Source organism: Mus caroli, unplaced genomic scaffold (genome assembly GCF_978045245.1).
Source record: "Mus caroli unplaced genomic scaffold, Mus_caroli_1 scaffold_10, whole genome shotgun sequence".
Lineage (NCBI taxonomy): Eukaryota > Metazoa > Chordata > Mammalia > Rodentia > Muridae > Mus > Mus caroli.
Genome location: NW_028227265.1, coordinates 41,445,586 through 42,022,301, shown reverse-complemented (window position 1 = coordinate 42,022,301; position 576,716 = coordinate 41,445,586). Strand labels below are relative to the sequence as shown.

The window sequence follows — 576,716 nt, the reverse complement described above, 5'->3', positions numbered from 1 at the left end:
ATTTTAATGTCCAACTTTCAACAGCAACAAAAGCTCTATAAGCTATACCCTAGATGTTCTGAGGTACACCTGTATGTAACCCCTGCACTTGGGAGGCTGAGACAGGAGGATCTTAAATATGAGGCCAACTTGGGCTACATAGTGAGACCCTCTCTAAATAAATAAATAAATAAATATTTAAGTATGCAAGAAGAGGAGGAACGTGGGACATGTATTTAGGGAAATAACACACAGAGAAAGTGTCCACTGCCCAAGTGCTTTCTTTCAAACTGTGGAGAATATAACATTGCCATGTAGCAGCAAAACTCATCAGCAATGTTTGTAAAGTGAATAACTTCGGATGCAAAAACAAGCAAACAGACAAAAACCAAAATAGCTCATTTATACAATGTCCAAAACATGCTAACTTAAAAGGCATAACTTAACTTGAAGGCAGCCAGCGAGTCACGTGCCAGGGGGAGGTGCCAAGGTATGAGTCCCATTAATGAATAATGATTCTGGCAGAGTGACTGCATTCATAGTCTACTCAAAAAGCTGATCTTATCAGCCCTGCCCTCCTGGGATACCTTATCATTTCCTGTGTTCCCCTCATCTCCTGTCTGCACCGGAACTTCCCCGACCTCCAAGGTTCTCTATCAGCATCATTTCTTGCATAGCCATTACAGCCTTGGTGGTTCCTTAAGTATGACATGTCCCCTGTCACTACCCCCTGGGGCACATGCTCATCCATCTGGATGTGTATGGTGTACCAGTGTAACCAGAACACCAAAGCTCACACAGCCCTGATACCACAAATGCCTATGAACAGAAACATTTTTAATCAATTCTTTGAGAATTTCACACAATGTCTTTCACCACCCAACCAACTTTGTGTCCTCTTTTTCTTTTTTAAAATCCTATCAAGTCCAAATCATACTGTGCTTTTACTCTTAGGTGTGTGGCCACCCAACTGGAGTGTGGTTGACATAGGAGAAGCCACACCCTTAAAAAAAATCCCAATTTTCCCTCTCCCAGAAGCTATCAAAAGCTCCTCTACTAGGAGTGGGCCTTCAATATCTTGTTGGCTTTTACCTTATAGGAAAGGCCTGCAAGGGAAAGGACTTATTTGGTCAGTCCAGAAAACCTGCTTGGTATTCAAAAGCAAGGGGCTCACAGGAAGGCTTATATAGTAAAAAAAAAAAAAAAAAAAAAAAAAAGGAGGAGGAGGAAAGGGAAGATTAACTGATGACTCAGGGCCTTCGGATAAGTAAAGCCGTTTTTGATGCCAGTTCATCAAGCCAAATAGAACTGTGTTTACACAAGAATTGAAAGAGAAGTTAGATCACTGGGAGTACCAGGACTGAGACAGAGCTGTAGGGGCTTTGAAGATCTTGTGTTGGGACATGGTTTTTTGTCAAGGAAGAAAAGCACACCGGAATGATCCAAATCAGCAAAGAACCAAGTCTCGAGAGTGCACAGGAGAGAGAGATGAAGAACTAAGAAAGCAGACAAGGCGTGCTATCCTAATGACTTGAAAACAAACATGCCAGGGTGCATGTTGAGCTGGAGTTCCTAGGAATAAGAATTACAGATTGCCAGATTCCAGCCTGGAGAGTTTTTCAAAGGCTTTCAAGTCTGACCAGAAGTTCACCAAAGGGTTGAAAGGAGTGAGGGTACAAGTGGTGCTCACCCCACCCCCTGCTTTGGAGGAAAGAGATGCCCGAGGAATGGCACTGTTAGGAGGTGTGGCCTTGTTGGAGCAAGTGTGTCTCTGTGGGGATAAGCAGTGAGACCCTCCTCCTAACCACAAGGGAGCCAGTCTTCTCCTAGCAGCCTTCAGATGAAGATGTAGAACTCTCAGCTCCTCCAGTGCCATACCTGCTAGGTGCTGCCATGTTCTTGCCTTGAAAATGGACTGAACCTATGAACCTATAAGTCAGCCCCAATTAAATGCTGTCCCTTATAAGAGTTGCCTGGGTCATGATGTCTCTTCATAGCAATGAAACCCCAAGATAGAAGTTGATACCAGGGACTGGGGTATTTGCTGTGATAAGACTGACCATGCTTTTGTTTGGAAGAATATGGATTTGGGATTTTGGATTTGGAAAGCAGTGGAATGCTTTAAGTGAGGTGTAATGGGCTATTCTAGTAAGAATATAGAAAACTTTGTTACTGAAAATGATTTGAACTGTGCAGACCTGGCCCAACAGGTTTCAGTGGAGAAGAATTTCAGTATGTGGCCTAGAGACTGTTTTCGTGGTGATTTGGTGAAGAATAATTTCTCAAACATGCAAAATTCAATATGAATTGTATGAGGAGCTTCACAGATCTAAAGGAACAGAGGCAGCTGCGCTATGAGCCAGCTTGTCAGAAAGATACTAAAGAAGGAGATAAAGAGATTTAGAGAGCTGTGATCACTGGGCAAGATCCCACCTAGCTAAGTTTTTGTTTGTGCTTATAAAGGCAGACAGTTTCCTGAGTTCAGGGTCAGTTTGGGAGAGAGCTAATTTAGGTCTAGGTGTGGTCAGGATGGTAATCTTAGGAGGGGAAATGCTGATTCACGGGAGGGTCAAGTGGAAACCTGGAGAAAATGACTGAATTGATATATAAATAAAAAACTGGGCTTTGGGTCTGCATGAGATGAGCTAGTAGAAAGCCATAGCAGTTCTTTCTTAGAATTTCCCTAGCCAGAGCTGAGCTGCCAGGAGAACTCTGGAAAGTGAACACAGATCTTTTAGCATGTTTTCTAGCAGCTATCCAGAGAAAGATGTCTGAAGAACAAACACAGCTCTTTAAAAAAAAAAATTTTTTTCTGGCTTTTTGATTTTGACTGGAAAACCCAAGAATTATTTTTAGAATTTTTCCAATGAGATTTCTGACTTGGTTGGAAAATCCAAGAATTTTTTTATAGCAGCTTTTCTGACTTTGATGGGAAAACCCACGAGCTATTCAGAAAGCATTTAGAGTTTTTTTTCAATCCTGGGAGAGCTGTGTCTAGCAGGGAACTGTCTCAAGCAGGGAGCTGTCTCCAGAAAGAACTGTTTCAAGCAGAAAGCTAGCTGGAGCAGACTACAGAACCAAGAGCTATCTACGTAAAGCTGTCTAGGAAGTCAACTTGGGCAGAACAGAGTCTGTCATCTTGGACCCACGATTTGACATCAAGTTGTTTGTTTCACTACTCCCAGACACCATTCTCCCAGGAACCCCAACCTAGCCAAGTCTGGACCTTGGCAGACTCTAATTATGAGGGTAGGGAGAAAAATACAGAGAAGGAAATGGGGAGGGTGAAATAATAGCAAGGTTTGTCTGGAAAAAAAAATCATTAAAAAATCATGCTTTAATTAACTACCAAAAAATAGCTGTGATACACATAAGATAGTGTACCACAGGGTACCAGAAAGCATCATGCAAGTTTGCAAAGAAGGGGGAAAAGACCAATAATCCTAGCCAGCTATGATGCTTATGAACTGTAACAGTGACTAGCACTGCTCAGTAACCCCAAAGATACAGTAGTGGGATGCATACCTTGACAATAGCAAACATCTCCCTAATTGGGCTTACAACCTGTTCAACAAGAGGGAAATCATGCCTGCTAAAGTCATGGATCTTAGAACAGAACCTACAACTTCCATTTTACTAAACCAGCATAATTTCCAACTGTATTCTAAATATTCGTTCTTATACCAACAGATAAGTGTAGTCCTAACCCCCTTATCAAGAAAACTTCTCTTAAATGGAATAAATGGAAGCCATTACTAAGACAACTACAACCAATAGGATTCAGAGCTGTGGATCCCAGTCCCAAATGATACATCTACAATACAACTCTCGAACCTAAGCCTCAGAGGACACTGTGGAAGATGGGACAGAAAGAGTGGAAGATGGGGGGTGGAGGGGGGCAGTTTGCCATGAAATTGTATGATAGGGCTAGACAGTACAGAGGTTCCTCCATCTTGTGTTCTGATGGAGACCAGTTCAGCTTTAACTAGAATTTTATCTCCTTGATGAAGAATCCCATGGAAAATTTTTCCTAGGAACCCAAGGCCAACATGTTCTAACTAAGTTATCTTGGCTTCCTTTAAACAGCCTGTTTGTGCAGAACCCCTTCCAGCTAATTGCTTATCTTAGCTTCTGTTAAACTGCTTGCTTCTATGAAACTCCCCTGCAACTACAGAGCAAGATGTCAGAATCTAGTTTTTTTGCCTTCCAAAACTCTGTGTTGTAGATACTCAGGGCTAAGCCAAGGTTCCAACTTATTTGAATGTAGTCCCAGATGGGTGCAATAAAGACTCTCAGTTGGCTATAAGCTGTATCTGAGGGGTCACTTCTGGTAATATACTCAGAACAGCTATATTTCCTGGAAATGTCAGAATCCACATCCATGAGGTCTCACCAATATTACTGCCCTACTTGAGCAAAACAAGCACAAGGATGACACCAATAGGCAGCTAACATGATCAGAGAAATCCCATAGGGTGTTAACCATATACAAAGAATTACAATTACGGAATTCCAAGAACTGGAGAAATCATCTTCCCCAGGGAAGAGCACACCAATTGGTTATTCAATACCAAATGGTCAGCCTGAAAACATGCACACAAGTAACATTAAATACAGTGAACTGGCTGTCTTTTTATATTTGTATACACACACACATATACATATATATGTGTGTGGGTGTGGGTGGGTATATATATATATATATGTATATATATTAGTATATATTCATATATAATACATAAATATACATAATTTAGGAAAATGTTACGTACATAATAATAGCTATTAAAAAGAGACTGTGAATTTGAAACAGAGCAATGGGGGAGTATGTGGGAGGGTCTGTGTGGGGGAAATGATTAACTATTTTATCTTTAAAATTTTTTTTAAATCTTAAAAATAGAGCAATTTGAGGGGAACAAAGAGGAGGCAGAGCTGCCTGGAAAAGGCCTGCTGACCTGTCAGTGCCTGCCAGGGGTTGAGCAGAAGCTCCCAGGTCGCTATGTTATGAGCTGTCAATCACAAACATGTGTAGAGGTGGGCGTGGCTTTTGGTGATTCAGATACCTGTGAGTCTTATCCACGCCTGTTAGGAAATCCTCACCCATACACCTAAATAAACTCATTGGCTGGCACATTTAAACTTTAGTACAATTGTTCTTTGGTCTGTCATTGGTTCCTTCTCTTGGGTGAATAGACATTTGTGTTGCATAGCATCAGGAAAAAAAAATCTCACATAACTTGAACAGAGAGACCATAGAATATAGGGGGAACATGAACCTAGAGATAGAATATGATCTCGTGGAGGTAGCTTACATCCTACCTCTACTCTGACCCCTGACCTAGGGGCCAGTTGCTAAGTCAACAGTGACCTCACAATCACTCTCTAGACTTTTCTATCCCTACGGTCAACATCCATTTGTATCCTGCCTCTGTCCTTTGTCACTACATCCAGAGGCCACATCCTGCCTCTGACTCCCACACCAGCCAATCCAGGATTCAGAGAGAAGAGTGACAGACTCTGTTGTAGGGCACAACTGAGATATCAACATGACAGAAGTGGTAGAAGGCACCGAGAATCTGATGCCCACTGAGAGGAAGTCCTTCTGGAGGACAGCTGAGGAGAGGCGAATGTCTGACCTGACCCGGGTGCTGGAGTGGCTGGAGCGGAGGCAGGGCAAGAAGCGTGGCCTTCAGGTGTGTATGATGGGAGAATTTGCTGGAAGACTGTGCAAAATTACTAACAGGAAAGAGAGTTGGAATTCAACACTCCCAAACAAAGGGCAATCATGTTTTAAACACTGGAGTAAGCTAGTGAGCAAGCCCTAGGGAGAGATGGTTTACCTTAGATAGGCTTGTCTTTGTTTCCTAATGGCAGTTATCATGATTGGGTTCCTCCTATCCTTCCAAAGACAGGATTACAATCTTTACTAGTGACTGTATTTTAAAGGATGGCTCCTGGTCCTTGAGAAAGATGCTTCTCTACGGAAAATGTAGGATGAGGCTAACAGATTTATATTTCAGAGGGAAAAGAAAAAAAAAGGTTGCTCAAATACAAGTGATCTGAAGTTGACACTCTAGAAAGCACTTGGGTCAGAGTCTTTAGTGAGGAGGAAGTCTCTAAAGTTAGGTCAAACTGTAGACATTGCTAGTATCTCTCAGGTTTGGAAACAGTCATAGACATTGGCTTATTGGTCCTCCATGTGGGTAACACAGCCCTTCTACTGTCCCCAGACCCTCCCTTTCTCCAGGATAGATCGTTCATTCCTACTCAGTTCCCACACTGAGATTCCTACTACAATATGTCTCCCTCCCCCGCCCCCCCCCCCCACACACACCTCAGGGCCTGCTCTCACCAGCCAGTCCTCTTTCTCTGGAAGTCTTAGATATCAAATTTGCCTTTGGTTTCCTGAGAAGCTTAGGTCCCCTGGACCCATTGTCTATGAAAATCAAGTCAGGCCTGTGGAAGGTGGCACCCTCTTCCGAAAATACTCAGACCCAACATCTCCCAGCCAGAAAGGATGCTTGGATCCTAGAATCTACAGTCCCAGAGCTTATCGGTGACGATGGCATGACTAAGAATGACGGTCATCCTTAGCTACTCTGTACTGTCATGCACTTCTAGCCAGACTGTATGGCTGAGAGCCATGATTACCCTCAGCTGACAAACTAGAAAACTCTATCAACAAAGGTCTCAGCGTCTGAACAGGACAGAGCAGTAGCTCAAGTTCAGATATAGTCAGTCTCCACGTCTGAGCTTTGTTACAGCTTGCTCCGATATCTCCGCAGTTCCGTACTCTGCTTCCAGCAGACGCTTGCCTGCTCGTCTATTTACTCCTCTCATGCAGCCAGAAGGACCTCTGATAGCCTGTCTGTCTCATCATCTGGGGTTGAGGGTGGTGGAGGGCTGGCTGTTGGATCTCTTAAAATTCAGTATCAGTCTCAGGAGTTCTCTGCTTTTCAAGGTTAATAGGTCCCCATCTCCTTTCAGAGAGATGATGTCCTACTGTTTCAGCAGCTTTGCCTTGCAAGTAGGCTGCAGTATAAGTAATTTGAAACCTAGAAAGGAAACAAATTGACATTTAAAGCACAAATCTCCATCCATCACCATGTGCCCCAGAAGCATCTAAATTTCTGAAGAAGGGTGGCAGGTCTTTCATGGGAGAAGACCCTTGGTTCTCCATTCCTCTTTCACTGGGTCAGGCCTGCAACCCTGATTTTGCCCCTAATTTGGTGGCTCCCTGTGCACTGGGGCAGCACCTATCAGAAACTGAAGGGAGTGAAGATTCCTTTGGGCCGTGTTTCCAGTGAGTTCAGGCCATTGTAGTGAGGAGTGTGCAGTGAAGAAGAGCAGTTCATATCATGACAGCAGGAAGAAGAGAAAACGCCAGAAAGGGAAGGGTAAGCTATTGCCCTTACTACATGCCCCCAGGAACCTACTCGTCCCAATGGGCCCTACCCCCCACTCTCTCCACTACACAATAATCCTGTTATGAATTCATCAAGAGATGAATCTGGACTGGGTCAGATCCCTTGGGATCTGATTGTTTCTGGAAACATCACACACATACACACACATACAAACACATGCTCTGTTAACCTCCTAGGTGATTCTCAGTCCTATCAAATTGACAGTCCTGCCTGAACAGCACAATTCCCTTCCAGACTCCTGATGATGATGTGGGCACAATGGTCACTTGGTCTGATGAGCCCTTGAGATCCAGAATTATCTATGTCACAGAGGACTTTGAATTACTGTCTTCTGCATGTCGCTTGGGTCTAAGGCTCTACCACATCACATTCCCAGCAATCTCCCAAACCGACTGAATAGAACTGTTCTGAGTAGCTCTCTGGGGACATGGGTTCTGGAGTGTCAGAGTGCATCCTGGAGGAGGAAATACCCTATCCCTTATTCCACCTGCAAACCCAGTCTTGACACAAACACTAAATAACTCTTTTCTCACTAAGCCATACAACACCATGCTGACATGAACCAGCTGCCCTTCTTGGAAGGGAGCTTTATGAGTCCTGGCGTTGAGTACTGTGCCGGGTAGTTTTTCTGTCAATTTGAAACAACCTAGGATTATCTGGGTAGAGGCAACTTCAACTGAGAAAATGCCTCCATCAGATTAGTCCATAAGCAAGTATGTGGGACATTTTTATTGATTGATTGTGGTGGAAGGATACAGTTCACCGTGGGCAGTTGCCAGGCCTAGGCATTAGGATTCTGGATGCTCTAAGAAAGCAGGCTGAGCAAGCCATGGAAATCAAGTTTCTGCTGGGGTTTCCACCCTATCTACCCTATTTACCCTGTGATCAGGGCAGATAAGACAGATAACCCCTGTCCTCCCAAGTTGCTTTTGGTCATGGTGTTTTATGAAAACCATAGAAACCAAACTAAAATAGATAAACCCTGGATTTTCTGTGTTGTCCATTGCCAGCTCAGCAACCAGCCCACATCCCTCTCAGGGTCTTCCTATCACATCCAGAGAGCAGTTATTGTGTATGGACCCCAAACTGAACCAGAGAGAGAACGGGCATTTGCCCAGGGTAGTGCAGCCACTAAGCAAGTAACAGGGCAAGGTGACCTGGAACTGAAGCCCAGGCCGTCCAACCTTGGGAACCACGAGTGGCATACTCTGAAGTTGGTCGACCTGATCTTTCCCACTATAGTTCTGCAACCTCTCCCCACCTTGATAAGGCTGAACAGGCTACTTCCCGGGTGGTGTTATCCTAAATGTGCTCTGAGAAGCTCTTTATCCACAGGAACTTGGAGGTCCTTAGGACCTGTCCACTCTGCTTCCATTAGGGAATAGCAAAGCCATCACAGGCCACAGGCAACTCACTTCACTCATTCAAGAGCAGATCTCAGAATCCATCCAAATAAAAAGCCAGACATGGTGACCCCTGGACATCTAGCACAGGGGACTGGAAACAAACAGACTCTGAGGAGTCGCTGGCCAGCCAACCTAGCCAAAATGTTGAGCTCCATGCTCAGTGAGAAACTCTGTCTCAAAAATAAGGTTGGGAGGAATTTGAGGATGGAGGTCAACCTCTGTGGCCTCCCACCCTTAGTAACATTAGCAAGCATCTGCATACACACATTCGCGCGCGCGCACACACACACACACCACAAACACACCAACACTGTCTACTAGTAGGAGCAGGGAAGCCAGCTCCTGGAGATCTGGGGTCCTTTGGGGGTCTTGTCACAGATGCCAGGGATACATGCCAGGGTGGTCCAGAGGCCAAGGGACAGTGAAGGGACAAGAGGCTCTAGAGTATTGGTACTAAAACTTGGTTTCCCACTTGCCAGGAGTGTCCTCCTATTTAGAGACAGTGGGTAGAACCCGCACAGGATGGCTGCAGAGCCCTTTATCCTGCCTTTACAGAAAAAGAAGGAAGAGACAAAGAGTACAGAAGAGAAGGCAGGAAAGAAAAACGTAGTCACTAAGAAGAAGCTAGAAAAAGACAGCCGCAAAGTGACCTTCCACAAGGTAACCACCTCTCCCCCTCCCCCAGAGCTGCTCCTCTACTATGGTGTCTGCCACCCTGAGACACCTCTCTGAACAATAATGACACCCCAAGAGATGAGTCTTCTGCACACACACACACACACACACACACACACACACACCTTGCAGCTTCCCCAACAGTCTCTGCTTTCCTGCAGTCCAGTTTAAGGGTGAGCATCTTACATTCCTCCACCCACATCCCTCCATACACCATGTTACCAGGGCCCAGAGAACCCTGTAGGTACAGAACACTCAGTCCTGTACCTACAGGGTATCCCAGACCTGCCTGCGAGCATAGGCTGCATGTACCCTTATGAGACAAGGAGAGATAAAAGTGAAGTCTCAGGAAGCCAGCATGGAAGACACTTCTGCTCCCTGGAACTCTTCCTGGGCTCAGGCCAGGTCCTCGAGCAAGCTGGGGAAATTTCTCAGTTTGGGTTTAGAGGATGCTGAGCAAGGTCCTCTAAGCAGAGCATAACTTCTCTCCTGCTTTCCAAGGGCTACGTACGTCCTGTCAAGAAGAAGGAACCCACCATTTACCGCAAGAGAAATGAAATAGACCTAAAGAGCAAGCGTCTGAGCATGATCACTGCCAACTTCAGGGATAGCAATAAGAAGGCTGGTAAGGAAAATACACGGGCCCTGGGATACCAGAACTGACCTCCCTTGGCCAATTTCTAAGAGATAATGGAAGAGCTGCAGCATCCATGCCGATCCAACCTGTGTACATAGGAGCCAGGAGCCAGCATGCAGGGTTCTTAGGGAACCACCCAGGGTAGCATTTGACAATCTGGGTATGCTGTGGATAGGAGGGGAGTGGTTGTTGGTCTCTACATTGTCAGGAATCCAGCACAGTGTGATACATGCTCCTGAACTATTCCGGTGAGGTCCAAATTCTCTAACTCAAACACTATGACAATGTCTACTACAGAAGGTGCCATCCTGGTGACCTGACATCTGTAAAATGGTATGCATTCCTAGAGAGGGACAGGCCTGGGTTACAGTTTACAGCCCTGCTCCACCACCACACCCAACTCAGCTGTGTTATCCTGACCATGCTCTGGGTCTAGATTAGCCACATATAGAATGATATAGTGACTACTTTCCCTGCAGTGTGGTTGTGAGGTTGCAACCATAGGGGGCCTATAAATCACCAGCCTGACACAAGGAAAGGCCAGTGAGGTGGTGCCTGCCACAGGGCTGGAAAACAGATACATTAAGCTTTTGTTGTGCTTAGACTCTTGGGGGACAAGCTTGAGGTGCAAGTGGGATTTCTGCGTGCCCATGTAGAAAGTTGGTGGGATCCAAGCTTTTGAAATAAAAATGAAAAAAGAAAGAAAGAAAGAAAGAAAGAAAGAAAGAAAGAAAGAAAGAAAGAAAGAAAAAGAAAGAAAGAAAAAGTTGGTAGGAATTTGGAGCAGGGGTCACTAAGTTGTTCCCCCTTGTGTTCCAAAAGAAATTCCCTCCACAACTTTTCACTAAGTACGCCAAAGCCGTGACAAGCAAACCAAAGCCTCTGGTCTGACACAGTTTAGTTTGACAGAGCATCCCTCTAAGGACCGCAGGGCTCAAAGCACTGTGGGACACTGGATTGAAGCCACAACAGCACATTAGCAGAACATGCATCTAGTCCAAAGAAGCTATGCAAATGATCACCCATACACACCTCCCTTTTGGTCAATGCACTGTGGTTATAGGTAGCTGATCTGTGCTACTTTGTGGGTTCTTCTTCTTCCCCACGCTTTATCCCCCTGGTTTCTTCTCCTAACACTACATAGAAGAGAAGGGATAGTGGGGGGATGTGGAGAGAGAGAGAGAGAGAGAGAGAGAGAGAGAGAGAGAGAGAGAGAGAGAGAGAGAGATAGATCTGAATCTGATTTCCTTCTCTTTGTTTCTTCTTTGATTGACACGGCTACTAACAAACCACAACCAACCTCCCTAAATGACCAGCAGTCACCACCTCCTCCACCTCTGGGGTCCGACCATTTATGTACTCTCTGAAAAGTTCCCAGAATTCCAAGTGTCATACAGTTGCAGACATTACCTAAAGCTGGCAAAGCTCTGCTTCTGCTGGAACGCAGCGCGAAGCAAATCATAGGCAACTGCCCCGCACAGTCCGAAGCAGCCCCACAGCCCTACATCTGGGGTTCAAATGAAAGCATGCGCTTACAATATTTCTGTGTTTTGGAAAGAAACCAGAATTCTAAAAACAAAAAAATAACTAGAGTTATGAGATATTATCTCTCAGGAAAAGTGAGTGAACGGGTAGTAGAAGCCCTGTTTGTTTTCTTTGGACCTATTCTAACTGTTCTTAGTATATAAAGCTATATACATTCTCAATTAGAAATCAAAATCAAGATGGGAAGCTCCGTACTCCAGCCAAGCTCTGCGACTCCCCCGTCATCACTGTTACCCCAGAGGTGGCCCTGTTGGGTTCTTGCTTCCAGCAGAGCCCCCACTTCTTCCCCTGCCTCCCGAAGCCTTGCCATTGTGATTTCTGCCAGACTCCTCACAGGAAGTCTTTGTGTGTGAGCAGACTTTACTGAGACTTTCAGGGGCAGCAAGAGGGCAAGAATCCACATCACAGAGGTGCATCGCTAACAAACCAGAGGCTGCTCAGGACACCCCACTTCCATTCTTCAGACTCCTTTGTCTCCTAGCCCCACAAAGGTTTTCTTGGCTGCTCTTGTAAGTAGGGAAGGCTTCCTGGGGTTTTCTGAAAGTTCCAGGCTGAGTTTAGAGTTAGACAACCAGAAGCCCTGGGATTCATTGTTGCCAGCTCTGCCTGTATGAGGCGGAGAGCAAAAGCCTGCTCAGGAATTCTTCCTCAGTCTGAGTTCTGGGGGCTCTCCTTCCTCCCTCTTTCCTCCATCCTTGCCTCTGACACTGCACTCTCCACCCCACGCAGTGCCACTGACTGACACTTGATCTTAGCCAAAAGGCCGAGAAGCAATCTGACTGACTTTTTACTTAATCTGATTTGTTCTTCTGTCTCATTCCTAAAGAGAGCTATGAAGAAATTTTCCTAAACAAAATTGGTCTCTTTCCTAATTGAACCTCCTGGCAGCGGAGTAATGGTTTTCACCTCACATGAAGGCTGACTTGCGGGCAGTTTTTCCCACTGTTGTCCTCTTACCCTCTTCCTCACCATCGAAGACAGATTTACCTTGTCTGAGAACTGGAAAGTCTTGCTTCTTTTGATGTGAAACAGCCCATAGCCACCGGAGGGCAGTAAAGGGGTCCACGCAAACACAGGAGCAGGTGTTTAGAGGCATCAAAGAAGCACCCGCACCTGTCCATATTTGGCATCCAGGACTGAGTCAGGCTGAGCTTAGCCACAGTAAGGACATATTCCTATGCAGTCTTGCAAGCTACCTTAGACAAGCAGGCGGGATCTGAACTGGGAGACAGGATGGAGATCAGGCAGCCTCAGTGTAAGCATGAAGCCAGTTACCTGCCTAACTCCCAATGCTACCCTGAACTATACAGGCTCAACAAAGCTTTGCCCACCTCAGAGGAGGACAGTGAAATTGCCAAAGCAGAAAGCAAGCCATCCTTCTTGGTACCTTCCTCCTTCAACCTTCATGACCTGGTCGAATGTTTCTCCGGTCTTTATGCCTTCACCTGTTTATCTTCCCTTTTCCTTCCCCACTGTTCTCTTAATTTGCACTTAATCCTCCACTGAACTAGCTTCTTGCAGCTTCCCCTTCTATGGCTGCCACATTCACCTTCCTAATTTGTGTGTTTATGTTTAATGTGGTTTTCTTCACAGTGTTGCCACTTTCTTTTATTATTTTCTATAATAAAACTCATATGGTGGGTAAATTACCACAAAGGAATTGAAGATCGCTGAACTGACTAAAAATAATTCAAAACTATCTTAAAGCCTAATGAACTATAAGGCTACCATCATTGGACAAGTATCCTCCAGTAGATAGGAACTAGTACTAAGACCCACGACAGGACAATGTTTCAAAAGTGCCTTGGACCACCCAGTCCTAATCCCTCTCCTCAGGGCTCAGGCTGCTTATGGAAGAGGAGGGGAGCGACCTAAAGAGCTAGAGGGGATCAGAGAACACCAAGAAAATAAGGCCTTCTAAACACAGAAGGTCCAGCACAGAGACTGTGGCAGCACACACAGGGCCTGTACAGGTCCAAGCGAGATGGGGTCCCGGTGCTGAGAGGGATATGACATGACATGAGGTCCCATCCCTAACCAAGAAGCCATCTCCAATTGGCAACCACTTGCAAAAGAAAAAGAAGTTGTCTCCAGTGAAGTTTTACTGGGTACATAGACCACACCTAATGGAAAACTCCATGCCCAGCAGATATCACCAACACAAAATGAACTCAGTGCTATTCTTAGAGGTGTGTTGTTGTTGTTATTGTTGGGTTTTGTTTGCTTGTTTGTTTGTCATCTTATATTTGTTGCTCTGTCTCAGAGTTTACAACCTTACTGCCCTTTTGCTTTTGTATATTAATTATGGCTTCTGCTCCTGTGTTTTTATGGGTTCTATTTGAATGATAGTAGTGGTGATATTGTGTCTGTCATTGTGTGCACTTGTGCACATGTGTGCATATCTTGTGCTTTTTCTTTGTTTTCTTTTTTAAATTCTGGGGTTTTGTTTGTTTTGCTTGTTTGATTTCTAGAAAGGGAGAGGGACGGAGAGAGAGAGGGAGACAAGAAGAAAGGAAGGGAGGGAGGAAGAGAGAGAGAGAGAGAGAGAGCATGGAGTTAGATGGGTGAGGATCTGTGATGGGTCTGAGATGGGGGAGAGGAAAACGTGAAAAAAATTAAATTTAAAAAACAGGAGATTAAAAAATAAAGCAAGTGGGGCTGGAGAGATGGCTCAGTGGTTAAGAGCACTGACTGCTCTTCAAGAGGTCCTGAGTTCAATTCCCAGCAACCACATGGTGGCTCACAACCATCTGTAATAAGATCTGATGCCCTCTTCTGGTGTGTCTGAAGACAGTGTCAGTGTACTCACATATATGAAATAAATAAATCTTTAGAAAATTAAAAAAAAATAAAATAAAACAGGCAACAAAATGAAATTAGGAAAAGAATATTTGAATAAAATGAGAAGTACAGGGAAAAACAAAACAGAATTGCTTTAAAAAAAAAACCAGAAATCTAAAAGTCTGAGAATCACATAGTGTCTAAAATGGGACAAGCAATGGCACATTTTCACAGCATAGCCAATGAAATAGAAGATACCTCAATTCAAAGACACTTTTGATATGATCTAGTGAGAGGGACAAAAAGAAAATTCAAGAAAATAAAATAATGCATGCATCATGGCTGTCCAAGAAAGAGAAGAAAGACCAGCGGCAGATCATCTAAGGAATAAACGAACCAGCATGGTCAGAATAGTGTGCACCTTTCCTTTAATCCCAGTACTCATCAGGTAGGGTTAGGAGGATCTCTGTGAGCCTGAGGCCAGCCTGGTCTGCAGAGTAAGTTTCAGGCTAGCCAAGGCCTGAGGATACCCTGTCTGTAAACAAATAAATGAATGGACGAATGAAAGAATGAATGAATGAAAACGTCCAAAATTTAGGGAGAGGAAAAATTTACAGGTTCATGAGACCCCAAAACAGCTATACTAAATTAAATCCCAAGTCTAAGAAGAAGAAAAAAAGATTGAAAGCAACCGAAAAGTAACTTTTCTCACACAGCGAGCTTCCAGAAGACTGAATTTCTAAATGGAAATGCTGTAGATATGGACACAGGTAAATGACATATTCAAAATTTTTTAAAAAGGGACACCCAATACCCCAAAATACTAACCAAGTGAAAGCTGTGCTTTAGAAATGGAAGAGACAGGGCCGGGCGTGGTGGCGCACGCCTTTAATCCCAGCACTCAGGAGGCAGAGGCAGGTGGATTTCTGAGTTCTAGGCCAGCCTGGTCTACAAAGTGAGTTCCAGGACAGCCAGGGCTATACAGAGAAACCCTGTCTTGAAAAACCCAAAAAAAGAAAGAAAGAAAGAAAGAAAGAAAGAAAGAAAGAAAGAAAGAAAAAAGGAAGGAAGGAAGGAAGGAAGGAAGGAAGGAGAAGAAAGAGAGAGAAAGAAAGAAAGAAAGAAAGAAAGAAAGAAAGAAAGAAAGAAAGAAAGAAAGAAAGAAAGAAAGAAGGAAAGAAAGAAATGGAAAAGACAAGCAAACATGATGGCACATGCCTGTAGTGCCAGCACTCAGGGGCTGAACATGCAGAGTCACAATTCAAGGCCAGCCTAGCCTACATGAGACCCTGACTCAGAGAAAAGGGGGTGGAGGCAGTCAGGATTTTTTTCCGAACAGGCAACATTGGAAGGAGTTCATCTGTACTGCAGCTAGAGCGTGTCTTTCAACAGAACTGAGGGGATATGTATTAACAACATACACACTAAGGAATGTAACACTCTCCCTGGTAACAGGAACTATAGTCAAACTCAGAATCTGTGGCATTGTAATGCTTGTGATGTAATATAATGGCTCTATACAAATCATATCCAAAAGTAAAAAGTAAACATGTCTTTTAGATTTAATTTTGCACACTTATGTGGTGTGTAGTCCATATGTGGGTGTGGGCCCATGCATAAAGGTTCCTGAAGAGGCCAGTGTTCGATCCCCTGGAGCTGGCGTGACAGGTACTTGTGAGCCCCCTGATTTGGGGTTCCAGGAACCAAACCCAGATCCTCTGCAAGAACAGTGCGTGCTCTTACCTACTGGGCACGTCTGCATCCCCCAAACCAAACACCTTAAAAGCTATAACTATGAGACATATCCAGTAAGGGCGAAAGTTTTTAAATTTTTTTATCTTTCATAATTGACTGTATAGTATTGGTACACATTCACCCTAATTGTGGAACTTACCAAATTGTTGTGAGCATGCATTGTGAGGCATATATTTGTTATCTTGTGTGTCCACTAGCAAGTTTCATGAGCTACTTATGATTATGAACTGGGGTTGTTACTTTCCCCCAAAGGTTAATAAAGTTCAATATATTTAGAAAAAATCTATAGCCATACTGCTTTCCTAATGAATATGTAAAATTAAAAATTTAAATTGTGGGCTGGAGTGGGGGGTGGTAGTTCATGGGTAGAGACCTTGCCTAGAACAGGAGGCTGAAGTTCAAAGCCCAGCACCACAAACAGAAGCCATTTCTATGTCATCAAGGCTAACTGCTCCGAGCTTAAAATACTCATGGTAGTCATGGAAGAAAAACCTGTAGTAGATATGCAAGCTATTAGGAGAAAGGGGGCAAAACACCACAGCAACACACCAGGGTGGAGGGGAGGACAAAGAGAAACAAAAGGCGTGCAAGACAAAGTAGCAACAGTAAATCCTTGTCCTTAAATATAAAAGTCTCCCCAGTCCATTTGTGTGATTGTAGCAATATTGTGCACCAGCTAGGAGAAAGCCTTATTTTCCTCACTTGGGAGAGCACACGGCTCAGGGATATGCTGGCCACAGCACCTGCCAAGGACTCTCGTCCTGTATCATAAACAGTTGAAGGGGAAGGGCAGCTGATGTGCTCAGGAAAGGAAGTGTGGAGAATGGACTCCCTATGTGACAACATGCTCTCTGGGCTATATTAACCAGGCAGCTCCCGGACAACCCACTTTGCCCACACCACTCAATCAAGGATTTCGGTTCCAACAAGTGAGTCTGAAGAGTACGTGTAATCTATAGCATTTGCTAATCCAAATAGACTAGTTGGAAAGCTTAAAAAAAAAAAAAAAAACCTAGCTATGCTGACCGCAGAGACCTGTTTGAACTTTTAAAAGCACACATGGGCTGAAAAGTAAAGGCCTGGAAGAAAGAGACTGTGTAAATGGAAAAGGCAGGAGGTGGCTGGACGGGTATCAGATGAAATAGACCATGAAGGTTATTATACAGCAGTGAAGAGGTCAATTCGTCAGAAGACCCAACAGTTGTAAATATCTATGCATCCAACCTTGGATCACCTGAATAGATAAAACAAATGTTAACAGCACTGAAAGCAGAAATAAATAGCAAGGCAATAATAGTAGTGGATTCAATAACCTAGAGAGGGGGAAATGATACATCATCTGGACAGAAAATCAATTGGGGGGAGGGGGAGCGCAGATTGGAAAAACACAAGACCAAATGGTCCTCACAGATGCACACAGAGCGTCCGTCTGTCTAAAGAGAAGCCTCTGGGCTTGCTTCTCAAGCAGGATGGGTGCCCTCCAGGATAGAGTACACATTAGGCCTCAGATCCATGAAGATGTCTTCTCCGCATTTAACCAGACTCAAAAGAAACTGATAAATAGTGCTCTGGAATATCCCAGAAGTCCAAAAGTACATAGTATGAACCTGGAGACGGGAAAAGGGAAGCCTCGCACACAATCACCGAAGGTGGCCTGCCCCTGCATCCCAGGTGTCGATGAGTACAGGCGCTGCCGACAGAAATAGAAAATTGCAACTAAATAAAAATAATAATAATAAACCCTAAGCTCATGTTAACAGAACAAAGTAAATAACAAAGATAATTATTATTTAGACTCTCATACAATAAAATGGCCAATGAAACTAACAGTTGATGTTTTAAGGAGGTGGCCAATTCTCTAGCAAGACGAACTGGAAAATAAAAAAGGTGATTTTATACATAAAATGTCAACATTACAGATGCCACAGAAGAGCAAAGAACATGAGGAACTGTTATAACTGACTCAATATCAATAAGTCATTGCCTGTAAGAAAGTCAACCCCTAGAAAAACGAAACCTGTCAAAAGTAATCAAACCAATAGAAAGGAGATTGAGTCAATAATCAAAACCTGTGATTAAAAGCCCAGAGCCTGATGGCTTCATGGGGATCCATATCAAATGTTCAGATGAGAATCAATGCCAATCCTTCTCAAATTTTTCTAAGCCACAGAAGAGCAGAGAATATCCCCAAAGGACCTCCGTGTCCTGATACCAAAGTCAGTTTTAAAAAGATGGTGAGAAAAAGAATGTCATAGGCCAGTACCCATTGTAACAGCTGAACCTAGCCAAATCTAGCACACACTAGAATGACTGCCACAATGACCCAGCACAAGCCACCCCCAACATGGAAGGATGCTTAACACACAAAAATCCACACAGTGTGCTGTAGTAGCAGAACAAGAATAGAAATCAGGTCAAAAGTTTCTGTCCAGATTCAACATCGTTTTATGAGATAGACTCAATAAATCACAGGAAATTCACCTCACCAGAGCAGAGACCACACATGACTAGACCACAGCTGATGTCACACTCACAGTGAAACCCTGAGATGAGGAACTAGGCAAGGGTACCCACTAGCCCTTTCCATTCACCATGACACTGGATGCCCTGGCCAGAGCACTTAGGTGAGAAAAAGAAATCTGAGAGACCAAAACCAGAGAGGACGAAATAAAATCATCAGTTTTTAGATGTCATAGTCACAAAATTTTGAAGACTTCTAAAACAAATAAAACACAACTGAATTAATGAGCAAATTAAAGTTAAACAGATTAGAATTGATTTTATTTCAGTTTTACTGGCATGCATTCATCACCCATAGCAATGGGTTTCATAATACATTGTCACCTGTATCACGTATTCTGACCTCATTCACCCTTTCCTTACTAGTCTGTCTTTTCCCAGATAACTTCCATATCTACTTTCATTCTTATTTAAACATAAATGAATTTATGTACACACACACACACACAATTTAACATCCACATGAGAGAAAACTATTGTGTTTATCAGTCTGGCTTATTTCACTTAACAAAAGCTGAAAAGAAAATTTTTTATGATTTTATTCTCGTGTGTGTGTGTGTGTGACTATGTGTGTGTGACTATGTGTGTGTGACTATGTGTGTGTGACTATGTGTGTGTGTTACTCAGGACAGAAGAGGGCATCAGATGCCCCTGGAGTTGATGTTACGGGCAGTTGTAAGCTGCCTGATGTAGGTGCTGAGAACCAAACTGTAAGAGCAGCAAGAATTACCCACTAAGCCATCTCCCCAGCCCCTGAGAAGAAAGTTTCCAAGACAAACATTTATAGTGGCATCTAAACAATAAAATACTTAGAAGGTAAGATACAGATGCTTTGAAAACCATAGGACAGTGCTGAAGCCACAGACAAAGGGACCTTGGTCCACAGATTGGAAAAATGCTCTCAGATTTTCAATATTACCCAACATAGTCTACAGAGTCAATATAAGATCTGTCAAAATTCCTATTGGATTTTCACAAAGAAATAGAAGAAAAAAGTCAGAGGCATCAGATTTCCTGATCTCAAACTATTCTCTAAAGCTGTAGTAATCAAAGCAGTGTGGCATCAGGTTAAAAAACAACAGAGACGTCAGAACAATAGACCATCGCCTAGGAGTAATCCCACTCATATGATCAGTGAGCGTTTGACAAGGGTGCCAAGAACATACAAAAGAGAGAATAGTCTATGCAGTGAGTGGTATTGGGAAAACGGATAAACATATACAAAGGAATGTACCCTATGGCACCCAAGACAAAAGCAAAAAAAAAAAAATCTCAGTAGGTTGAAGATTGAACTGTGAGACCTGAAACTTATCAAACTTGTGTAATTAAACACAGGGAGGAACTCTTTAATGTTGGTCTTGGCAATGACTTTACGATATCGCACACACACACAAACCACAGATGATAACTGCAAAATATAAACCAAAGGAACATGTCAAAATAAAAGACATCTGTGCAGCAAACTGAATCTTCAAAAGTAACTAACAACCTGCCTGCCAAAGAAGAGTGGACATCTGCTGTGGTTTGGAGATGAAGTGGCCCCTAAAGGCTCCTGGGCTGAAGGCGTAATCCCAGCTGTTGGAGTCAGACATCAGAGGTGACTGGGCCCTGGGACCGCTGGCTCTGTAGGTGGACTCACTGATGACTCCTCACACAAAGGCATTGTTGGAAAGTATTAGAAAACAGGAGGTGAAGCCTCAAAAATGTAGGTTGTTTGGGCAGGCACTGGGAAAGCCTCCTCTGCTCTCCAGGGATGCCCAAACATTTACCCACTCTCGATTTACCACAGTCTTGGAAACAATGAAAGCAGCTGACCATAGACTGACTGAAGCCATTCACCGAAAATTAAATTCTTTATCCATTAACTTTCTCATGTATTTATACAGTGACAGAAAGACTAAATAATATCCAAGCATACAGTGAACTCATAGACAACAGCAAAAGCCAAAATGTTTTTAAATATAGGTAAATAATCAGTAAACAATGTTATCCCAAAGATGTTACGTAGAAATACATCAAGTTCCTAAGAGCAGGTTCAAAACATTAGTCATCAGGCAAGGTAAGCCAAATTCACCAAGAATATAGCCGCATCCCTATCAAGAGCTGTGATAACTGATCTTGGTTGTCAATGTGGCTACATCTGGAATTAACTAAAATCAGAATGGCTGGGCACGCCTGTGCGGGTTGTTTTTTTCTTACTATTTAAAGTTAGAAGACCTACTTCTAATCTGGATCTTTGAGGTGAGAAGATATACTTTTAATCCAGATCTTTTGTAGTAAGAGTCACCTTTAATGTGGGTCACACCTTCTGCCTATATAAAGGACACAGAAAAGGGAAGCTTTTGGCCTTTGCCTGTTTGCTCTCAAGTTTTCTAGCAAGCCCATTCCTTCATTAGCAGTAGAACCTACTTCTTCAGGATTTTGAAGTGTATTGAAAACCAACTGAGACATCCAACCTCATTGAGTGAATTACTGGATTCTTGAACCTTACCTTGGTAGACAACCATTGTTGGATTTACTAGACCCAGCCTTTAAGCTATTATATATGTATGTATATGTATATATACACACACATATATACATATATATACATATATATATTACATGTATGTGTGTATAGGTGTATATATAAAGATTTATATATATATGCTTATATAATATATGTTTATATGCTTATATATGTGTCTGTTATATATTACATGTGTCTATAATATACATTTTAATATTATGTATTACATGCATAATATATAATATAATTACATTACATTTATATTATAATGTATCTATGTGTATTATATCTATATAATCTTTACAATATGTAAAGATTTATTAGAATAATAAACTCTACTTATAAAATACATTATAATATGTAGATTAAAGAGAGAGACTCATTTAATCAGTTCTGTTCCTCTGGAGAACTCTAATATAGTAGCCAAAGCCACAGAGGGTCCCACCTCACGCCACTCAGGATAGCCAGAATCAAAAAACAAGCAAGAGCAAGGACCAGCAAGGGTGTGAAGAGAAGAGAGCTTCACACTGTTGGTGAGACTGTACTCTGGCAGAGCATCTTGGAAAACATAAAATTTCTTTTTAAAATTAAAAGGAATTGCCATATAAGCCGACACTCCCACTCATGATACACAGCCAGGGAAAAAGAAAACAAAGTCCTTAGGACATCAATGGACTTGTGCAACACTAGAAATGGTAACAGCCTAAGTGGCACTGATGGATGGGTGTACACACTATGGAATGTTAGACAGGCATGAAAAAGAAGTAGTAACTTCTATATTAACGACATGGAAGGATTGAGAGGGCTTTGGACTAAGTGAAAGGTTGGAGGAAGACAATTGTTATGTGAGCCCATGTGTATGTGATCTAAAAATAGGAGACTGGTGGTTTTTCTGAGGGCCTCAAGGGTCAAAATGGGGATACTCTTGTCAAAGGTGTAGCCATTCAGTTCAAGATAAAGTCCCGAGACCTTCACAGACAGCAGAGTGACAGGCTGAGCAAGACAAAGAGCAAGTTTGCTTCACTACAACTTAGTAGTGGGTACTTGTTCAAACTTCAGGAGGCTGACCCCGAGGGTTTATTTTAGGCATATTTAAGCACAGCACAATTTAGTAAAAAACTATTCTGCACATGATTAACTCAATCCCAAGTGCACAACAAAGCATACACAAATCTCCTTGGGGAGTAAAATAAGCTAAATATACAACAGATGTGATTATACAAAAACTCTCGGTAAAGTCCATGAAGATAGGTTCTATAGATTGACAGAAGAACAAAAATATATGATAAGGGCCTGGGGGAGGATCTAGTGCTGGAAAAGTCTCCAGACACACAGGTAATGCAAAGGTCACCAGGCTGGGAAGCAGTCCACTGCGGCTAGAAAGCAGTCCACTGCGGCTGGAAAGCAGTCCACTGCGGCTTTCTGGGTGGGTAACAGACACTGCAGTCCTTCCCTTGAAGGAACAACTCTCGGTGCCTGGCATTCCAGGATCCCCTAATGCTTGTGTGAGCACAAAGACCTCCGTGCTCCCCTCCACTTGAGCTCTAAGACAATGGAGTCATAGTCAGTGTAGTTAGCAGCCCTGCGTGACACGCTCGAACTTGCTACACTACTGTGAGAAACACAGCATTACAAGCTTCCAACTTGCTAACCGGCTACACGGAGAGTGTAACCATGCTGTTGGATGCCTTAACATGATGGCTTTAGTCACATCCCAATCCAGAAGTACAAATCTTCGTCGTATGCATTTTAAATACAAGCAAGGTTATTTGTCAATTATACCTCAGCCAAGCTATACAAAGTACGCCACATTAGATGAACACATCAGTAGTGTGGATGTGACTGGGTTTACAAACTGCTGTTTCCGATATTGGTTTCTATTCGATTCTATCCCTGCCTGCTCCTTTTTCTTCTACCCCTGTGGGTCATTTTTGTTCCTGCCTCCTCTTTCTTAGTTTGTGATCCATAAACCTGTTGCACTGGCCTGAGCCTGCACCTCACTTCTCACAGTCTCCTCCTCTTCCTGCCAGCGTAAGGGACCTACAAGGAGACATTTCCATTTCTTGCCCCTTCATGTTATGCTGCCAGCACCATAGCTCTCCACATGTTACAAGTTCACAAGGCACCAGTGGGATTTCACACACACACACACACACACACACACACACTCACTCACTCATATTTGCCTGCATTCCAAGTGTTCTTCATTCCTTTGCGTACATCCAGAATTCTGTCTGGAGTCATCTCCCTTCCCTTGAAGCTTTTTTTTTTTAACATATCTGAAAAGAGAGTATAAGATTTTGCAGCTTTTGCACATCCAAAGAGGTCTTTATTTCACCTTTGACTGTCCTGACTGTGCATCGTTTTGTCCCAGGTCGAGGTCTCTACAGCCCCTCTCCCTGCTGGACTCGGTGGTGCCAGTGGGAGTCTGGAAGCTGGCTGCCCTCTGGATCCTGATACATCTCATTCTTAGGCGTCCTTTCAAGGTCTTCCTCTAAAGGGTTGCCCAGTGATGGGCCTCACTGTCATTTGCTTTGTACTTTATATACTTGTGTTGGAGTTTTGCAGGGCTTCTTGGTTTCTAGATTTTATCAATTTTGCACCATTTTAGCCATTATTATATTTTCTTAGTTCCTCACTCTGTCTTCCGAACACCCTAATCACACGTTGAAATTCCTCAGGTCACTAGTTTCAGCCTTCTCTCTCTCCGTGAGTCATTTTGTGTCATCTCTGTGGCTATATCTCCAAACCTCTTGTCTTTGTAATTCCCAGTCTTGTGTTATTCCCATATAGTTTCATTTCAAACATTGTCATTTTTATCGCTAGAAGTTCACTGAGTCACTTTGAATCTTCTGTGCCCCTAGGCATGCTCATGTCTTGGTGAGCATAGTGGTACATTTAAATAGACATTTCTAGACTTTGGGGTGTGGCTCAACCAGTAGGGGACTACCTAACATGCACAGAGTCTTGTGTTCAATCCCCGAAACTATCACATAGTACCAAGCATGATGGGACACATGTGTAATTACAGGACTTGAGAGGTGAGAGCAGGAAGATCCGAAAGCTAAGGTTATCCTCGACATAGCATCAAGGCCATCCTAGGCTACATGAGACTCCCTCTCCCAAATGTAGGTACATTCTTTTTCTGATCTACCATTTCTACCACTGTGCCCCCATCCTTTCCTGCACTGCTGATCAGCACTGAGCTAAGAGGGGCTTTCCATCCATCTGCAACAGTCTATAGAGACATCTCCTGTTGCTGCCTCATTTTCCCTACATGGTCCACTCTTAATCAACTTGGAGGAGCTCTCCCTGTGTTAACCTGAATAGCTGTGCCTGCTGCAAGCTGGGACAGTCATGCAGTTTACATCTCTTCTTTCTTCTCGCCGTCTTGTGCTGCCTGTTGTCCCAAGTCTCAATGCTGTGGTCTTTCACAATGTCCAGGTTTCCTTTTAATTGTGTGGGAGGGCAGACCCTCACTTTCTGTTATCCAGCCTCGGCTGAAAACAATCTCCATTGACTTTTCCAGAAAATGATGGCCATACATCCTGCACCCTTTGTCAACATGAATAGTCATCTCAAGTCCCAAATGTGGCCCACTGAAAACCTAACTCATTTGTTTAATGATATACCAGAAGTGGGGATCATTTTTTCCCAAAAGGGAAGGCTTCAGGAAAAGGTATCTGGGTTCACCCTGAATTAGAAATGGGGTATCGTGTGTTTGACCAATAGCTTGCTCACTAGCTAAATGTATATGCTATGGTTGTAAAACGACACACACACACAGAGAGAGAGAAAGCCCTTGAATTGCCATAACCTCTAATAGTGTTGCTGTCCTTCCCACTGCAGGTCAGTCTGGATCCAGAAGAACATCGGAGAGCACAGGAAAGTATATGTTGTTGCTCTAAACTCCCTGATTTTCAGAGGAACCTGTGACAGTGCCCCATCCCTGAAACATAGCACCAATCTCACCATGCACAAGCAGACAGGGCTGAGGTCACCCAACCTAGCCACCTTGTCAGGGACCAGCCACAGACCAGACACCAGATGGGACATGAGGTGTTCTAAGGCTACTTTGTATTCATCTAAGATCTTGGGCAAGTCGAGCCACTCTCCACCCAATCCGCTGACCCTCACTGGGAGCCTGGTCCCATGGGATAGAGGGCTATCCTGAGAAGATTCCTGAATGTTGTAGAACTCGAAAGCTTACAGGGAAGAGAAAGCTTATGAGAAGAAAAGAATGAACCTGGCACAATGCTGAAAGCTGTTTTAGATTACAGAGGAAAGTCCACAATTCATAAAACCACACACACACTAGCATCAGGGTAACTTGTATCTGCAAGTTTAGAAATGTTAAAGATGCACAGTCATCTACATCTCTGTCTGTAGGAAATGCCACAAAAGAAAGCAATTCTATCAATTAGGAAATAGTGGGTTTCAAAGTCAGAATTCAGATGCATCCTTAAAACCAAAAGATTAAAAAATAAAATAAAATAACAAAGGCTAAGTTTGAGATAAAACAAGGAAATGCAAATGAGATGAGGTAGCACGGGGTAGAAAGAGATGTGGAAGAAGCAGAGATAGCTACTCTGAAATGTTAAAGAATGATTAAGAACCTTATACAGCCACAACCAAAGATGCAACTGAATAGGGACCACAGAAGGAATCTAGAAGAACCTTTTAAAATATATTCTGGAGCTGGAGGGATGGCTCAGTGATGAGAAGCATTGTCTGTCCTTGCAGAAGACTTGGATTTAGTTTCCAGAAGTCATGTGGTGGTTCAGAAATGTAAATTCGGTTCCAGGAGATCTGGCACCATCCTTTGGCATCCATGGGCACCAAGTGCACACACAGTGCGCATACATACATACATACAAGCAAAACACTCATATGCATAAAATAGAAATAAAGTGCACACACAGTGTGCATACATACATACAGCAAAACACTCATATGCATAAAGTAGAAATAAATCCTTTTTCTAAAATATGACTACTTGGGAACTTTCAAATACTCCTCTTTCAAAGTAAAAAGCTATAATAGGAAATCAGTCAGAGGCTGCAGTCATGCAGTTAGAGACACTATAGACTCACATCAAAGCAGAGGAAATCTTAAATTGCTTGTCAACATCACCTATATATTTCCCCAGAACAACAACAACAACAAAAAGCTTTCATTTTGAAGCATAACTATTTTGTTTATTTTTAAATGTTTATTTTTATTTTTCATATTATGTATATGCACACATATCTGAGTGTGGTTTTGTACACGTGTACACATGCCTTCAGAGGCTGTAAGGTGTCAGATCCCTGGAGCTGGAGTGACAGGTGGTTGTAAGACACCAGACATGGGTGCTGGGAACTGAACTTGGGTGCTGTACAAGAGTAATATGGAGTTTTAAACACTGAGACATCTCTTCAGCTTCCTAAAACAAGGATTTTAGAGAGATCTACTTTGTCCTAAAATACTCATGAGAAATGAAGTTAAAAGATACTCTTAAACTAAAAAAAAAATGGAGATTAAGAAACACATAACAAAATTACCTACATATCAAATAACTAATGCATGCAAGCCTATTGCATTTTAAACCCTCTCGGCACAGAGAAACCAACACAAAGAACGAAAAATAGAAGTAATTGTTCTTGCCTACATAAAACAAACACTAAGAGCAATAACTTGGATTTTTTACACCGTAATAAGGACAGACAGGAAAAGAGAGAGAGAGTAAATCATTGGTGAGATGAGGAAAAAAAAATAACAGAGGCCAAATACAATGCTTTCTGGGCAAGAAATCCTCGCACTCGGATACTAAGAATACTTGCACACTTTAAGACTTTTATCTCCGCTGTTATAGAGAGTGCAGCCTGCATGAGGGTGGTTGATACTGGCCTGTGAAGAACAAACCACCCACTGCCCCTCTAGCCTTACAGATCATGTAGACCCGGACACCTCAGCATTAACTTAATGAACCATTATAACTCTCTAGTAACATTATACCAAAAAGTACTACAACAAACTCACATATAGATGCGAGAAATACTAAAAAATACATTCAAAACATACCTAACCTGTGAAAATACATCAGATGCTCTGGTGTCTGAAGTAATCCCTAGCACTCCATGACTGAGCAGGCTGCGTCTCATGGGTGAGGGACCCTGAGATGTACTCACAGCAGCCAACTAAGGGAGAAGCCACACAGTAGTATCAATAGACAAAAGTCATTCATAAAACGAAGCCATCTTATTAACAAAAGATAGAAAAATAAATGAGACTGCCCAATCTCATTGGAAAATTATGGGACGCTAAAGTCATTTTAATTAAAACCTAAACCAAAATGGGTGTGGCTTCAGCCCGCCGCCCTTACTGTTTTAGACGGTCAAATGCATTGTGCCAAGAAGAATATACAGTTTTTAATAAATACTATGAGGAAGATACTTTCATTTCTCCAAAATATTTGCAAAACTCAAGGCATTCTAACTGACGATGTATTTTTGAAGCGATAGACTTTGCTCTGTACCAATCACAGCAAGTAGATGTGGAATGAGTAGGCAGTGTGCCATTTGGTAGTTCTGTAAAACACGGAGAGTGGTGGTTCTCAGCCTTCTTGATACCGTACGACCCTTTAATACAGTTCCTCATGTTGAGGTGACCCTCTCCCCCCACAACCATAAAATGATTTCCGATGCTATTTCATAACTGTAATCTTGCTGTGGTTATGAATCATAATGCAGGCTATCTGAGATGCAACCCTTGTGAAAGGGTGGTTTGACCCCTCAGAGGGGTTTAAATGTAGATCCAATGGTGTTAAAGAACCTAACAAAGAAAAGCAAAGGTGTCCCAGGTTTAGCTTCATGTTTGGTTCCTGTCAGACATTTCCCAGTTTCACTGCCTATGCAGCTGTGTGCTGTTCCTCTGTCCGGTGTGCCGTCTGCAATGGGTCTCCACACCACAAACTATGGCCTTTTAATCCCAGTTCAACTCTTACCTCTTCTGATCTCTTCTTCTGGGCTAATTCCCTTTAGATGACCTTCCTCTGGGAAGGGAGGACAGGAAAGATTGAAAGAAAGGAGCGAGAAGGAAGCTGAGCCGGAAGGCAGTTGGGAAGACTGGCAGGAGGGAAGCTGGGCTAAAGCTGAGGGCAGCCCTACAGGAGATCTTTCCAAGACTCAGATCTGCTTCAAGGAGTCTGTACATTCTTTTAGTTCCGTCTTGCTCACTACCACCACCCTTCCCTGCCCAACTCTCACCTCTGCCATGATCTAACTTCCTGGGGGCATCTTCTAATTTCAGACATAGACATCAAGGATGTCATAGCCCTAGAAACCAACAGTCGGGTAAGCGCTTTCCGAAGACAAAGCTCCGCAGATCCTGGACTTCAGGAAGGCATGTTTGGCAGCCGGAGGGCAGGCATCCTGAGAGATTGGGCAAACAAGGCTCCCGACAACAACTATGAACGCAAGCTGAAGAGCCTTATGGAGAAGGGCATGGAGCCCAAGATGGAGATCAGCAAGATGCTGAAGCCAGAGGAGGTGCTGAGCTGCCGGTGAGCACCACTGGGGCCTCTGGGCAGGCCTAAGACAGCAGTGTGTAAACGTGTACCTAAACATGGAAAGGCAGGCCTAGGTCAGTAGGCTGTGAACACATGCCTGGACATGCAGGGGGGCCAGCCCAGCCTTACCTGGCTCTAGCTGGCAAAGAATTGCTACAAGGCCAAAGCCCTGGGTTTCCCAGTAGTCTTTACTATCAGAGGCTACAAGTAATATATTTAGTCCTATTAGAATTCCCAGGATGAACAGCCCGGGGTGGGGGGCAGGCTGCCATTTTGAGCTCTGCCTCTGGAACATCACACTTTCCATTTGCTTCACAACAGAAGCCATAGAGATTCATTAGAAGGAAGAGACAGGTTGTCTGTGGCCTCTTTCTCACAAAGAAAACTGCCCTGAGTTCCGTCACTGGTGAGCTTGGGCAACAGCGTCTATATTGATTACTCTTCTGTTGCTATGCAAACACCACCACCAAGGCAACTTGGATGAGAAGGAGATTCTTTGGGTTTTTAGTTCCAGAGGGGTCCTTCCATGGTGGCAGGAAAGAACATTGGTGAGCTCAGAAGCTGTAGGCCCAGTGGCAGGAACAAGAAGCTCAGAGTTCATGTCTTCAAACACAAGCAAACTAGAAGTAGGGTGAGACTTTCTCACTCCCTCCATCCCCCCCCAATAATGCACTTCCTCCACTAAGACCACTCCCTCTTCGACCTCCCCAGACAGTGCCATCAACTGAAGGACCCAGTATTCAAATAGCAGATCCTACAATGGACATTTCTCACAGTGTCACTGTCCCCAGTGACCTTCTGCTGTGTTTGGGGTTTAGATTCCCAAGACAACCATGAGCCATCAACTTACCCTGTTCTTTTCTCACAGTTGGAATGGAACCCAGGGCCTTGCATGAGCCAGGCAATGTTACACCACTGAGCCACAGCCCCACTTACCTCTTGCTTCTTCTCCATCCATACCTCATAGCCAGGTCTCCACTCTGAAAACACCCGAGGCCAGTGCCATCCTTAACTTCCAGGCAAAGTTAACAACCTTCAGCTGAAGAATTAAGGCAACAGAATAGCGGGGTCACTCTCACCAAGCTGGCAGCAGTATAGCCATCTTAGGTGAAAGTTGGCCTCAGGGCCTAGAAACTAACCAGTGCTACCCATTGCTCCTGGAGACTAAGACGTGAAGCAGGGATAGAGCCAATGAGAAGCAACATCCAACCAAACGCGCTTACAGGAACAAGCAACGGTGTGGCTCTAATGATGCTCAGCTCCACAGTGGAGGCTTCTTTCCCACCCAGAGCAGGAGCACTGAGACAGATGACATCCATGATGTCACTGGGGAGGCATGCAAGACCAGGGTGAAGATGGTACAGTGGGGTCTTAAGGAAGCCACATGTGAAAGTGCTGGTCCACCACACCACCCTGGCAGACTCTCCTGGGAGGGGAGGGCTAGAGCCATAAACAAAGGCAGCACATGGACCAAGAGCCCACAGGCACAGGCACAGGCACAGGCATGGCAGAAAGCTGGTGATGGCAACACAGCTCCTCCTTGTCAGCCATAACCAGCCAGAAGGTGGCTCGTAACATCTATTCTCTACAAAAGCTGGAACCAAGAAGGCAATAGAATAACACACTCTGTTATCCCAGCACTCAGGAGCTGAGGCAGGAGGATTTTGTGTTTGAGGTTGTCTGAGCTACGTAATGAGATCCTGTCTCAATATAACTAGATAAATGAAGTCATTAAATATAAAGTCGGTCCCAAGGTCAAGGTTGACGGAATAAGGAAACTGTCTGGATCCCACAGCACAGATAGGATCAATTTCACTCTTCAGCAGAAGGCAGAATTGCAAGGCTTTAGAAAACACTTTAAATCAATGACCTTGTTGTTTAACTGTGTGTGTGTTAAGGAAGGGCACGTAGGCCTGCCCCTGAAGCTCTGTGTGTACACACTCGAAGGCCTCCAACCTTGGCTTAGATTCACTGCCTGCAGCAGTGAGCAACACACCGTGTTCCACCCTCTTACACATAGCACACTCCACATTAGCCATCTCCTCTTTCTTCCTGATGCTATTCTAACAGAGTCTTCCAAACAGGATGGCCTACTCTGTACCTGGCTGTCACTCTGTGGGTGGATCACCCCATTTCCCAAATGAACACCTGTCTTTCCATAGCAGAGCTTCTCTTAACTTCCGTGGACTTTGTGCGGTGTCACGACTGAATGTCATGACTGAATCATTGAAAATTAGCCTGTTTTCTTTGGTGATACCCACGGTGATGCCTGGCAAGTTGATTTCCAAGAGTTATAGCACCATGAGTTCCTATCGTCTCTGCCACCTTCAGGGACACACAGAGAAGCCAAGCCAAGGTCTCTTGCCTGACCTCCTACTTAAGGTCAACCCCTTTGCCTCACCTACTTCTTTATTTTTGTTACTTTGTTTGCTTGTTTTGTTTTTCTGCTTGTTTCTTTGTTTCTGGTTTTGTTTTTGAGACAGGGTCTCCATATATAGTTCTGGCTATCCTAGAGTTTACTATGTAGACTAGGCTAGCCTCAGACTCACAGAGATCTGTCTCCTCTTTCCAGTTTGTTGGGATTAAAGGTGTGGGCTACTTCACCAAGCCCAAAACCAATGCCATTTTAGTGAAAGTCAGATCCCGTGGCTTCTTGTCACCTCTCCCTACCTTCTCTTTAAGGTACCTGCGTTTGTCCAAGAACAACATCAAGACCTTGATCAAGCTGTGCAAGGATGCAGGGATGGATGTGGACATCCACCCCCACATGGTGGAGGCCGAGATAGACGCAAAGAAGATCTTCGGACATCGATTAAGCGTAGCGCTCTAGCCGCTCTGCCCACTGGAGACTCACTCCCTTAGCGACTAAGCACCCTCCTAACTAGCTTCTGTAGACCGCACCAGGCGAATAAGTCAAATGCATCACACTAGCTGATGTCAGCCCTGTCTTCAGCTCGACTTTGCATCAACCCAGGAGTAACCAGGAAGAGAGCTTCCTTAGGGGAAGTTTTCAGACATTTGCCTGTATTCCAGTGCAGATAGAGACAGGGGGCTCAAGGGCTCAAGTTCAATGCCAGCTTGGGACTGTATGAGGCCCTGTCTAAAACATCAAAATGGGGAGAGGGGGAGTACAAGGTTTTTTTCAATTGCTTCTTAGTAAAGAATTTTTCTTGGGCAAGAAAATGGGGCTTCAAGTCCCCAGGGGGACTTCACAGAGGAGAAAAAGTTGAACAGCTGTCTGGATACACATAGCACTGCCCTATGGAGCTCATCAGTTTATGGGGAACTGGCCCTCGTGTGTAGGCCTGAGGCTGGTAGCTGGGGTCCTCTCTTGCAAGAACTGACTTCATGATAACTGTGCTCACTGTCCCAACCGGCCCCCGCCGTGCCCTAACTGTGCTTAGCCATAGTTCACTGTCACAACTCCTTAGTTAACCCCCAGATGTGCCCTTCCTTCTGTGAACATTTCTCCAAGGGGCCAGAGGGGTGGTTGTCTCTTCTTTCCCTCATGGGAACTCCAGACAGGGACTTGCAGGCCTAGTCTCTGCCCTGCCTCTCACTTCTCTCACCCCTTCAGGTATGAGAGGCTGGTCTTTGCCACTGCAGAGTCTGGGCTATGATAACACAGATTTTATTGATTATCTTTTGCCTACCAGGTATATATTACATGGCTTTCTGGATTCTTCTTTGGGTCCACTAAGACCCCAGGTCCCAACCACAGATCTGGTTTACAGAAGCTCTGTCCCACAGGTTCTGGGACATGTGTGCAACACCGTTTCCAGGGGAAATTGGTGCAGCCCACACTCTCAGGGAAGTATACAGGGTAGGTAATCACGAGGTAGTGATTATTGCCACTAGTCCATTATCCCACCCACCTACCAAACCACAGGGCTATAGTCCCCATGACAGAGGATTGAGCAGGTGGTGACACTGGGCACGAAATAAGGTCAAATCCCTGGAGAGGAAAGGCTTCCTGGAGGAGGAAGCTACTTTTACTGAGACACAAAAATGCCAGGATCTGTATGAGCGAGGGAAGAGTAGGCAGAGAGAACAGAACATGCAAGGGCTCAGAGGCTAGAGCAATGCAGTAGGTGGAAAGCTGTAGTTAAGTCTGGATGGAGGGGACTGGGACAGCAAGAGCAGTGCAGAGGAAATCCCAGGGCTGTGGGGCTCGTAAGCTTTGCAGCTCTCCCGTGTGTACCCGCTGTGTGTTGCTGCTACAAGGCTGAGGGCACGGTGTGAATGGGGGCAGGCATGCCCCTGCTTCTGTGTAACTTGAACTCTGGAGAGAGGAGGGACTGAAAATGCTCACCAGCAGAAATCCTGAGGGGGCACGATCACAGGGGGCTACAGAGACGGCCCAGCGTCTGCAGTGGCAAGGGCCAGCCTCTCATACCTGAAGAGATCAGGCCTGCAAGCCTCGTGTGGTCTTCTCATGAGGGGAAGAAGAGGAGACAACCCCTCTGGCCCCTTGGAGAAAATGTTCACAGAAGAAAGGGAACATGTGACGGTTAACTAAAAAGTCGCATCAGTGAGCTATGGCCATGTAACAACTTGCCCCTAAGCATAGCTTAGAGCATCCACTTCCTACAAGCCTACTGTCCACTGAGCCAAGGTGCCGCAAGTAGCCTTGGCAGACCTAGGCTCTCTGCCTGTGTCTGGGTGCAATTAGTGAGTCAGCTGGGGCAGGATGGTTCTGGAAAGTCCTGTTCGGGATGGCTGTGCTCTGGCCTAACAGACAAGCCTGGGCTTGTGTTGATGGAATGTCTTTATTCTAAGAGGCAGCAAGGCCTAAGAGGCTCAGAACTAGGACGTAAATTACATTGTGTTCTAGCTCATGCTGGAACAGTGGCCAAAGCAAGTACCAAGGTCAGCTCAGATTCAAAGGTTGAAACTAGCCTGTATCCACAGAAGGAAAGAGTCATAGTAACATATTCCAAAGGGCCTGACTGGGTCAGCGGTGTAAGAGGCCAGTCACTGTTAGGATTAACAAGAGTAGTTGGAGACTTAAACCAGGGTAATCGTGTTGAGAGCAAATGAGGTGAAGCTGGGACAATCCTGTCATTCAACGAGGCATGAGCATAAGGGATAGGTTTCCAGGAGACACTTGAGTCACCCTGAGCCCGAGAGTGGTTTATTGGGCCATAGACTAGCTGAGGGAGAGCAGAGAGAAGACAACTAAGTCTTTAGGGATCAGTTGGATGAGAGTCAGCCCCTATCATGTGTCCCCCATGGCCAGTAATGAACCAGACAGGGAAACTCTGGGGAGGGCAGGCAGAAGTACCGACCATTCCTGTTCACAGGGCCTCCTGTTGCAGAGTGCTGGAAGATGGGGGTCCAAAATCAAGGTACTGATGTGGGCTGTACTCCTCCGAACTCTGAGGGAGCTCGTCCTGGTCTCACTGCCTAAGCCACAGGTATCCCTGGCTGCCGACCACAAGTCCCACCTCCATTGTCACATGGATTATCTCTCTGTTCCTGTTTGATGGGTCATATCCAATAAGAGCTCACCTTATTCCCATCTCAGCCTTCCAATCTTACGAAGGACCTTTTTTCAAATAAGGCAGTGTTTCGGGATTTCAGCAGATCTATTGATGAGACAATCCAATCCAGATAGAAAGATGAAGGAACAAATCCTCAAGGTCCCCCTGAGTTGTGACGGAGCTCCCATTAGATCCTACAACCCACCACCCTCTCTGACTTGACCCTCTCAGGCACACTGTGTCCCCACCAGGCTGGTGGCTGCATGTGGTAGAACCACCCATTGTTTCTCACTAGAAACCTTGAGCCAGAGTCTCTCGGGGATTCTCCTCTAGAATCCGTGTGAACTGGTTTTCACTAGTGACTCTTGCTGGGCTGAGTCACATCCCCAGGGCACTCAGGATGCCTCTGGACCCTATTTAGGGCAGTGGGAGCCATCTTCCAGACACAGCTAAGCCTGTTGCTTCCTTGAGGCTCGGCTAAGGCTGGAAGGAAACGGGCTGTGCTCCATCTGCAACTGAGGGGGGCTCTATGGATGCTCTGTGAAGACAGGGGTTTTCCAGGAAGGAGCCCACAGCACACATTCAGTTTCCCAATAACCTGGCCTAATAGCTCACAGTGAGTCCAAGCCCAAAGAACAGACAGCACAGGAAAAAAAAATGTGCCCTAGCAAGCCCCAAGCTGGGCTTAGACAACATCACCCACAGTGTATGTACCATGTCTTTGGAGGACCTCCTAAACTTTGGAATTTCCTGCAAATGGTACAGCCACACCACTTGCCCCAGAAAAAGACACACATCAGAAACAGAGTGGCTCTGTCATAGCACACCAAAGCCAAGCATCTTCCCAGTGGACCAGACAGGCCACTTTAATATCCATATGGAAAATGCATATGGCCATATCATAAGCAAAATTCAATTCCACATGGATGCAGGTGGCAGCAATGCTTTGAGAACAAACGACCTTGGAGAAGGAAAACACACACACACACACAGAGACATGCCCGTGCGTGTGCACACACACACACACACACACACAAGCACTGCCTGTATTAAAAAAAACAACCCAACTTCCTCAAGGGGGATGCGTGTTTGAGGTGAGCACTGCAAACTCATCAAACTGAAAACAGTCAAAAGTCTAGCTACCATGCATGCATTTCACAAGATAGGATAGTTAAGTGGCTGATAGCACTAAAAAATTCTCAGTCCTTGGGATGTACAAACAATTGGGCATGAACATACAATATATACAAAGGACGTGCCACTGCATGTCAGACAGGACAACCATGCGTGACACTGACAATTGCCAGTGGGCTTTATGGAGCAGCCAGAATTCTCATGCACAGCCCTGGATACCGTGTTAGCCAACTACCAGAAAATGTGGCGCATGCTAAGGCCAACTTCAATGACCCCAGGATCCAGCATTTTCAATTGGTGCATGTCGGAATACATACTCACGTGCAGTCAAAGGCTGGAATCAGGCCTGGGACCCATCAACACAAGAAAAGACCTGAGGTCTGTTCACACAACAGACTGCCATCGAGAAACCAGAACCCATCGAGAAATTGACCACCTCAAGAAGTACAAAGAGCATCCTGCCAAGGCAACAAAATTCAAGCAAAACCGCACCTTGATTCTCACTTAACACAGTCTCCTGCCCAGTAACTTAGTATTAGAAGCCAGAGCAGGGTCACCCTGTGAAATGCAAAATGGGGGAAGACAAGAAGACTTCCCAAGGGAAGCTGTTCCCTTGGGAGTTTGGGCCTTTTGTGTAGGTGTGTCAAGCTCTAAAGAACTCTTGGTCAGGAGAAATGGCTCAGTGGGTAAAGTGTGCTTGCCTGGCACACATGAGGAACTGAGTTCAAATCCCCAGTCCCTGTGTGAAAGCTGGACACAGTCACACATTTGTAATCTTAGGACCACTCCTGACTGGTGACAGAGGAATTCCTGGAAACCCTTGGGCCAATTAACAGCAAAAGAGACCCTGTCCAAGCAACATGGAAGATGAAAAGTCAGGGTTCTCCTCTGACCTCCACACTCATACTGTGGCAAACCCCACCACTGACAACACACACACACACACACACACACACACACACACACACACACACACATTCACACACCACAGTTAAGCCGTGTGTGGAGGTGTACATCTGTCACCTCAGCATCAGGGTGACTAAGATGAGTTTAAGGCCAACCTGAGTTACACAGGTAGACCAGATCTCAAGTAGAAGCTAAGAAAAATACAAATAAAACAGTTATACTCAGACTTTTGGTAATAATGTTCTGGTTTTCTGTTTGAAAAACAAAAGCCTCAACCTTAAAGGTGGTCTTCCTTCCTACCTGTCTTCCCTCCTCTTCTTCCCTCCCAAGCATTTTCCCTCTAGAGGCCACCAGGTGGCGCTCGATCCCAGCAGAAGATGCTCTGCTCGAGGCACCCACAGATGTCCACTCAGCTGCTGACCTAGCTGCAGGCCCATCCAAAGGTGGCGGGACATTCCAGACTGTGCTCTGGGTGTCACACGCATGCAGCTGTTCACAACCCAGCTGAGGGCCTCTGGGCATGTCACTTCCCCAAGGCTGTGATTCCCCCACCCCCCAAAATAGGATCAAAAAACGTATTTCAGACCAAGGTGGTATCCATGTATACCAACTAGACAGGACTTAAGGCAAATTAAAAAGGACACTAAAGCTGCTAACACCAAAGGAGGGGCCCTCAGTGCCTTGTGGCAGCAGGGCACACATTCTGAGGTAAACCCCACCCTCTGAGACATGACCCTGACCTGTGTGCAAATCCTGTGTGCAAGTTGGCAGTTTTTAAATGTCTGCCATGAACATGCCAGGCAGGGTTCGTATACTGCAGCACACAGCAATGGACACAGCAGAACAGAACCAAACTCCACCACCCTGCAGCTGATGTGTTAGCCGCCTTGAGCACTCCTCCACTCGTGACAAGGAAAGGACACCTTCCCTAGGTTAATAAGGCTTACATTGACTTTATGCCCAGTCTTCCTGGACAGCGGGGAACCCAGAATATGACCCAGATGTACTCCTCACGCCCCTGAGGCTAGAGCTCGACAGGGGCACCATCTGGCAGCAGTCTTAAGGGACTCCCAAATTCTGCCAGTCACCACCTAGAGCTGCCTCTAGGATTAGTCCAGGATTTACCATGGCTGTGACATTGCTCCTGAGGGCCACACAGCTCAACAAAGACAGCACCTCCCTGTCACCCTGCTGCCAGTGTGTCTCCATGGTTCTGCCTGCCTCTCAGCCAGGGTGTGCCTAAAGGAGCCTGGCTTCCAGAGTCTGGGCCTTTTGTGTGCACACGTCTTCTGCTCCCTGCCTGGGACAGCAGCATTCTGAAGCTGCAGTTGTGCCAGCATGAAGCTGCTGTCCTGGGGGAGGTGGGAGAGAGCTTCAGAGAACCTAGCACCGTGAATTCTCAGCTTTTTAAATTGTGAACAAAACATAAATTAAAATGGCAACAGAAATCCCTCCTATCAGTCTCACTTCTCGACGGTTAATTTATCCAGCATACTGATGTTGCTGAATCGTGGGTGTTCCAGGCAACAGCGGCTTTGATGGGTGTTGTGACTGCAAATGATCTGAAGATGTTAGCGATGGCCATACCTGTCTTTGGCAAAAGTGGGAAGTCTGGGGCTTGTGAGATGGCTCAGTGGGTAAGAGTCCTTGCTGGGCAAGTATGAGAATGTGAATTTAAATCCCCAGCACCCACATTAAAAAGCCAGGCATGGCGTGCCTGTAGCCCCAGTGACCAGTGACAAGGGATGAAGACATGCGAATCCTGTGAGCTTGCTGTCTGCTAGGCCTACCTGGAGTGGGAAGCAAGAATCCTCGTCTTCCTCTGGCTTCTAAATTTCTGAATGAGCATACACATGCATGTGTATACACACACACACACACACATATGCTCAGGGTATCTGTGTGTGCATGCATGTGTGTGTGTATGAATATATTGTGAATTTGTGTATGTGTGTATGTGTGTGTATGTGTGTAAATGCATGTATATGTGAGTTTGTGTGTATATTTGTGTATGTGTACATTTGTGTGTATATGTGTTTGCATATGTATATATCTATATATGTGTGTGAATGTGTATGTGTTCATGCATATATGTGTATTATATGTGTGTATTGTATATATGTGTTTATGTGTGTATGTTCATGTATGTATATGTATTTGTATGTGTATATCATGTATTTGTGTGTGTATGTGTATATAAGTATATGTGTGTATAAGTGTGTGTGTGTATATGTGTATGTGTGTGTTTGTCTATATCTGTGTGTACATTTTGTGTGATATTGAGTAGTTTCCAGAATTAGCATCTCGGCTCAAGGTACAAATCCCAGGGAGAGTTCATGAGTGTCCTCTGCAGGGACAGCCTCTACCTATTGGCTCACGAAAGGCCTATTGATTTGAGGGCCATTCCTAATCAAAGTCTCATGCTGGGAGCCAGGAACCTCCCAAAGAGCACCAAGGAGCTCCTTAGTCATATCTAAGGCTACGTGTCACAGCCCTCAACAGTGAGAAACCCTCTGCCTCCACAGTGTGTCTGAGCATAGGAGCAGGACGCAGAAGCAACTAGAAAGTTACTCCAGCTCTGTCACGGTGTGTGTGTGTGTGTGTGTGTGTGTGTGTGTGTGTGTGTGTGTGTTCATCAACTATCGCAGACTGGTCACTGCCCTAAGGGCTGTCTGTAGGGGAGGATCTTTGTCCAACATGTCCAGGTCTCAAGGCTGGCTAGAGAACACTCATACACACACACCAACACACACATATACACACAAACACATAATACATACATACATACATACATACATAACATATACACATGTACATACACATAGACACTCTATAAGGTCCCCTTCACTGGGCTGCACAGACATTAAAATTAATGTCTTCTTGAGGCCAAGGAGCAGGTTAAGAAGTTGAGACACCGCCCCCAAAGCTTACTGATCACCACTGCTACATCTGTGGTGTCCTGTTTGTCACACAACTCAGGCCCAGGCAACAGAAAAGGAAATAACACAACAATAGCATGCAGACCCGAGTCTCAGCCACCTATCAGGAGCCACCAATGCGGACTGGCTGTTAGAGTTTGGCATTATGAGAGGAAGGGACAGGGACATGAGGAGATGGGCTACAGAAGTGGTGACCACACCCTCGAACTCCTGAGCTAGAGGAAGCTCAAGTCAGGAATGCTATTAATTCACTAGCAGAGAAAACCCAGAGGTTAGCAGCTTCCCTGAGGCGCCCTGGGGCCCCTGACGGTGGTGGCATCTGGTTTAGATTTAGGTAGAGAGATAGGTTGCACTGTAGAGGGATGCAGCTGGTGCTGGCCTCTCCTGAGACATTTAATGAGGCTGGATAGTAGAGAGTATTAACAGACTTTGAAAAGCCCAGGCCCTTCTGAACCTGATCAGTGATGCTCTCTGGGCCCTCCTTAGCTTCCTGATGCTAGAACCCAAGGTCTCTGGACTTTGAGCCCCCATCTCCCCAGCTCACAAACCCCCAAGAGAATGTCTCCACAGCTAAGAGTGGAAGACAAGGCAGTGAATCTGTTTCTTTGACATTAGGCCTTTTCTGGGACTAGTGACGGGTATCTGGCATCCAGGCACAGAATTCCCAGGGCTTGGGCTGCTGGGCCTTCAGTTCTCAGAGCAGGCCAAACTGCCTTGCCTAAGGCATCTGTCTACCTCCACTCCCACCCCAGCCTACCCACCGCCCCCCCACCCCCCGGGATGCATTAGGTAGGCTTCATTGGTCAGAGCAGAGCAGGCCGTCTTGCAGAGAGACTCTGGGGGTTCCATCCCAGTGGGGAAGCCATGGGGAATGGTTGGAGAAACGACAAGGGGCCCACAGGGCCTCCCTCCTCTTTCCTCACAATGAAAAGAAGGAAGGCCTGAGAAGGGAGGGAGAAGTGGTGGAGAAGGCCGAGAGATAAAACTAAGATGCAGCAGGATGCTCTTGGACCACAAACTCCCATGTGTCCCACGGGCATGGAGGGGGACTAGAGACCATTCTCTAAAGCCGTGGCTCTCAACCTTCCTAAAAAGGGTGACCTTTTAATACATTTCCTCACGTTATGGTGACCCCGACCAGAAAATTATTTTCAAACTGTTATTTTGCTCGCTATGAAACATCATGTAAATATATTTGTTTTTCAATGGTCTTTGACAATCCCTGTGAAGAGTCATTCAACAGCCCCCACAGAGGCATCATGACCCACAGGCTGAGAACTGCTGGACCTTCAGAACTCAGGCTGCTTCTCTGGACTCAAGTAAAAGAGGAGAGGCCATACTGGCCACCAACCTGTAGGTTCACAATAAACCAACTCACATATCAGAAGTAGACTTCTCTAAAGCCATGGCACTTAGGAAAGACAGCTCTATCCCAGATCCTTAGAAACTTCTAGAACAGGACACCTCTGCTCAGCCAGCTCACAGCCTTAACAGAGAGAAGGGATGTGACATAGCTCTGCTGGGGCCCACCTCACAATATGTCTTCATTCCCTTGACACTCTCTGCACCTACGGTGTCTCTGAGAAGGTAGTGATTTCAGCCTCATTTTGTCGATAGAGAAACTGAGGCTCAGAGAAGGGGAAAGAGTCGCCCAAGTGTGCAGAATTAGGAAGGTGAAGAACCAGGGCAGTTTTCACAGGAGCCCTGGGTTCTCTCTTTAAACTGCCATTTTCTCCAGCTGCAGCCACCAACTGTGCCTTTCCTAGGTGACAGGTGCTCAGCCCCTAGAGACTCTGAGAGGCAACTTCATATATTAGTGTACCCCAGGGAGCTTTGGGGGAGGGGGCAGGGTTAGCTGGGAACAGGTCCTAAAAAAGTTCTCTTAAATGTGTGATTTTATGTGTGAAGGAGTCAATGAAAGGAAGAGGGGCGGGCTGTCTGGCAGGTGCCTTTCAATCCATGTCCAGGAATAGCAGCAATGCGCACTGAGATCGATTAATAATGTCTGCGGTGGTCACTGCGTTTGGAAGTGGATCGGGACTCCAGATAATCCTTCGCTCTCTTAGCTTTATGCCTTCTCTTTGGAAAGGCCCCTTGCTTTGGAAAGAACTAGGCATGGCTCTGCTTTTCGGTCTCTCGGGAGACAGAGAGGATGAACACTCCAGTAGAGCCGTGAGCCAAGGCAGCTCACTAACCTCATCAGCGGAAGAATCAAGGAAGTGAAGTAAAATGATCGAGGGAGACGCTGCTCTGCACGGGGAGATGCTAGCCACATCTCGAAGAGCCCCAGCGGGGCTCTCGGTACATACTGAAAAGATGGCAATGCTTAGCATGTGCTTAGTGGGAAAGAATGACTGGGTTTGTCCACATTCACATGTCTGCTTAGACTTGCCTCTCTGCCTGCTTTCTGAGTGCCAGCCCTGCTTCAGGCTGCCAAGGAGAAATGACCTCCTCCGGCCAGAACTACCCTGCTTCACCAAAATGGCCCCTGGCTTCCTCGGGTGTTGCTACATGCAGGTGGCCTGCTCAAAGTCCACTGGGTCTGAGCAGGCTGCCTGAAGGATCAAGGGTGATCACCCTGCTCTCACCTCCCCTGCCCTTGTCACTGCTCCAGTCTGCCCTTCCTGTGACTCTCAGCTGTCCTTAGACTAAGGACTATGTCTTGCACATTCACCACCAAATACCCAGCACCCACAGGGAATGGGTTGGTTTCCAGTTTCTTGTTGAATGATAGAAGACTGAAAGTTTTAAGATGGCATTGGTAGATCAGATGGACAGTCAAAGACAGTTAAACGCTCTCAGGTCAGCATCAAAACTCAGAGTCGGAGAAGCTCAGAGATTCAGGATGGGCTGACCGACCTCATGCAAGTGGAGAAGGGAGTCTCAGAGAATGGAGCCCGATGTGGAAGAGAAGAAATAAATTGGGACCAGCCTAACAACAGTAGAAGTCTTGGGGAGCAGGAGTCCCTTGGAGGTGACTGGAAAGAAAAGCTGAATGGAGCCTGCTCATGGTAGACTTTGGTTCTTTGTGTGGTTTCAAGTTGAGCATATGGGTGCCAGGAAGCTACCATGAACTTTCTAGAGACAGGGATTGTGGGGGTGGGGGGAGGATTGGCAGAAGACACACCCATGGTCCCAAGAAGCCAGATTTTGAAGAAAGGGAAAGACACCCCAGGGCACCAGTGATGGATGACTCTATAGACCTTGATTTTCAGAATGTGTCTCATCAAAGAAGCCAGTCACCTTGTTAGTTCTCACAACAGCACATCTCCCCCAGATCAAGACTCCTGTGCAAACACAATGGCCACAAAGTGGGTTTTGTGTCTTGGTTTTTCTGGGCCTCCCTCCCCTCCCCGCCCCCCGCCCATATCTAGTCTCCATTATTGGCCAGACAAAGCCCATCCCAAGATCCCACGTCTCCGTTTGTCACTAACATCTGTCCTTTCTCACCTGTGCGTTTACCCATGCACGTCGCTACTGAATCTTTCATCCCATCCACATTGTAAGGGTTCAAAGTAAGGAGGTTCACGTTGTCAAAGAAGCCTTGATCTGAGCGCCTTCCCCCACTTTTGCCTTAAATGAGTTGTTAACGGGAACCCAAGTGTCTGTTGAACCTAAAATACTTTTTTTTTAAAAAAAAATAACATTTCAAGGTAACTTGCGACGCACACTTTAAGAAGCGAGGACTCAGCGTGTCCCCGGCTGCTTGCTCCTTGAAGCTCTGGTCTTCGGGGCTGTGGGAGGCATCCAATCAGACGGCCGCCGCTGAGGGCCAGGGAGGAGGACTGCTGGGGGTTTTATTTCAGATTGAGCTAAGACCATGAAATGGAAGGCAGGAGAAAAAGTGAGGCAAGGAGCGAGTGTGCATCTGTGTGAAGACGGCCAGGATAATGAGTCGCACTAATTCACAGGATTCCATTTGGCCATCACACACGGCCCCCTTCTCTCTTGAAGGCCACTTTGAAAAAATCCCATTTTTAAAAGTCATTTACTTCCCCTAGGAGGGCAGGCCTTCTAAAAATATTCCCCATTTCTTATACCTTGGAAGCAAATTATTTATGTTAAAGCGGCTTCGTTATCCTGGCCCCACTGGGCCAGCTAGGAAATGGAGGTGACTTCCAGAAGGCACCATTGTCAACGGCAAAGTCTAAGAGCAGCCTGTTTCCAACCAGACAAAGCAAGGCTTGCTGCTAGACCTAAGGGGCCCAAAGAGCATGTTCAGGTCCACTAGGGGACCCTTCTTCTAGTCTCCCACAGGGAATGTGATTTGGACACCGCATGAAGCCCCAAGGAGGCACAGGGACACTCCAGTCTGCGTCTTGGGGTTCATTTCCACATGGGCTGACTGATGTTTAATACTATCACAAATAGAAAGAAAAGCACAAAGAGGTACAGTCAAAACTAGACAGTGAATGATGGACAGTGTGACCTCTGAGTGACACACAGTCAGCCCTGCGTACCTGCTTGCCCCGTATCTATATATTCAACCAAACATGCATGGACAAAACTTTTGCTTTGTTTATTTAAAAATGGGTCTACACTGGACATGTACGGACTTTTCCTCTGATCATGATCCCCTAAACAATGCAAAGAAACAATGACTTACAAGGGGTTTACCCAGCATTAGGGATTACTACGCCATCTCATCTGGAGATGGTTTAGTCTGATGCACAGGTTGTATGCAAATTCAATGCCACATTACAAAAGGTGTCCAAGCATTGTGGTCCCAGAAGCCTTCCTCAGCAGACACGTGGACTATGCTTTGACATCCCACAAGACTTGGGATAAGGATCACCCGAGGCAGTGTCCAAGGAAGAAGAAGAGAAGGGTATGGGGAAATCTAGTATGACTACTGGGCGTGTGGAGGGAGTTCCCAGAACAAAGGTGTGAGAAAGGAAGAAGCCAGTCTGCCTGGAGCAGAGTCAGGAGGTTCTTAGAGGGAGGGGAGGTCAGAGGAAGAATTCCCTCACTGACCTAGTCACAAGCTAACTGAGCATCGGAGCCCCACAGAAGCTTGCCCCAATAAGCGGGAGGATGCTGGGAGACATCCCTGACCCACCCCTCTCATCTCCACTTCCTCTCTCCACCTGGGAAAACGCAATTAAAAATCACCTCTGAAAAGTCGGTGGGAGGAGGAGGGAAGCCGGGAGGGGATAGACATTCAATGTAGGTGGAACTGTCACAGGCCCCCTAGAGGGGAGTTTGTCTTCCCCCCTTTAATCAGCCGCAAGTCTTGTCATTATCCGGTGGGGGAGAGAGGCAGAGTGAGGCGAGGACTGGCTCCCTGGAGAAGCCCCTCCATTCTTCCTATGTCCATAAGGCAATTAAGTCTTCACGTTCACGTACCTGAAGGTTTTCCAGGCTGCGCCAATTGGTGTGGCTGCATAAGGAGGAACCCTGGTCAGAGATGCCGTGGAGGACTAGATTGGGCCTCAATGCCGATTGCCCCCAACACCAAGAGGCTGCCCCGGGTGGATGGGGGGGGGGGTGCAGGGAGGGGGGAGGTAAGGGACTAAGTTCCTGGGGGAAGCAGAGAGTAGGTTATACCAGGATGATAGGGAGCACTCTGAGACGTATGCTAGGAAGGTGAGGCATGTCTGTGAACAGCCTCATTTCCACTGAGCCTTGACTGCAATCCTCTCACATTAGAGAGCTAAATAGTAAACTGTCATCTTGTGAATAGATGAGCCATGATGGTTCCTCCAGATTCCAGGCTCACGTGACTGAAGTCTACGGCCAGTCTGTCTGCAGAATTAGCTCGGTCCAGGCTCTCTTCTTATTTTCCGTTATCCTCTGCAAGCTTCTGTCTCAGACAGATATTTGAGGACAGTAAGATGAGTGAGCTGCCCAGTATTGCTCTCCAGTGGCTTCGGTCTGGCAGGAAGATCCTGGGACACTGTTTCCTGGTCACTCCAACAGCCTCTTGCTGCCTCTGATTGTCTGGGTCAGCTGTCTGATGTCTCATTCCAGACTTGCTCATACAAAGCCAGGCCACCGTGTCTCAGAAGAAACAGTCGAGCAGATTTTCAACGCTTTCCCTTCCAGCTTCATGACTCAATGTCTGTGCCTGGAGCTGGTGCCTTCCTTGAACAACAGAGCCACCTCAGGCAAGTCTCTGTTGGGGCTCAAGCAGGTGATAGGGAGCCAGTAGCTTAAGACAGATTACAGCAAGGCTGGTTTGATTTAGGGAAAGGTATTTCACCTCCAACCACCTCAGTCATCCTACTTCCAAAATGGAAGTATGCAAATCCTAGTTTATGAGATTGTCAGAATTAGTCATGTGTTTAAAGTACTAACCTGGGGTCAACACGGATCAAGCACTCAAAAAGCTGTGCTATAGTAGAACACTTCGTCACCAGCAGGGCTTTAACACTATTGGAAATCCCAATGGTGGAAATCACAAGAGCAATCTGGGCCAGGAGGTGTGTAGGTCTCCATCCCATACCCTGATCTGTCCTTTCCTTCTTGCTGATGAACTCCATGTGGGCAGAGAAAGCCTGCTATGAAGACACCCTGGATCTCTGGCAGTGCCCAGCAGTCCCTCTGAAGCCATCCATCACCTGCCGCCCTGCTTGCAAGTTCCTCCACCCCACGGAGTCAGTACCCAGCACCCTGATCCCAGACTACTTCCTGACACAATGTCACCTGCGAATCAGGATGAGGCTGCTGGACAGGCGAGGCTTTCTGTGTGGTCTGTTTCCAAGGCCTGCTTGCCCAGCCTTGAGCTCACCGAGCACCAGTGACAGGGCCAGCAAGAGCCTCTGTCTTCCCTGGCCTGGGGTGGCACTGGCCACCAGAACAGCTTCTCCAGAATGCCGAAGACCAGGACACCCTTCTCTGATCTTCCAAGAGAGGGGCTCCTGCTTACTTCCTTTTTGGTTTCTTGTCTCCATGTTCATCAAAGTATAAAGGCAGTGACAGCTAATGCGCAGTCAGCAATGAGCCTGTGCCAGCAATGAGCTAGTCCCTCATCAGTGACTCTCCACACACCTCTAAACATTTTTGTGGAAAGGCTGGAGGCCTCTAGAGAAGTAACAGCAGCCCCTGGTGACCTGGCTGTTCTTATCTCTAGCTCAACAGTGTCCAAGTTTTGGCTAGTTTTGTGTTGGTTTCTCCCACCCCAACCTTGGTTCCATTACACTTGAATATTTAAAGAAAATGCCCTGTCTGACCTCACACCCGATCCTTCTGCCCCTGCCCCCTGAGTGCAGGGATTTAGGGTGCATGCCTCCACACTGGCACTAGGGATTTCTTAATAATACCTATCACCCTCTTCTTGTTCAAGTTTTTTTCCAGTTCTTTTCTAAATGCCCTTTTTTCACAAATGCATATTTTCATCAAGCAAAGCTCACTGCTCTGTGTGTGTGTGTGTGTGTGTGTGTGTGTGTGTGTGTGTGTGTGTGTGCATATATTTGAGCATAACAAGGGTAGTACAGAGAAGGACAGAGACCCTATCTTCATGGGACACTGTCTGGAAAATGGAGGTCACATTGTCAGTACAGCCACAAGGACCAGGGTACAATTCAAAGACAGATTTGGGGGAGAAACTAAGGGCTGTGACAAGTAGATCAGGCCCAGAGGTCTCTCTAAGGAAATAATGACATTGACCACGGGCTGATCAAAAAGAAGAGGCAGGTGGGGGACACTGGCAGGGGGAACGGCAGGTACAAGGACCCTGTGACAGCAGGTACAAGGACCCTGAAGGAAGGAGCTCAGGGACTCACCTCGGCAGCAGCAGGGAAACATTGAATCATATTGCATTGGACTTTCAAGAGTCTCAGTACTACAGGAAGTCCATGATGGACTGGTCAGAGTAGGGGTGTGCCTGATATGAACATGTGGGTGGTGTAGCAAACGTTCAAATGGGGGAGCTAGGTGTGGTGGTAACATTTTCCTATGACCCCTGTACTGAAGGAAACTGAGACAGGATGATTGAGAACTCCAGGCTAGCCTGGGCTCCATTGCAAGACCCTGTCTCAAAAACAAAACTATGACAAGAATTACATGTTGGGTGGGTTTGGGTTTTGATGGCTTCGAGACACAGGGGGTGAAATAGTATTGCCTCTCCAGTTTATATGATAGATCTGAGCTCCCGCAGGTGAAGAGACATAAGCTCTGAGTGTCTAAGCAGGTATACGGTGGGGCTGGGCCTTCACTTGACTAGCAAGCCTCCTGATAGTCCAGTCTAGTAGGGGGATTTACAGGGTGCACAACCAGGGCTCATCTGAAAGGTCCAAAGAGAGGCACAGAGGCCATGGGCATATGCTCTAGAGCACACAGTGGACTAGACTCCCTCCTGGGGTCACTTGCCAGTGCCATGAGAAATGGCTAAATGGGGTCACCTGCTGACTCTGTCTATGCTACATGTCTGTGTTCTGTGTCTAAACGAATGTGTCTACACGGAGAGGCTCCCACAAGTCAGAAACCACCTCCATTTTCTAGAAAGCCAAGCCTGTTCGCAGAATGCATTCGCAGCTGGGTTTTTGCCTGTCTGTCCTTTTACCTCCCCGAAGCTGTTCTACTCCTTCAGCGAGCTCCCCAAGGGCCCAAGGCATGTCACAGGGCTAGGAGTCTCTGCAGAAGCAGTGACTGCAGGTTGGAAGGATGCTGACAGCAGTGTCTGGGGACAAGCATGGGGGATGGCGAGGGATCAAATGGAGCCAGGGCCCCAGTAGACTGTCGTCAGGGAGAGGCAGCATGCGGAGAGCTGAGAGCTGAGCCAGGAGGAGAGCCAAAGGACAGCAGAGTTCCAGCTTGGAGCCCACGTGTCTCCTGGGGTTGAGGAAGCTTGTGTCAGTCTCTGAGATGAGATGGCTTTTGGTCCTTACCCTGCAAGCCAACAATGTGACACTCAGATCCAAATGAGGAAACTGAGGCCTGCTGCTACACACTCTATTAACATGAACAAGAAAAAGCCCCCTTCCTTTCCACTAACCTCTGAGGGAAAGCTGCCATTCCCTCAGATAAAAAGTGCAGGCAACAACATCACAGAGCCCTCAAGATGGCACCACATATAACACAGCTTCCGAAGGACAATAGTCACCAGACCCCTCTCAGGTGTTGTGCAATGTGCCCACAAGAAAGCTCATTACTAAATCAAAATAAAAAAGAAGTACTTAGGCAACTGTGCTTCTGATGCAATGCCCTTCCATTTATTCCCACATTTAAAGGCATCTCTCTACAGCTGCAAAGGGTCTGTGTCATGATAAAGGTTAAGCTCTCCTTCTCCAGTGGGTGAGAACAGTCCGGTGACCTGTTATCTTTCATCTGATAGCAGATGGCCAGAAGTAGGTAGCTGGTGTCAGGAGAAACCTGACCTGTCTGACATAGCCCCTACCCTTACTCCCACCCTAGAGGGCCCAACAGAAGTTCCTGCTGTGTTACAGAGCAGTTGGGCCTCTGCTTCCTTATGTTCAGTGTGGTCCGTAAGCCCCTACCTCCCTTGCCAACCCAACACCACAGCTATTTCCCTTACCCTGGGTCCCTTAACTTCTTATTCCTCAACTGTCCCTTAGTGCTGACCCCTCCTGACCAGGGATCTGAAACACTTGTCCCTTTACACCCCTGTTGCTGTCACCATGCTGGCTCCCTCTGACACATGCTGCCAAGTGTCAAGGACCTGCCTTCCACAAATGTGCCACGGCTTTCATTCTAAGATATGCAATGACCACCGATCAGCACTTTGCTAAGCAGTGCTAAGATAACAAGCACTGCCTCCCCCCCCCCATCACACTGACATGGAAACGCTGGTTTCTTTTCTGTTTTGCTATACAGTGTGCAGGCAGGATGCTAGAAGGAGTGAAGGGTACTGGATGGATTTCTGTTCAATTCAAGATACTTGCTCAGTCCAGACAGTCAGGGAAGGAATCATATAGAGGCTCTATAGACTAGTGGTTCCCGAAGAATTAACCTATAAACATAAAAATGGGACTCCAGGGGCTGGTGAGATAGCTCAGTGGTTAAGAGCACTGACTGCTCTACTGAAGGTTCTGAGTTCAAATCCCAGCAACCACATGGTGGCTCACAACCATCCGTAAAAAGATATGACTCCCTCTTCTGGTGTGTCTGAAGACAGCTACAGTGTACTTACATAAAATAAATAAATAAATCTTTTTTAAAAAATGGGGCTCCAACAGGAATCGGAAGGCAAGAAAGACCCTGGAGTGGGGTGGGCCGAGATGTGGAACTCGCCCGTGAAGAGAAGCTACAGCTGTCATTATGGTGGTTCCTCCTACTCCTGTGCCCTTTCCACTGACTGTGCACGCTTTCTCCCCTCCGTGATAGGCTTTCCCTTCTATTTCTGGTCTGTTAAAATTACCCAAAACTTCCTGTGCAGTTCACTGACCCATATTCTTCCAGGAAACGGATGGAATCTTTTTGTGAGGCAAACTTACAGCAGAGAGCAAGACATTACTAACCTGATTTTACTCAGAAAGGACCTGGCAGCTTAGCAAGTGTCTGATAGGTGTGTCACATCAGTGGGGAAGGACTACAGGCTCAGCACTCCTGCTTTGGGGCAAGGGTCCTGGTCCTAGTTGCATCATGTATGTCTTACGTACACCAGGGTTCAGTCATATGCCCCAAATGCTCATTGAGGTTAGGGGCCCTCCCAGGCATTTGGGGTTAGTAAAAAAAAAATGACCACTGTCATCTCCATATTTACATGGCCTAGTCCCCGTTACCCCCGTCACCACTGATACTCTCTGCTGAACTGACAAGGTCTGTGGGTCCATATCTAAGCCATCTCACATGCTCAGTTTGAAATGTTAGGGAGGAAAGCTGACCTAGAACCCTCTCCAGTTCTGTGAGCTGCCATACTATGGCCACATTTGACAGGGTCCATGAAGAGGACAGAGAGGGCAATTTAAAGATGACATCCTGGACTAGATGAGGCAGAATATGATGCCGCAAAATGCAGCCATTCAGGGCTGCCTGTGAACCTCCACTAGCAGGGCCTCCGAAGCATTGTCAATTCCATCTCTCTGAGCTCACATCGGGGGAATCTTCCATATTACCAAGATAATACTATATTAAGCGAGGTTTTGTATTTGGTGTATTTAATGAGCAAGCAACTCCCCAAAGGCCTTTCAATAAAGCCAGTAAATTTAACAGGAGAAACGCGTCAATTGGCTTTGCTGCTCCGGCTAAGAGGGCTGCCGCTTTCTGCTTTTACACATCCTGCCGTGTATTATGCTAAGGAAGCCGTGGAATCAATCTCCGAGAAGAGGTCTAAAAGGTGGGTGCAATTAAGCAGCTAGTGCTCAGCCCTCGGCTGCCCCAGCAGAAATGATTATTTTAATGTAAAAGCAATGAAGTTGACGAGAAGTCACCAAGCCACTCGCCATCAGAATGTCCCAGCCCTGAAGGGTCTCTGAGAGGCAGCTGTTCATAAGGCAGGGCCAGAGACCAAATCAAAGACTAAGTGCATAAAGTCATGCTGTAGCCCGAACAGCATGCTCAGGTGAAATTGATTTATGGAAAGCAATATTATAGGTTTTGACAAGAAGGGAGAGGAGATAAAATATTCATATCCTTCATCTCTCTGTGGCGACTCTGGACCACCCTGGTGCCCTTGCAGAGGGCTGACAGAGGGAACTACTGTTTGAGATACTGCAGTGAGCAGGGCTCCATCCTGGGACAGGAAAGGGGGTTTGACTGCTCTTACCTTCGACTCTAACCATTCACCTCCTCCTGCAGCTCACAAAACTCAGCTGTGCTCTCCCGAGAGCTACATCTGCTTGAGAACACTAAACATCTTGCAGCGGAACCAAGGTACGCACGGCTGCCCTGCCCTGGGTGCAGAGGACAGAGAGGGGTCCCACACCACACACAAGCATCTCCTGTGTGGAGATGCTTCAAGCTCCATGGTGAGCATCTGCGGCCATCTGCCTGCTAGGATCTAAGTGTGACTGTCCCCAAACTCCCCCAGAAATTTGGTCTGCAGAGTCTAGTGTAAAGAAGTTAAGAAATTAGAACCGTAGTCCCACTGTGATGTTTAACAGTTGAGCTTTTGAAGAGTAGTTAGATTAATTAGGTCATTAGGGCAGAGCCTCCAGGAGAGGGAGACAAACCACAAAGACACATGGGTCCTGCCATGTTGGGATGCAGCCAATGGGCACCCTTGCAAGCCCCTGCGCTTGCTGTTGGGACTCTGAGCTTTAGGACCATGCTCCAAAATAAACTTCCTTCTCTTTTTAATGAAGTAGTTTGCCTCCGGTATTTCATGATAGTCACAAAAAGCTGGCTGCTATCCTGCCATACGCGCTTGTCTGGCAGGACCATTAGCAGCTTCCCTTGTCTTCAGCTTTTCTCCCAGGCCGCATTCCTCCTTGCCCCTCCTTCTTTCTGTGGAGACCGCCTCAGCCGAGCAGTTGGCCCTTGCGATCTGCACTGTGTGCTTGCTGCAGAGACATTAGTCAGCTACATAATAAGACTCCCTCCTTGAATCTCTTCTCTCAGTGGCCAGTTGCATCATTGCTAAGAACACAGGATTAGACTGGGGTTCAAGTTCTCTATCATGCGGCCCATAGGCTGGAAGCCCTGCTGCCACACAGCAACTAAGAGGTGCATGTCGTTTGGTGCATGCCTAAGCAGTGTGCGCTCAGGTGAGTCAGGTATTCTACACAACCTCAGGGTCTTGCTCAGTCAGTGAACCATGAGCCCCAGCTCTCGGCTTTCCTCCTCCATTAATTCAGATCGTTGTCCCAAGGTAAATGTGTGGCCAATGAATGTGGTCATCGTATAAGACATTCCCACGCATCCCTACATCAGGAGTGCACGGGTCCCTGTGACCACACACATGTACTCAGGCCCCTTCAGGGATGTTGCTGTCCCTCTCTGTCATGTGTTCTTTGTACCCTGAAGCTGCGTCTCCGTCAACATAGGTCAATGCAGATTGCTAGCCTTGGGTAGCACAGTGGGTTTTCTCATTCGCTCATGCCAACAACACAGCAGAACAGGCTCTCGGTATCCCCCTCGTACTCAGAATATAGGACTTCTGAACGGGTGGACTGGGATCCAGCACAGGCAGGTGGCAGCTTGGTGGGGGTTGCTTTCCAACCTTTCCCATGCGCAATATATGTGGTCCAATAGTGTAGATCGCTGCAGAGTGACTGATGTCACTGGTAGATTAGGTGGGGGAGATAAATTACCTTATTCCATCCTCTTAGCTTAATACGAATACCTGGCTGGATCATTCTGAAACTTGGGCACCTAACTTTTAGCCTCCATTCAGGAAGGAATCAGACTCTCTGCTGTTTAACCAGACCCCAGACTTGTTGTCTGTGAGAGGTGCTAACATCACAGACAAAACAGTGAGAATGGGAGATCATGGTACCCCACACCTAATGCCACCTAGCTAGGGTTCTCCCGGTAACCCTACCACCACCACTTTCTAATTCCAAAAGCATCCTCCTTGCTTGAGGGGAGGGGGGCGGTGCCTAGAGGACAGCAGATGTTCTCAGTTGAGTCTACCAGGCCCATGACTGGTCACTGTGGTCTCTTGACATCAGCCTGGACTGGACCCCAGAGTGTTTCATCAGTTCCATCAGAGCAGATGTGAGTCTGCCTGGCACTGCCACTCCTGTGTCTTTCTGCTCCAGACTAGACCAGGAATAGGCAGAGTGACTGATCTGAGCAGGTGACCAGGTACAACCCAACTGCTCCAACTGGATCAGCAATTTCATGATGTGGGTCTTGCGTCCTCCATTTACTTAGATTTCATCACCAGAGAAACCATATTCTCCCCCCCCCCCAACCCCCAGAAGCTCACCACTCATGGAACACAGGCAAAGAGGAATTTGATGTGTGAGTGTCAGAAAGGTGGAAGCCAGTCTCCACTTCTCACCCCTAGAATAGCCCCCCCCGACACAGAACCCTCCCTGGTTCTGCCCCCCTGCTACCTCTTCCCCCTCCCTTTCTCCCCTTCCCTTTTCTCCTTTGGAAGTCTTCTCTGATCTCAGTCACTCCTGCGTCTGAACTCTTGGCCAATGGCACACATGGTTTGAAATATTTCAGAAGAGTTTGTGATGTCCTGTGCACTACAGGGTATGCTGTGCTCAAACAAAGCCTTTCTCAGAAAGCTAGCAATGCATAGATACTTTATAAGATGCAGAGGAGCTAAACCAAACCCAGACCACCCACCTTAAGGACATCTTGATGTCCGTGCTCCAGGCCCTGGGCTCTGAGGCTTTCTGGTCTGTTGAGGTTTGTTTTGTTTTCTTTTAATCTCATCTTGTTTGCTTCCCTTTGCATTATGTTTCCATTTGTTTTCTCTTGTTTGTTTATTGACGTTAGAAATTGTTTTGTTTTGTTTTTAATTTGCTAGACAGCAAGAATCAAATTCTCTGTCTCTGTACCCCAGAGGAAATCTGCCTGAGATGTTTCCCACATCAGCCCACACTACATTTTGCTTCCAAAGGTAGGAATTGAGGAGAGTGAGGACTGCTCATGCCTAGCCCACTTCCTGTGGGGACTCGGGGACTTAGGAAGGAGCGTCTCGGGTCATGTGTCCCTGATCACCGCAGTGAGAGACCTGCAGCTGGCTGCTGGACAGCAGTGCCCTCAAAGAGAATCTTACTCACCCACCAGCCTATCAGCAGGATCCACAGCCCAAGTATCAGCTCTGTGGCTGACCCCAACTAGGGCTTAGAGTGCTAAGCTAAACGACCGATGTCCTCACTGCCTCATCCCTGATGTCCATACAGACCAAAGGGGCCCAGTGGAACATTCTCTCGACTGTGCAGGGCTGAGCCCATTCCCACCTCCAGATGCGGCACACATTCATTGGAACCAGACCCAGTTTATCATCTGTAAATGTTTTAAGTGTAGCTATGAGGTACCTACCTCCTTTCCTTTCTGTTCCTTTCTTCTTTCTGTCTCTGGGGATACAGCAGCAACCAACGTAGGGAAGAGCCTCGCCCTCGTGGTGGGTGAGAGCCCAAACAAAAATCTAAGTGAGTCAAGCAGGTTAAGCAGTGTGGGCAAGTGGTTAGAGCCAGGGTGATGGGCTCTGGGGATAGTCTAGGACTGCAGAGGCAAAACATGTCCTAGAACAGGTATATGACTTCATTAGGTTTCTGTTGCTGTGACAAAACATCATGACCAAAACCAGTTTGGAAAGAAAAGGGTTCATTTAAACTTTTGTTTTCCCCTACTAGTCTCTTGCTGAGGTAAGTCAGGATGGAAACCTGGTTGATGCAGAGTCCATAAAGAAATGCTGCCTACTGGCTCGCTCTCAGGGCCTGCTCAGCCCGTGTTCTTATACCATTCGGGACTGCTTGTCTAGGGGTGGTACTGCCCACAATGAGTTAGGCTCTTTCACACCAATCACCAGCGAAGAAAATGCTCTACAAACTTGCCTACAGACAGCTGTGTAAAGTTGACATAAAAACTAGCTAACACACCAAGTGATTCATCTTCTTCTTCTCATGGTTATTAGTTCTTTGATAATTTCATACAAAGTGTTGTTATCACATTTGCCCCTCCCTCCATGGCTCGCTCCTTTCAATGACATCGTAGTTGGACATGGCAGAGCCTTAGCTCCACCTATAGCAGAGATCTTAGTGACGAATCCCCTCTCCCTCCATCATCCACATATTATTTTTAAAGATTTACTTACTTTAGGTGTATGGGTGTTTTGCCTGCATGAGTATGCATGCACCATATGAGTGCCTGATGCTCACAGGGATCAGGAAAGGAAGTTGGATACTCTGGAATTGGAGTTACAGACAGTAGTGAGCCACCATGTGGGCACTAGGAACCCAGGCCACAGCCTCTGCAAGACCAAGCGCTCTTAACCACAGAGCCATCTCTCCAGTTCGGTTGACCTGATTGTTGGTTGATGTGGGAGGACCCAGCTCACTGTAGCAGGTACCACCCCTGAGCAGGTGATCCTGCCTCATGTTACAAAACCAGCTGAGTAAGAGCCAGGAGAAGCAAGCCAGTAATCACTGCTCTGCTTCAGTTCCTGCTTCCAGGTTCTTACCTCTGGAGTTCATTGCTCTTGCCCTGGCTTCCCATGATGGTAGATGGTAAAGTGCAAGCCAAAATAAGCCTTTTGCTCCTGGTGTTTATCCCAGCAGCAGAAAGGAAGCGAGGACAGCAGGATAAGGTCCAGATGCAGGGAAGAGCTGAGGGCTACAGCTGCCACTGGGAGATGTCAGCAGCCACAGGGACCAGCCAGTTGTAGCAGGGGAGGTGGAGAGCCCCCCCTCACCGCACAGTGGGCTGCAGATACAAAGCCCCAGGAAGACTTGTTAAACAACCCAGATGCATCCCTTACCCTAGCAGAGCCTGCAGCCAATGAGAAGAGGCTGTGGTCCAGCTTTTTGCCCATATAATGACCTGCCTGAGACTTAGGAAGGTTGGAGGTTTGTTCAGCTGTTTTGAAGGTTCAAGTGTGAGGTTCCTCCATCTACTTAGCTCCAATAAAACCTTCACGTCTGGCCACACTGTGGTGGATCACAGTGGTAGGAGTGCGTATAAGAGCCAGAGAGTCACATCTGGAAAGCTTCATCCTGAGGGCAGAATGCCCACCAGACAGTGTTATACCACCTCCCATTGCTAACACTCTGGCCAAAGTGCCAATTACAATGGACTTGGGGCAGCCAATCCATAGTCCAACTCTAGCAAAAAGAAATAAGGTTAGATTCAGTCCTGACACAAAAGCCACCTCGCCACCACCACAGAGGCTTCAGGTGGGTGCAAGCATCAAGAGGTTTTTATTAGAAGCTTGTGGAAAGAGAAGAAAAACACATTTGGGGGACAAACTGACAGGTATCTGCAGCAAAGAGGGAATTGTCTCATGAGCCAAAGACCTACAAGAGGGTTAGATGCAAAACATGTCTTGAGGACCAGGATTTACTTCCACGCCAAGGGTGGCCATACCTAGGTCTCAATCCCCTTATTCTTCAAACAGAAAACAGCTTTTCCTATTCAGTTTGTGGGTCCAGAAACAATACTGGTTATTAGTACATCTTGACAGTGTGTGTGTGTGTGTGTGTGTGTGTGTGTGTGTGTGTGTGTGTGTGTGTGTGTGTCAGTGCTAGGAATGGAACCCAGGGTCTGATACATGCCAGGCAAGCCTCTATCACTGAGCCTCTCCCAACCCCCAGACCCTAGCATAGCACAGCAGCTGGAATGAAGAAAGGGAAAGGCCTTGTGGCTCTCCTACAGGTACTCTGAGGACAGAATCTTTCACAGACACAGTCACTGTGATGCATTTGTGAGGAACCCAGGTTTGGCACTCAGAACAAGGTTGCTTGGGCAATAAATAGCTTTGTGAGCCTGCTTGGTGCATTGTAGAGTGGGCCCGCAGGGGCACCTGTGTCCTGGTGATGTCATAGCCAAGGCTGAGGAATGCAGTGCTTCTGCAGAGCTGTGGGGATACTTGGGGAATAAGGCACTGTTGCTCCGGGTTCCTTGAGCCAGTCCAGCACTGAACCTTACATCCAGGGTCACAGGCAGGATCAGAAGCCAGGCCACTGGGGGTCATGTCAGAGAGAGAGAGAGAGAGAGAGAGCAGGGCCCAGAACTTCAGCTTTCAGAGAGTGATATCTGGTTCCGCAACCATTCCAGGAAAGAAATAGCCTCAGTGACAGCAGGAACATCCCAGGGACAGCCATCAAGAACATGGATGCACACTGGAGGGCAGGGGGCAGCAAAGGCTCACAGAAAATTCAGGCCCCAAAGGAAGAACAGAATTCTCCACACTCTCCAAAGTTTCCAGACACAAGGTTGGATGAAGCAAAGGAGACATGACAGCAGGTTCTAGATCAGAGGTTTTCAACTGGTGGGTCATGACCCCTTTGAGGTCACATATGAGATACCCTGCATATCAGATATTTACATTACAATTCATAAAAATAGCAAGATTACAGCTATGAAGTAGCAATAAAATGATTTTATGGTTGGGGGGGTCACCACAACATGAGGAACTGTATTAAAGGGTTGCAGCATTAGGAAGGTTGAGAACCGTTTTTCTGGAGGAGAGAGGAGTAAATGTGGCTTCTTGGGATATTGTGTGTGTGTGTGTGTGTGTGTATGTGTGTGTGTATGTGTGTGTGAATGAACATGTGTGAGAGCATGTATGTATGTGTGGATGGGAGTGAATGTATGTGAGAGTATGTGAGTGTATTTATATATGTGTGTGAGGGTATATACATGAGTGTGAGAACATATATGAGTGAGTGTGAATGGATGTATGTGACATCGTATGTGTGTGTGCATGTGTGTGAATACATATGGCTGACTGTCTGGGTGAGTGTATGTATGTGCATTGAGTAAATGTCTGTGAGTCTGCATGAGCAGGTGAATGTGAGTGCGTCTGTGTACATGTGTCACAATTTGAGTGAGTGCGAATGCCTTGTGAATGAATGTGTGTGAGTGTGTGTGTCAGTGTGAGAGTGAACTGGGTGTGAATCATAAACGCCTATATGTGTGTCAATGTGTGATTGTGAGTACATGTATGTGTATCTGAGTGTATTGTACACAAGTGGATGTGCGTGTGAATGTGTGTGACTGTGTGAGCACAAGCATGACTATGTGAGTTGAGTGAATGTTTGTATGTGTAATTGTGTGTGAGAGTGGACGTGCATATGTGACTGAGTATATATGAATGTGTGTATGTATCAGTAGGAGTGTGAATCAGGCATGAGTTGTGAATGGGAGAGCATGTGTCAGTGTGTGAGTTATGAGCGCATGTTTGGATGTGTGAGAGCACGCACGTGCGTGCACACACACACACACATGACCATGCAAGTGCTGGTGTGGGTGCTAGATGTGACAATGAAAGGGGGAACTTTCTCCAAAAAAACATTTTGGGTACATGATGGTAGGCAAAGGGGGTCTTTTGGGGTGTCCCACCCTGGCCTTGGGTTCGTTGTCTGTTCCTGTCTCAGTTTCCATCTCCCCCACTGTCTTTTTCTGTGTTGGAGAGAGGAGTCTTTTGTTCTCTGATTCCTTCTGTGTGTCTGTCCTGTTCAGGGCCTTATCCTGCTCTATCCTCTTGTTCGTTCCCTTCCGATCTCCCTCTCAGCTCCTTCCCTCTCTGTCCTTCCCCCTGCAGTCCCAGTGCCCTCCTTTGCCACAAGAAGTCTCTCCTTCAGCCTTGAGTCTGCCTGTTTTTCCTTTGTGCTAGGAGAGGTGCATCTTCCAAATGAGCTGAGCTGAGTCCTCCGGGACGTGGTTTCCAGGTCTGAATGCTTAATTCTGCATTCCCGGCTCAGCAAGGGCAAAGACTCCAGCCGCATTGTATCCTGGCTTATCTTGCACTCTGCCCGGCTGGCTAAAATGCTCTCTTCTCCTTTGAGGGCTGGTGTCCCTTGAGGAGGGGATGCATCTGGGCCTCCTGTCAATGGTTTTGTTCCCCTGGAATGGAAGATTGGGGAGCCCCAAACAATTCACCTGCTCGGCAGCCAGGGAGCCCCAGACGTGGCCACAGGCAGGCAGACAGCTCCGTCTCCCAAGCCTCATACAGAGAGAGCTCTTTACTTTGTTCTGCTCTGTTCTGAGATTGAGTCCCTAACATTTGCAGTTGTGTTTAGATCTGGTTACAATTTGGGAAAATAGAAGCAGTCATGGATTCAGTGCAGGAATGATGGTAAACTCTTCACCAGCATGAACAACTGGCTCCTCACACTCCCTCTTCTGTAGACAAGGAAACTGAGGTACAGGAAAGTCATACAACTTGCCAGGGTCACAAAGCCGTCTGAGGGGAGCATGAACTGAGCTATCTGTGCTGGGTTCTGACCTCCAGAGTTACACTGGGGCTTTCTCTGGCTGGCACTTCAGTTCCCTTTAGCCACAGGACACTGCATGGAGCCCACTCCAGCTTGCTACCTAGGAGGACATCCAAGACCTTTCCCCTCTGAGTTTAGGGGCTAAATGCCTTTCTACTAGCTCTGGTCTCAGGCATCCTCTTCAGGGTTTTTCCCTAAGCCACCCCACACTGCAATACCCCTTGAGGCTTATACATAGAAGGTCCCTCGATACTCTGTGTGTGTACTCTGGATCACGCCCCTTCCCCTGCTATGGAAGCTCGCTCAGCCACTTCCTGCCTAGCTACAAACTCAACATCCAAAGTACCCTGAGCCACATGATGCATGTGGCAATAAGTGGACACAAGGAGAGTAATGTAGCCTCGAACAGAGAAGACACAAGAAGCAATTGATTGGTTCTGAGAAGGACCATAAAATGAAGGTGTGGGGGTGAGAGTGTGTGGGCTGAAGAAAGCAGTCAGTCACACTGTGCATGCATGGCAGGGGTTATGAGGACAAGAAGGACCCAGGGTGTGAACAAGGGCCGGGACTTCAACAGGAATAAACAGTGAGTATGAAGCTTTAAGGAAAGACTAAAGCAGACAAGGGCCAGGCAATGTGGATGCCGAGCATACATAGGCTGCGAAGCAGACAGGCGCAGAAACTAACGAGAGACAGGAAACCTCCTATGGTCTGCCACCACCACCCAGATGCATTTTCTAGAAATCAAAGCAGGTCAGAATCTTTGTTTTCTGTTTCCCCCTGCCCACTGAGGGCAATGAGGAGCCGATCGTGTTTCCAAACACATCTCGAGAATCTGCCGTGGAAGCCGGGAGAAATAACCCCAGGCTTCTTGGTCTAATTCTCAAGGTCAACTGATATCATTAGAATAACATGAACTCAATTTGAGTTACAGCAGGGAAATCACGTTAGGAAATATGGGTCACTCTCCACCCGCGACAAAGCTGCTACTTTGTACCATCGGAAACATTCGCTCCAAAACCTGCCAACGGTTCTCTCTCTGCTCTCAGGCTGGCTCCCAGTAGCAAATCACCCACAAGCCCTACAACTACCCAGAGGAGCAAAAGTGTGACTGAGTGGGGACCTCAGAGTCAGCTAGAAGGGGAGGGAGCCCCAGAACAAAAGACAGATTGGTTTCCATTAGTTTTCATTGAGAAGTTTGCCCTGTGATTCTTGAAGTTGGTTTCAGAGTCCGCTGTGGGAAAGGAGGCAGAGGGAAATGCTGGGGTCGGAATGCAGAAAGCCTACCGCTGGTAGAGAAGACACCAGTGCTTGGGGGTGGAGACATCAGGATCCAGTGGGGGCTGCACTGAGAATAAAGATAAGAGTAAGTAGCTGAGGGACATGGGGACATCCTGTATAAAAGAGGCCACCGCCCCTCCACAGCAAGACAAGCCCCACACGATAAGACTCCTTGATGTTCAGTGAAAATTAGAATTCAGAACTTTATGTGAGACCTTATTTTAGAGAGTTGCAGTGTGGTAAAATTGCATGCTTCCTGCTGTAGGAGACAAATCCTTCTGGGACTTAAGAGGTTAAAAATTCTAAGGAGGGAGGGGTGTGCTCTCTCACAAACTAGATGCTCCCTGTCAAGAGCTATGCTTTCTCATGAGTTAATGTCATGGCCTTGCCTCTGCCAAAACAGACTACGCATGCACCTGAGATAGCCCACAGCTAGTGGGTGATATCAGGGGACTGCTCGAAAGGCTTTGATTCCTCACCCAAATGTGGACTGTCTCCATAGGACCATGAGCACACCAAGGCTCCAGTGATCCTCTGAGGACTTGGCACCATGGGAAGCTCCACCTTGGCCCACCTCAGTTCCCCAGCTCCCTGGAGGCCTGACCCCGACCTAGAAGACTTTCCTGGCCCCCTGATACTCTTACCTGTTACGAATTACCCACTTACTCACATTCTTTACAAGTATAGTGTGGTCCCTTGGCTAGAGCTGCAGCAAGTACTGCTGGGTAATCCTTTGCTGTGTGTCCTTGTCTGAGAACACAGAGAACAGTAAAAGAGAGTGTCTGGTGTGACCAGCCACATGAAATTTAACCCGAATCAGAGCCTCAGAGTCTCATGACCTGGCACTGCTAACCCAACATGGGTATCTGTGAAGAACAGGAGTTCCCAAAGGTTGGAGAATATCTAACAAGCTATGCCTCATTGATGCTAAGATCCCATGCCCAGGGTTTCTAGACAGCTCCTAAGGTTCCCTGAGGACAAATCTGCTTGTCATTGAGAACCTGTACCATGACTCACTAACATTCCTTGGCACACAGAAGCCACAGATGGGAGGGGAGGCAAAAGCGGACCAGAACCCTTCCAGGCCTTCACAGCGAAATACAATCTCAAGACTGGCCAAACTGGTGGTGTGAAGGATGGGAGGAGCCAGCCCAAAGGGTCGGGCACACTACTCCAAGCCGGAGACTCATCCTGCAGCCTGGACAGCTGGTTTTCTTTTCCCAGCTCCACAACTTCAGGTGAGAAATGGAGACACCATTTAGCATCCTACTGATACCTGCACCCTCCCAGAGGAGCTGCAATGGGGTGATGCATAGGTGAGCACTGGGTGTGGTTACAGTACTGTATACAGTACACTAGGTATGGTTAGAGTGCTGTGTACAAGTGCACTGGGTTTGGTTAGAGTACTGTGTACAAGTGCAGTGCGTATGGTTAGAGTACTGTGTACAGTGTACTAGGCATGGTTAGAGTACTGTGTACAAGTGCACTGGGTCTAAAGTACTGTGCACAAGTGTAGTGGGTATGCTTAGAGTGCTGTGTACTTGTGCAATGAAGTGGCCATTCAACACACCAGGATAAGCTAAGTGAACACAGGATGGATGGTAGGGGTGGGGAGTGGGATTCAAAATTGAGCAGACAGATAGCCTGGCTTTATTTACCACATTTGCCTTCCCCAGTTCCCAGTTGTCCAGAGAAAGGGAAGCCACAGATAAAACTGCTCAAAGGACAAAATATATTAAATTCTCACAATCCACGGAATCCTAAAGAACCTAGGAATTTTATTTTCGATTCAGAAAAAAAAACTCACCTTATATGGTGACACATCTCGATCTTGAATGAAGCAAGTGGTAGAACCTGCTTGTTGCTGTTTGCAATTCCAAGAAGACAGTATGTTAACCGCCTACCAGAGATTGACACCTTGACAAACACATTCCACCAGCAGTGGGCAGCAGAAACAGGAGGACGAGTTTGTCTCGGAAACACCTGGTAGAAGCTCACTTTGCCACTGTCTTCCCTGCCTGCCTCCTTCCCACCCTCACCAACCCAGAGGGAAGCAGTACAGGCCTGAAATAGCCTCACTCCCAACAGGGACAGGAAACTGCAGCCGCACGGCAGAGAGCCATCCTGTGACTAACACAGGGAGCCCTCACTGTCCTGTACCTCACCCTGGGGACTCTCAGCCGCCCACGTTGCCCATGGTGGGAAGATGCCAGCCGGCTTCTGGGGAGCCAGGATGACGGTGGGTGGTAAGGGGCTCCAGAAGCTTGCTCCTCAGTGGCTCCTCCATCTTAAGCACCTGGAGTGAGCTTAGCCCTATAGGCTCCCCCTCCCCTGACCATTAAACAGCTTGAAATCCTTTTTTTTTTTTTTAGAGAGATGTGAGTTTAAAATATGCAAAGAAAACTGTAAAATCAAAACTATTAGTCATTTCAAGAGTACAAATCTATTTTTTCACATTTTTAAGCAAAATGATTTTATTGAACTATTGCACTCAGTGTGAGCTGAGTCAAGCTGAACACATGGTGTGGAAATGGAGCCCCCTGACTTCAGTCAGCCCAGAACATCAACTTCCTTTCACCTCCAAGTGTGTCAGTGAGTTGGACAGTGAGGCAAGACACGCAGTGAGTCCACTGGATCTACAGAATGAATCCAGAGACCCCAGGAAAGGCCTGAGCTGTGGGATTTGGCCACTAATGTGTGTCCCTTAGGTGCATTCAGAAGCTGATTCTAAACATGTCACATAAATATTTAATACTCCCTCTTTGTAGCCACCGCCCTGAATCTCTGCAAATTTGAGAGAAGATGCTGGGTACCTGAGTCTGGGCCTAAACCTTGCGTTCTAATGTTTATTTAGTTATTTTGTTTATTTATTTGTTTATGATGGGAATCCAGTACTTTCTATGCCCATGTCTTGGCCAAAACAAGAGCCAAACAAGATATGCCAAGAGGACTGTTTTCGCGTGGAAAAAAAAATCCATTATTTTGTGGAAAAGAAAACCATTCTCAGGGCTTCAGAAACAAATAAAGTAGGACCTCTCTTCCTTGCCCTCCCTAAGCTAGGTCCTTCCAGCCCGGCTCCCTGCTCCCTGCTCCCTGGCTCCTATATGAAATCGCATGTGTTGGACAGAGGGCAAATGGCAGAAGGTATGACAGTCTGCCCAGTGCCAGCTGGTCCCCAGCTGGCAGACATCTCTTCCCACAGTCGGTGAGCGAGGTTGTGTTTATTTTGTAATTAACAAAAAACAAAGGAAGTGGCAGGGGGTTTGGGGGTGGTGCTTGTGGATTGTTTTGGGGGCCTGGAATTTCTGCCTTACCCCCTTGCTATCTTGGCTCTAGATATGCGGATGGGTAGGAAGGGGTGTCAGTCCTCTCAGGCATTTCATAGGGGCCCGTGTGTTTTGTGGCCAGGTCTCCTGCTATGACAAATGGGCCCTCTATTTCAAAAGAGAGGTGAGGGCAGAATCTGCCCAGATGGGCCTTTGGGTTGATCTAGTCTGATTGGTGACAAAAGGCAGCCATGGTTACTGATGCAAGGACCATGAAGGGGGTGATGAACCCGGGTACTCAGAGTCCACATCTCAGACCAGAGTCCTGGTAAGTCCTTTGTCACACTATCTTCAAAATGGGACCATGTTCCTGTACCTTATGCAGGGATGGAACAGACCCCTACCAACAAAAACGGGGAGGTTTTGGGGGGCCTGGCAGGAACCTGTTAAGCAGATAGGATTCTAAGCTACCCATGGTAAACAAAGCAAATTCTATTTACTTCCACAGGAGCCTGAGATTTTGACAGCAAAGAGAGACTTATGGTAGAGTTGTCGCTGCATTTATATTTAATAAATTTAAGAGAGAGATGAAATAGACTTTAGCAAGGCTAGTGAAATATTTATAAAAGCACACCGAAGCTGTGTAAGGGAGAGAGGGGAAATAAAACAGCTCGCATGTGGGATCAAGTCGAGCAAGCCAGCTTTTAACCTGACAGCTCCCTCGCACTGCAGCCATGAGAGCTGCCAAAGGGCCGCAGATGCACCACACCTGAGCTAGCCGGGAAGGTGGGGAGGTAGGGGTGGGAAGCGAGACGGGGACTGGTGGGCACAGCCAGCTCCATGCAGTCTGGGCAGCTGTCACACCTGCCCAGCTGCTCAGGTGCGCCTGGCACCTTGCAATGCTCTCCTGTTCCTTCCCACCCCTGGCCGATGTCCAGTAAAGCCCACGGCCTGGTAGGAACACACACAGCTCCTGAGCGGCCTCAAACAGTTGTGGGCTGGACACCCTGTGGCTTACATCTCTTAAGAGAGCCCATCTGTCTTCAAGCTACTGTCCAAGCAAAGGCTCATCTTTCCATTAGAAGGAAAAGTGGTTACATTTGCTTGCCATGTTTTCAAACACACAGGCAATACACGTCTTTGACGGAAAGTTCCAAACAAACAAACAAAACGCCTACAGCAGCAAGCATGTGAACACCATCAACCACCTTATACTTATCCTGTCCAGGGTGATTTTAATGTCAGGAAGGTCATTTCAGAGCGAGTAACGCTTGCCGCTGAATGTCATCTACTGGACCTTTCTTCTGCCATCTCAATCCAAATCTAAAGTCACCTTGCAAACCCATGTCATCATGTCTCCCCCAAATGCATTCACAAAGAATGCACTTGCAGCCCAAACCCTCATGGACAGATCTGTGCAGTTCTTTTCCTTCTTTGCCTTCAAGGGCCTTTGGTGGGCTCCTGACCACACCCTAAACCCATCACTCCCTATGAAAGCATCTTCTAGCTTCAGCCTTGGGCTGTGAACAACATCTGCTCTCTCTGAGAAAACTGCACCAACAGTTGTCTGCTTTCCCAGGAGAAGCGGAAAACTGCTTTGCAGTTTGCAGACTGAACTGCAGAAATGGGTTCACCAAAAGCCAAATTGCAGGAGAATGACACGCTCAGGGGGTGACATGCTGACCAGCCTCTTGGGCTTGCTTTTGGAAGTCTGTGTTCTTTGGACCCTTCTAGCTAGTGTTATTCCAAATAAATGAACTGTCCATAAATTCTGCCTCTATCCCCAGCCTTTGGATTTGCTTTTGTGTGAGTGTGCATGTGTGCATATGTGTGTGCATGCCTGTGTGCACTCATGCATGCCTGTGTGCATGTGTCTGACTGTCTGTGTCTGTCTCTCTGTATCTTTCTCTCTCTCTCTCTCTCTCTCTCTCTCTCTCTCTCTCTCTCTCTGTGTGTGTGTGTGTGTGTGTGTGTGTGTGTGTGTGTGTGTAGGTGTATGTGCCCACACATGTGCAGGTACAGCTCAAATTTTGGTATCATGTGTCTTCCTCAGTCACTGTCCACCTTACATGTTAAGACAGGGTTTTGACTGAACCTGGAACTCATGAATGAATTCAGAAAAGTTGACTGGCCCCGGAGCTCCTGGGATTCACTTGTCTTTGTCTCCCCAGCCTTGGAATTACAGCCAGGAGCCACCATGTCCAGCTGTCTGCATAGGTGCTAGAGGCCTAAACTCAGTCCTCCTGCCTACCTCCTTAGCCCCATGGCCATTGGGCTTTGGATGCCCTGCTGGACAATATATACAATATGTACATCTGATGGCTCATGCAAGAGAACCATGTCTGCAAACAACTCATCCACACACTGGTTTTTGTGAGTCAATATGTTTCTTCCTCTGGCTGCAAGGGGGTTTGAGGCCCGTTACACTGAAAGTCCCTTTTCTTTCCTTCAGGTCCTGCCTCGGTATCCAGGGCCTCCAACTCTTACCATGTGGCTCATTTGAACCTCTCTAGCGGGAGGCTGAGTGTTACAGGATCATAGAGACGGCCGTGCTAGGCACTTTCAGGAGTCTTGGAGACACTAAGCACAGAATGTATTGAAAGCAGGCTACAGGAACTCTAACATCTGGGCCTCCCTCCCCTCCACATGCTCAAGTTTTCCAGCCAGGATATTTGGTGGAACCCTGATGACTGGCCTCTGCCCAAGTTGGTCCCTCTATCGGGGGCACTCTTCTTTACCCGCTCTCTCTTCTTCCTTTTGCTTCAAACAAGTCTAGTAAGGTATGGTTTGTGCACAATGAATGGCACACACTTAACATGCACAATGAGCTAAGTTTTCACACACACACACACACACACACACACACACACACACACACACACACCTCTCTATGAAACCACAGTCAAGTCGACGCACCTGGCCTTATGTCTCAGATGCCTCCTGATGCTTCGTCATCCACTGTCCACTGACAGATGTCTGAGCCTATAGTTTATTCACAGTCTTTACAGCTGTGTATGCTTTGAATCATCTGGTATGATGCTTGTATATCTGGCTTTTTGCATGAAGCATCCCACCTCTGAGATTCATCCAAGCTATTGAGCAGAACAGCTCATGCATTTGTTTTGCTAAGTGATATCCCATTTTATGGACATACCACTATTTATCCATTTACCCCCTTGGTGGATTGTTGACACATTAAAAACAAAGTTGCTGTGAACGCTCATGTACTAAGTTTTAGGTGGACATACGCTTTCACCGCTCTTTCACCGCTCTTGATAGATGCTAGGTTTGGAATGGTTGGGTTATGTAACAGGTGTGCGTTTAAACTTTTCAGAATGTAACAAGCCAGGGGTTTTGGCTCAGCACTGTAAGAGAGTTCTTATTTGTCTCCGTCCTCAGCAACACTTGCTGAGTGGTGTAGGCTTTATTTCAGGCACTAACTAGATGGTCCCCAGTAGCTACTTTCAGTACAAGTTTGCATCCCTGACAACCCCTGCTCTTCAGCCTTTCACCTCCACACTGAACATCTACTCGATGAAAGAATTTCCCATTTTCTTCTTTGCCTTCGTGCATGCATCCCTGTGAGGGTGTGCACATATGTGTGATGTGCATGCACATATGTACACCTGTGGGTAGGGGCCAGAGGTTGATATCAGGCATCTTCCTCAATCCCTCTCAGCCTTATTTTTTGAGGCAGAATTTCTCACCGAACCTGGAGCTCACCAATTCAGTGATCTAGGGCAAGCCTCCTGTCTCCATCTCCGCAGTGCTAAGACTCCAGACGTGCGCGCGCACACACACAGTCCTCGTGCTGGTGTGGCAGGCACTTTCCCCAGAAGCCCACCTCCCCTTGTTTGTCATTTTCTCTTGACTCACCTTTTTATTGTGTTACTGAACCTTGAAAGTGTTAGATGCATCCTAAGGACAAACTCCTCCACTGATATCCGGCTGCAAATGTCTTTCTGCCCTGTTTCTCCTCACTTTCATTTTATCTTTCGAAGAGGGTGCTTTTCATTTTCATAAGACCAAATTCATTGTTTGGGTTTTTTTCCCCCTTTGAGGGACCATGGTTTTGGTGCCACATGTAAAAAAGTTTTGCTTATTGGAGATTTGTGATGGTTTTTGCATTTCGCATCTGGGTGTGTGGCACCGTGCTCAGTGCTGTATAAGATAATTAATGAATGGAGCTGGGTTTGTTTTGTGCCTAGCTCCCCAATGCCTCCAATCCAACTTCTAGAATCATTCTCCGAACTTTCCACACATGGAATGCTTACTTCCAGCCTCTGTTCCGTTGTCCATCTCTACTGTGACAGCCGCACCTCCCTGCCCACTGCTTGGCTTCACTGTCAGTCTTGAAGCCAGATCATGTTAGTTCCCGGCTCGCAGGGGCTTGGGGCTTGTTTTAGGATTGTTATTGAATTGGCATCTGTGGGCAGGGCATGTCTGTTTATTGGGATATTCCTTAATTTCTCAGCAAGATGCTAGCTTCTCAGGGGACAGCTCTTACACACCTTCTCTTGGATTGAGTTCCCGGTATTCTCAATTATATGTTGTGATAAGTGATGTTTTTAGTGTTAGTTCCTGACTCTTCCTCTCTAGTCTATAAAGCACAATAGATTCTGTATATTACCATGTGTCCTACAACCTGGCTCAACATTATTAGTGGTTGTTTTATAGATTTATCATATTCCTACATCAACAAGCATGTGTACTGCAAACTCAAGTATTCTGTTTTATTTCCTTTATACCCATGCACACTCGGGAGCTGGAACCTCCTGGATAATGTTGAATATAAGCAGAGAGGGAAGACTTCCATGCCTTACAACTTGACTTGGTAGGTATCCTCTAACTGTAGTCACTAAAATACTCTGTTACCAGTGGGTTTTTGTGGTCAAGGACATTCTGTATCTATTGAGACAAATGGATGGTTTTCTTCTCTATTTTTTTTAAGGCTTACTTTATTTTTAAGTTTTGTGCATGTCTGCTTTTCTGTTGGAGGATATGTGCACATATGTGCAGAGACCAGCAGAGGCCAGAAGAGGGTGTTGGGTCCTAGGAACTGAAGATGTAGGTGGTTTGGTTGTGAGCTTCACAACATGAACCAGGGGGAACCTGCACTCAGGTGCAGTGTGTGAGCAGTTTACACCTTCACTGCTGAACCATCTCTCCAGCGCCTTTCCTGGATTTTAAATAGGATGAATTACCCAGCTTGATGCCATGTTAGTAACTTTCTCTAACTTTGTAAAGTTGCTGAGATAAAATGCCGTGACCTGAAGGCAATGCACTAAAGAAAGTTTATTTTGGCTTACAGTCCCCAGAGAGGTCAGAGTCCATCAAGGTGGGCAGGCGTGGCAACAGTGGCAAGAGGGAGGCAGGAGCAGGAAGCTGAGAGATTAGGGCTGTAAACCGGAAATGGGGTAAGGTTTTTAACTCTCAAAGTTCAGCGCCAGTGAAGTACTTCCTCCTCCATCCAGGCTGCACCTCCCCAGAACCTTCCCAAATGTCGCCACTAACAAGTAACTTGTAACCAAGTGCTCAAGTTCCTGAATCTCTGGGGGACATTTCTCCCTCCAACCACCACAGATGCTAATAATCCGCCTGCTCCAGAGTCACCCTTTGCATGTGTTACTGGATTCAGCTTTAAATCATCTTTTGAAAAGAAATATCCCACCTACATTCATGAAGACTATAGGCCTAGCTTATTTTGCTCTCACTGCATTCGTTTGGTTTTAATACCATCACATAAGCCACATTCTTTGTTCAAATTTCTGAGAGGGTGTGTATAGAATGCTCATTATTTCTTTGTGTAGATGTCATAATGGACTGTAACTCTCTAAAGCCATAAGCCTAGTTAAAACTTCCTTTTATAAGTTGTTTGTGGTCATAGTGACTTATCCCGCAACAGAAAAGTAACATACTTTAAATAAATGCACAAGTAAATAAACAAGCACGAGCCTTCCTTAATGTATTTATTCACTTTACATTTCAATCACAGCCCTCCTTCCTCTCCTCTCAGTCACATCCTCGCATCCCCCTCCCCCATTTCTCCCTTCCCTTCTCCTCTAAGAAGGACGCCCCCCATTGGTACCAACCCACCCTAGCATATCAAGTTGCACCAGATCTAGGTGCATCCTCTTCCACTGAGGCTAGACAAAGCAGCCTAACTAGGGGGAAGGGATCTGAAGGGAGGCAACAGATCAGAGTCAGCCCCCCTCAACTGCTCTACTTGTTGGGGGACCGGCATGGACACTATGCTGCATATCTGCTACATATGTTTGGGTCCAGCCCATGTATGTTCTTCGGTTGTTGGTTCAGTCTCTGTGAGCCCCAATGAGCGCAGGTTAGTTGGCTCTGTAGGTCTTCTTGTGGTGTCCTCGACCCCTCCAGCTCCCTCAATCCTTCCCCCTACTCTACCATAAGACTTCCCGAGCGAGCTCTGCCTGTTGTTTCATTCTGTTTTCATCTGCTGCTGGGTGGATCCTCTCAGAAGAAAGACAGTTGTGCTAGGCTCCTTTCTGCAAGCATAGCAGAGTATCAGTAGTGTCAGGGGTTGGCTATCTCCCATGGGATGGGTCTCAAGTTGGGCCAGTCATTGGTTGGCCATCCCCTCAATCTCTGCTCCATCTTTATCCCTGCACATCCTGTAGGCAGGACAAATTTTGGGCTGAAGGTTCTGTAGATATTCCGTCATAATTTTTTTAAGCAATTTTCCTACTGGGCAGTGGTGGCACACATCTTTAATCTCAGCACTCAGAAGGCAGAGGCAGGCAGATCTCTGTGAGTTCAAGGCCACCCTGGTCTATGGATCGAGTTCCAGGACACCCAGGCTACACAAAGAAACCCTATTTCCAAACAAACAAATAAACAAACAACAAACAAACAAATTCCTCCCTGTAAACTATGGGCTGAAAATCCTTTGAGTATTTGAAAGACACCATCTACACTTCCTTGTGCTTGAAGGTCACTAAGTTCTTGGGTGTGTAAGTTTATAGTTCTCATTATGTTAGGGAAATTTTTGGTCACTGTTTCTTCAGATATGCTTCCTGACCCTCCCTAGGGAAGCTGGGACTCCCTGCCACTTGCCTGTGTGCTCTTACAACCCGGCTTTTCATTCCGTTTGTGCTCCTTCACCTGGGATTGGCTTCTAGCACTGTCTTCAAGCTCACCCTTCTCCCATTCTGCCTAACAGAATCACCGTTACTCTAATCTAGTGTGACTTTTCGACTTCACACTTGCAGTCTTCGCTTGAAATATCTTCCTCTGTGCCTTCGTGTGTCTTTCAGGCCTTGAGCTAACTTCTTAAACCTGGGATGCAGTCACTAGCACTATGTAAGGTCCTTGTTTGCTAACTCAAACATCTGTATCCATTCTGTGTCAATTTTGATTGAATGATTTTCCTCTTTCTCCCTGGGCCACATTTTCCTGCCTCTTTGCATACCAGATAATTTGTAAATAGACACCAAAATGAATTTTAACCTTCTTCTGGGTGCTGGATATTTGTGTGTGTGTGTGTGTGTGTGTGTGTGTGTGTGTGTGTGTGTGTGTGCGCGCGCACACGCGCGCGCACGTGTGCATGTACATATTCTTAAGCTTTGCTGTGCTTGCAGCTTAGAACCAGTTTCATCCTTTGGGGTCTTGTTTTCAGGATTTGTTAGGTGGAAGGAGAGAGACTGTTTAGCCTAGGGCTCAGTCAGTTACCACCAACTTCTGAGAGAAGACCCCTGTGTCCATCAGCTTTCTGTTAACTGTAACAAATAAAAGATGATCATCTTAAAAGTGAAAAGGTTCATTTTGTCTCAGTTTGGGACACTGCAGTTCCTGGTTCATTGCATCTACAGTGAACCATGTGGTGGTAACACATAGTAAAACACCTCACCAGGGACCAAGCTTTTACTACCTGGGCATCCAAGGGACCCTAAAAACCCAAACCAGAGCGGTCCTACTGAGCACTCTGCCCAGTGCCCTGTGACGCTAGATCTTCCCGTCCAGCTGCTCAGAACAGGCAGCACCCCAACCCTGCGCCTCCAGAACATCTTCTCTCTGGGTGTTTGGTGTTCATTCCTTGGCTTCAGATAGTCTCCTCCCATGCATAGGCTCATTAGTGTCATGGTGAAACACACACAGGACCACTTGTGTTCTCTCTGAGCGCAGCAGCACTGGTTTCTTAACTCAAGTCTAACCTTCTGTTCACTCACTCTCCCCCTGTGCTCAGGGCTCCTCACTCCACCCCTGCATGGTGCTCTGACAGTTCAGCTTCTTGGCATCCTCAAGGCAGAAAGCAAAGGCAGACAAGGACTTGCTTTGTTTGACTCTTGTCTCTTAAGGGACACAGCCCTTCATTTCTATATCAACATTTAAGAAACCGTTGTTTTAATTATTTTATTATTTCATATGTATGAGTGTTTCTTGCCCACATGCATGTCTGTGCACCACACACATGCCTGGAGTCTCGGGAGGCGAGAAGAGAGCTAGGTATCCCCTGGAACTGGAGTTACAGATGGTCATGAGCCAGCATATGAGTACCAGGAATCAAACCCAGGGCTTCTGGAAAAGCAGCCAGTGTTCTTAACTGCTGAGCCATCTCTCCAGCCCCTACCCCACTGCCTTATACATCTCACCCACCTCTTTTGTTTCAATCTGGACCATGTGATTCCACCTTGGCTGGAAATCAAAGCTCCCTAATTCCTCCCAGAAGTTGCCTACAGACTCCTCAGTTCTTCCTCTGGCATGCCTCTTACCAGTCTGTATTACTGTTGCCTGATTATAGTCAAATGGACCATAACAAAGCATAGAGGCGGGCCCAGGCCTTCCTGGGGACCGGAAACTTATTAATAATGTGCATCCAGAATCAGGATGCTAACTCGCCAATGTGTGCCTTCAAGACCCAGACCGTCAGAGATGGTAGTCAGTCAAGCAATGCTGACTAGAGGCGATCTGGACACAAAGGTGCCATGCAGAACCAAGGAGGACAAGATGGCTGGGCTTCCCAGGCAAATAGGGAGACTAGTCTCAGAGCCGAATACTCTGTGGGTGTCCAGCACATCTTCCTCCTGAATCCCAGGGTCCCCAACCCCCAAAGTCATGGAAGAGGTCCCAGCCCAGGCAGTCTGAGGACCAAAGTCTACAAAATGACCTGATTTCAAATGATATTTTGGTCTGTATTTGATGGGGGGAGGGGGTAAAGGGGGAGACAGCACCTTTTAGTCAAAGACCGCTCAGCCCCTCCTCCCTACCCTGCCCTTCAATGAGGCATTTCCATAAGAGAAACTGCTTGTTGAGCCTGCTCCCTTTAAATCATTTCCTAACGATTCAGGCCCACTCCCTGGTTCACCTTTCCTTTCAATTACTTTCATTCTTCAGTGGAACAATGATGGCGAGAGGCCCCTCCTGCCTGGGACTCTGCAATGCTTGCCCCTCCAGCCAGGTGCCGGGGCTGGGCTCCGGCTTTGTTCCCCTGGCCGGCCAGCCACTGTTTCATCTTCCCCATCTCCCCATTCTGCACCATTTAAACTTTAACCTGGTAGTAACTTTGCCCACCTTGGTTCCTGATTCAAAGGCTGGAAGATGAAAGCCCTCCCCTTGGATGTGGCTAGAAACTTCATCCTCGGTCTCTCTCTGTCTTTGAACTGCCTTGGAGTCTTTTTGCCTAGACCCTTTCATTCTCCCTGGGGCTCTAGCTTTCAGGCTTGGGGGCTTAGGAAATGCAGCAATGCTGGGGTGGGGAGGTTCCCTGCTGGGGCCCTACAAGTGCCCCTGGTGTGAAACTCACCTGTCCTCACACGTGTGCCATTCCACACCAGGGTTCAGGAACCTGTCTCTCGGGCCACTGTCCCTGGCCTTCATCCAGCCCTCCCCCATCTCAGCTTCCCTTCACAAGCCCCAGACTCACAGCAACTTCAAGGCTGAGAGCCCCAGGTGGGTCTTGCAGAAACTTTTTCCTTTTCAATGCCAGGCAGGCCACTCGCTGCTCTTAGATGTCGGACAAGGCACAATGAGAGAATTCTGCAGTCAAACACACACACACACACACACACACACACACACACACACACACACAAATCCAGGTAGTCAAGACCAAATGTGGAGTGTAGGAAAGTGAACACGAGAAGAGGAAACCCAAGAACAGACCCAACTTTTCTTGCTCCTCCATGCAGGTTCGACACTGCCAGGGTGCACAGTACCACCTTTCAAAGCCACTGCGGCTCCCACCCCATAATTACACTCAAGGATGTTGTTGTTTGGCAGAGTCCTGCATCACCATGTCTCTGATGCTGTCAGATGTAAAGAACATTGACCTGGGTTGCACAGTGAACCTCAGAACGATATGTCCGTTCTCCAACTCCTAGGATCTGTGAATACTGCCTGGCTTGAAAAATTGGTCACTCATTGTAGATTAAATTAAGGATCGTGAGAAGTGCAAGTCCCTGTGGATTACTCAATGGGGGAAGGGGGAACTTATTTCAGTGACAAGTGTCTTCTCAGATCACAGTGGTAGTAGCCCACCTTGTGACCCTGTCTTCTTCCTGTTTTGATACCCACATGTGCCTGCTTTATTCAGAAAACAAAGAAGATATCGGTGGGGCCCCATAGGCTGAGATGGGGACTCCTGACCACAGGCTAGGGAACCATTCCAGTCATCAGAAGCTAGACTGTCCCCCTAGAACCTTGAGGCCTAGGGGCAGCCCTAATGACACCTTGACTTTTAATGTATGCCCTGCAGAATGGTGACAAAATTAAGTTCTATTTTCTAAGTGACCAAGTGTATGGCAATTCAGCTTCAGGAAATGAAGCCTGAGAACAGAAGGACTCGCATGGCCCATCATAGTCCTTCTGCCCTGAGACTGGTTTGTCCCATGACATCACCAGTGATGGCTTAAAGAGGGGCCTTAGCCAATGAGATAGGAGGGGAAGGCACGCTGGGGCAATGGCCCCTCTCCTTTCCCAGGACCGCTTGAGGATGACAGAAGATAAAGAGAGGGATGGGGCTTGAAGAAGCAGAAGAAGAATAAATGAAGATGTCGCTGCTTCTCCACCACCAGCTGCCCACCAGTGCTTCCCAGAGAAGAAGCTCTGCATTCAGGAGTCTAGGACTGGAGACATGGCCTGACCTACTCCTGTCTCCTAAAGAAAACAAGGCACATGTTAGGACAGAAAGGGAGAACAAGACACACGTGGTCTGCTACCATGCTGGCCTGGGAAAGCCCTGGAAGAGAAAGCCTCGGGGAGATGGAACTTAGCTAATCACAAAGGCTGAGCATGGGGTGAGATAAGCAAGTATTCAAATGTCAGCCAGGCACATGGACTCTTCTCCCGGCCACCCCTCTCACTTCCTGCCTCACCTCACAGTGAGGGGAGAAAGCAGAGATGAGGGATGGAGAAGGAAGAAACCAAAGCTGAAAGCAACCCAAGTGTGTCCACCACCTGTGTTGGGGGCATGGTACTCAGGCGACAGAGGGCTAGCCGACTGCCACCCCTGTGTGTACAGCCAACAGGGTGGTGCCTGAGCAGCTGTGGGACTCAGGGGAAGTTCTGAGAGCCTACAACGGGCCACTAGAGATGGCGCCGGCCTCTGGGACTATTCAGAAGGTGGAGATATCTGAAGCACCAAGGTGAGTGGAAAGGCTTCTTCCATATGCTATTTGGTATCTGAGAGGTATGTTTATAAGGTTATGTGAGACAAAGCTTAGTCAGCCCCCAAACAATTGTAAGGGGGATTCCAGGGGAACTATAATATTCAGTGAAACCAAGAGCCATATATATATATATATATATATATATATATATATATATATATATACCCTTGGAGCTGTTGCCAGGCCCCAATTCCAGTGAAGCTAGGACTTTCTTGGGGGACCAATGCTGCCCTAAAGGTTCCAGTGCACAAACAGGCAGCGTTCCATTCCATCTGTCTACTTGACAGGAGGCAGAAGTCCCCTCCTTCAGCCCCTGTCACCACCTTGGCCTGTGTCTTGCTCCAGGCCAGGACTGAGTCTTTTGAAGGGCTGGATCCTCAGGGAGTGTTGCCAGGAGATAAGAGTCCCTCATCACCCAGCATCTTGCCTATGTGCAGCCCATAACCTGCTAATGGCCTCACTGTCATTAGGAAAGGATGTGCTTGCTTGCAGAGTCTTCTAAACCCCCATTGAACTGATCACATAAATTTTCTAACGGATATAAACCCTCTGGGATATAAACAGATATAAACAGATAACAGATATAAACCCTGCTGCTGACTGTGAGCAGCCTAGGCTTCCATGTTAAGGTAGATGATCATCCAGAGCGAACTGGGCCTGGGACAGCCATCTATGGTGGATGGCAGAGGTAGCATGGAGGACAGGTAACCTGATGCTGTACCCTAGAGCCCACCTTACACCAAGGTCTGAATGTCCTTTATTATCCTGCCTCCCCACACTGCTCAGCAGTGGAGAAGTCTCCTGGTCCCCAGGTAATAGTAATGGTGACAACCAACTGACTAGAAAGAGACGCCACCTCCTCATGCGTGAGCCCCTCAGCGGTATACAGAGTGTGTTCCTCAGAGACTCTGCATGAGGCTAAAAAAAAGGAGCTCTTCTGTTGATGGCAGCCTTTCCATGTAGCAGTGGGTCAGCGGATCCAAGAAGAACCATTGCTTTGGTGGTCCAATGTCAGATGCATGCCCAGCCATGATTAAGGAAGCCATATCTCTGGAAATCTAAGGCTACTTCAAACATCTCCCCACATTGCCCTACCCCTAAGCTTAAACATATTTCCATAGAGCTAGAGATCCCCTAGGGAGGGCAACTGACATTTATACCCTTCCTTCATACAAGGCAGAGCTTTGCATAGTGATTCCTGGCTGGACCCGACCACAGGAGGGCAAACTATAAGCAATGAACTTGTTTGCCCTTTCTCTCTGTGGCTGGGAAGGAAGGAGAGTGACTGATGTACCCTGACTTCTATTTCTTGAAGATCGTCTGCTAAAGCACAGAAGTATATGGGGGGAGCTTAAAAGCTGTCCCCACTCCACTCCTGTGCTGCCCTGGTAGGGAAGCCAAACTCAGACAAAGGGACTTGTCCTTGAAGAGCTAAATTTCTAGCTGCAGCTAGATGCATTAGCTAGATTTCTGATTCTGTGTCAAGTATCTAAAATAAGACATCCAATAAAGGCTGGAAGGTTTATTCTGACTCATGGATTCAAAAACTTTAAAGCACCGTCTTCACTTGGCCTTGTTGCTTTGGAGCCCCTGGCAGACAAGACACAGAGCCTATTTACTTCATGACAGCCAAACAGGCAAAGAGAGACACAGGAAGGGCCCAGAGTCCCAGTGATGTCTTCAGGGGCATGCCTCTGATAACACAACTTCCTTTTCACTATGCTCCACTTCCTTGAGGTCCCACTACCTCCAATAGCATTATGAACTGGACACCAAGCTTTCAACAAACAGGGCTTTGGGCAAAGTCAAGATGCAACTGTAGCAAGCCTCTTTTACCCGCCAGACTGGGAAAGAGGGCCTCGGCCTTCCCTGCACATGCCCCAAAGCCTGGACACTCCAGTCCTATCAGATCCATGCAGACAAACGCTTCCTTTTCTTCTATATTTTGACACTGAGCACATGATTAATTTATTAATTTCCTCTGCTCAGTAATGAGCAAAACATGTGACACGAATAACTTTTTTTTTTTTCGAGACAAGGTTTCTCTGTATAGCCCTGGCTGTCCTAGCACTCACTCTGTAGACCAGGCTGTCCTCGAACTCAGAAATCCGCCTGCCTCTGCCTCCCAAGTGATGGGATTAAAGGCGTGCACCACCACTGCCCAGCCACAGATAACTTTTAAAGGGGTTTAGTTTTCTGGGTGGTGACTCATGTCTTTAATCCCAGCACTCAGGGCCCAGATGCAGGAGGATCTCTGTGAGTTCAAGGCCAGGGTGGTGTACAGAGTGAGTTCCAGGACTGCCAGGGCTACACAGAGAAAGCCTGTCTTCAAAAAACAAAACAAAACCAAAAAGTGTGTGTGTGTCTGTGTGTGTGTGTGTGTCTGTGTGTGTGTGTCTGTGTGTGTGTGTCTGTGTCTATGTGTCTGTGTGTGTGTCTGTGTGTGTGTGTCTGTGTGTGTGTGTCTATGTGTCTGTGTGTGTGTCTATGTGTGTCTGTGTGTGTCTCTGTGTGTGTGTGTCTGTCTGTGTGTGTGTCTGTGTGTGTGTCTGTGTGTCTGTGTGTGTGTGTGTGTCTGTGTGTGTGTGTCTGTGTGTGTGTGTCTATGTGTCTGTGTGTGTGTCTGTGTGTGTGTGTCTGTGTGTGTGTGTGTCTGTGTGTGTGTGTGTGTCTGTGTGTGTCTCTGTGTGTGTGTGTCTGTGTGTGTGTCTCTGTGTGTGTGTCTCTGTGTGTGTGTGTGTGTCTGTGTGTGTGTGTCTGTCTGTGTGTGTGTCTGTGTGTGTGTGTGTGTGTGAGAATGTTATTTTGACGCAGAGTCTCAGAGGTGTCCCCAGGCTTGGGCAGAGCATCAGAATGAGGCTGAGATGCTTCACCCCACGGTGAAGGAAGGAGAGGGGTGGGGCAGGGACAAAATTCTGTCAAGGCTCCCCTGGTGATCCACTTCCTTTGGTTAGTTCCCAGCTCCTAAAATTTCCAGTATTTCCAAAGATGGTACAGCCAGTGTGTTGAACAATACAGGAGCTTGGGGCAGACATTTCATAATTCAACCCATAACAATTAATAATTCGTAACTGTAGCTCAAACATGAACAGATGACGCATCTGAAACCCACTTAATGTACAGCCACGTCTCACCATCCTCTGTGCCCCTGCTTGGAGGTTTTTCTACAGTAAACACCTCCTCCTGAGTCCCAGCCTGCTTCTGGGCCATCCCACCCTCACTTTCAGTGAGCTCAAGGATTACACACTAATCCTAATATATTTGCCTGAGCAAAACCTAATTAGAAAGACAAATCTGGAAAAAAAAAACTGAGAGAAAACTGAGGAAACTGTAGAAGTTGTCACCAACACCTGGAGAAGAAGGGAAAGCCTGGGCTTCCTGACTCTGAGCTATCTCTGTCTCAGCTCCAACACAGGAGATGAGTCCCCTCTCTGTAACATGTAAAGCCAGAAGACAGGCAGCGATTCCAAGATGGCGGTCTGGAATTCCATTGTGGAAAGGGGTGTGGGCAGTCAGCACCTGCTGTCTTGCTTCCAGCGCCTTGAATTCTAAGTCCACTAGAGAGTCTGGCAAATGGTGACATGTTTCCATTGAAGCCAATAAAATCTCAGTTCCAAAAGGCTTTAAAAAAAGGGGGTGTGTGAGAGAGCAAGGTAGAGAGAGGAAAGGAGGGAGGGAGGGAGAACATGTATAAACTAATAATTGTGAATTGTGTAACTCAAGTCTCAGTAATAAAGAGGGCTGGTACAGTATAGCAACTTGCACAGAAAACGTTCTCACCCTTTATCCCCTTAACATCATAGACAGTGTCTTCACCTGGATTCCTGCCAGCAACCTGCTTCTACCAGCCTTACTCCATGGCTAATGGAGCAGAGGTCTGGGGCCAGCAGTGGTTAGGTCTGCTTGACCTCTCTTTAGCTACATGTGCATCCATGTGCTAACCAAATGATCAGAGGGCCATGACCCTGACTAGTTAGCCCTGGGTCAGTTGTTCTACCTCTAGGTAGAGTTTATCACACCTAATATCAAGGTAGCTTTTAGAGAGAGATTGGCAAAGTTGATGGGCAGCCCAACCTCTCATGGGGGAGGGCTACCATGCTTCTGGGGTATTTAATGGCTTCAAACATGTGCAGCCTCATGCTGTATCCTACAGAATCAATGGGTAACAGAGACTCCATAAAGCCTGGAAACCTCAGACCCAATTCTGCACCGTCTTGTGGCAAGATACCATCGGTCTGCCTACAGACCTACTTGTTGGCAAACCTCAGTCAGGAGAAATGGCCCTCAGTTTCCTTTGAGATCTCAGCCGGGTCCTGCCTGCAGCAGTCACTCAATGGTGGCATCTGTTGACAAGTAAGACAGTGAGCCTCTCAGCGGAGAACAGCACCCTGTAAATAGGGTGCCACTCATTGAGCAGTGTGTGTGCGGAGGAGTGAAGAATTCTATGCAGGCCATAGCAAATTATTTACTGAACACCCAAATGTTCTCACGTCCCAAATGCAGCAAGCATAAAAGGGCTGGGGGTGGGGTGGGCGCTGGTAAAGGAAAGTGCTACAGACAGCCATGAACTGAGCCTGGAAGGATAGAGGAGTCATTCCACAAGAGGGTGGGAGCATCAGGACATCAGCAAACACACAGAGATGAAAGCGTAGATGTCCAAGTGATCTGGCTGTGAAATCTGTCACGGCGCTGAGTGGCAGGGTTGGTTTGGCTGATCTTGTTCGGCTAGGTGGGTGGCCCCTTTCTCCCTCACCACTCCATGCACGTGCCTCCAGAAGTTGGGTGTGATGTTGAAGAAAGCAACCTTCCCTGAACAGAAGAACACATCTTCCATCAAAGGTACATGGATAGCTGTGCTCTCTCCTGCTACAGCCTCCAAACAAGTTATCAAAAATGCAAAGGTATTAGGCGAGTTTTACCCCCAGGGCGGGGAGGGGGAGGAGGTAGGCTGTATGGTCAGCAGATGATAAAGCTGGCTGTGGAGATCAGAGCCAGCTCTAGGAGCTAGACCCAGGGATTATATATTAACTCTTTGCATGTTGCTGGGCACTTTCCTAAGTGGTTTCTGGTATTACTTGTAGTTTGCTGAATTAAGTACTCATTCAGTGATTGTGACTATTATAGAATTGTTACAGTGTCAGAACATAGTGACAAAGGCATGGCACTGTTTTCATACAGTGCTATTATCCTATGAATAAGTACCCACTAAGTTCTTGTTACTACTGTCTCATAGTATTAGCACCATCCCCATTAAACAGATGGAACAACAGAGACTTACAGTCATGTGACTTGAGACTGGAATGCAAGAGGCAGGCTTCCCACCCCAAGATAGCATCCTGTCCAGCGGAGAGTAGGGAATGCATCTTGCCTCCAACCTGAGGGGACTGAAGAGCAGGCCATGGTGCTGCTCTGCTCCCAAGCCCAACTCTTTCCCGGCAGCAAGGCAGGGTGGAGATGGAAGCTGCCCACCCAGGGACTAGCTCCAACCCTTCCAGACCCCGGCAAACATGAAACCATCACAGATGAGACAAGGCTTGAAAGCCATCGTGCTTAAAATAAAAGGACGTGGCATTGTAAAAGGCCTGGCAAAGATGACAAAAAGAAAGAAAAAAAGAAAAAGAAAAAGAAAAAAAACTTGTTAAAGATCAAAAAAATACAGCAAACCCTCAAAAAAGAGGCTTGGGATAAAGGAAGTCGGGATTTACCTGGGGGCTTCCACGGGGGCTTCTAACATGGCTGAGGGTGGGGCCATCCCCAGCAGGCCCTGGGCACACGGCTCTTTTGTCCTTGGTGGGCATCTTTCATGTCCTCCCCTGCCAGGGCTGCAGGGCTGGAGAACGACGCGCAGACGTCGGACACCCATTAAGTTTTCCAACTTGAAACTCATTTCTTTCCTTTTAAACTCAGAAACTTGGAATCCTTTCAAGGCCTGAGGATGGCAGGCATCCTCACAGTTCCTGTCTTCCTGCCTCTGCATGTGGAGACAGGGGCTTTCGGTCCCTGCCCGACAATTGACAAAGAGTCTGGTCTTGCATGTTCTGAGTTCCCTGAGGTACAGAAGACGCGACAGGCCCCCAGTGTCATACTTTCCTGAATAAGTGTGCTGATGGGCTTTGCCTGATAACACTCCTTGAAACTGCCTCCTAACCAAGGGAGAGTGTTTGGGGCAGAGGTTAGCAGGGCAGCAAGCCCTGATGGCAGGCATCCAGTGCTTAAAGATGTCTCTCAGAACAGCCACAGTCCTTCCTCACAGAGGGCTGGAGGGATACACTGGTTTTGAGCACCTCACCTTTGAGGCATTCCTTTACCGCAGTGTAGACTCCACATAGGGGCAGCACCTCTCTGGCCAGGCACCAGAAAGCAAGCCAGGGAGAACCCAGGAGCCCAGGCAGGATAGGGCCTGAGGGTGTTGTCTTAGGGATGCGGCAAGCTTCCTCGGTGCCAGGTAGACTGGGCTCCAAGCTCACTAACACAGAAGCCACCCTCATGTGGACTGGGCTCTCATTTAGCTTTCACCTATAATATGAGCAATACTGACACCTTCTAGGCATCTGTCCCTATGAAGGGATGGGCACCCTGGGTGCTGGTCACAACTGTTGGATGGTACCATGTGAGGGTCATAAAGGTTAGGTAGGTCTCTCATAGGATTCAGGCTTGCTGGCCCTAGGAGAACAATGAGAGTGATCGGGGGACTGAGAGCTGGAGGCCGTATGTCCATGGAGCAGAGAATGAGAAACAAGGTAATACAGAGAGATGGTGAAGAAGAAGGTGGGGCGCAAGAATCAACAAGACTTCCTTCACCAAACCTACAACACATGGACTCTTGGGAAGGGCACACGCGCACCGTGACCACCCATCCAACCCTTCCGATCCTTGTGATCCAGCGGAGCCCTGCCTTCAGGACTAGAATCCTACTCTGACAGCCTCAGCCTGGTGGGTTTGTCAACACAGGCCCCGAAGTCCACCAGTTGGGTAGACCACAGGCTAAATGCCCTTCAGCAAGATCTATGGGTCAAGTTTTCTCTTGTGAAACGGGATTCTAAATTCATCCCAGGTCTCCAAGAACATTCCTGATCTCTGGAGAAAGTAGCCCAGCTCCGTGCAAACCTCAGAAACCTGGTCTCTATGTCAATGGCCTTTAGCCTCTCTCCCCCTTTTCATCCAAGCCTCTGCCAGCCCTGGCACTCTCCTTGTCCAGCAGAGGAGGCAGCTGTTCGGCTATGATTGATAATCACCTTCCAACTCTCAACAGTGGCCAGTGGCCTCTCAAGGGATGCTGTCTGCCCCACCCAACCCCAAGCCTATGCTGCTTCCCATAGGAGAATTGGATCCCCAGAACAAACATCTACCAAGCTCATGACACAATCAGCAGTGTCAATCCCCAAAAGGTCTAGAACATCAATGTTCCTAGAGTACATTTCTTTATTAAATAAAGCACCTGGATGAAGGTGCATGTGAAAGGTGGGGGAGGTGGGAGAAAGGGAGGGGGAGGGAAAAGGAGGTGAGAGGAACCAGAAGTTAGAAGATAGAAGTGGAGGGAGGGGAGGGGCAGTGGTGGAGGGGGAGAAGTAGACAAGGAGAAGGAAGGTATAGAGTGAAGGAATGTATGAATGAGCCTTGGGAACCTGAAGGGAAAGGGGGGCTTCATTGCCCAGGGACTTGGGTCTAAGCTAGAAGCTATCTGTTCACTGTGACAGCTCCTCCTGGACTCTAGGGCTGAGAAAAAGACCAAGAGGTCAGCATGACTCAAAAGTACAATACTTTAAAAAGTCAAATTAGGGCTGGGTTAGAACTGCAGGTACATGGTAGCTTAACTGTCACCATCACAGAGGCCTTCCTTGACCACTACCCTTGCAGGTATCATGGCTCCCTTTCACTCCGGATGTCATGGCTTGCAATAAGGGAACCCAGAGTCAGTTCACCAATCTATCCCACCCCCGAACACCCTGAAATTCTTTGTGATAAGAAGGTTGCTTATTTACATCTGACAGAGGGGCTGGGCTGTGCAAAACCAGCGTCTTTCAAAGGAGTAAAAAGGATTTTAAAGTCTGGGGTGTGGGCAAGAAGTATTGGTCCTGAGGCATGGGCATCAGCTTCTTGGCTCTCCGTCCCTGTCTGCATAGCCTGCCCCTTGCCTCCATGAGCCTTTATTGAACCCTCAGTAGAAGGTATCCATGAATATGCATATAGGTAAAAGGAACTAGGGACTAGACAGAATGCAACAGAGATTACTTAGTCAGAAATCAGTCCTGTGCGGTCCTGTGAAATTGTCTTTCTTGTGGACCAGAAATAGCTGAACACTGGCTACTTCGAGTAGCTCAGACTAAAAATGAGGTATCAGAATAGGCTTCTTGGAGATGTTTAATACCAGGTATGATGGTTTGTATATGCTCAGCCCAGGGAATGGCACTATTAGAAGGTGTGGCCCTGTTGGAGTAGGCATGTCACTGTGGGTGTGGGCTTTAAGACCCTCATCTTAGCTTCCTGAAAGCCAGTATTCTGTTAGCAGCCTTCAGATGAAGATGTAGAACTCTCAGCTCCACCTACACCATGCCTGCCTGGACGCTGCCATCCTCTCTCTTTGATGATAAAGGACTGAGCCTCTGAACCTGTAAGCCAGGCCTAATCAAATGTTGTCCTTATAAGAGTTGCCTTGGTCACAGTGCCTGTTCACAGCAGTAAAACCCCAACTAAGACACCAGGTAATGCATAGGGCAGGTCCGTTGAGTGCAGGGAAATGAGAGCTTTAGTAAGGGATCCTCAAGTTCCAATAAGCCCTATTCTAGGATGCTGAATGTTTGTCAGAAGTGACAGGACACATGTCACTGTCCTCTCTGATGTAGGTGCAGGAGGCCCCTCCCCTGTCTGGTCTATGGGGCAGGTTCCAGGAACCTGACCCAGATGTGCTTAGATGTCAGAGCTAGGAGAGGCGCTGTGCAGTGATGGACCAGACACTTGCCTCCCAGACAAGCACAAGTCCTAAGGCACAGCCAAGTCGGACAAAGGCCACTGGGCAGGCTTTGAGAAAGAACTGTGGGTCAAGAGCACAGAGCTCTACAGGGGACAGGGACACACATTTGAGGACAGGCAGACGTATGACTTTTGGATGTATGACTCTTGTATTCTAAAGAGGAAAGTTGTAGGAAGTGCCTCTGGAGACCCAGTAGGTGGCGCTACAGTAAAGACCAGATGGAGGCATCCAGTGAGGTTCCTGGTCATGAAGCCCTGTCCACAAAGAGTCTAGGAAAAGGTTTCCTGGACACACAGAGAGTGACAGGCTTTGTGGGATCATGGTCTGGCTTTCCCATGCTGTCTTGGATTTTCAGCGGACTCCAAAGACCCCTAGGTGCTAGATAGGGGGAGCTGAATGGGAGCAGTGATTGGTATCTTACTGATGATGGACATGGACTGAGCACAGCCACCCTAATCCTCATCAGAAGGATTCAGGATGAGAAAGTCCCTGTAGCCCTCAAGGAACTATGAAGAATGTGGTGTGAGATGGAGATTTATGGGACCACTGATGGAGACGAGAGACTCTAACCTAGGACAAGAGGCCCACTGTGTGCTGCCTGACCATACAGAATGAATCCTTTTTCCAGGAACCTACTCCATCCCTAGTTACAAGGAGTTGCTGTAAGAACCCTCACTGGTCACCTTCCCAGCCTCTGTGGATGTTAGATGGACATCTATCGCCTGTTCACAGAGGACAGCGAATCCCCAACAGGATCTGACCTAGGATGGAACAGAGCAGAGCTGGGGGGGGTGTTGGTAGCCTGTGGCAGTGGGAAGCAGCAGCAGGAGATGGAGCCCCGGGGGGGGGGTTGGGGGGTCTGTTTAGTTACTTTCCACATCACTGACAAAAACAACTTACAGGAGGAAAGGTTGATTTCAGCTCTGGATCCTAGAGTGGTTGCCTGGCCCATGTGTGTGCACAGGAAGCAGCGCAGATAGAACACAGGAAGAAGATGGGGGTGGGGGTGGGGAATACAGACTCAAGTATGTGAACCCAGGGACCTACTTCCTAACCTCCAATAATGTCACTGGGATGAATCTCTGACCTTCCCACCTCCAATATCATCACTAGGATGAGTCTCTGACCATGTGTCTGAGTTCTTGTGTTAAAGTCAGGAGAAGAAAAGCCACTGATGCAGTCAGTGAAGATGGATTGGCAGGATGTCAGGATGGCACATTTACCATCCATTCAATGTACATGTCTGGGTTCAGGCACCGCTCGGGAGAGTCTGTTCATTCTGATACTTCATGGTCACTGGGCGACCTTGTATGACACAGGAGATTCTCTGGAACTGATTATCAACAGAACCCCATGGCCTGTTAGTGCGGGCCAAGCCAAGGGCTTGATTCCTTCTCAGGACTCATGGCAAAACAGAGACGTAATTCTAGCTGTGTTAGAGCCTTAGAGATGGTAAGCGTTGCTTAAGCCGCAGATGCCACAGAGGCCCAGAGGAAAGTGAAGTTCGTGCGCAGTCATATGAACAGCACACGGCAGGCAAGGTTTTAAGAATGCATGTGAGTTGCAAGGGGAGAATGATTTAAAGTGAGTTAGAGGGCAGGCAGAGTTCGTCCAGAAAAATGGTTGGGCAGATGTATCTCTGTGTCAAGATTATAGCCACCCACTGTCAACTTGGAGCCCCGTGGTCAGAAGACCACAAGATCTGTCACATAGAGGGGACTTTAAAGGGCAGGTAGGGTCCCAGAAAGAAAGTTGCCCTTTTGGGGAACTGTTGCATTCTCCACAATGGATGGATGGATGTATTTGAAGAAGAAGCCAGGGAGCAATGCATGGGGCAAGACTGTGACCTCCTGGGTAGGCTGGCCCCTAGGACTTCTATTGAACCCTCTATCATAGGACATGTAGCCTCTTCTCTGGCATGCTCAGACACGCAGGCCTGATTGATTTTGAAATCTTGTCTCTTACACAGGAAAAGGTCAAGTTTGCAGGAGGGCAGCCTGAGGCCTCTTTCCAGCAGGGAGCCCTGTCTGTGCCACAGGACTTCCATTAGTACAAATGGGGGCTCTCAGCAGAGGGCTTGAGTCAAGGGGTGGGGTAGGGGAGGCCTGAGTGTGTCAATGTGAAAATCATTCCTAACAAAGCTGCTAAGAGCCAGAGGGGAAGCAAATCCAGTCTGTCTTCTGGGGTCAGCCAGAGCAAGTGGGACTTTCGTGGGAGGCAAGGGATCACTGAGGTCCCATTTGGCGTCAGTATCCCGAAGAACGCTGGAACACGAGGCGATCGTTCTGTTCTCCAAGCCACAGGCGGGATTGCAGCCTGCTTTCACTGGCCCGTGGTACAGTGGGCAAGGCAGAGAGACCTGGGCTTGGAAGCAGGGGCTAAGTGGAACCACATGCTTGAGGCCTGAAAGTGTGGGACAGGTGCTGTTTCCACACCATCAGCCTCAGTTCTGACCAGACAGGCTTGGGGCCCTCTTGGACACAGGTACCTGCACTACCTTTTGAGGACCCTAGATCCAAGGACCCCAGATCCAAGGGCTTCTCAGCTCCCGCTAGGCTTCACCTTTGGGCTGCAAAGGGCCATCCTGGCTGTGGTTGGGAGTAGGACCCATCAGTCAAGATCTGGGCCATCAGAAACCTCACAGAAAACTGACTCCAAAGCTTCCCAACTTTGTTTGCAGCTTGGTTTGATCTGTAGTTGACTTTTGTGCGCCCAAAGCAGAATTGTTAAAAAGAGCTTTAAAAATACCTTCCAACTTTGTTGAGAAACCATGCTACATTTTAAAACATAAATCAGGAAGATCTCACATTAAAAAAAATTAGTAATAAAGATTTGAGTGTGTGCTCTAGGCCTACTTTCTGAGCCCAGGGGTCAGCTTCCTGGGGAAGATCAGCTTAGTCTGTCGGTCACCTTCCCCACCAGGACTGGAAGGCTGGCATTGTCCTTAACACACCGTGCCTAGTTCTCTCTCATTACTGGAGCCATGAGAATTAGCAGTCTTGGTCTGTTGCCGCAGAAAGGCTAGCTACCCTTTCCAACTCTGGGCCCTCGCACTTGCTGTAGCATCCCCTTAGGATACTGTTCTGGATGGCTCACAGGCCATCCTTGTAGACAGAATATCTTATGTATTGTATGGTTACACCACCTGTCAATTAAAAAGCCTAAAGTCTATGGCTTAGGCAGGAAATAGGAGATGGAACATCCAGGAGGTGAAAGAACTCTAAAGTGAAATGGGAGACTCCAGGAAGATATGAGGAGACAGACACGTGGTACCTGAGCACAGTTAACCAGCCATGTGGTAGTATATAGGTTAAAATAATTGAGTTGTTTTAGTTATGATCTAGTCAGCATACTACCTAGCTGTATGGCCAAGGTATCTGTAAATGCATTTTGAGTCTGAGTCTTATTTCCAAGAGCACTGGGCTGGGAGGAAGACCCAGGCTCAACTTTTACATCTCCTGAATCTCATTCAAGTCTCTGTCCAGATGTTACCATCATCTCTCCCTTCACCTTGCCTCCCTTTGATAATCAAAGTCTTTACTTCCCCCTAATATAGAATATATTCATCTGGCCCCTTGCCCTTGGTCTCCAGCTCACTCCACCAACAGGCTACCCTCTCAAGTTAGCACCTGCGCATTTTTTAGCTATTGTCATACTGTTGGCCCATGGAATATAGTGAATGTTCATTAAATAAAAAGGGAAAAAGGAAGAATGCAAGCAGTGGACCATAAAGAGCGGCGTATGCTGGTCATGAGGTGTAGGGGTGGCAGCCTCTAGGAGCTGCTCTAAGCATCAGAGGAATAGGTTAGGTTGTCAGGCTCAATCTTCTCTGCGGACTGTCTCTGGCATGCTTATGAGAACCTTGAGGGAGCTTCATTTCCACGCTGACTATGTGATGCATGTGACAAGCAGCCACAGTGTGGCCAGCATCTTGGGAGAGAAAGGCCACTAGAGCCTTGCCTTCAGTGGTCTTCAGGATAACTGGAAAGATGATAAGGCATCAGAGGAGGGGGAGGGGGATCCCTTGAGCCTGCAGAGCCATAGATCATTTCATAGAATGGACAGAACACTTTCCATGTGCTCAGCCACCCTGAACATGAGCTGATGGGGGGTTTTGACAAGAAGAAGCTTAGAGGGCTTAAATCTTATTCCTCCTCCTCTTCGTCTTCTTCTTTTTAAATTATTTCATCAGTGTGAATAGAGTAGTTCGTGTGTTCATACTAAACTGAGTGTTCACATCTGTGCCCCCAAATGAATTGATGAAGAAATGCAGGGTTCTCTTGCAGACCAGCTCAGAGAGGTATAAAATCCTTGAGAGCCACGGGAACAGTGCTCAAAAGCAGAGGCGATGATGGAGACACAGAGAGGGTGGCACCCTTAAATTGCTGGATTGCTTTCCCTGTATGTGATCTGGTACCTGGTGTTGGATGTTGGGATCTGGACCTGGGCTGGGCTCTCCCCCAGAGCAGGCACTTCTCCTTTTTCAGGAATGTGCTCTGACTGGCCACCACTCAGCCTGCCATTTTGATGCTCTCGGCAGGCCCAGGACGCTGTAAACACCCATACACGACTCTCCTGCAGGGTCTCAGGTTGCCAGCAATCACAGCCATCTGGTCGCATGGCATGGAGCCCAAGCCCAGTGTCCAGGGAGCTGTGCCAGGCAGCGATTGGTTCTGAGACATGCCCCTCAAACAGGGCAGGGCCCCCCTCTTCTGAGGAGCCCCTGGGGTGCAGGGGAACAAAAGACAGATTTCTTTCTCCAAATTTTTTAAAGATCCATTTCACTTAAGACTCAGCACAAAATGAGGAGAGGGGAAAGATGCAGAAGAGTGCCTACAGGGTCCTGAATATTCACAAGCTGGCTTTGCATAGCCGTAGGTCCTGGGGGATCAAGAGGCAGTGAGGGCATGCTCCATGTTTAAAACATCCTTCAAAAGTCATAGTTTCTTCTTAGAAGTGCCTGTCCACAGCCATCCTCTCAGCCCAGCCTCTACATATGTCTCCCAAGAAACTGCAGGCAGCAATGGCCTGGGAGTCTGCCAGATGGGGTGTGTGGGAATGGCGTGGCCTCTGTGGCCCTCGTAAGATGGAGGTGACAGAATACGATGGGAGGAGAGATGATGGAGTGTCTTTGGACAGTGCAGCACTCGGTGTGACTCTTGAATATGCCACACATACAAATCACTCACTGGTCCAGGAAGCATGGCTTAATGTCATGAGGTCAGAGAACTCTGGTCTCCGTGGCACAAGTGTGCTTGACTTGAATTGGCAAGTGTGACTCCAGGATCTGACAGGACGTGTGTCAGCTACTGCTGACATCTGCACCCATGGAGCTCTGAGTGTACCTTGTGGGCCTCTATACAAAGCAAACAGGCCCCTAGCCTGGGCTCTCCCTTCTCCAGAGCCAGCCATCTCCTAAGTATTTGGAGAATGGGTTCTGTCCCAACCACTCTTTCCTCCCTGGATATTTCTCCTTGGGGAACTCCACTTCAAATTGACATTCAGGGCCTGGTGCTCACTTCAATACCCACAGCAGAATAAAGCTGACCACTGGGAAGTGACCCTGGGCCTGTTCAGGGGACCTGCACACTCCTGCCTGCCTTGACAGACAGCTGTAAGCTGTACTTGATGATCCCTGAAGCAGGCTGAGGGTAGGGATGGCTGAGGGGAAGGGTGGCTGAAGCAGAGGCTAAGTGACTGCTGCACACAGAACCTGAGCCCATCAGACCTTTATGCCCTGTGGTAGCCCAGCTCAGCTATGCCACCATAGCAAAGCAGAGCTACGTTCCATCCCACCCACAGATGAAGGAGTAGGAGGGACAGGGAACACAGTCTACACCCAGGTGGCCCTGGCTTCAAAAACTCCCCTTGGGCAGCTGAGTCTACATTGCCCTAGGATACAGGGTCAGGGGAAGACTAGTGTCTGTAAACTAGGCACTGTTGGAAGGGCTCATTTCTTCTTTTCAGACCCTGAGGTTGGTCAGCCCCAACCCTACCTTATCTTAACCCAGACCATGCCTGGCTCACAGAGGCAGAAGCCTGCTCTTGTAGGTCTTCTGGATGCTAAGAGGCTACAGTCCCTTGGAAGAGCAGATATGTGGTGGGTCACCCTGGTGTTGTTTGTATTTTGATGCTGATGCTGCTTCCTTACGAGGGGTTGCCCTGATGGAGGAGTGGATCACATACTCAGGTGATTTCATGGGACCCTTCTCCCCATTTTAACTGGTCAAATGAAGGCTAGAGCCTGTGACTAGGCAGTGGAAGGGAAAGGTGGGGCTGGAAGTTTTAAAGAGGGAGAGAAAGGAAGAAGGAGAAAGAGGAGGTGGAAGGAAGATGAAGCAAAACTACATGGCCTGGAGGAGCCATAAGTAGCAAGGAATCTCATAGCTGGGGAACAAAGTAGTGTAGTGGTATGCTCAATGTAGGCATACAGCTTATACATATTATAACTGAGTTGTGTGTTCTTTGTAAGGGCTTATTGGGGTTGGAGATGACAACAACACGGATAAATGAGGAAGATGGAAAGATCTCTTGCCTTTTCACCTTGGCAGAGATGACAAGGGTGCACTTGGCAGTGCTCTAAATCTTTCTGGGTCCTGAGGTCCAGGTTGGGGACTTGGGTTGGATGAGAGTGAGAGATGATCTAGTTGCTGATATCAAGGACAGCCCGGTGTCTCCTGGACCACAGCACATCCTCTTATCCCCAGGCTCTACCTGGGGACCCTGCTCCTCACCTGGCTGATAGAAAGGGTGGCTCTGGGAATGTCTCTGTTCTTGGCAACCCCCATGGTCAAGGATCTCTCCTCATCTACCCTGCCCCAAAGAGACTTCACAAAGGGAATGGCTGGGGTCTGAAGCAGAAGAGTATGGGATTGAATAGAAACCCACCAGCCCCTGCAGCTCCTCTGCCTCGCTGAGCCATGCTGGGTTAGTCAATGTAACGTTTAATTACACCGAGCGTCTAACGACACAAGGCAAGTCAGATGTGCCGTTCGCCTCCTGCTGAGCCTCCCGGAAGCCTGGGCGAGGCAGGTTTCCTCCATATGTAGCTACGTGGGGGTGTGCTTGTGTGTCTGGAGGGAGGGCCTGTCTTCATGTGTGCTTCTGTGCCAACTGCTATATGTGTGTCACTCTATATTATCTATGTGGCTATAGAGTTGTCTGCAGCTCTGAGTGAGTGTATGTGTGTGTCTGGGTTGGGCTGTGTGTGACTGTTTAGGTCTTGGGTGTGTTTCTTTGCATGTGTTACTATGTCCCTGACTTTGTCATGCCTCTTAGAAGCAATCTTGCAATCAACAGCATTTTGAGCCCCACTGCCCCAGTACAGAGTATCTTGGTCACTCTTCTCTTCCTGAGAAGGCCTTTAAGGGAAGCAGGTATAAACAGCAATGTCTGGGACCTCCTCGTGGTTTTTTCCAGGAGACTGACAAGAGCAGGCTTCTGCCTCTGTGAACCAGGCATGGTCTGGGTTAAGATAGGGTAGGGTTGGTGCTGACCAACCTCAGGGTCTGAGAAGAAGAAATGAGCCCTTCCAACAGTGCCTAGTTTACAGACACATGTTTTTTTCCTTCCAAGTGTCTCCATTGATTGGTCCTAGACCCTGGTGACTCTCCTGCTCACTTGTTTTAATTTGTGCCTTTTCTAGATTGCCACTTTGGACTCTGATCTCCTCTTTTAACCTCAGGCTGGAGAACAGCATCTCCATGCAGCACGCTCTGGGCCTGTCCCAGCCTCCCTTCTGTACAGGGCATCCCAAAGGAGCAAAGGAGATGGTCCATTCACAGGGTGCCATGTAGCAGACAGTGCAGTCGAGACATGCCACTGTGACAAGCTTGAACCCCACCAGAATTCTCTCTTTAAAAAAGAAAGGCAGGGACCCATGGTGGTCACCTGAGCCTTACCAGGACAATAGGTGCAGGGAGCCAGATTACCCATTAGAGAGACATACATGCTGTCCCTAGTAGGTCTTGAGAGCTGATGGACCATGGAGAACAGGACCAACTTAGTCAGGGCTAAGAATTTCCCAGACGACTGGGCCACACCTTCATGGGTAAACTGAGGCAGTCCACTTGCTGCTTGGCCCAGAATGTTCTGTTTTTAGTCCATGCAAGGCAAGTCCCCACACACCCCTATTTTTCTCCCCACCAAATGTGTTCCCTTCAAGAATCAACTGGAGTTCAATCTGCTCGGCCCACCAAGTCCAGAATTGTTACCTACTCACACAGAGAACAAAGAAGTAGGTACAAAGATGTCCCTTCCTATCAATTATGGCTTGTTTATGCAGCGAGTGTGCTGTGGTCACTATAAAGAGCGGTCAGCAGGGAATCCAGCAAGTTGGGATAGACATGCATTTCCCATTACTCCTGCTAAGTACAGTGAACACCCAGAACATTATATATTGCAGAGAAAGAGGGAGGGTGAGGGGAAGAGGGGGAAGGGACTTGAAAGAGGGCAGATTGGCTCATAACCTTGAGAGCAGCATAATGATGTGTACTCTGGCTTTGCTCTTTGTACCGTAGATTCCATACTCAGGGCTTAAAAGCCAGAAACCCCAAACTGCCCATGAGCACAGACCCGCCCCCCACCCCCCAGTCTCAATAAAAGCCTACTCTCTACTTGAACAGCCAGTAAGCAAGAAAGAAACTTTTGAGACTAAGATTTAAAGTTGGGCAAATATCACAAATAAAAACAGTAGCTCCATCCCTACTTGGAAACCTTGGACACACACCCTCAAACCCGTGCCGTCACTGAGTGGGTACCATAGGAGGCCAGATAGGACTACAGGGTGTTCACCTTTGCTCCGCAGCAACAAGGCCCTTTCATGGAGACAGAACCCCCTGAACTTCTACTCCCTTCCTCATCTGAGTGGTGTCAAAGGGTACTTAGAGAAACCAGGCCCTGTGGGAGACAGTATCTCAGCCTTCCTACCTTCCCCAGCCTACCTGGATGTCATGAGAACTCCGAGTCAATGGAGGCAGAGTAGAAGACACAGAATATTATCTGCCGCTGTCGTCAGAAAGGCAGAGATTCCTCCACCCTGTCTTTTCCCCGGGCCGGTATCAAAGGATGTCATAAGAAAGGTTGAAACGAGATACAGAGTTTGACAACATAGAACATGTAAACGTTTCAATAAACCAGGAGGATGTCAGATAAAATGAAAAAGGACAAGGAAAGGCAGAGCTGAGCCGACAGGCATGCTAGAACCACTTAGGCAGCAATCGTAAGGATGATCAACTGCAAGCCCGCCTGAAAGTCTCAGCAAAGAAACATGTCACCAAGACCTGCGTAGAAATTTCTGAATGGGGAAAAAAAATAACAGTAACAAATAAGCATCTTAATTGCTGAACAGCAGAACAGAGCAGACAGAAAGAAATCAGTGAGCTGGAAGGCAGAGCCATAGAAGCATCTAATAGGAGTGAAAAACAAACAAAAATACTAAACAAGACAGAGCCTTGGGGAATCTGTGGGTTTATAATAAAAGATCAACACCAGTGTCCCAGGAATCCTGAAGCAAGTGAAGGCAAATCATCACCATCATCATCACCATCACCATCACCATCATCACCATCACCACCATCACCATCACCATCATCATCACCACCATCATCATCACCATCATCACCATCATCATCACCATCACCATCATCATCACCATCACCATCATCATCATCACCATCACCACCATCACCATCATCATCATCACCATCACCATCATCACCATCATCATCATCACCATCACCATCATCACCATCACCATCATCATCACCATCACCATCATCATCACCATCATTATCACCATCAACATCACCATCATCCTTGAAGGGATATAGACCGAAGAAAAATATTGATTTATCATAAACTCACAGAACAGAGAAAATCTGAGGAAATTTCCAGCTACACACAAAGAAATCCACTTAGACACAGACAAATTCCTAAAGTAAAGACAAGAAAAACATCTTCAAGCAGCAAGAGGGTAGGGTAGGGGAATAAGTCAAATGAAAGTAGGTGTCTTGTAGAAAATCAGAGGCCGAAGGAGCTGGCCCAAGGTCCACAGCTGGAAGAAAGGCACTGTCAAGCTAGAACTGTACCCAGTGATGACAGCGATGTCTTCCAGGAATGTGGGAAAGCTCCCTCCATAACTAGTTGGCTGCCCAAAGAGAATACAGAACATTCTCTGACCGCGAAAGAGTCAGTGTGTTTAAAATAAGGAGTCTGGGAACACGAAGGGAATTGATCATGGGAAGAGAAGCATGGGTGATTGGGCTTTTCTAAACTATGTTCAGTGGCTGAAGCAAAAAAAAAAAAATTAACAATGTCTGATATAAACTTCTGTAGAATACTTAAGTAATAAAGAGTGGCTGGGTGTGGTGGTGCACGCCTTTAATCCCATCACTTGGGAGGCAGAGGCAGGCGGATTTCTGAGTTCGAGGCCAGCCTGGTCTATAAAATGAGTTCCAGGACAGCCAGGGCTATACAGAGAAATCCTGTCTCAAAAAAAATAATAATAATAAAGAGTGGAGTTTAAAGAATCATAAGACAAGACAATATTTCATACTGCCCCTGGGCTGATACAGTGATGACATCATATATTTATTACAGTCATTTATTTATATAAGGGGACATGGGCATATATGTGGAGATCAGAGACAAAACTCTGGGAGTCATCTTTCTCCTTCTATACCTGGTCCAGAGGGTTAGACTCACTGGCCCACATTAGCAAAAAAATAAGCTATGTGTATGCAGCCTGACTCTGAGAACAGCCACTAAAAGACTGTACATTAGGAAATCCACTCAAAAAACACCATTAATAAGTCAGGTGAATCCTTTGCTTAAGATTTTTAAAAAATATGTATAGGTGTGCATATGTACATGTGAGTATGTGCCAGAGGTGTTGGAGCCCCTGGAACTGGATTACAACAGTTGAGAATTGCCCCATATAGGTCCTGGAACCAAACTCAGGTCCTCTGCAAGAACAGCAAGTGCTCCTAACTGCTGAGTCATCTCATCAGTCCCTACCCCAGTAGAAATTCTTTAAAACTTTTAAGGTAATAAGGCAGGAAAGAAAGCATAGGTTAAAAATACCAACTAAGGGCTGGAGCGATGGCTCAGTAGTTAAGAGCACCAGCTGCTCTTTCAGAGGTCCTGAGTTCAAATCCCAGCAACCACATAATGGCTCACAACCATCTGTAATGGGATCCGATGCCCTTTGTTGGGCAGGCATATATGCAAATAGAGTATTCACATACATAAATAAATAAATCTTAAAAAAAACCTGGAGGGGCATGATACCTCTGTTAAGATATATACAAATTATACTATTTATATATAAGTACATATATACCATTGATACAAACACACACACACATATATGTGTGTGTATGTATATGTATATGTATATGTATATGTATATGTATATGTATATGTATATGTATATGTATATGTATCAACTAAAAGAGCAATTGGACAAGCACACAACTTTCAACACATACTCCTGGAGTTAGTTCTCTCCTACCACCATAGAATCTAGTGGATGAATTTAGGTGATCAGGTTTGATGGCATGTGTCTTTGCATACTGAGCCACCTTGCCAGCCCTCTTTCTTGCATCTTTTTGGGGCTTTATCAATGACTGGCTGATAGAACAGCACCCTGGGTGTTCAGCATGTCATCAAGTGCAACACATCCCACCTTCTCTATAGTCTGAGGTGCAGACATCTTTTTTCCATGTATAGATTCACAGGCCAGTCATAAGCCCTGTCCCAATCCCCAGGACTCCCAAAGAAGCCCCAGCTATATATCCAGAGCTTTAAAGGTACGAGATGGGCTTCGATTCCGCACTCTAACAGGTGAGAAAGTTGAAGCAGGGAAGGAACAGACCTATGATAGTTTGAACCTTACTTGATTGTCCCCCAGACTATGTGTTAAAGACTTAGTCGCCAGTTCCAGGCTCTAGGTTGAGGTGGGAGAATCTTGGAGGTGGTGAAAGGATGTAAGGTAGAGAGGATGCTGGGATGCCAAGCCTTCCTGTTTCTGCTTTCTGCCTGTAGTGATGTGAGCAGCTTGGCTCCACCATCAGCTACACCCTCCATTTTCTGCATTACAGCAGGTCCCAAAGCTACAGAACCAAATGACCATGGGTTGGACACTCTGAGCCTGTGAGCCAAAGTAAATCTTTTCTCCTTGTAAGCTGATTCTCTCAGGTATTCTGTGATAGTTACAGAATGCTGATTAACAAACGGGCCCCCAAATAGCAGATGGTAAGAGACACAATCCCCACCCCAACACCTGTGCCTCTCTATGAGAAGCAGAGTGAGACCTTGTTTGCTGTTACAGCACAGAGACCCATGTCTTAGAACATAAAATCTAGAAATGGCTTCACTACCTCTTAAGTGTATCTAGCGCAGACCAATCATAAGGCAATCCTTGGTGGCCAGGGACTGTTTTAGTCAGGGTTTTACTGTGGTGAACAGACACCTTGACCTAGACATCTTTTTTTTTTAAAGATTTTATTTATTTAAATATATATATATATATATATATATATATATACGCACACACATATGATGAGTACACTATAGCTGTCTTCAAATATACCAGAAGAGGGCATCAGATCATATTACAGATGGTTGTGAACCACCATGTGGTTGCTGGGAATTGAACTCGGGACCTCTGGAAGAGCACTCAGTGCTCTTAACTGCTGAGCCATCTATCCAGCCCCCAAGACAACTCTTAAAAGGACAACATTTTATTGAAGCTGGCTTACAAGCTCAAAGGTTCCATCCATTATCATCAAAACTGGGAAATGACAGCTTCCAGGCAGGCATGGTGCAGGGGGAGCTGAGAGTTTCACATCATGTTCCAAAGGCAAACAGGAGAAGACTTGTTCCAACATGGTTAGGAGGAGCGGCTCATTGCCCACCCCCACAGTGACACACTTCCTCCAACAAGGCCACACCTCCTAATAGTGCCACTCCCTGGGCCAAGCTTATTCAAACCACCACAGGGACATCAGCTGCTTTCCAAAGAACTTGCTACATGTGGCTTCTTGGTGCCTCTGGAGTCCTCGGCCAAATGCAGAAATGGGTGGCCACATCTGCACACACTAAATGCTTCTGACATGATCATGTCAAATGCTCACAGCTATGGAGAGCTTGGCATTTATACTTGCTTTCTAGATGGGGAAACGGAGGCATAGAGACAGCCACGAATCTAGCTGTAACCACCTAGAGGGCTGAAAGACCAGAGAAGGGAATATTTACATCCTAGAGAAGAGGCGGCGATGTGCCTCCCACTTCCACCCCCAACCTGCAGACCCAGTTTCCCCGGTGGCTGCTCAATCTGGCAAGTGTCACCTGCTCGCCTGCTTCTTGTCAGGCATCCAAGGTTTGAGGCACTCTCTTACCATTCTCCAGAGGACTCAAATTGGTAGCCCTTGGACTATTTTTCTTAAGCACATACGAGGTTTGCTTCTGGTTTTGAATGTGTGTGTGAGTGTGTGTTTACTTAGACTCTAGCATAAGTAGTACTAAAAATGCAGACGTTTCCCATGAAATTCTGTGTTTGTCCCTCTCTACTTGACTGTCTGAGACTTGGGTTTGTATTCCTATGGGGCAGAAGGGCATTGGGGCTGCCATGCAGGAGGCGTTGACTTCCCTCCCCTGAGCCTACTTGCCTCCTCAGTCTGCAGCCTGCTCCAGTCAGCCTCCGGATGGGGGCTCTGGCTGTAAATCAACACTTGTACAGTCATTCATCAGGCACGCACGGAGCACCATCTACACGAGGATGGCTTCAGAGGGAGAACAACAGTCTGGACTCTCATTGGCTGATCTCAGCGAGGTGACAGGGTAGTGACAGAGTATGCGAGCTAGTTTTATGTCAACTTGACACAAGCTAGCTAGTCGAGCTTGTCATCAAAGAGGAGGGAGCCTCCCTTAAGAACATACCTCCATAAGACTGGGACGTAGGCAAGCTTATATGTATTTTCTTAATTAGTGACTGATGGGGGAGGGCCCAGACAACTGTGGGTGGGGCCATCCCTGGGCTGTTGGCCCTGGGTTCTATAAGAAAGCAGGTTGAGCAAGCGATGAAAAGCAAGCCAGTAATCAGCACCCCTCAATGGCATCTGCATCAGCTCCTACCTCCAGGATTCTGCCCTGTTTGAGTTCCTGTCCTGACTTCCTTCAATGGATTATGATGTGGAAGACTAAGCCGTTCTTCCCAACTTGCTTTGATCATGGTGTTGCATCACAACAATAGTAACTTTATCCGAAACACTGAACAAGTGCAACTCTTCTTTGGGGCTTCTTAACCCACTGCAGTAGCACTCACTAGCACTAAGAAAGGGTCAGCCGCTCCATTCTACATGTTTATCCTAGTCAGCAAGCATTCACTGAGCACTTACTCTGGCCTGGCACTGATCTAGGTACTAGGCATACAGCAGACATAAAAGACCACACCCTCTTGGAACTACCTCGAAGGATCTCACAGAAAGATGTTGGGGTGGAGGGTGCTTGAAGGGTGGGGGTGGGGAGTGTTTTCTATCAGACCCGAGGCTGACAGTGTCACAGCTACTACAATACTACAAAGCGAAGTGGAAACAACACAGTTCCAATAGTATGGGCTCTTGGCCTCTCAGCCTCAGCCTTGAGGTGGGCCATGAGGCAGAGGTCACCTACCCAAGAAGCAGCCGGCAAGGCCTCCAGGGAAATGGTGTCCGGAATGGAGACGCAGGGGCTAGGATGTGCCTGGCACATCCTAATCTTCCCAGTGATCTTCACGCAGCTGGCGGGCCTCACAGGCAACTGTGTCCCTTTGCCTTGGCATCTTCTCCCAAGGGTCACCAAAGGTGATAGGACTGGACCTGACAAGGCCTTCGCAAGGACTCTGTTATATGACTAGATGGGACCGGGCCTGGGCTTGGCGTTAAAACTAGGAGCGGCCACGGCAGGTGTAAATTATGCATAGCTATTTCTAGAATCTTCTCAGATTTCTCAAGAGAGAGAAATTAATTTGCCTGTTTGGGCAAATAACACCAATTTTTTCCCCCTGCTTAAGGTCATTTTGTTAAAATAAAATTGATTAACGTTCTCTTTAAAGTTTAAGTAGAAACTGCTCAAACATATTTTTATGCACAGAAGCACGGCTTGTGCCCTTCAGTAATTAATAACTCCACAAATAAGTTCACATAGCGTAGCATACGCTCAGCCCGTAGCAGCGGCGGATGAAGGTGGGCGGGGCCACATGTGGGCGGGGACGTTCAGGCCGGACAAATCAGGACCAGAGGGCAGGCCTTGGGGGCGGAGCTGGCTCAGCAGGGTGCTCAGGGCCCGGAGGTGCCTGGGTCTCCTGGCCCGTGTACTTACTTGGTGATTAAAGGAGATCCTCGCAGTGCTTAACTCGGTGTCCGGGCCTGAGTGAGCCCGACATCATCCGCCCTTATTCAGAACTACAACTTGGCGAGCTCAGCTCTGAGTATGTTTGCCGCGGACCACACCGCCTGGCTTGAGGGTGCACAGCTAGTGACAGAATTGCTCGAACCCAGGTCGGTGGATTTCCGCAGCAGTTGGGGATCTGAGCAGTTTCTGAGCCCGCTTCTCTTGTCCTGTCCTTCACTCACCTTCACGTTCTCTTTCTGGTTGAGGTAAATAAGACCTGCTGTGTAGTGTGCGCTTGCACTGGCGACACCCAGCTTTCAGCTTCTGCAGTCTTGTAGTTCCTCAACCTCTCTTCTAGGCGACAGAGAGACACATGTGCGCGCGCGCGCACACACACACACACACACACACACACACACACACACACAGAGGATTCCTTGCAGGCCATTTGTGGTGGTGCCTGGGTTAGTGACTACATTTAAACTGCTGGTTGCTCTTTGAGCCAGACTTCTAAACATCTCTGAAGAAAAGTCCATGTGGATTCGATTCAGGATAGCCATAGAACACGAGTGAGCAGTAAATATTTATTGTGTTAGCCACTGAAAATGTGGACTCTTTGGTTCCATGCCATAATCTAGCCTGTCCTGACTGATACAGGTTCCAGTTGACAGACAGGTTTCAATTGACTGTGTGAACACCCAGTGATAGGCTGACCAGCAGGTCTTATCAGAACTCCAGTTTTCGGAGCCAACCTCAGGGGTCCAGTGTAGGGGATAGTCACGTGAATGAGTATTTACTTTAGCTACAAAGTTCAGTCCATTAAAAAAAAAATTCAGCAAGCAAGGAAGCAGACTATTTTCATACAATATTTTCAAAAATCAGAATTAACACAAAAAGAAAAATCCCCTGGACAAAAATAACCAATTGTGAACTACAGATTTGATGCTGTGACCTCCTCACCCTAATGACATCATCAGCTGTGCACAATCTATTTTTTAAAAGGGGGCCACAACCTACCAATCTGGATTCTAACAGATTGGGATGTTTGGGTTGGTTTTTTTTTTCTCTTGAATTCTGCTCAAGTTAGCATTTCAGTGACCCCCACATCCAGGAATGAGGTGATGGGGGTCATTGTGGAAGCAAAAGCTCCCCCCTGAACCAGAGGGAATGCAATCCAGAAGGAGCTGGAGGGAACAGGGAGAGGACCCCAAGCCTGCCCAGCTCCCTGGAGAGAGACCCAGCCAGAGAGGTTTAGCATCTCTCCTGTTTCTAGCACCAAGCACCTGCATGGGCTGTAACTCTTGATCCTTCTCTCCTGGGAAGCCTAAGGGGACCAAAATCTGGTGTAAATTGTAGAACAGTGGCCCTGTGCTTGTTGCTTCGATAGGCAACAAGTTTTGGGGAGGCAAATTATTATTACTATTATTATTATTATTATTATGTGTTTTTAAAAAACATTTATTTTATTTATTATATGTAAGTACACTGTAGCTGTCTTCAGACACAGCAGAAGAGGGAGTCAGATCTTGTTACGGATGGTTGTGAGCCACCATGTGGTTGCTGGGATTTGAACTAAGGATCTTTGGAAGAGCAGTCGGGTGCTCTTACCTGCTGAGCCATCTCACCAGCCCTATTATGTGGTTTTTTTTTTTTTTTTTTTTTTGAGATAGAGTATAGCCCTGGCTGGCTGTCCTGGAACTCACTTTGTAGACCAGGCTGGCCTTGAACTCAGAAATCCACCTGCCTCGGCCTCCCAAGTGCTGGGATTAAATGTGTGCGCCACCACCAACCGGCCAAGGCAAATTACAGTATCTCTTCTTCAACCCACATAACACACAATAGGAAAGTACATAACACACAATGGGAAAGAACTAGAAACGGAGTGTTCAGTGCTATATTCAAGTTACACTTCAAGGTGGCACCCAGATCTCCAGCTACTGAATTCACAGCTATTGAAGCTCTTATACCGAAAAGCCTTTCACTGGGGCTGGCTTACACTTTCCCTGGTTTAGTCCATTATTGCCATCACCATGATGGGAAGGATGGCAGAGAGCAGGCAGACAAGGTGCTGGAGTCATGAGTTGTACATCTTGATCAACGAGGACAGCAGGAGACTATCATACCTGGTGTAACTGGAGCTTAGGAGATCTCAAAGCCCGCCCTCCATAGTGACACACTTCCTCCAACAAGGCCACATCTCCTAATAGTGCCACTCCCTATGGGCCAAGCTGTCAAACACATGAGTCTGTGGGGGGCCATGCCTATTTAAACCACCATAGTAATGAACTCAGTTTTTTCTCCTTCAAGACAATTTCTACAATTTTTAAAGCCCTTGCTGATATCACATTGATAGACTATGGACACACCTAACTTCTGGGAGTAGGATATGAAATCTATACATACCTATCTCCAAGGTGGAGAGCCTGAGACCAATTCCTTTATTAAGGGAAGGGGGAACCTTTGTATGTCACCTGATTGATTATCATCATCATTATTATGTTTGAATAAAAACATTGATAGGAGTCAGACTTCTAAGGCACTGGGCAGAACACTAGAGGCATAGTTGCAATCCTATCCAGTGTGTGTGACCTTGCACACATTCGAAACTTCTCTGGGCTGCTACTAGACCATCTAAAGCAGAAAGGAAGTGATGGAGGAGACCTCTAAGGCAGCCCCTAGCCTGCTTCTCCAGATCAGTGCTCTGCACGGACCCTTATTCCTCTGTGACTTCCAGGGTTCCTTCACACTACAGGTCTCCATTCAGGCCACTTCCTTGGCAAGGCCTCCTTGACAGAGCCCAGCATCAAGCACAAGGGTCTCCACCTATCACTTACAGCTTCTGCCTTTCCCCCATCAATGTAATTGTGACGTGCTGGGTATCTAGTGGTTTGCTTCTTTAAAGGGTAGTTTCAGAGTGTAGCTACAGGAGAACAAGGGATATGTGTACCTCCTCATCTGTGGTTCCCCCTCTTGGGTAGTGGGGGGGGGCACAGGAACAGTCAGACAACATCAGGCAGATGGAGAATGAGAAACTAGGTCAAAGTTTGAGTGTTCATCACCCCATCCCCAAAGAACTCACCCACAGACTAGGAGGAAGAAAATCAGATGGCAATCCATGTGATCATACTGGGAGTCAGAAGGACCACTCTGGTTGGGGGAGGGGACACACTAGAGACTTCTAGGGTAGTTTCTCCAGTGACCAAAACTTTTACCCTCCTGCTTCCAGAAGCTCTGAGAGGATATTGAAAATAGGGACATGTGTCCCAGGATTCATGGGTCATTTCCAAGCCTGGGCAAAAATCCCTCTGCCTGGACTGAGCCTGGATGGTCTACCACACTTCTAAGAGATGCCCCTATCCTGAAACTAGGCCTCTGGACATTCATCCCTCAAATCCAAATGCAAAGGATGCGGCTATACCCTCCGGGCTAAGGTGACCTGGGGAGAAGGCCTGGCCTCACTCTGCTCACAGCCGAGCCAGAGGCACCAGCACACACGCATGCCAGGGCTGCTTGGGGAACCGGCTCACTCAGCTCTAAGTCGCTGATTTATAGCCGTGCCCCACTCCCCACCCCAACGTCGCTTGACAGCGATGAAGGCAAGTCCCAGCCCCCATCCCGCAGGAAGTAGAGAGGGGCGCTCAGCTGCCGCGATGGGGGCACAGCCAGCGGAGAACAATGGGGCTGGGCGAGGGGAGTCGGCGGGGTTCCCTGGCAGCCTTGTCACCGCCATAAACCTCATTACCTCGCCGTCCCCCAGGCCGCCTCTCTCCTTACCCAAGGCAGCAGCCGGCTTCGCCGCTGATTCCCACTTGGCGTGAAAAGCTCTTAAACCCCCCGCTGTATTTTTAATGGGGGCAGTGACTAATTTAGCCCTACGCCACCAACCGTCAAATCACATCTTCTGTTGGTACTTACTGAGGGCTCACCTGGGCTGCATGGGGCTCGGATAAATCCGGAGCTGGAGAGCGCCCGAGGGAGCGAGGTGCTAAGCCCGGGGACCTGACCGGACAGCCCCCGCACTGCCTGCGGACGGCCAGTACATCCTGGCCCGACCCAGCTACTTTAGGAAGCTTCGCGCCTACCCAACTTTGAGATCTCCTGTGAAACGGCCAACCACCCACCACAGGGACTAAATATTGCAGCTTCCCACCTTGAGCCCACCTGCCTTTTGGGGCGACATTCTCATTCTATGGACAGGGGCGGGTCCCTGAGTGAATTTGTAGACCAAAGTTTGCTTTGCAACCAGAGGAGCACTACCCCCTAATCCTTGCAGAAAGGAGGAAGGGCCTCCTACAGGTCACCGGAAACCCCTGACTAGGAACCCCCTAGAAGATGAGAAGCCTAATTGCTCCAAATTCCGCTGACTCGCTATCACGTTATAATTAGGTGCAATCTGTCTGCTTCATTTCCGCTGTCCTTGCCCCGGGTGAAACGCGAGCCAGGAAGAGTTCCCTGCGCTGGGTCCAGCCTCGAATAGGCAAGTCAGACCAGCTCTGGGATCTGTGGTAATGAAGTGGTGTGAGAGAGCTGTGGGGAGGTGGCCCAAGAAGACTGCAGGAGTTCCGGGGTGAGCCCTGAGGCAGCGGCAGGGCCTGGGTCATTAGGTCAGAAGTTCGCACTACCTTCTCCAGGGTTTTGCAGGTGGCCTTTGAGCCCTGTCTTCTGGAATTCTGCAACGGGAGCACTTGCTTGTCTGGCTTTAGTCCTGACCCGGGCCATAGGTCTGGGCTAGAAACCTGCTATTTCCACTAAATTCCGTTCCGGAGCCACCCGCCCCGGGACCTTACACAGCTGGGTAGCTGCTGCCTTCTCCCCTCACATTCTGTGCCTTGTCCCAAAGTAGAGCTCAGGTGCTTTCTGCTGCCCTGGCACCGGGAGGGGCCAGCCTATCTTGCCTCCATCCCAGTAGTGAGGCAGCAAGGGGGAAGAGCACGGATGAGAGGCAGTCACTGACGTGTGGCAGGGACGTGGGAAATGTTCCCCAATGGGTCCTGGGCCTCAGTTTCCCGATCCAGAAAGGAAAGGAGCCGAGCACATGATCTTTGTGGATTCTTTCTTCTCTATTTTCAATGACCCCTGCAGCGGATCCGGCCTTCTATGCTACTTCTTTCTGTGCGTCTATTGTCTGGAGTCCCCAGGGGCCTGTGTGAGCCCATGGGGACTCCCCAAAGACACCCCTCCTGCCAGCACCTTTGGCCTGGGGTTGAGGAGGAGAGAACCAGGCAGTGTTGCTGATCGCATGGATTCCCTTTATTGAGCTGAACTAGTTACTGCAGTCAGGTCAAGTCACATTTAAACGCAGACCATCCAGTTGCACGGAAACCGATTATATTCATTACAGAGTTTTAATCACTGTCCGGTGAACTGGCAAATCCAATCAAAGCATTAGTCTTTAATTAAAAAATTAAAAGGAAATATTCAGACAATAGCCAAGCAATCACATCACGATGCACAATTACCTAGAATTGCAATTAAAAAGTAGTTAACTGAAGGGGGGGGGGAGAAAGAAAAACAAGAAAGAAAGAAATAGAAAAGAAGCAAAAAAAAAAATCACACTAATCCTTAAAAAAAACTATCAATATAATACATGAAGGAACAAAGGACAATAGCCTCAAAAAGCAGGTTTCTCTAACACTAGAAATGTAGTCTGCGGCGAAAACTCTAAAAGCACACTAGCTGGAGCAGGACAATAAAAACACTGAGCATGGAATACTTTTAATCTCTGCCATTAATATTCATTTCCAGCTGCTTATAATAGCAGCGCCTCATGGCCAAATCATTAGAGTTTTACATCTGGGTTGCAAATGACACTTTGATTGGATGTAATGTTCAAATGGCCCTCCCCACGGCGTCTCCGGCAAGCCTTCTGCGGAGAGGTGTCCTGTCGCGAGGTCCCTCACTGTGCGTGCTGGCTCATCGTGTGGTTCTGCAAAGGCGAAGAAAGGAGACACGCATGAGGGCGAAAGAATGGCGAGCATGCCTGTCCCCTCCCACCCAGGGCATGGACGCAGAGAGCTGCAGAAAGCGGCTCGATCATTACAAAACAAAATGCGAGGTGCTCGGGGGACGCAGCCGCCGAGGCACCACGTCGATCCGAGCTTGGGGATCGGTTCCTGTTGGTGCCAACCTGGGTTCCCTGTAAACTGTTTTTTATTTATTTTATTTATTTTTTTTTTTTTTAGGCCACTTGGATCGTAGCAAGGGATGGGGCTACGTGGAGGGGGGACGGAACAGCCGGGGAGGTGACGATAATGAGCACCTCCTCTCTTTCCCTCCAATGGCGAAGAAGAAACTCTGATGGCCTGCAGGCTGCCTCTTTCCCCCATCCCCTCTCCGTCCCTTGCTCACTCCTCTGAGCCACGCAGGAGGAAACTGCAGATGTGCAGAGCGGCGCGGCCGCCCAGAGGCACCCGAGTGAGCGCAGACGCGCCAAGGCGGTGGGTGGCCGACGCCCTTGGCCCAAGCTGAGGACAAATCACCCAGCAGGGAGGGTCCTGGGAAGAGCCTGGAACTGAACTCCCGGGGACCTGCCAGTGTCGTCACGTGAGAGGGAGATGGTGCGCTTTGGCCTATTGGACATGGGAAGCCAGGGCCCAGGTGGAACCTTGTGGCCAAACACTTCCCTCTCGCCACAGCCCATGCACATCTTTCTTCCTGCCAGCCCTGGCGGGGAGGGCCGGGCAGGCAGTATGGGTCTGTTTCCACCATAGCCAGCAGCCTGGGGATAGGGGTGGATTTTGGCTTCTGACGCCTGGTCCTTTTGCATCTTTACTGCCAGTGGTAGTGCAAATTCAGACCATCATCCCAGCTTCAGGCAGCGGTTCGCCTCAAGACACGTTAGGGAGCAACATCCTCTATGGACAGAGCCGCAGGGCTGCGGTCGACCCCCGTAGCGGGCTTTTTAATATAGCCCTGCCTCCCAGCCTCGGAGGCTCAAAAGGAGACCAGTCACCGGTAGAGAGCAGTGGCCTGCATCTCTGACACTAACCACCAGGGGGCAGGAGAAGCGTCGCCACTTTCTCCTGGACTCCAGGTCTCTTTCAGAAGGACCAGAGGACAGCTATAGCTGGCTTTCCCCCCCAGAGGTCAGGGAACCTAGGAAGGATGGAGATGGGATCACAGATACTCTCCAGGAAAGAACTCTTTGCGTGCCCACAGGCCACATATCTCCAAAGGCAGATCACTTTTGACAAACTACCAGTCCACTATCAGCCTGCTAGGACTCAAGAAGGGCTGATCCAGGCCACTAGGATCTAGTGTCTACACCCAGTGGGTACATCAGCCCACCAATATCCACAGCCTGCTCCAGCATCCTGCTGCGGGCTAAGGACCAGATTGCCAGCATGACCTCACACCTCAAATGGAGAATCCAAGGTCCAAGGCAGCTTGTTTGAGCCAAAGATGGACCACAGGTGGTTTCCATGGGAACCCCATCCTCCAGTGCTGTGATAGCAACCAGCCACGTGGAACTGAAAGCATCCTATGCACAGATCTGCCCTCCTTATAACTCTGGACCTCAACTGCCTTAACCCTTCCTCCAGTTGCCCTCCAAAGCAGTCACTCCTCTGAGTTCTGGACATTCAGATTGCTTGCCCAGCCCACGTTTCCTGTGACACACCTCCTACCCAGCACCCACATGACTGCACACTTCTTGTACTCAGGCCTGGCTGCCTCTGCTGAGCTATATACATGCAGAGCAACAGCACCTGGCCCAGGGCTGGGCACATGCAGGGTTTCCCATGCCTGTTGATCACAGTGTGGAAGGCCCAGCTGCCCTGGAACAAGAGAGCTATCACAGGCCTAGCATGCTAACCTACACCTGGGTGGAGAGAGGCTGCGAATGTGGACTGAGCAGCACACAGTGAGTTCCCCTGGATACAAACCATTTCCAAGGAAAGCAGGAAGCCAGGCAAGACCGTTGAGGGTCGCTCGCCTCCATTTAGGAAGGAGTGTCTGGGAACCTGGTAAGGATATGAGGCAGCCTCTTGTAGGGATGCCAGGACAAGGACATGTGACACACTGGCGATCCCTGGAGGTGGAAAGCCGTGCCTTGAACCACTGAGAATAAATGATACTTTTTGAAGCCTTCTACCTTCAAGATCAATAGCACATGCTTTTTAGGTTAGACTTAGAAAGGAACTTCCTCCAAGAGAGGTCTAAAGCAGACAGGTAAAATTTACCTTCCTAAAGTTTTACTGTTACCAAGGAAAAGCCCAGGATGTCACAGCAGAAGGAAATCAGACTCAATGCTCCAAAGGTGATCAGGACCAGAGTGCATTCAGCTTTGTGTCATTAAGTACTTACTGGATGATCTGCTCTGAGCTCAGCCCAGAGAGGGTAGAGCAGACTCCACCGGACTGCTGCAGGGGTCTGATGCAGAAGTGAGAAACACAGAAGGATTCATGGTACTGACAGTAGCCCAGGAGGGGGTCAAGGTCACAGAGTGTTCTTGCATGCATATATGTGTATGTGTGTGTGTGTGTATGCGCGTGCATGCGTGTGTGTACTCTAGGGAGGCTCTTCTCAGGGAGAGTGCTCATCCAAGGAGGGCTTCATCCTAGGTCAGTCTCTGAGAAGGCAGAGGAGTGTCAACACCTAAGCTCCTCGGACACCTTACCAGGCACATCTATAGTAGCTCTTTTCCAAGGCTTCTGATGGCTTCCTCCCACCCTCATGGCTCTTTCAGGGCCTTTCTAGCTCCATGTCTTTCTCTGTTTGTGCTTATGTTATATTTAGTCTATTCAGAGAAGGGGGAAAAATATCAGTTTTTAAAGATGCTTTCGTTCTTACAGTTGAGCACTTCCCAAAACCATAAAGGTTGGCAAAGGCTGAGACTAGCCTGGCCAGTATGCCTGGCACCGGCAGGCCTCATTGCCTGCCAGGGAGACACAGGTGTGGGGCAGAGAAGCAGGTGAGGGGAGTAAAGCAGAGACACAGTGAAGGCTCCCGGCTGCCCGCCACACACTGGGCAGTGCTCCTGCACACTCACTGATGGGGTTTCTGTGATCTCCTGACTTGGGACTGCCTCCTGGTGCACACGGCTAGTATCTTGTTGGGCCTGGCCCAAAGGAATACCCTTTGTGGAAGTTCTTTTGTCCACAGAATCTTTACTGCCCTTCCATTGGGTGACAGTCACTACCTTCTTGCTGCACTTGCGTTGGGTATGTGCCAGGCACAGGAACAGTGGGTTGTGTGTGGAGTCTGGTGGAAGGACTGTTCTCACACCCCACAAAGCACATGGAATGGACAGGCCGGCTAGAAGGTCACATTAAGTCCAACTCTGGGTACCTGCTCCACAGCCACAATTTGGTGATCTGGACCTGCTGGCCTGCAGGGACCTGCAAGACCAGGATCCTATATAATCCAGATCCTGCAAGACCAGGAATCAAGCCATAGGGTGCAGCCTAGTAAACATCTCTGGTCTGGGTTGCAGGTTTCTGGATCTTGCTTGGCCTATGAGTCCTGCCCACCAGCATGTTTTGAGGAGACAAGTGTTTCAGTACATTGGTTGCTTGGTAGCACGAAGCAAAAAGACTCCTCCCGTTCAGATATGAGCTGAAGAGACTTCTCAAGCCTGAAGCTCACTCTCTAACTCACACTCTCCCTGTGTGTCACCTACTCTGAAAACGGCCACCTAACCAACCAAGTCCTAGCACCTTGCCTGGCTCTTCCCAAGTATCCCACTGATACGAGCCACCCTCCTAAGTGACCACAATTAGGCGGACAACTTTAGTGACCTGTTAGGTACCTTAGTGGCCAACATGGGCTATACCCTGTGTTCAGTGTTAGCTGCCGCTTGCCAGCCATAGACCTTGTAGCAGGTCCTTTGACCTCAAGGTTTGTGAGTTGCCGCTCTCTGAGAAGCCGGGATAACTCGGGAAACGATGGTGCACATGGGATCTACCTACAGATAAGTGCCTGGGATAGAGGGACTGTTTGCTGCCTGCTGGGACCCCCACACTGTTAACAGCTGGAGCTACAAGAAGAATCAGAGTCTTGTCGTCCTGCTCCTCCCCCCATGCCCCTGACCTCAGGATAGAAGGCATTACTGGTCCCTCTTCATCAGACCTGGCTGGATACTTGCTTTCCCATTTCTACAGTAGAGTGGGTGATCTGGTAATGAGGAGGACCCCAGGAGATGCTGTGGTAGAGGGAGAGGTATATACCAGCATCCATCTATTCATCCATCCATCTATCCATACATTCATTCGCAAGCATTCACTAAGTCTGTGAGGTCCCAGGCTGTGCACTGAGCATGTACAGATAAAGACACCCTGTCCCCTCCCTTGTGGGAACAATGCCATGGTAGGGGTAAGTCTCAGACATCGGAGACTCGAAGGAAGTAGGGGAACGGACTCATTCTTGAAGTCCCAGCCTGTCCTTATGCAAAGACACACTTACTCTCCACACAGAACACCCTACCTCCCCAACTTCACTCTCCTTGTTCAACTCGCATAGCCCTTATCCACTATCATGGACCCCATGCACACTCTCCCTGGTCTATGTGTAGGGTCTTCCTGAAGCCACTTCATCATCCTCAGGCTCGCCATCCAGAAGAGGCTATTTTTCCTCATCCTACCCCTGTGCTACCCCATGGCTGGCTGCAGCTATGAGAAGCCCTTATAAGCCTGGTTTTACCATGGCTTTCCCACCCCACCCCAACCTCCCAAGAACAGGGACTATGCACTAAGGTGTGCCTTAGCTTGAAAGATTCCGTTTTTGTTTTTTGTTTTGTTTTGTTTTGTTTTTTCTTTCCCAGCGGCAGACAGCTGCTTTAGCCCAGCTTGGCTGAGCAAGGCTGATGCAGGGCTCCATTCATTATGTGCCCATTTCATAGTCACGGAGCTTAGCCTTGGGTAGTGGACAGGGGAGAAGGAGACGGGGTACAAGCCAGACTCTGCCAAGTTTCCAGTTGCAGGGTTTCTTGGGAAGCAGCAGGGAGACGGCTTCTGATGGCGGTTCACTCAGGAGAAGCCTTCCAGCTTCCCTGTAAGAACAGCTTGAGCTAGGGTTTCTTCTAGGTGCATGTGTGTGTGTGCATGTGTGTGTGTGCATGTGTGTGTGTGCGTGTGTGTGTGTGTGTGTGTGTGTGTGTGTGAGAGAGAGAGAGAGAGAGAGAGAGAGAGAGAGAGAGAAGACAGACAGACGGAGGGACAAAGAACCAAGGAGTACTTTAGCGAGCAGGATTAATCACTGAAGCATCCCGGAGGTGTGAGTAATGCCGATAAATGCTGTCGTTCACAATGACTGGGGCTGTTTGGCTCTCAGCAGGTCGGACACCACACACCTTGGTAACAGCCAGTCATCTGAACCCTCAAGAGCCCCATAAAGTTCTTGCTACCTCTACCCGTGCTGTACAGGTAAAGACTGAGGTGCAAGGTGCTTTGGGCCCCGTGGTTGAAAATGACCGCACAGGACATTCGCCCATGCACGAGGTGTCTATAAGCCCCCTCTGCACCACTCTGCCTGCGCGATGTGAAAAGTGCAGCATATGCTGGGGGAACAATGAATAATTCAGCCTGGCAGGAGCACAGTGTATGTGCTATGGAGACAAGCCTCCAAAGGAAGGCAGGGGCCTTATTGATGAGGCTCCGTGATGCCAGACGAGGCAGCTTGCCCTTAAATCTGGGCCACTGGGAGCTATCAAAGGTATTTGAGCTGTGGAGTTACATGACGCAAGACAGAGGGAAAGCTCATGCCTCCACCCAAAAGGTGTCTCAGCAGAGGCTCTTCATCTTCCTCCGCTCCCTCTCGTGGCCTCCCTGGTGGCGGCGGCAGCACAGACTGTCACTTGTCTCTCCCTTTGGGGAGGGTGCAGACACAGGCAGCTCGGCTCCTCTTTCTGCTGTGCATCACCTGGGCAGCCCCTCTCTGCTTGTGCACACTTATTTTTAGCAGCGCTTGACAATCGTCCAAGGGTCTAAGACGAACAGATGGCCTGTCTTAAAGGCTCGTATGTTCGCTAGTTTGCACTTCTGACAAACGGTGCGCACACTCGAGAGCACCCCATAAACAGCGCCGAATGAATACTCACAACACAATTTAGCTAATGCACGTCATTAAAATTAGGAGTGAGTGATGGCTGGGGCTCCCTATAAATGCCTGCCAGTGATGTGCTGTGCCCTGGGGAGGGGGGCGGGCCTTAATATACTTATACCCTACTTCCTCCAGCAGCCCCCTTTGTCACCCACTTACCCCCAGGCCAGAGAGAAGTTACCCACTGTGCAAGTGGCATCCACCTTTGGCATCAGGGTTGAGACCAGTAGCCCAATGGCCTGGGACAGAGCCCTAAGGTAGAGGGAAAGTGGAGACCCCCCCCCATAACACATGTGAGGTTTGCTTGTCCCCTCTGCCCAGCCAGCAGCAAGGGGGACCCGGGCATCTGCCACTCCAGAGCAGCAGCAAGTGAGCTTCAAAACGGAGCTGAACCAAGAGAGCTGGGAAGCAGGAATGGGGAGCCCCTAGCCTAGACTTAAGAGGCAGCCTGAGCAAGGTGTTGCCTAGGGGGACACCCGAGAGCAAGAACAGATTCAGGGATCCAAGAAATACCTTGAGAACAAGAGGAAGACGTTCCACCCAGACTCCTAGCTAGTAGTTTCTCCCAGAGGCTGGCCAAGCTTTAGTTCCTGTGTCTACCCTCCTCTCTCCTCCAACTCTTTACCTGTCCCCAGGACACGAAGACTCAAAGCAGGTGGCCTGCTCCACAACCACTTCCAAAGGTGAGAACTGTCTTCTCTGACAGGAAAAGATTGATGAAGATGTGAAAAGACAGAGTCCAGCAGACCCTCCAGGAGGCGGCTCCACGTCCTGTGCTTTAGCAATGAGCCCACCTGAGACCAGGATATCAGGAGGGAGCTCACCCAGTCACCCCTAAAACAAAGACCAGCATTTCCTGCTCAGGGAACCTCAGTCTTAGGGAGAGGTGCCTCATATATGAACGGGCCCAGTTGGTCTGTATGCTCAACATGGAGGGTGAGACTCCAGCCAGCAGCCAAGCTAGGGAAACCAGTAGTTTTATGGCTGCTGTCACAAGCAGAGAGAGGTGCAATACTTTCAAGACTGTTTACAGAACTATCCCTGTGAGGCAACAGGATGCATGCTTGACCCAAGTCCTGAGGTAAATTGGCAAGTGTTTCTCCACTTGTGTAGCGAATATCCACCTCTGTGGACACTGGTCCCTCTTGAGCAGGCTACTGTATAGGCTCACCCTGAACACACCAGCCTGCTTAGACTTTGGCTAACAGTTCTCCAATATGAATTGGGCCTTGGGTGCCTTCCCTCGAAGGGCTCAACTCCGATTCCCTTAAAAGCAGATTCCTCGGGGCAAACATGGAGCAAGCCTGTCTATTACAAAGTCAAGGTAGGAACAGTGCAAAGGCCATAGAGAAATGTGGGGACCAAGAACAAACGGAAACTCAGATCAGACCTGCCGCTGACTGGAGTTTAAGTGTCCCCATGCCATGAGGCACACGCACACATGGAATACACAGGCACAATCGAAGCAGCCTGGAGGTAGTTGTGGGGACTACACTCAGGAAATGCTTTCATCAATAAAGGGGCTAGATCCTAGAAGCTCCAGTCACCAGGATGACTGAGCTCTTTCTGCAGAAGGCCTCCAACACAAGATGGGTGGGGTTGAGAATAAGTGGGGCTCTCACCAGGGCAGAGTGATGGGGCCAGTAGGCCCTCTGTCAGCCTCAAGAGCTCAAGCTTGGTAGGAAAGATGCATAGCTCAGCTCTAGGCGAGGCCGCCGTGCAGACATGTGGGCAGGTAGGGCCACATCTGTAGGCTTTGAAAATTGGAAACGTTTTTTTTTTTCCAAACTCCAAACTTCCTCTGCATTGAAAGCAGCATGATGCAGGGCAACCACATGTCTCAGTTCAGTCAGGCCTGAGGCCTCTAGAGTCTTCCAGCATACTAACTGGGCCAGGGCTCCTAAGGCAGGGCTGTCTGGGGCAATGCTCTATCCACGGCAGATGGCCACAGTACTGTGTAGGGTCATGGGACTTGGCATGGCAAGGCTCTGAAGGTGAGGGTGAAGAATCCAGTTGTGAGGTCACCCTGCTGCTGTATGCTCTGAACTAGGGATGGTTTCAGCTCCTCACTGCCCCTGCCTGGTGCAGCCCCGGGTGTTGCTGAGAGGTCAGCTTGCAAGCTGGGCAGCAGAGAGAAGTCAGCTAACATAAGGGGGAGGGAGCAGCATCCCCTGCCCCACCCCCAATCCAGAATATGCTGGACAGTTGTCGCAAATGTAGTCAGGATCCTTTGAGGACATTACATTAGGTGAAATAAGCTAGCCACAGAAAGATGCATACTGCAGGAGTCTTCTCGTCTGGGGTCCTGAGGGATTCACAGAACAGTACTTTGCTTCCAGGGGTTGGGAGAAGGGGGCAGAGTTTCAGGCTGGGGAGATGAAAGAGTTCTGGGGTTGGAAGAGGTGATGTCTGCACGGTGCTGTATGCATCTCAGGGTCACCGCGCTGTACAGCAGAATGTGGGAGACTCCATGTGACATGAAGGTACCACCTCTGAAAACCAAGCAAGTAGGATAAATGAGAGATGGGTTTGTGCTCTGCACCAAGGGCAGAGACACAGGACCATCCCTGTGCGGTCATCTCATACAGTTGGCTCAGAGGGATACACAGACTGCAGTGGCCTGTGGTAACCCCCAGCTGAGTGAACTGGAGCTGCAGCTCTGAGGACACTACGCCACCTGCCAGCAGTTGTTGGCATTGCCTGCAAGGACTCTCCATGTCCACACTACAGAAAGCCTTCCTTCCACACCAGCAGGACTGACCTTAGCAGTGGTTCGGCCCTCTGACCCAGGCCATCATGGCCACAGAACCCAGGCTGAACCAAGGCTCACTGACAAAAAAAAAACCTACTCTGGGGGTGGGGGCGTGGGGGGGGGTGTAGGTGGGAGAGTCGGTTGCTGAAGGAGGTGTCTGCATTGTCTCAGCACTGAAAACAAGGCAAGGGACAAGCATACCACCGGCCCACCTTAAGAAACATGGGAACAGGGGGCTGGTGAGATGGCTCAGTGGGTAAGAGCACCCGACTGCTCTTCCAAAGGTCCAGAGTTCAAATCCCAGCAACCACATGGTGGCTCACAACCATCCGTAACAAGATCTGGCGTCCTCTTCTGGAGTGTCTGAAGACAGCTACAGTGTACTTACATAGAATAAATAAATAAATCTTAAAAAAAAAAAAAAAGAAACATGGGAACAACCTAGAGAGGGAGAGCCATCTCCTCTTGGCTTATTTCCCACTCTTGGCAAGTTGTCACTACATCCACACAGAATCATCCTACCTCACCAACCAAAATCCAGGGCAACTAGCCAGCAGTGGGATGTGAGACCAGAAAATGAGGGCCATCCTGGAAAATCTAGGTCGCACGGTCACTAATTATCCTGAACACGTATGTTCAGGTCCCTGGACCACTCGGGCGCTCTTACTTTCTGTAAATGATACACGAAAACTTTGATCCAGATCTCTGTCTACTTGCCTCCAAATTCCCACGAAAAAGAACACTTTCCTGCATCTTCAGATTTCCTTGAAAATTATCCCTGCCAACAAAGAGCTGTTCCAGCAGATATGCTGAGGGTGGCGGCCCTCAGAAATATGCCCAGCACCCGCAAATGGCTTCCAGGGACCACGTGGCTCTGCCCCTTGCCCACAGCCCCCCAGGCTGCAGGGGCAGGAGTCTTGAAGATGGTCCTAATTTACTGTGATGAATTGTGGCATGCACCACTGATCCACACTGCAGCTGAGACCCATTACAGCTAATGATAGCCACAGTCCTCGTGAAACATATAGGTGTGTACCCTTGCCAGTCCCAAAGGAGTCACATACCACAAATCGAAGGGCACAGGGTGATCCCTGCCCCCCTCACCCCCTTTCTGAGATGTTGCTTTTACAGACTAGACTACAGCTCAGCGGGAAACCAAGCCATGGCCAGTGTTTCTGCCCACACACCTGTCTAAGCAACACCAAGTGGGTCTGTCCTAGGCTTCCCTTCCACTGTAACAGAGTTCACTGGTTCCACAAGGCAAACCTACAATCATCTGTATTCCTGGACTATTTCATTACACTCAGTGAACCAAAGGAGCATGGCTGAGAGTATGCAGACAGTTTTAAAGTGGAGTGTGAAATTAAGAGCATGGAGTGGGGCTGGAGAGATGGCTCAGTGGCCGAGAGTATTACAGCTCTTGCAGAAGACTTAGGTTCAGTTCCCAGTACCGGCTCACAACCATCTATAAACAGTTCTGGGGGATCCAACACCCTCGTCTGGCTTCCTCTGGCACAGAATGCATAGCACATGGAGAGAAAATATTCTCACACATAGAATCAAAATAAATGAATCTTTTATTTTTATTTTTTTTAAAGAGCATGAGAGGAAGATACTCTAAAAGCTGTATACATGGGGGCTGGAGAGATGGTTCCATGGTAAAGAGTGCATTTTGCTCTTGCAGAGGACCCAGGTTCAATTCCCAGCAGCTATGCTAGGCAGGTCATGGCTACTTATAACTTCAGCTCCAGGGGAATCTGAGCCCTCGGGCCTTGGGCCCTTGTGCACATGCCCACACTGAGACACAAACATAGCAGAACTAAACGTCAATTGTAAATTAAAGCTAATATACGCCCCAAGAAGGTATAGGTGGGTAGATGTGTGCGTAGCTGCTGGATGGACAGATGTGGGGTAGGAGGGTGGATAGAGTGTGCCTCAATGGTGGGAGTAAGAGTGCCAGGGCGAATGGGTGGCTGACAGGTGGGTGGACTGGCCAAAACACCATGAATTCAAACCTGGCTTTGGTCACTTGCTGCCTCTACGAATCTAGGCTTAGAAAGACTATTTCTTGCAAGCCTTGTTTACACATCTGAAAGGTGGGGCTAACTGTATCTACTTTATAGTCTTGTTATGAGGTTTAAAGTAGAAAATATACAAAAGCAGGTGAGATGGCATACAGAATGTCCTGTGTCAGGTGGAGCAGCTGACTGTTGTCATGGAGGACTATAACTTCCGTAAAACCAAATGTGAGTACAAACAAACAAACAAACAAGAAACCCAGTCATGTGGTGTGGTTAAAACACACACACACACCACCACCACCACCACCACCACCACTACCAACAACAACAACATGGGGTGACGGTGGGGGGGGTGTCTGGGTCTAGCACTGACCAGCTCTGTGGCCCCAGGAAGTGAATGAACCTCTGTGTCTTGGTTTATCTTGATAGAGGGATTATGAGGACGAGGCACTTAATGTTTAAAAGTGCTGAGGATAGTGCCTGGCACTTGATAAAACACTAAATAACATTGGGATGATAATATAGGGGAAATTTTCCTGTTCTAAGAGACAGAAATAATTATTTAGCTTCAACAATCTACAAGGTTTACCTCCTGCTCTGTGAGATGTTTGCTGTTACGGTGACAGTGACATTTCCGTGTGTGTCCCCTCACTCCCAAGTGCGTGGAGAGCAAAGGGGGCTTTACTGAGTAAGGCATGCTCCCTGGTCCCACGAAGAACCCCACAAACCTGTCCCCTAAGTTTAGTCTTTTATTTCTTCCTCTTTTACACCGCAGTCCCCACCAATGCCATGATTTATCTGTCTGAGAACAGACTGATCCAAGATTCATTACAACCACATGGCCATGCACTGGCTGTCATATATGAGTCCCTACTATGTGCTGGAAACTGCTCTTCATACATCAGCACCACTTTTCCAACGTCTCCATTTCTCTGATGAAGAAACTGAGGCTTTCCCTCTGTCTTTCAGAGAAGCAGCTCCCTAGGTGGCCAGAGGCAAAGCTTGTTCCTTGCTGTACCTCCGTCCTGTGGTTCCCTGGTGCCACCTAAAGGCCACAGCAACTGTCACCCAGAGCAGGCCTGGACCAACCCTGGCCAGCCAGCTTGATTCTGTGTAAACGTCAGTGGCGGAGTGAGTGCAGCCCGCTCACTATTGACACAGCAAAATTAATTTCTGCCCCCCCAACCCCCCGCCCTCTGCTCCTCCGAGTGTTCACGGGGCTGCTCACTGCTGCTCCTGAAATGCCAACTTGCATTTCTCATCATTAATTTCTTTCTAAATGTCATTAGTAATTGTTCCTGCTGCACCGAAGAGTGCAATCCAAGCTTCCACCAAGAGCACCCTGGTCTCCTCTCTCTACTGGTGGGGGCTGGGGGGGGGGAGGAACTGGGGCCCCTGCTACACCAGAGCCCAGCCTGCTAGCAGGAAGCAGCCAGCCATACTCCCAAGAAGAGGTGGTTTGAGTAAGAGTGGCCCAAGCACACAGAGCCTATCCAGGGTACTAGAGCCATGGTGACCGGCCCAGGAGCTAGGCTGCCTGGGTTTCTGTCTCCACCCCTGCCCTGTGATGCCACAACATTCCACCTGTAAATGGTAGAGGTGACTGTGCAGGTAGCATTGGGAGACAACAATAGGCACAGGCTTCCCACTGAGCTTGGCTTGGGGGGGGGGAATTTCTGATATCCTCATGGCTTCTTGTCTCACACCATCAGGGCTGCAAACAAGTTCAACTCTACCGCTTATAGGTTGTGTGACATGACATTGAATCACTGAATCTAACCTATCGAAACCTAAGCCCAGCACTCAGGAGGCTGAGGCAGGAGGCTGGGAGTTTGCAGTATACCTTGGCTACATAGCAACAGCCTATCTCAACAGAGTCAAAGTGAAATGGTAACATTAATTACCAACTCTGTCCCCCACATTGCCCCCTATCATGTTCTCCTGGGATCTGGATCTCAATAGCGTGTTGTGCAGAAGTAGTAGGAGAATCCTATACCCCAGATCCCGATGATGAGAATCCTAGAGCCTTACAATTATGCCCTGTCCATGTCCTTCCTGTGCATTAAAGACCCTGCTCTCTGTCCATGTGAGGTCCAGCTTTGTAGTATGCAACCCTCTGTGAGCACTGAAGCGACATGTCACCCACCGTCACTGGTTATTGTCACTGTTACTAAGAAACTGAAGGCATTTAGTCCTGCCTGAAATGGCGCCGACGAGGGGCTAGGCTCAAAGCACACACAATGGTCCCAGGCTCAAGGATCCTGGCAGCTCCCCATGCCCATCTGTCATGATGGCACGGTGCCCCAGAAACTTGGTTGGCCCCAGCCCCGGGGCATGAATGGTAGGCTCTAACAGGCAGCCTGAGATTCACTCTGAATGCCATCTTTGCTCAATGCTGGGACTCTGGGGAGGCCCCCAGTCCCCACATGGGCCTCACCAGGGTTCACTGCTCAGCTGGACCAAACCATGGGGCCCAGAGGACAACTAAGCTGGTCACAGGCTTCAGCCACTCTTCCACTGCCCCTCTGTAGTTTTCAGAAATCCTTACACACCTAGGGCTGCAGGAGCAGCCATAGTCTCATGTCCCAGTGGCTAGGCTTGGTGCTGAGCCTACCCTTATAACTGATCTCTGTGGGAGATAAGGCTACCCTCTTACCCCAGCATCCCAAGGAATCTACCTCAGTTCTCACAGCCTTAGAGTGAACTCTTTGACTAGGAGAGCCAGAGAATAACCCTGGGAAGGGCTAGTACCTGCTAGCCCTCAGATCTGTAAGCATTTTACTGGACTAGTTTATAGACACAGACCCACGTCTTGGGCTCCCTAAACATGGGACTGGTGTTCACTTTGGGTTCCTATACATACGGACCCCAACACTGTCACACATCATCCCTCAGTACATGGAGCTACCCAGGGATGACAATGGTGATCAGTGATGAGGTCACACTCTCCTGTGGACAGAGACAGGGTCTAGATCTAAGGTGTCCTAGAGAGTCCTGTGGGGCCCAGCTGTGCAGCTGCCTCTATGGGCTCCAGTTGTCTAATTATTCATCAACTAATTGATTAATCTGTTTTGGCTTTTTGGAGATCTTTCAATCAAAATGCTTGATATAAGAAGTGTTTAATATTTTAGAGTTTTAAATTTTGGAGTATTTGCACATGGTATAATGTTTACCATGTAAGTGGGACTCAAGTCTACAACACAAGATTCATTTGTATTTTGTGTACACACTGAAGGAAAATTTATCTAATATTTAAAATAATTTCCTACCTAAAACGTATCACTTTGAGTTTTACTCTTGTGATATCATGCTGGCTCGCAGAAAGACTGAAACTTTAGAGCTCTTCAGGTTTCATACTTTTAGATTAGAGCTGTGCAGTTTTGCCTGAGGGACCGAGGCAATTGTGTGATCCTGTATGAAACTCCTGCACTCCACACTCTTGAAAGAAAGGCCTGGTCCTTCTAGTGCACTGTTCCTTCCATACAGCAGGTACATAGCTCTAGGCCTTTGTGTGTCTCCATTGCCTGTACACATCTGGCACATAGTAGGTACTCAGCAAACACTGAGGTCACACTGAGCGCATACATGTATCACTAACTGACTGAATTAATTAGTTCAGGGCACCCAGACTATGTTTGGGGTGTGGATAACAGTTAACACTGGACAGTACTTAAGGGCTTGGTACGGAAGTCTTTGAGGGCAACACTACCTTCAGACCCTCCACATTCCACAAGGAAAAAACTGTAATCCCGGAGTTTCTGAGGCTCCAGGGTAGCAGGGCTGATATTCAAAGGCAGGTTAGGCTGCAAGGGTAGGCAGATATGGGCAATGCTAGGTTCTTCCTGCCCTAGTGAGAACACAACAGCCTCGTTGGGAAATTCACTAATACTTATCCCAAGAGTCCTGGCTTTCAAAGGCTTCAATTCTTGAGAACAACAACCCAAGGCAGCAGGACCAGTACTTGTCAGAAGTGGTGGCAGTGCCCAGCAGGGTGAAATGTCTCTGCTAACCTCAGAGAGGGGTGGTTCCAGGAGGCTAGAAGCCAGCTTGGCTCTCAGGCTCCAAGGCTCCTGGCCTCATGAGTGATCAATGCCTGTGCTAGCAACAGATTTAAACTCCCAGGAGCCACTGGGGTATCCCATATCCCAGTCCCACCCAAGACCAAACTGTTCCTTCTCTGGTGGTAAGGTGCCAAGGGCTGGGCCATCTTTAAAGCAGAAAGGAGGAAGCCAAGCTATTCACAGAAAGAACAGCTAAAGAGTCAAATGCTAAGCATGTGCCTACAGCGCTTTTACTTTTTAATTATTATTAGTTATAATTGTCTGGCTGATCTGACAGCAGCCGCACAAAGAAGAAAGGAAACCAGCTCCCCGATTACCCATCTTATCAAGACCAGGGGTTCCGATAGTGGGCTGAGCACCTGCAAATTGTATTCCAGCCCCCTTCCCTGCCATTTTTTGTTCTTTCCCTGCTTGTGTTCTCTTTCTACTTTCCAAGTGCTCAAACATACAGTAAAATATATAGGAGAAAGCAAGGGATGAATGAAAAGATGATGGGTGAGTGTGCAGATTGATGGTAGGTGTGTGAATTGATGGGTGAGTTGATGGATGGGTGGTACAGTGGGTGGATGCATGGGCAGAAGGAAGAATTGTGAATGGATGGGTAAGGAGTAGGTGGATATGGGGTGGCTAGACAGGCAAATGGATGGATTGTGGTAGAAGGGTTGGTGGATGGACAATAGGTGAATAAATGAGTATGTGATAGGTGCATAGGATGAGTTGATGGGTAGACGCGTGGGAGATGGGTAGGGGATGGATAGGTGTATGGGTGGATGGATGGATCGATGGATGGGTAAGTGAGTGGATGGATAGGTAGATGGTAGGTGGATAGATGGATGGAAAGATGAATGAATGGGTGGGTGGATGGAATGTTGGATGGTAGGTGGATGGATGGGTGAGTGAATGGATGGATATATGGATGAATGAGTGAGTAGGTAGGTATGTAATAGGTAGATGGAAAGAGAGAAGGAGGAAAGAAGAGAGGGAGGGAGGGAAAGTGGATGAATGGATCCATGGATGAATTAATGGATAGGTGGGTATGTGGTAGGCAGACAAATGGATGGATAGGTAGATGATGGGTGAAGCAGATAGGAAGATGAATATGTGGTGAGGGAATAAGCAGGGTAGAGGAATGAATAGAGGGAGGGATGATAGGGAGATTAATATATGGATAGCCAGATAGTAAATCTACTGAAGGATGGATGGAGAGAGGAGATGGGTAGGAAGATGACTAGAAAGTGGGTTGATGGGTGGATGCATGGGTGGGTGAATGGCAGAAATCTTCATCCTCCAAAATCTCACATTTGCATGGGAAACCAGGAATATACAGATTATATCTAACTCATATTGGTAAAGGGGTCTAAAGCTAAACCAAGGACGGGAAAGGCCAGAGGAAGGATAAGGGAGAGCATCCCAGAGATGGGGCCACTTGACCAGTGTTCCAGCAGAAAGATGAGCAGCTGCCTCACACAACAGTCTCCATTTCAGGTCTGGGATGGTGTGGTGGTTTGAATATGCTTGGCCCAGGGAGTAGGACTATTAGGAGGTGTGGCCTTGTTAGAGAAAGTGTGTCACTGTGGGGGTGGGCTTGGAGGCCATCCTCTTAGCTGCCTGGAAGCTAGACTTCTCCTGTTTGCCTTCAGAACAAGATGGACAACCTCAGCTCATCCAGCACCATGCCTGCTTAGACGCTGCCATGCTCCCACCTTGATGACAATCGACTGAACTTCTGAACCTCCAAACCAGCTCCAATTACATGCGGTCCCTTATAAAAGTTGCCTCGGCCACAGTGTCTCTTCACAGCAATGAAACCATAACTAAGACAGAAGTAATGCTTTCTTATCCACACCACCCAATTGTTCAGCCTGAACTTTTCCTGCACACATATGCACACACAGAGACACACAGACACACAAACCTTCACCCTACCTCTGTCGTAATACAATTCATGATTTCACTGACTTCCTATATCTTCCCGTAGAATGTTACCTGTGAGAATGAAGTCCTTGCCTGTGCCTCAGCTTCACCTGAGATGTCACCTGAAATGTCACCAGGTTGTGAGTGTGTGATAAATGTATCATGAAAATGGGGGGAGGGACTGGGCAAGAGAGGTCCCAGAAAAACTCAGACCACACCCCTGGGTCACAGGCACCTCCCCCTGGCTGGGCACCAGGATGCAGCCTGGCAGGGCCGGGCTCTCACCATCAGAGTACTCCGGGTTGCTTGTTAGAGCACCAGCTCTGCTTTTAATCAATTGTAATCATTTAGCTGGAAGCGGCATGATTAGGCACACACAAGCAAACAGCGTGAAATAATCCTTTAAACAGGCCTGCTCAGTGCTGTGCTGGCCGCTTGGCCGCCGTGGGCCAGCTCAGAATCGGAGTCACTTCCTGCAGTCCCCACCCCACCCCTGCTTTGTCACTGAGGGCCTGAGAGTCCAGGACATGGAACAGGTCCACAGTCCCCCCTCTGCCCAGCCCACCAAGGAGGAGTGTTTGTACCCCTGTGGACAGAACACCTGTGTGGATGCCTGTGTGCTTATGTGCACAAGTGCGCATGTCAGGAACTTGCAAGTGCTCAGGCAGGCTCTCCCCATCAGCTCAGAGATGCTAGAGAGTTACTTAGGAAGAAAAGGACATATACAGCTCTAGGGCTCCACCCCTACCGTGACATGACCACACAAGTCTTGGGCACCATAACAAGTTGGAAAAGCAGCAGCAGGAAGCAGGAGGTCACTGGATTCACCATGGCTGGAGCTCTCCCCTCTTCTCCACAGCCCAGCCTTAACAGCACCCACCCTGTGGTTCCTCTGCAGGCCTCCAGCCAGTGCTTGCCTGCTTGCCTGCCTGCCTGCCAGGACTGGCTCCCAGCAGGGCAGCAGCAGCTTTTCCACCTGGCTCACCTAGGAGCACTTCCTTTTCATCCCCTGTTCCTGCCACTCCTGTTACCTGCTTGGCCCAACTACTAAAATAGTTTCTGGGTCCCCTGACAACAAGGCTTTTTATAGTTCAGCACTGCAGGCCTCATTTAAATCTATTAGCTCATATAAATGGCAATTTATTTAAACTTTGGAGGGTTTCTGTTTGCCTCGGTGGCAAAGATGACTGGGTTTTGCATGGGGCCCTGGAACTCTGTCATTTACTTGTGACCTTAGACAACCCCCCCCCACAAACCTCTCAGAGCCTCAGTTTCCATTTCTGTACATAGAGATGGAGCGACTGTCTCGAGGCTGTGCTGGCATAAACTATACCAATCACTAGAAACAGGGTGGGGCCGTGGCAGAAATGAAGCAAGAGAATGTCAGCCCTGTTCTTCACTTCACTTCAGGGATGTGTCCACCTTCAGAGCCCAGCTCTGGAGGCCTAGGTAGCAGTGCGCTGGCCCTGGGCATCCCTGGGTGAAGAACAGAAGGCAGAGAAAGCCTGAAGAGGGAGAAGGATAGGCCATCCACACTCTGTTGGTGGAAAGAGAGGTGCCCATGGGGATGTGGAGACAGCTGGGCTGGGCGAGCAGTGTCTGCTGTCCCTTCCTTTAGGTTGGCGAACTCTGGCAAGGGGCCGACAGGGCCCCAGGCCTTCATCTGCTGAGGCCTGCGGCTGAAAAACACAAGGCCAACAGCCCTGGCATTTTCCAAGTGTCTTAGTCCCTAATCATATCTCCATCCTGCCCTCCTGAACCAGTAAAAAGGCCGGGGTCACAGGACACAGAGGCAGGGGGGCCTGGGGCCATGTCCCTCCCAACTCATCTCAACGTTTCACTTCAGGTCCCAGCATGGCTGTCTGGTGTTGACAGCATCCAGGCCAGCACGGATGCCTCAGACAGAAGTTCTCTGGGTACTGCTTTGTTCCAGCTCAGAAAATAAAACTCCTAGAGGGAGGGAACTTTACAAACCCATAAGACACTCAAATTGCTTAATAGGAAACTGCAGAAAACAATGGCTGTACTACTGACCACATGTTTCTTTCCTGCACCCACAACATGCTAAGGACCTTTCTGGCATTTCTATGGAGAAGAACCACAGATAAGGAAGCCAACAACCACTGACTGTACAATACAACCACAAAGAAAGGACAGGGCAGTTGCAGAGAAGACGGAGGCCTACCACATTTAGTGATACTTGACTTCTGGGGACAGTACCCCAGGAACCCAATGTCATCTCCTTATGGCTTCCAGAAGCTATGGACATCATTACACATTCAGTCCCCTGCACGAGGTAGCTCTTCACAGAGGAGGGAATCGGGAGTAGCCAATGATTAAACTCCATGCCTTTTCCCAAAGCTTGGGGCCCATGAAGCATGCTGGGAAGGCTCTTCACCCCCAGAGTTGCAAACACTTGGGGGACAATGGACTTTCTGGAAGCTCCACGAGGTCAGCCTGGGTCTCCAAACCCAACATTAGGCCTGAGGACACAGGTGCTCGGTGTGTTACCTCGGGGAGGTTTCACAAGTCCTGCTTGGTCCCTCCTGTTGTTGGCCCACCTGCGGGCAATGACACTGTGGTCTGCTTTCTGAACTGAAACATTTTTTTTGCTTTTCCTAAAATGTCATGTCAGAATGCACATGGCGAGTCCTTCCGAATCTAACCTTCCTGCTTGGCACGGGAAATCCTTCTGGGTCCTTTCAGCATCCGTAGACACTGTTCAGCAAGTGTCACCCTCTCCCTGGGAGTGAATGGAACCTTCCGCTGAGGGGCCACTGCTGGCATAGGCATGCGGGTCTCAACTCCCCTCTCTCTGTACAAGCGCCCTGGGTTGGATTATGGGTAATGGCGGCTGTGCACTTAACTTTCTTTTTGTCACGAGGCTCTGCCATGCTGACCTCCCTCAGCAGGATGCCCGAGCTCCAGGTTTTTGGTGCCCTGGCCCCAGACAGGCTCAGCTTTCTGCATTTGTCTAGCTTTAGCCACTCTGGTGCTGTGGGTGACATCGCTCTGTGGCTTTCTCTGCTCCTTCCTGTCACAACTGACATTCATCTTCTCTGGGAGGCATGCGTGTCAAAAGTTTTTGCTCATTTTGTTGAGTTTTAGAAGTCACTCCACATTTACACAAACCTTTACTGGGCATGTGATGGGAAGGAGCCTCCTCCCTGCTGGTTCGCTCAATAGCGTCTTCCCAAAGCGTAACTCCAAACTTTGAATTGAGGATGTAAGTCAACCTTTCCCCCTGCTTGAGTTCCTACCACAGTGGAAATCAGGCTGAATCTCCACAGCCCTACAGATGTTGCTGGGTTCCGTGTTCCATCTGCTTCTTCCCGCCCACCAGTCCCTGCTCTTTGCCCCAGCTATATACCTACTCGTGCCGGCCACAGGCTCTTTGCACACACAGCTCTCTGCTACAGAATCCTGGCAGCTCACTATCTGAGCTTTAGCCCTAGACTGGGTACTGGGTGTACACTGGCCCTGTACACAAGCAGCAGATGAGCAGCGACTTTAGTTCCTGCTCATGATCTCAGGCATGCATAAACTCACATAGTTTTATCTCCAGAGTCCCTTGAATCAACCTCATGGATGAACACAGGTTTAAATAAGACTTGCCTCTCCCTCATTCTGGCAACAGTACTTTTACTGCACCCGCTCTTTAGAGGCAGACATAGAAGAGGCCCGCAGGCTTCCCATCTAGTCATCCCTCTAGTCCACAGCAGAACTCTGCAGAGCTGGAATAAACTCAATCCTAGGCTGTACACCTCCCCAAGCTCCCTTAGGTCACCGTGCATGTGCCCACCAACATGAGCTTCATACAGCTTCCTGACGCAACACTGTATGACACATGGTAGGTAAGGTAGTTAAGGCCCAGCAAGGGCAGGCACCCTGGCTGACCTCACTGCTGCCCTGGCTGACCTCACTGCCCTTCCGCGGCACCCAGGAGAAACCCCAGCATTGTTTTCTTCATGCAAACAAGACAATCCAGACCAGCTTCAATTAATGGCAGTGAAATCGTGGGGCCTGAAAACCCTCCTCAAACCCAGAAAATTGCTATTCAAGTTCCTTAACAAAAGCCATTATTTGCATAGATTTAGTGTTGTTACACTTCCCATTTAAATGGTCTGTAATTAAAATAATTAATCACAGAAAATAGTGGCTTGTTAAGGCTATAATTTAGTGAGGTTCTTTTACTTGAGGATCCCATTCAAAGGTTATCGGGGTGACCAGGGAACTGGTGGCTTCTAGGGTTTTCCTTTTTGGTAGGGCTGGAGATGGGTCCCAGGGCCCGTGCATGCTAGGAAACATTGTACCACTGAGCTACACCCTCAGCTTTTAAGTTCTCTTTATTTTAAGGCAAGGTCTAAGTTGCCTGGGCTGGGCTTGGACTTTTGATCTTCCTACCTCAGCCTCCTAAATAATAGGATTACAGGCTTGGTTACTCTGGGGTTGGTTCATAGCCCAAGGTTAGGCAGAGGCAAAGTGAGGCACAGTTGTCTTACCCTAGTTTCTCAATACTGATACATTCAGGAAGCCAAGCCAGTCCCTATGCTGTCTCGCTCAGGTCAGAGAAACAGGGTCAGAGAGTCTCTTCTTTCAGAGAGAAACTTGTTTGTTTATTATGTATCTCTCTCCCTCCACATTGTGGTGTATGTGTGAGAGAGAGAGACAGAGACAGAGTGAGACAGAGAGAGAGACAAAGTGAGAGACAGAGAGAGAGAGATATGGAGCACGCATGTCATGGCACATGTGCGTGTGTAAAGGTCAGAGGGCAAACCTGGGTGTTTGTCCTCCCCTTTCACATTGAGACAGGGTCTTTTCATTGAGTATTGTTGCAGACACCAGGCTAGCTCTCCCACTGCTGTGTACACCAGGCTGGCCATCCCCAGAGCTTCCAGGGATTCTGCCATCCCACAGCAGAGGCAACAGGATTGTAGGTACTCGCTATAGCACTTGGCTTTACAAGAGTTTGGGGAATTGTAACTCAGAGCTTCATGCATATGCAGCAAGCACTTTACCCACTGACCCACATCTCCCAAGTCCTCGGGGAGACATCTTAAAGCCAACAAGAAGAGACCAGTTGTTCCCTGCCATGGTGTCTGGGACAATGGAAGAGGGCAAAGCCAGGAGCGAGAGAGGCAGCCTGTTAGGAAACTGATTTAACACACTAACAGTGGTGTATACACACTCAGGTGTTTTTAAGCAGCCTGTCCTGTTGCTTCATCCCTTGGGTGACCCTGGTCTACTCTGGCTGATCGGTGGGTCACACAAGTAAGGCAGGTGGGAGAAAGGGCATGTGCCACCAGGCAGGCAAGGCAGCTCCCACACAGCCCAATGGGAGCTGGTTAGCAGCTCTGGCCCTGGGTACTGGCTCCTTACTGTCCTCAGCACAGAGAACAGAGACCCACTAGACTCCTGAGCCCCCTACTTATGATGCTATCCTGGAAGTGAAGCCCCTCTCTGGCCTGTTCTGTTTAACTCAATGCCTAACCCATCCACACTGGAGAGAGACAGAAGGCCATGAGCAATGTGAGAATATACGGGAGCTAGAGGGCTTGCCCCAAAGCAAAGAAACCTCCAAGGCCTGGTCTCTCAGCCAGAGCTGAGCTCAAGCAGGACCCAGGCAGCAGATGGCAGATCCCCTCGGTACCCTTCCTGGGCCCATTTTCAGCAACTATGGAGATAGGGTGAGGTAAAGCCTCCAGAAAACTCATCCTGCCTGCACCAGGCACTGCTATGGCCAGGAAAGGGATGGGTGACTGTCAGCCTCATGCTGGGTGGCTGGAAGGCTACTGGGTGTAGGCACAGCACTGCCCAGGTGTGAGATGAGGTCTGCCCTGCAGATTAATACATCCTGTGAAGATACACGATGTATCTGTGGGGATCTTGTTACATGCTGGCTCCCCCCTACCCTCCCCCCCCCCCACTCCCGTACTTTCTGGCAGAGGGTGGGGATACAGTGAGCAGCCTTAACTTCCCAACCTATGCATTCAGACACTGAGGCTCCTTCCCACCCCTAGGAAGCCAAGCATGGAGGGATGGCGTGTGGCTTGCTCTGAGGATCCTGTGTGGGAGAAGCTGACTGCATCTCTTCCCAGTGGAAGCTGGAAGAGCTGATGCACTCATCTCTCCTCCCTCCCTCCTTCCCCTCCTTGCATGGTGACCATGGAAACATAGATGGGCATGGACCCTCTGTGGGCACAGGTCACCGAATATCATGAACTCTGCCTGGATCTGCCACAGGAACGACAAATAAGCCTTTGTTCCTGGCTACGGTAATCTCAAGAATACCGCTGCTGCAACCTCCCCTCCCCACTGTGGCTGGGAGCAGTGGCTTCCCGGTGGGCAGCGCTTCTGAGCATCTGTGTGGCTTGGTTCCAGTTAAGGGGAGTGTGATCTCTGGGACTGCAGTGCTGAGCTGTGTGTGTCTGCCACCCCTCTGTGCGTGCACTGCCAGTGTCTGATGCTGCATGGGTGGGAGGAACTCTCCCTTATGTAGTGATGCTATTACATGGTGTGACCTTTGTGCGAGCACAAAGGGTGTGTCTAGTGGGCATGTGGACTCTTCATTGTTACTAAGAATTCCCTGGCAATGTCAGTGCAACAGAAAGCTCCGGATCCAGACCCAGATCTACAGAAAGTCAGTACCAAGTAAGAAGAGAAAGAGCCCCGTGGGACTGGAGGGCAGGGCTGCAGATGTCTATCCAGTGGTCCCCTGCATGAGGATCCCTTGGGAGGATCAAGTAAACTGGTGGAGAAAGACCTCTGTGGCAACCTGAGGCTCACACTGGCCTCAGTACCGATTGCCTTTCCTCTGAGCTGGAACCAACAGACATCCACTAGTGTCTATTCCAATTATCTGGGAAGAGCTGGATTCAGGCTGTGTGGGCCACATAGGCCAGCAGGCACAAAGTCAAACCCAGCCAAAAACTACCGGATGATCTGAGTGGGGAGCCTAGTGGGGAATCCACTAGGAAGCAGGGGTGGGGGGTATGAGCTAGAGTCTCCTGCTCATAGGCTCAGCCCCCTCCTGTAGGCTTTCTCAGGAATGCACAGGCTAGTATACACAATGCCAGCCAGCCGAGAGTGTAGCCTCTGGTGCATGGGGGCTGACACACTCACCTGCAACTCTGTCTGGAAGAAAAACTTCTGTGGGCACTGCGAGCAGTCGTAGATTTTGTCCTCCTGCCCGTGCACGGCGAAGATATGCTGTTGCAGCTTGTTGGCCTGGACGAAGACTGTATACACAGACACCGCAGTTAGAGGCCAGCCTCACTCAGCCCCACCACTTCCCCCAAGTAGGGATCACCCAGGCCTAGGTGTGGTTGGCCAAGGACTGCTTCTGGGAGCAGAGTCCCTATCAGAGGTCTCTGAACTAGATAAACTAAACCCTGCCCCATAACAGCGGTGCAACCTTGGGACAGACAGTTAAGCTCTCTGAGCTTTGTATCTTCCTTTAAACACTGTGGCTCATTATAGCAAACCTCGCTGGATGTCTAGGAGGATCATATGTGTAAATATAAGCAAGGTACTTTAAAAAATGAAGTAGCTCATGGTTAGGCCAGGGAAAGTACCCTCCACCAGCCAACTGCCTTCACTCTGCAATGTAGTCACTGCCATTACCCCATCTGACAGAAGAAAATCAACATTAAATGACTTGCCCAAGATCCCACTGCAAGTGGGTTGCAGAGATAAGACTAGAATTAGGTCAGCACAGCATAGTGCCTGGTACCAAGAGGTTAGTCAATGACATGAATCAGTGCTCCTGTCGTCAGGGATACTGTCTGCATCCTTGCATGTGATGCTAACAGATGGGCAGGGGATCCTGAGTTGGGGGAGGGAGGGGAAGGACCAGGGTGGGTGTTTCAGGGAGGCTGGGACCCCAGAGACATGTGCATACACATGTGTGTCATGAGCAGGTCATAACACTGGCTTCCTCTCCCCGTGACAGCAGTCCCCATGACAGCCCAGCCCTGGGCACATCCAGGAGATGACCCAAAGCAGCTGTGTGTCTGGGAGGCAAGCACTTCAGAGATAGTCTCCTGCCAGGCACCCTCCCTGGGGTGGGCTTCCCACAGAGGTAGACAGCAGATGTCGGGGAGGCCGGGAGAGCCCGGCTCCCTGTGCACACCGGCTGCCATCTGGGCAACAGGAGGGGGCCAGCAAAGCCCCCGAGATATGCCTCGGGCCGGGACAGCCACTCACTTGCTGGGGCTGGCAGCCAGCCTAGGGGCTGGAGACCTGGCCAACAAAGCTGCCCTCAAGCTGCTTGGCGGAAGCCTGGCTGGGACATGGAGCTCAAAGGCTGGGAGTGGGTAGGGTGAGGGGAGTGTACAGAGGCATCCCACTGATGCTGGATGGAGCTCATGACTCTGTGGAGCTTGGAGGATCCCAGGAAGGGCAGACAGCAGGAGAGAAGCTGTGGCAGGAGTGAGCATTTGCTCAGCCACAATAGGAGGAGGAACAGGAAGAGTGTCACCCAAGGTGACCCAAAAGGAAGGGAAAGGCAGGCTATGGGACAGGTCTGCATGATGGGAGACAGGACTTCAAAGGGGATGAATGGGGGCTGAGAGGCAGGGTTCCAGCTGTGATACAGGGCAGGCTCCTCCCACCCCCATGCATTCTTGCCATGCCAGCACGGGTACCTTACCTGTGAAGCAGACAGGGCACTTGAAGGTACCACCCATGCCCTCGAAGCTGTGCTCAATGAGGTGGCAGAGGAGCTTGGCTGGGGAGTCGAACATCTGGTTGCACAGTTTACACTCATGGTTAATGCCTTCCTCTGCAAAGGAAAGTGACAACTTCAGTGATGCTCACGCAGGAGTAACCAGAGCTAACACACCCTGTATTAGTCCCAGAACACCTCACACTATCCCTAGGATACCCCCACACCAGCTGTGGGTCACCCTGCACCAGGGCATCCCTGATCACTGGAACTGAAGCTGATACAGGGAACCACAGACACGAGTCGCAGCTCTGCTCTGGACAGCCTAGCCCTGACGCTTGTAGCAGCTGGTTTTGGTTTCTCCTTCTGGTCATAAGCCATGTTCGACAGCTTGAGTTCTGAGAGCCCATGGAAAGGGGGCCATACTTCATACTAGATGGTTAAAGGGAGTAGCCTGGGTCTTTTTAAAATCCAATTGAATATTCATGGGTGTGTGATATGCCAGGGATTGACTGAAATGAGCTTAGGCATTCTTTGGAGAACGAAATGGATAATGTCTTCACTCCAGTGGGGATGGGGATGGGGACAGCATGGAGCACCAATCAGCTGGTGAGCTGGGTGTGAGGGTTGCTCAAAAAGGGAGTGGCCAGAGAATGGCTGGGTGGGAGAAGGTGGAGAAGTAGGATCCTAGAGGAAGTTGCAGCGAGCAAGCTGTCTCTTGTGGGAACGTTTGCCTAGGCTGTGAGTCACAGAGAAGGGCAGACTCCTTGATCAGCTTCCTACCGGAACAAATGTTCCCACCCTGGAACTGCTTCAACACCTGAGCCTTCGCTCAATTATGCCCAGAGAGCAGAATGATCCAAGGATCATGTCTGCTCACTTGCTGGGTTTGAGGTTCAACAACCTTGCCCAGAATCAAAATCTGGGTTCAAATTCTGCCTCGGTCCCCCTCCCCAGCTGCACACTGTAGAATGTAGACAGCCTGAGTCAGTGCTCCTCCTCTGTGACAGGGGGGAGTCTCTTGCTTTCAGCCCACAGTCAGAGATGGTGTGGGCACCCCCTTTCTTGAGTATCCCATCAGCCAGAGTAGGTGTCCTCTCTCAGAAGCACTCAGTGTCATCCTTCCTCTTATGGTCAAGATGCGAATTAATGAGTTAATTCATATAAAGCAGGATACAGCACACAGCAAGTGCTCAATTAGTGTTTACTGCTGTGCATGGCTGTTTTGGCAAAAAATGCAATCTGGGACAGCCAAGGACACAGCCCTCCCCTTGGCTCCCCGGGGAAGCAGGCTCACCAAAGGTGCCAGGTGCTCTGATTTGCCCTCAAAGGCAAGAATTAGGTAGCAGAGGGGCTCTGCTGGTGGCAAGCCACAGACACAGATGGGCTGAGCCTCCTGGCGAGTCCCTGGGTCCCCAGGCCCTGGCAGGAATGCTGGGACAGCAGGCTCTCATTCCCTGGCCCAGCTCATCCCCCACACTCCAGGCACCCCCACCGCTGAATTGCACACTCTATGTGCAGGTGGGCCTGCCCCACATAGCCCAGTGGCTGGAATCTGCCGGGTTTTTGTCATGTCCCTAGAGCCCCAGCAACTAGGCCACGTGCACCCGGCAGAAATGCGGGCAGATCTTTCCTTTACACTGGTGGAAAAGAGACTCATTGACAAGTTTGGGGACATGGGGCAGGCTCAGCACGCTCGCCACAAAGGCCCTGCACACCTCCTCCACTTCCCATGGGAGGCGCTCATTGTAATTAGAGATGACTTCCAGTGTGGGGGCTGCCTCTAAAGACCCCCCAACATGCCCTGCACTCCTCCCCACTACACCAACAATGCTTCTCAGAGGCTGGTGCATGGGATGAATTCATGCATGCAGGACAGGATGAGAACCACCCTTCTGTGTGGCTTTCCTGTGGCAATGTGGACTCTCCTGATGCTCCGTTCACAACTGAGACAGAGGTAAAAAACGAGAGGTTTCTATGGGGGTTTACTACAGCAGTCTTAGAAGCAGTACTGCTGACTAGGAAATGGGATTTCCAGGAAGAAGAAACGGGTTCAGAGAATGAGGTCACTTGCTAAGATTGGGGTGTTGCTCTGTGCAGGATACAAAGCCCAATCACACGTGTGTGGCTCGCTCTCACCCCCACCTCATCCACAAGCAGCTTCTCAGTGTTCCAGTCCCAGCACCACTGCGGCTGCAGGCGGGCAAGGATGCTGCCTTGCTGTCCTGCAGCTCCCAAAGCACAGGCCACCTATAGCGGGGCTTCTCAGAAGCAGTCCTGAGAAGAGGTGTCCAGCTGGGGCTCTGCAGCTGTCTGGCTAGAGCTGGCTCTGCAGCAGGGCTGAGGAATGGCTGACTGCTCTGACTCCAAACAGCCTTTCAGCACTTGGCTGTGACTGGGGCTGTGCTGTCTGATATACAAACACTGAGAGGACAAAGACGGGGCTCCTGCAACTTATAAATCAGAGAAATCATGTCTGACAGTCACTTTCCGATCCATGAGCGCCGAGCAATTCATCAGCTGCTCCCCTCTGATTCACGGAGGCAGCTCCGCCCAGCGCCCGCGTTCATAAATATGTGCACAGTCAGGCGGCCCTGAGCCACCAGCCACTTGCGGGGGCCTAAACGGCTGACAAATCACAGCCCAAACCTGTGTCAAAGTGAGGTTCTGGGCTAATTAGATCAAAAGCCCAGCAGACAGACAACTGCCTGTCTGGGACCCTTTCCTCTATGTCTCCCAAGTGCTTAAAAGAGTCAGACCTGGGGAAGGGGGTGGAGGGATAGAACACACACAGAAAGTCCAAGTCTGAAGGGACAACAAAGGGCCTAGGGGCTCCTGCAGACCTAGGAACATCTTTCCCTCAGCTTGGCCTTTGATTTGCCAGTCTTCACAGATCGGGCTCCTCCTTATGGCAGGGTGGGCTGCACTCCCTGGGGTACCCATCAAGTGCACCTCTGCCTAGAAAGGCAGCCCGGAAACGGGGGGGGGGGGGGGGGGGGGAGGGCCAGGAGGCAGTTAGGAGGACTAACTGTCCTAGTTAGTGTGACAAACGTTGCTGGCTGGCGTGTGTGTGTGTGTGTGTGTGTGTGTGTGTGTGTGTGTGTGTGCATGTGTGGTGCATATGACCCACACTGTCAGCAAGCCCAGTACACCCAGCCGCCATTGCTCTCACCCCGAGGTTCCAACAGCCTCTCCTGTCCCAAGACAGCGGCATCCTCTGAGAATCACTTTTGTGAGTTATATAAGATTGTGCAGTGCTTGCCACACCTCAGAGCAGAATGACAAAGCTGTCTGGGAGCTCCCGGGGCCTCTCCGCCCCAGTGTGGGAGCTGGGGGACTTTGTGAGTTAAGACTCACGATCCTTTCTATTCTTTTTTTTTTTTTATAGCACATGACAGGCATCCATGAGAGAGACCTGCACACCTCAAGTGAGTTACACAGCCCTGCTCGTTTGTAAAGTGAAATGCAGATCTCGCCCTGAAATTCAGATCTGCCTCCTGCTCCCCGTGAGTCATGCTAGCACGGGGAATCTATTGATTTAGTGCGATATTTTAAAAAGTGAAAATAAGCCGGGACATGGTGGTATACACCTGAATCCCAGCTCTCAGGAGGACTGCTTATGAGGTCAAGGCCACCCTGGGCTACATACTGAATTCAAGGCCAGCAAGGGCTACATATCAAAAGCCTGTCTCTAAGACATACATACATACATACAAACATACATACAAACATACATACATGCATACATACAAACATACATGCATACATACAAACATACATACATACATAAATACAAACATACATACATACATACATACATACATACATACATACATACAAATAAAGACACAACATGCCAGCCAATCAAGGCATCAAGAAGGAAGCTTCCAGATCCCCCATTTTCCTTTCCCCTCCTCTGCTCTGGAATAATAAGGGTTAATTTTACACTCCATTTCTCAAAAAAAATAATAGGATGTGCTTTTGCTTAAAACCAAGTCAGCTCACTGGAACCTTTCAGGCTGAAACTGTGTCACCCAAAAGAAGAGCTGAGGGCTTTGTGGAAGAGCATCGTGCAGAGATGATAGCTCCCTGTAATGTCCTCGGCAACGACTTTTGTCTCCAAAAGCATTTGATCCCTGGCAGACACATACTTATTTCCATACAGGTCTTGGGGGAAGCTAGGAGGAGAGAGAGCCGATTCAGAACCCTGAAGGTGAGACTCCAGTGGGTCCCGCTGATGTCAAAGGCAGGCCAAGCACACACTCAGAGGCCATAATTTGCTGCCTGGGAGGGAGAAGCAGCAGGCTGTGGAGGGAGTGGACAGGGCATTGTTCTTGGAGTCCGCGGACTGCTCCAGACATATTGCCTGATCTGGATCTGATGGCAGAGACTTCATTGAGGAAGCTACTCTGTTATCATTAATGCGTGTCCCTCTCTAGCAAGGGGGATCGGTGACTGCTACTTGTGTCGACAGGAGGCACAACTAGTCACTTATATCAGGGAGTGATGATAAAGGACATGCAAGCCGGAACCAGAAACACTTGGTCTAGGGCGCCAGGGCCAGCGTCATTTGCTGTGCACATTTGTGTAACTCACTTAACCTCTTTATGCTTATGTCTCAGCTAGAAATTGGAAAAAATAATCATGTTTTTTGCAGGGCAGGCAAGCAGGACTGGTTTTGCCACAAGACTTCTGCTCTCATTGAAGCTCCTCCCAGATGTCCTTAACTTCTGCTTCTCATTGCCCTCAGGTAGACCTCTGTGAAGAGGTCTCAGGGGACACCTCTCACGAAACCAGGGCAGTCTGTATCCCTCTAATCCTTCCCTGCCTTGGGGGTGCTCACTGGATGCTGGGCCACAGGGAACTTACAGGGCGGTGCCTGACAGCTTGCACTGACACAGGTCAGAACAATGCAGGCAGTGCCTGGAACGTCAGGGACAGTGCTGGGAAATGCTGGTGACATTTCATCACATGTCTGTGGGCACTCACAACCACACTGATCTCATATTTAATTTTTGGATCCTCTCAGAACCATGGCTGTTTCATGGCTCCCTCAACTGACCCAAGAGGAGAGGGGACTTGAGAGAGGTGGCCCTCTCCAAAGACTACATAGAACATGCATCCCTCTTCCTCTTGGAGCCCAGGAGCCTTAGAAAACATAAGACAATGATACAAGACATGAGGACCAGAGCTAGTAAGACACCCCATGTTCCTGAATCATTTTTTGTGGTAGGCTGACAGAGACACTCAGATCCAAGGCCAAGCAAAGGCCCAGGGCCCTCCCTCCAGTGCCTAGGACAACCAAAAGAGGTGCCATGCCACCAATTAAGCACAGGCAGATCCAAGTATGACCATGGACCACTGAAACAGGCCCGATCCTCAGAACCCTCACTAGAGCAGGGTGCCAGGTCAAACGGCCCATTTCAAGTGAGCTCTGCATAGCCTTGACCCTCATCCCAGATGCCAGGTCTTTGGGGACACTTAAAAGGAGGGTTAAGGGGGCAGATAGAAGGAAGACTGCTGCCACAACTTTCCACGTTTGAGTTAGATGGGCCCCTTGCTAGCACTAACTCAGGCTTGGCAAGAGGGCTGGAAACTTCTTTGAGTGAGGGAAGGACAGTGACATCGAGAACAGTGCCAGGCTGTGGCATCATCCTTGGGACAGAGCTGCTACAAATAGAAAAAATGCAAGGAAATGTGGTCCTTAAAGCCATCACTTATCCAAGAGCCCCAGGGCTTACTACATAGTGCAAGGCATGAGCCCACAGTCTGAGTCTACAGCCTGCCCCAAACAGCAGGTCAAGAGAAGGCCCTAGAATTCACAGCCCAGACACAGACACTCTCCATACCTCCACTCACAGAGACAAGGGGAGAAAGGGTGCTTCAGTCTGGCAAGCAACTTGGGAGGCAAGAGATGTGTGTAGTGGGGAGACCCAGGAAAGGACACCCTCCCCCACACTTCCCAACAAACAGCAAGTAGACTCAGAACAGGAAACCAGAAGTGGCTAATGGAGTCAGTCCTTTGTTGCCAGCCAGGAACAAAGACTACTGGGTAGAAGACAAGAGGGCAGGTGGGTGTGGCTGCAAACATGGCCCTGGAAGTGAAGGTGGGGTGAGAGGTGATAACAGTGGGATCTCAGAGAGGACAAAGGTCAAAGGAAAACTTTAGCAAGGTCTATAGGAGGTCTTCATAGGTGGCAGAACTGGCATGCAGGCACACACAGAGTGGTGAATTGGACCAGAGCACCGCCTAGTCCACACACACTCCCCCCCATGTCATGTGTCGCTGACCAACAGTCCCAGGGAGCAGAATCTCAAGCTCAGCTTCAGACCCAAGGCAAAGTGTCCTGCTGTTTGGGGCTAGTACTAAGATTTGATAACCGCTGATATGGCCAAGAGATTACTAGCCAGACCAGAGGACAAGACACAGCCCTGGGAAGGGCAGGAAGTTATCTTTTGTGTGTTTTGCTCATACCAGCTAATGTGGGGAACCATTTTCTGCAGGAAGAGATACTGGAAACCCCCCACACAGGTGACCACGGCTCCCCCAAGCCTTTGTCATCAACAATGCCCTGCACTAGTCCTTGGTGGTGTGTGCCCCTTGACACTCCATACCAGTCAGGAAGGCTCAGTGGCTACTTCAAGGCCCCACTGCCACCACCACCGCCACCCCCACCCCCACCTTGGGTTCACAGTCTCCTAATTAATCCTGAAGGATGGGCTGTACCCCTCATCTGCCCCAGGGGCACCCTCCCAGGCCTGTCTGGCCAGGAGGGACCCATCATCATACAGTCCCCCGATGTTTCAGGAGGCCCTATAAATGAGCTCTGGCAGCCTGAACCGGGGCCCCACAGGGACCCAGAGCCTCTTCAAAACAGAGCCCTGACAATTAGGCAGTCTGAGTTTTGAAAGGCCTGGGATTGATGGCGTGGACAGTAAAAATATCACCTGGGGAGCTGGGTGTAGTCCTTGGAGGGTTGCCTGAGGTCAGTTGCTATGGTAACGGAGAATGAGCTCAACCTTGTAACTGACCCTTATCTTTTTTTGATCTGTGGGCCACTTGGGGCCAAGGCTTGAAATCAACTGGAAAATAATCCGGTCACATATCAGAAGGAAAACTATTTATACTTATTTACCCAGGTACCCAGTCACACACACACCCCATTCCCTTAGATAGGGAGGCTGAGTCTGTAATGAGCTGATGACGTGGCGGCACCAATACTCATGGAGGCTCTGTGATGCAGGAAGAAGGAAGCCTCCCTCTCAGCAGCCATTCTTGTGAGAAGCTCATCCCGCCCCCGCTCCCCCCTCCCACAGTCCCTAGCTTTCTCCTAGACCACCGCAGGCTTTCCAGCCTCCTGTGTCTAGCACAGACCAAGAAGCAGGTGAGCTTTGCAGGTCCACCTACTGTCTACTGTGGGACAGCACTGTGTAAGCTTGGAAGGGTCCCCTCCCTACTCTCTCTGCACCAGAAGACTGTTCTAGGATGTGAGGCTCAGAGGAGCCAGGCAGGTGTGCATGCTTCTTTGTAACTGAGGCCAATACTGGGGCTGGGTTGGTGGAGGACGGTCACACACTGACTAAACTGGACAGCTTGGCTACCGAGATCATCCAAATGGCCAGTCTCAACTCCAGGGTCTTACTCTTCTAAGCTACAAGCAACTTTGCTTTTACCTCCTTCAAAACTGAAGTCCAAAGACTCCTGATGGCTCCACTGACTGAACATTCCAAACAGCCACATCAGGGGTCATAGTCCAGCCAGAGGTCAGCAAAGTCAGAGTGATTCCAGCTAGGCATCGTTGTAGCCAACAGAACCCTGATCACCTTCCAGAATCCATGGCCCTGTCGCTCAGGTGCTTTCCTGCCGCCGCCATCCAAGACATGCTTACATCTCCCTCGTACTGCAGTAGGCAGATGGCAAGCACTGGACCGCTTGTCATTCCTTTAAAGAGTTCACGTCAGCTTTGTGGCCACCCTCCATCCACTTCCACACTGCTCCCATACACGTGCTGACCAGTGCACCTGTGCAGATCCCAAAGCCCTTTCATTCAACCAGGACAGTCATGGCTGGGGGCTCCCAGCAGCATCCTGCTGTGCTAGCAGGATGCATGCAGCCTTCTGTTCCTAGCAGGGTCCCCTTCCTATGCCTCTCCTGCCGGGGCTCCTGTGACCAGGTTGTCTCATTTCCTTGTGGTTTTCCCTGTTGCTCTTCCTTTAAATACACATTTATGTTGTGTGGGCGTGTGGGTTGCACACATGTAGATCAGAGAACAACTTCTCAGGAGTTGGGCTTCTCCCTCTACCTTGTTAAGACGGGGTCGGTTTTGCTTCTCTTGTTGTGGTTGGTTCTCCAGGCTAGTGGGCTCCATGAGATTCTGCTATCCCCACCTCCCTCTTTGCAGTAAGAGATGAATTCAATACTTCACTACATCTGACTTACAAAACCAAAAACCAAGTGTCCCAGAGATCAAACTCAAGTCACCAGGCTTGTGCAGCGAGCACACCCTCCTGCTGAGCCATCTCCCAAGTCCCTTGTTCTCTCCCAAACCCCAGGGAGATTCCCTTCCACTGAGGTCAAAGAAGTATGAAAAGGAGAGTCTGGCTCAGGTCCAAGGTCCCTCCTGGGTACATCTCTGCAGCTGGGCCAATGCAAGCAGCTTCCCCCACCTTGAAAGCCCCAAAACCTCAGTCAAAGGCTGCAGTGGCTTGGGTGGCACACAGCTGGGGAGGCCTTGCAGCATCCGCGCCAGGGACAATAAGAGAAGCTCTAACCTCCAAGGACATGGTGACAAGTTGTCTGGTAAAAGGAATGTCACCAAGGGACAGAAGGTAACTACTTCCTGTACCTTCTGGATGGGGAAAAAGGAAACATGGATAAGCCCCCTCCGTCACCCTCAGACAGGAGAGGAAGATGTCTCTAACAGCAACAACAAGACACAACCACTGGAGTTCTATGCAATTGAGACTTCTCAGAGGTTGGCACGCAGCTCAGTGGCAGAATCCTTGCCTAGAACATGTGAGATCTCAGTGGCAGAATCCTTGCCTAGAACATGTGAGATCTTAGGTACAATGCCCAGCATTACAAGAAAACTAAATTAAAAAGAAAATGTCTTTGCCTCCAAACTCCTAGAAATTGAAACTATAGAGAGCTTGAAATATATTGAAAAGGATTGACTGTCCCCAGCCCTCCTCACACCACACCCCTCTGTCTGCCACACTGAGGACTGATGTTGCAGAGAGGGAAGATTTCACATCCCCTGCCTAGACTGCCTGGGCTTCCTGGGCTCAAGTAACTTAGCCTCCTTAGCACATAGCTGATCTTAGATTAGTTTTCCACAGCAAGGCAACTGCCTAAGACTCCATCTTGTTAATAATCCTCAGATTAATGGCCTCTAATAATATACAATTAACATGACAGGCAGGCTACAAAGCCCTCATTGTCACCGACCCTGCCGGGGACACACGAATTACCCCTGCTTCAAGGGTTTTCTCTACTGCCGGCTTCACTTTCTGTCCCTACCAAAAATCATTGCATGAAATGAGCGACAGCATAGCATCAGGAAAGCCGGGCTGTGGCTCACAGGCATACAGAGACACAGAACAGAGACACAACACTCGGTGGCATGGGAAGGAGCCACACTTTCACACGGTCTTCCCAAAGTCAGAGGTAGAGCAGTCTTGACACTCAGGAGGACCTATCATGGGAAACCCTGGTGCTCTGACAGCTTAGAACCTACAGTTCACTGCTTCCTTGAGGTTTCTTTGGCCCTTAACCGGACATTGGGCATCTCAACCCTCAGTTGGGAAAAAAAAAGACAGAAAGTAATGTTTAATTTCTCTTAAAAAATTCATTTCCTTCCTTTTTTTCTTCCTTCCTTCCTTCTTTCTTCTTTCCCTTCCTTCCTACCTGTCCCTGTGTCTGTCTGTCTATCTGTCTGTCTGTCTGTCTGTCTCTTCTTTATAAAATAGACATCTTCTAAAGCTATACTGTCCAATATGGTAGTTCCTGGCCACCTTTAGCAATTCAAATTTGAATTAATTATAGTCAAAATTAAATCCTCTGTTCCACAGACTAGTGGCATCACATGAACTTTTTCAGTGGGCAGAGGACAGAGATACGACAGAGCCACATTAGCTCAAGTTCACAGTAGCACTTGGTTTATTCGGTTCTGGAGCTGGGAGATCCCAGACTCTCACTCAGGATGCTTTGCTGGCAGCACCCAGAGTCTAGACATGGGGTCTCCTATCTCCAGACAGCTCAGAGCCCCTGCAGCTCTGCTGCTGGTCCTGGCTGTGCTGGGTATTGCAGGCTAAGCTCTTTGATGATCCCATGGACCAGGATGAGGCAGTTCAGAGCAATAGTTCTGACAGCCACCACCCCAGAAGGGCAGGGGACAGGTAACAGACAGAGTATACCAGCAGGAGGGATGTAGGCTGCCTGCTAAGCAGCTGGAGACCAGGGTGGAAAACACACAGGTAGCCTCATTTCCTTAAGCCAGCTTAACAACTGGGATAAGATATGAACAACATCAGGTCCTGAGCTCAGGTAGGATGCATACCCCAGCCCCAATTCGCCTAGATCTCTGGCTTTCATGGTGTCTTTTCTTTTTCAGAAAGAGCAACTTTCTAGATTCCTTTAAAAAGAAAAAATAGCGCATCCAAATACTCCAGCCCCCATCCCATCCTAAGATTATATCTTCTGCTAGAAGGCCCAGGCCCCACCTACCCAACACCCACCCACTTGGACCCGCTTCCTCACTCCTGATACAGAGGACCCTGTCAATCAGGCAGTACTCTCTTACACTCTGCCTCTGTCCTCCTTGCAGCAAGTGTCTAAGAGATGTCTACTGTACACAAAGCTAGCTGACCCGTTAAAACAAATGAAAGTGCTGTCTTTGCTAATGTTTAGTTAAATTTCTGTCCCTTCCAACCTAAACAACCCTAGCTAATAAATTCAAGTCTTTATAAGCCCCAGGTAGACACAGAGACAGTGTTCAATAAAGGCCAGGTTGAGCTGATGCTTGCCGGAGTTCAGGGTTCTGGGATGGGTCAGCCCTACGGCACATGGGCCACTGTGGTACCCCACACCATCCCACACACCACTTGACATGCCTAGGTAGCAGCCTTGCTGTATGGTTTCCTAGACACTACACACAATGGCTGGCAAGGCTGGGTCTTTGCCTAAGTCATGTCCAGCCAGAGAGCTGCTCTTAGCTACTCCAAGCTGCCTTCTGCGTATTTGCTATACTCAGCCGACACTTCCCAGGTAAGCACAGCAATCAAATGCCAACTGCTCCCACAAGCTGAGGGCTCTATGCTGCTGGAAGCACCTAGACTCTAGCACCCTCCCTGCCTCACAAGACGATGGTGTGCACCTGCAGCTGATAGCAAGTGCCATCATCATCGACATTATCACAGGAACTATGACTATGGCTGACATGTAGGTCATATAGGGTGACAGAAGTCAAAGGGATCCTACCTACCATATCAGGTTTGCTGAGAAAGGAAATTCTGAAAGGCTAAGCCAAGGGACATATGCAAAAACCTTTGAGAAAAAAAAAAAAAAAAAACAAAAAACCAGGGCTCTCAGAGATGCTGAGGTCTAGGCTGGCCCGCATCCCAGCTGGGCTGACACCAGTCCCTTAGTCCTTCTTACAATTTACATTCAGCCTTAAGACTCAGGTCTGGGACCCCAAAGCTGTTCTGAGGGCAGGTGGAACAGTAGAGGCTTTATCACGAAGAACCAAGGTCCTGCTTGGTGTTGCCAAAGGCTTGCACTGGAAGGATGATACTTCTTTTCCTACTAGACTTCACACACACATGCACTCACATGCGCACACACGCATGCACACACACACACACCTAGACACACATACGCACAGAGAGAGACACACACATACAGACACACAGACACAGACACACACACACACAAGTGCCTTGATGAGAAGGGCAGCTGACAACTCAACTTTGCAGAGCCATCTTGAAGTCTGGCAAAATCAACTTTTTCACTACAGCAAATACTTACAGCTCCAATCCCATTATGGTGACCTCAGGATCCTGAGGGCACAGGAGTCACATCCCAAAACTGACTTCTCTGCCTCTGTTGCATGCTTTAACCAGGCTGATCATATAAGGGATGGGCCTCAGCAAAGCCTTAGCACTCCTCAAGCCAGACCTCAGCACAGCACGTTGAATACTGACTGTGCCCCCAATGTGAATTCCTTGAGTCCCTGTTATAATCCCCTGGGAGAAAGCTTCCTCTTCCTGCCCAGGGCTCAGAAAACGAGAGATCCTGTAAGCTCTGTAGAGACAAGGCATATACCCATAAGACCAGGATCCAGGATGAAAATAGGGGACTAAGTGGCCTTTAGCCCACTCTATAACTCAGAGCCTCTTCCCTACTTTCCACGAGCCCTTGTAGCCATCTGAAAGATGTCTTAAGAGTGAGGTTCTGCACTTCCTCAAAGGAGCACTTCCTGTCCTCAGCCACATGGGCCAGGGACTATTTAAGACTCTTCTCCACGCCAGGACGCACTCATAGCAAAGACGAGACTACATTCTTACACTTGCCGTGCAAACTGGCACAGGTGGTACTCAATCACAGATCAGAGCTTTGCGTCTGTATACGGGCGCCTGCTTGTGTGGGCATTTGCGCAGGCGCACATCTGCTTCTCCACAGATTAAACAGGGCTTAGTACCTGTCCATGGTCCTGCCCACGGAGACAAGCACCTTCTCTAAATAGCAGCTGTCTCCGGCAGCGGACATAAACATGCACTCCATAGAGTACTACTTGGGTCGTGGGGTGGTAGGAGAAAACAGCTAGGGTTACAGGAAGAAACCAAGGGATCGCCTTCGAACAGCAGGATGCTTAGTGTTGCTTAGCTGCACTGTCTAGTTTTTCTGTAATGAGAACAAATAGCTTTTGCAATAAAATAGAATTAAAGCTTTTTAATTTAAGAAATTAAACTCAAGCTAGGCATAGCCACACATGCTTTTAATTTCAGTACTCGGAAGGCAGAGACAGGCAATCTCTGTTCAGGTCCGTCTCATCTCGTCTCAGGACAACCAGAGCTATGTAACAAGACCCTGTCTTGAAAACATAAATAATTAAAATAAAATGACTGAAGCTAGCGGATAATGACCGAGGCAGTGGTGGTGTTGACAGTGTGTCTGCTCTGTAACTGGAGGTAACTGGAGCGTAGATCTCCTAACCCCACTCAACCCCAGCAGTGTAGGCCCCTGGATAAGACAGGCTGGTCAAAGCATGGAGAATGGGCATCTCTGGAATGTCCAGCCATAAAGGAGACACCCTCTTCTCTCCAAGACTTGGAGAACATCATGGAAGAGGAGAAGAGGGATTCAAAAGATTTTAAGAGCCAAGAAGGATCTTGGAGAAAGAATGTGACAGAACCACTACACTCATGTGCTGACAGCAGCTGGATCCCCACCCCTGGCCCTGCCCCTGCCCCTGCGCCCTGCCGCCACCGCCCAGCTAAGGAGTTACTGACAGCTGATGATGGCTGCCACAGGAAGATGAGCCTATTTTCATGAAGGATATGGCACTAGGCAGGTCAAACAATGCTCCAGTGAATGGCCATACACCCCTGAGTATATGGATACCATAAATTAGATTCAGTGCAACATTTAAAAAAAAAAAAAAAGACATGGAACTGGGACATGGTCCTGTGTGTGCATCTGAGAGGAAGGAATAGATACAGAATACATTGTATGCAGGTACAAATTTCTCAATAAAGAAACAGTATATTAAAGAAGACACCCGTGGTAGCTTTCCTCGCTTGGACAGTCCTAGCTGTATGAGGCCCCACAAAGACCTGCATCTGGCCTCCACCTACAGTGGGGCAGGCTGCTCCTGGTTCTCCTCGGCTGTGTGCCCTCACACCTATCAGGAGGATAAGCCACTCTCCAAATCCAGGCTCTGCTGTTGAGATAGGAAAGTCCCCTTTCCGTCTGGGGAAGCCCCTCCCCTCCCTGTGTAGAATGAGAAAACCTGTGACTGACGTGCAGGTTGAGTGATGGTGTGCCTTCCTATAGCTGGGCAAATACCTGCTGGGAACTTGGCTAGCCATGGGTCCTCAGCATAGCAATGGTGGTGATTTAATAAGGTAAGGTGCCACGCACTCTCATGTTAGGGACCAACTGTATACTACACGGACGCTTCCGAGGATGGTGCTGAAGGCTCATGTCCTGGACAGCCAAATGTAACTAATATGACTCCTGACCACCAAGCTGGAGGCCAGGAGGAAGGGGGAATGTAGGCCAGTTCTGATGGGTGAGCTCTCATGGGTGGGGAGCTGGCATGTGACAGACCCCACGACCTGCTCAGATGTTCTTAGCGCAGAGGCCTCTGGCTGGGTCCAGGCGGAACCCCTGGGGCCAGGCAGCCGCTCCAAGTGCCGGGGGCCAGATGCAGCCTGGCCAGATCTGCCTTCTCCATGAGATTGAAGATGACAGGCTTTGGGGCGGAGAGAAGCTCGGTCACAAGGAAACTTGGCAGTGAGACCTGGAAGAGGACCAGCTGGACTCAAAGGGCCCTGTGTCCCCACATTTGGAGGGCCCAGTGAGGGGTCATCTCTTCATCCCTGGAAGTCTTTAAGTAGTTGCTGAATATTCCAGTCTGGGGCCCATGCTCTCTTGCTGTCTACCCGTCCCTCTGGCGCCCAAAGACGGGGAAGAAAGTGGTAGAAAGATCCAATGTTTGTTCGTTGAATGCTAATTTGACAGAGGAGTGGGCATGGGGGAGTGTTTACAATCGGCACTCCAACAAGCCACAAACGACGCCAGTATTTTATAAGCTTGTTAGAAACAAATCACCCCCTCAGCTGATATTTACTTACTGATGAATCATAAAAGGGCTCAATACACAAAGAGTAAATCCGAAAAGAATGTCTTTCTTGGTTCCATCTTCAGCAACAGTGCTGGGAGCCTGCCTGGCCCAGCCTCAGCCCTCTTCCCCCATCCCCAGCAGCCTCCCCAGGGTGGCATGTTGCTGGCACCAGCCCTCTGTGTTCCCCCCTTCCACTGGCCTCCGTCCTTCTGCCGCCCCCGGAGTCCTCTGCAGGAGCGGATCCAATCCTGCTAATTTGCATGATGATGAAGCCTCCAGTGCGGGCTGGGTCTTAAGAGGGTTGGGAAGAAATATGCCCTGTCCTTTGGAGAGGAGCACAGAAGGCTCCCCTGCCCAGGAGGATTGGGGATCCTGGCAGGTGGGTGGGGGTGGCTAGGCAGGGGCAGTGCCCGCCAAGGACAGCTCAGATCTATTGCCCGCTGAGCTTATGTCCAGCTGGCCCAGCTGAAGAAAGACTGCCCAGGGCTTAGAGCAGCAGGAAGCAAGGTGCAGAGCGCCAGCTCCAGACTCAGGCTAGACATGCCAGGTCAGAGTGACCGACACTGGCTAGCTGACCTTGAGCTATCACGGGCCTCTCTACATCTCAGATCTGGAACACAGTGAGCTGCAGGCTGCCTGGGAAGACCAGGAGAGGCAGCTCTAAGCCCTGATGAGAACTGCCTCTCAGCACAGCTGTGTGCATATCTACTGATTATTAAGTGGCAAGGTTTCTCTAAGGTCACAGAAACTCACTTCTGTGCTACTAGGGTGCAGGTCAAGGAGTTGGTTTCCCTGAAACATGTCACCCTCATGTCTCCTGCAGCCCTCTAAGTCCACTGGGAGGAGAATTATTTTTAGTCCTATTTAATAAAGTTTACTTTCATTTCATGTGCATGAATGTTTTTACTGCACATATGTATGTGCGCCATGTGTGCATCTGATGTCCAAGAAAGCTAAAAGAGGGTATCAGATGCCCTCCCTGCAACTGGAGTTAGAGATGGTTGTGAGCTGCCACTTGGGTGCTGGGAACTAAACCTGGGTCCTTTGCAAGAGCAGCAAGTGTTCTTCACCACTGGGTCAACCCCAGTCCTATTATTATACATGTGACACCTAGCTTATAAGCGCCAGCCACAAAAGGCACAAGTGACAGTGTAAGATGCCACCCAGGGATCAACTCTTGAGCAGGACTCTTTCTCTGTTCCAGGGTATAGGGCAAGATGGTGGAGGCCATAGAAAAGAATGGGCAGGCTTGAGGGCCCCCCAGCAATGCCAGTGATGAAACTTGGACCCTGGCCATCACACACCCTGGCCATCTTGTCCATCCAACTTAGTGCCTGTGAACTATGTAGCATCCTGCGGAGCCCCGGCATCCACGTGCTGTTTGGGTGGCCACCTGCTTTACCCACCCAATGCTTAAAGCTAAACAAGAAAAGCAGCCATTGGGGGCTGGTGAGATGGCTCAGTGGGTAAGAGCACCCGACTGCTCTTCTGAGGGTCCTGAGTTCAAATCCCAGCAATCACATGGTGGCTCACAACCATCCGTAACTAGACCTGGCGTCCTCTTCTGGAGTGTCTGAAGACAGCTACAGTGTACTTACATATAATAAATAAATAAATCTTTTTTAAAAAAAAAAAAAGAAAAGAAAAGCAGCCATAGGTGGAGCAATAGATAGTCCAGCTGTAATGATCCTCTGAAATTACTTTCCATGGTGATTTTGAAGTTTGGGTGAAAAATTACTTTGCACAGCTCATGGAAATGACTGGGTTTGCCTGTGCAGGACAGACTAGACCCCAACGATAGTGACCTCAGGCTATTCAGGACTCCTCAGTACCTACCAGGTACCAATCAAGACTCCTTGATACTGGATGAGCTGAAGATACCTCTACCAGCCGCTATGAGTGCAGTGTTCCTGCACAGAACACAAGGCAGCCTAAACCTTGAGCAGTAGTAGCCTAGCTCTGGATTCAAATTGCTATGACTAAGAATTTCTGTCAGTAGCCAGATGCAGTGGTACACACCTTTAATGCCAGCTCTTGGGTGACAGAGGCAGGTGCATCTTTGTGAGTTTGAGGTCAGCCCGGTCTACATGGCTATAATGAGTTCCAGGATAGTCAGGACTACATAAAGACCCTATCTCAAAAATAATTTTTATTTCCATTAGTAGCTGAAGGATAAGAACAATTCAGTTCACACTGAAAAGAGGACTTGGTGTTAGAAATAGCATGATTAAGAGCCAGGGTGTTGGTGGGAGGCTTCATCTGGTCCATTGACAAACCGGGTGTGCGACATGGGAAATGGACGTGTTCTCCACCGAGCACGGCATACAGTAGCTCTAGCCCCACAATCTAATGCTTCTCACTCAGTAAACCAGGGTGACACTGCTCAAGAACACACATTCTTTCCCTTCTGGATACTTGATTTTACTAGTCACTTAAATTGTTACTTTCTCTGTTTTCAAAAACAAAAAACAAAAACAAAAAACCAGCTCTCCACCAAGAAGTGCTCTGTAATAAAAACAAAAACAAACAAACAAACAGTATTCCTCGAGGGTGTCCTTGCTGCTCTGATCCCCTTTGTCCCCACAGTCCTCATTTGTGAAAGGTGGTGGCAGGTAGGCTCCTTCCCTCCCGGCCACTAGGGGACAAGATCCCAGGACATCAAATGCTGGTCTCCATGTCCTACCCAGGAAGGTCTTTGCCACATACTTGCAGATGATAAAGAAATAAATATGTGGAATTTCATCACAAGTTCAAGGTTTACACTCAAGGACAAGACATAAAATGAACCACTCACACAGAAAATGCACCTCACGGAGCTTTACTGCCACGATCGGGTACAGAAGTAATTCTGGAGCTGATAGGCCCAGCACAAAGCCCGGCTGCTTGGCTTTTAGAGTACTGTCTGCAAGCCCCTCTAGTTCCTACTGTCCTACACTTTCAGTGCCCATTTTGGTTGAGGGGAGTTCACTCTTTAAAGCAAAGCAAGAGGGAAGGCAGGGCTTGGAGGGTGTGACCGGGAAACACACATTCTGGGTTTTCTGAATGCTGAGCAGCCTTAAGAGAATTACCTAACTTTGTCACTGTCAATAACAAGTTTTTGTTGTTCTTTTTTTTTCTTTTCTTTTCTTTTTTTGGAGGGGGGGGGCGTGAAGATCAAACTGGTGTTCTCAGCGCACTGTGGAAAATCATTTGTGCTAATCACTAGAGACATATATTAGTCATCAGGATAGGCTCAGATGTGTTTGGGTAACAAATGGCCCCAGATTCCATGGCCATAGAAAAGGTTGACTTCTCATTGTCCTTCACACCCATTGCAGAAGCTCAGGCATTGATTGGACACCTCAGACACCGACAGTTCCTGTGTCCCAGTCAATGATAGCATTCCAGAGCACCTTACTCTGGAGGATAAATGCTCTCATCTGGAGAGGGCCTTAGGCTATTCCCCCTGCCCCTGCATAGAATTAGCTATAAGAGGCACCCAATCCAAAGGCAGCTGGATAAATAACACAGGCTCAGGTCAAAAGAGGACATTAAGGACTCCCAGCTACCAAGAAGAATATTGCCTGCCAGAGGACTCTACCACTCTTAAGCAAAAGTTGGGCAAATTCAGGGCAGAAATTGAAACCTGGTGACAAGCCTATCCAAGACCATTCCAGCAGGCTAAGGTCCAGGTTTTGAAGGGGCAGGGAAATGGAATTATACTCTCCATTTCTCAGGACCAGCCCCAGGGTGGTGAGGGGGCCAAGCAGGGTCCCTGTAGCTCCCATGCCTTCTCCTGAAGGCAGAAGGTGAGCTCTCTCTCCAAGCCATTGCGGGCCACCAGCTCTCCAAAGAGTGTACCAGGTAAATGCCATACGCCGTCCTGGGGCTTCTCGCGAAAGCCGCTCTCTCGCCGATAATGGCTTTAGGAGACTATGCAGCAGCACGCCTGGCATCTGAAGCGTCGTCTGAGGCCAGGTGTTGCATCTCTAATTAGGATGGGGATTTTTTTCACCCCACACAGAATTTACATAATTGGGAAGGAGGTTACGAGGAGGACCATCCCCACCAATTGTGCGTCTTCCGTGCCCTACCTTCCACGTTCCCTCGCACACTTCAAATTTAAGGCAGAAATGAATCGATTTGAATTTTTTGAAATTAATTATCATCATTGCTACAGAAAATGTATCTGCTGCCATCTTTGGGGAATTTAGAGAGGAGGGGGGTGATCTTGACTGGAGAGGCATGCTGGGAGGTGCCACAGACCACCCATTGCTCTCTCAAGCATGCCCCTCCACTGGCAACCCGGCCTCACCCAGCGGCCCTTACAGCACCAACCCGCTCATCCTGTGCATTCTTCAGAATTTTTTGAGCACCAAAATTAATGCTTTAAAATGTCACTTGCTGCAGTAAAATTTATCAACATTATTATATACCACGGAAACTGCCATCCCAGACAAATGCACGACATTAAACTTGGTCTAGAGCTCCCCAGAGAGAACGTTTGCTGCAATTTGTATAACAGTTTATATATTTATGCTATTTAATGGTACAAAGCAATAATTATGACTTCATTCACTGATAAGCAACGGCATTACATAAATCTGATGCGGATTTAGAACATGCCAGCTCTGACGCCGGTGGACCAGTTGTAAATTATGTTGCCGTTAAAAAAAAAAATCCAAGCAAATATGAAGGAGCAGCAGGAAACTAATAATGCACCTCCAGCTGCTGCAGTTAACCTGCAAATGTGGCCATCTGCACCTCGGGAGGAGGGGAAGGAGGAGTGGAGGCAGGGCGGAGCAGCAGCAGAGCCCTCAGCCTCCCAAGCACAAAGCCTGCCCCCCGACGTCCCACCAAGGACCTCGCCTTCCTGCCAGCCTGTAACTGCCCCAACTCAGGGCTTCCTGGCCACCCCTCTCTCCTCTGGGCCTCTTCTGTACGCGGTGGAAGGAAGGCAGGTGGCCTCTCTCCTCCCGACTCAGTGGGGCATGCCTGGCCAGGCAGCTTCCGTCACAGATCACGTCTGTTCTTCTTTCTCTTTCATTGCTGGGGTTTCTTTTTTAACACTGCACAGATTTATTTTGCAAGGTTTGTGAGGTTTGTGGGTTTGGTTTTTTTTAATAGCAAGGTAGTGAAAGGGAAGGAAGCAAAGTAGTGCTTATAAGAGGAGACCGGCTTCACCCAAGCCAGGGGCACAATGGCTTCCTGCTTAGCCCAGTGAGTGGCATGCAGAAGAGTTACGGGCCCCACTCCCCAGAAGCTGGAGATCTTGGCTATGGCCCGGACTCTGTCCCAATCTGGCCCCAACCCTGAGGGCACAGAAATACATGGAAAGCCAAGCTCTGGAAATACAGGGAGAGCCAGGGTCCCTGGCTGGTCTACAGACTCAGAGCTGAGGTACCAAGGACCCTGCATCCTCGCCTTCCATCTGATGGCTGGTTAGAAGGCTTCTGTCCTCCTCCTCTGAGGAGAGGCACCAGTGATGCTTTGACTACATCATGCCCCGCATCTTACCAGCCTTCTGTGTGGAGTGGAGATGTGAAGTCAGTTGCTCCGAAAAGAAAACTGAGCCCCAGAGAGATTATACAACCAGAGCATGTCAACTCAACTCAGGAACCACATTAGAGCCATGAAGTTCAGAAGAGTGCTTACAGACCTTCGAACACGTGTGTCGCAAATTGCAACACACAGCAAGAAATGGATGTCATGAGCCAGTCCCTCACTAAGACTCACAGGCATGGGGCCAAACACCTGCTCTACAAAACCACAGCCACACGTGTGAGTGTGGTGACTGCATCCCGCTCCTGATGTTCAGGATAGAACACAGGACCTGTCCCAGGAGTCCCCTGTAGATGGGCCGTGGCATTTCCTTTCCTTGGAGTTGCCTCGGTTTTTTTCTGCCACACTATTTCATGGGATCCCTCGTGTCCATTTGCTCCATGCTCCTTTTCCTACTGGGCTAGACTGTTGATTTCATGATTTGTTAATGGGTCTCCTTCTTCAATTTCCAGGAGGAAGCCAGGACTCAGAGGTCTCCCATTGGCCCAGAACCAAAGCCCATTCCCACCAAACTCTGGCTTGATGTCCACCCCAAGTCCTTCTTGGGCCTTCTCAGGGTCACTAACTGAGCACACTAGGTGCCTAGCCATTGTGTAATACAAAGGGGAGCGCCAAGCAAGGACGAAGAAGGAAAGGCGGGGACAGGGCTTTCAAAGTGGGTCCCACTGAAGACTCTGAAGTGGAGGTAACAGTCTGTCTGTGGGGTGCTCCTCAAGGCAGAGAATGGTACCTCGCCTTGCCCCAGGCTCCTCTAAGGATGAGTTAGATCCAACAGGGGCCCATTGTGGCTGGTGTACAGGCAGGTGCCTGTGTCACTGAGATCAGACCTAAGAGCTAGAGGAAGCATTTTCACAAACCAGATCTCTCCCAGCCCAAGGCTCTTCCTGCTGTCATATCCCCAGCTAAAGGTCTCTCATGCCATTTCTGGACCTCTGAAGGGAGGCTCTCACACTGAGACGTATGGTAAGAGGTGCAGTCCCACCAGCCACCTCCTGTCTACAGCCTCCTATGGTTTTAACAAAAATGATTTTATAATTATGAAAAACTAGCCTTTCTAGAGTGGGCATGGTGATCCATGACTATAGACACAGCACTGGGGAGGAGAGGCAGGAGGTCAAGGTTAGCCTCTGCTAGAGAGTCCATTTGATGCAACTGGGGCTATGTGAGACCTGGTTCAAGAAAAGAAGGGAAGGGGAGGAGGAAGGGAGGAAGGAAAGAAGAAAATATCATTTTCTTAAGTCTTTCTAAACATTTAATGACAAGTTTTTCCAAGGCAAATTTTCAGAAGCCTCTCTCTCCACCTATGACTTTTCCAAGCTGACTATGGGCGGTTCACAACGCCACCCATACTCCTCTTGGCTTAACATTTATGAGGGCATGACGTTTTATTTTGATGAGCTAGAAAGAAAAATACCACCTCAGTGGGAACCTCTTCAGCGTCCCGCCCTGCAGCCAGGCACTCTCACCTTAGCAAAGCCTAAGGCACAAAGGTTGGCCCTGGACAAGCTACACCGCGCGGAGTGTGCAAACTGTGCAAACTGCACGTCTGAGCAGGGCTGCCGAGAAAGAGCTGAGTTACTGGGAGGACTTCTCAGGTAGAACTGGAGGAGGGGGTTCAGGCCAAGATGGCAGGAAGGCAGGGGGTATGGCCCCTTGAGCAGGCTGCTGAGGATAAGCAGGGCTGTGAAGAGGAAGGTACCTCAACTTAGCACAAACCTACACATATTTGGGGAGAGGATTTTAATTGAGAATATGCCTCCGTAAGATTGGCCTGTAGGCAAATCTAGAGGGTATTTTCTTGGCCAGTGTAGGAGGACCCAAGTCAATGTGGGTAATGTCACTCCTGGGTAGATGGTCATGGATGAAATAAGAAAATGGGCCAAGGAAGCCATGAAGAGAAAGCCAATAAACAGCGTTCCCCCAAGGCCTCACTTTCTGAAAGCCTTGAGTTCCTGCCGGAACTTCCTTCCTTGATGGAGGAGATGTGAGAGCTGAGATAAACCCTTTACCACAGCAATAGAACTCTAAGCAAGAAGATACCCCAATTGGATAGAAAAATGAAGACACTGAGACAGGTTGGGATGCGGTATAGCTTCCAACTGGGACTGAGACGGGACAATGGCCTCCAACCTACTGCTGGGAGCTACCCTCATGTGCTTCAGAGCTAGTTCTCAACATTTCCAAAAGACACGAAATCTAACATTAAATCTGAAGCTTTGTAAACTTGGAATGCTCCAAAATGCAGTCAGCCTCCTGAAACAAGCCGACCGATGGTCACGAGTTCTTGCTGGCCAGCGTGACACAGCTGGCCTGCACGGGACTGTCTTACACACGTTTACCACCCCATAGCTGCAGACAAAAGAGCAGAGGTCGACGTGGCTCTAGTCCCCCAGACACAAACTGGTTGTATGACTTGGCCAGGCTCCTACCTCTCTCTGGGTCACAGTAAGGCTAGAACACAGACTAGAAACCAACTCCTCTTATACTCGATGTCTCCTGCACACCACCTCTGCCCTTTTGCATGGGGGTGCCCTCAGGGAGGGCTTCTCAATGAGAAGATATCATGGCAGCAACAGTGAAGGAAAGGGTGGCACAGCCATGGCTGCCACCCCCAACAGCTCAGGCACCATCCCGAGGCAGCGCTGACGCCACTCCTCCAAAGCTTGATATGAATATTGTGTCAGAGACTGGATATATCAAGAATGACAGTGCGTTATTACTGCGGCAGGGAAATCTCAGGAGTCTAAGAGATAGGATTTCAAAATCCTCAGCCAAAAAATCAATAGTAATGCCCAAGCATTTATAAAAGAAACACGTCAGCCTGCATTGGAGGAGACTTGCTTTTGGTTTCCTCAAAACCGAAGGGACAAATGCAAGCGTGTCTTTCACACTGGCAGAGAAAGGGCAGCAGAGCCAGCCTGCAGGCAATGAGACCAGGCTAGGGCCTTACCGTGCAGGCAGCAAAGACAGGGATGCTCCCTGCCCTGAGAGATACAAGACAGCCCACTTCCCAAAGAGCTTCCAGAAGCTGCCCGGCCCTGAAACCAAGCTTAGCCAGGAAGTAAAAAACAGGTGTGGAGCCTGGGCCAGCATCGGGGATGCTCTTAGGTGCAGACTGGGCAAAGGGAAGCAGCCTGGCGTAGCTCCCGGGACTGTTGTGAAGATCAAAACTCTGGTCCTTTTAGAAAAAAATCAAACGTGCCCTAGGAGGCACGAAGGATGGGAAAAGTCAGAGGCTCTAAAGGAAGGCAGAGCTGGCTCCAGACCCAGTGGTGCCACTGAGAGCAGCAACAGTAACCTCCTCTCACCTTCAAGGGTGTCACAGGAGTTAAAGGTGGCAACTGCCATGTTTGGCACAGTGTCATCTTGCAATAATCACAGAATTGTCAATACTATAACCATTATCAAAACCACACAGTAACATAAGCTCTCCCGCCACTCCTATGTTTTGGAGACAGAGTCTTACTATGCAGCCAAAGCTAACCTTGAACCCTTGATCCTTTCGGCTCTGTGTCCAGAGGTCTGGGATTCCAACTGTGTAGCATGGCTGTCTCTATGCATTTCTTAATTAGATTAGCTGATGGCTGGAGTCTTTTTTTTTTTTTTTTTATGAAATATTGTCTTTCTCTGATGTAGGATTCCCACTTTACAAAATTCTTTTTCTCTTGAGTGAAGCTCGTTGAGGACATGAGAGAAAGCCTTTGCATTTGGTGGGAAAGGGAAACCGCCAGGCTGATGTGAAGGAGACAAAGACACACATCAAGCATCCACAGCAAGGGGCGGGGCTGGGGGCATCAGTGCCACGAACCTCCGCAGACTGCCCCTTCCTTTGCTGGGTACACGTCCTTCATCCCCAGAACAATGATCGCTTTTAACACCGACTCTTGAAGGGATCAAGATAGGATGCCCGTGCCAGGAGGGCTGCAAAGAACTTCTTCCTGTTGGGTCTTGACTTTCTAGACTTCAAGCCTGAAGCCACACCTTTGACTGAGCTTCCCAGCAAATGGAGAAGGAAATTGGAACTTCACTTCCCTCCTTCCCCACCTGGACCATCAGGGGGTAGGTAGAGCGGGGCATAGCAGCAGGAGACAAGGCACTGAGACTGAGTCTGTTACTGCTACATGTGTCACAGCTGAGGCAGCAGTGGGGTAGCACCACTACTGTGGCTCTAGAACTCCCAATGGGTGACAAGGACACAGCTACCGGAAAGACAGTTACCTCTCAACTGTCTGGCTGAAGCCCCCCTCCTTGACTGTTTTGTTTGAACTGGAATGAGATGCTTCAAGTACGAAGATGCTGGTAGGCAGCAGGCAAAGGACACCTGAAAGCTCTCCAGTTTCAGCCACTCACATGAATGAGGCTGGTTCAAGCCCAACCCCATTTTCAAAGCCATGCAAGGTCTCTTTAGGGCTTTTTTTGTTGTTGTTGTTTTGTTTTGTTTTTTTAAACCAATGTCTGAGGATATGAATGCTCACGGGTATGCCAGCACAAGTGTGTAAGTGAGTCTTCTTCGATTGCTTTCTACCTTATTTATTCAGACAGGGTCTCTGAACTGAACCAACAATTTGCCAATACAACCAGTCAAGCTATCCAGCTTGCTCCAAGGACCCTGCATACTTACTTTCTAGAGCTTTGGAAGTACAGGAGGACCCTCCATACTCACTCACATTTACATGGCTGCTAGGGAAGTGCTTATGTGACACTAAGCGATCAGCATAGGAAACATGGAAGTTCACCTCAGCTCTACCCCTCTCAGCAACCCCTGTCAGGACTGAGTTCACTTCTCCGGAGAGAGATTTTTTCCCCCTTATATAAAATTATATATGCATGCATGTATATATGTATATACGTAGTGTGTGTGTGTGTGTGCATGTGTATACACAGTGTGTGTGTGTGCTCACATGCACAGGTCAGAGGATAACTTGTGGGAGTCAGTTATCTTCTCCTACTCGGGTCATCAGAATTGGTGCCAAGCATCTTCCCTCCCTGTGCCATCTTGCTGGCCTTTCCATGAGACAGATCTTAAGAACAAAAGTGCCTGGCCTGGTGCCTGGTGCACAGCTGGTGCTCAACACACAGAGGCTGAAGAAATATTTGAGAGAACAATTCAGAGTGAATAAATTTGAGTGTAAGAGGCCTTCTTAAGAGTCTGGCGAATAAAAACAGCACTTTAAAACAAAGGACTTTCTCACTATGCATCCTTACCAAGAACTATCCTTTTCTATGGTATTCCATTGGTTTATTTAATAATTAAATGTTTAAAGAACTAGCAGGACTTATAGCAAATATGCCACATTAAAAACAGTATAGACAAATATGTAAGATAGAACATATATCTCGAGACAATATAAACAAAATACACGAGCTATTCCTTTGGAGTCCTTAAGGTCTTATCAATAAGGCCCTCCTGCTAGTTCTGGAGAACCAGTGTACCCAAGCTGGGAGCACTGGGCATTTTTGTTCAGGTTGTGTAGGAGGTACCTGGCAACAGCTCATCACATACACCAAAAGCAATAAGATCTCACTGTGGACCTGACACAGCGCCAAGTGCTTTGCTGGTAGCATCTCATTTAATTAATTAATCTGAACTTGTTCCTTGTCCTTTGCTGGTTTCCCCATTTTATAAATGAAGAGGTTCACCCAAGGGTTAAGTAGCTTTCCCACGGATGTGAATGTAAGACACCTGACTGCGGAGTCTCTGTATTAGTCCCCACACCATAATGACCTATGGAGTATATAAATTAGTGGGTGGACTATGGTTGGGTAGAGGGATGAATAGATGGATATTAATGGATGGATGGGTGAGTGGGTGAATGGACTATAGATGTATGAGTGGATGGGTAGCTAGATGGACGGATGGATGTGGATGGATAGATGGGTATGTGGGTGGATGGATGGTGGATGGATGGACTATGGATATGGACGGATGAATGGGTAAATGGGTGGATGGGTGGGTGGATGGGTGAGGAGTGGATAGGTATCTAGTAGGTAAATGGATGATAGCTAGATAGTTATATGGGTTAACAGATGTGTTTATGGGTGAGAAGATGGGTACTAAACGGTTAATGGCTGAATGGATGATGGAGGGATTAGGATAGGATGGGAAGGTGGAAAGATACATAAGTGGATGTTAGATCATGGGTGGTGGGCAGATGGGAGGGCAAGTGCTAAATGGATAGATGAATGATGGATGAGAGGGGAAGAGGACACAGAGAGATGAATAGAAGGACAGATATAGATAGGTAAGTGGCTCATACAAGGCCAGCTCTGCCTCTTGCCGAAGCTGGCACCTCATACTGAAGCACACACATGTGATGACCAAAGGCTGTTCCCATCAAAGGACCTGGCTGGGGATGCAGTTTGGAGACAGAACATTTGTGCCCAGCCCTGGGCCCAACTCCTAGTACTGCAAAAGCAAACAGCCAATACAAAACCAACCAACCAAAGCCCCAAGATAACCTGGGTCCCACAGAGGGGGTCATTCCACATAAGCCAGCAGAGGCTTCTTCCAAGGCCATGGGTCTCCTCCTGCTAGAGCCTAAGCATGGGCAAGAGGGTTTGAAGGACATAGAGAACACTGTAAATAAACACGCCAGGCATATGCAGCCCTGGCCACTTGCTTCCAACTGTTGTTCTCACAATGGAAATTAACTTGACTTTGGTTATAGTTTAGCAACTCTTGTTGAATTCTCCCATGAATGTGCACATGGGCATCCAGAGGTGCTCAAAAATGCTCTGCAACAGAGGGTGCTCAACACGTGTGGAATAGATTCCAGATCCTAAACTGAGGCCAGCAAAGCCCCAATTGCCATCTTGGCCACAGGTGAACTAGAGCTGGGCCGACATCTGCAGACGGTGCTGCCTGCAGTTTCTTCTTCTTCCACAAGAGGGCAGAGCGTTTTGAATATCTGCACAGATTCTTTTGTAAATGCCTGGTGTACTTACAGAACACTGTATAACTCAAAAATTATAATTAAAATGTCTTAGCGCCTGTATTTATAGTAACATTTAAACTACTGTGCTTTCTTGAAGTCAGTCATTTACTTGAGAACAGCACACTTTATGGTGAACAGATCTTTGAAACAGTTCCGCTGGGATCTAGCCCAGGCACATGTAACTCAATATATGTCAACAGCTGTAAAAATATTGGTTGGGAGAAGGCAGGAAGAAAACCATGAGCCCTGATCAAGTGTGCTGTCTCTTGCTCTGACTGTTTTTCAGCTGCTCCCTCCTCTTCCAAATAATTGGGCCATTTTGGTGCCCGCTGTCACACAAGACAGGCCTTCTTTGAGGCTAGATGATCAAAAAGGTTATAAATGAAAATGATTTCGATGTTGGCGGCCTGGAGAGTGACCAGGGCATGCGCAGCGGCAGAAGGGGCGCGGCAGCAGAAGGGGCTGTTCTAATCTTGCCCACTGCACACCGCCATCGGGAGAGCATTCCTAGGGCGCGAGCAGCTCCCTAGGGTGAGGCCGCGGTAAATTCCGCCTAATCCCTTCTGCATACAAATGAGCGCCTGGCAGGGGGACTGGGCCAGACTCTGCAGCCCCCGCCCCCATCTCCTGGGTTGGCTGTCTTGGCTGAACAAACAACCTGGCCACAGTAGTGAGGGTGGCAGGCTGAAGAAGGAAGGAATTGCAATAGGTCCTGGGGGGTGGGTGGGTGGGGGCAAGCCTGATGAAGCAGGAGTCCCACCTTTTGTCCTCGTGGCCTGGAGGTGGCACACAGGTGCCTGAGTGACAAAAAAGTAGTATGGTATGAGAGAACAGAAGGCTAGCCAACCTGAGAGAAGGGACCACTCTCCAACTCCAGGCAGCTAAGAAGCTAGAGGAGATGGTTGGAGTGACTGGGCCGTTTGGGTGGGACCCACTCTTGTATCGGATGGTTCCTTAAGATGCACACATCCAGGCCCATCCCACATCACAGCTGTGAGGCAGACCTCCCCTTGCCCCGTATGACAGGAAAAGAGGCTTGACCACCACAGGGAGAGGGTGTCCCTGCAAGTGAGCAAGAGCGGTCAAGTGTAGCCACAGGAGTCCCAAGCACTGGGGAGACAGCCCAGGGTGAGCCAAACACCAAATCAGGGAGCAGCTCCCGGAAAAGGGATGGGTGTCTAGTCAAAGTCGGCATGTGCACACACAGCAGGGACTGCAGGCACACTGTGTGCGGCTGGGTCTCTCCTCTGCCAACAGTAAGTTTGCCGAATCTTCAGGGCAGATGTTTGTAACACGGCCACCAGTGTACCTCAAAAGGCACTGTGCCCGTTGAGTAGTAGTAGGCAAAATTTACAGTACTGTACTTGGGTGCAAATCCCCTTAAAGTGTGTGTGTGTGTGTGTTTTAGTGATATAGGGAAGGATCCAAGGCACTAAAAGACTAGTTGCTTTGTGGCTGGACTGACAAGGGTCCCTGCCCCAGCCCCAGGTCACTTACAAACTTGAAGGTGTTCCAAGACAAAAGGAGTGAATGTAGAAATGAGCTGGGGCCCTGCCCCTTGAGAGGAGTCCCCGCCTCTGCTCAACAGCGGGCCCTGGGATAGGTTACAATGTGCGCATAGATACATATTTGGCACAGCTCCAGAGCCAGCATGTGATCACTTCTCTCAAAGATTCATGTGCACACATTCACATACATCTATGTGTGTATGTATATGTGTGTGTACATACACACATATACATACACACATGCATGAATGCACTCACACACATGCTTGGACAACACACATGCTTGTGCAACACACATGCTCACACACACACCTAACCCACACCTACGTCTTCCAGTGGAGAGCAGCAGGAACTGCATATTCTAAGGACTCAATTAGGCTCAGTGTGTAGCTGACAACCTTTCAACTTCCAGAAGGCATTTTTACAACGCCTTCCAGCTAAGAAATTACTAGGTTCCTGTCCTTCCCCAAATAGTCTTGGCATCAAGAAGAACCAAGGTGCATCTGGCACTGAGGAAGGGGGCTCTACCTGAAGAGGCCCCACGACGACTCCATGGCCATGGGAATGAGGGTCTCAGAGTAGCGGCAGTCCATGGTAGGGACAAATTCCCTGAGACCAGAGGACTGAGGCTCAGGGTCCAACTCCCGGCACAAGGACTGAGTCACTCCCTCTGGGTAGTTCTAGAGCTCCAACCACATCCTCTGCTGTCCCACAGCCTCCACAAAGCTGGCTCCTCAGCAACACTGTAAGGCAGGTTGTATGTAACAGGGGCTACTTTCCATCTCATGGGTAGGGAAACTGAAATCATGTTTACTGACTATGGCTTTGTCACACAAAAGGACCAAAGCATAGGCTATTTCTGCTTTCTGCTCAGTTCAAATAGTCACACTATATAAAGTTACCTGGGAAAATAAATAGGTGGGACAGGAGAGAGCCCCAACTCCCAGACTTCCTTAGATGGCATGCGCTTCAGTCTGCAGGCAGAGAGCCCCTATTCCCTGTAATCCTCCAGAAACCCCAGGGAGCCTTCTGTCTGCCCCAAAGAAATTACTCCAGTCACCCATTGGCCCCCCGAGTGACCAGCTGGGCCCCATCCTGTCTTAACATCTGAGTGGTCCTGAGAGCATCAGAACATCAGAACTATGATGTTGTAGGGGGTTCTCCACTTCCTGATTCTGCGATTTGTGCATCCAAGCCAAGGGCAACTGCGTCAGAGACTATAGGACATTGCTGGACGATGACAACGAAATCCTTGCATTTCAGAGTCTCTCAGTTCACTAACACCTTCAAACAAAGGCCAGTAAAGTGAGTGTCACTCCCTTGCTGACTCGCCTAGCATGCACAAAGTCCCCTAGCACCACCCTCAAAAGACAGATCCCGCCCACCATCTTCATGCTAGTATTTTTGATTTCCAGGGTGAAGGGTGTACCCAGAAAACTACCGTGTGGTCCCAACAGTCCTGGCTGGGGGTTGCCAAGCAGAACATATGTTCCGTATGGCTTTGTCTGAACCTTTAACTCTGCTCTCTCACAAGCAGCAGGTTGGAGATTAGCAAAATAGCAATAGTGAAGACGCAGGTGACAATGGCCATAATTGTGGCAATGATGACAGCCGTCACCAGGCCAGCCTTGCTGCTTGCTTCTTGCTCACTGCCCCCAGAATCCCCACATAAGCAGGAGTTTGAAACATTTTAGGAAAACTTGGCCAATCATTTCCGTGAATCTTTGCTGCCTGGACAGATTAAACCCAGGCCCCAAGTGGCTCTCCCAGTTGACAATTTTTCTTTCAAAAAGGCAGAAGTTGCTGTGAGCCAAGTTCTTGCAGCCGAATTCCTGGACACAGTTTCCAACTATTCCAATCAGCCAGCTCTGCGGTGGGGCTGGGATTTCAAGCTCGCCACAGTATGAAGTCCAGTTTGGGCTATATTCCCTTCCCTCTCGCAGCGTGATGAAGGTTTCCCCGCAAAATCAAAAGGCTTACTGTCAAGTTTTCGATTGGTCTGGGCTTCGTGCTACCGTGTGTGTGGTGATGGAAGGAATACGAATGGGTTGCCGGCTTCACCATGGGGCCTTGAGGCCTCGTCCGAGCCGTCCAGGGACCTTATGAAAGTGGAGCGGAACTCTTTTCATGTATATTCCAACTGCTGAAATTCCCCAGACGCGCCACAGTGTGCAAACGCAGTGGAGAAATGAACAATGGCTGGATAAAAACCGAGGCAGGTCCACAGAGCACGCTGAAGGCGGACCTGCGCAGCTACTCTGAGGGAAGCCAAGCCCGGATCTTACTCCCCTCCTTCGCCTCTCCTGCCTCCTGGGTTCCTTCCTACTTGGAACTTAATAAAAATAAAGTCACCGTGTTTCTAGGGGTACAGGCTGCTCGACACTTGAATAAAACAGATGAGCAAATTCACCAAAGAAAGCTGACACTTGGGGAAAACACACAGGTGACATTCAGGGCAAAGCGTTTGTTATCTTATTTCTCTTTCGTAAACTATAGCTTAGGTATATGGTTAGGTGCAGATGTATGTATGCTTATGTGTGTATGCCTGAGTGTGTGTAGAAAACACTGATGTCCTTGAGCCAGCTCCTCCTTCCTCCTCACACCGAATTCAGTGTCCTGGCTGTAGTTTCAGACCGGGGATCTCCACTTTCAAAGACTAAAGGGAAGTGCTGGGAGGAGGTGGGAGCATGTACATTACCAAATTGGCAAAAGCTATAAATCATAATTCATGTTTCTCAGACAAGTAGCCATTAAATATTTGCTGGCTTCATCACTGTGTATCACTGACACAATACCATACATATCATTGTGTGTGTGTACAGACATGCAGAGAGATACACAGATGCATGCACACACACCCTATTCGTATATGTATATGTATACACACACACATACACACACACACTATTGTACCAAAGAGTACATGTCTGCATCACTCATGTATGCATGTTCTCCCTAATTCATAGCTTCTCTTTAAATAGAAGGCAGTGCTAAAACCAAGGATCTAAGTGAATTCTATGCCTCTACCCTGAACAGAAAGGTAAAGCTACTCATTCTTCCAACATACAGAAGCAAAAGCTGAAATGATCCCTCTTTCATTGCTGGGATATTAACTTTCTCCTATTGCTGCAAATTTGCTGCACTCGTATTTCCCTGCAGCCCCCAAATTAAACACACGTCTAATCTCTCACTTCAGGTGCACTAAGTGTGGTCTAGGGCACAAATGAATAGTTTTATTGATAATAAATTTTATAATCCATGCAGCACTTTGCTGAAAATGGATGTGTTCTGGATGCATTCATTATTTCTCCTAATTCAAAGACCACAGGATTGCAGCCTCCCCGCTTGCAATGCCTCTGATAATTGCTGGCTATTTCCTACTGGCCTGAGGTTCCACTGACAACACAGGCACACGCCCTGCGTTAGGAGGAGAAATGACAAACAGTCCATCAGATTATTACTCCTTTCAGTTTCAGAGATCATCTGGCATTGCTCAGTAGCTTCTGTCTCCTGCAGATAGAAACACCCAGCCAGCCGGCTTGGTGGGACTGTGACAAACGGGGGTGGTGTGGGGATATAACATATAACATATAAGCTACATATAACATATAACACCCTGCTAAGGTAATGTGCGTGTGCCCCCCAGCCTGCAGGAGAAACATCCGGAAGAAGCCATCTGGGAAGTAAGCTGTCTGCAGTTGTGAGGGGAGATCCATGGGAAATAATAAACAATGGTGGTGAACTTTGGACTTGTTTGAAAAGCAAGATGGTTCAGGACAGGGGTTTGTCATCAGCTAGGCCTGACCGCTGTCCCAGACTGACGTGACCCTTAGACAAGCTAACTTTCTGACCGCATGCCTCCTCACCTGAGAAACAGGTAAAATAACTTGTCCCCAAGGGGACAGGCAGGCGGTAGATAGTATCTGTGCTGTGGCTGTGGCTGTTAGCACTCACTGTATAGCTACTGACTGTCTTGAGATTCTATAATGATGGGTGGGGGGAGGGAAGTGGTGGGGCGAGGAAGCCAGGAAAGAATTCCCATTCAGTGAGAACCACTGAAAAAGCATAAAGTTTGAAACTGGGGTTGGTGATTGGTTGTCATGGCAGTCGTGGCAGTGAGCTCACTGTCTTGGGAAACACTTAAGAAAAGCGAGAGACTATGGGAGGGACTCTTGAATAAGTTCCATCCTCAGACCAGATGACTGAAGAATCTGAGAGTCTTGTCAAACTGCTGTTAAAGAAGAATTGACGGAATAGCTGTGCTCATTATATATTTACGCAGCCTGACTCGGTCGTGAGGATCACGTGTTATCTTAGTTAATCTTCATATCAACCCTCTGAGAGAGTTTTTATCATCACCCTTACTCCTTAGTATTGCTGTTACTGGAGGTGCCAGGGATGGGACCCGAGGCCTCATGCACGCTACGTAAATGATCTACCACAGAACCCAGTATTACCCTCATTTTATAGGCAAAAAAGTGGTCAGCGGTGGAGCCTGGACTTAAAGTAGTCTGTCTTTGGGAGACAGGTCCCAGCAACTTGGTGACACTGCTCCCAGTTACTCCTGACCACGGCTAACGATGCCTGCTTCTCTGCCTTGCCCCAGCCCCTTTAGGCTCCTGTCCTTATCTAGCATCTGCCTCACTCCTCTCAAGATAAATTTGGGACTCCCAGAAATGCCCGGAAGATGGTCACACATCAGGAAGAAAGCTCAGGATCTGCCAATCACACCACCGATGGGCCAAGGTCACCTCTACCATTAGATGGGCAGAGGCCATGCCCATCAGCCTTGGAATCCAGGATTCCTTTCACCGAGCTCCAGGGCAAGTGTGGCCCAGACATGTTCACTCGATTGCTGTCAGCTTGCCCACTAGTCTGCCCAAGTGAAGAACAGTGATGGGTTTGCAGTGACTGGACCACATACTCCACTGTGATGAGCTGCACTCATGGCTGTACTATTTATAATCATAATGGGAGTTTAGTGGGATTTCTCCCCTCCCAAGCTGGCCCTTCCACTGGGAAGCAGTTTGCTTTATGCAAAAATCAGGACATATCCAAAAAAAAGGAATTTCTCCCTCCGTGTTCGGTTTTTCTAAGGAGGGGAGGGCTGCAGATGGACTCTCAGTGCCATCTCAGACAATGGGAAGTAGCCTTTCTCCAGCCTTGTGTCAGATGTGGTGAGAGTTAAGTCCTTGCCAGGAGAGTCCATCTCTCACCTTCACAAGTGCAATCTAAAGAACAAAGGCGCTACCTGCAGCCAGGAAGATCCTGGGTCAGCAGACCCAGAGAACGGTCCTAGCTAAGTCCAGAAGCTGCTGTGACTCCTCAAATCTGCACCTGTCACATTAGCCAGGGGCCCCTGGACACAGCGCAGTATATTGAGCTACTAGAGAGCTTTAGAAATACCTGGTGACCAACTCCAATGACTCCCAGCTGAAGCAAGGCACAGGGTGGGGGATCTGTGCTCAGCCAGACCCCATTGCAACAACCACTGTGCTTCCTGGACCGTAAAATCCCAGGTAGGGCAAGCATTCCTGGTCTTGTTGCTGGCAACCTCATGGGTCTCCTCTCCCTCCTCTAATCCCCAGCAGTCCCCTGTATTTTTTTCTCCGTCACCAGACCAACTGCGAGCTAACTTTTCTCCGAGTTCCATCCAGTTCTTGAGTTTCTGTCGGAAACTTGGCCTAGATGACAGCTGTGTGGGCCTCTCCCCAGCTCGAGCCAGCAGGAGTTCTAATGCACTTCATTCTGGGGCTGGTTGCTGCTTTTAATCTATCAGCACGGCGCCGCAGCTGCTGTAAGCTAGCTGAAAATTGTCTGCATACGGGTGAACAATTGTAACCCTTTTCCATACAAGCATACACTTCAGCTGAACACCCTGGCCAGGTCTCAGTGCCTAGGTTGAGTAGGCACAGAATGGCCAAGGTTGTCCAAAGTACCAGGAGGCACTCACCTGAAAAATCAGTAAACTCAGAGCTACTATTGACACAGAAATGTCACCCTCCTTACAATGTCTTGTCCCAATGGGAGCTTTAAAAAGACTTCTTCCCAAGCTAGAGTGGGGGCAGCCTGGCCCTTCTAGCTAGAGCTGAGACCTGGGCTCTCTCCCCTCCCCTTTGATTCTACAGAAGAGGAGGCTTTCCCCATGAGGAGGTAGGCTCTCCGTAGTTGTGGATGCCCTCCCCAGTGCCTCCACTGCCAACAAAGGAGGGCCTGGCCTGGGGAAATGGCACTAAATACCATTCTCTTGCTCAGGTCTCTGCCCCATCCACTAAGAAGCAGCAGACTTAAATGAGCTCAGCAGGGCAGGTTTGGAGCTAAAATCTTTGCCAAATACTAATAGTTACCATTCTGACAAAATAGCCTGCACCCTTCAGGCACTGAACACAAGTTTAGTTATCAATAGGGAACGTGAAGGAATAGAAGCAGGAACATAAACAGAGAAGCACATGAATAGAAACCAGGGAGCAAGATATACTCCCATGAAGAAATACAATCCTTCCTCCACTACCACCCCAGCCTTCAGTCCATCCTTCTCTATCTCCCATCAACATTCTCTCTATTCCCCCAAACTCGCTTCTGTCTTCCCTGTCCTAGCACTAATTGTCAACTTGACACAGCCATTCTACACTAGAAAATCAGATCAATTGAGAGGGCATGTCTGTGAAGGATTGTCTTGACAAATTCATGTAAGAGGGTCCAGCCCAGTGTGGGCAGCTCCATTCCCTAGGCAGGTAGTCCCAGGCTATATAAGGAAGCTAGATGATCATGAGCCAAAGCAAGCAAGAAAGTAAGCCAGCAAGCAGTGTTCCCCTGTGGTTTCTGTCTGCCTGCTTTGATTCCTTCCCTGAATTCCCTCAATGATTGATTATCACCTGGAAGTATAAGCCAAATTAACCCTGTTCTCCCCCAAGTTGATTTTGGTCAGAGTGCTTTATCACAGCAACAGAAACATAAACCCATTCGATCTTCCCTTTACTCCCTCAACCTTCCCCCCACCACCCTCCTGGGTCTCTGAGTAGGTAGTGATGGGAAAGCCAAGTTCCACTGCATAGGTCAGTTCCATAGTATCTTTGTGTAGATACTCAGTGGACTGAACTACCCAGCACCTATAGAACTCCATTAAAAAGGGGACACACTTCTAGCTCCACTAACTACACAGTGAGGTCCTCACACAGCACCTCCAGGCTCCTCTGATGGATAGGGCCTCCTCTTCCCTGCAAGCAGGCCCACGAGCCTCCATGCCTGATCACAGCCCATTACATTTCTGTTTCTAGAATGGCAGTTATAAGACCTCAGTTGCCCAGCAGGACCAGTTCCTGGAGTGGGAGGGAGCTGTCAGATCCCAGCCCTAGGAAGGGAAGACAGGACTGTTCCAGTTTTACTTTGGAGTACACAGTATTAAAAAAAAAAAAAAAAAAAAAAAGGTTGGAAGGGTATACGGGTCAGCACCTCCCCAAAACAGTTCACCTCAAAATCCAGTCATCCTTTGCTATGGCAGCAGCTGTATCTCTTTCATTTGAGTAATTATCATATAATTAAGTGCATGAATTACAAGAGAGCCAAGGCATTAAATTAAAATATTTAATGCTTGTAAATCTGAAAATGATCACTGTGCTAATGCACAGCCAGCAAGAAGGGAAGCTAACGGCTCAGCAGCCAGTGTTGGGAGGAAGGAGGAGTGGCAGCAGCTGAGTGACCCCTCGGAAGGCAGGGACTAAAGTGAGGGACAGTGTTTAGGGGCAGTCAGAAGCTGGAGAGGACCAGCCAGTAGTTCCCTAAGAAGATAGACACATTGATCCTGAAATGAAAGCCAAGTATCCTGACGCCACCAGCTGCAAACTCAAATGACAGAAACACTGATCTGGAAAACCTCACTGGGAAAGAAAGAAAGAAAAAAAAATTCAGAGCCATGTGGTAGCACCTCCATATTTGCGGTTTGTCCATTTGAATCCGTGGAAGTTCAAAACAAAAAGGTTCCTCACCCAAAGTAAGCCTGACACCCGGTCAGTTTTGCTCTGTTCTGTGGGACTCAAATCAGAGCTGCCCCAGTGAACTCATGGGGAAAGGGGAGGCAGGAAAGGGGCCTGGAAGAGTCAAAGGAATGGTCATCCAGGCCAGAGTCAAGGACATGAGCTGCATGAGACTTTAGGAAAGTCCCTTCCCATCATATATTAACCCCAGGATTCATCACTGCTCGGTCCAGAAGAACCCTCTGCCCGTGGATCCAGACTCACAGAGTGGCCACATCCTTTGTCAGGAGATGCAGACGAGATGGGCAAGCCAGGGAAAGACTGCCTTTGCATGGCTGGAAGATGACTTTGATTTAACTCCAGCCAAAGTTCACCCTTCCTTTCCAGGAGAAAGGTTCATTCTTAAAGGCGTGGTCAATGGAAAAGTTCCATGTCTCCAGTAAAGGTGACTGGTCCAGGGACAATGACCAGATCGGGTCAAGTAGAACCAGTCCTAGGAGATTTCTGGTTTTACTGTAGTTTACAGGTTCTTCTCAGGTTGCCACACCAGCATGATGAGAACCTAGAGGACTGCTTTTCCCAGGACTAGAGACAAGAATGACAAAGCTAAAGGGAGAGGAAGGCCAGGGCTGCCTGCAGCCTTCACTGAGTCGTCCATTTGAGGAATCAGAGAGATGACTTGTTTCTGGGGGGCAGTTTACAGTTCTGTGGGCTCTTGCGATTCTGATGAGGCTTGACACCTTCACTTCTTCCCAGGGAGAATTTGGCCCTTAATAGTCCATCTGTCTGACTGTATCACTCCTTTCAACTTCTCTTCTACCCAGTAGTATGTAGTACAGTTCTGATCTGAACAAAGGTGCACATGGGTGCACACACACACACACACATATACACCACACACACACACACACACACACACACGCTCATTGCCTGGGAAGATATGACTCCACCCAGGGCTACAGCCCACCCTGTCCCCACTTCCCCATCCAGGTACCTGGCAGCCTTTCCTAAGCTGGCACTGAATACCTATTGTACAAAAACCACAAGGGAGATCCTTGGCAGCAGGAAACTTTCTCCTTCCCTCCTCTGTTTTAAGCAACTGCTCACTGGGCCTTCCCACCCTGGTACCACTACCAATCCCCATGGCCACTGTCCGGAACAAGCTGTCTGCCCTTTGGAGGTCAGGGGAGGCTCACCAGTTCCACAGCCTTCTCCCGTGCAACAGCCTCTGTCCCTCCTGGGAGCTTGTTCAGCTCCTGCTCTCTACTAGTGGTTACCTTATCATCTCCAGTGTCCGCTGGTGTCCACGGTCACCTTTCCTCAGGTGGCCATTGTTCCTTGAGGGGTTACAACAGCTTTCAAACCACTCTCCTCTCTTCTATAGAGCACCAGCAGGGTGACCTGATCTTTCAGAGATCCCTTGGGGGCATATGACCTCCACAGAAGATACACTACAGACCCTTTGAGTTTTGTGGATAGTCCCATTAGAGTGGTCCATAGAAACCTCCAAGGGGCAAGAGAAAGGCACATTTTCCCGATGGAGATGTGGCCGAGTGAAGAGAATAGCTGTGAATACCACAGGCCTGGATACAAACTCTAGCCCTGTGACTTCTCACTGCCAATCTGGCCTCGCCTGGGTCATTGTAAGAGCCTCACCTTCCTCGCCTATAAGACAGGTAAGAACAGGACTCCTGCAGCAGCTATGCCATGGAGGCTAAGTACTGCCTCTGACTTCTTCTTGAGGGGCGGGGGGAGGGCGGCAGACACATGCAACAACGGGAACCACAGTGGCCTTAGAGGTGTGCTGGGTATCTTCCAACCCAGGTAGCAGATTCCCAGGGAAATCTGACACCCAATAGGGCCACTGCTTTAATGCATCTCCAAAGTTGACAGGCCTGGTAAGCATCAGGAATCGGCCAGTGTAAGGGCTTTCCACTCCAGGCTCACCCCAATCCCCGCAACAATCCCAGGAGCAGCCTCGTGGCTTTGACAACTGTCCGAGGACTCCAGAGCACTGAGTGGCAACGCAGAACTTTTAAGTCAGGCTACCAGCATAAGAACCATTCAGGTGCCTGGCCCTCAACTGTTGCTCAGCCTGGGGACCCAAGCTCTGGATGTCTGTTCCCAGCATGTGACAGCTAATTTAGATAAGAAGAAAGAAGCCTTGAGATGCACCCTGTGGTTGGCCTTGTAGAAGGACTTCTAATATGGGCCCTAAGGACAGAGCACAAGTTACTGGGCCTTATACCCTCTGATGTAGGCCTACTGTGTGCTTGGTATTGGTGCCAGTTCTTCAGTCCTCCAAGCAACTCCATGTGGTGGGTATCACTATCCCCATTTTACAAGTAGGAAGCTTGAGGCTCAGAAAGGCCAAGTGACGACACCATGGTCACAGACCTCTGGATATCAGAGTCCACAGTGGTTTCAGCAAGTCAGACTGTCTTTATGTACAAATGTGGAGGCCATTAAATGGTTAAGCACCTTCTTTCTCTTTCTCTCCTCTCTCATAGGAAGTCAAAAGATAGCCTTAGAGGTACCTATTAATGACGCAGGAAATAGTTTGCCAGTGTTCTTTCTCTAAGATGTTTGTGAGTATACCTCACAAACTTTCCCCAACAATTCAATTGAATTTTGACACAGGTTTAATCTATCTAGTGTTTCACAAATTAGTGGACAGATATGTCAGATGTTCCCAGGGCGGAGCTGAACTGGACAACTATGAAGTTGAAAGGACTCTTATAAGGACAGTTGTGACAGCAAGGTCTAGAGATTAGCAGGGTCCCCTCCCTTCCCTCACCTGAAAGATCTCCACCTCTCCTCAGCATGGTGAGGCCATCAGTAGCCTCCCACTCCTGTACACCCCCTGCCCCGTACTCACAGCTGGAGGAAGGAAGTCAGGCCAGAGGGACAGAGCCTGGCTTTGATGTCCTGAAGTTAGTGAACAAGAGCAGGAGGAAGTCCGGGATGGATGGACAGGCAGTTCAGTCTCCCTGGATACCCCAAGAGCTAAGGGCCAGAGCTTTCCAACAAGGTGCTGAGCCTGTCTGCCTGTTAGCAAAGCAGGGCATGTGTGTGTCTCTCCGTCACTCATTCAGTACACATATGCTGGGCAGCCATATTAGTGTCAGGATGAGGTGGTGCCTGTCCAGCATGAGCTGCCAATAGATCTGACAGGCCAGCAAGCAGTTACCATCTGAAAACTGTTTGCCCATTAGCTGCAGCCTGAGCTGTAGAGGTCCAAGAAGGAAAAGAATCTGCCTGGTAGGAATGCCTCAGGCCCAAAGTCTGAGCCAATCGGATTGAGATAGGACATGTAGCTGGAGACCAAAGGGAAGGTGCTGGGCCAGGCAGACAGTGTGGGCAAAGACCTGCAGCTGCAAGTAGAAAGAGAGGCCCGTGATGGAGGGTGGGGCTTTAGGTCTGATGACTGTGCAGGGCCTCGTGAGCTGCACTGAGGGTCTCTAGCTAGGTGAGATAAGGAGCCACTGAGGCCCCCATTCAGCAGACCACTCTGAATCCTCAACAGGACACAGATTTGCAATCAGGGAAGAGTGGGCTCTAATGAGAAGAGATGCCAGGTTCTGTGCCATGCACAGGGTACTTAGACATAAGTACAGCATAGCTGCCGCCCACTGCAGCCCAACACTACAGAGGCACAGAGAGCAGACTTCTGCGCCCCTCTATGGCACCACCTCATGGAATAAGTTGGCTTTGAATTTCTGATTCAATGACTTGGTCCATACTTACATTGTAGTTGCAACATCAAGGCAGAGGATAAATGATCTCAATCATGGAATATTTCCAGAACACCTTCCATAGCCCTGTGCTCTATGCACTGACAGACACAATAGCTTAGGCTGTCCCAGAGTTTGCTATGGAGACAAGGCTGGCCTTGAACTCACAGAGGTCCTCCCGTCTCTACTGAAGACGTGGTAGGACTAAAGGTGTTCACAACCTCTCCTGGCTGGTTTAAACCTTTTAACCCCATCCAGTTCCAGGGAGGCATGTCTAGTTTGTCCCTAATGATACACATTGAAGAAACAAACCTGTCCAATTCAGAAATCATGCCTACTGTGCGCTGCACATTGTGCAGTAGCTCATTTAAAGGTGACCAAGTCCTGCTTTTGGTTCACCGTGAACACGAACCTCACAAACCTGAGGCAGACAGGTGATGAGATAAACCAGGAGACACAGTGTCCTTCAGAGGGCTGTCCTATGGCAAGAAGACAGTGGTTTCGAGAATGTTGCTCAGAGGCACTATACCTGGGCCACGGAAGGTGAGCAGATCCCAACAGAGCTGGAGGAGAGCAGGTATTGGAGCTCTAGAGTGAGGCTGTATGTATGCAAAGCTGAAAGTGTGTAAGCAACAAAGAACCTACTCAGGCTAGAACCTCATGGGGTCTCTTCACCAACAGGGAAACAGGAGCAACCACAGAGAAACCACATAGGGTGGCAAAGCTTTGGCCTTGCTTCCTCAGACAAAGGAGCCACCGGGGTCTTCAGAGAAGAGGCGTGACCCACAACTACACTTGTGCTTGGATTGGGGCAGTCTGTTGGAAGGGCCACCAGGTCATCAGCCACTACCAGGGCTCAGAGGAAGCGTGCGGAAGGTAGGGACAGATGGAGTGGCAGTGCAAAGGAGAGAAGACAGAAATTTCCCATAATGCATGTTGAGGAGGGATGCCAACAGGAAAAGGAATAGAAGAAGGTGTTCCAAGCAGAGGCTCAACTGCCATGGCCCTAGCATAACAATACTTTAGAGAATCTGCAAGCGTATATATGGTCAGGCTTAGCACATGTGGGCTCTTCACAAGCAATACAGAGAGACATGAATTCTGTTGCCCAGTTGGTGGGTGGAGGAATGAATTGATGTGAGAGATGGGGAATGATTGACGTAATTGATATGTGTGTGGATGGTCACTTGATATGTAGATGGCTAGAAGAATATGTTACCAGACCCTGAGTGATGGTTAGAATGCAGGGAAAGCCAGAAGGTGGAAGTGAGCAGTCGAGAGATGAAGGCGTTAGGCATGCTAGGCTGTATGGGAGGATGGGATGCATGAATATCTTCATGAGAAGATGGAAGGGTAGGTGATTTCCAGAGAATGTGACTAGGGGATGCTGGAAGGCTCCTTCTGAGTTGACGTGTCTTACTTTATCTCTTCCGGTTGAAACCTCTCTCCCAGCTCTGCCCTCAGTACCCAGAAAGAACCTGGCCTTGATTTTGATCATTTTATTTGACTGCTGATCCCAGTCCTGCTGTGACTTGCTATGGAGCTTAGACAAGCTCCTGTCACCAATGGGTTCCTCCTTGTCCTCTGGTAGGGTGAAGAGCCAAGCCCTGCCTCGGAGCCTGCTGTAGCATTCGACAGCCATCCTTGCATTTTCCTGTCCCTCTCTTCTGCAGCCATGCTTTCCCCTAAGGAAACCTGACAAGCTGAGCCCCGTTTGCCAAGGAACACCAAGGAAGGTTGCTACCCTCACTCCTGGCATCTGACTCGGGAGGTCTGGAGTGGAATCAAGGTTGGTCTTTCTAGCAAGATTCTGGGTAACTCTGACTCACTGGTCCTGGGCCCTCTATTTGGAGGGCCAGTGACTTCAGGGTCCCCACAGCTAACTCCCTGGAGTTTGTGTGAAAACCAGCAACCCATAGCAGACAGCTCCCCTACCCTTGACATTGTTCCTTGCAGTCACCCAAGGCAGTGGAGGACCTGATGAGAAGGCCTTTCAAGGTTCCGCATCCACCCTCCCTCACCACACTCCCTGCCTGCTTGCCTTCACGCCCAGAGCCTAGGAGAGCATCATGCCTTCTGCCGCTTGCACAACGCCTGCCCCTACCGCCCTCGGAACAGCTGTGGGCTTAATTATCAAAATAACATTTTAATAGTTTCCTAACTGAACTCCCTTCAATATATGCCAGTGGAAGAGGCGGGAAGGAGTCCTTTTAGCACCTCTTCCCGCCCGATTTACTAATCGGAGGCATTTAAGCTGCCATGAGGCCCAGATGCCTGGCTGGCCCGAGGAGCCTGCCGCACAGATGTGGCTCTCCCACTTGCAGTGAGAGCTTCAGACCATGCCAGCCAGACCCAGGAGCCATCATAGACTTCCTGCTCCAAAGCAGGCTCAAAGAACCAAGGTTCCTCCCTGGGATCACCAAAATGGCTTGCTTGCCTTTATAACATTTTTCATATGGTTTCTACGAAGTTGCTGTCACAGGCGTTAACTTTGCTCCCCCAATCACTTTGCTACTTCATGTCATAATTCTACAGGGTTAGCTCCTGAGTTAACCCATTGAAGACCTTGCTTCTCATATCAGTTCTTCATTCCTCTGGTGACTTCATAGATCAGTGGGTCCTTAAAGTGAAGCCTGGCTTCACTCTACCCAGCCTGTGGCTACATCCATGCAGAGCTGGAGGACATAGGCCTAGCCCATCTGCTTGCATCTTAGCCAGGAGGAAACTGCTGGGTTGGGCAACATTCTTCTGCTTTCAGAAGCTGAAGAGAATGTCTCTGTGGGTCCCTCTCTAACTTCAGAGCACTCGGTCAGTGACCTGAACCAATCAGGTTCTGGCTTAGCAGGGCAGGGCACTGCTGGGAGTCACTCTAGCTAGTATACTCTTTTGCCATAGAGCCACATCCTGGGAAGGGAGGGTTCAGGGGACAAAATTCAGAAAAGGCTTAAGCCAGTCCCTAGTGAAACTTCAGTGTGGGGACAGTATAACAAACAATGTGGGGACTGGGAAGGGTGGCATGCAAGCTCAGCCTCCTCCAGCAGCCCCGGCTGTGCCCCAGTGCAGAGTGCCCAGACCATCAGAAAGGAGAAGAGGCATTTCGGTGGTCAGTGTTCTCTCCTGCCCGGATCCTGTGTGATTGCCATCTCAGCCACAGGAAAGACACGGTGCCTGCCCTCTGTAGGGACCTAATCACATCTTGTTCCCTGCCCCCACCATAGGGCACCTGCAAGGCATGGAGGCAGGGGCTATGGAAACAAAGGATGGGTAGCAAGTCGTCCTTATCCAAAAGACAGGGACTCACACTGTTGTCTGAGGTGGTTCATGGTCCAGAGGGGAGGGGTGCACAATGAGACGGGAGCACCAGCAATAGCAGAGGCTACACTAGCTGGACTCTGTTGGCTAGCCTGAGCCCAGGGCAGCTGAACTTTAGCACAAGACAGCTGCCTTTTAGACCTACAGACTCACAGCCACCCAATCCCCAATCAATGCTCCGTGAACTGGCTACCTGCCCTTCCAAAAATTAGGCTTGGAGAACCCCAAATACCATATGCTTTGCTGGCCACAGCCTGTTCACAAGTCAAGAATGATTTTCAAGTCTTGCTTCTGTCCTTCCAAGCGGTATGATTCTCATCCAGGTAGCGAAACTGTGACTTGGCCAGTCAGCACCCTTCACTGAGCCCAATAATTTTCATTAGCAACTTGGGCAGACTAGCTCTTGACAGATCCACAGGCCTGCCCAGAGCAGACCTCTTCTGTGCCTATGTCCAGTCAGATATGTATGTGGCACATCTGGTCTTGTTTCTTGTTTGTTTTGTCACGGTCATCTCTTGCCCTACGTAGGAAACTGGTTTTGGAAATCCCAAAGACACTAAAGTGCCTTATATAAGGCGGTGCAGTTTTGTACAGAGCCCTGCTCCCATGTCTTCCTATGTACTTGAATCATTACTAGATTATTACAGAAGCATTCTTTCTAAATATTTTAAAGCACGCATGAACTTACAGATGTGGATACACACACACACACCACACACATATATATTCAGTCTTAAGTAGAGAGTTTAGAGTCAGTATCTCTCTGTCTGTCTCAGTATGTCTCCCCCATTTCCCTCCCTCAACAGGGTCTCACAGTGTATGCCTGGATGTCATGGGACTCAGTAAAGTCAGAGATCCACCTGCCTTTTCGTGTGGGCCCTACCCCCACTCCCATGCTGGCATTAAGAGCATGCACCCCTACACTCTACCTTGAGGCTCCTTTAAATGTGCTCTAATATTCAGTTAGGTGAGCACTTACTAAGCATCTGTCAAGTCCAGAACGTGGACAGGGGCAGAGCACAGGTTGTAGGAATCATCACTGCTCTCAGGAACTCAGAATTCAGCTGAGGAGAGAAGCCAAATGCAGGAAAGACAGAGGAGTAGCCAGGGCAGCCCAGGCCTGGCCAACCCCAAAAGGCCCCTCAGAAGGCACAAAAGCAGGGCCTGCGGAATGGGCCAGTCATAGCAACAGGACCAGACCTCCCCACACACTTCAGAGCATACTAACCTACTGGCCTATTGAATACTCACTGGCTACTCAGAGCCACCACTTCACTAGGGAGGACATAGACTCAAAAGTTACATGACATCCCATAGCCACTGGCCAACAGGGAGAATGCTAAGAGTACACACCAGGCTGAGAAGATAGGGCCTGAAGTCTGCCTGCAGTCAGCATCCCTGAACATGACTCAGCAGTGGTCTGGCTGAAGAGAGTACATGGGACAAGTGGAGAGTTGGGACAGCCTCTGGCAAGTCTCCTTCATATGCAAAAGGATCTCTCCCATTCTCAAGCCCTCACAGACCTCACTGAAGCATGCTATCTCAAGACCCCATCTGCCCATACAGGCTGCCCAGCACCCGTCCATGATGCTTGGGGGGAGGAAGTTCATTGGACTCAAATTCTGGAGCTTTTACATAAAGAGAGAAGTCAGGAGTGGGACTACAGTCTAAGCAGGGCATCCCCTTCATACATTCTTTACAGGGACTGCAGAGCAGCTCAGACAGGATCTTTAGCACACCTGCTCTCTGACTGTTATACATCTTGATGGGTTAGGTGGGGACATGCCACTTGTAGAATCATGCCATTGCTCAAAAGCTTTTGGAAATAGGAGTGGTTTGAATTTGGGGTCTGGAGGATTTGGAATGTTCATCCTGCCCTAGAGACTGGACTTCCAGACACCCTGGATCAGTGCTAGTTGGGATCTGCATGACTCGGGCACATGACAGATACATGTACCATGGGTTCTTGGAAGAAGGCTGGCGGGGAGGCGGGGGTGGGGTGGGGGGTGGGGGAGGAGCGGCACAGTGTTTGGTGCCTACCCTTGAAGGAAGAACAGGAAGTAGAGTTACAGAAGAACAACCTGTGGTCTTTCTGGGCAGGTCGTGGGAATGCTATCACCATGGCCTTTGAAGCCACATGATAGCAACAGTACCAGCAAACAATCTGAGCCTTTGTCTGCAGCCGGCCACCTTCCCAGGAACCCATCGACAACAAGCTCCCTGTCCCTATCCAAAGGCAGCCCTGTACCTTGACCAGGCCACTGGAGCACAGTGTCCCCGTCCCCCTCACCCCCCTGGGGGGGCAAGCAGGATAGGGCTTCTTCCATTAGCCACGAACCTTCATTTCCTCTGCCTTCTTACACTATACTTTCCCAAACAGGATATTAAGGGAAGAGAAAGCAAGGGCTTTCGGGGCTTTGCAGCCTCCGCTCCAGGGAAAATCAGACACTCATCCCTGTCTGAAATTGCTTCACTCGGTGAGCCTGTGGGCCACGGGAGCCCTCCCTCCACAGCTAAGCAGAAAATAGAGTTTGTTTCTCCATTTCCCAGACCCCCCTCCCTGCCTCTTGCCCTCTCCGCACCCCCCTCTAAGGGCTCCCCTGCCTGGTCCACAGCTGGGGGCTGGGGCCTGGAGGCTTGCATGCTGCCTTGTACCAAGGCCCAGGGCAAGGCTGCCTCAGCCTGCAGCCGTGGGAGGGAGGAGAGAAGTTTGAAACTCTCTTAGTATGTCTCCTCTCATTCTCCAGTCCCACTCCATGAAGCCTCCACATAACCTTTCGTCTCCCGCAATAGTCAGGTTTCCAGGTCAACCCCTGGCCTTGCCAGGAGTGCAGTGTGTGTTCCTGGCTTGAGCAAAATGTGCTGGAGTTAAAATATTCATCCATTCTGGGTTGAGATGTGACTCAGAGAAACACATGCCTAGCTTGCCCCCTCTGCCTCTGCTCCTAGCAGGCCTAAGAGGGCTGCACTCTACCTTGATAACGGCAACCTGTTTTTAGACTCTAGAGTCCTGGTTGGTTGTCTACAACACTGGGAGTGGACTCAACTAGTTGTCGCCTCTCCAAGGGAAAGGAGAGGGACATTGGATATTTTCTTAGAAGTTAATTCACTCAAAACTGGGCACTGGGAATATTCTGTCAAAGCAATTAATCCCTGCCCAACCCTCTGCTGCCCACCCAGCATTGGCTGGAAGCCTAGCACTCTCTGGAGAAGGAGGTCCACACAGACCCCTGTGCCAGGGACAGGACCCCTCTTGGGCCAAGTGGGTCAGGCTGGCCCCAGGGATGCTTTGATTACCAGTCACCTAGCTTGCTTTCCCTCTGCTTCCCATCCCCAGCACCAAACCTGCAGAGCCCACCCCGAGGAAAGGAAATCAGCTACCTCCTATAGCCCTGGTCTGTAACTAAAGGCTTGAGCTAAATTATACTGCCGGCCTCGGGGAGCTGGGGAGTAATGGCTGGCAGTGGGTGTGTGGGGAAGGGGTAGGTCCAGGCATGTTGAGTCTACCTTTTCTCCTGTGCCAAGAGTAAGGGGAGCTGGAGAAAAAGTACGATAATGTATAGAGTCCTTCCTGGAGGACCACCAGAAAAGTGGTCTGCAAAGAGTGAAGACAGACCCGCCAGCTGTCCTAGTGAGAGAAGACCTCTGGTCATGAGCAGGAGACAGGGTAGGACAAAAAAGGGCATGTGGGGGCAGCTAGTGGCAAGGAACTGTTTAAGCTGACATTCTGTCTGGCACACCACTTCCTAAGAATTTGCCTGTCCACTTTGGAGGTGACCTTGGACGGCCTCTGCACTCTGCACCCACTCCTCAAGACCCATTTCCACCAACACAACACTGCTATACGACCCTATGGTCCATTACTGTGACCTCTCACCCTCGCTCAATTCTACCCAGGGCCACAACAGTCTGTAGGACCCTAAATAGGAGTGGACCCTGATGGCTTAGAGAGAGTGAAACCTCACAAGCTCTTAACTACTGAAGGACAATGTCGCTTGGTTTCTGCCAACCTCTCTCACCACTTGAGCCCTGTGGTCACCCCCCCACTCCCCAGGCCAGCATCCCAGACCAACATTCCAGCCCTCCTAATGCTTTGCCCTAGGGATATACAACATCCCCCTCCTTGCGCATCTCTACATGAATCGCCCATCTCCCTATTTTCAATGATATATTTACCTGATTGCCGTTCAGTCTCAGTGTTCACGCCTACAGGGCAAGCTAGACCAAGGTGGAGGAGCCAAACCTGTTCATTCTCTAGGGTCCAGCAAAGTGCCTAAGAACTGAGCAGTCACAATAAGTGTTTGTTGAAGAAATTAAAGAGCCACTGGCTGCTGGTTAGCTCAAAGCAGAACCTTACCATGGCCTAGTGGTGGAGCAAGCAGGACTCCAGGCACTCAAGGCCCAACAGAGGCTTCGCTTCTCTAACCTGTAATGAAGCTCAACCTTTCCACCTCTTTCTTAGTTTCTAATCATGACCTGAGCTGGATAGTTAAGAAGCAAGAGAAGCAGTTGTTCAGTGCTCCAGAAAGCCTCAGAGATCAGTATCCAAAGGTAGAAAAACTTGACTTTCATAAGGCCTAATAAAATCTTGCTTCCTTGAGCAGGCTGCAGAGGACCCAACAAGACATTCTATGAAATACAAGCCTACGGTTGTAGGCTGTGACCAGAATACAGAGCTCCCAAAACCCATCAGAGAAACGGACAAGGCCCGGCCAGGCCCAGCAAAGGCCTGGGGAAGGCTCCCAGGGTTCACAAGCCAAGCATATCTTCATTGAAGTGTGACATTTATAACAATAAATGTCCCAAGAGATGGCCACCCTCCTTAGGAGCTACAGACAAAAAAAAAGTCACCTAATAAAGCAAGGGGGAAAGGTGGGTGGCTCCCGCCCATACTGTGGGCTCCCCCATTTCTCCGCTGCGATCGAAGGCACATTCAGCATGTCTTCAGTCTCCCTGTCTTCCATGGCTGATTAAGCAGTTGGGAGCATAGTTTACTGGGAAGAAAGCAAACAATTATCCGCTATCCGAGGTAAACATTACCTTGGTGCTGGAAGCTGAGATGAGGCTCGTTGTCAGGGGGGATTATCATTATAATACTTAAAATAACATTTATAACACTTACTGAAATTACGCCAATGAAGTCTGCAGAGACTCCGGAATGAAATCAGCTCGGTGTGTTTTTATAAGAATACCAAAATCTCTGTCCCTGGGAGGAAAGTTAGAGGCATTAACGCTTTTTGCCGGGGCCTCCATTAGCTGGTAAAATTTGAATACTGTTTCTGAGGTGAGCGCTAATCTTCTTTGAATCCTCCCAACACATTTTATCTGTAAAAAATTGTAGTTAAAAATTTAGTTTGATGGAGTGATATTTAAGTGCTTTCTTCATCTTACTCTCTGAAAGCGCCCCAGAGAGTCTCCCTGTAATTTGTTCAAACGAAATAATATTTTCGTTTCCCCGTTTCTCTTTGTTGTCTTGGGTGATGAAAAGTAACATTTCTTTTCTTTCAATCCTATTAAGCGAGGCTCTCGGAGTGCCAGCCACTCAATCCAAATGCGATCTGGCAGACAGGCCCTCGGCTTAGAAAACGGGGCCTGCCAACCCCGCTTTCTGTCAGGAGCTGACATGTCACCAGGCAGCGGTTCCAGGCAGTGTTTCCTAAGCAATAACTGCGGTAGCCAGCCAGCTGCGTGGGCCTGCCCTTTGCTCTGGCACTTGCCCTCTTCTCTCCTGCAGCTGACATGCTGGGAACCAGGGCCACAGTGTTCCCGTCCTGTGTCCACCCAGCCTCCTTGTGCGTGATTCCCAGAGCACCCTGAGCTGCAGCCACACACGGGCTGCAGTGTTGTTCTCCCAGGCAGGAAGAGTGTGGAATTCCTTCCCTCGTCCCTTCCTTTGTGGGCACAAACCCATCCTACAGGGCCTCATCCATGCCCCAGTCATCACCAAAACAGCTTGAACTTCCAAACTCCTACTCACTCTTCAAAACCTCTGATCAAATGCTACTTTTTCTCTGAGGCTCTCCCTGGAAGCTTACCACAGCCAGAGGGTGTTATTGAACCAATCACAGTGTGGCCATTAAATACAACTCTACAGATGCTCTGTTACTTTTAAATGAAGCGAAATCAAGCGAGCCGCCGGAAGAGGCCATGCAGTGTAGAAGTGGAGTGAGCAAGATACAGAAGATCATGTGTACCCCAGGCCCTCTGCTCCCACACATGCGTGCGCGCACACACACATGCACACAAACATCAGTAGGAGTGGAAGGGAAATGCAGCAAGGCTTGTAGAGGAGGTACACAGCAGAACATGTATGCTCCTGGGTGTTTCTGACTCTTTCCCCCAACACATGCACATTACATTTTTCAGAAAAAAAAAATCCACAGCAGTGAGAAACTTCTGGGGACCATTTAAAATCTCTTCTCGATCTCAGTCCCTTACGGCCCCATCACTCAATGGCCTCAGGGACCACGCTCCCCATCCATATGTGACAGTTTCTATGTCTGTCACACATACTGAACCCCCATAAAACGGAGATGCTCTCTATGCTCTGCTCAACACGTGGCTCTGCCATCCTCTTTCTCTCCCTGTCCGTGACAAACAGAGAAGAACCAAGAATGAGGAGACTGCAGGGGCTAGCTCTGGACAATGGCCCTGGGGACAGTAGGACAAGCAGACTCTCAGGGCCTTCCTGATGTGATGGCCACAAGTGGCCACGTTGACATGGTGGGTTTCTGATTTGTACCATGAATGCAAGAGCAGGACCCCATCTGACCAGGGAAACCTAAGGACAGTGGCCTTTGGAGTCCAGAGATAAAGCTGCCACGGGACAAAACAACAGCGTTTGGACCTGTGCTCACTGAACTGAACCGTATGCTGGACCCAGATTGTTATGTAGATTTACTTCTTTTCCATGTAAAATATCAGTGACATGAAAGTGATTTGAAAGCAAACACACCATGTGGCCACAGAAACAGAAGCCCTGCCAATTTACAAATACATGAATCACCTACAAAATTATTTGCATACCACATACATACTTTATGCTGCACCAGCATGCATGTGCATGGACACACACAAACACACAGCATCTAGCTCAACTGACCAGGACCAAGACAGCACACCTTGTGCTGAATGCCCAATGACAGATAGCAGGACCTAGCATAGTGTGATTCCACCAATAAACACACAGTGACCTGTTGATCACTTGAATAATGCAAAGATCCCAGAACCAAGCACGGCTATCCCAGAAATGTCAACAGTGTGTCAGGAAGCTGAGGATCTGAATGCTATCTGTTGCATTGCTTTAGGAGTTCAAATGACTTCTTCCCACTGCAAACTGACAGGGACTGGTAAAGCCGGATGCTGAGGGACAAGCTGGTCACACACCCAGCAGACATAAGCACAGAATGGTGCCCGGATGGCCTCAGGTAACCACAGGAGTTGTCCCCAAGGCTTAAAGTGCCCTTCCTTAAAATGACATTCAGTCATAGCCACCAGCTGAATACTGTGAAGACTCAGGAGCCCATCCAGGTCTCAGGCCATCCGTTGGAAACAGGAGCTGAGATGGTCACTACATCAGGGCTGCTAGGTGGTGGGTACTAGTTGGGGCTTCTGCGAGGAATTTGAGGGAAAAACAATTCCGCCCCAGTAACAGCTTACTCTGTGAATCTCACAGGGCCTCTGAAGATCACTTCTAGTGGAAGGCAGAGCCTTCCTCAGCAGCCTTGTAAGTGAGTGTGGGTACACAGGACAGGGTCTGTGCAGCTCTCGTAGGATAACATCCCTGAGGACTCTCTGCCATCCAAGCCCGCCTTAACGCCATCTCTGTCAAGTTTTAAGGACATTGCTGAACACAGACTTTCAGAGACTTTCTTTCTCAGCAGCTCCACTATGTCCTCCCCAGCCACTAAGATGGAGTGGCAGGAATGTCTGTGTGCATCTATTAGCATGTCTCTAACACAGCAGCACAGGCAAATGGCCACAGTCCACGTATCACCAAGGTTAAGTTTCTTCGGAATCTTGGCTTGGAGGTGGCATTGTGTCATGCCTCCCACCCAAGGTCTGTCTTCTGTTACAATTAACCCCATGATCTCTGTGTATGCAAGGCTCTGAGACCAGATTAGGGCACCATCTATGTCATTGCCTCTGTAGAGATCCTTTTCCAGCACTCACTCCCTTTGGTACTAGGGCTCGGGACTTCCACTAAGAATTTGAGGGAGACACAATTCAGCCCTGGCTAATAGCCCACTCTATGGATCTCCACCAGTCTAAAAGGGTACTTCCTTTATCTGCCTGGCTCCTAGGCCGCAACCTCCTAGTTCCTCTTGTTCCTGAGTTAATCTTCAGGCTTCCCTGATCATCACCCAGGTCTTCCCAAGGCAAAGGACTAAGAAATATGTGCAGAACTCCAGAATCAATGACAGTGCCAACCCCTCCATTATTCCAGTGACCTTTGACAAAAAGGACTTGGTGAGTCCCTAGAGGAAACTAAGACTCACACATAGAAGGGCACCCGAAACATGACCCAAGCAAGGTAAGAGAGTAGGAATGTACAGAAACCCTGCCTCTCTAGCACACCATCACCCCGATGGCCACATAGTCTCCCATAGCCTCCCTATGACTCCTACGCAGCAGTCACCATGGCAAGATCTTGGTGGGCGTGGGAACAGGGTTTTCAGTCACAGCCATTTCGAAGTCTGTCCGCGTGTGGGATGCAGCTTGCCTCTGCCAGAGAGGGCATACTCTGCAATCTGAACAGGCAGACTTGTTAACTGACTGTTAAGTCTAATGTTATACCACTATTCTGCCTCTCGTTAGCAACACAAATTACCAGCAATTAGCTGGCTGACTGTTCAAAGGCAGTTCAATTTCATGTATAAAGAGAACTATATAACGCTTAATGTATCTATCAAATGTAATAGCCCAAACAAAATTAATGATATGAACACAATGAGTGCTTATACGGGGTAATTACAAGGTGTCGGTCATGAGAAGCGTGCCACGGCGTGAGAGGCACAATGCAGGCAAACAGTCACCAAAGTTGTCAAGGCTGGCCCAGCTCTTAGAAGAGCGGGAAGTCACTGTGAGGCACAGTGGGGCTCAACCTCATCCAGTGACAGGGTAGGAAAGGCTGGCCACTGTGGTGTCCCAAAAAGCACAAGGTGAGCTAATTGGGAGACCCAAGGATCGCTTTTTCTCATCTGCAAAATGGGAGAATTCTCAACTGCCTATCAGAAGTCTAATGCATGCCCATATTCGCGTGACAAAGAAAGGCCTTTGCAAGCTGTCCAGGCTTCGCCTGGAGGAAGGCAGCAAAGCTGTTGATGTTATTATTATTACCTAGAAACTTCCGAGGTGAGGCCCAGCAGACCTCTTCCCTCCCTCGTCACTAACAGTATGGTGGCACAATACAAATGACGCTTCGATTTAATTACCATCCTTTTTCCCCCTCCGGTAACTAAACATTTTCCTCTGCTCAGTATCCCTGGAATGACAGGGCCATTCCCAGTGTATTACTTGCATATCTATAATTAAATAATTAAGAATTGTTCAAGCCCTTCCAAACACAACAAAAGGCGATGATTATTTCAAACCCACTTTAGGAGAAGTCAAGCCCCGATCAGTTCCATCTTTTGCTAATAGTTATGCAAGGCTGCGCCGGCAGCATTCCCTCTTGCATGCCAGCACACCAATAAATTAAGATATTCCTGGCCGCATCTGCACGAGGGAAATTAGAGCATTACCTGGTCCCCGCCAGTGTGCCAGCTCCGAGCGGCAGGCGCAGCCCACGCTGGGCGACCAGCTGTCTGCGAATGTGGCGTGTGGATCACAGCTCGGAGCCAGGGGATCTCTTAGGAGGTCTGCTCTAATATCAAAACTGCCGCACCGCAGGACTGTTCCCTTCACGGCACAATATTCAAACACTTCTCCCGCCTCTCTTTCCAGATCTGAAACCACAGTGAACCTGGGTCTGGGACCATCCGACATCACAGTCCCGGCCCCAAGAGCCCCAAGGACTTGGATTTTTCATGCTGCCTGGAGCCCTGGGTCCTGAGGTCAGCACCAAGGTACTTTGTTTTCCGAATCCCCAGCTCTGGTTTTCGAAAAGGGGTTGACCTCATTCCAGGTGGGCGTAATGTCATCAGGAACAGAGTCTCAGGTTTCAGGGGGGCACAATGGCACTTGCAAAGGCTCCATGACCAAACAGAATCCAAAAATGGTTCACATACGCCTGAGCTCACACATTGAGAGAGGAGAGAGAGCGCTGTTTCCCCAGAAACAAATGGGCATCCCACCCAAATCCCAATGTGCACACTGCGAGGATCAATATTCCGCATCACACAAGTTCTTCAGGGCCCAGCCTGCTGCTCTCCTTGGGTTGGAGACCCTGCTCTGGAACCAGCCCCTGTCCTCTAGATGAAGGAAAGCAGACACAAGAGCTGACTAGCCTGGCACATGGCAAGCATGCAGGGCATCGCAGATGCATCAGAACTGGAGCAGAGTGGGGCTGGGCAACCATTGGGGATGGAGCCACAGAGCTGAGGCCAGGTGCTGGGTACTGGAGTGTGGAAGGAGGCAGAGACTGTCTCAAGCCCATTCAGTAGGACAGATCAGTAGACAGCAGGTAGTGCAGAGGATAGAAAGGCAGTCCGGACGGCAGGTCAGCTGACCTCAATGTTTAGTGGCCTGTAAGACCCCCCCCCGCCCCCACCCATAAGGTTCCATCAGGAAGAACTTGAAAGAACATTGTGCTGACTCTGACACTTTTAATGTGTACCCACCAGCCAAGTTATCTTTCTCAAACCCTTCCGGTGAACTCCTAGCAGTCATTCAGCTTGACCACCGATCCACTGCCAAACCCGCTTCGAAGCAAACCTCCGCTGGCTGCCCACTGTCTAACTTTGCTCATATCTTCCTTTGCTCCTAGGAGATCAGGACAGCTACCCTTCCTAACCTTAATCTGGACGCTCGGTGCCTTCCCTGCCCTGGCCCCAAGCCCATCACCTGATTGAGTCCTTTAGGGTAGAGGCTGTGCTTGTAATTTTTTTTTTATTCTTTATTTTTTTAATTAATTATTTTATTTATTTACATTCCAAAGGTTGCCCTCAGTACCCTCTCCTCCCAGAGTTCTTCACCCCATTCCCCTCCCCTTGGCCTCTGAGAGGGTGCTCCCCCCCCCCATCCGCTTTCCCTGGGGCATCAAGTCTAGCAGCTGACTGAGAGGCTGTGTTTGTCTTGTCCGAGACTCCAAGGCTCCTCGCTCAACATAGCACAGGGGCAAAGGGTGGCAGGACAAACAAGAAGGCATGAGAGGAAATAGATTCCAAGCTCACAGGAAAGGGCCTAAAACCCTGCACTTGTTCCATCCAGTAGAGGGCTGACTGGCTGTCATGAGACACTCAAGCCTAAGAGCCAATTATCAGAGGCTTTCCTACCCAGTGTCCAGTGGGGTGTTTCCAGTGCAGCGGGGTAAACACTGCTCTCTCTCTCTCCACACATCTGAGGCTGAGCATGGAGATCCCATTGCGACCAGTGACGTGCAAACTAGGTCTTCATCCCCCCTGTGTGTGTGCAGGGGTATGCTACATCAAATTGTGCTGTGTCTTCCTTGGCCTCACGACTAGCTTACATGCCATCTGTGGTGGTCTTGGGGGTGCACTACAGCCTTCTGAGGCCTTACCTCACTTTCCGCCCGCTCTACACATCCTCTTCCGTTCAACCACAAACTGCTTATGATCCAGGATGTTTGCTCTCTGGCCTCTCTCATAGATTGGAAGGTTCTAGAGGCAGAAAGAAATCCTACACGTTGTCAATATCTTTCTTGATCTAGAATCGAGAAGGCCTATGTGGCAGACAAGTCTGCAGAAAGTGCCACCAAACTGCCACCATGCCCCAAGTGGCAGAGGTCGCCAAACAGGTGCTCCCCAGCTTTCGTGGGGTGAATGACCTGCTCACAGAACTCGACTGTTTCTACACATCTTCTCTGACAGCTGCTCTCCCCTGGACACAGAGCTCTATGAAACAGAGCTTGTAGGAAGCCCCGGAGGGTTCTGCTGCCAGGGCCAATGAGCTTAGACAGGTCCTCTTTCTGAGGTTCCCCAGCTCTTCTCTGGTGAAAGCTAAGGGTCTGAGAGCATCAAGAGAAACAAAACCAAGGCGCACGGAACTCCTTCTTCCCACTTCCTACAGCTCAAGGGCCACAGTCAAGGGGAATCCTGACTCTTGGCAACTCTGCCCATGCCCATGCCCTTCCAACCAGACACTCAACAAAGACTCGAAACAAAAGGTGACTCATTCTCCGGCCATCCATTTTCTGTTCTTCAAATTAGTGTATACACGTTATTTCGCCCATCTCTGCTGCTCACTCAAACTCGGGGCTAAGAAACCCAGCTCAAGACCTGATGTGGGTATCACTCTTCAAATGCCCAAATCCCTGTAAAGGTTTAGTGTCTGGCTGTGTGCATTTTGCTCAGTATTAACATGTTCAATGGAGTACTTTGATTTTTTTTTATCTAGACGCCAGAAGCTGGTGAATATATGCTTCATAGCTTCAGATAAACCTTTTGTTCTTCTGGGGCTGATCAGCTGGTGGAGCAGAGAGAGGGAGAAGGGGAGGGGAATTCACAGGGGCTCAGCGGTTTCAAAAAGTCAAATTACCTCTGAGCCATAGCAAGGCTGATAATTTAAATGAAAAAATATATATACAGGCCGCAGCACACAACACCGTCTCTGTTAGGACTTTTAATGAAGCCCCAGTTGTGATGACACTGAAGCCGGGAACGCTACGGTGGGATAATTACTTGGCTCCCACACAGCTGAGTTCCATAGATGCATTATTAACGGCACATTCCTCGCCATAACGAGAGCTGAACAGAGGTAGGCTCACAGACCTTGGCGTCCGCCATTAGCGGCCTGGCACAAACACAAATGAGTGTTTTCACAAAAGCATGCAAAGGTTGTGAAATTCCAATGAATCTGTGCTAGGAGGCGGAGTCATGGGGGAAGGGGAGAATGCCTGTGGGTGTGCATATACACATATATGCGTGTGCATGCACGCACGCTCATGCACACACACACACACACACACACACACACACACACACACACCTGTGTGGGCAGATGTGACCGGAGACGCCACCTTTGCTACACAAAGTACTTGGAGTAAGGCAACCTGGGAAATTATGGACTCAGAACACATTGATTTTTCTGCAGCAGATCCAAGCAGCAGCCCCCGTGAAGAATTACTGAGGAAACGAAATCATCCAATTCTCCTAGAACCTGGCTCTGTCATGCCAGCAACCCCAAGCTCACCTGGCTGGGGCACCGTGCTGCTGCCCAGCTGGACCCACATGGCACCATCAGGCAGTTCCGTCTACGCCTGGGTTCTTGCCCTGAACTGGCACTCACATGGGCCACATTTTCAAGACATTAAGGTACTGCACTCTTCAGACTCCCAAGTGTTCAAGCAGGCTCTCCTTGGACGCCGAGAACTTCTGGAAAGGGTGTAAATGGTGTTTGGATATTCTTGCACTGGGCTAACCCCAATTTCAACCAAGAAAGCAGGCACACGTGCACCCTCACAAGGGCCCTGCCTGATCCTATGGACGTCCCAGACATAGGCTTTACAGCCCTAGTGGCTTAAAGAAGGCTGGTGGGCCACCTTGCCTCAGACCTGTGTTTCTCCTTAGTCTCCTCCAACTTGCTTCCCCCGAAAGCTTCTGTTTCAAGGTGACCCTGTTTCACGAGTTAGCCCCAGCGTCCCCCGCCTGCTCACAGAACCAGGGGCCTCCCAGTAATTAACACCCGCACTTGATGAGGTCCAGCTGGCAGACTGAAGCCGTGCCAGCATCCTCCACTCCAGCCCAGGCGTCTCCAGCCAGCCCTATGAGGCCTCCTCCCTCCCACACCGTTCTGGCTACTCTGTCCCCAGAGAAAAAGGCAGAAAGTCGCCCATCACACCTCTCACAGCCCTTTGTCAGAGTAAATCGCTGACTGCTCTAGTCTGAAGAAGACAAGGTGGTACCTCCCATGATGGAGTACCAAGCGGCCAAAGACAGGAGGGGGTTTGTGTCAACCCAGAAATCCGCATTGTCCACGGTTTGAGGATACAGTGGGAAACAGCATTGGCTTTGCTTAAACCATACTCCGTGTGCACAGAGATAGAGCACAGGGGGGAGCGAACCAACCATGGCTGCCTATGCTACAAAAATAGGATGGGCAGGGAGGCTTGCGAGTTACTGCATCGTGGTGGCTGGCACTTCCTGGTTTCACCTGGGAGTCCAAGGAGCCACATGCTTACAGCAACAGAGCTTTTCTGTATATAGTGGCACATCAATAGTTATTGTTCTCTTATTCATGTGTACTTCCCTGTATACAAAGCAAGTATCAGTAATAAATGATTTTAAAGTAAGTTTACACATGTACAGAGATATCGAGTCTAGAAAGACAAACACTAAATTGTTAACAACAGCTTCCTAGGAGGTGAGATTAAGATGATTTCTGTACCTTCTTTCTGTGTGATACGCATCTTGTCCCCAGTGAGGAAAATATATCATTTGAGTTTAAACAAACAAACAAAAAGCTTTCCTTAAAGAGTGATGGGTAATTTGCCTTTAGTTATAAAGAACATAGCAATTAGCAAAGTTAATAATGATCACGCTGTCATCAGCCACTCAGCAAATACAGCACTAAAATGCAGTTTGGATCTCTTCCCGCCCCCTAGAAAATCGCAGACAGAATCGTCCAGACATCACTTGTGGGGATGAATTGCGTGAGCTGCTTCTCCCAGCATGACCTGTGAGCGTTGTGAATACAAAGGATAACCCTGCGTGCCCCGGTGGCTGTCACTAACGCAGGCCCAGGCAGGAGCGACCAGAGCCCAGAAGGACAAAGGCAGAGAGCGATAGGGTGTGTAGTCAGCAAGGTTGCATGCAGCTGCCATCCTTCCAGAGCTCAGCCTCCTGGGGAAATCCTAGCCCCGACCTAACTCACTTTAGCTGGCTTTCTAAGAGGGCCCTCTCACCCTTCAGTGTCTCACTTCCTGGCTCCATGTTCTACCAATGTGCAGAGAAGGGGGAAAGCAGGAGGTAGTGTGCAAAGGACCAGAGGGACCAAAGTGTGGCTGGGGGTCACACAGGCAGAGTAGCCACCTGCGTCCCCCAAACCCAGATTCTTTCAGTACCTGCACAGCATGGATTGAGAGGAGGTTGTGTAGGAAGGAGAGACCCCTGGTGGTGAATGCCGCCCCCAGCGATTTAGCTTTGACACTCCCACCCCCAGCTCATTCTGGCCCTCAGAACAGGAGCTCTTGTTCTCAGAGGGCTGAGCAGGCAGCTTTCCTCTGAGGGCCACACCCCTGCCTCCTGGGACCCTTCCAGAAGTCTAGAGAACGGCTGAGGCTGCGGAGGTTTCTGGTAGGGCTGTAGCACCTCCCTCAGGCTGCTCCAATCTTAACCAAGGAGCTCTGACGCCCCTGATTCTGGGCTTTTCCAGATGCTGAATGGGAAGAATACGAACCCTGGCAGGAGAATGGGAGGGAGGATTGACCCTCGAGGTCCGAGAAACCAGCATTATACCTGGGTGCTGAAGGAGGAGAATTACTTCCTTCAGAAATGGGTAGACATTACTTGGGCAAATGCTCAGGGACCAGAGAGGAAACTGAAGACTTGGCTAAAGGCTCTGAGAACAGTGCTCCATACCTGTGAGATGCTCTTTCAGGTCCCTCAGGGGTCCCTAGAGGCAACCTGTTCCCTAAAAAGAAGTAAGGATGCGGTCCTCAATTGCTAATGTGGGGGCACGGCAAAACATGAGTTCTCAGGACCCCCTTCTCTGTGTGGACGAGAATCAAGAGTAGCAAGTTTACTCCTATATGTTGTGCTTGGTAGTTCTTAGACCCAAGGCTAGTGCAGCCTTTCTTTATTAAACAATCCTGCATGGCCGGGCGTGGTGGCACACGCCTTTAATCCCAGCACTCGGGAGGCAGAGGCAGGTGGATTTCTGAGTTCAAGGCCAGCCTGGTCTACAGAGTGAGTTCCAGGACAGCCAGGGCTACACATGGAAACCCTGTCTTGAAAAAACAAACAAAACAAAAACAAACAAAAAAAACCAATGTTGCACGATCCTTTGTTGCCTCCCACCCCTGATCCCTTCCTGCCTCTTCTTCTCTTTCCATTAGAAAGTTTGTTGAAAAACCCTTACCCAGCAGCCTGGGAATTCCCACTCAGCCCTGCACCAGTAAGGAGTTCGCTCATCATCTTCTCTCACCAACATACAGGGACACACATAGACACAGACACACACATCACACCACACCATGGGGCAGAGAGCAGGGGATTCATCAGCATACAGTCACAGACAGACACAAAACGTGCAGAGACACCCACAGACAGATGCAAATACACAGCACTAAAGAAACACCCAAGGACAAACACAAAATGAAGAACTAAAACCAAATGTGTTGACCCCATAATCAGGTAGCCAAAGAAACCCCTCCCAGGGCTCAAAGACCCTTTGAGACCCTTAGAAGCAGATGCAGAGGGGGACCAGTGCCTGGAAGGGTGAGGAGGTAGAAATGGGCAGATCACTACAAAGCAGGCCTCAGGTCAGCAGCTCACTGAAGGCAGCTGGGACCTTTTAGGACATTTAGCCTCTTTCTCATTTCCATCCGTAAACTCTCCCCCAAAGCACCAATGTTCTTCAACCCTCTCCAGGTAACCCTAACCAACAGCTGGAGGGCAGAAGTCACGGATGAGGGAGGGGAAAGAGGTGTCGCCTGTGTCCACCAGGGCTATTTTTCCCTCTGAATGATGACTGCACAAAAGACAGAATCAAGAAATTACTTGGCAGTTCCCTGCCAAATAAGAGATCCACACGTGACAGACCCTCATGGGGACAATGCCCACCACATACTTCATTGGCAGTAGACAGGCTGAGCATTGAAGTCAACTCTTTTTACAGATTTGCCCCAGGACTCAAGTGGCCTGGAGCAGCCTCGGATGCAGCCTGAGCCTAATTCTCAATCCTTCTATGCAGGCTGGCTCTCCAAGCCTCAATGGCCAGGTCTGTCTCAGGTGAATGAAACTCTGACATGCAAGCTCCCACAGAAGGGTACCAAGCAAGAATAAAACGATAAAGGAGCCAACTATAGATGTGCCACCTCCGTCAGTGTCTCCCAAAGACCCATGTCCTCGATCTTCAGCCTGTAACCTAGGGAACAAACTCAAAACAAAACCTGAACAAAGTTTCTCAAACCTTGAGCAATTTCTGTGAAACAGTACCAAGCTCTTAGACCGCATTCACTTCCCGGAAGAAGAAAAGAGAGAGAAGAAAGAAACATCAATTGTCTTTTTAAACCTCTATAGTATTTTGTCAATATTTTTTTATTACAGCAGAGAATGTATAAATATTTTATTATAAACCAAGGGCCTAAAATAAACAGTTTAGTAAATAGTTATTACATTACAAGGAAAAACATCTGTGGAAACGGCTTTCCATGTAATTATTCTTGCTATTTTACATTAGCGCTCAACGTGAATTTCTTTGGCACTAACGTTTCGCTTGTTCTAAATCTTCCTCCTTGTTGCTATTATTAAAATCTTAAAAAGGTGCCAGATCTTAAATGAAGAAAAAAAAATGATTCGCTAGAAATTATTCATACCACAGTGAGCCGCTACTAAACCTGGCAGGGGTGCAGTATTTTCGGTGAAATTAACATAAAATATACAACTGCAAATTATCCAGGAAATAGCTATGTTCTTTACGGCATGCTTTTACATTCAGGAAAAAAAAAATTTTAAAAAGGCATGTTCTCCTTCTCCATCTCCCACAAAGCCACAAACACATGCACTCTGGCAAGTTTTAAAGGGAAAGTAATCTGTCAGCAGAGCTCCGGCTCTGGGAAGGGGCTAACACTCACAGAGGGGAAGCCATAGGTGAGCACCAGACAGTATCAACCACGGATGGCCGGGGGGCTGGGGGGGGGAGAAAAAAAGAAAAAGAAAAACCTAACAAACCCAGGCAGAACTACAGCCTCCTCTCTCCATTCCACAGAATGGATTTCCTATCCAAGGCCTCAGCCCTTCCTCCTAAACACAAGAAAAACTGTAACACCATGTAAAATGCAAATGTCCCTGTAAATATTTTATAAAATTGTTGCATACATCCCAAAAGCTATAGGTCTTAATTGAGAGCAGGCGATTTTTCTAGTCAATATATGGAAATGGAAAATGCTAATTTGTGTTTTTCTACTTATGAAAGACCCTGGAGAACAGCAAGCCACAAATGCACTCACTTTAATATTATAAATATAATTTGGCTCCCTCTTTACCATCCCCACAGCCGTGGCTTTTATCTCTCGGTGGCTGCGGGGGGAGAGGGAGAATCGCTTTCACAGCAATCGCCAGGGAAGGCAGCCCCAGATGACGGCAGTGGGGGGGGGGGAGGCATCAGTACTGCTTCCCCCCACTCCTCTTTGGGGAATGAGAAGCAGGGGTATAGCATGACTGGGCCACAAGCCAGAAAGCTCTGTCCCACATAATGTGTAGCCTACCCAAGAGACAGAAGCCTGAGCAGTGGCCAATGTGGGCCCTGTGGATCCTTTGGCCTGTGGGTCCTATTGGGCTTTGAGATTCACAGTCTACCTAAGAGCTGTCTCTGAGATGAGGGCCACCTCTTGATCAGCCCATGGTGGCCAGGGGATGTGAAGAAGGGAGTGTCCAAACTCTAAAGAAGACAAGGCCAGTATCACCTCCATCCTTCTTATCAGCACAGTCTTCTAGATGCACCCTTATCCTGTGACTTCTGTACACTTGAGGCCACTTGAAACTGGGTTGGTTTGCACTGAGGTATGCAGACACACCAAACATATCTCCACTTGAAAGTTTAATAGGAAAACAAAACAAAACTCTTGTTAGGTTGATGTGTTGGAGCAGTTATATTAGATTTTAGATATGTTCATTTAAATTAGAATATTAATTTTAGATGTCTTAAATCAAATATAATATATTCTTTTATATTATTTTATGTTTCCTCTTGCTTTGCTCTTAATATAGTTGACAGAGGGTTCCATGTGAAACATGTGGTTCTCATCCTACACCTCTTTGGAAAGCCTGCCGGGTAGGGCACACAGATGTGCTCTGAGACCACGTGCAAGCTGTGTGCTTGGCCACACAGGGCCCCAACTCTGAGACTGTGTGGCCTTGGTGTCTAGGGTTCTGGGGATTCCCAAATCCTTGAGTCTACAGTTCTAAGAAAGCTCTACAAAGAAAAGGGGTTCCCTCACTGGCCTCTAACCCAAGTGTTAGTTCTTGCCCAATCCAAAAAGGCCACAAAGGCTTGGTGATCAGAGCTACTGTCTCCCCTCCCATCCCTTCACACAATTCAGATCCCCCTTCCTTACTCTATCCCCACAGAAGCTCTGGATGCTACACAAGTCTGTGCTCAGGGAAGTCCAGAGAGCCCTAGACTGCTAAGCATTCATACTTACATGCACATTTTCAGTTCTTTGAAACAGAGGCTGAGATAGTCTCAGACAAACATATGTAAGGTCGCTTCGCTCAGCCATGGGTGGCAGAATCCAGGCAAAGGTTCTTCCCAGTACTGGGCTTCATTAGCTCAACAACATGGAACCCAGACGGCCTCTATACCATGATTCATAACAGACCCAAAACAGGGATCCCCCAAACCAAAATCAGTGAAACAGCACTTTGATCACACTCAAACAGAACAACAAAATACACAACAGCAAAAAGGAATACAACACCGACCTCACTCCAGCTACCTGCATGGCTGTCATGAATGAATACTGACCCAAGAAGGTCAGACCCAGAGACCATACAGTGTGAGGTCCTGCAGAGGTCCTGAAACAGGCAAACTCAGCTACAGTGAAGAACCCAGAATGGCAGCTACCCTGAGTGGGGGCCTGCTGGCAGGAAGCTTGAGGGAAAAACTAGCCTAGCAGAAATGGTCTGTTATGAGGTGTGGGAGCTGGTGACGTGGCATCCCTGTGGACTCTCCGTGCATGTAGCCTAGGCCTCTGCTCAAAGGAAGACCTTTCCTACTATGGGAACAACAATGCCCCCAACATGGCATCTCACTAGAAATAATGAGCACGCACAGCCCTGCAAAGACACCCCAAAAGCTAAGCCAGCAAAATCAAGAGTCTAGAAACCTCTCTAAAACATAAAGACAAAATTCCGAGCAATTTTTCGGTCTCTATGTTCCAATAAGTGCCAATAGAGGCCCCCTAACTGTGGAGACCAGGCCCAGTGGGGTGCCGTGAGCTGGCCCCCCTTTTGTAGGGAGCAAGGAGGTAGCTGGTGACGTTTATTACCCGCCTGCAGCGAGACTGACCGCAGGCCTCCTCTGCCTACACTGTGCCATTAGCTGGTAATGGCCCCAGAGGCTCCCGGCCAGACCCGGGCTGTGCGCACTTGCAACACCAGTGACACTAATGACCGCCACATTGTGCAGATAAATCATCATTGCTCAGAAGGGGCCCCGGCTGGCTGGCGGCCTCTGAGCTTCATTTCACGAATTTTCCTAATACTCAGCTGCCTCGTGAGGGGTTCTTGGGCAGACACATCATCTGCAAGTTTCTCTAACGCAGTGCTGCTAAGAAGGGGCAAGAGAAGGAAAGGAGGGACATTAGCCTGTGCTGTGCCACAGAGGTCCAAGGTGGGGGCGGGGAACCTGTGGCCTGGAGCAGAATCCTTGTCTGGGATTCCTCGGGCATCCATGTACCACACGAAAAAATGGCGATCTAGGGACCACTAGCAGTCCAAATCAGAATTCCACATGCCAGGACATTCCATGCTTTACAGAGCAGCGGGGCATGGCAGTCAAGGCCATAGATGACCACAATACCCGAGTTCCAACCCAGCACTGACACCTGCTGGCTGTGTGCCCTCCAGCAGGTCCCTTTACCTCTGTATGAACAAAGTGAGGAGACAGGGGTGAGAATCCAGTGTTTAGCACCCAGGACGTCGGTACTATTTGTGGCTAACATTACCATGGCCCTTGTCCTGCTAACATTGAAAGCACAGACCACAACGGTCACTGTAAGATAGTAGTAGCTCTCTGCAGATTAGGACTTGCACTGTGGGTCCCAGGAGGCAAATGCTCACAGCTGCACTGTTCATGGGAATGAGTGGCAGCCCACCATGGCCACAGGGCCGAGGCAGCACTCTGGAAACCAGTGTACACTGATGCCTCATGTTAGTGCAGGGTGGGTAGAGGAGGTTGGGAAAGCTCCAGGCTTACCCCTGAGACCTGCTGACAGGAAAAGTCACCCTCAGCCTTAGGATCAGGAAGTGATGTTAGCTCCTGTCCCAAGGGCATATGGAGAGCAGCCACAGCCCCGCCCTCTTGGAGGAGGGAACAGAAGGTAGGTAGCCTTGGGCATAAACACTGATTCCTCAGGGCCCATAGCTCCCACTCTCCTCTGCATTCCTGCCTGACACTTGGCCCAACTCTATGGATGCTGGTCCATACTCTGCCTCTCAGCCTTGCTGTGAAGTCCTTCCCCAAGTTCAAATCAACTCGGGTCTTACACATGGTGCTACTCAATCATTGTTTGAGCAGAATTTTTCTTTCTTTCTTTCTTTCTTTCTTTCTTTCTTTCTTTCTTTCTTTCCGTCCTTCCTTCTTTCTCCCTTCCTCTCCCTCCCTCCCTCCCTTCCTTTCCTTCCTTCTTCCTTTCCTTTCTTTTTTTTTTTTTTTTTTTGGTTTTTTGAGACAGCATTTCTATGATCCTGGCTGTCTGTCTTAAAATTCACTTTGTAAACCAGGCTGGCCTCTAACTCAGAGATCCAACTATCTCTGCTTCCCTAGTGCTGGGATTAAAGATGTGTACAACCACCACCCAGTTTAAAGTTATCTATCTATCTATCTATCTATCTATCTATCTATCTATCTAATATATATGAGTGTCTAGATTTCAGTAGTATTTGTTTATTTATCTATTTAATATGCTTAGATGTATATCTGTGTACCATGTATGTGCCTAGTGCAGAAGGCCAGAAAAAACATGGGTCCCCTGGGACTAGAGTTGTGAGCCACCCTGACGGTTTTCCAGTCCTCTGAAAGAACAGTCAGTGCTCTTAACTGCTAAGCCATCTCTCCAACCCTGAGCAGAACTTAACTTCTAACCCATCATGTTATTCCATGCTCAACCGTGTCCTCAGCTTTCTGGCTTGGGACAGAGATAGTCTATTCTCAGCCTCACTCTGTTTAGGCCCCAAAATAACCAAAAGAGAGACCAGGGCCCAGTTCACTGATTCCTCTGCCAGGAAGCTCTCCCTGACCTCTCTAGTACCCCTCCCTCTGTACTGCCAGTCTCTCCGACAGCATATCTCTCCCAGCCTCACAAGCTCAGCAAGCAGTCCCACCACAGTCCCTACTGTAGGACACAGGGCCTCTCACATGCTCTCCAACCCCAGGATCCAGGTTGGTATGGGGCAGAGGTTGCAAGTGCTGCCCACGCTCAGTGCTGCTATCAATCAAGAGGCAGGCCTGTATACCATGGCCTGCATAGGGAGGTTCTGGTGGAGTCAGTGTCCATGGGGACAGGTACACGCAACCCCTCCCATGTGGGAATATGCTTGATAAGAGGTTGGCCTGGTCAGGAGACTGGAGCCGCAAGAGTTCAGCCCACAGGCCAGGTGTGGACCAATTTCCTTCTCCTAGGCTATGCATTTTCAGCATCCGGGAATCACTCCTTGCTTGATTCAAAACCAGGTCAGAGAAAAGTGGCTCTCGTTTCCGGAAGGGGTGAGCGGGCCTCCCGGGGAAGAGTTCTGCAAAAGTCTCTAAACTGAACATGAGAGACGTGTGGGAACCATGTCTCATTCCCTTGGCAGCCCCACAGCTGCCAAAATTACTGACAAACTGACCTACAAAGAGTTTCTATTTTGTGAGAAAACCCCAAAGGTTAGCAGCGGAGCCGCGGGCAGGCGAGATGCGCCACGGAGCGGAAGCCTCTCCAGCAGCGCCAGCACCGTGCCCAGGCAATTCAGCTTCCTAAAGTGCCAAAGAGGGGAGGAGATGCTACAGCCGTGAAGACGGGGTTCCAGGCCGTGGCCGAGGGGCAATTCTATCCCTAAGATCCTAGACCACTGCTGTTATCAGGGACTGCCTAAAAGAACTGAGCCTACACACCTGTACGGTGAAGGTCTATCACTCAAACAATTGAGTGTCAATTAAACATTACCTTTGTAGACATGCCATACAGGTAACACATTTCTCCAGGAAGTTTGATAGGAAGTTCCTGGTTTAAAAGACCACCTATTCCAGGACCCCAAGTTTCCCACTTCATGTTTGAGGATGCTTGGGCCATACCTGTATGTCACGCAAGGAGAAGGGATTCATTCATCCGTGACCTGTTTATTATGAGAATGTCACAAAGTACCCATCCCTGCCTCCATCCTCACCCTGAAATTGTCCCTTCATAGCTGGCAGGAACAGAGGCAGGGCAAGAAATAGACAAATGCAGAGTTACCCAATCCCCTCCAGCAAGGTCCATAATGTCAGAGAAAGCTATAGACAGCAGCAAGGCCAGCAGATACAGATGAAGGACCAAGTGGATGACCTGTACCCAGATTTTGATGATGGGGAAGCAATAAAAAGTAGGTCAGAGACTACCCACAAACACTCAAGCAGGACCAGACAGCCTGGATTCCTCTGCACTCCCCTCCCCATCAACCTTCCTCCCACTTTGTTCTTGAAGAGCACGGAAACCCACTGGCTACCCACCAGTCTTCTGGGCTAACTAGGACAGTGTCCACCTCCGGCACTGGAGCCGGAGGTCCCAAGGGCTGCAGGCTTCTGCAGACCACCCATCAGGACAGGCTGACATAAAAGTGTTCAAGACCTCTAAATGATGGGAGGAATAAGGGGTTCCCAGGTAGAGCTTCCCGCCCTCAACCGTAAAATCTACAAAACCCTCCTTGCAGAGCAGAGTGCCCTTGCCACACATCTCCACTCTCCCGGGATACCTCTCATCCGGCGGCCCAAGGGCACCCTCAAGAAGTACACCTGTGAGATTATGATTTGAGACAAATCTGCTGGCCTCATTTCTGGAGTCTCTCAACAGCTCCAAGGTTCCCACTGAGCTTCTCAGCCAGCAACAGCAGGTGTGGTGTGGCCCAGAATCCTCCACACCTCCCCACGATACAAATCCTGGAGGCAGGGCAGGAATGCTTGTTCAAGCATACAGCATCCCAAGCCCCTCCTCTGGAAGCAGTCACTCAAAGAGGACAGTTTCAAACGTTTGCCGAACAAATAAGTGAGATCCTAAATGTGAAGTGTGCACTGGAGAAATTTTTCATGACGGAGAGAGGAAACAGAATTCAGGGATGTCAGGGGTGCTCTGCATTCAGCCATCTCTGTTTAGCTGTGTGACCTGGGGCAAGTGTTTTTCCTTATCTGGTTCTGACTTTCTTAGCTTTGGCAGAATATACAGACCATTCAAACACAGTTCCTGACACAGCGAAGACCCAGCCCTCTTTCTGGAGTCAGAACCCTGCCTGCAGCCACTCTAACACAGGAAAATGAAACTTAATTTCTCACTAAATGAGACATACCAACCTGCCCTTAGTCCTGGAAAACTGTGAGCCAGGCAAGGAACATCTCTGCATACCCCTCACCTGCTACTTAATTTCCATTTTAAATAAACACAATTTGAAGGCCGTGGTGATAGCTGACAGGTGGTGGATACTCGGCTCAGGGTTGACTGACAAGGGTCAGTCAGATTTCAGACACTGCCTAATAGTGGCCAGCAGACTGTGAAAGAACAGATGTGCTGATGACAAAACCAACCAAACCGCCTGATGGAGAAAGCAGAAGACTCTTCCAAGAGGGGTTTCAGCCTCTATGAGATTAGCACACCTAGGACAGGGTGCTCAAAACAACCGAGGGCAGTGATTGGAGCAGAATGGGCTGTACCATAGCCGTAGGTGTGGCTCCCACTGTGGTTGTAATGGCTCTGAGCAAGTCAGCAAGAGCAGGCATGCTACAGAAAAGCCCTGTTCTCTAGGGTCAGGAGAAGAGCAAGATCAAACCTATTTCCATATGGGTTAACTCTGAGGGCTCAAGTATCAAGGGAAGGCCTGCAGGCTGGGGCTCACAGGGGAACACTAAGACAGTGGGGGAGTATAGCAGTGCTTTTATAACCATAAGGGAAGTCCTGGATCAAATACTGACCCTGTATCATTGTCTGCCACATGTGACCACATGGCCTTGGAACATAAGAAAACCAAGAGGACATCCTTGTTACCCATTTTCTTTCATTGAGCAATGTCCTGCTGTCCCAGAAACAGGGTCCCCAAATCTCCAGGCAGAGATGACACAAGCCACGTAAAGGCCATCTGACCCTGAACAGCAATCATTCAGTGGTATCCTGTCGGGACATCTTCTCTGCTGACAGCCAGAAAGGGAGAGGGACATCTGGAAGAAGAGGCAAAGGCAGACATCTGAACCCCAAATGGCTTGCAGGGACACACTCACCCTCTCTTTCTTGGTAAAATAGGTATCAAAGGCACACACTACAGTAGACAAAGCCGTTCACACAGGCAGCAGCTAAAGATGGCCATCCTTCAAAGAAGTCTCCTTATTAGAAAGCCCTGTGCAAAGCTCACTCGAAGGGGTTTTATGGCTGCTGTACTGTAAAGGGGGCCTCTCTGCTCACTACAGCCTGTGCAAGGTGGTGCTGGGTGAGCCAGTCATAAAATTCGGACATGAAAGATGGTACATCGGGCTGAGTGAACAGAGAACCTGTACCCTTCAAGGCTTCACTAAAGCTACAGAGTTTTGTTTGTTTGTTTGTTTGTTTGTTTGTTTGTTTTTAACTATGCTTGCTAACTGACATATAGGAATCCAGACTTGAACGAGATGCCGAGGCTAGATTAGCCAACGGAAATGTCTTCTGGAAGCCAGTTTGTGCCAGTCTCTTGCATTCCTATCAGCACCACCACCCTAACTTTAAAAGAGCAGCGGGCAGAATCCTTTTCCGGAAGAAGATGGGCTGAGCAACAGGGTTGTTTCAGTCCAGTGACAGAACAAGCAAGGCTGCTGCAGAACAGGTCTGTAATTAATTCACACATTCAACTGTTAAGTCCAGAAATATGTTCATGTTGACAATTTGCATTCGATGCTTCAAAAACAATCTGTCGTGCTTTCGTTTGCTGAGCCGTCTCAGAAGTGTCCTGACTCTAGTACCTACCCAAGTAGTGCCTGGAGCTGCAGGTTCCTGAGACGATACCCTGGGGATGGGAGAGGAGGCTGAGAATGCTCAGCTGAGTAAATACTGTTTGCGCAAGAGCTGTCCCCCTGTGAAGGGACAAGACAACCAAGTAGCCCATGAAATTCCAAGTCCCATAACAGCTTGCAGCCCTCAGCTACAGGGCCTAAAGAGCTCTCTCTCTCTCCCTCTAGCTCCTACTTCAGTGATCGCCGGATGCCCAGCCCCCAAAACAGGCTGAATTGGCCTAGCATCTGGTTCAGCCTAGCATCTGTCCACATGATGAGCCAGAGAGGCTCCCACCCTAGCCTGTCCACCCCATTGGCTCCCAGGATAACTTCAGAGTGTGAAGGATGGTTGGCGGGGAAAGACCACACAGGAGCGTGGACAAGGTCTCGTTACCATCCACTTCATGCTGGGCGCTGCTGGGCCTGATTTACAGCACTGAGGACCAGAAAGCAGGGGCCTGCACAGCAGACCTTCCTCCTAAAAGAGGGAGGAACTGGAAGCAATGCTGTCCAGGTCTCAATGCCACTACTCTCTATGAGACCCCCATGTTTCTAAGATACTGCTGATTCTCCCAGTAGTCTGCTTAGCTTCTGGATGGGTGGACCATCTTCTGCCTAAGTATTAGGAACTGGACAGGAAAGCAATAAGACCATTCTGACAGGAAACAAGAGGAGAGCCCACTAGAGACGTCAGGACCCAAATAAGGATTCATAGCAAGGATCCTGAGCTTCCTTTTTGCCTTCTGTACCTCAGGCTTAGAGCAACTCAGAAGTATCCACTAATGTTTTAAAACAATATTTTTGCAAAAAAAAAAAATCCTGGGATTCCTGCTGGCAATGTTTAATGAGTCATCAATATGGCCTATGTCCTCATGTTACAGTGAGGTCAGGGAGGTCCAAGGAGAAAGCCAAGATGCTCCTCCTCCTAGAGGTGACCAACCATTGCAAGGGACTGCCATGCACTCTCCTAATGACAGTGGAAACCAGGGAGCAGAGATGAGGCAGCTTGCCACCCCTACCATGACAGACACTGAGGTTTTGCTGAGAGGCTAACTCTACCATGGCTGACTATAAAGATGGTACCTGTGCCTCCTCTCTTTCCCTAAGGTACAACAGAAAGAACTCAGGGGTGACAGAAGCTCTAAATAAGAACCAGTGTTTCACCACCTAATCTAAAACATGAAGGGTTCAATCAAAACCATGCACCCTCAGTGCTCAGAGCAACACATGCTCAGCACACATGTATACATGATTTCCATCTTCTTCCGGAGTTTTTCAAATTAGCCTTGACACAAAACAAAAAGTTATTTTAACACTGATAGTAATTTTATAAATGCAAAAATAAATAATTAAGATAACTACAATAACACAGAGAAAGGTAGTGTTTTCTACATTACAGTTGAACTGGTAAAATGATACAAACCATGTCTATAAATGCTATGTATATGATTTAATATCAGCAGAAACCATTCTTAAAACCATGCAGGAACTGAGAAGATGGTTCAGCTGATAAAGTGCCTGCCACCCAAGCACAAGGACCTGGCTTCAGATTTCTGGGGACTGGTGGCCATCTGGTCTGGCTGAATCTATAAGCTTAGTGAAAGATCCTGACTCAAAATAAGATAAAACAAATCAAAATGGAAAACAATAGAAGAAGACACCTAACATTGACCTCTGAAGGATTAAGAGTTCAAGGCCACTGGAGAAAGAAAGAAAGAGAGAGAGAGAGAGAGAGAGAGAGAGAGAGAGAGAGAGAGAGAGAGAAGGAAGGAAGGAAGGAAGGAAGGAAGGAAGGAAGGAAGGAAGGAAGGAAGGAAGGAAGGAAGGAAGGAAGGAAGGAAAGAGAGAAAGAAAGGAGGGAGAGGAAGAAGGGAGGGTAGGAGGAGAGAAGCCGTGCATAGTGCTTTTTCCAAACATGATGGACTATAACTAGAGTTTCACAATGCAAAGGACACAGGAAAAACTCCAAACCCTTGCAAACTGAATAATGTACTACCAAATAAACATAGACTAAAGAGGAACTTTAAGGGAAATGTTTAACTATACCTAATTAGATCTCAGGAGATCGTTCAGTGGTTATAAGAGTACTCACCATGCAAGCATGAGAACCTGAGTTCAAATCCCTGGTGCTCCCATTCAAAAGGCCAGGTCTGGCCTTAAGTACCTGTAACTCCATGCTATGGATCTAGTTCCAATTTCATTGAGGGACTGTGTTTCAAGAATAAGGCATGAGTGACAGCATAAGATGATACCTGCCACCCACCTCAGACCCCTGCAAGCATACACACATGAGTGTGTATAACCACAAACACACACACACACACACACGCACATATATGCACACATATAATAAATGGATAAACAAACAAACTATATTAAATTGAATGAAAATTAAACTATAATATGTTAAGAATCTGAGAAGCTCAGCTAAATCAACGCCAAGAGGGAAATTCATGATAGGAAGTGCTCAGAAAAGATAAAAAGTCTCAACAAACTTTCAATTCTAAACCTAGAAAATAATGCTCTTTAAGCAAGCAGAAGAGAGGAGACAACACAGATGAAATCAGAAATCAAGCAATAGAAAATGCATAATTGAAAATTAATTAACAAACAGTTGGCTCCTGGAAAAGATCAATAAAATTGACAGATCTCTAACAAGACTGAAAAATAAAGGGAGGTGAGTTTACAGAATACCAGGGTCAGGCACAAAGGCAAGGCTATCCTTACGGATGCGGGCAGAGAAGGGAAAAAAGCCACATACAGAAGTTTTAAAAAGTGGAGGACACAAACTAACTTTTGTATAACTTATTTTAATTTTATGTGCATGGGTGTTTTGCCTGCGTATATGTCTGTGCCAGGGTTTCAGATCCTCTGGAACTGGAGTTACAGACAACTGTCAGCTGGCATGTGGGTGCTGGGAATTGAACCCCAGTCCTCTGGGAAAGCAGTCATTGCTCTTAACCACTGAGCCATCTCTCCAGCCATGCACTCTTACCCCTCTTATTCAACATCATCTTCAAGCCAAGTGTAAGCCAGGGAAACAATATAAGAAAAGAAAAGCCGGGCGTGGTGGCGCACGCCTTTAATCCCAGCACTCGGGAGGCAGAGGCAGGCGGATTTCTGAGTTCGAGGCCAGCCTGGTCTACAGAGTGAGTTCCAGGACAGCCAAGGCTACACAGAGAAACCCTGTCTCGAAAAACCCAAAAAAAAAAAAAAAAAGAAAAGGAAATAAAAAGCACATAGACAGGATTCTATAAAACCCTCCTATGGATGACATGATGAGCTAGGTAGAAAAATCCCACAAATACAAATTTTATTCTAAAATAAAAAAAAATCAGACAGCTACGTGAATTGAACTTTTTTAAGGATACAAGACTGGGCACTCAAAGATCAACTGTTGCCATATACTGTGCCGCATGTCTGTAATGTTAGTACTCAGGCAGTAAGTAGAAAGATCAAGAGTTCAAAACCATCCTTAACTGTACGTCTTGACGTACAATTCAATGAAATGATAAGCCCATTACACTTCTAAATCTTTATAAGTAGCAAACATTTACACATAGAGATTAAAAAGATAATATAATTTATAACTACTAAAAACAAAAAATAAATATTTAAATCCATAGAGGCATAATACACTAAAAGCCTTTAAAAATATCTAAATGCATGAAAGGAGATACTGTGTTAATGGGCTGGAAAATAGAACACAGTACAGATGCTCCCCATGTGAGCATACACTTGTAACACAATTCTTGTCAAAACTACAGCAAGAGAGCCGGATACCTCCGTTACACAGGTAAGATGCTTGTGACTAACAGAGACTTGAATTTGGTTCCCAGGACCCACATCAGGCTGCTCATGCCTGTAACTCCAGCTCCAGGGGTCCAGTGGCCTCCTCTAACTCCATGGGCACCCTTACACACCCTTTATGGCTTTCATAAAGACATAAATAAATAATAAATGACTATATTTTAAACGACAGTAAGAATTTCTTTGAGTTCAAACAAGATTATTCTAGGATTTATCTGAAAAGAAAAGGAACTGGAGCATGTAGGACAATACTGAAAATACAGTTTCAAAGAGAGGATTGGTCTACTGTGTTTAAGATTCACTTTAAGCTGGGCCTGGTGGCACACACCTTTAATCCTAGCACTCAGGAGGCAGAGGTAACTCAAAACCAGCCTGGTCTACAGAGTGAATTCCAGGACAGACACAGGGAAATACTGTTTGGGGGTTGGGGGCAGGTTTACTGTCTAGTGGCAGCATTCAGGCATGTATCACTGACAAAGGAACAGACACACTCGTCAATAAAACCCAGAAATAGACCCACAAATTATGCCAAACTGGTGTTTGACCAAGGTTCAAAAACAACTCAGTGCAAGAATGATAGCCTTGTCAACAAATGATACAGGGGCACTTCATTAAAGTGAACTCAAACAGACAGGGTCTAACCCAGAGGTAGAGTGTTAAGTTAGCAAAACTCAAGAGTGAACCACAAATAAAAACGTGACATACAAAACCTTTAAAATTGACAAAGAGAAAACCCTTAGAGATCCAAGGGGAAGGAAAATGATCTTAGATTTGGCTCCAAGGGACAATCCTTAAAAGAAAAGCTGATAAGCTAGGCCCCTAAAAATTAAAGGTTTTACTCAATGAAAGATTCCGTTGAGATGAAATGATAAGCTACAGACTAGGAGAAACGTTAGCAGAAGCACATATTGACAAAGGACTAGTATCTATAATATATAAAGAACTCCTAAAACTCAACAATAAAAAAAAACCAAAAACCTAACAATCCAATTAGAAAAAAAAAAAAAAAAAAGAAGAAGATAGTCAGGTGGGAGTAGTGTACACCTTTAATTCCAGCACTCCAGAAGCAGAGGCAGGTGGAGCTAAAACAGCCTGGTCTGGAGAGTGAGTTCCAGCCCAGCTTGGACTACACAAAGAGACCCTTGAAAAGCCAAAAGAAAAAAAAAATATGAAGACCTATTCTAACAAAGAGTAAGCCAGTGCCAAATAAGCCCATAATCACTAAGGAAATGCAAATTCAAACTGCCTTAGCTATCATTGGATAGCTAATAGACTAGCCAGAACAAACAACAAAAGTAGCAAACACAGCAAATACCGGCAGAGTCGTGGAAAAATATCTTTCCTGCCTTGCTGGTCAAAAACAGGATTCTGGAAAGCAGGGTGCCGGTTTCCTAAAGTCAGATATACAAGTACTACAGACACAACAGACACTACACTCCTGAGCTTTAATCCCAAAGATAACTAAGACTCACAGGTAATACCAGTCACTACATTCTGGAAGTGACGCATGACAGTGATGGAGAACACATTGCCAGTTTCTAAGGAGTGCCATAGCTTCAAGTGACTCCTGTGGCCATAAACGTCCAGCATCCCCCCACACACACACACACTAACACACGGAAGAGCTCCAGGCTAGTCAGACCGTGCATATTTGCATAACCCCTACACACATTAAAGCACCTCTGAATTCCTTATGATACCCAGAGCAATGAGACAATTGTCACTGCCTCCTCTCCAAGGGGTGACAAGGAGATGTACGTGTTCTTTACAGATGCATCTTTCCCTTTTCAATACTTTTTAAAGTTTTGTATATATGGGTGTTTCTGCTTGCCTGTATGTCTCTACAGCATGTGTGTTGCCTAGGGCTAGAAGAGAGTGTCAGATCCCCAGGAACTGGAGTTGTGAGCTACCAAGTGGGTAGTGGGACAGAAGGAGGGGTCCTGTGGAAGAGCAAGTGTGCATGACCACTGAGCCATCTTTCCACTCGCTCTCTTTTACTTTTTTTTTTTAATTCCATTTTTGATCCATGGTTGGTTATACCTGAGGATCTTGAAGCTGCATAGAAAAGGACTTATTTTGTACTTATTCTGAACAAATGGTGGTTTGTTTCAAATTAAAATTTAACCAGCCATCTTGTAGTTTCTAACTCTAGCCATTTCGGTTTCTAACTCTAGAAGCCTAAGAGAGATGGGTAGAACAGGAGGAGTCTAGAACCACCAAGGCCATGCTCAGAAAGAGGCGGGTGGGGAGAAGAGAAGACTTGGGAGACATCCAGGAGCAGGCAAAGACATACCCAATACTACAGAGCTGCAGGCAGGCCTAGAAACTGTACACTGTTGGGTTTGTGGATGGTGACCAGGAAGACCCCATATGGAAAAATCTGAGCAGGAAGACAGGAAGGCTCAGAAAGGTGTCTGAGCTCGTGGAAGGCCTGAGACTGCAGTGTGAATCAGAGGTTATTGGGTGCAGGGGCATGCCCCACTTGACCCCCAACCAACCCTGGGCTTTCACCAGGAACTGCTCCTACCCAGAGTGCAGCTGTTCAAGTGTCCAGGTCATGAAATGCCAGGCTAAAAACCCTTCTGTGCTCACAGGTGTCATACCCAGCCTGGGTCCCCTCCTGAGAGGCTGCCACCAGCCCCAGTCCTCCAGGGCCTCCCTTATCTTCTGTGTTCTCTATGTTGTCATGAGCTCCTGTGCTTCCTTCTTTAACATGTTTGCTCCTCATTCTGCTGCCACCTCCAGGTGGCAGGGACAGTTTTGTTGGCTGTGACACTCAGTGCTTGGCACACAGGAATAGAGGAGCAAATGCAACAGAAACCCCTGTGGTTGTCGCCATGCCTGCACGTGTCCCACAGCCCTCGGGAGTAAGACATTCCTGAGCAGAGGTCTGGGATGCATGCTTCCCAAGGCCACAGAGAACTTGGCTTGTTTGCATGCACCAGGGGCTCCATTACTGCCGTTGTGTATGAGGATATCTTTAATCAGATGGTAGTCTTTCTGTGCTCCCAGTATCTTCTATGTGCCAGGCAGTGTGCCCTGTCTTTTATCTCCTTTAACCAGCCTAACCTGCCAAAGAGACTCCAACAGATGGGTGTGAGAGCCACTGTACACTGAATCTACTGTATGGTCTCACAGAAATGGACACCTATCCTCCTCTCTAGAATGCCTGCCCCACCCTTGGGGGTCATGACTCCATATCACACAGCCACATCAATCTAGCAGGAGCAGCTTTGGGACCTTCGGAGGTCAGAGGTTCTCCTTTGCTTCTGGGGCCAAAGCCCACAGCTTGTGCTGATCCCTGAGCCACACTGACTAGCTGGGAAGAAAGGCAGCAAAGGAGAGCTGAGAGCAGAGCTGAGAGCAGTAAGGCAGGATTGCAGGCTTGTGTTGGGTTCATGGAGCCCCTGGATTCAGCCACGCCTGAAGTCTGTTTCCTACATATGCTCAGAGTTTGCTGTGACATAAACCAAGGGTCAACTCTCTTGTCATACTGCCTAGAGTTCTACCTGAAGGATTCCACATTAAAACTGGGATGCGCTGCAGAGGAAGAGCTCTAGAAGAACACCAAGTGTCTGCCTCCATGGGCCTTGCTCTTACCACCATGGCCTTTAGAGCCTCCACATCCAGCAAGGCTCCATTTATTTGATTTAGTCACACCTTAGTACACTGAGTAAAATTTTGATAGTGAAATGTTGATTTAGTAAACATCAAAAAAACCAAACAGACACACACACAACAAACACACACACACACACACACACACACACACACACACACACACACAAACTAAAAGCACTAACTTCCTAAAGGAAGTTTAGGGTTTTCAACTGCACCCCAGGCTCACAAGGTCATGCTGTTCATCTTTAGGAATCTGTTTCCCTTCTCCCCAGTTCTATGTCCCAAGGTAGGTGAGCTGGGGACCCCCCCACCCACCCTCCCACAATACAGGCACAACACTACAAAGCCAATCAGCCAGGGCAGCTCCAACTGCTGCAGGGATTTACCGAGTGCTCCCCACTAGGCCTCAGAGGCCCACGAGGAAGGGAGACACAGCTGGTGTCCAGAACTAATATGAAGCTCTGATAGTTACTGGAAGCTCAGGACACAGGAGGCCATGCTCTGGGGCTCCCACTGGCCACAGGACCCTTGATGTCTCTCTCTTATCACCCTGGGTAAGTATCAGCAGGAAGCAGATTCAAGGGGATCTGAGTCAAGCCGTTGGATGACCATAAAGGGCATCCAATCAGTTAGCACTGTAGGCCACCAGGTCCGTGGGGATGTGAGGGAAAGAAAGGATGGACATACTTAATGAGCTGGTCCGTGCAAGATGGTACTGGGCCTGTCCTTCACCCTCCAACACCAGCTTTGTGACTACTGCCTCCTGGCATCAAACTTGCCACTTCCCATGCCTACTGGTACTCTCTCCTTGGGCAGGTAACACCCTTGAGTTTCTCTTTCTGAAGATGGCTAACACTTCCTGAGACATTCACACCTCTCAGCATCTGGTGCTCATCCTCTTGTCCTAGCTGGGGACCTGGAGAGAGCAGGGGACACTTCTCATGCCCCTCAACTTCTTTCCTCTGCCTCTCCCAACCCCAATCACACCTACAACACAATGACACCTCTTGCCAAAGACAGGAGATCTCTTTGGTTTTCCACACTGAACCAACACCGTTCCCAGGGATGCCGTTCTGTCTGTCTGAATGGCATGCTCCTCACACACTTCTCAAAAATGCCTCCGCTGTCTCAAGTGGTTCTCAGATCCACTTCTTGTGAACAGAGGTCTAGTAAGCAGTTCTTAGTCCTCTGGCCTGAGGTCAGATCTCCACCCTGTAATTTCTCAGTCCTCACTTTCCGAGTAGCTTTGTGGGTAGGGGCGGGGGTGGAGGGGATAGAGCAGTGTGCCATTGGCCTTAGTGTACATCACAGAAAGTGACAAGTAAGCCTGCCACTTGATAAGCCTCACCAGACATAACCAGTCATTACCAACTACCTTGCCAGCCCTAAAGATCCTGTTCTAGAACAATACCCTCTTCTGCCTGACATTCAGGAGCAGGTCACCCAAGACACCTAAGTCACCCCTAACTTCTCTGCTATGCCTAAGCTCAGCACTCCCACCTTTCCCCACCTACCTCACTGTGCTGAGTGTCTGCCAATACCTTACCCAACAGCAGCCTCTCTCCCCCATGGTCTTCCCTGTTTCCCCATCTGACACCCCTCCACACGTTACTTACTGTTATCTTTGGAGACTCTGGTTAAATGCTGCCAACTCCTGGGAGACTTCCTGCCACACGTGAATTGACCCACACACCTGAACAACGTTTCTATAGCTGAGACTGGTGACATTTGGGTGAACCTGAAGTTATCACGTGCCCAGCTCGACTAGCAACTCCTCAGAGCACACAAAGGATTTTAGCAAGGTTCGTTGAACGTTACAGGGTTACTCATAGGGAAAACCTCTACTGTAGACTTCTTTCATCCTCTTGAAAACACACAAATATCAGACAAGCAAGAGTTGCACAAATTAAGAGTCGGAGTGCCTGGCCAACAGCTTTCTGGAACATACCAATAGGGTTCGGTCAAGGAAACTGAGTCCTGCCTGCTCTCTCCTTTGTCCAAGCTGTGGCTGTCTGTTCAGTCCTATTACTCTGACAGAGCAATTCCAAAACCCAAACTACAGTCTCCGGGGAAGGAGACTTTTCATCACATACTGAGGTGAACAGAGGCTCAGGTCTGGCGTAACCAGAATCAAAGGCGCCATTACGGAGCCTGGCAGGGGGCCCCTTTCCCTTTCCTTTCCATGGTAACCTCTTCGGTTTGATTTGAGAGTTTTGTATCTCCCTGGTGTGAGGGAAATCTCACTGATTTCCACTCTAAACTATCCCCCTTGGACCAGTCAGAACTTTACTCTAAAATGTGGTGAGTTGGGCCCACAGGGAGTCCCAGACCTCCCGGGGGCACCAAGAAGGGTGGGCTGGACTCTCACTTAGATACATCACCAGGGAAGTCTCTCTCTCTCTCTCTCTCTCTCTCTCTCGGGCATGCACGTGTATTCACACACATAGCCTAATATTGGGGTGTGCTTACATCCTAAGTAAGAGGTTCTTTTTTGTCCGGCCCCTGACAGGCACCCAGGGGCAGAGGCCAGCAGGACATGACTAATGGTCCATGGGAAAAGCCTGGCCCTGCCTGGCTGCCCTCTAGAGAGCCCATAACCACTGCTCAAGGACACTGAGGGCAAGCAGTCCTGAGCAAACTCCTCAAGGACTGCCCTTCTCCAACCTGATCTCCTCCCCCCAGAGGTCCACGAGGCCCTGAGTAAGATTGTCTAGAGGTCTAAGGGCGTAGTAACCCCCTGAGGTCACGGCAAGTTCTCGGAGCCTTCATCCACCTTTTATCAAGTATCTCCATCCCAAAGAATCAAAAAATAGATGCTTACTAGCAATCAAGAAGAAGAAATCAGGCTGCCAGGGCAATGGGTTTCTGAAAGATTTTTATAATTCCATTGAAGGGGCTCAGCCCTGTGGGGACATGAGATTTCAAAGGTGACCATGTATTAAAATGCTTCCAAAAATCCTTGACTCCAGCAGATCCAAAGTCCCTTTACCCCAGCATCACTGGGGGTGGGGGTGGGGGTGGGGTATTAGAACAATTCTGGAGCTGGGGAAATGGCTCAGCGGTTAAGATCACTCATTGCTCTTATAGAGGATCCAGCACCCACACAGTGGCTCATAGCTTCCCGTAACTCCTGTCCCAAGGGATCAAGATGCCATCTTCTGACCCCTACAGGAAGCAGGTGCATGCGCAAACAGACATACATACAGGCAAAACATTCATACAGTAAAAATAAATAGAGATATAAATTTAAAAAGGAAAGAAAATACCTCTGAGGAGACGTGTCCTAAGTCATCCCAAGTCCCAGCATCTCTAGGCAGTAAAGCCACTCAGAACTCCCACCCCTCCCCTACCAAAAAGCTAGTTTAGCAGCCTCTGGGGAGGTGGCCAGCAGCCTGGGCCCCTGAGGAGACCTGCCTCAGGCCCCCAAGTGCCCCGACTTTATGAGAAGGCTGCCAAGCTGAACAAGTACCATTTCTACTTCCAAGACCCCTTGGTGCCGCTAAGGGCAACGGTTACTCGGGCCAGCTCCAGGGCAGCCACTCTGGACTCAGGCCATTTAGCAAGCGTCTCTAAGGACTCCGCGCCCAGCAGATTTACTAGGACTGCAGAACTAAGTCAACCCCAGGTCTCCTATGCGCAGGTCTTCTACACCATGCACATGGCAGGAGCCAAATGTCATTCTATCCACTCATACTTGCCTCCACACCCCTGGACGGCAGCAGGCAGGACTTTGTGCTCTTCCCATCTCATTCTCCACCCCTAAACACTGTGCTCTGATTAATCCTCCTAAAATTGTCAGGTCAGCCCAAGCCACACCCTGCTCCAAAAAATCTTCAATGGTTCCCTTGTGTTTCAGATCAATCCTATATACACAGACATTATGGGGACTAGGCTGGGCACACAAACAAGCCATGCAACCCTAGGCGGCATCCAGCTGACCTTAGTGAGGCTGCAGATCCTGGGGACACTTGTCCATGTGGTTTTCCCACAGGGAACAGTCACTGTTTGCTTCCATGAAAATCCAAACAAAACATCAGTTAAGAGGACCCCAGTGATGGATTTCAGTCTAGAGGGTAAGTCAAATCTAATCCCTGTCACTTGATATTTGAAGCCCTCGGTGACCGTGCCCACAGACTGTCTCCCCATCACCCTCACCACCATGATGCTATGGCATGTGCCTCTTTCCCTTTGTTCTTGTTGCTGCTGGCCCCACAGTCCTTCTTTGAAGGGCAGAGCCTTCATGGCCAAACAATAGCATGAAAGACCCCTTTTTGCTATGCTGAGTTCACCTTTGTAGAGACAGTCCTACCATAGAGAAAACTTCTCATCATCCTTCAATACCCAGGCCCTTGTGATCTACAAGTCCCCGAACTGGGGCATCAACATCACTCCAGTGCTAATATGGATATTTGTCTGCTTACTCTAAAGATGGGGACCCATGGTCTCTCCCACCATAGTCCAACCAGGGGCTATAAGCCCAATGGAGAGTGCCTGACCATTGTCTGACCTGACTCTATTGTGTATCAACTGTGAGATCTCCAGTAAGTCATATAGCCTCTGCAAGACCAGACCCTTCTACTTATAATATAGGAACAAACACTGCCCTAAAGGACCTAGCATGTTACAGGACCAAGTGAGCAGTAGTGGCCAGCATCCTTCTGAGAGTCCCTTTCTACACAGCAGTGCCCTGTAGCATCTTGTCTACGATGTTGTAAGGCTTGAGAGCAAGGCTGTGGCCATTTTAGCCTTGATGGCCCCTGAAGGGCACAAAACATCATCATCCTGCCCCACTGATGTTCTCTGATGGGTCAGGGTGACAATGGAAGAGACGAATGGCCGCTGCCAGGACAGGTGAGGGTAAGAGGCACCACCTGGACCACTTGGCTCACAGGCATCAGTGTCATGTTCCCTGCATAGGGAACTAAAGTCTCTGGTCCCAAGACCCACCACTCTGAGCTGCTACAGACCAATAGCTTCCACGTGTCCTGGCAGCAGGCCAGGTCACAGTGATGCAAACAGGTGTAGGTAAGGGGCCCTGTCCAACCACCAGACAGACACTACTCTCAGAAGCTCTCAGCTCACACACAAAGCCATCACTCTCTCCTTTTGAGGTCCTGTACTTGGTACTGAGTGGCCCTCTTGCCTTGCACCCAAAGACACATGTTTTCCAGGATACACAGGAAGGAGAGGTGGAAGAGAAGGGGGAGGGGAGAACCTTTGTAATCACCACGGTCCAATTAGCCCACTGTCACCCTCCGAGCTTACAAACAGGAGCCATGTCACCACCTGCTACAGAAGTAAACATTTTCAGACATCTTCACCTGCACCTCTCTAGATCTCTTGAGGAAGGGTCTCACAGCCAGCGACTGACAGGGCAGCTTCCCTTCCTGTGTTCTGCAGGGCCTTTCAGGTTGTAGGAGACATTAAAAAGCCACCAATCTCCCTGTCAGGCTGAGTCCCCGGGGCCTGCCTGCCCTTCCTATCCCTTCATTGCCAATGAGCCCGCCAAACACATGGTTAGGCTCTCTGCATTCAGAAGACAAACTCCAAACCACTGTAGACAGAGGGTGATCAGATTAGGGGTGACCAAGGACACATGGCACCTGAACCCACTAAGCAGGGTACACTACAGCTGGGCTCGGACCAGGGAACCTGTGCTCACTGTGTACCATTGTCACTAAAGGGGGCCTTTGCAGTGGCTCCTTCATGTAGCATGTGGATGACGTGACAGATGTACAGTAGCAGAGGGCCTCACACTACTGCCTCGAGCGACACACATCCATCCATTCAGAATTGATATGTCACTGTCTCCTGAAGGTGACCATCACATAGCCTGTGACCTAATAAGTCCATGTCTGTTCCCGTATTCACCCATATGGTATGTATGTATGACACGTTATATTATCTACAGTATATAGTATTCATATATTCTCACATTCCCATGAAGGTCGCACGTATACATCCACCAATAGAGATGTACAGCGCCCTAGTCACAGCAGTACACTCTGTGACACAAACCCAGAATGAGCCACAACACAAAGGCATGTGCCCATGATGGAATAGTCCATCCCGAAGAGAAAGAATAGGAAGAATGAGCCTCAGGCAGAGGCAAGCATTGGGAAAAGAGGAAGATTCCAGACATCATGAGTAGAAATGGGGGAGGGGGTCCATTCATATAAGAAACAAACTAGATACACCCAATCTTGCTTTGGGACAGCTGGATGGGGGAAGTCTTTTACTGGTAGCAGGGGACTGAAGGAGTCAAGAGTTAGTTGATTTGGGGTGCTGGAGGCATATGGAAAGCATATGGCTTTCTTGATCCAGGTGCTAGCTATAGAGGTGTGCTCAGATTCAAAGACACTCATGTGAGATTTCTGAACGTGTGTAATGAAGGATTTTGTTAAGATTCAAATGAAAAGATACTGAAAGAAGAAAAATGGAGATAGGGCAGGGTCAGGCTACTCCGATTGACAAGAATCTCTCTGCTCAGACCACAGGATTTGGGCAGTGATCAAAAGTCTAAGAGGAACTTGGGGTACCTATATTCCAGGATCATTGGAGGCTGGGGCTGTTAAACACAGCCATTCCATCACACCACAAACTGGTCCCTAGCATTCCAACCCCACTGTCTGCTTGCACAGCAGCACAGCAGCACCTCCACTTCTGAGCCAGCCAGCCCCCGATGCTCAAGGTCAGGAGGAAGTCACAGAATGCCGGGAAATACTGGGCTGTGTGTGAGCTCTGTGGACTTTTGAAAACTCGCCTTTTAAAGAGAGAATTTCCTAGTGTTCAACCGCACTTGAAGAGGGACAGGAAGAGAGCAGGCCCAACTTTGTGAGCATTCTCTTTTGATGGCGTGCCTGAGGAGCTCATCTCATGGAGTGGGGGAACTCGAGCAGTTAAATCTATTCAATGTCATGACACAGGAGATTGAAGCCTAATTGCCCCTGAGTGCTCAGTAACTGGAAAGCACTCCTCACAAACACGGAGGGAAATTTATGCTAGGGAATGGAAGCAGCTGTCACAAGTTTGATAGCAGTGTGAGTGGCGTCTTGACAGGAAGGCTTGGGCAGGGCTGGCACTCCCACCCTGCCATCTTGTCTCCCACTGAAATGTCACAGACCACCATCCTAAAAGGGAGGCACGGAGAGGAACCTGCAGTGTCCAGCCCTGGGGAGCGTCCCAGTGTGGGAGGAGCATCCTGGTGTGGGAGGAAAGTCCTGGTGTGGGAGGAGCATCGTGGTTGTGGGAGGGCACTCTCTTACCGATCATGTGGTTGGCGACGTGGATCTGAATCTCTCTCTCGTTCTCGAATGTCATCTGGCACTTGATACACTGGTACGTCTTCTTCTGTTTGGGAAGGACAGAAGGAATCAGGCAAGCAAAGACAGAAAGCCAGGTTCCCAAAAAGCCTGGCTCAAGATGTCCCAGAGTGTCTGGGTCTCTCCCAGGCATCCCAATCCACTCTCTTCCCACCTCCTTCCGACTCTACCTCACCAGGGCACAGGCTGCTTCCCAAGGGGCTGCTCCCCTGCTAGAATTGGAATAACTTTGCTGTGTGCCAAGGTCAGTTCTCTCAGGAGCCAAGGGGGTTTGCCACACTTATAAAGGCAAATCCATGAATCTACCTGTCCATCTGTAAGAACCCTGCCATTCCAGTTTTGGTTAGGCGCAGCCCGTACCATCTCTTGTATGAGACGTGTGTTCTGCTAACTGATGAGATTTGGGAAAGTGCTTGGATCCTGAGGGTGCTGGCCTGGTTGGTGGAGTAATTCCTTGATGCAGCCGTATTCGATGGCATTATGTAGTAAGAAGTAGGGTCTAGTGTGAGGGGGTAGGAGGGGGGGTAAGCCCTGTAATAAAGTATCCTGTCCCCTGCCCCTCCTTCCTGCTTCTTGTCCACCATAAGGTGTACAGCCTCTGACATGTGTTCCTGCTGTCACCATGTTCTGTCAGAGTTCTACAGGACCCAAAAATATAGAGCCAGGAAACCTGGGGTGAAAGTTCTGAGACTGGAAACCAAAATATGGCTTTTCTCAATTATCTATATCACACACACACACACACACACACACACACACACACACACACACACACAGAGCAGTGCATACTCCCATTTATCCACTACTCTCCACCTGCCCATTTAGACATCTACTCAAATCTCAAATGTGTCCACACACTCACTTTTACCACCTACTTTCATTTGTCAAACTACACACACACACACACACACACACACACACATCCACCTGTCCAACCAGCATCTATCCATTCATCCTGGAAGCTCTTATTCCGCTGACCCATCCCAAGAAAACAGTGATTGAGCAGGAAATGCTGTTCCCAACAATTTTAGTGCTCAAGGATAGCTCAGGGATTTTTTATCTGTCCTGGGTACACATGGCCCCAAGTGCCTGCAGCTGCTTTGCAATACACAATGGTTCCTACCAGCTGCTTGTGGAGGCAAGTGAAGACAGAAAAATGGAAACCAGAAGAAGTTTCCATGCTTATAGCTTAGCACAAGTAGCTATGAAATCTGCCCCATATGGACAGATGTGATGTAGCTGTCATGCACAGCTCTGGGGCATTTCAAAAGGATATGCACAGTAGCAACAGGACTCTGTATAGCCAAGATTTGCAATAGACCACCACGGTTTCTGGGCTACTGGGGTCCCCCTTACCTTTAGAAAAGGCAGGACTTCTAATCTCCTGGCTAAGGACCCAGGCACCTCTCTGAGCTACAAAGCCAGGATGAGTCACCAGAGAGCTGAGTGCTCAGCTCCACCCAAGTTCCATCTGCAGGCTCCCCTCTTGGGGCACCCTCTCCATCTTAGGGAACTCAGCTCACTGTCAGAGCTTTCGAGAAGCCTTCTGTTCTCATCCCAGGAGGAATCCAGGGCCAGTCAGGTACCCCAGCTGATGCCAAAAACATACTGTTAGGCCCTGGCTGAGTGACTCATCTGCTCCCACCACTCCCTAAGCACCCAGAAGGCAGGGATATGTGCTGCTCACTCCATGGGTCAGCACAGACTCACGAGATAGACCTGGTGAACACATGAGCAAAATTGAGGAGTAATATACAAAGTGCTGTATTAGGTCAGAAGCAACTAAAAGAGCTAGAAATGACTCCTGCGTTCCTACCACCTCAAGAGCCTGGCCAGAGGAATGCCTGATAATTAACTTTCCTGTTGTTTTGCTTAACTGCCCCTCCCATTTTGAAGCCCCATAGAGAGTCTCTCTACATAGTCCAGGCTGCCCTCAGACTCACGATTCTTCCACCTCAGCTCCCAAGTATTGGGAACACAAACATATACCATCACACACAGTCTGTTAAACTTTTATTGTGATTATTATTGAAGAAAGAAAAACCTGCATGGGTGGATGGATGGATAGATAGGTGGAACTGGCTCCGGTATGAGTGGCCCTGCTTAGACTCCAGCATCCCTCTGACAGCCCCCCAGTGTTTCAGAACTCAGTGTGTTCCTAGTACAAGCCATGACACTGGTCTTAGAAGCATGTACTCAGCTTAGAAAGGTCCCAGGAAGAGCAGGGTAGGTCTCAGAGGGCAGACTAAGACAGGGTTAGAGAACCCAACTCCATAGGCCCTGTCTTAGCTCAACTCCTTGTTCATCAAAAAGAGGTACCTTGGCCTCTCTGCTATGATAATCATTCATTTCCTCTCATGCATTAAATGACCTGCTCATTCTGGCAAAGCTAGGAACCATGGGAGCCTGAAAGAATGCATAAGCCAGTGAAGAAATCTCCCTCGAATGAAAAAGAAAAGAAAAGGAGGCAGAGAGGAGCTGGCTGGGCCACTTAAGAGTGTCCATCACTGCGCTGGCCCTCAACATGCACTGAGCATGCAGTGCTAGGAGGCAGCTTATACTGAATGATGATACTTATACTTATGATGAAGCTCTGGCTGGAAGATGTCAGGTGAGCTGTGCTAGACAGGCACCACCTGGTCCTGCAGGGCTTGAAGGCAGGAGGCTGAAGGAAGCCAAAGCCATGGCTATGGGAGGAGACCCCCATTTCTGCCTGGGTGGATGCTTCTGGGGGTCACAGCCATGGCTAATCTAGACCATTGTGAGAATAGTCTATAATCAAAGCAACCTGATCCTCCTCCTAGGGGCAGGTGAGGGAAATGCACTTGCTGGGTTCCAATCATCAGAGGCTTGTTCAGGAAGACAGGCTCCCCATAAACACCCTAAACATATGGCCACACTGGAAGATCACTGGTAGATAAGGGTCCTTCCTGGTAGACAAACGGGCTCCAGAAGATTCTCAAAGGAGGGACTGAGAGAAACTTCTGTCTACACATATAAGGAGCCATACACATATATGCACATTCTCATGATCTCTCTCACTCAAACTCATACCCATGACCCCTGTGTAGTGCTCTCTGCAACACATGACCCATGTGTATCATGTGCCCAATGTTACAGGTTTACTTAAAGGAAGGGATCTTTCTGGATCTACAAGGTTGCACAGATCAATATGATGAGTATTGATATGAGTTAATCTGCAGAGACATGTATGCTACATCTACATGCACTGAATGTCCAATGTACCTAGATTCCTATGGGTACATGTATGACTAGCATGCAAGCAAATGTATGTGCACATGTGCACACACACACAAACACACACACACACACACACACACACACACACACACAGGCTCACCAGCACCAACATTTCCAAGCTTGGCTCCAACATCTACTGGGTCTGCCTGTCTTCACTAACATCCCAGAGGAACCACCATCTCCACCTCCTCTGGAGCCCAGACCAGGAGATAGAGCACATAGGTAGAACTTGACATTCAAAGCACTTCCTCTGTCATGAGGCCCTTCTCTGGGGTCAGTGCAGAAACACCAGAGCTAAGGCCCAGGGCCTGCCTTCCCAGCACAGCCCTGAGCATCCTTAGAACAGAAAGAAATCTCCCTCGAATGAAAAAGAAAAGAAAAGGAGGCAGAGAGGAGCTGGCTGGGCCACTTAAGAGTGTCCATCACTGCGCTGGCCCTCAACATGCACTGAGCATGCAGTGCTAGGAGGCAGCTTATACTGAATCTTCACTACCCTTACAGATTCCACACTGGGGAGACACTGCAGTTCCACAAGGCCATATCACATGGCCCGAGCCCCATAGCCCCACGATGTAAGCAAGGGGCCTGGGACTCCCTGCCAGGCAGGCTCCCTCTGGAGTTACCTATTGAGCTTGTCTTCTGGGCTCCAGGACCCAGATGTCCCTAAACAGTCCTGGTCTAAGTAAGAGGAAGCTGATGTGCCCTGGGCACACGCTTAAATCTCCACGTGGAAATCCACTACGCTTCTGTAGAACAGGCAAAGGGAGTACCCAGGCTGCTCCACCTAGAATGGAGGTTGCCCCGGGACCTGCTGAGGCAGTGAGGCCTCGGGCCTGCCCATGTTGGCTAGAGATGAATTGATGTTGTTATTACTTATGAACGGGGGTGGGGGGAGCTTGAAACCTCAATGCTTCACGCTCCAGCCGACAGCATCCTCGGCCCCACAGGAACCCAGTCCTCTGAGAGCTGGTTGCTATGGATACACTCCCAAGGGTCCCAGCCTTCCAGCCCCCAAGCCCCTGCCACAGCCCCCAGAGTCTGCTCTAACATGAGTGAGTCCTGAGGGAAGCAAGGGGTGGGTGAACAGACAGCTGGGGCCCTGGCCCCAGGCGTGCCCAGACAGGGGGCAAGGTCCCAGGAGTAATGGTTAGAACTAGGCAGTACCTAGGCTTTGTCTAGCTCCTTTCTGCAAAAGGTCCATCTGTGTGGGCCTCTGGGCTGGCAAGAATGGGATTTCTAGCTTGGTGCCTCTCACATGGACCCAAGGACAGGGAAGGAAGGGCCGGGGAAGGGCTAGAACAGGGCTTCAAGAACAGGGCTTCAATTGTGTGTGTGTGTGTGTGTGTGTGTGTGTGTGTGTGTAGCTGTATATTCTTGGCTACTTTCACCTTTCTGAATCTGGAGGCCCTCTACCAAAACAGGGGTCTCACAGTCAGACTCTTGCTTGTCATGGAGACCAACCCTGTTGCTGGGGACCAAGAGAGATCCCTTCATGTAATAGGGGTTTTCCAAGAGAGGTGCTCAACGCAGAGCAGACCGGGGAGGAGGAATCCAGGAGCTCAGGATTTGGTATTGCCAAGAGCAGTCTCCTGGAGTCTGGACAATGGTGGGAGGGGCTGAAACAGGTGGATAATCCAGGCAGGCAAGCACCCAGGAAGGGCAAGAGGAACCCAGCCACACTGCCCTGTAGACGAAGAACAGGACTGCCCTAAATTCCATTCCTGCTAGCTGCATCCCCACGCAGGCTGGAGGGGCTGTAGAGGGGCTGGGGAGATTGTCGGCAAGAGTATGCGAGCAGTAGGAGTTCAAATACTGCCTCTGCCTCTTGGCAGCTAAGGCCTGGGTAGCCAACCTCACCAACCTGTGCTCATGTCCTTTGTGAAGAGGACCAATGGAGGGGGTGCTCAGATGACAAGTGACTAGCACACGCCCACCTCACAGTCAGAGTGGACCATAAGAGGACGTGATGGCATAAGAGCCCCCTCTATGCTCTACGCAACCCCCCCCAAATCTAGAGCCCCACATTCTCCAGAACTAACTGCAGTGTCCTGGCTATCCAAGGTTCAGGGGGGCAGAGCTGAGCAGTAAGACCGTATCCATGCTCTGGATCTCTGAGAGGTGCCCAGCTGTGCCTGTTCAAAAGATAAAGGGGTACCCAAGCCTCCAGAGAGAGGCCTCTGGTACACCAATTTCCAACACTTTTCACACTTCTCTCTCTTTGGGTATGCTTCCCTTAGCAGGTGTCTATAGGCAGGTTCCATGGGCTCACTGACCTTCATTAGGCCCACCCACAACACTCATGGGCAAGAGGACATCCCTCCTTCATTCTCTCCAGCCCTCTCCCTCTCCTCTCAAGCCAGACTCTGGGTTCCTATCCTGAGAGAAAACACCTTCAGCAAACACTCCCATGCTTCAGCAAGTGCCTGTGGCAGGTGCTTTCCACATCCTACTTCCCTATCAATGGCTCCTGCAGCAACCCTCCAGGGAGAGGTACCCTTGAGACCTACGTGATATGTCCTCCATCTGGAAACACAACATAGATGTGGTGGGAATTTCTGGCCCCGGCTGTCTGACACCCAAGGCCGCGCAGGCTGAAACCACCTCAGGTGCTCCCCAACTTAAAACCAAGGCCTTGGTGGGTTCAGCGGTAGCCCACACTTCCTCTGCCTCAATCGCAGCAGTATGTTATGAGCCTGTGGTTCTCCAGGGTGTATAAGTCTCAAAAGGTGGGATCCACTCCTGGTACTCAGGCACCTCCAAATTTAAGGGGTGCTCCAGACAAATTAGACGACTGCATCAAATGATTGGTAATGATCAAATCAAACTACCACACCATACCAAGGGTCTTCCCCATACCATAAGCTATCTTGATGCTACCCATGATGCAGAGGTTGTGGCAAGCATATATAAACCCCAACCAATGCCTGGTTCTGAGTCTCAGGCGTATCTGACATCACTAGCATCTGTGTTGAGAATCCAGAGCCGTGAAGTGAATCACTCAAGGAGATACAATAAGCCAGGTAGTCAGGTCACTCCAGATAAGTAGCAAAGATGCCAGCTCTCACACAAGCCATGTTGATTGGGTATCAGCCACTATGCTGGGCACTTTCCCTGCATGTCACTGGCCCCTCACAACAACTTAAGGAAGTCAGGATGGTCATTATTCCCATAACACAGGTGAGCTCTTGACAAACCAAACCCAGAGAGACAAAACATGTGTCCATGTCACACAGCTGGGAGGAAACGGTGATACAGAGGCTCAAACTGAGGATGGGCAGGGGGACAGAGCAGATGCGCCTAACTCACATGGGCAGTGCTGCCTCTCTGGGTTGCTATAAGACCTACCCCTAGGAAGCACACATGCAAGAGTTTTATCTATATGATACCCACTGGTCCCCAAGAAGGACAGGTCGGGAATGATTGTCAGGCTGCACTTACCCGGGGCACTGGTGACGTCTGGGCACCTTTCCGGGGCCCACTGGTCTCTGGTGTAAGATCACGGTGGTCCACCTGCATGTGGCTCTCCAGGTCCTCAGCACTCTCAAACTTCACGTTACATTCAGGGCAGCGGAGGCCGGCACAGGGCCGGTCAGCAGGTTCGGGTGGGGCCAGGCCACCCACCTGTCCATTGGCACTCCGGGCCATGCAGCCGGCACACAGGCCATAGGGCAGCCCATTGACATCAAGCCTGACCAGGTCCTGCTTGCTACGGAACTCTTTGAGGCACAGGGCGCACTTGTAGAGCTTCTGCAGTCCCTGGCCATTGGGGGAGGAGGCGGCTGAGCTGCCAGCCAGCTTCTGCATGTGAAAGGTGCCATGGATCTTGAGTTCCAGCGTCGAGGTGACAGTCTGCATACAGACCACACAGCGGAAGCCGGTGAGGGAGTTCCGTAAGTCGGGGTGCATCTGGCAGTGCTCAATAAACTCCTCCTCACTCTGCAGGGGCATTTTGCAGATGCGACAGGTGCCCGTGTCCAGACTCTTGCTGTGGGTCACCTTGTGCTCGGTGAGCGTCAGCAGCGAGGGGAAGCGCTCACCACAGATGGGACACATGTAATGCTTGGCAGGGCCCCGGTGCGTCTGCAGGTGTTCCCGGAGCCCGTTCTCCGAGAAGAAAGTCCGAGAGCACACGTTACACTTGTGGCTGCCCTTTATGAACTCTGCCTTCTTGCGTGAGCCATCATCCTCGCCGGGCCGGATGTTGTGATCCCGGAGGCGGTGGTTCTGCAGCAACACCTCCATGGTGTAGGCTGCACCGCAGATGTCACAGCCATACATGGGCTCTGACGTGTCCACGTCATCCTCACTGGCCTCGTGGCTGTTCGGTGCCTCGGGATTCTTGAGCAGCATGCCCTGCAGGTCGGCAGGCTCTGCCTTCTTGGTGGAGGTGGGGGGCACCCCATTGGCCGTGCCATTCTCCGCGGCCGCGTCAAACACACAGTGCTTCTCCCGCAGGTGCTTCTCCAGCAGGATGACGGCGTGGAAGGCCTTGCTGCAGAACCTGCAGTTGTACTTCTTGCTGTGTGTGGTGATGTGGCACTGCAGCTCCACCTCGGTGCTGAAGGTCTCGCCGCAGAAGATGCACTTGTGGGCCTTGGCCGGGTTGCCGAGGTGGCTGTGTTTGACGTGCACCTGCAGGTCAGCCTCCTTGCGGAAGTCCCAGTTGCAGGCTGTGCAGCGGTACATCTTCTTCTCATTGCTGTGCTTTACGGCCAGGTGCACCTGGATGGACACCTTGGAGTCGAAGACCTCCTGACACAGCGTGCAGTGGTATAGCACAAAGGTGTGCATGTCCAGCAGGTGCTTCTGTAGGTCATCCACCGAGGAGAACTGCTTGTCACAGCTCTCGCACACGTAGTGGGTGGATGTGGTCATGTAATGCACCGTCAGATGCTGCAGGAGGGACTCCTGAGAGTCGAAGTCCTCTTTGCACTGGGGGCAGGCCTGCTTCCGAAGCAGCAGCTCCAGGTGCAGCTTCAGGTGAGTCTGGAAGCTCTCGAAGTTGGAGAACTTGAGGTCACACTGATTGCAGGGGTACTCGCCGTTAGAGATGGAGTTGGCGCTCCCCGAGAGGCGCTGTCGTTTCGGGGAAGACACCTCGACATCGGAGGAGACTGGGCTCTGCTCGGCCTTGGACTTCTTGCTGTGTGCCAGCGGGATGTTCTTGTGGTTCTCTTTAATGTGTTTAGTGAGCTTCAGGATGGAGCCAAAGATAGGGGAGTTGGTACAGTAAGGGCAGGAGTAGACCTCCATGAAGGACTGTGTGGGCTGAACAACAGGAGACTCCAGCTTGGTGCTCCCCACACTGCAATGCGCCTGTTGGATGTGCTCTGTGAGCGAGGACTCGGTGAGGAAGCCCATGGAGCACTGGTTGCAGAAGAAAGCATTATTCCCATCAGGGGGGTTAGCATTGGGGCCACAGTGCGAGACTCGAATGTGCTCCTGCAGGCTGTTGATGTCAGCAAACATCTCGGGGCAGTAGTTGCAGTGGAAGGCGGAGATGTTGCCAAATTGCATGACGGGGTAGGCGTGGCTCTTGTGCAGCTTGCGCACATGCTCATTGAGGTTGTAGAGTGTGGGCATGGAGTCGAGGCAGATCTGACACGTGTGACTCTGCTGAGGTTTATCTGCGTGAATGGTCTTCAGATGAATCTCTAGCACAGCCAGGCTGGTAAAGTCCCGCTTAGAACAATAGGGGCAGCTGTAGACAACCTTGGGCCAGCTCTGCCCATCATCCCGCATCTTCTTCTGCCCCCTCAGCGGCTTCAAAGTGGAGTCTGGCGTGGACCCGCGCTCCACAGAGGCGCTGGAGTCAGGTGTAGCACTGCTCATGGAAGCCACACTGCCCAACACAGGGTCAGGGCTGACACTGTGGTTACTGGAGTCGGGCTGCCGGTGGCTGTCCAGGTGGCAGTACACACCCTCCACAGAGGAGAACTGCTCAGGGCACATGGGGCACTTGTGTTTCTGGTTGGCGTGGGCTTGGTGGATGTGGGCAAGCAGTGTGCTCTCGTCAACAAAGACCTCTGGGCAGTGGATGCACTGTAGGTCCGCCTTCTCTGAGAGCTGTGGGTGGAGGGTGAGCACGTGCTTTTCCAGCTCCTCTGTCTGGCTAAAGGTATCCTCACAGTAGTCGCACATGAAGTCGTCCTTCTTGGCTTCCTTCTCCGACTTGGCCAGGTGTTCCTTGTTCTTCTTGTGGGCCTGCATGTGGCTCTGCAGGGAGCTGGTGGAGGAGAAGCCGCGCTTGCACACGCTGCACTTGAACGGCTTGCTGGAGCTGTGGGTCTTCAGGTGGATCTTGAGGTGGTCGCTGCGGGAGAAAGCCGCCTCACACTCGTGACAGTGGTACTTCTTGTCGCCCGTGTGCAGCTTGATGTGCCGGTCTCGGCTCCTCTTGTGTTTGAAGAGGCGGCTGCAGAAGGTGCACTTGAACGGCAGCTTGTCGCTGTGGATCTGTTCATGCCTCTTCAAGTAGCTCAGGCGGATGAAGGACTTGTCGCAGAACTGGCAAGGGTAGGGCAGGCCGGTGCCGCCTTCCTCCTCGCCAAGGCCGAGGTCACAACCATCTCCGATCATCTGCGTAGGTGACGCAACATCCTTGCTGGAGGGAGATGAAGCCACCCAGGAGAGCTGTGGGTCGTCATCACCATCTGCAGGGGAAGGCAGAGGAGAGATTAGAGGCAATTCCCAGGGCCACTGGGAAGCAAGGACAGAGCCAGCTTCTCCACAGCTCTCGGCTGAGGCTGTGCAGCTGGCCAACTGCTGCAGGGGAGGAGTGACGAGGGGGCCGGAAGTAAGTGGACACACAGACCTTCCCATCCACAGAGGACACACGGCAGAGGGGTGGCAGAGCACCCAAGGGAAGTGTCCTTTTTCGCAGTGACACCTGCCTCAACCTGACTGGATGTAGTGCACCCTCGACAGAGGCGCAGCTCTCAGCCACTTCCCTTGGTGGGGGCGGTGGGTGGAGGTGGGGGGCAGCCTGTACAAAGTCACCGGAAATGACCACAGTCCCACAGGCCAAAAGGAATCCAAGTCCCCTAATTCCAACCACATCTGGGAGTCAACTTCCATCAACCCTCAGCCCCTAGCCCCCCATTCCCTAGCCCCCAACCTTAAAGGAAATCCTATTGGTCCTTTGGATACGGGCAAAATTTAGAAAGAACAGAAAATACCCTTTATTGTAACAGCCCCACCATATTCATGGATGGGGTACTGATGAAGTTGGAAACTGCTATTTCTGGTAATAGACAATACACAAGGGGTATAAAATTGCAGGGCTCTAAACATCAGACTCCAGTATGCAAATGAAGCAAGCCGAGGGCGGAAAAGAAGACCTGAGGTACCCAGCCAGCGTCCCCAAGGACTTTCCCTCTTTGTTTCCAACCCTGGCTTCACCCTACTAACCAGGAGCCCAGGTGGCAGCCATAAGAATGGACTGGGCCGCCAGGGCCACCAGGGCCACCAAAAGCCAGAGCCCACGACTAGCAGTCGCTCTCTCCATGTAAGGGACTCTATGCTCTCCAGAGACTAGCGGGACTTCTCTGGCCCTTCTAACCTCTGAGGGAAGCTAAACAAACCTCAGGACTGGCCATTTCTGGGAAAACAAAAGTACACAGGACGCAGCAAGTAAAGCCAGGGAAGTCCGCAAAACACAGCAGGGGCTGGACAGAGGCGGCGAGAGCAGGAAGGCATTCGGAGGCTCAAGTTTCTCATCGAGTGGATTTAAAACTTAATAATGAATGAAACAGACCGCAGGCTGCTGCGGGCAGGGGAGAGACAAACAAAAGCCCAGATTCGGCTGCGCTGACCTTGTCTTGTGACCCTAAGGAAAGAGACTAGGGCTCCTGGCCACACTGCCAGACTCTAGCCAGCCAGCTGAGTCCTCAGGAAAAAAAAAAAAAAAGAACTCACACAAGTTGTTCCCAACCCACAGGAAGAGAAAAGGACAGAGAGCTGTACACCTAGTATATGTTCACACAATCAAACACACACAATCAAACACACACCCACACTCTAGTTCACAGGCAGACTTACCTTTGCTGTGTTACATGTGTGTATGCCATATCAGAGATACACAACAATCACATTATAAATACCGTACACTTATGTCTAAACACATACCTTAGATACACACACACACACACACACACACACCACACACACTACACGTCACAGACCCAGGGTTCCCCTGGAAGGCTCTCTGTAGTTTCACTGTGGTTCCTGCTCACCACAAGATAAAGGATAAGAAGAGCTGGCTAGAGAGTACCTCATAACTAGCACTGGGCAGGCCCCAGTGCCCACCCCCAACCCCTGCGCCTCCAAAGCAAAAAGTGTTACCCCAGCTGGCACAATGGGTCCAGCTCCGCCTGATGGAGAGTGCTCTCCAAAGCTCCTGCTCTGTGTCTTCCGGCAGCCTCCTCAGCTCTAAAGCCCAGCACCCCTAGGAACGCCCTCCTGGAGTGAGGGCACCTTCTCTCCTGGGGGCCTCACATTACAGGCCCTTTGGCCGGGAAGGACGCAGCCGCTACCAGCTTCCTAGATTAGGCGCAGCGGGAGGTGCCTTATCCCTTGCCTATTAATTCCCAGCCTTTGCCAGCTGGGCTCTGAGGGGCACAGACAAAGGGACCCAGGGGAAGAGGTGGATGGAGCTAGGACTTGCTTGGCCTCTGGCCACCAGCCAGGCTCAACTTGCTTTAGGTTATTTTGATATCATAGTTCAGAAACACTCAAGCTACCACAAATATTCAGAAATGCTCAAACGCCCGTGTGTTGGGCTTCCTCATCATCTCAGGGGAGGTGAGAGCCAGGGCAATTCCACTTTACGGAAGGAGAAACTGAGGTGGATCCCAGAAACGGAATCCTGACAAAATATGAACCACCAGTGCCCAGGCCGAGAGCGGGACCCTTCACTTTCCCAGGCTGGCTTCCTTGAATGGCAGGCAACTGGGCAGACACTGCCGCAGGTAAGGAGGAAAGGCCACATGTGCAAAGCTGACACAACACGTTCTCCTTCCAGTCCTCCCTCAAGAGGTAGGCAGGAATCACTCAGGGTATAGATTTCAGGGAGAGGCCAATGCTGAGAAAAGCCCCCTAAATGGCCGACGGGTGGAGAAAATGAACAACCAGGAAGGTAAAACCAGGAAGGCACTATTCCCCTGGGACAAGTCTGAACCATTGTGTTTACTGAAGTCCTTGGTTCCTAAAACCTTCATGCCAACCGATGGCCCCGCCCTTCCAAGCTCCTCCAAGATCATCCAATGGGTGATCTTCGCAGCCTTTGAGACTCAGTATACCTAGAAAAAAAGATCCACTGTGAGAGGCACATGAGGAAATTAATACAAAACCCACTAGAGTTCTGCTGGCATGGATCCACAGATAGGATCCGCTCAGGACTGCCTGGGGTGGAACGTGGATGCAGTGGGCAAGCAAAGTCTACTGAGAAAATGAGCGTGGACTTAGCCCTACCTACAAAACACCACACGGGTCTGTGGGCTACCTACAGAGGTGCTGAACTGTGTACTGAAGTGAATGTTGCAGAGTGCAAATTATACTTCTATAGAGCTGCTAAACAAAAGCAGTATTTTGCCAATAATAATAATTAATTCTAATTAGTAGCACTAGCACTAATTTTAGCAGCTGCATTTATCATTCATGTCCCGCATGCCAGCACTCTACATGTCTGTTATCTCAGTGAATCTTCTAGTCGTCACAACGTCCATATCTGGCAGTCTCCAGGAGCACCCTATGTTTGGGATGGAGATGCGGGGACTCAGAGACCTAAACAACCTGTTTACCACAAAAAGCTGGATGTTCCACATGGTTGGTCCCTGCATCTCCTAATCTTTCAGTATCCCATCCTAGGCTAACACAAGCCTAGGCTAACACCACCTCCACAAAGGGAATCAAGATCTGCCCAGTTGTGCCAAGGTACTGAAAGTTCAATGCGGGGCTGGCTGCTTGGCTTTATTTTCGGCAAACATATTTCAAGACTAAAGGGAGGTGTATTATTCTCCACCAACAAACCAAACAACTGCTGAGACTGTAATCATCTGAATTTAAATGAAAATAAGGCTCCTTAAAGTGAAAAGGTTCAATCAAGGAAAAGGGGCATATTGACATATGAAGTCCCAAACTGGCCACCCTGCTTACAGCCTGTTATTTGAAAATCACTTGGCCCCAGAGCCTCCCCTCCTACCTGCTCCAAGTACATTTTGCACTGGGGGCATTTAGCCAAGGGTACCAGAAGAAAACCAGAGAGATGAGCAGGGGCCAAGGCTCCATTGGATCCACAGGAACATCGGCAGCGGAAGGGGAGACTCCAGCTTCTCACAGTAAGAAACACCCCTCAAACATTGCTAGCACTTTCCATGCACAAGTGTGACCACCCATGAGCAAGCATAACTACCCATAGGCAGCAGGAGCACACATCCTCTGGCAGGAGTGCAGAAAGGGAACGGGGACGAGTGGGAACAGCCGAAGGGTATCTCAAGGTCCCTTTCCATGTGAACATTCCAGGGTTCAGCAACAAACGGGTTCAAGGAAAGGCGCAATTGCCCAGCTATCTAAACATCTACAAGTGAGGGTTTTCTGGGTACCAAGCAAGCATCCTTCTCGGACTTTCTGTGCATTAAAGTAGTCCCCAACAGTCCACTGAGCTATGCGTATTAGTACTTCACTTCCATTTACAGAAGATGAAAATGATGCACAGAAAGACTGCCTTGCCCAGTGCAACCCAGCTGCCAGGCAGGAAAGCCAGAAAACAAACCCACTTAATCCTATTCAATTGGTGGCTTCAGCCACAATGCTGAGATGGGAGATAGAGTGACAAATGCCAGCCCTTCAGCTGTTCCCTCCTTTAGAATAAGCACGGTCAAAGAACTATGACAAAATGAGGAGAAAAATTACTTTTAAAATGGAGATTAAATTCATTTTAAAATGACTAAGCCAGCAAAGGCCGGGAAGGGAATAGTTTCTAGGAGACTTCTGCTGTCTGATGGAAGAAACATACACACACACACACACACACACACACACACACACCATAAAAAAGGAGGAGGGAATTTTGATGAAAATTCAATCAAGTATAAAAAATTAACTGGACTTCTGAATATATCTGCAATATAAGCAAGTGGATCCCAAGCAGGATGTGAGCAAAGCAGATGCAAAAGGCCAAGGCTGCAACAAATGTACCTGACAGTGGCAGGTAGCATGGACCAGCCACCTAGGAAGGCAGGGGGCAAGGTTCATAGCTCCTCCCATCAGAGACCATCAGGGAGCTACTATAGATGTGCTAGGACCTAAAAGATAGGGTAGCCCAGGCCTAGGACCCACAGGAGTAAGCCAAAAGTAAAGATTCTGCCAGAAAAGGAGACCATGACTCTCCATCCATGAGATAAAGAGATAGCCCTGAATGGAACTTTAAGGGGGAAATCCATGCTTCAGAAACAAGAGGAGTATAGCTGAATCCCAGGAAGCTCTGGGTCTCCAGGACATTGCTAGGCTGAGAAGTTCCATCCATGAGATTAAAAAATGAAGTCAATTGGAGATGGACAAAGGAATGTGTGTATGAAGTATGAAGTGGTCTCAGGACACTGCACAATTGGACAAAAAGGTCTTCTTCCCATGTTCCTCTTCTAAGAAAGATACTATCCATCCTCATGGAGCTACGAGGCAGGGTCCCCCAAATCCTGCTGTCAGTGCAAAGACCAAAGGACATGAAAACTCTTGTGCAGTTGCACTGAGGTCCCAGCCAGGTCAGCTCCAACCTCAGCTGATGGGAGGGCCCGCCCTCAGCACACACAAAGCTACCTGGGTGCTCAGGAGAGCACAGCTGTCGGCACTCCTCAAAGCAAACAAGACCTACAGCATGAGCTGGAAGGCACATATAAACTGCTTCCCTCGGAGGCAAATCCCTCAGGACTGAAATAAGTGGCTTTCCAGACATAAAAGGAAGTACCACTGTGTGGGGCATCTGGGCATGTTCCTGCCTTCCTTCCAGGCCATGAGAGCACATGAACCTGGGAGTCACTGGCCCTGATCCTCAGAGGTTGGAGTAGCTGGTGCCTTAACTGACAACACTCCTGTACCGTGGGTGGACTGAGCCAGCTGAGGCCCTTTCCTGGAATTGCTTCCAGCAATCAGCAATGAAAGTTCCCCAAAAGCCCAAAGCTCCCAACACACAACCTTAGGTGTTTCGTGACTTTCCTGGGTATTTTAGTCAGGGTTTCTATTCCTGCACAAACATGGGGAGGAGAGGGTTTATTCAGCTTACACTTCCACCTTGTTGTTCATCACCAAAGGAAGTCATGACTGGAACTCAAGCAGTCAGGAAGCAGAAGCTGATGCAGAGGCCATGAGGGATGTTCCTTACTGTCTTGCTTCCCCTGGCTTGTTCAGCTTGCTTTCTTATAAAACCCAAGACTACCATCCCAGGGATGTCACCACCCACAATGGATCCTCCCATCCTTGATCACTAATTGAGAAAATACCTTATGGTTGGATCTCATTTCCTCACCTAAAGCTCCTATCTCTATGATAACTCCAGCTTGTGTCAAGTTGACACACAAAACCAGCCAATACACTGGGTAAACTCAAAAAACATTTGTCAAGACCAAAGAAAAATGTCATCAAGTCCAAGTTGGCTTATAAATGACTGCATTGGGCTGCTTTCTGGAGCACACATGACAATGACATCTGTTGATTGTCTCTAAGATTATGTACAGTTATCACAGGAAGGAACAGAGATCAAAGTCTCCAGGAAGGGTCTTGTGATATCCCACTCCAAGAAGAAATGTTAACAGCTCCTTTTCCATGGACCTAATATCATCTATCTTGCTCTATTTCTACACCACGACTCAAGTCAAGGTCTCCAGTGCGTGTCATTACAGTCATTTTTGCTCCACTTCATGGTGGCCATGGTTATGTTAAATCTGAAGGAGACAGCTATGACATCTCAGGCAGATGGAACCCTCCAAGTCACAGCCGGATCCTGGGCAATGTTGGTGGTGGGTGAAGAACACTAGACTAGGGGCTGCTGTCAAACACCCATGAAGGCAGCAAAGTAAGCTGCCTACAGAAACCGAATGGAACCAAACTGGGACATGGTGTTAGGCAAAAGCAAATGCCCCCCAAAATATTGATATCTGAACCCCTAGAACGTACGGCTGTGAGACTTTCACAGCACATGTAACCTGGGGTGCTGACTAGCTGACCTTAACATACAGAGATGATTCAGGATTATCTGGGCGGGGCCTCTGGAGTCACTGGGTCTTTGACTGTGGAAAGGGGATGCAAAAGTATAGCCAGAAGCTGTATGAGCCGACCCATTATTGCTGGGGTTGAAGACACACGAGTGATGAATGTGGTGGTGACTCTATGAACGGCAACAGTTCTCTGCCATCACCTTGACCTTCGCCCTTCCTGTCTGTCAGACTCCTGACCACCAGAACCATGGGTGACTTGGTATTGTTTTAAGTTACAGTGTACATGAGGATTTGTTACAGTGGCAATACAGGACAGAAACAGTACAGCCCCGGTGGGGGGGGGGGCCCGAAACAGTGGGGGGAGGGGGCAGCCATGGCGTGCCCCCAGAACAAACACATGACGGTAGGAAAGTCACTCAGGAGCTGGACAATGGTCATGAAAGTGAAAAAAAAAAAGTCTTTATATAGGGGCAGATAGCTGTATGCAGGTTAACTGAAATACGGATATTGATGACCCCTGGTGCAGACTTGGGAAGAAGAAAGTAGTATTTTCCTGAAAACTAAAATCACCTTTGACCAAAAGCCTAACACAGTGTGAGCCAGGGGCTGGGATACTAGAGGTTCTCATAGATAAGGCTCGGTGCTCTCAGAAACTGAAGGAGAAGGATGTCGGCTACACAGAGACAGGAGAGTGTCCCATCTCTTTCTGGGAGGAAGAGCCTCCAATGGGAAAACATGGGATTTATCTAGATTTCCGAGCAGAATGTGGGAGGTGTTTCCTGGTTTCTTCTCGCAGCTTACAGTAAGAAAGGAAAGAGAGAGACCAAAGGCAGAACTGTTCAAAAGGAACCAGGAAGCATCCTTGGGAAATTCTCTTGTTGTAAAAGGACCATATGGCCTTTGTTTTAGGAAAGCAATCCTCCAGCGGAATGGCCAAGGGTGTGGCTGTGCATTCTGCTAGCATCTCAAGACAATCAAGAGGTCAGTGTTGACTCACATGGGACACTTTTAAGAGATGACGGGTGTGATTCTCTGGCTACACTGTACAAAACAGTGTCTGGGAGATCTAGGAGCACTGTCCTCGAGCCATCACAACAGAACCTGAAGGTAGAGACAGAATTCTCTAGAAATTGCTTCGGAAGGAGCCTCTTGTCTAAAAGAACAATTCCCCATGAAGTACACAAGGAGAGCCACAAGGGCCTTGAAATTTTTATACCATCAGAAACACCGCCAGGTTAGCCCAACAGGGAAGGAGAGTACAGGATGAAAGGTGTCCACCACACACCCAGGGTCCTACAAGTGGGAACCAAGAGAGCAGAACTGCTCAGCTGAAAACATATGCTACCTTTCGTAGATGGAAAGAATGACTCAGAGGGTGGAAGCTCAAGTCCGAAGGGCAGAGCTATGAGCTATCAAGTATGAGATCACTACTGGACCAGGCTCAGACCTGGCACCTTAGACTCATACGCAAGGATTCCCTCTCTTGCTGTTTTCTTAGCTCTCTTAAAAGACAGACCCAGATAAACATGTCTCTAAAAGCCTCGACAGCTCTTACCATACAATCAGTTGTTAAAAGTCTGCTCTGATTACAGGACAGTCCAACAGTAGGTACCTCCGCTCTGTGTTCCCTCCCAGTCAGGGTGTATTTTCCATTCAGGACATTTTGTTGAGCCTGCTCTATATTCTAGGTTTCTTGGGGGCAGAAGATACCTAGCACCCTTAGGTTTCTATAGTGATATCTACCCAATCTCTATTTATCTGCTATTATCTGTTGACATTCTAAAACAATTTTTGGCTAAGTTTTTTAAAAAAAAAAAATATTCCAAAAGGAAGAGAAAGAAGAGAAAAGGAAAAGAAAAGATGCCTTCCATGTCAGGGGTTATGATTTCATTTCCCTAAACTTATAAATTGGGGTATCGGGCTGGTGAGATGGCTCAATGGGTAAGAGCACCCGACTGCTCTTCCGAAGGTCCAGAGTTCAAATCCCAGCAACCACATGGTGGCTCACAACCATCCGTAACGAGATCTGGCGCCCTCTTCTGGAGTGTCTGAAGACGGCTACAGTGTACTTACATATAAATTGGGGTATCGAAAGTACAGAAGCCCTGCTCCCAGAATGCCCACACCAGGAAAGAGATGCGCACAGCTAAGAGGTCATCTGAGCAACCTACAAGGCTACCATGGCCAACTTGATCCCCTTAAAATCATGAGTTAGAATTATTTTTTCAGCAAAGAAAGCTGCAACTACAACTTGCCCATCCCTTCCCCAGGGAGTTCAGAGTCTTTCTGGATATGGTGTCATCATTGTCCCCAATGAGGCTGCTGCAAGGAAAGACAGGGACCATTCTGGGGCCTCAGGATGAGAGTCTCTTGGGGTGGAGATGGGCACGCAGAGGTCAGCAGCCTTTGAAATCTGGGGAAAGCACTCTCATCATCAGAGGATGGGAGTCTCACCTCTGCTTCACCACACAGGTACACCTGAGCACACAGCCCTGAGACCCTTCAGTCCCTCAACAGAATGATGGCCACTGCCAGGCACTCCCTTTTCCTGCCATCTCTGGGGTTACCAGAACATCAGAAAACACCAAATAGCTGCCATCAAGGACAGTTTAAAAGAAAGAGAACTTGAATAAGGTTCATTCCAAAAGAGCCAGGCTTAAAGAAACAAAACACATTTAATCCCAGCACTTGAGAGGCAGAGGCAGAGGCAGAGGCAGAGAGATCTCTGTGAGCTCAAGGTCGCTCTGGTCTGTATTGGAAATTTGGGATAGCCAAGACTACACCTTGAGACCTATCTCAAAAGAATAAAGAAACAAAGACAACTGTAGGGAGATAGCAGAGCTCTAGACTAACACAGACTTGCCCTGGACTGAGAAGTGCCATGGCTCATGATCTGTGTGACCCCCGGGCAAGCTATTGCACCTCTCTGATGCTCTATAGGATGGAATAATAAAACCACTGCCTTACAGAGTGGCTCACATATTTGTGTTTCAAAGATTGGCAAATGCTCAGTGGTTAGAGCATTTGCTGCTCTTGCAAAGGACCTGGGCTTGTTTTCTAATACCCACATGGTGGTGGCTCATAACCATCTGTAACTCCAGTTCTAGGGGGGGGTTCCTATATCCTCTTCTGGCCTACTTGGATACCTTACACGCATGTAGTGTTCATGCAGACATATAGGCAAGACAATCATGGAAAATAAAAGAAAGAAAGAAAAGGAGGCCGGGGTAGCTTAGGCAGCCACTGCCAATCTGAAACCCCGGCATGGAGTGACTGCAACATCATCTATTGGTGCTGTATTTGCGTCTGTAGGTATTCTGTAATGAGCTCAATGGCTGCCAAGCTTCTCGTCATCCCAGGAGAAAACCCGTTTCCCATCTAGCAACTGTCCCTCTTCATATTCATAGGTGGTCATGGATGACGGGCACAAGAGAGGTACCCTAAAGCCAATGTGGCTTTTGGCCAGCTGAAGCAATAGAAATGCCATTCTGAGCAGGAAGGCCACAGGTCACCATAGTCCCTCTCACCAGGTGTTCTGCGGGTCAAGAAGTTATTGGACATTTTGGGAGGATCAATGCATTTACAAATCATCACTTCTGAATGATTTTCAAAAGTCCACCTTCACTCCTGGCCATCCCTGGAGGGGGGCTGGAAAACCCTAGAGGCACAGCCATGGTCCCCTTCTGAGCAAGGACACTTGCTTCCTGGCATGCCTATACCCAGGAAGTTCCCCACTTTGGTTCCTGTGGCCAAGACCCAGAAAGCATTTGCATTTCCATGATGACCAGCAACTGGACTGACCCCACGCTGGATCCACATCCCATTCATGCCACCTTATTCAAGTTCATTACCCTGACATAATTCTACAGATAAAACTCAGTTTTCTCCTCCGTACAATGGGGCATTAACAGCCTTAATTACAGTTATTCTACAGATGAATTGAGTGTTTGTGAAATGTTTCCCATGATCAGTGCTCTGTAAGGGGTGCAAGAACCATTGCTGATGGCTCCCAATTCACCATAAGATGACCATGTAGCAGAGAGGAAGCTTTGGCAGTTTCAGTGGCCGAGAGACAGTGAGGGAGGTTGTTTCCCTGAGTCACGATGGCTAGCTAGCCAAGAGGAACTGAATTAAGGACCACAAAGACCTACAGGTGCTGGTTTTCAAGGCAAAAGAAATGACGTCTGTGGAGGTGAGAGATAGCTCTGGTGTTGCAATCCCAGGGTATCATCTGAAAGGGACTTTTGAGACCACCCAGCCCAACACACTCATGACTGATGGCAAAGGCAAGGCCCCAGCAGCCCTGCAATTGCTTGTCCACCGTCCACCCTGTATGGCAAACCAGGAGCTACCATTCCCAAGACCCCCAGATTCATAGAGCAAAGCAGAAGGCAGCGGTATCTGTCCCTTGAAACGTCCGACCTGGCAGAACGCACTGGCTGCTCCGGTCCTTAGACAACTTTACTTAGCACTGATATTGTAAGCACAGTCTCATTCCCATTGTATTGCAGAAATTAAATAGACAAGGAAAAAAGCAACAACACTTGTCACCTCACTTCAGAGGTGGCCTTGGTCAAACTTGTTAAGGAGGAGACTCTCAATCCATCCTGCCAGCAAGGGAGGTGGCTCCCCCAGAGACTGTACACTCAGAGTCCAAGGCTCCTTGCAAACCCTCAGTGCTCTGCTTGCTTGCACAAGGAGCCAGCACCCTGTTAAGTCATCTCCATGAGCTTCAAGAAGCTGTGCACAGGGCACCCTGCTGACTAGAGAAAAAAAACATCGTGCTTTCAGCTTGAATCACTGTTTTTCTTCGCTCCCTTCGGAGATCGGCAGAGCCCACATTCGGCCACGTTCATGGACCTGGGACTGTAGACAGCTGCGCTCTAATTACATGTAAAGTGTACCAAAACATCCCTTTTATCACAGACTGGAAATCTGTTAGCATCTGTCTCTCCTTTGTTTCTTCCACAAGATACAAGCTTGTTTCTACATTTTTCTCACCTGTAGAGGTGATTAAAATTCATTATAAATGAAAGGAGTGAACAGAGAAACAAGTTCCTCTGTGTACCGTTCTAAACTCAAATTAGAAACAGCTGTTTGCTAATTCATGCAGCGATGTTTTGTCGTGCTCTGTGAATCAATAATAACTCACCCTATTGCTGCAGAAAAATTTTGGATAATCCATATATTTAACACGGCATTGGGTTCTCCAGACACAGAAGCTCTCAGCAAAGCAGGCAGGCAGGAGGGGACTTAAACTGACACTCTGGAGACAGCTCCCATACCCCCATCCCAAATAATCTCAAATGCAGAGCCACCTGGAGTCTCTCCCTAGAAGGAACCTCCAAAATGGTCTCACTTCCTCATGTCTCTGGAGTCACAGAAAGAAAGAAAGAAAGAAAGAAAGAAAGAAAGAAAGAAAGAAAGAAAGAAAGAAAGAAAGAAAGAAAGAAAGAAAGAAAGAAAGAAAGAAAGAGAGAGAGAAAGAGAAAAAAGAAAGAAAGAAAGAAAGAAAGAAAGAAAGAAAGAAAGAAAGAGGGAGAGAAAGAAGGAAAGAAAGGAAGGAAGGAGAGAAGGAGGGAGGGAGAGAAAGAGAGGGGGGAGGGAAGAAAGAAGACAAGGAGGAAGGAAGAAAGGAAAGAAAGAAGGAAGGAAAATCAACTCTGATTAAACATCAACCACAAACTTTCTCCAGTCACTGGAGAGAAGAGTAAAAGTAAAAGTCTAATTGGTACCCAGAACAATTTAAAGCAGTTAAGTATAGGTGAAGCTTTCCGTGAGAAAACAATCCTCCAGTTGAGATTAGACATGTTTGCACAACATTCTACCCGTGCTTAAGTCTGAGCAACCGAAGTCAGAATCACTGCCCAGAAGCCCACAGAAGCTGTGAGAGGCACGTGGGTATGCCCTGCACCAGCTCCTGGGACAAGTATACAGCAGGCAGAGCTGTGCCCCTGAGGTGATGGAGGGAGCAGATGTTCTTTCTCCTCTTTAGAGAAGGGGGTGGCTATGTCTCTGGAGGCCTCTGCTGCTCTGTCTTGGCTAACACAAGCTGTCCTTCGAGACACTGCCTCCAGGAAGCCCTCTCCAATGGCATCTGCCATCTATTGGTATCTCTCCTTAGCCTCAGTAAACTGCTTGTCTGTATAAGGCTGCTGTGTCCCTTGCACACTTTTGGGTTTGGAGCATGGTTACACTGACTCCTTTCTGACCAGCATAGTGCTGTGCTCTTCACAGATACGCTTTTACATATGTGAATCTTCACTGGGCAATGACCACTTTCCCTAAGGACCCAGTTTACAGCTTAGAAATGTGGGACTCGGAAACGGCCACGACCTGAGTTCGCTGGCACTTGACAGAAATGACCTCCACGTAGAAAACCTTAGCTGAGAGACTGCTTCAGTTGTACAGCTTCTGTGTCTGGGTGATGCTGCCCACTAAGGATGCCCTCTACTGGCCATACAACCCAACCTGCTGCTCAGGGCCCAGCCCTGCCACCGCCCCAGCATCCCAAAGATTCCCTATGTGAATCTATCAGGCTGCAGTTCCTCGTTTCCCAATCACTTGGATCTTTAGAGGATAGAGCAGTCCAGTGTCCCTGCGCTCTGCAGAGCCCAGATCGTGCTGAGTTTCAACCGAAAAGCTGGACAGAGCTTTCCCTAGGGAAGTCCATGTTACCAGACAGTGCTAGCCACAGACAGGATCATGCAAGCACAGAAAGGCATTTTGAGAGGCAGGATCTTCTTAGATTGGGATATGAAGACCTGGTAGATTTGTCATAGACTTTCTCTAAAACATGGAGAAGATGTGATGGCCTGTGATGACAGGAGAGGCTGTCAAGATGCTCTTTGTGACACTGATACAGACTTAGCGATGGTCCTTCAGCCCCCCTTGCAATCTTGGGGAAAGGCCAAAAGCAAAATTACTCCATCTGACTTCCTCTCATGGAAGAAGACTGGACCCAGACTGAGCATTCTAGAAGACTCCAGGCTGCTATGATAGGATCATGAGAGCTCTTTGATTTTGCTTTTATTTACTTTGTTTCGAGGCAAGGTCTCACTGTGTAGCTCTGGCTGTCTTGGAACTCACTATGTTGACTAGGCTAGCCTCAAATTCATAAATCCACCTGCCTCTTCCTCCTGAGACCTAAAGGCAGGTGGGCACCACTATGCCTGGATGTTTTTTCATTTATTTTCAAGTTTCCCCATCAGTTTAGAGCCAACGGTGCTGGGTCCCACTTGCAGAATGAAGTCAGCGAATGTGTCAAAGTGTGAAAAGTGGGTAGCCCTGAAGGGAAATACCACTTGAATCATAGCATTGATACCAGGGTAACAAAGGCTGCCAATCTCCCAGAAGAGGTGAGAATATGCCCAGAGAGAATGAGGAAGATGGACGGCCACAGGAGAAAGATAACGAGAGTAAAGCTGGTGAACACACATTGCTCCAAGGTAGCAAGCTGTCCGTCGATCTACCACAGGAGGAGGCTCGGAGGATGCAGAAGGCTTGACACCTTGAACATTAAGCGTTGACACCCCAAAGTACAGCTCACAGTACTGGGGAGTTATCACGACATCAGAACCAACTGGCCACGAGTGGGCTCCAAATGCCTCCAGTTCTGACCAACACACATGCTGAGAAGGAATCACCAGGCGGGGGGCAGACCCCACTTCCAGGAGCTCTAACTACAGGGGTCTGGCGTCAGGTAGTACAAGGATCTTGTTGGCCAAGGGGCTGTGTGCAAATCTCTGCATAGCAGAAGCATGCACAGTGAGGGCCTCTAATACACCCAGGAAGGGGACACACAATCCCTCAGTGAGCTCCCTCCTGGAGCCAGCATTTCCTCCAGTCTTAGACTGAACCACCGTGACCCCAGCCTGTAGACAGAATGACCCAAAAGACACATCTTAGACTGCAGAAAGATGTGTTCTCTCAGAAGGAATGTGGCAGCGGCACAGTTCCAGACCAGCACTTTCACCCTAAGTCCACCTTTCCAGCAGAAGTTATCAACTGAAGCCACAAATATCAGATTGGGGTGCAAGGTGACCCCTAGGTCTCTCCATTATCACCCAAGGCAAGCCTCCAACTCTCAGAAACACAACCTCTAGAAGCAACGGCATTCTATTTACTTGGATTGGTTTGGGGTTTTGTTTTCTCTCTACACAGAATCTCACAATATAACCATGACTGACCTGGAACTCTATATGTAGACAAAGCTGCCCTTGAAATCAAAGAGAGCCACCTGCCTCAGACTCCTGAGTGCTAGGATTAAAGATGTGCCACTATGCTCAGCTAGAACTTGAATGTCTGATCCCCCTGCCTCTACCTCTCAATTGCTAGGACTACAGACCCCTGTAAATCAGAGCGTGTGACTCCCAGCCTGCACCTATATAGAATGAAACACCTTCTCTGGGAGCAGCTCCTACTCACGAGAGCAGTCAGGTCCCCAGGCCCATTTTACCCTATAATGCCTGCAGCTGGGGGTTTCTAGACTCTGTGGAGCCAATAGGCTCCACAACTGTTGTCATAGCACAACTGTTCCTCAGCCCAGGTGAACCCCAGCCCTACCCTGCCCCTCAGCCAATGACATACATTGAGGAAGCCTGGGTCCTGGGCCCTAAAAGAGAACAGAAGTGATACCAGCACAGGTCAGCTCCTTCAGGGAGTACACACATAAAGAGGTGCCCATCAAGGGCCTGGGTCCTCTGAAGGGAGGGAAAACTATGCTACCAGCCTGCCACCCCCACAGGACTCCATCCTAGCAGACCTCCACTACAGACCACTGAAGAGCTCTCTGAGCTTACAGGAGGTTCCAGAGGGAGGTCACAGGCATAGTGAGGGGACTACACAGGCTCAGGTCCGTGCAGCGCTACACTCCTAGAGGAAGCCAGGCAGTGGCCATTGTCAACACTACACTGTCCTCCTCAGGTCAGGCCATCCTCTGAACGCAGCATATTACACTCCTGCCTGTGCCTCTCCCACAGCTAGTCCAGCATTCTCAGAGCACCACAGGTATGGGGAAACACTGATCACAGGCTCCTGGCGCTCCTACAAAACATAGCCGGCTTATGTCACTTTCTCACCAGAGATGTAGACAGATGTGATCGGCAGAGAGCATCTCTCAGAAGCTCTCTATGGACAGTGTGGACCCACTTCCCAGGAGCACATTGAAGACAAAGTCCAGTGGATCACCATCATAGGCAGTGACCGCTTCAACCGGAGCTGCTGCGACACTGGACCGGAGAATCAGGGTATGATGTCCCAACCCCAAACCCCGTGCAGCTCTATCCCATCTCAAAAGTCAGGGGAGTTAATACCTCCAACAAGATCTTTAACTGGAAGGCCCCAAGGAGCCAGAAGTCACCCAGAGGGATATTCATAGGCATGCTACCTAGAATGAAGGTTCAGCAAAATGGAACCTGGTGATTTCCAACTGCCCCCCAAACAGGCTTACTTCTCCGCCTGCCTCTGGGTCACACAATCTGCAGCGCATCCTTGCCTCAGGCTCCAGGTTCAAAAGTATTGCCTGAGGTGTCATGGTGTGTGTTGGGGGCCAGGGAGTGGAAAGCCATCACTTCTTGCGGTGTCTGCTCCCACTTAGGTTTGGATGTTGAAATCACGCTAAGGGGTCATCTACGGGATTTGTGTCCTAGTACTACAGATCAGCTTAGTCCTTTAAATTGCCACAGTAGTGACAGTATTACCTACCTAAGGCCAGTCCTAAATCATGGCATGGATAAAATTGATGTGGTGTTCTCATAATGCCAATTAAAATAAATGCCTTGTGGCAAAAAAAAAAAAAAAAGGAAAAGAAAAGAAAAGAAAAGAAAAATGAAAAAAGAAAGAAAAAGAAAAAACAAAACAAAACTGTGTTGCCCAAAATTGGGGCATACATTATTACTAAATGGCCTGGGGCAAACCCTGGAAGGACTTCTGACCCAGCCCTGGGACTGTTCCCTTCCCCTCTCCAAGCCACAAGTGTCACACAGCCAGTGGTATGCCTGGATTGTCACCAGAATCTCAGCAAATCACTCCTGTCAGAAGCAGGAAAGAGAGAGGAGGTGGGCTAGGCTCTGCATGGAAGGGGCAGGGAAGAAGAGAGACGGGGGAGCCTGGGGTTCTGGGATGTGCTGGTGCCAGCCCACGGCTGCTCTGCAGGCTCCGTTCAGCTTTTGTGCTCAGCAGAGAAACGTTCCATTTCCTCTACATTTTCATGTTGCAGCCTCCAGAAAATCTGCCACCATGTGCTTCACTGCTGAGCTGTAGAGCTTCTGAGACGGAGGGATTGAAGGCTGCCCCGCCCTGCCCATCTCGGCACCACTGCTGAGCGTGCCCTGTGCGTCAAACATTTGAATGTTTAGCCTTATGTGTTCTGCTAGCTCAAAAGCACTGAGACTGTATCCCTCCTTTCACTAGACACACTTTACAGATGAGAAAACTGAGGCTGAAAGTAGGCTGCACATACTGGAAAAATGAGGCTCCTGAGGTTGGGACCTTCCTCAGTCCAGAGGCCAGTAAGGTGTGGAGGATCCAGCTGCCTGCCCACATGAAATTGTGATGTCACTGGATCTGCATGGCTGTCACTCACCACCCAGACACTATCGGGTAGCCACAGTGCCTGCTGCTGAGTGCAGCACCACCACACCTTTGCATGGAGCCTCCTGTCAGCAACGGTGCAGGCTAGAGCTGTATGAACCTCAGCAACACTGCAACCACAGTGCTTCTCCTAGACCAGATCTCCCAATGGGCTATGAGGAGTCTCACAGGTACTCTGCATTTAGAGCTACCTTCAGACAGCCTTGATCAGCCAGGATTTCCTGACTCTTGGGGCCTCACAGGCAAACACTCTGGTGGTTTTATGGTTAGATGGATGGATGGATGCATGGATGCATGGATGGATGGATGGATGGATGGATGGATGGATGGATGGATGGATGGATGGATAAGGCACTATAGTCTGTGGCTTCATCCAAAAAAGGCATTTCATATTAGTGGTATGAATGAATACTTGTATGCAAGAATGAGAAAATGAACAAATGATGGATAAATAATATTTACCACAGAGAAGAAGCAAGGAGTGAGTAGCCAAGACGGACCCCAAAAGGTAGAGGCTGAGGGGTTTTAACCTTGACTACTCAGACTGCCTGGGCCCAAGGGGTCTGCCAAGTGTGGAGCTCCCACATTTACGGCAGAATGCAATTAGAGCTGTCTTCTGTGTGACCTGCATTTGCCTTCTTTTATTTAAAAAGGGCAGGGGTGAGGGGGGTAATAAGGGAGTGGCGATGGAGGAGCGAGGGGCCATGGAGAAGGAACAAGTCCACTGCTGGCCAAAACCTCAACCCCTAGAGAGATATCATTAAAACAAAGGAGACACCAGGCAGGGAGGGGGCCCCTGTTTGCTCAGACCAGAGCAGAGCACAACAGCCTTAATAAGATAATAAGCTGAGATTCCCTCCTCTTAAAGAGACAGACATGGTAGTGAGATTCAGGGGGTGGCGGGGTGGGGGAACGACGACACATTTTTCTGGTAAAGCCACTGAAATGGTTGTCTCTATGTAGCTCACACACTGGAGGTTACGGTATGTGAGGGTGAATGTGTACACACCACAGACATGTTTCATGTGGCCCCCAGAAAAATCTTGACTTACTAACTTGTATCTCCAAACAAGTGAGCCCTCTACAGGAGCATGATAAAGCAAACTCTGGCACATGTGTCTTCCTGGGAAAGAGCTGGACTTCCATCTCCGTATGGACAGCCACTAGATTGAGGACTTCCTGTTCATCTTGGAGGTTCTCTTTGTTCATTCATCCCTTCACATTGCCAGTCACTCTCCAAATATCTACAGAGTGCCAACCTTGTGCTACACTCTGTCCCTGGGTAGAAGGCTCCTATGGGGACTGTACCTGGGCATCAAGGCAGAGCCAGAAAACCTAGACTCAAATCTCAGCTCCACTACTGGCCAGCCATGTGGACTAGGATAGATAGATACATTGCAGAACCACTCCGCAACTCACCAAGATGAAGATGGGTGGAGAAAAAGCCTCCTGTCCCTCTGACTGCAATAAACAAGTTAAACAGCCTGGCCAGCACCTGGCACTGGGAAACACTTGACACACCTATGATAAGCTGATGCTTCCATATCAGGGGGTAGTCTGAGTGGAGACTGCCTGGAAGACCCCGAGTGCACAGCAAGAAAATACAGCAAACCATGCCCCCTGCTCCCAGTTCAGTCTCCCCACGAGCATCCTCAGTTATCACCTCTTAACTCTCACCCCGCCCCAGTAACATCATGGGAAAGAGAAAACCAAGCCCACTATCTGGTCACTGAGCCCCAACACAAAACCTGAGCGTAGGACATGCAGCCCTCTGTCCAATTAAACCTCTTCTGCCACGAGGTTTGGTCTCTTTCAGTGACAGAGAATCTATCTCACTTTGAACCCTCTTAACATTCAAGAAGAAAATATCATGAGCCCTAAAAGAAAATTTGTGATACCATTTAGGGACAGGAATAATAGACACCCTGATGCCAATTATCCTTTAAGAAGTGGGGAAAAAAACCACATACAAAATGAGTCACCTGTTGCCTGGAAGCCATCTTTAAAGTGACACTGCAATTTACATTAGTCTATTCCTTCCATAACTATTAATCAGTGCCTCCCCCACCAGCCTCTTCAAGGCTCTGGGGACAGGGTGTGATCACAACCAAGTCCTGGCCCTCAGCATACTTTCAGCATAACAAGAGAGGATGTGGATTTCCAGCTGAATAGAGCCAGGCATCATCAGGTGGTGCCATGAACTCGGGAGAAGCAGGACACGGATGGGGAAGGTCCCACGCCACACAAGTGACAAGGTGACATGACAGCTGAGCAGACAGAGACAACAATCAGGACAGGATCTGAGGAGGAGCATTCCAGACAGGGGACTATACATATCCTCTTGCCAAAACACAAGCATGCCAATGTGGAGACATTTTCTGAGACAGCAGTGTGGCGCTTCCTCTACCCAGGTGCTACGGGAAAGGAAGTAGCACAGACAGAAAGGCTGCAGGGGGCTCACAAGCCAAGGGACTCCAGGGCCAGAAGCCTTTAGTGGTGCCCCAGCTAAAAATGCAGAGAGGCATCAGGGATGCAAGCCAGAGAGGATAGGGTGAAGGCTATTACTGTCCTGCCTTCAGACAGCACAAGCCAAGCTGTGCCCAGATCCCTACGGAAACCAACTCACTGTTCGACCAGCTGCTGCTCTCTCGCCCTCTCTGGTCTTAGTTTTGGCAATAGCTCATCAGGGCTGAGTATCCTCCAAGCAGACGCTGGCAGGACCCTGGAGTCCTCGGAGTCTGCTGTTTCGTGCAAGATGCACCCACCATTCCTCTACCCCACTGCGCCATCCTTACACCCATGCCAGCAACACCACGCAGGATTGGTACTCCTGCCAAAATAGCTATTAACCCAGTAGCCAATAATAACACGTTATCCTATCAATTTGCTGCTGAAACGCTGTGTAATTGCAGAACCTAAGTTTGCCATCTCGGTAGCCTGGTTACGACATAAACAGAAAGGACCTCACCAGTCCCCTCTTGAGGAGAACAAATGGCTGGCCAGGAGCAACCCTCACTTCCCACCCCCCACTCACCTCCAGCCAAGCCCCAGGAACCTGTCCAGAGACCTGGCTTCTTATCCTGTAAGCATGTCACCCCTCTGAGTAGAGAGGGCAGCAAGGAATGGGACATGATGCTTGTGAGCAGCGTGGTTGAGCCCAGAAGCCAGCACTCCCTCGGCTTCCTGACTGGCAGTAGGGCTGAAGGGCCAAGAGGCCAGGGGCCAAGAGACACGCGGCAGCACCCAAGTTTAAAGCACACAGACGAAAGAGATGCAAGCCGGGGATCGCCAAGGGAAGCTAATGGCATAGGTCATGAAGGGAAACGGAAAGGACAGACTGATGGACAAGAGAGCAGTGTTAGACCCAGAAAGCAGCATGCACCCTGAGGGCGGTCCTGTTCCCAAAGCAGGTCGGACACTGGCCATCAGCCTCTCCTCCAGCTAGTCGGCTCATTTTACCCCTTCATTCCAAAAACCCAATTCTCGTCCTTCTGGATTTGATACACAGCACAGACATTCCACTCTCAACAAGCTGCGAGCCTCCAATGGGACTTGGCATCCTGTGCAGGCTAGTGTGTGATGGATCCGTCCTTCCCTCTTCCCAGGGTCAGTCTGTGACTCCCTCCCGCTCTACCCCACCCTTACCTCTCCCCACGCTCACTCACCAGGGTGCCCAAAAGGCAAGTGGCTGGTGCCAAGAGAACCAGAACTGAGCCCGTGTTCCCAACACCAGAGGCAGGGCAGGCAAGGGGGAGACAGGCACTTCCCACTGGCCCACGGGTGACCTCAGCCACGGGATGCATCTCCACCCGCCCTGCCTGGCCAGCCCAGGAAGGCTGGGTTGAGGGTGTGCAGCTCCTGCTGTGGGCTTGGCGGGGAATCCAGCTAGTGGGGGAGAGGAAGAGGCTTGGGAAAGGAGGGGCAGCAGATGGAGAGGAAGAAAGCAGAGCAGGCCAAGCTCGGGCCACATGGCCAGATGTTGGCTCAACCGAGGCCCAGGCCCCAGGGGTGCCAGGGGAGCTGTCTTCCTTAGGAATCCACAGAGGAGGAAGGGCTGAGCCTGGATCTGAGGTAAGGACCAAGGAGAGGCAGTAAAGGGTCTCTCAGTCACACCCAGTTGGCCAGCACAGGATCAGGGACAGCCTTTCGGAGGCCCCTGGGTGGAGTGGGTGGGGTACTGTCTGCGGGAAGCAGCACTCAGCAAATGAAAGCCAGGCCTGGAAACTGGCTGGTTGCTGTTCAGCTCCAGGGAGACCTGCTGCTGGCTAAGGTGCCCAGCTAGAACAGAAGGTGGTGTTCAAAATGCTAGGGCAGGGCTGGACAGCTACCGTTTAACTATAGGGTCACTCCTTTCTGTGCTCTGAGTGCCGTTTTGTGGTTGGCACATTTCGGCTTGGCGTAACGCACTGTTTAGAAACTAAATAAATAAAAAATAAAAAAAGTGGAAATACTAAAGGTGTAGTTTTCTTCCCTCTGCAAGGCTGTCAGGCACGTTTCCAGCAGAGCTGGGCCAAAGGACCAGAATCAGGACTGCTGCCCGGGAGCTACCCACCATCACGGTATGGTATCTAGGCACATTGTCACCACACATCAGAGGGAAAGAGTACTTCCCCTGCCACTAGAGGAATGAGACTGTATGCTGCGTGCGACTGTGGCCATCAGTTCGTAATCAGTGGGACCCCAGGTCCTGACAAATTGAGCTGGGCACATGGCAGGGTTCTATAAACATGGATGACAGCCACCTGGTTCATCCATTCACCCACACATCCAGTCTCTGAAAGGAGGCTCATGGCCTGAAGCTGATAACCGCAAAGTACCTTGGTGTTGGAGACAGGAGGGTGAACCCCAAAGGTTGTGGGGTTCCCACATAGTGTAAGTACTTGGGACCATAACATAACAAAGGTCTTCCGGGGCTTCTGGCAAAGGTAACCTGCACTGAGCCCACCAAGTAAGACTTAAGCAGGGTGAGGAAGCAGAAAAGGGGGAACCTTCACATCAGCACCAGGAGGAGACTGAAGCCCTCGAAGGCCTAGGGGGACCTCCTCCAGCTCCTCCTCCTCCTTTTCAAGCATAGTGGGTGGCCCACGCCTGGCCCCCAGCTCAACACAGGGGTACCCCCAGAGGCCATCCCCACTGAGGCACGGTCAAGCCCTCATTCCTAGCATTAGTTCTTGGTAAAAACGTTTTTTTGTTATGTTTGGTTTTAGAGGAGGAGAGGGAGCGAAAAGGAAAACCTGAGGTCTTTCTCTTTGGTAATGGGGAGGAGGTAAATAAACAGAGCTGGAAGAAGAGGGCACGGAACGGGCTCAGCATCTGTAGCCACTGAACAAATTAAAATTAGCTCATTTAATCAGTGCCTAATGGCCTGCTGTCCCGAGTGGGTCTCAAACACAGCAAACTTCACAGCCACAAGGAGTGCGGACCGATGTCAGTTTATTGGGCAACAAAGGGATTTTTTTTTTTAAAATATGTGACCAGAATGCAGATCAGGCTGCAGTGAACTGGGGAGACAGAATGGTACTCCCTTTGCCACCCCCAGATTCTGGGAGATCCTTGCCTCCCTGCTGCGTCTCTTTGAATTGAATTGTTCTTTGGGTTTTGTTCTAATTATCTAAACATGTGTAACTATGTTCCACCAGGCATTTCAACCAGCAGAGGAGATAACCTAGCCTCAACGTATGTTACAGGGCCCTGAGTTCAAGTCCCAAGCCTTGACACCAGCCTGAAACATGTGTGCAGACATACAGCCACCTACGCAGTGCATTTACAGATAACACAGTTCTACACATGAGGATACATGCACACAGTTGCATATGCGCAGTCGAGCACATACACAGCTACATAACAAAGAGTAACACACCGCATGCAAGTACACACACACACACACACATAATTCTCTCAGCTATTCCACTCCTGCCTAACAGCTGGAGGCAGAGGAGGCTCAGCTCACCAGAACCCTAGGGAAGGCCACTGTGTGCACACCTGAGGCCCAGGCTGGTAGCAAGGACTCTTATTTCCCTGGGGCCATCTCTCCACTCAACTTGACACCTGGGCTAAGTCATTAGGGCAACTGGGGGAATGGAGGGTGGGGAGTGGGGAGAGTGTCCAGAGGAGGGGATGGAAGCCACCAGAAAGAAGGCACAGGGTGAAGAAGTTGCTGGGCAAGGACAAGCTAGCAGCCTAGCCACAAAGAAAAGCCAACTCTTTTACCAATGCCTAAACTCTACAACCTTCCCATAGCCTCCAGGCCGCCATTGTTCAACCCTGTGCTCAGAAATGCCTAGAGCCTCTGAAGCGCCCCAAGACACAGTAGAAGATTCTACTGGGCCACTCGACATGGTGTGCAATTTAAAACTTAAATACACCTCATTTCCAAAATGTTCCATTTTAACTCTACAAAACACGGTTGGCCTCAGTTAGCTGAAACACTGTAAAACAAACTGAATACATGGAGAATTGCTATAAATACATTAAAGAAAGAGTAAAGAGGAACCAACCAACATAATGAACCCTTCCAGCTTCCAGGATTTTGACACACAGAGACAGACAACAATTTGTGAATACCTACCCTCTCCAATTTCTACAGTAACACTCTGGGATCAGTTCAGTTGTTGTCACCATACCCCAAAAAGGGAAACTGAAGCTTAGAGAGGTGAGAAGCCCAAGCTTCTCAGATTTGGGGACAGCTCAGAGTGGAAGCAGAAGAAAACTCAAGCCCCCAGGTCTTAAGGACAGTCTCCTAGAGGGAGCCAAGTCCTCCTGAGAAACCCTTACCAGATCCATCAAGCCATCATCCCCCACCACCGCCACCACTGTGGCCCCTCCTGGAGCCTGTTGTATGGGCGACAATGTGTTCATCTTGACAGCAGCAAGTCAGGTTCCACCCCATTCCATTTGGGTTGACAGCAGTCCTATCTAGAGATCTCCTCCACTTAGCTAGCATGTCCAATAGTAGACTGGGACACGCATGCATACGCACACACACACACACACACACACACACACACACCTCCCCAAGGTGCAGATCAAGGCTCAAGCAGCGGACAGGGGTGAAAACAGTGAGAGGTGGCTGGGGCATGGGAAGTAGACCGAGGGGACAGTCCTTCCTTAAGCACTTCTCACAGCCTCTGCAGACAGCACACTCTGCAGGCCACCCAGCACAACCAGATGAACAGGTGAGTAAACTAGTCGTCCCCTCTCAGAGCTTCCAACCACAGCCATACGATAAAGGCGGTGACAATGGACGTCTCTCCTCTAACTTGAAGGTGGAGGGGGGGGAATGCTTTCAACGTCTGGCTTCCCTGACCCATGGGACCCTTAGCAACTGAATAGAGTGAGCGGGTGAAGCAATGAATGGTCTTTCCTCTACCTCATCTCCTGTGTGGGGCTCGCAAGAGGCCAGCCAGAGCACTCGGGAAACGGGATGTGATCACCCTTCTCCTTAGACCCAGCCTTGGATTTGGATTCCCTGTAGCCATCTTTGCCCCATGACTGATGGGGTCTAGGCCTAACATGCAGGAGTTACACCTGAACTTGCTAAGAGCTGCAGTCAACTCAGAAAAGAAGCAGAGGAAAAATATAGGCTAGCCCAACGGCCCCAATAGGCTGGGAATCAAGCACAGGATGGGGGGTCTTTGCTTCCACACCCTGGAGGCCATGCAGCCGTCCTGAACCACACTTTCCACCCATCTGGTTCTCTGTAGTTCTCAGGGCTACAGTGGGGGGGGGGGGGTCAGATGAGAAGAGTGCCTGGGAAAACACTTTGTAAACTGCAAAATGTTGTTGCAAGCCTGGGGTTACTGGTACAACTAGGAAAGGGGACAGGTGCATCTATCTGCTCCCCTCAGTCGGGGCAATGGCCCCCCAAAGAAGAGATGAGGAGAAGCCAGTGAAGGTCAAGTCAAGGGAGGCTGTGGCTGGCTGGATGCTCACTGGGGCCCTGAGTGTGGGCAGCAACCGCTACACCTCAGCAGTTCTGCCTCGTGATGATCCAATGGCAGGGTAGCTGGCACTGGTCCCTCACGTGCAGCCTCTCAGTACAGCAGCCAGCTCGTGGTAGTTGCTATCAACTCAGAACGTCACACATGTGTCAGCACATGGAGGATATTACCAATTGGCTGGCACCAGGGTTTCCCAGCCTCTGGCCCCTAAGCAACTACCTCTGTAAGTCACAAAACTACAGGTCTCCATCCAAAGAAGGCAGGCCGTATAGAAATGAATCTCAGCCAAGGGACTGAGACACAAGACCCTCTGAGGGCCTTGATCCTGGACTGGAAAAGAAGCCACAGTCACAACAGCCACCCTGGGGTTGGGGATTTAGCTCAGTGGTAGAGCGCTTACCTAGCAAGCACAAAGCCCTGGGTTCAGTCCTCAGCTCTGGGGAAAAAAACAAAACAAACAAAACCACAACGGCTGCCCTAGACCAAGCTCAATCAGATGTAGGCTGCACCCTGATGCCAAGAAGCTGGGAATATGAAAGTCGGGTTCCTGCCTTCTAACCCCTCTTCCCATTTGCCCAGCGAGCCATATCTACCTAAGGCACAACCATATCTGAGACTCAGTTGCCCTGTGTGTTCCAACTCATTGCAACCCAAAAGCTCTGAAACCCAAGGGATACGGAGCAGCGCATTATCCTCAGCTGGCGTAGATCAAGTAACCTGAAGCAGGGATTTCTCTCAATGGCTGGTTTTCACAACCCAAACATGACTATAAAATATAGTGAGCTGGCAGTGCCCGCTTGAGGCAAGATGTTTCAAGCCTCCTTTCAGAATGTGAAGTTGGGGAGTGTGTGTAGAGGGTAACCACGTTTGAAAGCTATCATGTGGACAAGAACCAAAGCAGGGTTCTCACTGACCAGATAGAAGTACACACTCAGCTGAAGGATTTGGGCCATGAAACACAGGGGCAATGTCTTTCTGGGGAGTCAACATCAATATATAAGGGGCAGTTTGCCTCCAGTTTTCCTAATTGCCTTCCTTTACAGACTCATGAGGCTTCATACCCCACAGCCTTCACAAGATGGTTCAGAGCCTGCAGGATCTCATGCCTAGAAAGGCCCAGCATCCCTCATTAGCTAAGCTTGGTGACCCAGGGGACACAGGAAAAAATGGTGTCAGCATGTACCTGGTATGTCCTATAACACAAGGGTGACTGCTCTAAAGAAGAGTCTATGAAAAGGGTCCTTCTGGTACTGTTTTATAAAAAGACCACAGGCCAGACTGCACCCACCTCAAGGCTGACCCCCAGGGCATACCCTTGACTCTTCCTTGAGTTTCCTAATACAAATCAGCCCACTACGGAGTGCCATTATTCCTACCAGAAAGGAATGACGCTCACACTTGCAGGGCAAGACAAGTGACAAGCAGATGACAAAGACATTCTGCTGTGGAGCCGCCCAACAGGTCCAAGTAAAATTCACTGAACCGAGATTATGTGGGTCTCCTGTACACATCCTCCACATGCAACAGGCAAAGCTCCTGAGGCCAGGCACAGTCTGCATTCAGACTTTTTGGGTCGGAAGCTGTGTTTCTTGAGTATCTAGGGGTTCCTGGGGCAACCAAGAATCTTGATGTTTCTATAGCAAAGAAAAGCACAGCACCACCCCTAAAACATTACAGTCTTTACCAGCTGAGGTCAAATTATACCACTAAACCACACACGGAAACACAGTTGCAAGCTTTCTAGAAATCAGGATCGTGAATAAGGCATTATAGAGCTGTACTATGTCTTTATTCTGCTGTGTGTAGATACTGTTTGCTCTCACTGCTTCCCAGAAGATGAAAGTGAGACACAGACATGAGGACCCGATGTCCTCAGAGTCACTGATAAAGTCAAGTGGAAAGTATAACCAAAGAAGTGGACTAAGGAATGTGGGCCACAGGTTGATAGCTTCCTAGGAGAAACAACACCAGCTGGTATCAGTGAAAGCAGGGGTCCAGGGGCAGGAGGGACCCACCATCCCATCCTGCTACCCCCACCTGAAAGAGTCTATGCAGATCATCTTACCTACAACAAATACGTGAACCATATCCCTGGATCTGGAGAAACTGGGAAATGTCACTTTCTGGAGAATGAGGATTCTGGCGGGACTTTCATATGGGAGGACAGTGACCTCACGGCTCCCGAGGTGTGCTGGTACCCTGTGAGTGACCCCTCAGGCATATCCCCACCAGCTTCTCTGCATCAGGACTTTTTCAACTACTGGAAAAAATTCTGGAACAGGCAAAATTCTAACCCTAAATTATCAAATAATTACATGGCAGTGTTATGACACTAAAAGACCCCTCCCTCCCACACATACACTCAAACACACACTGAAGGCCTCTGGTGTCTACTTTAATGGGGTGGCCCTGGACTTAGAGCTTGTTAAGAAAAACTCCAGTTGTGATTGGCTGGTTCTCACTGCCCTGATGATGAAAAACATAAAGCAAGCATCTCTCTTTAGATAAACAGGAGCTTTGGGCTGAGAAAGGCAGATATGAATGAGTGTGCACACACAATCACGTGCTTATTATTACTAGTGCACAGCTAATGAGTGTGTGTATTCTCCTCCTACCTAACCACAAACTCATTTCCCTAGTGCCTAGACAGCCCCATCTGAACATCACTGTAATAAGGGCTCTCAAAGTGTCAAGCTTAGGGCTAGTGAGATGGCTCAGTGGGTAAGAGCACTGGTGGTTCTTCCAGAGGTCCCTGGTTCAATTCCCAGTACCCCCATGGCAGCTCACACCTGCCTGTAACTCCAGGTCCGAAAATAAAGATGGAAAAAAAAGCCAGGCATGGTGGAGCACATGTTTAATCTCAGCACTCAGGAGGCAGAGGCAGGCAGACCTCTGCGAGTTTGAGATCAGTCTGGTCTACAAAGTGAATTCCAAGACAGCCAAGGGCTACACGGAGAAACCCTGTTTCAAACCTCCAGTTCCAAGATTTCTGACACCAGAAATCATACAGACATACACATAGGCAAACACCAAAGAATGTAATATACATATATATGTGTGTATATATATATGCAACTTACATGTGCCCACAAGGAAGAAATGTTAAGTTATGGGCTGGAAACAGCACAAAGGTAAAGTCGGCACGTAAAGCAAGGATCACCTCCATGGCAGGATGCTCAGGCCTGGCCAGGAGATCAGGCACCCAGAGCAGGCAGGCCTCATGCTAGGTCTTAATTTAGGGCAAAAATATAAAAGAAAAAATAATGAGGATCAACATAAGAAAGCACAGCTGGCATCCAAGAGACAGACACTGTCCAGATAGTAGGAGACAGGGATACAATGGGTCTTCAACCAGGGCCTGCCTCCCACAGTGCATTCGGACAGCGAGTGGCAGCTAATGGGTCCCTGACACATCACCCACCTTACCACGGAGGGCCGCAGGGTTCTGAGACATGACATCACTCTGCTAGAGCCTCAAATGCAGTCAGAGATGGAGTCTGCTCTGACCACGAGATAGGAGGGAGGCGTGCATAAGACAAGACTTCCAAACTCACTGGGCAGTGGGCCTGGTGAGACGTTGGGTGAACAAAGCTAAGGCCACAGCCCAGAGGGAAGCATTTGGGGTGCTCAGGAGTGCACAGTGGCCCCTGGAACAGAGCACAGTGGAGGAGACAAGGCTTTCAATGGGATGCCTTCAGTATCTCCCAGTGAGGGACTCGGCCCTACCTCTCCCATTCCTATCCTGACCTCTTATGGGGAGAAAGCCCCCCCACCCCACCCCAGGAGACAGCAAGACAGCCTTCCCACCACACAAACAGACAGACAAGCAGACAGACAGTAGACAAGTGAAGAGTAGCTTGTGGCAGAGGGTAAGGAGCAGACAACTGTCTTATATATACGTTCTTCGCACCAGAATTTCATACAGTGAAAACGAAGTTGACATTTATAGCTGTGTGACCCTGAAGATAATACTTAACCTCTCCGAACCTCCATTTTCTCTCATTATTGTCTCATTCATGCCACAAAGCAATACAGAATAGTGCCTATGCTAGGTACTGAACAGGGATAAAGAGGGTGGTCCTACACAACCCTTGATCATGTTGAGAGCAACAACCCCACTCAGGGTAGCAGGAGCTCCAAGTACTCCAAGGAGCCCATCCACACCTAGAAGCCTTTCTGCTGGTGTGACACCCAGCACCAGTGGCTGCTTGCCACTCCACACTCCTGTGGCACCATCAGCTGGGACTGGCACATTGGAAACACAGGCTGTACGGGCTCTTCTACAGTGCTGCTGCCCCGCCCCCTCCAGCTGCCTTTGCGCCTGCTGCCGGCGCTGCTCATTTCCAGGCAAATGTTCTAGTTAATTAAAACACACCCAAGTGCTCACACGCACATGAAGCCAAGCTACAAAATCTGCTCTAGCAAACAGCGGCTCCAGCATGGGATGGATGCAGGCCAGGGAGGTTTCCAAAGCTGATGTCATTTCCATCCAAACTGCTCTTACCTTTCCTACCGTTCTGCCTGCATACACTCACGAGTGGCACACACACACACACCTATACACATGTGCAGTTCTGCATGTGTGCCTGCAAGCCATGTGTATTTCACGTGTGTTCTGAACACGCTCACAATCACATCATCTACATTGCTCAAATTCAGACACACACACATGCTCTCCAACTACTGTGTCCTCTAGCCTAGAGCACTGGCTGTGATTAGCAAGCTAACTATGCCACTGACTGCATAAGGGAATGAATAAACAAATATGTGAATCAAAGCAGGAGCAGGCCAGTTCTGGCCCACAAGCCCAATCTTGTATCATCACAGACTGAGTTCCCCTAAGGTTAGAAGGTACAAGGGATGGGGACACCCTCCCTCCAGACATGAGTGTCTAAACAGTCCAGAGATGACCAGAGAATGATGTGATTTCCAGGTAGGAACTAGAGTGACCCTGCTCCATGAGGGGCCCCCACAGGACCCTGCTCCAAGGGGAAGAGGAGAGGTGTCTGGTGACACAGCTGACTTCTTCACTGTCTCAGATAGGTAGATCCTCACCGGGGTGGGAAGCTCCAGGCAAAGTGCAGCTTGTCACGGGCAAGCCTGCCGAGGAAAGCATGGAGACGACTCAGGGTGAGATCCAAAGAGTCCTTTTCTTCCTGAGATAAGATCGATGCTCACACAAGACCACGGGTCATTTGGAGCCCCAGATGGGACATGAAGAAATCCCTGTTTAAAAACGCAGGGCAGAAAAAAAAAAAAAACAAAACAAAAACAAAAACGCAGGGCAGCTGTGCTGGTGCCTCAAACTCATCACATGGACAACTGACCTTCTCGTTCATGCCTGGGGCTGCCAAACCTTGGATGTGAGCAGAAGGCGTGGGAAGGGTGGGCAGGAAAGGGCAGCTTGGAACTCGGGAGCAGCCTCTCCCAAGGGGTGAGGGCCAGCATCTCAGGCCCTGCCTGGGAGCCAGGTAGAGATGGGGTTTGTCTCCCCATTCCATCTGCTCGCTGAGAGTTACACTGAACATATTTCACTAACAACGGTAGGAATAAAGGCAAAATATCATTTTACTCTCCATGTATGATTTTTAATTTTTCAAACAGCTGTGGGTATTAATATGAACATAAAAAGCTGCTTGGGCCAGGTCAACTTAACTGCTCAGAGCACTTCCAGATCCTCTGTGATCTGAGGCTGTGAGGATAAGACGAAGCCCCTAGATTCAAAGAACTGCTGTCCTGGTGGAAATGACAGTAAGAAAATAGTGGTCAGGTGAAATGCTAGGTAACTGGGAAAAATAAGTAGGGCAAGATATTCCCTGGCTCTATCTCTGGTCTACGTTCCTCTCTGTGGTCACCCCTTCCCACCCCTACACCAATTCCCATCAAACCTGCACACCCTGACGTCTCAATTTCCCTGGTTTACCATGATCCAGGATATCATGGGTGGGTGGATGGGTGGGTGGGTTGGTGGGTAGACAGGTGGGTGAGTGGGTGGATGGGTGAGTAGGTGGGTGTGTGGGTGGGTGGACAGGTGGGTGGGTAAGTGGATAGGTGGGTAAGTAGATAGGTGGGTGGGTAAGTGAGTGGGTGGATGGATAGATGGATGGATGGATGGATGGATGGATGGATAGGTGGATAGGTGGGTGGGTTGGTAAGTATGGAATCACATGGACATTGGGTAGCAATTTCAATGTAAAGAAGTGAAGAATGGTTGTGAAGAAATCACTGAACATCAAATGCATCCTTTGTCCTGAGTCATGATGGTGATGGCTCTAGTTTGGAGAAATCAGAATTTCCAGCATCCAGACCCAGCCTGGCCTAAGTGGAAAACAGAACATGGGTTCCCACTTGGCAGATGGTTTCCAGTACCTGGACACTGTAGCTTTAGTCAGGCTGCTTGGTCAGGTGGTATAGACCTGCACAGCCAGCTACTAACGCAGCCTTCCAGGACCACTCCAACTCGACACAGCAGCCAAGCACAGGCCATCACAGACAGTAGCCAAGCTCCGACCATCACAGGTCACCACTGTTTTAAAATGCCCAAGGCTTTCCTACCTCTCCAAAGGTAAAATCCCCAACTTTCAAAATGTCCATCACCTCTCTTCTGTTCCATGTGTGACTTCAGTCTTGGAAACAGAGTGGATGTATTATCCTTATTTCTCATTCCAAATAGATTTTTCTAAGTGGGTTCCTTTTCACCCACGGAAACCACCAAGAGCTCAGCTTTGCAAAGATATGATTCTACCCAAAGGAAGACCGCACAGTCTAATGCTGAAATGGTGAGCAACCTGAAGCTCCCAATGCATCCCATACACAGTGGGCATTGCTAGGTTTCTCTTAACAATTTAATCACCCTGCAAAGCTTTTGAGAGCTGGATGTGGTGCCATGTAGTACCTTAGCACACAGGTTGCTGCAACTAATCTCAACTATGTGTGTACATGCATCCGTGTGAATGAATGAATGAATGAATGAATGAGAAGCATTTAAAATGATCTGACACAAGACACAACCACCAGTACAAACAATGTAAATGTCAGAAATGCTAAGAACTGGCTCAAGAATGCCAGCCAGCCCAAAAGCTAGAGCCCACTCAACCTCAAGTCTGCTCCCAGACACAAACAGGTGAGAAGCTGTCACCCACGTGGAAGAGCTCATTCCTTAGGAGCTGGAGACATAGCACACTGCTGCTTCTCCAGAGGACCTGGATCTGATTCCTAGCATCCACATAGTGGTTCATAGCTGTCTATAACTCCAATTCCAGAGAATCTGACACCCTCTTCTGGCCTCCATGGGCAGCAGGCATACATGTGATACACAGAAGTGTGCACAGATATTCACACAGAAGCCATCCGTGCACAAGCTGGGTAGGTTACAGACCTTGGCACTGGAAGACAACCTGAGATGATACAGTAGGATGGGTGAGTGCTGGGAAGTGGAGGCTCATGAGGCTAACTCAGCATCATCTCACCTCAATGTATGGGTGGCACACATGGATGCACATGCACATACATGTATGTAAGGATGCATGCACACACACACACGAACATGTGCACACATGCATACACACATGCATATACACATGCATACACACTCACATATCCACATACACACACATTCTCACACACACACATATACACACATGCACACATGATGCACACACACGCACACACATGGATGCACATGCACACACACACACATAAACACACACGGATGCATGCACACGCACTCACACATAAACCCACACACATGTGCACACATGCATGCACACTTGCATGCACACACATACACACATACACACACCCACACATATACACACACGCATACACGATGCACACACACATAAACACACATGCATGCACACACACACACACACACACACACAGATGCATGCACGTGTACTCACACTGGCAGTCACACGCATACAGACACTATGAGCTTACTCTATCATGACAACAACCTGCAGAGCTGCTCAGCCCACAGCCTCAGCCTCACTCCATGGGCTGCCACCTCACTCCTGGAGGTTGGTGAGACTGTCATTTTCAAGATTCTCATTTAGGATTTTCAAATGTACTTCACCCAGCCCTCCAAGCACCCCCCCTCCTTCTCTCTCTCCCCTCAGCCCCCCTCCACTCCTTCTTATGTTCTCCCTCTCCATGCCTCCTGGCCACTCTGACCCCCATCAAGACCAGCCATGACCATCCCAGGTCTGCTGGCTCTACCTCCCGTTTCCTTTCCCTTGCCCTCGCCTTCTGGGGTTCTACCACCCCCTCCTCTCCTTGTCTCTTAACTTCCCTCACTTCATTTCCACAGCCTCCCACCACCACAGGCAGAATGAGTTTTCTGGTGAGCGCCCCCCTCCCTGCTTAGGAAAGTAGCTGAGCACAGAAGGCTGGCCAGGCGCAAGCCCTGGGGCTCCTAGGCCCTCCTGGCTGCACTGGCAGACTAGGGTCTGGATAGAGGCCGAGGCCTGTGAATTCGTTTCACCTCCCTCAGCAGCAACTATCCTGCTCAGGATCCCAGGAGGCACATCGCATCTGGCCAGAACAGAACCTCTGACAGATGGGACTGAGCCCAGAGCACAGCAGGAGGGTCTGGGAGATGGAAGTGGGAGGCTGGAAGCTCTGAGTGGTGAGATCATGCAGGGGGAAGGAAAGGGTCACAGGCGTGAACACAGTCCCTGCCATTTCAGGAACTGTATTCCAAATCACCAAGGCTCAGCGAGGCCTGGTTTCCTCATCTGTAAAATGGGAATGACAGTCCAGGGCTGTTTTGATGAAGAAAGGGGACGCTATCACACATACTCTACAAATGCAGCTCTTTTGCTGCAGCAATGATTATTATACCTGTGCCTTATGGTGGCAGCTGGAAATATATCTCAGAAGACCCCTCCACCAGCAGCAGCCTAGGACCCCACCAGGCATGTGTGGAAAAGAAGGAGGTCTCAGGGGCCAGGGAACCCTTGGTGCCATCTCATCCCAGCCTGACTACGGCCAGGCCTTCTGGGAGTGGGACTGAGCCTGTCACCCACTGGTGTTCAGAGTGACAGTTATCCTGTGGGCAGGTGGCAGAAGACACCAAATATCTACCACCAACATTGTTCTCTGACATTGCACCCAACAAACGTCTGCTTAGTTATCTCTTCCATGTGCTACAGAAGGGAGCATTCGGGGGTGACCAAGGCCAAGGGAACCCCTCCAAAAGCTCAACACCTCATTCAAAGACAGCCACTGACCAAGAAACTACAGGCAGTGTAAGAGTGGCCAAGAATGTTGTTACACTGAACACCGAATGTCCGGCATTCTCACTCAGGTTAGATCATGTGCTGGTATCTCCTGTAAGTATATTTGCACATTTAATGGAGAACATATCCTTCTATTTAACAATAAAAGGCTCTCGCTTGCGCTTTCTCTCTCTCTCCGTCTCCCTCTCCCTCTCTACCTTTTCTTACAGAGACTTACCATGTAGCCTAGGACTCAAACTTATGATATCCTGCCTCAATCTCGGAAGCGCTGTGATTATAGGTATGCACCAAACATGGGCTTCAAAAAGTATGTTCTTTTGGAGCCTGGAGAGATGGAATACTGACTGGTCTTCCAGAGGTCCTGAGTTGAATTCCCAGCAACCACATGGTGGCTCACAACCATCTGTAATGGGATCTGATGCCCTCTTCTAGTGTGTCCAAAGACAGCTACAGTGTACATATAAATTCTTCTGTTTAATGCTATCCTTTTTTTTTTTTTTTTTTTTTTTTTTTTTTTTTTTTTTTGAGACAGGGTTTCTCTGTATAGCCCTGGCTGTCCTGGAACTCACTTTGTAGACCAGCCTGGCCTTGAACTCCAGAAATCCACCTGCCTCTGCCTCCCGAGTGCTGGGATTAAAGGCGTGTGCCACCGCGCCCGGCTTAATGCTATCCTTATGCATAATATATATGTTCCTATATACCTACTATGAGTATATGCCTTATTTGGTGTTCTAGTTTTTGGAATGTTGGAAGTGAATGAGATCAATCATTTTTTAGAAGATAAACTGATTCCCAGAAGGCAATGTGCCAAATGTACCCGTAGCTTCTTAGCGGTGGCCCATGTAAACCCAAAGTCAGAACACAGTGAAAGTGCTCACCTATGTGTGTAAATGATTAACCGTGGTGGAAAAGAAGCCTCCTGGATATATAAAATGGGTGGGGCATGAAGCTGAGTATCTTGCTGTTGTCTCATGTGAAGTCACCATATGCTCAGGGGAAACAACTGACAACTGCAGACCACAGGGTCATGGCAGCATACGTTAAAGGCTCCTTGTTAAAATCCTAGGAATACATACATGTGTGTGGGACAAAGGCCAAGCAAAAACAAATACCAAGAATACTGAGTACTTAGATAATAAGGAATGCTATTCTTAAAATTCAACTAAGTGTGCTATCGTTGACTCCCCCTACTGAATTCTTAAGTTGTTATATCAGGAATTTAAATCTTCCCATTGTCCTGGGGGAGAATTAAAGGGACATTTACAAACTGCTCTGAGGGTACCAATGCTCTGTGCTCAGCACGATGAGGAGAGAAACGATACGTCAGAGGGTAAAAAGACCACAGGCTACATACAGGCAGAAGTTCGCCGCTTCCCTCATCCCGCACCTATCCAATCCTGACCATGTCTCCCTTGCAGCATTGGCTTTGGAATGAAAATGAGGACAAGGTTGCTGAGCCCCAGAGAAGGAAAAGAGCACTGGGCTCCTATCCCTAGGGAGGAGGCCCCTGGCCTGGCAGCAGTGGCAGGTTCACGAGGAGGAGACGCCCATCTGGGAGGCCCCAACCTCCCAGAGCCTCCACCTTCTGAAGTTCTCCCCCAACAAGAGCCACTTCAAGGCCCTTTGCCAGGCTAAGCAGCACCCGATTTCCAGTTCATCCCAGCTGCACGAGACCACTGCCAAAAGTGGTGGACCATAAATGAAGGGGTCCTGACAGGCCACGGGGTGAGGAGTGCACAGGGCTAGGCGCCAGACTCTATAGGCACCAGGTGCTGCACACGCCTGGCTCTGCGTGGTGCGTGCACCAGGCAAAGCAATTTGTGTGCAGTCAGGTAGGCGGGTGAAAATATGCCTCCCCGTCAGCCAGAAGGCAAGGCTCGGGAACCATCAGTGTGGCCCAGCTTGACCAGCCAGGAGGATTGGCAGAGGAGCAAGCGAGCTGGACACTACCTTCCATCCAAGGGCATAATTAACTGGCATAGGCTGCCAGGCCAGGTACACAAGTTCAAGGTTTGCCTCTCACCACAAGGTTCTGGATGCCTGGCATGGCAGAGAACAATCCAGGGCAAATCTCCTTGAGTCAGGCTGCCCACACACACACACACACACACCCCACCCCCAATCCTAACATGTTTTATCTACCCTGTGGCCTCAGGGACAGCTTCTTGCAGGTGATATCATTGTGGACTGGGCTAAGGTAGGTGCAATCACTAGACTTGGGACAGAGTGTGGAATGTAGACAGTGAGGAATCTTCTGGGAGTCTCGGGCTCCTCGAGCCTTCACCCCTGTGCCCAGGACCCTTCCTGAGCCCAGCATTGTCAGGGAAAGAAGAGTTCCAGCCTCACACCTTCCCTCCTGCAAACCTCCCTGACTCCAGCAATAACGTCTCTGTCCTTGATAGTCTAAGCAAAACAAACAAACAAACAAACAAACAAACAAACAAACAAAACCACAAGGCTTGACCCAATGCCCATACCCCTTACTTCCAATGTTAATGCACGGTCCGACCATTTCCATGTTAGGATAAGATACATCTCTGGAATAATCTTTGTCTCCCACCTCCAGCATTTATGCTGACCAATGCCAAGGCTGCCCATGTGGACTGCTATCCACTCAGTAGCTGCTGCCAACACTCCAGCTTTCGATTTCTTCAGTCTATTCTCCTCCAAGCATACTCCTTGTGTATCAGGCACCCCAATGTCACCAGCAACGGCTCCCCTCCCCAACTATCTTCTGCTGGGGGTCTCTGAGCCTCCATCTACTCTACCATCCTATGACTCCCCCTCAGTCTCCTTCTGTTGCTTCCCTCATGCCTCACACGCTCCCACAGTACCCTTATACACCTGTAACAAGGGGCGGAGGACATTACAAGAGAGTGGGTGGAAAGATGCTAAGAGCCTGAATACCAGATCACCTGCTGTGCACACATGACAGGGACGTTTCACCCATGATCTCTCATCAACATGGCTTCCTAAACAAAGCCAGCATAATGACAACAGCAGCTGACACGCTAAAAAGGACAGGGGAAATCCCACAGAGTCCTGCCCTTAGATGAAGAACTACGGGGGACCAATGACTGCTGAAAGAGAAAGTCAGTATTCAAGACAGGCTCCCATGTAGGTTTTCTAATTCCAAGGGGACAGCCCTGGACACGAGTGTACATGAACTTAATGAGTTCAGTGGTTTTTACATGTGTACATACATGTAACAATATTAATTTTAAAAGATATCATGAATTTAAGAAGGGGGCACAGAAAGAAAGGGGAGACAAAGGGGTAGAAGTGATGTAGATATAGTATTCACATATGAAGTCCTCAAAAGAAATTGTTAAATTAAAATATACACACACACACACGAATATGAACTAGGAACTTTCTAATGTCAAAGCAGTTCATCAAAGCTGTTGTTTGGTAGTTTCCTCAGATATGACAACTTCTTGTTGACAACCTTGAAGGGAAGCTCACTAAGATATGGAGGTTTAGAAAGGAGGTGAGACAACAAGATGAGGTGAAACATTCCAGCCTGAAGGGAAGCTTTTTAAGCACAGGAAGTAGACAACTCAAAGGCTTCAGGAAGTCCCTGAAACTGACAGGGCTCAATGGACCCCTCCTTCCCCAAGCTTGTATAAGCAGTAAGTATTGTTGAGAGACACCCTCAGACAAGCTGAGCTGCCTGGAAGAAGCAGAGACCAGCTGAGTGCCTGGGAAGAACACTCCAACTCACCAAGCTGCTTGCCAGTTGTCAACTCTACTCTTGGTAGCCAGTTTTTACCCAGAGTTGTAACCTATGATGGAATGACACAACTGGATGGTTTCTCATCCTGTGAGTAAGCCCACACTCATATTCTTGTAAGTAGCCCTAGTAAAACGTATTGGTTCACCCAAGTGGCCTTTGCCAGTACCCATACTTTGAACTGTCCATGATTCCCTATCCGGGAAGAGTAGACGTTTGTTCAAGTCTTCCCAGGAATAGTATCATACACCAAAGGCCACACTGCTCTCTGTCATAGCATTCAACAGTCCTAATAAACAGCTATGCTGCTTACTGGCTTATATACTTACTAGCGTATACTGTTGTCGTGTGTGTGTGTGTGTGTGTATACAGCTTTGTGTAGCTGGTTTTCTTCTCTCATCATTGTGTGGGTTTGAGGTCAGAACCTGCTAGATTTGGGTGACAAGCAAGCACTGGAGCTATCACATCAGTCCACTAACCTATATATTTTACTGCTATTATAGGTGTCCTCACACTGCTAACTGTGTTGACAGTAAAAAAAAAACATGGCTGTGACACCAGTCTCGTATACCTCATGTCCACCTCCTGATTGCCTCAAGGGACCACTGGGATCTTGGCCTGAACCACGAAGGACCACAATGTTCACAAGACAGTAAACTCACTTAGCATTTGCAGTTCTGAGAATGTGACTGCATTATTTATGTCATGAGTTGCTTATTGTCCATCACCTGCATGCAATGGCGAGGGGGGGGGGTGTCTACAGAGACCAGTCCAGATTAGTCTTGGTTCCCATTAAATATCTAGCACTCAGCACAAAGTGGGCACACAGCAAGTGCTCAGTAATGCTAACCGACAAGGTCAGTGTTTGAGAATTCTGCTGCTTGCAGCCTGGGATTGGGGGTTTGGGGGCATTGGTCATGAAGGTCCCTAAACTTGTTACCACATACATTCTGTGTATCTAATAAGAGATCCTCACCACCAATTGCAAAACCATTTAGCCTATGGAACTCACTGTCTGGAAATGTTCCACAGCTGTTCAGAGGCAGCCATACTGAGCCTTGAACTTCAGAGTATGCCACACATGCAATGAATGCAGGGCACAGGACAAGTCCCCTCCAATCCTCCCTGCTGGCCCCTCATGCTGAAGCAGCCTGCGAGACACCACCACCATACCCAAGCCTTACACCACTGTCTGCTAACAGAAAGACACCTTTGTTCTCATTTCTCCAAGGAACTCCTAATGAAGGCTCAAGTGTCCAGTTCCCCATGGCAACCTGGGACTCTGGGCACTGGGCCCAGCCTCCCTCCAAGCAGCCTTCAGGAGCAATAAGGAGCCTAGGTTCATAAACTCCCAGAAGCCCCCACTTCCTAGCATCACCTATGGGATCTCTGGCACCACGTGAGCTTGTGGTCCAGGTACTACACAAATAGCCCTGATCTGGGGCTGGAGTGCAGGCTTCCTACTAAGGCCCAAGCTTCACTTTCTCATTTTTGTCTACCCCTGGAGGGAGATGAAGAGCCAGAAAGTATGGGAATGTACCCTCCAGACAACACACCCGCCTCTGCCTCACACCTCCTGATGCCGCCCAGCACGTCACATGGCTGAGCTATCGGTTCATGTATGACTTCTGCGGCTCATCCTGCAGAGTTTATTAACATCCACTAATAACGAGTGTACAGGCCTCCCACAAGCGCCAAGAGAAGCCCGGCTGAGTGGGCGTGTCCCCTGGTCCTGCTCTCTCTCTCTTTCTCTCAGCACATTTCTCCATCGGGGAACAATTAGGAAAAACTCTCCCCAGGTTATATTTAGAAAGGGGTGGAGGGAGACGCTTCCTCTAGTAATTTTCATTCAGTTGCACAGGACTGCCCGGCCCCACCACCACCCCCCAGGCCATCACCACAGGGCAGGCAACCTCCTCTCCCCCCACACGCATTGGTGGAAATGCAGCCAGCCTTTGCCTGGCCCTGATTATGCCTGCGTTTAAAAATAAGATGTGAAAGATGCATTATGTAAGACCTATACCACTCTCCTGGCCACCTCCGACTCGAGAATCAAAGATCATCATTTCTACCATCAAAAAAGAATGAAAGAAAGACAGGAACAATGAAATGGCTGCCCGACATGAGCCAGATCAAAGGCGTGGACACAGAAAACGGAGAGCCGGGGGGCCTTTAATTACTGCCTGCATCCTCCGAGTCGTGTGGCGAGAGGGGAGAAGAAAAGTTTTGAAGGCCACCAGGCCCTGCCCTGCTGAGGCTCCTGTTTCCACCGCCAGCACCAGTTCCCGACAAACTCTCGTCTTTCATTTCCCTCCCTTTTTTCCCTCCTTTCTCTCTGCCCCCCACATGTCAGACAGCACTCCCAGACTCCCTAGTGCTAGCTGTCCACCAGCAGAGAGCGCTCAGAGGGGCTCCTCAGAGACCTCAAGCAAGGAACTGTCCCCCAGAAGGTCTGCAGCCTGGGTGGGTTCCTGTCAGCCTTTCCCCAAAATAGGGGGCACTGGGAGGGACCCAGGGACCCACCAAGAGTGCCATGCTGCTCTACCAAAGTGGTCACCCCCTGCCTTTTTTTTTTTGCAAGTCTCTCTGGTGCATGGGGAGGGGGGTACTCTTCAAATTCACATTGGGCAGGGCTCCGTGGGGCAGCAGATCAAACCTGAGAACCGGCTGTTTGAGCTCAGCGGCAGAAAAAAGGATTGCCCAGGGACTGAGCTTAAGTAGAAGCTGGATTAAACTTCAAACACAAACTCCTCCTTTTTCTACACAGCAGACAGTCATGGCTAATATCGCAATGTGGACTTTAAAAGCGAATTACAAATAACTTACTCTGGGACTTGGGTCTTTTGTATTAAGGGGAGGGGCCAAAGAGATCATTGCAACCGAAAGACAAAACGAAAGACAAACGCAGAGGCTGCCCTCTTGCTCTGCACAGGGAAGACCATGGAAGCTGGAGCAGAGAGGCCCCAAGTGAGTGCTCATAGAGGAGGAGGCTTGCTGGCTACCAGGGGCTTCCTCAGAGGCTCCTGTGGCGCTCAATAGTAAGACTCCAGGTACAGAAAGAAATGCCAGGCTAAGGGGAACACAGAAGTAGCACATTTTAAATGCCTGGAGATTTAAATATTAAAGTACTCTGTCAAGACATACATACAAATAATGTAGTGTAAGTATACTGTGCACACATGATCAATGAGTGACTAGGCTAGTTCAAAAAAAAAAAAAAAAAAAAACTTGGTCAGGGGAAATGGCTCAGCATGGAAAAGCTCTCGATGCCAAACCTGATGCCCCGAGTTCGATTCCCAGAACCCATGTGCTAAAAGGAAGGAACAACTCTAACAGATTGTCCTCTGACATCCACAGGGGTGTACTCACACAGAGAAACACATGCAAACACACATCCTACTAGCTACCTCACTGTGACACTGGCTACCAGCATAAGGCCAGGTTAAGCTGGGGCTAGCCTATCCTTCTGGGTCTCCTATGCTGGATACCCACTGGCACTTCGAGATCTTTGAAAACAGGCACAAAAGTGAGGGAGGATTCAGGGGGCTGAAGAGAAGAGATGGCTGATGGGGAAGGGCAAGTAGTGTTTATGCACAGGGCTAGGTTTTGGTTCCCAGCATCCACATCGGGTGGTTCACATCCTGAAACTCCAGGTCCAGAGGATCCCACTACTCTGGTCTCTATGGGTGCCCGCAGTGTCTGTCTGCCTGTTAGACAGACAGACAGAAGACAGACAGACAGACAGACAGACAGACAGACAGACAGACAGAGGCACAAGCATATAATAAAAATAATAAAAGGCTAGGTGTGGTGGCACATTCCAGAGGTAGGGAGATCCCTGGAAGTTCAAGGCCAGCTGGCTCAAGGCCAGTTCTACACTGTGGGTTCCAGGACAACCGGAGCATTAAAATAAATAAATGAATGAAAGGCAGGCAGAAAGGCAAGGAGGGAAGCAGGCATGGAGGGAGGGAAGGAATAAAAACAAACCAACCCTATACCACAGGCTTGAATTTAGGGGTGAGGTTTCAGCATGATCTGTGTGACTCCTTGGGTGCACGTGTTAGACCGTTTATCCCCAGTGCAGCAGTGTTGAGGGTAAGAACTTGGAGAGTAATGGACTGGGTCTCTTGGCTGTCACAGGACTAGGCTCCTTTGGGGGTACAGCTAGTCTCCTTCCCTTTGTCTCTCACTACCCACACTCTGGCCCCCATGATGCCTTCCCACATGTTATAACACAGCAGAAGGGCACTGTCTGCAGGCGTGAGCCCTCCATCTTGGTCTTCCCAACCATCATCCTGTGAGCCAAGTAAACATGTGTGTTCACAGAGTACCCAGTCTGAGGTCTCTGTCACAGGAGCAGAAGACAGGCTAGGACTGGGAGACCTGATCCTGTGTCTGTGTCACTGTGATTGTCACTTAAGGTGTGGCCTGAGACTCCATAGAGTGATCAAGACCTGGATAAATACACAGCATTCTCGGGGCAGTTTTAGAAAGGCCGGAAGCCCACTCCTCCCTCCATGTCAGTGAGAAGGAAGTGCACACAGACCTCCCTCCACTCCAGGGGTTCCCAGGACAGGCAAAGTCCCCCAGCATGGCTGTGAGCTGCCTCCATAAGGCACATAGCATTACCACTGCTAACTCCACAAAGTCACCCTGTCACTGTCACCTGAACCACCAAGGATCGGATCTGTCCTGAGACCCACCATGCAGCACAATGGCCCAGTACCCTGTCCTACCTGCCAGAAAAGCTCCATTTGGTCACTCTGGGTATCTATTTCAGGATAACTAGGAAGCACCACAAGTTTACTGACTGCAGCCTCTTCAGAGTTGAGAGAGAGAGAGAGAGAGAGAGAGAGAGAGAGAGAGATTGGGAGACGAATGCAAGAATGCAAGGGTAGTGGTTCCAGCTCTGGTCACCAGATGGGAGCTGTTCTCTAGCTGGGAAGGTAAACTGAGGCTCAGAAATGGGTAAATTATTGACCATAGACTTTGAGCAGAGAAAGCATTTGAGCCTAGACTGTCAGGATACAATCACTTGCTTTTCTTTTATTGGTTTGATGCCATCTCCCCAAGATTTTCCAAATTAACCATGCTGCTGCTGCTGCTGCTGATGATGATGATGATGGTGATGATGATGATGATGGTGATTCTTTACATCATCCATGCTGTCAAGGGCGATGGTGGTAGAGGAGGGGATAAAGAGGAGGACGAGGTGGTGGTGGTGGTGGTGGTGGTGGTGGTGGTGGTGGTGGTGGTGGTGGTGGAGGTGATAATGATAGTAATAATACCAGCTTTGGGTAAGGTGAGATCAGAGAGCTTCTGGAACACTCCACAATAAGATGACTTATCCACACACAGCAGATAGTGCGTGCTGAAAACCGAACAACCTGACAGAAGCCAACAAGGCAGTCACAGCTGGCACGGGGCCAGAGGGGAACAGAACGAAGACAGAAACCTCAAAACAAGGAGGCATGGACCCCTGTGGAGCACAGTAGGCAGAGGATGAGGTAGCAAGCCTGACTAGGGCCTGGGGAAGGCCAAGAGCAGGAGGGACGCCCTCCTTAGCAATGAGCTCTAGCCCAAGCATAGGCTGAGATAAGAGCCATTGATCATTTTCTTCCCAGAGGCAGGATCGTGGCCGGTTCCTCCAGGTTTCTGGTCACCAGATGGGAGCTGTTCTCTAGCTGGGAAGAACTTGGCTAGACCTACGGCAGAGGGTCCAACAGAATGGAGTCAGCACAGCCCACAAAGCCAGACAGGGAATGGAAAGAAAGATGCAACGCCAGTGTGCACAGATGATTCTCTTCAGTTTATTGGGCCCCAGTCCTCCTGATAATCTATCTGTGGCACTTCTAGCTGCCTTTGGAAAAGCAGTCACCTGTGGGACTTGAACGGCTGTGTTGACATTCAGAACAAGTTATGACCAAGAACTTGGGCTGTGGTCAAACATATATAAGTTTGCCTCTGGGCCCTATTATATTCCTGAGTTACCTCGAGCTTGCTGAACCTCAGATTCTCTGTAGGGTTAAAACAAAGAATTCTCCAGCCTGTATTATTACAAAATTATTACAAATGCTTGGATCTCTACAAAGCCCCTGTTTCCAAAATCACTGGAAGATGTGGGTGGGGATGGGGTCAACCTGCCGCTAGGTTCACAAAATAGGCCTATGGCTGTGGAGATGGCTGTGGGTAAAAGCTTGCCACACAAGTCTGAAGATCTGAACTCCATCTCCAGAACACACATAAAAAGCCAGAAATGGTGGTAGACATCTGTAGTCCCAGTGATGAGAGGCAGAGATGGGGAAAAGGGCCCAGAGCTCACGTGCCAGCTAGCCCGGAGTACACAGCAAAGCAACAGAAACCAGAGAGCTCCTGTCTAACAAGAAAACAACTGAAGAGCTGTCATCTCTGCACTTCGTCCTGGCACACACTGGCCCTCACTCACACATATACAAAAATAAACAAACCAGAAAAAAAAAAAAAACCAACTTTGAATTTATGTTTAAAATCGAGGATGCTAGAGGCTGGGCGTGGTGGTATGCGCCTTTAAGTCTAGCACTTGGGAGGCACAGGCCGGCAACTCTCTGAGTTCAAGGCCACCCCTGGCTCCAAAGCAAGTTTCAGAGTAGCCAGAGCTTCACAGAGAAACCGTGTCTCAAAAGAAAACAAATAAATAAAATCAGGAATGCTGAGAAATGAAAGCTTTGGAAGGTCCACCTGCTTTGGCTCCTCAGAAAGCAGCTCTACTTGAACTGCATGGGGGTGAAGACTCCATGACAGCCCCATGTCGCACATTCAGGCAAGCTCTTCTAGATGGGAACAGGGAGCATCAGTGAAGACCTCCCTAAGTACCACTTACCCGGCAGCGTAAATAAATGCATGCAAGAATGAAAGATGATTTAGCAGGTAAAGCTCTGTGCTGTTCTACTCTGCCAGCCTGGTTTAGATCTCAGGAACTCACACAATGAAAGGAGAGTCCTCTGACCTCCACCTGGGTGCCATGGGACGGATGCATGCATGCAAACGAGCATATCATACACACACATACGAATTCATTGTTTTTCAAGAAAGACCAAAGCTGAGGAGTATGAAGAGCCAGAGTGGAGGCCAGCATGCTAGTGACCAGCGGCCCAGCCAGCCAGAGAGCAATGTTACCATGTCACTAGTGCTGAGGCTAAGAAGGCTAAGCCGATCCCACAACAGGCTTCAGATTGGCAGTTAAGGAGACTAGGCCTAAATCTCTGTCTCCAAGAACCGGGCAATTCCAGGCAAGTCCAGGCCTCAGAAGCTGCCCTGCCACCTGGCCTGGCCTGAGGCAAGGACAATGGGTCAGCAGCAGTTTGCAGACTTCCTCAGCTACTTCCTCAGTAACAGTTTCCAGACCTCCCCAGCAAGTTTCCACCCCTCACACCCTGGTAATGGAATGTCCATAGAGATGGACCCAACAGATTAACATAGCCGTCACCTACCCCAAAATTCCCTAATGTGCTTTAAATCAGGCCTGCAAGCTCATTTGGTTGTCTCTCTGTTCTCATAATGGAAGACCCCAGCCCGCTGGACTTTTACAGACTAAAACACTCTTTGCATTTGCATACTATTATTCTTCAGTGAATCATGGGTCCTTTCAAGGCCATTTCCTATAAGGGACATCACAGGTGTGCTCTCTGTCCTCTGGGCTAGAGGGAGGAAGTCAAGGCTGTCTCCTTTCATCTCTCTCTGGCAGGACCCAGCATGCATTCTGGTACATAGGGCCAAGGGACCACATAGAGAAACGACCTAGAGATAGCACAGCAGACCAGAGACTCTCAAGGGTCCATAGATGCCTTGTCCTCACGTTGCTCTGGAGTGGAATGAGACCCCAATCACCAGATGCCCTGCCTCCTGAGGAAGACCAACACCTGCATTCAAGCATGACCCTCCCTCTCCCCTCCCCTTCCTGCCACCTCACCAATCCAGCAGGTAGGTAGTACAAAAGTCAAGGGGGTAAGCCACCCCGGGAAAGGGACGCAGCCGGGGAGAGACAGCTCCTGAGTCCAGTGGCTGTAAGGTTTGTGACACACCCTCACCCTCTTCTCTCTAGTCAGTATCTTTGCAAAAAAAGAATGTCCCTATAGCTCAAACGAGAAACTAGGAATCAGAGAGATGCCTATCTGTCTCCATGGAAGACAAGATGCTTCCTCCCCTGTGTCCCAGCTCACCCCTCCCACTTCCCGCCCTGGACAGACAGACACTCCATGTGCGTGCCCCACAAAGGCAGGGACTAACTCAGTATGTGCTTGCTTCACTGAGTGCTTCAGAGGCCATGAATAAATAAATGAAAGAAAACTAAACAGTTACTATTTATTTAGGTGTTTATCTCGTGCCAAGCATCGCCCTCAGTACTTCACAGGGATTGGTGTGTTTAATTTCCATAACAAACCTGATGAGGTAGTCACAACAGTTAGTTCTGGTTTACAGAATTCTGTTTTACCAATGAGGAAACTGAGGCACAGGAAGTAAGGTAATTTCCCCAGCATCACGCAGTAAGAGGAGGTGCGACTGGGACTAACACCCAGATGGTCCAACCTGTCTCACGAATGAACAAGGACTGGGGAGGGTTGGGGTAGGAGGGTCCATGCTTCTTAGCTGATTCAAACATCTAACCCTGCCTACTCAGGAGAGACATCACTCCTCTCTGAGTCCAGAGACCTCAGGCCTAAACAGACAGCATGCATCATGCAGCCATAGTAATGTATGGGTAGATACAGGACCAACTGGAGCCGGTCAGAGAGACCCTGAGACTTCATTACACTGCAGGGAAGATGCTCTGGAAAGGTGGTGAGCTTGGACGCTGTGGGCAGGGGGACTAATCTGCCTCTTCAGAAAAACCTGGCCGAGAATGAAGCCAACAAAGGAGAAAGGTAAGCAAAGACAATGAGCGAAGATGCAGAGCGAAGACCATGAGAGCAAAGTCCTAAGGAGCCTCCCGGGTCTGTCTGAGCATACTCTTGGTCCTCACAGTAAAAGATGCCACATTGTGCCTGTTCAACGTCCTCACTTTGGGAGGACTCCATGATCGAGTCAAGTGCAAACAGTAGTTTATTGCCAGGGCCAAAGCAGTCTGCAACATTCCGCCCTGGTCCAGAAGGCTGATCCCAAGGTCTTCTTACTAGCACAGGAACTAAGAATACTTCATAGATTGCTAATGACAGGGAGGGGGGAAGGGAAGGGAGGGGAGGGGAGGGGAGGGGAGGGGAGGGGAGGGGAGGGGAGGGGAGGGGAGGGGAGGGGAGGGGAGGGGAGGGGAGGGGAGGGAAGGGAAGGGAAGGGAAGGGAAGGGAAGGGAAGGGAAGGGAAGGGAAGGGAAGGGAAGGGAAGGGAAGGGAAGGGAAGGGAAGGGAAGGGAAGGGAAGGGAAAGGCTATGCTCATGGTAACCCCAAGCTCAGCACGCAGTTCCCCCACCCATACGCACAGAACAGTGAATGAGCTGAAGTTAATTCTGAAGTGAATGAGTGAAGGGAGCTGGAGTTAATTCTGCCATAGACTATGTTGGTCCCACTACATCCCTGAGCAGTTAGCAGCAAATCAGGGATTCAGAAAGTCTCTAACTCCAACATGGGGAAGGGGGGCGGCCACACAGTGAAAGCATCTGATAACATCTCTCTGCAAGCAAGGACCAGAACCTGTGCTGCCCAGCGCCACCCTGTGGGACTTGCCCTCCACTGCACTCCTCTGATGTCTAAGGGACCACAGCTCCCTGCACCCTGCTGCCCAGTCTCACCTGTTCACATTTTTACAGTAGCCACTGGGTGCAGGGGAGACCTGCCTTCCTCCACCCAGGAAAGATTGGGTGCTTTCTGTTCACACTTGGCACCTCATGGCTACAGTGAGAACATAGAGGACGCAGTAGCCAAACTTTTGTGACTCCTATTTGGGAACAGGATTGGGAGGACTTTGGGAAATAGTAGTAAACCGTTCCAAGATATTGAAAATAGGATCCGACTACGGAGAAGTATATCTTGGCAGCTAAGTAAAAAGAGCAAGGTGTCTACCCAGTGAAGAAAGGAGATGGTGGCTCCGGAGGCTTCACCCTCAGCCTATGTCTGGGTCCCTGTCACACCCCTAGCAAACCAGATCAGAGGAGGGATCCCATGGCTGCGAGCTAGAGATTATTTGTTCACAAAGCCGGGGACGGGAGGGGAGGCTGGGGAGGTGGCGCATCCAGGCAGGACAACCTGAGCATGACATGGTGTCTACTGATTTTTGAGTGCTTCTTACACATGCAGAGTGGAAGCACAGACCCCCTCCCCCACCCCACCCCCCAATTAATAAGGGTCAGCATTTTACATGTGATGGAGCCAGTGCGTGGTGTCAAGTGGCTTATTTATCGTCTTTGAGCCCTGATAGCCCCATCTGTAAAGGCAGGAACCAAAGGCCCAACTCTGCTGCAGGGAGAACCCTAGGAAGAGAAGGGAAGGAAAGAACAGAGCACATGACCGGAAATAGCTCTTTCCCACCTTCCAGTCCCAGGAGAGACACACATCCTCCCAGCTGCTCCTTAGCCTCGGCAAGCAGGCAGATGCCATTAAGATTCCTGTGGAACACACTCTGAATTCAGTAGCACGCCTCCTTATACACGGGGTATTGTTGCTACTAATTTGAAAGGCCGAAAGGCTCCTGGTTTAATGCTTAGCTCAAGCTGCAGAACCTCAAGACTAAGACTACCCGAGAAAGACCCCAGACCATGACTCCCTGTGGAGCCAAATTCCACAATCCAGGCTCCCTGATCACTCTCAAGGGTGTTTGTCCACCTCAGAGGCCTGGGGGAGTGGAGGAGTGGGGGTTGGGGGGGGACACACATGGACTCTAGAGAAGGAGGCCCAGCCACCAGGCCTGGCTGGCCTCTCCCCTTGCCCCTTTGAAGTTCCCAGCATGGGGTGGGCTGGAAGGAAACCCTGGGCCACAGAGGCTGACTTGGGCCTCACCTACCCCCCTACCCTGCCGCCTCCCCCCTCATTGTGCAGTCTGGCTGGGCTTTTGTTGCCAGAGCCCTGGCAGGGGACAACCAGGGACCTGGCCTCATTATGTGCCTGACCTCAGGCACACCTCCCCCACCCAGGGCCTGGGCCTCCTGGAGGCCTCCTCCATGGGACAAAGGACCAGCCCCCAAAGCAGCTGGCAGCCTGCACGGCTCTTTCAGGGGGGAGCGGAGGGGCCTAGAGGCGGCTGGTCTGGCTTTGATGGTTCAGAAGGTGGAGGAGGTGCTCCTTTGGAAACCTTCCTGTGGAGCAGACAAAGCTCAGGGGAAGCCACCGAGGGCTGGCGCAGAGATGTAGTCTCCGGGCAGGAGGTTGACCTCACTTCTCTCTGACCTTCCAGAATTCCCCACAAACAGGTCACCAAGGGGATATGAAATAGACTGTGTTGTCTCAGACCGTGTCCCAGGTTCCTCTGTCACTTAGCTTTTGGATAAAGAACCGATGTCACCCACCCAAGAGATGACCAGAGCAAGTAAGATAACTCCAAGAAAGAGGGAAAGCCAGAGGAATGGTAAGATCGCCCTCAGCTAAGAAGCCTCCTTTCTTGTACCTAATTACCAGGCAAGCAGATCCTGAGCACCAGGTAGAACCATCTAGAAGGTGGTACCCAGTTGCTTCCTTCCAGTTATTCGAGGGCCTGTGCTTTGCACGCCTGACTGGCACACAGGTTTATTGTGCACCAATTTTAATATCAAAAGACTCTAGGGAAATTTTTTTGGAGTGTTTTATTTGCTTAAGATCCTGGAGCTGACACAAGGACTCCCCTGAGCACAATGGGATGCAACAACTCAGGGAGCAGCAAGGCAGGGCCAAGCGTGGAGCGAGTGCATGGGCCGGCGTGGCAGGGTCATGCGTGTTTGGAAGCAGGTGTGTCCCAGAATGCGCACGTTGTCAGTGACAAAAGGCCGGCTGAAAGGTTCACCTAGGGAGTACGCAGCCAGCCTGAGCCCGCGGAGAGGGAAGCAGTCTGGTTAGTCCATTGTGGGAAAGGGATGCCTTTTAAGGGACAAAAGGTGGAGAGGAAAGAAGCACACAGCAGAGAGGCAGGCACATCTGTATCTGCTATTAACTGTCACACCGTCCCATTATGTGGTCTCTCCTGCCACATCATTTGGAAGGAACACATGCATATGTGTGCAGACACAGGAGTGGTTCCGGGCTTGGCCTGACTCTACATTGTCCTGACCAGCCAGGAGATTCAGAACTGTGCTCTTACAAAGACATCGATTTTCCTCCTTCTCTTCCAGAGCGAGATCAGATGAGCTCCCGGAGTGACACATCCTCAACTTTTCTTGTTTGTTTGTTTGTATCATGTTTTTTTTTAAAGACTAGGTCTCTAATTGCGTCTTTTTTGGCCACATGCATCTCCCTGGCTTCTGGCCCCCCAAAACAAGGAGGGCATATACTGATTATCTGTACTTGCAGACTGCTCACAGGGCATCCTGGGCTCAAAGGATGCCAGGGGGTTAGAAATCAGGGAGGGGGGCTGGAATTAATTGCCAAGAAAACACAGGGCTGTGCTGTGACTCTGATTTCATCAATTACCATTATCTCTCTGTGCAGGTCTGCCAACCATCCCCCAGATTCGGCCCTGCTTAACTTTCTTTGCCAGTTGCGATACCCCGTCAGATGCCTGGCGCTGCCAGGCTACCCGCCTGGGCTCCTTCTGGGCTCTTATCAGCCTCCCCCAGTCGGCCTGGTCGGCACAGCTGTTCCAGGCCCCCAGCCCCTCACTTTATCTGCTTGCACAGACCTCGGCCTGGCAAGCAGTGGGCCCAGCGCCTGCTCTGCATTCCCCAGGAAGCCCTCTGGGAACACAGCCTCCCTGCTCCCAAGCCCTGGGAGAGTTCATTACCAGCCAGGGTCCCCCAGCTCAACAGTCTAGGTGCGGACCATATCGCCCAGCCTGGCCGCCAGAGCCGCCTGAATCATTAAAACTCCAACCTTCTGAAGGGAAGAAAGAACAAAACCACAAATTTAGATTAATAAAGCATTTGTTGATTCTACAGCAATTTAGCAGGCCCCTAAGAAACCCACCAGAGACCCACGGAGCTCCAGTAATTTTCTGTTATATTATCTTTCTTGTAAAATACTTCCCCAGACAGAGTCCCCAAAGGGGCTCAAATATCACTGTGACTAACCAAAATCAATGCGCACTCACCTATTGACATTTTTACATAGTTTTTGGATTTAGTATCCAGCCGAAAACACAATCAACTCCTCTGCCAAGGAGCAGACAGGCACTTAGCTAGCCAGCTATTAGTGTTACAAAGGAAAAAATGCTGGCACCCAGGGGAGCCGGGCAAGGCGCACTGACGTCAGGGGGTAATTGGGTGTCTGAGAGAAATTGCCAGCGGCTGGCCGGCTCCCCCGGGGGCTGCACAAGGCTGAGCTGTAACTCTAATAAAGGAAAGGAAATTCTAGAAAAGGGGGCCTTGCTACAAAGGAGCCCGGGCAGATGCCAAAAATAGCCCTTTGGAAATAAATAAATAAATGTGGCCAAAAACATATAGATCTAAAACATAAAATAAATCACCCCTCTATGGATGAGTTCTGGCCATCCCCTCTCTGGACATCTGGAGTGTTCCACTCTGGGGCCCCTTCTCTGAAGCCCAGGGAGCCACTCAGGAGGAGGTGTGCCATCTACTCTGGCACACAGGGTGGCCTTGTGGAAGAATATAAGTTTGTAACCCCCTCTTTCCCAAAGGTAATCTCTTAGTTGCTTTTGTTTTTGTTAAGGCTGAAGAAAGAAATAATTTCTATTGTTTGGGGTTCCCCCCCTCTTATTTTTATGTTAGAATGGGGAGGGGCTCAAAAATGTCACCAATTTAATAAAAATATCAGTTTCCAGCCGCATGACCACCTTTGGAAGAAGTCAACTTGAATGGACAATGGGTCGAATTTTCTTGCCTGACAGCTTTAACCAACTGCTGACTCGAGGTCAGAGGCTGTGGCACAAACCTGAAAAGTGCTAGCATTTCCCTTAAAGACAGCCAGCATCTGCTGCTGAGGAAGGGGAGCAGGAAACGGCATCTGGAAAGGCCCAGGTTGGAGTACTGACCTCTGTGTGCCAGCACTGGACCAGAGAGGGTCTGTGGCCCACAGGCTTCTAGGAAATCCATGCCTTCTTGGCCAGAAGGGAGGTGGGGGTGGAGAATGAGAGTGCCAGTGTCAATTTCAATTTTGCTGTTATGCAAGAAAAAGGAAAACTAGGACCAGGAGGCTTGTTTTTTTTTTTTTAAGGGCACAAACACCCCCCCCCCCCAACGAAAAGACGGGGCGGGGGGGGGGGGGAGAGCCAAATACACTCAAAGTGTCTTGGAAATTGGTCTGAATGAATGTCTTTAGCTAAAAAAAAAAACGTCGGATCAGCATCTCAAGATGCTTTTGGTGTCCAGGGCTCCGTTGAGGCTCCTGGGGCTTGCTGGAGGCAAAAAGCCCTCCTGGGGTCAGCTTGGAGTCCAAGCCTCACTCCTGTGGATCAGATCATCTAGGAGCCCCAAAAGCCTTCTGGCTGGACATGTGGGACAAACCCTTTCAGGGAAGAGCCTCCAGTATTGGCATGAAGGAAGAAAATCCAGCTGGGAAAAAAAGATAGAGAGCCTGCAGTGCCGACCCAGGGGAGGAAGGCAGAGCTTCGGAACGCCGCAGCCAGCGCCCTGGCGCCAAATCACAGACCTTGAATCAATGATGCAATTGCTTAATTAATCAGCCTGCTCGGGTGGGTGCAGAGGGTCTCTGTGAGTGTCTGACCCGACTAGCTCCTGATGGGCAAGCCCCCCCTCCTCGGGGCCCTTCTGCAGGGCCCTCGGGACCACAGATGGTTGAACACCGTCTGGGAGTCTCACTGAGGGGAGAAAATGTTGAGTTCCCGAGTCCCCTGTGTGATCCAGTCACTCTGGCAGAAAGGAGGAAAAGGGAGGGGGGAGGAGGGAGGATGGTCTTATCAGCAACTTAGGATTTCTTGGCCTTGGCAGCTGCAAGTCAGTTCTCACAATACTATTTCCTTGTCCCAGTCAATGAGACTGTAAAAGAAATACAGAGCACAAGACCTCTTTTCAGCAATCCAGCAAGTGCCAGACTTAGACAGGCAGGGGCCATTTAAATTAACCTTGAGCCTGAACATGTTTAAAGGCTTGGGACTTTTAAACACAGCACTGAAGGTGAGTGTGCAGCTGGTCGAGGCTGGGACAGAGCAGGCCACGTGCAGGCCATGTGTCTAGGTGAGTGTGCAAGTCGGACAGGAGGCATCCCTTCTGTCTCTTGCACACGTCGTCAATAGCAAACATAGGTAGCTGGCAACCTTGCTATTTCCCATTCTGATGGCCCCAACAGGCAGAGAGGGTTTGAAACCAGCCCTCACATGTGATTGGACCATCTCCAAGGTTGATTTTCTCATCTTTAATGCGCAGAGGGGAAGAGAAGGGAGGGGAGGAGAGGGGAGCAGCATCTCAGAGCGACCCCAAACGGTTAATGATAATGAGCAGGAGCCCAACAGGAGTTTAACAGCACCGAAGAAGAGGGGAGACCCAGAGAGGAGCCTGGCCAGAGGTGTTTCAATTACCAAAAAGAAAAATCATTTATTTTTAAACAATATCCCTCAACACTGGGTGTTTAAAGAGAATATACTCTGGCCCCTAAAATATCAAAGAGAGATTTAAAAATAGAAAAGTCATTTCCCCCCTTCCCCGTTGCAGATTTTACTGTAGCGTTCTAGAAGGCAGATTAAATGAAGGAAGCTCAAACACACTCAATTTTGTCCTTTAGCAAATTCTTCTCTTTCACTCTTGCATGAAGAAAAAAAATCTCCCCACAGAGTTTTTCTCTTCTTCCTGGTGTGGATCTGGGCCCCTGCAGTGCCCTGTGTAATTTCTAGTTCCTCAGAATTCAGGTATTAATAAAGACCCCATGGGGACTTCCAACAATATAACCCTACATTTTGAGGCATTATGAAAGGAAACCCCCAGGGGTCTGTGGCTCAAATTTCTGAAATGTAGGCATTGTAAAAGGCACCCCAGGGGATGCCCGCAATAGAAATCTGCTGAATTCAAAGCATTTTGGAAGTCCTGGTGGGAGTCATTACTCCCACTGGAAGCTTTTTACAAAACATGTGTTGCTGACATGTTGACAGATTGCTCAGTGAAGTGTTTAGGTGCATGCACAAGGCGGGCCTTTGGAGACGCTCGGCGCTGCCAGCGAGTCTCCCAACGCTGGAACCGGTACCATCCATATTTCATAATGGGGGAGGCCGCTGCAGCTAGGGACTGGAGACGTGTTCTCCACACCCGCAGCCAGTCTCGCACCCCTCTGCCGAGGAGCACTTTGAGTGGGCTGGCCCAGTCCTCGCCTTTGGAAGCTGGTCTGTGCTGCACAGCTGTGACGGCCCTTGTATCCCTGCCAAGGGCTCTACTGAAGGAATCTTGAAGCGACCTCACTGATCACTGCAAGGCAGCATACAGATCAAACCAAGGAGGGGGCGGCAGAGAACCCCCCACCTCCACCCCCTGCCCTTGAGGAGGGGCAGCATGGCAGGGAGGGGTTTGAACTCAGGCTTGCTGGTCTTGACAGCATGAAGCTCAGGAAAGTGATCTGTGACTTTAATAAGGCAGAGGGGCTCAGAGGAATTAGCTGCCTAGGTGACGGGGTGGGGGTGGGGGGCTGGAGATGGATGGAAATGCATCTGTGGCCTGGTGGGCTATGGGCCAGGCTGGGGCCCTGGGGAGGTCGCCTCACCTACAGCCCCACGCACTCCTAGACACACATCTCCAAAGAGTTTTTCTGCCACAACAGCCTCCCCCACCCTCCACACCTCTGTGTGTGTGTGTGTGTGTGTGTGTGTGTGTGTGTGTGTGTGTGTGTATGTGTACACACACATACTTTCTCCCACACTATAGCAGGATAATGTGCCATATGCCCATGTTCATAAAAATTTAAAGGTAAAAGCAGATGTAATTTGACAAATGTGTGCATGTGTTGATAGGAACCCACGCACCAACACGCACATGCACAAAGCTCACATTCCGACACTGAGCCCTGTCCCTCTACCTAGCTTTGCTTTTACCTCAGGACCTCTCCGCATGCACCCAGATGAGAGCAGAAAGCTGCTGGAACACACAAAGACATCTCCTGAAATGTCTTTCTTCTTTTTCTGTAGCGCGTTCTCTTGGAACTGTACCGTCTACCGAGTGGCTGGTGTGAGGTTTTCCTTTGCTGAGGTTTTGGGGGTGTGGAAAGGAGAGAGATCACCCTGATTTCCATACCAACGTTGTTAGGCATAGCCACACTGAGAACTGGTCAGAGGTCAGAGGCAAGACCTACAGCAAGCCCCTACCTCCAGAACCTCACCTCCTCTACTGCTGGGTACCCGGCACCCTCCCTCTCCTGGTGGCCTTTCTGTTCCTTTCAGAAGTACATCGCATCTCAGTGGGCAAATGGCTTTTCCAAAAGAAAGGTACAAGATTCCATTCTCACAAGGCCCTGACAGGCCCAAGAAGACAAGCCTGCTAAAGTACCTGGAGGATGGGTTTCCTGGGGTACCTATCCTGGAGGAGGAGGCCCAGCTGACTTAATGACTTCCTTTCCACCAAGGGTGAGAAGCCTTCACAGCCTACATGGCCAGCAGGCTCCATGGCTACCCCAACTCACCGGGCAGACAAAGGTTCCTATCAACCAGCACCGTGTGCTTGGTACATTTCAAGGCCACCAGTGACCGACGCTGAGGGACCACATAAAGAATATATCACAGGGACTGCTAAAGTTTCCCAGGTTGACCCTCCATATGAACTCCCTTCAGTCCCCAAATAGACAAGACCCTCCAGAGTGGACTTGGGGAAACCTGTTCTGTAAACACAGGAGCAGCTGAACCCAAGCCCCAGAGACCCACATTCCATGGAAGGATTCTTGCACCAGCTACCTGACTATGCCAGGATCAGGGGACCATGGCACAGTGAAGAACTAAGAGGGTCTCACCCCTTCTGGAACATCACAGCTCTGAGATGTCCCCACTAGACATGCCACATCATTTTGAAAAACAAAATAAATAAAAATACTACATCTTAAGAAGCTCTTCAGTCAATCACAGGTAAACAGGGATGATCGGTTCCTCTCTGCCCTCCCACATTCCTACGCTCATCTGCAGGAGACCAGGGGCTGGTATGGAGTCTTGTACTTAATAAGTATTCAATAAACGGGTGTTTAGCCTATGCGAGTACTTAGCTACAAAGGAGCCCTTTGTCCTTTAGGTCTGGAGGAAGAACAACCATTTGTGTTTCACCTCACAGAACAAATTGTGTGTGTGTGTGTGTGTGTGTGTGTGTGTGTGTGTGTGTGTGTGTATGTGTGTGTGTGTGTTGGAATATGTGCCAAGCCGACCTGCTTGTGTGTGTGTGTCAGCAACAGAGGCAACACAGCTCCACACGGAAGGCGTGTTCCAGATCCTCAAAGAACATGTCTCGGCCTTTGTTGAACTGGAAGACTTGAAATATATATGGCAACCAGAGTATGAACAGGAATGAAATGCTATAGCGCCCAGGGACTTTGACACCCCATAGAGTCCTTTCTGCGCCTGCCTACAGCTGCCTCACGCCCCCAGTTCAGAAGCATCTTTATGAGCAGGTTCCAAGGATACCATTTCTAAATGGCCTTCCCGTGGCCCTTCCTTCTCTCTCACCCCACCCTTCTCTTCCAGGCTTTTCCTGCCTGAGCCTCTAAGGTCAAATGAAATTGAAGTGGCCAGTGGGGTCTCTTTTATGGAAAAAGGTGTGCGAATACTTGCAATGGGGCTGGAAAGATGGCTCAGCGGTTAAGAACACCGATTGCTCTTCCAGAGGTTCTGAGTTCAATTCCCAGCAGCCACATACTAGTTCACAACCACCTGTAATGGGATCCGATGCCCTCTTCTGGTATGTCTGAAGACAGCTACAGTATATTCACATAAAAAAAATACATCTCTAGAAAAAAAATATTTGCAATGAGTAAAGAAAAAGGCCTCCTCTGTAAGCTCACCTCCTTACATGCAAGACGAGGGTGCAAGCAGCCTCCTCCATCCCACACCATATCCCATGAGCCCTCCAGGCAGATGCAAGGCCCTGGGCCAACAAAGTGAAGAATCAGAATCCCAAGGTTCACACACACAGTCACAGCATGGAACTGGAGTGGTGTCGGGAGGAAACTACACGGGACTCTGATGCACACCTGTGCACACCATAAAAGACGGGGTACTGAGATGTTATCCAAAATCGTGTAAGGTCACAATCTACAGGAAGCACAGCACGTGACCCAACAAGAGCCAGGAGAACACGACATGCATATGAGCATGACCATCGGAGCTCTGCATCACGGCTGCTTTTACTTTTGCCTGTCTTTATTTGGTAGACCTTCCACTGTACATTTCTACAGCATGCATAAAAGGGGGGAATGTCTGAGAATTCTGAGGAACCCTGGAAAAGAAGAGCTAAGAGAAAGCTACCAGAATAACCAAAGCAGGAGTCTGGCTTTGCTGGAAAAGCAGACTAGAGTGGTGCTTCAGGCAGGGGAGCCATGCCAAGGAAACACAGAAGACAGAGGCAAAGTAGAGAGAGCATGGGCTGGAACTAGAAGCAATACAACCACAAATGGCCATTAGGGGTGAACTATGGTGTCATAGGCACTGGCCCATCACCGCTGCCGACAAGGTGAGATCACCGCCTCCATCTAACAAAGAGATGCCGTTCCAGATGGACAGGGCCTCCAAGTTCTCAGCACTGAGCCAATGCTGCTATGGCTATCTGGCCAGGCCATCCCAACGCTCAGGTGGGATCTGGTCACATATTCTATGGGATGCATTGCTTTATGGGGGCCAGGGCACCACTACCTCTGTCCATGCAGAGTCAGGTGCAGATTGGGCCCAGGGCCACCCACCACCTGGAAAAGGACTTCTAGCTTCTAGACACTGACAGGACAGCTGCCACCAAACATAAGAGTCCAGGTGTCAAGAGAAAATTAAAATAAATGACCCTGTTGTCACAAGTTTTATCATCCATTCATAAAATATGCAGAAGCAGGTAGAAGAAAAATAGGTCAATTCAGTGAGATTTACGATGATAAGGAAATCCAACCACCACATGAAGTACTTCCCCCTAGCTTAGGGAGGCTAGGTCTGCCTAGCCCAGAAATATGAGGAGACTAGAGACTGACCTAGAGTGTAGTCTTGGCCAAGGACACCAACAACACAATAGCATCTTCAGCATCACGTCTCAAGTGATGACCAAGATCTCTGAAAGAAGAAGTCATCAACAAATACCCCAGGAGGGTACCCATAAATCCTCCACAGCAGCTAGAGACCTTTCAAAGATATACCCCCATGTCACCTCTCACCTGACCCTTCCAGTGGCATCCCACTAGTCTTAAGATAAAATCTCAGCTTTGTCCCATGTCATTAAAGGTCTCCTACTACCAGGGTCCTAAATGGCCCTCAGTCTGACCCCACCCTCTGTCCTCAGGGCTCCCAGGTGCAGGTATCCAGGAGTCTCTGCAGCTACCCTGTCCCCAGCCTTTTCATGCCCCACCCCCACCTTGCCAGCCTAGTCCTCAGCAATCCATTCCACAGCTCTCTCTCATTGCTACTCACTTCTGACGCAGGAAGAAAGCCCTCAGAGGCCCAAAACATATATGTGGGGAAAAACCTATAGTTTATATATGTTATATATAAAATATAACATATTTGTATATAATAATATGTTTTGTTTATTTATTTTACATAAAATATACAAAATAAATTTATATGTAGTATAAAGAAATCTGATTTGTTTTTATTTGTTCATTTATTTAACTATCTAACCAATTTTTTAAAAATAACATTAAATTGGGGCTTGAGCTATAGCGCAGAGAGAGGTAAGAACCCTCGCCTGAGAACTTAAGTTCAGTCCCTGGTCTTACCAAATAATAATAATAACGGCAACCCTAAATTAACCTCTCAAAAAAGAAACTCTCATGTGGAGGTACCTAGCTGCTACCTTGGGCACTCCCTGTTTCTGAGGGGTGGGTGGCCATGCTCACTGCCTTCTTCCACTGCCTGCACACCACCCGGACCCAACACTGAGAGCTTGCTAGGAGCTTCCCCACACCCGTGGCTGTACCTTTCCCAGAAGCACTTAGGGCAGCTGTGATTTTCCCACTGTGTGTAAGCTGTTTAGATTAATATCTACTCCTGCATACACCACCAGCTCCACAATGAGGACAATGCCTGACTCATTAAGGACCCTGCACATTGCAGGTGCTCAGTAAACATTTGTTGAGGGAATGAATAGACTAACTACTGCATGAACGAACAGGCCAATGGTCACGGTGGTACAAGCATGCTCTTCAAAAACAACAGCAGCCCTAGCTGCAATCCTAGACTTCTGATTCTCCTGGTAAAGTAGCTTTTTGAGCAAACATTTGCAAGACACCTACTATATGCTGCCTCTTGGGGATCAAGCATGAACATAACAGGTCTTACTTTCTAGCTGATCAGCTTAGAAGCAACAGACACAAATGCTGATACTGAGGAAAGAGGACCGTCATGAGTTCAAGGTCAGGTCAGTCTCGGCTCCGTAATAAGTTTCCAGAACAGCCTGAGTTATAGAATGAAGTCCTGCGTGTGTGTGTGTGTGTGTGTGTGTGTGTGTGTGTGTGTGTGTGTGTGTGAAAGAGAGAGACAGAGAGAGACAGACAGACAGACAGACAGACAGACAGAGACGGAGAGAGAGAGAGAGACAGACAGAGAGAGAGAGACAGAGAAAGAGAGAGACAGAGAGAGACAGAGAGACAGACAGAGAGACAGAGAAAGAGAGACAGAGAAAGAGAGACAGAGAGAACAAGAACAGGGATAGGTGTGAATCAGTTGATAATGTTGCTCTAACATACACAAATTCCCGGCATCAACAAACTGCACAAAATTGGGCCTTTCTGGTAAACCGAGAACTTGGGAGGTGAAGGCAGGAAGATCAGCAGTTCAAGGTCTTTCTTGGATACATACAGAGTTCAAAGTCAGGTTGTGCCACGTGAGGCCACCTTAAAGTCAAAAACAAAATAAAATAAATAAGATTCCAAAAGCTCAGCACCTATTTTTTGAGGAGTAGACCCTGTGAGTCTGGGGAAAGCTGAGGAGACAGAAATGGACTGGACACATTGTTATTTCCTGTGATGCATCTCCATAGTAGAGGTCCTGGAGTCAAGACAGCCCCAGTGTCAGGCAGATCCAAGATGGATACAGCGGAGACACAAACTACAACCTCTGAGAAGCAAGGATGTAAGATGCCACTGCATACATCCCAGAAGCTCTAACCCCCACACTGAGTGTGCTATCCACCACTGGCCCCTCCCAAGGCCAAATCTAGCTCAGTAGCCTTGCAACCAAGTGCACCAATGCCCTCCGTGGACATTTTTTCAAGTGCCACTACCACGGCTTGTATGTTTGCATTTCCTAAAAATTCAGACTGTGAAAGCGAACATTGCACTGAGGGTCACTGTAATGGTATGAAGAACAGGTAATTCTGCCAGGCGATTAGGTTATCACTGCCCCATCCCCGTGACAGGAATGGTACCCATCTAAGAAAAGCCCAAGGAAGCTTGATAGCTCTCATTTGCCCTTCCACCATGTGAGAACCCACAGATGATGACACCTACAAGGAACGGGTCCTCATCAGATATGGAATCTGCTAGCACCCTGAACTTGGACTAGCCACCCCAAGAGCAATACATTCATTTATTTCCAGTGCTAGATTACCCAGTCCCAGGCACTTTGTCCTAACAGCCATAATGGATGGAGATTTTGCTGGCATCTAGTGGGCAAGGCCAGAGGTGCTGCATGTCCTGCCAAGGAAAGAACAGTGTCTCTTTCCTCTGATATACACCTCTCTAACTGCCATCCTGTAGCAGGAAGCTCTAGCATGCACCTGGTAGCTGAAAACAACCAGCAAATGCTCTCTCCCCAGACCTGACTGTTGCACAAAGCACCAAGGACAGCTACACAGATCTGAAGAAATGAGGAGCCAGATGTGTCCAGAAAACCCAGCCCCCACCCAAGCTCCCTCAGCCTCCAGGTTGCTCATCACGCTCAGAGTCTTTATCTCTGAAAGTGTGGTCAATGGGCCCACAACACCTGCACCAAACAGAGAGAGCTCATGTGAAATGCAGACTCATGCACAACCCAGAACTGCCAACTTTCATGTTCACCAGAATCCAGGTCAGATGCAAGTGCTTCAAAGTCTGTGGGTTGGGCTGGAGAGATGGCTCAGTGGTTAAGAAAACTGACTGCTCTTCCAGAGGTCCTGAGTTCAATTCCCAGCAACCACATGGTGGCTCACAACCATCTGTAATGAGATCTGATGCCCTCTTCTGGTGTGTCTGAAGACAGTGACGGTGTACTCACATACATAAAATAAATAACCCTTTTAAAAAAAAAGTCTGAGGGGCATTTCTGGAAGTCACTGCAGGACGGGCTCCAGGCACTGCTGTCCAAAGGTCATTCCCAACAGGTCCTGGCTGAGAAGGGTCCTCCTTCCCCACCTCCTCCAGTCTCACATTCCCTGTCTCTGGTAAGAGATGGCACAGTCAGCTGCTCAGCTGCCATAGGGATTTACAGGTGGGTCTCTCTCCACTGGTGGGCAAGTCCAAGGAGCCATGACAGCAAACCCAGCAGGTATTCAGAATAAGGGACCCAGCTGGGGAAGGTTCTTGCCCCACACCCCACACTCCACCTGTAGGTGTTACACAGCTTAGATTGGGCTCATTTCAGCTTCTCTCCTAACTAAATGAGAAGCCACTGGGAGGGCAAGGAAGGCTGACTACCCTGTATAGCCTCCAACTATGAAACTGCATTAGGCCCAAGCCCTGATAGCAAGTGAACCCCAGGGTTACAATTGTGGGAAGAGATGGACTGAGGTAAAATGGATGGGACAGAGCAGGAAGGGTGGGGGAGGGGATGCAATGGGATGGGAAGAACAGGATGGACTTGAACAGAGCTGGTGGATAGAAGGGAACAGATGAAGGCTAACCCAACAACGGCCACTCTCTATCAACCATGGAACAGTGCTCCTGAGGAGGCGTGCGTACAAACAGTCTACACACCCAGCACCAGGGGACCTGCACAGGCCATGGTGCACCGCACCAGGCAGTGCCATGCTGTAGTAATAAAGGCCGGGGAACTCTCTACAGCATCTCGGGAAACTCTCTGAGGCACAGAGCTGAGTGAAAGAATCAGGCTGCATAACCCTAGATCCATTATGGCACTGTTTACTTTTTAATCAAGAATCAATAGGACACTACTTCTATGGATGCAGGTACACTATCCTTTTTTGTGGGATGTGAGACACTGAAGATGGTTAAAACACCGTGGGATTGTACGTGCTGCTGAGAAAGAAGGAAACCTCCGTAAATTAAGCCTCTACTTGGAAGATGTACTTTGACTTGGGAGATGTTCAAGTATATTCACGAATGTTTGGTTAGTGTGTGAGTCATGGTCACCTGGGCCATTTAGCACCGGCCCCCACCGAGGGTCTCCAGAGGAAGAGTGAACAAGTAGATGAATGCTGCAAAGCCCCATGAGGAGGGAAATTCTAGGAGAGGCCAGTGGGGAACACGTCACTGGAAAAAGAGAAACAAAAGGGAATTTGATTTGGAGATGCAAGCAGTTGCAATGGGCTCACAGTCACCACCAGGGTTCTTGGGGGCCACAGGTTGTCTCCTAAATGTTACTTCTCCTCCCGTGGTGTGCTCTCCAAGAAGGAGAATGGAGAGTCACAATGCCTGCTTGAATGCACAGCTCGCACAGGACCTCCTCAGACTCTTGCTTCTAGCTCTACCTCATATCCAGCTGTGTGCCAGGGCCAGCTGAACCTTGGCCTATAGCAGCCATGTCACCTTGCCCTGTGCACAAACAAAACTAGCTTGGAGCTTGGAGCACAGGTTCCCTTGCTTTTTCCTCTGGGATCCCAGGAGCAGCTTGGTCAGCGAATGGACACAGTGGGCGGCAGAAATACACAGTGAGTAAGGGGGGCTCTACTGAAGCATCTTCCCCCTTCCAGCTTCTCCTTGATTTTTCTGCTGCCATCGTCTCCAAGAAGCCACAACTGGAATCACACTGGTCCAGGCTGGTTGAGGCCAGGGTGCGAGTTCCTGCTGTAGCTAAGCAAGCAAAGGACTTCATAGGAATGAGAGCCTATTCACAACTTCATTTATGTAGTGGAAAAAAAGTGTTGGCAGCTCCAGCTTCAATGTGAACAACTGCACCTGCCAGGATCCACACCTTCCATCTGAACAGTGCACAATGCTAGCCCAGGGATCTGTGGCCAGATCGGTGCAGAATCAAATCACTGACACTCAACCTGTCCCAAGAAAAGTACCACAGAAGACCAAAGCTCACAATAGCCAGGCATTCTCCAAGAGACAACACAGCTCCTGCTGCCGACAAGCATCAGCACAAGAAACTTCTAGAACCGGGTGTTAGTAACCAACATGTGGTTTCTAGCCACGTGCCTCCTGAGAGTCACACTTTACCTTCATCTGGCCCCTCCGTAAGTGGCAGGTGGGAGGGAGGGCAGGGGAGGCAGAAAAAGCCGGTTCTCCGTGGCCCTCCCTGCTGCATAGCTCTCCCGACAGCATCGCTCCCTGCCTCCTCGCTCTTCTAGCAGTCAACACTGGCTCATTGGCTTCTGAAGATGTGAGACCCCTTCCTCAGCTCTGTGAACAGTCTCCTTACTAAGCATTTGAATGTAGCATCTGCTTTCCATGGGGACCCAGCCAAGGGTGTCCTTCGAACCTTTCTTATGTCAGTATGTCCACAGTTGTTTATTTACCTGTGATGATGAGCTGATGCAAACATGAGGACCATGGTCTAGATCCCTAGAGCACATGGAAAAGCTGGGCCTGGAGCACATCTGTAACTCCAGTGCTTGGGAGCACACAAACAGACAAGCCCTGGATGCTTGCGGGCTGGCCAACCAGCCTAATGAAAACGGTGGGCTCCAGGTTCAGTGACCCTCCACAGTTTTTTTCAACAACTCATTCCACCCACACCACAAGATTCTGCAGCCAGAACTATCTGGACTGGTGACCCTTGTCTTCACCTTCTGCTCTGCAGTGTTCTCATGGCCAACAACACTAGCCCTGTAGTTTGATAAGGGCAGGGGGGAGGGGGAGAGCAACCCCACAGGATGCAATCAGCATGGGTTCTGCTTGTGGCCTACCTCCAAGCTAGCACACCATGTCCTGCATCTAAGAGCACGGTAGCTTTCCAGCTTCTGGCGAGTATTCTCAGTCTCGAGCAGAGGCCATTAGGCATTTGCCCTAGCCACAAGCACCCTGGGCTATCATTCAGCTTCTATATGTTCATTTCCATCATCTGTCTCCTTACCAGGGCTACCAATGCATTTTCTTGGTCGCTACTGTGTCCCTGATCCCTAGCTAAGGCCTGTGTAGAATTGTGTAGAATATAGTGAAAACTGGCCTTAGAGCACGCAGAATGCACCTGTACCCTGGAGGAGTGGCGCTTGCTCTATGCCTTCGAGTTGCCCTTGTTCCCCTGATAAGGCTATATGTAGGGAGAGTATCTGGGAAAGTGCTATGGGTGGTAGAGCCTGAGGATCAAAAAGTCTCTGCAGGCCAGAGGAGACCTCTAGCCACAAGCCCTCCAGGTACCCAATGATGAAGGAACCAACTCAATATCATTCAAGCGAAATCTAAAATGTCACCCAGGAAATGTTTCCCAAGTACCTACTATGTGTCAGGCTCTTCTGTGAGGTCAGAGAGAGACACAGATGAGGACAGAGACAAAGGCAGAGGCAAGAATCCAAAGAAAACATTTTTAATTGATAATTTGTAATAACAACAACCACAGAAAGGAAGTTAAATAAGATGTTTCAGCAGAGAATGAAGAGAAACCAAGAAAAGATAACTTCAAAGAAACGCAATACCTAAAAGGAAGTGAAGGAGCTATCACATGGAGCCCTGTAAGAGCCTCCAGGTAGCAGAGAGATGCTGCAAGGTCCCTAACAGTGCAGAGCATACTGACTCTTACATAGTTGGAAGGAGAAGTGGGCCGGGTCATCAGGATAGATGCAGTGCAGGGGAGAAAGGTGAGGTCTGAGCAGCTCTGAGAACCACTGGGAACCATGCCTAGACTGAGGTTAGGTGACCATGGCAACATCTCACCTGATCCAGCTTCCCTTCTCCCACCCACCACCACCCAGGTCCTGGGTGGGCTTCAGTAGGTCCTAGCAGGTCTGTTTTTGTTACCTAACACTTTCTAGTGCCAAAAGATTCAGGAAATCACTTGGAGAGACCTAAACTTTCCACACACACAGGGTCAGTGGGGTGAAGGGACAGGCTGCTATGTGCATTCCTCAAGGCATCCAGTCCTTTGCCTCCCCCTGGCCTAGACACTCCACCCTCTCTTTCCCCCAGTGCCCCAGAGCCATGATGTCATTTCCAAAGGCAGAAGATTCCAGCCAGTCAGCTCCACACTGAGACTGTTTAACACAAAGGGACACATTTTATAATCTCCGTATGTTCCCCTGAGCTGGAAGCCTGGAGCATGGACCCACTGCCAAACGCTTCAACCAAGAATCCTGTTTTATTTAGGCCAGCGCCGGGGCTAGGCTTCAAATGGCCTTGTTCTTTTCTATCTGGAGCCCTGCCTCCTCTGCCTGTCCCTTCTCAATAGGAGCTACAAGGAGACTTGTCTATGTTCAGAGGCCGCAGAGCCCAGGAAAGGTGGAATCACACTGTGCATGAACCCCTGCTGGCTACTCGCCTTGAACTGCAGGCCCCAGCAGGAGGGAAATAAATTTGGTTGGTTTCTCATTTTGTTTGGGATGTTCTTTATTTTGTTGTGTTAGGGTGTCATTTCAAGGATGCCAATCAAAGTTTGGAACAATCTGGAGAGGGAAAAAAATCAAATAAACAAGGACCCACTTCCCACTCTCTACCTCTGCAACTTCTGATGCCTAGTGGCAGGGCTTGCAAAGACTGCCACCAACCAGGAGGTAGTTTCTCCTTCAGAGACATGGTCCACGTGGCTTTCAGAATTGACCCTAATTCTGTCCCTTGGTCAGTGGTTCTATCCCTGCTTCTACTTGTCGCTGGTCCATGGCTTTGACACAGATTCCACCTTACCCAGAAGCAACAGTAAAGCAATGAGCCACTTCAGCCTTTCCTCACATCACAGCAGCAGGCTCCAGCATAGCTATGGTGCTGATAACCAAACCTAGAGCTTGCTAGGGAAGAAGCACCCACCACTGAGCTACACCCCCCCCCCTTGCAGCCATACCCTAACTCCTCCCTGAGCTCACAGCACCCAGGCTGCAGCCTTCACTGATGCTCTAGGTCAAAGAGAAGTTCTTTCTGTCTCTGAGCTGTTGCCAGCTACCGACCTCTGTCCTGGTTTCCTGCACCAGCAGCACCTTACTTACGCTGGGACGACTTGACGTGGCCTGAGCCAACGGTCCTGGCACTCAACACAAGCAGGAGATGCAGGGAGACTGAGTCCAGCAGCCTTCACCACAGTCCCTTGATTTTGGCAGATTGCCCTACTTGACAGAAGCAAGACTGCACTTGGCTTGCTGACCCTGACCACCAAGTAATCTCCACCCCTTAATTTGCAGCTGTGACTCCGGTCTCCCTTCTTGCTTCCAGCATCATGGGAGCAAAGGAGACGCTGTCTGTTGTGTATCCTTTGATACGGCCTGGGCCTGCTAACCTTCTGCTCTGTTCTTTGCTCCAGGCTGTTCGTGCTGGCCTTGAACACTTCACCTATACCACAGGGGCTAAGGGCTAACCAGCTTTAAGTTCCATCTAAGAAACCCCCTTGGTGGTAAGAGGCTAGGTGGTATGAGAGGAATCCTCTACTAGGGTGAGAACCCCACAGGCTCTGAATGGTTAAAGGTCTGAAGACCTCAGATGCCATGAGCCTGATATCAGGCATGTGCAAGCATCCATAGAATCAGGCAAAGGCTCATGGTCACCTGGCCACATGGAAGCTGCCATGGGGATCATCAGATGTCACACGCTATGGTCAAGTGATCACCTCCCTTGGACCATCACCCTGGGCCAGTCTTGCCTTATGACCAGTTCTTCCCAAATCAGACTTCAGGTTGTTTTTGAATAAATAGTTCTGCAGGCCCAAATGGGCTAATGTTAAGAATAAAAAGGATTCTGCCATCCAAAATGTCCACGTAGGCTCTAGGAATGATGCACAGAGCACTAGAATTCTCACCTGTGGAAGAGGATGCTCTTGTTGCCTGGTCTCCACCTCCTCAACTCCTATCCCACAATATGGAGCTGCTGACTTCCTACACTAAGCCAAGTTAACGCCCGAGACTGTCCCCCATGGCACAGCAGTATGTGTCCATCTGTCCTGCAACAGTGAAGATCGGGGAAGAGTGGTTCCTGGTCTTGGCTGTATCAACCTTAGGAGGTGTAGCCTGGCCATTGAAAAGAAGCCACATGCCCTACTGAGACTGCTGAGTTGGGAGGATAGTCACCTGTGGGTACTGAGGACACCTTTACTGACGCTTATGTGGAGAAAGACTTGGGGTGGTCTCCTCAGAGGCCCAAGAGAACAAGGTGTGAAGCCAGCCTTACTTCTTAGTTCCATGGACTAGTGAGTCTGTGATTTGCTTGCCATTTGGATTGAGTCTCCAAAGTACTTTAACTGGGGACCTACTATGTGCCGGGCAACAGAACAGGTTATTGAAATAACTCCACCTTCCAGCTAGGAACAGATAAATACACATAAAGACACTCAGGTGTGTGCACAATATATATGGCATCTTTACTCGCCTTCTGAAAATTTCCAAACTGCAACAGAGAAGAGATGGACAGACTCAGACATCACTGGGTCACATGTGCAACTAGCCTGGGGCCAGGTTAAGTCTGGACCTTGTGGTCTAGCTGAGGCACAGGAAGCCAACAGAAGCTTTAAGGCTTCGTGAGAGAAGGCAAGACTCTCCCATTAAGGAGGGAGCAGGCCCACTACCCTCCCAAGAACCATCTCAGCTTCTGCTCATCTAGGCCAGGCCTGGATGATGTTTTCAGTAGGCTCACCTCATGCCAACCATTGCACCCTGGGCCACCAAAGCAAGCTCAGTGATGCTAAAGCTCAATAAAGTAGACAAGATGGCCAGGGGGGAAAGGATTAAAAACCTCTTGTGGGAAAGTCTCAAACCCACTAGACCAGCACATGTATACAGATCTCCCCATGGCCCAATGGAGCCCTGCCTTCTATAGTGCTGGACTTGTTAGGCAGCTGTAAAGAGACGACATACGATGAACAAAGAACCAGACAGTTGCGCTCACTCTGTGTAGTTGGGTCAAGGGGAGGATGCACTGTACATTTTTTTGTTTTTTTGGTTTTTTTTTTTTTTTTTTTTTTTTTGGTTTTTCGAGACAGGGTTTCTCTGTGTAGCCCTGGCTGTCCTGGCACTCACTTTGTAGACCAGGCTGGCCTCGAACTCAGAAATCCGCCTGCCTCTGCCTCCCGAGTGCTGGGATTAAAGGCGTGCGCCACCACGCCCAGCTGCTAACATTTATTTTATTTTTTAAAGGTTATTCCATTTCCCATGGTTAGTAGTTCTGAATTACGGTATGTTTATGTTCTCATATTTTTTAAATTTTTTTCTTTTTAGGTATTTTCCTCATTTACATTTCCAATGCTATCCCAAAAGTCCCCCATACCCACCCCACCCCCACTCCCCTACCCACCCACTCTCCCTTTTTGGCCCTGGCATTCCCCTGTACTGGGGCATATAAAGTTTGCAAGTCCAATGGGCCTCTCTTTCCAGTGATGGCCGACTAGGCCATCTTTCGATACATATGCAGCTAGAGACAAGAGCTCCAGGGTTCTGGTTAGTTCATAATGTTGTCTCACCTATAGGGTTGCAGATCCCTTTAGCTCCTTGGGTACTTTCTCTAGCTTCTACATTGGGAGCCCTGTGATCCATCCAATAGCTGACTGTGAGCATCCACTTCTGTGTTTGCTAGGCCCCGGCATAGTCTCACAAGAGACAGCTCTATCTGGGTCCTTTCAGCAAAATCTTGCTAGTGTATGCAATGGTGTCAGCGTTTGGAAGCTGATTATGGGATGGATCCCTGGATATGGCAATCACTAGATGGTCCATCCTTTCGTCACAGCTCCAAATTTTGTCTCTGTAACTCCTTCCATGGGTGTACAATCTGTATCCCAGGTGCTCCAGAGGTCCCGGCAGTCACGGTGCATGCTAAGTAACACTTGTGAGATGAAGACCGACACTTTGTTCATTTCAAACCTTCCCGTCCAGGACACCATAATTGAAAACCTACCTTACCCAGGCACAGGGCAGACAGCATCTGTGGTGGTTACCCAGAATGCAAAGCACCTTAATCTAGGTGTCTCCATGTTCATCTTACCCTACACACCCTTTACCATTTAGAGGCTACATAGGCCCCCTGTGGCAAGATCAGCGAGCGCTTATGGAGTACCTACTGTGTGCTGGCCACAGGCAAAGGTGACCTAAGATCAGAAAAGAGAACAAGATCCAAGCTTGGGCACCAAAGAGCATCAGGAGCAAGATGGGTTGGCAAGCTTTCTGCTCTTTGCCAATCTGGTGGGTTAAAAACGGCATTTCCCTGTGGCTTAAATATATAGTTTTCTTATTATAAACGGAGCTCTGAATCTTTTTAAATGTTTAAGATCCCACTAGTATTTCTTTTTCTGGTTCCATTTCTATCCTTTGCACATGGGAGATATTCAAAATATCTAACCACCAGTGTGATACCAGCCAATCAGAGCAGGCACTGGCCTTCGGCAGCGCTGTCATCTCCAGTGGCTTGGCTGTGGCTCAGCCCAGGCCCTGCCTGGTTTTCTGCTGATTTATTGACTCTTTGCTTGTAGAGGCTCCTTACACATTGAGGAAGGCATCCTTTGCCTGTGATACGGGTCTCGTTTGATTTACTAGAGCAGGTGTGAAGCAGTATTCAAGTTTTGTTTTTATGCAGTTTAATGTTTCTATCTCCTGTTTTATGGCTTCTAGGTCTGGGGTTATGGTTAGAGAGGCCCCACTCGCCCTGGCCCTATTAAATTGATTTCCTAATTCTCCCTATGTTTTCTTTTAATATTTTTAAGTTTTCCTTTTCTGTTTAGAACTCTGGCCCCACGTGATTTACTTTGGCCTGAGGAGTGAGAGAGGTCCAGTTTCCTTTTACTTCAGGATAGCCACCCTGCTAATCCTAGTCCCAATTCTTGGGCAATCCATGGATCCACGTGCCTTGGGTTTCTAGCCGTGTTTGGACATAGTCTGGGCTTGTCTCCAGCCTCCTGCTCTGTCCCTGGACACTAAGAACCCACGGGCTCCAGCCCAAGCTGGCCTGGGTACCACCCCTGCCACACTCTTGTCTCTGAGCACTCCTTCTTGCCTGTGCTTCACCCCTGGACCTTAGGAACTACAATTTGTCATGGCTGAACAAAGCCACTGCAGTCCAACTGGCTAACATTAGGTTAATATAGGGGAAACTGAACCTTGCCGACCAAAGGCCTGCCCTTTCCTTTCTCTCTCTCTCTCTCTCTCTCTCTCTCTCTCTCTCTCTCTCTCTCTCTCTCTCTCTCTTTCTTTCTTTCTTTCTTTCTTTCGATGTTCAGTAGTCAGACTTTTCTGTTTGCCCCACCCCCACACATATGTATGCCATTTCACTGGGTTTGTGTCTCTGGCTTCTATACTAATAGAAGTAGCTAATATCACTCCCTGCTCTGTTCTTTAACCAGACAGTGTCTGTACACAGGGAAGCTCCCGATGCAAGAGGCTGTGCTCAAGCCCCCAAGGCCTTCTGCACCGGCAGTGTCAGTTCCTCACAGTTGGAAGAAAGTAACACCCGACACCTGTGTGTTTGGCAGCACACTGCCCACTGGCTGGCTTCAACTCTTCTCTGTATTACCCAACGGAGCCAGTATGTGGGATGCCCCAAGCTGTTAGTGCAGGGGGGGACCCCAATGCTGTTAGAGTAAGAAAGAGGCCTAAGCTGGCACACAAAGCTGAGCCCTGGCCAGTGGCAGAAGGAATAAGGCCAACAGAGGTGCCAGTTTTTGTGCAGCCCCAGACCTGTAATTGGGACCCACAGGTCACTCTGGCTACAACTGAACAAACCAGGGCCTAATTAACTTTCCCCTTGGCTTCTGCTATGGCCATATCTCACCTTCATCAGAAAAGAATGGCTGGCCTTTCAGAGGGGCTGGGAATAGTCTTGGGTCCCCAGGAAGACACAATAATAATAACCCAAGAACATAGCTTTTTAAACATTGTCTCCACTTGTGTTTTTGTGGTTGGGCCTTTAGGAAAGCTGTGTCTACAGTTGGATTTGGAACTCTACAGCCTGTGTTCTTGCAACAAACAAGTCAGACCTCATTGGTCTCCTGTTCTTTCAATATTTATTATTCTGGGTAAGCTCCTTCAACTCTGAGCCTCAGTTTACCTGGTGTATAAATTGGGAGTGAGTGGGAAAACTCCTGCCTCTTGCTAGGATTGTTGTGGAGACTACATGGAGAGCATTCATTCATTAATTCATTCAGCAATCATATATTAAATACCTCTGTCTGCCAGGTGCTGGATTGAAATATAATGGAGCACAACCAATGTGTCTCTTGTCCTCCTGAAACTTAATGGGGGACATGGACAGTAAATGGTGAATACCATTACAGGCTCCTTACAGAAACTGACAGGGGTGGACCACAGTTATATGGTTACAGAGAGCAATCAGGGAAGGTGGTAGGGGCTATGTTTCAGGCAGTCTCACGGGACCCTGCATGCAGTAAGAGCTAAATATGTGCAGAGTGGTAGGAGACAAATAGTCCATACTATATGGGAAAGAAATATTTGCTTATTTTTCACTCTGGGTACCAGGGGCATGATGGGCCCAGTCCTGCCTCTCTTCAGCTGTCATGTAGCCTGAACAAAGTCAGAGATGAGAGGCCGGCAGCGCAAGGGAAGAAATCAGGCTCAGGTTGGCACCCGTCCTGCGGGCTTTGTCTATTGCATGGAGCATGTCCCTACAGCCTCATATTAGACCCCATGGTCTTTCTACAGAGACTGCACCTGCCTGCCCTTCCCTGTAATGAAAAGCCAGATATACCAGCTGTCCCTTTAGCAAAGAGGCTACTACCTCTAAAAAGCCATCAGGAGCTCAGCTTGGGAGTTGAGATTGTTGCAGGGCGGGATTGACAGCCAGCTTCGGGCACTATCAGAAGAATCACTGGGAAAGTCAGTTTTAAAACGTTACAATGGCATAGATAGAGCACCCAGCATCCTCGGGAGGGCAGCCTCATTCAATTAGGCCAAAGCAACGGTCAGCTGAAATCACAGACTAGCCTCACAAGGTAGCCCTGGTGCCAGAAAATGATAAAAGATTCCATCTGAATCTAGACGAAAGGTCCACAGTGATCAGCTTCAATGGCACATAAACATTGGAAGCTGCCCCTGGCCAAATGGAACCTGCTCCTGCAGGGCCCCAGGCAGTGCCCAGAGACACTTTCTGAAGTCACTGGAGTCCCCCAGCTCCTGCTACAACCATTCCTAGCACTTTCATGGCCAGAGAACATCACATCACAAATAGTGTTGGAGTAAATCTCAGCCCTCTTCCTGTTCCAGTGTTCCATGACAGCAGAGCCTGAATTCGTGGAGATTTTCCAGAAGTCACAACTTAAAGGGCCATCAAATGCATGACATCTCCTAACAGGGTGCCCATACATCACATCTCTACTAGGCACAAAAGGCCAGCACACTGCCAAGTCAACACTGTAGAGACTCACCCTGTTCACAGGATGTCGACCCTGTCCCAGCCACCTGAGCTTCCTCCCCTTGAACACTACTATGTGGAAGCAAGAACCCCACTCTCTCACCTACCCCCAAATAGACACTGCACAGTGACATGAGACTCTACCCAGAAACAAAAGTTAAAGGCTACCCAGGCAATACTGTTGATTCTTGGTGTACGCTTATAACCCCGAGCATGGAGATAGACCTCTGCTACCCCTTTGCTGGTGAGAAGCAAAGACAAGGGGCGTTAGAGCAGACAGAGGACATTAGAGTTTTCTTTGTCTTCTCACAGCCTAGAAATGCACATGCCCTCTGTGTATTAGGGCAGGGGGCGGACAGAACTTTCTCTTAAGTTCATGCTTCAACAAACAGATGGGCCAAACATGGCCACTCCTGCCAAGGAACAATGACATCTTCTGAGTCACTGACCAGAAATGAGGATTCCCCAGGAGAGGTCTAGTTGCCGGGTGGGGTCATCCTTAACACAGAGAGCTCCCCTTCCCAGAATGCAACCCACCCTGTCACCTGGGATGGTCCCCAATCCCCGCAACTCTTCCCTCCCATGCTGAAGAAGCCAAGCACTGCCCCCTCCACCTCTACTCCCAGATGCTTCAGATAGAAGAGTCCAGAGGTCCTGTTATGGATCATAGGTGTCCCCTGAAGGCTCTTGTGCTGGGGTCTGGGTTGCCAGCTAATGGGGTTTGGAGAAGTGATTATGAGGACTCTGATGAGCTGATCATATAATAGAATTATTGAGCTGGGCGTGGTGGCGCACACCTTTAATTCCAGCACTCAGGAGGCAGAGGCAGGTGGATTTCTGAGTTTGAGGCCAGCCTGGTCTACAAAGTGAATTCCAGGACAGCCAGGGCTATACAGAGAAACCCTGTCTCAAAAAAAAAAAAAAAAGAATTATTGAGGGATGGGGTTAATTCTGGAACATGAATCACTGGGGGCGGGGGGTGCCCTGAAAGGATATACCATGCCCAGTATATACATTTTCTCTCCTTCCTCCCTTCTTCGGCCCCCCATCCCCACACTTGCCTTCTTTCTGGCTGCAGAGATGAATAGACTTCTTCTCCCATGATGTTCTGTCTCATGATGGTCCAGAAACAACAGAGCCAGATGAGCAAGGACTGAAATCTTTGAAACTGGGATCCAGACTAAGCCCTTCCTCATTTAACCTGTGTTCCTCTGGTGTTTGGTCATAGCAAAGAAAACCTGACTAACACAGGTCCCATTGCCCAGGAAGTTTTAAATAAACTACACTCACGACTACCCAGCCCTCACCCTGGGGCAGTAGCTCAGAGGTTAAAGTTCTTGCCATGAAAACTCAAGGAACTCAGTTTAATCCCTAGCACTCCATCAAAAGGCTGGGTGTGGCAACACATGCTTGTGATCCCAGAGCTCAGAAGGCAGAGGCAGGTGGATCTGCGGCACTCATTGGCCATCAAGTTACCATAGCCTAAACAGCAAAAATCAGGTGCCAGTGAAAGACCCTGTCATTTAAAAAAAAAAAAAAAAAAAAAAAAAAAGGAGGCAGATGAGAAATGACAACCCAGGTTGAGCACTGGCCTTCACATGCACGTGCACACACACACACACACACACACACACTTTTTTTTTCCCAAGATGGGGTATAATAGAGTCCTGGCTGTCCTAGACTTGCCTTGTAGACCAGGCTGGTCCTGAACTCACAGAGATCCATCTGCCTCTGCCTTTTGAGTGCTAGGATTAAAGGCATGTGCCACCATGCCCTGCCACAGAAATGTGATTTTTAAAAACCACTCCCACTTCCCACGAAGGTACCCATCAGAACCTCTACTCCTGCCATGCCATGCCAGCTTCATAGATGGGCTCCCCTTTCTCCATATCCCAGCAGCACCGGCTTCTACATTTGGGGGGTTGGGGAAGACAGTGGACATCAGGAAAGACAGGTGGTATTGCCCTTGGCCCCCAAATTCTCAACATCGGGAAGAGCTTTGCATCCAACAGCCTCTGAATGTACTGTGTTCCTTCCCTCTCTCCCTCGAGGAAGGAAGGGGCTAGAGAGAACACCAATCAATGGCCAATGGCCAATAACCTAAGCAGGTTGATGAGACAATGAGCCACCATGAAACCCCAGGAAGCCAGGGCTCAAGAGTTTGGTAAAGATGAGCACAGGTATTTAGGAGGGTGGTGGGCAAAGGGCAGGAAGCTCTGGGCTCCTTCCCGACACCCCACTCCACAGCTCTGTTTACATTCTCTAGAACAGCTTTTAGAGTAAGCTGGTATTTACAGGAAGTGTTTCCTTGAGTTCTCTGAGCCACTATAGCAAACTGTTCAAATCCAGTGTAAGGGAGTACAGGATCCCAGTTTAGCTTCTTGGTTAGAAACACAGGGCACAGCCAAAGCTTGTGATTCCCTATCGAAAGTGGAAGACCGGTGCCAAACCTGAGCCCTCGATCCAGATCATCCATGGCTATCTCTAAACAGGCAGTGTCACGGCTGGATTAGATCGGAGTCTACTGCTCAGCAGGCTGGCTGCTGGTGGGGAGAAATCCCTACACTTGACATGTGTGTGCTCAGTGCTAAGTGCCAAGTGGGAGAATCAACTAGACACTGAGGGTTGTTGTTGCTGTTGTTGTGGTTATTGTTTCAGATAAGACTGAGCATAAGACTATCTTTTTAACAGGATCGTCACTCAGCAGAGCCCTGTAGCTGCCAGACTCACTAGCATGGGCTGCCTCTCTGGGATATCTTTCCCCAGAGTAGACATACTAGCATCACCTTCTACACAGAATCCAGTAGGAAGGAGGGCTGGTGAGGCCTATCAGCTGATCAATGGTGAGCCCAGCCAGGGAAACTGAGCTACTACTGCGTCTTGTTTGTTTTTGTGTGTTTGTTCTGTGTTTTTGAGTCAGGGTTTCTCTGTGTAAGCCTGGCTGTCCTGGAACTCGCTCTGTGGACCAGGCTGGCCTCAAACTCAGAGTTCTGCCTGCCTCTGCCTCCCAAGTGCTGGGATCAAAGGCGTGTGCTACTGCAATTGCATTTTTAATCGCATTTTTTAACACAAAAGTAGAACCAAGTTCCCCATGACATCTTTATGCCAAAGCTCAATCAGTGCAGAGAACCAAGTTGGTAAAGTGAATAGCCAGTGAACTGGCCTGGACACCAGCGTACCTCAGAATGAAAGGCTCCGTGGTCCACATAATGACAGTCTGCAATGCAGGAAGCAACTGGAGTGTGTTGTGTGGCAAACCCCAGGTAGGGAAGGGTTTGGGGTTAAGGCCCAAACAATTTCCAGTGGTTCATTTCAGAGATCCTACTAGTCCTAGGGAGAGTCCTGCACACGTCTCAGCCCCGTTAGGGAAGCTCAGCCAGGGTGATAATGAATTTCTCCAGGATGCTATTAAGCAAGGTCACTACTCACACTCTAACTCCCTTCCAATGCTCCAGGTTTTGGGGGTGTTCCTAGATATCACATATCACATCCCAATGGAGGTCGTTAGTGGGGTCCTGTTAGGAAGCAGGCAGGGCTATGGTAGGCACCACGAACATCAATACCAATGCTGGGCACCCCGCGAACACACGGCTGCAGAGTTCACCCTGCTGGAGGTCGCCAGCTGAAGCAGTTAGCTGCTGACTCTTATTTGTATATAGACCTCAGCTCCGGTGCCTGCCTCTCCCAGCCTCTGCTCCAGAGTCTTGTGATTTCTTCTCCACACAGAAACACTAGCATTGTTAAGAGTGTGATAGCCGGGCCTGAGGTTCAAATTGATGCTGAGAGCTAACGGGAAGAGATGTACATGATGGATAGGGTCCCTTCCTGGGGATCTGCTGAGATGGGAAATGCGTCTAAGCAGAGGCCCAACCGTACCTAAGGGCCTTTCAGGACAAGGTGAGCAAGAGGTTTGAGTTTCAAGCTGCTTCCTGTCAATAAATGTGACCCCACGTGGGTGACAGTCTCCAGGGCGTTAGAAAACAGACCTGAGATCTAGAGGCCATTTTCCCAAAACTAGCATCCAAAGGATTTGACTGATGACCATGATGAAATGCAGGGTTGTGAAAAGAGCCCAGAAGTGCATGTGCCTCTGTGGTGTGGCTGGCACACCCCAGTGTGTGTTCCCAGCCACACCCACCCCGGGGGGGGGAGGCGGGGGGAGCACGTACTGAGCCATAAGTGACTCCTCATGACATCATGCCCTAGCATACCCTTCAAAGTGTTGGATGCCTTCAGAATAGAGCTGCCATTACCTCTAGCACTTCCCTTACTCAAGCCCAGAGGCAGACCTGGGTCTCCATTGCACAGGTTAGCCTTGATCTCTGAAATGTCCCCATCCCTCCACAAGCCCTTCCTTGAAGCTCACTGCTTAGCATGGCTTTCCACACTTAAGCTGCTTAACTTTGCACTAACAACCTCTTAATTGCTAGGTTTCCAAAAGGCTTCCTATAAATCTGGGGTACGGGCTCACCCTCTTAAACCCCATACACTGTGGAGTAGGGTAAGGCAGGGACAGGGTACCTCTACCTAATTTCTGCCTGCAGGAAGCTGTGGCTTTTATTTTTAATTTTATTTAAAAGAGGATACAGGGTACCCAAGACACCACAATAAAATGACATTAACTGTAAAATTACATTATTAATTCTTTAATCTCACTTGAGGCTTCAAGCTGTTGCTATGTCCAATTATCCGTGTAACCACCTGTCAGAATCCCGGCGCTATTTAGCATTACCTCCAGGACAGCGGTGGGCCCGGTGGTCCGTCAGGTCTGCCAGAGACTCGAAGTCCTGCTGACAGTGATCGCAGGTGTAAATTGACTCATCTTCCACGTCTTCATCGTCCTCATTTCTCTCCTCTTGACTTGTCACGCTGTTCCTGTCTTCCAGCGCACGGCTGGTTTTCCGATCACACTCTGGCTCTCCTTCCAGGCCTCCTGCCAACAGGAAGAATACAGTCCACATCAGCCGACAGGGTCTCGGGAAAGGGGTTTTAAAAGAATCACCCAGTATTTATTACGATACATTTAATTACTCTACCTCCTGGGGTCCATTATTCTCAACACCTCTCAGCATATTAATATATTGGGGGGAAGGGGGCTGTAGCATGTGGCGCAGTAATTCTCAACTAGATTCTTTAATTCGTGGCACAAATCTTCTAGGAGGACTTCCTGTCATCTTCCCTCTATGCATGGCTGCTGGGGGTTGTGACCCATCACGGAAGTGAGAAGGCTTTAGCATTTGTTTCTGAAAAATCCAGTTCTACTGCATACCCCTTTGTAGCCCCCACAGCTGCACCTAGCCCACCCAGTTTCCCCTAAAGTCCTCCTGCAGTTTAGAACAGGAACCTCTCAGCTACACAACACATCTCCCAGGTCCCTGCAAATGCCCTGTCTCTGGGGAAAAAAAGGAAAGGAAATGAAGATGACAAGCCCAGGATGGTTAAATCCAAAACTCGAATGGAGATAGCCATGGTGGCACATGCCAGCAATCTCAGCATTAGAAAATTCCCAGGTCAAGGCTAAACGGAGCTACCTAATGAAGACAAGGCCTGGGCAGAAGCCCTGACTCAACAAAAGAAAGCAAAGACAACAGAACGCCTGACCAGAGCCAGCCATTCCTGGTGACCAGGGAGCCACCCAGACAGTAAACACCAGGCTTGGACGGTGGTAGCGGTTTCTGTAAGATTAACAACTGCTCTGGACTTAACTCTAGGCAGTGAGCCTGTGGAGGAGAAACCCTGCATGCATATGCTGAGCAAACCCACAACTCTGAGTGCACAGCCCCATTTCACAGCCTCACACCCCAGAGCATGATAAAGGAGCTCAGGTCATGTGCAGCAGCATCTCGCAGAGAGGGACAGCTCTGTGAGTCCCATTTCAAAGTAGGGCCTTCCCATATCCAGAAAGGGGAGGGGGTAACATGGCAGCACCCTCCATTTCCTGATATCCCCACACATCTGTGGGGACAGAGAATAGTCTCAATCTTAGCAATTAACAGAACTTGTAAATCAACACCTAGAAAGACAAAATAACACGGTAAACGTACGACACGTCAGTAACCCTCATAAAGCTGAGTGGTTTAATTGAGCATGCCTGCTTAATACAGAGAACCCTCATAAAGCTCAGTGGTTTGATTGACCATGCCTGCTTAATACAGAGAACCTTGGGTTGGAAAACCAAAGTGTATGCTGTCCCTTTCTATACACAATTGTCCTAAAACACGGGCCAGAAACTGGCAGCACTGACCTAAGTCACCAAAACAGGCCACTGCCATGTATAAATGTATTTATGCAAATATATATGCACACAACAACTACATGCATGTGTATGTGTGTGTGTGCCTGCACACACATAACTGTAACAAAAAAAGAAGGCTTAGCAGGCAACCTTTACATTCCCCAGGGTCAGTCACCAAAGCATCAGAGAGACCCGAAGCTAAGAACCCACTCAATTTGAGGTGCAAAAGCACAGACCCATAAATATTTCAATTTAGAAACAGATGATGTTATAAGGGCTCTATTTCTCCTGTCTGCAAAGAACACACATTTCCAAGCCCCCAGCATCAAGAACCTGGGAACACAAATCAGCTCATTGGAGAGCCAGCTGCCGCCTTCCAAGGCAGGAGAGAGCGTAGGACGCACGGCAGAGGCAGTAAAAATCAATGCTTCCATTTGTGGCCCATCAAAACATCTCTCTTCTTACCAATTAAGGGATGTACAATTTTTAGGTTCTTTTATTACCAGAACAAGCCAACTCCCGGCAATACAGAAATCCCATTAAAAGCATATTTATCTCAGGGAATCTGACCCACAGCAGCAACGGCGATGTGAGAAACAGAAAGTGAAGAAATAAAACATAGCATTCAGAGCCTCTGAAATCATCATCACCACACAGCGTACGTACACGGGCAAGCACAGCTCTCTGAAACTCCAGTTCACTCTCCCTTTCCTTAATTTAAAAACAAAAACAAAGAAAACCTTCTGTAGAGGATTTAAAAGAGCCATAATTCCAGCATTATCTGCTCTACCAACTCTCTAGATAGTAAGTTACACTCCGCACCAAGCCTTTGCTGCTTTACTTAACACACAGTTTAATAGACATATTTAAATTACCCCTTGTTTTTTTTTTGCCATATTTACTTGGCAATTTTAGCTGTAATAGCTCAGCAAATCCACAATTGGAACCACAAACACTACATTTCATTTGATCTCTTTAAATCTGGTGCATCCTGTTGACTTGGGAGTACATAAATCAGAATGTCAGCCCTCAGTTTTTATAAGGCAAAAACCCATAAAGGCGTCCAAGAGTATAAAGCTGTCTTAAGAAACTGTCACCTCCTCTATGTCTGGCTGCTAATGGGACGACAGGGTTGCTGTGCAAAAGGGGGCAAAAGAAAGAAAGAGTCAAAGGGGCAGATGCAGAAGCCAGCTCAGGGTAAATGCAGGCCCGCCCAGACCTCACAGATCCAGCCTCCCAGAGTGAAAACTCTTCCAGCCTGACCTCCAAGGAAAGCTGAAGGAAGACTGCCAGACAACCCAAGCTCTGAGCAAGAGGCTTTGCCTTAAGACCCAGCACCCAAGGACCCTGCAACAACAACAGCCCCTCTGACCCTGGGCAGGACACACTCTGTAGAGGCTCCTTCCAAGAAAGGAGGTGGTGGTGCACTCAGGAGGCAGAGACAGGCAGATTTCTGAGTTTGAGGCCAGCCTAGCCTGGTCTACAAAGTAAGTTCAAGGATATCCAGGGCTACACAGACTCTGTCTCAAAAAACAACAACAACAACAAAAGAAGGGAAGGAAGGAGGGAGGAGGGAGAAGGAGAAGAAGAAGAGGAGGAGAAGAAGAGGAGGAAGAGGAGGAGGAAGAGGAAGAGGAGAAAAGAACCCTACTTTCCTATTCAGCAGCACTAGAATCTTAGGAGAAGGGGAAAAAGAATGAAAAGTCTCTTTTCTTTTTGTCATTTTAAAGATTTATTTATTAGTTTTATGTATTTGGGTGCTCCGTCTGCATGTACACCTGCACACCAGAAGAGGGCATCAGATCCCATTACAGACGATTGTGAACTACCATTTGGCTGCTGGGAATTGAACTCAGGACCTCTGGAACAGCAGCCAGTGCTCTTTATTACTGAGCCACCTCTCCATACAGCACTCAGCAAGCTGGGAAAAGGCAGCCTGCTGGTTTCTCCTCTGTCAAGGCCTCTGGGCTTATGAACAAAGCTATTAGCCAGTTCCTTTCCCTCCCAGCCACTCCACTTCTCCCAGATGCCATCAACAGCAACTGAAGCCAACAAGGGGAAACCCTTGTTCAAGCTACAAGGACTTGACTCCCTTGGCATTACTCCCTTGTGGCCACATGTGTGGGACGGGAAACCAAATGAGCCAGAAAACACCGCCTTCTCAATCCAAATTGACACCTGCCTCTACTTCCCAGGCCTCACGTTCCAGCACAGACAGCTCACAGGTTGATGCTTTCTTGGGTTTTGCCCAGGAAGCCATCAAGACAGAAGCTGGCATTAGCTGAAGCTTTGTGGGATGCCCGGCACTTTCCATGCAGAGCCAACTGGGGAGTGCTCTGAGCAGTCGCCACCATGTCCCCATTCTAAGTAATGGAAACAGGGTTAGTCAAGGCCAGAAGGGAAGGGGTGGGGCCACCACACTGTCCACCCACAGCAGAAACAAGAAACCACCAGTCAAGTGTGGGGGACTGTGTACAGCCATCAAAGCCATCTGGAGGGCCTGAATGGCCACATAGGCCTTGAAAGTTCCGTGACCTAATACTTCCTGCTCCTTAGCAGCCAAGATGTCCTTTCCTCTCACGCACCTAACATAAACTCCCTGCACAGACCCAGGCCCCCTGCCCACCCTGTCCCTTGCTGAGAGCACTTGGTACAAAAGCTGCTCGTGTGGACCAGTTTGCTCTTTCTCTCTCAATTCACTGTGGCAGTCTGCATTATCTAAAGACACCAAAATAGTTCTCATTCCACCTGTCTCTCTGCAGTAAGTCCTTGACCCTGCACCCATCAAGAAGGACCTACTTCCCCTCCACAGCCATCCTAGGCTGGCAGCCTTGACAAGCCCCTAACCAAAAGAACACAACAGAATTGATGCACAGAGATTCTGAGGCTAGGAGGAAGAGCTTGGAGCTTCCCAGTAGGTCTCCTGGGATACTCCCACTGGGAACGAAGCTGCCAGACTGTGAGAAGCCCAAGGTTAGCACAGCTTACGCTTAACTCCCAGCCTCTAGTACCAACCACCAGCCATGGGAATATACCAGTTCAGACTTCCAACCCTGATAGACTTCGGACAGCTGTAGCTCTGGCCACCACACAGCTGTCACTCCAGAAACACCAAGAAAACCTGCCACCAAAGCCCAATAAGTGCACAGAATAGGGAGAAATGACAATTGTCAGTCACTCTAAAGTGCTGAGCACCAGTGCCTTGACAAGCTGTAGTAACTGGGCGGAGCTTGCCCATCAGCCACTAGGGGTGGGTGTGGGCGTGGCTTGGCATGGCTATGGCCCTGGCTGCGGCTATCTCTGCTTGGTACCATCCCCCAGCCTTTAATGCAAACAGCACATGATGGGCACTCAGTAAGTGCTGAGCATGAGGGAAAACGAATTGGTTTCAAAGAAGCAAGTCTCTACCTACAAGAGTTGGGATGTAAAGAAAACAGACATCACAGCACCGTTTAGCAGATGGTATTAAGTGGGACCACACAAAGATGTCATCTTTTTTTGTTTTTGTTTTTGTTTTTGTTTTTGTTTTTTGAGACAGGGTTTCTCTGTGTAGCCCTGGCTGTCCTGGAACTCACTCTGTAGACCAGGCTGGCCTCGAACTCAGAAATCCGCCTGCCTCTGCCTCCCAAGTGCTGGGATTAAAGGCATGCGCCACCACTGTCCTGCAAGATGTCATCTTTTAAGTTGAAGAACTCAAATATTGCTGATCTCAAAGCATCCAGCCTGTCTGTTCAGAGAGCCTTCCCTGTCACACTTGACACTGGCTTCTTGCACACACCCACCAAGCCACTCCACCCTATGAAACACAACCCATGAACCCAAAGATGTGGACTGGAGGTCTCTGGTAACAGAGGCCATGACACACCCTGATTCTCAGGAGGAAGGTAGTTCCTTTAACCCACCAAGCCACAGTCCTCCTCAGGGTGACAGTGTGAGGAGGACTCCAGTCTGAAGGAAGCACCACACCGCCCAAGAAGTGGCAGGGAGGATTCAACAATTTGTCAAAGGTAGAAGAAGGTGGCCTAGCCTCCCCAGCAAGGGCAATCTTGGGATCCTCTGCCCAAGGTTTCCTTGACATGGTAACTTGATGCCCAGATACCATGGCAACCCCAAGTTTCAGACAGAGAAGCAAACTACATTAGGAGCACCCAGAAAAGACAGCTCTGGATTCCAGATCCCCACCTAACCACTGCACAGGACATTGAAGGAGTGTGTGTGGGGGGAGGGGGTGATACCTGAGGAAGGGCCGGGTGGGAAACAGCTGTGCTTGCCCAGTGCTGAGAGACAGCAGGGGAAAGTCTGGCACTGTGGGTCTGGAAGACCTGCTGGGCTCCTGACCTGGGGCTGCTGGGCTCCTCAGCAAGGAGGGCGGCTGAGACAGACTCAGCAGGAATCGCCAGTGACTGAAAACCCTCTGTCCAGGTCCCGGCCAATGCACTGCACCCGGATGTGGGCCTCCTCTCTCCCCAGGAGAAACTGCAGAATCAGCTTGCAGGTACAGAGTACTCTGAGAACCTTCAGGAACCATGGAGAAGGGGCTGGTGAGATGGCTCAGGGAGTAAGAGCAACCAACGACTGCTCTTCCAAAGGTCCTGAGTTCAAATCCCAGCAACCACCCATAATGATATCTGATGCCCTCTTCTGGCGCATCTGAAGACAGCTACAGTGTACTTATTTATAATAATAAATAAATCTCTGGGCTGGAGCAATCAGGGACCAAGCAAGCAGGGCCGATTGGCGCTAGCAGGGTCAGGGCTGAGCACCATGTAATGAAGGCAGGAGACTGTAATATCCCAGTGGCAGAGCTAGAGAGAATGTATCAGTGCCAGCAATCACACAACTTCATTCACTCATCCTTCGCCCACAAATGCCTCCTGAGTGCCCAGTTTATGCCAGGCATAATATATACATGTTTGCTACAAGTTAAGTGTACTTCCTAGCCCTGTTTATCTTGGTGGTCTCAAAGCCCACAGTTAGCCTGACACACACACACACACACACAAGACACTTATTAAACATGTGGGCAAAGGAGTGAGCGGGTAGTGGAGGTAGTAGAAGGGAAAGTGGAGCTGAAATATGGGTTACACAGTCAGCTTTAGACGACCCCTGCTACAATGACTTCAGAAGTGTCCTTCATCTGAACCTCTAGTTCTTGCTGTACCCACAAGGCCCTGAGTGGGACCTACAGCATCTGTTCCTGCCACAGCAAGCAGAGAGCAACAGTCGCTAAATGGACAGCCACAGAAGGATGTAAGAGCAGCTTAGCTCCACCCACTAATAAGTACATGAGCCTGGTGGAGTTCTAAGGGGAGTTGGGGGAAGGGGACCAAGAATTAGGAGAGGGTTCAAGTCAGCAGTCAGCCAGGCAGTCAACTAGGTCTCCCTTCTTATCTCTTCTCACAACCAGACCTGGATGTGAACCTTCGCTCTCCACCTCTGAGGACAGTAGAACCACCCAGTGCTGAGTTCCAGGGACATCTAAGGGCTGAGAGCCCACTGGCTGGGAAACATCAAGACACCAGGCACAGCCTGATGGCTGATGTCACTGGACATTGGCAGTCATTTAAATAACAATGCACGCAACAGTTCAGGAGTCTTGGCAAGGGAAGGGAGGACAAGAGCCATCATGCCTCAGTTCAAATCCACACCCCTGCTGGGCAATGGTGGTGCACACCCTTAATGCAGGTGGATTTCTGGTCTACAAAGTGAGTTCCAGGACAGCCTGGGCTATACTGAGAAACCCTGTCTGGAAAAAAAAAAAAAAAACACCCACCATTTAGGCAGTGGAAACTTTGGACAGATCACTCTCCTGCCCTTGAAGCTCATTTAAATCTTTAATTGTTTTGTTTTTTGGTTTTTCGAGACAGGGTTTCTCTGTAGCCCTGGCTGTCCTGGAACTCACTTTGTAGACCAGGCTGGCCTCGAACTCAGAAATCCGCCTGCCTCTGCCTCCCGAATGTAAATCTTTAATTTATTAATTGATAAATACGAAGCCCGTACCTCCACTGTGTGTTGTGAGAAAATGGTTCGTGGCTTCCGGCTTATCGGTGCTGTGAGTCAAACCCAACACACACAACATGACAACCCTGGCAAGGGTTAAAGACCTCATACAGCAAGGGAGGCTTTGTGTGTTCCTAAGGATGAAGAAGGATGCGAAGATCAAGGCACAAAAATATCCATGTAGAACAAACACAGCCCCCAGTAAACCTCACTTAGCCCAGAAAGGAGATTTGAGTGACTGAGCCAGTTACAAATGCCCTCCTCCCTAAACAAGCTTGCCATGTGACTTGAGTCTGCCCGGGGCCAGCATCTACCTCACACACTTCACCTTTCTTCTCCTTGTCCCCGACTGCGGCTGAGGGGGAAACGTGCCATTTCCTTGTTTATTGGAGGCAAGTTCTCCTAAGTAACAAATCTATTCTCCATCCTAACAGCCTGTGTGCTTCTTCAAGGAAGTCCACAAGGCAAGAAGCACTTTCGGAACTTTGGTGCTGGGACTTAGTTCCATCCATATCTGCCTGGGCCGTGCCTGCAAAGAGAACGTTTTTGACCCAGCCTGCGCTGGTGGACCTGCAAGTCCCTGAGACACAGGCATAGGCCAAACAGGGCCAAGAGCCTCCATCCCAATTAGCACAATTGTTTGTGCACCCATTGTGGACCCCCAGTTCTGAGGTAGCCATTATTTATCTCTATATTTACAACATTTCCAGTACAAACTAGGACTTAATAGTCAGTCTAAGGCACTCTTGACAGCAGGGCTTTTGGCAAATATTTTGACACACAACTCACTGCCCATGTTCTGCCTCTTAAGGAAGGAACTGTGGCCCCCAGTTAGTGGGTTCATGGATGGAAGTCAAATCAGTCAGGGTTAGGCTGCACTACATGAACCTTGCTAGATGCACTGTCTCGGCTGTCCATGAGAAACTGACTCAACCCAGCACTCCAGCTGACCCTGGAGATGACCAGAACTTTCCAGAGAACATATCTTCATCCATGAGATATTCTGGAACTTGCAACCCAAAATGGCTAACCCTGTGGTAGTCAAGGTTTCCTCCTTCCTTCACGCCTTCCATCTTGTGCCCCAGCTCGATGTCTGTGGCAGCAATTAGGCACCACAACCAAAGGCCACTTGGGGAACAAAGGCTTACAGTGTCACAGTCCATCACTGAGAAGAGTCAGGGGAGGAACTCAAGGCAGGAGCTGATGCAGAAGCCATGCAGGAGTGCTACTTACTGTCTGGCTTAGCTTGCTTTCTTATACAGCCCAGAGTCATTTGCCCAGGGATGGCACCACCCACAGTATGCTGGGCCCTTCCACATCAAATCATTAATGAAGAAAATGGCCCACAGACATGTCTACAGGCCAGTCTAATGAAGGCACCTTATCAACTCAAGTTTCTCTTCCCAGATAACCCCAATTGTGTCAAGTTGACAAGAAGAAAACAAAACAAACCTGAACATCTTTATCCTGTAATCTATAGCCCATTAAAAGAGATGTCACCATTGGACTGATTATACAGAAAGCCATGTAGCTCAGACCAGGGTAAATACTAAGCCACTCAGATACCAAGTGAAGCATATATCTAGTATCACACAAACTGCACACACAGGGCACTCCTGAGATAGTTATCACCCTGTGGAAAGTGATGCCCAGCACAGCCTCCCTCGGTAGCTTTTTTTTTTTTTTTTTTTTGGTCCTTAAAGGATGAAGTCTTTATTTTTATGTAAAAATCTCTGGAAATTTAAAAATTAAACTAATTAATTTTAAATTTTGTGTTTGTCCATGTACTACTTCCTATGCATGTCACAGCACATATGTGGAGGTCATATGACAACTTAGAGGAGTCTTCTCTCCTCCTTTCTGCCACCTGGGCTCCAGAGATCAAACCCAGGTTGTCAGGCCTGGTTGTACATGCTCTTACCCACTAAACCATCTTGCTGGCCCTACATCTCTGGATTTTTATGTGTTAACATTAAATTTAAAGAAACAATATGAGCTGGGCTTGGTGGTGCATGCCTTTAATTCCATTATGTGGGAGGCAGGCAGATCTCTGAGTTCAAGGCCAGCCTGGTCTATAGGACTGTGAGGGCTACACAGAGAGACTCTGCAGGTTGGGAGGAGAAAAGACTTTGGAAGACTGGATTTGGCCTAGAGCTCAGCAGGGAGTCTCTTCCATGGTATAGTCCTCAGGACCAGCCAGGGGCTCTCACATCCAGGCCCATCTGCTCAGTGAGGCCCTGCTTAGATGAAGAGGACAGCTGAGAAGTATGACAATGTCCTTTCTTTGGACACTGTAATCAGGATTACTCCCACTGCTGAGCCTGTATCCTAACTCTGAACACAGGGATAATATCCTGGCCTGGTCAGGCCATGAGCTCTTGCTGGCATGACTCCAGTTTATACCAACCAGGCCCTGGACAGCAGCAAGCTTCCTCCAAGGAACAACCCTATCAGGCCCAAAACTTCATATCTGCACCCCACCAACATTTACTGAATACCTACTAGATCCTAGCCACGGTTTGAGGCACTGCAAGCAAGCACCCACAGAACCAAGCTGCAGCTCTGTACTATGAAAAAGCCGACATTTAAACAAGCACTTTGTTCTTGCTGATTGTCTATAAATTAGGGGAAAGCACCCTCTCTCAACCCAGCTGTTTAAGCATGGAGTCCATCCCACAAAGACACAGGGACATGACAGCTTCCTCTGCCCCCAGCACACCTGCACAAGGGCACTTGAGATAGGTGTGGTAGGAGTGGGAAGCAACAGGGCAGGTGGTGTGGAGGAAAGGAGGGGAGGAGACATAAAGGAGAACAGCCATCCAAATGTTCTTGCTGAAAAGGAAAAAAAAATAAATGGTTTCCATTAAGTAGTTAACAGTGACAGTCCTCCGAGCCACACAACCTTAATAGAACCAATCTCACCACGTGCAGTGGCGAAGAACTGGAGGACAAAGCCACCCTGGAACTATGAAAATTGCACACTGTGACTTGCTAGCGACCTCCTGAAATGGTAACCATTCTGCCCTCCCAGAGCTGCCGGGTGACATCTCCAGGCAGGCCAGAGGTGGACAGGGGAAGAGGGAGTTCGTTCAGGACCCCATGGGAGCTAGATCAATCCAGCTGATTTGTGGCTAGGGCCAGGCCTGGCTCTCCTAATTGCTCCAGATCCTGGTATAGAACTCAAGGCCACGATGCTGAGGCAAAAATCACCCCTTTGTGGTGGGTGCAGTAGAGCCCCGAGCCCCATGAGAGAACAGGGAGAGTGAAGGAGTCTGCCTTTCTCTAACCAGAACCCACGCCAGACTACAGAAGCTTGAGAATGAGAGTTCACACAAGCAAGCAAAAAACCAAGTTACTGTGGTTTCTGGGTACTGTGTACTGCGCTAGTCCTCAGTGGGACCATCTAGAAGCTAAGGCATGGACTGTGGGGAACAACTTCCCACCCAGGAGGGAATTCCTGCTTCTGCCATCCTCCGAAAGGGCTCCGAAGAGCACTTTCCAAAAGCTCAGGGGTCCACCAGGCCAACTCTGCCTCGCCAGCCAGGACCACCCTAAGTCAGTCCTACACCTTGCTTCCTGCCTGCCCCCATGCTTCCATGTACCAAGTACAGTGGGCACTTGTTAAATACACCTCCTGCTATTGATCACCGCAGTTTGTTGAACCAGCCTCGCTTGCCCTTTAGCATCCAGCATAAGATCTGGTACACAGTAGGTGCTCCAAAAAAAGACTTGTGAACCAAGTATGATGGCACAGCACTCAGGAGGCAGGAAGGTAGGAGGATCTCTGTGAGTTCAAGGTCACCCTGGTCTACATAGAGATTCAAGACCAGCCAAAGGTACATAATGAGGCCCTGTCTCAAGAAAGAAAAGAGAAGGAAGGAAGGGAGGGAGGTAAGGATGGAGGAGGGAGGGAGGGGAAGTAGACTGAAATGAACAAGTGAACTACTCCAGAAGAGACCCATTCCACTGTGAAGGCAATGACCCTGTTGGGGTATAGCTCAGTGGTAGTGTACTTGCCTTGTCCTTGAGTTTCATCCATAGCACAGCTAAAAAACAAAAAAACAAAAGAACAAAAACAACCAAACAAATAGATCCAGTCATGGGTCTGTATAAAAACAGAGCCTTGGGGAGGATAAGACAGTGGGAACAGAGCCATGAAGAGGCCCCTTATTCTGCCTCTGCCCAGATGCAAGTGATCTCTGATACTAGAGACCCATAGACCAGGCTCCAAGGAACCCAAATATCAGAAACATTCCCTACCAATGACCCTCCAACTCGGAGCCTTCAGCCTAGCTTTTGTGCAGCTCTGGGAGACCAGGAGTTTCCTCTCCTCCAGCCACAAAGCAAAGATCGTGTAAGAATTTTGAAGATTAACTAGTGACTGACCACAGGGTCTGGTGGATGCCACATCCCAGAAACCACAGGTCTCATGGAGAAAAGCAGGTCTGCTGGGTGCTTTTGCCCACATGAGGAAACCCAGTGGCAGCATACTTCTGAATGCCAGGTCCCATCCAGTCCAGACCAGTTACCCCTGAGCAGGGCAACTCCAGTCTACCTCCAGGGACCTTGACCAGCAGTAGGTTTCTTCCAGGAAAAAAAAACCATAGGTTCTCAGCACAGCTTAACCCATCTGCTTGCTAAGGTCTGTTGTATTTCCGCCTGTTTTATTCCAGCCCCCAAGAGAGTGTTTGGGGTCTCACAAGTGGGCTATAAGACGTTCAGAGTCTGAGACCTAGATTCCTACAGCAACCCTTGGAGCAAAACCAGCAGCCTGCTAGCACCTTCACCAGCAAGAGCACTTAGAGGTCTCCAATTCACACAATTTTCCTGGCGGGATGGACAGATGGAGGGGTTCTGCATGCTGGCCTCAACTCCACGGATCTACATAACCACACAAGAAGAGCAGAGACTTCAGATTAGCCATAGGTCAGAAGTCAAGTGGGCAGCACAGAGGAAGCTTCCAGATGCACCCTGGAGTTTGGCTGTCTCCACCCAAGGTTCAGTGTGAAAATGATCCTTATGAACACACACACACACACACACACACACACACACACACACGCACACGGCACCCCGATCACCCTCCAGGCTCATCCTCAAACCGTCACTTAACTCATATTCCAAACTGCTCCTGATGCTCTTTAGTCAACATGAGGCAGAACCCTTTTATTAAATGCTGCTAATTTTTTATTGAACACACTGTGAATCATTTCATTTTCCATTACCACAAACGTCTCCTATCAGGGCTCCGTAATGACGCTCCTTTATGCAGTCTTGAGCAACTTGTCACTTTTAATCAGTTTTCAGCTTCAGTGTGGCTCAAAAATTAGAAAGGAGGCTCTTTGTGTCATTATTGCTTTTGTTTAAAGGAAAGAAAAAGTTTCCATACAGGAAAGATTATTATACTTGGAATAAGCACACACGAATCAAATTCAAACTAAATTCCTCCCTGACTCTAACCAGTTTTAGCATTAGCTCTTAAAATTTTTTTTTAGGTTTATTTTCATGGAAAGACTGTGCATAATTATTGTTCGTACCCTCCCCAAACACTTACGTTACTAAAGTGCGAAATGTCTTCTAACACAAAGACAGATCTCTGGGAAGTAATTACAGAAATGCATTCAGGGGCAATAATTCTATATTAGCTGTCAGCAGCAGACATCCTCAGAAAGGCACTTGTTACCAAGGAATTATTTTTGTTGCTGCTGAAGGCATGGCAGGCAAGCCCAAACCAAAGACTGCATCTGACCGGAAACACTGGCTCCCTCATCAAGGGTCAAATTAAGTTTAAATCATTACCTTGAAGCCCAGCAAACTCGTACCTGACTGTCTATTGTGGAGACGTTTTTTGAGACGCACTCGAGCGCAACACGGTCTTCCCTTTTCGCAGCGTGGTGCAATTACCTTGAGTCTCAAAAGGATTCTGCCAGGAGCTTGTCACAATAGGGAAAGAGGAGGTGGCAGGGTGTCTATTAAATGCTAACTCATGTCACCAAACAGAATTTTCAAGAATTATAAATTGCCGAGCTACAGCTTGGCTGACCCCCCTCGTGTTAAGAAGAGCCCAGAATATTATCTGGAAAGTGCAGGAATTTGCATCAAAGGCAGGAGAGGTCACTCTGCAGGGAACCTATGGGGGTGCAGCTAAGGAGACAGACCATAGCCCAGTATCAGTCCACAGAAAGTGCGAGCAGCCATGGAGCTCCAGTAGGGGTAAGGAAATTTCTCTTCCCTAAAAAGAAGAGAAGTTAGCACAGGAGAGGCCCGGCTGCTGGGTGAGCACTGTGCCGAACTCTCGGCATGTCCGTGAGCCATAAACGTTTCCCCTGGCTAAGCTTCCATTTCCCCAACTTTATTCCCCAACTTCAAGGCTCTTTTATAATATTAAGTGAGTGAATTTCCATCATACCTGTTTCTGTCCCAGGCTTGTTCTCAGGACCTATTCTAGATGCCGAAAGAAGCCACTGGGGCCTCCATGCTGGGAAGAAGCGATTAAAGAACAGGGGGTTGAGGTCCCCGTGTATCTCAGGGAATCTGCTTAGAGTTGCCAAGCCTCAGTTTCCACATGTCTAAAAAGGACCCTGCTGAAGGTTATTGCCTTTGAAAATCAGAATAAAATGCAAGTGTGGGCTTCTCAATGTTCCCAGCCAGCATTGCTTCCAAGGCGACAGGTACTTGCTGAGGCCGCTCAGCAGAGGCTCACCCACCCTGAAGTTGCTCCTCCCTGGTATATTTACAAGTAGAAGCCACATAGCAATTAATATTAATGAAACAGGGCTATAAGGATCACCACAGATCTTGCAAACGTAAGCTGAGAGAAAAACAATGGGTGGCAAAAGATAAGGCTCCCTTACATACAACGCACCAACACAGACTTGCAAACTGCGTGCATAGACTGATATCGCAAATTTACGATGTTTCTAAAGTGTGACCAGCAACAACATTGAGTTATATTTTACCCACATTCAAGATGGAAGACAGGCACAGAAGTGATGGATGTCAACCCTTCCACAGGAACGGAGAGCCCTTCAGAGCTCTGCGGGTGTGTGAGCGAGGTGTATGAAGGTCTTCCTGGATGGCCCTTATTCCCTTTCTTACATGTGAAATAGTTCACTTAAATAAACAGTACTGCTGAGCTACTGAAGTTTTAAATGCTAATTTAAAAAAGAAAAGAAAAAAGAATGGATGGGAGGGGGTGTCAATTTGAAAATCACAATGGAAGCTTGGGGTTTCAGGTGGAAAAGACTCTGGGGGGAAAAACACAGCCAACTCAGTGTACGGCTATGGCCCAAGATCGTGCATGCGCAGTGCACACAGCATGCTCACAATGCAGCCAGCGGTGGTGCCCCACACCTACAGAAGGATCTGTGAGTGTTCTACTTCCTCCCTCTGTCCAGGGTAGTGCAAGTGGGCAAGGAAGGAGCAGAAAAATGAGAGGGCTTTCAACAGGAAAAATGAAACGGTACCAAAATCTCTGGTTCTACCAGAACAGGACCCTGCCCCTGTCACTTTAGTATGCCCAGTGCCTCAAACAGCACGCATGCAGTCATCAGGCACAAATGCCAGCTCTGAGTAACCGAGTGAACATGGAATGGGAGGAATTACAGCCATTGGCACCATGATAATTTAGAGCAGGTGGACAGTATCAAGTTAGTCATTTTTACTTGGTTTTTAAAATTGTGTGTGTGTGAGAGAGACAGAGAGAGAGTGTGTGTGGTGTGTGTGTGTGCATGCACATGCACGCTTGCTTGCACGCTGGCCACATTAATACATGCGGAGGTCAGAGAACAACCTGCAGGAGTTAGTTCTCTTCTCCCACCATGCAGATTCTGGGAATTGAACTCGGGTCATCAAGCTTTGGCAAGCGCCTTTACCCCCTGAGCCATTTTGCTGGCCCAAGCGAGTCATTTCTAAATAAATGTAGATTTTTGTACTTCTGTACCGGGGAAAGAATGCTCCAGCCCTGACTTCTCACCAATTTTCTGCCCCTCCTGTGGGCAGGCTGCGCTTGTGAGTCCTGACTGTGCACGGGAAGCACCTTTGGGGAGATGAGAATGGAAACAGTCTAATTCAAGACGGAGCCAGGCACTGCCTAAAATGCATCCTGGCCTCCTTCCACGATCACACATCGAATGGAGAAAATTACTCCAACCCACTCCACAGGAGCACAGCCATGCCTGGCCAGCCAAAAGCAACCGTTGCTAAGAAATCACACCGGGTGACGTCACATGATCGCTTGCTACAGGCAAGATGTAGCCAGGGTCAGAGTTCAGAGCAGTTGCTGCAAATCTTTCCAACAAAGCAGGGAGAGGAAGGGAAGGGAAGGAGGCTTCCTGACGGGTGTCCGCTGCAGCAGCACACCCTACCAAATATGTACTACATACAGCATTGTGGAAACTGAGACCAGCACTAGAGAATGATAATGTTCAACCCCCACAAGAAACAGGTGCTTCTTCTGTGCTGAAGTCTTTCCCAGGATACAAGGGTCTGAGCACCTTCAGGGTCGCCATCCTAGGTATAAAAGAGCGAACATAGAAGTACAGGCTAGAGCAAAACCGTATGTCCTGCAACTTCCCATATAGAGAGCTCAGTTACCACAGAGTCCAGGTGCCACCAGCTGTTCTTATGGCGTGAAAGAAAGGAGGCAGCGGTGAGTCGCTCCAGCCAAGCCCCTGGGAGCACCCAGTAGCACCAAGACCCATAAAAAGAAGGTTCCAGAAGGGAGGTCCCACAAGACCTCTCAGCTACAATAGACACAGGGACTCCTACCTGGGAGGACACAGCCCAGAAACCCCTGCACTAATAAAGAGTTTACACATACTCCCAACAAGTGTGCACACACCCACTGTGGCTTGTTACAGGCAGTCCATCAGGCCAGCTTCTGGTCATATCTAGCTTTTTCCCCAAACTGTTTCTTTATTTCTTTTTCCCCACCAAGAAGAGGAGGAGGATGGGGTAGGGGGGAAGGGGGAAGAAGGAAACAGATTCCCTCTTGTTCTGATTACAAAGATAACTGTGATGGATATCAAATATACAACTAATACAGAAAATACCACACGAATCACAAAAATCTCAACACCCAAAGGTTGTGGTCTGGGACCACACTGTGGCACAAGACCTCATCCACCCTGTCCCAAGGTTGAAGACAGGAGCTGAAATCACTGTTCCAAATGAGATGGTGCACTTCACAGTGATCTGTAGCGCTCTATGCTTTGATCCACTCGGCCCTGTGCTGTGCTCACCTCTTCACCGTGAAAGCTTCGTCCAGAACAAGATGGCACGGGTCTGCAACTCATAGCTAAGCATGAGCAAGTGTAGTGATACACTGGCAAGGACTGAGATTTGTCCTCCAGAGGCGCTTTCCTAGTTTTGCAAATGGGTCCAACCAGGAGACTCTAAGCTAAGGAAACTCTCTGGTGCACCCATGGTTCAGAGGCCCACTACATCAGCGTCACCTGGAGGGAAAGCTGCCAAGGTTCCCAGCAGAGGCATCTCTGCTTATCTTTCAGAACATGTCTCTCTGTTCCATGCACACAAAAGACAAAAGCCCATGTGATAGAAAGTAGGTGACTTAGAAGAGACCAATTCCTTCAGCCTAAAACTGTGTCTGGTGGCCCCGAAGTCTGTTACTCATATGTGATCCTGCACACACCTAAGAGCATACACCACACTGTGCTTCTGTCCCAGCAAGTCACTACGGGCCTCATCTTCACACTTGGAAAGTTCCAGTAAAAAAAAAAAAAAAAAATGGACAATTTCCACTTCAGGGATTCTGGCTCTAACATCAAGAGGTACAAACCAGGTTCAAAAGATATGAAACATCTTTGGTTTCATAACTATCACCTAACCATGAAATCCCAAGTCATCCCTGCACTCCAGGGCTCAAGCTAAGAGGGTCTTGAGAAGCCCCAACATTCTGTCCCAGAAACTCAGATGGGAGAAGAGGTGGGACTTGGTCTTCCCATATAGGGACCTCCCTTCCCCACTGCTAACTGCTGACCAGTGCTGAATCACAGAGAAACTGGTGGTCAGGAGCAGAAGGAATCCTGGCCAGCATCATGATTTCATCCAGGAGGGGATGGAGAAATATGAGGACCCAGCATCTTATATCCTACAACTCCATAATCCTCAGATCTCCAGGAAGAAGGATGGATCGTCTTCCAGGTTCACCCTCTAGTGGGGAAGAACAGGGACAGACATGTTAACAGAGAAACACAACCATTTTGAAGGAGATCAGAGACATATATATATTCAAAAAACAAATAAACAAAACAAAAAACAAAAAACAAAATCTTAAAAAAAAAAAATATTCAGCTACACCATGGTGGTGCATGCCTGTGATCCAGTCACTCTGGGAGGCCAAGGCAGGAAGATTGCTTCAAGTTTAAGGCCAGCCTTAGCTGTCTAGTGAGTTGCATCATGCCTAAACTACACAGCAAAGCCTTGTCTCAACTTCCACTTCAAATAAAAAGTAATGTTTAGTTAGCCCACGGTGGTGTTCACCTGTAATCCCAGTACAAAGAAGCAGAGGAGATGGAGGTGAGATCAAGTTTAGGAGCTGAGAGGGGGCCCGCATGTCCAAGCAGCGTAGGGAGAGCTATGTCTGCAACATGGGAATGCTGGCAGATCCTGAGTCAGAAAGCTGGGAAGCCCCTTGAGACTGAGCTGGGAATGGCTGCGTCTGCACCTGAACCAGAGAATGTAGACTCTGGACTCCAGGTGGGTCAGTGGTGATCTCATACAATCAGATTGTTTAGGAATCTCCATACCTTTGAAATTATTGAACATGACTGAATCTTACAGGCAAGCACTTCGATACCACAGAGCCACAGGTTTGAACACAGATGCAGTTCTTCACAAAACTGGGTCCCAGGTCCACCAGGACCACAGCAGAAAAGTGTTCTTGTTTCTCAAAGATTAAATTCTACTCAGCGCCCTCTAAGTTAGCCAGGTCTCAGGATAAATACACCACCACCTGTGTGTTGACTGCCTCTGATTCTCAAAGGAGCAGTACCATCCAGCCTGGCTCCTGTGCTGGGCAATGGAGGAGGGGCCATCTCTCCCAGGGCAACATGGGACCATCATCTTTAAACTCAGAAATACCTAAATCGTAGTCCTAGAAGAAAGACCAGCTAAGAGATCCCTGTGGCCAGAAAGGATAAGCATCAGGGCAAGGACAGAGTCTCAGAGCAAGGAGACAGCAACTGCAGAGAGCAGCTCACCTCGGAACCTCAGCCCCACCCCCCAAGCTCTCTCCCAAAGCAAACCCCAAGAGAAAGCTGGACTGTAGGGCAGCATCTCTCCCCAGTCTGTGGCCCCTAAACCCAGGCAGCCACATCACTTAGAAGGTGGCACTGAGGCAGGTAACCTGGTACGGCTGGCTTCCACAGATGGTAGCTCACAAAGGAACCCTTGGGAGCTGCACCGCTGCATCTCCACATGCTCTGATCCGGTGGGCCTCAGCAGCCCTCAGGTGGCCATGAAGTCAGAACTAGTCCCCCTGTGGCCATCTGAGCACCACCTAGGAGGTGGCCAGGGAGCCTGTGTGTTGGACGAGGAAAAGCAGAAGAGTGCACAGTCAGAAAGAAGCACATGGAGAGGCAGGTTGTTCTCGGAGGTCCTGGGGCACATCATCAGGTGTCATGGTGCCATAAAGGAAAGAATTCATCCGGGCGTGGTGGTGCACACCTTTAATCCCAGCACTCAGGAGGCTGGAGCAGGTTATGAGTCCGAGGCCAGGCTGGTCTACAGAGCTACTTCTAGGACAGCCAGGGCTATAGGGAGGGATAGTGTCTTGAAAACCCAAAAGGAAAAAACAAAAGAAAGAAGAAAGGAGGGAGGGAGGGAGGGAGGGAGGGAGGGAGGGAGGAAGGAAGGAAGGAAGGAAGGAAGGAAGGAAGGAAGGAAGGAAGGAAGGAAGGAAGGAAGGAAGGAAGGAAGGGACTTGATGGGTTCATCATCCTAAAGACTGGGATACGGACTCACCTCAGACAGCTGGACAAGGTCTGCTATGTGGCACAGCTTCTTTCTTAACCACACCTTCTTCCCTGACATAGGAAGTGGAGGAGGGGTCCCATAGGTTGTAACAGAGAGCCTGCATGTGCCTTGTGGACCCACAGAGTATCAGGCATTGTTTCAGCCAGAGGACACTGATGTCAACAGCATCAAGGAGCACAGCAGTCAGGAAGCCCCAGATGGTGATGGGCATAAGTACCAAGCAAGAGGCAAGACAGTGATGGGAGGTGAGGAAGCAACTGGCGTTCTAGGGACCAACAAAGGGCCTCTCTAGGAAGGGGACATTTGAGGCAGCACTAAAATAGCACAAAGAGCCAGGCGTGAAAAGGTAGGAGTAAGGTGTTCCAGGTAGAAAGCTCATGCAAAGGCCCTAAAGCAAGCTCAGACACTGCAAGAGCCAAGCCAGCTCTACGGGGTTTACAGAGACCACAGCTCTCCAGAGCTGTCCATTCTTATTTCCGACAGCACTGCCCACTTGGCTGCGCCTCCGTTTCACTACAAAATGCACAAAGCACAGCCTCTTATGTGGCTTAATGAGAAAGTATAACCTAAGGGGGAGCAGGATCAGAAGTTAAGAAAAACAGTTTCAAGACAGTGTGCGTAGAATTCCAAGCAAAATGGCTTTCCACCCTACTTGGGGGTGGGAGGGATGAGGGTTGGGGCCTGGGTACTTCCTGCAAACATCGGGAAGCCTGCAGGAGTCCAGTTTCTTTTTGTTAACTAATTTCTATCTGGGTTTTCAGCTACAAGTTCCTAAAACAATCTGCACTGCAGCCCTCCAGTGTTTCTTCCGTGGTGACAACTTGTTCCCCTCCCCTCTCCTGGTAGAAGAAGGGAGGTGTGAAATACCATCTAAAAGAGGTGGTTGGAAGTGGTCAAACCCTATCCCCACATGTAAGCTTTTTTTTTTTTTTTTTTTTTTTTTTTTTTTTTTACTCTACGGAGTCAAACTTCAAGAGGCAACACCAGGAGGGGTCTTGTCCCCAAGATGCCAGGCAGATGATATCAGGAAAAGCCAATCCAGTTCTTAGAAGACCCTCCCTCACAGGAGTTCAGCACTCCTGCAGACCACCCATCCTCCAGCCCCGTCCCTCTCCAATCTTTCTCTAATTTGCCTGACTGCTTCCAGCTTCCTCCAAGCCACCTTAATTGGAAAATCTTCAGTTGACACACAAAGTCACAAAGTCACTCCCCGCTATGGGAGGACACCTTTGGAGGGTGGAGACACATTCTCTGTCATCATTCTTGCCAGACATGGCTAATGATGACCCTCTTTTGCTAATGAAGAAAACACACATGTAGGCATCATGTAATTAAGCTTGTGATGAGTTGAGTTGGAGAGAAATTAGATTTATTTACATGCCGTTCTGCAGCTGATGAAGCGCTCGCTATTAGGGAGACTCCTCATTAACCCTCATTTTGAGGGCACATTCTTGTGCTCCCCTCTCTCCACGCACCCTTCATAAATAGTAGTTGGTTAAAAATAATAATAATTAGCCATTCTCAGAGCTGAGCTTGCCTCTGCAACTCTTAATTCTCAAGCCACATCGCCCAGATGCTGACGGTAAGAAAAACGTCAGAGTGATTACAGTTCTTGATGCCTTGGCACTGATGCGTTACCCGGGTACTTGGGGGATGAGGTGGATGGGGGGAGGGTTGCTGTTCTAGGCACTTGATCAGTCATAGTAGTGTGGGGACCATCCCTGTCTCCAGGGCCAACCGAGAGGTAGGAAAAGAAGTAAGTGAACGGGTTGTTAGCTGAGGCAGGGATAATGAGAGGGAGCCAAACTGGAGATGGGAGAGGCAGGCTGGAAAGGCACAAACCCACAACTGCAGCAAGGGAAGTTGGAGCCCACGGGGACAACAGGAGTACCAGTGACCAGAGTGGCTATTTCCCAGATACATAGAGTCAGGAGGCTAAACCACTCTTGCTCAAATCCTAGAGGTGAGCTTTGTTCAAATCTTGGAGGTGGAAGCCGGGCGTGGTGGCAAACGCCTTTAATCCCAGCACTCGGGAGGCAGAGGCAGGCGATTTCTGAGTTCGAGGCCAGCCTGGTCTACAAAGTGAGTTCCAGGACAGCCAGAGCTATACAGAGAAACCCTGTCTTGAAAAACCAAAAAAAAAAAAAAAAAAAAAAAAAAAATCTTGGAGGTGGACTGTATCGAGAGATAACCATATTCCCACAGATCTTAGCCTCTCTGAAGGCACCAGACAAACTCAAGGACCCAGGTTTGTGAAGGAGAGTGTCCTTTCATTAAATTTACAAATGAATATCAAGATGCTTGGTGGCTTCCGGAAGTGCTTGACTGTGACGAAACACCCACATTAGAGGCATTGGAGGCAAGGCAACAAGATAATAGAGGGCTTACACCTTGCAGGACACTTCCTGACAAAGAATAAACCCACTTCCCCTGCAAGCAGCTCAGGCAAGGAGCAACCAGACTCAGGCATCTTCTGGCTCAAAAAGCCTCTCCCCATCCCAGTGAACTCTCTCTCTCTCTCTCTCTCTCTCTCTCTCTCTCTCTCTCTGTTTTTTGTGTGTTTGTTTGTTTGTTTGGGTTTTTTTTGTTTGTTTGTTTTTTTGGTTTTTTGGAGACAGGGTTTCTCTGTGTAGTCCTGGCTGTCCTGGAACTCACTCTGTAGACCAGGCTGGCCTTGAACTCAGAAATTCGCCTGCCTCTGCCTCCCAAATGCTGGGATTAAAGGCGTGCCCCACCACGCCCAGCTGTGAAACTTCAAGTCAAAGGGGCCAGAGACCACATGACCAAGCCTATTGCTACCATGGACAGGAAAGCTTTACAAAGCTGGCAGAGGAGGGTGTGAGTGGTACAGCCACCACCTCTCAGGGCACGCTAGGCAAGGGGGCTGGGGTACAAGGATGTATCCATATGAACTGCTACCAAGTTCATAAGAAAGGGATGTAAGACAGTAAGAAGCAGCTAGGGAGATGGGCTTGCATAATTGTCTAAGTGCTGTCCTTAAAGCAAGAGAGCTTTTAAAAACCTAAGTTAGAGACAGAGGTCCTTCTAACCACAGCTTGCCTATGGGCTCCAGCGCCGGCACATGAGGATTATAACGCAGGTGATTCAACAACTAAGACAAGTGTTTATATATAGGTGTTTGGCCTTGCTTATAAATTGCTTGATTTGATGGTTTTCCCCCACTAGATTGTAACTAACATTAGGACTGAATCCAACACCTCTATCTGCTCCAATGCAAAGACAAAAGTCAGGCTTTCAACAGGTGCTCATTAATAAACACAGCCAAGGGCTTCCACTCACATTCCTGTTGCATTTCAGTGTTAGGCTAGGCTCAACTTCATTATTTGGTTTATTTGACCTCCTGTTGTACAAATTTCCCATAGAAAAGCATGAGTTCATTGGATCGCTATCACCTTCCTCCAAGGGCAAGTGAATGAGGAAACCAGGCAGGCCCTTGCTGCCGCCAAAGTGATGACTTTGTCAAGCACCCACGGAAAAGATATGAAGGACACGAAAGGGAAACCATCAGCTCAAGCCAGAGTTCAGCACTGTGCCATTCATGACCCAACAGTTCAAGGTTAACTTTAGCCCTCTCATGTGCAACCCACCTGTCCATAACTACCTAACATTAACACATCTCTTGAAGCCTTTAGGGCTCTTGGGAAATCAAACCCAGCCAGACATATTACCAGCTGCTTTCAAGTGCCCACCTTAGGTAGAGCATCATCAACTCTGCAGGGAAAAGAGCTGCCCCCTACTCCTGGCCCCCTGCCATCTGGTTCCACCAAGGAAGCTGGAAGATGATGTTTGTGCCCAATGTGGGCAGCCCAACAGTCAACCCTGGTCCATTTACCATAGAGGTGCCTTATCAAAGACAATAGCAGGTGTGGAGGTAAGCATAAAGAGACGGAATTCCTCTACCACATAAAGGAAGGCAGCTAGTCAAAGACAGGACAATAAAAAAGGGTCTCCTCCCCACAGATGATCTTCTCCCTCAGAGCTCCTTCCTTCTACACAGTTGCTCCACTGGGGCTGTGATCACCTGTTCAGCGCTGTGGTCGCTCTTCCCTGGGCATCTCTAGGTTTCTTCAGCTACTTGCCAAATGAGTGAGCTATGTATGTGGTGGTCCTGCGCTGATCTATCATCCCCTACCAGTGGCAGGAAATGACCTGTGCAGGTGCCTTGCCACCAGGAGTATCTGGAGCCTCAGAGTGTCCTAACAGTGTCTGTAAGAACCATCTATACAGCTTATCTTCACTGTCAATTGGACTAACTTTGGATTCCCAGGAGAGCCAGCTTTGGGAGTGTCTGTAGGGCATTGCCAAAGAGATCTAACTGAAGTGGAGAGAGCCATGCTGCAGGTGAGTAGCATGTTCCATGGGTAGGGTCCCAGCCTGAATGAAAACAGAAGCCATCACTCTCATCTCTCTGCTTTCTGACTATGCTATGCACACAGTGGGATCAGCTTCCTCATGTCCCCTGCCAACATGGCTTCACTGCCATAATGGACTGTCTCCTCAAACAGGGGACAAGGTAAACCCTCAAAGAGGGGACAAGGTAAACCCTTCCTTAAGTGCTCTTTGTAAGGCATAGGGTCACAAGGTGAAAAAAAATGTAATACATCACCCTTTGTCAAACTGTCCTTCCCTCATACTGCTTAAAGAAGAGATGCCATGAACCACACCCACGGATGGCGGGGTGGGATGTAGGACTATCACCAGTGGCTACCTCTGGGAGAGGAGAGGCTACAACTGCACTAGGATTTTGGGGGCAGATGACAAAGTTTGATTTCTAGATCTGAGAGGTGGTTTCAGGGGCATCTGTCTTCTAAACTACTAATAAACCATTCTGTGGAATTTCTTTGTCTGCTTCACTTTGCAATAGAAGTTTGTTAGTTTTAAAAGGCGAGCTTTCACTTGAAGGTAATGCAAGACAAGGTAGGTATGGTAACTGGTTGGAAAGTGATAGCAAGAAAAGCCCAGGGTCAGCTCACCAGCCAGATGCTGTGACCAAACGGAAGGTTCAGCGACATCTGTGGCCCATGAAGTGCTAGGTCAGGGGTGTCCCTTCTATGGCAATGGCTGGTCTGTCCTGCTGAGGACAGGATCTATTTCACTCAGTCTGGCCTTGAACTGGCAATCTTGCGTCTCCCTCCCAGATACTGGGATTATAAGCAAAGGCTATTTTAATGGGTTACCCTTGGGCACATATCCTAGACTGAGCCTCCCTGCTTCTACCACTGAGCTCTTTTGGAGTTCAGATGCTCAAAGTCCAGAAACGCTCACTGTATTTGGAGCAGCCTGAAAGTGTTTCCAAAGACAGAAAGTGGGAGCAATGAGAGTCACCTTCAACGGCATGCATAAGAAGACACGGGCACCCAACATCCCACCTCCCTGTCTCTTCCTGGCTAACTGGCTAACGCCAAAGAATATTCATCTTCACATGGGCACACACACACACATACATGCACATGTATGAACACCCTTCTGGTAAGGCTTAATAAGGGAATGAATGATCCAGTCTGTGTTCAAATCCACTCAGCCAGGACAGGAGGCAGGCTAAAGTCTCAATTCAAAGAGTCCTGCAAACAAAGATCCACCCAGGTCACAACAGACATGTCAGGCCCTATGAAGCTGCAAGACACTCTGTGACCTTTGAGAGGAGCCTGTGACTGCTTGAACGGCTGTCTCTAAATCAAGGTGAGAGAGCTGAGGCTCGTGGAACTCAGGCCATGTAGAGGAAGAGGAGTCAGGAGACAGAAGGCCGCTGGTCAGAAGCAACTTACCAGGCCCCAGAAGCCCCCGCTTTGCTTTCCAAATGTAACTAGAGGTGATCGAGGACCCAAGGACATTGCCTCGCCCCCTTGAAAACAACCTGTGTGCAACCTTCTGTTTCCTAATTTCAACCCCAGCCTAAGAACCAACTGAGCCACTAGCACCAGACTTGGTCTGACAATAGATCATTTTACCAAATCAGGGTCAATGGATGGAAGCAGGCATTCCTGCCCACCACATCCCTGCAGCAGCAACGCTTGCTTCCTGAGGATCGCCCTGCTCCCTGTTCACCGAGTTTAACTCATAGACCCTAAGCCGGTGACAGATTTTCACCTAGGTGTACACAGGAATCAGCTCTAGGACGTTCCATTCCTGGCACAGTCCCATGTATCCTCCAAGACACTCTTGCTCACACATGGCGACTGAAAAGCTCCCACCTGTGGCTTCGCTCACTCAACTACAGTATCGATTGACTTAGATACTTTGTAACAATGTTTACAATGTTAACAACTCCCTGGTTCCTGGCCTGAGGTCATGGCACTCCCTGAACCCCATGGAACTTCCAGAACACCCTAGGCTCTATCTCTTATCATGGGTTCATGGCAAGGCAACCTGACAGCCTGAGAAGACAGGGCTGTGCCTAACCAACTGAGCTATCAGTATCAGCACCACCGCGACCATGGTGTGCAAGGATACACGCAGCGCCTGCCTCTGCTCCCCTCTCCAGGCCATGGGCTATAGGTGCACTGTGATCGTGTGCACAGACTGTCTAGAGCATAATGCTCCTGGAAGATGAGGTGAGAGAGGAGAACCACCCAGACAGATGGAGGGACACAGCCCATGACACAGGACCAATCAGCACTGAAAGGGAAAGAAACCCTAACACAGCCTGCAATGTGGAAGAGCCTTGAGGACAGGGAAGAAGGGGAACAGTCAGGTACGCAGACCCAGAACACCTATTGGTACCTTGGAAGGACAGGGGCAGCGTCCATGCTGGAAGCAGAGAGGGAGACTGGTGTCAGGGGAATGGATTTCAGAAATTCTGGGGATGGAAGGGGCAAAATGACCAGCAATACACTTTAATGCCTCCAAAAGCAGTGTCACAATTTCTCTTAAAAAACAAAACAAAACAAAAAACTATAAATGGGGAGGGGGGGGATGCTGAGAAGCCTAGCCAGAGTATGCAAGAAAATGAAAGCAGAAATTACATTATTCCAAACAAAATGTAATTTGAAGCAGACATCTCTCAAAAGGGCAAGAGTTGCTCTATAGTATAAATGATGAAGAAATGGGGTCTCAGAGTCTCAGTGTGTCCAGAGTCCAGCAAGCAAGGAAGACACCACACCGCCAACCAAAAAGAAAATGCAAGTCAGAGCCTGCTGTTTTCTTTTTTACTTCTAGTTTTTGGAGGACAGGTTCATGCGTGTATTAGTGTACACAAATATGCACTTGTATGTAGAGGCTAGGACGACGACAACTATCCCTCTCCACCTTGGTTTATTTAATCAGTGTCTCACTAGTACCTAGGACTCACAGAATAGACCAGCCGACAGCGAGCCCCAGGGATGCAGGCAGCGAGCCCCAGGGATGCAGTCATCTCTGGCTCCCCAGCACTGGGGTTGCAAGCACGTAGCAGCACACCCATTCTTTTATGTGGGTGCTGGGGGGTCATGGGTGCTTGGGGAGGGGGGGCAAATTGGGTCCTGCAGCTCACACAGCAAGCACTTCACAGCTGAACCGTCATCCCAGTCCAAAGAGCCTTCTTCCTTTCTATAGTTTGTTTTTGTTTTGTTTCTGTTAATTTGTTTGTTTTTGACTTTTTGAGACACGGTTTCTCTGTGTACCCCTGGCTATCCAAGATCTAGCTCTGTCGATCAGGCTGGCCTTGAAATCACAGAGATCCACCTGCCTCCCAAGTGCTGGGATTAAATGTGTATGCCACCACCGCCTGGCAACTCTTTGCTCTTGCCTGGCCAGTATGGCTCCAGAGAAAGCAAGCTCTGCAATGGTGAGAAAACACACATGCCCCAGATCAGCCTGGTGCCCACAGCACAGGCCATGACAGTCTCCTCCTTTGGACATCTTCTGTGGCATATTTAGTTTTGTCTGTGTTTTTGGTTTGGATGTTGTTTGGTTTGGGTTTGGTGTTTTGGAAGGATGTTGCTGGGTGGCCCGGTTGGTTTGAATTCTGTCTGTAGCCCCAGTGGCCTCAAACGTTCGACCCTCTTACATCAGCCTCCTCTGCACTGCAATGTCAGGCAGGCCTGTACCGCAAGACCAGAGCACTGATATCATACACTTTCTCCTGGTGAAAACAAGGGTTTGCATCCTGGGAGGTCGAAGAAGTTCAAGTTGCTCTAAGCCCCAGGCTAAACTGTGGGGGAAACAACAGACCTCAGCCTCCATCCAGCCCCACCTGCCGCCAGCATGCATTTAGAGACTGGCTCTTTATAATCTGTGTCCTTTAGCCTTCAGGGCAGATCTATAGCCTGAGGACCTCAGACTACAGGTAAAGAAACTGAGGCTTGGAGAAGCCAAGTAATCAGACTAAGACCCTCAGAAGAAGGCAAGACCCAGGTTCAACCAGGGTTCAAGTGTGGTGCCCTCCAGAGACACAGAAGCAACCTGGGAGCCATAGCTGACACCTCAGACAGTAAAATGTAATATGGGCCAAGGTCCTAGCATCCTTACCCCTAAGCCAAAATCCAACTTACTCAATTGGGATGGGTGAAATCTTCAGGAAATTGGCTCTAAAAATTCATGTGATCTAACCAGCCCAGAAGAGGTTTCTTTCTGATTTACAAATGATGAGAAGAAAAAAAACAAAACAAAAAACTTGGGGATCAGAGATGAAAAGGGATAGCCAAAAATCACACAGCAAATCCCCAGTCTTTGGTCCTAGAGTCAGAACTCACCAGCCCCACCCCCAACCCCAGTCAGGAACCAGGAGCACACCTCTAGGATGACTGAGACAGAGGCACATTCTCTGAAGTCTTCCTGCCGGGCCACCACCTACTGCCCACCTGACAACCAGCCCCTCATTTTCTCCTGCTAATTAACTTGGATGGCAATGTCTTTAAAGCGAAGCTCAGGGCCCCCCACCCCTTCTGTGAACCAATTTCATCACAACGGAAACCATGTTGCCAAAATGAGAAAAATGAGAATCCCCTTCTCTTAGGGCCTGTGCCCTTGAAGGCATCTTATTAGAGAAGGCCAGTTCTTAATTAACATTTTGATCTTTAATCCGTTACCCATCCCTCTAATCCCGTTCAGAGGTGTGGCTGGCCCACTTCCGCAGGCAGTGAGTCCAGCACCCGGGCTCGCCACAGCTGGACGCCACCGGCAGAACTCCGTTCCCAGACACCTGCTCTGCTCCAGGCGGGAGCCACAAGCAGGACCAGTGGAAGCCAGCTCTCTAGCCGGCTCGATGCAAACCCGGATGGCTACTGCAGACAGGAGTTCACTTCATTAACCCGGAGCCCCAGCTGTCCCCATTGGCCCTAGTTCTCTTGGCTCTGAGAGGCTTTGCTTCAAAGAAATGATGTCCTTCCTAGCCCGGCTCTGCCCACTCCAGCACACTTTAGACTATGGTGAATTCTGTAACTGCACCTAACAGATCAAGATAGAGCTGGCACAGCAGCCTCAGGCAGCAGAAAGCCCAGAGCCTGCCCTATGACTTATAAGCCAGTTTGGGTACATGGCTACCTCTACCCACCTCCAGAAACCACATCCAATATCACACTCAATTCTCACTGCCAGTCCAGGTGGTATGGCCCACCCAATGCCAGGTGCCCACTGCATGTATGTAACCTGATCCCCACAGATGCAACAGCTCATATTCTCTCATCCCCAAAGTCCCTCAGTATCTACTGGGAGCCGAGAGCCTCGTATCAGTGGCACTTCAACCTAAGTCTTGATCAGTGGCCTCGGAGTGCCCCACAGCTCAATAAATAAGCCTCCTCCAGAATCAGCTATGCAGCTACCAGGCCTTGGAGGGCCTACACTCTAGCCTTGGCTCATAGTCTTCATTCTGGCATCCTGTGAGATCACTCTCCAGAGAACCTGACCACTTCTGTCTGGGCTTGACTGCAACTCCCTGAGCCTCACCCAGAAGGGAGTGAGTGGCATCCCCTACCTCCTGCTCATGCACAGCCTGAGGGGTGTTCTGACAAAGCCCCAGTTCTAGGGTCTGCTCACTGCCCTCCAAGCACCTAACCACGCCCAGAAGAGCCCTGTCTCTCTTCTACAGCCTGGCACCTTGGACTCTGCTCCAGCGTCAGTGAAGACCCTTCAGGTTCACCTGCCTTCTACCTGGCCCTATTACTCCCTTTTCTCAGGCAGAAGCCTCTGACTATCCCATCTATCTACCATGTGTGACCATCACTGGGCACTTCAGTGACACATGCCATATGTCCTTTCGCACAGTCATATTCCCAGCACAATCTCCACTCTCCATAGAAGAGCTGTGTCTATCCTGGTCACCACTGGAACAGGGACAACATGCAGTGGGTGTTCAATAACACCGGTGCCTGCCAGAGTAAATAACCATGTGAGGGCTGTGCCAGTAGTGATCCAGGCCTACAGCCTACAGACAGGAGATAACCTGTATTAGTAACGTGAAGCTCATACAACATCAGCTGAAGAGGTAGACATTAAGCAGAACTGCCTGCTGATACATGTCCTGAGAAATTGTCCATGCATGAACAAAGGCAAAACTCCTTCTGGGGAGGAGGAAGAAGAAACTGGCCTCTGAGGGAGAGGATATGAAGCCTACAGAGACCAGGGAGAAAGGGCAGCTAGCGTGTGGCCATCCACAGACTCCTAAGGACAGGATGAGGGAGGGCTCATGTACAACTTAAAACCTGGGTGCCACCCAGACCCTGACCTGAAGGGTGGCAGAGCCCCAGCATTTACAGGTGCATCCATAGTTGTTCTGAAGTTGCTTGCACTGCCCACATTAACTGTGTGATAACGACCTGGGCATACACCCATGCCGCCCTCAGCAAAATAAAGAGCTATTGCTTGTGCAGTAATGCCGTTGTCTGCAACTCGCTATGCAGCAGCTCCCCAGACCCCTGGTGTCTCTGAGCATCACACTTCTGCAGAAAGCAATCCAACCTTCCTATGGCCAGAGTGCTTCTGTGGGGTTCTGTGGCTCTACTGCAGGAGGAAAGGTAGCAAGTGCACGGACCTTGGAGGTACACGGCTGAGCTCCATTTTCTCCTAGGCCAGCCCTGGCCTCTGTAGCTTATTCTGGAAATGCCCATAGGATACATGCAAGCTGGGAGGTAAGGGCAGAGCCACGGGGCATGGCTATCAAAGCGTCTGCTGGGGTCACCATGGCCATCCCTGAGGGGTAGAGCCCCTCTAAAGAAGGCAGTCTGATGACAAGTTCCCTAGGTTGGCCACACCTCTTTCCTTTCCTCTACACTTGGGAGTTTTCTTCCTCTTAAATGGATAGGAGATGCTCCACAATTGCCCCAGGAAGGCTCACAATGGAAAATCTACAGGGCACCAGCTAGCCAGAAGTGGTCAGCATGGCCTCAAGGGCCCAGGCCCAGATCCTTCTATCAGTAGACAGTTGAGCAGGCATCAGAGATAGGTGTAGGGGGACATGGATTCTCTTTTACACCTCCATTGCCCAGATGTGTCCCTCCTGGAAGCTGCAGTCAAGCCACACACAGTAGTAAATACAACAGCCTGGTAAGAGGGAGCAGGACAGGCAGGTGTGGCAAGAGGCAAGTTCTCAGCCTGTCTGCAGCAAGCAAGCAAAGCAACAAGGCTTTGGGTGGGCAGGTGAGTGAGGTGCCTCCCAAAGGGTGGGGTGGGCGAGGCTTTCCAGGTCAACAGCTCCACCCACTGTCCCAAAACTTCAGGAGTTGGATTCAAAACAAGGCTAGGGCTGTAGTTATCACAGGTCAAAAGAGCAAGGAGGCCTCCTCAAGGCTCACAGAGTCACAGCCAGGGATGGCTTCACAGGGTCAGCTCTGAAGAAGTTCCTGAAGTGCATTATGACCCACTATGGACAGCTATCCAGGCATCTGCCTAACCTCCAAAGCAGGGTGTCTGCCAGCTCCCCACATGGGTTGCATGGAACTTTGGGTTACAGGATGCACTGGTCCATGAGTGTCTTCCCAGAGTAGCCATTTACAAAAAATAAAATAAAATAAAATAAAATAAAATAAAATAAAATAAAATAAAATAAAACAAGGAAAAATGTTCATGTAACTCGTGCCGAATTGTGACTGTGCTGATAGCCACGGAGGAAGCTGGTGGCTACCGTGAGTAGACAGCCACCCTTCCTTCACTCTATTTCCCCTTTGGCCTAGGCTGCCAGGAAGCTCATCACTGTACACTGACCTAACCCTTATTGTAAGTTGCCAACCAAATTAGCTTTTTCCTCAATGACTTGGGCTGTCCAGTAAGGCCTAGGGCATTCCTGTCACAAATCAACACAGAGCGCCAGGCCCTGAGCTGAATACATACCATCTCCTGTTGCCGGCTCCTCATAGTAAAGTCACAGGTCTTGGTTCTCTGATCCCAATTAAAGGTCAGGAACTGTCCCTTGGAAGAGCCCATAGAGCCCATGACTGAGTGAGGCCCATTCTCTTAGAGCAGCTCCCAGGTGGTACCATGCCCACGCCAGTTCCCTCCTTATTGGTCTCTGGGAACAAAATCCTGAGGGCAGGGACCCCACTGTACTCAGACCCCTCATGCAGCCCAGACATGTCCTCAGCATGCTAGTGCAAAGTTGGTGATGGAAACAAAGGCCTGTAGACTTGGAATCCCGTGCCTTTGCATCTTCATGACTCAAGAGCCCTCACCCTTGCATTAACCATAACCACAGCCTAGACCCTTGATGTCAAATCTAAACTCCTTTACCTGACGTAAACTAACAATATGGAAATTCTCCTGGCCTGGCCTGGCCTGATCTGGCCTCCCCCGGGCACAGCCAGCATTCTGCCCACAGCAAAAGCTAGGCCAGGTGGAGAGACGATGCAGGCTCTCACTGACAGCATGTGCTCACACAGCGGACAGAAGCATGTGGGGGTCTATTGCAGGGAATCAGCAGCAAGACAGGAGCTCATTACACACACACACACACACACACCCCACCACAACAACTAAAAAAATCAACAACCTTGAGAAGAATAGGCTGGGGCCATAAAAGCCCAGAGAATTGAACAAGAAGCTGGTGTTGACCTCCCACTCACTGTGGGGATGGCTCTGACCTACAAGAGCCAGCCTAGGGGGTGGGGAAGATGCCCAGCCCCTGCTTCCTGCCTATTTCATGCTGGCCAGGAGCCCTGCAGCCAGCACAGGAAATAACAGAGGCCCCCAGAGGCTGCCCAGGGCCGGCCAGCCTAGGCTGCCCAGGGAGGGAAGGAGGCCATTGTCAGCCTTTGTTTCAGTTTCCCCAGCACTTCCCAGAGTCCAAGAAGCCAGGGAGCTGACAAAACCTCCCCTCTGCAGCTGCCCAGCCCCAGCCCCAGCCCCAGCCCCAGCCCCAGCCCCAGCCCCAGCCCCAGCCCCAGCCCTAACCCTTCAGACAAGACTTCCAGGTCCCCAGGCTCTTAAAGTGGCAGGTGTAGGCTGAAAACTCAGCCATGTCAAAGTTGAAGGTGTGTGTACACACGAGCCAAGATGGGCCAAGATCAGACAGCCGGATGGGTATGGGAGTCTAGATTCTGCCTTGGCCAGGCCAGCGCTGGCTCCAGCAGCACGGGTGAGTGTCTGGAAGGAAACATCTAGGCCCTGGAGGCAACAATGAAGAAACTGAAGAAAGAAAATGGAGAGCCAAGAAAGGAGACACTGTACACTCCAAACACACCGATACTGACCCGACCCTGCAAAGGTGGCTATGGGACCACCTAAAAAGCAGGCAGCAGCTGCCACATGCACATACAATACTTTGACCCAGTTGTCATACACATTTACAGGTATCCTTGTGGGTGTACAAAGACAGTTGAACGTGTGTGTGTGTGTGTGTGTGTGTGTCCTCGTAAAGGCCTATGAATGTGAATGTGCACACTGAGGAGTGTGTACATGTGAAAATATGTATGCCTGTGCATCATAGATGTATGCAGAACAGTTGTGGTGTGCGTGCACGCCAGGCTTACACCCAACAGCAGTCTCTGATTCACACATAGTCCCTGGCAGCTTCTCACCTGCAAACTGCCTTGACAGTGGCTTCATCAAGACTGTCAGCCCATCCTAGTGCACCTAAAACCAAAGGAAGAACACTGAGCCCCCGGACTGTGAGCCAGCAGCTCCAGAAGGTGGGCCCTGGACTTAGTTCAGGCAGAAGCCCACCAGCTGTGAGGCAGCACACGGCTCTCTACCGCTCTGGGCCACAGTGGCCATCTGTAGGGTCAGAGACCATGCTGTAGGTACCCAGCCCCTGCCTGGCACTGAGTGCTTGCTCCCTAGATGGCAGTTACTAATGAGTCTGCAATGGGCATTACATTCATTGTCCCAGCCTCTGTGAGCCCGGGGAGTATGCAAGGCACTGGGGCCCTGAAAACAGCAACTATAAAATGTATCAGGTTTACCAGATATAGTATCTGTTTGCTGTGTTAACCATTGCCAGGTAAAGCCAGTAGTTAAAGCCAACAAAAAGCAGAGGGGTGGGGGAGGGATAAGTTATGTAGATGCAGTGATAATATATGGAGTTCTCAAAAAATTGCTTTCTAAAAAGCAATCAAAAAGAGAATATGCAGTTTGGATAGAATGACCTCTCTCTGAGCAAGACAGAACTGGATAGTCAGCTTCAGGGTGTGCAGGCATATCATGTACACGCCCATGCAGTGAGGGGGCAGCAGCCAGAGCCCAGCAAGCTGCCTGCAGCCTAGATCGGATGCATCTCTGACCATGGCCACAAAGACCCAAAGGCTGGCCCACAGAATGCCCGCCTTGCAAGCCAGGATCGGCCAGACTGGGTTGACCTTGGCCATTTCCTGCCAAGCACTGGCTGTGCCTCCACAGTCAGTGCATGTATCCAGTCCCACCCACTCAAACAGTCTAACTACACCATTGGCTCAGGGTTCTGCCTTTGAGAGCAGACTCTGGTCTCATCCAGAGGCATCCCATGTTCCTCCTAAGAAAAAGCCATAATCCCAAGCAGGCTGAGCAACGGTGGTTCTGAGGCTTGCCTGGGAACAAGGGTGAGACTTGGGGGTGGGGTTTATTGCTGTAATTGGGGGGAACCCTGTTGTCATGAGGGGAAGGAGTGATCTGAGCCTCTCTGCTACCCCAGCCCCAAGCTCAGAGCTAAGGTTCAACAATTGCTTCTTGTATGGTCCACAGCAAGAGAAAGGTACAGAGGACAGCAGCCCCTGGGGACCTGCACATGGAGTCCCTCCTGAGACCTTGCTGCCATTCCCACATTAGATGGGAAAATGAAAGGGCCTCAGAGAGACAGAGTAACTAACTTAAAAGTCACACATCCAGCCGGGCGTGGTGGCGCACGCCTTTAATCCCAGCACTTGGGAGGCAGAGGCAGGCGGATTTCTGAGTTCGAGGCCAGCCTGGTCTACAAAGTGAGTTCCAGGACAGCCAGGGCTATACAGAGAAACCCTGTCTCGAAAAAAAACCAAAAAAAAAAAAAAAAAAAAGTCACACATCCAATAAGTAGCTAGATTCCAAACCTAGACACTGTTCTTCTCAAAGAGGACAAAAAAATGGGGGCACAAAGTACCCAGGGCAAATACTGAACAGGGAGGGTGCTGTTCTGGACCTCAGCAAACACATGTTAGATTCCTGCCAGTTGCTGTGCCTAGGCTGGGGGCTGAGGGCAGAGAATGGGAGCAGTAACCTGGGAGTGACCAGAGTACAGTGGAGAGCTCTTACCAGCAGAGCCGGTAAGGGCCGGAAGCAGGAGACTGACTCCAAGGGCACTGAGAAAGGCCAAGAAACCATAGCAGGGTCATCCCGAGAAGCTTACTGGAGAAGGTGTGGCTTAGGCTGCTTCAAAGATAAACAAGAGCAGCACAATGGAGGTCGTCCCAGTAGGAGAAGAGGCTGGAGAATAAGAGCCAGGGTGGGCCTGTGGCATCTCCATGCCGATGTCACAGCTACAGCATCTCATGCATGTCTGGACCTGACAAGCTGCGGACAGCATTTTGACAAGGACACCATGTTTCTCACATGTTCAGGTTCAGACATTGATGGCATCCAGGATGCGCAGGCTAGGAAACAACCCATAAATGCATCAATGCTATCCATCCCCCACTCACCCCTAGAGGGCTGGTCCTATTTAATGACCAGACTGAAAGTCACTGAAGAACCACAGACTCCTGTCCCCCTGCAGGGTGCACAGGCCTACAGGAAGGGGTAAAGGCATAAGGTGATGCCTTTCTGTTAGTGAGAGTCACCTGAGCTTAAGGAAAGCAGAATCATAACCCCATCCCCCAACACACATCCTCCGATGTCCCCTGACATCACCAAGTGGGGAAGTACTGCATGCTGGCCTTGCCAAGACAGACAGACCTGAGTCCAAGGAGCAGCAGCAGAACACTGGCTGAGCACGACTAGCCTGGGACCACGTACCAAACAGCCGGAGAATGGCTGCATCTAACTGGAGAGAGTGGAACCAAGCCAAGCAAGTCCATGTCATGGAGGTGAAACACCAGAGAGGAGGCAGTGCATTAGAGAAATACAGCTCTCAGGTGCCCTCCCTGTGCCCAAGCTCCAGCCTGCCTGGCTACCAGCACATGCATGCACAGAGATACCTAGGCTCTGCACACTAATGTGCACACAGACGCACCGAAGAGGAAGCACTGACACGTATAGTCCAACAGAAGCCAAGACTGATGGGAGCCTGAGGAAAAGGGAGCCAAGAAGCTGAGAAGGACCACATCCTCTGATGAAGGAGAGCTGCCCCATGTCTGCCCAGGCTTAGAATGGGGCACAAAGGCACCAGGATCTATCAGGGCTCTGAGCCAGGGCAGCAGGAAACTGGATACACACACACACACACACACACACACATACGCACACACACACTTGAGGCAGGCAAACACACACGTGTCTGTGCCTGTGTGCACACATGGCAGATGCCCTACCTAGTGGACTGCTCACCATGGTAACAGAGTGGCCCCCTCTCAGCTCCAGTCATCACCTGAAGGCTTCTGAGGTCCCCCGTGCTGTTGAGAAGCAGGTCTAACAAAGGCCCAGCTCAGGCCAGCTCAGCCAGGGGGCCTTCCAGCCAACCAGCTGACGCATGCCCGCCATGCTCCCCTGGTGAGCTCTGGGCCACCATGTCTTCCTACCCAGCCTGCCTGGCTCCACTTAGCTCAACTCCCCACAGACTCCCCAGCCGAGCTAATGAGAAACTCCCCAGCTGGCCCTGTATAAAAACGCATTTCATAAGTCTTTAAAAATGCTAGGAAATTCTACATCTCTTTACTGAGACTTTCCTGTTCCTTAAAAATATCCCCTGGTCCTCATCAAGAAGACGGGGGGGGGGGGGGGGGGGGGCGGATAGAGCACAAAAGGTGGACAACAGCCTCAAGTGCAGCCTGGGGTCACAGGGCCCTGGTGCAGCTTCCACCATGGGACATAGCAAGGAGACTCCCAGCTAGTGCCAGAGGGACAGGGAAGAACTCAAGAGTAAGACACTCAAGGCGAGGGACCATATTGGAAAGCAGGGAGCAAGGGGGAGTCAGCCTTGACTGCCTTGCTTTGGGGGGGGGGGTGGAGGGCACATCAGCTACAAGGGCACACCTGCAAGCGCTGGGAACCACCCAACGCCCAGCACCTATGCCCTGCCTCAACCACAGAGCCAAGGTTCTAGGAGGCCTTGAGGTTCTGTTTACCGGGGCCGGCAATGGAGTCAGTCACTATAACATGCACCCTGCCTGCATCTAGGTCAAAAGTCCAGGATATAAAGGAACTTGCAAAGGTCTGACATGTTGGCAGCAAGAGTGGAAATGCTGGGGGTAGGGGGGAGCCCAGGGGTGCAGCACCGTCTCTGGGAAGCCCCTGGAATAACAAATAGTCCGTATACATTCTGACCAAACAGGACCAGGGTGGTGGCTTGCACTCCCCACACCAGGAAGTCCACTCTTCTGGATACTCCCCTGGACTTAGCCTAAGTTACAGGAAGTGGGGGCTGACCACAATCTACCCCTAACCAGAACCAAGAAAGGGAAACGAGTTTTACGTGTCTTCCCCAAAAGCCCAGAATTGATACCCAGCTAGCTCCCTGTGCTAACCTGGCAGCCAAGCAGGTCCCTGCCACCACATTCCCTGCAACCTAGCACCGCTGCCACCACCACCACCACCAGCAGCAGCAGCACTACCACCGCCACTGCTGCCACCACCAACACACCCCACACTTAGTGGTGATAAAAAAGCCTGGTCACAGTGTCTCAACTTTTGCAGGAATAAAGGTCTTCAGGCAGGCATTTTCCAGGCAGCAGCAATGGCTAGAGAGCTCTAGCAGTTCTCTTCCCTCAACCTCGGTGCCCTGCACCAGTGCCAACCTGTCACTGGCCTTTCTGCAAGGAAAGAGCAGTCCCACAGGCAGACCTGCCATCTATGGGCGAGCTGTGAAGTTCATGCTTGAGCTGCCTGTGATTCAAATCCCTGCTCTGCTGGTTTTGGCTGTGTGACCTGGAAGCAATCAGAAGTGTCTCTGTGCCTCTTTCTTTTTTAAAAAAAGTCCATATACACACAGCTGATGAGAGAGATCTGACTCCAAGAGGCATCTACCATCACAGTAATGGATTCTAGTAGCAAGGACAAAGAGGCCAATCGCATGGCAAGAAGGTGTCTAACTGATCACAGAGCAGCATCTATGTCTGGGCCCATACAATGACTTTTTATGGTGACTGTTACAAACCACAATGTGTGTCACTAAGCCAGAAATAAATCTACTAGTCTGCCCTGGTAGGTAAGCAATATTAATCAACAGGTCCACCATGTCATACCCAACTCCAACCCAGTCAGCCCTCCAGTCTCCCTTCCCCCTACATCCCCATGCCTCGGCCCATAGTAGCCACATTGGAAGAAAGTCTCATGGTCCCTGAATCAAGCTAGGAGAGGGCACTGTCTGTGACACCAAGGCTAGACAAGTGACAGGAAAGTGGGCACCAATCTCTAGCAATGAAGAGGCACAGGCTTGACTGTCTTCTCAGTCTCACACAGAACCACATACATCCTTACCAGAACTTTCCAAAGTGTCAGAAGAAAGAGGGACCCTGGAGGGGGAAATGGGATTGTATCCATACTGAGACAGGAGGAAGGGAAGACACAGACAGAAAGACAGGTTCAAGGCCGGAGCCCTGAATGCAAGCCAGTGAAATGCCCCCTTGGTAAAGCCATTGTCAGCACACAGAGACACACAGAGACACACTCAGACACAGAGACACACACACAGAGACACACACACACATACAGACACACACAGAGAGACACACACAGAGACACACGCAAACACACACACATAGAGAGACACACACACAAACATAGACACACACACACAAACATAGACACACACAGACACAGAGACACATACAGACACACACACACAGAGAGACACACAGACACACACAGAGAGACACACAGACACACACAGAGACACACACAAACACACAGACATACACAGACACACACAGAGACACACATCCTTCTTACCTGTGACCAGGCCCCAGAGCGGCTGATACAAGGATCAACTAGAACAACAATTTTCACAATACAAGTTGTTCAAAATAAAATGCATTCCTTCTCCCCTATTAGGAGAGCTGTAAAGGCCATGGAGAGGGGGGAGCCCTCTCACCCCGCCACCAGGAATGTAAAAGGGGCACAGCTGCTTTGCAGAACAGTCCAGGCACCTCACAAAGTTCAGTTCCACACTACTGTAGGACCTGACCACTGCACCCCGGGGCTGAACCTGGGGGTTCAAAGAGGAGCGTGCACAAGATCATTCCCGGCAGCACTGGGCACAGCAGCCAGTGAGGTGAGCACCCGCAAGAGCACATCCACAGAGGGACAATAAATAAAAGGATCTCGATCTATCTAGACTGGGATTCAATGCTGTCCTAAGGAATGAGAGCAAAACAATCTGCGCCGTGGATCCACTCAGCAAACACTCTCCAGGAACCAGCAGCTACGGGCAATGCCCAGAGCAGGCAAATCTAGAAGCACGGAAGGCAGTGCCACTGCCCAGAACACGGCGGGTGGAAGAGAAGGAAAACTAGCTATAGAGGTACAAGGCTCCTTTAGGGGGTGTATCTTACCCAACATGACAACAGTCCCACACATCTCTGAATGTGACAGAGCCACAAAAGGCCTCTTGAAGTGACTGAATTGATCTCAAAGCTGCTTTTAAAACTGACTTGCTATTTTTTCAACATCTACCAGTTTTATCTGAAACTGAACTCTCTTGTGTTCGCTCTACATGTAGATCTCGGGTGACTGGATAATTCCAGGCCCGGTACTCCCCAGCAGTCAGCAGCTGGGTGACAGCTGCCTTCAGGAAGGCCTGTATCGTGTCACCCATGAGTTCAATTGTTGAGCTACCAGGAGTCTGGGAAGAGGAGGAGATCTGGGTGTGTCACCTAGGAGTCTGGAGGAGTAGAGGGTCTCTGGGGAAGTCATCTAAGAGTCTAGGGAGAAGTGGGGCCACAACCAGAAGCCTTCTTTTTTCCTTCCAGAATCTTCGGAGAGACACCTCAAGGACTGGGGGTGCTCTGGGAGGGGGAGCTCTGGCTGTGGCTCCCAGAAGCCTCGCCCATTAACAAAGATCATCTGCCTTCCTAAGGAGTTCATACCTCAAGCTGAGGCCTTAATGCCCCCCCAATCCCCACAATCACATACAGAATGCCTTGGGTTAGAGAAAAGAATCCATAGCATCATAGGTGCTCAGAGGCAACGGAGGTTTAAAACAGGTTCAGAACTTCTCCAGATTAAAACATCTCTTACACACACACACCCACACACACACACACACACACACACAGAGTCCATACACAAGACACACATAGTCTCTACACATCACTCACACAGTACACACTTAGCCCATACATACCACACACACAATACACATATAGCTCACACACACCATATATACATAGCCCCACACAAGACACAACCTAAACACGTCATGTGTGTGTGTAATACCTAATCCAAGCCAGGCGGTAGTGGCACATGCCTTTAATCCCAGCCCTTGGGAGGCAGAGGTAGGAGGATTTCTGAATTCGAGGCCAGCCTGGTCTACAGAGTGAGTTCCAGGACAACCAGGGTTATACAAAGAAACCCTGTCTCAAGAAAAAAACAAAACAAAACAAAACAAAACAAAAAAAAAACCAAAAAACAAAAAACAAAAAAAAACTAAAACAAAACAAACAAACAAACAAAAAAAAACATAATCCATACACACCAGATACACACAGCCCATACACACAATATACACATAGCTCACAAAATCCATATCCACACACAGTATACACATAGCTCACACAGACATTAGAGCCCCCACATCATAAACAGCTACAACCACAGACACACACACACAAAACATATACATATAGCTCCTCCACACAGCCTCTACATAACAAAGTCTCTCTCACATACACTACAAACAGTTCATACACAGTCTACATACACACACACACCACAAGCACAGGCCCACACCCTCATGTCGAAACTATGTACAGATCTCACACTAAGCCCCCACATACACTATATGTCACACTCAGTACATACACATTACATAAACAAAGCCCAAGTACATACATATTCTACATATATCACATACACATATCCCCACACATATGCCCATACCCTACACACTTACACTTGCCACATACACATATCATACACACACCACACAAGCATACATCACATACAACAACAACAACACACACACCACACACACACACACACACACACACACACACACACACACACTACACCTCTACTACCACTTTACCTCCTCAGTTTCCTGGGTATGAAAAAACTCAGTCTCGGCCTGGAGAGATGCCTTATCCAGTAAAGAGCCCCCACAAGCATTAGGACCCAAATTTGGATCCCCACAACCCAGGTAAAGCCAGATGGGCCTGGCAAGAGTCCTGCAATCCCAGCACTCAAGGGGGAGACAAAATCTTCAGAGCAAGCTGTATACTCAGACTAATCAAAGCTGAGCTCCAGGGAGAGGCTCCGCTTCAATATATAAGGTGGAGAGCAGTTGATAAAAACACCAGATATCAACCACATGCACAAGTGTGTGCACACACATACATTCTCTCTCTCTCTCTCTCTCTCTCTCTCTCTCTCTCTCTCTCTCTCTCTCTCTCTCTCTCTCTCTCTCTCTCCCCACCAGGATCACAGGATCATAATCACATAAGAAACTATTCATTGAAAACCCTATATTGCTGAGCTGCCACCTCTCCTCTGAACAGAGGACTCTGTCAGGGCTCTGCCTAGTACCAGCCCTGTGCTTGCCAATCTGAAGGCAGAAAAAAGGTAACCCCTCATCAGGTTGGAGAACACCCTATCTCTTTCCATTCCTTCCCTGCCAGGCAAGACCAAGGACAGAGGGAACAAGCCAGCTGTCCCTGGGATAGCTACAGGGCCCATTTAGTGGGAGGCAGGAGAGGCCAGGGTGCCACTTTCAAGTGCCTTTGGTTCTCAGCCTTCCTGCTAGATAGGCAAAAGGTAGGTTGCCTGCTCTGGCTATAGAAATGCCAGTCAGCGGTCAAGTCTCTGCTCCACAGCACTCTGGCCACCGCACTATTTAGCAGCTTTAAGGGTATCGCCAGAACCCAACCCCCACCCCATCTGGCAAACAAGAGTAGCAGGTCTCCATAGCTTGTTAAGGGTAGCTGGGAGGCCTGTTCCACATACTCCTCAATGATAGCCGTCTCCATTTGCTGGTATGGGCAAGTGGCATCTTCTCAGTTTAATGAAAATGACTGGACAACGTGGCGTCATTTGAGCCCAGCCCTGTCCTCCTCAGACACGCCTGTAACCATCTGACAGAAAAATGACAGTACTGCCACTGGACAGAGTGTCACTTTACCAAAGGGTAAAGTGTCCCCTGTAACTGACACACTAAGTTACATGACTAATAAATATGCTCTATGCAAAATCATCCCAGCGCACGAGAAGGCAGCAAAGTCGTCCATACCAGCTCTTGCTTGTCCACTCCCTGTCCACATGGACAAACAGGTGGCCTAAAGTTCCCTAGAACCACAGAGCATGGTTGTCATGGGCCCAGTGGGGTCAGAAGTGAATCACAAGTGCGCAAGGTGTATGCTCAGCTCTCCAGTGGAAGCTGGAAAATCTGACACTCCCGCCACTCCTGGGAGCACAGCACAGGGAGGACGGAGAGTGGCCAGCACACTGTGGAATTGCAGAAATGTAGGTGGCCGCCCAGAGCACAGTGAATATCAGGCCTGCCTCCTGCATACCAGGGGTTGCCTCACTGCCCTCAGTCTGGGGACCTGAGAACTTCTCTACATCACAACCAACATCTTACCACTTCCCTCATACCCCACCACTGTTTCCATCATGGAAGTGAAGACAGCCTTCTTCCATCAGAGGCTTGGCTACAGCAGGTCTCTCTTAGAAGCTGGCACAGCCCCTGAGTTCACCACCCACACATGAGAACTGAACATCATATACATATACATATATACATATATATACATACACATATATATATATATGGGTCTCTCTACATAGCCCTGGCTGTCCTGGAACTCATCATGTAGCCAATGTTGGCCTTGAACACAGAGATCCACTTGCTTCTGCTTACCAAGTGCTAGGATTATAAACATGCTCAACCATGTCCGGACCAGTCTTACTGTACTTGAGCAGCCATCGGGGATACACCTCTCCAGCACAAAGGCAGACAGGACAGCCCATCCCACCTGCCCAGAACTGACCCATGGCCTTGCCTCCACTTTCCTAGGACTGCAGCATCTCCATTGCTCAGGCTTCCAATAAGTCTCCCCCATGGAGGGAGCCTCTGTCCCCAAGCGCCAGGGTAACAGACCATTCACGAGTCTGTAAACAGATCCCACACCCAAGTCATCCATGACTCCAAACAATACTCAGAGCTTCTGGGAAGACACCAGGCCAGAAGCAGGGGACTGGGGAATCAAGGGCCAATCTCCAATTCTCCTATTCAGTCTGTTACATCCTTCACAGTTTCATTATTTAAAAACCATCTTTGAGATTTTTTTGCTGGGGCACCAATGAGATGGCTCGGCGGGAAAACGTGCTTGCCACACAGGCCTCAGATCTGCTTTCGACCTCCAGAACCTACACAAAGGCATAAAGCAGCAGTTCTCACTCTGTGGGTCGCCACGCTCTGGGGGTTGAGCACCCTTCCCCAGGGGTCGCCAGAGACCGTCGGAAAACATGGATATTTGCATTACGATTCATAACGCTAGCAAAATTACAGTTATAAAGTAGCAACAAAAATAATTTGATGGTCAGGGATCACCCCAGCATGAGAAACTGCATTAAAGGGTCGCAGCGTTAGGAAGGTTGAGAACCGCTCTCTAAAGAGAAGAACCAATTCCACAAAGCTGTCCTCTGACCGCCACACATACAATATGGCCCCTGCGCTACATATACACACACACACATACACCATGCACACACACACACACACACACACACACACTCATAACTATGAATTTAAAGGCTTTCGCAGAGTCTAAGTAATATATGCTATCACTCAAAACTTTTTTGTGAACTCAGTTTCTTCAGTTAAGTGAGCTGTGTCCTAAGCCATGTATGGCTACAAAGTCACAAATTAGATGTTCAATCATAGATGTCAAATGTGTACAGAACTGACACGTGTGCCCAACGTTACGCCCTCTTGCCTCAGTTTCCACAACATAAAGAGAGGAGTGGGTGTAACAACTACCTGATAGGACTCATCTGGCAAGACTGAGCAGGCTTTGGGCTCCCCATGAATCTGAAGGCGACTGTTCAGAATTCAGGGACACATACACCTGGCACAAGTTGGCTGAGAGGGACAAGGAAAAGAAACCTGTCACCTCCCAGACAAAGAACTAAGACCCAACTTAGGGAGGCGCTGGCTGAAAGCAAGAGCTACTCCAGAGCTCCAAGCTACCAAAGCCAGGTTCAGTCTCCAGACCTGAGGTCCACAGAGAGGGTTACAAGTTCAAAATATCTCAGCCATCGGCCACTTTGCTCAGCTAGCTGAGAGGACAAAGTGCTGAGGTAGAAAACCCAAGTGCCCCTGATGGCCATGTCACCCAGCACCCTACAGTGCTTCACACACCTCACACATCTGACCTTGCTCTCCCATAACCTCCCTCCGAAGGCAGAGCCAGGTCTGACCGTCCATCCCAGGGGCAAGACAGGAATGCTGGGTTCTGTTGGAGCTCCACTCTATTGAAGCAGCTTCTAGTCAATGTGTTTGGCAAGGCTGTTGGTGGCAGTCAGAGTTGTAGACGCCAAGCCTGGCATTGGGGGAAGACTCACCATCCATCTAACTTACCCAGAGGATGGAACCTTGGCCCCTGGGAGGAGCAGGGTATGCTTGTCTCCATATGGAATGAGTTTTACTGGCCATATGGAATAGATATATAATCGTGTTGCATTGGGGAAGTCTGGACTAGACACAGGAATGCAACATGAAGAAAGAATAGCATTTTCATAACCAGCCGAGTGGCTTTCTGACTCCCTGGGCTGCTCCCTCAAAACCCCCAGCAATGTTCCACCAGCCCCTTGGCACTTACCTGCTGCCGCCACAGAGGAATCCCAGGCCAGCGAGAAGTCCGAGGCCTCCCCCTCTTCAACTGGAAGAGAAGAAAGAGGGCTGTGAGTTTGGAAGCTGCACACATGGGACATGGGGTAAGACACAGGTCAGAGAAGATGGGAGCCCTGTGGGAATATTTATATGCTACCCACGGGGGGGGGGGGCACAAAACCTACAAATTTGTTGGTCTCACAGAGATGAAATGGTGATCAGAATAAGGCACAGGAGCATGATCAGTGGGTCAAGTACTGTCATGCAAGCATGAGGACCTGAGTTCGAGTCCCTAGAACCCACACAAAGCTGGACACCATAGCATGCATCTCTAATCCAAGTGCTTTTATGAGAGTGGAGGCGAAGACAGGGGAAATTTCCAGCAGATCATAGGTCTGGTAGCCTGATGTACACAATGGCAAACAAGAGATTCTGTCTCAAACAAGATAAATGGCAAGGACCAACACCCAATGTCACTCTTTTTCCTACACATACACATGTGTACACACACACACACACACAGATTATAAATAATAAAACTAATCAAACATGAACGGCGGGTAAGTACTGTCTCCACTATGTTTCCACAGCCCTGCAACCTGGCAGACATCACTAATCAATCCCAGCACTGCCTCCATACAGACATCAGAAGCTTTTTCTATTCAGTGCTACAACCATTAGTACATAGTTTCCACTCACGAGCAAAATAACTGCCACCCACAGAAATGAGGCAGAACTCAGAACAGTCCCTAATCTTGCAGGCATTTTCTCCTATCAAAGCCCACATTGCCTACCACTGAGATGCCAGGCTACCTTGGTAATGGGAAAGAGCAGATATAGTGGCCCTGAGAGGTTGGGAAAGCTCTGCACTTGGAGTTATACCCTTACAGACAGACCTCTGGACACACAAAGACTCACTCTCCGCAGCCTCGCAGATGGAATCATTGCAGTTCATTGGCTGGCAACATGGCAAGGGAATTCGCCTTCCCCCACTTGAGCCTGGACCCCACAGAATGAGGCTTGACGGGGATGGAGTCTCCCCTACCCCAGACCCCAGCACTTGAGACCAGGCTGGTGGGAAGCAGGGGAGAAACACTATACAGCATAATAGCACTCTCACCCTGGAACCAGTCCCAGCACATAATAATATTAAAGCAGGGTTATGGACTTTGTAAATGGAACTTTGTTTAAGTCAAAAATGTGCACACATGTTTTTCAGATTTAACAGGCTCTGCAGCTCTGCACACATGCAAGCTGAAGGGACCTGAGCCACCCACCTCTCTTTCCTTGATAATTGGAAAAGCTGGGTGTTCACTGTTCTCAGTGCTCCGCGGCTGGGGAGCACCTAAAGTCTCAGAGTTAACAAGAGCCTGTGCCAATGTTAGGCCCCAACTCAAGGTAGTCCACGACTAAAGAGGCCCTCTATAAACCATGGCACCAAGAGCACAACTAGAATCCTAGCCAGCTCAAATGCAAGGGAGACAATATGCTGAGAAGTCACCCAGTGAAAAGAGGGAGCAGGCTGGCTGTGGTCCTCACTAGTCCTGTCCTCAAGTCTACTCAAGGCTGTTGAGTTCCCAAGCCCCTGACCTGGAGGATGGTCATACCAGAAAAGCCAGCATCAGCCATAAAAGAAAGCAAACGTGAGCACATCTCCCAAATCCTACCTCGTGGGGGCAAGGGACCTAGAACTACTCTGTCCTGGAGACCCGGGACTACAGGGGTAGGAGGAAGAGAATGGTCAACACTGCTGCGAGGAAGGTCAGAGTTAGCAGGCACGGTGCTTGCTTCCTGAGGTTTGTACAGTAGCCCTGACCACAGCCCTCTCTCTCAGTGAGGGGCCCAGACACCCGCTGCCCTTGTGCCTAGAACATGAATGTGCTTTCTCATAGCTGCTGGCACTAAACATCACTCCCCCGCATCCACCCCCCACCCCTGCCGCCCCATTGCTAGCCCTGGCCCACATCCTGCCTTTTGAAGGTATGAGCATATGCCTTTATACACTCTTGATGAGAAGGAGATAGGCTCCACCTGCCCCATCCTACTTAAGGCTCAGTACTGTCCAAAGCTGTGAGAAAGAAGACAGCTTCCTACCTGGCCAGTCTCTGCACTTCAGTTTGCGTTCCCAACGTGACCAACAAGGACAGCAGGCACAGAAAAGAAATTATACCAGGTGCTGACTGGGGAATTGGGGGGACTGTTCTCGGGGGGAGGGTGGACAAGGACCCCAGGATATGAGCCCCCATATCCTTAAACTAGAATTGTATTGCAAAGGCACAAAGAACCCATGTGAGCTAAGCATGTCAGGGATGGCCAATCAGTGAAATGTCAGAGCTTAGCAGCATACCATGGGGACTACCCATCATCCGGAAGTGATGCTTTCTAGAGACCTCCCCAGTAACACATTTATGAGATCTAACATCACTAAAACCAAGACCTCTGGCCATGCCCAGCATCCAGTATCGGAGTCTACAGGAGCAGAGAGGCCTAGGAGGAGCTGAATTCACAGGCAGGGCACATGATGTAGCCCCAGGCCAGTCGCCTGTAGGAAGCCCCTTCGGAGGAGCTCCAGAGACTCTCCAGCCCTGTTTGCATAGGTAAGATCTGCTGTTACCTTCTAGAAGATCACAACCTCTCCTCCTCCTCCTCCCTATTCCATCAGTCATCTCTGGTGGCAACGGGCACCAGGGTAGTTTTGTCTCACAGGTTTCTCTTTTGATCCCACAAACTAGCTCCATTTCAGATTCAGGCAGGGGATGCCCAGGGTCCTGTGTCCAAGAGGATGAATACAACAAGCACTCATGGGGGCTATGGGACACAGGAAGGCTGGACTTGTCCAAGGTGATGTGACAGACAGCTGAGCTGGGCCAGCCTCTCCCCACCCAAGGGTATCAACTCCATAAGAGCTCATCTCTCAGTTCCCCCACTGCTCAGCTCCCCAAAGTCTTGGCTCTACTCAGTGGTCCACCTCCCATCTCCTGAGCTTCAGTCTACCTCATTACAGAGCATACACCTGCCATCTCTTCACTGCTGATACCAATTCCTAACTCAATGCAGACAGCAGACAGAACAAACATCTGAATCAATAGGTAAACAAGGCACTGCCCCCACAGAATTAGCACCCCCCCATGCCAGTCTGCTGGAACAGAGCTCTGTCCTGAACCCAGCTTTGGGAAGGCAGCCCCAGGCACACAGTTGTCCCTGCAAGGCAGGGCCCATGAGGCACTCAGCCTGCATGGCTTAGCCTCAGCAGATGTGAGGTATGTTGAACTTTCAGCTGCACTGGAACAAAATGCTGGGGAGCCTGTAAGCACTGCCCCCACTCGGGCCCTCAAGTATGGCTTCAAGGAATGGTGCTCTGAGAGATAACCCAATAGCATCTACTCTGACACAGTGGAGTAGTCATTTCTGACATTCCAGGAGGTTCCAGCACGGTGTGTGAACCAGAATTCTTTATAATGGAAGAGAAGGGACCGGGAAAGGGCTGCGAAGCCTCTAAGGGGCACCTGTCTGGTGGCAGCAATTCAAGGGTCGCTCTGATCAATGCCTCGGGGGGGCTAATAAGAATCCTAAAGCTCTCTAAGAGCTTCAAACAGCAGAAGCCCCCGTTCTTTCTCGGCTGTGGGGTCAACGGCTAACTTAACCATGGGAATGGGTGGGTCCCACCAAATGCTGTCTCTATAATTCCTCCTCTGGGATATGCAGAGTCTGGGCCATGTATACTTGCAGCTCCAGATATACCAGGCAGACACAGGACCTTGTGTGCTGGTCTCTGAACCACAAACCTCAGTAACAGATCAGTGTGTTAAAGCAGGTGGGCACCAGTGTAAGATGTTTGCTTCCGACTGGAGAGCAGTGTCCTCCTCCGGAGGACAAGGCCATCCCAACACCTCAGGGAATAAGAAGAGAAGACACTAGATGCAGAAGAAGAAGCAGAAAGTGGGGCAGAGGTGAGGAGAATGAACAATCACCCTCTAGCCCAGCAGCCTGCTAACTCAACGGGGCTTTTCCTCCCCCCGAGCTGTGGCAAAGTCAGAAAGGACCTGTGTTGTCACAGGCTAAGGCAATGGCCTCAAGAAGAGAAGGAGGAAAGGGAAAGCTGGCTGAGCCCAGAGCCCACTTAGCGCCAGAACCCACTCATACCAGGCCAGTGCTTACAGAGCCCAGAGAGGACAGGACAGACACATTTAGCTTCTAAGAGCCTGCATGTTGGGCATTTTTCTTAGGAAAAGATCATTTTTCACCAAACATTATCTAGGAAAATGTTCTCTCCACAAATGTCTGCCAACAAGGTCAAGAACTTCTGTACTCTTTGGAGAGTTTTGTTTGTTTGTTTTCTTTTCACTCTGGGTCAGTCATACTTCCAGGGTCTTAGTAGACATCCTTCAGTTTCCTCTGAACCCAGAGACCACTCTACCCTAGCAAGGGAGCTGGACTCACCTTGGCTGCAAAGAGGCTCCTGAGAGTCCCCCATTCCCACAGGAAGTGGTAAGCCAGACAAGCTCATCTTGAGAGAAGCCATGTCACCCACACCAGGTCAGGCTCCGAGAAGTTACTTTAGTGCCCAGAGTCTCACTGCCAAGCATAAAGGAGAGCTGGGCAGCTCAGGGGAAAGCACCCAGGGCTGAGAATGGGGCTCAGATACAGGACACACGCCAAGTGTGTGGGAGCCCAGAGGCTGCTCGCCAGCACCACATAAACCAACTGAGATCCTGGCCTACTGTGTATGTAGGTGTGCAGGCTGTGCCTGTACAAAAGTCCAAGCAAAAGTCATAAAATGAAGCTGAAATATAAACTATCATGTTCACCAAGCAGTGTACCATGGTGCCAGACTGAGGATGCTCAGGGAAAAAGATTATTCATTCCTCTACACAAAAGCATGATAGATTCCTTGTCCAGATTGTACAAAAGTACCCAGCCCGTGATTACCTCTAAAATTGAGCTTCCAGAAAAGAAGACCATGTTCAAGAACAAATCAAGCACCCAGCTGAGCAGAGGCTCCCCCCAGACCCCTCTCCAAGTCCCCCTGCACCAGCTAGACCCTCAGGGGAGCCTAGAAACACCACAAGTGTTGGTATCAGGACTTCCAGAAACCCGTGATATCACATAGGCACCCCCCAACACCTGTTGCCAAGGCAACAGCCATCATATTCCCAGAATCCACTTGGCTCACTTCCCACCTTTACCTGTGATTACATCATCACCCATATATAAAGAAAGGTCCCCCTGATCTCTTCCCCCATTCTCTTTCTGCTGCCTCTCTCTCCCAATAAACCTCATGGAACTGTTTGGGCTGGTGTGGTCCTTCTGAAACTGTGTGATGTTCAAGTTCATAACAAGTGTCACTCCCAACCTGTTACCCTATGCTCTGTATCATCTCTGCTCATTTTCTAAGATGAAGACAACTAGCCAGGCACAGCATTATATACCTGTCATTCCGGGCTTCAGGAGACTGAGACAGGAGAAACGCAGGCTAGCCTATGGTGATGGGGGGGGTGGGGGGAGAAAACACACACACACACACACACACACATACACACACATGACCACAGTAGCAGGGAAAGCCAGCCTGTGCAGGACCACAGTATCTGGCACCATGGTAGTCATCCAACACCCGATCCCCTTCATCCTCCAGCCTGCCACACAGGAGTTCCTTACTCTCCCCATTTCTGGCAAGGAAGGGAGCCCCAGGAAGCTACCACATCTCCCAGAAACAGTACAACTGTTTTCAAGTAGGGCTTCAGCTCCCAGGCAAAGAAGATTAGAGAAAAGCAGAAAAGGAGGAAGAGGGAAATCTGTGAGCAACAGCTTCCGCTTGGATGTTCCACCCTGGTCCAGCAATGTTTCAGGTAAGTACAGAAAGAAAATCAAACAGCAGAGCCATGTACCATACCAACACTAGTGAGACCCAGAACCAGGCACTAGGAAAAAGTAAAGACAACTGAGAGGGGCTGGGGTCTGACCAAGCTAAAACGTATTTTCCCTTTATCAAGACTTTCACATCTCAGTCAGAGTAGGCCCTGGAGTAAGAGGCAGGCAGCCCTTCACACCTGCTTCTCTGTGCTGCTCCCAAGCTGGTGAGGTTAGAAGCATAGCACAGCTCTAGACCACTCCCATCCTTCCTTAACACCCTCTGCCAGAACCATAACCCCAAGCCTTTCTCAGCTCCTGCCAGAAAACCCAGGCTCTGCTGACCCATTTCACAGAGGGTGAAACAGAGTCCCACAGAAGCAAAGCTGCACACCAGGGCCCAGTCAAGCTGGGTGTTCTAGCTCCAGACTCCCCACCTCAGAACAAGCTCCTGAAGTGACTAGGTTCTCAATGAACACGTCTCTTGAGGATTGGGAGGGAAGAACACTTGTGACTGCCAAGGTAATATTGCCAGCAAGAGCAGCCACGTCTGCAACATCACAAGCACAGAGCCTCATCCTGGCAAGCCTGAGATAGCCTCCGGAATCTGTACTTCTCTAGGCTAGTCTGACAGGTGCAGGAGGTATCAAACCACTGGCTCAACAGCCCAACAATATAGGGCATCTTCATACCCTACTCTATAGGTGAGTAAGGCTAAGTAACTGCTGGGGGGCATTGAACTGGGACTTGGGTTCTTAACCCTTCATTTTCCTCCTACATCTGGAAAGCAGAGGCTCTGCTCTGGATGGAAGCGGGTACTCAACACAAGCCCGAAATCTATCCTACATTCTTGGTGTCCTGCTCTGTGACCCCATTGTCCATAAGACTCCTCTAGCTCCCAACCCATACTCTCAGATCCAGAATGTCCTATGGAAAGGGTTCAACTCTTGGGTGTCTCGTAGTAGTGCACCAGCCCCTTAAGGCAATATGAGAAGCCATGTGCAAGTGAGACTGTGGCTTGCTGGAAAGTGTTCAGTGGGTGGCTCTCAAGGAGGCAAAGGTTCGCATTTGCAGTGGCCGTCACTGCCTGTGACATATAGATTCTTCAGGCATGGAACTTACCCACCCTTACCCCACCCTCACTCTGAGCGGCAGGCTGGGGAAGGGGAGGGAAAGGCTCACTGCATCAGCAGGCACCCCCGGGGAGCAGAAAAGCAGCAGCAGCAAGGTGCTGAGGGGACACAGAATCGCTCCCTGCCCACTCCCTCAGCTCACCATACCTACCCTGCCCCCCACTTGCTTGTGAGCAACTGTCAGATGCTTAAGCAGAGAATTCAAGAGCCCCTAGCTTTTTGTGACTGTTCCCAAAAATTAGCACCTGTTTTCTTTTTACAAACGTTTCCTGGATACGTTTATAAAACTGTATACATATGTATACAATGTGTAAATCAGGTATATTGAACAGTTAAAAATCAAGGAACTCGAAGAAGAGCAACTTCTCAGGCATAGACACTTTGTTACAACTTTGCAGAAGGTTGGAGATTCGGACAGCAGCATGAGTGAACACAGCCAACATCTTTTCCCACCAAATCATGAGTAGACGGAGACCACTGCTATGATGGGTCCTACCACAGGAGGCTTGGGGACTAATTTAACAAGTCCCGTGTTGCTAGATGTCTGGGTGGCTTCACCTGTTCCCCACTGCCAATGACTATCGAGGCTACATCAAACATTCAGAAGCATCAGACCTGGCCATGAGACCGTACTATGACTCTTAAGGTTAGTTCTCAGAAGCAGGATTTCTAGAACAAAGACTCGGCCCTATTGGGGCCATGTGCTTGCTTGTTGTCAATGTGCTTGCTTTTCTCTCTTGGAATGAAGTACTGAATATAACCAGGAAAAAAAAAAGGACTAGACCTTGACCTTTGACCCTTCACTATGATTTCGGCCTCAGGCTTTAAGTCTTCCCAACAGCCCTAATATGTGGGTCCCCAATTTACCAATGAGAAAACAGAACCTGGATGCATTTGGTTAGCCACATCATACAAGCAGTGGAGTCTATATTTGAGTCGGGGCCTGTCTTCACAACTTAAAGCTTGCCTCTCCGCCCTGTCCTAGCTGCCTCTCTCGGCAAGTGTGGGGGCAGTTACTATCCAAGCTTCCCAGAATGTCTGCACCTTCCCGGAAAGACAGAGGCTGATTGAGAAGGTGGAGCTGAGACTCCTCTGTCCCAAGACTTGCAGAGAAGATGCTGCCAGAAAGTCAATCATAAGCTTTCCTCTGGCTTACAGTGTGACCCCAAGCAATAACTTTACCTCTTTCAGGCTTAATTTCCACATCGTAAAGTGAGGGCAATAAAACTCCCATTCATTTGGAAAGACAAAGAGAAATAGCCCAGGCAAGGAGTTTGGCTTAGTGTCTCCAGAGAGTGGGTGACACTAAGCAGGATTCCTCTTTGTTCCCCCTCCCTAGGGAGCTGACTGCACAGGCCCTGGTGGTTGCCCTCCTGTCTGATCCAGTCCCTGCTGTGGTTGGTTGGTTATCTTCTAAATGTATTTCCTCTCGTGGGGTCATCTCTATGTGTTCTCACTGGCTCGCAACATGCATACACAAACATGCATTCGTGACGTAACATGACTGCATTGTTTTGACGGTTACCCAGGGGTCTCCCCTGCTAGCTGCCTACCTCTGAAGGATGACAGGCAGCATGGAAGGCATCAGAGCATTATATAGATGGGCACTGGTCATTCATACGCAGGGCTGTAAAGAGGTACCAGTTGTGTACCGCAAAAGGCAAGAACCAAGACTATACAGATCCACTCGCATTCTAGGATCCCAGCTCCATGTGTGGGGTGGAAGCGACCTGTACTCACTCAGAACTGTAGCAGTTCAGGGTAAAAAGGAAGAAGGGGAGAGTCCTGTTCTTTTTTCTACCTCTGTTTGAAGAAAGGCATCATAAAGTAGAGACTAGTACATTTTTATGAGCTCTTAACAACTTGGCCTCTGTGCTAACATACCATGAATGAATGTCGAAGCCTTGTAATACATGTGATCTATTTTAAACACCCACAAAGAGGAAACTGAGGCTCTGATTGGAAACTGATATGTGTGTGCGCACACAGGATGGAGCATGCTCATGTGGGCACATGGGGTGGGCGGGACATGTTTTCACCAGCTGGGGCATACAAACCTGCCTTCATCAGTTTTTTCTTATTGCCCCTTTCTCCAATTGTGTGGTATAAAGTACATAGTCTGACCTCTCTGAAAAGGGTGGGGTGCTAGTGTTGACCATATGGGAACTGGTCTTCCATCCTTTCACATTTCCCACAAAAGCCTGTCTACCTATCCTTGGTAGAAGGGTGGGAGACGCCCACCACCTAGGGGTTCCCTCCTGTAAGGCTGTTACTGCTAGTGCCTACCATAGCTCCCATTTCTACATTCCAAAATTCTGGACATGGGTCCAGGGTAGGAGTAATTAGAATGGTTCGTGACCTAAGAAGTTAGTATTTTTTATTGTCTGATTTGGGAGGGGGAGATTTCGTGGACACAGTGTGTTACTCCCCCTTCCCCACTCTGCCCTTTTCCCATCCCCAAGTGAGAGCCACGCCCATGGAAAGCCCTTCAGGGTCCCAAGCTTCCACATGCCCGCTGCTTGCACCCTGACAAGGCTTTCTTCACCCAAACCTGCACAAGATCTACAAGATCTCTGAAAAGCTTCATTACATTGGGCACCCATGCCAAGGGCAAGGAGCACACACTGGCTAGCAGCGACAGCCCTGCAGCAGGGAACTCCTAGGTGATGGGCATTTCCCACACTGCCACCAAGCCTAGGTCTACACGTGCACACCTGTGCTCACACGAGCTCAAGCGCACACACACTGCTGTTATGTGACAGTACCGTTCTGTCTTCAAGCTCCCACTTCCAAACATCCCTTAGCTTCCCTTCACACACTGCTCACGTTAGGTCTTAATCCTTGGTGGTGGTGGTGGTGGTGGTGCTGCTGCTGCTGCTGCTGTTTATTTTAGTGTGCCACCACACACTATGACTATGAATACAAACCCAGAAGAGCTGGGCATGTCACAGATGTGGAGAGGAGTGTGACATCACTGGTGCTGTATGGAGTGCAGGAACCCACCATCCAATCTAAACAAAGTGACAGCCCGGTTGCAAACCAACGGCAGTGCTGGGCAGGGAGGCAGGCGAGTGGTTCACCACCTACTTACCTCAGCCCTTGGGAAAATGGAAAGAAGACAGACACATCTGGTCCTCTCCCTGCACCAGGGCTCAGCATTCTGCTGGGAAGCATAGGCCATTTCACAAACTGTATATTCATCTAGGCTGGACCAAACAGCCTGGGCCTCAGGAAAGCTCATGGGAAGTCTAGTCTAAAGTAAGACCTCAGGAGTGTGTGGGTGGGGAAGAATGAGGCTGAAGGGAAAATGTCTGCTGCAGCCCTCAGAAAGTCCTGAGAGAGCTAGACACAGAGTGAGGGGCACACAGTATCCCTACATCCATGTCTGTCTCATCCCACAGCACTGAAAGACCCAAACTGTGCCAGATGTGAGCCGCCTAGAGAGACCAAGTTCATTTTTCTTGTGTCCTATGATAATACTTGGCTGTGTTTATTTAACTCTCAGCTTTGGACAGCAGTAAGATGGAACAGGAAAAATCAGCTTGGCTCCCTTCAAAACACAGCAGCCCACACATCACGAGAAGACACCCACACAGACGCTCTCGTCCACCCTCCAAGAAGACATCTGGCCCACTGCTGGCAGGGAGGGCCCTTGGGGCTGGGGGAAGGCTTACAGCTCATCCCACACAGTGCCTTGCTCCCCCTGGCCAGCATCTCAGGCACTCCTCTCTATGAGCCCAGCATCAGAGAGCTTTAGGTGACCAGCCATAGGGGAATCAAGACATGCCCAGGCCCCCTTGATGACAGAGCCCAAAGAAGAAGAGAGTCACGTGACACAGCCACCTTCCCCCACCCTCGGCAGCATGCCAGGCTTCCTGTAAGCAGAGGGAGTTCCCTGGGTAGATAGTCTAATCTGAAAAAGCCCCTATTCTTGTTCTTCTGAACTAAGTTTGGTGTTCTATCCCTGTGGCATCTGAAGCATGCTACCCAGGATCAGGACAAAGACATTAGTGATGCAGTGTCCACCCAAGACCACCCAGGGGGCAATGAATGTTTCTGTACACCCTTGGCCAGGTAAGCTCTCCCAAAAATGGCAGAACACAGCCCTTCATCTAAAGCTGACAGTCACAGAGCCAGAGCCCTACTCTTCCCACCTTCCCTCATGACAGGGACATCCCCATGCCAAAACTCCACTTGGGAGCCACTCCCTGCAGGTGGCAATGCCCCCCTGCACTGGCCCCCACCCCATTCCTAGCTCTTCAACACTCAGGGGCTCAGACACCTTGGTAAGCAAATGCAGAAGGAGGCTCAGTATCCACAGGCAGAGAAAGGAGACAGTAGTATAGAAAGAAACCATGATGGCTTCGAGTTCCTTATCCCAAGGAGTACAAAAAAAGGGTCTTTACAGTAGAATCTAAGACCTGGTGACCCTGACCCTGCCCCCAACACAGCCTGTTCCCTGCATCTGCAGTGTCTGATCCTTGTTCATGCTTTGGCAGGGAAGCACACTGAGTATGTCTGGCCAGTTCAGGACTTGTGGGCAGGACTTGAACACCACTGAGCACAAGGTTGGTAGTTAGGCAACTTTAGCCTCTGGTACTAACAACTGTGGGTACCTGGCTTGCAGGACACCTCTCTATGTCTCCATTGTCTAGACAAGGTCAAACAAGGGCCACACTAGTATTGACCTTAAGGGATCTTGTGAGGAGATACCAGGGTTGTGAGGTAGGAGTCAGGGTTTGGCACCTGGGGTACAGTGGAAAGACCTAATGAGGGATGACAGGACAGGTGGAGCAGCTGATCTCAGCAAAGGACACCAAGCGAGCAAACATGGCTACCACATTACTCCCATCCAGGAAGAACTACATCTGATTTCTCTGAACACTGAGTCAGGATGGGCAGTATCATGGGTCATGTCACAGGTCACGTGTCCCACGTCACACCATTGTGTTACACACTGAGACGCACAGATGCGCAACCCAGCCTTGGCTCCAGGTCAGGACCAGGCTCTGCCACAGTCCCTCACTTTCTTCTTGACATGCACCAGCTGTGGTAGTCATTTCTGATCATAGACTCTGGCTTGGCGATTAGGGGACACAGGCACGATGCCAAGAGTCTAATACAGTCACTTCCTCCCTTCCTCTGAGGATGGAAATGCCATCATCAACCATCCCCTTCAGGTCCCGAGACCCCTGGGACAGAGAAGCTGTCCTGATCCCATCTCTGCCCTGCCAAGAGCATGTCACAGGCACAAGACAAGAAGAGCACTAACAAGACCTTGGATCCCTTTCCTAGCTGTTGCAGCCCTGGGACCAACGCAATGTGCCTGAGGACAAACTCCAACTGACCTGCTGAGACAGGTGCTCTATCTAGCTCCTGCCAGGGGGCCAGAAGCCACCAGGCCTGACCCTGACTCCCCTGCCTGGAAGAAAGCCCTGACAACTCCCCTACCACCCAGAAGAGACCTGGGCAGTTGTCTGTGGTAGATGCAGTCCCCCGGCGAGATTTCTCTCCCCAGACCTGAAAGGCAGGACCAGTTAGTCTGGGGTCTGACTCCTGAGCCATAGACTCAACACAGATATGTTAAATGGAGAAAGAAGACCATCTTGTCATCTGGTAGCTATGCAGGTCAGACCAGCCTGGCTCAAGGAAACACTCAAGCTGAGGCACAGAACATCCTTGGGTGATGCTGCTACTACCAAGCACCAGGCTGGGATCATTTTGGAAGCTAGTTCACTCCATGCTCACCCTCAGCAGCCCAGCCAGGGAGCCAGCCACCAAAGCCCATGTCAGAAGACATCAAAGGGCGGGTCAGAGGTTGCTCAGCCAGACTAGGAGTGCAGAACAGACCAGACCAGTCCTGGCTGCAGAGACCAGAATCTCCTACAGTTGCAATCATGCTTGCTGTAATGTTTTCTTGCACCTTCAGAAACCTCTCTCCATCCAAGAGCAATGCCCACTAAGCCTTGTTCCCCTGCCTCCAGCGCCTTCCCCTACAGACGCTGCTTCTCTTACCCTCTCAGCTGACCCCCTCAGTGATGGAGGCCCCTCCTGATCACATTACCCAAGACACTTCCCCAGACCCCAGCACGGATGGAGCCTCACTCCCCTCTGGTTCACCTAAACCTTTCTCAGCAATCCCTGTAGCCAAGACACCTTGAAGGCTAGATCCGAAGCATCAGACTCATGTGCGGTAAGCCCACTTCCAGCCCAGACCTACCTCTCAGTACAGCACCCACCATTTAGTGGGTGTTCCGACATCACCCGAGGCACTTTGTCTCTTTACCTTTTTAAATCCCCAAGATTGAAGGAAAACATTTAAATACAGGTGCACACGTGGAGAAGAAAGACAGCTGACACATGTAATACCCTGCCAGGATCACTGTGGGTCGGTGAATCAGAACACTCCCCCTTTTAAAAAGTGGGTCCCCGGAGCTCTGAGTGGTCTTTGGTCCTTTGTTTGCATGGCAGGGCTGTAAAGAGCAGCTGTAGGAAGTCCACAGGCCCACAGGGATGTACCCATGGAGGGGTGCCTGGGTAGATGGGACCCTAGAACCATGTCTCAGAAACAGTGCTGAGGAAGAGACAGTGTCACCCGGTGGGACAAGCTCGGGAAGGCCCAGAGCTGTCTTTGGGCATCTGAAGGGCTGTCACTGGGAAGACAGAATGAACTTACTGTGGGGCCCCAAGGGGTCAATTGCCAGGACCAAGCAGTGAAATTCCGGACAAGAGAGATTCAAAAAGATACAGAGGATTCAATCAGCAATAGCTACTTGAAGAGAGAGATACAAGTGGGAGGCGTCAAGGCTCCTGGCATGGGAGGGGGCCTAGCAAAGCCCCTGGAACTTCCAGTGATTACCGAAGGAAGCTTGAGCTGAGAGGGGCAAGTGGACCTTGAAAGGCTCACCACAGCCTACTCAAGCACCCTTCCCCCTTGAGCCTGTGCAGCCTGGGCTGGATAGGGTCTCACAGAAGCAAAATCCAAATGCTTCTATGCACTATATGAATGCATGCCCCTCCGGTGCATACCTGGGCCACTGTGGACTAAGAAACAGACTCACAGAGCAAATGGGGGCCCCCACCTCAAACAAAGAGGGAGAAGCGCAGGACTGAGAGGAGCCATCACACACATGGGAACAGAGTGGGTTAAAGCCGACTTGGAGCTCTGCCCCAATCTGGGGCCGCAGCTGGCTTCCCAGCCCTCGGGGAGACTTTGTCAGCTGCCCAGGGCCCCACCTGACTAGCCTGCCTCAGCCACCCAGCCTGAAGCCCCAGCTCGAAGGAACTGGGAGGCTAGCCAGAGGCTGGGGGAAGGTCACAGGCCGTGGAGGAGATTGTGTTCCACAGTCACACAAAGAGCCACTTGCTCATATGGGGTGCATGCCCTAGGGGGCAAAGCAGAACTCTGGCTCTGCGCCCCCCTCTCTGTCACTTCCCTCTTGCACCTACAGGCCTGTGGCTCGAGCAGACCTTCAGTGACACAATCAAGTGGGCTTCATAGTATGACTTTGCAGACCTTGGTCACCAGCTATCTATAGCAGAGCAAAAAGGGGCAGCTCCGGTATCACAGAGGTGGGCTGGGATATGCCAAACTGACACACTCGAAATGATTGTCTTGCCAGGTCTCCCTGTTCTATGGAGGCACGTGGCACAAACATGGTGTATTGATGTGCTGCAGTAAGCCAGGTCTGGGGATTGGAAAGGGAATCAGGAGAAACTTAGACCTCCAAGGCCCCAGGGGTAACCCCGGGGCTTGCCCCACAGTCGTTCCTGGCCTGTCACAAGGGCAACAACCCTGGGAATGGTCTCCAGGGAATGTGGTGTTTGGGCTTCTTCCAGAAGACATCATTCAAGCAAACACCCAAGGCTGGTGATACGACTCAGAGGGAAAAGGTACTCACTGTGCAAGTCTGAAGACCCGAGTTCAATTCCCCAGAATCCACATGAAAGTGAAGGAGACAAACAGACCCACAAAGTTGTTCTTAGACCTCCATGTATATCCAGAGGTATGTCTATACACACATATAACAACTAAATTCTTTATACAAAAAAAAAAAAAAAAAAAAGACACGGTAATTCAAACCCAAGGGGCCAATGGCACTACGACTACCATCCTTGAGCACACACAGAATCATCACTGGTAGCAAGCTGGCTCAGAACGTGTTGGACAGGCTATGAGAAAGGCAGAGGACTGCGTGGTGTGAGGGAGAAAGGGATGAGTCTTTCCTTCCATAAGATGCTCTAAAAGCAGACAGTAGAAACGGTAACTACCAGTGACCACACACTCCCCCGAGAGCGGGCAAAGAGGGCAGCTGGGGCTGTGGTTAACTCTGTGCCTTATGCACTCCTTAGCAAATATTTTTGAACCCATCCCTCACCATCAATGTACTCATGATGAGTTTAGGGCACAAAGTTGTGCCACTCCTTCAAAGCTGGCCTTCTTGAGCTGGGTTGCAGGGGAGATGGCCTCTCTATGTCCCTTTACCTGTGCACACTAGACATTGGTGGGGCTCCGTCTAGGACCCTCTCATCCTAACAGTCCACACGCATCTTGGGGAATTCAATCCTACAGCCAAAAGCTGACCAAATGGACCACAGCCCACTCACCCCCTGTCACCCTGAACTCCAGGATTCTCCACAATGTCACAACAACCTAAAGGCTGGCTGGCAGCAACAGTGAGGCTACAAATCAGCCTCCAGATGCCCACAGACCCCTGCTAACAGCACCCCAGCTCTTAACCATGCAGAGCTCAAGGGATTCAGCCTTCCCAACCCAGCTGAAAGCATCTCTCTTCCCAGATACCACCCTCTCTGGTGGAGCCTCCAGTGAGCATAAGTGAGCACCCACTCCCAGTCTAATCTCCAATCCTTACCCACAAGTTTCCCTCAGTTTCTTCTCTTGTTCATTCTCTTATCCTTCCATGAAATTCCCCTTCAGCTTACAATGTCCAGTGTTTATTATGTCAAGACAGCCACTACCTCTTGTGTGACAGAAAATCTATGCAGAAGCCCATGTGCCCAGCAGATAGTCCCACCCTCATACCCTACCCAGAAAAGGCACAGTGCTCCCTAGGTAAGGTAGAACACACACATATGCACACAAACACACACATACACACACATCAGGAGGCACCCACTTGGACTACCCCGAGGGAGCTGGGAGAAGCAGAAAGCAACTCCCTCCTGAAGAACACAATCAGGACTTGTGAGGACCACACTTCCTTGTAGACAGCCCAGAGGGTCAGGAAGTATCATTACAGCTGGGTCTGGCTAAAGGCTGTCAGGAGTCAAGAGCAGGATCAAAAATTCCAGAGCACTGAAGCTGGGCACCTCAGACAGGTCTGTGATGTGTGACTTAGCTTCTCTAGGCTGTGTGTGTGTGTGTGTGTGTGTGTGTGTGTGTGTGTGTGTGTATGTGTGTGTGTAGGATTAACCATCCATCTGCCTTCTGTGAAATGGGGGTACGAGGAGCACCTGAGGAACCCAAAATGGTTGGTTGGTTGTTGGGCAGCTTTCCAGCTAAGGATGCGTCCCTTCTCATAGGCGCACCTGAGACTCAAACAAGGCATATGCTGGGTTTTCAGAGAGCAAGATCACCCAGCTCCAATGGAACAACCAAGTTAACTTACAAGGCTATACAATTTGACCCAGAGATTTTTTTCTAGCCAATACTGTGCCCTCAAACAAAAAGATTAAACCCTGACAGATTTTCTCACCCATTTCTCTAACTTGTGGGACCAGGAGCAAGGCCTCCAACCATCCTGGTGGGGGCTTCTGGGAGTGAGGGGGAGATGCTGGGGGCAGGTGGGAGCAAGAGGCCCACATGTCTTAGGAAACAGCTGCAGTGCACCACTGGCTTCGCCTCTCAGGGAGTCCTTCCTGAGCCTCTCTCCTACACCCACTCATAACAGCCACTGCAGACAGCCCACACTGCTCAGAGCCTTGACAGGTGCAGTATCTAATCATTACAAGTTCTACTGTCCATCCCTGTGGCAACAACTCCATCACCAGAAAGAAGGAAGCCCCACCCACCCCTGCCATTCTTGACAAGGAGTCAACATGGATCCATTGTCCGGGAGATTCCTGAACCCTGCCAACCAGGGGCCCTTAGATTTCCTTAAGAATAAATCTAAGGAACATGCCTACTTGATGAAGGGAGAGGACCGGCTAGCACCCCACCTCCCCCACCAGGCTCATTCACACCCAGCCACAGGGAAAGTTGAAGCCCAGAGAGGTAGTACCTGTGTAGAACCACACAGTAACACACAGCAAGCATTAGGCAGTTGTGGGATGGGGACCATATCGGGAGCTTCAGGTAGGTCCTGCAGCGACAGCACTGACCCCAACCAAAACACACACACTCACAAATGCCTCTCAGCACCAGCAAGCTCACAACCTCCAGGGAAGATGGCTGAGGAATGGGGAGAGGGGAGCTGGTGGAATAGGAGTGGACGGTCAGCACACTACAACTGACCCTCAACAAGCAAGAGATGGGGGAGGGGAACGGGAGTGTGGGCATGCGCACAAGTCATGGCACGCGTGTGGCAATGTGGCAGTCAGGAGACACTTTTCAGGAGTCAGCTCTCACTTTCTAGCTCGTTTTGAGGCAGGGTCTCTTTTGTTTCTGCCATTTCTCCTCATACTCCAAGTTAGCTGGCCCTCGAGCTCTGATGCGCACACTTCTGTCTCCATGTCCCAGCTCATGCTACTGTGCATGAGCTCCAGGGACACAGACGGTCAGGCCCGTGCACAGCAAGTGCTTCCACCCATTGGACCATTTTTGTTTTTTCCAGCCAGAAACCTGGGTTTCTGTACAAACTTTACTGGATTTGTAAGTGTTCTACTTCAATTCCAAACAAATTTCAATCCTGAGCAGTCACCAAAAAGGAAAAAGAAAGAAAGAAAGAAAGAAAGAAAGAAAGAAAGAAAGGAAGGAAGGAAGGAAGGAAGGAAGGAAGGAAGGAAGGAAGGAAGGAAGGAAGGAAGGAAGGAAGGAAGATCTAGCGCTGTGCATGCTTCTCGGGTTTCCAGTGTGCAGCCTCCATCCAGGATTCCGTGCCTGAGGACGAGCTCCTGGCTGTGAGTCAAAACGGCATGAGAGGTGCTTGGGAAGTATCTTTCCCCATAAATCAGTGTCTTGGCCCGATGTCTCAGTCTCTACCATTAACAATTCACTCCATTGCAACAAATCAGGCTCTCTTTGGGCATCCTTTTAAAAAGAGGATTTCAAGAGTTTGTTATGACTGTCTTTGTCTGGAGGAGAGACAAAATAATAATAATAATAATAATAATAATAATAATTCCAGCAATAATTCAACTGAGCAATTCCTGCGCTCCAGTCCCCAATACACAGCAGCCTGGCAAAGGCTCTGCAAGAACATAGGAAAGAATGCGACTTAGGTAGGAGGCTGCTGACATCCTCTAGAACATGTACTGGACTGGGTCAGACTCTTGGTGTCTGTCCAATGAGATGTGTCCGCCACATCTGCCACCTCAGACTAAGTCTGGCATCTTCCAAAGACAAAACTCTCTACTGCCAAATGGGCTTGGCCACTGCTCTGGGCACCTGACATGGGAGTTGAGAGAGTCCCAGAATTGGGGAGGGCTGGGGAGGGAGGCAGGGGAAAGTTTGCCTGGACACTTTTCCCTAAAATGCTGATCTTAGGTCTAGACAAAAGAAAAGATGCTGCTAAAATTACGGTGAGCCTTACCCAAAAGGCATCTGATTACATCTGACTCTAGACCAGTGCTCATAGAAGTCTGCCCTCTTACTGGCCCCTGGCTGCCAGAGTAGGGCTCCAAACGGAGCCTGCAACACATGGGCACAGTAAGACAGAAGCTCAGGCCCAGGCAGGGTTTTCTAGGAAGCAAATGAAAGAGCGGGTTGATACCACAAGGGTCTCCCAATCCAGAGTTCAAAAAGTCACAGGGAGCAACATACACATTAGCCCAAATAAGAGGAGGTGGGTAGGGCTACTCTGAACAGGCCTCAGCAGAGCTGAGACCCTGGGGGAGAGGAGAGGAAGGGAGGATTAAAGAAAAAGGAAAAATCAGTAAGAAACAAAATGGTCAGATCACTTACACGGTCCAACATGTGGGCTGTGCACCGGGGACTTTGCTCAGCCTTCCCAACTGTCATCTGACTCCATCAGGTAAGGATTAACCAGGTGTAGTTATCTACTGCTCATCAGTGATGAGCATGAGGCCCAGAGAGGTTAAAACACCAGTCCAGAAGCACTCAGGCAGAAATACCAGATCTTCTACCCGCCTGCCTCAGTCAATTCCCAAGCCTCCATTCTCTCTCTCTCTCTCTCTCTCTCTCTCTCTCTCTCTCTCTCTCTCTCTCTCTCTCTTTCTCTCTTTTAAGATTTATTTTATTTATATGAATACACTGTAGCTGTCTTCAGACATACCAGAAGAGGGCATCAGATCCCATTACAGTTATGAGCCACCATATGGTTGCTGGGAATTGAACTCAGGACCTTTGGAAGAGCAGTCAGTGCTCTTAACTGCTGAGGCATCTCTCCAGCCCCGCCTCCATTCTCTTAACTCCAATATGGTGGCCCTTTGAGCTCATTGAATGTGCCACTGAGCATGGTAAACTATACTACCACTACCACAACCCCACCCCATGTCAGGCCACTATCACCTCCCTACTCCTACCCCAGCCACAACTCTACCACACCTTCTCTAAGAAGCTTTGGTTCATCTGAAATCCAATCTGCTCTTCCAGTGTGCTCCACTCTAACTGAACTGGACCACATCACACCCAAGGCCTACTTCTCAGAAGCAAAGCCACACAAGCCACCTGAGGGACTAATAAAAACCTAGACTCCATTTACATAGTGGCTAAGAACAGCAACACCTCCAGCTCTGAGGGATCTGGCCCCTCCTCTGGCCTCCTTGGGCACCTACACAAGCACAGACACATATAACATTCACATAAACAAAAATTGAAATAAACTAGTAGTTTTTAGTTACTAAACACAACAGCAATATGTGGGCAGTGTCTGCTATGCTGAACAGCACATATGTAAACATTTCCATGCTGTAGAAGTTCCGCCAGACAGCACCAGTCTGTACCTAGAGCAAGCAGACATTGTTAGTAGCCACAGACTCACCTACACCAGTTTCTGTTCTTTTAATACTGCTTGAAGCTTACTGAGGGTCCTCAGAAAGTGCTGAATAAAAGTGAGGAAGGTATGGAGAGGAGAAGAGAAGGAAGGAGGGAAGGACAGCCAGATGGAGATTGGGTAGGTTGATAAATGGACAGATAGACTAATAGACAAATCATGATAGGTAGATGGACGGATGGATGGACAGATGGATGGATGGATGGATGATGAATGGGGGGGATGGATGAATGGATGGTGGATGGATGGGTAGGTGGATGGATGGGGGATGAGGGGATGGTGGGGAATGGATGGATGAGGGTGGGAGGGATGGGTGGGGGGGGTGGATGGATGAATGGGGGTGGATGGATGGATGGGTGGATAAACAGAAGTCTAGATGGGTCAGGATCAGAATCCCCAACACCTTAAGTCTCAGAGATCAAGCTCCCCAACACAAAACCTTACCTAACCGCCCTGTCATAACCCTCTGCTCAATCCAACTGTCCCTGTCCCAGACAGGAGCAGCTGAGGACTAACCCCTCCCTCCAAGGCCCTATAACTATGCCCTGCTGGACTAAGAGGGATCCGTTTTGGAAAAATCAATTTGAAAATGCCTTTACTATTTTTGAGTTCTTAGATACCTAGCAAACCAGAGCTGACACTCTGACTTTAATAGCTTCAGTTCTGAGAGTCTTGAAGACATTTCTTTCCAACTAAGTAACACAGATAAATGTAGCGGCTTTTTTATAAAGAGAAATAATTAAAGAACAGATGGTGTTGCTTACTTTGAAATGTTTGCTCTAAAATAGATTTGTGTGCACCTTGGTTGGAGTTCATCCCCCTCTGCATCCATGTGTCAGGAAAGAAGATCAGCTCGCTAATTACCTGGCTGTCTTTTCCCTACAAGATCCCAATTTAAGAATCTCGTTTCATTCTAAGAAAATTAATTCAAAATGCCAAATAATTTAAAAATGTATTAAGATTCCCCTTAGACCAGAATGCAGAAAGGAGTTTTCATCTGTCTGCTAAAAATCACCTTGGGTAGTAAGACTGAAGTTTAGCTCTTAAGGCTTGATCCCCAAAATTGAGCTTCTGCCACAGCTATTGGCTCCATATGTCCACAGAATGTTTCATTTAAAGTATATGTGCTTTTAAATTGGTCTCTGACCATTTTTCTGCTATGTGTCTCTAAGCACGCCACACATTTTCCCACCCCTTGGAGTCTTGTTCTCCTCGGAAGCTAGCCTCTTTTATTTGCATTGGAGGTAACCTATTTCCAACATGCCAAAATCTGTTCGTTTTCAAGGCCACTTTTGGAGATTTTATACCCTAAAATGGAATAAAATTTAAATTTAATAAAATTTGAGCCCTGAACAGAGAGAGAGAGAGAGAGAGAGAGAGAGAGAGAGAGAGAGAGAGAGAGAACTAGTTTAGAAGCCAGCTACTCAGACATTGAGGAAAATACCCTGAGAAACCCCACAGGGCGGAGACCGTGGTCAGCCTGCCAAATGTCATTTGGGGCTGGCTTCAGAAGAGAACCAGAGCTGAGGATGCAATACAATTATTTAAATCCAGAAAGAAAAATGTTTGCTCCCAAATTTGGCAGCAGATGACAGCCTCTGATTCCAACTGCCTCTCTGCCTGGGTGGGGGCGCTTCCTGCCTGGGAGGCATTGGGATTGCAGTCACACCTGGGCCAGAGGTGAGTCCTGCACTGTTCCTGGGTTTTGCTTTTGTTTTAATCACATGAACTCTGGGTTGCACTTAAAGCCTTTCTAGGGTAGCAAGTCACTTTTTCTTCGAATCACAGGTTAGCACAGGAGATGTCTCTCTTCCTTTGTTTCTCTGTAGCTGCCTTTGTCACTGGCTGACAGGCCCCTCCCCTGGCCTTACTCTCTTCCTCCCCCTGGCCTGGTTCCAGGTGTGAGGGCCCAACCTGGCTGTCACTCGGGCCTTTTATAGGTCCAGGGAAGGAAGCCACAATGATACCACAAGGCTCGGGGTAGTTGCTGCAAACCCCCACAATTCCATCCCTCTGCAGCACTGGAGGACGCACTCAGAGGCCAAGAGTTTTTCAATGCACACCCACAAAGGGCTTTGAGAGGATGCAGTCCAGGTCTCATTGGGTTTGTCTGTACCATCATCATTACCACCACCACCATCCCAATGGCTTGGTCATTTCCACAACTCTTGTTCTATTGAGGGGTAGAGTGACAGAAACCAGGAAGTGGCAAGAAGGACACTCCAGCAATTGGTTGACTCCCCATAGGAACATGGGCAGAAACTCCAAGGTACAGGGACCAGGGGGCTGAGGACAACTGCCAACTCCTAAGGAGATTACAGGCATGTTAGACCTGAAAGGTCAGCTCATTTGCCTCCACTCCTCCTGCTGATTGTAACTCTGTTTTCAATGCTAGGCAAGTGCTCTACCCCTGCGCTGCATCCCTGCCAGTGGCAGGAAATGTTGACGATTAACCCTGGCCAGAAAGGATGCAGCTCCTTTACCCTTCTTCCTGAGAATGCACACCCTATTGTAAGACCTGGGGGGTGGGGGGCAGTCATCCCCAGGTGTCCTTGGCGAAAACCTACTCTATCTCAAGGAGAGACACTAAAATATCCCATTGAACAGATCAAAACACCAAGGCTCACCCTGGTTAAATGACCTGCCTGGCTAGGGGTCATCTGAAGCCCGGGCTGAAATGCTTTTGTACATTCTTGAATGGCTGATCCTGTAGGCCCTCCATCAGCAAGGCCTGGCTCTGGGTGTGACCCAAGAGGTCCTGACTCATCTCTACTCTCATCCTGGTGACTAATGACTCTGGGCAAGGCAGAAGACCGTGTGGGGGACAAGAATCCTGGGTTCGACCTTGAACTTAAGAGGCTGCAAGCCCTGAGCAGAGTTACTGACAAGCCAGGGGTAACCCGAGCCAGCCCTTAGATGGAAACACTGGCCTGGTGGCTGGCCGGACTGCCAGCGCTGGCATCCCCAGTGGATCCGAGCCTCCCGGCTCCATTTCACCAGCCTCTTTTCTGCACAGCCCTTTCTCTGGAGCAACAAAGCCTCTCCTGCTCATCAGGCACTGAGAAAGGGCCAGACACTGTGCTAACTACTTTACACACGGTATCTTGTTTAATCTCCAACAAAGAGCAAGCCATAGGGGTTCATGCTGCATTCCAGGCAAGGAAACTGAGGCGGCTGTGGCACTCTTGACAAGCCTCTGATCCAGATTCTGGAACAAGGCCAGTGTCTCACTGTTGTGCTGTTTAGCTACGGCAGCAGGGAGCACCTCAACATGCTCTGTGACATGTGAGGGGAGGCCGTGGCTGGTTATGATAGAAAGGGAAAGAGGGGATGGGGAGGACGGGGAGGATGGAGAGAATGGGGAGGATGGGGAGGAAGGGGAGGATGGGAGGAGGATCATCTGCAATCTGCTCATGTTTGAAGAAAAGTTTCACATATATTCAAATGCATGGAATGCCAGCAGTTAACTCACATACAGTGACTGTCATCTGTTATTTGAGACTTCATGAATGCAAAAATATTAAAAATCCAGAAGGCTCACTAAGCCTGGAAGCTGAGGCAAGAAGAGCCTAAGTTCAAGGCCAGCCCCACAAATTAGTAAGATTCTGTCTAAAAAGTTTAAAAATCTGAGGAGAAGCTGGGCAGTGGTGGCGCATGCCTTTAATCCCAGCACTTGGGAGGCAGAGGCAGGTGGATTTCTGAGTTTGAGGCCAGCCTGGTCTACAAAGTGAGTGCCAGGACAGCCAGGGCTACACAGAGAAACCCTGTCTCAAAAAACAAAAAAAAAAAAAAAAAAAATTGGGGGGCTGGTGAGATGACTCAGTGGGTAAGAACACCCGACTGCTCTTCTGAAGGTCCAGAGTTCAAGTCCCAGCAACCACATGGTGGCTCACAACCATCTGTAATGAGATCTGACTCCCTCTTCTGGTGTGTCTGAAGACAGCTACAGTGTACTTACATATAATAAATAAATAAATCTTTAAAAAAAAAAATCTGAGGAGCAGGGGATGGTCCACCACGATAGAACCTTTGTCTGGCAAGTAAGAGAGGTTCAATGCCTAGTGCCAAAAACAAAATAAAATTAAAAAGGCAAATTGTGTTCATCCAGGCCTGAGATTCATCAGTTTCAAACTTGGGCAGAAAAATCCCAATTTCCAATTCCTCTCTATCGCCCATCTCAATTTCCAATTCCTCTCTATCGCCCTCAGAAACGTTTGCACCACAAAAGACTGAAACCTTGAGTCAGTCAGTCTCCACTGAGCCACGAGCTTCCGGAAGCCCCTCCAAGAGACGGGTGAGCAGAATGACATCCCAGAGTGAGGCTCACAAAGGTGGGCGACACATCTCACCGCTACACAGCTAGTGGCAGGGCCAGGGTTGGAACCCAAAGGTCCATAGTTCTTCCAACCTGCTTCTACCTCCCCAGCACACCATCCAGGGTGAGGACTTGTAGCTAGCTAGATGCTCGGGGGCCAAGAGGATGACAAAGGCTCTATACAGCACTCCAGGGATGTAGAGGGTCAGGAAAACAGGGGCAATGACCTGAATGCTGGCGGCCTGGGCTCCACCCAGGCCAGAGATAAACCAGGGCAAGGCACTTACTTCCTTTCTGGAGTCTTTCCAGGACTCCCATCCAAGATCCCTGCGGAGCTCTGCTAGGTCTCCCCCAGAGAGGAAACCTAACCCTTTTGCTTTCTCTTTCAGGGACCCCATCTTCCCACCAGATGTCAAGCTACCTGGTCAAAGGCTTGGTTCAGGGTGCCCCATAACGGAAGCCCTGGGACTAATTGGTGGGCCCCCAGCCCAAATCCAGCTGCCCTCCTCGACGACAGGAAAGAAACTCTTGGACAGTTCTTAAGGCTCGAAATAAAGTTTAAATATTACTTGGAAATTACTAAACAAATCAAATCACTGTTAAGTGGATGTCGTGGGCTTCCTCTAGACAATACGTTTAATGAAGATTATTGTCCTCCTGGTTATAGTTTGAGATTTGCATTTTATTATCAGAGAACCACTTATGCATTACTCCAGGATTTTCATTAGGTAAATAAATTTTTATGTGGATTTCATTATACTCCCTTGGCTGAAATTCTGATCACTTAACAGCAAGAATGCTGTTCCAACATCCTGTGTGTCAATCAGGATGTAACTGTTTCCTCGGGTTGTTGAAAAGTACTTTTTTAAAAAACCTGGTGTTAATGGGGAAAGGAAAAGGAACAGGGTGAGAACTCAGGGTGGGTTTTGTGTCCAGTTCCTTTGCTGAAACACACCCTAGAAAGGAATTCTCTCTTTCAAAACACGTGTGTCCTTTTACACATACACTGTGTAGATTGATATAAATCAGACACCATTTCCCTTTTTTGGTCACTTGAGGGGCACATGGATTTCACGGCACCAGAACCAGGGAGACCGAGGCACAGACTGGACCTGAAGCAGCAAGAGCTGAAAGAGACACGCACGGGAAGATTCAGGAAGGAAGGCAGTGGAGAGAAGCCTTCCTGGAACCTCAGCCATCAGCAGGAAAAAAAAAAATCATTTCTAAGAAGTCTAATATGAAGCAATTAAGCTAATTGGAATCTAGACTGTACAGGGCGCCTCCGGAAACTGGAGACCAAGGGACTCTCCTTGCTGGAAACTCACACCTCAGTATGAATGAGTGAGGGAAGGAATGAATGAAGCAGCCTCACACAGACCCTCACCTCCAGCCCCAGTCTCTCCAGCCCTGTGAGGAAGACACAGGTGGTTCTGGATAACCCTTTCCTATTGGCTCTCAGGGTTTCACAGGAAATTGCCAAAAGAAGAAGGGAGAGAAAAAACCCTTCTGCTCATTATAAAGGGTTGTCCCATGCCAAAGTCGGGATGGGCCCCTGTTTATTATCACATCCCTCTCCAGTCCAACCCAGAGAACCCAGATGGACCTTCAGGATGGCTTTGGTGAATGAACACCACAGGGCAAACTCCCGAAATGGCCCAGGGAAAAATACAGCAGCAGAGCCCACACAAGAATTGCTCAGAAGAAACAAACGGGGCCAGGCTCCATCCTGACAGAATCCTAACATCCTGTCCCAGCACTGGGGTTGAAATGTTGAGTCCACTAATGCCAGTGGAGCCCCTAATAACCTGTTCGATTTGGAAGACACTGTTCTTCCATTGTTCAGTTTCTTGTCAATAATACAAATGACAGCAACCACATGGCCTTGCTGGGTTGCGACTGCGAAAACAAACTTGACCCAACAGTGTCTAGGTATGGGGCCAGCCAGGTGTGTAGAGGATCTCCATGGATCACCACTGAATGCTGTCTGTATAAGACCATGAGCCCACAAGCACTTGCTTTTCCACACAGCTACTTTAGCTGTAAACACCTACGAAAGGGACCTGGACTCCAATCTCAGTATCTTCAGGGTACAACGAAGTCTCCTTGATTCCCACCCAAGAGTAGACACCTGGGACTTTCCAGTAGGAAGCTAGCTGTACTTCTCTAGGATCTGTGGCCTTTTTTAACAGTTGATTGATTGATTGATTGATTGATTGATTGATTTTGTGTGTGTGTGTGTGTGTGTGTGTGTGTGTGTGTGTGTGTGTGTGTGTTGAGACTGAGTTTCACTATATGGCCCAGGCTGGCCTTAAACTTTGAATCCTCCTGCCTTGGTCCCTCCAAGGCTGGGATCTGTGCCACTGGGCTCTGCTCTGCTGAAATCTTTGATAAGACAGTAGTGAAGAAAATAGGGATATGATAAATGAAGATGTCCAATAGAAGGGGATAACAGTGTTCTTCCCAAAGAACAGAGGTGTCTTATTTTTGTTTATATTTGTGTGTGTTCCCATCAGCAAGTGAGTGAACACAGCAACTTTGTTTTCCTTTAGAGATAAGGTCTCACTCTGTTTGCCCAGGCTGGTCTTGTACTCTGAAACTCAAACTATCCTCCTGCCTCAGCTTTCCAAGAAGCTGGAACTATAAGTGCAAACCACTGTGCCCCGTTCCACACCAACATTTTAAAGTTTTTTCATTAAGGGGGAAGAGGACAAGCAGCTCTGTTTGCCTCCCAGCCGTCTGTGTGACCCGATCTGCCCCTCCTCTTATCACTCCTTGTAGTGTGGCCACCTCGTCACCCAGCCTCAAACACATGTTCGACAGCTCAACACTCTCCAGTTCCCCCGATGTCTTTATCATAGCACCCCTTACCTTGTGCATTGTGTCCCCACCCCTAACAACAACCAGAGCTCCTGTGGTCCCAGGACCACCCTGTGACATCTTTCACCATGGCACCAAGAGCCTGATTCACCTGGTATTGGATAAACAAATAGAAGTCAACTTTAAAGCCATCCTCCCTTTTACCAGATCAACCCCAAGAATCCCTTTTCCACACACACTCCTCCAGAAGGTCTTAGTGCATGGAGAGAGGCATGACAGAAGTGTGAGCTCCGTGGACAACTCTCCCCGAAGGTGACTCAGGGACCCTCTCAAGTGAGGCTCAGCCGTTGCTGCTCAGAGTCTCACTTGTCCTCAAATACCTACTGTTGATCTTGGTAACCACCTACATGAATAGACCATTTGTTGCTAGAACATAATATTTTCCTTGGCTTTTTAAGCACCAGTCTGGCAAATGAGCATTTCCCCTGCCTAACCTTCTGAGGGCTTTATGTGAGTAGTTAATTAGAATTACACACACATGTTTATAAAAGTTTAAATAAGGCATAGTTCGAGTTTGTGAAAATATATGTAATTACTCACACCGACACTTCCCGCTGAAAAGAAAGGCAACATAGGCAAGACCCTGGAAGGGCCAGCGGGTGGAGGAAGCCTCTGCCAGCTCCAACAATTCCACCTTGGGGGACAGCGCCGGAAGCCCCACCATCCAGCCTCTTGCTCATTATGCTAACGCTGCAGCCAACACATTGCAAAAAGGCCCTGGGTAGACACTGGGCTGCGGCAGTGACCCAATGCATATTTTTAAAAGGGCTCAACCTAGGGGCTGAGAAGAGAGCTCAGTGGCTAAGTAAGACCACTGGCTGCTCTTCCAGCAGACCCAGATTTAACTCTAAGCACCCATATGGCAGTTCCCAACTGCCTGTAACTCAAGTTCCACGGGATCCAACACCCTCATGCAGACAAACATGCAGACAAAACACCAATTCAAGTGATATAAAAATAAAATCACAAAAAGGTGCTTAAAACAAAAGGCCCACCCTAGCCCCAGGGGAGCCCTTTTCCTACACACAGAGAGACCCCTTACTTGCTAAATTGAGCAGAAATTTGAGCAGCCTGAGGACCCAAATGACCAGGGCTTTGTGGCAGGAGTTCTGCCTTCAAGGCCCTTCCCCTCTGGGCTTCCTCTGATGACCCTGCCATCCACCTATGGTCCACACTCCTCTCTTCCTCTCCTCCCAAGTTCCTAAAGAGTGGTTGCTTCCCTGACATCCTGTGGGTGTGCCCGAATCCTCTTCAACTTCCTATGGTGAGCAGCCTGACCCTTCCCACCAGGAATTCCTAACAGCTACCAGATGACCTGCCTTAGACAGAGGTCTTAGCTGTTCCCATCACCTTGGTGCGGTCTCCAAAACCCTGCTGGCTCCCGGGGCCAGCCTGCTTACTCAGCAGCAGGGAACCACATTGCTCTCCTGGGACAGGGAGGGCCGATGACACTGAGTCCTCCTCAACAATGGAAATTGCTGTCCTGGGGCACAGTGACCCAGCCAATATGGGCAAGGGTGAGATCCTGAAAGGCTAATCCATCAGTGCTGCCTGCAGGATGCAGGCATAGATTGGCCAACCAAACATTCTCAGAGCTCCCCTCTGAGCACCACTGCATGCCCTGAGACAGGGGAGCCGTCCCCCCCACCCCCACTGGCCCTGCCACAATTCGGCCACTGTAAAGAGTCAATGGGTCCAGCAGCTCCCGGGGATTCCTCTTCCTCACAGAACAAAGAACAAAAGACTGGGGCCCTAGGGATCAGGACCCAGCAGATGATGCAGGGCATGGAGAAGGGTCTAGTACACTCAGAGTTTTTCACTTGGGGAAAATTTGAAAATGCCATGATATGCCAGGCACTTCAGAGTTCTTCCTCCTCCTCTCTGAGCATTCTCTTGAAGCTCAGGGACTTGGTCCAGGTGGTGCGAAGAGTCCAACAAGAGAGGAACCACAGCAAGTAAAACAAATCAATTCTGCTGAGAATAGCTCCTCTGCCATTAAGGAGAAAGAGGGAGAAGGAGGGAGGGGAGGGGGAGGGGGAGGGGGTGAGAGTCATGGCCCTTTTGTGCCCTGGCAAGCAAGGTGATCTGAAAAGCCTTACTGAGTGACCAAGCACCTGTGCGGAAAAGCTGTGACTCCAAAGGCTGGGAAGGGGTTCTCCAGTCTAGGAAGAAAGTGCCACTGTTCATGTTAAGAAAGATGCACAGAGAAAGGATTGGGGCGGGGGTAGGGCAGAGCCCGAGACACTGAGATGGTATTCTCGAATTTTACACGCAAAAGTGCGTAGGCATTTGAGGTCCTTCTGGAACCTCCTCCCTCACAGCCTTCCTACCTCCTTTATTCTTGCTGATCTAGCAGATTTTTGTTTGGATGTCCTCAGAGGCCACTAACTCCCAAATTGGCCTGTGGCTGGACTGGATTTTCACAGGATGCCATTCTCAGCGATAAGACACAAAGCAGGGGCTCTGGGGTCATTAGAAGAGCCCCCCCCCAAGACACACCTTTGTCTGGGAATCCCTCTTCCCTGCACGTGGGATGTGTACTCTGGTACAACAGTAGACATTACCACAAAGACACAAACCTGAGAACAAGGGCCCATGTGTGTTGAGCAGAACGAAGCATTACCATGAAAACCACCAGGGTCTAGGCCGGCAGAACTCAGTAGTGCGCCATAGCGACACTCCTCCAGGTCTCCTCCTGTTATAGCCAACAGCCTCTTAATGCTTGGGCTGCTCGGAATTTGACTTACTGGTCTTGCTGCCTAAAGTACTCTGCCAGAATGGTACCACCCCTGTCAGCCAGCCAGTTCCTCCACCAGCTTGTTCCAGCCCCTCTCCAGAGGATCTTTTCAGGCTCTCTGTACTTTGGAGGCCTTAGATCGTGGGCAAAATCTTACCCACAGCAAAGTACCGGTCATCAAGGCAGGGCGGAGAGGAGACTCCAGCTTAACACCTTAAAAAGCGTTCGACTCCAGGCTCCCGCCCGACAGGAGAGCTAAGAAAAAGTTCATAATGGAAGCTTCCTCTGCTTCCTATTTAACCTCCCTGGCAGTTGGAGAAACTGAAAACATGGCATAAGTGTTGAGAGGGTGGGCTCCAGAGGCGGGAAATCCAGGTTCAAATCCTAATACTTCCATCCATTTACCTGTTACAGGACCTCAGGCGCCAGAGCTTCAGTGTAGACATTCAAAAAGCAGGAGAATAGCATGGAGAGAGAGCTATTGGGAAGATACCAGGAGACCACAGGATAAAGAACACAGGACCCAGACTAAGCAGATTTCTAACCAGGCAGCCCACAGTTAATACAGGGGTACACATAAGGGGACATCAGAGCCCTCCAGCTATCCTGAGGTGCCTGGCTTCGCTGCTTCAGTTAAAGTGCAGGCTCCCTCAAATCAGCCAAGATCCAAGGCCCCGGATGCTGAAGCATCCACGTGGATGTGTCAGGCCCGGTTCCTCCACCTCTGTCCTTGTCAAGCCATTTCTTAATGGTTGAGACTATTCTGGTCCAGTCAGATTTTCACTCAAGCAATTTCCAGTAGCTTTAGAATCACCTAACAAACATCACCCCAGTTGGGTCAGCTGACCCATCCAGATTATGGTGCCGGAGTCTAGAGCACAGACTGAGACTATGACATGTTCTAAAATGAGCCAATAAGTAGTGTTCGAGAAAACGGAAGCCACTGAGAATGAAGATGGGACCACTCAAAGTGACATCTTCCCCACATCGCCTCTCTTCCTCTTACTAATTCATTATCAGGAGGTCCCTGAACCCACAGCCACTGGGGCAGAGACAAGGAGACATGAACCTGAAGAGACACAAAGAATTCAGCCACCAAAGGCAGGAGCAGATGTTCTGGGCCAGAGATGTGACTCAGTGGGTAAGAGTGATCACTCACTCGCTTGCCACCACACCTGTTGACAGAAGCCTATGGCATGGAAGGAAAGAACTGATTCCTACAGAAGTTTCCACAAGCTCACCATAGAATACACATGGGGGTGTGCAACACACACCACACTAAATGATAGATAGATAGATAGATAGATAGATAGATAGATAGATAGATAGATAGATAGATAGATAGACAGACAGATAGGTAGATAGATGTGGGGCTTTTCTTTTCTTTTTCTTTCCTTTTTTCTTTCTTTTTTTTTTTTTCTTCAAACAAAAAAACCCCAAGTTTCACAGGAAATTTCTACATAGAGATAATCTGTTGCTCGGGCAAGAGGCTGCAGTCAGCAGACAGCTATGCCCTCCTCACAAGCCTGGTCCCCTCCCTCCCACAAGCCTCAGGACCCTTGCCAAACAGGAAAGTGGGTCTCATGGTCCAGCGACCAGGTCCATCCACTAGGTCCTAGAAAAAGAAGCCACGGACTGGAGAGATAATTCAGTGGTTAAGAGCACTGAGTGCTCTTCTGAAGGTCCTGAGTTCAAATCCCAGCAACCACATGGTGGCTCACAACCATCTGTAACAAGATCTGACCCCTTCTTCTGTAAAGACAGCTACATTGTAGATATAATAATAATAAGTAAGTCTTTAAAAAAGAAAAAGAAGCCACAATTGTCATCAGCTTTTCCCACGCTGGTTTCTTTCTTCCAGAGACAGTGCAGGAGCTAGAAAAATGTCTGAGTGATTTAGAGTACCTGCTCTCTTGTACTGGTACAGGGTAGGGCTCAATTCTGTATGATGGTTCACAGCCATCCACAACTTTAGTTCCAGAGGATCCAAGGCCCTTTCTGGATTCTGTGGGCACCAGGCACACACATGGTACACATACATACATATAGGCAGAATACTCATACACATAAAATAAATTTTAAAATTTTTTAAAAAGAAAAGAGAAAAGATAGTGCAAGCCAATCAGGATAGCTATGAGTAGGTGGTTGGCATGCACCTGTAACCTCTGCACCTGCATGTCTCAAAAAAAATTAAAATTAAAAATTAAAAAATCCGTGGGTGACCCTCATGGTCAGGCCTCCAGTCTGCATCCTGCATCTAAGAGATGGAAGGGCAGGGTTCAATCATAGCCCAAGTCCATAAACAACTCAGGAGGCAGAGGATAAAGGATTACAAGTTCAAGTATAACCTGGCTACAGAGCAAGGTCATTTCAAAAACTCTAAACCTGGGCAGTGGAGGTGCATGCCTTTAATCCCAGCATTCAGGAGGCAGTGGCAGGTGAATCTCTGTGAGTTCAAGGCCAGCCTGAACTACAGAGCAAGTTCCAGGACAGCCGAGGTTATACAGAGAAACCCTGACTCGGGAAAAAAAAACAAAAACAAAGAACTGTATATACACACACAGACACGTACCATACATATACCCACATACACATATCACATACATATATACACATACCACATATACACACACCACACATATACACATACTATATATAGACACACACACACCACACATACACACCATATACACAGACACACATACCACACACAAACAGTTTCTTCTTCAACCTCTAATTGAAAGTCAGGGAGGACTGGAAGAAGGAGGGGATCTCCAATGTGCACCTACCCCCTGGTTTAGCTGCACCTGGGCACCCAGTCACTAGACCAGTTCAGCATCACAAGCTCCGCCCATCAGTAACACCCACAACCCAGGACTCCAGCCAGGGACAACCCTGGGCTCCTCAGAAAAACCCTGAAACACTATGGTTTTCTCCAGGAGTCTGAACTTCATCCCCAAACAGGATACATTTACATATGGGAAGAAAGGCCCGTGCACACACCCAGGACACAGACCCAGGTATTTATACAGTTTCATAAACTGCGGGTGATTATTCTGTTTCATAAGAACAATCGCTATGCAAATGAAACCTCCAGCTAATACAAACAGGGCTGTTAAACTCACTTGCCAATGTTTATGAAAAGAACCCCAGCCTGGCCCTGACCAAGCATGCTAAGAAAATGTTTAATCACAAGACACATTTGAGTGAGGAAATTAGGCAAATAAGAAAAGATGGCCTGAGTTCATTCCCAGAGCCCCTTCCCACCTCCCAGTCCTGCTTTATTCAGCAAGACAATGATGGCCAAATGAAAAGGTTCCCAGAGGAAGGACAGTGTCAAGGCTCCGGGAAGAAAAAAAAAGACAGGGCAGACTGGGGGGAAGAGGTACCTCACAAATTTTAACAGTCTCTCCAGACCTCCCATCTATTCACACTTGCATTTGAGTAGGGTGGCAGGAAGGGTGGAGAGGACAATGTGCAAGAGGCTCATGAGCAGGGTGCAGGAAATTCCTGGCTGCTCCTACCCATGCCCAGCACTGAAAGCAGATCCCAATACCTCCTGCATGCCCAGGCTATGCCCACCAAGGGGGCCACCAGGCTGGGGTCAGACATCAAACCTCAAGAAAAGGCCTCACTATAAGAAGCCCCGTTTGTCTGGCTAGTACTTGGCCTTCCTACGACCTATCATAGAGCAAAACGGCACCCAGTCAATGAATTAGGAAGGGTCCCAAAGGTGCCAGAAGCCACATCCTCAGAGTCACGCTACTGCAGCTGAGGAGTCCATATAGATCAGGTGTTGGAGAGACCACAGAATGTGAGAGAATTAGTCCAGGTGTCAGGGCATAAATCCCTGTGGGATGACCTCCCCTTTAAAACAGATATTAGAAATCATGCCCCCTATGCAGCAAGACCTAAGCGCGTGGTGGTGTGCAGTCCTTGGGACTTGAATCTGCTTAGTCAAGGTTAGCTATGAGCTCTGACTCCCTCACTATACTGAAGAGGCCCTGAGGGGGCTAACAGAGTTCCCCAGGTCACACGGGTTAATAGCACACATAAGACAACCCCAGGTCAAGCTTCTCCAATAGAGATAAAGGGGAAGGATAGGTGAAAACTCAGTTGGTACTGCCCTTGCCCTGTGGCTCCTCCCGGAAGTGCTCCTCAAGGAGGCAGTGGTGGGAGGGACCTCTACAGCCATTGCTCCCTGGGGCTGGGGGAAACCAGAGCTGTGTCCTGGAAGGGCCTCCCAGGGGCCCGGGCAGGGGCAGCTGTCCAGAACTGTCTGTCCAAGGAGGGGGCAGGGAGGCTGCCACACGGAGCTCGCCGTGTGCCAGTCCCTGGGGCCAGGCCGGCTCAGCCTGCTGGCTCCATCCAGAGCCCGCCCCAAGGGATGCTGGGGGAGGCAGCCAGGATCAGAGCCGCCGGCTGCGCATTCCCCTCCCCCAGCAACAGGGGACTAAAGTGGGTCAAGGAGGAAGGAGGGGGCCCAGGAGGGCTGGGGGAGGGGGCCGAAGAGCTCGTGAAGGCACCCAGGGGGAGGGAACCAGGGGAGGATGCTTGGAAAAGCAAAACCATGTGTGCAGTAGGCCTTGGGGGGCCAGGCAGAGTGGCTGAACGGCTGCAGAAGACATGAGGGTTGTCAAAATCGCCTCAGAATTAACTGCAGGGGTAGGGGAGGCCTTCATTTGGATCCTCCCCAGGTTGGTCCTTCCCTTTACCCCACCCATTGGCCTTGGCGGCTCCTTTCCCATCTCTTAGAGCCCACCCTCCAGTCCACACGGAGCAGCCGGTTGGCTCAGAGCAGGAGGTGTGCCCAGCTGGGGCCCAGCTGTCCCGCCAGGAGGCTGGGCTCCTGGGGTAGGGAGCAGAAATGTAGTGCAGCCCATGCTGGGCCCTAGTTCAGCAGAACTGTGGCTGTGTCAGGCCAAGTCAGCCACAGCTCACCAGCGAGAAGATTGGAGTGGGCCCCTGTCCCTAAGAGGCATCCTTAGGGAGCCTGGTGAAAAAGGAAAGGGAGGGAGGCAGGAAACGCCGCCCAAGTTGCTCCCCACCCAGGAGGGGCAACCAGATTCCAGTGTCCTCAGGGGGACACAGTTTGATGCAGGGAGACACCAGCGAGTGGTAGGTCTCCACCCATGACTGGTTCAGCTCAGTCACCAGTTTCTTTAGAAGCTCCCCGACTCTGGGCCACAAAAAAAAAAAAAAAAAAAAAGAAGGAAGCATCTACCCACCCAGGCAACTCGATATGGTCCAGAAACCTCCAGGGTGCCTGAGTTCCAGGAAGCTAAGCAAGGAGGGGGTGGGGGCGGGACAGAGAATATAGAAGGGGTTCAGTGTCCTGTTGTGGGAGTGTATCCAGGGCTCCAGGCTTTTGTGGGGGATGGGGTAAGAAAGTCAAGGGGACAAAGACTTAGAGCAACCTGACACAGCAGGCACCATGGAGGGGCATGCACCCATGGGATAGAGGGGGTTGGAGGTGGGTGGCAGAAAACATGAAGCAGGCTTACAGACCAAACCCTCGGGGCTTAGGAGACAGTTCAAGCAAACACCTTACTTTGTATCCCCAGCAAAGCCACCCCCCCACACACACACCCCAACAATCCCAATTATCAGGATTATTCCTGATAATCCAGAAAGAATTCCCAAAGCCTGGAGGAGTGGGGTGGGAGAAGCCACAGGAGAAAGGAAGACTCCTACCCTGAGTACACTAACCCTGATCTCACAGAACAGAAGAGCTGGCCTCGGGTATCACCAGGTTCTCAAAACGCTAGGAAGCAAGCACAGCCTGCTTCACCAACCTCTCAGCGGTCAGTGGGACACCCTGGCAGTCTTCCCTTCTCTAAACCTGTCCAATTTGCGCGTGCTCCCAACTAGAGAGCCTCAGGAGTGGACCCAGCCCAGAAACAGGGAAGGGATAAAGACGACCACCATCCTCGGGCAGACGGTGTCTGTCACCAGCTCAGCTCGGAGTCCAGAACTTTTTCTTTTCTCCTCAGTGGCCCACTCAGACCTCCTGGGGAGAAGCTAGGTTGACACTGACTCACCAGGTATGCAGAAAGCAGCCCAGGAGTGACTCTAGCCGACCCCATTGCATCTAGCCACTATGTCCTTGAACACTAGGCATTTATTTCCTCAACTCCTGAAGCCAGGGAAACAGATTGGTACCAACCTGACAGAACTACTGAATCATGAAAAGCTTATATAGCAGTCATTTTGAAACTGGTACACAGTAAGCCTCAAAAAAAAAAAAAGGAAAAGAAAAATTGATAAACGCCCTGTCCCTTCTGCTACCTCTTACTCATTGGCCAAACCTCCCAGGTGGACTCTCTGAAGAAAATAAAGCAGGACCAGATACACAGGGAGGTGGGGAGAAGCTCAGCCTCACCCAGCTGACCCGAGTGAGAAATGAGTTCAGGAAACCCAGGCCAGGGCAGGCCTCCACATTTTCCCCTGGAGAACGTGGAGAGCCAGCCAGTGAAGAGGACAGGACATTCGGAATAATGCCCCAGGAGACACCCAAACAGATTGAACTGTGGACACAAGTGGGCAGCTGGCTTCTCAAGGATCCAGGATGGGGGATGGGAGCAGCTTGGCCTGGCTAGGCAGACTCAGGGACTAGCAGCAATGCTGGAGTGTCAGAATGTTCCCTCCATCCTCAGCCCTAACAGTGTGCACAGGGTCATAGACCCCAGAAAGTTTCTTGCACATTGGAAATAAACAGCCCAACTCACTGCAGCAAATGGCCCTGATACTCCTGAACTTAGAACAAGACCTATAGCTTCTGTGAACCCCTTTCTCATTTGGCACAGCAGAAGGGACCTCCCTGGGTGTGTGGAGGTGCCATGTGAACTTCAAGAATGACCCAAGTCGCAGAGGTCGTATAAACCTATGTGTCTTTCAGAGCTGGGCAGGGTGGTACAGACCTATTCTATTTAATCTGGGGCTACTGAAGAACCGAAAGCTGAAGGCTGGGCAGGGTGACTTAGATTCATTTAAAAATAGAGATAAGAGGGATTAGAGAAATGACTTGATGGTCAAGAACACTGGCTGCTCTTCCAGGGGACCTGAGTTTAATTCCTAGCACCACGAGGCAGCTCACAACCATCTGTAACTCCAGTTCCAGAGGATCCGAGGCTATCCTCTGGCCTCTATGAGGACCAAACACATATACGGTATTCTGGCATATATGCAGTCAAGACACCCATATACATAAAATAAATAAATGAAGAAATAAATAAAGAACTAAAGAGATGGCTCAGTGGTTAATAGCACTGGCTGCTTTTCCAGAAGACCTGGATTCAATTCCCAGCACCTACATGGCAACTCACAATTGTCTGTAACTCTAGTTCCAGGGGATCTGGCACCCTCACACAAACATACACACAGGGGAAACACCAATACACATAAAATAAAAATAAATCTATCACTTAAAAATAAAGATAATCAAGTAAAGAGTAGGGAACAGAACTTGGTATTGGAGTCCTTGCCTAACGTGTGAATCACTGGGTTCAATATTCAGTGCCCCCAGAATTTAAAAAAAAAAAAAAAAATTTAAGAAGAGAGCTTTTAAAAATCAAGGCCTGGGGCTGGAGAGATGGCTCAGCAGTTAAGAGCACTGACTGCTCTTCCAGAGGTCCTGAGTTCAATTCCCAGCAACCACATGGGGTGGCTCACAGCCATCTGTAATGGGATCTGATGCCCTCTTCTGGTGTGTCTGAAGACAGCAACAATGTACTCACATACATAAAATAAATCTTTAAAAAATAAATATCTATCTAGATAGATGTATATGTATGTGTATGTATATGTGTATGTGTATGTGTATGTGTATGTGTATGTGTATGTGTATGTGTATGTGTATGTGTATGTGTATGTGTATGTATATGTATATGTATCAAGGCCCAAGGAATAGCTAAATGGCTTGCCAGGTAAGAAGACTTGCCACCAAACTGGTGATCAGAGCTCAATCCCTGGAATCCTCATGGTGGAAGGAGAAAATAGCCTCCTGCAAATTGTCCTCTGGTCTATATACATATATGCTAAGACATTTGCACAGCCACACATAGACATCACACAAAATAAATAAATGTAAAGACCAAAGCTCAGACAGCCATCCTGGGGACTTTCCAGAAGGGAGCATGCTCTGTACTGTGTGCACACACCAGCAGACTACCCAACAGTGCCACCCCATACCCAGAGGACTTTTCTACTATTCTACCTTCCTCTACCATTCACTATGCTCTGACCTCAAAGAAAACCATCCAGACTCTTCCTGGTCCCTCCAGACATGCGCACCCCACATTCCCAAAGGTGATGTTCTATCGGATTCTCAAGGGTGAAGAGGACGACTTTTGCTTCTCCTTCTATCCATAGCGGGGCTGGACCCAGGCAAAGGAAGGCAGCCCTGGGGTCAAAGACAAAGAAGGCTGTCTACTTTCCTCTGTGCTTCTCTCCCGTCTTCCCATGTCAGCTACATCCCCTCACCTCCTCTGGAATGTCCTCCCAGAGGTGCGGAAGTCAGATAAGCAGAGCAGGTTCCCGGTGAGAATCAGCCACTGGCAATATGTACTCTGTCTATCTCGCTCTGAAGTCCACTCTTAGCTCCCTGACGGCAGGTACCCAGAATGCCTCGAAATGGCCATCCAGCTCAGGCAGTACCAGCCATCTACTGAATGAGTGGGGAGAGAGTTTTAAGAGGCAAACTAGGTGACTTGGATCTGTCTGTAGGTCTTCTGCCTGTAATTTCTTAGACGAATGCATTCAAGGGCTGGGGATGGAGTTCATCAGTTAGCGCTTGCTTAGCATGCACAAATATACAACTTGGATCTCTGACATCCCATAAACCAGGTATGTTGGTATCTGTTGGTAATCACAGCATTCAGAGGGTAGAGGGCAAGAGGACCAGAAAATCAAGATTATCCTCAGCTATAATACAGGTTCTAGGCCAATCTAAAATACAGGAGACCCTATCTTGAATGAATGAATGAATGAATGAATGAATGAATGAATGAGAGAAACCAACCCAGGAGACCCTATCTTGAATGAATAGATAGATAGATAGATAGATAGATAGATAGATAGATAGATAGATAGATAGATAAGAGAAACCAACCCATGCCCATACGCTAAGCCTATCTAAGTATTCCTGGCATACCGCACAGACACCGTGTAGTTCTGAGGTCTCCAAGCTTGTGTTCAAATAGTAACTAGTTCTACCCGTCCAGCGTTGGACAATTGACTTTACATCCCTGTGCTTCAGCTCCCCCACCCCCCTAAACCCAGGAGTGATCACAGTACCTGCCCATAGGTGTCTGTAAAGCTTGAATTGGTGTGACGTGCTCAGAACAGCCCTGGCCCCTAGGAAGCAAGCAATGGAGGGCACTGATTGTGTTACAGTGCATAGCCCAAGCTGCAGCCTCTGACCTCCGTAAGCCCCGCCCCAAAGCTGGGGGCCAATCCGAGCTCCGGGACCCCAAGGCTCCCTAAGGTGCACATCTGGCCAGCGGGCTGCAGCACACCATCTACCACCGCCCGGCACCCTGCAGGAGTCGCGACGCCGCTCCCGCCGGGCCTGGGTCTCTGAGGCCTGAGGGCGCCGGGATCGACTGAGTGGCGGGGGCCACCCGGCGACGCGCGAGCGGCGCAACCCGTGCCTTCCCAGCCAGTCCCCCGCCGCGGCCGCTTTGTGCCAAGCCCAGGCCCTGAGTTACTGCGTCGCAGCCATGGAGCCCTCAGCACCGGGGGCAGCCGGCGCGTTCCCAGGACGGCGCCTCAAAGGAGTCCCAGGACCGCCTCTATGGGCAGGACGGTGGGGACCCCGAAAGGGCCACGTTCCCAAGGCCACCAGGCTCTCGCGGGTCACGAAGCAGAAAGGGCCCCAGAGCCGCGGCCTGGCTTCACCTACCCTTTTCCCATCCCCCACCTTACCGTCTCCACCCCTCCTTTCCCCCAACTGCGTCCCTACTCTCATTTCTTGCCCTATCCATCTATGACCTCTTCCTTTTTAAGTACTGCCTCACTGTCTTCCTGTCCCTGCTCTGGTGACTCTGCATCCAGATCTCTGAGGCAAGTCCATAGACAGGCTGCAATAGGCCCAACTCTCCATCTCTTGTCCTATAAGTCTCTGGTGTCCCCAACCCAAGGTGCCTCCTTCATCAACACCACACCTCAGGTCACACAGCATGGCCTGGGAAGGGCCAGGTTATGGGCCGGGCCTCTGAGGAGACAGAGGAGCCTCCTGGCCTCATTTCCCCATCTGTCAAATAAGTCTGGAATGTGAGTGCACTGCCAGGTGCTGGGGACAATGCAGAGACCAGACAGAGGAGGCACCCTGCGGGAGGGTTCTCACAGAGACGGGTCACGGCCTGAGGCCTCCCATCAGGCTGATATACTGAGAGAGATGTGAGTCTGTGGTGGGGGTGGAAGGATGTGGCATTTTGGTTCCTGCGGCAAGAATGAGGCTCAAGAATTCTAAGCCTTTGCTGGTAGACAGCCCTAGTTGAGCTGACCCATCACCCAGGGAGTCTCTCTGGGGCCTGGACTGCACCAGAAAAGCCAAAAGGAACTGAGCCAGTGGGGGTGGGGGTGCATGCAGTAAGAGGGGAGGAAACTCAGGGATACCCTGCCACCTCCCACAAACTCCCCAGCCCTGTGGAAGCAAAACCCTTCGGGCCCCCTCCCATCAGAAACTTCTGTTAATTGGATACATGTGCCCTCCAGAATGATCCTATCCAGATAGCTTCTCCTCACCATTCCCCTCTGAACAGGAATTGTGTTATCAACTGGTATATTTACAGAAGCCTCTCTCTCCAACTATGGTGAACTTACAGGTGCACCTGTCACTGGAGCCTTGGCATAGAGTACTTGCTCAGTAAACACATGGGATGCATGAATGAGCAAGTGAACAACCAACCAACAGCAGTGTGGACCTTAAAAGCCTTGAAACTCAAGCTGAGGTGAGAGGATCCAGCCACAAGGGATGTAGGGCTCATCACAAACCATGAGGCTCTCTGAGAGACTCTCACATGAGCATTTTAAAGGATCAGAGAAACCCTAAAGGTTTAAGAAAGTTGGAACTCTGCTTAATCCAGTGTTGTCAAGTGCATCTGGTCACAGGAGACATCATACCGCTCTCAAACCACAATTTTATAAACAGTCAATGGACTTTAAGAGAGACAGACTTGTCTGTTTGTGTTTACCATAAGACGGAGCTGGGCACACAGGAAGTACTCCTGAACACCTAAATGATGGAAACAGAGAAGCCACACACAAAGCCCACCACTGCTGTGACCAGCCTCTTCCCCGGGAGGCTAGCATCCAAGGCCAACTCACACATGCGCATGCCTTGACTCCAACACACAGGTACAAAGATAGAGACACACTTGAGGAGACATTCACACACAAGCACACAGACCCACAAGAGTGCACAGATCTGTGTGCACAGGCACATGAAGCCCATTCTGTGGCAATGCCCTGCTCTCCCAACAGTCGTTTCCTATGGCTGGCCAGTGACCAAGAAGAAATAATCTACAAGGAGGATGGAGTAGACAAGCTGTGAGCAGCGCAGCAAGTTCCCAGGATGCCCTTGCTCTTCCCTTGGACACAACACTGTCACAAGGTCACTGCATAACCTTGAACACCTGATCTGCAGCTCTCTGAGCACTTCAGACCCTCAGGAGAAGGGTGCTCAGCCTAGGAGTCCTGATTAAGAGTCACTATTGCCAGGCAGTGGTGGCACACACCTTTAATCCAGCGGCACTCGGGAGGCAGAGTCAGGTAATCAGGGTTTAAGGCCAGCCTGGTCTACAAGGCAAGATCCAAGACAGAGAAAAAAACTCTTGTCCTTAAAAACAAAAGCAAAACAAGGAATCGTTATTATTCAGAAAAAAAGCTAGGCCAAGACCATCTAGACAGTGAAAGTGAGCACCAGGTTCGAGGACATCCACTGCCTTGGATGTCACAGACCGTGCCTACATATAAGCATTCATTAGATGTTAACTACTCCTGCTGATCCCATCCTCCAAATGACATGGACTCTGGCCATTCCCTTAGCAAAGGAATTCCATCCATCTACCCCACCACAGCCCAAGGCCTGTGCCTCTCCCTCCCTTGGCTGTCCCGTGTCTCATCCAGCACTCAGGGATTCAGATTTTACCAGCATGGATTCCTATTGGTTCCCTCTGAATCTTCCTTTGAACCAGGCTGGGTCTCACCTAGGTCGGATGCTCAAGATGTACGAGGATGAATGGATGTATGAGAAAGAGGGGGAAAGGGTACCCCAGCAATGCCCATCAGCACGAGAAACTTCCCTAATGAAATGTGGATAAAAACAATGTGTAATTTCTTGGCAAAAGAAAAACATAACAGGGCTGGTGAGATGGCTCAGTGGGTAAGAGCACCCGACTGCTCTTCCGAAGGTCCAGAGTTCAAATCCCAGCAACCACATGGTGGCTCACAACCACCCATAATGAGATCTGGCGCCCTCTTCTGGAGTGTCTGAAGACAGCTACAGTGTACTTTCATATAATAAATAAATAAATAAATCTTTAAAAAAAAAAAAAAAAAACATAACAAAGAGAGAAGAAGAAAAAAGGCACTGCTCGGGTTAAGGATGAGGTGAAATCCGCCTTCACACACTAGTTAATGGTGGGTGAGCTGGTGTGAGGCTTACAAGTCAGTTTGGAAATAGCTACACAACTGTTCAAGGAAATACTCCTCGACCGACAATCCCACCTCTAGAGATGAAGACTAAGAAACGCTCAAACAAGAACACAAAACTCCGCAAGTGAGGATGCTCCGCATTGCTGTAACAACAAAACACAGGAGCTGATTACATATCCACCAGCAGAGGACTGCACAGAAATTCCAGTGCCTTCTGGCTGTGAATGTGGAGATCTACAACACCATCATGGTAGTAACTTCCGTGCTAATGGGCTTCAGCCCTGGCACTACATTCCATTTACAGAAAGCTTCAAAAGGAAAACTAACCCGGAACCTAATCTTCAAAAATTCTGCACTACGGTCCAGGTCATGTTACTACTTCGGGGAACCACTGCTATGTGAGAAATACTAAATGAGAGGCAATACAGTCAGGGAGCATATGATATTATCTGTGTTCATGTGTAGCTGTTACATATACATGCACTCTTGAAAAACTCTGGGTATGAAGATGACAGCCACTGTCACTAGGAAGAAATAGAATTAAGTTATTTTAAGATTCAGAAATATTGGGCTAGAGAGATGACTCAGTGGTTAAGAGCACTGGCTGCTCTTCCAGAGGTTCAATTCCCAGTACCCACATGGCAGCTCACAACTGTCTATAACTCCTGTTCAGGGGGGGATCCAAACACCCTTACACAGACATATATGCAGTTAAAACACCAACGGATATAAACTATCTCATTTGTTTGTTTCTTTGTTTGAGACAGGGTCTCTGTATAACCAACCCAGGCTGTCCTGGAACTCACTCTGTAGACCAGGCTGGCCTCAAAATCACAATCTCCACCCCTGCCTCCAGAATGCCAGGATTAAAGGCATGTGCTGCCGCCCGGCTCAGAAATCATTTACTTCCTCTTAAGATGTGAGCACACCCAGTCCAAAGGCAGCATTCTACAAAGGTGTGAAAGCAGGGCTGAGCTCTGCTCCTACAGAGCCAGGGGCTTCCGCAGCCCTTGAGAAAGCAGATTGTCTGTTACTTTCAGGGCTGCCAGTGTAATTATAAAGCTAATGACCACTGGCTCGGGCTCTGGAGCTGGCTAAGACTTATCCACAAATCCTAGTTGTTCCGAATGACCTTGGCCAGGGCATTTCAGTGCCACAGTTTACAGGTCTCCAGAACAGAAAATCAATCAAGAATCGTGTGGAGGGTGGGGCATGGTGGTGCACGCCTTTAGTCCCAGCACTTGGGAGGCAGAGGCAGGCGAATTTCTAAGTTCGAGGCCAGCCTGGTCTGCAAAGTGAGTACCAGGACAGCCAGGGCTACACAGAGAAACCCTGTCTCGAAAAACCAAAAAAAAAAAAAAAAGAATCATGTGGGGGTACAAGTGGGATGAAATTGTACAGCGTTGACCCCACACATGCCCTCCCCATGGCTCTGGATGGACATATGTATGACCTGGTCATTCTCCATCTTCATCAGCCCTGGATGAAAAAGGTACCCAGAGAACCAGCTTCCAGGATGCTTAGCCAAGCCTTGGGGCCAAATGCGTCTACACGGCTGGCACATCGACCCCACAAGCTCTAAGATTCTCAGGCATCTCAAGATGTTCACACAGCTGTCAAGTCCTATTCCAGCCTCTCTTGTCTCCTACATTCCTCAGCTTCCAAGAGGGCAAGAGAGCAGGCAGGACAGGACCAGCTGCGCACTGCAGAATTCCCTAGAACAATTCCTTTGGATTCATCACTATCAACCCATTCATTCTCCCTTGTTTTGCTTTTATGAATCAAAAACTATACCTAGGCTACATGCAATGGCACACACCTGTCACCCCAGCACTCTGGAGGCTGAAGCACGAAGATCTCAAGTTCGAGATCAGCCTGGCTGGCTACAGAGCAAAACTGTCACCAAAACAAACAAACAAAACAAAGTCAATCAATCAAATGAACAGAAAACTATAGAGATGAGGATGTAACTCAGTTTATAGCACCCATCTAACACACACAAGGCCCTGGGTCCAAGGTTCTGGTTTCAATTCTACTTCAATGCCGGGCGTGGTGGCGCACGCCTTTAATCCCAGCACTTGGGAGGCAGAGGCAGGCGGATTTCTGAGTTCAAGGCCAGCCTGGTCTACAGAGTGAGTTCCAGGACAGCCAGGGCTACAGAGAAACCCTGTCTCCAAAAACAAAAAAACAAACAAAAAAAAAAACAAAAAAAAAAAAACCAATTCTACTTCATAGCATACAGTAACAACCCAACCAATCCTATCCCCTTCTACAGACAGGAAACAGGCACAAACAAGAACCTGTCTTGCCTGAGGCCTCAGAGTATACTCTCTCTAACCTTCCTCATCCCCATGATAGATGCCAGGTTTACCTTCAGGAAAGGGGGGTCTTTCTTTCCTGTTCAAGATAACAAATAGGCCACCAGGTTATTACTGTTCATAGTCTCCTTCCCACCTCTGTTTCAGCCCCGCCCCTCACTTCTACCACTGCTCCAGAGGCAAACCCTAAAGACCAGGAGCATCTGTAGGCCCCCAGTGGTACTGCACTATAGAGAGCCCCGGCTAGCCCCAAACCACCCAGGCATCTCCAGTGTGACCCCTGGAGTTTTGTGGCAGCTCACTGGAGGCAGCATGAGATGTATGTTCAGTCAGGGACTCTGCTTTACCATTTAAAATTATTTTATTTTTCTCATGCTAAGCTATCATTTCTAAGGCGTGCAGATCAAGAGACAGTGGCGACAGTGGAGCAAGAATGGAGGGGTGATGGCACCAGCCACCCCCAGCTTCAACAGGCAGAAGCCTCACAGCCCTCACTGAAACAGAGGCTGGGAAGGTAGGGAGGAAGCAGGACCTGCCTCAGATATGGACACTGCCAGGAAGTCCCAATCAGGCCTCAAGACGGTATTTACGCCTGCAGCCCACCCTCATTTGCTCCCTCAGCCCCTGGTTAATGCATTTGCACGTCTCCCACACACTTATCCACCGCACACTCATATGCACTCCACCAACCACCACCATATTTGCTTAGTCAGAGGTTTTCAGACCCACAACCCAGGCAAGGAGATGAAGATCATGCAAGAGTATGGAGTCCCAGATACCCAACAGTGTGTCCACACTTCAGTGAATTCTCTCACTTGAAGAACACAGATGCTACCATCTCTCAAAAGAACTGGCTTCTAAGGACTGTAGACTGTAGCCCTAGGAAGCAGAACCAAGACTACCACAGCTAAGTGAGAGACAGCTCTACAGTTGTAATTCACCACACAGATGTACAGAGATGTACACAGATGTCCAGAGGTTTCCCTGAGAGCAAAAGTGCACAGGCCCAGGCTGGATGAGACGAAGGATGCCAGAAACATGGAAGATGAGCTTGAATCCAAGGTTGCTCGTCATCCACTGACCTTCAGGGTGGAGGGATCCAAAGGTAAAACGGGAAAGGCGTAGCTGGCTCACTCCTCCAGGAGGGCTAACAGAGCATCAGTAGAGGCTAACCTGGGGCACTGCTGACAGGATCTCAGAGGCACAGCATTCTGCAGCCTCCGGAGCCCCCTCTTTCCGTCTGTCTCCACTGGGACCCTGTGCTCCTCCTGCACCCTCTCTCTCTCTCTGGAGAACCCCTAAAGCTGGTGATTGCCTCTCCTCTCCCTAAGTGCCAACCTGTTGTCCCTGGGGGTTAGGGACAGAGTTCTATCTCCTGCTCAGAAACCAGAAACATCTTGGTAGCTTGCAAGGTCCCATAGCACCTTCGCCAAGGGTCTAACCTGGATGTGGCGAGCACCATGCCCAGCTGTCTTACCTAACCGTGCCCCATCCCTTCACCAAACCCAGATGGTAATCACTCTGCCTTCATGAAGGTAAAAGTGGATATAGCAGGAGGCGAAGAAGCAGTATGTCTTCTCTAACTAGGAGCAACAGAAGTAAAATAAACCTCAGAGAGGGGCAGGAATGTCAGGGTTACACAAAATAATGCCATCCAGGTAACTGACAGGCAAATCTCAATTACAGGAAAGGCAGGGGTAGAAAATGTCCTCCGCCCCCATCCCCACCAGGAGACTAACAAATGGCTCTGCACCAACAGCCACCCCTATGTGCCCACATTGGGACTTTTAAGGAGTAAGATTCAAAGCAGCCATTCTATAGAGCTGCTTCTTCTTTCTCAGGGGAGCCAACCCGGAGAGATCAGGTTAGAAAGACAAGTGTCTTAGTCAGGGTTTCTATTCCTGCACAAACATCATGACCAAGAAGCAAGTTGGGGAGGAAAGGGTTTATTCGGCTTACACTTCCATACTGCTGTTTATCACCAAGGAAGTCAGGACTGGAACTCAAGCAGGTCAGGAAACAAGAGCTGATGCAGAAGCCATGGAGGGATGTTACTTATGGCTTGCTTCCCCTGGCTTGTTCAGCTTGCTTTCTTATAGAACCCAAGGCTACCAGCCCAGCCTTCCCACCCTTGATCACTAATTGAGAAAATGCCTTACAACTGGATCTTTTGGAGGAATTTCCTCAACTGAAGCTCCTTTCTCTGTGATAACTCCAGCCCATGTCAAGTTGACACACAAAACCAGCCAGTACAACACGGAAGGGCTGGCTGGGTCCTAGCAGGTTCTGGGATCTGGCCTACCTTGGCTCCTGGTCTAGGCAGACTCAGCCAGGATCCACCTCCAGAAGTGTGGTATCCCTGAGGACAGGGCAAGTGCTCCAATGGTGGCCTGACAGTGGCCACCAGACCACTCAGACACTCCCGAGCCAGCACTATGGTGCCTTCTAGACTACAGACCCCCAAGCCACACCGCTAGAACTGTACACAGGAGGATGACAGAGACGGCCAAAAACACCTGTGCTGCATGCTTTCCAGCCACTTACCATATATTTTTCATGGTAAATTTTACTGATATTACAGTTTTATAACCTCCCCCAAATCACGCCTGTTTGTCTGGGGTTGGAGGTACCAAGGCACACGTATGTGCAAATCAGAAGACAACTTGCCAAAACTGGTTCTTACTGTCCACTGTGTGAGTCCCAGGGATTGGACTCAGGTCGTCAGGTTTGGTGGAAAGTTCCTTTACCCACTGAGCCATCTCACCAGCCCTAGTTTACAATCCTTTAAACCCTTCTCAGAGTAGTCAGGTGAACCTTCCCAGCCTGGCCCACTATCTGCAATCTTTCTTGCTTTCTTTTGTAAACAGGGTCTTACTGTGTTTTCCCAGGTGCCTCAAACTTGCTCTGTGAGCCAGGCTCACCTAAAATTCAAAGAAATCCTCCTGCCCTCCCCCACCCCACCCCACCCCCGCCTCCAGACATGGAAGGTGTGGGCTACTAACTTGTAATCTTTTTTTTTTTAGACTTATTTATTTATTTTATGTATGTGAGTACACTGTAGCTCTCTTCAGTCACACCAGATGAGGGCATCAGATTCCATTACAGATGGTTGTGAGCCACCATGTGGTTGCTGGAAATTGAACTCAGGACCTCTGGAAGAGCAGTCAGTGCTCTTAACCACTGAGCCATCTCTCCAGCCAGTTTTACTCACACAATAGTAGAGAAGTTAGGCTCTTCCCCAGGCCACTGTTTCTCTTACTGTCCCCACACAATACCTCAGCCTAGCAGGAGGAACTTCCAAAACAATAAACTCTTAGAAGTTCCACAGGCCAGGGAAAGCCTTTCACTTAGTGCTCTCTCAGAATGAACCCTCAAGGAACACAGGAGCACTTCATACATTCCTCTTCTCTCTCTCTCCCTCTCTTTCTCTCTCTCTCTCTCTCTCTCTCTCTCTCTCTCTCTCTCTCTCTCTCCCCTCTCTCTGTCTCTTCTAGTCCCTGGCCCTTAAGTGATATCAGCCCCAGTACCCCCATTATCTAGAGAGAGAAGCGGCTGTTAAGGCAGTGAGAGCATCCACAGAGCCCCATTTCATATCCCAATTCAGAAGATGACACGAACATCTGCTTTCACTTCAAGACATTAATTTTCAATTATTGGAGAAAAACAAAATTAGTCCTGACAAATTGCTGTTGAATACTGGCTCTTGTCTGGTGGCTCATAACAACTTCGGGGGCCCACAATTAGAATCCTAGGACAGACTATCCTGATGGATCTCTCCCTGTCATCTGGAGTCCAGGATGATGATGGCTCCTCACAAGGGGCCCTCTGCCAGGCAACGGTGAGGTGACACTCCTACAAGCCTCCGTAGGCAGGTGTCTGCCTCTCTCATGACCAGATTAGGGAACTGAAGGGGAAGAGCACTACAAAAAATCATGCCAAGGCCTCCCTCCTTCTCCGAAAGATTTTGGCACTACAATAGAGATGCCAAGTCTTCCTGTGTCCAGAAAAGACTGGGGCCACCTCATGAGACTCCAAATGCAATGTGCCTTCTCTGGTGGGGGCTGGGGAGGAGGGCAGTGCATGATTCTCCTCCTGAGACCCCTCTACTTTGACACCATGTGACCCAAACTCAAGAGCCCCAGCCTCCAACAGCCAAAGCTTACAGATCCTGAGTAACAGAAAAAGTGTTTCTCAGCCAGGAGTGGTAGCAGAAACCTACAATCTCAGTATTGAGAAGGCTAAATAAATCAAAAGGCTAGTCTAGGCTATGCAGCAAGATCCAATCTTCAAAAAAAAACAAAAAACAAAAACATTCTATTAGTGTTAGATGTGGTGGCATACACCTTTAATCCCAGCACTCATGAGGCAAAGGCAGGCTGATATCTGTGAGTTTGAGGCTCCAGGACATCCAGGGCTATGTAGAGAGACCCTGTCTCAAAAGAAAAGTAATTAAATAAAACTTTTTGCCAGGGTCCCATGGACCCAAGAATCAAGCTTTAGCTACAGCCTCAGAACAAAAAGAAAAAAGGAAGAAAACTGAATTTGCCAAGTTCAATGACACCCCCCCCCCCCATCTAGAAAACAACCCACTTGATAAGTGATTATCAGCACTTTAATCTCATTTGTTAGGGGCTCTTTATCTTGGCTGCTACTGTATCAATAAGAAGCCAGGAAAATATGAGTGAGCAGAATTCCAAAAGAATCATGTAGCAGTCTTCAACTATGACTTGCCACAAATGAAACCAGAGTGTATGTCCTGCTAAAGGGAGGCTCTTCTGGGATGGGGGGGGGGGGCACAAATGAGGGGAGGTAACCATGGAGGAAGGCGGGGTTTAAATAAATAAATAAATAAATAAATAAATAAATAAATAAATAAATAAAACAAAGGAAAATTATATCTTTAAGATGAGAATGAAAACCATTGCTACTTCCAAAGTCAACTCGGTAACTGAGCTGACATTGTGTAATTGACTTTGCAGGAAGAACAACAGCAGTGTAACAAAGAAAATGTCAGTGTTTTCACAGTGCTAATCTATAACGCTGGGAGGCCCTCCCGCTGTCAGCCAGGGCTGACAATACAATAGCTTTCAGAGGGATATTACCATCATGCTTTTATTCCTGACATCAATCAAGACAAAGAGAATCCTTTTCACAAGACATTAAAAAAAATCAAACCTTTGTACGAGAAGATAGGTAAAGGACCGCTCTCCTTAAAGACAGCCATGAGGAGCAATCAGCTAATTGGCATCCTTGAAAGAGAGAAAGTATTTTTATTTACTGAGTGTACAACCCCAATCGTTGGCTGTCCCAGACCCTGCCAGGTAAGCTAGGAATCAGAAGTTTCCATTCCCATCTCTCCCACTCATTTCTCCGTTCCTGGAATCCACAGCAGGCTTAGAAAGCTAATAGCCAATGCCAAAAACTTCAAGCAAGATAGAACCAACCCTGGCTCTATCAGGCCCTTTTGGGTACAAAGCTAGTTAAGTACTCTATGCATATAATGACCTTGCCATCATCAGATAGCTATTTGAAGACTGTCAAATTTGCCAGCAAACAATGTATTAGAATTTTCCCAACTACCCCATAGTAATAAGGCCCCCAAGTTAGTGCCCACAGTCCACTAGACCCACACATCTGAAGGACTCCTAACGGTAAATGTTTTCAAGACAGAAGAGTAATAATGGTCCTGGGCCAGGTGCCAGCGTGGTTTTGTGCAGGGTGTATATAAGGTGAGTTTCTGAACATACTCGCTCACCCTGGCAAAAGGATCAAGCCATGAAGAAACCTATCCACCTTCAGTTCCATTTCTGTGACCGCAAGACAGTTTGGATGCCTGTGCATCTGCAGCTGATGACAACAAAGTTGCAGATCCAAAAGCAGCAAGTGAGCTGGGCTAATATTCCCGAGACTCTTCCTAAACTAACCCACAGAGCCACCAGCCCACCAGAGAGCCCACGAGGGTGCTCTTGATCCTTAAAGGGAGCACGCCTACCCAGGGCTTAGACAATTGTGATAGAGGGAGGGTCCTCTAGACCAGAAGGGCTCAGGGTGGTGTGACTGGCTCCTCTGATGCCTAATGGACAATGCAGCAAAAGTATGCACTTGAGCCTGATAACTCAGTGGCAGATGCTATGCCAGAAGCATCTCTGGCAGACAAGAGCGCTTTCACTTCTCAGATTTAAAAAAAAAAAAAAAAAAAAAAAGTGGACACCTTTGGTCTATCTATTGAGTATTGAAACAACAGGTGCTCTTCATTTTGTTGCAAGATGACCGAAATCTTAAAAGGAGAAGCCATCCTATTGCTGCTGTGAGAACTCATTCTCCTCCCTACCACCACCACCTAAAGCAATGGTTCCTCAGAGCCAGGCGGCAAGCCTGCACCGCAGCCTCAGTGGTGGGCTCCTTTCGTTTACACATCCAAATGAACAGTTAAGAGAAATCAATGCATCTAATTGCCAGACTATTAAATCCAACATCAGGGGAAGAATTCCACAGCCACCAGCTTAAGAGCTGGCTACCGATATAGCAATTGTTGCAACTTTCTATTCGACTGAACCAGATCTCCAGCCTTTCTGTCTCCAGCTAGGAAGGCTGCACTCTAAAGATGATGTGCTCCAGTTTCCTCCTCCTCCTGTGGTCCCCCTCCTCCTCTGTTAACATGCCACAGCAATGCCAGGGCTGGCTGGTTCTACTGAATCGCTTTATGACTGGGAAGTCACCGGCATTTTGAACCTTTCCTAGCGAATGCACACTAGACACCTCACAGTTAAACATTTAGCAAGATTCTCCTGCCAGAGGCACATAGTTATCTTATTTTATTGCTTATTAAGTTTTTGCAAGGAAACAGGTGTAAGAACCTAAACAGCAATTACGAGACATAAAGGATATTTTCTAGACTAAAACAGGTATTTCTAAAGCTGGGGATCGGTAATTTAATTGGTGTGGAAGGAATTAAATATTAGGATTTGAACATCATCTACCTGAACCTAGAGAAGCCTAAGGAATCTACAAAGGATTTGTCTTGCCCTTCCTGCAAGACCATGTTCATTTAGCCAAACAAATCTCAACCATTTACACTTGCGTGTGGTCTCTGCTGAATCAAGAAACCTGTAACCTCAGAATGCCTCTACTTATTACACCTCAATTATTTCCATGGAAACAGGCACAATGGTGAACCACACTGCTCCCAAGTCCCTAGACCACCAAATTTATAAGACAGACTTTTGAGGTGCTCAAGCTGTCAAGGGAAGACAAAGAAAGGAATGACAGTACAGAAGTCACAAGTGGTCATTTTGGATGGTGGGGGTAGGGGTAGGGTGCATGGACCCAACCTAAGTGCTAATTAATATTAAGAACTGTAATTAGCTAACAGAGAGTCCAAAATAGAGAAAATCAACCATGGTACTATTTATTGAAAAGTTTTTAGCTGAGGCTGGGGAGGGGGGTGTTCATTTTCTGCAGGAGTGAAGAGACTTCTCATGCAGCCTGAGGACAGATCTCCTCAATGTCAAAGACAGAGAGACCTGCTGGTAACCATTACCAAACTACCTGGTATCCTCAGCCAAAATAGCATCAGTGAGGGAGATGACAACAGCCTAGGGAATGAGGCCAAAATCATCAAAGGAAACAAATTGTTGCAACTGCCACGCCACCAGGACAGGCATACAAAGAGAAAAAGGGAAATCGGTCAGAAAGCGTGACTTCTGTAACAGTTATGAATTTGGGTGGTTTGGAGGGCTGATTTTCCTTTTTCTTTTTCTTTTTTTTTTTTAACAAAATCACAGGGCTTTTGAAAAACAGGCCACTCACTCCCTGCCCTCCTGCCTCGGAACCCCCACCCCATTGCCTATTTGCTGGGCGTCCTCCCTATAGAGCGGAGCTTTCCAAAGAAGGACAAACATCCTGAGGGGACAAGTGACCCCACTCCAGAGGAAGGTTGTGTCCAGAGTGGGAAGTGCCCCCAGGGGCCTGTTTGATTTTCAAAGCTGCTGTACCCTAGCTTTCAAATCACACTTTCTGAGCATTCATTCAAAATTGTTACATTTCTGTCTTTCCTTCCTGCTATGGGCTTTCATATTTTGGAGATCAATTACAAATTACGGCCAAGTGACTTTCATAGCAGAATACTCGAGGCTGGGGGAAGTCCACCATGCCTCCCATCAGCTCTGCCACACAGCAGGAGAGTTAAAGTGGGATAAACCGTGTTAAAGGAAAGGCTGGTCCTTAAGAAGTACCTTCAAGCATCTTTAAAGGTGAAGACCTTGTCCTTTCAAACCCTTGGTGTGGATGGTACAGTCCACACTTCAGCTCTGGCTTTGGCACAGGGCTGGGGAGAAAGGGGGCAGTTCTTGAGAAGGAATAAATCTTTCACCTATTGTAATTCTTGTCTATTCAAATTATCTCCTCTCTTAATTCTGCTCTTGATACCTGGTCATTCACTTCTCCACCTTATTCACCTCAGTAAAGGCACTAAAAGGCAAAGCACTGAGAGAAAAGGCTGAGAAGCTTCTGGGAAGAGTCAGGCGGGAGGCAAGGGTCCTTGAAGACCCCAAGGATGGAAAAGTAATGTGTGACTGATGTTCCAGAACTTCTCAAAACGCCTCTGCTGGTCTGCCTGCCACTGGGCTCTCAGTGCTTGAGTTGCCTGCTACATACAAATACATATATTTTGGGACGGACACTCGTTAAAAATCATTTCAAGGCTCATTTCATGAAAGGCTGAAACTCAATTCTAGTCTTTTTCTGTGATCCATGGAGTGTTTTTAGAATTTGGTTCAGGCAGTTTTGAAACACCCACCCATCTGTTTGCTGTGATCTGCCCTACCTTTGCTTTCTGTAGCTTGCCTTCTAAAATAAGAGGTTTGGAGACACAGACAGGGTTAAAGGTGAACAAGCATCACACACACACACACACCTGCTTTTATACACAGGCTTAACTCAAAATCAGCTGCCTCAAAACTGTTTTCCCTACCAATAATTCCAATTCTACTTTTCTTCTGGGTCATTCTAAGTGCCTCTCCAAGAACTGGGTAGTTAGCCAAGGAAAGAAATCGAATATTATTTCAATCTGCAAAGCTCTTCTTTCTGTTCTCCTCTTCCCTGTCGTCTTCTGGGAATCTTCTCTTCTGGCCTCTTTGTCCCACAATCAGAACCCTCTGGAACCTCCAGTTCTGTAGAGCAAGTCTGCCTGCTCCAGATTGAGAAACTGGATGAGGCGCTCAGCTGCCGCAACTTCTCTCAATGAAAGAAAGGAGCCGGCGCTTGAGACTTAAGACCACAGGGAGGGTCTCGGTGGGGCCAGGAGCCCCTGACTCTCCTGGGGCTTTAGAAGGAAGGAGAAGCTTAGTGTCTGGCAACCCACGTGGTGCAAATTCAGCACCAGCTATTCTGTCCAGGAGCAAGACTGGCAGGAAGGGAGCCGGCCCCAACGCCTTCCCGCGCAGGCCTCCAGGAAATGAACTTTTCAGAGCAGGGCTGGGCTGTGGCCAGAGGTTATCAAGAGAGTTGAGCAGGACAAGGGCCTCAAGACTTCACGCTCCACAGCTACTCTCGTCCTGCTCCTGTATCATCTAATCTATCTCTCAACGCGCCCAGGCAGGGGCTGCACAGGGTACAAAGCAGCAGGCCATGCCTGCAGAAGCGAGCTGGGGAGGGAAAAGGGGACAGGGAGGAGCTGCAGGCCCTCGCGCAGCTTCTCCCTGAGGCATCTGCTCTCCAGGGGTCCCTTCAAACCCCGGGCTCTCCGAGGAATTAGAAAGCAAGGGGGATGTGTGTACTTGGCTATCTATAGCTCCTCACAAACGTGCGCACCCTGGGGAGTCAGTACGGAAGACAGCCTGGGTGCCCGCGGCGCGGCTGCCCAGGGTGGTATCGGACGCCCCGCTCCAAGGGGCGCTCACAGCAGCCTCTGTGCTCCCCTGGGGACCAGCATCCCGCCGGCGCGGCACAGACAATGAACTCCTGGCGAGGCTCCCTGCCCAGCTGGCCTCGGTGGAGCCGGCAGGAAGTGCGGGGGCCCGGGCCGGGAGCTCGGCCTGGGCCCGGGGCGGGGAGGGGGCGCCCGGCTTGCTCTCTCTCCGCGTCCCCGAGTGACCAGGAGGGCACCGGTGAACGCAAGCGAGGCCCGGGGCCAACCAAGGCGCCTCGGGGCTGCCAGCCTCTGGGGCATCGGTCCTCGCCGCCTCTTCCTCATGCTGCCGCCGAGATTCACAATCCCCGCCAAGTCGGCCCGCACCCCTTGATTGGCCACGCGGGCCGGGGGCCGGCGCGTTAGAAGCTGCGAGGGCCCCTCTACGAAGCCCCCCAACCCGGGTCAGGGCGAGCGCCGGCGCCGGTCCGGGAGCGGATCGGCCGGCAGGGTGTGCGTCCTGCCCCCGCCGCCGGCGCCTCCTGCTCGCGGCCTCCGCCTCCGCCTCTGCCTCCGCCTCCCTCCGCCTCCTCCTCTCGGCGCTCGCTCGCTCGCGCGGTCCCCGGCCGCCCGCCCGCCCGCCCGCCGGTCCCTCCTCCCTCGCTCGCTCGCTCCCTCCCTCCTCGCTTGCTCGCGCCTCCGCCGGGCCTCGCTCGCTCACCTTTCACCGATCGCGGCTTCGCCTGCTTCCGCCTGGACATGTCCGGGGCTCCGGGCGCTCCGTCGCCGTCCGCGGTCGGCTCCCCGCACCGCCCCCCGCCGCTCCGGGCAGCCCTTCTCCCCCTTCTCCTCCTCCTGCCTCTCGGAAACTTTGTTTTTTGCAGCCGGGTCGGCGGCCGTAAGAAACGGACCGCAGGTCCCGGGCAGCCTCCCCGTAGGGGACAGCCCTGGACGGCCCAGGCCGCTGGGGGACCAGGGGAGGCCCGGGGGGCGCGCCGGGGCCCTGCCTGTTGCAATGCGGCAGCCGGGGGCTCCGGGTCCCAGCGGCGGTCCCAGCGGCGCGGGGAGTCCGAGGCCACTCGGCCGAGCCGAGTTATGCAAAAAAAAAAAAAAAAAAAAAAAAAAAAAAAAAAGCCGCCCCCCTCCTCTTCCCCACCCCCCGCCGGCCCCCGGCCCCTGCGGCCCCCTCCCTCTCTCCCCCACACCACCGCCACCCTCACCCTCCTCCTCCTTCTCCTCCGCCCCTTGCCGGATTTTTGTGCAAAGTTTGCAGGCGTCCGGCCACACAGCCCGGTGCGGAGCTCACAATGAACCCATCTGAGGAGGGGGAACGGGCTGGAGCCCGTAGGGTCTCAGGGGGCGAGGAGACCGGAGGCGGTCCGGAGCGCAGGAGCTTAGTACCCCCCGGGAAAAAAAAAAAGCCTTCAAATTATCCCCTGCCGCACATACACACAAAAAATAATAATAATAAATATTAATGGCTCAAAAATGCCCAAATGCCTGGTTTGGAAATTATGATGGATGTGGGGGGGTGTCCCTCAACTCAGCCTACTTAGAGGGGGGCTCGAAACGGCCGCAGTGGCTTGTAAGCCGCGGCTGGGGGTCCCCGGCTCACGCCCCCTTCTCTGGTTCTCGGCTCGATCTGATGCGGGCTCCCTGGAGGAGTAAGGGGAGCGCGGGGGCGCTCAGGCGGAGGCGGGCAGGGGCGCCCGTGGCACGGGCATTGCTCAGCCGATGTGCCGGGCCGCCGCTGCCTGCCCTCGGGCTGCGGTGCTCAGCGCGCGACGCGCAGTCGATCCCCAGGCCGGTGCCAAGTCGCCGGCCCCGCTAGCTGCCTCCATGGACCAGGGGCTGGGAGAGGGGGGAGGTGGCGGAGGAGGGGGAAGAGCAGGCGGCGGCGGCCGGGCTCCCGTCCTCCCGGGCAGCGGCGGCGGCGGCTGCGCCCCGGCTCCTCCGCGCTCCAGCCGGCGCCGGCCCGCCCGCCAGCCTCCCTCGCGCTCCTGTCTTCTTTGTGGTCGCTGGCTCTCCTCCTCCCGATCCGGCTGCTGGGGCTGCACTGCAGAGACACATAATAAAGCCAGGCTTGGCTGGAAATGTAGCCGGGTCCCAGCAGGAGGATGTGAGGAGCGGAGTCCCGGCGGGGGAGCGCTCTGATCCCGTGGGGCGCCCCGCACTGCTCCGGCTCGGATCAGACGGAGAGAGGGCCAACAGCACCGAGCGATGGACAGCGCTGGAAATACAGCTCCGGCCGCCCGCAAAACCCGGACCGCGGCGGTGGCGGCAGGCACGGCGCGGGCACCGCACCGGCACGCGGGGCCCGGGCTTGGGCTCTGACAGCATTGGGCAGGAGGAGAGAACAGATAACAGGCCCGTGAGGGGATGACAGGCTTGCCCGGATGCCTTTAGTATCACAAACTAAAAACGTGAGAAAATGGGGGAGCAAACCAAGATGGAATGCCTCAGCATTGCGGCCCCCAAGATTTTTCAACGCACAAGAATTACCCCAGGCCCTGGCTTTTCTCGCTGGTTCAGTATTCCAAAACTATCTCTGTCCCACACCAAAGAGAATCTTCCACTACTGAGCTAACTCATGCTTCCATCTGTATAACTCTCGCGCCTAGTTCGAACTAACCAAACACCATATACGCGGCACACCTTGTATATTTATTTCACCCCTTCCCTCCTCCTAGGGAAAGAAAACAGCTCCTACTTTCCACAAAGTTTTGCCCCAGCCACCAGGGGGCGCCTTGCATCGCGGCAGCTCTTACAGTCGTGGCTATGATCTCGCATCAGGCCCTGGGATCAGTCATCCCTAGGCGGTTCCCCTAAACTGCCCTTTGAGGCCTCTCCCACCAGCCGCAAAGGCCAGGTCGCAGCTGGGGAGGGGTCCCGACACTGCCCCCTCCCAGCAAGTGGCGCCACCTTAGGTCGGCTCGCCCGGCAGCAGGGAGAGCAAAGCGGGTGAGCGGCGCGGCGCTGGGGGTTATCAATCTCACAGATCGATAAGTTGCCACTTGGAGAGAGGGGAGGACTGTGTCCCCTCGGAGACGAGTTACCCAGGGCAACCTTTGGGGGGGGGGGCGCTGCCCGCGGAGAGCAGAGCCCGGCCCAGCCCAGCGTGGCGCCCGCCCCAAGCAGGGTGCCCGCGCCCCGCGGTTCCTGGGCCTGAGCGCCCGCCGGGCCCGCGCCCCCCTTGGCTAGCTTCTCGGTCCTGCGGGGCCTTTTTCGCCAAGCTCTTGCTGGGCTGATTGCTGAGGTAGATGCCACCCCCGCAACCCTGCGGCTTGGGAGCACAGGCCGGCGGCTGCAGAGAAAGACCTGAGGCAAAGGGGCCCGTGTGCGCGCACCTAGGGCCATCTCCAAGGCTGAGTCGGGTGACCGCGCTATGCGTCGCCAAGGCAAACGCTCCGGCTGCGGGAGATAGAGAGCGAGGGGATGTCCCGGAGGGGATAGAGTCTGACCAGAGACATCCTCCTGTCTGGGTCCTGGGCCCTGGGGGCCACTGCTACTTCGGGGTTAGGGCTGCCATCCCTGACCATCTCCCTCCCTTCCTCCGCAGCTCGTGCCTCTGAGTGCACACCATCCCAGGCTTCCCGCAGGGACTGAAAGCCGCCGCCCACGGCCTAGGGATGTCCAGCGTTAGACAGAGAAGGGGTGCCAAGGGCCAGGGCAGAGGCCGAGAGACGCCTGGGAAGGCGCCAAGAAGGAGGGGCCGAACCCGTCGCTCCCCAACCCCCGCCGGCGCCTGGGATCGAGGCCCATGGAGAGAGGCTGACAGGCGGCAGATGGCACACGCTGGGGGAGGGGGCGATTGGCCTCGGCTCGGGGTGCCCCCGCCGCGGGCTGCCTCTCCTAGGTGGAGGGGGAAGGGACCAGCCCCCAACTTGTGCGCTCTGGCTCTCTAGGGCACTGAGACTGCGGACTTGCGCCTAGCCTAAAGCCTTGAGGGAGAGGGCCAGACAAAAGAGCGTGGTAGGGAAAGGGGGCGTGTAGAATTGAAGGAGGGATTCCTCACTGGCGTGGACCGGTGATTAGGAGACCCTTGTCGCTGCCCTCTTTCCACCCTCAGGGAACTGCGGGAAGCTCCGAGGTCGGAGGTGGCAGAAACAGGATGGAGGAGGGGGCGGCGTTGGACCGTTTGGAACTAATCTTCAAGGAGAAGGGTCGTGGAGCAGATCACAAAGTTCTCTGGACCCTTCCCGCGCTCCCCAGCCACACACGTTTTCCTCTCGACGCTCATCCCTGCCCCCCACTGGCGCGCGGCTGTGGTCTCCCAGCTTAGCCGCAGTCAGGGTACGGAGGGAACTCGACCTGGCCCCACAGCTGCGGCTGGAGTCCTCTGAAGCTTGTTTCATTTTTAACTCCTACTAGAGGGGGAAAAAAAAGGTTGTTTTAAGGAGAATTGCAAAGCTACAAAAAAGCCACTCGTGTCCCCTTTAACTGTCTTCACCCCTGCTGAGCTCCCATCCCTGGGGTCCAAAGGAATACCTAGTAACTGGGGCCTTGCTTCTCTGCAGCCTGATGACTTTGGACCAATGCTGATGGTGTTTGACCTCCTGTCTGCGTCCTTAGGAAACGCAAAGGTCTGGGCCCCTCCTAAGAAAGCTGGGCTCTTCAGGAGGAATGGCTGGTGGAAACCCCTGCAAAGGACACAGCAGGGGTAGGAATGGGCTCTTCCTTCCAAGCCCATTCTTGCTTGAAGGCAGGAAAGGCTTCTGCCCTAGGCACTGCCATTAGGCTCAGTGCTCCTTAGGGATATAACTGTGGGCACCGCAGAAGAAGCTGCCCCATACTTCCAAAAATAGGCAGGTATCTTGTAGAGCCATCTGGGGAGCGTCTGGGGGACAACAGACACCACCAAGGACCAGAGAACAGAACAGTAAATGATGGGATTGGAGGTTTGTGACTTCTAAACTCATCAAGAGTCCCTAATGTGTTTCAAGAGATGTGTCTGTGCAGGCAAAGTGACCCACGCCTGTCATCCTAGCACTAGGATGACACAGGCAAGAGAGTCAGGAGTTGGAGGCTAGCCTAAGCTATACAGTGAGACTGTCTCGGAAGACAGAAGGATGGTTTGGTGTAAATGACTGGGGTGACCACCTTCTCCTCATTCACATCCAAATAAAAACAGACCACAAACACAGTCAATTCAAATAGCAAGTCATGTGAATAGACGAAGTCTGAAGTTAGTGATTTCTCTCTCTCTGGCTTACTAGGAAAATCACCATTTAGAGGAGAGATGATTACAAGTTCATTTCGTTGCAGACTTGTTCACTCTAAATGAACTTGATCGTGTGCCTACTGTGTGCTGGAACATTATGTGCCTACTGTGTGCTGGAACAATGAACAGAAAGTACAGCATTGGGATTTATTTGTTGGGCCTGGCTCCGTCGGGGGATAAAAAGGGAGGCTAATTTTTTAATAAGTCACCAATAATGATTTAATTCTATTTTTGAACAATCATGAGAAAAATATACAGTATAAGCAATGCCAAAAAGCAAGGGTCCCAGTGATGGTCTGGCCAAGAATCTGAAGGAAGGGAGCAAGGGAGAACTGCATATACAATTCTAAGCAGGCTAGAATTCAATTGCAATTCAATCAATGCTCCAATCCAGCCGTCTCTCATTGTCTTACTGGAGAGCCTCAAGCAACAAGAAACTTTCTTATCTCCATTTTCCCATCCACAAAATGGCAATACAGTGTGCAATCCCACTGAGTGCTGCGTGTCTAATGCATAGTGAGGCCATGAAGCTGTTCCCCACCCCCGCCCCCACCTTTGCTGCCTCCCTCTTTGCCGTCTTTTACTTTCACTATAGAGAAAAATGCCAGTCATAGAAACACAAATTCCTTCCTTGTCCTGGTAGGCTCTTCCCTGATACCACACACACACACACACACACACACACACACACACACACACACACACACGCAAGCACATTAAGTGGTAAAGATGGGACTAAGGGCCTTGAGCACATGAAGCAGTGCTCTACCACAAGGCTGTACACAGCTCAGCTTCAGCTCCATGTACTTCTGTTATACTTTAATGGTCAGTCACTCTCTATGGAAGAGACTTCCCCTGGATCCTCTGGCTCTAGACATACATAGGGAACCACAAGCAGACCGCCTGCCCAGATCTCTTAGCTTGGCAACCCATTGTTAACCAGCAGCTCCCCTTTCCTGGTTCCCTGTCTCTTCTCCAGTGCACAGCACTGGAGTCTGTACACTGTCCCTTCCAGGGACTTGGTGCGGAGGCTTTGGAGGACTCAGAAGAGTGAAGCACAAGATGGAAGAATGTTCCCTGCTCTGCTTCTAGTTCTCAGCCTGACATCTGGGGGGTGGGGGGGGGAGGAAACCCCTGCAGATGCTTCTGAAGTTCCCCAGAGATCTCCATTGTCCCCCTGACCACAACTCAAAGAGGCCAGCAGCAGGCCCAGACATCTGCCTCCCCGGGGCTGGAGGAGCCTGGTGCCAAAAACAATAAGTCGGGTGTGAGAACCTCCTCGTCTTCTCCAGTTTCTGCTCAGCTGGGAAAGCCATTTCTATTTTATCATCATGATTATAATTATTTAGTTCTTCAAGCATCAGCAGTCTTTGCAGCGAACACCCACACAGCAGCAAGGAGGATACCAACTTGGCAGAAGGGTCCCAATGGACTCACGCCCTCGGAAAGCTTGCAACTGCTGGCCCAGCCTGGAACCTCTACCAGACCCCCACCAGCCAGCCAGTGCACAGCACTCAAACCTTTGAGCTAAGCTCACTTCTGGCTTTATCCTCTCAAAATATCTCTGTACAGGGTCTGTGGCTGGCTTTATAGATTTTGATATTTCTCATTTTCAATATATATATATATTCATATATATGTATGTATATATTAAATCCAGTATAAAGAATGGAGAATGGTGGCACATACCCTTAACCCCAGCATTTGGGAGGCAGAGGCCAGCCTGGTCTACATAACAAATTCCAGGCTAGCCAGTTCAACCTAAGTAAGACCCTGTCTTAAAAAGAAAAAAAGATTCAGTATAATGAATGTGGTGTCCAGTTTAAAAAGCTTAAGGTAGGAACAGTTGGATAAAATACCCCCAGTATGCAACCTCCAAATCTTGTGTCACAATGTTCTAGGACTGATAACAAGTCCATTAGCCTTAATCTACCATCAAACAAGCTATTAGAAATTTTGATAACAAAAGACGTGGTAGATTTAGAATTAGGCTCTCACTGAAGTAGAGTCTCATAGATGTAAACTCATATTTAAAGGCATTCAAGGCACTGTTGACAAACAAAGCCTTCCCACACATAATCAGGTGAGGCTGGGACAACTCGTACAAGTCCGGCCTGCAAACACACAGACACACACCTTCAGAGCAGCCCCTAAGGGGTCCTGGGTCCAATCATGAGCTGTCTGATGCCCGTGGTATGACCGCCGTGAAAAGACAAGCCTCCACTCCACTGGGCTGACAAACCTGTTTGAAGACTGGCTTTGTCCTTGGAGTTGTTCTGTTTGTTCACTAACATGTCACACAGTAATGATCTGTGTGTATGCTAGGTCTGGTCTGACCCTTCCTTCGATGTCACCTGCTACAGAGATGACAGAGCAATAGCAAACCCTCCCCGATCTCCAGTGACCACCACTGTCTGAAGCTAAGAAAGACCATGCTGGCTTACATCACTTAGGGGAAGATGGTTGGTGGGTGGGTTGGATGGTTGGTTGGTTGGTTGGTTGATTGGTGGGTAGGTGGGTTGGTTGGTTCTTCCCAGTGTGCAGGCATGTCCCTTCCCTTGCCCATCCATATTGTAATAAAAGGAAGCTTTTTCTCTAGTATACAAGGTATAGAAAGTTACCATGGAATTTTCAGATCATCAACATGTGTGATTGATCCACTCATCAGCTGCACACACAAGATGCCCCAGACATGAAGAAGGGTAATGGGCTTATTGGGGTTCCCCATTATATCCCAGTGCCTTGCAGGTGCTCAGAATATGGTGATGTCATTAAAATAAGAACCAATAATCCCAGGGACAGACAGAGAAGTTGAGTAAATATGTCACTTTTTTGTTCCATTCTTGTCGTGACTTTCTGGTGGCTTTCTGGTAGGATCAGAAACTGAGGGCAAGAAAAATTTTCCTGCCCAACTAGGCCAAAAGGTCTTTGAGACAGACCCCTAGATTTTGGAACATACTCCCATCTGATCACATTGCCCTATTCTATCCAGTGAGTGCTAGTAACTGAAGAATGGGGGGGGGGGGAACAGAGGTCAGGGGTGAGCTGCCATGAAACACAGTGGCCCATGCTGCAGAAAGATCCAGGAAGGTATGACTTAGAAGTCAGGTGAATCATGCACCAGCCGTATCCCTCAGGGCTGAGCATTGGAGAATCACATCAAAAGCATGGGGTGTCTGTGGGGAGTAGGTGGGGGAGCACCTCAGGATGATACATCCTGTGGGGCTGGGGTGTGTCTGGTGTGTAGCCCTCTGTACAATGGAAGACCTGTGTTCCTGTTACTGCATCTGTGTGGTCCTCAACTTGAGTAATGGGTGGAGCTAAGACAGTACTGCAGATAGACTCACACAGAAGCAAGCTCACTTGCAAGGACTGGGCTAGAGGGAAGAGGAGGGCAGAAGAACTCCCTGGGAGGAGCCTTGGGAGGAGTCACCTGGTTTTATCCACCAGTTCCCTGGATTCACAGGGGAGAGGTCCTTCTGACTGTGCTCAGCAAGTGCTCAGCAAATGCTGCCTGTTCCAACACAACTTGCTTAGTTTAGATTCCGCAGGGTGGCCTTTATCTGCCTCAGTCTCCCCATTTGCAAAATCCTTCCTGCTTTCTGAATGAAGAAACCATTCCAGACCCACCTTCTGGCCCAAAAGGCACTAGGCCAGAGTTCAGAGCCTGAGGGAGGAGAGGGAATTCAGGCCAAAGGCCACTAAAGAGGAGTTATGGGGCTTGGGCCCCACAGGGATGGGAGCAGAGGGGGCGGGGCACAGGCCCCAGTGGACAGGCCTGGTGCACATTTCCCAGGGCCTGCTGCTGCCTCCTGAGTGGCCTGGCCCCATCCTGGTCATGCACATTGGGACATGCCAGGGCCTGGCTTCCCAGGGGCTGGAGGGAGCTCCCGCAGGGGACTTCAAAAGCCCAAATGCCTTTCAGAAAGAAGCTAAAACTTTCTGCTTAACCAAAGCCTCCACAGGAGAAGAACAGGCCTGGCCCTTTTCTTTTTAAGTCTCTTTATTTTCCAGCCGGCTGGCCTGGTCATTCTCTCTCTCCCTCTCTTTCTCTCTCTCTCTCTTTTTTTTTTTTTTTCCTATTATAAACGGTCCCAGCTGCAACACACAGGGGAAAAAAAAAAACCATCTCCCAGGCCTGGGTAGGGGCTGTTTGCAGCCTCAGCGCCTGGCCAGCCTCCTGGGGCCCACAAAAGCAGCTCTGGCCTCTGGCACCCACTGGGAGAGGCCCTGGAGCCCCGCCCAGAGCTCAAGCCACCCCAGGAGGAGGAGGAGAGGATTCTGGAAGTTTTTGCCTGCACTCCAAATCTTCCTGCCTCTGGGAGCCAAGATGTCAGGGACAGAAAATGAAGGATCAGGGATCAGGTACCCCTTACCAGGCCCATAGTTATTCTGGGCTTTAGACCAAGAAGGGCCCTACCAGATGATCCAGAATGGACTGAAAAAATGGGGAAACCAGTCTGGAGAGAAGTTAGAAAAGGAAAAAACTGTTTTTCAGGCCCAACACCAGGTAACAAAAGAAAGCCTGGGGGAGGGCCAGAGGCACCCTGGGCTGCTGGAATGTCTCTCCTTTGAGCTGTCAGCCCTGTCTCCCAGCAAGTCACTCCATCTCTGTGTGCCTCAATTTCCTTATCTGAAGGCAGACTCCATCCATGCACACCTTGTAGGACTGCTGAGGTTAAGTGAGCCAGCGGGTAAGTGCTTAGTGCTCCAGAAAGTCACCTCGTGCTGTCTGCAAATGCAAGGGCTTCTTTCATCCATTCAGCCAGTGTCTATTTGTTAACTTCTTGGGGTCTGGGCTCTGATGGGCACTGGGACAGATACTAGTGACAGAGCTGGGCCAGATGGGGAAGTCCCCAGTTGGTCAGGTGGCTCTTGAGTAGGAGTGAGCTAACAGATACACTAAGCCTTGACATACACATGACTCACCCCAACCTTCCCTTGTGATACTAGAAGTACAGCAGGATCTCCAAGCCCAGGAGCCAGGAAGATGGAATACAGAGACTGAGACGGTCCAGGAGCTCACAGAGTGGATGGGCTCATTTGCCTTTCTTTCCAAAAATATTGAAGACCGCCCACAGTGTACTCATATACATAAAATAAATAAATCTCTTAAAAATATATTGACAGTGAGTTTAAGCATTCCTGTGGTGTCTTTAAATGAGATCGGACCCCAGGCCTACAGTTTGTTACAGCCCCAGCTGGGTTGTTCTAGTTCAGCCTCTGAGACCTCCAAGTTGCCACACTAATGCCAGGGAGGCAAGAGTGTTCTCTAAGGAAGGACACCCCTTGTCCTGATTCCTCTTGAGGTATGTATGCTTCCCCACCTCCGACAACCTCCTGAATATGACCTGCCAGCAGGGGGGTTTTATTGGGGCTCTCATAGCTAACCCAGGCTCCCCACAGCTGCCCATAGACATTTGGTCTCCTATTGGATGCCAGTCCGCCATCACAAAGTTCATACAATGCATAACAACCTCTCCTCATCTTTGGCCACAGGAGCCTAGAACTGGGCAGAAGCGAGGCAGGACTGAGTGAGTGAGGCAGGAGACAGACAGTTCTTCATCCACCTTCAGATTAGTTCAACTTAGTTCAGCCTAGCTGCTTGGGAGAAGGAGCTCCCTTTATCCTGGTCCTTTCTCCAAGTGCCCTACTGGACAGCCCACCTAATGCCTAACAGGAAACTCTCCCAGCGGGGCCAAGTTGCTACCCACAATGAGGGAGGTTCTCCTTCCCCATCAGGGAAGCAGGCTCAGAGAGGATGTAGGGTCCCTGGTTGCACAACACTTAAGGTTTTTTGTTTTATTTGGGATCTGGTCTCCAACATTCCCAGGGTGGCTTTAGACTCACTATGCAACCAAGGATAATTTTGAATTAATGATACTCCGTCCTTCACTTGCCAAGTGCTGAGATGAAAGCCATGTGCCACCATGTCCAGTTTTACACACTCAGCTAACATAAGCTTCACCCCAGCCCTTGTTTTTTTGTTTTTGTTTTTGGTTTTTTGTTCTTTGTTTTTTGTTGGGTTTTTTTTTCTTTTTTCTTTTTTCTTTTTTCTTTTTTCTTTTTTCTTTTTTTTTTTTTTTTTTTTTTTGAGAGATCACTTCTGAATAGCTCAGGCTGGCCCCAAATCTCTTAGTGATTCTCCTGCTTCAGCCTCCCATAAACTGGAATTATAAGTGTTAGCCTCTGTGCCTCAGCAGCCGGGACAGAAATCAAGCTGGATCCTCCTCTGGAGCAGGAAATGCCTCCTATCCAGTTAATTTCAGCTTCTATAGTTTGCCCGAAGCACAGCATGGACTTATTGATTATAGATAACTGGATGCTGAGATAGACATTTAAACTAGGTAGACAGAGAGAGAGAGAGATGATATCTGGGAATCACAGACAGTAATACCAGGTGCCAACAGAGGTGATAACCATCCACCAAATCTCCATCATTCCCAAATTATTTTGTTGTTGTTGTTACTTTTTAGTTGTTAAATATATTTTGTTTTGTCTTGTTTTGTTTTGTTTTGTTTTTTTGAGAGAAGTTCTTAGGTAGCACAGGTTGGCCTGGAACTTACTAGATAGCTGAGGCTGGCTTGAACTCTGGATTCCCCCTGCATCTACCTCTCAAGTTCTGGTATTACAAGTATGTGCCATAATCCTTGGCTTAAGATGTTTTGGGCCAGGCGTGGTGGCGCACGCCTTTAATCCCAGCACTCGGGAGGCAGAGGCAGGTGGATTTCTGAGCTCGAGGCCAGCCTGGTCTACAAAGTGAGTTCCAGGACAGCCAGAGCTATACAGAGAAACCCTGTCTCGAAAAAAACCAAAAAAAAACAAAAAACAAAAAACAAAAAAAAAGATGTTTTGGAAAGATTTGTTTCCAAAGGCTGGAGAGCCCTTGCTGCTCTTCCAGAGGGCCTGACTTCAGTTCTCAGCCCTCACATGGTAACTCGTACTGTAAGGCAAACCCTCATACCCATAAATATTTCTTAAAAAATTAAAGACTCGGGCTAGAGAGACGGTTCCGTGGTTAAGAGCGATGACTGCTCTTCCAGAGGTCCTGAGTTCAATTCCCAGCAATCACATGGTGACTCACAACCATCTGTAATGGGATCCAATGTCCTCTTCTGGTGTGTCTGAAACTACAGTGTACTCATATGCAAAAATAAACAAATAAATCTTTAAAAAAAAAAGAAAGAAAAAATTGAAGACTAATTTTTATTATTTTAACTATGGTTCTGGTGAAGACCAGGCATGCCTCTAAGTGCGGGTGCCCAAGAGGAGTCAGATCCCCCTGGACTCGGAATTATAGGTGGTTCTGACCTTCCTGACATGGGTGCTGGGAACTGAACTTGGGTACTCTGGAAGAGCAGAAAGTGCTCTTAAATTTTTTTTATTGCTATTTTAGGTGTATGGGGGTATTACCTGCATGTGTGGCTATGTACTGTATGCATGCCTGGTGCCTACAGAGGCCAGAAGAGGGCATTGGGTCCCCTGAAATTAGAGTTACACATGGTTATGAGTCACTGTGTGGGTGCTAGGAATAAAACCCAAATCCTCTAAAATAGTTGTCGGTGCTTTAAGTACTAAGTTTCTCTCCAGGCCTCTGGCCTATAATTTCTAATATGCAGAAAATAATGCATTGTAAATTCATGTTGCTTCATGGATCTCTTGCTGGAGAGAGCTTTCTTTGATATGAACAATCTATGTTTCCTTCATCTTACTCAACGACAGCTATGAGTTCCTTACCTCCTCCAGCTTGGGTCAAGCATTTCTACTTATGATTGTAAAGGGGAAACCCCCCAATATTTAGATATTTGCACTCAGGAGGAGAGCTCCAGAGACCACACTGGAAATGCCAGGCTCTTGGGCACCTGCAGAGCATCTGGAAGTTGAAGGGGGCATAATCACAAACACTATCAGGAACACCAGACAGGCAACACGTCAAGTAGGTTTGCTCTGCAGACACGCTAGAGCCGTCCACACCAAGGAACAGACACACACACAAACATACAAACATACACACACACACACACACGATTATAGGTTGTAATTAATTCTGGATTCTCCATCTCTATTTAAGCAAACTAACCCCTAACCCCTGCCACCACAGATAAATATGTTCCGCATCATCCGTATACAAGCACATCTGAAGAGCTAATTCTAACTTTGGGAGTCTACAGTCAGATATTCTGAAATCTTCTCTTGGATAGATGCATGGTCTTTCTGAGGCTTTGGGCAAAGCCCTGCAGAAACACTGGGAGAGTTACAGTAAGAACAAGTCATTGTTCTGTTCCCAGTGGTTTATCAAAACACAACTGGAAGTGCTATGTAAGGCTCAGGTGTTCCAATAGCAGTAGGGTGCTGAAATTCCTTGGGCAGGGGTATAAACAATGTCTACCCCTGCCCCTAGGGTCCTAGGGCAGACCAAAGTAGATCCCATCACAGTATACCTGGGGGAATCAATGGATTTACTGGACTTCCTTATTTATGTATTTGTGTATTTATTTATTTATTTATTTATTTATTTATTTATTTATTTATTTATTAACAGAGTCTCACTATACAGCTCTGGCTGTCCTGAAAATCACCATATAGATCAGGGTGGCCTTGAACTCCCAGAGGCCTGCCCCTGCCCCCCAAGTGCTGACATTAAAGGCATGTGATGCCACGGCCCAGATAGGAGGCTCTGTCTTGGCAAATAGGTACAGATGATGGCAGTATTGTACAGACAGTGCCTTGTATACTACCAGGGCACAAGCTGTCCAACACTCTGTCTGACAACCCCCATGGTGACTTCAACCTGTGTCCACATAGTAACTCCCATGTCTCTCCTGCACCACCACACCCAGTTTCTGAAATGCTGGGGACTGAAGCCAGGGCCTCACATATGCCTCGCATCCACTCTACCAAGAAGTTAGAAGGGGCCTCCAGTTCCTTTTTCTTGAACGCATAGTAGCACACCTGTAAAAGTGTTACAGTGTCAACCTTTGGTCTTCTGTGTAAATGTTCCCCTGTCTTTGTTACTTTGAAAGGCATGTGTGTTTGTTTGGTTTTGAGTCAGGGTCTTACTATGTAGCCTCAGGCTTCCTGAACTCACTTTGTGGACCATGTTCACACAGATCTGCCTGCCTCTACTTCCTCAGTGCTGGCATTAAAGGTATACACCACCACCACCCAGCTTTGAAAGGCATTTTTAAGTCTCTGCCTATCTTTTGTCCCAGGATGGAATCTCAGGGGTACGGCTAAGGCACAAAAGCCAGGAGGGATGTTTGTTGGACATAGTTTTGTCTGTAGCAGTGGGTACTCAATCTTCTTAATGCTCTGACTCTTTAATACACTTCCTCATCTTGTGGGGAGCCCCTAACCACAATATTTTTTTCAGCATTTTTTCTCTCTTCTCTTCTCTTCTCTTCTCTTCTCTTCTCTTCTTTCTTTCTTTCTTTCTTTCTTTCTTTTTTTTTTTAGTTTTTAGAGACAGGGTTTCTCTGTATAGCCCCGGCTGTCCTGAAACTCACTTTGTAGACCAGGCTGGCCTTGAACTCAGAAATCCGCCTGCCTCTGTCTCCCAAGTGCTGGGATTAAAGGCGTACACCACCACACCCGGCAACAAATTACTTTCGTTCTCCAAAATAAATATCTGTGCAGTTAATCTTATAGTCTGTCATGAAGGGAATCAAGGTCAGAACTGGAGCAGGGACTGTGGAAAAACCCTGTTTACTGGCTTGCTCCCCTTGTCTTGTTCAGTCTGCTTTCTTATAGTGAAGGGACCACCTGCCGAGAAACAGCACCACCAAGAGTGGGGGGGGGGGGTCAACATCCATAATTGATTAAGAAAATGCCCTAAGGGCTGGAGAGATGGCTCAGTGGTTAAGAACACTGACTGCTCTTCCAGAGATCCTGAGTTCAATTCCCAGCAACCACATGGCAGCTCACAACCATCTGTAATGGGATCTGATGCCCTCTTCTGGTGGGTCTGAAGACAGCTACAGGGTACTCATATACATAAAATAAATCGTTAAAAGAAAAAAAGAAAAGAAAAGAAAATGCCCTACAGTCACAGGCCAACCTTCCTAATGCTAACATCCTTTAATACAGTTCCTGATGTTGTAGTGAACCCCTCCCATCTCTCTCTCTCTCTCTCTCTCTCTCTCTCTCTCTCTCTCTCTCTCTCTCTCTCTCTCTCTCTCTTGTTTTTCAAAAACAGTTTCTCTGCATAGCCTTGGCTGCCCTGGAACATTCTCTCTGTAGACCAGACTGGCCTCTAACTCACATAGATCCATCTGCTTGTGCCTAAGTAACGGGATTGAAGGTATATGTTACCGTGACCCGTACTCTCTTTAAAGTGGTCAAGTCCAAGAGAGGGTCTGCCCTCCATGGTCACCTTGCCTTACCCACAACACCCTCCCCTTCAGCTTCCTCCAGCCCTCTGTTCCTCAGCCTTCCACGTTTTGGCCACATTTCAACTTGAATTCCACAGCCACAATGCTGTTGGCATCGGTTTAACACTCCCAGATATTTGCAGAGGAAAGATCCAAAGTTAAACAGCCCCAGGAGAGAGGCGGGACTGGCGAGGTTTAGGGGCTTCCATAAGCCTTGGACGACAGAGATGGAGAAGGCTGTGGCATGGACTTGGAAGATAACCGTGTGCTCGGATCCAGGGGTCTCCTCCCTAACTCTTCACCCCTAAAACAAGCCTGGCCTCCCGGGTCTTTAAAGGAGTGAGGAAGCAGGTGAATGCTTCGCGACTCCCAGAACAGGGGGAAAACGCTTCTGGCATTAAACAAAGCCTTTTTATATTTAAACTGCCAGCCCAGGATTTTCAGGAAAGTTCCCCAAGCGTCGCTGCGTGTGTGCACAAAAAATTATGCCCCGGTGTATAAACACGGTTGGATGCAGAAACACCAGCGTGTAGGGCCCAAGCCCCACTCGACCCGCGATCTCCGTGCTCCAAGTCCCGCACACCCAGCCGCACCCAGCGCACGGGAGGGGGTTCGCTCCACAGGGCCGGAGGAGTGGGCTCCACCAAGAATTCCAGAGCCACAGGGAGGGGGAAGGAAGCCGCCGCAGGGGTTCAGAAGGGAGGGAGCCCTTCCCCCATTACTAAGCTGCCCAGCTGGCAAGGTGGGGGAGAACCGGGAAGAACACGGGGCGCACAGCCAGGAACCTGGGGGCAAGCGCAGGATCTTTGTTGAATGACCTGCAAGTGAAGTTCACAGGCGAGGAGCCCGGAGTCCTGTCCCCAGGGGCTCCTCTGAAAGCACAGAACGTGGTCAGTGCACAAGACTCGATCGACATCCCCTGCTACCAGGTCTCCTGGACAGTGACTCCTCAGGGTCCTGGAATTCTTTCTTGCTGGGGTCAGAGAACACTCTGGATAGATTCAGAGGCGTTCCGAGGGGAAACTAGGGCCCTAGACCCTCCACTGGCCAATATCCTTGTGAATAACTTTTTTGTTTTGTTTTTAATGGAGTCCCGCTGGTCACAGCTTGACTGAACTCTGCTGCTTCTCCAGCACACCTTGCCCAGCCCAGGAAGACATCCTACTCTAGGTCAAGGGGTCAAATATGCCTGGGTCGGGCGTTTCAAGACCGGATTTCCTCTTTAAAGCCAGCCTAGCTCCCAGAGGGGGTCAAGCTACCTCGTTACTATCAGTGCAAAAAGCCAAACAAAGCTGTCTGGAGACCCCTAGGGCAGACAGCTTTCGTCTTTGCCTGCCCCTTCTCTGTCTAAGGCATTTCTGACACTCACTAGTGAAAAGCGAGCCCTGCCAGAACAGGGTTACACTGGCCAAGCTGAGCCCTTGGTTTCCTCACACTGTTGAACTCCACAGCTGGCCAGAGGCAGAAATGTGGCCCAAATGGATGTCCTCAGAGCCCCCACTCCTCCAGCTGTGGGGAACTTTATTATGTCTCAGTCTTGAAGCAAAAGGACTTGTTTTCCAAGTACAGCTCAAGCCACTTAGTCAAAAACAGCTACCAGTTGCTTCCTGTCATTGTTCCCAGAGCACACTTTCTGAGCCAGATCCACTGCCTGAAAGAAAGAATCCTTCCCGTATGGTATTGCCCCACAGCCTGCGGTTCTCAGCAAGGGGATAACACTAACTCTAGTTAGTTGTGGCTGGGCAAGTCCCTGCACAGCCAGGGTTTACATGCAGCTACTGTCTGTGTCCAAGGAGATGATGTCCCCCACCTCAGCCCCAAACTCCCAGGTACATCCTCAGGACTTGAAGGTGACAGAGACTTTTCTAGTGCAAATCTGGCAAGCAGAACCCAGTCTGCTTCTCTGGCTTCTTTCCTTTATATTCCCATGTGGATTTTGAACACAAAATATAAGCAAGTAAAAAAAAAAAATCAGTCAACTTCCCACCAAAATCTTAATTTCTAAATGTTTTCCCTAACAGTTGGAGGATCAGACAACAGTGAGTCTTGATTTATGTGTCCTGTCATTCAGTGGATGGGACACTGAGGACAGAGAGAGACAAAGGCCCCGTGCAAGGACCTATAGATCAAGTTAAGGAGAGAGCTGGTCTTGGCCTATAATCTCTGGAGGCAGAACAAGCAGGAGTTCAAAGCCAACCTAAGTAACAAAAAGAAGTCTGGATGTATAACTTAGTGATTGAGAACTTGCCTGACACATATGGTTCCTAGCATCACATGAGAGGGGAAGGGAAAGGAGGTGAGGGAGGAAGGGGGAGAAGAGAGAGGAGGAGAAGAGAGAGGAGGGGAGGGGAGGGGAGGGGAGAGGAGGGGAGGGGAGGGGAGAGGAGGGGAGGGGCTGAAGCTAGGGTCCTGGTTCTCATACCTACTCATTTTTGAGCCTTCCCAACTGCTACTGATGAGCCCAGTTCCAGATGGTGCTGCCTAGTGGAGCAAGGGAGGCCTCTGTTGTGAGGAGGGGCCACCCAGGCACCTTTTGGCTTCTGCAGCCCCTGCCCAGTTTCCTACCCCCATAATGCCACAGGAGGCCAGTGTGACAACCAGGAGGCCCTTGCTAGTGAACCAGCATCCACAGGGGTACTTACCCACAACACACACAAGTGGGAGCCTCATGAAAGCTACTGAGAACAGTGTGGCATGGGGACAGGGTGGACTGCAGGGGATCAGGACGCGGGCAGGGACATGGGACAGCCATGGGACCATTCGAACTTTGCTTCCTCTCAAGAATGATGGGAAACAATTGAAAGGGATTTTAGGACTAAGGACCAACTAAGGAGCTGGCGCTAAAGACAATGGCTAGGCAAAGACAGTCCCAGCTGCCCGTCCACCCAGGGTGGCTAGGTAGGTGTGGAAACCCTAGAGCAGGGCAGGTTCTAGGAAGGGGAGCATGGGTGGTAAGCTGGGGTGCTGACTTCTATCATGAGAGTTCAGTTCTGGGGATCAGCAGGGGGACCCTGAACCGCCACTGAGCCATATCCCCTGCCCATCACTGTCCTCTAGTTTCACAAGTTTGGCTGGGAGCAGCTAACTAACCCTTTCTTGTTCTGCAGCTCTCTTGAGAAAAACAAGTGCTGGCTGCGGGTATAACTAAGAGGGTCTGAGAACTTGCTATGCAAGCGTGGAGCTCTGAGTTCACATGTGCTCAGAACTCCAGCATCACGGGGGATAACAAATGGAGGTATCACAGGGGCTTGCTGGTCAGCCAGCCTCCAAAAGACAGGTTCAGTCACACACACACACACACACACACACACACACACACACACACACACACACACGGTCCAGGCCAGGCACAGTGGCACATGACAGATGCCAGTACTCAGCAGGAGGCTGAGACAAGAGAATTGAAAGTTCAAGGCCAGCCTGGGCCGTCTCAAGCAATAAGCCAGCAACTCAGATGGCCAAAGTGGGAGATGTGTGAGTCTGCTGAAAGGGACCAGGTGTTGTCTCTCAGCTTAGCAAGGGTTCCAGAGAAAGCAGACATACTGGGCTTTTCTGGTCCCCACCATGAACCACACTGCCGTATGTTGGGGCCTACAGAAGACTCAGGAAGCATGGCTGGATTGCCCTTCCTGGAGAAAAGGTCGTGTTGTATGAGTTTCAGGATGAAACTCAACCCACAAGGTCTTCCAAGTCAGCCTCTGTGACCCTCCTTGCTCTATGGACTCAGTGCTGTGGACTCTTTAAACATGAGCCTAGCTATCTATCATCACAAGAAAGGTAATGCTGTGCCCGCATCCTAGGGTGCTGGGGCAGGTCTCCTCCTCCCGATGTCTAGTCAGGGCCAAGGGTATTGCTGACCAGGGTGCCAGGCACGGTCTGCTTTCATTTCTGGGGCTGCCTGCCACGGAGAGCTAACGGGTAGGGCCCCGGGCCATGGGAAAGACAGGTTTTCCGGCTACTTTGCCTCCCTAGCTTTAGAACCGAGCCAGGCTTCATGTGACCCAGAAAGGTGACTCTGATGAATTAACTGAGTAGAAAGAATATCAAGGAAGTCGGACTAGGAAGGGGGCAGCATGGCAGAATCCATTTGGAAGCAGCCTGGTCTGGGTTCAAATTCTGCCCTTGCTGGAATTGTATGGCCTTGGCAGTGTTACTTAACCTCCTCCCTGCAGAGTGGGAATAATAATGATAACAATAATAGCCCATATTTAAGCAAGGCTTGATGGCACTACCAGAGAAGGCTGAGGCAGGAGAATGATGATGATGATGATGATGATGATAAACAACATAGTCTGATTTTTCTCACAGTGGTAGCAGCTGGACATTGGTTTCCTTGGAGGCCTCCCTAGCCTGGAGAAGGCCAGTTTCTTCCTGTGTCTTCCTGGTCTTCTTTTTGCTCCTGCCCTGTGGGAAGCCACATGTGCTGTTGCAGAGTGGCACAGGCTTCTGCTGGCCACCACGCATACATAGGCAGGGAAGTTTTTTGCCAAGATGAGGTTTTGAGAATTGACCAAAATTGACCAATCAGAAGAGAGAGAAAGTAACCAATCAGATAAGAGAGAAAGTAACCAATCAGATGTAAGAATGCAAATGAGGTTGTAAGTATCAACCAAACACAACACAATCCGGGTGTGAGACACGCCTCTCCTAGGCCTATATAAAGCAGCACCAGGGCTGGGCTGAGGGTCTTTTCGCCTCTGCAATCAAGCTCTCCCAATAAACGCGTGCAGAAGGATCCTGTTGCAGCGTCGTTCTTGCTGGTCGAGTCGGACGCGCGCAAGACTGCCCTTGCCTAGGAATTGAACACAGGGCCTTGTCACTCCAGGTAATTATCATACCACAGAGATGCACTCCTAGTGCATGCTAGTTTGAGGCAGAATCTTACCATGTAGCCCAAACTGGTCTTGAGGTCATAAGCCTCCTGCCTCAGTCTCTCAAACACCATATGTGACAGGTGCCCACCAGCACGCCTGGTGTAATTTCCTCTGTGACAGCAACCATACAGGATAGCCTTGGCCTTTAGTCTGGGTGCTGTTGGTCAGCCCTAGAGCCCCAGCAATCACAATGCTATCCCTAAAACATTCCAGGAGGCAAATCCCAAGAACATCATAGCAAGTCTAGGTCCATGATGTGACACGTTGGCCTTTTTCTCTCAAAGATGTCCCCATACTCTTAACTTTTTTTGTTTGGTTGGTTTCATTTTGGTTTTTCCAGACAGGGTTTCTCTGTGTAGCCTGGCTGTCCTGGAACTCATTCTGTAGACCAGGCTGGCCTTGAACTCACAGAGATCTGCCTGCCTCTGCCTTCCAGGTGCTGGGATTAAAGGTGCGCGCTACTGTAGCCTGGCTACTCTTAACTTTTTTTTTTTTTTTTTTTTTTTGGTTTTTACAAGACAGGGTTTCTCTGTATAGCCCTGGCTGTCCTGGAGCTCACTTTGTAGACCAGGCTGGCCTCGAACTCAGAAATCCGCCTGCCTCTGCCTCCTGAGTGCTGGGATTAAAGGCGTGCGCCACCACGCCCGGCTACTCTTAACTTTTGACAATTGCAGTTTGCCTGTCCTGACCCATTCCTCTCCAGGGACCTTGTCAGTCATACATCACCTTTTTTTTTTTTTCCAGTGCTGAAGATGGAACCCATATACTTCCACAGCATGCCAAGTAGGTGCTGTACCCACAGGCAACATACCCAGCCCTTGTTATTTTGAGACAGTATCTCATGGTATAGCCCAGGCATGGTACTCAAGCCTTCTTTTTTCCCTGTATCACCTTGACTTTTTTTTATTTTTTTCACCTTAGCTGGTACAGTGGTCATAGGCTGTTCCTCAGTGAGATACCATAACTGGCTCTGAGCTTCAGGTCAGAATTTCAAAGGGCCTCATTGGGCAGGCTGGCCCTGTGCCAACTAGCAAGTAGGGTGGATGCTGAATGCAGCTGTGCTGCCTGTGGTACATAGAGCCAGCTAGTTCTGATCCTACCCGAGCAGGAGCCGTAGGGACAACGGCCTCCTAAGGTGGTATCACTGGCTACAGCCTGGTCTGGAAGAGGGCCGAGCTTCGTGTCCCTTCCTAAGGAAGAAACATTTGGGCATAGATGAGAAGGAGGAACAGTTATCAGAGGGTACACAGATGAATAACACAAGGGCCGTGTAATAAGGAAAGCTGTATACCTGAAGACCCAGAGAGATACACAGTGTGAAAAATGACATTCCCTTGGGTCAGTCACCTTAGATACCAGAGTGACCTCTTCCTGGGGCAATTTCAAATGAGGTGATGAGCAACTAGATCAGTTCCCAATGACTGATGAGTTACTAGTAATGCCCGGTCTTCTGAGTTGTGTATTTCTTAGCTGTAAGAAATCTGTGCCTGAAGACATGGACTGTGATGTGAGTTATAGCAAAAAGCACTGAGCTGCCTGGCAGTGGTGGCACACGCCTTTAATCCCAGCACTTGGGAAGCAGAGGCAGGCAGATTTCTGAGTTCAAGGCCAATCTGGTCTACAGAGTGAGTTCCAGGACAGCCAGGGCTATACAGAGAAACCCTGTCTCGAAAAACCAAAAAGGAAGCACTGAGCCAGGCAGGGCAGCATGCACCTGTAGTCCTAATACCCTGGAGGCTGAAGCAGGAGGATTGTGAATTGAAGGCAGCTATATGAAATGTTTAAGGCCAGCCAGTAGTAGTGGAGTGTGTGTTTAATCCCAGTATTTGAGAGGCACACACAGGTGAATCTCTGAGTTCAAAACCAGCCTGGTCTCCAGGAGGGGTTCCAGGATAGCCAGGACTATTCAGAGAAACTGTGTCTCAAAATAAACAAACAAACAAAAAGAAAAAAGAAAGTTTAAGGCCAGTCTGTCTTATTCAAGATCTTGCTTTAAAAACAATAAATAAGGGTTGGAGAGATAGCTCAGTGGTTAAGAGCACTGACTGTTCTTCCAGAGGTCCTAAGTTCAATTCCCAGCAACCACATGGCTTATGGCCATCTGTAATGGGATCCGATGTCCTCTTCTGGTGTGTCTGAAGACAGTGAAGTGAACTCCTATATGTAAAATAAGTAATTCTTTAAAACAAATAAATGTGTTCATATACATATATATAAAATTTGTAGATATAAAATTTCTAGACAGATGAAATCTTGTCTTCCCCTCTTCTTGGCACAGTGCTCACAATCTCTCAGATTTTTCTGACTAGTGGTATCTTTTATTCTAATGGACTCTTGAGTAGAAACTAGTCACCTGAAATCTTCTGCCCCTAGCCCCACCCTACTCCAACCTTTGGATAAGGAGAGAGGGTCTGGATCATAGATCAAGCTATCTGCGATCCAGCCAGGTTAGCTACCCATCTGAGGGGGGAGTTCTGTCCCAGGAGCACTTGCTGTTCAAAGACAAGGAAGATGAGGGTGGGGAGAAATTCAACTGAGTTATCCAAACGTACCAGGTAGCTCTCCCCCAGGAAGGTTGGAAAGTGTGGGAGCAGAGAGGGAGGAAGGGGAAAAGGGGTGGTTTAGACAGGAGAAAAGAACACAGGGAACACAAGAATCTTTACTGAAAGGTGCCAGGAAAATCAGGTATCTACGTTTAGAGGAATAGAAACTGTGTCTTGAGTAATGATTTTGTGGACAGGACCTGGTCACACAGGAAGCAGGACCAATAATCAATAAATGGGACTTTATAAAATTAAAAAACAAAACAAAACAAAAAAACCCTCAGGACTACAAAGAAAATGATTTATCAACTGAAGAGGTACCTACAGAGGAGAAAGAGACCTTTGCCAGCCAGCCAACTAATAAAGAATTAGTGAGTGTGGGGGCGGGGGCGGGGTGGAGAGCTAGAGAGACGGTTCAGAGGTTAAGCCATCTTCCAAAGGTCCTGAGTTCAATTCCCAGCAACCACATAGTGGCTTACAAGCATCCATAATGAGATCTGATGCCCTCTTCTGGCCTGCAGGCATACATGCAGGGAGAACACTGTATACTAAATAAATAAATAAGGCGCTTCCTCTTCCTGTAAGCAGCCAGAGGTCACCTGCCAAGATGGTTCGCTACTCTCTTGACCCAGAAAACCCCACAAAATCATGCAAATCAAGAGGGTCAAACCTTCGTGTTCACTTTAAGAACACCCGGGAAACTGCCCAGGCCATCAAGGGTATGCATATCCGAAAAGCCACCAAGTATCTGAAGGATGTCACTTTAAAGAAGCAATGTGTGGCATTCCGGTGGTATAATGGTGGAGTCGGTAGGTGCGCCCAGGCCAAACAGTGGGGCTGGACACAGGGTCGGCGGCCAAAAAAGAGTGCTGAATTTTTGCTGCACATGCTTAAAAACGCAGAGAGTAACGCTGAACTTAAGGTTTTAGATGTAGATTCTCTAGTCATTGAACACATCCAGGTGAACAAGGCACCTAAGATGCGCCGACGAACCTACAGAGCTCATGGCCGGATTAACCCATACATGAGCTCCCCCTGCCACATTGAGATGATCCTCACTGAGAAGGAACAGATCGTTCCAAAGCCAGAAGAGGAGGTAGCACAGAAGAAAAAGATATCCCAGAAGATACTGAAGAAACAAAAACTCATGGCATGGGAGTAAACTAAGCATAAAATAAATGCAGATAAAGTTAAAAATAAATAAATAAATAAATCCTTAAAAAAATTAGTGAGTGGAATATAGAAAGAACTCAGAAAAGTAAACACCAAGAAAATAACCGACCCAGTTAAAAATAGACCATGAAGCTGAACAAAGCCCTCAGAAGAAAAGCAAATGGCTAAGAAATATTTTATAGTGTTAGCCATCCTTAGCCACCAGGGAATTGTAAGTTAAAATGACTCTGAGATTTCATCGCACTCCAGTCAGAATGGCTAAGAAAGATTTGGAAAGAAAAAAGACATCAAACGCAGGCAAGGCTGTGGGAAACGGGTCCTTCATGCACCCTTGGTGGGAATGCAGACTGGTGCCGCCATAGGTGACGCTTCTAAGAAATAGATCTACCATGTGACCTAGCGATGTCCCTCCAGAACACACATTCAAAGGACTCTAATTCCTGCTACAGAACACAGGCTCATCCATCCATGTGCCTTTCCACTCTGCTCATGGTAGCTAGGGCGTGGGAGCAGCCTAGTTGTCCATCAACTGGGGAGTGTGCCATGAAAATGTGGGGCCCAATCACATGGAATTTTGTTCAGCCGTAAGAAAAATAAAGTGTGCATATAAAGGGACTGGACTGGAAAACATTATAATGAGCGAGGTAGCTCAGGCCCAGAACGAGAGATGACGTGCGTTCTCACTCAAACGTGAACCCTACTGTAACTACTACTTTGGAGTTACTAGTACAGCTTCCAGACCTCAGCTGAGTTCATTTGTACAAAGGGCAGCTGTTCATGAAGAAACTTACAACTGCCAAAGTGCAGAGAAGAGGGGTCCGCTGAGAATTTAGCCATAAAACGGTTCAACTCTCTTGTCCTAAGGCCCAGGGAGCATCCTTGGAGGGGAGACAGAAAGATTTTAAAGGCCAGAGGTTAGACAGGACCAGGGTGAGATACTGGATCTCTGGACCACTGGATTCACCACAGCTGTGGTTGCCTGCACAAGACCTGAGCAAGATTGAGCCAGTCAACCTTCCAGCCTGGAGGTAGGATGGGCTTGTGAGCCCCACCCCTAACTGAGGAGCTACTGACAGCTGATGGCAGCCAGGGGACAGAGAGGTTTTCTTTAAGGCCCCTGAGAAGTCAACCACAATCCCATGAATGGCTCCACAGACATCAGTATATACATGGTCAGCACAAGTTGGAATTAGTGGGCTAGAGAAGAAAGAGGAGGAGGAGGGAGGGGAGGAGGAGAAGGGGAGGAGGAGAAGGGGAGGGGAGGGGGAAGGAAGAAGGGAGAAGAGAAAGAGAAGGAGGGGAAGGGGGAAAAAGAGGATATATATATATATAGTCCAAGGCTAAATCTGGGCCACAGTGCAAGTTCTAGACCAGATTGAACTACTAAGAGAGATGGCTCTTAAGAGCACTGGCTGCTTTTCCAGAGGACCCAATTTCAATTCCTAGTACCCACATGCTGGTTCATAACTGTCTCTAACTTCAGTTCCAGGGGACCGAACACCCTCACACAGACATACATGTCAGAAAAATATCAATGCACATAAAATAAAAATAAACCATTAAAGGGGGGCTGGAAAGGTGGATGGGCAGCTAAGAGCACTGGCTGCTCTTCCAGAGGACCCAGGTTCAATTCCCAGCACCCACGTGGGGGCGCAGAAGCATCTGTATTCCCACTTTTGGTGTGCATAAAAATAGAGTAGACATATACATAAAAATAAATGAACTCATCTTTTTTAAAAAAAAAAAAATCATACCTACATGAATCACACCAGGGTGTGATCTATCTGCAAAGATATTCCAGGAAGCTGACCACATGTGGTGTGATGGTGGGCGACCGCAGGTGATAATCCCAACGACCTGAGGACAGAAACTCCTATATTTTAGCGACTGTTCAGTTACATCTTTTTCTTTCTTCCTTTCTACCTTTTAATTTCTTTTTTGTCTTGTGACACAGGGTCTCACCATGTCGCCTTGTCTGGCCTAGAGCTTGCTATGTAAACCAGGCTGGCCTCAAATACACAGAGATCCACCTGGCTGTGCCTCCTAAATGCTGGGATTAAAGGCCTGTCTTACCCCACTCAGCTCTTTCTCAAAAAAAAAAAAAAAATCTGAGCCTTAACCTCTTTAAATAGAAAGAAAAAATAAATAAATAAAGGAAACTGAGTAGCGAGCCAACACCGTGGGTCCCTAGGGTTGTAGGCTTTCTTCTCAGAAAGCTGCTACAGCCTGCAGGCTCAAAGCAGTGTGCTGTGTAAGCTTTGCACGTGGTGGGGTTCATCCCAGGGAAAGGTGGGGCTCAGCAGCTCACCGTCGAGGCTGCTGATACATAGCTGGGGTATGCCTGACATGGCCACTCCCCTTCCCCGTTACTATAGATCCCCCAGGCAGAAGTGTTGGTTGCATCTTCTCTGAAAGGTCCCAGGCAGTGAGTCCTCATAGTCTGATTTGTTGATGCTCCTGGTGATATCTACAGGAGCCGTCTCGGCCAATTCTTTCCTCTGTTCCTTTAGAGGTGGACCATTCTCCAAGAAAGAGTTGCCCTTCGTTTCCTGGAGATGCTCAGGCATCTCGGTGTAAGCATCTTCTTGCTGTTTTTGATGGACTCTGCAAACCCAAATACAGTACTTTGGCCTCGCCATGGCTTGGTGGTCCTCTTCACGTGACTGGAGCCAGACTTCCTGCCTTTGGGGGCTCCAGCCTTCCCCCTGAGGGGGTGGAGCTTCACAGGCCCCTTCTTGGGCCTCGGTTTGGGGTTCTTCTTCTCCAGTGCTCTCTGCTGCCTGAGCCACCTCCTTCTCCGTGTGGCTCTCACCATTGATGCTGCCCACTGTACCTGTCACCTCTCTCCGAAGTGCCTTGAGCAGCCACTCCCTCCCTCCTTCCATCTGCCCCACCCTCTTTGCTCTTACTCTCCTTTTCCCACCGATAGGCTGGGCCCATTCTTGCTCTTTCTCTGCCCTGGCAACTGTTCACTTTCCCTGCGGTTTGCTGCCTCTGTCTCAGTCACCCAAGCCTTTCTGTTAGCTTCCCATCCCCACATTCCTGCTTCCAGCTCCTCCCCTCCCAAGTAAACTCTGCCCTCCATAGCTCCTGGCTCAGGGTCTCGCTCACCGCTTCCTTCTTGTCTAGGATAGTCTCCTCTCTGCCCTCCTCACTTTTCTGTCTCCCCTTTCTGCCCTGATCCATCGTCACTACCTTCACTGCTGTCCTCTGGTCAGGTTCCTCGGGTTTTCCTCTTCTCTAGTGGTAGCAGCTTACTGTTGAGGCCTTCCCAGGGGTCTGCTGGTTGTCATCTGTCCCCCCCCCCCCACTGTTTACCCCCACTGTCTTCCTAGTCCTTCCTTTTTCTTTCCCCCTTCTTACTCCTCACTTGTTCTGACAGAAACTCCCCTTTCTCCTCACTGGTCCCCTCTAAACCCATCTTTGCCCCAGGTCTCATTGCTATTCTTTGCTGATGCTTTTGATTGTTTCATTCGTTCATTCATTCATTCATTCATTCTTTATTTATTTATTTATTCCTTTGGGTTTTTAAAACAGGGTTTCTCTATGTAGCTCTGGCTGCCCTAGGACTCCCTCTATATATCAGAATGACCCCAAACCCAGAAATCCACCTGCCTCTGTCTCCCAAGAGCTGAGATTAAAAGCATGATCAGGGCTGGTGAGATGGCTCAGTGGGTAAGAGCACCCGACTGCTCTTCCGAAGATCCAGAGTTCAAATCCCAGCAACCACATGGTGGCTCACTACCATCTGCAGCGGGATCTGGCGCCCTCTTCTGGAGTGTCTGAAGACAGTTACAGTGTACTTACATATAATAAATAAATAAATCTTAAAAAAAAAAAAAGCATGATCAACCACAGCAAGCCGTTTTATTTTTATTTTATTTTATTTATTTATTTTGGGTTTTTCGAGACAGGGTTTCTCTGTATAGCCTTGGCTGTCCTGGAACTCACTCTGTAGACCAGGCTGGCCTCGATCTCAGAAATCTGCCTGCCTCTGCCTCCCAAGTGCTGGGATTAAAGGTGTGTGCCACCACACCAGGCTCGTTTTTATTTTTATTTATTTGATTTGATGGGAGTTTTGCTTCTTTGTTTCGCTGTTCATCACATGTGTGCCTGGTACCCAGATGAAGCCAGATGAGAGCATCAGATCCCCCTTGGATAGAAATTACAAATGGTGCTCAGAATTGAACCTGGCTCTTTTGGAAGAGCAGCAAGTATTCTTAACTGCTGAGCCATCTCTCCAGCCCCTCAACTATGGGTCAGGAAACTACGCACATCTGGACCACAGTGGAGGAAGCTGATTCCTTGTCCTGCGAGCACTGATGAGCTCCACGGAACCTCATCCCGGCCATGTTTCGTCCTCAGCTTTCTCAGCCACCATGCCCAAGTTCCCAGCAGCCTGTGCAGCCAGGCCTGGCTCTGTCAGTTCCTCTGGTGGAGAGCCTCTTGGTTTTCACCCACTGCTGCCTGCTGGTTCGCTCAGCTCCATCTGACTTCAAGCTTCCCTCTCCTGGCTCAAGGAATATCACAGAGCCTAAGCCCACTGCAGTACAGGAGGGTAGGATGTGAGCCACTTCCTCTGACAGGCTGTGTGCCGGATGCTCCTTGGAGACCCTCTGCCCTGAGCTGTCCTCCTGGGTGCAGATGCATGTTCTAGGACAGCTTGGCCAGCGGCACTGTATTTATTTTCTCTAGCTGTAGAGATAAGCTTCCAAAAACAGCACAAATGTATGCTCCATCGTGGAGGTCAGATGTATGAAGCAGGCCTTTGCTAAGCTTTGCCAAGTCTCCATTCATGAGAAATCCATTCCTCTGCCTTCTCCAAATTCAAAAGACCACTTCCATCTTTTGCTTTGTGGCCCCTTCCTCCTTCTTCAAAGCCAAAATCTTCAAATCTCTCACTCCAACCCCTGCTTCTGCTTCAAAGGACCCTGGTGACCACACTGAGCCCACCCAGTGTAAGACACCAAGGGTGCCTTTTTATCTTAAGGCTGTCTCATAGCAACCTTGATTTTAGCTGCAATCTCTGTCCCCTGCCACCTTTCATAGGATACTCACGGACTTCAGGAATTAGGACATAGACACCTGCAGGGCTGTTATTCTGCTTTAGACAGTGAAGGGTAGCATACCCTAGCACTGTGGAAAGAAGGGAAGAAGGAAGGAAGAAAGAAAAGAAGGAAGGAAAGAAGGGAGGGAGAGAGGGAGGGAGGGAGGAAGGAAGGAAGGAGAAAGGAAAAAAGAAGGAAGATACAGAGGAAAGAAGGAAGGGAGAGAAAAGAGAATACATGAAGAAAAGAAGAAAGGGAGGAAGAGAGAAAAGAAGGAAGGAAGAGAGGAAAGAAGGAAGAGAGGAAAGAAGGAAGGAAAGAAGGGAGGGAGGGAGGGAGGGGAGGGAGGGAGGAAGGAAGGAAGGAAGGAAGGAAGGAAGGAAGGAAGGAAGGAAGGAAGGAAGGAAGGAAGGAAGGAAGGAAGGATATCCTGGGAAAAGGTAAGGTTCAAGGCTGCAGTGGAGAGAGTTGGTGCAATCTCCTGGGTTCTAGTGCATTAGCCAAAACTAGCACAGCATAGCTTTCTCTTCTCTAAACTTCAATATCATTTTATTTGGTTTGGTTTGGTTTGGTTTAGTTTGGTTTGGTTTGGTTTAGTTTGGTTTGGTTTGTTTCTAGAAGGTAGCTCAGGCTGGTCTTGAACTTACAACAGTTTTCCTGCTTCAGCCTCTATACCATGGGACTTGATGGATTTTGGTACAATGAGGACATGTCATAAAATCCCTCAAGGAGCTTAAATTTTTTTCAGCTACAACCCCTACCTCAGCTCAGCTGCATCAAACTCTGTCCAAGGAAGAGCCAGGCACTGATACTTTGAAGACACTGGCAGGGACTATAGGCATAAGACACTGTGTTTAGCTCAATCTCCTCATTTGAAAAATAGAAGATAGTGTGATATGTCTGTACACTGGAATACTATTCAGCTACAAAAAAATTAGTGGACTGGGAAATATCACATCAATGTGGGCAAACTCAAAGTTATTATATTGAGTGAAACCAGACCAGGAAAATGCACTTGCTGCAGGATTCTGTTTCTATATACTTCTAGAAGTGCAAACCAGGGTATAGTTATAGACAGTAAGTCAGTGGTTCCACGTGGCCAGAGGGAGGGCTTCCAAAGGGCACAGAGAAGCTTCAGAGGGTGATGGAGATGTTGTGCTATGATTTTGAGCTTAGGATCATGTTCATGAACTTACAGGATCAAGTCAGTCAATATCTCGGTATAGAAGAGGAATGTTCACCCTAAGAAGCTATTGACAGCTGGCAGCTGCTGGGAAGGGACAATCAGTTTTCTTTAAGGGTGTGGCCCTTGGAATGTTGATCTCACTCCAGTGTAGCATGACCCCCATACCCATGACTATATGGGCAGCATAAATTGGACTTAGGCTGCAAATAGATAGATAGATAGATAGATAGATAGATAGATAGATAGATAAGAAGTTGTGAGGGGGCTAGGGGTGAATCTGAAGCATTAAGGGAGGAGCCAGGGTTAATATGATCAAAATATATTGAATACATGCATGAAATTCTCAATTAATAAAACCATTATATTAAAATAATCTACATCCTTGACATAGCACAGCTCAGCTCATTGTGTGTCCTGTAAGTGTGTGCTGATCCCAATAAACTGAACAGTGTCTTAATAAAACTGTTACAGGCCGAGCGTGGTGGCGCACGCCTTTAATCCCAGCACTCGGGAGGCAGAGGCAGGCGGATTTCTGAGTTCGAGGCCAGCCTGGTCTACAAAGTGAGTTCCAGGACAGCCAGGGCTACACAGAGAAACCCTGTCTCAAAAAAAAAAAACAAAAAAACAAAAAAAAAAGGAAAAAAACCTGTTACAATCTGAGCTGATTATAGTTTCTTCCTCATTGGGTGAGGGTATAACTGGAAAACTTAACAACAATGTCTGGCACATAGTCACTGAAGAGGCATCAGACAGAGCCAGGTGCGGTGTCACAGGCCTATAATCCCAGCACTCAGGGGACTGAGACAGGAGGATTGTGAGGAGTTCAAAGGCAGCCAAGGTTACAGTGCGAGTCCTTCTCTCAAAAAAAAAAAAAAAAAAAGAAAAGAAAAGAAAAGAAAAGAAAAGAAAAGAAAAGAAAAGAGAAAGAAAAGAAAAGAAAAGAAAAGAAAAGAAAAGAAAAGAAAAGAAAAGAAAAGAAAAGAAAAGAAAAGAAAAAGAGGGAGAAGAGAAGCTGGAGGAGGAAATTGTGGGGGAGGAAATCTGGGACAGTGTTATTAGTGATGCTGTCCCTGGATTAGAGAGCCCTGGTCCCTCCCTGGCTCACACTGCAGTCCTTAAGCAAAGGTCTTCAAAGTATAGGACACACACACACAGTCTGAGGTAGTTGTTCTAGAGTAGGGGTGTAGCTGGCAGATTTTAAAGCTCTTGAGTGATTGAATAAATTTGACTAAGCCAGGACTCTTCCTCACCATGTCAATAGCTGTCAAGTCCCTAATGTGGAAACTATGCTAGTGTATTACAAAGAGCTCTGTCACCCAGGCCAGAGCTCATCTGTTCATTCTCATGTATAACCCACTTCATCATGCATGCAGACCTGACCAGATGCTGGGACCCAGGACAGATCTAGGTTTCTGCCTCCTAGAAGCTAATCTGTAAGGGAAGAGATGGGTGAACAACCAGACCTACTGTAAGGCAAGTCCAGAAGAGGCCCACCCCCAAGAAGCTCCCAGCTCAGGAGGAATCAGGAGACATGTCACAGGAGGTGGAAACATCGTTCCAGGTTCTTTTTTTTTTTTTTTTTTTTTTTTTGGTTTTTCGAGACAGGGTTTCTCTGTGTAGCCTTGGCTGTCCTGGCACTCACCTTGTAGACCAGGCTGGCCTCGAACTCAGAAATCCGCCTGCCTCTGCCTCCCAAGTGCTGGGATTAAAGGCGTGCGCCACCACGCCCGGCCGTTCCAGGTTCTTAATGAGGAACGTATGGGTGTTTGCCGTGTAAGGAAAGGCAAAGCTATATAACAAGTCATTCCAAACTGGCATCTTAAGGGAATATTTCACTGTGCTCATAGAGCCTGCAGGTCAGGAGTATGATGGGTAGGATGGAAGCAGCTGGTCTCTCTCCTAGAGTTTGTGTTTCTGCTGGAGTCTTATTTCATGGCCCAGTGTGACTGGGAGACTCACTTACCAGTGAGAGTGGATTGTCTGTTGGAGTGGCGGGCTTCCTCGCATCATGGTAGCTTTGGTAAAGTAGGAGTGAATAAGACCATGCAATTTCCCATAGCATCACGTTGAATGAGGTGGGCTGAAGCCTGCCCTTCTATAATGCCTGTAATGGATAACGGAAAAATGGATATTGTCAACCGGACGAGACCCTGAAGTCACCTATGAAACAGAACTCTGGTCGTATCTGTAAGGGAGTTTCTAGATTTGGTTAACTGAAGTGGAAAATGCACCTTAAATGGTGGTGGGACTGTCCTATGGACCACAGTCCTGGATTGAATAAAAAAGGTATACTAAACACCAGCGTCCGTCAATCTGCTACCTGACCATAGATGAAATGTGAGCGGCCACCTCACACTCCTGCTACCTCCCCTTTACTACCACGGTGGACTGTACCCTCAAACCGTGGGCCAAACAAGCCCCTCCTTCCTAAAGTTGCTTTAGTCGGGTATATTGCCATAGCAACAAGGCAAGCTGTAGAGCATCCTCTTGGCTGAAGAGGCCAGAAGCAGGCCCACTGAGTTGGATGCACCGGGGATCTTGGTGGGAGTGCTGGTGTATTCAGGGAGCAATAGTAATTGTGATGATATCAGATACGTACTGGGCACTCCTATGTGCCAGATGCCATGCTAAGCTTTCCTGTGTATTAACCGATTCACTGAGTCTCTTAGTGCAATCAGGGTCTGGACTGGCTGTTTCCAGATTCTCAACATCTTGTTCAAGAAAGAAATAAAAGTGCACATGGGATGCAAAGCACTTCCAAGACTTTATTCAGACTAGAGCAATTAGAACAGATCAGATCGTCAGGGGTGACACAGGGTACTCAGCAGCCTTGATGATTGTCTGGGCTTTCCTTTTATGAGGCTCAATGGAAGGAGAAGTTTGGTTGCTAAGGGGCGTAGTTTGGGTAGTATTTTTCTTTGATTGACAGATTTGTAACCATTTACCTACTGTAGTGTCACTTCCCATAATGCATCTGGTTTTAGTCATATGCATACTTATTTGCATATAGGCATAAAATGATAAATAAGGAACTGTCCTGATAAGTTCATTTAGGAACACAGTTTGCACCTTGAAACAGTCTAGCCAGATTGGTCCTCCTTTCTTCATAGTAAAGACATCAAGAATATTTGAATAAAATGTGTCCACCTTGGATGTTTGCTGGAGAAAGGCAACATTTATTCCATTGTTCCAAGTAGAGTGTACAGATTGATGCAGGTAGGGGGCCACAGGTCACTAACGGTTGCTAGGTACAGTTTAGAGAGGGGTGTATATGCAGATAAGGTGTGTGTCAAGTGTCAAGTACACCATTAGAAGAGGGGTCTGTAATGGCCCAAGCTAAGTCAAGTTAGGCTGCTAAGCTATTGCCTCTGCTTATCCACTTCAAATTCTAATCATCGCAAGGAATGGAGGGGACTTGTAAAAAGCTGGGGAGCTGGCAAATAGGAGAAATGAGGTCTGAGTCCACCTAGCCTGGCTTCCCAACCCTGGCACCCGCCGCTGCTCCACAAGGGCCTTTTCAGGGGAGGCAAGTGTAGCTAGCCATGTGGAGAGGGCAGAGGCAAGAACCTGGAGGCCTTGAGCACAAGGGGAAGAGTCCGGAGCTCCTGCCAAGTATGGTAGGGATTTGTGGAGAGGTCTCTAGCTAGAAAGTAGCATAGTCAAACTGCCTCAGAGGATTCTGCCAAAGACAGAACGGGAATTTACTGAAGGAGATAACACTTCCTTCAAGCTAGGCAAGGGCTGGGGAGTCCTGCTGCTCAGAGGAAAGGCAGGGAGTAATATCCACGAAATATTTTGATTTTGAAGAAAGTTTCTGCAATATATATAAAATTTAAAAACTTTAGGTAGTATGTCATAGTAACAAGTCAAATTTAAATATAAAGTACAATATGTAAATGTGTATAGATTATGCATCTTACAATGAGATAATAGAATTATAGCATGAATATATGAATGATGTATAGTACTTAATACTATAAACATATAATATAAATATAAGTTGTATATTGCTGGCGCTCTGCCACTGGATTGATAGCCTGGTCCCATGGGTAGGGACAATGTTAGGGATGAGGCCCTGGATTCCAAGCTTGATGTTAGATTAGATGAGATTGAAGACCTGAACCTGCCACTGGGGAAGAGGATGGTACCCACATGGGGGCTGTGGACAAGGGAGTCACGCTGCAGGAGGCCCAGGTGCACTGAGGCTAAAGCTTTGAGAGTAGGAAAATAAAGACTGGCTCTTGTGGTGATTTGAAAGGAATGACCCCCATAAACACGTTTGAATGTTTGATCCATAGAAAATGTTTGGCCCACTATTAGGAGGTGTGGCTTTGTTAGAGTAGGTGTGGCCTTGTTGGAGGAAGCATATCACTGTGGGGGTGGGCTTTGAAGTCTCCATATGCTCAAGCTACACCAAGTGTAACACCCTTTTGCGCACAAGATGTAGAACTTTCAGCTCCTTCTCCAGCACCATGTCTGTCTGGGTACAGCCGTGCTTCCCACCATGATGTTAATGGACTGAACCTCTGAAACTGTAAGCCAGCCCCAATTAAGTATTTTCTTTTTCTTTTTCTTTTTCTTTTTTTTTGGGGGGGGGTTTGGGGTTTTTTTGTTTTTGTTTTTCGAGACAGGGTTTCTCTGTATAGTTCTGGCTGTCCTGGAACTCACTTTGTAGATCAGGTTGGCCTCGACCTCAGAAATCGCCTGCCTCTGCCTCCCAAGTGCTGGGATTAAAGGCATGCGCCACCACGCCTGGCAAGTGTTTTCTTTTTAAAAGTTGCCTTGGTCATGGTGTCATTACAACTCTCTAAGACAACTCTCTAGGAGGAATGAGGGTGGTTCCTTCATGCAGTCCTTCCTCAGTATCCAAGAGGATCAGGCCCCATCTGCCCACAGATACCAGATCCCCAGACACTCAAGTCCCTTCACCAAATTGTGTGTGTACCTGTAAGATAAGTAAGTTCCCACTTACTATAACACGTCTAGAAATGTCTTATACACACCTAGAATATTCACAACACCCAATGTAATATAAATGCTGTAAACTCTACATTGTACTATACATTATCATGATACTTTAATATCACTGTGGTTAGAATACCAGGAAGAAAATGACTAAGGAAGGAAAGGGTTATCTTGGCTGCCAGTTTCAACCCATCATGGGGGACAGAGGGCTCAGTCCAGAGCAGCAGGAGCACAGTGGTAGACCAGGCTATGGGACCTGTGACCCAAATTAGGAACTGGGCTATAACTTCAAAGACCCTTCCTTACTGACCCACTTCTACCTACTAGAGGGAAACCCCTAAATGGTCCACAACTTCCCAAAACAGCACCAACATCCAGAGAACAGGCATTCGAAATACAAGCCTATGGAGAATTGATGTTGTAAATTCATACCATAAAGTTATCTGCATCATACATTATTGTTGTATTATTATTTTCCATTTGTAATATTTTATTTATTTATTTATTTATTTATTTATTTATTTATTTATTTATGTACTTACTTACTTACTTACTTACTTATAGATAGGTACTCACTATATAGCCCTTGGTTGGCCTGGAAATCACTATGTAGACTAAGCTGGCCTCTAACACTGCCTCTGCCTCCAGAGTGCTGGGATTAAAGGTATGCACTACCACACCCAGCCTTATGCTTAATGTTTGTTTGTTTGTTTGTTTGTTTGTTTGTTTGTTGAGAAAGGGTTTCTCTGTGTAGCCTTAGCTGTCCTGAAACTCACTCTTTAGACCAGGCTGGCCTCAAACTCAGAGGCCAGCCTCTGCTTCCCAAGTGCTGGGATTATTTTTATATTTTAAAAATATTTTCGATGTATGGTGCTTGAATCTGTGGGTGGAAACTACAACTACAGAGGGCTGCCTGTCTGTCCTTCTGTGGGCCAGGAAGAGTACCATCTCTCTCTGGACCAAGATTGCTAATGGCCTTTCTCCAGACTTGGGGACACCATGGCCCAGCGCTGGCGGGAGGGGCTCCTTGACCTTATTCTGCCTGGAGAAGGTTCCTTTCAAGAGCTTTCTTGATTTCTTCTTCTCTTTCCATGCTACCTTGGAAAATGGAATACACAGAAGCCCACCTCTACATGCACACTCAACAGAAACACTCACCAAACCCACACTCGCAGGCTGGGGCCTCCTCTCAGGACCAACTCTCTTCCTGAGTGGTTTCAACAATGGTGACTTCAAGGGGAGGCAAGACTCCTTAAAACCCCCACATAGCATCCATGTGGGACCAAGTCTGCTTCCCTGGGTTCTCAAAGCCCAATTTAATCCAAGCTTATTAACACATAACATTTTAATTTGCCTTTCAATATGTTCCACACTGTATAAGCGTAACAAATTTAATAATATCAGAAGTAAGGATTTCATATGTTAATTACAATGTTCTATTTCTTTGAGAAGCTCAAGCCAGTTGAGGTAACCCCTGTGGGAAAGAGACTGGTGGAAAGAGAATTTCTGGTGTCCCCACACACCCCGACACCTCCAAAATGCTGTTTTGAAAGCAATTGAGAGGGGGGAAAATAGGTTTCTCGGGTGTAGAAAATGAACTGAAGTCTAATGCTCTCTGGTATCTTCCTTTGGGGTACTTGATCAGAGGCTAAGACCCAGGTCCCATGCTAAGTTATCTACTTGATTCCAGCATGAACCAGGAAGAAAAGGGAGGAAGATGCCAGGAGACAGGCAGGGAAGACAGCCCGTTAAAGCTGTGCCATGGAGGTTGTCACTAAGGGTTGCTGGGGAGCTTGGGAGTCAAGGAAGAGCATGCCCACTTCCTAGGTGCCACTCCAGAAAGGAGGAATTTGGATGTTTACCTCCATCCTTTACAATCACCCACCTCAAGCTGTTTCAAGAGCATGCCCAATGTGCCATGTGGGTGGCAAAATGGACCCAATGCCCTCGGGAAGCCCATACTTAGGCCAAGGAAGAGAAGCTGCCAGCCAGAAGTCAAATAGTATGTCATGCTAAGTTCAGCCGAGGAATAGGAAAACACAGGGTGGTGCAGTGGCCCAGATTTAAGTAATGACCCAAAGCACAGGCAGTTCCCTAGCATAAGGCTGGGATGAACCGCTGCTCCATTGCCCGGACTTTTCCTGACTGGAGACTCTGAGCTTTTGCCAAAGCCGTCCAGCAATGATCTAAGTCCTTATAATGTACCAGCCCTGGTTAGGTCTGGACACTCGGCTGTAGACAAGGCTCAGGTTTGGTTTTGTTTTGTTTTGTTTTGTTTTGTTTTGTTTTGTTTTGTTTTTCCTCCAGACAGGGTTTCTCTGTGTAGTCTTGACTGTCCTGGAACTCACTCTGTTCACCAGGCTGGCCTCAAATTCAGAGATCTGCCTGCCTCTGCCTCCCAAATACTGGGGTTAAAGGCCTGTACCATCATCAGCTGGCTCAAGGCTCAGTTTGTCTGTACTTGTGTATAGCATGCTGGCTCAGTGTCCCCAAAGATGGCACAGGAACCAATATTGGTCATCTCCATGGTCCCAGACACACTTTTATTTTTCCTGTTTTATTTTGTTATTTATATGTTTTTTTTTAAATATGGGTTTTTAAAGATTTGGGGTTTTTTGTTTTGTTTTGTTTTTAATTTTCAAGACAAGGTTTCCCTGCATAGCTCTGGCTGTCATGAAACTATGTCTAGACCAGGCTGGCCTTGAACTTAGAAATCTACCTGCCGCTGCCTTCCAAGTGCTGGGATTAAAGGTGTGTGCCATGTCTACCTTGTACTTATATGATATAGTTATCTCAATTTTTCATTTATTTCTGTGTGAGTGTGTGTATGTGTGTTTGTGTGTGTGTATGTGTGTGTATTTCTGTGTGTGAGTGTATGTGAGTATGTGTATGTGAGTGTATGTGTGTGTTTGTGTGTGTGTGTGTAAAATATATATACATCTGTGGGTGGGGCTGGAGAGATAGCCCATCAGTTAAAAGCCCTTGCTGTTCTTGCAGAGGACCTGAGTTTGGTTGTGAGTGCCAATGCTGAGTGGTTCATAAGCATCTGTAACCACAGCTTCAGGGTGATTCAAGGCCTCTGACCTCTGAGGGCACCTGCACTCATGTGTGCACACAGACACAGATAGGCCGCATAACTAAAAATAACAAGAACGAACATTTTTTTACATGGATGAGGATATATCCTGGGCCTGGTGTACATGCCTGTAATGCCAACATTTGGAAAGTGAGGGAGGACAAGAAGATCTAATCCTCCGCTATGTAGTGAGTTTAAGGCTAGCCTGGGCTACATAAGACAAAAGGGTTTGTTTTTTTTTTTTTTTTTTTTTTTTTGTGGTTTTTCGAGACAGGGTTTCTCTGTGTAGCTCTGGCTGTCCTGGAACTCACTTTGTAGACCAGGCTGGCCTCGAACTCAGAAATCCGCCTGCCTCTGCCTCCCGAGTGCTGGGATTAAAGGCGTGCGCCACCACGCCCGGCTGGTTTTTTTTTTTTTAATGTTAGGACTGGAGGAGTAGCTCAGTAGCTCAGTGGCCTTGGCTTGCACAGCATAAGGCCCTGGTATCTACCCTAGCACCCAAAGATCAATATACAGTAATATGTTTAATGTCATGTTTAGTTTAGCACAATGAAAGCATAAGCAAATGAAAATATTGATTTACATAAAAAATGCCAAACGAGTAATTATACACCTGTGACACATGCCTATGACAAAGGGTGTCTGAGAAACTGTCAGAGAAGGGTAGTGAAAAGTGACAGGTGGTTGGCAAGCTGTTAGGGAGGCTTGGAAGCAGGTGCAGGCGATTGCCTAGAGGAGGAAGTAGAAGGCCCCCACACTCAGGCAGCGAAAGGCATGCATGGCCTGGGAGCACTGAACACAGACTGGGGTGCCAGCTTGTAGCAGAGGAACAACTTTGGGGAGCACAAAGGCCTCACCACGTCCCAGATGACTCGTACAGACCAAGTAGAATTCAGGGGCCAGAGAAAGTCCATGGAAAATCAAGTCCTGGGAGCCAGAAGCCATTAGATGGGGCACACTTTGGTAGTGTAGGCCAAGGGGCCAAAGGCAGGTGGTGTCGGTGACAGCAGCAGAAGTTCAACTCGGTGGATATCCTAGGCCATCTCTTCCTCATGTGGAGGGCAGATAAAGGAGGGGGCAACACCCCCCATCCTGTCCCTCCACCCCTCATTGGCTTCAGTCCGCAACATGGCCACCTTTCTGCATAGGGACATTCTAGTCTCTAGGGTGTGCAGTGTTCCTCCATGAGACCCCTCCCTCCACACAAATCCAACCCATGCCTGGTCCCTCCTCACAGCAATATGCTGCATGCATAGGTTCCATGGGAGACACTGTGGCTGCAGGAGATATCCCCGACATGATATAATGGCTGCCTCACCCTGCCCTGCCTTCTTATGGCTGTCACACGAGTCCTTACCTGCCTGCTGGTTCCTCATGACATACAGCGCACATGGTAAGACTCCAACCATTCTTGCTCATCACTGAACACCCGCTGCTCTCAGAAAGCTCATGGGAGACACCGTCAGAGGCATGGTGGTGCCTGCTCTGAAACACACACACTTTAAGGCCTGTCACCCTACTATGAGGTGGGATGTCTTTCTCTCTCCTTCCTCCTTTCTTTTGCCCCTCTCCCATTTTTCTGTTGCCTTTGGGCTCCTGGACTTAAAGATCCTCTTTCCTTCCCTTCCAGAGCAGCTGGGGCTTCAGCTGAGGGCTGCTCCTTAACTTTCTCTCATCCTTAAACCAGGGCTGCTCTTGAGGATGGGAAGGTGGCTCAGTGGTTAAGAGTACTGACTGCTCTTCCAGAAGACCCAGATTCAATTCCCAGTACACACCTGGTGGCTCACAACCATTTTTAACACCCATTCCAGGACATTGGACACCCTCTTCTGGCTTCTGTGCAGACAAACTGCCCATACACATAAAATAAAAATAATAAAAAATTTGTGTATATGCACATATTCATACATTTTTAAACCCCCAGAAAAGGCTGCTTTTGTTGGTCAATTTAATAGATAGGCCCATGTCCAGGCACTGAGGAAATCCTCCTGTGTCCCCCGTCCCAGCTCTATTCAGTGCCTGCAGGACAGACATCCAAGAGCCATCCTCTCCACCTCTGTGTCTGAGGACTTTCTCTGGTCACACAAACTGACTGCTTACGTGTATGGTGGGCCTGAGTGCTACGAAGTCATTGTCCTATGAACAGCCCTCAACCAGTGGTGATAAGACCCCAACTCCCTGCTCCTTGTGGGCACATGACTCCCAAGAGTTCCCAGTGGAGAGACTTCCAGGTACCCAGAATAGCTTTGCTCTGTATTGGCTCTTCCGCCCCTGACGTCATCCCAGCCCGTCTCTCTGCTGGAGCAGCTCTACGGGATCTGAGCACACATCAACACTCCTGCCTCAGTGTCCCCCTCAGTGACCCTGGGGTCATTAAACGACCCTCAAGCCAGGCTCAGTCTTCAGCCTTGGAAGACCAGCCCTTGGAGTAAAAGTGGTGAGCAAACACAAGAGACTTTTTTGTTTGTTTTTGATTTTTGTTTTTCGACAGTTTCCTAGAACTCTCTTTGTAGACCAGGCTGGCCTCAGACTCACAGAGATCCACCTGTCTCTGCCTCCCAAGTGCTTGGATTAAAGATGTGCTCCACCACCACCACCACCAGTCACAAGGGACTTTAAAAAATCATTTTATGTGTATGACTGTCTTGCCTGTGTACCATATATGTGTGCCTGGTGCCCCAAAAAGTCAGAAGAGCAGAAATGGGTATTCTATCCCCTGAAGAGATAGATAGATAGATAGATAGATAGATAGATAGATAGATAGATGATAGGCAGACAGAGTTGCGAATGGTTGTAAGCACCCATGAGGGTGCTAGGATTTGAGCACAGGTCCTCTGCTAGAGCAGTCAGTGGTCTGGCAGCTCTAGCCATCTCTTTTTTTTTTTTTTTTTAAAGATTTATTTATTTATTATATGTAAGTACACTGTAGCTGTCTTCAGACACTCCAGAAGAGGGCACCAGATCTCGTTACGGATGGTTGTGAGCCACCATGTGGTTGCTGGGATTTGAACTCTGGACCTTCGGAAGAGCAGTCGGGTGCTCTTACCCACTGAGCCATCTCACCAGCCCTCTAGCCATCTCTCCAGTCCTCACAAGAGACTCTGCAGCCTCATCTGAGGCAAAACAGAGACTCAGGGCCCCTCCACCTCCCTGACTCTGTTGGGTAGAGGAACACCATCAGACCTAAGCAGATCCGTCCTTTGAAACTCCCAGCTATTTACTTCAAAACTCCTAGTGATGACAGACAGGACCATCCTGATAATGACCAGTGGTCATTCCTTGGGAAGGGTTCATACCAGCAAGGACAAAAGCCGGGCACAGTTCCCCTCTGGGTAGCTCTCCTGGAGCTGAGCCCCTCCTTTGTATTGCACATGGTGGAGGTGCCTGCCCCTGCCCCTGCTTTAGGCTTGGGTCCATGTATGCTGGTCAGTACCACCACCTGACCTTGCCCTTGCCGTAGGTGCTGAAATGTTGTCCATGCTTACTCTTCACATTCCAGAAAGCAGAATTTTGAAATACAACAATTAGGTGAATGGTGGTGGTAAACACCTTTAATCCCAGCACTTGGGAGGCAGAAGCAGGCAGATCTCTGAGTTTGAGGACAGCCTGGTCTAGAGGATGAGTTCCAGAACAGCCAAGGCTACATGGAGAAACCTTGTCCTGAAACACCAAGTAGATAGGCAAGCAGTCATGGCAGGCAGACAGACAGACAGACAGACAGACAGACAGACAGACAAGAAGTTCAACAACTGCCTTTGCCCCTCTTGGTCCTATAGTGGTTGCAAGTGGACAGTTGAAATGCCAGTGAACTCTTTCCAACAGCTGGACATTTTCCAACAGCTGTCCCTTGAAGATGGTCATGGAATCCTAAACCTGCCCCTAATTCTGCAAGGGACACGGGTCCCAAGGAACTCCTGATTTGCCTTCTACCCAGCTCCACTAGCCCATTGTCCTCTGAACACAGGGCTCATCACTTCAGTCCCCTGCTGAAGACCTTCCCATAGCTTCTCTGACAATCAGAATACAGGTCAGCAGCATGTGTCCATTGCACAATGGGGCCTTCTGACCTTGCCTCTCACATCCTCCCTGATAATCTGCACCCTGACACCAGCCCCCTTCCTCTTCTGGAGATCTACCTGCAGCTCCTACATGATCTGCAGGTTTGTAGCAGACACCCAGGGCAAGCCCCTCCTCCACAAGGTCCTTTATGATTGCCTGTTCCCCAGGGTCACCTCCCTTCTTCTGCCAGCTCATGCTGGTCTTCTAACCACAGGTATCTCCTCGTGGAAGACAGTCCCCTGCTTGTTAGCTATCTCCTCCCTGGGACCAGGAACGTCTCTTTGTTCACTCCTATTTCCAGAACCTATCACAGAATTGGTGCTCAATAACTAAGCACAGAAAGAGGAATGAATGACTGCTTCTATTTGAGTCCCACCCAGGAGGGTGGATCAGACAGACAGCCCAAAGAGGCTCCTCTGGCCCCGTGTTCCCCAGGAGAAGTCTCCCTTTTGCCGGAAATCAAATCACTAAGTGTACTTAGAAGCCACCTGCTTTCTGCTCGCTGGTCCTGTTCCAGTGCAACCACTCAAAGATTCCATTTTCCACCCAGGCCTCTCAAGGCCCAGGGGAGCCCTCAGAACCTTGGGGAATGCATCTCTGATCTCCAGGGTTGGGGGGCCTGGCAACCAGGCTTTGAGCACCCTGATCTTCAGGGATTTCTTAAGGCTTTTCTTGGTTTCCTGAGTCTTGGTGGCCTCTGCTCAGCAACCTAGGCCCCGAGTGGAAGGAGCAGGTCCCTGTGGGAAGAGACTGGAAAGTGAGACTCTGGGGTCAGGGACCTCCTGGGAAGAAGCCTTGAAGGTGGCGAGGTCCATGGGGAGTCACCCAGCTCCAATCACCCACAGACCCCTCCCATGGGGATGCCTCCAAGGGAGCCCAGCCCAGGGACATAGCAGGCCATGTCCTTGGAGAATGCCTCAGGCCACTGGCAAATAGCTTGGAAAAGTTTGACAGTACTCTGTGTCTCCCCGGGGTGCTCCCGGGCTCCAGCTGCTCTGAGGAGCACATGGATCCCTAGAAGCTGAGTCCCAGGCTCTCCTCATTCTTTCCAAGATGGGTCTCAGGGGCCAGGCAGTCCCAAGGCATCTAAGGCTGAGCATACGCAATCTATAACCTCCTCAGGTCCAGGCCACCATACTCTACCTGTCACAGTAGTGTCTTGTCAGCTATCAAGCCTGGCTTGGCAGGTTCCATGTGCTCCTGGCCCTTCCATCTTCAGGCAACCATGGGTCTGACTTCCATAGTAGACTCTACGGGCCCCCAGTTAGAGCATATGTCTATAACACACCTTTAATCACCCTGTTCTTTCAGACAAGCTCCCACATAAATAGAGAGACAGAGGCAAATGTAGTTTATACATCTGCATTTACTTTATTTTTTAAATACTATCTTAAACTTATTCTTTGTAAATTTTATATACTATACAATGTATTTGGATCATAGTCACTCCCACAACCTCCCTCCAATGCCCTTCAGATTCTCCAATGCATCTTCCTTATGATTTATTATTATTATTATTATTTCCTGAATCCATCCATGCATGGGTATGTGGCCATCCACTGGGTCAGGAACAACCTACCAGCTGCCGAATACTCAAAGAAAAGATGCATCTGTATTTATAACAAGACATGAAGCTGGGCAGTGGAACTAAAGCTGGAACGCCTTTAGTTCCAGCACTCAGGAGACAGAAACAGACGGATCTCTGAGAGTTCAAGGTCAGCCTGGTCTACAAAGTGAGTTCCAGGACAGCCAAGGCTATGCAGAGAAACCCTGTCTTAAAAACAAAACAATAAAGCCGGGCGTGGTGGCGCACGCCTTTAATCCCAGCACTCGGGAGGCAGAGGCAGGCGGATTTCTGAGTTCAAGGCCAGCCTGGTCTACAAAATGAGCTCCAGGATAGCCAGAGCTATAAAGAGAAACCCTGTCTCGAAAAACCAAAAAAAAAACAAAAAACAAAAAACAAAAAAAAACAATAAAACCCCCAAAACATTATTATAATGAGCCATGAGGAAGACCTTTTTGGAAGTGAACACTCGCACAGGACTGTCCTAGACATGAGGACTTCCCAAGGGGCCCTCCTGCTCCCTGTGGAAGCCATACCTGGATGATCAGAGGTGCTCCAGCCGGCGGAGGGCAGCTGAGACTTCGGAATAGGAAGAGTGACTGAGATCACGGGCTTAACCCACTGCAGCACGTGACACTCAGTATGCTCAAATGTACAGTGTCACAATGGAGGGTCAAATGAGCCAGCACACACACATGCACACACACACACACACACACAATGTTTCAGGGGTCAAATATTTACTGAAGGTCTATGGTATTTCAGGCCCTAGAACTTTGGTTCTCAACCTGTGGGAAGTGACCCCGTTTGGGGTCACATATCAGATATTTACATTACAGTTCACAAAAGCATCAGAATTACAGTTACAAAGTAACAATGAAATAATGTTATTGTTGGGGCTCACTACAACATGAAGAATGGTATTAAGGGATTACAGCATTGGGAAGGTTAAGAACCAATCTCTAGAAGGAGGTAGATTGTAACCAAGGTACCATTATCTTCCAGAAGCTGGCATTCTGGCAGGCCATCATAACACAGCGCTAACCAGATATGCAAAAGGCTGCCAACAGTGGCATGTGAGAGCAAGGACCGACATAGGAAAGAATTCAGGGGGCTGGTGAGATGGCTCAGTGGGTAAGAGCACCCAACTGCTCTTCCAAAGGTCTGGAGTTCAAATCCCAGCAACCACATGGTGGCTCACAACCATCCGTAACAAGATCTGACTCCCTCTTCTGGAGTGTCTGAAGACAGCTACAGTGTACTTACATATAATAAATAAATAAATCTTAAAAAAAAAAAGAAAGAAAGAATTTAGGGTTTCTTATATCAGGAAGCCCAATGCCTGGATCAGCACTGCACGGAGAGATGGTGGTTTGAGTAGGTTTGGCCTCCATAGATTCACGTTTGAATGTTTGGCCATAGGTAGGGGGCTTTGCTGTTTTTAGTCTCTGCTGTGGAGTGGCCAAGAGAGCCTCTACCTCCTTTACCATCTGCTGTCTTCCAGTCTGGCCCGGGGCAGAGCTCTGCACCTATTGATCCAGGATGCACCAGGTGTGGACCTTGTAGGCAAATTCTGGGATTCACAGGTCGTGTTGAGGGAGCACTGTGCAAGAAGAGTATGGAGGGACCACCTGTGTGCCCATGGGTGGAGTCATGTATATCCCATATCTGTCCACCCTGTTCACCACCCACCCCGGTCATCCACAATAGCCTCCCTCTGGCTTCTCCCTTTCACTCTTGTTCCCCCCACCCCCATCTCTTTCCCACACAGCAACAGATGAGCTTTTTAAACTGCAACTCAGGTCCCACCATAGCCAGGCTGAAACTTCTAAGATGCCTTCCTTCCCAGCTTCCTGACACAGGCTGAGCACCATCTTGGGCTAACAGGCAACTTCTTGCAACCTCTGCCTTTCCAAGTCCCTCCAGGCCTACCTCCTGTGTTAGAGTGTTGCGGGTTACGGGGTCAGGGTCCACACAGCTCCCCAACCCAGACCTCCATTCACTATCTTAGGTGTGCTTTGAGGAGGGCCTGGGGCCTCCTTTCTCTCTGGCACAGAGCCAACATAGCCACAAAAAAATTCTGATGCACTCTCAACAGCTTGGCATTTAGACTCCTGGAAGACACTTCCTATATTAGAACAGAGCAAAGGGGTTGCAGATGTATCTCAGCTCCCTGCTCACAGCCCTGTGTTTGTGGTAATGGTCAGACCCACGAATAGAGCACAGGTTAGCCCAGGCCTTCCTTATGCCTGATTGTCCAGATTCCACTGATCTTGGCTTTTGTTTACAGCTGAGAGCGTGGTGGGGAGGGAGGCGGAGGGGGGGAGGGAAGGATGGTTTGGTGCATCCAAACTCTTGTCCATGAGACCCACCTACACTGCCCCTAAGCAGACACACAGCTCACAGCTTTCCTCCAGCCTCGAAGGGGCACAGGCAGGACTCTGACTCCACCTCCCACCCCCAACCCCGCCACCCAGCTCCATGGTAGGATGCTCACTCCACACACACCACCGCTGTCTGTCTGCTACCAACTTCCCTGCACACCTTAGCTTCAAATTCTTCTCTCTGCTTCTGTCCGTGCCATTGCCTGACTGTCCCTGACTGTCCCTGCTGCCCACCACCTGTGCTGTTTAGTAACAGTGTGGGCTGAGCTATGACCCTAGTCTGCTACATCTATTTTATTTTCTTCTGTTTGTTTGTTTTATTTTGGTTTTTTGAGACATGTAGTCCAGGCTAGCCTCAAACAACTAATCCTCATGTCTCCAACTCTCAAGTGTCAAAATGAAGGTTATGCTCAATTTTAATTAATTAATTTTATTTATTAAAAAAAGAATTTAAGCTGGGCGTGGTGGCACACGCCTTTAATCCCAGCACTTGGGAGGCAGAGGCAGGCAATTTCTGAGTTCGAGGCCAGCCTGGTCTACAGAGTGAGCTCCAGGACAGCCAGGGCTATACAGAGAAACCCTGTCTCAAAAAAAAAAAAAAAAAAAAAAGAAGAATTTAAGATAATTTTTAATTTAATTTTTAAATTTATTCAATCTTTATGTTCCTTTACCAGAACAAGACTCCAGTGTTCATTTATACTATCTAGTAAATATAGTGATGCATTTACTATTTAGTACTTTTTAGTAAATACAGTCCTGGGTAGAAGTTCCATGCTATCCATCTAGATAGACACTAATTACACTCTGTGTATTGGTGAAATAGTTCATTTGTAAAGCATTATACGTAAGAAAGCTTTGAATTCAGCCAGGCTGTCCTCTGAAAGAGTGGCATTTAATCTTAGCCCAATTTTATAGTCCTTTAGATCTCATAGCCTCCCCGAAACATTCCCTGCACAATGGCACTGAGCAACCTGGGCTCTTCATCCAGATCCACACAGTCACATCTGAGGACTTCTGCCATGTACTTAGGACCTAAGAGTCTACTGACGTGAACTTCTTGCTCATCTTGTGGGCCATTTATACTGATGACGAAAACCCACCAAAACTGTCCCATGTACAGGTGGCCTTAAAGCAATGGGTCTGTGGGGCCATGGTAGTAGGTACAGCTATTATAACATCTAGGTAATCAAAAGCCATTACAAATGCCATGTTGGGATAAAAAGCCAAGGGTACAACCCCATGGCAACAACGAACTATGCCTTGTTTCCAAGCCATGAGACATCAGACATGATTCAGATCCCTTACTCAATCTGCATGGCCCTGAGGGCATCCTGCAAAAAAGGTGTGTATTAAAAAACTACAAAGTTAGAAGTTGGCTCAGCTGTTAAGAGTACTTGTTGCTCATGCAAAGGACCTGGGTTCAATTCCCAGCACCTGCATGGCAGCTCAGGACTGCCTGTAATTCCAGTCTCAGAGAATCCAATGCCCTCTTCGGACTCAAAGACACACATGTAGCATACATACATACATACATATGTACAAACATACATACATACATACATATACACATGCAGGCAAAATATCCATACACATAAACTTATAAAAATAAACCCATCTTTAAAACATTTTTTAAAACATATGAAGTTAGAGAAACAAAGTTTAACATGATGCCTTTATGCAAGTCAAACTTGGAAGATCATTTGTTTGTTTGTTTTTGTTTTTCTAAGACAGGGTTTATCTGTGTGACCCTGGCTGTCCTGGGACTCACTCTGTAAAACACACTGGCCTGGAACTCAGAGATCCACCTGCCTCTGCTTCCCAAGTGCTGAGATTAAAAGTGTGTGCACTACCCCCACCAGCAGGCTAGAAGATCGTATTAAATGTCCATTCTGATCAAACTCTTTGTGTATACATTTAGTTTTGCTGTAACAAAGCAACTTGAATATTTTTTTAAAAAAGATTTATTTATTATTATATCTAAGTACACTGTACCTGTCTTCAGATGCACCAGGAAAGGGCGTCAGATCTCATTACGGATGGTTGTGAGCCACCATGTGGTTGCTGGGATTTGAACTCAGGACCTTCGGAAGAGCAGTCAGTGCTTTTAACCACTGAGCCATCTCTCCAGCCCCGAATATTTTTAAAGTTAAAACTGTTATCTTTCCTTTCTAGCAGGAAAAATTTATATATAAGCATATGAGCACATGTGTGCAGTGCATTCAGAAGACCCTCTGGAGCTGGACTTACCAGTGGTGACATGGGTGCTGCGAGCTGAATGTAGGTTCTCTGGAAGAGCAGCCAACCCTCCTAATGCTGAGCCATCTTTCCAGCACACATTCTTGTCCATTCGTTTTATAATTGAATTTGTTTATTTAATAAACACATAGAGGTTAGAGAACAGTTTGTGAGAGTTGGTGGTCTTCTTCCACTTTGTGGGTCCTGGGGATTGAACTCCCGCTGTCAGTCTTGGCAGCAAGTGCCTTTACCCACTGAGCCATCTCACTGGTCCTAGAATGAAGTTGAAAAGAAAAGAAATTGCATGTTTGTATGTTTGGATGTGGGAGGGGGGATGCTGGTACTTATGTGGGGGCAACAACCTTAGGTGTTGGTCTTCAGGTTCCATTTACCCTTTTCCTTTGAGATAGTCTCTCACTGTCTTGGAACTCATCAAGTAGACTACTAGACTGGCTGGCCAGTGAACCCCAGGTATCCACCCATCTCAGCCACCCCAGTCCTGGGAGAACAAGCCCTCACCACTTTGTGAGTTCTCAGAATTGAACCTGGGTCTTGGTATATGCAGGTCAAACACTGAATGAGCTTTCTCGCTAACCCTAGAATGAACTTTTAGTTGACAGTTTAAAAAAAAAAAAAGAACGTACATTTGAAAGTTTGAGTGTAACTCAGCCACAGGGTATGTTCCCTGAGAGGCAAGGCTTTGGGTTTGATCCTCTAGGACTGTAAAAGCACAGTGTATCTTGCTAGGGTACCATGTCTTGTCTACACCTGTCCAGAGTGTGAAGCTCAAATCAGGGCAGTGATTGTACTCATTGCTGAAGCATCAGTGGTTCCTTTGAGGTGAGGCCATTCATCCTATGGCTGTTTGGAAGCACACTGAGTGGTTTTTATTGACCACAGTCATCCCAGAACTCATCTACCCTATCTGGGCAACTCTGCACAACATCCGGTCTCTCTCCAGCCCTGCTTCCTCTCTACCTTTTCACCGTTCTACTTCCTACTTCTGAAATCAACTCTTTTTTTTTTCTTCTTAAACTCCTGGCTTTTAAAACAATAAAGAGAAGTCGGTGAAGGTAATTTTAATACCATTCCTTAAACTCACTCTCTCCGAAGCATCATCGTGCCTGTGGGTAATCAGCAGTTAAGGCTGCTGTAGATGACGCTGCCTGTCCTCTTTTTCATGCTCAGTCTTTGGCATCGGGCTGCACGGACACACACAGCACGCCTGATTCAGATGAGCCACGTTTCAAGCCCTCAGCATCCACGGGTGGCCAGTGGCTTCAACAATGAGCAGGCAGCTCTGCTCTCAACCCAGCAGCTGGAATGGGCCTTTAACAAAGTAGACCAGAGCGTGTCACGTCTCTGCTGGGGGCAGTGCAGTGGCTGTAGTTTCTGAGTCAAAGTCCTTACAAGGTGAACCGTCTTTGTCCAGCTGCCTTTCCTCCGCTCTCTGCTGGGCCTTGGCCTCGCTCCTTCCTGGGGTGCTCTCCTCCCACCCACATCACCCCTGGCCTGCTTCCTGGCTCTCTTCAAGCTCTTCCTCCAGAATCACAGGATGACCTGTCTGACTCCTTTACTTCCCCTAGAGCCCCACCCTCTGTTTCTCTTTCTTTATCCCAGGCTCCACTTTTAATTAATTTCTTTTCCAAGTACTTATTTCAAGTTCTTATACTTGTGATTGGCTATATAATGATACTATTTGATGTCTCTGCTATCTTTGTAGCCCTTGTTAAAAATATTAGCTTCAGCAGAGAAAGGACCTTTGTCTGTTTTATGCATTCTCCTATGCCAAGAGTTTGGCACATTAGCAGATATCAACAAATGTTGTTTGTTGGGGTGTGGAGGATGGATGGATGGATGGATGGATGGATGGATAGAAGGATAAATGGTTAGAGAGTGGCTGTTTGAATGAGAATGGTCCCCATAGGCTTATGTATTTAAATGCTTCATTCCTAGTTAGTGGAACTGTTTGGGGAGTATTAGGAGGTGTGGCTTTGTTGGAGTAGATGTGGTATTCTTGGAGAAGGTGTGGCACTGGGGGTAGGCTTTGAGGTTTCAAAAACCCATGCCAGGTCCTCTCTTTCTCTCTGTGTGTCTCTGTCTGTCTCTGTCTCTCTACCTGCTGCCTGTGCATCAGGATGTAAAGCTCTCAGCTACTACTTCACTGCTATACCTCTCTCTGTTTCCCATGATGATGATCATGGAGTAACCCTCTAAAACTGTAAGCAGGCCTGCAATTAAATGTTTTCTTTTTTTTTTTTTTTAAGATTTTATTTATTATATGTAAGCACACTGAAGCTGTCTTCAGACATTCCAGAAGAGGGCGCCAGATCTCGTTGCGGATGGTTGTGAGCCACCATGTGGTTGCTGGGATTTGAACTCTGGACCTTCGGAAGAGCAGTCGGGTGCTCTTACCCACTGAGCCATCTCACCAGCCCCAAATGTTTTCTTTTTATAAGAGTTACCTTGGTCACAGTGTCTCTTCACAGGTATAGAACTAAGATGGATGGATGGATGGATGGATGGATGGATGGATGAATGATTCATGGATGGCTGTGTAAATGGATAGATGATAGATACAAATGTGGAGGAGTGGATGGATGAGTTGATTGATGTGTGGATGTTTGAACAGATGGACGTATAGTTAGATGGATGAATAGATGTGTGGAGGATGGGCGGAGCCATGTGTAAATGTGTAGGTGTTTGGATGTTTGGATGGATGTTGTACATGGACAAATAGATGGAGGCCTATTATGTGTCAAGGCGGGGCCAGTGAAAAGGTCATTATTTAAACCATACACACGGGCATGAAGGGAGGCCTGGGAGGCTGGGATCTCAACAGTGAGGGTTTCTAGTTCTACTGCTTGCTCACAGTGACCTGCTTTCCTGAAGAATCCACTATGTCACATCAGGAGCTGCAGGGAACACAGCTGTCAAGGACACCCCTGGAAGCTCATTTTCCCAGGCCAACTTCTTATGTGGCCTGAGAAGGATTTAAAAGATCTGTGATTTGAAGACAAAATCCCCCTAGTCTGTCCAATTAATGTTCACAGTTCATTGTTTGTAATTGCACATAAAATTAAATAATGAGAAATTATACGAATTCTCTTTGAAGACTCCCCACAAGGAATGGGATCTAAGAAGAAAAGTCCCAAGGCTGGAGAGATGACTCAGAAGTTAAGAGCACTTGTGATTTTTTTCAAAGGGCCCAGGTTCGAATCTCAGCACTCACATGGCAGCCCACAACCTTCTGTAAGTTCAGTTTTTTTTTTTTTTTTAAATTTTCTTTTTTTTTTTTTTAATATTTTTATTACATATTTTCCTCAATTACATTTCCAATACTATCCCCAAAGTCCCCCATAGCGCCCCCCACTTCCCTACCCACCCATTCCCATTCTTTTGGCCCTGGCATTCCCCTATATTGGGGCATATAAAGTTTGCAAGTCCAATGGGCCTCTCTTTCCATTGATGGCCGACTAGGCCATCTTTCGATACATATGCAGCTAGAGACAAGAGCTCCAGGGTTCTGGTTAGTACATCATGTTGTTCCAACAATAGGGTTGCAGATCCCTTTAGCTCCTTGGGTACTTTCTCTAGCTTCTCCATTGGGAGCCCTGTGATACATCCAATAGCTGACTGTGAACATCCACTCCTGTGTTTGCTAGGGTAAGTTCAGTTTTAAGGTATCAGATACCCTTCTCTCTCTCTCTCTCTCTTTTTTTTTAATAGATGGTCATGGGCAACCATGTGGTTGCTGGAAACTGAACTCAGGATCTCTGAAATAGCAGTCAGTGCTCCTAACCACTAAGCCATGTCACCAGCTCCCTGATGCCTCTTTCTTACCTCCACAAGTACCAAGTACAAACATAGTAAACATACAAGAATGCAGACAAAACACTCATGAACATTGAGTAAATAAATAAGTCCCATTTTGGCTTTCCAAGGATTGGTCCTCTTAGCAAAGTGTTCTGTGCCCATCCTAAGAAACAATGGCAGGGATCCTATTGCAGAGCCCAAGTTCAGCTCTGTAGATGAACCTGGCCTCACCAAGCACCTCACACATCTAGCTCCAGGTCTTTTCTGTAGACAGCAGAGGTGGCTCCAGAAACTTGAGGCTCGGTAGGGCTCCGCAAGTCAGATCCACACCTGGGACTATCTGATCAGGTATCTTGGAGACCATGGGTCCTTTGTCCCACCAGGCTTTAAAGGATCTCCTGGTGGGCCAACCGATGCCACAGAGACCATGGTGGGAATGTTTATGAAGACCATGCCCCTACCCCCTACCCCCGTCACCCACTCAGGACACGGAGGTCAATGAAGTACAGAATCACATGTCACAGTGACTTTGAAGTATATTAAAGTGTTAGGTTTTTGATGTAAGAAATGAAGAGACACAGCAATTTTGGGCATTTCTCTCCTTATTTTCATCTCTCTGGATCCAAAGCGGTCCGACTGTAGACTCAAGCTTCATACAGGTTCCTCCTGTGCCCAGGGACTTCCTGTGACTCAGGCCAGGACTTCCTATCTTTTGACCTCAGTTTCCTTTGTAGCCCCAACATTCCAGGACAATCTGATTTTTGCTGTTCCTGCAACAGAATGCCCTAAAAGGAATGAAGGGGCCCCCAGCCCTTACACTGAACCCTTGAAGATGCACCCTTGCTGGCAGCCTCTCATCACAGGGTCCTTAGGTACTATTGCCCTGTACTGGTAGCTCTACAACCCACTCCAAATGTGGGTGCCTTGGAGGTGGCAACATACCCGATGCCACAGCAAGCAGCTACCCCACTGTCCCTCCATACTTCCTGTCTCAGTGTCATAGTCTTTTCCTAGCAGCCCTCCTCCTCTCTGGGTAGAAAACCCAGGCTTTCAACAATGATAAAGCTCCTACTGCAAGCAGACCCTAGAGGCAAACAGGTACCGGCTATGCCCTCCTGGAGCGTAGGTCATAGGAATAACCAAGCCCTCAGAATAGCAAACAAACAAAAGAAACCAGAGGGTCCCAGACGTGCGTGATAGAGACAGTCCTGAGTGACCAGAGGGGACACTTAGAGGATGGCCACACCCTTGATGCTAAGGAAATTGAATGGGGGAGGGAGAGTGGTTAGGAGAAGAAATACAAGGCCATCCCCAGGGGAAGGAAACCAAGCTTCCTGCCCAGTCTTTCAGGGACTCAAGCTAAAAGGCCCTGCTTTCTGTCAGGGACAAGGGACAGACCAGAGTGTCGTGAGGGAAGTGATGTAGATCAAGGCTGCCTCTACTGTGAAGTTTGTCCTTTCAGTGTCAATACTGTCAACCTGGCTGACCAAACAAACATGAGGTAGCCACAGAGAGCTGAAGGACATTGATGTGTCTGAGCTTTGGAGCCGCTTAGACAGGAGTCCAAATCCAGGCTTTTCCAGGCAGTCACCTGAGTTTCCCAAGTCACCAAGCTCTGTGCCTTAGTTTCCTCCTCTGCAAAGTGATGGAGGCTCTGTCCGATGCCTAGGAAGGCAGCTCAGTGGGAGAGTCCTTGCCTAGAAGTCGCAAGGCCCAGTTGCATTCCCAGCACCATGGGGGAGGGAGGTTGTGTGTGTGTGTGGGGAGAGTTAAGGGCCTGCCCTAGCTCAGGGTGTGCTCAGGAAACACCAGCGTAGCCCCTGCCAGCTTGGCTGTGTTGCTGCTTCATTGTCAGCAATAGAGAGCTTGTTGGTTGCTTAGAAAAATCCTCCACCACTGAGCTATGCCCCAGTCCCAGACATTGCTTTCCTACAGTCCTGGAGAAGAGGAAGTCTGGAGAAGAGGAAGTCTGGAGAAGTGTGTGTGTGCGCACATTCAGGTGCTGGTGAGAGCCCTCTCCCTGGCTCTCGGCGCCTCCCTCTGGTGGCAAGAGGAGGCTCTAGTGTCTCTCTCTGCGTGTGAGAGAATGCCCATGAAGGGTTTGGTCCTGGCGTGAAGATCTCATACTCTTATCTGCAAAAATTCCAGCACTTGGGAGGCAGTGGCAGGTGGTTCTTTGAATTCAAGGTCAGCCTGGTCTACAAATGGAGTTCCAGGACATCCAGAAACCCTGTCTCAAAAAAACCAAACCAAACCAAACCAATCACTCTCCAAAATACTACCTCTAGAACCAGCCACTCAAACCAGACACCAGATGCATTTAGTTCTTTGAGGGTAGTGGTGGTATTTGTTTGTTTGTTTGCTTGCTTGCTTGTTTTTTGAGACAAGATTTTTCTGTGTGTCCCTGGCTGTCCTGGAATTCACTCTATAGACCAGGGTGGCCTCTAACTCAGAGATTCGCCTGCCTCTGCCTCCAGAGTGCTGGGATTAAAGGCATGCACCACCACCACCCAGTCACATTCAGTTCTTAACTGTTCTCTGTAACAGCGTGGCTCCAGAGAGGATGGCACGGGACCTAGAGAAGCCCGTACCCTCCCTCCAAGCTCCCTAGCACCTACTTCAGAAAGACAACATGGAGGAGGAGGGGTTAGAGAAAAGGCTGTATATCCCAGCTCATTCAGGGCTTTGCATGGCACTCAGTGATGTGATGGAGTCCACTGCACTCAGTCCCAGCACAGCCACTGTCACGTGACTACCACAATGGCCATCGGTCATTCCCAACTAAAAGAAAAAGCACACCCGTAGCACATTCTTGAAATTTGTATGTTCTTCCCCCCCTTCCCTCCCTCCCTCCCTCCCTCCCTCCCTCCCTCCCTCCCTCCCTCCCTCCCTCCCTCCCTCTCTTCCTCTCATCTAGTTAGAGCCACAGGACAAAGACAGTCCATTCCCATTAAGCCACTGTAAGAAGAGCAGCTAGGCACACCTAACAACCAGTAGCCACCAACCCTTTGACTCCCAGTCAGTGACATGAGAAAATGATAGAATCTGTGATAAGATTGGCCATTTTCCTTGATTTGCCAGTGGCTACTTTGGGGGCAGTTATTAAGAGCAAACAACTGATGTTTGGGTACCCACTGCACTAGTATTCAATAGGAGGCAAACCCCTCTGTGCACAGAGGTCTCCTCTTTTGCTTAATGCTGGTAACCAGTCCAGATAGTTAACAGCCATTGTTAGTCTAATGGTGGGTGACACTGGGCACTTAGGACCAGGAACAAGTATACACTTTCAGAGAACAGAGGAAGGGTATAATCATGTGGAGTACTGAGCCGGACTCAGATCTGACCCAAGTTCAAGAGAGAACTAAGCTGGTCAAACCTAGGTGAGAGACAGCAGGACGGGATGAGCCAAGGCCTGGAGCCTGACCATTTCTACTGTGGCTAGCAGGGTTGCTAGAATAGAGTGGGTGAGCAGAACTAGCCCTAAAGACCAGATTAGGAATCTAGAATCTTCTCTACTCTGGCTCTTGTCTTCCTCAGGAGGGCTTCTAAATCTTATGGTATTAAGGAGAAAGCGCCTGGTGGCCTTCGCTAAATCTTTGGCTGTGCCCCCCTTTCTCCCGCAGAACTCCGGCCTCCCTTCCCTCTGGTAATCTCTACAGCTCACTCATAAATTATGAGCGCATTCATTTGCATGTCAGAAGCTCGGCCAAGAAATTAGATAAAATTGATCCACCGCAATTTATTCTCTCTATTTTTCCAAGAAATGGCCTCCCTCCCATGTTTTATTCATGGAGACACCAGCTCTCTCTTTTATCTCCAACCCCAGTAACATTTTCAATTTACTCAATTTATAGCTGCAAGACGCCCTTGGGCTGGGCAGGAGGGAGGCCACCCAGGAAGGTCCGCTGCGCCCTGGGGCTCACCCAGCCTGAGTTGTCTCAGCCAGGCGGAGCGCTGGAGTGGGATACAAGCTGGTTCCAGCAAGATCTCACAGGCCCTAAGCTCAGAAGCTTTCCTGGGGAGCCTGCAAAGATGGAACTGCACAGTGAGTGCCCTGGGCTCCCTGGAGAGCTGTTTCTGCTGGCTCTGGGAGATCAAACAACTGCTCTCCTCTGGGCACCTTCAGCCTGATACTGGGTCACTGACACCTGTCACTGGTGAGAGGCAGAGAAACACATGCCTGTCAGCGCTCAGGCCTGTCACTTCACCTGGAGAAAGTTCTTTTCCACCTGCAGGTTGAGGGCACTTCTTGTCTGGAAGGAGTAGAGGTTTGATTTAATTGGTCTTTTTATACCTGGAATCACCTGCCTTCCCTGAGAGATACAGCGTCTTGCAAGTTACAGCCACAAGGCTGCTGGTGATGTCAGCTCCCTCTGTCCAACACGGAGATGACTGGTATGTGTCTGACAACCCACCGTTGGGTTGCCTCCCAGCCTTTGAATGGTAAATGCATGGCTGTCCGAGCTGAAGGTTTGTCAACGTGAGGCACCAGTGCTTGGTGGGAACTGTGGCAAACAGAAGGACCCCTTTAGGAAAAGTGTTCAAGAGAAACCATTTCAGGCCACATTGCCAGAACTTCTAAAAACCACTGTGAGCTGGGAATAAAGCCCAAGCACATTTCACTCTGGTCCATCATTCCCTTACCAAAGATATCTGGGAAGGAGAGACTATATCTCAGCTGTCTGGTGACAAAACCCAGCTTGGAGTATACTACAGGCTTATAATGGTATGGGCCTTGAATGGCCTCGGCACCCATTTGATAAAGGCTTGGTCTGCAGCCCATAGAGCTACAGGGAAGCAGTGGACACTTTAGGAGACAGGGCCCAGTTGTGATAAGTTCCATAACTGACCTTGAAGGAGCCGTGAGAACCCTGGTCCCTTCTTCTCCAGTGTTGCTTTCTGTCCACCATTAAGGAGCAGCCTCTCCTATAACATGCTTCAGCTCTGACATGCTGTACGTCCGAAAGCCAGCAGGAACAGGACTAAGCAGTTGTGGAGCGACGCTGACGTGATGACAGAAAGCTAACAGTGTCCTTGTGTGTGCAGACATGGTTTCTCTGTGTAGCCCTGGCTGTCCTGGAATCACAGTGGCATGGGCTTTGGCAGCTATTTGAAAACATGTAGAGATCTTGGGAATTAAAAGCAATGTTGTGGCTGGTAGAAAAAAAAAAGAAGAAGGCTGGTAACGGGTGGTGGTAGAGTTATCTTCTAATGCTCAGCTGCCTGCATCCAGACTCATTCTAGAAAAAAAAAAAAAAGATGTAAACTGTAGCCTCTTTAATACAGTTTTGGTACATCTTTAGTCCCAGCACTATGGAGGCAGAGGCAGGTGGATCTCAGTGAGTTTGAGGCCTATAGAGTTCCAGGACAGCCAAAGCTACACAGAGAAACCCTGTTAAAAAAAAAAGACAGTTTTTGAGTTTTCTGTTATATGCTGTTGCTGACGTAAACCTAGCACAAGTACAGAATATGACTGCTCACCACTACCACTACCTCCATCTTTTAAGTTTGGGGAAAATCCAGTTCATGTCAGCTATTCTTTAGATGTCCTGGGAGCTTCTGGGTTCCCAGTTTACAAAAGGTTGAAGGAAGCCATTGGCCTCTGTAGGATGTTGTCAGCCTAGTGTGGTAGAGGTACCTACATGGAGGCAGGAGAATGCACCCAGTGGTTCTGGGTGGTTCTGATACTGTAAAAATGTTGAGACCGTCTTTGCACGCCATGGTCCCAAAGCCTAGGACAAAGGCATTAAGTAAACCCTGGCCACACGGAGCCATCAGTCTCTTTCAAAGGAGAGACTGCAGCTCCCAAGTCTGCATATCACCAGAGCACAATAGGGCCAATCCCTATTTCAGAACCCCATTGGAGCATACCAGAGCCCCTCCCACCCCAGCCTGGCTCCTAAAGGCCCTGTGGTGGCAAAGCTTCCTCAGGTCTAGAGTGGGAGAGGAAGAGGTTTATCACATCACTCTCAGAAACATGATGGAGGGCCCAGGCATGCAGGCAGAGCAAGTGGCTCAGACCCAGAGTGTCAGAGGGTACTGCCACATCTCACCATCCACTTCCCAGCTGGGGGCCCCTGAGGAATGAAAGACCCAGTTCTTTTACTATCTATCTAACTATCTATTATCTATCTATCTATCTATCTATCTATCTATCTATCTATCTATCTATCTATCTTTCCATCCATTTGTCCATCCATCTTTCTACCTACCTACTTACCTATCTACCTATCCATCCACCTACTATCTATCTATCTATCTATCTATTATCTATCTATCTACCCATTCCATTCATCTATCTATCTATCTATCTATCTATCTATCTGTCTATCTATCTATCTACCTATCTCTGAGACATTGTTTATCTGTGTAGCCCTAGCTGTCCTGGAACTCGCTCTGGAGACCAGGCTGGCTTTGAACTCAGAGATCCACCTGCTTCTGCCTCCCGCTGGAGTGCTGGGATTAAAGACGTGCACCCTACTGCCTGGCAAGACCCAGTTCTTAAAAACTTAGAGAAGCTCTCTATTTCTGAACAACCAAAAGCATCAAAGTAGGCCAGCCCTGAGCTAGGTGAGGTCAGTGACTCTCTCATAAACTCGAGGAGCAGATTCTTTTTTTAGAAAAAATTAATTTTTTCTTTTTGTGTATATGTATATGTGGTTGTCGTTATGTAAGCATATATGCTCCATATGCATGAAGGACCATGGATCAGAAAAGGGCACCAAATCCTCTAGGACTGGAGTTAAAAATAGTCATGAGCTACCATGTGGATGCTGGGAACCAAACCTGGGTTCTCAGGAAGAACAGTCAGTGTTCTTAACCCCTAAGCCATCTTTCCAGTCTCAAGGAGCAGACATTTCCATCCTCTCACCTACTCTGTAGTGGACTGGAGTAGTGGCTCCCATTCCTCACCGCTGCCCTCCAACTCATGCCCGTGCTGGTGAGGCACGTACACTGGTCCCAGCTGCCAACCTTGCTCTGACTCACATGTATTGGAACATGGATGTAGGCAGAGGCTAGCCCCAGGTATGCACATCTGGATCTGAACTTCGTGCCTCCACTATCATTCCCAGAACCTGGAGTAGGAGAAGAAACACCCAGGACAAGCCAGAACCGACTTAGATCAGCTGACTCCAAGCACGGGAGCCATGCCTCTGAATCTCCCTTCTTATGCATATAATATTCATAATATTCACATCAATTCTCAGAGACTTTCAAGCATACATACATACACACAATATATTTTGATCATATTCACTCGCATTCTTCCCCTTAATGCCAACAATAATCACCCCCACCCTTCCCAATATTTCTCTAACAACTTGTGCTGCCCATATACTCATGGCTGTGGAGTAATCTGTGGATTGTGATTGACCTACCTACCAGAGACCACACCCTTAAAAAAATTGATTCTTCCTCCCTTGGTAGCCACAAGCTGGGAATAACTCCTCAGCTAGGGGTCGGGGGCTCATGAGCTTTTCCCCCCAGGATAGAATGTCAACTTGATCTTGTGCTGACCACCACAGCTACTATGAGTTCATAGTGCCGTGCTCCTGTCTTGCCCAGGAGACTATTTTACCTTGTCCTTCTCGCCTCTGGGCCTTACAGTCTTCTCGCCCCACCCACCCGCCTTTTGCCACGATCCGTGACATTTCTAACTAAATGCGGTATGTTACCACAGTGTTACTGTAGCCTTACACAACCAGTACACATCCCCAAGCAAAGACATAGACATGAACCTTCAGCTAGCCATCCTCATAGCTCTAAGCAACCATGTGGAGCCGTGACTGAAGGCACAAAGCACAAGGCAGCATTTCTAATGTGGGCCTTTCTATCAGCACACAGGAAAGGCTCGATGATTCTTCTTTTGAGGGCAGACTCCTCAGCCAGCACCTGGTCTCATACTTACGCTTAGTAGCCCTTGGCAACAGGGAGAGTCAGCATGATTCAAGCATCAAAAACCCAACCTCTTCAAGGAAGAGCAACTAGTGAGAGGAAGGATTCCCCTTGGGGGAGGGCAAGTAGGTTGGGGTGAGGCCTAAACAAGGGCAGAGTTTATGTGAGGGGTGGATGACTGTGGAACAGACAGTTAGCAACATGAGCCCCAGGTGGTACTTGGGCAACCAGTTCTTTCTGTTAGGTAGAAGAACATGTTCTGCCATCTTCCCAGGTCAAAATAAAAAACAGATGTCAAACAGCTGAAGTCCATCAAATGCTGGTTTTACTCTGAAGTGGCTCCATTATCTCCTCCCTTTGTGCTTTGTTTTGGGTTTTCTTGCCCGTGCTGGAATTAAACCCAGGGCCTTGTGTGAGTTCTCAACCTGGAGATGCCAACCCAACCCTCTCTGCTGTTTTTGTTTGTTTAATTTATTTTGTGAGTGTTTGTGTGTGCGTGTACGCAGGTGTGTTCCCAGAGATTACACTCAGGTGTTTGCAACACATGCATTTACCCCCTGAGCCATCCTACCAACCCCCAACCCTGCTAGTTCTTAACGGGCACTAGAACTCTCATCAGCAGCCTCCCCATTGTCTCCCAGTCCTCAAAGGAGAGGGCTTATATATCCTACGGTCTCAGTGAGTTGGGTTCTGTGTTACTTTTATCATTCTCAGGCAGATGGATTTCTGTCTGTGGTGAGTTCTAGGCCACTCAGGAGTTACAACTGAAGCTACAGACAGTTGTGAGCTGCCAGCTGGGGGCTGGGGACTGAATCCAGGTCTTCTGCAAGAGCAGTCAGTGCTCTTAACTACTGAACTATCTCTCCAGCCCCAGACCCAGCCCCAGACCCAGCCCCACCTCACCCCTGGGCCACGGAACTGTTTGATGCCATATGCCTGTTCATATAAAATGAAATTTATGTTTTCAATCCCAGCACTCAAGAGGCAGACGCAGGCAGATCTCTGTGAGTTTGGGGCCAGTCTAGTCTATAAAGTTTCAGGATAGCTAGGGCTGTACAGAGAAATGCTATCTTGAAAAACCAATGGTGATGATGATGATGATGATGATGATGATGATAATGCTGAAACTTAAGGTTGATTTTGGCCCACCATTTCAGAAGGATTGAAGTCCACCATAATGCAGAAGGCATGACAAAGCTTGTGGTGGCAGAAGTGTGTGGTGTGGCTTCTCACACAGTAGTCAACCAAGTCTGGAGATCACAGACTAGAACTCTAAGTCTGTATAACGTTTAGAGTCCTAACCCTAGCGACCCTCACTAGTTAGTCCCCACCTCCTGGAGTTTCCACAGCTGTAAAAACTTGCACCACCAACTGGAGAGCAAACTTTCAAAGCACAGAGGCTCTGGGAGACATCACAGAATCAAAACAGGACGTGTTCTGCTGTAGTTGGTTCAACAGGGTCCATGAGACCAGGCTACCTCACTATCTATGGTACAGATGAATAGATGAACCTTCTGTGTCAGTCATCTGCAGAAGCGTGGGGACTAGGATGGAGTCAGGACCTGGCCAGCTCTGACTGATGGCATAGATCTGTGAGGTGGGCAACACCTGCTCAAAAGAAAAGACAAGCCCCTGGGAGTCTGGGCATGCTGGCACCCACCTCAGTAACTATGGCATCAAGCAATTCTGTGGCCAGGAGAGGGCTGGAGAGATGCTTCAGTGGCTAAGAGCACTTGCTGCTCTTGCAGAAGTCTTGGATTCGGTTCCCAGCACCCACAGGCAGCTCACAACTGTCAGTAACTCCAATTCAGAGGATCTGGTGCCCTCTTCTGGCACTTCAAGAGCACTGCATATATGGGGATCTTTAGGACTCAGCCACACCTACCTACAGTGCAGAAAATTCAGAAGACAGATGTTTCTTCATAGCAATGTCAGCAGAGATGTTCTCCTAGGGTAAGAGTAAAGTGACGCACATCTGCCGTCTCAGCACTCAGGAGGCTGAGGCAGGAGGATTAACAGTTCTGGACCAGCCTCAGTTACATGGTCTTGTCTAAAATAAATAAATAAAGCCGGGCAGTAGTATTGCACACCTTTAATCCTGTCACTCAGGAGGCAGAGGCAGGTGGACCTCTGAGTCTGAGGCTGACCTAGTCTACAGAGTGAAGTCCAGGACAGCCAGGGCTATGCAGAAAAACTCCATCTCAACTACCAACCCCATAATAAATAAATAAATAAATAAATAAATAAATAAATAAATGTAACTAAATAAATACAATTAAATAATAGTTCTATTATTTTGTACTCCTTCTCCATTCGGCTATCTGTGTGGGCTAGCCCCATTTCAAAGATAAAAGGGCTGAATCCTGGAGAAGCACCCGGCCACAGGCCCCAGGAAGATCCCAGGGACCTGAGAACTGGCTTCCTCACTCTCAATACACAAGAGATGGCAGCCCTTGAGCCACTAACCTCTAGGCCAAGACCCTCTCTGGCCAGTCTCCCAGCTGCCATAAGCCTGGCCCAAGGCGCCCTTGAGTCTGGGCATCTGAGGCTCTGTGATGCTGCTGTAGGCAGTGGAGCCAACACTAAGCGGATCTAGGCCAGAGCTCTCTGACATGGCTCAGACGCAAGGTCTCCCTCCAGCCAAGACGATTCCCATCATACCGTGCTGCTTGTAAAATACATCCTTAAAGCGCCTGTCATATTTTATCTGATGTTTACAATTGATTTTCTTTTCGGGTGACAGGGAGCATGAGCCGGCTGCCTAATGATCTCTCTATCAGCCACAGATTCCAGCATCCTTCCATTCCACTCTGACGAGGCCTCAGACTGGCTCAGAAGAGGCGGCCCTGAGCTCTGGGACTTGGTGAGCTGCAGGGCTGCTCAGATCAGCTCCCAGGTGATAGCCAAAGATCCTTGTGCACCGCAGAGGCCATTGAAATGTCCCCACTGGAATATTTGCATGAGGGCAAAGATCAGAAACATCAGCTGCAGATGGCACAGCTCTGTGGGAGTCATCTCACTGAACAATGGCCAGTGGGGTTGGGCTTCCGCTTGTTTCTTTAGGGTCTCCTCTAGGACAGCCATGGGGAGGGGCCGTGGGATGACAAACAGATTCTCAACTTCTTTCAGTAACTGTCTGGTGAAGATCTGAGAGGGTTTGAACACCTTTCTGGACACGACACATGCGGTGTAAAACAAATGGAGAAGAAATCTACCCTGTTTATTTTATTTGATTCCAATCTGAGTTTTTTTGAGGTGCTGGAGATGGAACCCGGAACTTCATGCATCCTTAAGCACTAGAGGCAGTGCTGAGCCACACCCCCAGCTTTCCAGGCCTTACACAGGGGTAGCCAGGGGAGCCCTCAGCAAGGAGATGCAAGCACAAATCTCATGGGCTGAAGGAGCCCAGCTCAGAGGTCTTTGGACTAAGATTGGGAGTGAAGAGGCCTAAGGCATATATCATCTTCAGCCACCCCAGTGCCCATCCTGGTCCAATCATCTGTGACTGATTACCCCGGGTAAATATAAACTGACTCCTTAGAACGGGCCGTGTGCCTTCTGATCTGGGAGGCAGCACCTTGACTTTCCAGGGCCCCCTATCAAATACTTCCTGTTCACCAGATGAGACCATTTTATTTGCCTTGTTAGCTTGGTTGGTTTTTGTTTGTTTTAGTAACTGAGCAAACATTTATTCGCATATTCATATTTATTTTTACTTATTCAGTTTGTTTGTTGACGAAGGGTATATTGCCTTGTAACTCAGGCTGGCCAGGAACTTACTGCCCTCCTCCGTCTGCCTCGCAGGTGTGGAAATTAGGGGCCCTGGGCATCACCCCAGACAGAGCCAACATTTAAAATTAAAAACCTGAGGTAATAACCTAGATCTTTTTTCCCCTTGAAAACAACCCTCCAATCTGTCATCTCTCTGTCTCTATCTGTCTGTCTGTCTTTCTCTGTCTCTTTGTCTCTCTCTTTTTAAAGATTTCTGGATTTCTTTTATGTATGTGAGAACACTGTAGGTGTCTTCAGACACACCAGAATAGGGCATCGGATTCTGTTATAGATGATGCGAGCCACCTTGTGATTGCTGGGAATTGAACTCAGGATCTCTGAAAGAGCAGTCAGTGCTCTTAACCCCTGAGATCTCTCCAGCCCCTTCTCCCTCTCCCTCTTCTCGGTCTCTCTACTCCCATCTCCCTCTCTCCTCATCTCCCTACTCCAACATCTCCCTCTCCCTCTCTCTCTTTCCAAGACTGGGTTTCTCTATGTAGTCCTGGCTATCCTAGAACTCACTCACTCTGTAGACGAGGTTGGCCTTGAACTTACAAAGATTCACCAGCCTCTGCCTCCCTAGTGTCAGGACTAAAGATGTGTGACACCACTGCCAGCTTTTTCTGTTAAGTCCCACTAGCTGCAAACCCCAACTGGTGGGACAAAGGTTCTCCCTACAAGACACATGAGACTGTCCTAGTCCCTGAAGCCATATGACTTGCTGCTTTGACTTAATGATTGGTCGGAATCCTAGAGGAGTGGGCAGGAGCTGGGACAGGACCTTCTACCTCCTGGGGAACCTGGAACAACTCCTGCACAGCTCCTGAAGCTATTCATGGGGTACCTGCCCCTGTGCTGCCAACAAAGGCGCTCTCTGAGTAGACAGAGGGCAGAGTTCCGAGCAGGCTCCTCTATTCACATCTGCCCACTGTACATCATTCTTCCTGGCTGGCAGCCCTTTGTCCCTTCCCATGAGCCACCAAATGTACTGAAAAGTCCATCCTGAGAAGAACGAGAAATCCTGGGATGGGTGCAGGACTGGGGACATCAGCCCTGTGTTTATGGCTCTTTTGAGACTGACTTTTGGCCGTGCATATATGTGTGAGAGTGTATGCATAGACGTGGTACCTGCAGAGCCCAGCCCTGTTCATGACCTTGGGGAGCCTCTAATTTTGAGGTACAGGTATTAGCTGACCAGATCCAGGAAGGATGAGAGATACATATCCCTCTGTCCAAGGTTTTTGAAGAAGAGTCTATAGGTGTGACTTTAAGAGGTTGGTAGGAGTTAGGGTCTATGTTTCCCAGAAAGAGGAGCTTGGGTAAAGCCTGGCCAGAGGAAGGCAGGCAGGACCCTGACAAAGAAAACTGGTCACAAGGGTAGCCTCTAGTTTGTGGCACTTGCTCACTCTGCTGGGAACCTGCTCAGTTCAGTCCTGCTGGAGGTCCTAGGTGAAGGGCAAGTGAAGACTAGTTCAAGATAGGAAAGAGAGGAAGAGAGGGGGATGGGAGTGGGAGTGAGGCTCAGGTCCTCCTGCCGCTGTGCAAACATATCTTGGTTTCACAGACAGGCCCCCATACTCATACTTGGTTTCAGAGCAGACCCCTCAAGGCTCGCTGTGTCCCCCATCCTGCCCTCTCCAAATTCAGGACGCACTGGCTCATCGGAGTACCTACCACGTGCTTCGTGCCTGAGGCTGCTCTGTGTGGATGAGGGAAAGGAAGTTTATAACAAAGAATTGGATGTTTGACCACACAAACTGAGAGGGCAGGCCAGAAGCAGGAGGCTTGAATGTGGAGGAGTGGGCAGGACAGAATTGGTAGGAAGGTGAGCCAAGTTCCCAGGGATGCCTTGCAGCACTGGGGGTTGGGGGTTGGGGTGGAGGGGTGGAGTGGGTGGGAAGTACAAACCCTCACAGCTGGAGAGGTAGGCAGGGTTCATGGGGCTTGGGTCGGGTCTGAGCTGTGTCCTGAGGCTGCGGTTGGACTGTGAAAGGGTGTAAACTCGAGACAGACACAGCGGGACCCTGGTGGAAGAGATTTGGCAGTGTCAGAGCGTTAACAGCAGGCACGGATTCAGGGACTCTGGTATTGGGACAGTCGGTTAAGGCAATGCATACAGGACACTGGGGATGAGAACCGATTGCCTACCCAGAAACCTCCCCTGCAGCCTCAAAGGACCAGTGAGGCCTGCCTAGCCCGTGAGTGAGGGCTTGGCGAGGCTCTTCTTAATTCCATTGTGGAAATCCATCCTCGCCCTGGGAAATCAAGGGACCTTCAAAGCCCCATGCTGGAGCTTGCCTTAATCTGGGCAGACACCCTCTCGTGGCAGCGTGTCCAGCTTGTCGTGTCTTTTAAAAATTCTCTTTGTTCGAGCCATGCCAGGGTTGCGCTGTTTCGAGGCTTAGAAAACAGACAGGAAAGGCGGTTCCAGCAGGAATCTACCCCAAGGGGATGCACTGCTGAAAGGTGGTCCCCAAAGAAGCCCTCAGGCCTAGGGCCCCTGGTGTGCTGCAACACTGGTGTTGTAGCTGTGGTGGTGAGGAACAGAACTAGCCTGTCCACCTGCCATCAGGACAGCAAAGAACAGTTTGGAGATCTGCATCTATGTCTTTCTTCAACGAGGCAACATGGTAGGTCCAGGGTTTTCTGAAGCCTGAAGGACTTCCTTGACATTGGCCAAGCCACACCCACAGAGTAACTTAGGGGTAGCATAAACTCACCCCAAAGCCCCGCTAGGCTTGCCCCCTATATATTTTACATATTAAATATATAAAACCCCAGAAGACCTGTTTTGCTTTAAGACATGCTCAGGCTGACACCCAGCCTAAAGGAACGTACACAGCTGGGCGACCAGTGGCTGGTTTGAGACCCTCTGAACCAGGTCTAGCTTGTGCTGAGGTACCTACCCTTGGTCTGGGGGCCAGGTCTGGCCAGTCTGTCTCCTTGTAGCCTCATTGTGTCTGGGCTTTAGAAGTTAAAGCCTGCCCCCTTCTGGTGATTGTTAATTCTTAAGATAACACTGGTTGGCAAGGATACCAGTACAGGGTGGGTAGAGGGCAGGTGAGTGTCAGATCTAATGGTGGCATGGTAGTGGGTCCTCCCTTTCCTGGCCACAAACCTTTGACCTTTCCTGCAGCTGCTATCCTGCACAAGCCAGAGGAGCTGGGCTGAAGGAAAAGCATTCCCTACCCTGAACTCATATTCCCTGGCCAGACCAGGCTGCCTCCAAAGGCCTGTAAATGATTATGTAAAAATAAATATGGTCATGTATACCTATAACCCTAGTATTGGGGAAGCTGAGGCAGAAGGATCGCTATAAATTTAAGGATATCTTGGGATGCATATAATAAGATTCTGTCTTAAGAATAAAACTCTAAGCCAGGCATGGTGGCACACGCCTTTAATCCCAGCACTTGGGAGGCAGAGGCAGGCAGATTTCTGAGTTCGAGGCCAACCTGGTCTACAAAGTGAGTTTCAGGACAGCCAGGGCTACAGAGAAACCCTGTCTTGAAAAAACCAAAAAATTAAAAATTAAAAAAAAAACTCTAAAAACATAAATAAGCTAGTTGTCCTGGCACAGTTAAATTGAATCATGTGTGCAAAGGATTCATGTGTCAAAAATATGCACACGAAGTGCAGTTCCTGATAAACATTTGTTTTTCTGCCTTTTCACTATTTAACATATGAGAAGCCTCAAAAAAACTGGACTTGGCCCAACTGTGCACATTGCCCAGGCCTGGACCAACTGCGATATGGTAGAGTATAGTTGCCTCCAGAGTCCAGGGTAGGTTCTAAGTCTGTTATGCTTGCTACGGGCAGAGCTTAAAGCTAAGAGCAAGGGCTCTGCAGCCAGCACACCTGGGCACTCAGAGGGCAGGCTACATGATGGTTCCGTGACACTCGGCTCACGTTCCTTGCTGAGCCCCTGCTTTTACACTTGGCCATGATAGGCAGAGCCCAAAGAAACAGGGACTCGTGTAAAGCACTGGACAGCTGCCGGATTCTTGCCTCGTCACAAGCTGGCTGAGTCTGGTTTTCCGAGCGACTCCGTGTCTTGGGTCTGGATCTGCATGAGCTCCAGCTCCCAAGAACTGAAGCAATTGCAAACCAGCCTGGCTCCACCACAAGGCTGAGGGGGCTGGGCACAGAAGGTGAAGGCTAATCTTGGCTGTCAATCTGAATGAACCAAGACCACCTAGAAAATTGGCAAAGCACACCCCTGCATATCTGGGAGAGTGTTTCCAGGGAAGACTGGCATGTAAGCTGGCAAGCTAACTGAAATCCCATCCTGAATGTAAGCAGGACTGTCCCGCAAGCTGAAGGCACAGACAGGAAGTAAAGGGGAGAGGTTTGCTTTGATCTTGCTTGAGCCTTCTTGATCAAGCACTGTTTTCTGCTGCTATGCCTACGTGAGTCTTCAGGGTCTTCAAACACTGAGCATGGGCTTGCGTGCACTGCTGTCCCAGGGCAACGTTGGGCTGGGGCTGACTTGCTGCGCCTTCGGAGGCTTCTAGCTTCTAGGATGAGCAGTTACTCTCTAGCTTGTAGGAAGCCATCATGGGGCTACCCAGCCTCTGTGTGAGTGAATCTAATACATCTCCTGTAATTGGATGCTCACTCTAGAAGGTCTGATCTACTGGAGAGCCCTGATTTATGCAGGAAGATTTGTGGGTCCACCTCAGCAGTGTGTGCTGGAGACTTAGGAGGGTGGTCATGCGCCCTGGGAAGGAGAAAAGGGCAGACACATTGTTGCAATAGTTTGCTTTTCCAGAAAGTGTGTGCATAGCCCGCTCTGGGTGGTTCTTAGAGGTTGTCATTTGCTTTTAAGTGACAAGTACCAATTCAAGCTGGATTAACTATATAGAAGTGTTATTTATCAGCTTGTACAACTGAGCAGGCCGGAGCACGGCTACCTTCTACAGGGGACCTAGGTCTCACACAGTCATAACCAGGGGTTGACTGTACTCCTTGTGGAGGGAGATCCATTCTTGGTGGGGTTCATCTCCCTCTCCTAGCTAAGGTGACATCCTAACAGTTTGACATGCCATCAGAAAGGGCATAGACCTTGAAAAGGGGTCATTGGACTAGTTTGGGCCGTGAGCCCACCCCTGATCACCCCTAGTCAAGACAAAGTCAATGATACATGCTGGGCCAGGCCCAAATCACACCATCCTTAGGGGCTGGGTATGGCGTGGGGAGAACATTTCTTTCATACTGTCACAGGAAAAGGATGCCACCACCAGCTTAGTGGTTTGACCCAGGCCTCTGATCTAACAGCCCTTACATCACCCTGTCTAATGTTAGAGCTATCTCTAGCCTGGCCATGGGTATAATTTTGTAAATAAAAAATTGTTCTTGTGATTTGTAGACAATTCAAAAGAGTTGAGGGAAAAATCTCAAAAAACCAAACCAAACAAACAAACAAAAAACTGTCATAGTAAGGTTGAAAGATTCAGTAACTATAAAATAATATTTTCCTATATACCAGCAATAAAAAGCTAAATTAGGAATGTAAAACACAATGGTATTAATATAAACACCCTATAAATAAAATACTTCAGTACAAATCTAAGAAATTTGTACAAAATGTTTGATGAAGGCTAAAACTAACAAGGGAAATTCAAGTAAATGACTAAGTATTCCATGTGCTGATTGTTTTTTTGTGAGCTTGACACCAGTTAGAGTCATCTGGGAAGAGGAAATTTCAACAGCGAGAAATGTCTCCATCAGATTGGCCTGTAGCAAGCCTGTGGCCATTTTCTTGATTACTGTTTGATGAGGGAGGGCCTAGATCACTGTGAGTGGTGCCACCGGGGCAGGTGTATAAAAATGTAGGCTTGAGGACTGGAGAGATGGCTCAGCCATTAAGAGCACTGTCTGCTCCTCCAGAGATCCTGAGTTCAATTCCCAGTAACCACATGGTGACTCACAGCCATCTGTAATGGAATCTGATGCCCTCTTCTGGTACACAGGTGTACATGCAGATAGAGCGCTCACATACACAAAATAAATGAATGTTTAAAAAAAAAAAGGAGGATGAAGCTGGGCAGCAGTGGTGCACATCTTTAATCCCAGCAATTGGGAGACAGAGGCAGGAAAGATCTCTGAGTTTGAAGTCATCCTGGTCTACAGATCAAGTTCTAGGATAGCCAGTGATACACACAGAAACCCTGTCTCAACAAAACAAAACACAAACAAAACCCACACACAAACAAAACAACAACAACAACAACAATCAGGCTGAGCAAGCCCGTAAGCACAGGAAGCCCCGCTCCTCCATGGCTTCTGCTTCAGTTCCTGCCTTCAGTTCCTTCCCTAACTTTCCTCAGTGATGGAGAACGACCTGAGAGTCGTGAGCTAAAACAAACCTTCCCTTGCCAAGTCGGTCATGGCGAGTTATCACAGCAATAGAGACCCAGCGAGGGGGCTAGAGGCATGGCTCAGTGGGTTAGAGCATCTAGAGCACCTGTTGCTCCTACAGAGGACCTGGGTTTGAATCCCAGCACCCACACGGAGCTCCGATTTCAGCAGATCTGATGTCTTCTTCTGGCCTCTTTGGACACCAAGCACAGACATGGTGCACATTCATACATACATGCAGGAAAACATGCATACATATATAATTTTTAAAAAAAAAGAAAAAAGATGTCCTAACTGAGACTGATAGAATAACTCAGACTGATCAGTCATTGGGCTTGGGATTTAGTTCAGCAATACAGGGCTTGCCTAGTGTCCTTGGACGAGAGAGGTGGGGGGGTGGGGAGAAAGAGAGAAAGCGAGCAAGAGCTCATTCTTCGAATTTTTTTAAATTGAGCAGGATTCAAATTAAAGCTCCCCGAGTTATTTTGAAGATATCAACAAAATGAGTAATATGCTCTAAGGTTTATATAGAGGAAACCCTACATAAAGTGGGGTACATGTCTGAGAACTAGCTGTCTCAAAAACAAGTTAAAATAAAAAAATAAAAACGGAGCTAGGAGGTACTACCACACACTTCCTAGAAGGGGCCAGTTTCAGAACAACGGTGACACCACCAAATGCTGGCTGAGAAGGAAGAGAAGCTTGAGGCTGTCAGGATGCAAGGTGGCACAGCCCCTGAAGACAGCTCCCTGGTTCCCTCTGTAGTACCTGCAGCCACACTCCTTGGTTTGTACACGAAGCAGGTAAACCTGTGTTCACACAAAGCAGCACATAGGTGCTTATAGCATCTCTGCTCTTACGTGCCCAAACCTGGAAGCAGTAAAGATGGTCTTCAGTAGGTGAGTGGTTCACCTGAGGTGTATCTAGAACAGGGCACGTTATTCAGCCCTAAGAAATGAGCCATCAGGTCATGAAGAGGTATGGAGGAGCCTGGAGCAGTGATGAAAAAAAAGAAGCCAGCCTAAAAAGCTACACACAGATCTGCAGCTCCACAGCATGGTGGTCTGGAAAAGGCAGAACAGGAAACTCGCGGCATCAGAAGTTGTCAGCGATTGGAGGAGGGGCAAGTAGAAGTCCTCAGAAGGTTCTGGAAGCAGTACAACTCTTCTGTGACACCATGACAATGGGTTTGTCCAAATGTACCACTGAGTAAGCCCTAATGCAAGCTACAGACTGGGTGGCGGCTGTGTGTCTCATGGGTCCACACGAGGAGGGGTGCTTGGCTGAGAGCTGGCGACCACACACATCCGGCTCTGCTGTAGGATACTTTGTCTACAAGTAGAAGCACGGATTGATCTGCTCCCGCACCGTGGGATAACCACTCACCCACAATTCAAAGGTTTAAGACAACAATGTGATTTGTCATCTGTCTCCGTCTGCAACTTGATGGAGCTCAACTTAGTAGCTCTCCCTCGGGGCCTCATCTTGAAGGTTCCTCTTACAGATGCTCGATGTCACAGCTGCCAGGACCGCAGCAGGGGCTGCCAGCCCACACAGTGTCCCCACGTTGCCTGGCTTCCTTGAAGCATGGTGGCTGGGTCTCCAGGGTGAGGTTCCTCAGAGATAGAACAAGGGGAGAGAAGCCATGCCCTACCCCTGAATGCCCAACAGGGAGGTCATGTGGGAAGAGGCCATGAGGAGTCTGGGGACGCAGCTGTCAGTAAAGTTTTTGTCTACTATGCAGGAGGCCCTGGGCTTGGTTGTCAATACTGATGAAACAGGTGTGGTTATACATATCCAAACTTCCAGCACTTGGGGGTGGAGACAGGAGATCACAAGTCTCAGTTATATTGTGAGTTCAAGGCCACCCTGGGCTATGAGATCCTGTCTCCATTAAAAAAGTGAAACCTGCATATTATGGCATGGCAAAGCCAACTACCTGAGTAAGACCTTTGTTTCCTGACCTCCTCTTGTGACCTGTGCACCCATCATCTGTCTGACTACAGCAGTCATGCCCATGGTCCTTTCAGGACCCCAGGAGGGACGTTCTGTGCTGTGGAACGTCTCCTCACTCCGGTCCTGCAGTGCGCTGGGGCATCTATCTTCAGAATGAAGGTGTGCAGAACTAAATGAATGAATGGGATCTTCTAGTTGAGCCTTGGTTCATCAGGGGGAACTACAAACCTTCCCAGGCCAATTGCACCTCCCACCATGTGCACCCAGTGGTGCCAAGACCTGCTGGCAGTTTCCTAAAAGGCTTAAGGCTGTGTGCTTGGCCTCCCTCCTCCCTGCTGCTCCTCCTCCTCGCCCTCCTCCTCCTCCCCCCGCTCCTCCTCCTCCTCACTGACTACTACACAGAAAAGCCAGGCACTGGAAACGGGGAAGTCATTTGGTAGCTCAGATTTGTAAAACTAACGCTTGTTTCTTAGGTGCATACATAATTAGAGTATTTTAAAATGTAAGAGAAAGCAATTACAGGAGACATTTACCCATATTGCCATAATTACAATGAACATTTTGGAATACTTTCTGCATTTTTTGAAGCATAAATACACTTCATACAGCTGAAATCATATAACTTGTGTATTTGTAACCTATTTTCAACATAGTCTAGCATAAATCCTATCATTACGTTTTCTCCATAAACTTAATTCTAATGTATGTTTTAATACCGCATAATACTCCGCATCAGGAGTAAGCCACAGTCGAAGCTGTTGCTTGGTGTCTCATGTTTTCCTACCATATGGCAAGGAGTCATGGGCTCCAACATTTTGCCCATCTATACCTGTCTAAGCAGGAACACCCTGGTAACCTATAGGACCTATAGGTACTAACACTCCTGCTTTAGCTTTGGGTATATGGGAATAACCACCATTCCCCATTCCTGAACAGGACAGAGGCCTGCAGCCTGACCAGTTAGCTGACTTCTGTCCTTCTCGTGGTTGGGTGAAGGTCACAATCGGAGCCAGCACCTCTATTTTTGGCCAACTGCACAACGCTGGACAAATGCATGCCGCTGACCTTACCCTGGCACCTTTTGGGGCTTTCTAACATAGGGTCTCATGAAGTTGCTCATGCTGCCCTCAAACTTACAAAGCTCTTGCCTCCGCTAAATAGCTGGGACTGTAGGCATGAGCCAACAGGCCAGGTTCCATACACAACTCTTCTGAGAAGCTAGCTGTCTCCTGGCCCCTGAGCTCCCCACATCTGGAGGGAAGCTAAGGTTTTCCTGGTAGCATCTGGTCGGCAGGAAGAGGCAGACAAGTGTCAAGCCCTCTGTGCCCAAGGCTGGAAGCTCCTTAGCCATTGTTGTCAAGTGAACAGACAGATTCCCATGTTCTCTTCAGTCAGTTTGAGTTGGTTCCTGACCCATCAGTCCTGGGACAAACTTGCCTGACGCATGTGTCCGCACTTCCAAACCTACACCTCTCTGGGAGACTGACTCAACCGTAGAGTCCGTAGACAGAAGCAGAAGGTTTTGAACTTGGCACTGGCAGTCCTGCCAGTCAACCCTCCCTTGCAGAGGAGGGCAAGGCCTGTGAAGCCTGGTACAGGGCTCCCGGTGGTCGTCCAAAGGAGGAGAGAGGTGGAGTGGCCCAGACACAGGCTTCTCCCCTAACTCCTCCTGCTTGACACGTGGGACTGAGTGACCCGGAACCCTTTCCTCCCTAGAATCAGGAATCTACACAAATTCTTTCATTTTCATTTTTTAAACATTTATTGTGTATCTCTGTGTGCATGCACATATGCACGAGTGCCTTTCACAGTGAATGTACAGTCTTCTTCCATCATGTGGATCTCACAGACAAGCTTAGTGGCAGGTCCTGCTGAGCCATCTAGGCCTCCTCGAGACAAATTCTTTTTTTTTTTTTTTTTTTTTAGAGACTGCCGTATCCAGGGATCCATCCCATAATCAGCTTCTAAACGCTGACACCATTGCATACACTAGCAAGATTTTGCTGAAAGGACCCAAATATAGCTGTCTCTTGTGAGACGATGCCGGGGCCTAGCAAACACAGGAGTGGATGTTCACAGTCAGCTATTGGATGTATCACAGGGCTCCCAATGGAGAAGCTAGAGAAAGTACCCAAGGAGCTAAAGGGATCTGCAACCCTATTGTTGGAACAACATGATGTACTAACCAGAACCCCGGAGCTCTTGTCTCTAGCTGCATATGTATCGAAAGATGGCCTAGTCGGCCATCACTGGAAAGAGAGGCCCATTGGACTTGCAAACTTTATATGCCCCAATATAGGGGAATGCCAGGGCCAAAAGAATGGGAATGGGTGGGTAGGGAAGTGGGGGGCGCTATGGTGGACTTTTGGGATAGCATTGGAAATGTAATTGAGGAAAATATGTAATAAAAATATTAAAAAATTTTTTTAAAAAAAGAAGTAATTATTTATTTCATGTACATGGGTACACTGCCGCTGTCTTCAGACACCCCAGAAGAGGGCATCTGATCCCCATTACAGATGGTTGTGAGCCACCGTGTGGTTGCTGGGAATTGAACTCAGGACCTCTGGAAGAGCAGTCAGTGCTCTTAACCGCTGAGCCATCTCTCCATCCCCTTGAGACAAATTCTTTTTTTTTTTTTTCAAATTAGAATGCGTTTCTTTTTTTTTTTAAAGACTTATTTATTTATTATATGTAAGTACACTGTAGCTGTCTTCAGACATACCAGAAGAGGGTGTCAGATCTCGTTAGGGATGGTTGTGAGCCACCATGTGGTTGCTGGGATTTGAACTCGGGACCTTCGGAAGAGCAGTCGGGTGCTCTTACCTGCTGAGCCATCTCACCAGCCCGAGACAAATTCTTGAAGGAATCGATAACTGGAAACACTGACATGTGACTCAGACACATCAAAACTGCCACAATTGGGAGGGCAGAGCCTAACGCTCTAGTCCCTGCTTTGAAAGCAGTCTCTAGAGGTAAGCAGCCTGGAGCCCAGTCCCACAGAAGGATTCTCAGGGTAGATGCCCTTCAGTAGGTACAAGTCAAAATGTGTTATAGCATCCTCCATACCCCCTCTCCCCACAGACGAGGCCACAGCCCAGAAACTTCCTGTGCCCAGGAACCAGCAGGCTGGAAGCTTCCCTGCTCTGTGTGCACAAGGACTCCATGTGAGACAGAGGCTGACCCCTGTGCCAGGACACAGCTCTCATGACTCTGCCTTCCGGCTCCAGCACTTGCTGAGGTATGGTCTCTCCCTCTCCTTCCTCTTCCAGGGCTAGTGATATGAACAACTGTGTGCTGATCTCAGTTTCCAAGGGTCTCCCATCCTTTCTGGACTCTCATATGTTTATAGTTAGGGCTTGGGATATAGCTCAGTGTCAGAGTGCTTGCCTAGTACGCCTAAGCTTCTAAGCTGCATCCCCAGCTGCCCCCATCCCAAATCATACTTTTATAGTCTCTTTATTTGACTCCTTGGTCGAAGTTTTAGAAGATGCCATGTACCTCCTAACATCAAAGAATTCTTTTTTTCCAAGGGTATCTGGGGGAGACTGGGTCTCACTAAGTAGCCCTGGCAGGCCTGGAACTCGTTATGTAAAATGGACTCTCCTCAAATTCACCACCATACACCTGTTCCTGCCTCTGGGATTAAAGGTCACCACACCTGGGTAGAGTCACAGGACTCGAGCATGCATAGCTGAATCGAGAGATGTTCCATATCCTTCCTCACGGTTGAACAGGGAAAAAAAGGACCTGCCCAGGCCATAGAATGGTTTTCTGACAGCAAACTCTGGGCCAAAGTCCTGTGGCTAAGTGTATGCAGGCTAAAAAGTAAGGTTTGTTACCATAGAGACCAGACCGGGCAGGGTTCTCTGTATTGGGTGACCTTGTTCAAGTGACCTCCCTCTCTGAGATTATCCCATGAGCCAACTATCCCAGAGAATAGCTATAGGGAGTCAATAAAACATGCTCACAAGTACCCAATAGTCTATATTCATGGAATCACGGGAGAGGATTTGTACTGAGGTCTATGTGTACCAGGGCCAGCACAGGCTCCCTCTTGGGGATGGAATGGGACATTTCCACTGGAGTTGACATGCACTAGCTAGTCTTTCCCCTCACTCTAGCTCCCTTTAACATCTTACGCTGTCTCTTCATCTGCAGAGCCAGAATTTTCCAGAAAGGCTGGGCTCTACAGGGACAAGAGTCCCTGTCCAGGGTTCCCAGAAACCTTCAACTAAGCACAGAAACTCTGGTTTCTGAAGTGTGTGCTTTTTAATGCTGAAAGTAGACCTGTAAGCCGGTCTGGAGGTCCAGATCTCTAACCCCAGCAACTCTGGAGGATGAATGAGCAACAACAAGGCCAGACCCTGCAACTTAGGGGAGGCCCATGGAAGAGACTGGGGAGTAGAAGGGAGAGAGAGGGAGAGGAAGAAAAAGAAGAGAGGAAGGAAGGAAGGAAGGAAGGAAGGAAGGAAGGAAGGAAGAAAGGAAGGAGCTCATCATTTCTAACTCTGGAAACTCATCACAAAAGATGACTAGCAAGAGGCAGATGTCTGGTTTAAAAGCAAAATAATGGGCTGGAATGATGGCTCAGAGCCTCTCCCAGAAGACCCAGGTTCAAATCCCAGCACCCATAGGGCAGCACACAGCCATCTGTTAACCCCAGTTCCAGGGGATCTGATGCCCTCTTGTGGCTGCTGCAGGCACTGCAGAGCATGGTACACAGTCATAAATTCAGGCAAAACACCCAAACACATAACATTAAAAAACAAATATTTTCTCTTTTTAAAAGTTTTTATTTACTTTTAGTGCATTGTTGTTCTGCCTGCATTTATGTCTACATGAGAGTGTCGGATTTTCTAGAATTGAAGTTAGAGACAGCTGTGAACTGACATGTGGGTGCTGGAAATTAAACCTTGGTCCTTTGGAAGAGCAGTCAGTACTCTTAACCACTGGGCTGTCTCTCCAGCACCATAAGTATTTTATTAAAAACAAACAAACAAACAAACAAACAAAAAAAAAAAACCTCAAAGGCAAGTCGAAAGCTCAGGGAACCTGACACCAACCCAACCCACAAAACTTTCGCCCCAAAACGTATCCTGCCTACAATATACACAATGATATAAAAAGGAACAGAGAGTGAAAGAACAGCCAAGCAATGGCTGGCCCAGTCTGAGACACATCAATGGGAGAGAGACAACCCCTGACACTATTAATGATACTCTGGTATGCTTACAAACAGGAGCCAGCCCAGCATAACCGTCTCCTGAGAGGCTTTGTCAAGCAGTGAATGGAGGCAAATGCCGAGACCCACAGCCAAACATCAGGCAGAGCCCAATGTGGAAGGGCTGGGAACAGATGTGAGCAAGCCAGAGGGCTCACGGACACCACAAGAAGACCTACAGAGTCAGCTAACCTGGGCCCAGAGAGGCTCACAGAGACTGAACCACCAGCCAAAGAGCATGCATGGCTGGACCTAGACCCCCTACATATTTGGGGCAGATGCACAGCTTAGTCTCCATGGGGGTCCCCTAACAGGCGGAGCAGGGGCCGACTCTGACTCTGCGGTCTCCCTTCCGACACTTTTCCTCTTTGCCTTGTCTGGCCTCCCTGGGAGAGGATGCACCTAGTCCTGCTGTGACATGATGTGCCAGGGTGGGTTGGAACCCATGGTGGCCTTCCCTTCTCAGAGAAGCAGAGAGGATGTTGGGGGAGGATGTGTATGAGGGCAGGACTGGGAGGGGAGGGGAGGAGAGGGCCATGATCGGGATGCAAAGTGAATAAATTAATAAGTTCCTGAAAAGAAGAACCCACAAAAACAAAATCCAAAGTTCAGGGATGCTGCTGAGTGGTAGACCTCCTGCCTAGCATGCGGGAGGTTCTAGGTTTAATGACAGTGACAGATTGCATGGGATCAAGATCTCCCTCGCCACTCCCCTTTTTTACAGGGTGCTAGGGATTGGACCAGGACCTTGTATATGCTAGGTCTATTCTACCACAACTCAGTCCAAGGCTAAGGTGTTTGTTTGTTTGTTTGAGAGGTTTTGAAACAGGGTTTCTCTGTATAGACCAGGCTGGCCTTGAACTCAGAGATCTTCCTGCCTCTGCCTCCTGAGTGCTGTCATTAAAGGTGTGTGCCATCACTATCTGGCTCCAAGGCTCATCTTAAAATTGTATTTATGCCTAGTGGTGGCATCTCACCACTCAGGAGGCAGAGACAGGCAAATGTCTGAGCTGAACAGGTTTGGTCCCCATGGACTCATATGTTTAAATGCTTGGCTCACAGGGAATGACCCTGTTAAGAGGCATGTCATTGTTGGAATAGGTGTGTCCTTGGAGGAGGTGTGTCACTGTGGGGGTGGGACTTGGAGTTCTATGTTCAAACTCTGCCCAGTGCAGAAGAGACCTTCCTACTGGCAGTTTCCTTCCACCTGCCTAGGGATCAAAATGTAGGACTCCCAGCTCTTTCTCCAGTACCTGGTCTGCCTGCATGCTACCATGCTTCTTGCCATGGTAAATGACTAAACCTAACTGTTTGCCTTTATAAGAGTTGCCTTGGTCATGGTGCCTCTTCACAGCAATGAAACCCTAACTAAGACACGGAGTAGTAGTAAATGCTTGGATGACACTTATTATAGACCTCAGGCTAGTCTAAGGGCTTCACACATAGAAATTCACTTTGTTGCTTATTGTAAATCTATGAGATGAGTACTTTCCACATCCCACTTGGTAGATGGGGACACTGGGGCTGAGAATATTGAAGTAGCCTGACAAGGTCATAGTGAGTGCTGGAGTGAGTTTGTATTCAGAACGCTGGTCCTAGCATGCACAGGGCTCCATCCCATGCTTCACCCACTCACTGTGTCTAGAGAGGAGAACTCTAGATTGAGTTTTAATTGCATTTAATCAGCATCACAGACCTTTTCTTTTCTTTCTTTTCTTACTTCCTAGACCTTTGATTCAAGACTTCTGTTTCTCAGAATTCATATTCAGGAAAATTACAAAAGAGATGCAAACAAAAATATTTGGATAAGGATGCTTATCACAGGATAAGTACAGTAAAGCTGTGGGATCATTGTAAATGCTCACGGCGAGACTGGCTAGATAGATGTGGTATTTGCACAGGTAAGATAAGTGATACTGACTGGCAGGATGGTGGGGCTCTTTTAATGAGGAGCTAGCAAATTGCATTTGAAAAGAAAAGCCATGTGGACATCCAGGAGAGAGACAGGAGAAAGAGGTACTAGAGCCCTCTCTAGGCATGCCCCTGCCACTTGTGTTAGTTCTGCACTGCCAGGTTTTCTGCCTGAGAGTCTATTACTCCTGGAACAATAAAAGGAGTTGTTCATTCTCCAAGCGGCTGTCACCACACTCCTCAACCATGCGATGGTGGACGGCAGAGTCCTGAGGGTTCTATGCCATTCACCTGAATTCTCAGGAGACAACAACGACACGGGACTCCACCGGCAGGAACATAAGAACCAAGCCCTCGCTACATTAATTTCCTCCTTTAAAGATGTCTCCCAGGGGTACAAGGAAAGTGTCGGAAGGCAGGGCTACTCTGCGCTGTCCAAGAGTACACCCTCTGCCTCTGCAGCCCGGTCAGGAAGACTGAGCCCCTCCAGTCCAGCGGTGCTGACGAGCCCTAAAGGTTGATCAAATAACGATGCACAATTCAAACATTTACTTTGCAGACGCCTCTAGAAAGTTTATCATACACAAACAAGCACAGGAGAGATGAGAAGGGTTCAAGTTCAAGCCAATTTGTTTGCCCAGTGGCCCCAGAGATCAGAAGCATCACAGGAAGCTACCCACAGGGTCCTGGGTTAGGAGTGGGGTGGCTCCCTTTGGCAATGGAGGAGAGTGGCTGGCAGCTGTTGGGTGGATTGGCTATAAACATCACTGTTGGTAAGTGTGACCAGGCATCAGAAGGTCAGGATTGAGTGCACCCGAGAGCAGCCTGCATGGGGAGGGGAATCAGGTGAGCTCGGTGTGTACAGCAGTCTTGGGCGCCTGTGCTTGGCATCCTGACCAAACACAGCAGTTTAGGAAAACTTCAAAGAAAGTTTGGCAGCACTGATGCCTCCTGAGATCGGAATGACAGTCTAGACTTCAGTGTCTGTTTTTAAGTGCCTGCCCACAGAGGGAGAAGTAACTTCACACCTGACAGTCTTGAGCAGAGAAGTCAGGCAAAGGCAACGGGGCTGGACAGCCACTCCTCTAAGCTGACCTATCTCCCTGTCCCTAGGACGCAGACCCAGAGCCCCATCCACATATCCTTAGACCTAGACAAATCCTGTGACAGGGGCGTAAAAGGAGCCTGCAGGGTCTAGGCACTGTGTTATGTGTTGGGCACACAAAGGAACAGAATACAGTCCTGCCATCTGGGCCCACGATCTGCCGAGAGGACAGACAGACAGAGTCTTAATGGCGTTGAAATAAATGCCAGGATCTCGGAGCGAGTCTCAGAAGCTCTCAGAGACTGGAGTAGGGGTGGCAGAAAGGACGACAGATGCCAGAAGCACAGGAGGCAGGAAAACAGCAGTCTGGGATTTACACGGACTCGGATTTATATGGGATTTGCATGGGACTTGGAAGCTAGAGAAGTCAACACAATCCTCGCTGGACTCAGGGGGCAGCAGATTCATCTGATCCTAGGACCTGCTCAAAGCTGTGTGCAGGCACATGTACGTGTGCAGGCACATGTACATGTGCACAGGCACACACATGTGCAAATATGTGGACATAAAATTGGGGGGAAAATACCAGGTCTACAGATAAACTCTAACGGTTGCCACAAGCCTGCAACAGCAGCACTTGAGGAGCAGAGGTAGTTGAGAATGCTATACCAGCCCGGGGGCACCCTTATTATTCCCTTGTTGCTATGACAGGATACCTGAAACATCCAGCTAAGGTTCGCAGGGTTCATCGTGGCTCAGTATAGTTACTCAGGGCTGTGGCTGAGTACAGTGGCTCAGTGCTGTGGTTCAGTGCTGTGGCTGAGTACAGTGGCTCAGTGCTGTGGCTCAGTACGTGGCTCAGTACATAGTGGTTCAGTGCTGTGGCTCAGTACAGAGTGGTTCAGTGCTGTGGCTCAGTACTGTGGCTCAGTACATGACTCAGTACAGAGTGGTTCAGTGCTGTGGCTCAGTGCTATGACTCAGTACATAGTGGTTCAGTGCTGTGGCTCAGTACAGAGTGGTTCAGTGCTGTGGCTCAGTGCTATGACTCAGTACAGAGTGGTTCAGTGCTGTGGCTCAGTACAGTGGCTTAGTGCAGTAGCTCAGTGAGGTACCACACGAGGGGCCCAGAGACACAGGGTCAAGGGACCACGCACTGAGTGCTCCACCCCTTTCGTTTGTTTATTTTTGGTCTCTGAAGTAAGAAAAGTAATTAAAAACAAACAAACAAACAAACAAACCAGTACCAAAAAGTGAAGTTGTTATGACCAAAATGGACAGTGTAGTTCCTAGGTCTCAGATCCCATTTGTGGGAGGAGCTTGGAACAAATGTGAGCTGGAGAAGGCCTAGGGTGATGTAAGCAGAACTTAATGAGAGACTAAAAGGGGCTCTCACATCAGTGGAGTGTGAGTGGAGTGAGTGATCAGTGGATGGTACTCTCATTACTGTCCTTTAAAAAAGAAAGGCAGGGGTAGTGGCACTTGCCTTTGATCCCAGTGCTCTGGAGCAGAGGCAGGTGGAGCCCTGTGAATGGTAGAAGGAAAGAAAGGACTTAAAGCTGTCTCCTGACTCGACATTGGCACCCACACTGCCTACCCCTAACTATGTGCAATAGATAAACACTAGTTTTAAAAATGGTTTTCAAGAGGCAGGTATGATGACATCCTTGGGAGGCAAAGGCAGGCAGATCTCTATGAGTTTGACGCCAGCCTAGACTGTGGAATAGGAGGGTGAAAATTCATTTTTAAGAAAAGATTTATTGATTTATTTTATTTACTTATTTTATGGTTGCTGGGAATTGAACTCAGGACATCTGGAAGAGCAGTGGTCTTAATCGCTGAGCCATCCATCTCTCTAGCCCCAAAAATGCAATTTTAAAAGTGATAGTTTTTCTCTATACCAGCTATCTTCCAAATAATGAAACATAGACTATGAGATTTATTTGATAAGCGTTGTGGCACAGTAACTGGGCAGTTAATAATCTTTTCTAATCCTCTAAACGGATCTGGCTACCTCCCAGCCGAAGTCCCCAAAATCCTGGCATTTTAGCACTGCTCTGGCTCTCAGGGCTTCAGATGTTTTTCCACGTCTCTTCCAGACCCTTCTTCATGACAAATCCCCTCTCCCCTCCACACCCCCACCCCCTCCTTCTCCCCTTCTCATCTGGCTGGGATCAGAAGTCCAGCCCTGTTCTCTCTTCTGCCCAGCCATTGGCTGATCAGCTTTTGTTGACAAGTCCGAGAATAAACGGGGAGCAATGTTCATACAGACCTGAGACAGGAGATGCTTAGAGTAAGCATTACAAAGCCATGTCTGGATCGCAGCAAGATATGAGGACAGAGAAATCAGCATTTTCATAATATAAGGGTAATCACTACACAGCGCACCAAAGCATTAAGCCCATAGGAGGGCGTGTTCAAAGCATATTATATACTTATGTGAAGGCAGCCTTATGGAATACTGTATAATAATCTTTTAAAAATTACCTCTAGGGCTGATGAGATGGCTCAGCGGTTAGGAGCACTGACTGCTCTTCCAGGGGTCCTGAGTTCAGTTCCCAGCAACCACATGGTGGCCCACAACCATCTGTAATGGAATCTGATGCCCACTTCTGGTGTGTCTGAGGACAGCAGCAATGTACTCACATACAAAGAATAAATAATTTGTTTTTAAATTACCTCTATAGCGGGTCTGACTTGACCAGGGATGCTGTCTAAAGGGCTCAGGAGCATCAGAGATTGCTGATGATCCAGGAGAACAGAAGCAGTCATGTGAGGCAAGAGGGGGGAGACTCAAGGCACTCTGGGAGCAGAGGGAGCCAGCCTCCAGCTGACCCCTAGAAACAAGGATCTCAAACATAAGTAACTACAAGAAAGTTAACATTGTTAAAGGACAGCTTGCAGGAATCATTTGTTTTCCTCCCCACCATGCTGGTCCTGTGCACTAAACTCAACTCCTTCAGTTTGGTGGCAAGCAGCTTCACCCAGTGAGCCACCTTGCCAGCCCCCATTAGTCCCAGGCTTTCCCTTTATTTATATTTTATGTACATTGGTGTTTTGCCTGCATTTGTCTGGGTAGGGGTGTTGAATCCCCTGGAACAGGAGTTACAAATAGTTATGAGCTGCCGTGTAGGTGCTGGGAATTGAACCTGGGTCCCCAGTGCTCTTAACTGCTGAGCCAGTTAACAACTCACACACATACAAACTCTCGTTTCCTTAGGCAGGTAGAGGTTAGAAATGATCTGATCTGTATGTTAGTAAAGGCCTGATGTAAATGAAGGGACCTATGCTCTGGGGTGGTCTGCAAACATTCAAGAGGCAGGAATATACACAAATAGTCATTACCAAGACACACCAGGGAAGAGAAAGCTCGGGAGCATGTGTAGATGCTGACACTGTAGGGTGGAGCAAGGGAACCTGAGGGGACAGCTGTGCCTCAGTTCATTGTTTGCTTTGAATGTTGTTCCATTTCTGTATCAGTAACTTTCCTGTTTTCAGTGCTGCAAATGGAACCCAGAGCCTCATACACGGGAGGCGAGTGCTCTGCCCCTGACCGATACAACCAGCCTTGGTTTTGAAATGTCTCCCCATCTTTTTAAGACTTGCCTCGATTTAATTATATGTGTATGTGCACACATGTGCAGGTGTCTGTAGAGGCATCGTAGAGGTGGAGTTACGGGTGATTACAAGCACCCAACACACAGCAAACTTGAATCCTCTGAAAGAGCAGTACATCTTCTGACCTCTGAGTCAGCTCTCCAGCCCCTGAATTTTTTTTAAAGATTTTTAAGAAAATGATGCTAACACTGGGAACATCTATGCTTTCCTTTAAAAAATATAAACGTCTTCAAAGTCTTAACAAGCTACTATGTGAATCTCACTCTATTGAATTATTTAAAATCAAGGAATGTTTTCCCTACAGATAACAGTAATTTGCCAGCACTTCTGAATGCCTAACCAAAGTTCTGTGTGTTTTTGATCCAGGGAGGGTTCGGCAGGACAGAAGGCTTCCATGACTCCTTTCAACTAACACAAGGCCAGACCGCAGCCTGGTTTGTTTTCCCTAATATACCACGGAACGGTGTTCAACACCATTCCTCCTTAGCGAGATGCAAGTTCAAGGAAGAGCAGGGATGTAGCTGAGAAAGAGAGTGCTTGCTTAGCATGTCCAAGACTATGGCTTTGATCTTCACCACTATAAATAATAATATAATAAAGATAACTTAAAAAGTCAAGACAGTGACCAACATTCATAGCCACTCAAAAGGTTAAAATCAAACCCAGACAACACGGTGAGCAGGGGAAGGCACGGAGCAACCAGAGCTCAGGCACTGTTTGGGGACCACATAGAATAGTAGCCTGATTTAGTAGATCTACTTGAGAATTGGTAAGCCTGCCCCTATGTATTTAATCAAGGGCAATGAACATTTACATCCATGAAAAGACATGAACAAGATTACGAAAGCAGGGACCAGAGAGGTGGCTCATCGGGCTTAAAGACTACTAGCTATTTGTCTGAGGACCTGGGTTTGAGTCCTAGTACCCACATCATGGGCTCCTAACTGCCTAGAACTGTTGTCTTAGGAAGTCTGCTGCCCTTTCCTGGCTTCTGTGGGCACCAGGCATATATAAATACACACACAGGCAAAAGGTTCACACAGAATTAAAAAAAAATATGAAGACAATCCAAAATCTTATCAAGATGAAAATGAACAAAGAGATAGACCACACCCATCCACCCAATGGCCTTCTATCCACACAATGGCCTCCTATCCACACAATGGCCTCCTATCCACACAATGGCCTCCCAGTCAACAAAGAGAAGAGAGCACAGGCTCATAAACACAGGTCCTCAGAAACTTCCCCTAAGCAAAAGCAGTCAGGCTCCACCAAACACACCCAGCATGATGACATTCGCACAAAGCACAGAAACACACACAAGAGGCATGTCACAGTACCAACTTATTTCTAATAGAGGTTACATGGACAAACAAACTACTAACATTGAAGATATAACTTAACTTAAGATGGAGGGAAGTCCACACAGAGTCCTCGTGGAAACCACCAGTGGACAGAGAAGTCAGTGGGGAGCGGGTTATTTGTGTGATGCCAGGGGCATTTTATCTCTGTACTATGCAGTCACTACTCTGCCCACATGGTCACACATTGGTGGGTTCCAGCAAATGAGGCTTTCTGGTGTGATGTGCTATCCTCAAAATGATCTAGCTAAAAACCTGTGGCATGAAAACCATCATACTACTAGGCCAAACTCTAGACACAGAAATTATGGAACAGCTAGATAGGCAAAGGGCACCACGCCCGCACAAGCAGAGTCACAGTTTACATATTCTGTAAAATCATTGGCTGCAACTCACAATCAGGATGGAAAAAAAGAGGTAAGATTGATTTCTATAAAAGGAAATCAAATACAATGAGCAAACATTAATTTGGTCCCTGTTTAAGAAAAAGAAAGTTTAAAAAAGCAGTTCTTGGGACAACTGTAGAAATTCAAAATTTTAAACTAGGTAAGTAAATATTCTTGAATACTGTTTGAATACTGTTTTTATTATTCGTGGTATGGGAGACTTTGAGATGGGTTTTACCCAACTGGAATGCCCAACATACAAGGCTTAGTTACTGTCTTAGTCAGGGTTTCTATTCCTGCTCAAACATCTTGACCAAGAAACAAGTTGGGGAGGAAAGGGTTTATTCAGCTTACATTTCCATACTGCTGTTCATCACCAAGGAAGTCAGGACTGGAACTCAAGCAGGTCAGAAAGCAGGAGCTGATGCAGAGGCCATGGAGGGATGTTCTTTACTGACTTGTCTCCCCTGGCTTGCCCAGCCTGCTCTCTTATAGAACCCAAGACTACCAGCCCAGAGATGGCAACACCCACAAGGGGACCTCCCCCCTTGATCACTAATTGAGAAAACACCCCACAGCTGGATCTCCTGGAGGCACTTCCCCAACTGAAGCTCCTTTCTCTGTGATAACTCCAGCCTGTGTCAAGTTGACACAAAACCAGCCAGTACAGTTATGAAATTCTCAAGTAGGATAATAGTATCACAATGATGTAGGAAAATGTCCCTATTCTTAGGAGATGCACACAAAGTTATTTACAGGTGGCACAATGAACTCAGTAATTTACCTTCACAGCAAAGAAAAAATATAAGGATGTTTACAATACTTTCTGTGGGTTTGAATAAAAATGGTCCCCATTAGGCCCATAGGGAGTATCTTAAGGTTTTACTGTTGTGAACAGACACCATGACCAAGGCAACTCTTATAAGGACAACATTTAATTGGGGCTGGTTTACAGGTTCAGAGATTGAGTTCATTATCATCAATGTGGGAGCATGGCAGCATCCAGGCAGGCATGGTACAGGAGGAGCTGAGAGTTCTACATCTTCATCTGAAGGCTGCTAGCAGAATACTGACTTTCAGGCAGCTAGGATGAAGGTCTTAAAAGCCCACACCCACAGTGACACACCTACTCCAACATGGCCACATCTTCTAATAGTGCCACTTCCTGGACCAAGCATATACAAACCATCACAGGGAGTAACACTATTAGGTGTGGCATTGTTGGAGTGGGTGTGGCTTTGTTGGAAGTGTGTCATTGGGGATGGACTTTGAGGTCTCAAAAGCTTAAGCTTTCCTAAGATAGGCCACAACCTATCACAGTTTCATGTCTCTGTCTGCAGATTCAGAAGGTAGAACTGTCAGCTCCTTCTCCAGCACCATGTCTGCCTGCATGCTGCCATACTTCCCACCATGATGGTAATGGACTGAACCTCTGAAACTGCAAGACAGACAAAATTAAATGTTTTCCTTTATAAGAGTTGCTGTAGTCATTGTCTCTTCACAGCAAGAAAACCCTAAGCTTCTTTTACAAAACAATTGTAGATTTATTTTGTGTATTAGTGTATACCTTTAATATATGTATGTGCACCACGTGCATGCCTGATGCACACAGAGATCAGAAGAGTGTCAGATCTCCTGAATCTGGAGCCACCATGTGAGCTCTGGGAACCAAACCCAAGTCCTCTGAAAGAGCAACAAGTGCTCTTCAACGAATGGGCCATCTCTCCAGTCCTTACAATACTTCTTATACAAATGTATTTATACTAAAAATGATTCCCAGTAAAAGAAACAAACATATTAAAGTGAAAAAGTACATGGATGTATTGTGGTCACCAGACTAGGGCTCTGGAACAGAAGAATGAGATCTGTGAGAAAACTAACCAACATGAAACTCAAATAAAGCCTGTTGCATGCTTAACGCTACTACAGCATATGATGGCACTCTGTTATGTGGGACGCTAACTACTGAGGAAGCAACATGAAGAAACCCCTTTGACCATTTTTGCAAATGTCCTATATATCTAAAATTACACCAGATAAAGTCTTAACATGAAGGCAAGTACAAAACCCAGGTATTTTATTGCACTTAACATAACTGAATAAATTCAGGGTTCAATGTAACAAAGACCTTGTACAATGATCTTGTTTGACATGAGAACACTGTATAGGTGAGAAAGTCCCTGTGGGATGGTGTGTCAGAGAAAGCTGCGTTGTGCTCAGGGCTTGCACAGCAGAGCTGTAGCAAACAGGGGTCTTGGTTCTTGAAAGACGTAAAGCCATCTGAGCCACAGCCACCTTGTTCTTTGGACTCTGCAGCATATCTCTTACCTCTCTTTAAACATGATTTGGAATGCTCACTTGGGTAGCACTGTCTTCAATGGAACTGCAAAAGGAGGCATAAAGTGTTATTTGCATCCTTTTAGCCACATCAGGACCAAAGTTTCTGTGGAATTCTCCAACAGACTGAAGTGTTCTCATTACTCACTAGATCCTTGCAACAGCCTTCTTCTTACTGAAGGGTAACACTGAGCAGCTTTCTCACCTCTATCTCCAGGGAGTTACACATATGACCTAAAAGATCAGAATGTCTGTCCCTGCCAGGCTCCCAACAACTGACCACCTCTTGGGTCCACCTAGATCTGTGCTACCCACGTCCACGCCTCCCCTCTGGCTCTCTGTAGCTCTCACAACTGTGGCTGACATGAGAGCCCTTTTGGCCTCTAAGGTAGGCTGTGGATGAGAGGACATAACTGAAATCTGGCAAAACCCATGGCTTCCCCTGAAATCAACACCACTAAGATGTATGTGTCACTTTGGGTCACAAGGTGATGAGGAACACAGGTGTGGGGTCACATGTTCCATAGTCTTGTCCACAGTCAAGTCCACAGTGTGCAGTCTTGGCTCCACAGGCACTGAGTATGCCTTCAGCAACTCATCTAGAAAGCAGAGGTGACCATAATGCCAAGGTCACAGAAATGTTAAAGAACTGAGAGCAGAGCTGGAACAATGGTTCAGCCATTAGGAGTACTTCCTGCTCTTGCAGAGGACCCAGGTTCAATCCCTAACACCCACATGGTGGCTCACAACCATCTATAACTATACTTCCAGGGGATCCACTCCAGCCTGACAAACAGACATGTCAAACGTTGTTCATGCTATCAGGGTGCTCAGGAGGGTTCACACTTTCTGCTATTTCATAAAAATGTATCACAGCCACAGCACCATCTCTGTATGTTAGAGCAGGCCTGCCTTCCTCCCACAAAAAGGGTGCCTGCCGCCTGTTTCTTTGATCTCAACAGAATCCTACAGAGGCTTTTAGAGATTCAAGTGCCATCGTTGAACGAAAGTCTCCTAAGAAGACATTCCTTTTGCCTGCCTCTTCTGGCCTTTCCAAATAAGTCAACAAGAGAAGTGTGGCTATGTTGGCAGCACCTCTTTGGTTCCTAGTAATCCTCATTTTAGCCAGAAGCAAGCAAGCAAGCTTTAAGCTTAAGCAAATGGAGGCAGGCAAGAACTTCTAACAGGAACACAATAACACTGTCATATGCGGACTTTGCCTATGGTTACCATCCATTTTATAGCAATTGATATGATATCCATTTACAAGAGAGACATTTCCAATGTATGCATGCAACTTTGAAAGAAAAGGACAGTGTGTAGAAAAGGCTGAGAAATCAGGTTTATACTTAGTGAAACCATAACACAGCTGTCTGAGACCCTCGCTGGCCCAGAGCTGAGCTGTTCACTGCGGTCTCATCAGTACACATGATGGTCATGCGAACAAATAAAATGAAATGGAAGGAATGAAAAGTTTGCATGAAATGGAATGAAAAAGTGATGCCAGATGTGGTGGCACACACCTTCAATCCCAGAACTTGGGAGGCAAGGCAGGTGGATCGTCCTGTATTACACCGTGAGTTCTAAGACAGCGAGGGCTACGTTCGGTGACTCCATCTCAAAATGCAAACAAAAATATATCTATATATCCAGTCTCAGCAGCCACATTCACATATTCAGCAGCCACGTGTGGCAGATGCTGTGTTCACAACATGACCGCAGAACTTGCCTATCATCCCAGACTGTCCTACTCAGCAGCAATGGTGACACTGACATAGATCAGGTGTGGGAGTGGCTTTGCAGCCAAAAGCCTAGCTTCTCCCGAAGTAGCAGCCTTCTGACAGGCATGGCAGAGGAGCACCCCAAGGAAGCAGACCTCTTAGACAGGGATACCTGAACCAAGGGAGCATAAAATATCCCTTTGGGGTTGCCAAGTCCTCTACAGAACAGAAGCCAGAGCACAAACAGGAGGAAATATCCAGTCACTCTCCCCAAATGACTTTTCCTTAATCTTTAGAAAGAGCCCAAGATTGCAAGGAGCAATCTGAACTCACACCAGGCTCGGCTGAGCTGGGCAAGGTGGTCCAAGTCTTCACACACTGGGATAGTTCCTTAGTGGTCCAGTATAGGGCAAGATGAACTAGAGTCCAGGACCCAACCTGCTGTCTGGGGATGACCTTCAGGTAAGAACGCCTCCCCTGACCCTTAACTTCTGACTTTTGTTTATTTTTGTGTTTTTGGAGACAAGATCTAGTTACACAGTCTAGGCTGGTCTCAATGCCACTTGGCCCAACAGTTTTAATATTTTAAACCATTATTCAAATAAATACACAATAACCTGAATTTTTCTTCTTATCCCCAAATCTTAAATACTTATTACCTAAACCTTCAAAACAGAAGGTTGGAAATTCTGATCTAATCCTAGTTTATCTTAATTCTCTGGCACACTCAGCCTCCCCTTCCCACAAAGTATATATATATATATATATATATATATATATATATATATAGTCATACACCAGCACCACCCAGGAGAATAAATAAATCTTGCATATATATAATATATATAATATACATATATATATGTAATATACATATATATATAATATATATTCCAGGATAGCCAGGGCTACACAGATACACAGAGAAACCCTGTCTGGAAAAGCCAAAAAAAAAGTTGCAGTTATTGTATGTGTAAGAGTCTTTTGCCTGCATGTATGTGCTCACAACATGCATACCTAGTGTCCATGGACATCAGAAAGGGGGTGTCTGACGTAGAAACTTAAGAATTCTTTGGAAAAGTCAGTTGTGTTGCAAGGTGAAAGAGTTGTGTTGGAGCATGAAAGAGTGTTTTCCTGAAATGGACACAGATGAAAGACTAAGGCAGACCTGTGAAGGAATGTTTCACTGAAGCAGACACAGGAGGAAGAATGTTCTACTAAAGCAAGCATGTGAAAGGACACGTGATGAAGGATTCTTCGCTAACAACGTGCATGTACTGGTTTGCCTCACGTTGCATAGCTCAGCATCCTGGAAGTCCTCTGTTCATCATAACCTGCATGGGATCCCTCTGTGACTTGCCAAGGATCCTGAAACAAGCACTAGACATTGGGGCAGCGACCTGGGGCTTTCTTCTAATGATGACAAACATAGGTCACACATCACAGAGCCTCACACAGCTCCATTACCTCCATTCACTTCATGCAGGAACAGACAGTGGCCACACTTAGGGGTTGGTGCGGAAAGCCAGCCAGGATGACTTGATGCCAGAACATATGTGGTCAGGCTTCAGATAGGCCTCCTCCCAGAAGGAAGAGATGGGTCTGATCTGCAACAGGATACAGTCAGACTGAGGTGTAGTCCCTGCCTCTGGTTTCCAGTCACGAGAGCTTTTGGGTTTTTTTTTTTTTTTTTCGTTTTTTTTTTCGAGACAGGGTTTCTCTGTATAGCCCTGGCTGTCCTGGAACTCACTTTGTAGACCAGGCTGGCCTCGAACTCAGAAATCCGCCTGCCTCTGCCTCTCGAGTGCTGGGATTAAAGGCGTGTGCCACCATGCCCGGCTTCACGAGAGCTTTTGAGTCTTTGTGTTAGACCAATCTGGAGCAGACCCTGTCATATCAGAAAAGGGAATGGCAGGGCTGAAGAGATGGCTCCATGCCTAAGAGGACCTGTTGTTGCTCTTATAATAGACCCAGAGGGGGTTCCCAGCATGCACCTGGTGTCTAACCACTGTCAGGAACTCCAGATCCGGGTGAATGGGATGTCTTCTTCTAACAGCTTAGCCAACACCAGAGTGCACATGGTGCACATACATACATGTCTGCAAAACACTCGTACACAAATAAAATTGATAAGACCTCAAAAAAAGCTACAGTAATGTCACTTCAGAAGACTGCCATCATTCAGAAATAACAGTATTAAAAATGTTGAATTTAGCGTAGGGATTGTGAGAACCCAGTTTAAACAGCTCTAGCCAAGGCCTCAAAGCTCAGCAGAGGGATTTCTTCAAGTTCCTGTATCTCACTGTGGAGGAAATCTAAAGCACATCGTCTGGTCCCCTGAGACGAAGAGACACTGCTGGGAGAAGATCTGCTCTGCATCTCACAGACAAGCGCAAGCACGCTGACCTGTTGCTGGGAGCGGGCCAACTTCCTGCCTGTGTTCTACAAGAAACTTGACAGACCTGGGAAGTGGCTGAGAGCCAGATACTGACATCAGGGGACGAGGCTTGCTCATGGTGGGCGTGACCTTCCCCCTGATTTAAGGAAGGAATGCTGTTGGCTGATGAATCCATGGTCTCACAGAAGTAAAAAGAGTCAGTGGTTAGCAGAAGCCTCTAGTCCAGGACAGTGGGCCTGTCAGGCCATTCAAGAGAGAATGTCACTTCTGCTTATTCAAGAAAGCCCCGTCTCCTTTCACTGATTTCCGGATTCCAGCCTCCCTCTCCTTGTCAGGTGGATGTGTCATCAAAGCTTTCCTGCATCCCAGCAACCACTACATCCACGAGGGAAAGTGGTGGTTATTCTTGTCTCACTGACTCCACTCAAACCAAGCTAACAAGAAAATTACCGTTGATTGATTGGGTTTTTGTTTGAGACAGTTTCTCTGTGTAGCCCTGGCTGTCCTGGAACTCACTCTGTAGACCAAGTTAGCCTTGAACTCAGGTCTGTCTGGTTTGCCTTCGGGTACTTTAAGGGGCAAGCTCATAGATGAAATCTTTAAAATTCTCAAGTTTAGGAATCACATGCTTCCCCCACCCCCTAACCCACTTTGGTTTTTTTCAAGACAGGGTTTCTCTGTGTAGTCCTGGCTGTCCTGGAACTCACTTTGTAGACCAGACTGACCTCAAACTCAGAAATCCGCCTGCCTCCGCCTCCCGAGTGCTGGGATTAAAGGCGTGTGCCACCACCACCCAGAGAGTTCTTTGTATCTTGATGAGACTTGTTAGGACCCTGAATACAGTAATCATGGGACCTTTGTTTGTGCTTTGTTTGTTCCTTAACTACTCTGTTTACGCCTTAGGACTGACCATATCCTTTGTATGTAACCAGAATGATATAAAAGCAGACTGGAAAGAAACAAGCCCACTTCAGCTTCAGCCTCAGCACTGGCTGGAGTCATGTTACGGTGTTGTCTAATTGTCTTTTTCTTTTCAGTCCTCACTCCTCCCTCAAGACCTTGTTGACTGACTGAGCTGGCTTGGTCACCATGTCAACTAAAAAAAAAAAAAAAGAAAGAAAGAAAGGAAAATGAAGTCCAAAGCCAGGGAGAGGGAATTCCATGAGTGTTGATGTGCAGACAGAGTTGTTATACTTACCCAGACTTTGTTTCAACCTGTGGTATGGAAGTAGAGAAGGAGAATGCTGGAGATGGAAGGGTTTAGATGCAATGGAGGTGGCTGTTTTAGTGGCAGATGGGGTTATGTCATCAACAGTCTTACTCAGTTGTGGATCTTACACACTGTAATACTGACCAGCCAGGCACAATGTGCTCTTGATGTTATTGTAATGGCTTAAACGTTATGAAGGTAATCAAATCCTTATTACTGAATTCGAGACCTGTTCTACAAGAGGGAATTCATAACTGATACTGTAAGCCCGATCAAAAGCCCGTGGAGCTGGCTGGAGGCTATAGTCCTTAGGACGAACTGCAGCTGTCTTGTTCAATGCACATGCTGTCAAATGCCTTCTAAATATTTACATTCATACTCAGTGTCAGTGCTGCTCTCAGTCTTACAGAGCCGCTTTAGCTAACGCTGAAACTTGAAACTGCTGAAGGTGCTCAGAGTAAGTGACTGTGAGCATTCAGCCTTCCACCACCCTTCAGGCTAAGGGAGAATCGTGGAAGACGGGGTGGACGGTAAGCGTCAGAGGATGGGAAATGATGTGAAATGCTGTCTTCTGGACACTACATGGCCTTTGCACTCCTGCATGCATAGTAGCCATGGTTACCCAAACAAGACTGGACCCGCCATCATTCTATCACAGATTGAGGAGGGCCTCATGAGGCCCCACACCTCCCTGAGGAGCTAGGGTCAGTTAACGGCTGCTGGGGGTGAGGAGTCATTTTACGTCTTCCATCCCATGCCTGTCCACACACAGTTAATAATAAATGTAAAGAAATTTACCTTAAATGCACTTTTTAAACATCTGATTCAAAACCTATAAAGGTTGCATAAGTAAGAGTGTCTCTGTCTGAAATCTATGCAGACCAGTTATTTCTGTATTACACACACACACACACACACACACACACACACACACACACACATCCCAATATATTCTCTCTGAATGAACAACACAGTTTTCTTGGACACATGGGTTTATAGGATACGCCTTGAGTTTAGAACACGGAAGGTACGAGACAATGCCCAGGACCTTGCAGTCACTCTTTCCTGACTGTTAGGTAGTCCATGAGCTGATCCAGCTCATCATGGCACAAACACTGCCCCTCACTCAACAGGAGAAGAAGATGATAAACGGTAGATGGAACAGAGAACTGGCCAGGGGCTTGCGGGCCAGGAAGTCATCGGCCAGCTCAGTAGCCTTCTGAGAAAGTCTAACATTGTTTTCAGCCAAAGATCTCTTCAATTCATCGGCCACCACCAGCAGAGCATCCTCCAGCAGCATATTAGAGACAAGAATATGCTGTTTTATCATACAGGTCCCTCTCCCCAGCCCCCAAACCCAAACAGAGATTATTTCTTTTTTAAAATATTTTTTCTTGACTCTTTGTGGATTTCACATCACCCCAATCCCACTGATCTCCTTGTCCCTTGGTATTCACCCCCATACTCTTGCAACCTCCCCCCACAAAAATAAATAAGATAGAATTAAAGAAAACAACCTTGTCCTGAAAGCTGTCACAGTGTATCACCCTTTTGCCCCACACATCTCTATTTGCAAACGTTCATTGCAATGAGTCATTGGTCTGTTTCAAGTCCTCTGGCTTCTGCTACTCTATCAATACTGAATCTTCATGAGGATTCCTGTGGGGTATCCTGTTGTTGCCCTGTGTCATGGAGGGCCTGCAGGTTTGGCTCTGCAGGATTAGCCCTTTCACTGGCTCCAGCAGATCCCAAATGGAGTAGATGTTGGGCCGGGCCAACTCAAAGCCCTAGATCTGGGCCTAGGAAATAGGTGAGTTGGTCTTCCTGCAAGCTCTCCAGCACTGCCCAGGCTAGGTTACCCAATGCAGAAACTGGCAAAGGGGAGACATTACTTCCTATTTAACAATTACCCAAAGGCTAGGCATGGTGGTACATGCCTTTCATTCCAACATTCAGGAGACAAAGGAGTTTTGTGAGTTCATGGCCAGCCTAGACTACATAGAGCAGTGGTTTTCAACCTTCTTACTAATGTAACCCCTTAATACAGTCCCTCATGTTGTGGTGAACCACAATCACAAAATTATGTTTGTTGCCACCTTGTAACACATTCTGCTACTGTTGTGAATCATAATGTAAAAACATCTGTGCTTTAAATATCTTAGGCAACCCCTGTGGAAGGGAAATTTGATTCCCAAAGGGATTTCAACCACAGGTTGGGAACCACTGACATAGACAGACGCCATCTCAAAAAAAATTGTTTTAAGAAAATAAATTATAACAAGCAAAAGCTGTAGGAATACATGGAATAAGTGTCAATAAAATTAATTCTAATTATTTACTTTTTGTATATGTGTGTGCCACAAGTGAGTTAGAAAGAGAGCAAGAACCAGCAATGGTGCAGCTCTCCTTTAGTCCCAGCACTCGAGAGCAAAGAAACATTGTCTCAAAAAACCAAAGAGGAAGGAGAGAGAGAGAGAGAGAGAGAGAGAGAGAACAAATACACAGGCATGACATACATATAACTTAACTAACAGTCAGGAAACAACTGTCTAGAGGTCCAGTGACCCCCTCCTTCTTTGTTTTGAAGAGGGCATCAGATCCCATTACAGATGGTTGTGAGCCACCATGTGGTTGCTGGGAATTGAACTCAGGACCTCTGGAAGAGCAGTCAGTACTCTTAACCGCTGAGACATCTCTTTACTTATGATCTGAATCTGGTAATTTATGAATGATAAATAATGTCCATATCTATCACTATTCTGATCATAAAAAATAATAAGTCACCTCCCAACTTCACCACAGATTGAAAACAGATTAAATGCTTTTTGAAGTAATAGTGATTCTTTTTTTTTTTTAAATTGCTACTGAACAAATATTTCCCCTACTTTGTGATGATTTCCTAAATGATTGTGCATGATGTCAACACTTAAGGAACTAAACATAATTAGTTCCTTTCACAACTGGTTCAAATTAAACTTATCCCAGGAGACTGAGATTTGTAATTAATAAAAGAGTGCTCTTTTACATTTTGGGAGTCCATGTGTAAAGTACCAGTAGTTGTCGCCTTCTAAACCACTCAGTACAGCATAGCCATAATTTCACCCTCTCTGAGCAAAAGCTGGCAGGCAGGGAAAAGATCCACCGGACCTTGATAAAAGATGCTCAGCCTCCCCAAGACGACAGAGCAAGAGCTCATCACTTTTCTCCCTCCAGACCCACTGAGACAGATGAATTTAGAACACTACCCCTATATGCACTTCTCTGCCAACTCTAGAAGCTAAGGGGATGAACTAATTTTAGCTACTAGTGTTTCGTGGCTCCATTCTGCGGAAAGACCTTCTGACTTAGCAATGAGCACCTGATACTACCGGGACAGGTGACTGCGAGTCTGCAGGAAAAGCATGCTCAACTGCTGCTAACCAGGGCAGACATGAAGCCAGCTATACAGAGCTTTAGGGTACAGGAGACATGCAATACATCTGGACTGAATAGCAAAGCACAGGAGCTTTTGGGAAAAATAAAAGGGCCAGAGAACTCACTCATGTAGGAGAAAGAGAGAGCAGGATGGGGGTGGGCTGTGGAGGGGCAGGACACAAAGGAAGCTCCTGTTAGGCATTCCTCTTGCCTCCAGGAGGGAAAAATGCCATTTTCAACCCCTGACTACAGAGGCCAGAGTCAGGATAGGAACAGGAACAGCCGACCTGACCACAAGTGGAAAAGATGAAGGGATCACTTGTACATCAGGGAGCAGAAAGGGGCTCATTTTCATTGGGTGTGGTGGCTCATTAATTTAATCCCAGTACTGGGAAGGCAGAGACATTCAGATCTAGGAGTTCAAGACCAGCCAGAGTTACCCACTCAGGACTACACAGTACCTTGTCCCAAGAACAAGCAACAAAAGTAGGATTGATTTTAATGCATTCTCATCAATGCTAGAACAAAGACATGGATGAGAATGCATAGAAAATGCATACTTAAAAAAAAAATAAGAGTTTGGGTAGTGCCCCTACCATGGTCTGCAGCCATTGCATTACAGAAGCAGGGTCTGGAGAAGGATGCTAGGATCTGGGCTCTAGTCCTTGTCTTTCACTTTCTCATGTCATGGGTAAGTGGCTTCCTCTGATACCACTGCTATGAGGTAGGACCTCAGCACAGGCCCAGCACAGGCTCAGTACAGGCCTCAGCACAGGCCTCAGCACAGGCCTCAGCACAGGCCCAGCACAGGCCTCAGCACAGGCCTCAGCACAGGCCCAGCACAGGCCTCAGCACAGGCCTCAGCACAGGCCCAGCACAGGCCCAGCACAGGCCCAGCACAGGCCTCAACATAGGCCCAGCATAGACCTCAGCACAGGCCTCAGCACAGGCCTCAGCATAGGCCCAGCACAGGCCTCAGCACAGGCCTCAGCACAGGCCCAATACAGGCCCAGCACAGGCCTCAGCACAGGCCCAGCACAGGCCTCAGCACAGGCCTCAGCACAGGCCTCAGCACAGGCCTCAGCACAGACCCAGCACAGGCCCAGCACCATGGATCTAGATGAACACAAACAGAAAACTAAGAACCTGGGGCCAACAAACCTTACCTCTTTTTAGGCTGATCATCTTTTTTCACACTGAGGGAAAGATGATTAATACAAAGCTAAAGAGAACCCTTAGAGAAAGAACAGTCCATGACACTTAGCTATCACGAATACAAAAGCCAGTGCTAAAATTTGGCCCAAAACTCTACAAATAGTAATCCATCCTATAACAGGGTGGTGGGATATTTTAGGCTCGTTTTTATTTGAGACAGGGCCTACACAGCCCAGAACCTGGGGCTGAGGTGCCCCATCCTCTGCCTCCGCCTCTCAGATGCAGGAACCACATGTGGGAGGCATCAGACCTGGCTGTGTGATTCTTCTACAGATACAGTAAAGTTGTGTTCAGGGATACATAGAAAAAGTACTTGGTGGTAACTACAAGCCTTTCTTCCTCAACTCAAAGCAGTTAGTTCAGCTACACATATTAACCTTCAAAGTATGCCACATGCAAAGAAAAAGCGCCTCTTGTTTAAAGCAGGATTTGTCTCTAGAGACACTTTTAGAATTGACACTTACTTTTGAGGGATTCAGGAGGCATGGTTATAGTACAGGAGAAATATTCCACTTTAGACAGCACCACCAGAATACAAAAGGGGGAACCATCATCTTTAACATCCTGAGGTGAATGAGTGAGGTCCGATTCTGAGGCAAGAATTGTTTCCACTACAAGACCATGATCTTGCAAGGGGTGGCCAATGGTAGTAGCATAATCCCTTAACACACACACACACTAAAAATATAGGTTACTTTTTAATTTAATAACAGAAAAAAATCCACATCACCACAACACAGTTAAGCAAGCAGGGTAAGACAATGTTTTTGTTCTACTTATGTCAGTGAAGTATAATCTTTACTGAAATTATAAAATCCTCCATAAGATTGACTATGTGTATAGTTTAGAAAAGAAAGCCTACCAGGCCTGGTGGCACACACCTTTAATCCCAACACTTGAGAGTCAGGGGTAGGAGGATCTCTGTGAGTTAAAGACCAGGCTGGTCTACAAAGCGAGCTCTGTAGGACAGCCAGGGCTACACAGAGAAACCCTGTCTCAAATACAGAGCAAGAAAGACAGCAGAGGGTGTGCTTGCTTGGTATACTGGTTCATGTGCTGAGTAAGTAGCCTTTTTCAAGATGGATGATGTCATTTGATGATGTCATGTCAACTGAGAGACCGTAAAAGAAGCTTAAGATTGTTTTAAAGAACAGGTGAGAAGACTACACAGAAAAAAAGAGACAGCGTTCACCTCAGTTGGCTAAGAGAGACCCTCAGTCCTCACTGTGTCATTCCCTATGGAAAGGAAGAGTGGCCCGGAGTCACCAGCATTCACCACTTATGATGAGCCTTGCATCAGAATCAAGTGATGTCATCAGAACCCCAAGTGACATCATGTCCTGCTTCCTCAGCCTCCATCCTCAGTCAACCTCCCCATGCCTCTCAGAGTTGGTGTCATTTCAGCCAAGTACTTGCTTGGAAACCTGTAGAGCCCTGCTCTGCAACCTGAACTCTGTAGTATTCTCAGTCCTACCTAGCAAGAGATACAGTGGAAAAAAACAAAGACAAAGTAAATCAACAAAAGTCATCACCTTAACCCATGGAAACAGGCTTGATACACACTAAGCTTCAAACATCCCATTCTCTTGCCAAACTAAGTCACCACTCCTGGACTGTCAGCTCTCCCCTTTTCTGCTCTTCTCCCTCTGCCTTCTGTTTGTGATTCACTTGCTAATCCTCAGCCCAGAAGCTCCAAACACACGACCTTATGCTCTACTGTCTCTTTAATTCATCTCCAAACTATGTTAATCCACTGTTACTCATAAGAATATTTGGCTTCTGGTGGAACTAGCTCTTAGTACATTTGATATCTGCTTCTCTCTCTCTCTCTCTCTCTCTCAGACAATCTCATGTAGTACAGGCTGGCTTAGAACTCACTATGTAGTCAAGGATAACCTCAAATGTCCGGTCTTCCAGTCTCTATCTCCAAGTACCAGGCTTGTAAGAGTACGCTAGGGGTGAAGCCACTCTCCTGAACTATAACCTCAGCACTACATCCACTCTTCGTGCTGTTATGTGCATATTTTATCCTATTAAACACCACCTCTTACCAGCAGGAATTGTTACTGAATTATACTTATGTTCCTGTACATGGAACTGTACATTCAACAAGTCAATCAAATATATGTTTTACAAAACTAAAGATTATTAGGATGACGGGACAATGGGTTTTGACAATTTAGCAAGATATGGATGATTTCAGAAAACAAATTTCAGAACAAGAAATAGTTCATTTAGCCCATGGTTCAAAGTTATCACTAAAATAATTCATAATAGATGACATGAACTGAAAATTAAGCATTTTGCAGTATAAAACAATGAATCAGCCACTAACATCACTATAAACCTTCCTGACATTAAAGTGACAAACAGGGCAAACAGCATGCCCTGCTTAAGGGCACTAGCCTCAGCAGACACTGTGGCTAACATGATTCTTTGCTGCATCCACTCCAGTGTCCTGATCCATGGCTAACTGCCAGGCCACAGAACACCAGGCAGGAGGGAGGGAGCATATGAAGAGTGGTTTCTAAAGCCACTCCAGGTGGAGAGGAGAAGAAATGCAGTCTCAGACACTCTTCACTACAAGACTGCCCTCAATTAGTGCCAGCTGCCCAGCTCTGGAGCTGGGAAGATAGCCAGTGTCTGGATCGGGCTGGTCCAACGAGCAGCTGCAGTCAGCCACAGTTCTAAATGAAATACACGATCTAAGTCGGATATATGATTCTTGCTACAAATGCTTATGAAGCTACTCTAAGGGCTGGATGGAACTCAGACGGCACACACAAAGCCCTGGCTTCAGTCTCCACTGCCACAGACACTGGCAATTCACAGCACATGTCTATAATCCCACTTGGGAGGTAGAGGTAGGATCATACATTCAAGGTCGTCTTCACCTATACTGCAAGGTTGAGGGCAGTATGAGCAATATGGGACCATGTCAAAAGGAAGAGAGAGAAAGAAAGGAAGACAAAAGGGGAAAAAAGAAAGCCAAGCTTGCTGATCCAACCTGTGGCTTGAACATCATGGCTGAAACTTGAGACCAGCACTTAGGAGACTGAGGCAGGAGAGTTGCCGAAAGTTCACAGCGGGCTTGGGCTACACACTGAGACCTTCCCTCCAAAAGAGGAGGTGGGTGGCAGTGTGTGTGTATGTGTGTGTGTGTGTTTTAAATCTAGCCAAAGAGTCTTGTGGCAAAATTGATAAACAAGGAGGCTGAAAATCTCCTACACACACTAAGTCTTTTCTGTCTCTAGGTTCAAAATCGGTTTAAATTGCTACATGATCAAATTAAAGCAGGGCATGTCTGGATATTTTTCAATTAAAGAGAAATCCCATCATCAACTGTGAAAGGAATGTCCCTCTCCACTCTGTGACTGACCTCATTTCTTCTAGCACACCGTCTCTCAAGGTCCAACACAAATGCCCTACAAATGAGGTGGAGCTAGAATTTTGCCTTTGAAGAGTGAGTAAAAATTCTGAGTTGCCTTAAGAGTACAGCATTAAAAAAGAAGAGAAAAGAAAAGCAAGCAAGCAAGCACAAGGCATGATGATGTATGACCCTAACTAACTACTCCTACCCCCACAGGAAGCAGAGGCAGGCAGACCTCCAGATTGGAGGTTAACATGGTCTACAGAGCAAGTTCCAGGACAGTGGACCCACATAGCCAGACCTTGGTCTCAAAAAATACAGACATCACTGCTTTAATATAGTCATGTTTTTCATAACCTGGTACCTACAGTAGGATTCTGTCCATTGTACTGGGCTCTTAGTATATTTAATGAGTGAAGGCAACATGTGTATGGTTTTCAAGCCAACCATCTGTCTACCAGCCAGACTCTCAAACACTACAAAACCAGACACAAGCCACAGACACAGCTAGCACCACTGATGGAATCACTGTATTCAAGATATGGATAGAAGAAAATTTAAACACCATAGAAAAGGGCAATGTATGAAGCGGACACAGCCTAAAGTGGGGAAATGCAAGCAAGGAAGAAAGTCCGAGTAAGACAGGACTCTGGAAAGGAAGCCGGTTAAGCTGGCAGTGACATTAAAACAATGTCCCTAATGCTGATTCCCGCAAGTTATGTATGCAAGGCTGACCACTTAAATCGTAATGTGACACAACCTCATTAGGTAAGCTAAAAATGAAGTATGGTCACCTCTGGTTTTTGTCCATAGAGGTAACAATAGCGCAATCCACAGGTTTCTTTCTTTCCCATGCTTTCTTTAGTGCTTGGTAGAACTGCAGGCAGGGCTCCTCCCTCTGGGTGTCCCCACCACTGGCAAGATCTGAAACACAGGTACACTGGGGTCTCCCTGCTAGCGCTTCTCCCTCATGGAGAAAGTAAGACACAGTTCTTCAACAGCAGTCAGAAACTGCCAACAGTCTGTGAGAGAATTCTCACCTAGCTCAAAGCACTGACATTGTGTGCTTTCCTTTTTGAATCATCAACTGCATTCCCCCATGGTTCTTCAGTATTGCTGGAGTATGAAGATTTTTTTTCTCACATTGTACAGATATGTTTCCCCTCTGAACATGCCCCGCACTATGAAAACCAAATACTGGATTACCCAGTGTAAGCTGTGTCTTAACACAGGATGCTTAGCAACGGTACCCAGGAATCTGTTCTCTTTTCAGAGTATTATGTGAATCTAAGCGTTTCTGTCATTTCTCATTCGTTTCCTCTCATCTGCTACAATAAAAAATGCTAAATGGAGTCACTATCCTTGTTATATAAGATGCAAGGCACAAGACAAACAGATTGATTCATGCTTGCAGTGTTGAATCAGAAGGACAGGAAATGTTTGTATAAAAATACTCATCTGTGAAGAAAGATGCTCAATTAGATACATTTTAAGGGGCTTTGTTAGATGCAGGGAAAACACAACTCCTTGAGCTCTGCTTCAATGCTCTAAGCACTCCTCAGCTCCCTCGAGTAAGTTATCCCCCCTTGTTAAAAACGTACAAAGGAGTGCACAGATGTGGGGTAATCTGTTAGCCATCCAAAGTGGGAGAAGGTTCACATGAGATCACCCTAATATGTGATGCTCTGCTTTCGAGTGAGAATCTCTGAGGAAGCAGAATTAACATCAGAATCCAACACAATGTGCCCTAAATCAGGCACTTTTATTGTGGCTCCACAGTATCTAGATAGCAGCGTTTTAAAATTATTTATTTATTTATTTATTTATTTTATGTATATGAATGAGTACACCATTGCTCTCTTCAGACACACAAGAAAAGGACATTGGATCTCATTGCAGGTGGTTGTGAGACACCATATGGTTGCTGGGAATTGAACTCAGGACCTCTGGACAGTGCTCTTAACCGCTGAGCCATTTCTCTGGCCCCAGATAGCAATGTTTTTGTCCACAAGGTACATCCTGCCAGGGAGAGAAGCCTCAGCAGGCAGCAATTAACTGTGTTCCCACAAGAAGCCTCGCGCCCAAGGCAGCACATGGCAGAGCGGCCCAAGATACACTCTGTCAAACTGACTGTTCAGTGTGTTGCCAACAAGCAGCCATCCCTCTGCTTCTCCCCTAAGGTTTTGGGTAAGGTTCCTCTCATCTAGACATAACTATGGGAAGTGTTTGCCTGAGCCTGAGACTCCCCCTATGTCCTGGAGGGACCTGCACCCCACCCAGTGTTCCCTCACCAAGGCAGTAGCTGCAGCCTTGCTGTCTTTGACAGTCACAGGCCATTGAGTCCAGTAGCCATTCCAGATGCCACCAGCTTTTTCTAACCTCAGTTACGTTTGTTCTCGCTGACTTTCTCTCAGTCTGTATTTGTTTTCTCTCCTCTTTTTCTTTCCTCCCTCCATTTCTTCCTTCTTGGGGGAGGGAGGTAGTCAACAAGTACTCTACCACTAAGCTACACCCCTGGCCCTATATAATTTGTAATAATGAAGCTGAAAGCAAATTCCCTTGGGATTGCCAGAAATTCCACCCCTGGGTGTCCATCCTGTCTCAGATTCCTCACTTCTGTTTTCAGTTTGCTTTGAGGTAGGATCACGCTGGCCTCTAACTTGCTCTTCACTAAGAATGACCTGAACTGACCTCCCTTCAGTGCTCCAAGGGCTGGGGTGAGAGGTGTGCACCTATACACCCAGCTAAGTTCCTTCCTTCTAAAACGGAAACTATTAACAGAGACTGTCTGGGGACTCCAAGAGCTGATGCGGCAAAGCCCCTAGAATTGTAGGCTCTCAAGGGAAACTGACCACGCTTATCCACTTCTGCCTCTAGACTCCTTTCAGACCAGAGCCAGAAAAGCTGTCCTTTAGAAGGTTACCCAACAGCGAAGGCATTCCAGGTCCCTTTCTCAGGAAACAGTTCCTGAGAGAAACTCACCCCTACTAACTGCCACCCTGAATTCTGTATCTCTAAACATGTCTGCAGTTGAGGAAGCATTTTTAAGTTTTGAATTATTAATTTAATGCCACGAAACCCATCCTTAATAGGGGCAGAAAGGAAACCCTGTCAAGGATCATACACATAAAAATCAATTCAAATACACTTCAGGGAAGACACATCTTATCAAAATAACCTAGAAAGATCCAAGGTGAGCAGCTCAAAATGCCTGGCTGGTTCACCTGCGTGGAGGCACAGCACTGCAAAGCATCCCCGAGACTGAGGAGAGCATGTTTCAGAACTGTAACCATGTGAGTCACTAAAGCCACCAAAGAAAACAAGAGGACATGGCGCGCTTCCCTAGCTTCCAGGCTCAGACAGGGGGAACTCTTGAGCCTAAGACTTCAAAGCCAACCTAGAAAACAAAGAAAAAATGCTGTTTAAGGCCAGGCATGGTAGGTGCATGCCTTTAATCCCAGCACTTGGAAGGCAGAGGGAGGTGGATGTCTCTGAATTTGAGGGCAGTCTGATCTACATAGTGATTTCCAGGACAGCCAGAGCTATGTAGAGAAACTCTCCTTCAAAGAAACCAATCCCCAAACCTGGGGCTGTCCAAACAAAAATTGTTATTTTAATAGTTTATGCCTTTATGTCTACCCATTTCTCAGGTTAAAACAAAACAAAACAATTTTTCTTATGTGTACAGGAGTTTTGCCTCATGTATGTCTGTGCACCATGTGCATGTGTGATGCCCACAGAGGCCAGAAGAGAGTTGGAACTGGAGTTAAAGATAGTAGTGAGCCATCATGTAGGTGCTGGGAATCAAACTTAGGTCCTCTCTGAAAGAGTGCCTGTGTTCGTAACTGCTGGCGGAGCCATCTCTCTAGCCCCCTTTTTAAAAAAAACAAAAAACAAAAAAACAAAAAAACCCTGATATTTATATTTGGCTTTGAAGTACTAATTTGTCTCAAAGTAAAATCGCTTTTTTTTTTTGAGCATATAACAGTAATTAGACAGTAGCAGGAAGGTCCGTAAGGAAGAGAGAGCCACAGGCCTGCTGGAGAAGTGAGAAATCAAGGAGGTGACCCAGAGACGGTGAGAAACACCACAAAGACCTGGTGGCAGAGACCCTTCTGGCCACGAGTATACTTCAGTTAAGAGTCCAAATGACTATGGAAAGGTAAAAGTTAAAGTACAGTGGCTAATATGATCAACTGGACCCAAGGGACTTCCCAAAAGCAAATATTAATAGCAGCAATTTCAGCAAACACCTAGATCCGCACAGTAAGACGGCATTTGCATTACTACTAAAGCTTTTAGCAAATTGAGCCACAACAATAAAACCTTACCTTCACTTGTCTTCACGCTCCTCTAAGTGGCCCTCTTGGGGAGAAAGAGAAGTTGGGAAAAAAGATTTCGATGGCTTATTGCTAAAAAAACAACAATGACAAATTACACTCAAGAAGAAATTATTTCCCATCATTCGTACATTAGTTTCCACCGTTCAGGTACACTCAAAGGTGATTAAGTCTTCAGTAAAACTGGATTTCAAAACTCAAACAATGGCTTTTTTTCAGGAAATCGCTTTGTCAGAAGCTCTACTTTATTCCTTAATACCTGCTTCTATTTTTTGCGTGGTGTGTTTGTTCAACCGCTTCTGCAAAGTTGGCAACAGAATGTGTAGCTCTGACACAGAAAAGACCACTACAGCTCACCCACAGAAGAGGGTTCTGCTCAAGTCTGAACTGCCCAAGTGTTCAAATATACAAGTCAACACACAATGCTAGAGGATTCTGCAACTATCAATTATAAAAACAAGAACCACTGGCCCTGTTTTAAACTTCTTTTTGATGGATGTTCCACAAACACCATCAGATTCCCAAGGATTCGCTGCTACTTGGACCATCCCTGACAGCCACTTCTCGAAGCTCCTGGTTTATGTGCATCAACTCCAGGGTAAACCAGCCTCCACTAAAGCTATCACATTCACACTCCAAATACACTTTGACACACACAGCCCCCATCTGCCTCATTTAAGAGATGTGTGGTTCAAATAGATTGAGTCTAAGACAAAAAGAAAAGCCAAACCTTAGAGAAAATGCCTGCCGCAAGTTGCTAGCTGACAGAAACGAGGGCAGTGACAAGATGTTACACACTTGGACTGAGAGGGTTAAAGAGGTAACAGAAAGCCTTCCATTTCCAAAAAGGATGAGCGCAGATGCTCCGCTAGATCCTTTTCTCAATGCTCCCAGCCAAGTTTGAAGGCCACGAAAAGGAATAAGCAGATGGTTCAATGTGAGCAAGTCAAAAGGAAGTTGCATTTGCCTTATTCGGCTTCCTAGCAACTAAACCAAATGATGCCAAGAAAGCCAGCCGGCTCTAAGGAGCAACGCTGCAGGGAATTGGAAACCCAGCGGTCAGGCAGTGTTGCTAGAATTGCCAACCCCATTAAACCCATATAAAAAACACACACAACCCAGTTGTTATAATTGTAAGCTATATGCCCAGATTGGACACATCTAAAACTATACTAACTTATTCCCCAGCTATACCTGGGCATGTGGTTCCAGTCCATCATGGCTTCCTTCTCCTCTTCTTCAGTCCTTTCTTCTTCCCCTCTCCTCCTCTTCCCTCTCCTTCCATCTGTAAAACCTCTAGTTCCACCTTTCCCCTCCACCACCTTTATTGACTGGTTTAAATGGGGAGAAGACTCCCATGAGATCACCTGAGTACGTGAGAGCCGAGCCGTGATGATGGATGAACAGTGATGGATGTGATAGACTGCTCCTTTCGGGGAAGTGGGGGCAAGCTCTTTTGAGGGAGCAGAATTAACATCAGAATACGAAGGACATCAGGACAACCTACAACAGGGCAGAGCAGGAAAAGCCTTAAGACATCTCCACCTGGCAAAACAAATCCTTTGCCTACCAATACCCACCCTCCCCACTTTCCTGTAGCTCCAGCTTCAGTCTACCTTCCCATGCTCTGAGGGTACCTTTCAAACTCCACTGACATCAATTGAGCAGACAGGCACAACTATCAAAAAATAGCTCCCCACTTCTGCATTGGAGGGAAAGTTCCACACTCTTAGCACACTACGGAGCTGGACAAAGGATTCTGCAAGCCAAGAAGACGCATCATTGCCACCTGTGGTCAAATGCTGCTGAGAAACTCAGGCGATGTTCACAAGCCATGATCCCAGAAGCCTGAATTCAGATCTAATGAAGAAAGGGTGTATTCCTGAAAAACAGACTGAGTAGCTACTAACCAGACCAGAGACTTCCCTGAACAGGTTGCCTAGTGGAATACACTTGGCAGGAACTCCCTCGATGGGAGTACCTACACATACATGCTATATGCCCACTGCAGTGCAAATAGCACATGATCAAACCATGTCCTGGATATTATTAAACATTGCATGGTCACCCTGGCCTAGCAATGCAGTATAACCAGTGATAACACTACACTAAGATCTCATATATGAAATAAATAAATCTTTAAAAAAAAAAGAGTACATATTGCTCTTGTAGAACAAGACCCATTTGGGTTACTAGGACCCACCTCAGGTGACCTACAAAACCCAAGGACCCAACACCCTCATGGGGATTCCATGAGTACCCGAATCCATAGATTCACATACTTCCACACACATACATATATTTCCATTTAAAATAAATCTTTATTTAAAAAAACAACGAGCTGATGAGGGCAATGTGTACCTGTTACTTCAGTGCTGAGGGAGCAGACCCAGTAGGATCCCTAGGCTATGCTAGCCATCCAATCCAGCTGCCGTGGCAAGTTCCATGTTAAATAAGACAACCTGTCTCAAAAAATAAGGTAGAGAGTGACATCTGGTCTCTGTACATGTGTATACACACACACACACACACACACACACACACACACACATATCCTACACCTCCCTACATACAAGTAAACAAAACATAAACTTATCATATAAACAATCCACTCCTAGTTACTTACATAATAAAAACGTGTGTTTTCTTACTATAATGAAATGGCTGAGGCTGTGTAACTTCATAAAGAAAAAGAGTATTTCCTTCATAGTTATAAAGGCTTAAAATCCAAGCTGCTAGTTCACTATAGGGCCTCTGTAGTAAGAAATAGGAGCGAGGGATCACAGGGCCAAACAGGAACCCAGAGAGACTTGGGGTTCTAACACAGGCTTATACCAAATGTCAGTCAAGCCAGAGCCTCTCCAGCTCAGAGCTCTTCTGGAGGCGGTATCCTCCCACTAGTTATAGTCTCTCAGGGGCTCCCTTCCAACACCACTGTTAGGAATCAAGCTTTTAACACTTGAGAACACACACTAACACCATAGCAGACAGACCAAGAGTCATGCAGATGTCTGGAGTCTGTGATACAGCCTGAAACCATGTTGATGTCTGTTGAACCTGCTACTACTAGGGGTCATATTGATGTGAGTGACCAGGGCTGCCACCTGATGCCACAATGATGTCTGGGTCCGTGCTGCTGCTGATGGAGCAGTCCCTGGTCTGTGCTGTGGCCTGAGACCTCGTTGGTGACCAAGGCCCGTGTTACCACTGAACGTCATGGCAATGCAGCTGCCGAGGGCCATACTGATGTGGGTGGCCTGTGCTGCCACCTGACGCCATGGTGATATCCAGGCCCATGCTGCAATGTGATGGCTTTGTCTAGGTCCATGTTACCACCACAGCCAGGGGTCTGTGGTGATGTCTGTGGCCTCTGCTGCTAGAAACCAAATGGAGACCCACAGTCTGTGCTTCCTCAGACTGTGAAGAGCAAGGAGGCCACTTTTGCTGTGGTATGGACGACTGCAGATGCACAGGTGGGAGGGAGAGACATGGAAGACTTCTCTGACAACCTCTACTCCCAACCCCCACCCCCACAAAAAAAAAAGGTAACAGGTTAGACAGGAAGCCACTGATGAGAACTCTTAAAAAGTGTGGTGGGGATGCTGAACTGTCGCTCTCCTCAAGTGATAGCTTCCAGGGGTGCAGGATGGGAAGGACTCAGTTCTATTTAAGGTGCAGGCCACTGAGAGTTTGACAGTGCTCTGGTGAGTATATAGAGAACACAAATTGGATTCTTTTTTCCTATTTGTGTGTGTGTGTGTGTGTGTGTGTGTGTGTGTGTGTGTGGAGGAGGTCACAAGGGTGAGGGATGAACATGGGAAGACTGGGAAGTGAGTGTGGTAGAGTGCATGATGTGAGTCCCAGAGGATCAATAAAAATACTACATGAAAAAGAGAGAATTTCAACATATGAACCAGGGAAATGGCCTAGGCCGGAGGGAGCTGAGTGGCAGAGCACTTGCCTGTGTGCAAGGCTTCGGGTGTGACCCCAGCACTGCAAGTAAATAATAACAAAAGGGAAAGGGTTCACTGGTCCAGCACTGTAGATAGATAGCAGAATATTGACACTGAAAGACTAAATGAGTAACCCTACAAGTATTTTCTGCAAAATTTGCTTTATATGCTTTTTATAAAATTATATATAACTATACGAGATTCAAAACTAAAGTAATAAAAAGGACATATTAATTGTTGCTACAGACAGGATTTTTAAAAAAGCAGGCTGAATTACAGAGACCCAAGAAAGCTTGCGGATGCGCCAATGTGTTCATTATTGTGATTATAAAGATAGTCTGACATCCACTGGCCAGAATCAAGTTATACATTTTAATGTGTAGCTTATTATTATACTTCAACATTAGCTGAATATTCTACTTCAGTATTATACTCTATAACATTAGTTATGGAGCTAAAATAATACTGGTGACAACCTCAGCTTCACTGGGTAATGATATTCATCTTTAATCCCAGAACTCGAGAGGCAGAAGCAGACAGATCTCTGAGTTTGAGGCCAGTCTGGTCTACAGAGCTAATTCTGGGACAGCCAAGGCTACCCAGAGACCCTGTCCCAGCCTCTTTCTAGTTTATTTCTTGCTCCTTTAACATCAGTAATGGGTTTCAGCATTTTTCAGGCTTTGTGCTGGTCAGAGGTTACAGAGTCTGATGTCACTGGGTGGAGAGAGCTCCCTTGAAGACAATCAACGAAGCACTTTCAGGTTAAATGCGCACACATTCCCAAGGCCTCCAGGAAGGCCACGGCGATTATTTTTAACTTTTTACTGTTGCATCTCAATTACCTTAACTTCTAAGACAGCTGATCTATTCAATTCTCAGAGTAGGAATCTCTGGGGATGAATTTTAAAATTAAAAAGATTTTTAAGGATCCACTCTTAGAAATTCCATCATAATTTTAAATTTCACTAGAAACAGTTTGAATTTTTAACATTCCTCTGGAGAAATTTTAACCAAGCCTGTAGAAACAAAGTAACTTGGCTTTGTCGAAGAGACAAGAAAAGCAAAGGTGCCTTCAGTTCTTTACCTATCCCTGCTCCAGCCCTATGTTTTAGAGCACAGCTAAGAGGCAGTGGTTGCCAGGGATTTGAGGGAAGCAGATGAGCAGGGGGGCAGTTTGCTTATGATCTGAGTATATCCCCCAAGAGCTCGTGTGCCCTAGTGTAGTAGTGCCTAAAAGTGGGGCCTTGTTAAAGAAGTCACTGGGTCACTGGTGCAGCTGTGCTTGGAAGAAGAAGAGTAAGGTCGCTCTTAGCGAGCATTTCTAAATTCTTGAGCGAGTTAGTGTCTTAGTTTTGTTTCCTGCTGCTATGATAAAATACCCACCACTGAAGCAATTTAAGAGAGAGAACATTGCTGGGCAGGGTGCCTCACACCTTTAATCCCAACACTTGACAGGCAGAGGCAGGTGATCTCTGTAAGTTTGAGGCCAGTCTGGTCTACAGAGCAAGTTCCAGGATAGCCAGGGCTGCACATAGAAACCCTGTCTAGAAAAACAGAGAGGGAGAGGGGGAGATGGGAGAGGGGAAGATGGGAGAGAGGGAGGGAAGAAGAGAGGGGAAGAAAGAAGGATGGAGGGAAAGAGGAGGGGGCAAGAGGGAGAGAGAGAGAGAGAGAGAGAGAGAGAGAGAGAGGGAGAGAGAGAGAGAGAGGGAGTATGTGTTTCGGGTAATATATAGTCCATCATTTTAGTAAACTCAAGGCAGCAGGTATTTGAAACCCTTAATCATACTGCAACAACAATCAAGGGCAGAGAGCAATAAATGAATGCTTGCTCAGCTAGCTTTTTCCTTTTCATTCAGTTTAGGACCCAAGGCCCAGAGAATGGTGCTGCCCACAGTGGGCAGGTCCTTTCATATCAATGAACACAATCAAAATAATCCATCAGTCATTGTCAGAGGCCCTTTCCCCCCAAGGGATTCTAGATTGTATCAAGATTAAATTAAATCTAAACATCACAACTGGTGCTGAGAGTAAGCCAGCCCACTGAGTCACACTCCGGTTTCCTGTCGCTGGTGATGTGGTCTCTCTCCTTTCAGCATACACTCTCATCATAACTATCTACCATGAGGTCCTTGGGGGCACTAAGGCAGTAATAGAGCTATGCCCGTGCATCTCCCAATAACCAACTTCTTCCTTCTGTTAGCCTGCCTCAGGAATTTCAGTATTGCCATAGGGTCTTTACTGCTGTGATAAAACACCATTACCAAAAGCAACTTGGGGAAGAAAGGATTTAAGTTCAGCTCATGGTCCATCATGAATGGAAGTCAAGGGAGAAACCTGAGGCAGGAACTAAGCAAAGCAAATCACTGTTTAGCTGCTTTGGGGTTTGCTCACTCCTGACTTGCTCAGCCTGTTTTCTTATATACCCCAGAACCACCAGTCCAGGGATGGTCCTCTCCCACATAAATCATTAGTCAAGAAAACTCTCCCATAGAGCCAATCTGGTGGGCCCCTTTTCTCAGTTGAGGTTCCCTCTTCCTAAATGACTTAAATTTATGTCAAGTTAACAAAAACTGTGTCTTAAATTCACAGTTATAGCAATAGAATGTGAATGACTAGACACAGGATGTTTTTTTTTTTTTTATGTTTAGCTTATTTTTAGTTGTATGTGTGTGTGTGGGTACGTACAGGTATGTGCACATGAGCACAGTTGCCCACGGAGGCCAGAAAAGAGAGTTGAATTCCCCCTGGTACTGGAGTTACAGGTCAGCCACCTGATGTGGGTGCCAAGAGCTGAATTCAGGTCCTGTAGGAAAGCAATACACTTTCTTATCCACCATGTCTTATATGGAGTCCATCGCTGTGTCACAGAGAATGTTCTCGGCACTCTAAACACTTCGGTGTGTGACAGAGCTAGCAAGATGGCTCAGCAATTAAGGGAGAGCACTTGTTGCTCTTCCAGAGGGCCCAGATTCAATTCCCAGCACCCAGAGAGTTGCTTACGAATGTCTGTAACTCCAGTCCTCAGGGGATCCAATGCCCTCCTCAGGCTTCCGTGGGCACTAGGCACACACGTAGTGCATTAACACTCGTGCAAGTAAAACATGCAAATTTTCAAAAAAAAAAAAAGGAAAAGGAAAAGGAAACACTCTCACTGAAGAGTGCTGGCTCTTCTTTATATAACTGTAGGAAAATAGGTTGGTGGGAGTTGGCTCAAATTTCTCAGCCCACGTTTAGGCTTTGCAATGCCCTCTAGTGGGAATATTCATAAGATCGTTGAGCAGCCAGTGGTAGAATAGCTCTGTGGGACACAGAAGTTACCTGATCCACCTTTTTGCCAGGATCTGCCCAGAGTCAGGCACAGTCCTCACCAGGACTTGCAGGCATCCATATCAATCTACGTTGGCCTCCTTCCTTTCCAAACTATCTCAAGTTGCTCTTTCCTGAGGGGTCTTTCCTTGTCCTGTGTGTCTTAACTATACATCTCCTGGATATAGAATGTCACACTTCTTCCTTTGGGTGCGACCCAAATGTGACTGGCCAAGGAGGACCTTTTATCTTCCCAGTCACCTAAGCTCCTTGTTCTGACAAGTTTCCTTCAACATCTGACACACCGCTATCATTCCATCACCTGAAGGCATGGTTTCACCTAGATTTTTCTGGGTCTTTGTTTGTCTTTAACTTAAAATCTTTCTGTTCCAAGATTATATTCAGGATATATAGCACAAAGCCATTAGGTATCCAGAGGTGCTTGGCTATAGCAATGATCTTAATAGTCTTCAGGAATACTGGCCACATGTTACATACTCATGTCCTGTGTGTCATCTCTTTCCTGGTGGGAAGAAAAGCTCCCTGACAGGAGTTTTATCTGTTCACTGATGTTCCTCAACATCTGGGCCACACCCTTGTCACCTTGCAGGTATACAGTAACCCACTGCCACATGAATGTTCTCGTTACATGAGTGACTAAGACCTTCAAGAAGAGATCCCCTCCTTTCTCATGCTGTAAATAAACAAAGCAAGTCCCCAGGTGGTGTGTGTGTGTGTGTGTGTGTGTGTGTGTGTGTGTGTGTGTGTGTGAAGTAACCTGTTAGTTAGAACAAGCAGACATCTTCGATCTCCCACCAGCCTAACACTTCAAGCTGCTCTGAAGCAAAAGCTGGGAACTGGTCTTGGTCCTGAGTCTCAGCTCCCTCAATAGCCTTCTCTGTATATGGTTATTTAGGTAACAAACTTGGACATTTTACTGCATTCTGCCATTATTTTATAGATTTGTCTGGACAAACAGAAGAATATGCTGGCAGTCCTCACTGGGAGAAATCTAGGGAGTGCAAAGGAGAAACAAGTGAGCTCTTTCAGGCCATGTCAGAGCTTATTAGCCCTGGCCAATCACCAGAAACCTACACGAAGTGGCAGGGAATTCCTTCCAAGCTATGTGTAAGTGGGAAAATGTGGGCCACTTCTCCACCTGTCCCACCAACTCCTGTCAAATATACAGTGTAAAACAACTGACAAATTATACCTCTCTTTTCTTCCCTGCCCTAAAGAGTCTCAAACTGTATACCAGAGTGGCCACTATATATAGTATATTTATAATAGATGTACACTGGCCACTAACTAATGTATCTATGTAACTATATGTATCTATTTGTATCTATGGCCACTAACTACATGTGTCTATCTATCTATCTATCTATCTATCTATCTATCTATCTATCTATCTGTCTGTCTGTCTATCTATGGACAGAGAGAGGAGAGAGAGAGAGCATGCCCAGACTGATTTTAAACTCAATCTTCCTGCCTTAGCTTCCCAAGTGTGAAGGTAATTAGAGTGACATAAACTATACCTAGATGACAGTTCTACGTTTTACTCATTATTTTAAAATATTTTCTCAGCAAAAAAGTATCAGGGACTTTCTGTCCATGACGGCTGCTGGGCAACCTTTCAGTGTGTGTTTTAGTGATACTTAAATGAGCCGGGAATCCAATTTCATTTCCTACAGATCTGAGCATCTAGAATCTACTAAGTGTGTACTTCCAGATGCATTTTTTTTTGCCACCCAGTGTCCAGTATTCACAAAGCAGTAGGTAAATATTAACAGGACACTTGGAAAGACTTCATTCCTCAAGGAAGAGAAAATGCCCACAGTGGTGGCCCCGCTAGCCTCAAAACATGCCAGCATTTCCTCCAAAGTCTACCCTTCAAAACAAAAGCAACCCAAGCGACAAGACTATCCCCATAAGATTTCATACACAAGAGATGTTTTGTGGAACTTAAAGCCTTTTCAAAAAAACAAAAACAAACAAACAAAAACACTGAAATAAATGGTAACTGGGGGAAAGTGGTGATTTAAAGACTCAGAAATCAAATCCAGAGCTGGGAGAGCATGCAGCTGGGAGAGCATGCAGTTCTGCTGTCCCTTGCAGGGCCTTACACTTTGTTAGCATTGCCTACTCACAGGTAGATCAGACTGTAGGGGGTCTAAAGACCTCAGTCTTCAAACCAGGCAATTTGATGCCTCAAGTCTGATTTACGGCGCCACTTTCAGGAGTCTCTGTTGCTAACTACCAGTCATAAATAAAAGTGCATAGGCACACATCGGCTACTACACTCAGATTACGCTGACGGAGAAAATCCCAGTTCCCAACATGGAAAAGTCTTTGAGAAATACACAGCAGGGATTTGTCCTCAACATCTCTGGCCCTGTAAATTTTTCTTTAACCACAAGTATTACAAACATAAGTCTCAGACCTGGGAAATTCTACACAGCCTTCTGGGACAAAGAAACAAATGCCTTAGCTGTTCTACAGCCCTGCAACTCTGGCTTCTCAGTGGTTGGTGGAACAAGACAGGAACTACACTGCTACTTGGAGACATGACATTTTCATATCTAATTGGCATTTGCTTCTGAAAAATAATAAAGTGTACCTATGTTAGAATTGTGGGAAAGCAGTTGTGGAATGTGGAGCCTGTGTGTTAATGAATGACAGGCCACTCTCCTTTACAAAAGGTCTTGCTTAACTCTAGGAGCTGTCCATAGATGATACCAATTGTTCCAACTCCCTACAATCCTTCGGTATGACCTCAGTTCCATTGGTCATTGTTCTACATTGTCAGTTGGGGGGGGGCATTGTTTATCAATGCCATGAGCCAATAGGCTTGCTATGGCTCTATGACACTATGCTGACCTGTCCTGCCATTCCCCTTATCTGTACTCTATTGCTTACCTCTCAACCTGGATGCTTCTTGTTGCAATTCTACTGAGATAATGCTCTGGCATTCCAGATTAAACTCCTTCCAAGCAAATCTTTCCAACACTAGACTCTCTATAAGAGCAACTTTAACAAAGCACTCCCTACACCAAGATTGTTCACTGAGCAGTCCAGAAGCAAAGTATGTGTGGGGGTGATAGCAGTAGTATCAGTGGAACCAGGAGGTATAGCATTAAAACCATAAAAAACAAATATGTGTGTACATGTACGTTCTCAAAACAGACACCTATAAAAAATGCATATAGATCCAGCCCACACAGCCTGATTCTTGGGACAAAGGACAAACCTGTCAGTTTTGACATGCTTCAACAAACAACCAAAATCTGCTTCTTAGGGGACCCTTCTTTCACTCCTGTTAATCAGTAACCAAAGAACTGAAATTGATATTGGAAGAGCACTTGATTAACACAACCAGAAACTGATGTTTCATATGAACTCAGAATATTCTATCTACCTCCCAGGCCTATGCAATATTTGGGGAGAAAAACACAATCTCTTCACATCCACCATCCAATTTGCTATGGCCACGTCTGCGGGGACAGGTAAGGAACTAACACAAAGAGAAGAAAGAAAATGTGTTCACTGGCTCAGGAAACCATAAGACCCTTAGGGTCACACGATAAACGGCCAGGAACACAACTCCAGTTTTCTGACCCTCTACCCAATGCTCCCTTTATTACAAACCATTGATACTTTTGAAACAACAGGCTTCCTAGAACTTAGACACAACTCACGTTTGCTGGAGGTGGAGACTACATTTTGATTGTTGTAACGCAGAAACTTGCCGTGCTAATGTACAGGAGCCCATTCTTCAATGCAAATGTCAATATGGTGACATGTTATCAATAACCAAAATAAGTTACAAGTAAGAAGGTTTCTGCTGTTCTGCCACTGCCTATGTTTTAGCTTCTTTGAAGAGACTCAGAAGAGGAATTGATCCTCTTGTTGACAACAGACTGAAGGATTTTGTATTTGTTGCATTATAATTTCCTAGATGGCCAGTAGTGGCACATGGTTTTAATCCTAGAGGCAGAGGCAAAAAGAACACTCTGAATTCAAGACCAGCCTGGTCTACAAAGTGAGTTCCAGGCTAGCCAAGGTTACATAGTGGGGCCAGGGGGCACAGAGAAAGACTGAGAAAATGCCTCTATCAAATTAGCCTGTAGATACGTCTGTGGGGGCATTTTCTTAATTAATGATTGATGTGGAAGAGCCCAGTTCACTGAAGGTAGTGTTTCTCCTGGGCATGTGGTTTTGGATTATATAAGGAAGCCTGCTGAACAAATCAATAAACAGCACTCCTTCGTGGTCCCTGCTTTAGTTCCTGCCTCCAGGTTCCTGTCTTGGCTTTCCCTGATGATGGATTGTAACCTGTAAGCCAAATGAACGCTTGCCTCTCCAAGTTGCTTTTGGTTAAGGTGTGTATCCCAGCGACAGGAATCACAGTAGCTCACCAGAACACTGCTAAAGTGCAAGGGGTGTGTGTGTGTGTGTGTGTGTGTGTGTGTGTGTGTGTTGCCTTTTATGTTAGGCTTGTCCTCTGTTATTTTATTTTTTTAATCCTTTTTTTAAAAATAATTGTATGCCAATGTGAGGATGCCAGAAGACCTGGAACTGTAGTTACAGGCAGTTGTGGGCTGCCATGTGGGTGCTGGGAATTGAACCCAGCTCCTCTGGAAGAGTAGTCAGTGCTCTTAACCACTGAGCCATCTCTCCAGTACCCCATTCTCAGTCATTTTTTAAATACAAAAGTGCCACACACTGTGGCAGAGGCCTACAATCTTAGCACCCAGGACACTGAGACCAAAGCATCACACGTGACACAAGTTTGAGGCCAGTCTGGGTGACAAGGTCAGAAGTTGCTTCTTTTGTAGAGGATGTTTTCGGTTTTACTTATGTGCATGCCCGTGTGTCTTTATGAGTGTGGGCACCTGGGCCTGCAGCCTGCAGAGGCCAGAAGAGGGTGTCAGATTCCCTAGAGCTGGAGTTACAGGCCGATGTGAGCTACCCAACATGGGTGCTGGGAACCAAATTCAGGTCCTCTTCAAGATCGTGAAATGTTCTTACACATGTCTCCAGTCCTGCAAGATCTTGCTTTTAAATTAATTAAGTAGAACTGCTGTATAATCTAGCAATCTCACTTCTGGATATATAGCCAAAGGAAGGTACTCAAAGCAGGATCTTTTTTTTTTTTTTTTTTTTTTTTTTTTAGATACTTTCTTCATTTACATTTCAAATGCTATCCCCAAAGCCCCCTATGCCCTCCACCCGCCCTGCTCCCCAACTCACTCACTCCCACTTCCTGGCCCTGACATTCCCCTATACTGGAGTATATAATCATCACAAGACCATCACTGGGCCTCTCCTCTCAGTGATGGCCGACTAGGCCATCTTCTGCTACATATGCAGCTAGAAACACAAGCTCGGGGGGGGGGGGCGGGGGTACTGGTTAGTTCATATTGTTGTTCCTCCTATAGGATTGCAGACCCCTTTAGCTCCTTGGATACTTTCTCTAGCTCCTTCATTGGGGGCCCTGTGTTCCATCCAATAGATGACTGTGAGCATCCACTTCTGTATTTGCCAGGCACTGGCATAGCCTCACAGGAGACAGCTATATCAGGGTCCTGTCAGGAAATTCTTGCTGGCATATGCAATAGTGTCTGGGTTTGGTGGTTGTTTATGGGTTGGATCCCCAGGTGGTGCAGTCTTTGGATGGTCCTTCCTTCCGTCTCAGCTCTGAACTTTGTCTCTGTAACTCCTTCCATGGGTATTTTGTTCCCCATTCTAAGAAGGAATGAAGTATCCACACTTTGGTCTTCCTTCTTCTTGTGTTTTGCACACTGTATCTTGGGTATTCTAAATTTCTGGGCTAATATCCACTTATCAGTGAGTGCATATCATGTAAGTTCTTTTGTGATTAGGTTACCTCACTCAGAATGATATCCTCCAGATCTATCCATATGCCTAAGAATTTCATAAATTCATTGTTTTTAATAGCTGAGTAGTACTCCATTGCGTAAATGTACCACATTTTCTGTATCTGTTTTTCTGTTGAGGGGCATCTGGGTTCTTTCCAGCTTCTAGCTATTATAAATAAGACTGTCAAAGCAGAATCTTGAAGAGATACTTGCACAAACATGTCTGTGATGACCATGCATAAGAACTAAGAGGAAGCAGTGAAATGCTCTTCAATGGAAGAATATACAAGCAAGTTATGGACTGTTAAAAGTTCTCCAAACAAACACAACCAGTGTGCAGTGTGTGGATATGTGTGCATTTTGTGGGGGCGTGTAAAAGAGTCTTGGGGCTAGAGAGATGGTTCAGTTCCTAGCATCCCCATAGCAACGTATAACTACCAAGGACTCCAGTCCCAGGAGATATGATGCTTCTTCTGACATCCTTGGCCTCCTGCACACAGGTGATGCACAGACACATACACACACACACACACACACACACACACACACACACACAGGAACAGCCACATGTGCACACACACAAACCAAAATTCATTATTTTATAAAGAGGGACCCTGAAGTGATGGTTTAGCAGTTAAGAGCAGTGGATGCCCTTGCAGAAAGCAGGTTCAAATTCTGCACCCACATGACAGTTCCTAGTCATCTGTAGCTACAGTTCCAGGAAATCAGGTGCTCTCCTCTAGCCTCTATGGGCACTGCAAACACATGGTACACAGAATAGAAGCAGGCAAAACACCCATACACACTACATAAGAATAAAGTGGGGGAAAGACTTTATAGACAACTCCATGGGGTCAGAGACATGGCTCAGTGCTTAAGAGCATGCATTGCTCTTGCAGGGGATCAGAGTTCAGTTCCCAACACTCACCTTAGGCAGCTCACAACTTTATTTATTTGTTCGTTCATTCATTCATTCATTCGTTTGCTTATAGTTTTCTTAAGACAGGTTTTCTCTGTGTAGCCCTGGCTGTCCTGGAATTCAAAGATCTGACCACCTCTGCCTCCCAAGTGTTTAAAAAAACACATGCCACCACCACCTGGCCATGATTGACTCTGAGGGCACCTGAAGCCACACATATGCACACAGATACATATACACATATTTTAAATTAAATAAAGTATATTTACAGAAATGTTCAACGATCTTTGTCCTAGCTAACATTATCTGTCAGTCTAACACACCCTAAAGTCATTTGAGAAGGAGAGGTTGCTATGAAATATAATGTGACAAGGGGGTGTCTGGTGGGCCCATGCCAAGATGTCCCCCTTAAAAAAAATCAATCCATGCAACAGATCTGGTATAAGAGAGGTTATTTGGAAGAAGGGAGTGAGGACCTGGAAATGGAGTCGAGGAAGATGAGTGGGCATGAAGACTGGGAGGCAGACTGATGGGAGCAGAGCCATGAGCAGAGAAGAGGATGTGGTACAGGGAAGGACAGAAAGAAGGAAAGACCAGCTGGAAAACCATGGAAACACAGAGAGAGAGAGAGAGAGAGAGAGAGAGAGAGAGAGAGAGAGAGAGAGAGAGAGAGAGAGAGAGAGAGAGCTGGAGTAGTGGAGCAGTCCTTTTATCTGCAGCCCACATTGGAAGCACCTGGCAGCAGCAAATGATGATGTAAGCTGTTGCTAGATCCCTGGGAGAAGCCTGGTGGAATTGCCTATAAACAGGTCAATTGAATTCCCTAGACTAAATTGGTCTGTGGGCATGTATTTGTCTTAGCTTATTAATAGAGGAGGAGGGCCCAGCCCACTGTAGATGGTACAAGCAGGTATCCTAGGCTATATAAGAAAGCTTGACTAAGCATTAACTGTCAGAAGCAAATAAGCAGCATTCCTGCATGGTTGTTGTTGTTGTTTTAAATTTATTTATTTATTTATTTATTTATTTATTTATTTATTTATTATATGTAAGTACACTGTAGCTGTTTTCAGACACACCAGAAGAGAGCATCAGATCTCATTACACATGGTTGTAAGCCACCATGTGGTTGCTGGGATTTGAACTGAGGACGTTTGGAAGAGCAGTCAGTGCTCTTAACCTCTCCCATGGTTTTTGTTTTGTTGCGTTTCTACCTGAGTTCCTGCCCTGACTTCATTCAATGACAGGCAGTCACATGTAAGTAAATCTAAACTCTGCTAAAGAGTTTTATCACAGCAGCAAGAAGAAAACTAGAACAATGTCAAAGATTAATGAAACAGATGAAGCAAGTAAGTGACTCAAGACCTGGGTAAGAAATTCATCAACTTAGACAAAAACTTCAGTCAGAGAAAGAAGGTTAGAAGGTGGGGGTGGGGGGCTGGAGGAATGTTGATTAGTTGATTCACTGATAGACTGATTCTGGGGGACACAAAAGCCAGAAATCTTAGAAATGAAAACCTCCAAAATCAAATAATAAAAGGTATTATCACCAAGGCAGGCGGTGGTAGCCCACTCCTTTAATCCCAGTACTTGGGAGGCAGAGGCAGGCAGATACCTGGGAGTTTGAGGCCAGCCTGGTCTGCAGAATGAATTCCAGGACAGCTAGGGCTACAATCCTGTCTACAAACAAACAAACAAACAAACAAAGACCTGGTATATCAAAGAAGCCTCAGGAGGTGAAGGTGAAGGAGTATAGAGATAGAAAAAAAGTGGACAGAACAATATGACCACAACATTCAAGACCTCTAGGACATGATCAAGACTAAGCCCATGGACCAGAACCTGTGGTGCAGAAAGGAGAATCAAGCTACAGACTGAAGGCATAGGAAATCAACAGAAATCAGACATGAGGGCTCATGTTATAATCTCAGCACTGGCAGGCAGAGGGAAGAAGAGGACTATTGTGAGTTCAAGACTAACCTGGGCTACGTAATGAGCTCCAGAGCAGTCAGGAAATAGTGTAGGGCCCAAAAAGCCAGATGGGACCAGGCATTGAGACTCACACCTTTCATCCCAGCACTCAGGAGGCAGAGGCAGGAGGATTAATGAGTTTGAGGTCAATCTAGTCTACAGAGTGAGTTCCAGGACAGCCAGGGATACACAGAGAAACCCTGTCTCAGATAAAAATCAGAGGGACAGGAGGAAAACAAAGCAACACAATAAAATTGTAACAAAAAAAAAATGTCTCAACTCCACAGAAATAAATGGACATCCAAGTAACAGAGACAGTATCCAAATAGCCGTTACTGAAAATATCTTCCCCATGGCAGTCTCTAGAACACTAAGAGTACAGAATGAGAAAATACTGAAATCTAAAAGAGAGAAATGCCAGGCTCCTTCTAAAGGAAAACGTAGAACCTTACCAACAGACTTTTCAGCAGAAACCCTAAGAGAAAGAAGTGCCTGGAAACGTATTCCAAGTACAAATTGAAACAAAGTAACTGCCAACCAAGACTATGTCAACAAACACATCATTTAAAACAAGAGAAATAAATATACAACAAGCGTGCATTTATTTATGATCACTAATCCACCACTGAAAAATGGCTTGAAGGAGGCTACGACACTAGGAAGAGGCACAAAGCCATATCTAGGCAGGAAGATCTGGGAGATCTGACTAAAACATAAACAAGTAAGGAAACAGGAAAGAGTCAAGCAGTCCTAGCTCAGTTAGCAACAAACCTCTAACATAAAGAAAGGACAAATTAGCCAGGTGATGGTGGCGCGCGCCTTTAATCCCAGCACTTGGGAGGCAGAGGCAGAGGCAGGCAGATCTCTAAATTCAAGGTCAGCCTGGTCTACAAAGAGAGTTCCAGGACAACCAGAACTACAGAGAAACCCTGTCTTAAAATGTTTTAAAATGGGGGGGGGGAAAATAATAATAAATATAATACACTTAAGTCTGTATCTAAAAATACATACATAGTTTAAATGAAATTTTCTTATCTAGTCTGACAATGCTCCCTCCAAGAGCCAATATCAAGCATAAGAAGCCCTTTTGAGTCCTCTTTTTGGTCAGGGTTGTAAAGAGACTCCCAAAGCGTACAGCCTATTGCTATTGTCTTTGGCTGCCCCCAGAGCTGGACTACTAAGTCACTACTGAAGAAAGCACTATGCACCCCAGATATAGGGACTAGAGTCCCCTGTGCTGGAATCAACCTGAATGCTGCCTCCCTGAGGACTAGAGCTTTTCATGGTACCAACGGTGCCATGTAAGCTCCCAATCAAAAGAGGGAAGCAACCAAAGTTTCTGCCCAGCTCTGATACCCATAGAACACACAGCCACCAGCATGGCATGACACACCTAATATGCAGTAGTGGCCCACATACTTTGGCGGTAACCTGCAGCTAATTGGACTTAAGACCTGCTCAACAGAAGGGAAATTATGCCTGGTACTGGAAACCTAGCCAACTATCCAGTGCTAGCAAAGTCATGGATCTTGAAGAAGAACCCACAACTACCACATTACTAAAAAGCATAGTCCCTAACTATCCTAAATATTTATCCTTCTACCCACAGATAAATATAGTCCTCACCCCTCATCAGGGGAATTTCTCTTTGCAACAGACAGAGATCATTACAAAAACAAAAAACAAAAACAAAACAACAACAACAACAAAAAAAACCCACACCCAATCAAAACGCAGAACTAGGGAGCTTAGTCCCAGTGGATACATCTACAAACAACTCCCACAGCCAAGGCTCAGGGAGTTTGCCGTGAAACTGTCTCCTAGTCGTGCCAGAAGATACACCCATAAAACTTCATTAACACAACTGACTAAACATGAGCTGAACACGGGCAGCAAGAGACAGAGGAAAGCCCACACAGCCTAAGGAATGCTGAGAGCAGGAGAAATAGTCTTCTCCAGGAAAGAGCACACCAACTGGTTATCCAATACCAAATGGTCAACCTAAACACACACACACACACACACACACACACACACACACACGTAACGTTATACAGACTGAGAAAGTTATATTTAGGAATATATCAGGGTTACTATTGCTGTGATAAAACACCGTGACCCAAAGCAAGTTGAAGAAAACAGGGTTTATTTGGCTTACACTTCTATATCATAGTCCATCTCAGAAGGAAGTCAGAGCAGGAACGCAAACAGGGCAGGCACCTGGAGGCAGGGGCTGATGCAGAGGTCATGAAGGGGTGCTGCTCTTCAAGCATGCTCTGCCTGCTTTCTTAGAAAACCCAGAGCCTCCAGCCCAGGGATGACACTACCAGACAGACTAGACAGAAAAATGCTGGCACTAACTGACATTATAAAACAAATGGACCTAACACATTTACAGGTCATTTCAGCCAAACACAAAAACTGCACAAGGCAACTGAGACGATGCCCTGGATCCTATCTGACCACCACAGATTAAAGCTGGATATCAACGACAGAAACAAGAGAAAGTTTACAAACTCGTGGAAATGAAACAACTTACTACTGAATGAAAAATGAGTCAAAACAGAAGTTCATAAAGAAATTAAAGACCTTCTAGAATTGAATAAAAATGAATACACAGAATGTCCTAACTAATGGGACACAATGCAGGCAGGTCTAAGAGGCACGTTCATAGCACTAAGTGCCTACACACACACACACAAAAAAAAAAAAAAAAACTGGAGGTATTTCATACTAGTAACTCAATAATACAACCAAAATGTCTAGAACAATGGTTCTCAGCCTATGGGTCATGACCCCCATATCAGATGTCCTGCATATCACATATTTAAATTATAATTCATACAGTAGCAAAATGACACTTATGAGGTAACAATGAAATAATTTTATAGTTGGAAGTCAGCACAACATGAGGAACTGTGTTAAAGGGATTCGGCATCAGGAAGGTTTAGAACCACTGCCCTAGAAGAAAAAGAAAAAATCACACCCAAAGGAGAAGTTAAGAAACAGTCAAACTCATGACTAAAGTCAATAAAATTGAAATAAAGAAAAACAATAGAGAGAATCAATAAAATAAAGATTTGGTTCTTTGAGGACACCAGCAAGACTGAAAAACTCTTCTCGGAATTAAATGAAAGGTGGAGAGAAAATATTCAAACTAACAAAATTAGTATGAAATGAAAAGGAGACATACAAAACAACAGTGAAGAAATTCAGAGCATGAAAAGGACACACGGGATAAACCTGTACTCTTCCCAACTGGAAAGTCTAATCAAAGAAATCGATAATCCGAAACACACTACTTATAAAAGTTAAACCAAGATCAGATAAGCAATTTAAACCTATAACCCCTACTGAAATAGAAGCAGTTATCAAAAGTCTCCCAACCACAAAAAGCCAAGAGCCACATGTTTTAACGTAGAATTCTACCAGACTTTCAAAGCAGAGTTAATGTCAACACTCCTCAAATTATTACACAAAATAGAAACAGAAGGAGCACTGCCCAATCCATTGTACAGTTAACCTGATACCAAACCACATGCACAACCAACAAAGAAAGAGAACTACAGACCAATTTTTCTTATGATCAGAGATGCAAAATTTCTCAATAAAATACTTGCAAACTGAATCGAAGAACACATTAAAAAGATCATCCACCATGATCAAGTAGGCTTCATCCCAGAGATGTGGGGATTACTCATCATATAAAAAGTGACAAAATGTATTCCACTCTATAAACAAACTGAAGAAGAAGAAAAAAACCCACATCTGATTAGACTCAGAAAAGGCCTTTGTCAAAAATCTAACATCTAGAGCTAGAGAGATGGCTCAGAAGTTAGGAGCACTCACTGACTGCTCTTTCAGGGGTCCTGAGTTCAATTCCCAGCAACTACATGGTGGCTCACAACCATCTGTAATGGATGTAATGGGATCTGATGCCCTCTTCTGGTGTGTCTGAAGACAGCTACAGTGTACTCATATACATAAAATAAATAAATCTTTTTTAAAAATCCAACACCCATTCATGATAAAAGTCCTGGAGAGATTAGGGATACAAGGGACATATCTAAATATAATAAAGGCAGTTTACAGCAAGCCTATAGCCAACATCAACTTAAACAGAGAGAAACACAAAAGCGATTTCACTAAAATCAGGAACAAGACAAGCTCATCCACTCTCTCCATACCCATTCAATACAGTATTGTTAGCTAGAGCAATAGGGTGACTGGGGGACGCTAAGGGGATACAGTTGGAAAGAAAGAAGTTGAAGTAACTTTATTTGTAGATGACATCATAGTATAATAAATGACCCTTTAAACATCCACCAGGAGCTGGGCGTGGTGGCGCACGCCTTTAATCCCAGCACTTGGGAGGCAGAGGCAGGTGAATTTCTGAGTTCGAGGCCAGCCTGGTCTACAGAGTGAGTTCCAGGACAGCCAGGGCTACACAGAGAAACCCTATCTCAAAAAACAAAAACCAAAAAAAAAAAAAACAAAAAAAACAAAAAAACAAAAAAAAACAAAACAAAACAACAACAACAAAAAATCCACCAGGAAAGTCCTACGGCTGATAAACACTTTCAGCAAAGTAACTGGATATAAAATTAAGTCATAAAATCAGTAGTCCATACTCTCTTTCCATCCTACCCCCCCTTCCCATATGTTTCCAGCCATTCCCTCCCCCCTCTCTCTTTCTCCCTTTCTGTATCCCCACCTCCACCCCTTTCTCGGTCTCTACCCCTTTCCCAGGTTCCCCCGACCCCCAGTTAACATCCTTTATACTAGACCTATCTCTCTCCCTCTGCTGCAATTATGCCTCATAATACTACATTACAAAACATAACAGCATCATTATCCCTGATTCTAAGCTGTATTACAGAGTTATAGTAATAAAAACAGCATGAGTATTGGCACAAAACCAGACACGTTGATCAATGGAATAGAATTGAAGACACAGACACAAATCGTATGGACACCTAATTTTTTTTTTTATAAAGCCAGAAATACATACTGGAAAAAAGACAGTATTTTCAACAAATGGTGCTGGTCCAACTGGATGTCTGCATGTAGAAGAGTGCAAATGGACTTAGCACTCTGCCCCAAACTCAACTCCAGATGGATCAAACCTCAACATAAAACCAGATGCACTGAGCCTGACCAAAGGGAACGTGGAAAGTAGTCTTGAACTTATCAGCACAAAAGAGGACTTCTTGAATAAAGCACTGTTAGCACAGGCACTAAGTTCAACATTTAATAAATGGGACCTCATGAAACTGGGGAACTTCTGCATGGCAAAGGACACTGCCAATCAGACAAAGCAGCAGCATATGGGAAAAGATTTTTACCAACTACATATCTGACCAATAGAGGGCTACTATCCAAAATATATAAAGAACTTTAAAAACTAGGGTCTTAAAGTTTTACTGCTGTTAACAGACACTATAACCAAGGCAACTATTATAAGAACAACATTTAATTGGGGCTGGCTTACAGGTTCAGAGGTTCAGTCCATTATCATCAACATTGGAGTATAGCAGCATCCAGGCAGGCATGGTGCAGGAAGAGCTAAGAGTTCTATCTACATCTTCATCTGAAAGCTGCTAGGAGAAGACTGGCTTCCAGACAACTAGGATGAGGGTCTTAAATTCCATGCCCACAGTGACACACCCACTCCAACAAGGCCACACCTCCTAATAGTGCCACTCCCTAGGCTAAGCATATACAAACCATCATATCTAGATATCAAGAAAAAAAATAACCCAACTTAAAAATAGGGTACAAATCTAAACAAAGGATTCTTTAATTTTTTAACAAAGGATTCTTAATAGAGAGATATCAATTGGCTGAGAAACACTTAAGAAATGTCCAACACCCTTAGCCATCAGGGAAATACAAATCAAAACTACTTTTAAGATATCATCTTATTGCAATAAGAATGACTAAGATCAAAATAACCCAAATGACAGCACATCCTGGCAAGGATGTGGAACTAGGGAAACACTCATCCATTGGTGGTGAGAGTGCAAACTTGTACAGCCACTATAGAAATCAGTGAGGTGGTGGTTCCTCAGGAAGATGGGAATCGATCTACCTCAATATCTGGATATACTATTCTTGGGCTTTGCCTTAATTTAGGTTACTATTATTACGATGAAACACCATGACCATCACTGATATATAATTCATCACTGAAGCACAGTTCATCAGTGAAGGAAATTAAGACAGGAACACAAACAGGGTAGAGTATAGAGACACAAGCTGATGCAGAGGTCTTTGAGGGGTACTGCTCACTAGCTTGCTCTCCACACCTTGCTCAGCCTGCTTTCTTATGAAAACCAGGACCACATGTCTAGGGGATGACTCTACTCACAGTGGACTGGTTTCTCCCACATCAACAACTAATTAAGAAAATGTTCTACAGGCTTGCTTACAGCCCAATTTTTTTTTTTTTAGATATTTTCTTTATTAACATTTCAAATGTTCTCCCCTTTCCCAGTTACCTCTCTGAAAACCCTTATCCCATCTCCTCTCCCCATGCTCACCAACCCACCCGCTCCTGCTTCCCTGTCCTGGCATCCCCCTACACTGGGGCACTGAGTCTTCCCAGGACCAAAGGCCTCTCCTCCCATTGATGTCCAATAAGGCTACATATGAAGCCGGAGCCATGGGTCCCTCCATTTTCTACTCTTTGGTTGGTAGTTTAGTCCCTAGGAGCTCTGAGGGTACTGTTTGGTTCGTACTGTTGTTCCTCTTATGGGACTGCAAGTTCCTTCAACTCTTTGGGTCCTTTCTGTAGCTCCTCCATCGGGGATCTTGTGCCCAGTCCAATGGTTGGCTGAGAGCATCACCTCTGTATTTGTTAGTCACTGTCAGAGCCTCTCAGGAGACAGCTAAATCAGGCTCCTGTCAGCAAGCACTTCTTAGCATCCACAATAGTGTCCAGATTTGGTTTACAGCCTAATCTTATGGAGGCATTTTCTTAACTGGGATTCCCTCCCGTTGGATGACTCAAGTTGACAATAAAATTAATCAGTACAGGAATAGAGCCAAAGAATGCTTCATCCTACCACAAGACACTTACCCAACTATGTTCATTGCTGTTCTATTCATAATAGCCAGAAATTAGAAGCAATCTAGATGTCCCTCAACAAAAGAATGGATAAGGAAAATGTGATTCATTTACACAATAGAGTATAACTCAGTTTTTAAAAAAGTGACATCATAAAATTTGCAACTAAATGGATGGAACAAACAAACCAACAAACAAACAAACAAAAATCCTGAGTGAGGTATCCGAGACCCAGAAAGACAAAAGAGTGTGTATTCACTTACACGTGGATATTAACACTGTTAAGTCACTAATAACCAAGCTACAATCCATAGAACCACAGAAGTTAGGTGTGGAGTAAGAGACGAAGGAGTACAGAGAGGTCTCACTAAGAAAGGGAGACACGGCAGTTATGGATGGATAGCGAGGGGCTGGGATAGGAGAGCCAAGATTATCAGAAGAGGGATGAAGGAGGAAACAGAGGAAGAGACAGTGAAAATCAAGGACCATTTGAAGGACAGCATGGATCTGAAGGGCAGTATAGAAAATTAAAACAGAAGCTTCCAAAACATATACATGTTTGAAGATGATCTAAATAAAATTGCCAGATAATGAAGGAGACAGAGCCCCAACTGGTCAGTTCTTGTCACTAATGAAGCTTCCAGCACCAGGTCTGGGCTATATCTAATTTAGTTGTTGGCCAAAGGAGTCCCATGCCACCGTTCTAGTTTTTTGATACAGGAAAGTACTCTGCACTCTGATGAAAAACAAAAACAAAAACCATAAAAACCAAGCCAGCCACAAACAGGACAGCTGTGTCCTGCCTGCTGTAAAATGCTCGGGTAGTGGTAGCACAAAGCTTATGGCAGTAACCAACCAATACCTAATTTGATTTAAGGCCCACTCCATGAGATAGAACCCATACCTGACATTACTTCGGTGGCCCAGAACCAAATACTAGATATACCAGGGACCTAGGGTAAAACCAAATATTATAGATTTGAAGAAAAAGTAACAATAAAGACTCCTACTGACATTCTCCTGTACTCAGATCAGTGCCTTGCTCAGCCATCATCCAAGAAGCTTCCTCCCACAACAATGAGAGCAAATAAAGAGACCCACAGCCAGACATTATGCAGAGAGTAAGAGACCTTGGGACACTCAGACCTAAGTGGGATGTCTACACCAAATCCCTCTCATCAGAGCTCAGGGAACCCCACAAAAGAGGAGGCAGAAAGAAGGTAAGAGGGGCAGAGGGGATGGAGGACACCAAGATAAAGGTTCTCTAAAGCAACATGATCAAAGTTGCTATGACCACACAGAGACCGAGGCAGCGCCTGTGCAGGTCTGCACCAGTGCCTCTGCATGTGTATTGTGGCTTGTGGTTTAGTGTCGTTACGGGATTCCTCACTGTGCAGATGAGTGGGTCTCTGATTCTTAGGCCTTCTCGTGGGTTCTTTTCCTCCTGTTTGTCTTGTCCAACTCCAATGTGATCATTCTTGTTTTATCTTGTTTTTGTTGTTGTTGTTGTTATAGTATATTATTATCTCTTATAAATATGTTTTTTCCTTTAATTACTTATTTATTTATTCACTTTACATTCCATTTGGAGCCTACCCCCTCTCCTTCTGGTCCTTCTATATAGAGCCCCTCCACCATCCCCCATGACTCTGTTTTCTAGTGAGAGACCAAAAGGGAGTAGATGTGAATGGGTGGGGAGGTGGGGAGGAACTGGGAGGGAGTAGAGGGACAGGAAACCATTATCAGGACATATTATGTGAGAGAGAAAAATCTATTTTCAATAAAAAGGAAAAAATAAAAGGGATACATGTACCAAAAACAAAGTCTTCCTCTTTGCAGATGGTACAACCCTCCTCTATTTAGAAGACTATTGATTTTATGTATGTGAGTACACTGTTGCTGTCCTCAGACACACCAGAAGAGGACATTGGACCCCATTTCAGATGGTTGTGAGCCATTATGTGGTTGCTGGGAAGAGCAACCAGTATTCTTTTAAAGGCTGAGCCATCTCTCCAGCCCTAGAAGACTTTTAACATTGTTGAGACTGCTATAGACTATGGGGACTCTGGAAGTTGAACTAAATGTACTTTGTATTATTCTATGTTTAGGTGTGGCCCCAGTAGACTCATATGTTGGAACAAGCCTATGGGGGTCAGGGAGTGGAATGTGATGGTTTGTATATGCTTGGCCCAGGGAGTGGCACTATTTGGAGGTGTGACCTTGTTGGAGTAGGTGTGGCCTTGTTGGAATAGGTGTGTCACTGTGGGTGTGGGCTTTGAGACCCTCATCCTAGTTGCCTGGAAACCAGTCTTCTAGCAGCCTTCAGATGAAAATGTAGAACTCTCAGCTCCTCCTGTTCCATGCCTGCCTGGATGTTGCCATGTTCCCACCTTGATGATAACAGACTGAACCTCTGAACCTGTAAGCTAGCCTCAATTAAATGTTGTCCTTAATAAGACTTGCCTTGGTCATGGTGTCTGTTCACAGCAGTAAAACCCTAACTAAGAAACCAACATATATATATATACATATATATATATATATTGCAAATAAGGGGGCTTAAGAGATGGCTCAGTTAAGAGCACCAGCTGCTCTTTCAGAGATCATAAGTTCAAGTCCCAATACCCACAGGGCGGCTCACAACCATCTATAATTGTAGTCCCATGGGATTTAATGGCCTCTTCTAGTGTACAAAATATTCATATACATAAAATAAAATCTTTTTCAAAAATAGGCAAATAAACTGTACAGACAACGAGGTATTTTAATGGCGGAGCTCCGGGTCGAAACGTATCTCACACAGGAGACAGTGGATTCGACCACGAGGCTTGGAAGCTAGGGGTTTTTATAGAAAAGGAGTGGGGCTGGGGGAAGAATTGGCGCGGTTTCACATGATTGGTCCATTTAAACATCAGCAGCCTGAGGTCAGAGGGGTGGGAGATAGGGAAGCGATGGGCCTGCCCGGGCATGTCCTGGTCTGTTCTGCTATGTTCTCAGCCCCAGGTTTCAAAGCTGGGGTATCGGGCCTCTGCTAAAAAGGCTCAGTTATGCCAGATAGAAGTGACCTACCTAGGATATGTCCTGAGAGATGGACAACGGTGGCTCACAGAAGCCAGAAAACAAGCTGTTATGCAGATCCCGGCCCCTACTACTGCTCGCCAGGTAAGAGAGTTCCTGGGGACTGCCGGGTTTTGCAGACTCTGGATTCCCGGATTTGCCTCACTGGCAGCTCCCTTGTATCCACTAACCAAAGAGAAAGGGGAATTCACCTGGACCAGGGAACATCAGCTAGCCTTTAAAACTCTCAAAAAGGCACTGCTGCAGGCTCCAGCATTGGCCCTGCCAGATTTAAACAAACCTTTCACCCTATACATTGATGAAAGAAATGGAGTGGCAAGGGGAGTTCTTACCCAGGTTTTGGGACCATGGAAGCGCCCGGTAGCCTACTTATCAAAGAAACTGGACTCTGTGGCCAGTGGATGGCCCTCCTGCCTGCGAGCGATAGCAGCCACGGCTGTGCTAGTAAGAGATGCTGACAAACTGACTATGGGCCAAAATGTTACCATAGTGGCCCCACACTCTCTTGAGAGCATCGTCAGGCAACCACCGGACCGCTGGTTGACCAACGCCCGAATGACGCATTACCAGAGCCTATTGCTGACAGAGCGAGTAAGTTTCGCACCCCCAGCCATTCTCAACCCTGCCTCCTTACTACCTGAGGCTGACGAGGCCCCTGCACATAAGTGTGAAGAGATACTGGCAGAAGAGACTGGAATCCGGCCAGACCTCACAGACCAACCTTGGCCAGGGGCGATGACTTGGTTCACAGACGGAAGCAGCTTTGTGGTAGAAGGTAAGCGGAGGGCTGGGGCAGCAGTAGTAGATGGAAAGTCTGTCATATGGGCCAGCAGCCTGCCAGAGGGTACATCAGCTCAAAAAGCAGAACTAATCGCACTAATTCAAGCCTTAAGGCTGGCAGAAGGAAGGACTCTTAATGTCTATACTGACAGCCGGTACGCTTTTGCCACGGCTCATGTTCACGGAGCAATATACCGACACCATGGACTGCTGACGTCTGCCGGCAAAGATATCAAAAATAAAGAAGAAATTCTCAGCTTATTAGAAGCTGTTCATCTGCCCCGTAGGGTGGCAATTATCCATTGCCCAGGACACCAGAAGGGAACTGGGCCCGTTGAAAAAGGAAATCAAATGGCAGACCAAGAAGCTAAAAAAGCAGCCCAAGGGCCAATGACTCTGGTGGTGAGAACCCAACAGCCCACTGCTGAGGAAATTAATAAAAGAACCCTCACAGAAGAAGAGGGGCGAGATTACTTAGCTAACATACACCATCTGACTCATTTAGGAACTAAAAAAATACTAAAATTGGTTAGTAAGTCCCCCTATTACATTCCTGGATTAAAGAGAATTGTGCAGGAGATAGTAAAAAACTGCCGTGCTTGTGCACTTACCAATGCTGGGTCTAGCAGGCTCCAGGAAGGAAAACGACTGCGAGGAGACAGGCCTGGAGCCTACTGGGAAACTGACTTCACTGAGGTGAAACCGGCTAGGTATGGAAATAAATATCTCCTAGTTTTTATAGACACCTTCTCGGGATGGGTCGAAGCGTTCCCCACCAAGAAAGAAACAGCTAATGTAGTGGTCAAGAAGATACTTGAAGAAATCCTTCCCCGCTTTGGGATACCTAAGGTAATGGGGTCAGACAACGGACCTGCCTTTGTCTCCCAGGTAAGTCAGGGATTGGCCAGGCAACTGGGGACAAATTGGAAATTACATTGTGCATACAGACCCCAGAGTTCAGGACAGGTAGAGAGGATGAACAGGACGCTAAAGGAGACTCTGACTAAAATAGCCTTAGAATCCGGTGGAAGCGATTGGACAGCCGTTCTCCCTTATGCCTTGTTCAGGGTTCGGAATACACCTGGACCCCTTGGCCTAACTCCATTTGAATTAATGTATGGGGCACCCCCACCCATTTTTATGACTGTAGGGGATAGGAATCACCCGGATGTGTCTTTCTCTCCTTCTTCTAGTCTTTTGGCTCGATTAAAAGCTCTCGAAATAGTAAGAAAAGAGGTCTGGGAACAGCTAAAAGAAACCTATGTTGCTGGTGACACACAGGTGCCGCACCAGTTTGAAGTAGGAGACGCAGTCCTGGTGAGGAGACACCGAGCGGGAAACCTAGAACCGAGGTGAAAGGGACCCTACTTGGTGCTACTGACAACGCCCACCGCGGTCAAAGTGGAAGGAATCCCCACTTGGGTCCACGCATCCCACGTCAAGAGAGCACCCCCTGGAGTCAGCCATGATGAGTGGACTTTGGAGAAGACTACTAACCCTTTTAAGTTGCGCCTGCTTCGTAAGAGCGATCCCAAAGGACTTCAACCCCCACAGTCCTGTTCAACAAACGTGGGAGGTACTCAATGAGGGGGGTAGGGCTGTATGGACAATCGCCGAGGTACACCCTCTGTGGACTTGGTGGCCTGATCTTTTCCCTGACATCTGTAAGTTGGCTATAGGAGCCCCTCCTGGATGGGACTTGGAGGGGTACTCTGACATTCAGAGGGCACCTTTAACACCCCCTCCGTACGTAGAAAAACATTCGAGAGACCCATGGGGTGGTTGCTCTAACCAAAGGGATAGAAGTATGCTTCGAACCCATCCCTTCTATGTCTGTCCCGGGCCCCACCGAAGTCAATCCCTTAATCCAACATGTGGAGGTAAGGCTGACTTCTATTGCAAGAGCTGGGGTTGCGAGACTTCAGGTACAGCCCACTGGAAGCCCTCCTCAAGCTGGGACTATATTAGAGTAACAGCCAACTATTCCCTAGCGTCTTATGTACCTGGAGGATTCGACCTAGACGAGTGTACTGACTGGTGCCATCCGCTCCGTGTCACCTTTACTGAACCAGGGAAAAGAGCTCTGGGATGGACAAAAGGGTATACCTGGGGTCTTAGGATTTACAAGGAAAGATATGATGAGGGATTATTGTTCACCATCAGACTAAAAGTAGAGACCCCCTACAATCCTTTAGGCCCCCCAACCAAGTCCACACCCCTCACCCATACTATTCCTCAGCCTACTCCGGTGATTGCGGACCCTCTTAGTATGGCTGCTATCACCCAACCTCCCACTCCTCAGGTACCTCTAATTATTACCCCTGAGATTCCTTCAACAAGACAGAGGATGTTTAACCTAGTGAGAAGAGCCTTTTATGCCCTTAATAGAACTGATCCAAGGGCTACTGAGGACTGCTGGCTATGCCTGACCTCGGGTCCGCCTTATTATGAAGGAATTGCTTTCAATGGAGATTTCAACAGAACCAGCAGCCATACTTCCTGCTCTTGGGGAACAGGACAAAAACTGACCCTGACTGAAGTATCTGCGAGGAGTCCAGGTCTCTGTATAGGCACCCCACCTTCCACTCACAAACACCTATGCGGACAAATTCAGTCCGTGTCCAGAACGGAAGCTAATTACTATCTTGTACCTTCCCCGGTTGGATGGTGGGCTTGCAATACAGGACTTACTCCCTGTGTATCAACTAAGGTTTTTAATTCATCTCAGGATTTTTGTGTCATGATCCAGCTGTTACCCCGCGTATATTATCACCCTGCATCCAGTTTAGAAGAAAGCTATGCTGGCCGGCGGTCGAAAAGAGAACCAATTACTTTAACCCTGGCTGCATTCTTGGGAATAGGTATGGCAGTAGGAGTGGGGACAGGAGTGTCAGCTTTGATAGAAGGAAGACAGGGAATTCAGTCTTTGAGGGATGCTGTCAATAAAGACCTAGCGGCAATAGAGAAGTCCATTGACGCTTTAGAAAAATCTTTGACCTCCCTGTCTGAGGTAGTTTTGCAGAACAGGAGAGGTCTTGATTTGTTGTTCCTAAAGGAAGGAGGACTGTGTGCTGCCCTTAAAGAAGAGTGCTGCTTCTATGCAGATCATACAGGAATAGTTAGAGACTCTATGCAGAAACTGAGAGAAAGATTAGAGCGAAGGAAACGGGAACGGGATGCTCAACGGGGGTGGTTTGAGTCGTGGTTTGAATCACGACCATCTTGGATAACTTCTTTGATTTCCGCTGTAGCTGGACCAATCCTTATGATATGCTTAGCTTTAGTTTTCGGCCCCTGTATAATAAATAGAGGAATGGCTTTTATCCAGAGTAGAATTGATACAGTAAAACTCATGGTTCTTCAAAGGCAATATCAACCTATAGTTCAGGTAGATGAAGAGTTAGGGGACACCAATCTCTAAAATTCTATGATTAGAATTAGTCTAAACAGAAGAAGAGGGGAATGAAAGGAAATAAAACTTGAGACCTGTGATTCATGTAATGTATGTCAAATAGCCCAAAGAGTTGTTTGTGAGCTTTGAAACCTGGGGCTGAGAACATAGCAGAACAGACCAGGACATGCCCGGGCAGGCCCATCGCTTCCCTATCTCCCACCCCTCTGACCTCAGGCTGCTGATGTTTAAATGGACCAATCATGTGAAACCGCGCCAATTCCTCCCCCAGCCCCACTCCTTTTCTATAAAAACCCCTAGCTTCCAAGCCTCGTGGTCGAATCCACTGTCTCCTGTGTGAGATACGTTTCGACCCGGAGCTCCGCCATTAAAATACCTCGTGTTGTTACATCAAGGTGTTGTGTTCTATTCGTGATTCTTGGGTGCACGCTGAATCGGGAGTTGGGTGGGGGTTTCCCCACTAGGTTCTTTCATTGTGAGTCACAGGCTCCTGTCTGTCTGGGGGGTGGGGGGGGAGGATCTCTAACACTTCCCTGACACTACAAAATCAGAAACTATCAAAATTAAATCTTGATACCTGTACTTGACTTTATCTAATTTTGCTATTTTTACCCCAGAATGCATTAAAAAAAAAAAAGCAAGACACACGTTTTAAAAATATTAAACTTTACCTGAAAATCTTCCATGTCCTAAATGGTGTATGATCAAAGGAGGCATCTTAAGTCCTAAAAAGATATTTCGATGGTCAAGTTAGAAGACCGTCAACTCCACAGTGAAACTTCCACCAGCAGCAATGCTTCCTTGTAGCCCATGTCCCCACTCATCAACTGTCAATTCCAAGTCTCTCTACAAGCGAAAAGAAAAAACTGTTTAAATCCACGAATTCTCTAGGAAAGATTCAAAGCTCTCAGAGACTGTGGAACAGTGAGTATAAGCTAAGAACCACAGTAGCAATGTACAGTTTTCTAAACTGGGGGTGCACACTTGCCTAGTATTACAAGGTCCCAGATTTAATCCTCAACACCCCAAATGACTTAAGAAACCTTGCACTTTATCTCACTGACTTTAGCTCCCCTTTGCTGCACCCTCTTCCTCCCTTCAGTGCCACATGCCACTAGACAAAGGTGACAGAGAAAAGCCATCTTGCCAAAGCACCATAAGATACCTATTACTTAGAGCCAGCAGAGGTTTTTCCATAACCAACTGATTTACTGATAAGCCCCCTAAGAAATGACAAAATGTCTAAGACTGAAAGGCAGATAATACAGTAAAGCTTGGTATGAAATAAGAACAAACACCACGGAGGAATCCTCTTCCATTGAAATACGCTTCATGAAACGTTGCTTTATTTATTTCATGCTAGAGATTGTTACTCGAGATAGGCCCCTCTGTAAGCCTAGTACCTAGAAGATGGAAGGCTTGTGCTACCTAGTTAGTGGCTGAGTGTTTGTCCAACATGAGAGAAAGCTCTGCATGGGCGGAAGGGGAAGTCTGTGGTATTTTCTTAGTCCATTCACAGTTGCGTGATCACCACAAAAAGAAATTCAGTGACCACTCTCTACCGTTCCCTCTTCTCAGCCTGTCTCCAGGAGTCGTCAATTCTGGACATTTCACATACAGGAAGTGGAAGAGCATGCCCTGTTTTGGTGAGGCTGACTTCTTCCACTCAGCACACTTAGGACTGTCCACACTGTAGAACACAGCACCCTTAACTTTTTATGGCTAAGGGCAATACCACTGCTCAGGTGCACCATTTTGCACTCACCAAGTGACAGCATTTGGCTGCTTCCACTTTTTGAATTATTGCGAATAAAGTTGTTATGAATCCTTGTTTACAAGGCTTGTATGAACCTGTTTTTTTTTTCTTTTCTTCCTCCTTTCCTTCTTCCTCCTTTCCTTCTCCCTCCTTCTCCTCTTCTGTTTGAGACAGGGTCTGTCTGCATAGCCCTGGCTGTATTGGCACTCACGGAGACCACCTGCCTGCCCCTCCCCCATGCATATACAGCCTTGCCCAGCCCAATGTGCTTGAATATATTCTTAGGAACTGAATTACTCTTACGGTAACTCAATCATAAAAGAACTGGACGATGGGACTAGAGAGATGGCCCCACAGTTCAAAGCAACTGCTCTTCTCCCAGAGGACCCGAGTTCCATTCCCAAGCACCCATGTAGGCTACCTCACAACTGTCTATAATTCCAGATCCAGGGATTCCTATGTCCCCTTCTGGCCTCTGAGAGTACTACACATACATGCCACACACACTCAGAGACATATCTACATACACATTAATACATTTTTAAAAGAATAACTGAATGTTTGTTCTTGAGAAACTGCCAGGCTGTTTTCCAGAGGCAGCTCCATTTTACCTCTCAGCAGTGATGTGAGAGCGACTCGACTGTCCCATACACTTGTTACTGTCATTCCATCATTCTATCAGAAAAGGTATGCTTGTGCTCTTTAAAAGTCCGTATGCACCCTCACAGACACAGTATTAGGATGCAGGGCCTTTGGGAGGGGAGCAGATGATGTTTAGGGTTAGTGTTTATGGTGGTTGGTCTTGGCTGTCTTCTTTTTTATTATTATTATTAGATATTTTCTTTATTTACATTTCAAATGTTATCCCCTTTCCTAGTTTCTCCTCTGAAAATCCCCTATTTCCTCCCCTCAACTCCCACCTGCTCCCCAACCCACCTACTCCTGCTTCCTGGCCCTGGCATTCCCCTATACTGGGGCATAGAACCTTCACAGGCCCAATGGCCTCTCTTCCCATTGATGACCAACTAGGACATCCTCTGCTACATATGCAGCTAGAGTCATGAGTCCCACCATGTGTTTTCTTTGATTAGTGGTTTAGTCCCAGAGAGCTCTGGGGGTACTGGTTAGTTCATATTGTTGTTCCTCCTATGGGCCTGCAAACCCCTTCAGCGCCTTGGGTCCTTTCTCTAGCTCCTTCACTGGGCACCCTGTGCTTCGTCCAACAGATAGCTGTGAGCATCCACTTCTGTATTTGTCAGGCACTGGCAGGGCCTTGGTTGTCTTCTTGATGGAAGTCGGATCACCATGGAAACAAGCCACTGGGCATGTCAATAAGGAAGTTTCTAGATTAGATTAAGGGACATGGTTAGAGCCACTCTGAACGAGGGCAGAGCAACACTATTGGTTGGAGTCCTGAAATGAATTAAAAAGGATTTATTTATTTTTAATTTATTGTCTATGAGTGATTACCTGCATGTATGCAAATGTACCAAACACAGGTAATGCCTGTAGAAGACAGAGCAGTGCCCCTAGAGCTGGAATTACAGACAGTTGTGAGCCCCCATGGGTGTGCTAGAAACCAAACCTGGGGACACATCTTCTGACCCCTTCAGGCATTGCATGCATGTGGTGCATTTACATACATGCAGGTAAAACACTCAAATACATAAAATAAAACAGTCTAATAGCATTCAGTGAGGCAAGCAGCACCTGACACTTAAATATTAAGCTGAACTGACAATGTACTTTATGGGAGTAAAATATGTCGCTATACAAGCCTAAATCCAAGGCAACCTGGAACTCAGTTAATCTGACTTGACTTTCCCTTGTCTGTGGAATACTGTAGGGCAACCTGACAGCTCTGAGGAAAAAACATCTCTAGGTGCTTTTTGGGAAAGTAGCTCTGAGCTCTCCTGATCTCAAAGGCCTTAGATAAGGCCTGACACACTCAGCAACTCCCTCTGCCCTTAAATACACCAAACTATAAAATAGAGCTTCTCCCTTTTCCACACAGAAGAAATCCACAGAGCCTGTGCATCTCTCTGTGTTCAGTCACTCCTCTAGGAATCCTAGGCTCTACCCGCTGCGGCACTGGCCCTGGCAATACCCAAATAGCTTTTTGGAGCATGAGCACAAAGGCAAGCCAGGAAGATCAGGGAATGCTTTCCTAGCAAAGGGGACCCCTGAGCTGAAGTTTTAGCAATAATCTCCAAATTGGTGAAAGAACCTAAATAGGAACAGCAGCAGAGTTCATGTGCATGGAATTCTGTGACAACAATCAGCTCAACTCTGGTCCTCTGTGTCCATCACTGTTCTTCCTAAACTGATACAATCTAACAGGCTCAGACCAAACTGACACAATCTAACAGGCTCAGACCAAACTGACACAATCTAACAGGCTCAGACACAAACTAACACAATCTAACAGGCTCAGACCAAACTGACACAATCTAACAGGATCAGATACAAACTGACACAATCTAACAAGCTCAGACAGAGTTTGTGATAGCCTTCTTATTTCTTTACACAGTTGCTATACCTCCTGTAACCAAAGGAACATCTCTTTCCTACCCCTTACTACCTAGACTATTTTACCTGGGTATAAAAGTCCAGGGCAAGCAGAGTCTTGACAAAACAAACAAACACTGAAGGCAATCAGAGGTGATGACTTATATCATAATACTAGCATTTAGGTGACTATGGCAAGAAAGACTGGGTATTCAAGACCAACCTGATTTACAAGGGAGATTCTGTCTCAAAAACCAAGGATGGGGATAGCTCAGTGACAGAGAGCCTGCCTAGAATTTTGGGGGAGTTGGGGAGGAAGACAGAAAAGAAAAGGAAAAAACCCTTGGTCTCAATCCCTAGTAGTACAAAAAGAAAAGGGAAAAAAATGACAAGTAAAACATTAGCTAAACTTTTAATCTTTATATTTTAAAAGATATTATTAGGAAAATATCTGAGAATTGTAATTTTGAAAAGAATCTATATTAATACAGTAAGCATAGAGAGCTCCTACAAATTCAATAATAACAATGTTATTTAAATAACATCCAGTTCTTGTTATTGAAATCACATTGTCTGTTAAATATGGTAGTTGGAGGGAGAGGTTAAATATGCTAAAATGGCAGATACTGTTTTACCACACACACACAAATTGTTATAGTTTCCTTCTGTTGCTGACCAAAAGCTTCTTGGGGAGAGAGGGGTCTTCCATGCTTAGGCTTCCAGGTCCTAATCCATCACTGAGGGAAGTCAGATTAGGGACTTGATGAGAGGCAGGAACCATTCAGGAACATTGCTTGATGCACAGGCTCATGCTTAGCTAGCTTTCTTAGCCTAGGACACCTGCCTAGGGAATGGTGCTGCACACAGTGGACTGGGCCTTCCCACATCAATTAAACAAGACAATCCCCCAAGAAAGAAGACCAATATGATAAAGACAATTCTGACTGAGGGTCTTTTCTTTCCCCAAGTCAGTCTAGGCTGTGTCAAAGTGACAGTTAATGCTAGCTAGGACAGCAAGTCGTAAGAGAAACAAACTAAACCCCAATGATAACATACTACTTCAGTCTTGCTAAGATGGCAGTAATAAAGAAGATAAATTATGGGGTGGGCAGTGTTGCTCAATTCCCTAAGCATGCACAAGCCCAAAAAGCATTGATGCGAACACAACACACTCAGGACCCTCATAGATTACTGGTGGAAATATAAACTGGAATAAGAGCTTCGAAAAGGAGTGTGGCAGTTCCTCAAAAAGGCAAACTCGACTTTACCATATGACCTTTAACCTTATGGCCTTAACCTTACCATGTGATTCCACTCTTACTTTGCCAAGAGAAATGAAACAGAGGGCCATTAGTCATAATAGCTACAAGTAAAACAATTTAGATGCCAGGGCTACACAGAGAAACCCTGTCTTGAAAACAGGAAAGGAAACCAAAGTAAAACAAAAAGAAACTAAGTTCTGACAACATGCTGCAGAGTGGCTGAACTGCAGAAACATGCTAAAGCAAGCGCCACCTACAACAAAAATTAATAATGAAATCAGACCTGTAAGTTAGACAAGAAGGCCCAAGGTAGCTGGTTAAGACTTTTTTTTTATTTTTAGCTTTTACTTAAAATATAGTTAAAATACATATTCACTTAATAAGACTTGGGCCATTTAGAAGGCTCAGAGGGTAAAAGAATAGTATGTGATCATCAAGCCCGACAAGATAAGTTCCCTGACGTAGGATGGAAGAGCCAGCCTCTGACATCCACACGTTCATGGGCCCACGAACCTATACACACCAAATAAATAAATGTTTAAAACATAAAACTTTCAGCAGACAAAATCGTAATGATCTTCCTAACCATTCTTTTAAAGTAAAACAGAAAAATACTGTAGCTGTCAGGTTACACACATCTGAAAGACAGAAGTGTCTTTCTACAAAAATCTGGAAACAGGGTCTGGAAACCCCACTGGTCAGTTCACTGTCACCAGGGTTGGCAGAGTGAGGCAAGCAGGAGATTCCTGCAAAGTCTCGACAGAGGGCAGCACTGAGCTAATCCCACTCTCACATTACAGGAAAGCCAGGGCAGATCTTAGCTTCAGCAGCCTACATCACAGCTAAAATACAAAGATTAGAAACAGTTGCTGGTGGAGGGCACTTTCTAGAATCAAAGTGCATCCCAGGCATTATACCATAAAATAAAGTTGAATCGTGCCAGTTTCTCCTTTCTTCAAACAGGATCACACTATGTAGCCCCAGCTGTCCTGAAACACCCTATGTAGACCAGGCTGGCCTTGAACTCATAGATCTGCCTGCTTCAGCTGGGATTGAAGGCCTGAACCACCATGCTCACTAAACACTCTTTAATTATTAAAATACCTCTTTCGGACAGAAACCTCAGAATCAACCTCTGACCCCAAGGCTGGCCAACTACTAAGCCTCAGGCATCCCCAATCAAGGCTGAGAGAAAAGATAACGAGGAAAGCAAATTCTATCTACCCTGCCCTGCTTTACTGGGGAGAAATTCACAGACTATTAAACATAGCTCTGCAGTATACCTTATATGGAAGAAGGTCCCAGGTTCCATCTCAGCACCACAAAAAAAAAATTCAAACATCAGACAATCGGAATAATATCACATCATCACAGAAGTACAATTACAGCGACAGTAACACACACACACACCACCACCACCACCACCAACAACAACACAATGATCTGGTGTGCTCTGAACCTATACTGGTCTCTTAAAAACCATCAAAATATCAGGCAGAGAGCATGCTGACTATCTCAAAGCACTTTTTTTTTCTTTTTACATTTACTTATTGGGGTTGGAATGTGCTCCCATGCCACAGCACTGGTATGGAGGTCAGAGAACAACTTGAAGTTCCCTCCTTCCATCGTGTCCTGGGGACTGACTGACTTATCTGCTGTGCCAGCTTCACAGCCCCATCCCTGCCCATTTCAAAGGTGAGAAAACAGGCACAGAGGGGGTGTGATTTGCCCCAGGCCCCCTTTTCTTCTTCCTTTTTCCCCTTCCTCAGCCTTTCCTCTCCATTATCTTCCTCCCTCTATCTCTAGCTTTGTCTTTTTTTTTCTTTTCTTTTCTGCAATCCAATTCCCTCTCTCACTCTTTAGAGCCACATTCAATTTTTGTGTACTGCACACAGCTGTTCAGAATGTTGAGTGTATGGCAGAAAAGACAGAATTTCGGCACCCAAAAGCTTCAGTTCTATTAAAAGAGATGGCAATGGGGGCATCGTGGTGTGTGCCTTTATCCTAGCACTCAAGAGGTGGAGGCAGGCTGGATCTCTGCGTTAAAGGCCAGACTGGTCTACACAGTGATTCTAGACCAGCTAGGACTGGCTACAAAGTGAGACTTCATCTCAAAAAACAATGACACTTATCCAAAGACCACCACCCACAGTTGTGACACACGGGACACACTGCCTATAAAGGGACGCATGCATGTACTTGCGCACGCGCGCACACACACACAGGCAAATACACACAGACATGCACATAGGCACACACACACACAAGCCAAGTTTTTCATCTCTGTGAGGATGCTCACTGGCCTCACTATGGAGGAATGAAGCCAACATGCATGGGAATAAAGGTTTTGCCTGCTTATTTTCTCCTTTGGGGGAGTGGGGACAGGTTGCTAGGGTTTGTTTTGTTTTGTTTTCCCTTAGTGATATTGATGAATCTGTGATCAATTTACTTCTGAAGACTGGCTGTTGCGTGAACTATTGTAAGCATCTATTAATATCCTGTCTGGAAAGCATAAATGTAAGAAAAAGTTTACATAAGACAATTATTTCCACCATTACCACCTCTACCTTTAGTAAAAAGGATTAAATCCAAGTTCTTGCACAACCTTGTAAGCTTTTTACCCAGCAAACTAGTAAGCTGCCCCACACTGACACTCCAGTAAGTACTGCCTGCCAATAAAACTACTGGTTTGCCGGGTGTGGTGGCACACGCCTTTAATCCCAGCACTCGGGAGGCAGAGGCAGGCGAATCTCTGAGTTCGAGGCCAGCCTGGTCTACAGAGTGAGTTCCAGGACAGCCAGGGCTACACAAAGAAACCCTGTCTCATAAAACCAAAAATCAAAAAAAAAAAAAAAACAAAACAAAAACCAAACCCAAAAACAAAAGAACAAAAAAACAACAACAAGAAAGCCCTACTGGTTTGCCAAGTTGAACTTTGGTGGAATCATTAATGTGGTCTGTCATTGACTATAACTGGGACACTCAGCTCTAATCTCTACAGTGTGGTACGTGAGCAGGGGACCAAGGGAACAAGGGCCTAGGTGGACAAAATAGAAGCAGAAATGACAAGTTAGAGGTTTGATTCAGAATTGTGAGTGAAAACTACTTACTTTGCATGAATATGATTTATTTTGCATGACGACTTAGCTGTGCCAAGGATTAGTGGATCAAACACTGGTCCTGATGATTCTAAGAACCTCTTTTTGTAAATCAGTAGATTTCAAATAAAGCAAATTGCCTGCCATAATATAGGTAGGCCTCGTGACCACTGACACCCCCACACCCCCCAAAAAGGGAAGCTTAAAAGGCTTTCTCATCTGAACTGCAACAAGATTGGCTTCTCTGTGGGTCTACTGCCTGAGAGCTACCCTGATGACACATGAGCCTCCATAAACAACATATAAACGGTTTCTTTTTACACACACACACACACACACAATTTGTTGCATTCTTTGGAGAGCCCTGACAAATGCAATTCATTGACATCCTTGTTTATAATTGTGAACTATTTTTAGGAAATTACTGCCTATCACTTGGGGACTCATAAAATATCTACTTGAGCACAAGTGGGAAGATATCCATGCCTTATTAAAAATGAAGGGAGCAGTGTATACTCAAGTAGTAAACTGTGACTCCATTCATGATTCTTTTTTTTTGGGGGGGGGGAGGGGTTGGGGGTTTTTCGAGACAGGGTTTCTCTGTATAGCCCTGGCTGTCCTGGAACTCACTTTGTAGACCAGGCTGGCCTCGAACTCAGAAATCTGCCTGCCTCTGCCTCCCGAGTGCTGGGATTAAAGGCGTGTGCCACCATGCCCGGCTCCATTCATGATTCTTAAGAGGAAGAAAGAAAGAACAGCCAGGCATGGTGGCCCATGTATATAACCCCAACCAGGGACATCACCAGTTCAAACCACACAGGGCTACACAGTGAGTGCCAGGACAGCCTGGAGTATTGTCACAAAAAAAACAAAGGGGGTGGGCGTGGGGAACAGGATTAGGGATGAGTTTAGCTGGAAGAGCACTGGCTTGGCATGCACATACAGAGCACAGTCCTCTGCAGTACATAAACTGGCTGTGGGGGTGCAGACCTGTAATCCCAGCACTCTGGAGAGGCCTGGAGAATCAGGACCTCAAGTCCATGCTCAGCTATGCAGCAATTTTGAGGTCAGCCTGGGAAACATGACATCTAGCCTCAAAGTAATAATTATAATGAGGAGGAGGATAAAATAAAAAAAGAAAGAAGCAGCCAGGCAGTGTAGGGGAATGTTTTTCTGCACAGCATATTCCAATGCTGATTTCTGTACCTGCAGTGTAGAGTTTGGCATTGTCATTATTATGAAGCATTTCCTCACTCAGTATTTTGTAAAAGATTGTTCTCCACTAATGATTGGCTAATAAAGAGCTGATTGATACAGCTGGGTGGAGAGTTAAGACAGGACTTCTGATATCAGTATGTGGGGGGCTGGGGGGCTCCCAGGTAGAGAGTCCTTCCTGGTTAAGAGCACCTACTATTCTTGCAGAGGACCCAGGTTCAATTCCCAGCACCTACTTAATACAAGCCTCACAAGTCTCTGTAACCCTAGTTTCAGAGAATATCCTCTTCTAATCTCTCCAGGTACACATATGGTGTGTGTGTGTGTGTGTGTGTGTGTGTGTGCAGGCAAAATACCCATGCACACACAATGTGATTCATAACAGTAATAATTGATCCTGGAACTATGGTCCCAGGGTGGATACTGAGCACATGACATCCCTCCCATTTCCCCATCAAACTCCTGAGCTTCTTTAACCTTCCCATGCTGTAGTGTAAGGAAGAACTAAGCAAGGCCAGCAAACCCACCTGGATTCAGGGGCTCATAAGTGACAGGAAAGTCACCAACAATCAAAGAGGACAGAAGCGGGCTGCACTCATCAGATTAGCAACTTCCTGTCCCTCCCTCAGCCACTTCCCCAGGAGGTTTCGATTGCCTTTGAGAAGTGAGCCTCAGGAGGTGTTTGACAGTCCCAGCAAGTGTCCAACCCCCTCTTCCCTGGCAGCAGCAGCTCTGGCTGAACTTAAGCTACACTTTCCTTTTGTAAACTGAGGAAGTTATCAAATATTTATTATGCCATATCCCTGAGCTCTTTTATTGTGGCAGATATACATAAAAATATAGAACTCTCACCATCCTAGGTCTTAATTTTTTTAATTAAATCAATTTTAAATTTAATTTTTCTCTTGAGCTTTGACCTAGCAGAGCTCCTCCTGTCTCTGCCCAACTACTCTGTTTGGTTTTAAGACAAGGTCTTAAACCAGGTGTGGTGAAGCAGGCCTTTAATTCCAGCACTCCAGAGACAGAGGCAGAGGGATCTCTGTGAGTTCAAGGCCATCATGGTTTACATAGTGGACTCTAGGACAGCCAGGCCTAGATAGAGCAGCAGCGTTTCTCAACATGTGGGTCACGACCTCTTTGGAGTCCCAGGTGAGATATCCTTCCTATCAGATATTTACATTGTAATTCATAATGTAAGGAACTGAAAATCACTGAAGGAAGACCCCAGACTCAGACTGCATGCAAAGACAAAGAGCATTTGTTCTGCAGAAACAACCAGCATGTGGGGGTCAACCATTCTATAAAACGGCGACCCCAGACAAAGGCATGCAGGCCTTCTTATAGGGAATGGGGGGAGGGAGACTCTAGAAGGATTAGGTAATCTAAAATCTCATTGGTTGGTGCTGGGGGGGGGGGGGTCACAGGTGGTCAGTGGTCTGTATTTCTGTCATGAACATTCAGCCATATGATAAAATAGGGCTACCCAGCACAGATGGCCTATTCTGGGTATTTCCCCATTTTTTTGTGGCAATCCCAAGCCTGTTCTTCGGAAGGGGGTTTTATGATCTTGTTCTGGGTTCTATGGTCTGTTCCTAGAGCTGCTGTCTTATGACTTAGTTTCTAGGGCTTATGGTTTATTCCTGAAGCTGGTGCCCTACAGCCTTTTTTTTTTTTTTTTTAAATCAGGCCTGGTCTTTAAATGTAGACAAATGGCATTTATATTGTCCTTTCAATATAGTAGCAAAATTACAGATATGAAGTAGCAATGAGAATAATTTCATGGTTGGGGGTCGCCACAACATGAGGAACTGTGTTAAAGGGTCACAGCCTTGAAGGTGATAAACACGGATATAGGAAGACACTTTCTCAAAAACAAACATCGACAAGAGCTTACTATTGCAAAGAGAAACTCCTGGAGAGAAACTGTGTTTGTGAATGAAAACTGAAAGGATTCTGTGTCTGCAGCCTGGTTGGAGTTTCAGTCTCTGGAGAGTTTGGAATGTTACAGGTCCTGAGGTTAATAACTGCCTTGGGCTAAATTCTGGACCTCCTTGTCCACCTCTGTGTCAGAACTAACATCTTGTGACAATAGATTAAAAACCTTTTAGAATCTATTAACCTAGCAGATAACTAGTTTCTACCAACCTGAAACCTCAGAATGGGATTTGAGAGCATCTAAAGCCTATAGAAAAATTTACCCCATCTCAAGGTACCCACTGTTACCCCATCTCACCACACTCACTACCCCTCTGATGTACACCACCAATGGATGTTAAACTTGCCTTGATTTATGACTTTCTTTGTTCTGTAAAACTATAATAATTTTGTGGACCTGCTTCCACATAGAAGTAACCTAAATCTGTATTCCTGGACTCTGGCCACTAATAATAGTTCCAAAAGAGAGCTGTACTTTTGACTCTATATAGTCCAGGCTGGTCTCCAACTTGTGTTTCTTCTGGCTTAGCCCCCATGTGCTGGGTTTTCAGTCAAGAGCCAATCCACTCAGGTTTGGGGTTTTCTTTGTTTTTGTTTTTGAAACTGGGTTTCTGTGTATTTTTGGCTGTCTTAGAACTCACACTGTAGACCAGGCTGGCCTTGAACTCACAGAGATCTGTCTGCTTCTGCATCTGTTTCTCCCTCCTAAGTCCCTGGGATTAAAGGCCTATATCACCACTGTCCAGCAAAAAGCTTTTTATAAACCAGGAATGGTGGTGCAGGCCTTTAATCCCAGCACTACTCAGGAAGCTTGACAAGTGGAGCTGTAAATTTGAAACCAACATGTTCTACACAGCTAGATACTACATCTTTTTATTGATCTTTTATTTCACCATCCTAAATTATTTGCTTATTCTAATTATTTATTGGTGTGCTTATCATTTTACATCCAGGGTTACATCAGCTACATTTTACTTCTTGCTTTCTGACCTAATTCCTTTCCTTCTTTTCTTCCTTTTTCTTTCTTTTCTCCTTCCTCCTTCCTTCCTTCCTTTCTTCTTCTCCTCTCCTTCCTCTTCCTTCTCTTTCTTTTCTTCCTCTTCTTCCTCCTCCTCTTCCTCTTCTTTCATCTTCCTCCTTCTTTCTTCTTTTTCTTTCTTCTTCTCCTCATGCTCCTCCTCCCCCTCTTCCTCTTCTTTCTTTCTTCTTCCTCCTCTTCTCCTCCTCCTCCTCCTCTTATTCTCCTCTTCCTCCCTCCTCTTCTTCCCTCCTCTTCCTCCCTCTTCTTCCTCCCTCCTCCTCCTCCTTCTCCTCCTCCTCCTCCTTCCCCTTCATCTAACTGCCCCAACTTGCACCTCCAGCACAAAGTCGAACAAAAATGCTGAGAGTGGGGACTGGAGAGATGGCTTAGTGATTAAAGCCCTGGCTGCTTAAGGATGGGGCTGTGCTAGCCCCATCATTCACAGGGTGGCTCATAATCATCTATAATGACCTCTTTTGATCCCCCTGGGTACCAAGCATGCACATGGTGCACAGATATGCATGCAGAGAAAGACCTGGGTACATCAATAACTTTTTAATGTGTTAAGAGTAGAAACATACATAGGCAGGTAGTGGTGGCACACACCTTTATCCCAGCGCTCAGTAGGCTTAGGCAGACAGGTCTTGGAGTTCCAGGACAGCAGGGCTACTCAGTGAAGCCCAGTCTCAAAAGAACCAAAACTAAAACCAAACCAAACAAACAAAAAACCCAGTAGGAACTCTTCTCTTTTCCCCGTTGGAGGAAAGCATGCAGGCTTTCACCACAGATACATGGTTCACTACATATGTTTAAGTTGTATATATGCCCTTGATCATGTCGAGGCCGTACCCTTCCATTGTATTCCTTCTGCTGCTGTGGTAAAACCATGATAAAAAGCATGCACTATGCCTAAGCTGTGTACGGTGACTTTACACTCTGAGCCAACTTGCAGGCAGGCCCTGTACTTTGTTTTTGTTTCCTGTTTTTGAAACATTGTTGGATTACAGGGGTCCATTCATTTCATTTTTGTCTCCACTCTGAAACTAGATCATAAGTCTCCAGTAGCAGACCCCAAAGTCCAGGAACAAGACAATAAAATCCCCCACCTGAGGAGCAGCCTGAAGAGAAACATGATTGAGAGATGTCTCATCTCAGGATAGGCCATCTGTGCTGGGCAGCCCATCTGGTGGTTAATCATTCATGGCACAGGAATGCAGTCCAATGAGTATCCTGGCACCCACCAATGAGGTTTTAGATTACGATCTTAGTTAGGGTTTTACTGCTGTGAACAGATACCATGACCAAGTCAAGTCTTATGATGGACAACATCTAATTAGGCTGGCTTACAGGTTCAGAAGTTCAGTCCATTACCATCAAGGTGGGAGCAGGGCAGCATCCAGGCAGGAGGAGCTGAGAGTTCTACATCTTCATCTGAAGACTGCTAGTGGAAGGCTGGCTTTCTTACAGCCCACACCCACAGTGACACACCTACTCCAAAAGGGCCACACCTTCCAACAGTGTCACTCCCTGGGTTTAGCATATACAAACCATCACAATCACCTAACTCTAACATAGTAGCCAATCAAAATTGTACAAATATCAGGGCTTTGGCCCCTACCAATCACGTTAGAGATTACCTAAACCTTCCAGAGAGTGTGTCCCCCCACGCCCTCCAGGTTCGCTGTAAGATGGCCTGTGCACCTTTGTCTGGGGTCATCACCATTTTGATTTGGTGGCAACACCAACATTCTGGTTATTTCTGCAAAATAAAAAAAAGTAATGGCTATGAGCCAGGGTGTAGTGTAGCATGCCTTTAATCCCAGCAAAGGCAAGAAAATCTCTGTGAACTCAAGACCTACCTGGTCAACAAAGAGAGTTCCAAACAGCCAGGAATATGTCTGACCCTGGCTCAAAACATCAAGATGTCGTCATCATCTATTAAGTATATTTTATAACTCATAGGTTTTGATCCATAACATTAAAAATTCATCTCGAAGCTGGGCATGATGGTACCATGCCTTTAATCCCAGCACTGCAGAGGCAGAGGCAGAGGCAGGTCGGCCTCTTTGAGTTCTAGGCTATCTTACTCTACAAAGTGAGTTCCAGGACAGTCAGGGTTGCTATACAGAGAAACCTTGTTTGGAAAAAACATAACACACACACACACAGACACACACACATCTTTAAGTCAGGCGTGGCAACTCACACCTGAACACTTGAAAGGCTTAAGCAGGAGGACTGCAAGTTTGAAGCCAGAATGGACCTTTGTAGCAAGTTCATGACCAGCTTAATCTACAGAGAAAAACTCCATTTCTAAAACAAACAAGTCATCTTAAAAGTTTAAATAAGATAATGCATGTAAAGGGTTTGGACCAGAGAAGGCTCCCTAATGAGAAAGTTTAGAAAGTGCTACTAGGGTAGAGGAGTCTATAAAGGAGTCAGGAGCTGATAAGTGAGTTAGGGCGAAGGTTGAGGATTAGTAAAACACACAGTGTATCAATTTTGGAAACATGGCTGTGCTGCTCAAAGACCTTCTCAGCCCTGATCTGTGTGGCTGGATCCTTTCCGTCTTCTTGGGGCTCTCAGCTCAAACTTCCTTGCAACACTTCTGGACCTCCTTCCTTCTGTCTTTAATATTGTTTGCTTTTTCCATAGAGCTTCTGTTATCTGAAATCAGTTGCCTACTTCCATGTTTATTGCTCCTGAAACCTTTCACTGTGAGGAATGCAATCTTATCTACCTTGGTCATAAATGTAATGTAATATGGGACAAATACAATGCGTAGCATGTCATGCAATAAATACCTCTTGAATGAATCAATGACCACCAGGAAATAAACAGAAATAACAGGAAATAACAGTCATTTTAATCAAATGTTAATTTATAGTTACAGAGACATACTTTGTGCATTTTTTTGTTTGTTTGTTTGTTTGTTTTTCAAGACAGGGTTTCTCTGTAGCCCTGGCTGTCCTGGAACTCACTCTATAGACCAGGCTGGCCTCGAACTCAGAAATCCACCTGCCTCTGCCTCCCAAGTGCTGGGATTAAATGCGTGCGCCACCACCGCTCGGCACTTTGTGCATTCTTTATGACTATATTGGACGACATGAGGAGAAAATAACCAAGAAAGAAATCCTTCCTTAAGGAATTGGATATCTAAAGAAGAGAAATCATAATCAAGGAAATCTACTTGGGGGCGCTTCTAGTACTTACTGCTGAACATATTTCAGTTTCTCTTTAGTTCCTTGAGGGCAGGGATAGCTTGGTGATCTCTCCTTAGCAACCAAAATACCGCCCAGAAGTTAGTTGGCGCTCAATCATTGTTTTAAGAACTAAGAAAGGAACCAAGCTTAAAAAAGTATGCTGGGACAGAATTCAGTTCCTCCCCGAGGCAGGAGGCGGCGCCATGGCTATATCAGCCTAGCTGCTCGCTATTCTCGGCCCTTCCAGCTGAACGTCTAGCGCTAGGTACCCGAAGGCGTTTGCTGAAATTAGCCAATAGAAAACTAGTTTAGTTGAGGGGTCTGGCTGAGATACCCAATAAACTCAACGTTTCTAGAAAATGGGCGGTGCCAAAGGGAGGGGCTGAAGGGAGCGGTTAGAGGTGGGAGTTGGCGCTGTCGGCGGGGCGGGGAGGGCGGGCTGCGATGAGGACCGGGCCGTGGCGGTGACCAGAGCTGCCGCCCGACATGAACTCGCTGGAACAGGCGGAAGGTAGAGTGTCTTCCGCCGGGTCCTGTCCGGAGGCTGAGGAGGTCGCGAGGGCGGCGTGGCGGGGCCGCGGCTCGGGGGCACGGGGCGCACAGCCGCCGGGGGGTGCCGCCTTTCCCCCTCGCAGGGGCTCGGGGGCCCCCGTCTCAGTGACGAGCCCTTGCGAGTTATAGAGTGCGAATTCATTTTCTGTTTGACAATATAACGAACCGTAACTCTAATTTCTTCCTTGGCTTCTGTAATTGCCGGAATTTAGACGTACTCTTGGCCTTTCAAATGAGTTTTGTTTTGTTTTGATTTTTTAAAAAACACCTCTGTGGGAATAACACCCTACTTCATTCAGAGGTACGCTCTGTCACAGCACAAGGCGTAGGCGCTGCTGCTGGCCGGACGATCACCGTCGACCTATTCGGAGGAGGATAGGAGTATCTTTGTACAGCCCGTTATCTGTGTACGGAAGTCTAGTAAGCCCATACTACATAGCCATCAATTAATGATAAGAGCTAGGGCCCGAATCGGATAATTGCTGTCAATTAGACCTCATGGATTTTGATGTTTCAACAGGAAGTTCTTGGTTCCACAGAATTAGAATTAAGCTGGAGTTTGGTCCATTTATTTGTAAACACCCTCCATCGCACCCCCCAGTTTTAGCTTTTGACTCTTGGCTGAAGTTGCTGCTGGTCTTCCAGCATACCAGTTTTCTAGCTTCTAAAAGTAGACCAACCGGTTTCCAGAAATTGAGATGAACGAAAAATGTTTTTGTCGTGTACTTAAAATTGTTATTATATAAGCAAATGGTGCGTGACACAAGTAATTTGATGTGCAAGACCTGTTGGAGTTTGTCGATCTAAAATTTCATTTTATCAAGTTCAGACTAGAAAGAGCAGATAGAGAACTGAATTCTCTTTACCTAGATCTCAAGGCATTCGAAAGAAGACTTACTGAATATATTCATTGCTTGCAACCTGCCACTGGACGTTGGAGAAGTAAGTTGCTGAATGCTTTCTAAGGGAAAATAAAGTGTGGTTGATAGCTTTATTCCTAAGTAGGAACGACTCCCTTTCTTTAAAACTTTTGACTGGTAAATCCTTGTTTTGCTAAGCTATAAGATTTCTGAGTTTAGACAACTTTTTTTTTTTTTTTTGGTTTTTCCAGACAGGGTTTCTCTGTAGCCCTGGCTGTCCTGGAACTCACTCTGTAGCCCAAGCTGGCCTCGAACTCATAAATCCACCTGCCTCTGCCTCCCAAAGTGCTGGGATTAAAGGCGTGAGCCACCTCGCTCGGCTAGACAACTTTTAAATGTATTACTTAGTGCTGTTGACAACGTATTACACAGAAGTCCTTAAGAAAATTATGAGCTGGCAGGTTAGCTCTGGTGTATGCCATTCAAGCCTATATACCTCAGTTGCATCTTCAGAAGCCATTTAAAAGGGCAGACTCCACAAATTTCTCTTCTGACCTTCACATTTGTGCTGTGCTATGACATGCATGCCTATACATACCATGCAGCTACACACACACACACACACACACACACACACTCTCTAAATAATTTTTTAAAGAAAAAGGAAATTATAACTGGCTACCCTAAAGGGAGAGACTATTTTATATGGTTGAATTGTTTTTTTTTTTTTTTTTAAGAAAATATATATTTTCTAATTTTAAGTGCATGCCTGTTGCCTGCAGAGTCCAGAAGAGAGGGTACCTTATATCCTGCAACAGGAGTTGCTAGTGATTGTAAGCTATCATGTGGGTGCTGGGGACTGAACCCAGGTTCTCTGCAAGAACAAGTGCTCTTAACTTTGGAACTATCTCTCCAGCCCCACCTCCAATAATATTCCTATTTTATTTTATGTGTATGGGTGTTTTGCCTGCACATATGTTTGTGTACTATGTATGTGCAGCCCCCAAAAGATTCTCTAGGACTGGAGTTATAGAGGGTTGTAAGTTGTCATGTGGGTGCTGGGAATTGAACGTGGGACTTCTAGAAGAGCAGCCGGTTGAGCCATTTCTCCAGCCTTAAGAGACATATTTTTAATTAAAAGTTGTAACTTTCATCTGGCAGGTGGATTTCTGAGTTTGAGGCCAGCCTGGTCTACAGAGTGAGTTCCAGGACAGCCAAGGCTATACAGAGAAACCCTGTCTCGGAAGAAAAAAAAAAAAAAGTTGTAACTTCCATTAAAAACATGATAAAAATTATAGTACTGTGTGAACTCTAGATTCAGTGAGCTATTCTGTTTCATAAATTAAGTTATACATTGACTTTTGGCTGTGTGCACACATGCACAGTATAAATTCATACATGAACATGTACACACACACATAAGAAACTCCCTAAGCAACACACAATTTGCCTACAAGCTATCGAAATACAATTTTGTCAAGAAAAATCATATTTTGGAGCTGAAGTGGTGGCTTGGTGGTTCAAAGTGCATACTGATCTTATAGAGGACAGTGTTCAGGTCCCAGCATTTACATCAGCCACCTGTAATTCCAGCTCCAGGCTATCTGACACCATCTTTTAGATTCTGCAGACATGTACACACACCCCTATGAACACACACATACAAATATACATAATTTAAAATAATAAATCTTTTTGGGGGCTGGAGAGATGGTTCAGTGGTTAAGAATACTGACTGCTCTTCCAGAGGTCCTGAGTTCAATTCCCAGCAACTACATGGTGGCTCACAACCATCTGTAATGGGATCTGATGCCCTCTTCTGGTGTGTCTGAAGACAGCAACAGTGTACCCATACATATAAATAAATAAGTCTTTAAAAAAAATAAATCTTTTTTGAAAAAAATATTTTGGCTTAGGATGACTCCTTGGTAGAGCATTTGCGTAGCAGGCACAGAGCTTTTGCTTTTAAAAAAAAAAAGAGCATTCAATTATATGTATAAAGGTTCTGAATAGGGCTGGAGAGATAGGTAGTAAGAGTGCTTAATACTGTTCTTGCAGACCTGACTTTGGTTCTCAGTACCCATATGGAGGCTCACAATCTTCTGACCTCTGCAGGCTCTGCATACATATAGCGTACATACATACAATCAGATACATATAGATATATATCTATGTAAAATTACATAGATATTTTAAAAACAAAGGTTATGACACTTTCCATAGTTGATTTTTAAAACAATTTTATGATCTTATTGTGCACATATGTGCATGCATACAAGTTTACTCACATGCCACAGCACATGTTGAAGTCAGAGGACAGTTTGCAGGACCCAGTTCTCTTCATCTCCCTGTGGGTTCTGGGGATCAAATGCACGTCATCAGGCTTGTTGGCAGGTGTCGGTCCCAGCTGAGCCATCTCAGTGACCTCCTTAGTTGAACTTTAATACAGCGTGGTGGCGTGCTTTGAAGCCTGACCCAGAAAAGAATTTCCCCTTACACTGCCTATTCCTAAGGATTATGAAGGTGGGAAAGAAAGTCTGATTTGAATGATTTGTAGTTACTGCCCCAAGGAAGGGGCATAGTGGGAAATGTAAGCAGTACAGCTCCTCTCATCTGCACTGAGACCAAGTTGTCTCTTCCCCTCCTCCTTCCTTCCCCTCGCTATCTTTTTGGATGTGGGATTTCACTGCCTTATTCAGGCTAGGTCTAGGTTCAAGTGATCCTCCTGCCTCTGCTTCTCCAGTTGTTGGGACCACAGATGTGTTACAGCATTCAGCTTTGGGCTGGTCTTAGGAAATGGACTACTGAGATTTCATTCCTGCCTCTGAGTGCAGTCAGTGCTGGGACTAAGATCCATGGTCTTACATCTGTTAAACATGCTCTCTTGGGAGCCACAGGACAACACAAAGGTCTGATATTTTTGTGTGTTTTGGGGTTTTTTGTTAGCCTTTTAGATGTTTATTATTTTATGTGCATGAGCGTTTTGCTTACATGTACATCTGTGCACCACATGTGCAACTGGTGTCTGAGGAGATGGTGGGCCTCCATGTGGGTGCTGGGAATCAAACCCAGGTCCTTTATAACAAGTGTTCTTAACCACTGAGCAAGTCTCCAGGCCGATCTTTTTGACAGATTTAATTTTTATTTTTATCGTAATCTGTATGATGATTTTGCCTGCATGTATGTCTGTACCACCATGTGCATGCCCAGTACCCAAAGAGGGCACAAAGAGGGTGCTGGACCTCCTAGAGCTGGAGTCAGGACAGCTGTGAGCCACCGTGTACTCAGGACTGAACCCGGGTCCTCGGCAGCACATGCTCTAACTATTGAGCTGTCCAGCCCTGTGAAGACATGCATTAATTCAAGGTGTGGCTCAGGCTGCAGGACTGAAAGAGCCCTACTGAAGTTGGGAGTCCTGACCTTTTTTTTTTTTTTTTTTTCCGAGACAGGGTTTCTCTGTGTAACCCTGGCTGTCCTGGAACTCACTCTGTAGACCAGGCTGGCCTCGAATTCAGAAATCTGCCTGTCTCTACCTCCCGAGATGTGCACCACCACTGCCCAGTGGTCTTGACTTTTAAATGATTTTTATTAGTGTCCTTTGTGAAGCTGTAGCCACCTTCTATGGTTTGATTTGTTAGATTCATAAGTAGTGATGTTGCTGTTCTTGTTTACAAAGAAGTTGCTCCCAAACCCTTGCTAGAAAGCCTTTTAAAATGTGCTGCCCTGTCTTTTCAGACATCATATGATGAACACACTTTACTTTCCATGTGCTCCACGCAGGTGCCATCAGCCTGGCTCGAGTACCAACGAAATAAAAGCATGTATTAGATCATTTCTAACTTGGTTTTGGTTTTATGTCATTTTATGTAAAAGTACCTACGTAACATAATATATTTATTTCTGGAAATACAGAATAAGAGATTGAGTTTAATTTGTTCTTAGTTGAGAAGATAATTTTGATTCTATAACTAAATACCTAAAACGATTTCTTTTATTACCCCTATCTCTAGAAATTCCAGGTGATTAGGATTTAACTATGTTTCTGTTCTCTGAAAATGATTTTCCCATGTGTAAATCTATGAAGCGTGACTGAAATAAAAGAACTGTCTTTAGCTCCAAAGCATTAGCTAAATCCTGACGTCCTTTCATTCTTTTTCTTCAATTTATTCGTAATCTATTTAGATGAAGGTGGGGCAGGCTGGCAAGATGGCTCAGCAGGTAAAGGTGTTGTCTGATTACATGAGTTCAGTCTCCAGGAGCCATCTGGTATAGGGAGAGAACCAGCTCCCACAGGCACCTCTCATCTTCACATGTGCACCATGGCACACACACGTGGACACACACACACGTAAAAAAGCTTGGTGGGAAAAACTAAACCTTTTCTGGGGTCTACCAGCCCTTACGTCCTTTTCTTTCAGTCCCTATGAAAAATGAGAACTGATTGGTGTGCTCCACAGTGACTCCACCTCATCAGCACTGACCTTTGTTTAACTGGCAGCAGTAGTCTGCATGGCACAGCCCCTCAGTTAGAACCCCCGGCTGCTGTGTGGTTAAGAAAGGAGCCCTTGTTTGTGTGTTTACATTAGAAAATAGGGGTTTTCTTTTCCAATGTGAGTGTACAAGATCTGCAAAATCAACCCAAAACCACAGTGGAATTCTCACATTGGACACGGGGTCTTATGTTAAAATATTTCCATCTAGCTTCTTGGTTTTAATTGTATTACTCTTCATTCTCATGAATTCTAAACAAGAAGCAGGAAGTTGCTGTTGTCCTTCAGTTCCCAGGGTTCAGAATGTTAAAGAGAGTCCCTTAAATGGCAAGTCTGACTCTTGATCCGCTTCGATCAAATGTTGTGGCATTGGCTGTGTCTCTTCAGCACTGCTGGAAGTGGTATCAAGACTGAAGGGTTGGAGGGTGCGTCTGCTTACTAATTTTGTGTTTATCTCTCACCAGTGCTTCTTATAGTGGTGTCTGTCTGTACAGCTACTGGTGCCTGGAACTGGCTAATAGATCCTGAGACACAAAAGGTAGAAATTTTGTTTTAAAGTCTTTAGCAGATTAAATAAGATACTGGATGTAATGATGTTAATTATGAGATATGCCGAGCTACCTTTACCTGCTACTAATAATGTTAATCCTTATATTAATAACATGCCCTGTAATCATTTGCTTAAGGGAAGTTCTAGTTGGCTGTTGTGAGTTACTTATCTTCATAAGAGAAAGGATCTAAGAAAATTTACTTCATTTGATATTTCTTAACTCATGTTTTTAATTTTTCTATTTCCACATGAACATTCTTTTCCTTTGGTTCTGTTCATCTCCTGTCATTAATACCAGCTTTTTTTTTTTTTTTTTATTACATCTAAGTACACTGTAGCTGTCTTCAGACACACCAGAGAGGGAGTCAGATCTCATTACAGATGGTTGTGAGCCACCATGTGGTTGCTAGGATTTGAACTCAGGACCTTCAGAAGAGCAGTCAGTGTTCTTAACCACTGAGCCATCTCTCCAGCCCCTAATACCAGCTTTTTAAAAAGACAAATATAACTGATAAAAACTGATAAACATTAAACCAAGTGACCAAAATCAGGAAAGAAACCAAGTCACTGATTTCTAGGCTATGTAGCTCATTGAAGTTGACAGAATTGAGTTATAAATTGATCTCTAAGTGACCTGATCCACAGAGTCACAGTTAATTCTGTGTGTTTTCATTGTCATTGAAGAGAACACGGGCTAACCCCTTGAGTTAGTAAAGCTTTTCGTTTTCTGCTTTAGTCCTTCCGAGTTTCTTGCCTGGAGTTTAATATAGGAAACACCGAGGGGTCTCCCACTGGGCACTGTGTAGGAGCTTCACTATACCAAATGCAATATCGAGTTTCATAATGTTAGCTCTTGAAGGATTATTTGATGAAAGCTGATAAAATGTTTCTGAAGTTTCTATCTCTTTCTCCTAGTGCCTTAATTTGAAGCTCAGTCTTTTTTTATTAGAAAACCTGCAGTCTTGGGTTTTTCTTTTCTTTTTTTGTATTTTGTTTGTTTGTGTGTGGGGGGGGTTTCCTTTTTTCTTCCTTTCTTTTCATTTCTTTCCATTTCTTTTCTTTCTTTGAGACAGGGTCTCGCTGTGTAGTCCTAGCTGTCCTAGAACTTGCTGTGTAGACCAAACTAGCCTCAAACTCACAGAGATGCACCTGCTCTTGCCTTCACCTCCCAAATGCTAGGATTGGAGGCACAGGCATCACACACAGCTACTCTCAGGTTTTTCAGTGATTACCTTTCTTCAGCTGTTTAGATCAGTCTCATAATTTTCAGAAATCTTAAAAATAAGCCCTCTAGACTACATCCGTTGTTCTGTGTTGTCTCTTTATGTTATCCAGAGGGGACCCTAAGAAGGCTTTTGTAATCTGTCCAGGTGGCAGTTCCGACAGCCAGGGGCACTGCTTAGCATGTAGCCTCCCTGACTGTCCACTGAAGAGATAGGGCGGGGAGCAGGGGAGGCTGATGTTGGAGTTTTATGTTAATGGAAGGGGCTTTGTTGCAGACAGATAATTCTCTCATGAGTTCATTTGTAGAACTCTGATCTGAAGGCTGTACTTGGTACTCATCTGTGGGGAAGGGTGGAAGGAGGCTGGCAAGAAGATTGAAAAGTTCTGTCTTGGGAAATGAGTCTACTTCTAATTGAGAAAAATATAAGCTGATTTCAGCTAGTTGAGATCTTAATAAAATGAAGAATTAAATGTAATCGGAAATAGGCCCAAAACTATGTAGTTAATGTAATTTTTAAAATTAGGTGAGAAGATAGCTAGTTAGCCTTAGGGTTGGCTCTTTTTATTTCAGTATTTAATAACCCCAAACCTGATGAGAGTTCTAACCAGCAATTGTGTCTGAAGCAAGAGGTGTGAATACAAAAGCCAGGGAAAGAGAGGATATTGCAGACTCCTGAAAGAAGGAGGGAACTGCTGTTTTTGATGTCATTGATTGTTGCCATGGAGGGAAGGAAGCTAGAACAACTGGCCTAATTAAAATAAAACATATAGCCAGGTGTGGTGGTGTGGTCCTGTAATCTTGGCATCATGGCAGACTGAACCAGGAAGTTTAAGACACAGAGGCCAGCTTGGGCTACATGATAAGGCATTGTTGCTAAATAACAACAGGAAAAAAACCAAACAAACCAAGCAACCAAACAACTTGAGAATATTAAATATTGGGCTTGAAGAGGTGGCTCAGTGGGCAGAGTGCCTGCTGTGTAAGCATGAGGACCTGAGTTTATAACTCCAGCAATCATGGAAAAGCCAGGCGTGACAGTCTGTGTCTGTAACCCTGGTGCTGGGGAGAACAGGGTTGGTACAACAGAGGGATCCCAGGGCTGGCTGGCTGGCCATTTAGCCAAATCAGTGAACTTGGGTTCAGTGAGAGACCTTGTCTTAAAACATAAGGAGGAGGGTAATGAAGGAAGAATCCTGTGTCAACCTGTGGCCTCCACACACAAGTGAGTTCACACACATTGACTGTACACATATGCACACATAAAATACAAAGTACTCTATGTGCTAACATTGTATAGACACATAGCCATTCCTCTTGAATTCAAACCTCAGATTTTCAGTCAGGCCTGGTTGCTCACCCTTTAATGCCAGCACTCAGGATGCAGAGGCAGAGACAGAGGCAGATGGCTCTGTGAACTTGAGGTCAGCCTGGTTCAGAGTGAGTTCCAGAAGATCTAGGGATATATGGAGGAAATTGTCCATAAAAATAAAACAGAAAAAACCCTCAAATGTCCTTAAATTACACAATAATTGAATTATCTATTTAGAGAAAGAAGAGGGGGTGCATACTGAGAGTTTGGCACTCTTGTGGAGTCAGGGGACAGCTCAGAGATGTTAGCTCTCCTTCCAACATGTGGGTCCTGAGGCTTGAGCTCAGGTTATCAGGCCTGGTGGCAAGCAACCACAGAGATTGCAAAAAGACCCTATCTCAAAACAGAAACCAAAGAAAGATCTCTGGGAGTTAGTTTGTCTTCAGCATGACCTCATCTCAGGAACATTTCCTAGTGTTTTCAGTCTTGTTCTTTAACCCGGCCTTATTGAATCACATATGTCTCGTGCTTTTCTTTGTTTTGAGTATGTGTATGTGTTTAGCTGTCTCTCTTAATCCATGAAGTGTCTCACGTGGGGAAGTGCTGTGTTTCCCTTAAGTGTTTCTTCTGTGTAGTTATCAGTCCATTTGCTTAGTTTTCTAGACATTATACATGTTCATCTTTCCCTTCTTGGTTGGTTTTATTTCCTAGCCTTCTACTGTTGGTGCCATTCTTGTTCCAAGCATGGATCCTGGTGGACTCTTGTCTTCTCTACATAGTCTTAGAGTTGTGTGTTTCCTACTTTCCTGCAGCCATTTCATTATGCCCAGATCTAAATGAAACCCTTTCTTTCTCTCTTGAGTTCTAGTTCTTTACAGGTACATACAGTTTCCCCACTTCAGTGAGACTGAAGGCCAGTGTTACCCCTTTAATCCCACAGAGACAGGTGATCACTGAGTTCAAAACCAGCTTGTTCTACAGAAGTGAGTCCAGGGGCTGGTGAGATGGCTCAGCAGTTAAGAGCACTGACTGCTCTTCCAAAGGCCTCAAGTTCAAATCCCAGCAACCACATGGTGGCTCACAACTATCCATAACGAGATCTGACGCCCTCTTCTGGTGTGTCTGAAGACAGCTACAGTGTACACATATAATAAATAAATAAATCTTTTTTAAAAAAATAAAAAAGAAAGAAAAAAGTGAATCCAGGACAGACAGGCCTTTTCTTGTGTTTTTCTCCCCCACCGCCCCCTTCTGTGTCTGTGTGTATGTGTGTGTGTGAAGACCTCATCTTTAGGAATGAATTTGAAATGGTTTAGAGAGTTTGGCATGAATGACATATATTGCTGTTATCTTACCATACTAAAAAGATACAGTATGAGTTTTGTTTTTACACCACAATAAAGAGATCTAGAGTTGTTGGAAGTCTTCATGTCCTTGTGGTTTAGATGATAAAAACATTACAAATGTCCGTATAGTACCCTAAGAGTTTATATCTCACACTTTTCTCTTGCAGGTGTCCTTCTTCACGTCATTATGGAACCATCCGTTTTTCACTATTAGCTGTATAACTCTAATAGGCTTGTTCTTTGCTGGAATACACAAAAGAGTAGTCGCACCATCAATGTATCCTTTCCCACGAGTTGAGTTTTTTATCATAACTAAGCTGAAGAACCTTCCCTGGTTCCTAAGCGGTGTTAGAAGCTATGTGTTAATCACATCCCATCCCTGCGGATTCAATACCTGAGATTTGTCTTGACTCATGATTTTAGAGGTTTCAGACCATGATTGGCTGGTCCAGTTGTGTTTTGACTGTGGTAAGGCGGCCCGTCATGGCATAGAGCATGGCGTGGAGTGTAGCATAAAACAAAGCCACTCATCCCATGGTGGCAGGAGACAGTGAAGGGTTCAGGAATAAACTATGCTTTTCAAAGTCACCCCTCAGTGGCCTGTATCCTCTGACTGAGTCCCACTCCCCTGGCTATGAATGTGCCGTGGTTTACACCATTGATGACATTTGTCCCTCTGTTATTCAGTTACTTCAATATGCCAATGGCTCGGGACCAACCCTTTAACACTTGAGCCTTTGGGAGCAACATATCATGGCTAAACCATAACAGACGCCTGACTTGCATTGTGAATTTTCCTTTGACCACGTTGGTTCAGTATAGCTGCTCGATGTCGAACGGTATTAGCAGAATACAATATGTCCTGTGATGACGTAAGTAGTTTTCGGTAGAATAAGTAGACCTGTAGCCAGGTATTATTGCTGACATCTATACTCTCTACCTTTGGAAGGCAAGGGGATTGCTTCAAGTTCAAGGCCACCCTGATTTACATAGCGAAACTCTTTCAAAGAAACAAAAATGGGGAGGGAGTACTGACATGTTTGGTTTTATGAAAGCAGACCTCTGGGTCCTTTAGGTCTGGATGGTGGCCCACACCTGTAACCTCAGGACTCAGGAACTGAGGCAGAAGAGCCAAGAGTGAAGGCAGAGCCTGAGCTGGTAAAATGCTTAACATCTGTTAAGCCTTAGGTTTGCTCTTCAGCACCACAGGAAACCAGGTATGATGGTGGACACCTTTGATCCCAGCACTTGAGAGGTGGAAGCAGGAAGATCAAAGTTGAAGGCTCTTTTTAGCAGTATACAAATATGGGGCTAGCCTGAAGATAAAAAATACTGACTGAGAAAAGCAGGAAAGGGGTTAAGACGTGCCTGGGTCTTAACCATAGCAATGCCCTGTCTGAACAAAACAAGACTATACCTGAAATCTTTTAGTCTGTCTTGTTGGCACACACCTTTGACCCCAGCACTCAGGAGACAGAGACAAGCTTGCTTTACATTATAAGTTCCTGAAACAAAATATCTTTCAAAGTCTCTCCCCTTGGTGGCCTGTATCCTCTGACTAGGCCCCAGCTGCTGTGGCTATGAATGCACTAGTGATTTGCTCCGTTGATGACGTTGTCCCCATTACTCAGTTACTTTAACATGCTACTGGCTGGGAGCCAAGCCTTTAACACTTGAGCCTTTTAGGACAACTACAGGTAGTGGTGCCAGACAAAGTAGTTGGATCGACAGTTGAATCTTTTTTATTTTTATTATTATTTTTTTTTAATTTTGAGGCAGGGTTTTGGTTTGTAGCCTAGGCTGGCCTGGAATTCACTGTTATTGAAGCTGGTCTCAAACCTGTATGTCTCGTTTGTGCCTTAGTTTCCTGATTAATCATGTTTTTACATTTTGTTGTGTATTCTTACTAGCTTTTAGTAAAGGAACATGTTAACCCAACATTAGGATTTAAGAGTCACTAATTATTGGCCATTAACCACATGCAAAGTCCCAGGCTCATTTCTCTACCCAAATTATCTCAGTTGAAATCTTTGCTATGTCTAGTTGCATAATGCTTGCGTTGTAAATTAACCCCCTATCTAACATAGAGTTGTTTTGCCATCCTTCATACTGTGTGTGTGTTTGTTTCCCACTGGAATTAAATTGCACTGTGGTAGAAGCTGCTTTGTGTGGTTTATTACTAAATTTTTTAGCACTTCACATGGCCCCTGGCACACAGTAGACACCCAAACAATAGTTTACCAACACATCTGTGTAAATCCTTCTGCCCCAATCTAGCTTCTTTCAGATAAACCCTTAAAGAGAATAGTTTGAATTATATGTTATCTACTTTATTATCACTGTTACAACTTAGTTTTTATGTATTGTTGCTCTACTCTACAAAAACATTTCTTAGGTGGTGGTGGCACATGCCTTTAATCCCAGCACTAGGGAGGCAGAGGCAAGCAGACTCTTAGTTTGAGGCCAGTCTGGTCTACAGAGTGAGTTCCAGATCAGCCAGGGCTACATACAAAGAAACTGTGTCTCAAAAAAAGGGAACTAAAAAAAACCAAAAAGACCCAAAAGTATTTCTTAGAATATTCTGACCACCAGCAGTACCTGAGTATTCATATCCCTGGGTTGTTTTTTTTTAAGATGATTTATTATTATTATTTAATTGGTGTTGGGTCCCCTGAAAGTGGAGTTACACACAGTTGTGAGCTGCCCTGTGGGTGCTGGGAATTGAACCTGGGTCCTCTGGAAGAACAAGAGTCAGTGTTCTTAACCACTATGCCATCTCTCCAGATCCCAGGATTTATTTTTATGTGTACAGGTATTTTTGCCTGCATATTTGTCTGTTCGCCTTGTTTGTACCTGGAACTAGAGTTATAGATAGTTGTGCACTATCATGTTGGCTCTGTTGTTGTTGTTTTGTTTGTTTGCTTTTCAAGACAGGGTTTCTCTGTGTAATAACCTTGGCTGTCCTCAATTTGTAGACCAGGGTGGCCTCAAACTCATAGAGATCCTCCTGCCTTTTCCTCGGAAGTGAAAAGTCATGCTCCATCTCAACCAGCAGTCATGTTTGCTCTAACTGCTGAGCAGTGTCTTCAGTTTCTAAGTTTACTTTTTTGTTCGTTTCTCAAACAGGGTTTCTCTGTGTAGCTCCGACGGTCCTGAAACGTGCTCTGTAGAACATGCTGGCCTTGAACCTGGAGAGCTGACTACCTCTGCCTCCCAAGTGCTGGCATTAAAGCCCTGTGCCGCCACCGCCACACAGCCCTTGAGTTTACTTCTTAACTTAAGGAAAGAAAAACTTTATGTGGAAAGAAGCATTTTGTCAAAATAATTTTATGTATTATAAATAAAATTTAGTTTAATAAGATATAAAAATCACGACGCTTGGGAGGCAGAGAGCCAAGTGGATCTCTGTGAGTTCAAGGCCAGTCCAGGTCAGCTAAGGCTATATATATAGTGAAACCCTGTCTCCATCAAAAATACACCAAATCTATAAAAGTCACAGTTTCTAGTTAGTATGATTTTTTTAATGCCCTCACACTCCCCTTTTTTGGCATTTTCCTCAGCATTTCCTGTGTTTTATAAAACATCTTTATTTAAACTAGTTTCATTTCAAGTACTTACCTACATAAGGCTAGTGGCAGCCTAACCGGACAGTGTTACCATAAAGCATTTGACAGTCATAACAGACATCAGGACAAGTGTGGATGATGCTGGGTGGAGTGATGTAGTGTTAGTCCCAGTGCTTGACAGGCAGGGAGATGAGAGGACACAACTCATAGGAATCACTGTCTCCTTCCACATTTGGGCCCTGGGATTGAGCTAAGCTTGTCAGACTTGTGAGTGGGATCCCTGCTGCCTGAGCCATCTCACTGGCTCCACCAAATACCCCTTCTAAAAGAAGTGGTTTTACCTTTTTATTGATGGATGGATGGATGGATGGTGTGTGTGTGTGTGTGTGTGTGTGTGTGTGCGTCTACACGCACATATGCACAACGTAGTGCCCATGGGAAAGAGAACGCTATGGTGTCTGGGGTAGTTAGTTCTTTGCTTCTGTCATAATTGGTTTTGGCTGAACTCAGGTTATCAACCTTGGCAATAAGTGCCTTTTCCTGATACACCATGGTCCTAAAATGCCTGTAAAAGTTCAAAAATAACTGGTGGTATTTTAATAGAATTGTGAACTGACTTCTTTTTCCTTTTCTTTTCTACAGACAGGAAAGCTAATTTTGAAACCTAGACCTCATGTTCAATGACAGTCCGCACTATTGCTAGAGAACCTAAACCAGTCTTTTCTCAAGTAAGTGATACAGCAAAATGCCATAGAGGATTCCTTTTGGAGTTGGACATGTGACAGTTTAGCAGCAACTGACAAGAAGTGTGCAATATTGGCCCAGATGATGTTGATGATGCTGGCTGAGCTCGCAGCGCCTCAGTACCTTTGATTACCTGTGTTCAGTATTAGTGTCACTTCAGCACTTCAGCCCCTGCACAGAACTCTGCGGACGAAGTATGTGCGTATTACTAAGTTAAACTTAGAAACCAAACCTCCTTCACTTTTTATAATGTATTTTTGCAAACTACTGTAAATAGCAAATCAATGCCAATGTTTAACCAAGAGGAAAATGTTTGGACCTTGTTCTCCTGCACCAGTATTTGAGGAACCATCTGCTTGACATCTCCACAGCTCCTTAAACTGACTATTACGTGTGCCTTTCATTCTTAATGCCTCTTTCCATTGCACTGCAGGAACAACATCAAATTCCACTTAGACTGAGCAAATCTCATCTCCATTATGTTGAAAAATTTATAGATGTTTTGACAATTTTTGTTAAGCCTGATACTGGATTCTGGCAACTATTATACTTTTCAGTAAATTGTTTTCATTTAACACTAAATTACTTTTTAAAAAAAATTTTAAAAACACCCCAAACTCTTCTGAATGTACAAGTTAAAAAATTATGTATTATCTGGGAATTTGACAGTCCTTATTTCAGGTGACTGGATTTTATGCTGTGGTAGACGTGTTACACTAGTACCGTCCTGGTGTAGCTGATGGGCCCAGTCCATCACTAGTAACACGGAACCACACTACAAACCAGAGCCTGCAGCTCTCTCTGCTGGAGAGTGTTGATGGCATACTGTGTATGCGCAACAGCCACGTGTACTACAGTAGCCCTTAAAATGAAACTGTCAGAATTGCTGTAAATGCTTAAAGTACTAGAGGTGCCTTTTACCTGTTTATTAGAAGATTTGAGAAAGTTAAATTATTTCATGAGCAATATGTTAAATTTCATCCAACATTAAACTAAATTTGAATAACAGGACAAAATCGTTTAACAAAGCTGCCATTTAACGTACATGTATTCATCTCTACTTTCCTGGGTATAAAATCACATTCTTTGAATTGCAGCAATAAAACCCTCTGCTTCTAAGAACTCTCTAAGAGGGTATTCTATGTGTTTTGCATTGTTTCATTTTCTGTAAATTTTGTAGGTAAATATGTGCATAAAAATAAATACTTTATATATAACTAGTGGTTAGAGATTTTCTTTGGTTTATTGTGTCTGCAACTATAAAAAAAAAATAAACATATTCTAAGTATCAGATACAAGCTAATTCCAAATTAGATATTTTCCTTGAGCTTTAGCTTTATGTGTATGAGAGTTCTTCCTCCATGTACGTATATCTGTACCAATTGTGTGCCTAGGGCCTGTGCAAGTAGGAAAGGAACATCAGCTCCCCTGGAACTGGAGTTACAGATGGTTGTGAGCCACCATGTGGGAACCAGGAATTGAACCCCAAACCTCTACAAGAACAGCCAGTACCTTTACTGCTTCTTACCCGCTAGGCTATCTCCAGCTCCTATTGTATTGTACTTCTGCCTTGTAGACCAAACAGTTGCAGGTGTGGCAGTTGTAGACTATTAGCATTCCTCATGTCTTATTCATGGTCTAATAGTGATTGGCTTTTACTCAAGAAACACAGCATTTTTTACATTTGTTACATGGCTCTTACAGACTTGAAGTGGGAATTTCCTCCAAGAGTATAAAGCCAAAGAAAAATTTAAGGCCCTTAGGGTTGGGACTCCTTTGAGTGTCTGATTAGAACCTGGTTCTTCTCCCCTAGAAGAGAAATAACTGGATATACATGCAAACTTGGCTTGTGTGCTCTGCAAGAGTAGCCAGTGCTGAGCCATCTCTCCAGCCTCAGGATAATTATCCTTTTGGTTTGTTTGTTTGCTTGCTTTGTTTTTTCATGACTGGGTCTCACTCTGCAGCCCTGGCTGTCCTAGAGCTCAGTCTGTAGACCAGGCTGGCCTTGAACTCACAGAGATCCTCCTGCCTCTGCCTCCAGTCAGTATAAGTATCAAACGTGCACATCTACAGTGACTTTGTCAGCGGCAGCCTAGAGCTTCAATGCTCCATAAACCCACGGTGCCAGGACCAGGCTATAGCTATTATTTCTAGCTCCTCGAGCAGTCCCTAAGGCATAGCAAGTAAGCGCTTTGACTTGAGCGAGCAGATAGACTTGCTCAAGGGTGAATGAATCGTGTGGAGTGGACTGGGCAGCAGACCATTTGAGAGCAACTTTTCAGAGCTGGCAGCATTTACATAATCAGCAAAGTGGGAGGTAAGTGACAGTGAGAGCAACGGGCTAATCCCAGACTGTTCTGAAGACACAACACAACTTCCCTTTCAGAAGTAAGTTTCTTTTTTGAAACAATCAAAATGGTTCTCACTCCTTTGATGTTTCACAAACTTTAAAGTCTGTGAATAGAGAAGCGTCTCCTTTTTCATATGATCTTGGTGAATCTGGCTTAGTTTTTCAGATGACTACATAATCACAGTGTAGAGCAGTGTGAGACAGGGCAGTAGCAGGTTGAAGGAGCAGATGCTCTAGAGCCTTATTGCACACTGCTAATACAGACTCGAATGCACCTTTCCTGCACGGAGCTCCCAGGCTAGCAGGGACAGCATATAGGGGTAGATTTTCTGTTTGCACACTTTGGAAACTCTGGCACTGGGACACAGGGCACTTGCTAGGCAATCACTCATTTGCTGAGGCTCATTCCTGCACACATTGATGACAGTTAGGGACAATTCAGAGATACTGCCACACAAAATACATGAAGGGCCCATGGTGATGTGTCTGCTGGGACAGCAGGAGAATGAGGACACTAAACCAGGCCCCATAAATGGGGCATTTTTAAATATCTCCCATTTCCAGAATACATCCCTACCTATAACAAAAGGAATTTTAAGTAGATCTGAGAATATGCCCCAGCTGATAACCAAATGATCAGTTCAAGGAACACTAGCCTTAAGCTCTCCTGCTGCCCAGGCCTAACACTAGTCCAAGTAGAGCTCCAGGAAGATGGAGGAGGCTCCCTGGTTTATAGAGAACGTGCTGGTAGCATGAAGCAGAATGCCATGATGTCAAACTCTCAAGTGGCTTTTACAACTACAGGACTCCACCAAAAACTTTTAGAAAATATACTTTAGAGTCTCTTTTAGGAAGGCTATATTACAAACAGATGTTTGAAAAAATAGTAACCTTAAAAAAAAAAAAAAAAAAAAAAGGCCGGGCGTGGTGGCGCACGCCTTTAGTCCCAGCACTCGGGAGGCAGAGGCAGGCGGATTTCTGAGTTCGAGGCCAGCCTGGTCTACAAAGTGAGTGCCAGGACAGCCACGGCTACACAGAGAAACCCTGTCTCGAAAAAAAAAAAAAAAAGGATGAAATGACTGGGCAAGTAAAGGCATTTGCCATGCAAACCTGAAAATCAAAGTTTGATTCCTGGAACTGTTGTAAAGGTTGATGGAAAGAACCAATTCCTCAGAGGAGTCCTCTGTTCTCCACCCGAATGAGGCAGCACGTGTGCCTACACATATTCCACACATTTTTAAAAAAATTATTAGACAAATATTTTATGAGAAACTTTTTTTATGTTGTCTCAATCCCTAGCACAATGAAATGACTGGCTGAAAGTCACTAGGCTTCTTCTAAAACTATTACCTATGGGTGGCTGAGGAATGGCTCCTAAGAATGGTAAAGAAAGTACTGGGATTAAAGTCAAGAGCCACCACCATCTGGCCGGCTGAACTTGCCTTTCCTATAGTTGAATTTCTGTAGAAGCCTTACATTTGTAGGATGGAAATGAGGTGGGTGTGTTAACATTCCCAGGGAAACCCAGGGCTCCACCCACTGTCAGGGATGGCCCCGCCCACATCACATTACACGCACGCGCAGTCCCTGCTCCCGCCTTCTGCGCAGGCGTGCTGCTTTTCCATGTGTGCTCAGGCCGTCACATCGGACCCGCTGAGGGGAGACGCCAAGTAACGTCGGAGCCTGGAAGTCGCCACGGGCCCGGCGGGCCCATCGACGGCTGCTGCAGTCGTCCTCTTCTGGTCTGTCACCGCAGCCTCCGTCGCCATGGGTAAGAGTCGGACGAAGCGCTTCAAGCGACCTCAGTTCTCCCCTATCGAGAGCTGTCAGGCCGAGGCGGCGGCCGCGGCGAACGGGACTGGGGACGAGGAGGACGATGGCCCCGCGGCGGAGCTTCTGGAGAAGGTGGGATGAGGGCTTGGCCAGGCTCGGGCGGCGGGCGGCCGGGGGGCCGGGAGCAAGGTGCTGCAGCGCGCGTGCTCACTACGCGACTCTGACGTCTCGGTTCCCGCAGCTCCAGCACCCCAGCGCCGAGGTCCGCGAGTGCGCCTGCGCGGGACTGGCCCGGCTTGTGCAGCAGCGGCCCGCACTGCCAGACTTAGCCCGTCGGGATGCTGTGCGCCGGCTCGGGCCGCTGCTGCTGGACTCGAGTCTGGCGGTAAGGGAGACGGCGGCCGGAGCTCTAAGGTGAGTCCGAGAGGGCCCGAGGCAGTGTCCCTGCGAGCAAACAAACCAGGGACACCCTCGCCCGATGCATTCTCTACTTCTGGAGAAAGAATAACATGCCAGTTAGCTCAGGTTTGCAGTGGATGGAGATGTGAATTCATGCACCGAAGGACCCCGGGGCCCACACACACATTTTTTTGTATCCACCTGGCAGCTTCACCAACCATCAAACCTCATGCATATTTACCCCATCTCAAAACCCACCATAGGGTCCCTGATAGGATAAAGTCTTTCAGTCTGAGCTCCAAGTACAGCTGACATTTCAGCATGTAAGATCTCTTTGCAGGCGCTCCACTGAGAAGGTGTCTGGAAACTGTCAAAAAGACTGGGCTGAATTTCAGTAAAATTTAGACCTTCTAGCATGGTGGCACAGACCTTTAATTCCCGCACTAGGGAGGCAGAGGCAGGCAGATCTCTGAGTTTGAGGCCAGCCTGGTCTACAGAGTGAGTTCCAGGACATCCAGGGCCACCCAGAGAAACCCTATCTCAAAAAAGCCAAAAAGCAAAAGCCACTCTAATGAACTGTAGAGAGGACAGAAAGTTAGTATTTGTGCTCTTACAGATTTGCCTGTGTGTATTGTTTCAGTCTAGTAAATATTGGATGGAGCGCCTGTGTGCCAGCCACTGCACGAGGCCTGTTCAAGGCCACCTTGAACTACTTAGTGAGTTCCAGGACAACCAGGGCTGTTATACATAGAAGCCCTGTCTTGAAAAATCAACCAACCAACCAGATAAATAAACAAATCTTAAGTCTATTAAGATTAGTGTTAATAATATATTTATTATTATTAACCAAATAATGACTATATGTATAAATACAACTAGTAGTAATTACAGAGACTACTTTAGGGGTATGATGGTTTGAATAAGAACGTCCCTCATAGGCTTATGTATTTAACCGCTTCGTCAGTATTGAGTTCTCCTATTTGAGAAAGAATAGGAGGTGTGGCCTTGTTGGAGTATGTGTGGGTTTGTTAGAGGAAGTATGTCACTGAGGGTGGGATTTGAGGTTTCAGAAAGCCCACACCAGGCCCAACATCTCTGTCTAAGATCAAGATACAGCTCTCAACTACTGCTCCAGTGCCATGCATGTCACCATGCTCCACCATGACAGTGAACTAAGGCTCTGAGACTATAAACAAGCCTCTAATAAATGCTTCCTTTATAAGGTTTGCCCTGGTCATGTTGCCTCTTGAAAGCAACACAACAATGTAAGACAATGAAAGAGTTATTTGATGTGCTGAGGAACAGGACAGTTGAAAATCTGTAGGCTTGCTCTCCAGCATATATGACAAATACAGTTTTTTTTTCCCTGTGGATAACCTTAACTGTGGCTAGACATACAAGACTTAGTAGCATTTTGTGAGATGTGACTTGAAAGTAAAACATGTTTACATTTCTTATGTAGAAATCTCAGTGCTTGTGGAGGTTTTGACGTTTGTGATGACATGGTGGCAAAGGACATCATGACACCCCTGGTGGCACTACTGAGAGAGGTATGTAGCATTTAACATAGCCTGAGCGATGACTTCTGTGTGGTTTTTAGGAGACAGGTTTAGGAGGGTTTTTTGTCTGTTTGTTTTTTATTTTTCAGTACTTTGGTATTGACTTATGTGTCCCTTTAAATACCCTGTGACAATTTTTTTTCCCCTGGAAATTCGGTACAAAGGCTTCAGTAATACCAATCTCTATTATTTGTGTCTCTGCCACCTTTATGATTAGAAGAGCCCTTTCTAAAGATATGCACACTTACCCCTTTAATCTTCACAGTGGTCCTATGGGGACAAGTCTCTTTTCCCTTTCTTTTTTGTGGTGATGGAAATGGAACTCAGATCTTTGTGCCTCCCACCAGGCAGGTGCTTTAGGACCACCCATCTGTATCCAAATCCAAGGCAGGT

At 48.1% G+C, this 576,716-nt stretch overlaps 4 protein-coding genes and 2 pseudogenes across 8 annotated transcripts in view; 3 read left to right on the top strand and 3 right to left on the bottom strand.

Annotated features, from left to right (window-relative positions):
* The first annotated feature begins 5,382 nt into the window (after positions 1 to 5,382).
* On the top strand, positions 5,383 to 31,723 carry CUNH16orf78 (chromosome unknown C16orf78 homolog). 2 transcript variants are annotated; one of them, XM_021170779.1, is made up of 6 exons: positions 5,383 to 5,672; positions 9,368 to 9,472; positions 9,989 to 10,112; positions 25,084 to 25,119; positions 28,525 to 28,777; positions 31,466 to 31,723. In XM_021170779.1, exons 1-6 carry the CDS (start codon positions 5,526 to 5,528, stop codon positions 31,611 to 31,613), a joined length of 813 nt encoding a protein of 270 aa, XP_021026438.1. In that variant the 5' UTR covers positions 5,383 to 5,525; the 3' UTR covers positions 31,614 to 31,723. The 2 variants fall into 2 exon arrangements, with proteins under 2 accessions (XP_021026438.1, XP_085700406.1); XM_085844280.1 differs by having other exon boundaries at positions 5,584 to 5,672; positions 9,292 to 9,472.
* Positions 31,724 to 89,085: 57,362 nt separating this feature from the next.
* LOC147002365 (uncharacterized) lies at positions 89,086 to 93,208 on the bottom strand (annotated as a pseudogene).
* An 11,543-nt stretch (positions 93,209 to 104,751) lies between these two features.
* Znf423 (zinc finger protein 423) lies at positions 104,752 to 404,234 on the bottom strand. 3 transcript variants are annotated; one of them, XM_085843729.1, is made up of 8 exons: positions 403,904 to 404,234; positions 348,305 to 348,364; positions 303,306 to 303,506; positions 222,499 to 225,713; positions 215,743 to 215,827; positions 130,942 to 131,073; positions 129,414 to 129,529; positions 104,752 to 105,433 (listed from the first exon to the last, which is right to left on the bottom strand). In XM_085843729.1, exons 1-8 carry the CDS (start codon positions 403,941 to 403,943, stop codon positions 105,404 to 105,406), a joined length of 3,879 nt encoding a protein of 1,292 aa, XP_085699855.1. In that variant the 5' UTR covers positions 403,944 to 404,234; the 3' UTR covers positions 104,752 to 105,403. The 3 variants fall into 3 exon arrangements, with proteins under 3 accessions (XP_085699855.1, XP_029336824.1, XP_085699856.1); XM_029480964.2 differs by lacking the exon at positions 403,904 to 404,234 and adding an exon at positions 387,655 to 387,947; XM_085843730.1 differs by lacking the exons at positions 303,306 to 303,506; positions 348,305 to 348,364; positions 403,904 to 404,234 and adding an exon at positions 227,404 to 227,489.
* An 87,798-nt stretch (positions 404,235 to 492,032) lies between these two features.
* Positions 492,033 to 555,858, bottom strand: LOC110300738 (uncharacterized; annotated as a pseudogene).
* Positions 555,859 to 556,007: 149 nt separating this feature from the next.
* On the top strand, positions 556,008 to 571,708 carry Cnep1r1 (CTD nuclear envelope phosphatase 1 regulatory subunit 1). Of its 2 annotated transcripts, XR_015048616.1 has the most exons (7): positions 556,008 to 556,111; positions 557,023 to 557,094; positions 561,967 to 562,040; positions 566,100 to 566,209; positions 566,750 to 566,804; positions 567,008 to 567,149; positions 570,141 to 571,708. XR_015048616.1 is itself a non-coding variant. In XM_021170304.2 (6 exons), the coding sequence occupies exons 1-6, from the start codon at positions 556,087 to 556,089 to the stop codon at positions 570,180 to 570,182; spliced, it is 378 nt and encodes a 125-aa protein (XP_021025963.1). In that variant the 5' UTR covers positions 556,008 to 556,086; the 3' UTR covers positions 570,183 to 571,685. The 2 variants fall into 2 exon arrangements, 1 of the variants encoding a protein (XP_021025963.1); XM_021170304.2 differs by lacking the exon at positions 567,008 to 567,149 and having other exon boundaries at positions 570,141 to 571,685.
* Positions 571,709 to 574,190: 2,482 nt separating this feature from the next.
* Heatr3 (HEAT repeat containing 3) overlaps positions 574,191 to 576,716 on the top strand; it is a 37,157-nt gene continuing 34,631 nt past the window's right edge. Inside the window, exons 1-3 of the mRNA XM_021169711.1 lie at positions 574,191 to 574,497; positions 574,607 to 574,779; positions 576,227 to 576,314. Coding sequence (XP_021025370.1) covers positions 574,360 to 574,497; positions 574,607 to 574,779; positions 576,227 to 576,314 — 399 coding nt within the window. The 5' untranslated portion in view covers positions 574,191 to 574,359. The remainder of the gene's footprint in view (positions 574,498 to 574,606; positions 574,780 to 576,226; positions 576,315 to 576,716) is intronic.

Bases quoted from the DNA above. Each gene is read 5' to 3' on its own strand.
- CUNH16orf78 (XM_021170779.1), top strand. From the start codon at position 5,526: ATGACAGAAGTGGTAGAAGGCACCGAGAATCTGATGCCCACTGAGAGG. The intron at 5,673-9,367 runs GTGTGTATGATG...CTGCCTTTACAG, and splicing joins GCAAGAAGCGTGGCCTTCAG to AAAAAGAAGGAAGAGACAAA. The intron at 25,120-28,524 runs GAAAGTATATGT...TTCTAATTTCAG, and splicing joins AAGAACATCGGAGAGCACAG to ACATAGACATCAAGGATGTC.
- Znf423 (XM_085843729.1), bottom strand. From the start codon at position 403,943: ATGTCCAGGCGGAAGCAGGCGAAGCCGCGATCGGTGAAAG. The intron at 303,507-348,304 runs GTAAGTGCCAAG...TCCTGTTGGCAG, and splicing joins TTCCTCTGTGGCGGCAGCAG to GAGGCCTGGAAGGAGAGCCA. The intron at 105,434-129,413 runs GTGAGTGTGTCA...TCGCCTTTGCAG, and splicing joins TCTTCCAGACAGAGTTGCAG to AACCACACGATGAGCCAGCA.
- Cnep1r1 (XM_021170304.2), top strand. From the start codon at position 556,087: ATGAACTCGCTGGAACAGGCGGAAG. The intron at 557,095-561,966 runs GTAAGTTGCTGA...ATCTCTCACCAG, and splicing joins TGCCACTGGACGTTGGAGAA to TGCTTCTTATAGTGGTGTCT. The intron at 566,210-566,749 runs GTATCCTTTCCC...ACGTTGGTTCAG, and splicing joins AGAGTAGTCGCACCATCAAT to TATAGCTGCTCGATGTCGAA.